General features: G+C 42.2%; 15 protein-coding genes and 1 long non-coding RNA gene across 41 annotated transcripts in view; 10 read left to right on the top strand and 6 right to left on the bottom strand.

Annotated features, from left to right (window-relative positions):
* Positions 1 to 13,669: 13,669 nt before the first annotated feature.
* Positions 13,670 to 25,569, bottom strand: LOC148641957 (trypsin). The gene is made up of 5 exons (XM_088617074.1): positions 25,459 to 25,569; positions 21,432 to 21,579; positions 20,788 to 20,929; positions 19,907 to 20,173; positions 13,670 to 18,179 (listed from the first exon to the last, which is right to left on the bottom strand). The coding sequence occupies exons 1-5, from the start codon at positions 25,511 to 25,513 to the stop codon at positions 18,009 to 18,011; spliced, it is 783 nt and encodes a 260-aa protein (XP_088473200.1). The 5' UTR covers positions 25,514 to 25,569; the 3' UTR covers positions 13,670 to 18,008.
* A 7,153-nt stretch (positions 25,570 to 32,722) lies between these two features.
* On the top strand, positions 32,723 to 45,215 carry LOC148641956 (trypsin-like). The gene is made up of 6 exons (XM_088617078.1): positions 32,723 to 32,798; positions 33,598 to 33,663; positions 36,470 to 36,620; positions 39,304 to 39,445; positions 42,215 to 42,475; positions 44,443 to 45,215. The coding sequence occupies exons 2-6, from the start codon at positions 33,609 to 33,611 to the stop codon at positions 44,596 to 44,598; spliced, it is 765 nt and encodes a 254-aa protein (XP_088473204.1). The 5' UTR covers positions 32,723 to 32,798; positions 33,598 to 33,608; the 3' UTR covers positions 44,599 to 45,215.
* A 2,859-nt stretch (positions 45,216 to 48,074) lies between these two features.
* On the top strand, positions 48,075 to 68,863 carry LOC148641955 (trypsin-like). The gene is made up of 6 exons (XM_088616735.1): positions 48,075 to 48,334; positions 51,707 to 51,772; positions 53,017 to 53,176; positions 55,555 to 55,696; positions 62,056 to 62,316; positions 66,873 to 68,863. Exons 2-6 carry the CDS (start codon positions 51,709 to 51,711, stop codon positions 67,023 to 67,025), a joined length of 780 nt encoding a protein of 259 aa, XP_088472861.1. The 5' UTR covers positions 48,075 to 48,334; positions 51,707 to 51,708; the 3' UTR covers positions 67,026 to 68,863.
* Positions 68,864 to 72,517: 3,654 nt separating this feature from the next.
* Positions 72,518 to 82,895, top strand: cdaa (cytidine deaminase a). The gene is made up of 4 exons (XM_088616851.1): positions 72,518 to 72,954; positions 74,868 to 74,979; positions 77,678 to 77,735; positions 81,759 to 82,895. The coding sequence occupies exons 1-4, from the start codon at positions 72,762 to 72,764 to the stop codon at positions 81,954 to 81,956; spliced, it is 561 nt and encodes a 186-aa protein (XP_088472977.1). The 5' UTR covers positions 72,518 to 72,761; the 3' UTR covers positions 81,957 to 82,895.
* Positions 82,896 to 86,334: 3,439 nt separating this feature from the next.
* Positions 86,335 to 96,999, top strand: pink1 (PTEN induced kinase 1). Its single transcript, XM_088616846.1, has 8 exons — positions 86,335 to 86,815; positions 88,536 to 88,817; positions 90,938 to 91,041; positions 91,513 to 91,695; positions 91,830 to 91,993; positions 92,544 to 92,671; positions 93,488 to 93,724; positions 94,798 to 96,999. The coding sequence occupies exons 1-8, from the start codon at positions 86,456 to 86,458 to the stop codon at positions 95,074 to 95,076; spliced, it is 1,737 nt and encodes a 578-aa protein (XP_088472972.1). The 5' UTR covers positions 86,335 to 86,455; the 3' UTR covers positions 95,077 to 96,999.
* A 481-nt stretch (positions 97,000 to 97,480) lies between these two features.
* Positions 97,481 to 106,016, top strand: agmat (agmatinase (putative)). Of its 2 annotated transcripts, none has more exons than XM_088616847.1 (7): positions 97,481 to 98,222; positions 99,677 to 99,879; positions 101,237 to 101,285; positions 102,475 to 102,670; positions 103,833 to 104,015; positions 104,591 to 104,675; positions 105,338 to 106,016. In XM_088616847.1, the coding sequence occupies exons 1-7, from the start codon at positions 97,618 to 97,620 to the stop codon at positions 105,409 to 105,411; spliced, it is 1,395 nt and encodes a 464-aa protein (XP_088472973.1). In that variant the 5' UTR covers positions 97,481 to 97,617; the 3' UTR covers positions 105,412 to 106,016. The 2 variants fall into 2 exon arrangements, with proteins under 2 accessions (XP_088472973.1, XP_088472974.1); XM_088616848.1 differs by having other exon boundaries at positions 97,486 to 98,222; positions 103,836 to 104,015.
* Positions 106,017 to 106,630: 614 nt separating this feature from the next.
* Positions 106,631 to 127,166, bottom strand: dnajc16 (DnaJ (Hsp40) homolog, subfamily C, member 16). Of its 2 annotated transcripts, none has more exons than XM_088616845.1 (15): positions 126,993 to 127,166; positions 125,465 to 125,653; positions 124,367 to 124,433; positions 122,901 to 123,228; positions 121,738 to 121,922; positions 121,382 to 121,486; positions 120,654 to 120,812; positions 119,093 to 119,223; positions 118,118 to 118,295; positions 116,432 to 116,614; positions 114,880 to 114,956; positions 113,128 to 113,208; positions 112,947 to 113,039; positions 111,412 to 111,582; positions 106,631 to 110,641 (listed from the first exon to the last, which is right to left on the bottom strand). In XM_088616845.1, exons 2-15 carry the CDS (start codon positions 125,641 to 125,643, stop codon positions 110,197 to 110,199), a joined length of 2,382 nt encoding a protein of 793 aa, XP_088472971.1. In that variant the 5' UTR covers positions 125,644 to 125,653; positions 126,993 to 127,166; the 3' UTR covers positions 106,631 to 110,196. The 2 variants fall into 2 exon arrangements, with proteins under 2 accessions (XP_088472971.1, XP_088472970.1); XM_088616844.1 differs by having other exon boundaries at positions 127,006 to 127,165.
* A 35-nt stretch (positions 127,167 to 127,201) lies between these two features.
* Positions 127,202 to 141,055, top strand: casp9 (caspase 9, apoptosis-related cysteine peptidase). 2 transcript variants are annotated; one of them, XM_088616850.1, is made up of 11 exons: positions 127,202 to 127,300; positions 127,568 to 127,700; positions 129,163 to 129,361; positions 130,038 to 130,142; positions 132,544 to 132,605; positions 133,567 to 133,743; positions 134,390 to 134,479; positions 135,384 to 135,531; positions 135,723 to 135,908; positions 137,912 to 138,021; positions 138,268 to 141,055. In XM_088616850.1, the coding sequence occupies exons 2-11, from the start codon at positions 127,569 to 127,571 to the stop codon at positions 138,370 to 138,372; spliced, it is 1,314 nt and encodes a 437-aa protein (XP_088472976.1). In that variant the 5' UTR covers positions 127,202 to 127,300; position 127,568; the 3' UTR covers positions 138,373 to 141,055. The 2 variants fall into 2 exon arrangements, with proteins under 2 accessions (XP_088472976.1, XP_088472975.1); XM_088616849.1 differs by having other exon boundaries at positions 127,244 to 127,700.
* An 11,817-nt stretch (positions 141,056 to 152,872) lies between these two features.
* Positions 152,873 to 379,599, top strand: hspg2 (heparan sulfate proteoglycan 2). 14 transcript variants are annotated; one of them, XM_088617223.1, is made up of 92 exons: positions 152,873 to 153,233; positions 211,656 to 211,791; positions 212,537 to 212,605; positions 230,429 to 230,488; positions 244,111 to 244,220; positions 247,247 to 247,305; positions 248,203 to 248,363; positions 249,849 to 249,887; positions 252,691 to 252,816; positions 253,823 to 254,020; positions 254,967 to 255,086; positions 255,934 to 256,065; positions 256,980 to 257,124; positions 257,562 to 257,713; positions 258,438 to 258,584; positions 260,749 to 260,912; positions 262,061 to 262,240; positions 263,492 to 263,688; positions 266,026 to 266,173; positions 267,444 to 267,571; positions 271,279 to 271,365; positions 272,384 to 272,442; positions 273,854 to 273,915; positions 274,257 to 274,397; positions 275,368 to 275,544; positions 276,733 to 276,912; positions 277,072 to 277,190; positions 277,701 to 277,812; positions 278,788 to 278,901; positions 279,123 to 279,250; positions 280,620 to 280,706; positions 290,833 to 290,885; positions 291,493 to 291,557; positions 292,535 to 292,675; positions 293,394 to 293,585; positions 294,304 to 294,342; positions 297,176 to 297,280; positions 298,733 to 299,038; positions 300,399 to 300,470; positions 301,780 to 301,863; positions 303,129 to 303,221; positions 304,275 to 304,364; positions 304,971 to 305,201; positions 305,668 to 305,781; positions 307,013 to 307,140; positions 307,819 to 307,905; positions 308,652 to 308,707; positions 308,873 to 309,037; positions 309,318 to 309,428; positions 309,998 to 310,098; positions 310,813 to 310,993; positions 321,809 to 321,868; positions 327,236 to 327,358; positions 328,470 to 328,622; positions 329,274 to 329,396; positions 330,015 to 330,167; positions 330,850 to 330,992; positions 331,910 to 331,987; positions 335,854 to 335,989; positions 336,088 to 336,236; positions 336,890 to 337,058; positions 338,120 to 338,263; positions 338,998 to 339,132; positions 339,749 to 339,930; positions 340,833 to 341,028; positions 341,751 to 341,930; positions 342,725 to 342,985; positions 343,509 to 343,671; positions 344,482 to 344,579; positions 345,936 to 346,202; positions 347,312 to 347,424; positions 347,863 to 348,010; positions 348,754 to 348,870; positions 349,612 to 349,629; positions 351,080 to 351,164; positions 351,732 to 351,876; positions 354,350 to 354,452; positions 355,041 to 355,150; positions 355,605 to 355,713; positions 355,866 to 355,964; positions 357,182 to 357,403; positions 359,401 to 359,645; positions 359,808 to 359,979; positions 361,078 to 361,200; positions 364,019 to 364,075; positions 365,828 to 365,903; positions 366,681 to 366,759; positions 369,053 to 369,094; positions 371,426 to 371,496; positions 371,885 to 371,968; positions 372,960 to 373,063; positions 375,558 to 379,599. In XM_088617223.1, the coding sequence occupies exons 1-92, from the start codon at positions 153,159 to 153,161 to the stop codon at positions 375,728 to 375,730; spliced, it is 11,634 nt and encodes a 3,877-aa protein (XP_088473349.1). In that variant the 5' UTR covers positions 152,873 to 153,158; the 3' UTR covers positions 375,731 to 379,599. The 14 variants fall into 14 exon arrangements, with proteins under 14 accessions (XP_088473349.1, XP_088473355.1, XP_088473351.1 ...); XM_088617229.1 differs by lacking the exon at positions 230,429 to 230,488; XM_088617225.1 differs by lacking the exon at positions 249,849 to 249,887.
* A 3,001-nt stretch (positions 379,600 to 382,600) lies between these two features.
* Positions 382,601 to 400,604, bottom strand: ldlrad2 (low density lipoprotein receptor class A domain containing 2). 4 transcript variants are annotated; one of them, XM_088617527.1, is made up of 5 exons: positions 400,111 to 400,604; positions 388,503 to 389,009; positions 386,431 to 386,580; positions 385,404 to 385,565; positions 382,601 to 385,210 (listed from the first exon to the last, which is right to left on the bottom strand). In XM_088617527.1, the coding sequence occupies exons 2-5, from the start codon at positions 388,963 to 388,965 to the stop codon at positions 384,966 to 384,968; spliced, it is 1,020 nt and encodes a 339-aa protein (XP_088473653.1). In that variant the 5' UTR covers positions 388,966 to 389,009; positions 400,111 to 400,604; the 3' UTR covers positions 382,601 to 384,965. The 4 variants fall into 4 exon arrangements, with proteins under 4 accessions (XP_088473653.1, XP_088473650.1, XP_088473652.1 ...); XM_088617524.1 differs by lacking the exon at positions 400,111 to 400,604 and adding an exon at positions 393,783 to 394,430; XM_088617526.1 differs by lacking the exon at positions 400,111 to 400,604 and adding an exon at positions 392,155 to 392,313.
* A 102-nt stretch (positions 400,605 to 400,706) lies between these two features.
* usp48 (ubiquitin specific peptidase 48) lies at positions 400,707 to 429,825 on the top strand. 3 transcript variants are annotated; one of them, XM_088617522.1, is made up of 27 exons: positions 400,707 to 401,673; positions 403,023 to 403,143; positions 403,798 to 403,939; positions 404,169 to 404,296; positions 404,859 to 404,983; positions 405,871 to 405,979; positions 407,460 to 407,593; positions 409,013 to 409,095; positions 410,012 to 410,191; positions 412,519 to 412,650; positions 413,149 to 413,298; positions 414,308 to 414,508; positions 414,880 to 414,994; positions 415,672 to 415,814; positions 416,362 to 416,439; positions 417,277 to 417,401; positions 417,951 to 418,073; positions 418,197 to 418,258; positions 419,819 to 419,929; positions 422,454 to 422,584; positions 422,876 to 422,982; positions 423,593 to 423,697; positions 423,964 to 424,146; positions 425,515 to 425,640; positions 427,711 to 427,759; positions 427,996 to 428,022; positions 428,953 to 429,825. In XM_088617522.1, exons 1-27 carry the CDS (start codon positions 401,540 to 401,542, stop codon positions 428,973 to 428,975), a joined length of 3,147 nt encoding a protein of 1,048 aa, XP_088473648.1. In that variant the 5' UTR covers positions 400,707 to 401,539; the 3' UTR covers positions 428,976 to 429,825. The 3 variants fall into 3 exon arrangements, with proteins under 3 accessions (XP_088473648.1, XP_088473647.1, XP_088473649.1); XM_088617521.1 differs by having other exon boundaries at positions 400,708 to 401,673; positions 412,516 to 412,650; XM_088617523.1 differs by lacking the exons at positions 400,707 to 401,673; positions 403,023 to 403,143; positions 403,798 to 403,939; positions 404,169 to 404,296; positions 404,859 to 404,983 and adding an exon at positions 405,013 to 405,394 and having other exon boundaries at positions 412,516 to 412,650.
* A 6,761-nt stretch (positions 429,826 to 436,586) lies between these two features.
* On the top strand, positions 436,587 to 458,523 carry muc5.7 (mucin5.7). Its single transcript, XM_088616929.1, has 12 exons — positions 436,587 to 436,683; positions 438,961 to 439,005; positions 441,896 to 441,929; positions 442,461 to 442,490; positions 444,821 to 444,992; positions 445,612 to 445,715; positions 447,142 to 447,313; positions 448,315 to 448,418; positions 449,377 to 449,557; positions 450,936 to 451,039; positions 453,176 to 453,347; positions 454,161 to 458,523. Exons 2-12 carry the CDS (start codon positions 438,994 to 438,996, stop codon positions 454,291 to 454,293), a joined length of 1,218 nt encoding a protein of 405 aa, XP_088473055.1. The 5' UTR covers positions 436,587 to 436,683; positions 438,961 to 438,993; the 3' UTR covers positions 454,294 to 458,523.
* Positions 458,524 to 459,209: 686 nt separating this feature from the next.
* On the bottom strand, positions 459,210 to 460,954 carry LOC148641945 (uncharacterized). Its single transcript, XR_015929677.1, has 2 exons — positions 460,694 to 460,954; positions 459,210 to 459,580 (listed from the first exon to the last, which is right to left on the bottom strand). It is a non-coding gene; the product is annotated as an uncharacterized LOC148641945 (long non-coding RNA).
* tmem269 (transmembrane protein 269) lies at positions 459,546 to 485,306 on the top strand. 3 transcript variants are annotated; one of them, XM_088617492.1, is made up of 8 exons: positions 459,576 to 459,687; positions 467,893 to 467,951; positions 473,758 to 473,822; positions 477,766 to 477,913; positions 479,071 to 479,168; positions 481,366 to 481,509; positions 482,699 to 482,899; positions 483,467 to 485,306. In XM_088617492.1, the coding sequence occupies exons 3-8, from the start codon at positions 473,786 to 473,788 to the stop codon at positions 483,574 to 483,576; spliced, it is 738 nt and encodes a 245-aa protein (XP_088473618.1). In that variant the 5' UTR covers positions 459,576 to 459,687; positions 467,893 to 467,951; positions 473,758 to 473,785; the 3' UTR covers positions 483,577 to 485,306. The 3 variants fall into 3 exon arrangements, with proteins under 3 accessions (XP_088473620.1, XP_088473618.1, XP_088473617.1); XM_088617491.1 differs by having other exon boundaries at positions 467,893 to 472,975; XM_088617494.1 differs by lacking the exon at positions 473,758 to 473,822 and having other exon boundaries at positions 459,546 to 459,687.
* Positions 485,307 to 491,059: 5,753 nt separating this feature from the next.
* prdm2b (PR domain containing 2, with ZNF domain b) lies at positions 491,060 to 548,748 on the bottom strand. 3 transcript variants are annotated; one of them, XM_088616840.1, is made up of 9 exons: positions 548,450 to 548,748; positions 535,574 to 535,649; positions 532,639 to 532,756; positions 530,833 to 530,936; positions 528,922 to 529,074; positions 522,872 to 522,998; positions 500,858 to 500,971; positions 495,561 to 500,479; positions 491,060 to 494,325 (listed from the first exon to the last, which is right to left on the bottom strand). In XM_088616840.1, the coding sequence occupies exons 2-9, from the start codon at positions 535,580 to 535,582 to the stop codon at positions 494,299 to 494,301; spliced, it is 5,571 nt and encodes a 1,856-aa protein (XP_088472966.1). In that variant the 5' UTR covers positions 535,583 to 535,649; positions 548,450 to 548,748; the 3' UTR covers positions 491,060 to 494,298. The 3 variants fall into 3 exon arrangements, with proteins under 3 accessions (XP_088472966.1, XP_088472967.1, XP_088472969.1); XM_088616841.1 differs by lacking the exon at positions 548,450 to 548,748 and adding an exon at positions 547,200 to 547,413; XM_088616843.1 differs by lacking the exons at positions 522,872 to 522,998; positions 528,922 to 529,074; positions 530,833 to 530,936; ... (1 more) ...; positions 535,574 to 535,649; positions 548,450 to 548,748 and adding an exon at positions 511,921 to 512,068.
* Positions 548,749 to 559,979: 11,231 nt separating this feature from the next.
* Positions 559,980 to 576,716, bottom strand: part of pdpn (podoplanin) — a 19,595-nt gene continuing 2,858 nt past the window's right edge. Inside the window, exons 2-4 of the mRNA XM_088616910.1 lie at positions 570,224 to 570,526; positions 568,715 to 568,823; positions 559,980 to 561,553 (exon numbers count right to left, since the gene is read on the bottom strand). Of these exons, the coding sequence (XP_088473036.1) occupies positions 561,547 to 561,553; positions 568,715 to 568,823; positions 570,224 to 570,526 (419 nt within the window). The 3' untranslated portion in view covers positions 559,980 to 561,546. The remainder of the gene's footprint in view (positions 561,554 to 568,714; positions 568,824 to 570,223; positions 570,527 to 576,716) is intronic.

The following is a 576,716-nucleotide window of genomic DNA, read 5'->3' as shown; positions in this document are numbered from 1 at the left end:
CTCATGAAACTGCTTCTAAAAACCGTAATCTGACATGGACACAAGTGCTGCCTTTATAATTTGCTTTTAGTAAGTAGGTAGAGATTAATTTTTAAGGCCCGTAAGGTCTGTCCATAACTGATTCTATTCTTTGGCATTTTCTTTCAATTTTCTTGGAAAATGTTCATGATTTCAGCCCTTTGACCCTTTTGTGATCTTTTGTGTATGTTCAGCTTTTGCAAACGAGTGAACAGATGCAGAGACAATAGTAAATAAAGGACAGGATTAGACTATTGGTGTCTCACAGACACCTCTGTTGGAGGAATATTGCAATGCCAAGTACAATAATTACGTTGTCTATTGGGGATTGCGTGGTAATTCAGGATGTTCTGCTACCGTTTCATGACTCAATTTGGATTAATCATTTTTAGGCACTGCAGCAAAAAAAAAAAACACATTATCCACCCACCAGCGAGTGTGAAGAAATTGCTACGCCATCTTCCCTTAATCCTCTCACTGTTAAATCTCCATGGAAATATCCCAGAATTTTTAAAGAAGAAACACTTTCTTAGTATTACTAGTGCATAAAAAGTTTCTTTTTCTGCTCTTCTTTGTTGTCAATGTTTAACACGTAGTCCATATGAAATGTCAAATTTGGCTTTTTTGGTGCAAAATTTAATTTGTTCCTGCTCCACTTGTTTTTTGCTCTGATCAAGAGTCTTACTCTGGATGTGGTCACTCTAAAATAATTCTAATAATAATTCTAATAATAATTGTTTACACTTACTTAGCGCGTTTCTGGACACTCCACTCAAAGCGCTTTACAGGTAATGGGGGCTCCCCTCCACCACCACCAGTGTGCAGCCCCACCTGGATGATGCGACGGCAGCCATAGTGCACCAGAACGCTCACCACACATCAGCTCTCAGTGAGGAGGAGAGCAGAGAAATGAAGCCAGTTCAGAGAAGGGGATTATAAGGAGGTCATGATTGGTAAGGGCCAGGGGGAAATTTGGCTAGGACACTGGGGTGACACCCCTACTCTTTTCGAGAAAAACCCTGGGATTTTTAATGACCACAGAGAGTCAGGACCTCGGTTTTACGTCTCATCCGAAGGACGGCACCTGTTTACAGTATAGTGTCCCCATCATTATACTGGGGCATTAGGACCTACATAGACCGCAGGGTGAGCGCCCCCTACTGGCCCCACTAACACCTCTTCCGGCAGCAACCTCAGCTTTCCCAGGAGGGCTCCCATCCAGGTACTGGCCAGGCTCACAGTGAGTTGCAGGGTGATATAGCTGCTAGACACAAATCCTGCTCCCCCTTTTATTTTGTTTAGTGAATCTCTCTCTCTCCTGCGATTCCCTTTAAGCTCTTAGCTGTGGCTAATTGGCTTGTATTCCAAGAAGTTAATCAGTTCTGACTGAATATTTTGCACCTTCCACTCATTCATTCTCTTATCTGCTAATGCACTACAGGATCACAGGGGACAGCAGAGCCTATTCCCACAAGTAAGAAGCACAAAGCAGGACACACCCTGGATGGGATGCCAGTCCACCGAAGGGCACACACAGACACAAATCCAAACACGTACACCAGAGCTAGTTTTCCCATAAGCATGTGAATCTTATCAGTATGTCTTTGGACTGCGAGAATTTATGAATGGTTCCCTTTTTCAATGTGGAACTTTCTTTGGTTATGATGCAAATGAGATGGTAGCCTGTCTGAGAAATTAGAAATCTCTTCTATTTTTCTACTATTCAACTCTGAATGCCATCTTTAAAAGTGATGTCCACTGTGCTGTCTTTTCTTTAAAAAAATGTTTATTGTTCAATGTGGGGATTTCTTGATGAACAGATTGTAACTCATTAAGAGCTAATGCTCTTTAAGGACATTGCTGCTGAAACATTCTTTGCAAAAACATACAATATGAAGTTTGCAATGCAGACTGGAGTTTTAAAAAAAAAGGTTTTAATGATTGTTTCTAAGGACATCACCTTTCTCTTTTTTATGAATATGAAGGCATCAACGCTTTATATCCATAAACCTTCTGAACAACAAAAAAAACATTTTGATCTTCTATTCTACTCCAGATTTGCCAGTTTTAATATATGCATTTACAAGTTATTACTGTACAATGAAGTATAAAAGTTTGAAAGTCACCCCTTTTTTCCCTTGTTATCAAACTCGTTGCTGTTGCTTGTAAAACAGAACCATTTATCTGGTTATAAGCATGAGACATTTTTAAACAAGTTTAGTTTGGACAAGCACCTTACCAGTCTGGCAGTAATTAAGGGATTTAGAATTCACCCCAGGATGTAGCTAATTTCAGATTTCCATGGTGTAACATCTTAAAACAATAACAGTCTTTTACCCTGAAACTTTAATGCAACAGAAGGCAATTAAAACTCTAGGGATGTCTTCTCCTCTAATTTTGGTGATGTGACAATCTGTCTAGCTGTGTAGGCGGGCTGCAGGAGTGAAGGAGCATTTGTGTCGATGAGCCGAGATCTGATTTGCTGAGAAAAATAAATTATCAGCAGCGTCTTCAGCTGCAGAACAAAGTAGCTGGTTCTTTTGATGTTCATGCTGCGTTCAGAAACATGATTAAAGAGCTCCAGTTTTTTTAGGGGGGGAGTGGGGGTGGGGGTGATTCTCAGCAGAGTAACTTGAGAAACCCCAGCCTTCGGAGCTGTCAATATAAGAGCAAGGAAAGGGTGTGGCAGAAAACAGGACAAAGGCGAGAGCAAAATAACTTGAATAAATCGTGGCCACTCCACTGGAGAGCAAGGGGAATACACTGGTTTGAGCTGAGGCTTCTTGAGAGATCTTTCGTGACTTTTGTCCTTTTAAAATGCTCAGAGGCATGCTGCAAACCAGAGAAAAGATGTTGCGCACTGCAGTAAAAGTGATTCACGCGTGCTTTGTGCTAACAAAGGACCACTAGGTCTCTTGCTGCCATGATTCTGTCTAACTGTTTTGCCACACTGTTCAAACAAGCGTCTAAAAATCATTTAGTTAATACTGCACTTTTTTAGGATCGCATGGTGCAGTAGTATAGGGGCTGAGCTCAAGCCTGATCCTTTCTATGGGCAGTCTATCCTTTCTCCTTGTGTTCACGTGGGTTTATCTCCAGACACCTCAGTTGCAAGCCTGTGAGGAAGTTCTCCCTGAAAACAGAGGGGTGCTTTTTTCCATCAATCAATTCGATTCAATCAAAGCAAAGGCCAGTCCCGGATTTTTTTTTAGAAATACTCATTACTTAATAAAGCAATTGAGTATTTACACTGTATATCGAATACCTCTGAGTGTATATCCACCTTACACCAATTTGTTAGAAAAGGTGAAAAGACAGATGGAATCCTTTTTACAGACAGTGTAGAGCTCATGGAAAAACAGTAAAATAAAACTCAGGTGTTTTTCTGAAGAGGTGACCAAGCAGGCTTTCCTATCTGGTACTGTGTTACTACAGTATATAGCTGTCAGTTCTAAGTATGCTGCCATACAATGGTAACAAGTATACCATTATGCAATTGTGTCTCTTCTTTGTTGCCACTGAAAAGATGTATCTTAAACAGGTTAAGAAAACAAGTAAGGTGCATTTCATTCCTGGAAAAAGGAAAAACATACAAAACTGTTTTTGTTTCTCACAGGTATATTGTTAAACAGTTGACAGTGATATGGCAGGGGAATGTAGATTTCCCTTTCATTTCTAGGACGAAACAACTTCCTGTTCTCTTGCTACTACAGTCTTTCCCAGTACGTACAAAAGCCCTTATGGTTGCCAAGTACATTTACCGTATGTGTCTCTGACATACTCTACTGACATGATTTTTTTTCTTCCGATTGTGCTACTCATTTCAGCCTTGCCTCCTGTCTGCCTTTTAAACGTAATGAAATACAAATGACCTCAAAGGCTTTACTGCAAGTCTGCCCCCTGCTTTCAAAGCTCCCATCCACAGAAAGCCTGGTAATAAGGCTATTAATATCGAAGAACTTTGCTCCACTAGCCTTGAGCTGTAAGTGCATTTCATTAAGGATGTTCTTCTGAAATTGGGACACATGTTCAATATTAGCCTTTTTTATTGCTTTACTTTATCTTTATCACTCAGCCCTGTAAAAGCATGGAGATAGAGACTGTGGTATTAATGCTGTCTTCTTGAGTTAGATAAAATTCAAATCAAAGCCATGACATACCCTTATTTACGAATTTGATGGCATTCCTAAGCAACCTAAGGAGTGGTATTATACAAGTTTACAAGTTACTGCACAGAAAAATATTTTTTTAATTTATATCTCTTATCTGAAAAAGTTCAATTGTTTACAGTCTAAGATTTAAACGGAAGTGTATTATGGATTCACTGGTTATGGACTCTTTCGGTCATATATATTTGTTATACCTTTACTATTGTCCTGTATGTAACTACTACCGCTAGCAGTGCAACTAGTATAATAATCCGTCCATCCACAACCAGAAATCCACATGGCTGCTCTCTTCCCAAGGCAGGGCAAAAGTCTGCAACAGCATCACAGAGAAAGTAAACTGGGGCACCTGAAAAAATACCATCTGCACATGGGCAACATAGGAACTCCACACAGAAGGCTCTCTAGACAGTCGAGAGCACAGCACATTTTACAGTAGGTGGAAAAGAATGTTTTGAAAATACGGTCCAAGCACATAGAAGCAAATTCTCATTCCTTTCCCAAAGAGCAGTATTAAGCCATTCTATGGATTAAATGAGCACGTTCCAAGGGGAGGAGAGAATATTACTGTGGAATATACAAAGAGTGGGAAAGGGAAGTGTAATTTGGCACAGCTCCTTTCACTGTCACTGAATATTGCAGCACATAACACATGATAAATGTCAGACCAGGAAAACATCATAAAACCACTAGGTACCATCTGTCTTCATCGTGCACCATATGGTGAATTGCCATTTATATCTCTAAAAATGCATCAGTTTTCCCAGGAATGATCTTTCCTATAGGTATTCAAAATCCTTGTAGAAATACAAAAAATGGTCATAACAACAGTTCTTGTAAAGGTTGGAATCTGTGCTGGTGGGCCTTAATCGAAACCAAAAGGGACAGTCTGAGCCAATGAAGAATTCCTTTATCTTAAACTTTCATCCGTCTTGTTCCAAGGCCTGAATTTCAATTGTGCTTCAGAATGGCCAGGGAATATTCCGGCCTTTTAGTCAGTCTGAGCTTTCAGTGAGGTAATTTACTAATCATTCACTTCATTAGTTAGAACTAAAAGCTTTCTTGGGTCATTGGAAGGTCAGATTCTCTCCAGCCCTTGAATGCTCACGAATTATGGCTGCTGCTAATCTTGAGGCTCTGTGTTAGCCAACACATAAAAACAATATATTGGTTTTCAGAAAGCCTTTTGAGTTGGATGTTTTTATCTCATGCTGGAAATAATGGGACATTAAAAGAACCTGACATGTTTTAATTTTTAACAATACAGTGTCACAATGAATTAGATGAAAGGGATCATATCTGCAGGCCCCAGAAAAAGCTTGGAAGGTATGAGTTACAAGGCCATATATAAACACAAATGCTGAGTAACTCAGCATGATCTAGGGGCCAGGTGCGCCCTATAACCATTCCCAGAGGGCAATTTTATACAGTATGTCTATATAAAACAACAGCACTTGAAGAGATAGAAAAAGAAATACAGTATATACAGTACATCACACCTGAAGAAGGCTCCACGGCCGAAACGTTGTGTTTTCTTTCTTCTCTTTTCAGCATGGAATAAACCTATTATGTGTTCCTTTGCAGCCGACTCATGCTGCTGCAGCTCCCCACCTGAACTACTACTGTATATGCAGTACGTCAAATTAAGAAAAAGTTAATTAGGGGGTGGTATGGTGAGGCAGCAGTGGTTATCATTGCTGCCTTGCAGTGCTAGGGCCCTGGGTTCAGTTCTTAGGGTGCTATCTGTGTGGTGTTGGTATGTTCTCCCTGTATCCACAGGTTTCCTCCCACAGTTTAAAGGCATGCTGGTAGGTTAATTGACCCCAGTGTGAGTGTGTGTATGTGTGTGCCTGTGTGTGGCCTGGCGTTCTGGGACATCCTGCTTCGTGCCTGTTGCTTGCTGAGATAGGTTTCCCCCCATGTCCCCGTATTGAACAAAGCAGTGAGAAAACGGATGGATGGAAGTTAACTAGCTGACTAAATGTGAAGGAAACAAAATGTCTGGCCCCCAGGACCAGAGTTTTTAACCTTTAATCTAGGCTGATTAATCTGCCAGCAGCTACTGTATATCACCCTGCAACTCACAGGTGGCAGCCCACTGCAGCTCAGCAGGTGTGATCCAGGTCTGTACCTGGATGGGAGACCTCCTGGGAAAAACTAAGGTTGCTGCTGGAAGAGGTGTTAGTGGGGCCTGCAGGAGGTGCTCACCCTGCAGTTGGTCCTAATGCCCCAGTACAGTGACGGGGACACTAGACTGTAAAAAGGTACCATTCTTCTGATGAGAAGTAAAACCGAGGTCCCGACTCTTTGTGGTCATTAAAAATCCCAGAGCATTTCTCGAAAAGAGTAGGGGTGTAACCCCGGCATCCTGGCCAAATTTCCCTTTGGCCTTTACCAGTCATGACCTCCAAATAACACCCATCTCTGAACTGTCTTCATCACTCTGCTCTCCTCCCCACTGAGAGCTGGTGTGTGGGGAGCGTTCTGGCGCACTGTGGCTGCCGTTGCATCATCCAGGTGGGGCTGCACACTGGTGGTGGTGGAGGGGATCCCCATTACCTGTAAAGCGCTTTGAGTGGAGTATCCAGAAAATCGCTATATAATCATTATTAGGCTGAGTTTACAATCTTCACCCTTCACTGGACCTTCAAGCTTGAACTGAATTCTTAGCGTCATTCTCTTAGAAAGCACCACACCCTTAACTGTAAAACCAGGACTGTGTCCAGGTGTGGAGTAAAACTTAGGCAATGAGTTAGAGGTATAACATACACAGAATAGACAGAATTAAGACTTATAAAAGCGTTATTAATGTACTGTAGCTGTTAACAACTATCATGTAACTTTAGTATACTGTATATGTTATGATATGTAAATATGCAATGAGCATTTGATTGAACATCCACACCTTGGCATTTCTGTTTGAGGACTATAACAACTGGTGAATGATTGTTAAATATATCACAATTTTTAAGTCTATATAACAAGCTGACCTCTGAGTTCTTTCACTTTTGCTTTCCTGCAAACATTTGCGTTTCAAAAGGCACAATGAACTGAATCTTAATGAGATTATATCTTATTATCTTGTTTTTCCATTGATGTTTTATCATAAAATGTTAATCTTTTTCATTTGAAAGGCATGCCTGTTTAAGATCAGTCGCTTTACAGATTAAAAGTGGTCAGTTTTTTTAATTTTCTGATTTTTTTAGGTTTATAATGCAGTCGCATTTCTTTTTCACTCTGGTTTTTATGAGTGTATTGGGTGAGTGTTTTATTTTTTTGTGCAGTTATCAGTAATTCACTCACGTCTCAGTCCTTTACTTTTGCTTTCCTGCAAAAGTATTCATTCACTCAGATTTATAACTACTAAAAAAAGACATTTGTGTTTTATAAGCCATTATTCATCTGTTAATATTACCGCACATAAATTGCTTATTAAGTGCTATAGATTTAACATTAGAAAGTTTTATTGTGATTGTAAAATGTTTATTAATGCATAATGAAATTAATCTTAATGTGCTTAAATCTAATTACAGTATCATTATACAGCAGCAATGAAGCAATCATCACATCTAAAGTATGAATGGCAGGTGAGTCTAGTTTCAACAAAGTAAAACTGTAAAAAAAACATCTTCATGACATCAGAAATCATTGTTATCTTATTTCTCCATTGATATGTTATCATAAAACATTCATCTTTTTTATTTTAAAGACAAGCCTTTAAGATCAGTCCCATAACATATGGAAATCGGTCAGTTGTTCAAGTTTCACATTTAAAAGTCATTTTCTAGATTCTGTGCTGCTGGTTTATAACACAGTAGCATTTCTTTTCCACCCAGGTTTTTCTGAGTGTATTGCGTGAGTTTTTTTGGTATTTTTGGTGCAGTTACCAGTAATTAAACCTCCGTGCCCTTCCGACTCCTGTAATGGAAAAGATGCAAAACCTTGAAAACTGCATCAGTGTCCGTGGGACAGTGGTGACTACTGAGCTGGAACAGACATCCAGGCGGCTGGGCTTCTCAGAAAGGATTCTGCGAGGCAAACAAATCCTGCACTCAACGAGCAATCAGGTATTTTTTTTAAAAAAGTGCACAAGCCTGTACTAGCAATTGCCCCAGAGCGCGCAAGAAATAAGTTCCATTTAAAACACGGTGGCACAGTTGTTAGCATTGCTGGGGCTCTGGCTTCAATTTCAGATGGAATCTGGGGGTGCTATGTGTGTGGAGTCTGAATGTTCTCCCCATTTTTCATTTCCTCTGGGTGCTGCTAATATATACATATTGGTAGGATAATTTATTTTGGGGAAAAATTGTACCCCAGTATAAGTGTGTATATCTGTACTGTATGTCCATCCAGGGTGTACCCCATCTTGCATCTGTCGCATGCCAAGATAGACTCCAGCTCCCCTGAGACTTGGATGAAGTGGATAGAAAATGGATGGAGGGATAAAGAAGTAGGTTTTTCCAGGTGGGATGAAAGTCCATGGCACTCTGTTACTCATATGCCCGCTCCCAAGAGCTCATGCCAGCTTCAAACTGCAACCGAAACTGCGACGCCATTTCAAGCTGTCCCTCTTTAGCCCAGCAATGCACTTGCACTGGGTGAGCATTCCCAGCCAGTTGTGAAGCAAAGCTGAGACAGAAACAAATCTATCACACTGAGGCTCCAGAACCATAATTACAGCCAACTGCTAAATTCCAACTTGCTTTCAGAACGGGTATCGTAAAAGCACGATCTTGTCACAGTGCAGATCACTTGGCACTCTGTAACCCCTTTAAAGTTAGAAGACTAACCTATCGTAGGGTCCAAGTTAGGAATAGCCATAAATAAATGGCCAAACACAGCATAATAATATTTACTCCTTAGACTGCGGAGAGCTTTGTTGTTTTCAGTCTTTCACAAGATTCTTAACTACACTGGCCATCACAACAAGATAATAAATAATAATAATAATAATAAATAATAATAATAATAATAATAAACTTTATTTTATATAGCAACTTTAAAGGTGGCTTCTCAAAGCGCTTTACAGGATGACAACAACAATAAATAAGAAGAATACACAAGATAAAACACAATTCCAGTATATAGAAGAGACCGTGGATGGTGGTACTAAGAAGAGCAGAGGGGTGAAGAATGGAACCAGTTCAGTAAAGGCTTTTCTGGAGAAGAGGGTTTGGAGTCTGGATTTGAAGGAGTTTAGAGAAGGTGACTCTCTGACATCCTTGGGCAAAGAGTTCCAGAGCTTGGGGGCATAACAGGAGAAGGCCCTGTCACCCATACAATGTAGACGGGCTTGGGGGACAGTAGATGAATGATGAAAGATGAATGAATTCATCGTGGACACAGGCCACTGGTCAGGTAGGCAGCAGCTGAATTTAAACAACGGCTGCCACAGAACTATTGTGCTTGTAAAACACGAACAACATTTTACAGTATGTTAGGGTTGTGAAATATGCTCCGTGAAACAAACTTTGCATGAGATGTTAATGTTCAGAACCTAAATTATCTCAGCTTTAAGGAACCAGCCAATCAGAATAATTATTTCCGAGTCATAACCATGGCTGAAGAGGACGCAGGTAGTTAATCAAGCTCCAGTTAACACTGCAGACTGGTTGAGAAGACACTGCAGACACATTTCTCTTATGGCAGTGCTGGTGTTAACTGAAGTTTCCAGATATTTACAGTAGCAGTGGATCAAGTGCCCTCTTGTGGTGTTAGGGACTTAAAGTAATAAAGGCTCCTGTAACGTGTTAAATCAAGATATAGGATGAAGAAAAAAGGACTAGTGGTTTAAAGAATTGCATTGGGAAGAGAATTATCAGAAGGATAAAAAAAATGTTTGCCTTCAAATAGAATCAAAGACATCGCAAGCAACCAAAACACTAGAATGCTTTTAGAAGTTGAAACTGCTATTACAAAGCAATTAAGATATATGAAGTATGAACAAATCTGAAGGGTACTGAATGTATGTGGTTTTCTAGTGTTCTACTTGACCAAAGTACTTAATTCAAATTACTCCAGTAAATGTCCTGATGTTAACATTGGTAAATCTATATTTTCCTAAACCTGACTGACTTTTAGCATGCCAAAATATAATTATACTAGGTTTCACCATTTATAAGGGTAATATCACGGCTTTGCTAAATACAATTACTGTGGTCTTTCATGGCATTATGAAGTTCAGTAATAGACGGTAAAGGCATGGTAAAAGTTAGCATTTAATTTCAGGGCAAATAAATGTAAAACTAGTAATAAGATTGGTGTCTGGCTGAGTTCAGACAGATGTCATCATGCTAAGATGGTTTGTGCAACACCACTAAACTCTGGCTACAATTAAAGAAACTTCAAATGAAGAATTTGATCCAAGTAGCCACAGCTTTAAAAAATCATTCCATCATGGCAAATTAGCTAGATTTATTTTGTAACAAAATAAAAAAGAAACAAACGGCCTACTCTGAAATTGGTATCCTGAAAGATTTATCTCACGCACTGCATCTTCATTGTGTTGTTTTACAATGAAAAAGCAGTGTAAATTTAGCATGGTGGTAAATGTTTTATGAATGTGGGCCACAGAGTGTGTCCACTGTGGTCTTTCTATAGATTGAGGATTCAGTTCTAGTGTGGAACAAAGCTCTATCATCTTACACCACAGATGCACACAACTGGCTTCCAGAAATAATGAGTTTGTGGGTGTCTCTTCACGCTATAATTTGAGACATGCAATTGTATAAAATTCATATGTAGCAGTACAGTAGCTGCATATTGGTTTTCACTGACTGTAACTGGGGGTTCTGGAACTAGAGACCCTTATGTTATCTATTTAAGTAGGCCATAAACTATTAATAAAGGCTGTAGTGTTGTGACACACCCAGCTGTATCAAGTTTGTTGAAGCCCGTAGAGATTTCTGGGATCAAATGTTCCAGATTGATGTCACAAGGCTGTGGTACATGAAACATTTAACACATGGAATCACTGCAAGACATAACATTACTAGTATGCAAGGTTAGAATTCACAGCAAGACGACTTGTGTTGGGTATTCCGCGGATAGAAATCTAATTGACAATTGTTTTATTTTATTTCACTCCGGAGGTGTTTGGGAATTCAAATACAATACTTTTCCATTAATATTTCTGAGCTAATAAAAACGATATTTGTTACAATTGTACATAAGTCCTGTTATTTTTGCTTCTTGATAATTTATCATTTACACACAATATAATACCAGTACTGTTTATCATCAAATGAATGCAGTTATTTGTTGCAGTTATAAGGCATTCACATTTTCACAATATAAAAAACTAAACTGGGCCTTTATCACTTAATATACTCTGTGGACCTATACAGGGGTCTATAACCCTGCTTCCAATGCAACAGGCTTTATATAAAGCCATTAAAATGATCATTTTTATTAAAAATCTAAACTCCTAAAGATCTAGACTCAAGATCAAGAATCCTAAAGAACAACAGTTCTCTTAATTGAACAGATGACTTGTTTAATTAATAATAAAAACATACAGTATATAGGACTAACTTAATTAGTGCTCCCCAAGACCAGTGGTGGAGACCTCTGTTGTAGACACTCTGCCTAGCTTGTCCACTCCTTTAACATTGCACAGATTATAGATCACAGTGCATTACCACTTTTAACATTCATCACAAAATGTTAACACCTAAAGTGGATTTTTAGTTTTTTGGGGGCTGATTTCCAAAATACATTAGAACAGCACTAACTTTTTTTGCTAATTAACTGTGGTGTTAGACTGTACTTTACAAGAATATGCAGCTCCGTGGATGAAACCATTCCGAAGCCCAGATTTTCTAAGGCAGGTCTGTCACAATACAAAGCTAACACAATTTGTGGTTGTGTCATTGACAGTTCACAGAGTAAGCCATGTCGCTAATGTATAGTACTAAAAGGAAATATTACGGCACCCAAGGAATTCTAGGACTGATTATTTTGTGCATTGCCAATTTTCTGACAGGCATTAAACTGATGGGGGCTGGCCAGAGGGTCATATTGCTCGAACATCCTGTACCAATACACTGTACATATCAATGCAGTCGTGTTATTTTTGGTACACATTTCTCAGCTTGACTATTTCCATTAGTATGCATGTTTGGAGTTTCTGAGAGGGCTCATACTTCTTGGTGAGAAACTGTGGGTTTTTGTCTTTGTCCTTATTGCTTACAGCAGTGACCTAGTCTGCTGTACCAGAACCACATCTGGGAGATGCCTGCATCTTCTTCCACAATCCCTTCGAACAGCTGGAGACAGGAACGTGAGGGGTAGACAGTTTCACCGCCAGGGGGTGGTCATGGCATCCAGTAGCTCAACAATTGTGTAGCTGATGTTCATCTGCTGTTAAAGATAATGTGTCCTTTTTGCTATTACTGCAATCATGGTAAGGGGACTTAATAATTCCTTACACTTAGCTTTTTTTTTTTCCATTTACAGGTAATGGGGATTCTCCTCCTCCACCACTAATGTGCAGCCCCATCTGGATGATGCGACGGCAGCCATAGTGCACCAGAACGCTCACCACACACCAGCTCTCAGTGGGGTGGAGAGCAGAGTGACGAACCCAGTTCAGAGATGGGGATTATTAGGAGGCCATGATTGGTAAGGGCCAATGGGAAAATTGGCCAGGACGCCGGGGTTACACCCCTACTCTTTTTGAGAAACACCCTGGGATTTTTAATGACCACAAAGAGTCAGGACCTTGGTTTTAAGTCTCACCTGAAGAATGGCACATTTTACAGTGTAGTGTCCCTATCACTATACTGGGGCTTTAGGACCCACACAGACCGCAAGGTGAGCGCCCCCTTCTGGCCCCACTAACACCTCTTCCAGTAGCAACCTTAGGTTTTTCCAGGTCTCCCATCCAGCACCAGTGGGCTGCCAGTTGTGAGTTGCAGGGTAATATGGCTGCTGGCTACCTGTTCAGCAATTTAAGCAACTTCAGTGCTTCTCGTTGTAATGTGAAAAAACCTCCACCCCATTTTTCCAGCCTTTTAACGGGAACAAAGTGAAAATATTTTAACAAAAGCCTAGCAGCAGTGACAAATTAGGTTTCTGATAACAAATGCATGTGGTTTATAAATGTCATTGTGTTTGTCACTCAACCAGATATGTTGAATTCCTGACAGCTTTATGACTCTTTGGACATACAAAATCTTTAGTACACTTAAATCTGAGCATTGAACGGACATCTCTCAGCAACAACATTCTTCATTCTTCATCAGCACTCCTGAGACAGCTGCATTAGCATATTTTAAAACTTTCAACCTGCAAGGCCAATATTGCACATAAAACTTCCATTGTAAACTGCGTGATTAAGGTTTCCATTTTTCATATTTCCATTTGACCCTTACAAAATTGAAATGCACACAGTCCCATTTTTACACAGACAAAAAAATTGTAAATAGAAGCTTAATCTTAATAATATTACTTTATTGTACTACAAAACAGATAACACATGCTGTTAAAAGTTTCACAGAAGAGTGGGTTCAACAATTATTCCTAGCAACATTTGCCAATAATTGTTTGCAATTAGTTGTGAATGTTTCTACACTATGCTTCTCAATTAGTTGCCAGCCATATTGCTCTTTATTCGATTTCAATTCCAGATATTTTTAATGCAGAAAAGAAGTAGATTCTGAACTATTTGCAGTTGGCTTTGAGTAACTTAGATGGAAACAGAAATGAGGACTTAAATATTTAAAGTATGCACCATCTCTATATATACAAACACATCAGCAGACTTCCCTGCTCTCTTGACAATATCATAGTCAGCCTTCTTCACTACTGTATGTCACAAGTCAACATATACATAAATATTTGTATACCTAACCCCAGAATTCAGAAAATGCACTTTCAGTTAGATTTTTTCTTTTACTTGACATTTTTAATGCAGTGGCAATTGCTAGTTTTTTTTTCTCAATTTAATTCCGATCCATCTTTGATATCATGTAGATGAAGGGTTAAATTCTTTCTCTGTACACCATGTTCAGCTGCAACATTAAATGCATCTACTGTTGACAAGACCAGGGGCCTGCAGGCACAAAGAAGGCTTGTTTTAAGAATACCAAAGAATTGTTTTTGTGTAGAAGGCCAATTGCAACTACCTGCTTTTAGAAAACACTGATATAGCTCAGTTACATAGACATCTTATGATTAAAGTAAAAGGTCGCTTGATCAATAGAAATTAAATAAGTTTTTCCTCTTGAGACTTTAGCTCTTTGTATTCCTTATTAAGTAAGTGTATAAAAAAGGTCAGCTGTAACTTTTCCTGCTAGAACCGTCCTCCTAATTGCAAGAAGGGTGCTTTTCTTTGGCCAAATACAGTATACTATAACCTCCTCTTCTCCTTGACAAAAAGGTCTCCGGTGGATTTTTACTCTACATAGAGAACAGCCTTTACTGCGGAATAACCCACAGGAGATCCTGGATCTATTTAGTGCACAACCCAAATCACCATCACAACTCCTTCATAAACACTATGCAACACACTGTAACAGCCCAATTCTTTGCGCAAATGACATTACAAGCACATGGTTATCAAAGATCAAAACTCCACTTTGAGAGACGTCAAGTGAAAATGTAACACAATTATGTGTTCATGTAAAATGTTGCTATATGTTTTTTATGCATTTTGTTTTGCATTCTTATGAAGGAGCTGTTTTTCATTCAAGGTAATCATTTCCCAGAATGTCCAGAACAAACCTTTTCCAGATAAATCAGATATTGAGCTGCGTGCCATCACTGTAACAGTGAAGAGACTAAAATGGTCATGGATCAAGATCAATGGATTATTGCTTGATGAAGAAAATACTGAGCTAAATTCTGAAAGACAGAAACTGACAAGAATAAGATTTTATCCAAGACAGTTGGATGAACACAATAAAGGCCCAGGAGCAGATGACATTTTACAGAGACTCTGTTCCAGCAGAAGATAATAGACAGTTATGACATGTACATAGTCTGATGCCTTCTCACAAAAGGGAACCTACTAAGTTTTGGAAATTAGATTTCCAAAAATCACTCCCTTCAAGTGTGGCTTTACACCAAAATAATCTATAAGCATACAAGCTACAGAACGCAAATTACCGAAGGTCATGACCCCTTGATGAATTCACATGATCATAACATTCCAGAGAGACTGATATTACCATCATAGGCTTCTTGTATGGTGTATACATAATATATTTTTCTTGGATAAAGCTGAATGTATTATGGGACTTTGATTTCTTGAGGCTCATACTGTTAAGACCCAAAGATGTAATTTGCACAGGCAATTACTTCTCTTGCTCCTGATCTGAGGGAGAACAAACATTTTTGCTTAAGCAAATACAGCAACGCTGAAGGATCAAGCCATCCTCAGTTATCTAGCCCATTCTGAAATATGCTGCAAGCTGCTCCTTTATTGTGGGTCAGACAGGGACCAGAATTTTGCTATTAACAATCATGTTCAAACTAAGCCACCCCAGTCCCACAGGGATCCCATAACAAAACTACAATTCTACCAAATCACAACCTTTTTCTCCTACAATGAAAAATAATTACAGAATTGAAGGAGAGAATCTATTTCAGCCATTAATGCAGAATATTACAGGAATAATAAGGATTATGGCAATATCTAATAAAATATATGCAAAAGTTAATTTCCCAATAAATCTATTTCACATTTATTTTAAAGACTATGTAACGTAATGCCACACATCTTCGATTTGATTTTTCATCTGACAAATCTGTTGAAAGTTTAGTGACTTTGTTTTAACAGTCAGACCTGACAGATCTAGTTTGTAGCACTCAAAGAAACATTTTTACAGTAACTTTAAGACACAATGCTAACAATTGAAAATGGGTCAGTTAGGTTCGACTGGTACATGTATTGGATTTGCTACTGCACTTCATATCGCCTACTCATGTCTGGTTTACCTTGAGGTGTTTGATGTTTTTGATTTAAGCAATTCAAGACAAGCTTGTTTGTTTATTTCGCACCCAATTTAAGCTGTACTAATATTAATTACAGCCCAAGCTGATATAGTAGTGATACATGCAGGTTTTCAGCTGACTGTTGATGTTAGGAATTGTTACATAACTGCCAGTTAAGTCGATTCAGAAGTTTATTTACCGTGCCAACTTGGAGCCCTATTTAAACACCAGGAGATTTATCAGAGCAATCTGAGTGAAGCTTTGTTCAAGGGTACAAAAGGTAAAAAAGCTGCACTCCACCCAAGATTTCAAGTTCTTTTGTATGGAGTCTGACGTCCTAGTTGCCAATCCACACTGCTGTCTAGATACAGTATATAGTATTAGGCATCTTAGATACAAAGAATACTTCATTTTAGGTCACCTTTGTATAGGTTAGCCTCAGACACTGCACAAAAATATACATACCGCCTTTCTCCAAGATCTCTTGTACAGCACTTTGCTTTTTTTTTATTTTAAGGCATTTCTAAAAAAAGGGGTCAATTGCTCATCAATAGAAACAAAAAGAGCTATGAAATGTAACCAGCAACAGGGATTTATATTCAAGAGAAAAGCCTAAGTTTTACCAAAACAGGAGTCCATTTGGGACTAAAAATTTGAGATCCTTTCTGCCTGCAAAGTCAAGGAGATTTGTGTAAGACCTCTAACAAAATGTGAAATGCGTCTCCAGGCAACACATTTTATGTTAAGATTGACCAGCATGTTGCTCCAGAGAAAGACAAAAATGATTTCCGGAACATAATTGAAAGATTGAGGCTGCAAACTAAACAAAAAGCAAAGGAGAAGCATGGTGAGGCATAATGAGGCAAAGTTTGTGGTTAATAGCTTAAGCATATTCATGATGTTATTTCCATTTTCAAAAAGTGAGCTGAAGCAGTAGGTTAGTTGATTATTAGGAGAGTATTTCTCCAGAAGGCACGTCATGTGATTTTGTACTCAAAGGTGCTCAGTGTTTAGCATGCAAGAAAAGTTGAAAGTGGCTAAATTCAAATTACAAATATGAATTGATAGTCATTTAATAAGACAAACAGGACGCAGTCGTGGCTGCAGGCCTTTTCTAGAAGGCGACAGCTGCACAGGAGGAGTGGTATTACATTCCCACAGCCGTCTGCACAGTGGCTGATCAGGTCTGTGCGTCAGTGCTGCCTTGAAGGTCATACAAATTATACCGTAAAAGACACTGATGTTTGCAATGTTACTATTATGTCAGATTATAATATCGTGAAACTTCTTATTCTTTAATCCTAGTTTTCTGTTCAAATTGTTTGAGATCTCTATAAATTTACCAAAATCCATTAGATCCCAGCATTGCATTCCCTTTGTCCTTCAGACATGTACCAGTATAGACAAATGCTCAAGCAGTTTTGGAATTTCATACAGATGTGGTGGATAGAAAAAGTGAATTTTGCACTGTGGAATGCAGCACTTCTATGGCACCACTGTCAAATCACATCTGTAAAAATGTTAATAATAGTATTTTAAGGATATATATCTGTAAATGGGCTTTTGTATTAACAAGGATGTTCCACATATTTATACAGTGATTGAGCAAATGAGACCTTTATGACTGTGCATGACCCAGAGCCTAAGCTGTCAGATCACCACTGAACCTGAACAAACAGGGTCAAGTTCTCGGGAGCCTTGCGTGGTCTTCCAGCAATATCAAGAGGGCAAAGGGAAAATACAACACATGCTACAGTTCTGGAGCCGATGTATACAGGCCTTAACACATAACATTTTTAAGGAAAAACTCTTAGTAGTCATTTCGCCTTCCATGCACAAAACAAATTGGTCAGGATTGGTTTTAACAATGAAAATGGCATACTGTCTCTAGTATTTGGAGCACCTTCCATAAGAGCTAAATATGGTCCTGTCGATCCATCTTCTGTACTTGGACACTGCCGTGTAAACTCCAGGATACCTGGCATCTGCACAGCCATTCCCCCAGGACACAATGCCATACACACGGCCCTCACAGACCAGCGGACCACCAGAATCCCCCTGCAGAGACGACAACAAATCTCTTATAGATCCTGCTTTCAACTGTGTTGCAACTGGAGATCTATTATTTCTGTTCCAGGTCAGGAAACATGCTAATACTACCTTCCTACAGTATGTGAGCTTCAGAATGCCAGAAATAAAGTTAATTTAACCAGATGCACGAAACGCAACAAAATAGATGTAACCACGAAAATGAAAGCTTAAATTAGTTCACAACACAGCACTGCATTATGGCTTGTAATTTCATTTTAAAGGAAACGCTGATTTCTTAACTAGCATTTCCTTTAGAAATTTCTTGAGCATTCCCAGCATTTTCTAAACTAAGCACTTTGGAAAAACCATATCTGCCACAGTTTCACTTTCGGGACTTTGTTAAGCTCAAATTGACTAATACCGAAAAAAAAAGAATGTTTCATAAAGATGACTTGTATAAAACCTAATGGGTGAAATGGTTTGTAGGGTACTTTTTGATTTGCTGAAAAAGTTCATTTTGAACTGTGGAACACAGCTTTTCTATGTCAAACCAGATCTATTTTTTTAGTATTCTTTCAAATATCTTTAAAATATTAATACTATTTGTAATAATAAAAAAGTAAAAAATTGACATCAGTAACATTTTCTAGATAATGGAATTTCTCATCTGAGGACAGAATGAGTCTAAGGAACCTATTAAAAATCTACAAAACTCCAACTACACCACTGCTGTGACAAGAAACCCAGCCAGGCACCAGTTCCATTGTAGACGGTTTTGATGAGAAGGTGTGTGAAAGTATTTCACAGCATGAGCCAGGAGACTGCACATAAAAATCATCCTTGATTGCCTGGCTTTTAAAGCAAAAAACACCACCCAGGGAACAGGAATGTTTTTATTCATGCACTGTGGAAAGTCTAAGCTTTTGCATATTTTCTATTTGAACTCTGCACTGTAATTTACACTGTTTTTTCTCATGTTGCCATGTGGCAAATGTGTGTCACATTTTAATTTTATTTTCCTATTCTTACGTTACTTTTTTTAATTTTTAAAAACGGAATATTTACGGAAGGTGATAGAAAGTAAAATGATTGAAGCAAAACCCCCGGAATAGGTCAAGGCTCTGCTGTGTGCCCATTAAGTTTGTAACAGGGCTTGAATTTTTCATTTATAAAGACTCTGCAGTGCGCAGCAGATTGATAAACCAGTGACAGAGTTCATACCGTACATTAGTCATGCCTAATCATTTCTAGAGATTTAGTTTAACAAAAAACTGATTGGTTTTTGTTCTTAACTTTTTGAGGAAAAAAAGAAATTTGCTTATTTTGTTCCCTTCATGCAGCCTGAAGCCGTAAAACATTATGTCGGCTAGTCCCGGAGTTCTCCGTCTTACAGTGCGTTAGAGAAAACAGAATTCCGACTACGTAGAGCTCCTTCGTACTTAAGGAGGTTAAAATAGGGACGGGCATGGAATCTAGATGAGCTGAAAAGAAAAACAAAAGGGGAATACTGGAGTTTCTTGCTTTGTTTTTACTTTCCAGTGTGGAAGTAGCCACTACTTGCCTCCGTTACAGTAGAGTGAAACAGAGCACAATGTAGGTCTCTTGTGTGCAGCTGAAGAGCTGGCGTGCATCTCTAACGTGGCACGATGCCAGAGAAGGGCATTGCTTGAAGGGTATGGCTGGAGAGCTTCCTGTTGGACTCACTAAATAGGCCCTTTGAAAAGGATATGAATGGACAATATCCCTCCAATCACCTTACACGCGTCTTTGCCTCCGGCACTGTAGCCTGCGCAGATCATGTTGTAGGTTATGCTGCCGTTGAAGGAGTTGGTGCTGTTGCACTTTACAGAAGAGATGACGGGCAGCTTCACCGTGCGCAGCGTGCTGGGGATCTGGTTTGTGTTGGAGCTGGTGTAGCCCCAGCCAGAGACGCGGCACACCCTGCCCTCGGGCATGGAGGCATTTTGACGTGGGAGTGGGGCAATGGAAACATAGCCGTTCAGAGCCACAGGAGTCTTCAGCTGTGGAAGGACACACCAAAATGAGTTTGCTGTCTGTTAGGCCAGCAGCTGTTTCGAATGAGACTATGGTTTATGTTCAACTGAAGCGCAAGTGTATTTGTGATACATAGGAGATACATACTACCTCATATTACAGGGTTGGTTATTGGAGAACATTTTTCTGTGAAGTGGGCAACACTAGAAACACGGACTGGATAAGTGGTTGTTTATCTCATTGAGTATTCAATTTGTTATGTTCTACTATGTAAAAGTTATCAACACAGTCCTAATGCTACAACAAATCTTAGTTTTCCACAAAAACATGGGTGGTACAGTCCAAAACGAACTGGTGGGTTAATTGGCTTCTGGGAAAAGCGGTCCAGGTGCGAGACTGAGTACGTTTGTGTCCGTGTGTGTGCCCTGCAATAGGCTGGCGTCCCGTCCAAGGTGCACCCTGCCTTGTGCCTTCAAGGTTAGCTACCTTGTCCACTAAAGTTGCGTTTTGATAGCAAATAGTTTGCCAATGATTTTGCCGTCTCTGGACAGAAGGAACAGTCAAGAACAAAAAAAAAAACGAAAACATTTCCAAAGCTGGCATACCGGACTTAGAATAGCCTTTGATATCCACACACTACCTTAATGAGCATGATGTCGGCATTGTTGGTGCTCTGGTTGTACTCAGGATGGGGTATCAAGCGCTGGGGTTGGGAATACTGCTCGGTGCCCTCGTACATGCTGAGGGAATAGTCTCCAGCAACTACCAATATTTGATCAGACCTGGGAAGACATGTGGGGAGTTGTGACACTCAGGCTTGTTATTCTCTTGAATGGGGGAATTTTATTAAATAAAACACATATCCCAAATCTGGTCTACAGGCTGCCTTTTCTGCTGCAATAGAGAAATTCTACTGCATCCCAAGACACTTTAATTAAACCCCTTTAAACTAGTCACCTGCACTGCATAAGCATTTGTAAGGAGTAACTATTTTCTCCTCAATGCTCCATTCTTCCCTGTACCAAGGATGCCTTCACCCTTTCCTTTGACCTATGATGAAACAGAACCATACTGTAGCCTGTTTAAACATCACGACTTGACACAGAGGCTCACATTTCAGGAAAAGAAGAGCTAGAGGAGATGAGAGGAAACTCCTCAGCCTATTTTGCTTAATTGTTTGAACCTAAGGAATCTGTTTCAACAGTAAGGTTAGGCCGCTTGGTCCAACATCGACTTTTACCGTACATGCTTTCTTACATCTTACAAGAGTAAGTTGCTGCTTACCCAATATTGCAGTGGGCTGCTGTCAAGACCCAGTACCTGTTTATCAAAGAGCCTCCACAAAAGTGCTGCCCCCTTGTGGTCTGTAAGGACACAATATACCTGATTGAGTGGGGGACAGGGGCATAGCCGCCAACAATACGTCCTTGACCTGAAAGAATACAAAGGACAATATCTTATGATTGTGTACAAATATAAGGTAATACATAATATAGGTAGTGCATTGATGGATAACTGGCTTAATTCATTTGTAGTGTGTGATGTTGAAGGAGCACTCCAGCACCTTTTGTCCTTAATTCTCCTTGCCACATCAAAATGACCAACGCCATTATCTAGCTGCATGTTTGAAGTCCACTCAATTCAAGAGTGGTTCATTTCAATCAGAATGTAAGCTGCAGATCTCTTCATGAATCAGCTTTGACACAGCAATTGCCACAGAACAGAAAGAGAAATGAATAAGGAAGCCATGAAGAACACATCAAGGTCATCGCAGTTTGAGTACACACTGAAAGAATGCAAGAAGGATAACAGCCTCTCTTTTTTTCAGCCTCTGTAAACCAAGCTGTTCCGAACTCCTGACTTTGCTATTAATCTCTCTTGCACTTTTGCCAGCATTTATTTATTTTCCATGCCCTATTGTTGTTGATAACGGTAATGTTTAGCATCTGCTATTATCCGATGATAAATATAGTGACAGCTTGGTTAATGTGCACTGGCAGGATGTGAAAGTCGATGAAATATTCACCATTAATGGGAATTTAATAAAGCCAGTTACCTAACAAGCACTTAAAGCAATTGAATGCATATATTTGCAAAAGTTTGCAAGATAGTCAGCTGAGCAAGGCCTACAGGGGGTATGAAGATTCTCCACAATGGTTGCAAACCTTAAATTCAGTTGTTCAAAGACAACCCAGTTTCCACTGAGATGTTCATCACCAAGAAGAGCCAAGCTAATGGTATAGTTCCTACAACACCAGGAAGAGGACCAAGTTTTACTGCAATGTGCAGTCACAAAAGTGGTTGAGGAGAATAAAAACATATCCATTTGTCCAAGGTCAAATTTCCCCCTGGCCTTTACCAGTCACGGCCTTCTAATAATCCCCATCTATGAATTGGCTTCATTACTCTGCTCTCCTCCCCACTGAGAGCTGGTGTGTGGGGAGCATACTGGCGTACCCTGGCTGCCATTGTATCATCCAGGTGGAGGGGAGTCCCCATTACCTGTAAATGCTTTGTGTAGAGTGTCCAGAAAAGCACTATTTAAGTTGAAGGAGTTTATTTTTATTCTAAGGCTATTGTCATTCAATGCAATGTTTTTCTTCAATTTCCAGCATGGATTAAACCTCTACCTCTTCCATATGATATGGACTGCTTATTAACTGATCTTCTATTTAGTGAACGCAAACTGTCACAAACACACTCAAAACCTAGGAAAGCAAAGGCCCAGGTAGTATTCGACGTGCAGTGGTCTTCAAGTACACTGCCATAAGCAAGAATCTCTTACCATTGACTAGAAATTAGAAAACATAATCTACAGCTAAAGAGAGAATACAGCACATCAGCCATGTTTCACATGCAGAAGATTCACTACATGTTCAGGACATGTTCTAAAATGTGAGCCAGTGGCAGTATGAGTGTGTCGTGGGTACAGGCCTTTTTTCCTTCACCACTGGGATTTCATCAAAAATCGACTGCTAAAAAGTAGGTGCTCACTACCAATTTCTGCAAAACACAGTAGAACTGAAATTTTATGACATGATCTACAAATTTCATATCCCATTCTCCACCCTGACTGCTGTTACTTGACTCCACAAAGGAGGTGCTACAGCTCAGGGTTCATACCCAGAGTAGCCCCCTCACTCTATGGCTAAAAGTCACATCTGTATCTAATGATTACTCGCCCATTAACCCACTCAACATTAGGGATAGCCCAAGGCCCCTAAACAAAAAGAGCATCATGAAACCAGAGGACACAAAGTGACAAGACTCACAGCACTGGGGCCCTGGGTTCAATTCTGGACCTGGAGTGCCATCTATGGGAACTTTGTATGTTAACTCCCATGTTCACATAGGTTTCCTCCCACAGTCCAATAAACATACTGGCAGATCAATTAGCTTCTAGGAAAACTGGTCCTGGTGTCAGTGCATGCGTGTCCGTTTGCCCTGTGATGTGTCCTGCCTTGTGCCTGTTACTTGTCAGGATAGGCTCCGGCTCCCCTGTGATGGATGGATTAACTTCACAAACACAATTTACGGGCAAGAGCATTTTTAGTTAGTAGGAAACACAAGCCGCTTCTCTAATCCCGTAGAAAAAGATGTCAAATGGTAACACTACGCAATCCAAGTTTAAACCAAGTTCAGGCCTTTTTTCTGTAATGCGAGACTTGCACGCAACTGAATCAGTCAGAATTAAGCAACGCTGTAACAAGATAACCAGAAGCATCAAAGAAAATATCTCCCCAAGTGTTAAATCCCCCTTCTGCACTTAAACGGGAGAGGGAATTTTGACCATGTGATTGCACTTCATGTGGAGCTATGTTGACAGTTTTTCAGAGTTCAAATACCCCTCAGATCTCAGATCTATTGTGGGGAACATTACTTACAGTATATAAAAGACGGTTAAAATGTTTAGTATCTATTCTTCATTATCCAATAGAGAAATGTGATGTGATTGTTAGAAATGAATTATAAGGGCTTTGTCTTTCTTCCATTTAGCGGCAGCGAATTTGACAGGTGCCATTTTTATTGACTGTTACAAGCCTTTTAAAGTTGTCATTAATTAATTAAGATGATCAGATGATGAATCAGGCAACTACATTCTATGAGTCACCCCCTAACACCTCATTCTCAAACAAGAAATCTGAGTTTCCGTTATTAATCTATATAACCGTGCTCACACAATTTCAAGACAATCTATTATATTTTTTAAGACGTACAGGTTTTGAATTTAAACTACGTGCACAAATTTTCTTCCTCCTCTGTTAGCTTCCTGATGTAATGGAGAAGAACAGCTCACTCTTTCATCCAGCACCAGCTAAAATCTTCCATCAATATAAACGATTCACTCAAAGATCTGTTTTTAAGAAACATTGTATGGACAACACACTCCTCTTAACCTCTCATTTCATGAGCTCCCCTGTGGAGTTCTTGCTTTTAAAAGCTGGGTGTGAGAAGTACGATTTCCATTTCATGCACATGTTTTTGCATTCAAACATTTCTGTTTCTGTTCTCCTTATTTTTCTTAACATTCGTAAATATATTCTCTACAGGACAAGTCTTGCTCTGAGTCAGCATTATGTGCTGAACACAAATTGTGTTGTAACCTAATTCTCCTGCTACCATCCATAAATTAATAATTAGACATGTGTAGGTACAGATTTTTGGGGATACAAAACAATGCACATGTAACGCACTGCACATTTTAAAGTCTATAGATTTTATTCTTTCAGTTCTGAGTACAGCTGTAGAAAGCGATACAATTTAATTCAAATGCCAGCAGCACTTTTTTTACTGTATATACAGTAATCCAAACGTAGCTTTGGCAGATGAATAGAGAATCAGAAACCGTTATACCTAAGCCTCCGGTGACACCAATTAAGTTAAATGAGGCACAGTCATTCTGGGATTCAAGCAGTTCACACAAAGGAAAAAAAAAACTAACAAAACATCTTATGGAATTTGTAACGTTTCCAGTTCTCAAAACTTTTTATTTACTAGGTTGCTGCTTTTCTATAGTGTTCTTTCGCAGCTGATCAGAAAATACCTCACAGAGTAACAGAAAATACTTCTCAGCAAAACATATTGATCATTTGCATTGACACTTAGAATATAAACTTCCAGACTCCATAGAACTAGCATTGTGTAAAAATTAAGCCCCTAACCAAATGTAAATCCGTTTAAATTGTTTTAAACACAGGTGAATGCACTGGTGATGCGGCTTATCAGTAAGGCAGGTAAAACAGCCAAAAAAGGTATGATTATTAAATTTCTTCCTGCTTGGGCAGACTAGCGAAACGAAACCCATACTTACAGTTAACAGCCAGAACCTTTAAAAGCACGTAAAATAAAATGACAAATTTGTTCATAGTGCCTGTTGCTCCTCAACACTCCAGCAGGTGCTTCAAATGACTGTAAAGCTGTGTCTCCGTTTGTCTTTAGCTAAGGGATCACATCAGCACTATTACTCAGGTTTCTTAGTTCCAATTTCAGTTTCCATGACGACCTTGCTGTCCCACAACAATATATGATTCAGTGAACCAACAAAGTGTGCCTTCACTTCCTTAACTGATATGATCTTTTTCTTTTCTAGCACACTTCCAACATCAATACACTATTGTTTGCATCTTCCATTAATTGGTCTTTATTCGTGTTGGATGGGAGCTTGCCCTTGTTTATATAAGCTCAGAAATTAGTTCACAGGCACATGAGGTCTTAGAACTTAAACATTCACATCATCTACGTTGTGTATAGTATCTGAAGCAAACTCAAAACATTTTTAATGAGCACTACTGTACTTCAAATATTCACCCGAGTTATATAATTATATAGAAATATTGGAAAGAACTTGATTCACAGGAACGTCATACAGTATTTGTTGGAATGTGTATTATATCATTGATATGCTGAAAAATATCTGTGACTGCAAAAACAGAATACAGTATATGCAATTAACACCACTGGGGTTTTTTTCTACATAAGGATATCTATGAAAACTGGAGATTTTGGATGAAAACACCTACAGTGATTAAATTGGAAATTCCTGATTTTGATTTATTTTTATTTTTTTTACCCCAGTGGAATAGTAAAATGCAACACAGGTATTTCGAAAGTGCATTTGTTAGAGAAGGACTGTTTACTGTAGTTTAGGTAAAGAAAAGCTGCTGCATATTACAGGTTATTGGCCATTACAAAATGAGTATCATGGTCAGAGAATGCTTTGATTTTTTAAGGTAAAAACCCAGTAGTCTGTAATCCAAAACCAGGGCTATCCACTCCTGGCCCATGAGAGCCTGTGTATCTTTGAGTTTCATTCCATCTCGCCTAGTACCAAGCTAAACCAGCTGGTTAGTGATTTAACAGAATCAATTTATTTCACCAGAAGACCTGGGAGACCAGGATTGGACAACACTGCCTTAGGACTGAAATTGTTGTAATTTCTGTCAGTTTCGCTGGTAAGCCGTTGGTATTTTCAGCAAAGAAATGAAATATTTATAATGTAACTCCTGCAGAAACAGAACCTTATTGTGTCTCTGATAAAAGCAGCATGTGTTATTGATCTTCTACATACAGTATTTACAATGTACTAAGACATAACCAAATCGCACACATATAGATTCACTTATATAACCCATTGCGAACTATCATTGTAGGATAAGATTTTTTCCTAAACTGGCTGTTGCTTTAACAGATGTATAGTATCTACCAGATGAAAGATAAAGCTTTCTAAAGAGAAAGGAAAGGCAAGGTGAGAAAGATGTGCTGCAAGAGACTATATTCAGCTCTTCCAATGGCATCCAAATATCTCATTACAAATGTATGCATTTATTAAACTGAATATTTCTAATCAAAACTTGAAAGCTCAAACTGGACATGTATTGGTACTGTAAATGACGTTAAATATCACCAAAAAAAGAATGTTGATTGCGTAAGAATTCACCGAGTGAGTACTTGGTGGAAGCACCTTCGGTAGTTCCTGCATCTACATGTCTCTTTAGATACGTTTCTACCTACTGTGCACATGTGCAAGGGGCATTTTCCCCCATTCTTTATTGTACAATTCATCAACCTCTAAGTGGCTGGGAAAGACTCTCAGGTCTGTTCAATCCGATTCAAGTCCGATCGATTGGGCCACTAGAGGACATTCGTTGTCTTCTTGTTAAACCACTCCAGTGTCGCTTCATCTTTGTCCTTTGGGTCACAGCCCTGCTGAAAGGGCAATTTTCATCCCTTTTTGCCTTCAGCAGACAACAGGTTCTCCAATATTTGCCTCATCTATTTTCACTGTCCATCTGGACAAGTTTTCTTGTCCCTGCTGATGAGAAGCAGCCCCATCTCCTAATGCTGCCACCACCTTTCTTGACAGGAGGTATGGTGTTGATCAAGAGATGCAATTATGTTAGTTTAGAATCAGATATAACACTAAGTTTAGAGCAAAAGGCTCCGATTGACCAAACTCTTTTGCCACATTCTCAATATGTCTTGAATGGATTGTTGCAAAATCAAATTTGCAACATTGTCTGAGGGACCTTATAGACATTTGCATTTATTCAGAAGTCATGTGAGCAATTATTATTGCACACAGGTAGAAGCCAATAAACTAGTTGTAGAATGGTTGTACTGTATATCTGAACCAGTTTAGGTGTGTCATAATAAAGGGGTGAATTCTTGCACAATCAGCATTTTAGTTTTTGATTTATTCATGTTTCGTTGACATCTTTAATGTGAACATCAACATTTTCATAGCATTTCTCATCTAAACAATGAATAGGACATCATTGGAAGTGTTTTGCAAATAGCCTGTGAATTTTGCTTGGTAGAATCCTTCCTTGAAAAGTTATTTTGTAAGTTTTAGGCACTTATTAAAGGAGGCAGGTGTTTTGGCCTCGATTATCTTGTGGAGAAGCCTCTTCAGGAAACACACACAGCTGCATCAATGAAGTTTATTAAGTTTCACCTTCATAAAGATTCCTTTTCACCTTTCAACTGTGACCCCCTGCAGTTGTCTCACTGCCAACTTTAAAAGCCCCCTGGTTCAATCCCCATCTACACCCTTCAGGATTTAAGTCAATCTCTTTAGTTTAGAGCAGAAAAGCCCTTTATCCCAGCTATATTTCATAACCCCCATCCACCCCCCACCAAGATCATGAAAAGTTCTTTTTACTCCAAATCTATAATCCTTTTTATAACATAGCAACACTTCATGTGTACAATTGTACCAACACTAGCTCTATTATGACCCTGTGCTAAACAGCTCATGTCTTTTAGGATTGTAATATCCCAGTACTCCAGTATTCCTGCACCCCCTTTGAGATCTTAGCACTCTCATTGAGAAAATGGAGTGTACTCCTACTGTATCTTAATTTCTGAGAACACAAACGTTTAAATAAAAGGTAATTCAGCACTCCCCTCACACAACACACTTCACTAGGCATGAGCCTTTTCAAATGAGGAGATACACTGCTATATTACCAGGTAACAGGGCTTAGAGGAATGAGACAACTGCTCTCAGCCCTGGTCCAACAAACTCTGTCTTAGCAACACAGGTCTTTACCTGTGGGCTTAACAATTAATCACATTGCAACTTGGGTAAAAGCAACGATAGCATTTACTTCTCCCTTTCCAGATACCTCACCAAGAACTACAGGCCTTTAACCAGCCTAATACAAAAATAACCCCTATTTACAGACCCTTAACACTTCTTTTCTGGACTGATCCCACTTGCTTCAGGATGCTCCTAAACAGTTATCACAGAGGTCCCTGACTCAGCTGTATTTTCCCTACTTCCATTCAGATACAAAGTGACTCTCTGTTTCTGGACTTCTCTCTTTTATGAGCTTCTTGATTGAGTAGAGGTGTGGCTAATTCCACAGTGAGCCTGTCCACAGCACTCTTGTCCACAGCACTCTTCCTTCATTTGGAATTCCTTCCTTTCATTCACAGCCCAGGTGTGTCTAATTCTGCAGCTTTTTCTAGTTGCTCAGTGGCCATCCTGGCTCAAGGTCCCCCATTTTGTAAAACCAATAAACTACTTTAAATGTTTATGCAAAATATTTTAACTTGTTTATATTACATTCTTTTGTATTTGATTTTGTTCTGCCTTTTTTATTGTGAATGTGTTGTTGAGGTATTGCTATAATATCTAATATCTGACATCTAATATACAATATTTGTATATTCTGGTAATGTACTGTGAAATGCAAAGCACATGCAGTACCCTGCAAAGGTCTTAATTCTCCTGAAACAATAAAACATAAATAATAAACATCACAAATAAAATAAAAATGTACAGATTAGGTCATGTTTATTAATTTAAAAAACAAAATGTACATTTTAATATTAAATGTTTTTAATAGCATTGCTCAGAACAAAGTCATCTTTGTCAACATTGATTTAAGTCTATTCAACGCATTTTTGTGAAATCCCTGTAGCTAGTATTTTGTAAATCCTCCTCCGGCAGATTTTACACTGTCTAGATGAGTCCTGTAGTGTGATATGAGGACTCTATAGAATAGAGATCATTTGGAATATTCGTTTTTGGACGAGCTTGACCTTCTTGGCAGAAAGAAGTAGCTGACTTTCAAACATCTCCTGGTACAAGTTGCAGTTCATGATTTCCCCTATTTTGACATTGGATCCAGGAACTATAGGTACAAAAGCATCCAAAAAACATGATAGACCAGAACCAGTTAGAGTCTGGAGCATATTTCTAGGCACTATTTTACCATGAAAATAATTATTAAGGTTTACTGTATATTTTCATTTTGATATTATTTTATGTATTTTTAGTTAATTTAACACCAAATATAATAGTAAAGTCACAATTGCACATTAGCATTAATAACATTTAATATTAAAACTGAAATTATTAAATTACAAATATCATTTCTAATTTATATTCTAAAGCATTTTCATGGAATCATCAATTAATGGTATGTTTTCAATCTTTCACTTCCTTATGACAATTACAAATTCAAAATAAAACATTTAACGTAAATACATATGCAAATGTGCTTATATACATCTAAACAAATATAAAAAATAATGTCTTTTCCATTTATTTCGCTATCTTCATTTATAAATTTTAAAAATACTTACAAACTTCATCATCCATCATAATGCATGAAAAGAATCTTTCCCATTTGGACAAAATTAATCTTTTAAATTATAAATCCAGAGTTTATAAATCTAGGGATCCACAAATCAATATAATGTCATTTAAAAATTTTGGACTTCAAAAGTGCCAAATCTCATTACACATTTAAACCACAAGGTGTCTCTCGACTGCTTTCAACTCTCCACCTGAACGGAAACGCAGGAATTTCCATTGGTCTGGTCTCTAAATCTTAAATATTGATTTGGCTTTCTCCTCACCTTTAAGCTCATCGGAAGATTTTTAACTGTTATTATCAGGAGTCAATTCAATTTAGTTGAATTTATTTTGATATAGCACCTTTCACAACAAGGTTGCCCCAAGGTGCTTAATAATGCACTTGACGATACAATTTGTCAATAAAGATGTCAATAAAGTCACATTAAGGATAGATATTAGGCTTTGTCATTGTTTGCAAGGCTGCTTTTCAAAATTATTCATTTATCCATTTCTGAAATATACACTGTAGTTCCTGTTAGGGTTGCTCATTGGCAGCAGCCATCCCGCTCAGACTTTTGTTCAGAACAAAAGACTGCTTATGATTCACTGGTCAGTGTAACAGGAACCGGTCCGTGGTTCCAGTGAAGCATAGTCCAGGACCCTGTGCAGACGGTATAATCAAGGAGTAAGTGGAGAGGGATAACAGGGAAAAAATGTTGAGGATCAGGATGGGTTGACAGACAGGGGGGCGTGGCGGCGGTGGTCCGGTGCTCTGGGGGCGTGGCACAGGCAAACGAGTCCAAACAGTCCAAAGGGGGAATCCGGGGTGCAGTCCAGGGTCCAGGAACCGGGAGATCCATCCGAGAGGAGACAAACAAGGTTAAAATCCGGAATGGGATCTGGAACAGGGACAGGGACTAAAACCAGGGCAACAAGGCCAGGTGCTCCGAGCCCCGGACTCAGATGGTCAGGAGGCCATGATAAAGCCTGTGCCGTCGGGTCTCTCCTGGACCCGGTGGTAGGCGGGCTTCCAGGAGCGTCCATCTTCCAATGCTGAGCCCAGAATAGCGAGCGCGCCAGGCTTAAATGGTGGCAGACTAAACAGAGGGCAGGTGCACATAATCAACTAAAATACGAGAGGATCGGAGGAGGGATATCGATCTGGACAGTCAGTTGATAAACAACAAATCAACAATTCACAATCAACGTCAAATCAAATGTGTTGACTACAGGTGACACAATGAAACATGATAGTTATTTTGGATTGGGTGGGAGCAATCCTATTGTAACCTATCAAGCACACGCAAAGTTAAAATGTCCTCCCCACTGCTTTGACAACAGTATTATCTAAAACATCGATCAACCACAACCCCCATGGATCTGTTTTTCTTTATCAACCAGCTTACCCACTAGAAATCACAGACAAAAAAATTTAATGCTGCTATTTCCTGAATCGTAAAAGTGGCAAAACATAATTATGGAATTTATACTGCTACATGCTTCCCTTCTTCAAGAAAGACGCATCCAATATTTCAATTTCAAATTTCCAATCATCTAGAGACTGTCAACAAGAACCAGAGGTAAGGACCCATTTAACTGAAGCGGCAAGCATTCAGCTATCCAAGAACTAAAACTGTGACACCGAACACAGATCTGCAGAACTTGAAAAACAAAACAATTGCAAACAGAAGGTAAAGAGGCAGACAGCAAATTCTTAGAGATTTGGTAGTCATATTCCATCATAAAGCACAATGCGGGGGTGTTCCTCTGGACCCAAGAGATTAAAAAGCCTTCCATCGCAGGGATCGCAGGGAATGTATTGGCCCATTGGCCCTTACCAATCATGGCCTCCTAATAATCCCATCTATGAATTGGCTTCATCACTCTGCTCTCCTCCTCACTAATAGCTGTTGTGTGGGGAGCGTTCTGGCGCACTATGGCTGCCGTCGCATCATCCAGGTGGGGCTGCACACTGGTGGTGGTGGAGGGGATCCCCATTACCTGTAAAGCGCTTTGAGTGGAGTGTCCAGTAAAGCGCTATATAAGTGTAAGCAATTATCATTAATTAGTTTCTTTTTTAGCACCTTCTAGTTCTAAATATGAATTCAACATTCATCCACATTACTCTTCATCAGCCAATGTCGTTAATTACAGTTAGATTCTGCTTCAACGCTTATTGACTACGCATTGTAGTCTGACCAGATCAGCACTTCATAATTCATCATTTTCTCAATGGGATTTACACCCTTTTTGTATTTTTCCCTTTTTCTGTATCTGATACTCTATTCTATTATCCTCAGCCAGGAACACAGTAGCATTTAATTTCCAGTTACTCAGAGTCAACAATCACAAGTGAACAAGAATCAAGGGAGAAAATGAAATCAAAACACTGTAGGATATAGCCCTCTTTGTTATGTACTAGGTCAGTTCAATTTAGGTGACATATGCAGAGACATAGAGGATATACAAGACAGGAGGATATTATTACACTATAAAAGCTAAAAGGAAGTTTCCAGGCCACCAGTTTGCAGATTTTTTTAATGCGCTGCAGGAAGTGGTTGGTGAGTGTCCGTACTGAGTTTTAATTTTTTTTCTCAATGGTTTTTACATGCAAATACACACACAGTACGCATAACCTGCTACTGTTTCTTTGATGAAATGCTGAATTTAAAAAAAACAAGCAATGTGAAAAATATAATTGATTATCTTTACTAACATCTTTCTGTGTTGCTGTTTTTTCATAAATTGTTCCATTTGGAGGCATTACATCTGTAGGGGATTTGAATCTGATGTTTTAAACCTTCCGAAGGTTTTTAGCACAATCTGGTTTATCGCACTTTCTGAATGTTTGATTGTCTTAAAGCTTAATCGTTATGAAGTGCAAATTTTGTTCACTTTTTTTCCTCAAAAAATAAACCCGATATCTTTTTGTTCTATTTAATTTTGATGTTAGTGGTTTTATCAGTGCTTTATTAGTGGTAGTCTTTATTGGGAAACCTGCCAAGCCTATTGTCTTTGCTATCTGAAAAAAACTCTCAACAGTGTAACACAGTCCGCTGGACATTAATTGGTTTTGGGGAAGTCCTAGAAAAGGAAATATGCAAGAGGAAATAAACTATTATAGGAGTTTCAGACAAGGAAGAGGAAATAATTGGTTCATCTCTGGCTGTAAAATGAACAAAATAAGGCCATGGTGATATTGATTCTAATACAGTATCGTGAATGTGATCCTAATGTTTAATTTTAATTTCAGGTTACCACCATCTTAACTGTTAGATTAATGTTTATACCTGGATCTTGTTATAAACTACAATTTATATACTGTATATAACATTATAAACTATCTGGTTTTTATCTTAGGTGGGTTGAACATGGCCATATTCTTCCAGTACACCGCTGCCCTCTTTGTGACTCTCATTGTAAGAGGTAAGGAGCAAAAGGTTTATTTTCTTGCTTGTTATCTGCTTTGAAATCAAATACAATTATGGTTTGGTGTTAGGAAAGCACAATATAACCTGAGCCAATATGGAAAATGTTTTTTTTTCTACTATAACAAAACATTGTATTAATCACCTACAGCACCTGTCAAGCTGTTCATCGCTTGAACTGTATTCCTGAACGTGTTGGGTGATTCAAAGAAGGGAATGATAGGATCAAGGTGGGTTATGGAGGGAGGGAAAGGGATTTGTTTTGTTCCAATTGCAAACTAAAAAGGTTGTTTTCAGAAAAAATGATCATATGAGAGACAACAAAGGCAATTCACACCATCGTGTTGGAATATGCAGTAGATCATGTGTTATTAATGTTGAATAATGAACATGGTTTACTATATGTTTTTTTTTACAACAATAAGTGGCTCTTATTTGAATGCACATTAAACTTTGCAAATGCAGACTTGCAAATGCTAGTAAAAATGTTTTAGTGAATTGACTGATATAACAGACTGACCTCAGCACTCACACCAAGATGTAACCAAGCTTTTTGGCAAAGCTGTAGAATAATAATAATAATAATAATAATAATAATAATAATAATAATAATAATAATAATAATAATAATAATAATAATAATTCCTTACAATACTTCCTTATATAGCTCTTTTCTGGACACTCCACTCAAAGTGCTTTACAGGTAATGGGGATCCCCTCCATCACCACCAGTGTGCAGCCCCACCTGGATGATGCGACAGCAGCCATAGTGCGCCAGTACACTCCCCGCACACCAGCTCTCAGTGGGGAGGAGAGCAGAGTGATGAAGCCAATTCAGAGATGGGGGTTATTAGGAGGCCATGATTAATAAATTGCAGGGTGGAAATGTGGCCAGGATGCTGGGGGTAATGCTCCTGCTCTTCTTGAGAAACACCCTGTGGTTTTTAATAACCACAGAGAGTCAGGACCTTGGTTTTATGTCTCATCCAAAGAACAGCGCCTTTTTACAGCACAGTGTCCCCGTCACTATACAGAAGGCTCACGGAGACCACAGAGTGAGTTCTCCCTACTGGTACCAATAATACCTCTTCCAGCAGCAATCTTAGGGTCACACCTGCTGAGTTTCAGTGGGCTGCCAGGTGATATATTATTGCTTCCGGCTCTTGTTTTTTTATTAAATGCCAAAACCCCCCCATTGGCTTGCATACATTGTTAATGTGATTGTTAATCCTTCACTAATGAGAGTCTAATGGATGGGAAACAAAGCAGTGAAGGAGCTTGATCTCTGTACTTGTCATATTTCACTCATTATTCATTTTGTGAAAGAATACGACACCCAGAATGAATCACTGGTTCATCTAACAATCATCCATCCAAGGAAAAAAAAATCCTATAATCTCTAAAAAAATGCAAATGCACTGATTGCACAGTTTTGAGTTCATGCCATCATTAATAGTTTTCTGAGCTTTAATTAATAAATGGAAATTCATTAACAACATCATTCAGATATTAAGGAAGAAGTAAAGATTTACTTTATGCAGAGAGAAGACAAGAAACACAACGTTTCAGCTGTAGAAAAAACCTTTACTTGTTCCTTTGCAGTCTACGCATGCTGAAGCAGCTACCTGATTGAACTTATTCAGATATTAATATTCCTGTCAAAGAAATGATTGCACTCAAAATTACTCTATATACTATATTTATTTGTCAAACACATTTACTGACGTTTAGAGAAGCATGTTATATAAGAAGGCAATAATCCGAATCCAAGGTGTTTAATTAGCTACACAAAAATGTGTTGCACGTTACCAGTACAGTACTATGCCTAGTGTGGGACCAAAGCAGAAATATAAAAAATAAAAGTGCAGCAGAAAATGCTGATTTATTTGTTTAATAAAGGAATAGAAGCCAGTCTGCCACCCTGTGATATTAAAACAAGATGTGTTAGTGCAGTCTGGACACACTGAAACGAGAAGTGGGTAGAAGCCAGCGCTTTCTTAATAATAGTTACCCCAAAGACTGAGGAGAGTATAATTCTCCAACTCCAAAGCAAACTCCACTTCCTTTCTTGTTTAAAAAGCAAAGCAAGCACTGTATGTGAGCTACCTTTAGCAATATCACAGGTTTATGATGTTTAATGCAAAACAGGAATAGTGTTATATGGTTATCCTCAACTTTACTGCAAACTATCACATCTATAATTACAATGTATTGCTTATTCCTTTGGCTGACACTTTTGTCGAAGACACAAAGGGTGCAGATGGTATGAGGTGGTATATGTGTGTTGCTCATCGGAATTAAGAAGAACTAAGAGGGCAGGAGCTGCGAAAGAGTTTGGACAGTGGGGATGACTGTCTGAGAGATGGCACCATAAGATAAGATAAGAAGCAGATAAGGAAGAGAGAAGACACAGAGCAATACGAGAGACTGTTGCCAGGTGGGAGAAGTGTGGCAAAGACAGTGGTTATCCAGGGCAAAAGTTCATAAACCGGATACAAATAGTGGTGGAAAGGAATATCATGACAGGAGAGAGCAGAGGAGGGGCCAAAACAAGGAGACCAGCTTTGGACAAGCTAAAATTAAATACAAAGAGGTATTTGGTGCTGTGAAATGTCAAACATTCTTCAAAATGGAGGTTATTCCTATGCCTCACATGCCCCACCCACTGCATCACACAATATAGTCTTTCACTCGATATTCCCACCAAGCATCCATGCAATACCCTCCTTGAATGAAACTTTTGTTGCGTTCATGGAAAATGAACGCCAGAAAAATAATCTGTTGCCTTGTCCCATGATACTCAGGATCTTTTGAACTGCGGATCATTGGAGGCGAGGAAGTCACACCCTACTCATTGAAGTACCAAGTGTCTATTCAATATGGAGGGCGGCACTATTGCGGGGGCACTCTTGTTCATCCCCAGTGGGTGGCGACGGCGGCTCACTGCTGGAAACCGTAAGTCACAATAACTGTTTTTGCTGATGGGAACCTGGTAAGTGAAGAAGCTGAGGCGACATTGTGTATGAATAAGGAATTTGACAGGAACAATATCTCCACCCGTCTTCCTGGTTTTCCACCATGGGGAATACCCTTCTTTACTGATAGAGAGTGTTACATAAATCTCCGGATGGCAGAGGCAAATTCAGCAGGAGCTTCATGCAAATGCATTTCCTTTCTTCAGAAATGGTTATTTGGAGACTTAACAGAGATTTTGTCGTCTCTTTAGACGGGTTACATGATTTTATTGTTAAAAGTGTCTCACACTGTGTTTTTGCACTTCAAGACATAACATATGTTGGTAACCTTATCAGCAGGAAAACAGTTAAGCACACCTTTAGAGCTTTAAAAAACAGCTACACTTTCTCTAATTTGATTGGTTCTTGCAAACAGAGGTGAACACTGAATTCAAACTGAAGTGATGTATCATACATAGGCCTTCTTGAGTGATCTTATTCTAATTTACATTATTCATAATAATATCAAGTTATGAATAAGTTATTTATGATATTCTAGAGGCTAACCGCTGGCAAATGGCATTGCCTTTTAAAATGTATTTTTCATCAGAGTTTAGCACAAATGCATCAGAATGCATACTACAAACCGAATGACTAAAATAACTTTAAATCCTTTCTTAATATTGATTCTATCATCTACAGTACAGTAAGCTTATTTTTTTAAGGGAAATTATGAAAAACACAGAAAACCTTTGTCCTTACGTGTAATTGTAACATGTTTTGTGTTAGAAAATGATTAATAGCTAATTAATCTGCGCAGAGCTGGGTTTGACTGCTGAAACATGCTGAAACATGGCAGTGCAGCATAGCTGTACAGTGGGCTGAAAATTTATTTTATGGATTGGGTTCTCTTTTGATTAATGGAATTACTGTCACACTGGTGTGGTTCTGCCAGAGAACTGCAAATTTATGCTTTTATTTTTTTTCCCTTTCTGACTGCGTCACTTTCATTTCTATATTTCTGGGAATTGATTTGCTTGTCATAGTATTAAGAGATGAAAGCTTTCTTTATTAAATTGTTTTTTATAATTAGGGAAATCTTATAAATCTTAAGTTCCCTTGTTTCTCTGTTGTAGCTAGACTTTCTAGTGATAACACAAAAAAACAATGCTTTGGATTTAGGCCTGGTACAAGGCAATTAAGCCTGTTTTAAAAAAAGACATTTTTTTCAAATGTTTAAATTATTTTACTTTACTCTCTCAAGTTTTAATATTTATGTTATTCATTTTATTTCTCTGTCTTAGACTTAGAAATCTGTCATTTTTTATTTTAAACAGATAAAGCATTATTGTATTTCACCTATGCAAGCATAAAAACATACATTTCCATCACTATGCTCTAACAGGAAAGCAGGTGGTTTAATAAAGTTTAAATACTCCCTTAAATGTTGGTGGATAAAATAAAAAATGGTAACTGAAAACAAGGTTCCCTTAATAACAGTAACTGTTTATGGTTTTCAGTAAAACAGAACAAAACCATGAACATGCAATATCTACAGTATAACAGATGTATATATTTCAAACACCACAAAATCTTAATGACAATTAATGACAAAAACTATAATTATGGTTGGGGGTCAGATCTTTGACTGTTTGTATACCAGACTCCCAGTAATCAGATGTCCTGCCAGGGATGTCCCACATCCCTGCTCAATAGCAGGGTTAATAGGGTGGTCAGCAGGTCCCAGATCAACCAGACACCTTCAGCCAAGCCAGGTTCCAATGCTTCCTGCTTCCAATGAAAAGGCACGTTGAACAATTATTCAAAAAAGTTACTGTATATATTGTACTAATAATACATCAAATATACAGCTTAACTACTATTAGGCACTATTAAATTAAAATGAGTTTATAACAAGAGTTAGATCCAAATTTCGCCCACTTCTGTTCTCTTACATACAGTTCCTGTATATATCTGCATCACACCCAAGTCTTCCTTTCACACTTCTGTCTCACATCCCTCCCCATCTACACCCTTGCAGCAGCTCCCTGGCTCATTCCTTTCAATAGTGCAGGGTGTTTGGGCAGCCTCATCCTCACAGCTGGGCTAGGGGAGTAACACCAATCACATTCATTAGAATCTAATTGAACTAACGACTTAAACTGTTGCACAAAAATAACATCTGCAATAACAATAGTTTGGATTTGCTCTATTTATTCATTTTAATTGCTGTAAATTTGCAATTACCCACATTGAAAATATGATGGCTAATTCAGACCTTCCTTAATTGTACAGACTCTTTGTAAGAGCTCAGTAAGGAGGATCAGCCCTTCTGACCATCTGATCCAGGTGATCTTTGGTTGACAATAAAACCAACAACTCAATTCTCCTTTGTTTAATACAATTACATTAATTTGTTTTCAGTTTAATTTGTTTTGTGGTTCTGATCAGCACAAACCCTTTGTTACACCAATGATCCATGAAAAAGATGTTTGACACACAGTGGCATTGGGATTGAATTTCTATGTGGAAAATGTTACCTAAATGTTAGAAATACAGTAAGAAGAAAAAGCCACACTATGCCACCTTTACCTGTACATGTGAATTTAGCATGATTTCCGAAAGACTATTAATTAAAATATTTTATACCTGATATTAAATCACTCATATTGTTTATTTCACAGGAGCTATTTGATCCAAGTTGTTTTAAGTGAGCACAACTTATATGAAGACGAAGGATTTGAGCAGGTGCTCAATGTCTCTGACATCTTCACTTACAATTACTACAACCCCAGGACATTCAACGGCGATATCATGCTTTTGAAAGTAAGCACCACTTGTGATTAATGTGATGGGTTCAATCTTAATTTTCAAGACATTAAATGCAGTAAGAAGACCAAATTTACTGTAGCAATTAGTTTCACCTTAATCACTACGATAACAATGGTCCTAACTGAAACAGGGCTGAGCGTATCAACTGAAGAATTCACAAAACAATGAAATAAACTTAATGTGATTGTTGCAATTGTTTCACTGCCACAGCAGTGTACATGGCCCAGGTAACCAAGACAGCGCTTTCTGCACATACAGTAGCTACTCTTCTATAACCTGTTAGTACTGACACCGTATGTTGATCACTGAAAGATTCTTCAGATCATTGGGGTCATTGGGAAATGTTTTACCTTATGTTTGTCAGATTGCTCTTTGTCCCAGGTGAGTTCTATAGGGTCTTCTAACAGAGCATTGTGGGAACTGGGATGCTCTGCATTCTGTAAGCATGCTATTGGCAGGAAGGAGATCATGATTACAGCTGCCTCTGCTGGGGAAACATGGAAACGCACCACAGAAAAAAGCATGAATGTTTTTCATCTCCAGTGATCTTAAGAAGTGATAACAGTTACGGATGGTGATTCAGAGCCAGCAACTGTTTCCCCCCTTATTATTACCTGAAAGTAGAATTAAACTTAATTAAATGAATCAAATTTAATTGCATTACATTTTCCTGTATTAAACATTTCAAACTGTACCTGTATTCTTGGGGTGCCATCTGCATGGAATTTATTTGCTCTCCTTGTGTTCATGACGGTTTTCTCCAGGTGCTCCAGTTTCCTCCCACAATCCAATAACATACTGGTAGGTTAATTGGCTTCCTGGGAAAATTCGCCTTGGTGTGAGGGTGTGCATATATGTGTGTGCCGTGCGGTGAACTGGCATTCTGTTCAGGGCTTTGAGCCTGTTGATTGCAGAGTTGGGTACTAACGTCTTCCGTGGCCCCATACTGGATAAAGCAATCAGAAAATTGGCAGATGGAGAGGGGTCAGATCACTATAGAGCTGTGTACGGCTAAGACATACTACTGCAAGCAGCTATGGAAAGATCGAAAAATGCCAGACTGATGCAAGAGAGGTGGGGCTGAACGTTTGATGTGATGTCCCTGAACAACATTAGCAGGAATAAGGATTTAGAATGGCTAAACTGAGCCACATGAGGATGAATCAATGTGGAAGGAAGAAGAGACTGAGGAGTGCTCCTGGTGAACTTCCTTGGAAGAGCCTAGAAGGGAACATCAGGGGGAACGTACAAACTCCACACAGGCAGCACCCCAGCGAAACCCAGGGCCCCAGCGCTGTGAGGCAGAAATGCAAACTACTGTGCTACATTGCTGCCCTTCTTTCTATTTTGTTTGGCTTTAAAACTGCTGTGATTGACAAAGAAATAGCAACTGACATTTAATAGAAACAGTAACTGGCATATTTATTAATTGCACATTCCACATATGATTTCTTTTTCATTACTTGCTGAACATATTGTGATTCTGCTGGAGTGTCCCTGCTGGCTGTCTCAGAGGAGCTTGTTAATTCCAAACCTTGCATCTGTAAGGTTTTCTCGAAGGTTTAAACCATTGCAAGACAAGGTACAATATGTCTTTGTGTTAATACCTGCTTTCATTGTTTCTCAGATTCAATGTTAAAAAAAGACAGCAAGAATGGAAAAATAATTAGGGGACCACTGGCAAAGTATCACAGTTGTGTGATTTAATAATTAAAAGCTGTCTTAGGCACAGACAGACTCCACCCTTAACAAAGGTGGCATGAGTGATCTATATACTTAAAAAATGAAATTCAGGAATTCAAGCACCATGCATTATGTGGATTTATTGCACAGGCTTTGCAGATTTTAGAACAAAACATACTTGTCAGAAGCCTTCCCCCAGACTGCTGTCAAAACCCAAACCCCACTTTCAGGCCCTTTATATATGAAGCACACACATCACACCCATGTGACAATGTGCATTTGCAACTCATCACAACTAATCGAACTCTCGTCCATTGTGTCTGTTTCCTAAAGTAGAGGTGTTCACAACCCTGTGGTGGCAGATCAGCTGTCGTACCCTCAAAGACCAGACTGCTACATTTCCCCCACCCGGCTCAGACCAACTGGAGGAGAGTTTGCCTGAATCCACCCGGCTCTATGAAATTGTTGATAGGCTGTGAAAAGACCATCACTGATGTCCTGGTGACGTCCTCCTCCCCTCAGACAGAGGTTGCAGAGGGAGCATCGTCACTCTCCTGTAGTCCATTAATATAAAGTACTAGTCATTTACGAGAGTTTTGTAGGCAGCTATCCTTTTCTCTTTTCTATTTCAAAGCTGGGTTCTGGCTTAACTCTTAAAATGGTAATTCATCTCGACGCTGGCAGGTCAGGTAAAACCATTCTAAAACATCCACAGCTCACGTTTTATCTAAAACTATTGTTCGGCAGCTCAGCTGACTTGATCCTTTGCCCATAATGCTCCGTTCCTCCATTATCAGAAACCCACTCATCCCGGGAAGGAATCTGGTGGCAATCTGTAGCCTAATCCCAGAAGCAGAGAGGTCATCAGACAAGACCCTGTAGTGACCAAACACAGAGAAGGCCAATTTAGAGACTCCACTTAGCCTGAACAGCATGTCTTTGAAAAAGCCCACACGTACCCAAGGATAACATGCCAACTCCACACAGAAAGGTGCCCCAGCCTGGACCCTAGCTGGCTATCACCAAGCCTGTATTCCAGACTGCTAAATTATGTTTTTTTGGATGTGTTTCCTCTTTCAGCTCAGCTCCCCGGCTCATCTCAATGCCTATGTCCAGCCAGCCGCCCTGCCACAGCCCTACAGCACCGTCCCTACTGGGACGACCTGCACCGTGAGTGGGTGGGGCGTGACACATGTATACAGCTACACGCTGTCTCCTGTGTTGCGCTCCGTGGATATTGAAGTGATAAACCCTGCGGTCTGTAATTATCAGTACTATGGGAAGGTCACGGCCAACATGATGTGCGCTGGAACTTACACAGGAGGAAAAGACTCGTGTCAAGTGAGTTATTCGTTTTGGTTTCACTTCCTCGAAATGTGCTTCGAGGTACTGTACTGTACCTCACATAATGTCATGTTTACTTCTGCTTTTGTCACGGACATCCAAAGGGACCAACCGTGGGGAGCAGGAGAGCGGAAAAAGACCCATATGCGTAGAGGCGAGACGGGAAAAAGGCCCGGGCTCATAGTGCAAAGAGTTCAGGAATGCCGTATAGAAACCTATGCCCTCAGGGAGCGGACGTGGGGCGCCCTGGTGCTAGGCGGGTCTCAGGACATCCGAACGTCAATGCTGAGCGAGGACAGAGTGCAAGACCCGGAAATATATAGCCCAAGGGAAAGAGAGGGACAGGAAGGACAGCAGACCGGAAACTAGGGACAGGACAGAGAAGGAGCGCCCCCTGGCTGCAGAGGGCGTGACAGCTTTAATGTTATTAGACAGATTCCAATATTAAATATGGAGATGAACAGTTAGAAAAGACGGCAGACATGTGAGCCATTTGGCTCGTTTGGTTTTTACTTGCTGCTGTATGTAGTTTAAGAATCTCATTCAGAACCTTTCTTGAAAGAAGCCATGCTATCAGCTTTAACAGCACAGCCGAATATCTCGTTCCAGACTCCCACGATACATTTAGTTAAGTTCTCCTCCTGTTCTCAGAAATGTCCCTGTAGTTCACACTATTATCCTCGATTTTGTCTGGTTTGATTCGTTTAAAAAAAGTAAATTGGGTGTAATATGGAGAAACGGGTCAGATTATCTTCAAACCTAAAAAAGAACAAGTCCTGACGTTACTCCCCTCCCTCACCCACATTTCTCTTTGTCCCATTGTTTAAGATCCTGTATCTTTTTGTGTCCTGGAGCAAAATAATAAAAAAATAATTTTAAAAATCAGTTTTAAATGATTTAGAAATAACTACATACAGTATCAGTCTACATTACCATGTTGTTGTTCCATCCATTTTTAAAAGGCTTTATCCAGTTTAGGGTCACGGTGAAGACAGAGCCTATCCGGGAAACCAATGGGAGCAGGGCAGGATACACCCTGGACGGGACGCGAGTCTCTCATGTGGCGCACACAGACACAAACACGCACACTCACACCAGGGCAAATTTTCCCAGAAGCCAATTAACCCACCAGCATGTCTTTGAACTGTGGGTGGAAACTGGAGCTCCTGGTGGAAACCCATATGAACATGGGGAGAACATACAAACTCCACATAGACAGCACCCCAGGATGAGATTTGAACCCGGGGCTCCAGCGCTGTGCCACCATGCTGTCTTCCCTATGGTTGTTGTCAGACTATTTTTTTCTGCTATACGTTTGCAGAGCAAAAATGATGTCATATGTTGGAGTTTTCATAGAGGTTTTCACGATTATAACTCCCACCTTCCAGAGACATGCTGACTAGGTTAATTAGTAAATTAAGATACTTTATGGTCTGATTTCGCAGAATTGTTTCTGCAACCAAATGGCTGAGCTGAGCTTTACACATAATAAAGTTTGCGAAAGTTACAAACATTACAAGAAATACTGCATTACATCACATTACAGACATCGTCCCATACACAGGCATTACACACCACTTTTGCAGGAATCCAGACACTAGAACTTGTAAATTTACTCCCCTCACAATCACTCTAAGCCTCTATATTTGCCCTACTTTTTTGCACATACTCCACTGATTGCACTTTGCCCGTGAACCACTACTCCTTCATTGTGTGCGTCCTGTGATGGGCTGTCATTTCTGCCTCACGCCCTATTCTTTCTGAATAGCCTCCAGTCTTGTCTTGTGTCTTGACAGGAGTCAGAGGGCTGTCTAATAACAAGCGCATGGAAGTTCTCATGAGAATTGCAAAGGAGAATAAAACAGTTGTTTTAAATGTAATAAAGCTGTACAACACTGAAGATTATGAATCCAATAATCCCTTTACTCGAGAATAACACTAAAACAATGTATTTCTTCCCACAGGGTGACTCAGGCGGACCGCTGGTATGCAAGGGTGTATTAGAAGGCATAGTCTCATGGGGAATAAGCTGTGCTAACGCCATGTTTCCAGGTGTTTACACAAAGGTGGCAAACTTTGTGAGCTGGATAGAATGGATTATAAAAAACAACTCCAACTGAATCTTCTTTTTTTTTTCTGCGGAGGTTAAAATTGCAGGACCCTAACTGTTTCTCAACTTTAAAAGACTCTGTGTGCTTTTTGTACTCATTTGTGCCGCTCTCCTGTCAATCGCTTGCAAATACTTGCTGACGGCCGCCTAGACACAAAACTCTAAAAATCGTTACTCCTGTTCCCGCTCTTTAGACAGATACGCTTGCATTCATATGACACAAACTACTCAATTCCGAAAAACCGGACATACCAACAACAGAAAACATGTAACTTCTTATTTTCAGTATATTTTTTGAATAATTGGTGATCCCCTTTCATAGAAGAATCTGTATGTACAGCCAGATTGAAATAGAAAACTGACCAGTTTATATTTTTCTTACTTCAGAGACCTCATTTATCAGCTGCCTCGGGGCAGGGGTGACCTTTAACAGAACTGCAGATTCTGAACTGTAAAATATAGAAAGCTGAGCCTACCACGCTGTGCTAGCTCAGTTTGGAAGCGTCGCGCTGCCTGTTGGCCTTATGATAGATAAGCAAATGTTATTTTCACTTCTTGAACTCTTGCTGTGTGATTGTCTCAAAAAAAGAAAATCAATCAATAAAATAAAAAGCCTTGAAATCTTCACTGAATACTTCCTCCTAATTCTCTTTATTTACTCCTTGTTTTGGGATTTAGAAGCAACATGTCTCGGTTTTAACTGGCAAAAAATTATCCACTGTATTTACAGTATTTGCACACACTTATCTCTCACCCTTTATGTTACAATCCTGGCATGCACATGTATTGAAACAATAGACCTTTTCCATTTGCAGGATGCCTCTCTAAATTTAAATACAACACTGTTTTAATCATAATAATTCCTTACACTTATACTGTAAAGTGCTTTTCTGGACACTCCGCTCAAAGCACTTTACAGGTAGTGGGGATCCCCTCCACCACCACCAGTGTGCAGCCCCACCTGGATCATGCGCCAGTACGCTCCCCACACACCAGCTACCAGTGAGGAGGAGAACAGAGTGGTAAAGAAGTTCATAGATGGAGATTATTACGAGGCCATGACTGGTAAAGGCCAGGGGGCAATTTGGCCAGGATGTCGGGGTAACACCCCTACTCTTTTCGAGAAACACCCTGGGATTGTTAAGGACCACAGAGAGTCAGGACCTTTGTTTTATGTCTCATCCAAGGGACGACACCTTTTTACAGTATATCCCTGTCACTATACTGGGGCATTAGGATCCACACAGACCACAGGGTGAGTGCCTCCTACTGGCCCCTCTTATAGCTCTTCCAGCAGCAACCCTGTTTTTCCCAGGAGTCTCCCATCCAGGTACTGGTACTTGGTACTCACACCTGCTGAGCTTCAGTGGGCTGCCAGCTGTGATATGTCTACTGGCCACAAACCAGGAGACTGAACCTAGATCTCTAGAAAGTGGTAAGATAAGATCACTTTATTGGCCATATACAACTTCTCGCTTTAGGAATTTATAGACCACAACTTGCTCTCTATGAGACACACAGACAGGGAGAGAGAAGCTTGGAGTCAGGGTGCAGGGTCAGCCATTTATAAGGCACCCCTGGAGCAGCTGGGGTTAAGGGCCTTGCTCAGGGGCCCAACGGAGTAGGATTCCTCTACCAGCCACGGGATATGAACCGGCAACCTTCCAGCCACAGGCACAGATCCTTAGCCACAGAGCCACTGCTCCTCGGTGAAAGGAACTCACCAATGAGGTAGTGGATTCTCACTCTCACTTATCTCCTTGTGCCTTATTAGTCCCATGCAGCCTCTGCACTGTTATTCCAAGGGGCTGAAGTTGGGACAGCAGGGTTCAGGCGTATTTCATTTCAAACTCAGGCCAAGATCCTTGAAGACATTTTCTGGATCTTTGCACTTGAAGAAAAAGCCATGGGGACAACAATAGTTTTTTTTTTTCCTTGAGGCTGGTCCCAGCGACTGGCAGACAGATGTGGAACAAAGGGAAGTGGTTTAACTAGCCCTGGGTTGTCAATGACAGAGATCACCCTGTCATCCCCAAATCAGAAGGAAACACAGACAAACCCCTTGTCAATCTGGTACAGGGTCTTAGTAGGATGGAGAGCTTTGAGATGGTAATAAAAAAGCAGCATAAGCAGTTTAGGATTACTAAAACATAAAGTCAGTGATCTGATGACACTAGCAGCAATTTGTAATTTAAAATAAACGGCTAGTCCAAAAGATAATAAGTAGGTTTTCCCTATAAAAAAATTATTTTTTACTATTGCGAAAACTCAGTGGTCCAATCATCTCTCCTCTCACAGGTGTGCCCAGAAAGCACCTTGGGCTCCTATTATGAAGAGTTCTGTGCTAACAGGTCTTTCGACAGCAAAGACCTCTGCCCTTTGAAAGCATCCCATCTGTTCCTCATTGTAAAGGTACACTGCCATTTGGTAATAACATGCTGAAATAACAGGTGAAAAAAAAACTTTAGTAGGATTCAGTATTTGAAATGTTTTGAGATTAATTCAGTATTCAGCTGCACCCTAAAACGTGGACTCAGGGTCTCCCTAATACATTCAAAGAAAATCACATGGCGTTTACAGTTTAATAAAGTAAATTCTTGCTAAAATATCTTCTATCTTGAAACAGCAGCACACTGCAGAATCCAACAGGGAAAACATGGCCAACTATTTTATAAATATGCATGTGTGTTTCTTGCTGGAATACATTTGGAATGAAATTGGATGTCAGAGCAAAAGTTGTGTTAGGAACTGTCCATGTTTAACTTTGAATACATACTGTACAGTAAGATGTCTATTAAATTATTGCATTAAATATATTATATTGCTAATCTTGGCTAAAAAGTAATTTAAAGCAGAAAGTGCTTTCTCTTCTTTCATGGGGTAGGAATATATTTTCTCCATTCTCATAAAATACCCTCCATGGCAGAAACCAATACCAACAGAGTTTCCATTGGACACAAGGAGAAAAAAAACACTGAACTGAACCATAGACACAAACGCACACAATTGGGAGGGATCTGTCACACACACACACAATCCATCCCACAGGAACAACTGGCAACACCCAAGGTCCTCAGATGTAGTTGGAGTTCAAGACCAGGTGACATCCCTAACAGAGGATGTATAATAGGAGTTTTCGGAATATATTAGGATCCAATTGGTATCAAAGATATCATTGGTAACTCTTTACTGAGCCTATTCATTTCTATTTGAGAGTGATCCATTTAAGTTGATGTGATTTTAGGTCATTTTTTGATATACTGCATGATAGTCTTTCCTGAACACCATATGGCTACTAATACTATTGTATTTCAATTGTTCTTTTACCCAACATAAACTCCAACCTTATACTGTAGTAACAACTAGTTCTATTTCATTTGTTGACATATTCAAACTGTATCAACACCCTCTTCCTTTTAATGGAATATGCGTGCTTTTTCCTTGTCACACTCTATCTGATACACTAGTCTATTCACCACAGTCAATAATGTAGGGGGGTATTTGATTTCTGGTTCACTGGAATCAACAAAGCCCAGTGAGTCTGACTCAAAAGAGAACTGAGAAGGCAAGTCATGATACTTTGTTACATACTAGCTCAGTCATTTTATTGTTTTGCCCAAACTCACTTTAGGTGACATATGCTATACGATAGAAGCAAGAAAGATATAATTACAGTATAAAAGCCAAAGATAAATTTCCAGGCCACCAGTCTAGAGACATTTCTAAGGCTCTGCAAGAAGTGTTTGGTGAGTACTTGGTTAAATTAATGTGTATCTTTCTTTTATGTTACCATGTAATGTTTATTTGTGATCTTTTCCTGTTTCTAACAGATTATGTTAGATTAATGTTTTCCATTTTAAGTCTAGTGTTTTAGTTGAAAAAATAATCATCCTGAACATCTACCTCAGAGACCTGTCAGATATGTTTGATTTTCCTTCCAGTTAAATAATAACTCGTACCTTCAACAATATTATTGATTTTCTAGAAACAGACACTTCAATCATTTAATTTAGCCAATTGAGTCTCTTAAAGGTTAATGTGTTTTTTTTTTCCTGGCTTTCATTAATACATTTTGTTAGATTCTGTTTAATTATAATTGTTTTGGGGTTTTTTTCCATTTTATTTCCAATGCTTCAATTGAAAAAAATTGGAATTGTGAATGTCTAATTCAGGGACATTTTTAATTTTCCTTCAGGATAAATCAGGATTCTTACCTTTATACATATTCTTAAATGTTGTTTTTCTAGCAGAACCTGTCAGGTTCTTCCAAGTTCTGCAACACTATATGCTCCGTTAACTTGCTGTAACACTTTATCGCCCTTCTGTCACAGCTGGTACCAATGGATTTGTGAAAACTTTTTTCAGTGTTTGTCATGAAAAGATGAACAAAAATTAATTTAATTAATTTAATATTCATATTTTTACCACAATGTTGTCGTTTTTATGGTAGCAGAACCTTTTCTTTCAACACCCAAGAAACCTATTTTTACTGTCCACCATGTAATACTGTCCGTCACATTGAGACAGTGGTGAGTTAAGATCTAAAAGTTTGGTTGTTGTGTTTGAAGCTATTCAAAGAAAAAAATCAAACTACAACTGCAAAAAGGACGAGATTTTACAGAAATCTTGGTAGTGGTAAACAAGGATTTTGGAGTTCCTTTTCCATCATAATAATAAATATTAATTCTAATAATAGCACGAAGAGAACTAACTAGTAACTAATGACTATTGATACAGACAGCAGATATTGTGTAATATGGTGAAGGAAGAGCAGGATTGACAAAACCTGACAAACTGGACATATAATTTGCATTAATACATCTCAGGCACATCTGAGTTCTGATATGATCGTTTAAAGACACTGATCAGATAAGGAGGACTCATGACCAATTTTATATGGAACCTGAATTGATGGTGATGATAGTGTCAAATAAAGCTGTTGAAAGATTCTATAATGTACATGGTTTATTGTAAAAAAACAAAAGAAACCTCCCAGTAACTATTCAAGAAAGTTTTTTTTTACTTGTAATTTTAATTTTGAGAAACAAGATATACTGTTATGTACAAATAGTCAAACCACACAAGATTGGTAGATTTGTTGGTAAGGACAGAATACTCTATATGAATCTATATATTACATTGCCATTTGAACATTTAATGTTTCAGTAATGACAAAACATTTACTACTCAGTTAAAGAATCACTTCAACTTGAATGTTAAATTTTAACTAAAAGTTTAGTGTGGTGTCTTTCATAATGGATACCAAATACTGCAGTAGTTTTGATGTATACAGCTGTCAATAAGGCAGTGATATAAAAGCTGGACTATTTTTATTATACTACAGTATAGAAATAAATCAAATGATTAATCACCTTCACAGATTTTCAGCTTACTGCATTTTTTAAACTTTAACCACCAAAACTGGCATTCAGAGATCCTTTAACTTTCTCCTTAAGACAAATTTGCTAACTTTCTGTTACATCATTGCCAAAATTCCAGCACTAAGCCTACACCCCAGAAGGCATCACCAATTCTTTCTTTGTGAAAATCCATTGGCATCACTATACAGACCAAAAAGCCAGACACTTCAACCATTTCATTTTGACTATTGAATTTCTAAATTATTTAATGTGCTGCTTTCTGGCTTTCATTTATGAATTTGTTGAATCATTTTTTTTCCATATTACTTCCAATGCTTTAATTGAAAAAAGAGTTGTGAATGTCTCATTTTGGGACATCTTTAATTTTCCTCCCAGATGATAAATAGTGATTATTACCTTAAGAAATATAATTAAAATTCAAACCCTTTTTCAAACACTGTTTCAAACACTTTTTTTCTGCAAGTTCTGTTCCTCCCTTTGTATTTTTTACTGTAACACTTTATCCCCCTTATATTATATAACACATATTAATGCATTTGTGAAAACGTTGTTCAGTGACTGTCGTGCAAAAATGAATAACTGATAAAATGTGTAAATGGTTACAGCTGGGGAACTGGTGAAAGGATAAGGAGGAGGGGGACAAGAACTATAAATACTGATTATTAAAGTGCATGCTGTTTTTTTTTACTCAACAGCACTAAGTGTGCATGGTGATCTTCATCATGATTTTGGTTGTTCACAGAGTGCTAGTTTGACTTAAACCAATAAGATTTTTCCAGTTTGATTTAAAACAATAAGGGACATTATGCACATACCATCAACTCATTTGCTTTTTTATCTCTTTTAGGCACTGTTTTTTTTTCATGTTATCACAATTGATTACAACCACAATATGAGGAAGTGAGATTTATTTATTTCTCTGCTGTGCATAGATGAACATTATATTAATGTATATAGTTAATGTATATGAGAAATCAATACAAAATAAAGAAAAGGAATATCATAATGTTGGCTATTGCAAAAAACGGTCTAGCTGCTGCTATGGTATTGTTGGACATGATTCCATTTTCACCTAATGGTTATATTATAAAAAAGGAGAAGGTTAATAAGGAATCTCACTTTCACACTCCTATGAATAGATACTCATTGGCTGCCACAACTCTGCACAGTTTTAACCTTCCCTCCCTCCAACCCCACTGCACTCTTCCAGCTGCCTCCCAGGTTCATTCCTCATAAGTAAGGAGGGTTGTGTCAGCCTTCAGCCAGCACTGGCATTTCCTCAGCCAGGAGAGTTAACTGAAGATTTAAGTATGCTATCTATTTGTATTCATCGGTTTGTTATGTAGTTGTTAGACCACTGAATTGGGGGTGTCCTGATGTCCCCATCCTTATGTTTTGGCTGTCATTCCCTCAATAAGGTTCAAACCCAATTTATATCTAAAGGTTCTTGATTGCTTGCCCTCTAAACCACATAATACTAGTTTGAGCCCAAAGCTCCTGAAGTTACATTTAACTATATGCAGTCATGGTTGGTAGTAATATTTCTATAGCCTTTGGTTATATTATTTTATTTTAATAGCTTAAAAATGTAATAATTACTATATACTATACCAACATAGAATATACTTTAATAACTATATACTGTTATATATAATAATAACTATACAGTAATAACTTAATAACTTTTATACAGTGTCTATAGAAATAAAAAAAAACATTTTTTTTCCTTTGCTTTAGGCATGTTTAACATGGGCAAACTCTTCCAGCAGAGTTTTATACTCATTTTGACTCTCATTGCAGAAGGTAACTTTTATTTCTTTACTATACAATTTAGCAGGGTCTTGCTCTCTGTCAGAGTTAAAGGAAAACTACAGACCCACCTTGTCAGACCAGTTATGAAATCTTGATAACAAAAGAAGTTAATTGATTATGTGGTAAAGTTTTACAAATTCCGAATAAAGCACAAAATTGTGAGGTTTGTGAAAGTACTATATTGTCGAGATATTTTCACAAACACCTGGTCTTGCCACAGGCGAGAGCGAGAGTTTGCGAGAATTGTGACATGAAACTGCCCTTCCTGCTCACTAGTCACTGTATTGTAATGTGATGTGCGAGCAAATAAGTTCAGGTTGTGCAGCAGACATTTAACCTCAGAAAGTTAACAATTATATTTGTCAGCAATACTGTCTCAGCGTCAAGAGCTTATACTTCTTTTGGATTAAAAGAGATGTAATCATAAGGAACAAGTAATAGGTTTATTCCATGCTGAAAAGAGACGAAAGAAAACACAATGTTTCGGCCATGGTGCCTTTTTTACCTGAAGAAGGCTCCACAGCCGAAACATTGGGTTTTCTTTTTTCTCTTTTCAGCATGGAATAAACCTATTACTTGTTCCTTTGCAGCGTACGCATGCTGACGCAGCTACCCACCTGATGTAATTATAAGTCTGCTTGTTTACAATGAAATAGGGCTGCTTCACCTTACCAGAACTTTGGTTGCCTCATTCAGAATGGCAGAACAGGGCCCTGAATATGGAAATTTGGTCTATTTTGTGATTTGGAATTGGAGGTTTCACACATTACTGCATACATTTTACTTTCATTGTGGTTTGAAATGCACTCTTCAATGCCGGTTCTTTCTAACCCCAAAATATAGCAATCACTTTCAATTAACAATTAAAGTTAAAAATGTTAATTTAGTATTTATCCAAAGGAACGATCTTCGGATCATGAAGTTAAAGGATGGTACAGTAGGTAAATTTCGGTGACTACATCGTTGATCATTCAGAATATTTTAATCATTATGTCTGTTCTAATGGCACAACTAGCAAAACATCAAAAACACTTGTGGTGAATTTTTTAGAACACAAAGTAGAACAAGAAGCATTTCGTTCTTCATTATTTTTGTATAAATGTGAGAAAAATAATGTATGAAGATTTTTGATCGAGACCACTTCCTGAATGGAATCCTTTGGTCAAGATGTGGAGTTTCTCACATCCTGCTAAATGCTTTCTTGACATGAAACCCCCTGTCTTGTCCCATTACAGTATGTTCAGAGTCACCTGAGTTTCGGATAATAGGAGGTCAAGAGGTCATACCATACTCAATCAAGTACCAGGTGTCCCTTCAATTTGGAGGGTATCATTACTGCGGGGGAACACTTATTCGTCCTCAATGGGTGCTCTCTGCAGCTCATTGTAAGAGATCGTAAGTAATGCAGATATTTTAACTTCATGGGATGTGACACAGAAAGCACTTGAAATATCACTACATGAGACTGAGGCAGTATCTCATTTCGTACCGTATATATATATTATAACCGTATAATTATAATTTATTTTCTTGTGTTGATATACTGTAAACCAGCCTGATGGTGTTATTGAACAGTTCAGGACTTCTGACTTCTGCTTCCTTGTACATTAAAAACTCCCTTGCTTAACATTAATCCTTTTTATAAACGCTCAACAGCTGTGGCAGATTTGTCTTCCCCTTTCCCTTCCCTTCTTTTTCTTCCTAATACAGCCAGCTACGGTCTTCTTACTTCTCCCTTTTCTCTCCATTTCTGGTTAAGCATCCAACCTTATCGATTACCATATCATAAGCACCATATCTATGACTCCAGCCTTTATCAATTGTTTTGTCTCTTCCCTCTCCACACTCCTTCTTTTCGCTGTCCCTTTTGCTTACTCCCAGTCTGTGCCATGGGTGTGAGTGCACAGTGTTGGTCTACACCAGATCTCTTCTACCTCATTCACAGCTCAGGGCCTAGGCTGCTATAATGATGAGCTTCCCTCTCCAATTTACTCCCCCCCACTGTTGGTTTCCAACTGGTACGGTGTCAGCCCTCGACTCTTCACCCTCCCAAAGCTTCCAGCTGCATACATATCTGACATTTCAGTTCAGCTCAGAACACATTCTCATCCATTCCATCCAGCAAACTTTAGCAAATGGCAGCTCTCCCCCTGCTTCTACATCAGGCAACTCTTCTGGGTGCCTGCAGTATTTTCTGCTGTCCACCAAATTGAGTTCTAGTGCCTAGGTAGCCAGTGCTGCTAGCTGCTATCAGCTCGTCAAGCAGATTAATTTTTTCTTTATAGTCTTGACAGGAGTGAAGCTACTCTTCCACATCTCCGCAGTGTCTACTGCTGCCCATCACAGAGTTCTCATTTCAGACTCGCCCGGCTAGTGCTGCCACTTTACTGACCCGTGTTCGGTCATCTGCATCACACCCACGCTTCTTACACACTGTATGACAGATTCGCATCCATCAAACCAGTCGAAGAGTGTGTCCTGTATCATGTGCGCTTTTCATTCATTTTATTTTATAGGCACGTTCTGCTAGGTGGTGGCAAAACCACAGCTGAACCGACTTTGCTCTTAGTTCAGTGTTTGAAATCTGAAATCAGTGTTTAGGGGATTCTTTTGGGGGGAGGGGTGACAATTCTGATCTCTGTTCAGTTCTGTTATTTCCTCCGCCAGACAAAAAAGTAAAAAAGTAAAAAATGGTTAAAGTCAAAGTATTGAGCACGTTTCTATCCGTTATCACTTTTAGTCATTGTTAGAATTTGACAATTTGACATGTTTTTTAACAGAAGTTCAGATGGTGGTCAAATTCTAATCTCACACTTCTGCTTCCCAGCTCATAAAAGCTCCCTGGGTGAACACTGTGCTGTGCACATCTTTTCTAGCTTCTTCCCTCTAACCTATCATCACCATTGTAGCAATTTCTCCCTTTCTCATACATGTGAGGGGAGATGTGACTGCATTGATTTCTGAGCTGTATTGACATCTCCGTGGCCAGATGAGTAAAAGCCAAAGAATTAAGCAGACCTTTCCTTTATATTCATAGGCTCGTTTCATTATTAGGATTTCAGCGACTGAAATCTGAATTAAAAGGTTTTACACTCATGGAATTCCTTATGCAGAACGTTTTGAAGATGTTGTGTTTATATGTTTGTCTGATAATTATTTTTCTAATAGATGATTCATGAAAATACATGTGATTATCTAACCCTCTCTTTAGCACTAAAAGTATTACTCCTTCTATTCAAAGGCATTTTCTATTAGTGCTCTATGGATTTTTTTTTATTTCATACAAATGCAAACTCAAGGAGAAATCCTTGTCAAGTTTACCTTCCTCCTGTCTGCAAGTGTTAGAAAGGTGATAAAAATACAGAAAATGGGCCACGTTGAGATTATGTATTCTCTTTTACCTTATACATAGAACAAACACAACAACATTAATATCACTCATATGTTAGATAATTAGGAGTGACATTATCATTAAAAAAATAAAATGTATCATTTTCCCACTTTATAAAAGCAGATTATTAAAACATAATATTTTATATGTTTAATATAAAATATTGTTTATAATATATTATATATACTGTATATTATATTATATACAATATTATATAAAATATATAGTATATGCTGTGTAACTCAACAGTTTGGTTCATTAGTTATTTACATATACAAAATATGGTAACTATATACTATATATGTGTAGAGATATATGAATGAACATGCTTAATACTAGTGTTAGTATTTGTTACTGCATTTGCATTTTTTTTTATTTGCAGAAACAGTTCAATGCAAGTTGTCTTAAGCGAGCACAATCTTTCTAAAGGTGAAGGAGTTGAGCAGGTGTTCCAAGTTTCCGGACTGTTTACTCACACATGTTTCAACGCTCGGACATTCCAAAACGACATCATGCTCATTAAAGTAAGCAACATTTAAACTATTAATTCATAAGCAATTCAATTCTCCAAACATTCTAATGCAGATTTTCAAAGCCGTATGAAAATTTAAGGAGAAAGCTATATTATTCCATTTTTTTTCTGCCCACTTGAAACCCTTTCAATAATAATCCATCATTTAAAAATCCAAACAGCCATTTTCTAACTGGTTTACCACACAGGGTTGTTAGGGGAGCCTGTCCCTTCAAGCAACACGCACAGGGCAAGATACGCCCTTGACAGGACACCGGTCCATCACAGTTTTTAAAAAATATTTTAAATTTAAAAACTTAGTTCCACGGTCTAGCCTTGAACTTGAATACAAACAACAATAGTTGCATTTAAAACAGACACTGTGCTCTCACTTAGCTGATACACTGCTCTGGAGAGATAAGAGAATATTCAAGCTCAGAAGACAGCATTAGAGGAATCAAAAGTCTCTGAATCTACAGTGTTTGGGTAAAACTTATAAAACAAATTGCACAGGTATAATCTTAGGAACATGCTATAGACCATCAAATACAGATGTTGACTATAATTCAACATTATATAAAGCAATTAAGAATTTAAATGCAAAAGAAGAGGTAGTTTTTATGGGAGACTTCAATTTTCCCCACACAGACTGGGAAAAACCTATAGGAATATCACAGCAAAAACAGAAATAAGCAACATGGTTAATGTTTACTTGCACAGTTTATTGGAGACATTACAAAAGAATATAATGTTTTTTGTGTACAGTATATACAGTATACTGTATGTTCTTTTCAGACAAGGAAGACAAAGTGAAGAAAAACTAAGTGAGAGACCCATTCTGGGAATTGTGATCACTATACAGTATGCTCCAAAATACTGTATATTTTGAAACTGTACAGGTTGAGTCCAAAGCAAATGTTCACATTTTGTGGAAAGAAGACTTTGAAGAAATTAGACAGTTGAATAGTAATAGCATAGAATTGCAGATGTTTTTATGGCATTACAAGCACTCAAGACTAATATATCCTCAGAGCCTAATGATATTTGACCAATTTTACTCAAGGAAACAAGACATGTTATTCAGAAGCTAATGATGAAACTCTTCCAACATATTGCTCAAGACGGTGGTAGTACCCAGGGACTTTAGAATTGCCAATGTGGTGGTCATCCTCTGAACAAAATTGAGTGAAGTAATTATACACCAATAATCCTGACTTCTATTACATGTAGTAGTTATGAAAAACAACATAATAGAACTAATTTATAGGATTACCTGTATGGAAATCTGATACGAGGGTATAGTCAGCATGGATTTAGAAAAGCCATTCTTGCTTAACTAACTTGTTAGAGTTCTTTGTACCAGCAACAATAGTAATTAGATATACACATGGCACACAATGTGGTGAATTTAGTTTCAGGAGTCTTTTGATCAAGTTCCTCAGGAGAGATTAATTCTCAAATAGCAGGCGGTAAGCATTGAGAGAAACATGTATGGACTGACAACACAAAGTACTGTTAAGTAGTGAACATTCAAATAGGGGTTATTTTTAACAATGATCTAGTTTCTGGTAAAATTAGTAAACTAGAAATATGTGATCACAATACCAAATTAGGAAGAAATGCAAAAACTGTTAAAGTGGAAGGGGTTCAAAAAGGTATAGATAAAATTCAGGACTGGGCAAGCACCTGGAAGATAATTTTCAAAGTCGATAAGTGCAAGGCATTGTAGTTAAGGACACTGTGAGGCTGCAGTGCTTTGTTTACAATCACAGTGAAAGCTTGTTCTCTCATTTTCAATGTGATTTTTTGTGTTTGTTTTGTAGTTGCTGTTCATTATGGGCCCTAAGGTAGAGAAAAAGATTCTTTAGCGTAATAGTCGACAACAGTATGCACATTGTTCTACCCGATCACTTGGATAGCGATCTATTATGAAAGAATGAAAAATGTAAATATGATATAATTAATTTTTTTACAGCTATAGTTGGCTTATTTGAGTAGAACTGCATTGCTCACTGAGCTTGCTATAATGGTCTGTACGGTATTATATGTTTAGAGTGGTTTTCGAGTGAACTTGTCTTCAGTTCGGAATGGGGTGACATTTTACCCATAAGAAATAAGGAAATTGTATTTTCAATTTACAATCTCCTACCTTCCATACAGATTTTCAGGAACGAATAAGGTTCGGATACCATGGATTGAGTGTATCATGAAGAGTGTACAATTTAAATCAAGGGGTGTGTGCCAAGTCTTCCTTAGCTGGCAGCATATTACTCGAGGAGTAGGAGAAGAGGACAAAACTAAGGTGTGATCACATGCAAGGAATGGAAATACACAAGCGCATTGCAGCAAAGATGGCAGTGGGAGCTGTTCTAAACCAAGTCACCTTGATGTAAATGTGCACAATCTTAATTCACTATCTGTGATTCATTTTCTATCCTTACTGCATAAAATACCTAAAAATATTATTTGTCACTAAAATGTAAGCTGACTGTCAAGTTTAATCGGCAACAGTAGCGGCCAAAATGGAACAAAAAACATTTTTCAAATGATTTGCGTAAGGAGTCCTCACATACTGAATTTTTGTGCTACACCCAAACTGATCAAGGAGTCAACACTGACAGACATGGATGTATCAATAAGTTACTGGATCAGCAGGGCTACGAAAGCTTAGAATTAGGCTTTCAGAAAAAATGCAATGTTTCTCTTGCCTTGAATGAAAAATCAACCAGGTACTGAATAATTCTTTTGTGTCAGTTTCTTTGTGACAAGTCAAGTCCTCTCTGCCCTTGCCTATTTGATCAAGGTCACTTGTTGGCTCCAGACATATATACTAAGCGCCTTTGGGCATCCTTGTTGTGAAAGGAGCTACAGTATATAAAAACAAATTGAATTGAATTGAGTTTACAGCGCCACATCCCAAACAGTGGATAACTCCACCACTACACCAAAACTTCAGCTGTTCAGGTGTAGACACTCGAAATGTTCTTACACTGTCAGCTGGCCTTTCTGGATTCTACTACCAGCCCATGGTTTGATAGCAGCTTGTAGCAGTATAAATTGTGGCATTTAAACCAAAGACTTGGCTGTTACGTACTGACAGTGTTAGAGGAATCCATCAGTGAGGAACCTGCCATGTCGGATGAACACTACGCCTGACAATGTCCTGAACAATCACCTCCCAGGGCAATGCAACCTAATAGGCTCTGGAAAACAACTTTTTTTACCATGGCAACTTTACAGCTTATTTATTCTCTGACTGCAGCCACTCCTGTGTGAACCACAACCCGAACGGAGTCAGCTGAAAGAAACTGCTTGAGTGGGCAACTGAATTCTGCCCAAGACTTTATCTACAAAAAGAGCAGTTTTGTGACCCCCGAGCAGAATTTTGCCTGATTGACAACAAACACAGAATAAACTTGGCCGACACCACTGAATATCACCGAATATTCATAGTGTCAGCTAAGAAACATTGGTCAGCAGACATTCTATATTTCTCCTAATATAAGTCTCAATTGCGGTTAAATTGTATTTTGTGAACATTTTCCAATAGAGAAGCCATCCAGTGTGAAGTTGAGTGCAACCCTCCTCTATTGTTCCAGTACCTACTGGATATCCTCTGGCTAATTCCCAGGACTTCCTTTGCTACAGAGCAACTTGATCCAGCATTCCTCACCCCACAGGATTTCTGTTCCAGACTGGACCTGGCAAAGCTTTCCACTGTGAACGAGTGCACATTCGATGATAACATGATAACCTCTAAAAAGAAGCTATTATTCCAAAGTAGTGTTTGACAAAATTGTATGAGTGAATATTTACCTGTTGTTGGGTGTATGAATGTTGAAGTAATTTTACTTCTTTAATTGTCCCAGATGGGACATTTGCCTTGCAAGCATATAAAAGACATAACATACAATACCTACTACATTTAACACGATGTGAACCTATTAAGAAATAAGAAATACACATGCTTATAATGAAAAAAAAAATCTTTACAATTTTAAGAGACAAATAAATATGTTGGATCATCGGTTTGTGAGATAGATACATAAGATATATGTACAGTATGATGAAAAAGCAAAGTAAAATATATCAATCAGTCATCCAAATTAAGCTGATCAATATCCTTGAAAATAAAGGTCAACTAAGTTCTATTGCACTTATATCTTAGGTAGTCTAAATCGATGCCTGTAGACTTATCTTATGAGACTTATGAGTACCTAATGAGACTCACTCACAATGCTGTCTAGCAGTTTGAACTCAGTTCTGATTAAAATCTTTTGTATTGCCTGAGTAAGTGATCAGTTATTTTTATCATAGCAGAATGATTCACATGCAGTATATATTTACTCATGTATCAGTTTATTTTGCAAGTTTTATTATTGATATGAATAAAATTGTATCCTTTGAGTCCATGTGTAAATTAGTGCATCAATTATTACAAAACAAAGGCCTGAAATGCTAGTAGTTTTTACTTTATGGTCAAATGGTTACCTGTTTTTGAGCATAACCCTTTTGTACAGAAGCGCATTTTGTCCCATCTTGCCACTACTGTTTTTGATGTTTCTGTACTACTGAATGAAAAATATTTTCAGTTGAAGTTGTTGCCATGACAGTCTTTGACTTTGAATGCTTTATTACTATTAAGATCAAAAGATCATACAGTTGCTAGTGAAGTTAGATGATTCCATTCTGTGCTTTGACTTGGCTCTCTGGTTTGTAGTGTCATCATACCTGAATTTAAGAATTTCTAATGTAAAGCTATTGGTTGATTTACAAATATACATTTTGAAAATATCCATCCATCCATTTTTACTCCTGGTGAGGGTCTCGGTTGCAGCAAGACAAGTAGATCAGCCCAGACTTCCCCGTCCCCAGCAACAGATTCCAGCTTCTGCTGGTGGATTCCCAAGCGCTCCCAAGCTAGCTGAAAGATATTAACCCTCCAGCGTGTCCTGGGTCTGCCACAGGGTCTCCGCCCAGTGGGACGAGCCCGGACCAGCTCCAGCGGAAGCCAATCAGGGGGCGTCCTCATGAGGCCCAAAACACTTCAACTCTTTCGATCTGGAGGAGCAGCGACTCTCCTCTGAGGCTCTCCCGGAGAGTCGTCCCAGCGGCCCTGCGGAGAGACTTCATTTCTGCCGCTTGTTTCCGCGATCTCGTTCTTTCGGTCATTACCCACAGCTCATGACCATAGGTGAGGACAGGGACGTAGATGGACTGGTTAACCAAGAGCTTTGTCTTCAAACTCAGCTCCCGCTTCACCCCCACAGACTGGTACAGTGCCCGCAGGACAGCTGACGTTGCCCCGATCCACTTGTGTGTGGCTTCTTTTTGAAAATAGACTTTTTTAACATCACAGTCTCTGAGCCTCATCAATCTCTTATGAACAGCTTTCAAAAGAAAGGGTTACAAACAAGAAAGAGTCTATTCAGTACACCTTTGCCCTCCTGAGTTCTAGCAGCTTATTATTCAAAGAAAATCATCCATCTTTACAGGAAATATTCAACATTCAAGAATAGAGAATAGATTAATGAACACATAATGCAGAATTCTGTACATTCTCAGACTTAAAGGAGTGTCTTATTCTGACTGTCAAAAAGAACTGTTTTTTTTATTTTTGAACAGGATATGAGCGGGACAAAAGTTTTTTATATATACAAATGGTGGTGAAAGTGTGAAACACTGCCGAGCCATACTGTGAAAGTTGATTCCTTTGCTTCTTTCAGGTAGAGAAAGGAAAGGATCCTCAGATCAATTAGTGACAAGAAAATTATCCAGATGGGACATAATGACCTTGTTTATTAACTTTCTTATGTTATTCGCTCTCTGCAAACGTGACACTGGGCACATGATGTCAACGATGCCCCTACATCACACCTACTGTATGTACGAAAGATCTGATCATTATATAGCTGAGAGGCAAACTGAGAACATTGAGTTTCAGACTGGTAATGCAATATTAGTTGTTTTAGAGCAGCACACAGTTATTGTATAGTTACTGTATACAGTAGTTATCACATGGTGACCTAATAGTGTATAGTTCTGAACTGCAGTCTGATTTTATCACGCCATGTCCTATTTCACCATTACACCCTCTTTAACTTTTTTGACTCTGTGAATCTTTCATTCTTCAGTGAAAGCCCAGTGTGTTGCATTTGTCTCTCCCTCAATTAATATAGACACAGAGAACAATGAAAACTCATTTATATTTACCTGAACACTATTTTCTTTTAAAATGGAGGTGTACAGATAACGTGCGATGTGTCAGCTTTGCAAAACAGAAAGCAGCAAATTTCCAAACACAAAATCCTTGGCACTGTTATTTCCTGTGCCAACCTGCCCACTAACGTTTTGTACTGATTTCTCCTGCAGCTCAATAAACCAGCTTTTATCAATGGTTTTGTCCAGCCAGCTCACCTTCCGTTACTTTCGTGCTCTGTGCGGCCTGGGACAACCTGCACAGTGAGTGGATGGGGAGTGACAGATGCCTACAGCTACACCTTGTCTCCGGTGCTACAGGCTGCGAACGTTCAGGTTATGGAAGAACATAAATGCAACTCCTCGTACTCCGGCTCCATCACGTATAACATGATTTGCGCTGGCAGCTCCACAGGAGGAAAAGACTCATGTCGAGTGAGTTGTGTGGCTTTACTTCAATGCATTCCCTTTAGAATTTACTTTGTCTTTTTTATGTTATCCAGTCTTTTGCTATTACTTTTGGTCATTACTTAACCTAACGGAGTTTGTAACATAGGTTCAGGCAGTGCCGGATTTCCCATTAGGCACTGTAGGCACAGTTCCTAGGGGCTACGGAATTTTTAGGGCCTATGAAGGAGGGAAACACTAGTGACTAATGAAAAATGAGCTGAAACAACCTGCTTGCGATCGACTCTAGGTGCTCAAGATCAATAATCAGATGCTATCTAGTGGCTGTTCTAGAAACTAGAAGTATCGAAGTGATGGTTGCTCGACACACTCCATCAATCATATGGTTTAACATTAGAATAGTTGAAAAGTGCATCATGTCAATCAATGTAATTCAAATGACGTTTACCCCTCTTTTTGCACATTGTGAAGTGAAAGTGCTTAGGTCCTACGGACACCAAACCCCAGCCCTGAGATCAGGAAGGATGACAACAGCCAAGTTCAATCAGAATCAGCTGTCAGTAATTCACAATCACTCGTGATGTCTTTTCCTCACATAAACCATTATACAAACTGTACATTATCCCCTCCCCTCCCAGGCATACTGTAAGTCTTTCTGCATCCCACCTCCCCCTCCATCTCCAACTATCAGCTACCTCTTGGTCACTCCTCACTCTGCATGGGGGTCCCAGCCTCCTCGTCCCCTGGCCTCAGCCAAGCGGGTGAAGTCAAATTTTAACAAAATCATTCCATAATCGTTTCAGGACAGTTAATTCTTGGGTATTGTTATTCCTAGTCAATCATCATTAAAGGGGAAGAGTAATGCTGTTTTTATATGTGGAGGTTAGAAAGAATCAGTATTGATGAGTGCATTTCAAACCACAATAAAAGTAAAATGTACACAGTAACTTGTAGAACCTCCATTTTAGATCTTAAAATAGATTAAATTTCCAGGTGTGCACAGCGCCATGTTCTGGGATTCAGAACGAGGCAACAAAACTTCTGGTGACATATTGTGACTTTTTTACATTGTAAACAAGCAGGCTTGTGAATGCATCTCTTTTAATCCAACAGAAATATTGTTCTCGATTTCGAGACGATTTTGATGACAAATACTGCCTGTTAACTCTACATGCAGATCAGGTTTATGCAGTGAAATGTCTGCTGCACATCCTGTACTTATTCGCTCGTACATCGTATTACAATAGTCATTACAGTGACTAGTGAGCAGGAAGGGCCGCTTCACATCGCAATCTGTGGGAGCTCTCGCTCTTGCCCACGGCTAGACCAGGGGCTTGTGACAACACAGCGACTTACACTGCGACAAAGTTCACAATTTCATGCTCGATTCGAAATTTGTAACATGTTTCTATAACGTCGATGAATTTATCTACCGAGATTGAACAACTGGCCTGACGAGATGAATGGGGTTTACGTTACGTGTGGGTGCGTGTTCAAAACTGGAAATGAATAGCAAAACTTGAATGGTTTGTGACGAGCTGTGTTGATCGGCACTACTGTCTCCTAAACAGCAACTGACTCCTGTTTGTGTGTGATCTTTTTTCATAAGGGGGCATAATTGTTAAGTGCTTCAGATTGTAGATGTTCCATTCTTTTTTCTCTTTTCTTTGTTTAACTGCCGTGTCAGGTTAATCAGCTTGTCTCTCGAGTGCTTAGCTGTCTGCACAGAGGTTACTTTTAGTCATGGTGACCATTGTTACTTTCATCTCAGCTTCCTCATTTGCTTAAGATCATTTATTTGATCTTAAGTGTATAATTGGCTTCATTACTCTGCTCTCCTCCCCACCGAGAGCTGATGTGTGGTGAGCGTTCTGGCGCACTATGGCTGCCGTCGCATCATCAAGGTGGATGCTGCACTTTGGTGGTGGTGGAGGGGATCCCCATTACCTGTAAAGTTCTTTGAGTGGAGTGTCCAGAAAAGCGCTATATAAGTGTAAGCAATTATTATTATTTATTTATTTATTTATTTCACATGCTTTGTTTTCAATAGTAAAGTTCCTATTTTACCAGAAGTTGCGCCATTACCCAACCTGGACAATCGCTCCACCTCTCTCCTCAAACAGCAATGGAGAGATGACAGCTGCGTATGTGCAGCAAATAAAAGCGCAGTCATTATTTAAATATTGCTTTTCATGCATGAATGACATAATTCAAACTGCAGAGCTAAGCTGTCAGAAAAAAGAGCTTTCCCTGGGAATGCAGGAGGATTGCAGACACCATGTCAGCCAGTTTTAGCCTGAAGATCCATATCAATGTTTGCAAGCAAATATCTTGGCCTACAGCTCCATCTTGTGTAAAGTAAGCTTCATATGATACCTGTAGGTAATTACATATATATTACTTTAATTTCAATTACATTCAAAATATGGACACATTGTAAAGTGTTATCAACATTAGTAACTAAGAGATAATAGTAAAATGTCAAAATACTGTATAAATCTGATGTAAACAAATGAAGCAAAAATATTGTACAGAATACATAAAAGACCATCACAGCAAACAGGGTGAGCCAGAGTACAGTAAGCCTGCAGTGTGAAGATCCAATCATATCCCAGTAGAAGGTATTAATCATATTGTAGTTTGTCAATCATTGAGTGCCAGTTAGTGAAAAATAAAACAAGATGAAGGACAATGAAAAGTGGAGGCTGTTACCCAACATGGACAATCTTTGGACAATGAACTGTGGTCATTTAGTTCAGCCATGATCTGAACCTACTGTATGCATTGAGACACTTCACTGCCACATAAGCAGCATAGCACGAGATACAGGAAAGAAAATCAAATATAAATATAAAAAAATAAAAATGGTCAACTTAATACGACTGACAGGAATCCCAGCAAGTTATAACAGAAGTGAACTTTAAAACATCTGATCGTAAGAGCTTGAACTGTAAGATCACTCCTAGTCAATAAACAGACCTTAAAGGAATAGAGCACTAATGGTAGAGGTCTAAGGTGGTCTGGGTGTGGTTGTGGTTGTGCTGTCCAATTGAAATGTGACTGCAGTGATCACGTTAGTCCTAACTCTAGTTCTGAAGGGATTTCCATAATAGACGTGGTTTGTAAAGGCATCACAGCATTAAAACAATGCTCTTTGAGCTGTCTGAAGGCCTTTAACTGGCCAGCAGCACCACACTCTCAGACTTAAGAGAAATACAAAACCACATCCTCACATTCACAGACAAGAGAAGAAAGGTGTTTGCAGTGTGACTTCTCCAGCCCACAATGGTAATGTGCAAACATTACCTGCTGCAGGCAGGACGAAGGTAGAGTTAGGCACTCAAAACACTTCTGAATGTCTAAATCCACATTAATATCAATCTAGACCGTCACTCATAAAACAGTACATTGCAAACACAAAATAGTGTATGAAAGCACCCATGAGAAACTGACATGTAAGCTGCAATATATTTTGTTTTCCAGAATAAACCTCTTTGACATTCATTTCACTGGTCAGGTGCCCGCAACTTTGCACCAGCTGGAAATTTTGTTATTCATAACATCCAAAACAACAATGCGTGAACAGTATTTGTGTTAGGGAAATCAACTATAAGAACACAGGAATACAAAAGAGCTCCATCATTATTTACTGCACCTGTTATGCAGCAGCATGATTCACTTAGAGAGAATATAATTCAACAAACGGCCTCCATCAGACACCAGAGATTGAGAAAGCAAGTGTTCTGTGGCTTGTATACTACTTGTAAGTAGTACTTGTATACTACTTTACCTCATATTTCTGCAAAAGCTATTTATTCAAGAGACATATATTTAGTAATGTTCCAGCATCTCTGATTTAACCTCTAACCTTCTCTAGCTAATGTTTCAACACCCAGGAGCCTGTTGCCTGTTCAATCCACCAACTGGGACCACATAGTTCAATTTTAGCCCTCTGACTATCCTATCTCTTGTAACTTCTCATATTCATAGAGAGTCATTGTGTTTCTCTCAGCTGTGAGATATCCATGCCAGTTTTTCCCTGGTCTTTGGACCGTTGGTTCCATTTGGATGAACTCACCAACTGAGTGTAATGTCATGATCTTCTCGCCAGAGAAATCCAGACATTGCACGCACATGTACTCCTTGGCTCTTTAAATACAGTTAAGCAAAGGTCTAACAACAGATCTCTCCTGGATGGAAATTGTGTTTCTTACTAGCCGTGCATGAACACTGCTCACCGCGCTGCGCAGGCATCCAATGACATAAAAACACTCATTTGTGACATTTTCCTCCCAAAAAACAAAAAAGGGTCTTATATAAACTATATGTATTCATTTTCATAACAGGTGTAGGCACGTTTAATGATTTTGTCAGCTGTTTGGCTGAATCTTAACTAAGCAGGTGCCTTAGTGTGTTTGCCATTGTTTTTACTGCTATGAACATAATTTCCCACAGAGACATTTCCAAGCCAGCTTGACAAAAAAGCACTGCTCGGGAGCTGAGTTGTACTACACTGAAAGGGAAACACTTGCAAAACTATGAGTGAGTCAAAGCTGAGCGCTGCTCTTATTGTCTTTCTACAGGGGGACTCCGGAGGGCCGCTGATCTGCAATGGCATTTTAGAGGGCATAGTCTCCTGGGGATTGGACTGTGCCAGGGCTCAGTTCCCTGGTGTTTACACAAGAGTCGCGAACTATATGCCATGGATAGAAGGGATTATGGCCTACAACTCCTAACAAAAGCTTTTCCAAGGATGGCAAACGATAGCGGAAACCCCCTGTGTTACTAGACTTGGCACAAAAGATGGGCACAAACCTATCGGGATTGAACCGTATATCCCAATTGGAAATTGTACTTAAATACAACTAAGAAAGGCACTACTGATTTAAAAGAATGACGCATCTAAAAATCTATAATAGAGGATAGGTTTTCCTGCCTTTGCATTGCAATCTGATATCACTGCATTTTGCCCGAACTGTCTGGTATTCTCTGTAAAGTAGCTTTTGCACTGTAGTACTCTCTAGACTTTGTTCCTACTGGCTGCACCTTTTTTTTCCTGTAACATTCCAGTGGCATGAAAGTAAGGAGACTGGTAAGGCCGGAAGATTAAACTCCGTAGTTAATGTTTTACTTTTTGCTTCAGTATGGCTATGATTTCAAAGTGGAAACCATTCCTTTTTTTCTACTTCAACTGTGATGGGATTTACCTCCTATGTGTGATGCCTTACTTCAGAAAGTGATACTATACTCTCACAAATGCTCCATACATTTTTATTGTGCAGATCAGGGGTTCCCAATTCTGGTCCTCAGGTCCATAAATCAGCAGGGTTTTTACAGTAGGACCATGCTATATAATCACAATCTCTTATAAAAGAATGCATATACTGCCCTCAAGAGACACATACTGGTCCTGTTCACAGCAGACTGTGCGTGAACTTTATCTGATACCACAGCACATTTTTTCTGTCTGGACTAACCTTGCGTTTCTGAACAATCAATTTGTCTGCATAGGAACCAATTGTTTCTGTGAGTGCTGAGCATTGACTGTTGTTTTCCTTAATGAAAAACACCACCAACTTCTTTTTTCCAATTTCCATTCACAATACCCTTTCCAGTGAAGGGTAATTATTCCTGAACAATCATCGTGATTGATCTCCGTTCTGCACTCTTCCTTTCATGCTTCCTGTTTAAAAGACTCAATTATTGATTACCTAGAGAATATCAGCTGCTGTCTTTTCACTTTCCTTTTCAGCATCTTCCAGACTGAGAGGGAAAAGTGTTTCAAAATCTCCCCTTTTTGTATGGAGTTCATGTGGTAAAATGCCAATAAATTTAGTCTATTGCTTGATGTTTCTTTTCAAATTTGCTTAAGACATTAGTTTTAATCAAAGCACTAGCTGCTAATAAATGTTTCGATTCAACTTCAATGTGCCTGCTTGTTTTTAACTACAAAAGTTATGTATGTTCATTGTAAAATGTGAAATGTGTATCATAATCACCTTTTCTAAAACAATTACTTGAACTGTAGTTCCACAGGAGGTATATAAAATGAGAAGAAAATAATGCACACCTAAATATCCAGAAAGAAAGCACTAAAATGTTTGTACACGTTTCCTCTGGGTGCTATAGTTTTCCTCCCACAGTCCAAAAACATACTGCTAGGTTAATTGGGTTCTGGGAAAAAATGGCCCTAGTGTGAGTGTGTATGCTTTTGTCTGCGTGTACCCTGTGATGATCTGGCATCTCATCCAGGGTGTATCCTGCCTTGTACCTGTTGCTTATAAAGATAGACTGCAGCACCATCACCATCCTGTATTGGATAGAGAGATTAGAAACTGGGTCAATGAATGTTAACCAAACCTCCTAGCATTTTGCAGCCTGTTATCCATTCGGTGAATGAATACCAATTGTTATCTGATTAGCTCTACTGAGACACATTCTGTGTGACTCTTGTCAGGAAGGAAAGTAAAACTCCCCTTTGAACAAAACAAAGAATCTTCTTTTTCCTTATTTGTACAGAATGTGTTACAGACTGCTACAAGGTAGAGAGGGTGAAAGGATTGTGCAACAGGACAGCAGCACTTTTTTATTGTTTCAAAAATAAAAATGAACAGAATTCTCCAAATAAAACCACTATCGGCTACCTTGCCAGCTCCTGTGGTAGTCTTTGTGGTTCATTGTCTGATCTTTCTTTATCTGGTGGTCTCCCCCAGAGAGTCCTTGTGCACATCAGCTCTCGCCCTTTCCTCAGCTACCTCACACACCTGATAAGACAAAGAAACCTTTAACATAGAGAGGAGTCCAGCTGTCAGGTATCAGGGGTATAAGGACTGACAGTTGCCTTTTCACAGACAGTGATTAAGCTGACTGCATGTCAGAGTATGGTTTGTGATTTCACAAGTGATGTTACAAGGCTGTAACTGCCAAATGCCTGCATTCCTTTAAAGTCAAATGTCCCTTTTTCACCAATATCAAAAGCAAGAGTTTTGTACTGTATGTACTATAATTACTCGGTCTTTTTCTCCTCCTTTTAATAAAACCTTTCATTGTCCATTGTACACTAGGTGTCTGAGAGAATGTAAAGATAGATGAACTGAATGCATCGTCTCAGCTTCTTTTTGCCAATTCTCATGTTGATGTTTATGTTAATCCTACCTCTAACCTCTGTCCTGTGTCCAGCTTGATAATTTATGCAGTGCAAAAATATTGACTACAGAACGTCATAGCAAAATGGAAAAGGGGTCACTCTTAATGTTGTGCACATGCACAATAAATAATACAATAGGAAGCATAATGTTCTTTACTTTGCTTTCGAAAATGAAATGTTTATTATTAACAGTCACTTTCTTACAGACCTGGTTTGTTTATTCACCTAGTCTATTAACCGTAAGACTAGAAAGACTAGAAGACAAGAAAAAACAACTTTTCTCCTGTTTATTTCTCACTTGTCATCTCTCTACAGCTTTTGTTTCTCGCATGTGATGCTTTTGTTGCTTCTGAAAGAATTCTCTGCTTGATCGATCTTGATGGTCAGGCAGAATGCACACTGCAGAACAGCTACTGAATACACCAAAAGTCAGCAGAGGAAACTGTGACCACTTCCACCCTACTCTTATTTTATGACACATGACCTTTGGTCATACTCAGCCATATTTTAATTTTTAAAAGAAATAATATTTCCTCCTTTTCACACCTCCCCACTTCTGAGTAACTAATGCCTTCCTGGAGATTTCTGGTCCCAAACTCTTGTTGTCCTAGCAGAGCTCTCCACCCTCTGCATGACTTAATGATGCCTTCTTAGCACTTTCATTTCCAAAACCGTACCACACCTTACCTATAGACAATGGAGAACAGAGTGCTTTTACAGGAGATCAGTCAGTGCAAAGCTGGGATTCATACCTTAGGTGGCACTACAGTACAAAAATACTGATAATATACTGTAACACAACCCTTCCTGTTTGATCTGCAAAAGCAGAAGACAAACCGTTTGACACAGGCTAAAGAATATAGTAGTGTCACACCCGCCGCTATTCGGAATCCTCCACACAAATGGTCTCGCTCCAATCAAGCAAGCCCTGCAAATGCATCAGACCCGTTAACCAATCAGGACAGCTCACTGGCTACTGCACCCTCCTCATCCAGACATATTTAAACCCTCTCCCATTCTCATCTCATCGCTTGGTATTGGTAGCTCCTTAGGAATGCCTTGCGTCGCATGTCTCTATTGCTTATATTACTAGCGGCCTTGAATTCAGAACCCATTCTTTATTGTCTAGCGATTTGGCTGTGGTCGTACTGATAACTTTCCCAGTTCGCATCTTTTCTGACCAGCGCCCAGGGTCCATTATACTGCATCAGCACTGTGCTCTCTTACAAGCAGGTTGTGAGTCTACTTACAGTATAATATTGCTAAAAACAAATGAGAATAAAAATGACTTTCTAGTATTTACACCGAGAGAAATAATACAACAGGATCCAGAGACACCCCTTTATTTTGAAAAAGAAAAACTGACCAAAATACATAGCTACCTTAATATTGATTGTTCTTTAGCTTGTTGCTGAGCTGCATTCATACTGGAAAGTCTTGAAGGCCCGTATAGAGCAGTATACTGGAGCAAGGTGTGAACACAGTCTTCTTTGGAAACAAATTGGAAAATTAATTAGGATAACTGTTTGACTCCATTCCCAAAAATCCTGCATTCTGGATCACGGTAAAAGCAGAGCTAAGGCCTGCATCGAAATAGGAAATCATTTCATTGGTCAATACTAAACTTCAAAGCACCACTTGACAACAATGTTTTTATCTGCCAAAGGTTTATTTTTTCTGGCCATTGATGCTGCCAGTGGGTTTGGAGTTTTCAGCAGGCAGATGACTGAAAGGTTTGATTTAGTCATAGTACAAGGGGAGATTGTTAAGGTGCCCTTAAGCTCCAGGGAGACTGGTGAGTGGGTTGATACAGAGGTTTGAGTGGGGCACTCACTACACAAGCACACAGCTTCTGCACAGATAATCATCATCATCATCATCATCATTCCTTACACTTACTGTACTGTACAGTATATAGCTCTTTTCTGGACACGCCACTCAAAGCACTTTATAGGTAATGGGGATCCCCTCCACCACCCCCAGTGTGCAGCCCCACCTGGATGATGCAACGGCAGCCATAGTGCACCAGTACACTCACCACACACCAGCTCTCAGTGGGGAGGAGAACAGAGTGATGAAGCCAATTCATAGATGTGGATTATTAGGAGGCCATGATTGGCAAGGGCCAGGGGGAAATTTGGCCAGGACACCAGGGTTACACCATTACTCTTTTTTTGGGAAATACCCTGGGATTTGATGGACCAGGGTGGAGATGGAATACAGTCTACTGCACATGCAAGGTCAAAATGAACTTCTGTGGCCATTTATAAGAGCAGGCATTGCCACAGACTGCAGCCCTTTCAGGACCTCTGCTGTTCTGTACCCCAAAGGTGACTGGGAGGGGAGTCATTTTGATGAGAGCAGGAAATCTTACAGAGAAGAGACTAGACAGCTTGTGGCGGCTTTTGAAATGATTAGGTCAGCCTCTGGCTGAGAGAGCACAGCAGTCTATCTCACGTCTCACATGAGGAATGAAGGGCTGAGAAGAATATGAGCGAAACAAAAAACAAGAGGTGAAGAAGCCTACCAGCGAGGTTTATGGTTATTGGTTATTAGCAGGAGTGAATGAAATTACTTTATTACTGTAAATAGCAGCAATGCAAAGCACCACAACAGCCTCAAGTGCTTCCTCTTGATGACAGCAGATTCAACCACAGCTTCACCATCACATCACCGCTTCCTTACCATGACTGAACACGCAGGAATTTTATAGCAACTCCAGCCTTGCCCCATATACAATATTTTACAATGCAATAGATATTGTGAAATATATGAAGCGATTAATTCTGTGATTTTGCCCGGAATGTCTATTGTGTTTATTTGTTTAATTGAACGACCCAATAGAATTGAATCTCTTGGGGGTAGGTTATATCCATTCTAAAAGAGGGCGAAAACCCACGTGAACCCGAAAGCGCTATAATACTGTACACGAATTTCTAAAAAGTTTTCATTTACAGTTCTGCCGCTTTCAGTTGAAACGGGACCTGGGTCTCCTGAATCCTCTTTAAAGAAGGTTATTTCTCAACTTTTCAGCCCTTTCGTCAGAGCGGAGAGCTGTGTGTAACACCTGCTGACAGACGTGTGGGAACTCTGCTGTGATGCCATAGCGTGGGTTTACGAGAGGATGTACAGTAAAACCCGTCGGTCCCATCTCTTTAAAATGATGTAACCTCTGCTTTCACAAAACTGTCACTACCCCTCCCTCCCACAAAGTCAACGCAGCTGCGGAAGAGGAGATTGAGCATACAGTCGCTGACAGAATTACCGGTTGGTGTTTTTGCTGCCTTTTCATTGACGAAACTCGAGCACCAGAGAATCACGCGTTATGGCACAGATGGAGATCAATGGGGGCGCTTCTCCACCTAAGAAGCCTGGAAAGGGTCAGTCCGCCGCAGACCAGGACATGATCACAGGGCTGATAAACAAGGCTCTGCAGGCTAAAGAATTTGCTTACTGTCCGTATAGCAATTTCCGAGTAGGGGCAGCTTTGATGACCAACGATGGAAGGGTTTTCACAGGTGAGAAAAGGCTCTTTGTTTATTCTGACGATTAGGATTTGATCGAGCCAACTTCAGAAAAAAATAATTTATGCTGAGCAATCCTCCTTCGCTCATTCGTGTTTATAAATTAGCCAATACAATTTCCCAGATAATAGCACCCTCACAGCGATATACAGTTATCTGGTTTATTCGGTCGGGATTTTAATAGGATAACTTTATAATATATGCGTAGGCTACATTGTGCGATGTTATCAACTTTTAGGAGCACTGTCAGTAGTAAAGCACTGATAACTGATTACTGCTCCGTACTGTATGTGATGGCATTAAATACAGGTGGATTATGTTATACATGTTTTGTTTATCACTGTTCCAAAACACTGTTCCGAAAATAAAATATGGTCAATAATTGAAGATAAAATAGAGGCTTGGATAACTGTGCATCACAAGTGCCAATAAATACTTCATCCGTTTTAACTTAATTAATTTCGTATAATAAAACAAACACAAACAGTAAGGGTTATTCTTACTGTTTTCTTCCCCCAAAAACAAGGATAAAAGGATTGAGATATCCATGTAGAGTACTTTGCTGGAATCATATCTTCGGGATAAAAAATCAAAAGGAATGATGTTTTATTGCGTAATCCGCGTTATAATTACGCACTTTTACGACTGCGAAAGAAGCAGAAACACTCAATGCTTGTCACGTACGTGTCCTATACTGTTTAACTTCAGTCAACAGCTTCTGCGTACCGTTCCTGAATTTAAAGTTCATAAAGGTGTACATACTGGACTAGTCTGGTAACTAATTGGAATGTTTTTCTTGTATAATATGTATTATGTAACTAGGTTAATAATTAAACTGGTGACAGACGCCAGTGGTCCTATCATTGTTATGAAACGCCACATGTCGCACTACATGTGCAAGACAGCGGATGAAAGGTTACATGGGAACTCCGAAATTCACCGTGCATTCTCCACAGCGAAAGCTTTCACTCAAAATACTACAAACATGTAGAATTAGGATCTCTTTGCCAAAAGTGACTTTTTAAAAATACTTTCGACAAACATGTCAGGCTAAGTAGAGGAAATTAAATGCATAAATGTGGAATATATTATGAATAATAATTACGATTAATTAGGAATTATTATGAATATTTTATGAATAAGGTCACTTCATACACGTTTAATATGATCTCAGTGGGGAATGGCACTTGTTACTTCATACAGAACAACAGCCGAATAAGAGCAACTTGCTGTACTATACAGTGTTCAGACTGTCCTCGAGTGAAATGTTTTCAGTGTGATCTCTTCATTCTTCCTTTAAATTCAGTCACCCGTCAGATGATCAGTTTCCCTCTTTATTCAAAGGTAAGTTAGTAACAAGTATAAAAGCATAGAAAAAAACATAATGTACTCATCAAGTAAAGATTTGCAGTCTGAAAAGGTCGGGGTATTTTGAGAAAGTCTGTTTTTGAAAGGTCTGGGTAGTTTGAGAAAGTTTGTTTTTGAAGGGTGCTTTCATGGTGATATTTCCACAGTGCCCATGGCCTTGAGTGTTATTGAACTCACGTGATGTCAGATTTGGCTGCTTCAACCTTTTCTCCCTTTTCTGTTCAGCAAACATACATCTCAGCTCATCAAAACGCAGCAACACACAAAGTGACTAAATAAATCCTGCTTTTAGATGTCACTTTTTCTTTTACAGTACTTATTGTAGATTCACAGAACTACCTGGCTTTTCCACATCTACTGACAGAATAACAATGGAAGCTTCAAACATATTTTTAGACGTGTAGTGTTTTAACTTTATTCGAATAAATGCTTATTAACGAGCCAGCAGATATCCTTAATTTCACTGGCCCTGTGACAGCTCGTACAGGAAAACAAGCTGAAGGCGCTGTGTTTAGACAATTTGTTTTTCTCCCCCACAGGCTGCAATGTTGAAAATGCTTGCTACAACCTGGGAGTGTGTGCCGAGCGGACTGCCATATTAAAAGCTGTTTCAGAAGGATACGAGAGCTTCAGAGCAATTGCTGTTTCTAGGTACTGACTCCCTTTGAGTGGATATTTGACTGTTTGAGTGGAGGTTTGATTCTGTTTGAGTGGACATTTGACTCTGTTTGAGTGGAAGTTTGACTGTGTTTGAGTGGACATTTGACTCTTTGAGTGGACATTTGACTCTTTGAGTGGAAGTTTGACTTGACTCTGTTTGAGTGGAAGTTTGACTCTGAGTGGACATTTGACTCTGAGTGAAAGTTCTTAGGTGAAGTTCTGGAGGGATAACAACAAACAAGCTGGTGGCACTGAGCTGCTCCAAATCACAATCATTACTGAAGTTAGTTATGTATAATACTGTATATCTTAAGCAACCTTCTCTTCTTTGTGTTTTTTTCGGCCTCAAGCGTCCCTTCTCCTCCACATCTCCAGCGTGCAGCCGCCCCTTGGTTGCCTTGTCTCTGAATGGGGTTTGAGCCTCACTCTCCTATGACCAGGGGGCTGCCCATTATTAACCGCTGTGGCATCGAGGGGGCGTGTCCCTGGTAGAAGGGCGGAGCCTCGCCTTTGTAGTCCAGCTGTTTGGGCTTCCAGCTGATGAGCCCCAGCTGGGCGGGTCCTATCAAGGTGCACTGGACACCCCGCGAGGGGATGAGCAGGGCCGCCCCCGGAAGGGGGAGGGGAGGAGATTGCACCCGAGTAATGTTTTCTTTTTCTGTTTATTTATTCGCCTGTCCCATCACGCACTTTCACAGGGGCAGGCTAGCACACGCTTTTGTAACGTGTTACACTAAGTTCTTGTTTTTTTTTTCCCTTACGTGCCCTGCTCACCAGACTGGACCAGCCCAGCCTGGTGGTAACGCAGCACAGCGGTACTCTTTCCTTTTGCCTTTTTGTTTGTTTTTTCCACTGTTTTTTGTATTTTTGGTCCCTGCTATCCTCACACCGGTGCTTCTGTCCCCTCATGGGGGGCGTTGGCTTTTAACTGGTGCTCACCGTGGCGCCTCCCACTGTGTTAAACCAAAACTATCCTACCTAAAATACTCAAGCATTCATAAAGCATCTGGTTCTTGGATGTCGTTATACCTTGTGAAATCAGATTTCTGTAGCTCTTGCAAATGGCAAAACACCACAGTAGAGTATGCCAAAGTCAGAACTTGCTGTGCTAAAACTCTGGTTCCCATAACATACCACAGACAAAAAACATGTAATAACAGCACCGACTCTAGTGTTTCATTGTCTACTACTGACAATTGTGCATTGTGCCAGCCTGTGCAGTAGGTTGAAATTAAGCAATCACTGACACTGTTGCATTCAATTTATGGTATATTGCACCAGTGAGAACTGAAGGACTATTGTTAGCACTTCGGTAAACTGGACTACCTGTAAGAGCATTCAAATGTTGACCATGACATCGAACGCATGACAATGTTGCTGAACCTGTAACTAAAAATGGCACTGGCAGTGTGTTACATATACCGATAGTTAAAATTCTAGATCCACCCCATGCAGTCCTGAAATACAGCAAAGAAAAAAAGAATCAAATATACTACTGCTCTACATAAAAACTGTATATATATAGTAAATCTGTATAACTGCAGATTATGTGTTTTGCAGATATTTTTCTGCAAACTGTTCTGAGCAATCACAAGCACACCTGCAGAACCTGTAGTAGTAGAGGAGTTCACTGCCATATCTAAAAGTACATGGGAATTTTTATTCAAGCTGATCTCTTGGGACACACGCAGTACAGCAGATGACACAGAACAACAAACAAGACCACACAAAGTAGACAGTACATTACAAACATAGTAAATAATACAACCAGAACAATAAATATGTGTAACTAGGTAGGTAGCGAATTGAAATATTTGTGACCATTTAGTATGAAATATCTACCAGATCACATTAAAACTCAACCTCAAGTCTATTCTATAACATTTAACTGGGTTTAATGGCATTCATTAACAGACAACACATTCATTTGAAAAACCCTGAAGGAGGCCTAAGTTAATTCAGGTTACACATCTTGTTGGATGTTCTGATTTGTTTCTCTCCTTGCAGCATAATTTGTCATGTCAATTAGCGTGCACACTCGTTCCTTTCAGAGGTATTTGACCACACAGCCACAGTATCTAAAACTGAATTGCAAATCTTTTTTTTTTTGGCTAGTAGGGAGTAAGAATTTACAGGAACAATAAATGCCTTGTGCCTGTTTCCGTCTGTGAATTCTGCACTTGTCTTATTAATTTTGCTTAACTTATTGATTTTCCTGCTGTTCTCATGTCCATCGGAGGCGTGGTAGCTCAGATGGCAGGGGTGGCTAGCTTCTAACTAGAAGGTCTTGGGTTCAATCCCAGGTAGGGGTAGGTGATGGACCTTGCTCTAATTCCTTCCAGATGGCTCCCAGATCCACTCCCCTGCTTTCCTAATGAGTACTGGGGGTAATAGGCCAGCTGGAGCATGATGCTGACCACATCGCCTCCACCTCCAGTGTCAGGTAGTCAAGAAAAATGGTGGCCCTTGCCCCCCATTCCCCAGTGGGCATTTATGGCCTGAAAAAGGACCTTTGTATCCATTGCTGAAAGGCTAGGCTAGTCTTTTGTTTCCTTATGAAGCACATGCGTGGCCACTTCGCCCTCATGTCCACAGCTTCTAGTGAAAGGAATCAGAAAAGATTGGTTAATAGTGGTCCACTGACAACCTCTGAATATTGTATGCTGATTGCCAATTCTTTCTTTTGTAGCGATCTACAAGACCAGTTTATCTCCCCTTGTGGGGCTTGTCGGCAGGTTATGAGAGAGGTAGGCACTGTCAGTTACTTGTCTTTGATGTAGTTATACCTATACTGTACCTGTGCTCTGTGTGTCTCTCAGTTTTGCAGCAATATCTGATAGCTAAGTGCTAAGCCAGCAACTTACTGCATTCTGTACCTGCATTATACTGTATATTCTGAAAGGTTTTCATGTGTGGTTGCTCATGTGGACGTGCTTTCTCACAATGCATTCCATCCATTTTCTAACCGCTTCTTCAATTCAGGGGGAGCCAGTGCCCATATCCCAGCTAGTAGTGGGCGCAAGGCAGGATATGCCCTGGACAGGACACCAGTCCATCACAGGACACACAGAGAGACAAACACAGACACACAAGCACTCACACCAGGGTCAGATTTCCCAGAAGCCAATAAACCTATCAGTATGTTTTTGGACTGTGAGAGGAAACAGGAGCACCTTTAAGAAACCCACATGAACGTAGGTTGAACATACAAACTCCTTACAGATAGTGCCCCAGGACAGGAATTGAACCAGGGCAGCAATACTATCCAATGTGCCACTGTGCTACCCCTCACAATGCATCGCCACTCTTCAATCACTTCAAGCGTTTAGTGTTGAAAACTTGTGTAACTGTCATTTTTCAGTAAGTTGCCTGGTACCCAATCTCTTCAGCCAAGTCCTAAAAAGCATGTTTTCAGAAGCATTTGCAGTATTTACACCCTTTAATTGGCACTCTGAAAAGACATGCTTTGACAGAGCGAGAGAGACTGAAACATTAGCTGATCTGACTGAAGCAAGGGGCCTACACTAATAGTTTAAGATAAATTAGTTATAATTATATTATGATATTAACTGTAAATGCAGTACATCACAGAATTATAATTCTGTATTATATTTCTTCTTCGTTAATTTGCATGACTTATGCGAAGCATGACAGATCTTACTAAAAAAAAGGCTAACTTTGATTTTATGTAAAATAGTTAGATAATATAATCTTGCATCCCATATTATCTATGCTCAGTTTAATGTATCATGTGAAATAAACACAAAAAAACAGTAAAAAGGATCCCAAATGTGTTTATAAAAGGAGCTCTTTCAAGAAAAGTAACAGGCAAACCATGACCATGTTGGTTCAAGCAGCTTTTTATAGTATACAACAATATTGACCATATTACTATTTGTTTTGGTTATCAATCTTTTACTGTAGCTCTAGTCTTATACATTACATTTTTAATATGCTGTACTAATATGCTTTGTAGTGCACTTTATCCTTAAGTAATTTAAATGTATCCATGGATGCAGTGTTCTGGCAATGTATTACAGTACTGTACTAGTAAACAGGTTGTTTTTAATGGTATTTTGAATAACTTACACAAGCCTTACACAAAGCACTTTGCTCCTAATGAGAGGCTAAGGCTAAGCTGTTTCTGCAAAAGAAGTAGAATTGTCGGCTTCTGCTTAAGGTCTTAAATAGTCGTTATATAGTTGATGTAAAACGTACAGGCTCCCAGCCGCTGGGGGCATTCAGCTGCCCATTACTGGTCTAAAAACTTCATAGATACATTTCGAAAAGATCAGCAGTCGCACGTGAACTTGCACTGAACTCAAGGTATGCTGCTGTTTCAACCTTATGTGCTGCCGCCTGGGGGAAGTCTTCAAATGGCTGATTGGAATAAGAGTGAGATATTTGGCTGCATTCTTGTGCTGGACTGTGAGCCTGGGGACAGGTTTAGGCAAGACAGACCTCCAGCAGTAACTTTGGTCAGGGCAGAGGCTGGTCCTGAAACGGGCATTGGAAAAGGAAACAAAATGACAGCAGACTTATCAGGAAACCAGAAATAGAAATGGACAGCCCATGGTACGGATACCAGGTATAAGTATTCGGCAGACTAAAACGCAGTAGAACACAGATCACTTCAGCCCTGGCACGTTTCCGTGGATTGAAATTGAATGGAGAGCTGCCAAGGTGATAAGGCAATACAGCTGGCAAAAGCACAGTCCAGATTTCAAACAGACACACTAACGTACTTACAGAAATAGAAGGTCTGACATCATTTATTGCAGTGCAGAAAACTGTCCTCTATCAAGGCAAGCAAGCTTTCATGTGGGTGCTGTTATTGTTGGCTGACTCACAAGACAGACAGAGCTTAGCCAATCACTTAACTAAGTGCTGACCAAGGGACTGTCAGTCAGTTGCTTACAGCACTGTTCAGAGGACTGCGTGAGTTTTATTCTTGCTGTTTTTTTTTTACCTTGCTTCTGGGAATAACAGGCCTTCTGATCATGAATGGATGAATTTCATATGAATTTAAATACAGTATTAATTTAATCCAGCAATGACAGTCTCCCTGAGAAAACAATGAAAGAGCAGTTGGTTTTTAGCAACCAGTCACTTTTTAACCAGAAATGTTATAAACAAGAGGGGGCCATCCATCCTGTAAATGGATCATTCTCTTGCTTTTGAATCAGTTTTTCGTGCTGGTTTCACCACCAAGTATTGGAGACAGAGGTGTGATTAGCAAAGACCACTCCTCGGTGTCAGCATTAGTGGTCATCATTGTCAGGTGGGCCAGTTTCAGGAGAAATTAGGATAGTCCCAGTCATGGTGGCTGCTTCCACATGCTTTGATGTTAATATACTGCTCAGGACCTAGCAGTGGATATGGACAAATTCCAATAATTCATCACAAGCTCTAAGTTCTAAGGCCTCGGTTCATAATAGCATGATCAGAAACTTGATATTGACTTGATATAATATAAAGGAACAAGTAATAGTTTTATTCACCTAAAAAAGAAGAAAGAAAACACGACGTTTCGGCCGTGGAGCCTTCTTCAGGGTTCTTCAACCCTGAAGAAGGCTCCATGTCCGAAACGTTGTGTTTTCTTTCTTCTTTTTTTCAGCATGGAATAAACCTATTACTTGTTCCTTTGCAACCTACGCATGCTGACACAGCTACCCACCTGAACTACTTGATATAATATAAATGTATTTATTATTATTAATAATGATGATGATGATAATCATAATAATAAATTAAAATGCAAGGACAAAATTATTTTTAGATTACTTCTAAGAAAAATGAGGAACCAGATATTAAGTAGCATTAACAATTGCACTGCTGGAGGGGCAGACAGGTGGGCTGGGGGTCAAACCATGACTGTGGGGGACAAGCCTATTGCCAAAATCACAAGGCACCACAGGCATCCTTCCATGAGGGTTAAATAGTACTGTGTATGCTGCTTGCTGTAGACAGATTTTGACATCTCACAATACGTACACACTCATGCAAAGTCATGTCATCTCTACAATATATTACAAGAGTTCTCAAAAAGGGTGATTGTCCTTTATGAATCAGAGCAAGTGGATGTGGGAGCTGGATCTGCAGAATGAAAGATTCAAAGATTCCCTCCAAGCCCTACCCCTTGCTGTTGTCCAGGCCCTTCCCCTGTCCCGGCTCTGAAACCGCGGTCATCCAGTCCTCTGCAGGAGCTCAAAGGAACAGGGTTTTCCTTCTTAGTTTCTGTACAGGGCCCACTCGGCAACATCGTGCTTCATCCTCCCTCTGGAGTTCACAAGGATCCTCTGCTTATTGCAGACAGAAATCTTGCAGCCTAGATAATCCTACAATGACAATGCACACAGGCATGCGTGTTATTATACCTACAGTACGCAGTAAAAACACTGGTCAGGGCTATGGTGTTTTTAAGATCAGAGGTCACTAGAAATCATGCAGCTTTTAAATACTAAATAATTAGTTCTAACTTTTTCACAGTGGTCACAGGAAGGAGAACAATATAAAGTAACACCTGCTTTTGCTTTTGCAAAGTAAGCAGCCATAAAGTAAGCAACCAAAGCAGGCAGTGGTTGTGTGGCTGCTCACTTTAAACATTTACAAAGCAGACACAGAAGACTCTCCTCCTTCCTAACATTGTACATTTTTCAAACCTAATTATGAATGTATCCCATAAAATGGTGTATACGGTACACTCATATTCATGCACATTGTGCTCTTGCTCTGTTTTCAGATACTTATAGATCTGATTTGTTTTGCAGTTTGGCACAGGCTGGGATGTGTTCCTGACGAAGGTGGATGGATCATACGTACGGATGACCGTGGATGAGCTGCTGCCCATGTCTTTTGGGCCTGATGACCTCAAGAAAAAGAAGGTCTTCTCCCTACAAAATGGCCATGAAGTGTCGACGCAGTTCTACACTCATTCACCTTGTGAGGCTGGGGAAAATAATAATTAGCTTTGTGCAGTGATGCCAGTAGGTGTTTGTGCTCCCAAGTATTTATAGGAATTGCTGCATGTTTTTGAGAATGTTCCTTCCAAATGAGGAACATGATGACTTGCATCTGCTCTGTAATTCTTTGGCGGAGCATGGAGTGCAGGCAATTACTGGAGTGAAGTAACACTGTTATTCAGGTTATGGAGAATTTTAAGTCTGGGGTGTCAGCTACACACAGCACTTGGTACATGCTTATCAGTGAAGCAGTCTTTGACATTTGATTGTCTTTTTGTTCGGACAGTAACCTCTCAAACTCCTTTACATGGTAATTTTGCCCTACACCATTAAGGAATGCACAATACAAATTGGAAGATAATAAAAAAAAGTAATTATGCCAAGTAAGGAACCTAGAGCTGGTTTTCAATATGCAGGTGCAGGACACAAAAAGGCAATCAGAATTTGTAGTATTTAGAAAATGTTATAAATCTAGTTGAGGTCAGTAACAGGTAAGCCAATTTTTCTCTAAAAGTTACAAAATGTGATGAATAGAGCACTTAAAAGTTCCGGTGGTGGGAACAAATGTCACAATGACCATTTCAACAGCGGTGAGTTAACTGAACCGGAGAAAGAACAGATGTGTTTTCAGCGAGTCGTCAGAGGAAACTCAAGCAGCTGATGACTCAGTTCACTACTACAGAGGAACAGCACAAAAATAGCTGTAAAGTAATATATCATGACATGACATACAAACCCTCAATTTACATCTGTAACAGTTTGGTTCAGGAAACCATTTTGTAATTCAGATTATACTCTTGAGCCATGTGCACATTTACTGTTCAATACGTTTGATGGCAGTAGGTTCCTGTCCTGCCTTGTGCACTGCTTACCTCACAGGAATACATCTTGTAATATAACGAGTATGTAGTGTTATGCAATAAAATGTATTTTGTATATTGCAAATTGTATGCAAAGTTTGATTTGCTCAAGTCGAGCTCATGATCCGAGTGGCACAGTTTTAGTTATATGGCAGTGTTACAAACATATCTGGACCTATAGTGACATCCTTTTGAAAGGAGGTGAGATATATTTCAAACATTTTGATTTTTGATGTATTAACTAATAATACTGTGGCAGACCACCATTAGTCAAGGTGGCTCCAGGTGCTGAGCAAACTTGTGATGGAAGTAAGTACTGAAGAGTTAATCCTTAACTACACATGAGTAACCCACCCTTTCTGCTTCTCTTAACCCAACCACCACCAACACTGGTGAACCTAATGAGAGAGCCTAGTGAGAGACTCTTTGGCGGCCTCTGGTGGCAGACTAGTTGTCAATACAGTCCCTTCAACGACCTGCCTTCCACGAACACTGTACAGTGCCGTTCACATATATTTGAGCTTGAACTAGTTCACATATATGTCAATACATGACGGAGACATTTAAATACAAGTAAACACAGCGCACCTTCTAAAATGTGCGGAAAAAGATTTTCAATCGGAATTCAATATATCATCTCAGGCCCCTTACTTTATATTGCTATGCTGTGGGTATGTAAATACAGTTACAGGGCCTGTGTCATCATTCTTTTCTTTTGCATGGTATGTATATATATTCGTATGAGCTTAACATGCAGAAGTTACATAGTTATATTGTCACAGTCAGGTGCCTCAGCCAGTCGCGGCTGGCATCATCCAAATCGATAAAGTTGCCGGGGCATCTGAAGCGAGGGCAGGAGTATAGGATCTGGTCGGCCGTCTGCTCCTCGCCATCGCCGCATTCGCAAGTTGGGTCATCAGTGAGACCCCACTTGTGTAGGGTGGCCCGGAAACGGCCACGTCCGGTTCTTAGTCGGTTCAGCTTGACCCAGGCTTGTCTGGGTAGGTCATTTCCAGCGGGTTTGTTGGATACTTTGTCAATAAGTTGTTTCAGTCTGTGGTTGTTATTATTCCACGCGTCTTGCCACTTTTTGTTAGCCCAGTTAGTGCATTGCTTTCAAATCGAACTTACCATGCAATGCATGGTATGTAAAGACTCCGTACGATGTCCAATAGGAAACAGAAAACTCAGAATGGATTGTCATATTCTTTACCTGCCACTAGTTTACCACATTTCCTGCAGGAAAAGATGACATTGTGATCAACATTACATTCTGGAATCACACCCAAAAACCGCCCCTAGGCTGTCCACAGCTTTTTCAATTCAAGTATAACCCCAAACCATTCTAAACTTTCTCTACTATTGTAACGCGGTTTCATTTTTTGCGGTTTCATTTTTTATTAAACGTATAGAATTTACAGATACAAATACAACAAGAGGATCAGAATCATGTACAAGAGAAAAAAGAAATGCAGCAGAAAAAAAGCATTGAACTACCAGAGGTAATTACATTATTATGTGATCAAATTGTATATTTTACATATATCATGTTTTACCATTGCAAGTTGTGCGAGTCGGCTTAGCAGCGCGGTGACGTCACCGCCCTTCCCTGTGGATAGCAGGGACCTAAGCCGTCGGGTTGACGGGAGATTTCCCTTTAGCTCAACTGGCTGGGTCCCGGTTGAGCGACACCGGAGGCCTGGGTTCGAGTCCCCGATGGTGGGTGGGCAGACCTGAGGCGGCAGCGGCGAGGGCGGTACGCTATGCTACGCTCTTTCCGAGTACACTGCTATAACGGAAAGGCCTCGAATATTTACCAATTTTCTACAATTGATTTGGATTTACCAGCTCATACTGTATCTAAAACACCCACCCCAGCTCCACGGCGCCGCTTCTTGCGGTTCAGGGTCACGGGGGAGATAGAGCCTGTCCCGACAGGACACGCACACACACGCCGATTAACCTACAAGCATGTGTGTGGACTGTGGGAAGAACCGGCAGCTCCCGAAGGAAACTCCCACGAACGCGGGGAGAAAATACAAGCTCCGCGCTGCGAGACAGCGATGATAACCAGCGCCCCTTTATAGAACATAAGTACACGAAGAAGCTCTTTCATTTTGATTACTAAAGCAAATCTCATGCCGCCTTCGTTTTGAAGTGGTCATCAAACAGTTAAAGATTGATATTTTAGGGACATGTGTGCTGTGCACCAATGCAAGCGACAGATCATCTGATGGATGGCACAGAATTCGTGTTCACAAAACCAAGGAAGCGGAAAGATTTGAATCTGGCGAGAAATAATAATAATAATAATAATAATAATTGCTTACACTTATGTAGCGCTTTTCTGGATACTCCACTCAAATTGTTTTACAGGTAATGGGGACTCCCCTCCACCACCACCAGTGTGCAGCCCCACCTGGATGATGCGACGGCAGCCATAGTGCGCCAGAACGCTCACCACACACCAGCTCTCAGTGGGGAGGAGAGCAGAGTGATGAAGCCAATTCAGAGATGGGGATTATTAGGAGTCCATAATTGGTAAGGGCCAATGGGAAATTTGGCCAGGACGAGTACACCCCTACTCTTTTCGAGAAACACCCTGGGAATTTTAATGACCACAGAGAGTCAGGACCTATACTGAGGGCATTAGAACCCACATAGACCTCAGGGTAAGCACCCCCTGCTAGTCCCACTAACACCTCAGCTTTCCCAGGAGGTCTCCCATCCAGGTACTGACCAGGCTTACACCTGCTGAGCTTCAGTGGGTTGCCAGTTGTGAGTTGCAGGATAGGACTGCTGAGTTTTGTGGATGTGATATCCACTCATTATTAAAAGGTAGGTTAGGTCCCCTTTTCAGGCCATCAAGACCCATGGGGAAGGGGGGGTGGGCAAGGGCCATCATTTTTCTCAACCATCTGACACTGGAGGTGGAGGTGATGTCAGCATCACGCTCTGGCTGGCCTATTACCTCCAGTACTCATTTGGAAAGCAGGCGGAGTGGACCTGGAGTGGACCTGGGAGCTGAGTGGAATTATGAAAAAAGCTACATCACTTGCCCCCACCTGGGACTGAACCCAGGACCTCCCGGTCCGGAGCTAGACGACCCATTATTAATAAAAGATTCAATCCATTAATACAAATTCATTTTCCATTTTACGGGAAAAATATTGCAACATATAACATGAAACTGCTAAAGTATAACTTTCATACTGAAGATAAAATTAAAGGTTTTTTTTCCAATTCTATCCAGAACACTATATATATACGTAACAAATGTGTCAGCGTTTCTTTCCCATTATCACAGAACACGCATAACTCTAACTCGTTATATGAATTGAAAAAATGTCCGTTTAATTGGTAAACACTATAAACAATTTTGAATGCGAACCTTGTTCTCAGACCGCTTTTGCAGGATATACTGTACACAGAGGAGGCATTAAGTAGGGGGCTGCGCGACCTGATAACGTTTTTCCGGTTGAGTTTCTCGCACATCCGGTCTGTGACGACTTCCGCATGTCTGCTGGCATGTTTACATCACGTGACCCCCTTGTTTATCACGGTTGTGCTGGGACGTTTGGAGGGGGTGTGAGGGAGAAAGGTGGTCACACGTTTTAGGCAAGAAGGGGGCTTTAACAGCCGACCATGTCGGTGAAGCTCGTCATTGCTCGTGGGCTGGAGCTGGGCCGGTCGGTGTTTCAGCAGGGTCTCCTGAAACCGGCTGCCCGGGTCGCTGCGAGGTTCAGAAGCGGCGGTGTCCGTCTGGGCCCGCCGGTCCGTACCGTCCAGCCTCAGACTTTCCTGCCTGCTCGTTACCGCTATTTCCGAGTGTCGCTGAGCGGCCTTGCTGCCCAGCTGCAGCGCCGGAGACTCGGCCGGCTTCCAGGAGGCGCCGGATCCCCCAGGACCAGAGCGGTGTTTCTGGCTTTCGGGCTGGGCCTCGGGCTCATCGAGCAGCAGCTGGAGGAGGACAGAAGGGACACGGCGACATGCCGAGAAATTCAGGTACAGCCCGGGTTGGAGAAACAAGTTTATATGGGCTGCGTAAGATGACAAAAGCTTGTGCAAAGCTAAGTTTAAGCTGCACCGCATTAAGTACTAATCATTATTGTCAAATAGGGACTCGTATTCTAATATGGTGACGGCCAAGAACCTCCAGGAAGCTTTTAAGACACGAGATTTTAAAGCTGCCCTTTAAACCGAAACCCACATTTAAGCTGGACCATCGTTGCTTTGCTTGGTCTGCTGTTTAATCTTCACGTCGCTGATCGGTTGACAGGTGACAGGTGTGAAGGTGTCAAGTTGCACTACACTGGTTTGACTGGGAGGGCCACTCGATATTTACTCAGTAGACACATTTGTGCAAATTAGCCTGTATCCAGAAGAACTAAAATCTGGAAGAACTAACAGCGAGAAAAAATATTATGAGGAGTGGTACTAAAAGGCTGCAGGAACAGCTACAAGTGCTAGTGAGGACCTAGGGGATACAGGTATCTCACCCAGATCCTGGCTTTAAAGAGGCCAGCATGTTGGCTTAACAGCATGGTGTGTGGTTTGTTACATGCTCCCACCATTCTTTAGGTACAGAAGTGCCTCCTGTTCTCAGTTTTAATTGGGTTCTCCAGTTTGGATTTCATTGTCTGTAAATCACTTGTTTTGTGCTGAATAATAATAAAAAATAATTCCTTACACTTGTATAGTGTTTTTTCTGGACACTCCACTCAAAGCGCTTTACAGGTAATGGGGACTCCCCTACACCACCATGTGGTGATGTGACAGCAGCCAGGGTGTGCCAGTACACCCCCCAACACACCAGCTCTCAGAGTGGAGGAGAACTGAGTGATGAAGCCAGTTCAGAGATGGGGATTATTAGGAGGTCATGATTGGTAAAGGCCCTGGGATTTTTAATGACTACAGAGAGTCAGGACCTCGGTTTAACGTCTCATCCGAAGGACGGCGCCTTTTTACAGTATAGTGTCCCCGTCACTATACCGGGGTAATAGGATCCACACAAACTGCAGGTTGAGCTCCCCCTGCTGGCCCCACTAACACGTCTTCCAGCAGCAACTGTAGTTTTTCCCGGGAGGTCTCCCATCCAGGTACTGGCCAGGCTCACACCTGCTGAGCTTCAGTGGGTTTGCCAGCTGTGAGTTGTAGGGTGAAATGGCTGCTGGCATGAATCTGCGGCTCGGGTTCCACCGAGATTTGAATTTGTATCACTGGATTCAGAGTCCAGAGTGCTTATCATTCCACCACAGAACTGTTGACTACATAATGTGCTACTGTACGTAGAGCGGCTCTTCATGTAGTGAGCAAGCATATATATACCTTATAGTTGGCAGGATGAGTGTATGCCATTCCAATGTACAGTATAGCAATATATAGCAATGGTATATTTTAATTTCTTTAATTCTTAATGCAAACTTTAATATCTGGTTCAGTGCTATGTGCTGTAAGTTATGGTTATATAGTCACCTATTTTTGTTGAAATTTTACAAGCTTCACTTGATGTTCCCTATAGAATTTAGTTAAGAATTTCAGAGGTGTTAGTCAAGATGACAATTTCCCCAGCACAAGTCCGTCTTGAGTGTGAAAACCTAATGTAGTGGTGATTTTTGTACATTGTCTTTTATATGTGCAGTGAACAGATTCTGTGTATTTGAAAAGAAATGGCAGTTAAGGTTTATTAATAGTGAACGATGTATTTTTTTTTAAAATTCCCAAGGCCTTGTTTGCCCAGAAGAAGACGGCACTGCAAAGCCCACTCAAGTCCTTCTCCTCGGGCTACAGGCTGGAAGACTACGTGTTTGGGAGGCAGGTTGGGAAGGGCTGCAATGCTGCTGTGTATGAGGCTACAACTCCTTTCGCTGTTCCGAGACGGGCTGGGCAGTGCTCCCTGGTGGTGCCGGATCCATCCGGAGAAGTGAGGCAGGAAGACTCGCTGTCTCTCCAGTGCCGTGCCACAGCTGAGTACCCCCTGGCAGTGAAGATGATGTGGAATATCGGGGTAGGTGGAATAAAAACATAGCTATATAGACATCATGTCACACCCTCTGTAGCCAGAGGGCGCTCCTACTTTGTCCTGTCTGTTGTTTCCGGTGCTTTGCTGTCTCTCTCTCTCTCTGGGGCTATATATTTCTGGGTCTTTCATTTACCTTTGCTCAGCATTGACATTCGGATGTCCTCAGACCCGCCTAGCACCAGGTCGCCCCACGCTGCTACCTGAGGGCATAGGTCTCTCTACGGCATTTCCTGAACAGCTGAGCTGAACAGCTGAGGTGGGGCTAACCCCCATCTCGCCGCTATGCACAGGGTCTATTTCACTCTCCTGTCATTCCACAGTTTGTCCTTTCCGACATCCGTGACACATCAGGTTGTGTATCAAGTTGTGCAGAAACCGGTAAAAGCCGTGAAAATGAAGTTGCACATTTTGAATGTGCCTACTGAGAGTCCCACCTGTGGTGTAAACATTTGCTTTGGTAAACAACAAATAGCAAGTTTCTAAGTAACGTAGTCCTATACACCTCCACGTGTTTGTCATGTTCGAATCTTTGCTTCTCGTCGTTCACATTTTGGGGCAGCACTGTGGCGCAGTGGTCAGCATTGCTGCCTCGTGGCGCAGGGGCTCTGGGTTCGGTTCCGAATCTGGGGTTGCTGTCTGTGTGGAGTTTTTTATGTTTTCCCCATGTTGGCATGGGTTTTCAAGGGGTTCTCTGGTTTCCACCCACAGTCAAAAGACATGCTGACAGGTTAATTGGCTTCTGGAAAAATTAGTCCTGGTGTGTGTGTTTCTGTCTGTGTGCCCTGCCTTGCGCCTGTTGCTTACTGGGATAGGCTCCAACTTGCCCACCACCCCTTACTGGATAAAGTGGTTAGAAGATAAGGGGATGTTCACGTTTTGACAATTTTCAAACATAGCAATTGAATCAATCTGGCATATAGTAGACAATGAGACTAATCTCTGATCTCATAAAGAAAACCTTTCCTCCGAACCCTGGTCTAATTGGGATAACTGGCATTTCTCCAGTCCAGCCACTTCCAGTGGCAGACTGCACATTTAAGGAAAGACCAAAACTGCTTTAGTGAACTGAATGTAACTGAATGTCTTAAATATATTTACACTGGGCACATACCTAACATGCATTTAAACAAACTCATCACAACTGTTTAAAATGAGAAAAAAATCAATTGTAAGCACTGTTTTAACAACATGGTGATCTGTAATGCTGTATATTGATTTTTATTTCCCTGGTTGTATTTTCAGATCTATTTTCCAGTGTGTTTTTAGAGTAGAAGTTTATTGTTAAACACATTAAATATTATTCAGCCAAAACGTGTTTTGTGATTAAATACATTAGTAGTGAATCTGAATTTATTTGGTTGCACCAGCAGTGTGTAAGTTCATTCCTTTGTTAACCAGTGAAGCCTCAGTGCAATATATTGGGCTTCATTTAGGTACAGCTCTGGTTTTATTCAAAAGTTAATAAACAACCTGAAAATTAACACTGGGACTGTTTCTCTTGTCCAGTATATAGTACTGGCAGCTTGTAGTCCTCCTATCTACAAAAGCATTTTAGTGCACACATTTATAAACGATAACCATAACAAATTATGTCAGTTACTATTGTGAAGTGAGGTTGAACTAAGCTAAGCAAGAACGGACACACAAAGGGTGAAACACTGCAAGAAGAATGAAGAAATGAACATCAGAACAATAAAGAAATATAAAAACTACACGAAAGTGGTCTGCAAACAGTTCAAGCTTGTATTGAAAAAAGATCAGCACTCCAACATTATACAAAATCCACTTTAGAGACATGCTATAAATTATATGTTGCGTTGCCAAGTTCTATCTGGAACATACATTGATTTAAAACAGGGGTTTCCAAACCAGATCCTGGACAGCCACAGTGTCGTCTGGTCTTCATTCCTTCATCTGGTCTGACTTCATTGACCTCAGGTTACCATGCTTTCTACAGCTGTGCTCATCAGTAGCTACATAACAAGATTCTGTGGAACTATGACCCTACATGACCTAGGTTGCAGACTCCATATTTAAGGATGTAAAAGGGCAGGTTTATATAGTACAGAAATGCTTGTTGAAGTGATATGTGCTGTCTGTTGCAGGCAGGGTCTTCCAGTGAATCCATCCTTAACTCCATGTGTCAGGAGCTGGTTCCTGCTAGCCCTCTGGCTATGAGAGGAGAGAAGGCAGCTGTTGTTTTGAATGGGTGAGCTGGAGGCTATGACTTTGTCTGTAATTCCATAGTTTCTGTAATTCTAAGAGATGTCTGCAATTTCAAAAGAAGACAAAAATGGTGCCTAACATTCATTCAAATATACTGTTTCATGTAATTCATACACATACAATTGTTTCATATAATTATTCAACTAACAACCAAGATTAGAAGTTGGAGAACAATCGCCATCAATGGAAAAATAAAGCTTGATTAATGTGATGAATGTAAGTAAGCTCCAGTTCAACATCCCCAGATTTGTTTAGTTAGATGAATGAATTAATAAGTGAAACTAAAACAGAAAACCCTAGGACTGTTCAAAATTTCAAAGCAAAGAGAAATAGGCAACATTGTCATTTTCCAGAGGTGGTTCTCTAGAGGGGAAAACCGTGCTGTATTTTTGTGCTTTCCTTTGTATTTTGACCCCATTTCTGTTCAATCATTATTGTTTCAAACCATGCACAGGCGGTTCGGCTCTGTGACAAAGAGGATGGCACCTCACCCCAATGTGATCCGGGTTTACCGAGCCTTCACAGCAGAGGTGCCCCTGCTGCCTGGCGCCCAAGAGGAGTACCCCGCTGTGCTGCCCACCAGGCTGAACCCAGCTGGAATGGGGCACAATCGGACCCTGTTCCTAGTGATGAAGAAGTGAGGGAATGTTTTGACTTTAAATCCGATGCAGTGCATTAAAATACTTATATTAGGAGCTACATTTAAGGCTCCTTTGTGCATTTTTATGCTGAAATAGATCATCAACAATATTTTGCTTTGTGTCTGTTCAGTTACCCTTGCACTTTGCGCCAGTTTTTGGAGGTGTCAGTCCCTGGGAATAGAGAAGGATCACTCATGATTCTTCAGCTGCTTGAAGGAGTGGATCATCTGAACAGACAAGGCATTGCCCATCGCGACCTCAAAACTGACAACATCCTCCTGGAGTTCGATTCAGGTTAGAAATAGTTTGGATACAATGGTGGAACAACCCCTCATTTAAAGTTCCCTGGTTAGCTGGCAGAATCATTTTGTTATCCAAACAGTGATTTTATGTTTTTTTAATTATCAGTGGTGGAAATAAGATTCAAAAGTCACTGCTAGTTCTATATTTGAATGTGATGAGCTGACGACCCTAAAAAATGTGTAGCTCATTTGATCAATATATTAAAATAATTGTGAAGAAATGTTCTGCAGCCAGTGTGAACTTGAATGTAATAGCAGTCTTGAATGCTTCCAACTGCTATTTAATAGTAGTTCTACCTTCACCCTAGAATAGGTTGTTAAAGTTTTAAGGTTTACCTGTATTCTATACTAGACTGTCAGTTTTTTATTTAAACGATCATTAATTTTTAAGTACACAGACCTGTATACATCTGCCATAATGGTGAATTTTATGGTTTTTAGAATTCATTTCTGTAGGCAAAGATACCAAAATGTAAATGCTTCCTGATCCCGATTTGTATTAATTGTTATTTTAATTCAGTTTTATTTGGTGCATTGTTTAGGTGGCTGTCCCCGCCTGGTGATTGCAGACTTTGGGTGCTGCCTGGCAGATGAGACCTGTGGCTTACAGCTGCCTTTTAATAGCCTGTGTGTGGACAGAGGGGGAAACGCCAGCCTCATGGCACCAGAAGTAAGCTTCTTAACAAAGTGTATTGAGGAGCAGTTACCTTTTTCCCCTGTCCTATTGTTTCTCACTTGTATCAGGAGGCCTGCTTAAAATTTTCCTTGCTAGCTGTCAGGTGATGTAGCTGGATTAGTTGGATTAAATAATGAGAGTGTGCTGTAAATAAATGCAGGTCTTCTGATTTTTTTCATATATTTCATGTCATTGCATTAGTAATATAAAGTGGCAACTTCTTTTTCTAGAAGTTTTAAAATTCTGTTAATCTAGAAATTATTATTTTTTTAATATTGTTAAGTGCAATGAAAAAATGAAATGTCTTTATGTATGCCTTCTAGCCCACAGTTGACAAAAATATTAGCGCTCCCATAACAAGATGTGAAACATTAGTGACAATCATTTATACAATAGCCAGTAAAACTCTATTCCTGGTTTGAGCTGGCAGTAAATTTCACAGTTTCTGTGCTACAAAACAGAAGAAAAATATTTGAAGAATATAGAAGAAATAGAAGAATATTATCTCAAACTGAAACAGAGGACAAATTCATATTTCTTATGTTTCAAAATTATTTTACAAACATATTTGAGCTTAAATGAGCACAAGAAAGAAAACATTTCAGAACAAAGAAGTGAAAGTTTTGTCTTCATTTCTTTTTGAATTACCACTACCCAGTTTGAAACATAAGATGGTTATTTTGTGAGTAGATATATAGAGTGTGACCTACAGATTATCATTGTGCTTTATATGAAATGAGCTGGGTCTTATTCTGAACTCTTACTGATATGAAATGTCAAAGTTCTCCTTCTCTTGATTGGAATGTTTAGGTTGCAACAGCTGTTCCTGGCCCTGGTGTGGTCATTGACTACAGCAAGGCGGACGCGTGGGCTGTAGGTGCCATCGCCTATGAGATCTGTGGGCAGCGTAATCCATTCTACATGCCTGGAGCAGAGGGGCTGGAGAGCAGGACCTACCAGGAGCAGCAGCTGCCTCCCCTGCCCAGCAGTATTCCTGCTGAGGTGCATCTGGTGGTGGGGTTGCTGCTGCGCAGGAACCCCAGAAAGGTGGGTGGCCCCAGTCCTTCAATCTCTGATCCATCAGGAAGCACCATGTTACTGGGATTTCACATTGAAGTTCGTCGATCATAATTTAAGATTGAAATTCTCATCGATACAAAAATAAGCATACAAGAAGTAGCAGTAAGGCAGTAATAAAATACAGATAATTTTATTACTACCTTACTGCTACTTTTTGTGCACTTATTTTTTTATTTAAGGTAGAATCCTTAAAGTTAAAGCCAACTCAAACTGACTTTTAATTCAGAAAAATGTATGACAACCAAATAATTAAGCAATCGGGTTGTCCCGATGTGGTCACGGCATGAGTGTCAAGCTCATAATTTTCAGAGGATTAAAAGTAGGAGTCCATTTAAAAAGTCAATATTAGTTATTTTACTTTTCTACTTAAGACCACATTAGAAGGATTTGTGAATCCGACATTAAAATTAACCCGGTGCCAAAATAATCTCTCCTAAGGAGACATCTAGTGACACCACGAAAATACCTTCTCACTTGGGATCAGTACTGTACTGCTCAGTAAGTGGTCAAGCTGTGTCCACAAAAAGAGAATCAAGGTTTGGGATTCAATGATTCCTCCAGTCCTCAGATTCAAAAATAGAAAGAGAGCAATACTCTGTGCACATAAAAACTTGCAGGAATATTTGAAAATATGTTGTTTTTTTTTTGCTCTGGTGCAAGCTTGGACACTTACAACTAGATTCTTCAATAGCTTCTATCCTCAAGCAGTGCGATTGGCGAACACATTTAGCCATGCCCCTCGGACCACACCTACACCATCTACCTCATTATGATTTCTTATTTATTGCACATCTCCAGTCATTGTTTACACCTCTGTATTGTTTACATTGTCTGCTGTTTGTATATTGTCTTGATGCACTTTGTGTTTTTACACTTATTTTAACAATTGAGAGACTTTCTGTTAGTAAGAAATCCATTGTACCAGTACATGTACTGGTTACATATGGCAATAAAATTCAAGTTCAAGCTTTCCTTGATTTTCTCTTCCACTGAAACTCCAGAGCTGTGCTTAAGTAACAGCTGTTTCCTCTCCCCTTCAGCGCCCGAGCGCTCGCGTGGCAGCCAACCTGCTGCACCTCTGCCACTGGGGTGGGAGACGGCTGCATCTGAACAGGGTCTGCAAGAAGGAGATGGCCGACTGGCTTCTCTATCAGTCGGCTGTCGCGCTCCTGAAGGGTCAATACTGCGGTGGGGACAGAGTTGAAGTAGGATTACAGAGGTGCTTCCTGGCCAACATTGACCTGGAGGAGCTAAGAATGGCACTGGGGTTCCTGCTCGCTTTAATTGAAGACTCCAAATCCCGTATCCTCTCAGATTAATTATATATATATTTTTAATCAATAGTGCTATAGCTGTTGCTTTGATTTTTGTGATCAGCACAAACATTATTAAGAGTTTATTCAGAGTTTCTATCCTTGTGCCACATTGGCAGGATGACGAGAACGTAAAGCACTATCAACATCTATGTGCCAGTGGGGCAGATTTTAAAAAGCTATTTAGTTACTAATGGCTTGCTGATGACTTGATCTGCTGTGACTTTAATTTAAAAGACTGAACTATCAAAAATAGTTTTGGTGTTCTGTAGTATAGAGTGGTGTAACAAAAACCTACTAGGTTTTTACTAGATTGAGACTGTGGTGATGATGATCAAGTGAAACACATAACAATAATGTTTCCACTAGCACAATTAGGTATATTGTAAAATTAACTATGAATTAAGAACACCTTTATGAAAGGTTCTTACATTAAATACAGCTTGTTTTCTTTTTGTTGTGGAAAATACAAAGCTATTGTGTTCAATGTACTCTCTTTACCTGCCCTACTATCTGATACAATCTAGGTTGTTGAATTATTGCACTAAACTTTGACAAAATATCTAGATTAAAAATCTTGGAATCCTTAACACTGCTTTTTAGTACGATGAAAATAAAATCAGTTGCACTAAAAAAAAAACCAATTAGTCATTTGATATTTGCTTAGCAAGTTTTCTTATTCTGGGCGACTTATGCTTTAATTCTCCCCAAATTCTGTTGGAAACCCAAATGGCTCCACACAGTATAAGCTGTTGAGCAAATTGTCTTGATCAACTGGAAAGGCAATTTATGTAATATTACTGTAGCATCACAATCATTGAGTTAGGCCTACACATTGTTTTCCAGCTGAGAATTTGAAATAGGCTTGCCATATTATGCACCTTTTATGATCAATTTAAGATTATAAGTAGATGACCTTAAAACAATAAGTGGATCAGACTGCTTCCATTCAGCCCATCCCTTTGGTAATCAGTAGCTAATTGATCCCAGGATTTCATCCAGCTGGTTTCCTGAAAGAGGCCAGCATATCAACTTCAGTAACATGGTTGGGGTAACTTGCTCCATGCTCTTACAGCCTTTTGTTAAAAGAAGTTTATCTCCTATTCTTGGTTTTAAATATACTTCACACAATTTCTGCTTGGTTCATATTTCACTGCTCATTTTAAAGATATCAGTTGGGTTGACTTTATCGGCGTCTTCAAGAAATTTGAATATTTGTATCTGATCTCCCTGATGTCCTCTCTGTTTAAGACCAAAATGGTTTAATTCCTAATTCCTTTAATTTTGTCAGATTTTGTATCAATTTCTGGCTTCAAATATTAATTGAAAGTGATTTGTTTCCTCAGCTTTTGATTGTTTAAAGAATAATATTTTGACATGGGGCAAAATACAATGCAGTTTTGCATCTTTATTCAATTGTGGTAGATCAGGATATAAATTTAAGAAGTTGCTGTTTATTTGTGTAGGCCCTAATACAGTTGCATATGCCTTCCCCAATGTGTAAGTTACTTTTAAGGACTCATGTTCAATGTGCAAGGTGGAATGTGGCACGTTTCAAGAATATGATGTTTTTGCTTTGTGGTCAGAAAGTTTTCCAATGAACTAAACTACAGACCACACTGGGATGCATGTAAGAAGCTGAGACTGTTGGGGGAAACAGTTGTGGTGACAATTCTTAGCAATTACAAGTGGGAGGAGTTTTGTAGAATCATACTTTTTGTGTTTCAGATAAGCTTATATTAAAGATGATCTGTCATATTGTGAATGTGCACTTTACATGATAGGAATACCTGCTCAAAATATCAAAGCTGTATTACAGTAGTCAATACAAAGTGGAAGATCTGTGCACCAACATTCATAGGTTATTTTTATTGTTGAGAGGAGATCTTTGTTTCTTTTATAGGAAATAAAATGTTATTGTATTCAAAATAGTATGTCTTTTTAAGTTTATAATGTGGGTTAATAATGGGGGTTTCTATTCTTCTTATGAAATTTCACACTGTATTGTAACAGAAGAGGCATTCACACTTTAATAGACAATGACAGAAACGCATGTCTACGATAACATTTTGACTGTAAAGGAATACTACATATAAATATATTAGTGTGATTTTTTTTTTAATTGTATAGAGATGTGTGCTCACATGAATAAATATACCCACTTTTCCTGTGTGGAAATATTTTAAGCCTAATATATACCACTGACCTCAGTTGAGCAATTTAACATTTTGACAGCTGTGAATTTATGGAAAAGCAGGCTTTATAATTAGAAAAGTTATAAACAATAGGAGCCCATAATGTCAGCCTAACTTTATATGGTTCCTAGCAGCTTCTTGATACAAAGGTCTAACTCCACTGATAGTTACAGAATCATTTTTTTTTTAATTTCCTTTGGTGTGGTCTGTGAGATAAGACTATTTTACTATTCTACAATCGTTTGTAACGTTAGATCGTTTACATTTTCTACAAACGCATCTAGAAATAATTGTATTTAAGAAGGTCTGTTTGTTGTAGACTCTTCTACGACAATGAGTGGTGTTCACATGTATGTTTAAAACGTTCCAGGTTGCGTTAGTAATTAACGATACAACAGAAGGGAAGATTAAGATACTACAGTGCAAAACAAGAACCTCTGCTGTGTACATCGAGAAATACATTTCCCATAAGTCTATGGGTAAGACTTCACTGGCCAAAGGGAGCCCTTATAGTATAAGTTCTACTCATTTTCAATTGTGCAGCAGCACGATTTTGAGGGGTCCACAACTTTCAGACCCGCACCTGCAAGCTTGCAAAATGTTCTCGTTTGTTAAACTTCTAAACCGTGCGAGCGCCAGGAAGAATTTCGGAACATTACTTTCCACACGCAGCAGTTGTGCTTTGGGAACCCGTGACTTCTCTGCTGGTTTGACAGCCAGCAGACATGTAGCCCCGGGCTGTGACGAAGCGCCCCTTCCTCGGAGCGCTGTCCAGGTGCCGTCCAGAAGGCTGTCCGGGAGTCGCTACAATGTTCCTCCGAGCGCGGAATTCGTTGCCAGACCGTCCGGCATTGCCACCATGTGTAAATTACCTTTCCAGCAGTCCGCAGAAGGGCTGGATGCCGCTTTCATTGGCGTCCCTATCGATACGGGCACCTCGAATCGTCCCGGAGCCAGGTGAGGACGGTCGGAGCGGACACACGCGTCAAAACTCCGGTGTCGTCTCTACTCTGGGATAGGGCACAGGAGGAGAACGGAGCGTGTCAACCATTAGCCAAAATTAGGAGAGTTATAACTTTGTATCAGTTAACGCTTAGTATAATTATACTCTACTCAGAAACCTTTTTTTTAATTGGTGTTTTTATTTTTCAAAGAACGAAAGCGGGCCGGACGAGTTGGAGCCTTTTGCTTGAGCGCAAACTTGTCCAGCTTTCTTTATATTCGTTTTCCAACAATAACAGTTTAAATACAGCAGGGTAGGAGGTTTTAATGGACACGATACAGTATGTACAGTATCAGTGCTTATGGAGCCGTTGCATTGCAAAGAGAATAATGACGTCTTTGTTTAATCCAAGGCTCTCGGAAAACAATTTAAAAAACACTTGTCAGCTGTGAAGATACAGTAAGTGAATTGAACATAGTTCTCACAGAGGATAGGTTTTTAAATTGTAATGGGTGGAGGAAAGGAATAATGTTTTGCTTTGAGTGAATTGTTGCTTATATCCTCACAAATATTTTGGGGGTAATTCTTTTGCAACAAATTTCTTTGTAGAATCTTTGTAGATTCAGAGTGGCTTCAGATAATCCAGTATATCTTAAAAAAATATTTTAGCAAAGTCGGGCATCCAGAGTAATGCAAGTACTTGGATTGAGCAGTTCAATTGGGTTACAATTAGTGGAGTACCACAGGTAACTGTGTTATAACAATATCACCACTCTTTTGTATTTATATAGATTGATCTACATTTTGTTTTCAGTAAAGTGTGGAATTTAAATGAAGGGGTGATGTGTTAAGATTGGACAAAGCTCTAGTAAGACTAGTTTGAATGTTATATAAAACGTTGGTCACCATGAGGCGGTAGTATAATGGTCAGCATCGCTGCCTCGCAGCCCTGGGGCCCCGAGTTCAGTTCCAGCTCTGGGCTGCTGTCTGTGTGGAGTGTGTGTGTTCTCCTTGTTCCTCCAGTTTCCTGCCGCAGCTGAAAAACATATTGGTAGGTTAACTGGCTTCTGGGAAAAGATAGGTGTGTGTTTGTAGGTACCCTACGGTGTACTGGCGTCCACCCAGTTGGAACCGCAAATGAACTGCTCTTACTGCTGCAGCCCCACTCGTCAGAGCCAAGCTGACTCCAGTGGAGTTTGCTGGAGTGCCTCAACTCCGCTCACTGGCAAGCTCACTGGCACCTAGCACGTCACAGGACTCCTTGTTGGGTGGCTGGCTGAGGAAGCCCTGGCAGAGTTGGGCTAGCTGTGAGGAAATCGAGGACACGGTCAGCTAATGGCCCAGCCTACCCTTTATACCAGCAACACACAAGCAGCCGGGCTTGACCTGCACTCCTACAGAACACGTGGTCTGACTCGATTTCATTGAAAAGCCTGCGCCAGAACTTTCTGTGCCCTCTTCCACCCAGGTTTGGACCACGTCAGATCAGGGCGGAGTCGGCCCTGTTGAGGCAATACTGTGGGGGCACAAGGGCAGCCCCCTACGAGTCGCTGATGGTGGCAGACATTGGCGATGTCAACGTCAACGTGTACGACCTGAAAGACACCTGCAAGAGGATTCGAGAGGCCTACAGGGAGATCATGGCTGCAGGCTGTGTTCCGCTGACGCTGGGTGAGAGATTGTGCCCGGCCCTTGCTTGCTCCTCCATGGGGGAGCTTTGGCCAGACTTAAGAGTGCCTCTGGCTTCCGTTTCAGTCCAGTTTACTGCCTCAGTACAGTCTTGTTGTTGCACAGTGCTTCACTCGCACAAAACAGAAGGTGTGCAGTTTGATTTCCTAGTCACAAATCGTACCCAGAATCGAAGAGTTGTTGTGCCAGCAACAAAAACGCCCAGGAAGCCGAGGGGAGAAAAACAATGGCTACCAGTTCTTCTTGACTGAATTTATTATGATAAAAAAATGTCAAAGGCTGTTGTTCTCTGTCGGGTGGTAAGTGCATTCTATTACATGACAGAGCAACTAATCCCTCAGCACATTGATAGGCTGATAGTCTATAAAAACCTTTACTCCCCTTTTCTGTTTGAGCAAGCTAATCTTAAACAAAAAGTTAAATCTTTAACTTGGTTTAAAAGCTTCTGCAGTCTAAAAAGTGTGGCTCAATGTACCCAGCAATTATTAACTAAAAGGCTCTTTACCCAACATTTTAGAGATAGATAAGACTTTATTAATCCCGTAGGGAGATTTTATAGCACAGTAATTTAGATTGGTTGTAGAAAACATTGTTTCATGTACAGTATATAGAATGTAGCCTATCTACAGTACCTTCTGTGGGTGACAGGTCCATCTCTTGCTGTGCTACAGATTTCTGGAATTTTATCACTTAGAATATCAGTGGTCACCTTCCCTGAACACTGAGCAGGACTCAGAAACTTCTTATGAAGGGCCTTTATTTAACTGATTCTGTGCGCCCTTTCGCTTTCTGACTCCATTCCAGTCCTTCGTTGTAATTGTGTAATACCGCTGTCGCCTCTCACTGTATGCTTTTCTTTCTTACTGTAAAGCACTTTGAGAAGCCACTTATAAAGATGCTATATAAAATAAAAGTATTACTATTACCATCATCATCCCGTGTAAAAGTAAAATGTGCATTAGAATGATGTACATGAATATATGTCATGTGCTTGGAGAACTTTTACTGGCTATGATACAATGGAAACTAATTTCTAAAGACAGGTTACCAATGAGAGGAGACCCTTGACCCTACAGTATTTAACATTTATCCCTGCAGTACCTTTTCTGCCAACACATGTCCAAAACTCAGAAGGATAGTGAGGTTTCACTGTCTGTATTCCTGCTTAAGATCAAGCAAGTTTGAGCCATTCTGTCCCACAGGAGGTTTCTGTTCCCCTGACTCCATCCTGCTCAGGCCTTCTTATTGCAGAAAATGCCTTCTTAGGAACGGATTTCCAGTTTTGTCCTCTTGCACATACTTCAGCCACCAACACAAGATCCTTGTTTGCTTCTTTCAGGCGGCGATCACACCATATCCTACCCAATCCTTCAAGCCGTTGCTGAAAAGTAAGTTTGAATTTCAGACTAACATGCTGTGACTCAGTGCCGATGCATGGCGAGGAGCCATTTGCCACTGAATGCAGGATGAATTAAATCACATCTGTGGTTCATCGAAAGTTGTTACTTTTCAATCTTCCATTAGAAAGTATGAACAATAAAATGCACAGAATTACACTGGAATATAAAACATCACAACTACTTCCTATCTCACTAAGACGAACAATACTTGCCATGGGTGCATTGCACCTGCTGTACCAGCATTTGACCTAATTTATTCCTGGTGCTTGTTAGCATATAAGTTTATGTTGCTGCACTCTTTAGTGAGCATACCTTTCAGTACTGAAAAAGAACCAAAAACGTTTAACTGCATTTTTAGAAGGAAATAATTGAATGCAATGAATTGAAAAAAGTAAAGGCCTCTTAAGTGCTATTTCCTCGTAGTTCTGCTGAAAATGCATTTTCAATCAAACGCTGCTACAAGTGCTATCACGATATTTTAACTGGTAAAGACAGAAACTGTATGTAACTGAACACGGAGTTTGCATTTCTTATATATCAGAAAATACTAGTACACAAAACATCTAATAAGGCTTTTTAAGGTAGAGCACCAAGCTAGTTTTGGATGTACTTTTGTTAAAGCAAGAATAAACTGCTAATATATAGACTTAAAGATGGCAAATACAGGTGAACAAGTTCAACTTCAGGTTCATTAAAAAGGCTCGGTAATTCTACCTTGATTCCATTTAGGAAAAGTGTGAAATTGTCATTCTGGTGCATGGTCCATACACCCATCAGATTTGCGGTGCAAAGACATCAGATACTGGAGAGAAGTGGCTTTACCAGTTCAGTCCTGATACTGGGGTTGTGAATTAATGAAATTCTATATTTGAACTCCTTCATCTGAGTTCCTTTAAACTACAAACACAAAGCAAATATCCTAACGTTTTGATAGGCAACGGATTTTAGCACTGGAGTGGTAGCTTTCTATGTACTTCTTTGCTGGCAGAATTATTTACAGGTTTTGTGCATCTTGGGACTAGTAGCGCTAAAAAGCCGATACGCTCAACCGGAAGATTTGTGGCCCTGGAATGTAAAAAAGGTGGAATTGAAGTTGTCCAATAAAATGACCAGCCTGGCTGGAGAGGTGAGTGACGCAGCGGTGTGACGGGCCGTGTTCTGCTCCCGTGTCGGCCAGGCACGGGCCAGTGGGCCTGATCCACGTGGACGCCCACGCCGACACCAGCGACGTGGTCCTGGGCGAGAAGATTGGCCACGGGACCCCCTTCCGGCGCTGCGTGGAAGAGGGGCTGCTGGACTGCGGCAGGGTGGCTCAGATCGGACTGCGGGGCTCGGCCTACTCGGCGGACGCTTACAGGTGGAACCGAGAACAGGTGGCCGTTGAGACCTGACGTGTGACCGTAACAGAAATTAGGAGCAAGTTCAAGTTTACTGTCATATAGGAACAGGTAATAGGTTTATTCCATGCTGAAAAAAAGAAGAAAGAAAACTCAACGTTTCGGCTGTGGAGCCTCACACCTGAAGAAGGCTCCATGGCAGACACGTTGTGTTTTCTTTCTTCTTTTTTTTCAACATTTTCATCTTCTAATTTTTTCACCTTAACTTGTTCCTTTGCAGCCTACACATGCTAACGCAGCTAACCACCTGAACTACTTATTGCCATATATACTTGAGTGCAGTGAGCCCCGATGAGCTCTGTTGGCAGAGCATGAGACTCATAATCTCAGGGTAGTGGGTTCGTGTCTCACGTCGGGCGCGAGGTTCTCTAATAACCCATACTGGGCAGCAGCAGTATAGGGTGGTGTTGGCGGCTGAGGATCACGTTTCTGTAACAACGGCAACAACACTCGCACTATCTGCGCGGAAGAAAGGTCTGGCAATCTACTTCTGTATGTTGTCGTGAAAACTATATGGATAGTGACAGGGGAATTATCCACAGGGTTGCCAGGAGTCGACACCGACTCAATGGCACTCATCCTGTCCCACTTGAGTGCAATGAAATGCTTACTTGTGTGTTTTACTCACGTGACAGATGGACATAACAAATGACATCACAATTCTTGGAGACAGGAACAGGGTAGCAGCTCTCATTTTAACCATTTTTAGATGGCAGTGAAATTCAGCAGCGGGAATATTCTGAGTTCAGTGCAAAACAGAGGGTGTAAGAGGGGGCAAGATTTAAGAGGTGGAGTTTAGGACTCTTTTGGCTCTGGGATAGAAGCTTGCAGGGGGTTCAGCCCATCAGAGCTCACCATCCTGTACAGTACATGAAACCTGGTTCGAAAACATCCCACTACATCCAGACAACCCCAGCGCTGCAAGGCCACAATACTAACTAGTGTGCCATCCGATTTGTTGAAACCGAGTGTAATAGGCGACGAGATGCAATACGTTAGTAGCCTAAATTATGTAATATTTCCTATTTCACAATCTGGTGTTGCTACCCGGTTTTCCTGCACGCCAGGGTGCAGATAGAGGGTTTCCAGGCACAGGCAAGTCCTGAATCCCGTGCCGCTTGGTTTGCGTGTGACCCAGCAGGGGTTCCGGGTGGTACCGGCTGAGGAGTGCTGGTCCAAGTCCCTGACGCCCCTCATGGCAGACATCAGACAGCAGGTGGGAGGAGGGCCCGTCTACCTCAGCTTTGACATTGATGCTCTAGATCCGGCCTTCGCCCCGGGGACTGGTACCCCCGAGATTGCTGGGCTCACCCCCATCCAGGTAGGCAGGCCGCTTCTGTTATTTCTCACCGTCGTCCTGATTTCCTCTGCTCGCTCGCACTTGCCCGATCAGCGGTATGCTTTTGTATCATGGGCATTTTTCTGAATTCAATAGGTAGCATCTTAGCAATTATTATTGCCGTTGTTCCTGTGCTTGTAAAGGCAGACGGGCGGTTCAGTTCAGCTGTGAAAGCCACTACCTCCGGCGCCTGCAGCTTTGCAGCCTGGAGAGCTACAGTATCAGATCTCCTGGATTTCGTTCTGCTCTCAGCTCTCGGACTCTCCACCCGGTTGGTTATTGGCTAGGGAGACAAAAACAACATGACCTCGCCTCGCCGATTGAACACGCTTCTAGGACTTTGTGAAAGGGGTAGACTGCAGCCATCGCACTGCAGTTCCATTTTCATCCGGCCTCTGGAAACGTTCCAACGCGAGCGGGAGGTCATGTTTCTCAGGGTCTGCTGTATCCAGTTGACTGCGGTCGGCTCTTCGGGTTTCCGGGTTTAGCTTTTTTGTGTGACAGCCCCCCCCGGGCAGCAGGAGGGGAGTCACAGGCCTTGTGGATGTCGCCGGCAGGCCCTGGAGATAATCCGCGGCTGCAGAGGACTGAGACTGGTGGGCTGCGACCTGGTGGAAGTGTCGCCTCCCTACGACACCACAGGTACGGGGCGTCACTCAGCACGGCTCTCGCGGCCGAGAGGAAGTCACAAAGATCTGAATAGTGGACAATGAACTTTTTTTTCTTCCTTTTGGTCTCCCTACTACATATTTATTTGTTTTTCCACCACATGTTGATTGTTCCTGTCGTCCACATTGTGTGGACTGTTGTACTGTGTGTGTCCCGAGAGATCAGCGCGATTAAGAAGTCCAATGTACGTGTACATATGGCAATGAACTACTCTACTACTACTCTTCTTTTAATAAGTCAAATAGATCAGTGAATCAGTTTTTTTAATGATTATGGCTCTCCCACCCCATCATACTGAAGGTAATAGTTAAATACTACTACTACTAATAGTATACAGGTGCCAATGCTGTTGTCCAGGCCACCATGACCCAGAACTGGATGAGCAGTTATTGAAAGTGATGATGATGCATATATTCATCTTTGATATAATCAGGATTTACGCAGTTACACAGTCCACCAACTGTGGCTCCCAGCTTGCATTCTGTATTGGAAGAGTGCTGGAATAGAGAAAAATGTCTACAAGAATGATTGAAGCTTCTGCTCCGATTTCAAAGCTTAAAATGACAGAAGGCTCTGGCCACGGGTATCATCTCCAAGCAGACTAACCATAAATCTTTGCTTTTTTCATCCCATAGGTAATACTGCTTTGACTGCTGCTAACCTCCTCTTTGAAATGATGTGCGTCCTCCCGAAAGTGAAATACTACTGAACTCTTTCTGTGACGTGATGAGAAACACCCTGCAGTCAATTTGTGTTTTTCTTTTTGGTGGGTTAACAAATTCACAGCAGTGGAATCTATATGTCTTAGAGTACAAAGTAGGTATTCTATAAAAAACGCATCTATTCTATACTAATCTCGATAAACAGCCTTAATTTCATTAAGACGTGCTGAAATCACTACCACATCTGATTCACATTTAAATTGAAATTTATGTCATGTCATTTGCCAAACCGCTTTATATCATACGGTGTCGCAGGAAGCCAGAGCCTGCCCGGCCAGCAATGAGCGCAAGGCAGGGTACACCCTGGACAGGACGCCAGTCCATCGCAGGGCAAGTGCAAGCCAATCATACATGGGGGGCAATTTGAAGGCCACGGTAAAGGCCAAGGCGGGAAATTTGGCCCACACACAGGGATAGCTCCCCTACTCTTATCGAGAAACGCCGGGGAATCTTTAATGAGCACTGAGAGTCAGGACCTCGCTTTAACAGTCTTATCCGAAAACAAATGTAATTTTTTTCTAATTGTTTTTGCGACTTGGGTGAGACTTTGTATTGAGACTATAGGAGGATGCATTAAATGAAAAGAGTTCGACAGCTGTGTCCATTTTATTTTCGCCCTGGAATTTACTGTACAGGCCATGTTGCCACAAATGTTTGCAATAACATACTGTGTCTGAAAAATGAAAATGCTACAATGAACAACTTTTTCTTAAATTGAAAAAAAAAAACAGATCTTTAGGAATGGCAAGATTGAGAAGACCTGAAATTGACTCATCAATTTTTTTTTTTAAATTTACTTTATTATACTTACCCAAACCTTGTTTCCCTTTGGTAGCAGAAACATGAAACTGTAAAGTGGAGGATTCAGTATTTTACAAGGTGGGTAGTCTACTATTAATATATGACAAGATTAGCTATCAGATTAATCAGATATTTCACTCTTATTTTACTGTGAAACATCCATCCTAAAACCCTTCTGAGGAAAAGAAAAACAATTTAATTAAAATAACTTCTGTTTCTTCCTCAAGAGCACAGACCGTCTCAAAATAACTTTTAAGCAGATGTTTTTGAAAATCTCTAAACTTATTTAGACTCCCAGGCCTTTCTGTGTGGGACACTGAAATGTGAAACTTCACGATTTCATGAAGTGCCAACATGGTCTACGGGATCCAGTTAAACCAACTGCCAACACCTTCATCCACCAAAAAAAGTTCAAAAATTCAACTTTATTATTGTTACAGAACATTAATGCAACATTTATAAACCACAGCACAACCTATTTATATACAAGACGTACAGTATGTACAGTTTAAATAAAAGCACGTGTAGTTAAATCAGCTTTCCTTCACTTTGTTATTTTATTGGGGAAGATCCTCAGCCAATATTTAAAATTTAAATATTGGCGCTCCACCAGCCAATATTTAAAACAGCAGCATACAACGCAATTTAATCCAACGAAAAAAAAAATCTCTTTGTATTACATGTGATCAGCAGCATTATTAAACTGTGTTAAAGACAGAGTTTATCACTTTCTCTTTTCTCTGCATCTGGCATTGGAATGTTTCCAGTAAGCTTTCATCCATCCATTTACTAACCCCTTCACAGTGTTGTGGGGGAGCTAGAGTCTATCACAGCATGCAATGGGCACAAGGCAGGGTACACCCCGAATGGGACACCAGTCCTGTGCAGGGTACACACTGATACAAACAATTCACGCCAGGGCAAATTTTCCCAGAAGCCAATTAACATACCAGTAAGCCTTTGGACTGCGGGAGGCAACCGGGGCACCTGGACAGAACCCACGCAAACACAGGGAGAACATACAAACTCCCCCCAGACAGTAACCCAGGTCAAGAACTGAACCCAGGGCTCCGGTACTGCGAGGCAGCAATGCTGACCACTGCGATACCCCGCTGGCCAGTAGGCTTCCATCAAATTACAACCCCAATTTCTGTCGATGGAATCGGGGGAAACAAGCAGGTGTCCATCAGTGTTGCAGCTTAGCCGACTGTGAACTTTACTCACTATTAGTACAGGATTTCAAAAGGCTTTGTCACACACGTGTATAACATTGAAACACAGCTACACTAATTCAGCAGTGCACAGTCCCTGATCTTGCAAGACCTTGCAAGACAATTTGGCTAAACTTGCAGCAACCAAACGGATTCTTTGCCCATTTTGGAGCTTGAAAGCTACATTGTCGCTGAGGGCGTTTTTTAGAAAACAGACTTTCTGAAGGGTTGAACAACTCAAAACATTTTCAAAAGATCAGATCAAAGGTGCGCTGATGTTAAAGGGCCCAGTTAAACCAGTTAATCCACGTTTCAATCATGATATGCTCTAATATGGAAAACGTTTGAATGTCCCTTGCATCTTTTTGTAGGCAAATGTCTTATCCTGCACTGCAGTGCTCGACTTAAAAAAACTAACTGGCAAGTGTCCAACATACAATAAAAAAAGATATGGTTGTCTCAGCACTTGAGTGCTACTGAAGAACATGCCGACACAGTAAATGTATGTAAAATAAATACAATTCTGAACTACAGCAATGTTGGCTGTTAGTAACTGCCATCTCTATAGGCTGTGCAATTCAGAAGCCAATGTAGTCAATCTAACTCGTTCACTGTATACCTTCCTCAGATTTCATAGCATACAACTTACTGTATGCTTTTCATACACTAGGGAAGTTATGTCTAATTGAAAATATAATGCATGATTACAAAGCTTGTCCCTTTTATTTGAGTATTGTTTGTCTAATGTCTAAAGCATGTCTAATCTATTTACATTGTAACTCGTGTCTTTCTACTTCATGGGTAACTGAATGACCTCACTATACAATGCCAAAGAAGTGCCTGTAATCAAGGTCACCTATATCAGAAAGCCTATAATAAATCCCATGCTGGTCAGTGGAAAAACTAAATTTGTTACATGGTACACAAACTGAGAATTCAAAGTCTACAGAATTAAATATGAACTTTATCTATTACAGTTAACATTATCTCTGACAACATACAAAATTTTCCATGGCTTGGAATTGAGCAGAATAAAATATTGAAAAAGCTAGTCAGTATTTTCATAAGTGCAGGGGAAAAAAAGGATGAATTAAACCAACCTTTACGCAAAACGAGATAGTTTACCAAGCAATTGGTTAAAAGCACCACTGGTCTTGTCAAACACTGGCAGAAGAGTGACTGGGAGCAGAGTTTTGGTAAAAAGAATCCGATGGGCTTGGTTTGGTTCAGACTTAATCAGCGTGCTTGACTTCAAATACAAAACCAATATCTCTTTAAATTCCGATCTCCTCTGTGGCAATGTATTCAATGAAGTAGTGCAAGCCATTTTTAATTAAAGCCCAGATCAAATTAAAATTCCGATCTTACATTAATTATAATCCCCTTGCTTTAATTGGATTTTTGTTTGCTAGAGCTCTCTTTTTCTGCTCAATGAAAATTCCGCCAGCAGGTATTGAATTTTTCTGCATTTGGAATGATTTTGTCTTCACTACATAACTCCATTTTGGATACAGCTGTCAATGCATATTCTACAGCACGGGTAAATATACTTCTGAGGGTTAAATATATTACTACACATGTCTTAATCTTATATTCCTTATATCGTACCCCGTGCTTTCATTTCCACTTCTCACTTCATTGTCTAATAACCACGGTTCAGTCAAGTCTTGGTGAGAGCTCAGTTCAAAAACTGTTTTACACCAACATGTTTTGAATTTCCTTTTGAATTTTATAAAAATATGTATGTTTTCTATCAGGAAGGTGTAAGCTGAACCAGAGTCCAGTTGTGTAACACATCAAGGAAAATCACTTAGTTTTTTTCCAGAAATGTAATGTTCTAATGTTTAGAAGAGAAGCACAGTTTTTTGGGGTTTTCCATCTTACTGGTTCAATGGCTCCCTTAATGAGCAATTTCTTGGGCATTTGGTCGCTCCACCGAAACCTCCAAAGAGAAGTTTGTTACGACAGAGACGAGCGTTTATTTCCAGTTCGAATGGAACTGATCAGAAACTCACAGATGTGGCCTTCTCCTCTATTGTTTTGACTTGTCATTCTCCCGTTGGTCTTCCAAGTTTTCTTTTTACATTGGATGACTTAAAGGAAGCCCTTCCTTCAAAACAGTTACAAATAAAGCTGCCAGAAAGTCACCTTGAGCTTTTTCAATTGCTTGCATAATAAAACCCAATTCAGCCATGGACAACCGGGCTACGAGACCTATACATTTGACAGCCTGGGGTTGGAGTAGTTGCGTCAGCTGTTTTGATAAAACCCAACATCAGGCAGCAGCAAAACTCAAAAATGTGAAGGGAAACGTTGTTACATTACCGTTTGAAATGAGAATCACTAAGGACGTCACCTGATTTTGTCATCTGGGGGGTAACCTTAAAATCTGTTGCATCGTATGAAAATCGGGTTAAAATGAACCCACTGTCCTCTCCAGTGAGATGTCAGAAAGGGTGAGCGTTTCAGGAGACAACTATTCCACAGTTTGAAAACTAAAGCGTTAGAACAAAAAAAGAAACGAATGGAGACATGCCAGCCATAGCAGTGTAGGCAGAAGGGTTTTGACCTCCACATGACAGTTGCTGATAATCTAAGGAGGGGACGGTGTAAGCTATGTAACATCTCCTCCTCCAGTGCACCACATACTGGGGCATTTTCTTTCTGTTCTTTACAGGACACCCGCGCTCGGAAACTAAGTAATCTCAATTCAGTTTGCACTTGCAGGCCCCGGTGTAATTGTTATTCCCATAAGGGGCGTTATTTTGCGGGGGTGATCTTCTCCAGCCCGGGCCAGGCCGGGATGTAGTGCCTGGGCAGGGTCCCTTCCATCAGGCGCTCCATCCACAGGCCCAGCCTGTCCAGTTTGTGGTGGATCTGCAGGGTGGAGGCGGAGCGGGAGTGCGGGATGTGCTTCCGCGGCTCGTCCTTGGCGCCAGACCTCGGCCTGCCCTCCTCCGACGACGACCTGCCACCGCCTCCGCCGCCGTCGCCCTCCTCCCCGGTGTAGACGGGCTTGAACAGGCAAAAGTACTTCTTATGGCCGTTGAGCGCCAGCACGAAGCCAGTGTAGTCCGCCTTGCGGGCGCTGTCGTCGTCTTCGTCGCTGTCCATCTGCAGGGCGTCGGGTGCGACCTCCAGCAGAGCGTCCATCCACTCGCTGTGCTTGTCCACGTTCAGGAAGGAGAAGTGCAACGTGAGGCTCCTGCCGGGAACACGGTTCAGAAACGGACAAAGATAAAACATCCCCCCCATCCATCGTCTAACCACTTCTCCCAATTCAGGGGCGTGGGGGAGCCGGAGTTTATCCCAGCAAGCTACAGGCGCAAGGCGGGGTACACCCTGAGCGGGACACTAATCCATTGCAGGGGACAAACAGACACGGAGCATGAAGAAACCCATGTGAACACGAGGAGAACATACAAACTCCACACACCCCAGGTCAGGAATTGAACCCAGAACCCCGGTTCTATGAGACACCTTTGATAACCACTGTGCCGCCAACACCCAAAAAGCATGTTCTGCTGATGAATGCTTCTATTAGTTAAACTTGACATGAGCACAATATTATTTTCTTTAGAGAACCAGCAACATTATGCAACCATTATGTTATCTGTGCATAGATGGTACCCTACCTCTTGTCTGCTGCATGCCAACATTCATCGCAAAAAAGCTCAATCAGCGGATGTTTGGTTAGGAAGTATGGTATTGTTACTCAGATTGTTTACAGGGGATGTTTCAGGATACTGTCTCTTTGTTGCACGATAAACCGCTTTGGAAAAACGTACACAACTCATTAAGTGGGAAGAGTCAGTGAGGGCAGATAACACGCATCTACCCAGAAACACATTCATTTGACTGCAAACATCCAAGATCACGCAGAAGACCATGCAGATGTAATGCACTTTTGCTTTGGGTTATTTTGAACTGCTGTTTACTGCTGTCACAGCTCAGTACAGGGGAAAGGAGACTCACCCAGTGAAAGAGTAAACTTCTTTAGCAAACTTGCTGAGCAGGACATTCTTCGAGGCATTTGTTAGTACCAGGACCACATTGATGTGCCCTGGCCTCAGACGGACCAGATTGCTGGTGTACGTGATGTCAGTCAGCTCAGTCACTTCCACAAAGTTCTTCTTTGGTGGCCGACTGCAAAAAGCAAAGCAGCATCTGATTTCCAACTCGTATTAAATGCATCTCTTTTTAACTAGGAGCATATCCTCTGCATTTTTTTTGCAAATTATTTTTTTCTAAATTAAATCCATATACATTGCTAGGATTTACTGCAAACTGTGTCAAGAAAGAATCAACAAGACCTGAGCCTCCATGGCAAAGTGCTTTCTTTCTTTCTGCAGATTTCAACATCCAGTACTTTAATCACAATGATCAAATCGTTTGACTTACTCAAGGCAGACTCCACCTTCAGGTTTGCTGCACGAGTGACAGACGGACAGCCTGCCTTTCTGTAGATCTGCAGGTGAACCTGAGACATGATCTTCTGACCCACATCATCCAGCACAGAATGGCCAGCATTGCAGCTACCATAATTAAAATTCCCCAATTATTTCATTCTGTTCCCAGATAACAGTTGTGGGGGGGGGGAGCTGGAGCCTATCCCAACAAAGAATGGGCGCAAAGCAAGATACACCCTGGATGGGACGCCAGTCTATCGCAAGGCACACACAGACCCACACACTGACACCTCGGGCCAGTTTTCTCAAAAGCCATTCAACTTGCCAGTATATCTTTGGAAGGTGCAGTTTCGTTCTGAACCGCAGTTTCAGAGCCAGGACAGGTTTAGAGAAATGCAATGGACAACTGCAAGTGGTCACTCCCAGGAGGCCTGGAGGGACTTTGAGCACATCCAGCCTTAAAGACCACTTGCCACATGGAATGATTGACAATGGACAACCACACTTTCAAAGACCTTTCATTATTTGGTAGAGATTTTGTTAAGATCACTTTATTGGCCCTATACAATCTCTTGTATTAGGAATTTGTCTTTTCGCAGACCCCAGCTTGTTCTCCATGAGACACTCAGACAGGGAGAGAAGCTGGGGGTCAGAGCGCAGGGTCGGCCATTTCTACAGCGCCCCTGGAGCAGTTGGGGTTAAGGGCCTTGCTCAGGGGCCCAACGGAGTAGGATTCCCCTGCCGGCCGCGGGATTTGAACCGGCAACCTTCCAGCCACAGGCGCAGATCCTTAGCCACAGAGCCACCGCTCCGCCCATCGTTGTTATGCTAGAGCCGCACTCTTTGTAAGACTGGTAAGCTCTTTGGGGGGAAAAAAAGTTAAAAAATATATCTTTGCAATGTGGGAGGAAACTGTAGCACCCAGAAGAAAAATGCACAAACAAGGGAAGAAACCTAACACAGATAGTACCCCAGGTCCAGAACTCTGCTAGCAGTAATGCTAACTGCTACGCCACCTTGTGACTATAACAACATGCTCCAATATTCCATTGGTTATTATGACTGGCTGTAGGGAACATGCTGTATGTGAGGGGATCATACCTGGACTGGTTTGCACTGCTGGGGGATCCGTTTTCGGGCTTTTGTGCGTTTTCCTTCGCCTTGGGCTTCGGCTGTTTGTCTTCACTTGAGTCGCTGAAATAAAATATGTCTGTAAACAAAGATGGGGGGGGCTAAGTCACATCCGGCCTGAAGCGAGACTACAAGAGGCGATCCTGCTCACCTGAAGGCCTGGATGATAACTGTGCCAAACAAGATGAAGAGCGCCGAGAATATCAAGGACAGCAGGGGCATCATCTCGCGCCTGCAAACGGCACACAGCAGCTCGTTAGGGAAAACAGATGACGAGATGTCTCAGGACAACGGACAAAAACAGGCTTCACACGGGGATAGTCGGTCTGTCAGAAAAATGTATGCAATCAGCAGATCATATCAAATCTGATTTTCTTAAATGCTCAATTTTAACACTGAAGCTTAAACATCAGGTCCACTTCAGATAGTTTTTTCACCAACAGGTTGAAGGAACATTTTTAGTCCTGAAAAGAAAAGCCTGCAAGCCTAGAAGACTATTCAAGTGATAAATGGCTTGTCCTGACACATTTTTGTACAGAGCACATTTAGAGCTTCAAGCCCTAAGACTTTGAAGGGAGCTGAAGAGCTGAAGAGCAGAATGTCCTGCACGGACAGGTGGAAGAAACTGAGCCTTGAGTCCTGAACAGAGATGATTATGAGAAGATCTGATCCAAGTACTCACTGTCCTCCAAGACACTGACCAAGTCCACCCAGCAGCCTTCTTCACAATGAACAGTGAAACATGAACCAGAAAATACAATTGTAAGCTACGTATGAAATTGAGACCAGGAGGCCCTTCTTTACACAAAGGGTTGTGGGAGTATGGAACAAGCTATGGAACAAGCTACCAGCCACATAATTGAAGCCACTTTCCTAGCTTTTTTCAAGCAACAGATGGATGAAATCCTTGGATGAACTAACCACAAACTACCAAACAGACTACATCGAACAAATGGTCTCCTCCTTGTTTCAACCATTCCTAGGTTACATATATTTACACTATCAATTCCTAAAGGGTTTATATTTGAATCAAGGCAAGAGGGCAATTATTACAGGCTCGTTCTGGGACAAATAAAATCGTTCTGGAAAGGCAGGAACATTGTGACAGATTAAATTCAGCTCACTTGTCTCTAGCTCCAGCTGCCAGGCTGGGTGTAATGTGAGCACAGAGCTAAAAATGGATTGGACAAGCTATAAAAGAACTGACAAACTGCGGAGTGGGGCAGCACACTGCATTCAAACCTTCACAGCCATGCTGGAATTCTGTACTATGGATCATGTCAGATCATTTATCATTTATTTCAGCACCTATTTATGTACACGGAATTATATGCTTCAAATTTGAAGATTTTCATTAGGTTTTGAAATGGGTTATAGCCATATAATATTGTCAAAATGCTATTTTCCACTGTTCAATGTTCATTTTTCACTGAACTTCTGCTCCCGATGGGAGATTTGTTATAAGGTGGTCACTGGTTTTGCCATTCCTTTAACTACTCTTATTTATATGTTGTTTTATAAATACGTATCTTAATCGGTAACCACTACGGTACAAACAATTTCTTCACTTAAAGTTAGTTATTACTAAATTGTGGGCACAGTTAACATCCTAATGTATCATGTATCATGCAGAGCTGTCACAGGTATCATGTAAAATAGGAATTCAGTATAAAATGACTGGACCAATTATCTGTTTTTACATTAAAATATCACAGCACATAATGAAGTCCTGAAAATAAAGGAAGGAAACTGTGGAATACTGTTAAAATATAGCTGGCTTAACATTTTTACAGTTCATTTTCATAGTTCATACTCTAGTAAAGACAGCAATGAAGACTGATAATTGCTATGAATACTGAAGAACTTCCTCCTTTTCATAACAATGGGAATCTGAATAACATACCAGTTATTGTGGAGAAGATCATCACCGATCTGCGCCAGGTAATCATAGGCTGTATACATCCACCGAATGAGAAACATCTGAAAATTATGAAATAACATTATTCTTCTGCATTTGTTCCCATTTAACTTAATAACGTTTGTCTCTTTACTTGCCAAAATAACACTACAATGCTGCTTTCTTGTCTTTGCTTACATGATTTTCTGCAGATAAAAAATAACACAGAATAAAATTTGCATTTATTCCAATAACAGCACTATAAAAATGATATGGTAAAATAGCAATGATTGACAATGTCCTTACAGCAACATTATATCAAGTCTGATGTGTGAAATTAATATTAATTACAGTGCACTTAGGACACTTTTTAAAAATAGAAAAATTAAGGATCCACTGAGTTCTTAAGTAGCTTGTATACCTTAAGGAACAGCAACTAATACGGATAAGTAAAATACCTATTTTCTATCATCTCAATATGTGGCTATTAAAGAAAATACATAAGAATTCAAGATTTAATGCAAAACATTTTTCAAGGGGGGTAAGTCGAGGTCTCTTGCATTTACTTTTTTCTTGAAGACATTTCGCTTTGTCAAAAAATAAATGAGCAATGTATTATCAAACTAGTAGTGTGAAAATATGAAACAGGACTATGCTGTACGTGCACTACACTGAATGATATTTTTTCGGGACAGTGGTTAATACTGCTACCTCACAGAGCTGGGGCTCTGGGTTAAATTCCAGACCCGGGAGACTGTCTGTGTGGAGTTTGTATGTTCTCTCTGCATTTGCGTGAGTTTCCTCTGGGTGTGCTGGTTTCTTCCCACAATCCAAAAACATACTGGTAGGTTATTTGGCTTCTGAGAGAATTGACCCTGGTGTGAGTGTGTGCCTGTCTGTGTCTGTGAGTGCCCTGCAATGGACTGGCGTCCCATCCAGGGTGTATCCTGCTTTGTGCCTGAATTGGAAAAAGCCGTTAGAAAATGGATGTATGGGTGATATTATACAAGAGAGTTGTCTGTCTGAAACAGCAGCATTTATAATAATTCCTTACACTTATATAGCGCTTTTCTGGACACTCCACTCAAAGCACTTTACAGGTAATGGGGACTCCCCTCCACCACCACCAGTGTGCAGCCCCACCTGGATGATGCAACAGCAACTACTGTATACTGTACACTCACCACACATCAGCTATCAGTGGGGAAAAGAACAGAATGATGAAGCCAATTCCTAGGTGGGGATTATTACAAGGGCATGATTGGTAAGGGCCAATGGGAATTTTGGCCAGAACGCCATTGTAACACCCCTTCTCTTTTCAAGAAACACCCTGGGACCACAGAGAGTCAAGACCTCGGTTTAACATCTCATCCAAAGGATGGCATCTTTTTACAGTCTAGTGTCCCTGTCACTATACTGGAGCATTAGGACCCACACAGACCGCAGGGTGAGAGCCTCCTACTGGAGGTACACCTCTTCTAGCAGTTTTTCCCATCCAGGTACTGACCAGGCTCACACCTGCTTATAAGCAATAAAGGACCCTATTTCAGCGACTCACAGATGCAAATTCGTTGTTTAACTCGGGGAGCATGGCGTCGTAGGTGAGGATGGAGGGGTCCTTCTGCAACAGCTCCAGCTGCTCCAGAAGCCGGTATTTGTCTTCCTCGCTGCCATTCCAGCCCCCGGTGACGGGCTTATACAGAACCTTCCCCGCCGCGCTCCTCCTCTCCAGAATCACAATCTGAAAAACAAGGCAGCCCATTCAGAGCTCAGTGCTGTGGGTTAGTGCAGTGTCAGGGCAGGCACTGCGGTTGGGAAAGGCCCTGAGCAGTGACTGAGCTTCCTCTGGGGGCTACCTGGGGAGGGTTTCACTTCTGCATTTAATATTCCAATCATTTGTGGCTTTTTTAAAGCTCTCTTCATATACGGATAACCTGCTTCTCTTATTGCGGCGATTGCATATTGGATCTGTGCCGGTGGCTGGAAGGTTGCTGGTTCGTATCCCGCGGCCGGCAGAGGAATCCTACTGCGTTGGGTCCATGAGCAAGGCCCTTAACCCAAACTGCTCCAGGGGTGCCGTACAATGGCAGACCCTGCGCTCTGACCCCAAGCTTCTCTCCCTGTCTGTGTGTCTCATGGAGAGCAAGCTGGGGTATGCGAAAAGACAAATTCCTAATACAAGAAATTGTATATGGCCAATAAAGTGTTCTTATCATAATGATCATTATGACCCTCAGGGCCATCAGTAAAAGCAAAGCTCCCTCACTGGTGTGCCTTACTGCACACAGTGGACAGTGGAAGCTTGGTGCACTATGACCGAAGCCACACTGCTATCATTTCAGAACATACTAGACATTTTGGAGATTTAACGGGGTTGACTGCAGTGAACATGTTCCAGAAGTGACATCACTGGCTTCAAACCAAGGCAGTGGAGAATTCTGCTGTGGCAGAGGAGCTGGTCTTTGGCTCTTTAACAGTGGAGTTTGCTGCGGTCTAGGCAGTGGTGCTGCTTCCGCTCGGAGCCTGTGATCAACCATGGCTGAACCCTGACACGTTGCAGAGCTGCACACGTTACAAAGCCATCACACAACACATGCTATCTGGCACTGTGCACTGTGTACACAACAGCCCGCCCATCTCCAGTCAATCCTAATCCTGCGCCGATCACGCACCAATAATGAGACAGCCATCAGAGTGAGATGGTTTATCACACAGCACACTTTTATCACATACACTCATGAGGGCTACCGGTTCGCCAACTTGGCTTCTAATCTAGGCGCCGTTCGATTTCATCATGCGTTTCTCAGCCTTCAACAGAGACGAGTAAGGCCGATTCACATAGCATAATAATATTCTAAAACAGAAATTCCAGAGTGGTTCATCCGTGAATGGGCTCCACTAAGAGTTGTCGACACGATCTAGGGAGCATTGTTTTGAATCTGCTATACGCTAATAATCAGTAGTGAATAGATTCTCAAACAGCTGACAGCGACTGGGGTTTGGGTAAGTACACTGTCAGTCCCCGTCTGGTCAAGCAACCTGCAGTCTCGCTGTCTTATTAGCAAGAACTGCATCAGGAGCTCAGCTGTGTGTAAAAAGGCGGCCTGACACTGTAAGATCCAGAGCAATGTGTGCAGCCTCCGTCTTCCTTGTGCTGGGATGACAGACAGCAGTTGCGAGGCAGGTCACAGAAAGCACAAACTATGTAACGACTGAAAATAAGGTCATGTCCAGGCATACAGACCTGAGGGGGGGCGCCGTCCCTGCCCCTCAGCAGCGCGTCACACAGGGGCTGCTGCTGTTTCTGGTAGACGTAGGCAAACCGCAGAACCTCCTTCGCGTTGGCAGAGGCGAAGGAGAGAAATTCATTGTAGCCCCTGGTGAACGAGTCCCCTTCACCAGTGATCAGCAGGATACAGTATCTACAAAATTGTGTCAAGAAACAGCCAATCAATTGAGCCCGGCGTTTAACCTGTTTTTATTAAAACAGCATGCATCGTGACCTAAATAAACAAAAGGCACCGTTTACCTGTCACATCAGTGTGCAAATACATTCAACACTATAATATTATTAAGCTCTGCATAGACAAATTCTATTTTTTTTTAGCAAATGTCTCTTCGTAGGATAAGGAACTCTTTCCAAACAAACTTTGGAATTACGCACCAAGCATACCAAATCAGGTATTTGCATCTTTTATAAAAAGTAATACTTTTACTATCTTTAATCATTTAAAAAACCCGATCTGACTGAAAACCAGTGCATAGTAATTGAGTTGCTTGATAAAGTCCTAAACAAGAAGGGGGACAGTGATTCACAACTTCATTTCAAGCAGAATGTTGGCATCAAAGCACAGAATAACAGCTGACTTATGGTACCAAAATCCACAATCAATAATCGCATTTACATCTATGAAAATAAAAAGAAACTGTGAAGATGCTCCTAAAGTCAAATGCAAAAAGCAGAACACATTTAAAATTAAAGGGTCACAATAATTTTAGACAATTAAAAGGTTTTAAATCTTTCCATCTCTGTTCATCATCATAATCATCATGGAATAAGCTCGTATAAGTTAAAACCTTGAATGGCTGTGGGATAACAGCATCACTTTGCATAGCAAATAAGAAACTGTATCAGCTCTGTTTTGCTTTTATTCATTTACCAGACATTTAACAACTCTTGGCCTTGTGTATGCTTTGAGCTAATAAGGGGGATACTTACTTTCTCCGTCTGTGGAACTGCTTCACAGGACAGAGCTCGTCAAACAGCTTCTGGTTCACCAGTCGAGGAACCAGGAGAAATCTGTTGTTCGAGATGAATTCCTCGATGATTTGTTTCTTCATCCCTCTAGCCTGGCAGACAGGAAACACAGATGAGAGAAGACAAGATTAAAATTTGCAAAACTTTTCAGTGTGAAGAATAATTAGGTGGGGAATGAAACACCTGCTGACAGGGGCCTGCTTGGTCTGAGCTGATGGAAAACAGAAAGCAGGAAGTCAATAATACTGGCAAGCACAAACAGCAAGTGTAGAATTAATATATGACACAATATATTTTCAAACTAGGTGATACCCTTAAACATGACATACTGTGCACGGTCCTTATAGACAACAACGTACAAGTAATTTACTGCTTGTGCATCTGCACTAGTCTTGCTGAGATGACTTGATGACAGAATCGGAGATTTTAGAAAACAACACGTCTCTCACCCTGTCCCTCTTCTGCTGTGCTTAACAGCAGAGAGAGATCAGGTCAATACGTTTTTCAAACACTTGCTGGCCGTTTTCCTAATCCACACTGACAGTTCTGACAGTGAATGTAGCCAGCCATTTCAGCAAATAGTCAAGGATTTCAGAGGATAATGTGACTTTTTTATTAGGTCATTTGTAGACTTTGCCATTAGAAATAACGCATGCAGTAAATATTAACAGTCCTTGCAACTATTAGAGTTATTAAACAAAATCCATCCATCCATTTTCTAATCCAGTGCAGGGTCACAGGGGGAACCAGAGCCTAACCAGGCAAGCAGGATGCACCCTGGACAAGACGCCAGTCCATCGCAGGACACACAGACACAAACACACTCACACCAGGGATGATGTTTAAAGAAGCCAGTTATCCCAGAAGCATGTCTTTGGACTGTGGGTGGAAACCAGAAACCCACACAAATACATGAGGGACATACCAACTCCACACAGACAGTAGGAATTAACGCAGTGCTATTAGACTTAATCTTACTCCATGTTTTCTACATGATTTCTTTTCTACATACTGTACTTTGCTGATTAGCCAGGGCTGGTCCTCCCACAAGTTACAAGGCCACCCAGTCTAACAAAAGCAAGCCTCATACAGTGAGCAAAAGACTAGGTACGTTTTCTCCTGAATACAACTGAACCTAGAAAGGGAGGGTGTCCATCCTCCAAAGGGTGCTATTCATCGATAATATCATATTATTGATATGAATAATTATATCAATTACAGTATATGTAATAATAACTCATAACATACAATAAATTAATTACATATGAACAATATGATATCAATAACTTGTTATTCATACCAATAACCTCTGACAGCTGACAGATCCTACAGGACATTATTTGGAGATAAAGGCATTCAAAAATAAAAATAAGTCTTTCTAGCTTTCTCTATGGGTGAAAGTACATTGACTTCACTGATCAGATTTCCCAACACTCTCATCAGGCGTGAATTAGCACCAGCTAATAACTTGTAAAAATATCCAGACTCTAGATTGTGGTGGCAATACAAATACAAAATGTACCTGAATGACATCGGCTGGTTTCTCAATGTTCTCCTTGAAGAGGAGCATGGTGGGGGCGTAGCTGTTGATGTTGAACTGTCTGAGCAAGCTCTCAGTCTCAGACAGGCCTTGGTCCACATATCCAAAGCGGACAAAGTCCTTGTAGGCAAACGCCGTGAGCTGTGGGTGAAAGCAGGTGTCAGAAAGGAAACCAATCACTTGGCCATCCAGGCAAAGTCTTGAATTGCAGCAACCTGAAAACAAACAGTGCCTCACTCATGTTTTATTTTAAGAAGGCCATGTCATCAGTAGTTAGCACTAGGAACACACAAATCAATACTCAACAGCCCGGGGAAGGATTTTGAAGTTGCACATAAAACAACACAAGGATGACTTTATATAAAGGCCTATAATTTTTTGTTTTGCTAAGAAACAGTCAGACTTTACACAACATACAGTGAGAGGGTGGTCTCCCAGCGTTTTAACAGGGCTGATCAACCCCACTCTGCTGTCTCTGGTTTGTCTAGATGGCTTGATCTCGTATAGACAATTTAAAGAGAAACCACAGACCAGCTGCTTGAACGCATCCTCCAGGTACTGAAATGCAGAGTGTGTTTGCCACACCAACACACTTCCTCACTGAACATCAGGTTGTTGCAATTCAGTCTGGAAATTTGGACAGTCCCACTTATACTATTTCATCTCATGATGTTTAGAGCTATGATTACTACATAAAACACATTATTTACCTTGTACAATAAAGGCACCACAGGTACTTGATCAAACAACAGCACATGGGGCTTGTTCTCTTCATACCAGCCATTCAGGAACTGGAGGTAATTTTTACCTGTTACCTACAAGCAGAGAGTCAAAAACATCAGCACAGAAGATGAAGATCTAGACATCATAGAAGGAGGCATACTACACATATATAAAACACAATTCTTAGAAAGAGGCTTTAAACAGGGAAACGTCATTTTCCGAGATGACACTACTGGTTGGAGCTTAGTGTTCTTCTTCAGTCAGCTGTAACCATAACTTCTACTTTTTGTTCCAAGATGTGCAACCAATCGGTCTAGAATCTGTATGCTCTTGCTGCACGTACCTTCTCTACCAGTCTCTGCGGCAACAAGTTCTCCACAAACTGCCTCAGATGCTCCCTGACCACGGCGTAGTGGAAGAAGGTGACTTTCCCGTTGATGAGCCCCAAGATGGATGGGGTACGGTGTGCCCCCAGGTGGTTGGCCAGACGCTGCTCATAACCGACATCTACTACACCAATCCCCACACCTGCAGTAAGGAAGCAATGACCCCATGTGACCCACCAGCATGGCGACTATTTTAGACGTCAATGACTTTGGTTGGCCTCCCCCCCGATTTGGAGAGAGTCTTTATTATCCCCGGGGGGGGGGCAAGTTGTTTTACAGCAGCAGTGTTGACGTAGAGATGGAGAGAAGGAAAAAACAAAACGACAGGAACAACAATATCCATACATATTGACATAGAAGGTCAAGTGTTAAGTAACGATATGGCTACAGGTATGAACAAGAACTTGAATCTGTTGGTTTTGGAGTTGGGGAGTCGGTATCTGCGTTCTGATGGGAGTAACAGGCAGTTATTAAACAAGGTGTGTGAAGGATCGTCACAGATTTTGCTTTACGCAAACCACGTGAATGATAGATGGAGGAGAGAGCTGGAAGATCAGCACCAATGACCTTCTGGCATATTTTCACCAGGCTGCCCAGTTTGTTCCTGCTTCTCAATTTCAGGTCGTCAAAACCAGCAGATGAAATCGACAATGAATCATCGACCTTAAAGTACTTAAGCTTCCGCAGGAAAAAAATATGTTGTTGACCTTTACTGAGGATCAGGTCAGTATTGGCTTCGAAATTAAGCTTGGAGTCCAGGACAGTCCCCAAATACTTGTATTGTTCTACCAGCTCCCCTGAATCTCCCCCGATGTAGGTCAGGGTGGGAGTGGGGGTGCTTTTCCTGAAGTCAGTTATCATGTCTTTGGTCTTGGACACATTTAGCTTGAGGACGTTCTGTTCACACCAGGTGGCAAACCCGTCAACGATGGGTTCGCGACTCCACTCGCTTGCCTGCAGCAGGCGATCACTGACAGAGTCGTCTGCCAATCTGATTCCGTGTCTCGAGTGGTGAGAGCTCTTGTTGATGGTTTGTGAGAAGAACCAAGAGTAAAGGAGACAATACACATCCTTGGGGGGGGACCCAGGAGAGGAATGCTTTTTGTGGGTTCAAACTTACCCAGCGCCTCCAGCTCCTGCACGGTCTCCTTCCAGACCGGCTCGATGTGGATGCAGGTGAAGCACCAGTCCGAGGTGATCTTGATGAGGTACGGCCGCTTGAAGCTGTCCGGCACGATGTCGTTTATGTACTGCGTGTAGTGCAGCGCGTACTTGCTGTCGGCAAAGTCCCTGCTGCCTTTGTTGAAAGGGAACTGGAAGAAGGACTCGTCGAAGTAGAAGCTGTCGTGGAAGTGGCGGAACTGCTGTCGCTGCTGGGCGTAGGGCTGGTTCTCGTCCGTTTGCCCAAAGCGGTCGTAGTTCGCCCTTTTCTCTTCGTTGGAGAGAATCTGGGAAGAGATCGAAAGGCATGGGCGCCACTTGGCACAGGTGTTCAACGATGCCTTTTAAACATCGTCTATCTGTTCTATTTCTTGGGGATCTGTCAGAAAAGGGTGAATGCGAGGAAACGCGCCGACTTTCAGTAGTGGGGCTACCTTCGTTCGAACAATGTGTTGAAAACTGAGCTAAAGGCTAACATGACATGACGAAGCATTCCTGCTCTAAAATACAAGACATTTTCCTTGACCTGGTCCTTTGAATTGCTTCGGTAAACTGTATGCTGACATGTTCTTACTGCGGTTTAATTAAAAGGTGCATCGCGTCTGATAATGTTCACCACATTACACATGGGGTTACAGGCATTGCCTTTGCCCCAGTACTCTTTCACTGGACACTGAAAAGACGTCTTGGTGTTCACCTGGATGGGAATATCTATAGTGCATTTTAGATCATTTGTGCATAAGATCAAGGCTCATTAATATGGTTGACTTTTTATGCAATTCCTATTACATGAACCATATCACTGTGGTTAAAAGCCATCAACGTGGCTGTTAAGCAGCACGTGTTCTTGTCCGCTTGCTCAAGGGCCACTAATCAGGGATGTCTTCCCTCAGCTCATTGGAGATTCCAGGCTATCGATGTACTACTTCCCATCACTATAATCGATTTTCCACATTATTTTAAATGTATTGAGAACAATCACTAAGTGCTTCCTTGGTCACCATTTATTTTAAACTAATTCCATTCACATCATTCCCATAATATTTCAAAATAAAACTTACAATAAAGACTATCTTTAGCAAACCCAAGAACATCTGACGTGAACCCGATTCTTCTGCTAGAGTTGCACCAAGACAGCTATGCCACCGCACTGAATGAACCAGGTTCATAATATCTGGGATTCCAGGGCTACAACTACATAGAAAAACAGTACCACTGGCTTAAAGTGTATTTAAAGTGTATTGACTACATTTAATCAATATCCAAATTCACCCAATTATCCAAAAACTCAAATGCCACTCTACTACCTGTAGCTATAAGGAAGATGCAATCTTATATCCGGTAGTTTAGATTTAGTTTTGTCAGACAGCTTATTTTAACTTCCACTCAAAAGTCATCAAGAGAGAAAATGTTAAAGGGGATTACCTCATAGGACTTTGTGATCTTGATAAACTTATCCTCTGCCTCTGGGTTTTTATTCTTATCTGGATGCCTTGAAGGAAAATAAAAAAAAATAAGTTGTACTGAGGTTTATTGTGGACGTACTTGTAATGACACATTAAAGACTTTCTTTAACCAAAAGTATTAGGAATGTGAGAAAAGCCATACTCAAGCCACAATTTCCCACTGAGGAGTCTTTGAAAGATAGAACTGTCACAGTGCAATTTAATCACTGTGACCGCAGCAGCAGAATATATTTCAGACTTACTCTTGGATACTCTCCTTGAAATTATCTTATTAAATTGGTGTCACACAAAAGACCCATTTTTTTATATCTGGCTAAAGTCTGCCACTCTCTCGACACTGCAACATGTGCACTTATGAAGATTTTATATGTGGTATTTTTTAATATTTAGGTAGCCAATCAGGTACATTTCAGGTTTCAGACACAGCGATAACTGCTAGATACTTGTAATCTGTAACTGACATTACATCTGTAAGTAGTGACAGCAGCTCTACAATAAAACCTCCAGCCACACAGACGTTAGATCCTACAGGAATATGCTTTAGCAGACTGCAGACGTCTGTCATCCAGGCAGTGGATAGAAAGTCCAGGCTTTAGAGAGATAGGATGGACAGCTGTGAGTCACAGTGGCCCCGGGCTCTCATCTGTTTGTTCATAATACTTTTAAGAAGCCCAATCACCTGTCTTTCAAGATCTAAATCAGCTGCTGCAAATTCTCCAAGAATCTGACTCCTGCCAACTGGAGCGCCCCATGTCAAAGTTTACTGGGCAGTTCAGTGTCTGCAGAAGGAAAGGACCGATCCGTTCTGTTCAGAGCCCAACAACTGCAAGAGGCTCTGTAGCTTTCTGTGGCTCTCCACAGGGACAGGAAAGGAATCAAAGCTGAACAACCTGCCAAAACTGACACAACAAGGGTGTATTTCTATTTGATGGAAGGGGCAAAAAAAACCTCTCTCTCATTAAATAGGGAGGCTGTATTTTACCATTGGTACTATACATTGGTCGAAGATATGAGCGAGTTTAAATAAGCAGAAATTCTGATTCTATCTGCTTCTCACCATTCTTTGGCCAGGCGTTTATACACCTTCTTGATTTCAGCCTGACTGGTGCTCCTGGAGACCCCCAGAACCTTATAAGGATCAAATTCAGCAGTACTCTCCACAGAAGGACTGAACAGCAGCAGGCAGAGAGACAGAATAAACAGCAGGGTCAGGAAAACCCCCTTTAACCAGGTCATCTTCTTGTGGCTGAAAACACAAGGGAAAGAGAGAGAGTCTGATTTGATGCATCCCTCTATCCTCTGTCAACAGCCACCTCTTCCTGAGAACACCAGATCCAGTCACAGACGCCCAGGGTGAAAGACAGACCCACGCCTTGGATGAGACAGCAGTCCAGCATGGAACAGAGAGACACAAGCACACAGGGACATTTTGAGATGCCAATTTACCTAGCCACTGCATCTCTGGGATGACTGGATTATCCGAAGCACAAGGAGAAAAACTCTCCAATCATGTCATGGAATGGGAATATTCAACCCATTCCTTATGGCAAAACTGGATCAGTTCTGACGCGTTCAGCAGTGATCACTGATCAACTGCAACTGTTATCTTTTGCTTTAATGCTTAATTCCTGCTTTTCCTGTTTTCTGGGAAGTTTTGGGGAACTCGTTTTTGAGTGTTCAACTCAACTCTTATGTTTAAGGTTGGGTGGCTTTTTGGTGGAAAAAAGCAAAGTCTCCTGCAATATGAACTGCTATGAAACCTAGCGTTTTTAATATTAGGCTTCAAAGACGGTAGTCCCCCATGTGTTAATTGGTTAGCTTGATTGTAATTTAAAATCCCGTTCATTTTAATATGTGATGAGAGGATATTTACAAACAAGAAAAATGTACATACAAATAAAAAAGGTTGTCTAATTTGTCCTGACGATTTTACCATACATTCCGTACGACTAGAAATTATAAAACGTAATAGTTTAATGCCTCACCATATTTATAATAATAACAGCCTAAAACGCACGATCCTACAGGACAGAAAACTGCTGAACTGAACACAAGATCTCCCGTGGTTTAAAAGACTCCAAACCATTTACAAAGTGTAATCAAATACATTTCAATACCTTGAAATATACTTATTTCTAGGAACAGTAGGCAATGTAACACGCCAGTCTGGTTTGATAGCAGCTTTCTGGAACGCCACCATGGTGATACCAGAGCCCAGCTGAACTACCGATACAGTTTCACAATGTCAGGACATTAACATAGTTTTCAACTTAGACAAAACTAAAACGTGATTCCGTACAACACAAAAAATAAAAGCACACGATTTAAAAAGACGTTTAAAGTAAACGACGGTACCACTGGCGAAAGTAAGCATTTGGGAATTGCGGTTTTCTGTTTTCGTAGCCCTCGATTACAACACCGGACGAGTGACTGCTTGGGATATTCACATTACGACCTTCAGACGACAAAATAAAAACAGCATTTTTATGGTATGACCGACAGCTCTATAACGCACTAAACCGAAGAAATGCATTTAACCCAAAATAGAAAATAAAACTACTTATTCCCCGGAGCAGTTGTCAAACCTTGCAAACGCACCACAAGCAAATCGCTGGCTCAGTCGGTCCTGATCACCATGCCGTTACGCACCCTCGTCCCTTCTTCTGTTTTCTATCAAAATTCGCTCACGGGTCACTGCAAAAAATCAAAACACCGGCAATTTACTACAAGCATCCGAATTGCACGACTACGTTTTTTTAATCAAAACGCTTCCGGTCAACCGGCGTGATGACGTCATTACGCACTGGGCGTGGTTCAGCCATGCAAACACGGAAGAAAATAAAGGATGCTTTTGGAAGACAGCAAGAATTATTACGGAAGAACTTAGGAAAATGTAAAGAACGTTTTAATATGCTTAAGTGGGGTTAAAGGTGCTTGGCTACTGTAGCTTCGGTGAAACGCCCCTTAGTCTGTTACTTTTCTTTTCGTATACGATTGCATGATGGAATTTCCTAACTTGAACAACTAAATTCCTGATTTCGGCATTTCGCTTTCGTTTCGGTTAGGATGTAGTTAGTGTTCGACGTCCAGTTTAGGCTGAACTGAGCTCACGTTAACAGGTTAAGAGTCTTAATCCGCCCCCTCGGGCTCTTGTTTGCAGAATGGATGGCAGGCACAAGAAGATATTACAGAGTAATCGATCCATGCTTGTACAGCAGTTGGATCCCTCAAAACTGTATGATGGACTTCTGTCAAAGGGCGTCTTCACTCAAGACATGATTGATGAAATACAGGTAGGCCTTTAACACACTCAACTGGCCCATTCACAACCACATTTTGAGGTGCCTCGGTTATAAAATAATTCCAACACTGCTGGGAACGTATCCTTGAGATATTGGCAATAACCAATACATTGGATTAAATAATCAGTGTCATCTCCTTATTTTACAGTTTTCACAGTGTTTTCTTCATATGCACCTTAATTTATGTACTCTCTGGAGGAATGTGTTCTATTGTTACAGAGGGTCATACAGTAACTAACAGGAATCTGCAACCTCTGTCATAGAGCAGCCACTGTCCTGCTGGTTTCCATAGTAGCTTTAAATAAAAGTAAGTAATTAATTGATTGAGGACAATCAGAGTATAGCAAAGGGTCTAAAAGCATGTCATTACTGGCTATACAGTATATAAATGTTTTTGTAATAATATTCCAGAGATCTGCACAAATAGTCTTGAAGAGCCACAATCTCTCTTTGTTTGAAAATTATATTGAAAGGTGCTGACCCATATAAAGGTCATTATTATTAGAAATAGGAGATGCAAGATCTCCAAGACAAGATGTGTAGATCCCTGGAATGTAATCTCAAATATATATAGTCAGTAGTGGAATAACAGTTGAGACATGTTGCCTAACAAAAAAAAACAATAGCCTGAAAGGCAGTTCTCTAATCCTTTTTGGTAGGTTCCTCAATAAACAGGCAGAACAAACTAATAAGTATAGACCCATGTCACCTCGATTGAACCTGATCAGTGCACTATAGCTGTGTAAGTGCCCAGTTCCTTGCTTTAGTCATTGCTACTGACAGGGATACCCAAAAGACTGTGACTCTTAAGACCAGCTAAAGGTTGCGCTTCTTTTGGAAGAAGAACACACCCTTTCACAGTCCTAGGTCTTATTAGGACAACATGGGTGGAGTGGTGGCTCTGTGGCTCAGGATCTGTGCCTGTGGCTGGAGGGTTGCTGGTTCAAATCCCGCTGCAGGCAGAGGAATCCTACTCTGTTGGGCCCCTGAGCAAGGCCCTTAACCTCACCTGCTCAAGGGGCGCTGTACAATGGCTGACCCTGCGCTCTGACCCCAAGCTTCTCTCCCTGTCTGTGTGTCTGTGAAAAGACACATTCCTAATTCAAGAAATTGTAAAGGCTTAATAAAGTGATGTTATTATTATTATTATTATTATTATTATTATGATAGCACCAAGTTGGAAATGTTTCAGCTTTTTAAAATTCCAGGCATGTGTAATTTAATACAATAGTTGGTCCACATTCTGTCTGATAAATGTCCTCCACAGAACAAGCAGGAAACTTTCAGCACTAGGTTTTGGTTTTTACATGAAAGACTGATCAAATCTGAAACAGCTCAAACTGCAACTGAATGGGAGTCTCCTCCATGTCACTGTGATCAGAAGCGTGACGCAGGCCTGCAGCCCGGGGGCCTGTAGTGAAGGAGCTGCTGTTCTCTCTCGTGTCCCCCGCAGAGTGCCGGCACGCGTCGAGACCAGGCCCGGCAGCTGGTGAGAGATCTGGAGACCCGAGGCAGCCGGGCCTTCCCAGCCTTCCTGGAGTGCCTTCAGGAGTCCGGGCAGGGTCACCTGGCGGACGCCTTGCAGAAGGGGGTCAAGATTCAGCCACCTCCGCCTGTCCCGGTCCAGCCTGTTCCCATCCCTGTCCTAAAGTGTACGTGCCAAGTCCAGTATTTCTATGATTTGTCGCTCGTTCTGTTTAGTTCTTCTTTGTTTTAATATTGCCAGCAGCCATATCACCCTGCGACTCACAGCTGACAGCCCACTGAAGCTCAGCAGGTGTGAGCCTGGTCAGTACCTGGATGGGAGACCTCCTGGAAAAGACTTAAGGTTTCTGCTGGAAGAGATGTCAGTGGGGACAACAGCAGCTTGTGTGGGTCCTAATGCCCCTGTCACTATACTGTAAACAGGCGCCGTCCTTCGGATGAGATGTAAAACTGAGGTCCTGACTCTCTGTGGTCATTAAAAATCCCAGGGCGTTTCTTGAAAAGAGTAGGGGTGTAACCCCGGTGTCCTGGCCAGATTTCCCCCTGGCCCTTACCAATCATGGCCTCCTAATAATCCCCCTCTATGAATTGTCTACATTACTCTGCTCTCCTCCCCCACTGATAGCTGATGTGTGGTGAGCGTTCTGGCGCACTATGGCTGCCGTCGCATCATCCAGGTGGGGCTGCACACTGGTGGTGGTGGAGGGGATCCCCCTTACCTCTAAAGCACTTTGAGTGGAGTGTCCAGAAAAGTGCTATATAAGTGTAAGGTATTATTATTATTATTATTATATTAAGAAAAAGTGCCACGTACTGTAACGTGTCTGGTGTTTTATTCAACAGATCCCGATGGAAACAAAGAGATACCCGATAGAGGAGACATACCCTATCATCAAGACAGGCCTACACACAGCCCAGATAACGAAAACTATATGACAACCAGCTATCGTAAGAAATGTTCTACAGTGTTATGATATACTGATGGAAAGGTGCTCTCTTTCTACTAGGAAAAGTTATAAAGTTTATAAGGTTATAAAGCTGCTTCAACTATAGAACTGCAGATCCCTTTTTTTAATTTAATTGTAGCAAGTGTTAAATTGCTCTAAAAATACAAAGTTTTTTTTCCGTTAACTAAATCAGCAACTAATTTATTTTTTACTCAAAGCACATTTTGGAGTAGAGCCAGGTTTACTGTTATTTACTTCAATTAACCTTTTAAAGGTTCATCAAAGATTACCATGTACTGAGCATGCAAGATGTGCTACATTGGAAGAGGTGTTAGTGGGGCCAGCAGGGGGCGCTCACCCTGCGGTCCATGTGGGTCCTAATGCCCCAGTATAGTGACGGAGACACTATACTGTAAACAGGCGCCGTCCTTCGGATGAGACGTAAAAATGAGGTCCTGACTCCCTGTGGTCATTAAAAATCCCAGGGCGTTTCTCGAAAAGAGTAGGGGTGTAACCCTGGTGTCCTGGCCAAATTTCCCATTGGCCCTTACCAATCATGGCCTCCTAATAATCCCCATCTATGAATTGGCTACATTACTCTGCTCTCCTCCCCACTGAGAGCTGGTGTGTGGGGAGCGTTCTGGCGCACTATGGCTGCCGTCGCATCATCCAGGTGGGGCTGCACACTGGTGGTGGTGGAGGGGATCCCCATTACCTGTAACTAGCTTTGAGTGGAATGTCCAGAAAAGCGCTATATAAGTGTAAGCTATTATTATTATTATTATTATTATTATTATTATTATTATTACATTCTATCTAGCTGAGGAGCTGTCTAACCCTGGTCCTGGTGGGCCAGTGTATCCTAACGAGCTCATGACTGTCTTAATTGGACCAATTTAATAGATTTATCAGCCATCTCTTTGGGTGCTGCAGTTTTAATGACACTTAGAAGACCTAGGGTATAGACACACCAGTCCGCCAGGGCCAGGATTAGACACCTCTCATCTGAAGAGACAAAACAGCTTTCAGTGATCAAGTTTTTCAAGGGAGATATTGTCGCATACACAATCCTCTGACAGCTGAAATATTCTGTTTTTTCCAGGACATTTCACTTCTTTCAGTGAATATCTGGAGAAAGTAAGGCTTCTGCTGTGATGTTTTTTTGCAGATGAAGCTTTTTACACCACACAACTGTTAAGCTCCAATATCCACCTCTTTGGGGGGAATTAATTGATTTTCTGTTAGGGTCTTCAGTGACATTACAGGTGGTACCGAAGACCCTAGCTCCATCACTGTGTTTGTATACATTGTATATAGTACCGACCTGTCTTTGGACCTACCTAGATGCTGTAAATGTCATGGTAACATACATTGTAGTACTTAGAATCACTTGAAGAAACTATGCACACACTTGTTGTGTGATTGGAAGTGCTGTAAATAACTCTTCAGCACTGCACTAAGATGCAAAGACATAAATAGTATCCTAAGAGTAGCATTATGTGTTAGTTGTGTTGTAACAGACAGATAAGTTCTGGACCCCGAGATGAAGTTGAACAACTGAGTTAATTGCATGCAAGGAACAATAAGATCAAAGAATTGTTCGAAGATATAGGTACAAAGCTCCATTTTATGTAGCAAACTTCAGCTGTTTCTGACGCAAATTGTTACCATGGTAATGGGGGGAGGTCACCTGTGTTAGGACTTTCCCAAGACCTTAAACACTTTGAATGGCCAGTCTTATCTTCCCAGAGTTAGGGAGTCTCTACCTCGCACTTGGAATCTCTTATCAGTTCACTCCCATCCCTGCCATAACTCAGAAGTGCTTAAGCATGGAATGTCTTGTACCAAAAGAAGTCTTTGTGCAGAAAGAAATCAGTTAACCCTTTTTTCACATCTTATATCTTCCATCACAGTTGTTTCTGGGCATTTTCTGGGTTGATAAAAAGATCTGCTGCACAGATGATATTTTAAAAATATGACAAGAAATGGGGGCAACAGCACACAGAGAGCTCAGCCTTGTGGAAGATGCTGTTCCCACCTCTATAGTTACAGTTTCTGCCATCAGGATTTATCCCACTGGAGGTCTACCAGCACGGATAAACTGGGTCGAGACCTCAGCAATCAAACACACAGCCCTGCTTGCCTGGTCCTTCTATGAAATCACAGTCTATAAGTATGTCTGGGACATCTGTGCAGTGCTAGCTTTGTACTGTAAGTTGACTTTCCTGGAAACCTCAGGACACTGAACCTTCTTGTGCTCCTGTATTCACACCCCTAATTTAAAAAAACTGTGGTATCTAAACCACCACCCAAAACACCTTTAAATAGGGTGATAATAATATCAAGCTGAGGGTCTTTGTTGTTTCAGAATGTAATTAATAAAGGCTTATCTCTTGCCTTAGCATCTCAAAAGGATGAACTTGATCCCAAACCACAAGGGAGACCAAGAAGCAACAGCCTCCAGGTAATTAGACCAAACCACTGAAATACTAATTATTTACACCGGGGTTATGGTTGTTTGCTTGTCTGTTCGTTGTGATATATTGCGATACTGTGATAAAATACCCTATTTATAGTTTAGATCAATTGTTTTGTGTTACTTATTCATATTTTAAACCGTTCAGCTTCCCAAAACATTTGACCAATTGACAATCATCACAAAGCGCAGAAAGCCTCTAAATGAGAAAGGTGTCAAAGTCATTTCAATGAAACACCTTTAAAAGCTGAGTGAGTTGTCAGAGTATTTTGTGTGCGAGAAAAGATGTTGAGAAGTATCCAGCCAATTTCTGGGACATTTCCACCTATTTTTTTCTGTTGATCTGACAGTACACCTGCACTTTTGGAAGACAATTTTGAGAGAATGCTGTATATAAAAAAAAAATTCAGACCTGTTTCCAAATCTGTTTCAATTTGGTAAGGCAAGACAGTTTCACTGAAATTCTTCAGTATCCTGTGCTCCAGTATTCATTTATAAGGACGTTACTGTGCCATCTTGTATTGGTACTATAGTTCATGCTCATTCTATGCAAAAGGTGTACTGGTACAGAATACAGCATAGAGGTATGACACCGGCTGTTCTCAATCTACAGACTTTAAAGGCAGTCTTTGTCAGCTGCTTTAATAGCCTTGGTAATCTAAAATTACTGAAAGGCATCAGAGTTTATTCATCCACGGTGAGATATGGACACTCAATAAAAAAAATCAGGAAACAAAAAGAGATCAGAAGGCAAACAAACCAAAGCTGCCTTCAGCCAACTGAGGCAACTGATGAAGTAAGGCTTAAGATTTCTTGAGACTTTCAGATGAAGGTCCTTGTACCTATGTGAAACTCATATATTACCATCAGTGCGACTTTTTTCATCTGAATGTGTTATGCCTTCAGTATGTACTGTAAGATAAATACACCCTCTCATGCGTGGTTTCAGGTGTACAAGATGGATCACAACCCGTGTGGGCACTGCCTCATCATCAACAATGTGGATTTTGAGCGTCAGTCTGGATTAAACAATCGCACAGGATCCGATATTGACTGTGACAGACTGGAGAAAAGATTCAAGGCCTTTAACTTTGTTGTCACTGTCAAGAGAAACCTAAAATCGAAGGTAAATTGAGAAGGCTTGCATATAGCCAACTGTATTGACAGTTTTAGCAAAAAATCCTGCTGCATGGATAGCCTATGTAGCATCTGGGATGGGTGGATGTTTGTTTCCGAAACATTAGTTTTTTACGGGACAGGGTTGTTAGCCTTGTGCCCAACCTCCAACATGGATTACCTGCCGCCCGACGTGGGACATGAACCCACTACCCTGAGATTATGAGTCTCACGCTCTACCAACAGAGCTAGGGCCCCCTGTAGCGTTTGGGGTCATTGTTTATTATTGCGTGTTTATTTAAAAAAAAACAGCGTGTTTTTGAGTGGCTCATGACTGAACAAATTCCTCCTGCGCGGTACCTAAAAAGCAACGAGCAACAGCAGAGTGGTAGGACCCCTCCATCCTCCTTTCCTTTTGAATAATTACTTTTTCAACAGACCTGTTCCGTTTCACCCCAAATGTCAATGATTTGCAGTGCAAAACAATGCAGAATTTGAAGAGATGATATCCTTACCTGATGTATACCCATTTTTTTTAAACCTACATTCTGTGTTCATGGCAAATGGGCATTCCAAACCTAGTCACGTATCGTACTGCAAAATCTTCTCATCTCACCTAGAGCGGGTGTTTAAAGTATTCTCTTGTTCCCATACAGCAAATCAGACAAGAGCTGACTGCTTTGTCAAAAAAGGACCATTCAAGTTATGACTGCTGTGTGGTGGTCATTCTGTCGCATGGATCTGAGGTAACTAGCACCTTTAAAGGGAGTGAAGACGGGGTGTTTCCCGAGAATTGTAGGTGACGCAATTCACCTGCTTTGTCCATCCGCTGAAGAAAATAACCAGTTTGCAATTTGAGAGTGTCAAAAGTTTCCAAAACAAAATGTTAGCTAGATGTGTGAAATGTATTTATTATTTAAACTGATTATTTTCAGCATTAGCAGCACTAGTAAGGTTTGACATGTAAACACTTATTTTACCATTGCCATGTTGGGAAATGAGTTTACCTTGGGGGAAATGCAGCTCCATAGTTATGTAACAGTGGTACAGTCTGAGGGGGCAGGGCTATACGGTATCTATTTAGGAGGGGGGGGAGATCTAACAGGAGTTTTGTCTTGCTATAGCTTCAGTGGAGAGCTGATAGGACCTAGGCGTGGTAGGACTCCTGGTCTCTATTTCTTAGAGAAAGGGTTCATTTTTTGTGTGTGTACTAATTCCATTTTGTTGGGGTTTTTTTGCAATATATAATTGTTTGTGAGGAGCACTGTCCTAATAAACATCACTTTTGCACCTAAGTGCAGTTGTGGCTCAGCGATCATTCTGTTTTAAAAGGATCCCTCCTGCCCTCCCTGTGACATAGGCAAAGGATGCCACCAGAATCACAGCACTTAAAAAAGGAAAGAGGACACTGGGATGTGACACCAGCCATGGGCCATCTTTCCTTGTGTTGAAAAATAAGGGAAGGAGTGACTTTTGATCACACACTACAGGCAGAACATTAAGCTAGCACACAAAATGGAGTGGGGATCTTCGTGTTTTATAAATAAAGCCTTTCATTGTGTTCAATAACGCTCCCAGCAAAGACAGCTTTCCCTGCACCGGTGGCTGACTGCATGGAAACCCTCTGAATGTGTTAATTGTGCTCTGCAGGCAAGCCACTGTCGCTTTCCTGGTGCCGTCCATGGCGTCGACGGCCCCATCGTTGCTGTTCAGAACATTACCAATTATTTGAACGGGCAGAACTGTCCGACTCTGCAGGGGAAACCGAAGCTTTTCTTTATCCAGGCCTGTGGAGGAGGCAAGTGCTGGTTACCTCCTTTGAGCGAAGGGTCGGAATCGTGTGGTCCTCTGTATGCAAAATCGGAACACCATGAGGAAAAGATTGAGAAGTAGATATTGTACTGAACTGCCTGGCAGCTATGTTGTATACAGGAAATCTAACTTTCTGGGTAATCAAATAGAGCAAAAATATCTGCCTTATTCTTGCAGATGAAAAGGACACGGGATTTGAGGTCTCAGAGGGATTTGGGCCTTCATCAGGTGGCTTGGATGACCAGACCGATGCCATGCCCATGTCATCCAGCAGCGATTCGCTCAGTTTGACTGATGAAGTCGACGCCCGGGCATCCCTCCCTACCCCCAGTGACATCTTGGTGTCATACTCTACTTTTCCAGGTCACGTAGACGCAGTTCGTATGAGCAGTCTGTGTTGTGGTTTGACATTGCAGTTTGGGGTCTTGTGTTTATGATCGGAATGACTTTTTTTTTATTGCTGGCAATACAAAAACTACAGAAGCCATTGCTGCCATCAAGGGAAAAAATATCCCCTTAATTACGCGATAGCAACGATTACGTCAGTGTGTGTACAACCTGTTACACTGTGCACTGAACCCATTCAGAAGCTACTGTGGCACTTTCGGTTTAATGAAACTTTCAGTGTCGATGTCCAGCGCCGCAGAATTTGTACGGATCTACTTTCGACTGGGGTTTAGTCATAATGACATCTTGCAATTTTTAGCCGATATGAACAGAATCATTATAAGCACGAGGACCAGTTTTGTGGGATTTAGAGATCAACGCAATGATGGTTCTGTTATGAACAGTTACATGTGCGGTCAGTCCCACCGCTTAAAACCGTAAGTCCGCACGTAGCGATATTGTAGGTATTAAATGACAATTGTGCTATCGCGTGATCACATAAAGTACGCGAGAATGCGGGAATTACTATCTCGTAATTACGAGATAAGGGTGAGGATTTTTTTTCCCTTGGTGGCAGCAATGCGCCTCCGTAAAAAAAATGCTGTAGGGGCAAAAAGTGATATGAGACCATAAATATTTTATAATAGAGAGCTGTCCCATTACCAACCAACAGCCAGTTTGTCCCTAAAATGATTCACCTCAGGAAAGGCAAAACCGTGTATTTTAAACAAATATGTAACTTGTTTAAGTCCCTAAAGGTCAACAGGAGGCTGTTCGAGCCTGTCTAGCTCATTTGATAGCTAGTTTTCTATGCTACCAATCTGCTGGATCTCATTTAACCATTTCTTAAAGACCCCAGAGACTCTGCATCCACAGTATAGCTAGGTATCGTGTTCCAAACTTGCACAAACCTGATTGAACATGCGCATGTTATACTCTCTACTTCGTGTTGTTTTATTGGTTCGAAAGCTGAAAATGAAATGCAGCTCCAAATCTTTTTGCTTGTAGAATTAGATCCCGTACAATGTGGGAAGGCAGGTGAATCTTGAGAACTGTTTCAGGAAAACCTTGATCTTCTCTCTCAAGGTCTCCTTCCTGCCTGCAGTTCCCTCATCCAGTCATAGCCCTGTTATAGATGATCACTCTTTGCACTTTTGTTCTCTAAAAACGCCAAGAAAAGCAGTTTTATTTATGAATGCCTTGGGGGAGAGACCTGCTTATGATTGCAGTATTGTTGTCTTTTATATTGTGTGCAGATTCACTTGTTTTTGCTTTGACAAGGAACTGTTCACACTGGGTTTTCAACCAGTTTACAGGAATTAAGTTGTGGAGTTAATTAATTTGTAGGGCAGCATGATAGCACAGTTGTCTGCATTGCTGCCTCACAGTGCAGCGATCTATGGTTTGCCACCGGACCTGGGGTGCTGTCTGTGTGGAGTTTGTATGTTTTCCCCATGTTTGTGTGGGTTTCCTCTGGGTGCTCCAGTTTCCCCCCGCAGTCGAAACACAGGCTGGTAGGTTGATTGGCTGCTGGGAAAGATAGCCCTGGTGTGAGTGTATGCCTGTATGTGTGTCTGTCTGCCCTTGTGAAGGACTGGCGTCTAGTCCAGGGTGTATCCTGCCTTGCGCCCGTTGCTTGCTGGAATAGGCTCTGGCTCCACTCTGACCCTGAATTTAAAGAATCAGGTTAGAAAAGGTATGGACTAAATTATTTTGTCATTTATTTTGTTGCATAAGCAGCTATGGTACTGCCTAGTGTGAGTCTAAAGATGTTGACATTTTAAGATGCAGTTTGACTGTGATAACCTCTTTTATCTCTTAAACCCCTCCCTGATTATCTCCCTATTGCTTCTACCCTAGTGGCTCTAACAACAAGATGTTTGAGAAAATACAAAAACAAACATATGTGACTGCAAATCTGATATCAAGCTTCTTTTTTTTCCTGTGGTCCTGATATTTTTTGTTGTGGTCGCACACAGGCTATGTTTCTTGGAGAGACACAGCAGCCGGATCATGGTATGTGGAAACTCTGGATAACATCCTTGCCCAGAATGCCAAGGATGAAGACCTTGTCACGATGCTGATGATGGTAGGCCTTTATTATAAGATTAAGATTGAAGGAGCTGAGCCTGTCACTTTAATGGAGTTTCTCGGTATGTGATAAGAATGTGATGTGTTTACTATATTTAAAAACAGAACATTAAAGGTCTCTTGATTTATGTAGGTATTGTATTGTATTTTATGTCTGTGGCCATTGCACAAGGGATAATCATGAGCCCAACATCAGACTTTGTATGATCCTTTTTGATCCTTCTACCCTTATTTCTCTTCACAGGTTACGGATAAAGTGTCCCAGATTTCTGCCAAAGGAATTTACAAACAGATGCCTGGGTCCTTCAATTTCCTGCGTAAACGCCTCTTCTTTCAAATATTGCCATAGTGCCAGGGATTCCTCCCGAATAATTGAAAATAATTACTTCAGCAAATAAGAATTTACCTCACTACGTGAACAAAGAGTTTTAAAATATTTTTTCTCTAAGAATTTTGGGAATCATTTTCGGAGTACGTGGAAGTATTTTCTAGATTTTGTGTGATTGTACCTACACTGAAATTATGAATTGTTTTTCCAGTGGTTACTTTTCATGTACCTTTTTAATGCTTATTCATTATTCGTAATTGTGTGCACATGGCAGAGGTGTGTTACATGCAGTCTCTCTGAGTTTCTGTTTTTCTGCAGAATCCATACTATGTCCCACTGTTGATCACCCAGATAAGGACTCTTGAATATGTGCTGGGAAATCAGTATCGGTACTTAATGTTGTGTTGCAAAAGGAAAACTTTGCTTCAATTGCTGAACTAAGTACGGGAGATTTCTTCTTCTCAATTTCTTAAAGTAACTACCAGATGCAAGTTGGTGAAAGAAAGAGTAGGTGTGGATAAAGCAAACCACGTAAAGTAAAACCCAGGAATTTTTGAAACATTAGCTTGAAAGTTTGGAAAGGTGAAAACAAAAATTGCATTCAAGCAGAAAGCTTCATCATTCTGACAGTGTGACACAGGACATCGCTTAACTTTGAGCACGTGTTCCATTGAACATCATCCTCTGGAGTTTTTTTGCTAGTGCTTTTCAACAATTGTGATGTTAAAGAAATTAAACTCATGCATAATCTAGAATACTCATACGATTTCTTCTAAAGTCACACATTTTGTGGCCAAACTGCCTGAAGATACATTCAAATGAATTGTTTACTTATAGTTACACTCCTGTCTTTCTGTAAGAGGAATGGACAAACATTACCAAATGTACGTTTGCTTCATTGCCACAGACCTATCGAAATTTAATTATGGTTGTAATTTAAGAAAATGGTTGCTTCTGGACTCGGTGTTGTGTACAGGTATCCAACCCATTTTTCTAGGTTTTCATTTGTAATGACTTTTCAGAATGTTTGAGCATTTGGTTTTCCCTCGGAGGCTTTGTGTTGCAATTTGTAGATCAAGGTAAAAAAAATCTGATTTAATGTGTCTTGATCTCAGACTTTTAGGCTACAAAATGTATTAATTTGGATGGGGGGTGCAGACTTTCTCTAGGCACTGTAAATGCTAGCAATTTACAGGGAGTACATTCAACATAAGATCTGGAGTTCTGGATGAGTGTATTTCTCTCCTCATATATGTTAGAGGAACCCAGCTAGTGGACTGTGTACCCCAGAGGGTACTTAAAGATGAAATTACCATACAGTGAAAAATGCATTTTACCTTCGGAACTTTATCATTTGTCTCCATACATACTGTATAGTGTCCTGCTGTTGTTTTGCAGTATTGTATAGTGCAAGTCATGGCAGGGAAGGATTTATAAATCTATGAACAATATACTGGCAGGAGCTGCAGTAAGGCTTTCCTGTGCTAGTAGATGTTAGTAACAGGCTTGGTGTTGCTGCTGCTCTGCTTTGTAACATCTTGCAGAATTCCTGTCCTGGCAGTTCCTCATCCATTCTTCCAGTGACAGTGCAGACCACAGAGGATCTGGCATCTGGGGACTCTGCTAGTGTCTACTGGTAGCAGTATTTTTTTATTTATGAATCCTTCAAAACTAAGCCTTTTGCAAAAATATAGGTAAAGGATTATTCCATGCTGAAAAGTAAAGAGGCACAACATTTCAGCTGGTGAGCCTTCTTCCGGCTCAAATTATAATTTATGTGATGTGTAATAATGTAATAGTATTATAAATCAATCATAAAGGTATTAATGACACCTGAAGACCTGGAATGTTGTGTCTGTTCCTTTGCAGCCTACACATGCTGACGCAACTACCTACCTGAACTCTTTCTGCAAAAATGTCAGGTTGTGAAAAAACTAACGTTTTTCATCAGGTAACCAAAAAGCAATGGACCTGAAAATATGAAAACTGAGGCATTAACTAGTGCATTTGTTCTGCAGTGCAATGTTTTATGTTTTACTATGGCTGTTGACTAGTTCATTCACATTATTACATGACGATGTTTGGTAGTTAAGTAGTTAATTGGTCCAAGGATCCCATCCAGCTATTTTGTGAAAAATGTCAGAGTATCAACTTCAACCAGCATGGCTGGCTTCCTGACCCCTGAACCCTTTGTGTAAAGTGCCTCCTGTTGTTTATTTTAAGTGCACTTCCACTTAATTTGAATTAGAGATCACTTCCTACTAATCAGACTATACCTGAGTACCACTCATAAGATACAGTAGGAAATGAAAATGAGAGACTTCTGCGTAAAATCTAGACAACACAGTAGTAAAATGATATTGTGAAACGATAATTACAGTTATTAAGAAATGAAACACTATCCACATTTAATGAGTGAGTCAAAGCATGATTTGTACTGTACTTTATATCTACAAACTGTGATTTTTTTATATTATGTTCTCTTGGCAACAGGTTAGCCAAAGTTCCAAGGTTTGGAAGGGAACTTTTTTAAAATACAAGGAGCAATAATAAATATGATGTCTTACCTGTTCTTATTCCCAAAAAGGCAAAAAATATGTTTACCTGTTGCCTGGGTTTGAGGCAGTGAAGTCTGTGGTGCTGTTTTTTTTTTCAATATGTTGTTGATTCATGAAATTTTAAATAAAATATCAAATTTCAATGAGATGGATGAAAGTGTACTTACTCCATGGTATGTCTGTATGCTCTTACGATCCATGATTTAGATATCATTGTTTTTCGCTGTGTGATGGTACCCTTATTACATCTCTGGAACTGAATTGAACTGAATAGATCTCTGCAGGCACATTTCACTGGTCTGTTTTTGGTTCTTGTCTTTGGCCTCCTGTGGGTTATCTTCGATCAGGGTGTGTGAATCAGCTCACTGAGTGATTCTGAGCTTTGAGGTTTAACTGCCCGCCACTTACCCAACAAAGTCCTTTTCATAAAGTAACCATAGAGAAAGTATTTTCAATTCCTCTGTTGTAGCCATAACGATTCTAGAACAATAAATGAGATTCAGGAGTAAAATTGCTGGCAAAAAGTCAGCCATCATCACAGCCAATAAGGACATCTCATGAGCTTCAGTGAATCATTTCCAGGAGTTCATTTTTAAATTGTTTTAAAGGGGTGAATGAGGGCATTAAATCAGTTGGAGAACTACAGTTGATAGAAGGTGACAAGGGAACAAGGGAATGTGAAAAATAAGCTGGGACATGTTAACGCATGACCTCTTATTTTACTTGTATAAATGACCCATATTTTAACAAACCCTGTTAAAACCTTTTAGAAAATAGTGACATCGCTGTTTCAAATCACAATAATATTTACCAAATGCATGTTGTATTAAAAGTATTCTTATCCTGCTGGGTGCTGCATTTCAGCAGTGGATGGCATGAGTCAATATGTGATTAAAAGTGCTGTCTATATGCATGCGTTTGTTTCTTCTTCATCTTCATCTTCTTGATGCAATATGTATCAGCAGCTAGATCACCCTGCAGCTCACAGCCGGCAACCCACTGAAGCTCAGCAGGTGTGAGGCTGGGCAGTCCCTGCACGGGAGACCTCCTGGGGAAAATCTAAGGTTGCTGCTGGAAGAGGTGTTAGTGGGGCCAGCAGGGGGCACTCACCCTGTGGTTTGTCTGGGTCCTAATGCCCCAGTATAGTGAGGGGGACACTGTACTAAAAAAAGGCACCGTACTTCTGATGAGACTTTAAACTGAGGTCCTGAACCTCGGTGGTCATTAAAAATCTCATGGCGTTTCTTGAAACATTAGTGGAGTAACACTGGTGTCCTGGATAAATTTGCCTCTTGCCTTTATTGGTCATGGCCTCCTAATAATACCTTTAGATTGGCTTCGTTACTCTCTCCTCCCCATTGACGACTGGTGTGTGTTGAGCGTACTGGCGCACTTTGGTCGAACTTTGGCTGCCATCACATCATCCAGGTGAGGGCTTTATATTGGTGGCAATGGAGGGGGGTCCCCAATACCTGTAAAGCTCTTTGAGTGCAGTGTCAAGAAAAGAGCTATATAAATGTAAGGATTATTATTATGTGCGATATGTTGAATAGAGTACAGCACAGATAAAAGTCTGTTGCCTATAGGTTTTTAGTACACATAAATTAGAAATAAAGCAGTTACAACAAAACTCCGCAATCAATAGTCCTACCCGAAACTGAACCGATAAGTTGTTTCTCATTGGCCACAGCAAAAAAAGAGAAAAGTACTGTGCATTTTTATGCAACGTGACAGCTCTTCTGTGAGGAGACTGCAGTACAGGAGAATGACCACAAGAGGCCACAAGAGGTGTAGCAATGCGTGAGGAATCCCAGCTTCAACCCAGACTAACTGCCTGGACCACAGGAAGAGTCATAATTAATAATAAGAATTGCTTACACTTATATAGTGCTTTTCTGGACACTCCACTCAAAGCACTTTACAGGTAATGGGGACCCCCTCCACCACCACCAATGTGCAGCCCCACTTGGAGTAGCACTGAAACGTCACCTGGGAGTCCTTACTAGTGGTGTGTTTGATGAGCTCTGTTATTAAATTAATTTTTACGCATTCATTTCCATCGCGTCCATCAACATCTACATTTCAACTCAGTGACAACTGATATACTGTATCACGGAACTGTTAGACCGTGTAGTAAAGCCTATTATTCCAGCTGTTGCGCTGTGACAGGTGGCTCTCTGGCTTAAAAATGAAGGTACCTGGAGCTAATACATCAATAAGAAGTGAGAAGCAATGTTAAGACATGTGTTGTGATTCTGCTCGAGAGCCATAAGAAATGCTGAGTGAGGATCAGAGAGGATTTCACAACACTTTCTTTGGATCTAGTAAATAGTTAATACCCTTTCTTCCATTCATCCATTTTCTCACCACATCATCCAATTTAGGGTCGCAGCAAAGCCAGAGCCTATCCCAGCATGCAACAGGCACAAGGCAGGATACACTCTGGAAGGGATGCCAGTCCATCACAGAGCACATACCCTTTCTTTAAAGAGATAAATACACATTCCCAAAGTTGAGCATTTCCCTCAGAATGCAGCTTAAGAGACGCTTTCTGGATGGGCTTTTAAACTATTTTTCACTCGCAAGAAAAGATAAGATAGGCCGGGGTTAAGACGATAAACGTCTCGTCTTAATATGAAGCAGCTGCCTACTGAATCCATGCCGAGAGAGAACCGCCTTTCTTTCCCTGTAACAAAATGATTGAAGGCATAAGGAGAAGCAGTGGGCATTTTCTTTGGCTACCTCTCTGGTACCCTGAGAAGTGCCAGGAGCCTAACTGGTAGGTCAGAAATAGCTCTTGCACCTACAGTAGAAGCCAGGGATGTGTTGATCAATAATAAACCTATAAGGGATGTAATTCTCAGTGAAGCACATGTCCTCTGAATGTCAAAATATGTTTCCTACTTCTGTTTATGTTGACAGCCTTTATTCAAAGGAAACTGCTAACTGAAGTTTGGGAGGGATGATGACATCACTGGCTTTTGTCCCAGCTGTTCCAAATCAATATTATTCCCAGTGTCATTGCTCACATATGCAGTATCATACACAAATCTGTCTTTTAACACTACTCCTCGCCCACATCTCCTCCATCCCTTCTCCACCTGTGCAGTTCACTATATACTCAATAAACATCCGCAGGCACATCCAGTTCTTTGATGTTGTAATTCCGCATGAAAATCGAAAACTTGAGACCAGCAAGTAACAGTGTCTTGTAAAAAAAAAAGCAAACCTGATACAGAAGATTGGCAAAACCATACTATATTTTAATGACGGTAATAAAATGCAATCTCTCTTGTAAGACTGAATGAACCTGAGAATTATTTAAACAACTGAACATTTTATTTTTATTTTATTAGAAATAAAGCCTTTGCTGGAACTCGGAGCACAGTTTTAAACCTGGACATTGCCTGACACAGGCTCTGTCGTTTGTGTAGCTACAGTATGAGCAAATCGAGAATAACTTTCTTTCCTTTGTTCTTCCAATTGACTTCTCAGCAGAATCGTTTATAGATCTCTGAGACTTTCTGCCTAATCATCTGATGAAATCAGGACACTCATCCAGTGGTAATGGAGTCATTTCCTGTCAGTTTTCAAGTGGTTTGGAACTCCTCCAGCATCCTGTTACATCCTCTGTTACTTACTGAAATACTGTAGTTACAGCCATTAGAAGCGAAACTCAATCATCACATCTAGGGCAAGCTGATAATTTGCTGCTAGTTAGACCTTTATCTTCTTTATAGATTAAGTGTTTTGAAGACCTACAAGACCAAGCAAGGCCTGGACCCAGTCAAAACTTCGGTTTTCCTGCCAATTGCAAATACAAAAAACTAATTTCTCTTGACAGTGGTTTTCCACTACGTTCACGTTTCAAGGCATCCTTGGCAGACATCAACAACAAGTGATATGTTTGCAATTTGCTATTGGCAAAAAGGAGATACGTTTTAATCGTGGCCCAAGGCTTTGGATATATTAAGACAAATAATAAAGCAATTACATGTGAGAAAGTTAATTCGATTTTATTTGATGTGCATTGGCATTCCAGGAGATTGTCATGACAACGAGATAGTATTGTTCCCACAACAGGAAATGTGTATGTATCCAGGCACTGTTTAGAAAAAGTGTTTGAGCAATATTTAAATGTAAACAATGTCTATCCAACCATTTTTGAAGATATTAGGGCTAAAAATGTGTGCTCTGTTAATCTAACATAAAATATTGCTTAGTCACTCATTTCTCCAGACATATAATTCTAGAACTTCTCTCCCTTCTCATCAGCATTTGTGCATAGTTTTCTGTCAGTCCTCTCCTTACACAAGACAGAAATTTCAATCTAAGCGCTAAAATGGGTCATTTATACCCTGGCTGCCATTGCATCATTCAGGTGTTGGCTACATAACCTGTGAAGTGCTTTGAGTGGAGTGTCAAGAAAATTCCCATATAAGTGTAAGGAAATATTAATATTCCCTATGGATCAAGTCATATTCCAAGTGCTGAGACAGAAGTTTGGTTTCTAATCGTAGATCCTCAGCTTAGAACATTTAACAGAAAGCTACAGTACTTCTTATCTCATGTATAGCAGTTCCTTTTTTTATTTTCAGTGTTAAGATCCTTTTATAATGTCGCATAGACCTTTCAGGAAGATCAAACAGCAGGAATAATTGCTTTTCAACTTGTTAAATTCAAAGGGAATTGCAGGGAAGATCATGATACAATCTTTATAACTTATTCAATTCAAAGGGAACAATTGCAGTAAAGATCTTGATAAAAGGAGTAATTGCTTTTGAAGGACACATTGTTAAGCATGGCTACTATCTGCATCTTGAAATATACTATAATTCATTGTTTCTAAGCAGAACCAAATTAATTCTAACGTATTAATTAGAGTCTATGATAGTCACAACTTCTAAAAACTGTAGACAACTTAGTGTCTTTCAGTGTATCTGAACTTCCAGATAGTGTTAGCTCCAGACACTTTTACAATATGTCTCAAGGCTGTTTTTGCTGTTCAAAATGTTATTAAAATTAGAATGTTATCTGTATTTTTTATAACAGGAATTTCTAGGTGGTAGTTTTGCAGCAAAATAGTTTTGATACAGTATGGACATTGTTTCTTTTGTCTCTGTTAAAGCCCTCTGGAGGTTGCTGGTTCAAATCCAGATTGACTTAAATTTAATTCTAAGTGGCTTGTGTCAGGTCTCTCTCTCAGACTCCGAATGCTCCCATCTGTGTTGTGGGATCACAATGTGGAAAAGACTAAGGTAAAATTGGCGCATGCTTTCACAGAACGTCCGCATATAGTCCACACCTCAGTGCTCTTGTGAGGGCTATAATTAAGGAATGAATCTGGAAAATTAAGGTGATATAAAAAGGAAAATGATCCTAAAAAATACAAATCTTGTAAAAAAAAAAACAGAAACTACCTAAAGCCCATGGTAGTCTGGATCTCCAAAGATGCTGGTGTGAAGTTAATCTGAAGACCCTTTGTCTTCACTTCAGCTGACTGCAAGTCTGGAAGTTATCAGGACAGTCTGTCCTCCACTTGATGCTACTGTTTGGCTCAGATGCCTGTGCTCCGAGAAAATATAAAGGGTTTTGATCGTTTGATAATAGCCATGTTTCAGTGGATCCAGGTGATCTAAAGAGAAAGAAATAAGACTTCTGCAGCAGAAGAATACCACAGGTTCCATTCTACTTCACATCAGACAGCATACAGTATGGGGCTTTATGCTTCACGTTATTTTATTTTGATTTAAAAATCGAAATCACATTTGCTCTTCTGCAACTTTGTGCAACAGTCACCAGCTTCTAAAACCAGACCTGGTGAAAAAGTCAGTACTGGCCCAGTCCAAGCACTGATGCTCAGTATTGTATCATACTGTATAATACTTATTATCAGTATCAGTGATAATACGATTTATTATCATTACTACTTATTACTACTGATTTATCAATAATTGCTGGGTCCTGTCCCCAAAGGTGTCAGTGCAGCCTCTTATAAAGCTAATCATATCATGCTGAATAGATTAGAAAGGATAGTTACTGGAGCTATTTTGTAGTGGTTTAAATCTTATTTACTTGACAGAAAAAAACATCTTTAAACTTGATGGTGTTCCATCCCATCACCACTGGTCATATTTTACATCCTGCAAGGTTCTGTTCTCTGTTCCATTCTTTTTAGAATCTGTACATTAACATTGGGTCTGGTTCTTTGTAGGCTTTGTATGAGCTTTCACTTCCATGCTGCCTGCAACATGCCAATGGCCCTCTCCCTTGCTTCTGGTGACATTCGAGACATTATGGAACCTTTTTCTTGCAGAGACCTAAGCTTTGAATTAAGGCCTTTTTAAAGGTGACCTGATCAGGCATTGTTCCACATGGACCTCGTTGAGTAAAAGTGCACCTAACGAGCTTTCGTGCGATCGGCAAGTTGCAGTGCCTCACTGCACAAGCTGTATTGCTGGTCAGAGGGCTTAAAACAAATTGACAACTTTTTGTGAAAGTACATAAACTATAACTATTGTATTCTCATTCCAGAAAACGTTGTGTTTCCTTTTTCCTTCAGTATAAATTCACAGCTCAGCTGCTTGGACTTAAATTAAAACTAAAACTTATGAGCATATAAGCATATATCTGGAGTTTTGCCTTCATTGCACTGGTTCCCTGTAGATTTCAGAATTTGGTTTAAAATCCTACCACTCACCTTTGTGACTCCTGATTCCATCAGAGGAATGTTATCTCCCTATACACCTGCACGACATTTATGCTCTTTAAACTCTTTCAGTCCTCCACGTAGCCTATGCTTTCTGTAGTTTTCCCATGGCTGTAGAATAATAATGTCACAGCCCATATTAGACTTAGCAAAAATTATTTGTATTAAGTGATGAGTATGCAAGTGTGTTTCAAATGCCTTTGCTTGTTCTTTGTTTTACTGTCGACTCAGCTAGATGTCTTAAGAGCTAGATGTCTACTGATGTCTTCTCAGCTAGATGTCTTAAGAAGCCCAGGTCCATTCTCAAAGACCAACAGTCATCCCAGTCACAAACTATTTGCTCTCCTATCGTCTGGTAAACAGTATCGAAGCTTTCTGTCAAAGTCCAACAGATAACGGAACAGCTTCTGCCTCCAGGCAATAAGACTGCTACACAGCCAACCTGCAGCTCCTTCAGCAAATCACCTGTAATGGCTACATGGAGATAAAGTTTTCATTGTATTTGGCATACTGCACTACTTAATATATTGCATTTCATTGCCAGCATATGCCATTGCCAGCAACTACTGCTGCATGCTGTATTGTTGTGCATTTGATAAATAAACTTTGATTGACTCCCTTGGACTGCTGTGTCATGAAAGATGCTATAAAAATAACAAAAACATAGAATTCACTGCTTCCTCATTTGGTGTTAACTTTCCTTCAAGCCAAGCAGATAACCAGTGGCAGGTGTCGAAATGGCTTGGTATTCATCCCTCTATTTTCTAACTGCTCCTTTCAGTTCAGGGTTATGGGGGAGCTGGAGTCTGTCCTGTCAGGAAATGGGCTCAAGGACTTCAGTCCATCACAGGGTGGGTTAGAATAAAATAGAAAATGATACAAGATTCTGATTATGTATAAAGTGGGATTGTTCAGAAGATTTCTAAAACTCCTCTATTCCAACAGAGAAATGGTGACTAACTTCAGGTTGTCCCTGAGCTCTTCGGCTTTTCAGACCCAAGGGCAGATAGTGTCTTTGAACAAGGCTGGGGGAATTTTCACCTCAGAAAACATCACTGCGTTTGTCTGGGATAGCCCCAGCCAGGAATGTGCTTCTGACCTCTAAAGGAGCTTTAAAAGATTATTTTAATATTTTTTTCTCTCTTTTCAGGGGTTAAATCAACAGGGCTAGATTTCTAAAATGCTCTGAATTTGAAGATAATCCCTGTCGTTGCATTTTGTCTGCTCTTGTAGTCTGGCAATTTCCAAAAACTCAAAGGCATGCGACAGCCAATCCAAACCCCCTCTAGCTATCATGGAATTAAATTTAATAGCATGTGTGCCACTTGTGAAAACAATATCTTCTTCAATTGTGAAAACAATATCTTCTTCAATTTGGGTTGAGGAATTATCAAAGTTATAAAATGCTTTAAGCGTATCCTATTTAAATATATATATTTTTTAAAATTGCAACAGACTTAAATATGCAGTATTATGTTGTGCAATGATGCTTTGTCCTCTGTAACACATGACATACATGATCTGCTACTGAAATATATGAAGTTGTATATAACAGAACAACCTGATATCATTTAACAAGAAAAAAAAAACAAGCATTTAACATCTGTATTGCTTGAGAAGCTACAGTTTAACAACTGTGAAAAAGAGCAAGTCGCCTTTTATAAATGCCGAGGTAGTTTTCTGCACAGTGCACTAACTTTAAAAACTTTTCTTGATGAGACTGTGTTCCTTTTATTAAAATAAATAATATTTTCAACAATCCATTAATAGGTACAGAAAACCAATATATTGGGCAGCTTTGCTACCATTGTTGATGGAAACGTTCTTTTCTTCAATCTGCTTTCTATATGAATTTATCTCTTTCATCTATGTTTTGTTTAAATAAAAGCAAATCTGTTTTGCTTCCTCATCTGCAGTGATTGGGTGCTCTTGGTCAGATTACCTTTGTAAAGGAGATATTCGCTGGTTAATCAAAGAGATGAGTTGTTGATTTAGTCTAGTTGTACCAGCTGGTGGCACAGTGGTGGGCATTGCTGCCTTGTTGTACTAGATCCTGGGTTGAATTCCAGACCCTGGGGTACTATCTGTGTGGAGTATGTATGTTCTCATGGGTTTTCTCTGGTTGCTCTTTTTCTTCCACACTCCGAAAAGATACTGGTCGGTTAATTGGCTTCTGGGAGTGCTGGCCCTGGTGTGAACGTGTGTGATCTGTGATGGACTGGTGTCCCGTCCAGGGTGTACCCTGCCTTGTACCGTTTTTTTGGCTGGAAAAGGCTCTAGATCCCCTGCTACCCTGATTTAGGAGATGTGGTTGGAAAATGGATGAATGTCAGCTATTGGCCCGAATAAATCATTTTGAGCACCACAGTGAGTAACAACAGTAGACCCAGGATCTCCATGACTAGATAGGAGGAGCACTGTTGTACAGTAGTATTAGGGAATCTGCTTTAGGGTCCACATGCACTGTGCTGAAACACTCAATATTGAACGCTCCTCTTCCTGTCTGTAAGTATTCGTTTGTGTGGTGCTCTTCTACCATACTTTCACAAAATGATGTAACATGTATGTAATATGTATGTATGTTACATGTAAGTAACATGATGTAAAAACATCTCTGAGATGGTATCCTCTACAAAAAAGACTAGATAAAATCAAAACTGATCCACTGTTAAGTTCCTCATTAAGACCACTAGGGGGCACTGTTCTCCCAGGCGTGCCAGGCAACCGTCTTTGAGTAGCTAAAGATGTTAACAGCAATATATTACTGTATATAGAAAGTAACGTGTTAACCTGTGGATTGATTACTGTGGAAAGTTAATCTACCTTTTTGAAACCAGAAGTAATGGAACAAAGGGGAGTTCAGCCTGATTTTCTTTCATATAAAACTCAGGCAATCTACATGTATAATTTCCCTTTACACAAATACTAAGGATTTTCAATAGTGTTGGTGAGGAGTCTTGTGATACCGTACAGTAGGTACAGTATGTGTGATTTTATGATTGCTACTTGTCTTGCACTGCTGCAACACTGAAATACTAAATGCGTTTTCAAGCAAGAAGCTGTTTCGCTGCTAAGGCGGTACTGTGCTAATGGGATTGAAAATGGAATATATTTTGAGAACAATGTGACTCTTTCATATAAGAAATGGAACAAGGTCTTGGCCAGACTCCATTGAAGCCGTGCAGAAAGAAAGCTCTACACCTGGAGAGGGAGAGTCTGGGAGAGTCTTGTGCTGTGGCAAACAACAGTTATATTTCAGTTTTTTTTTAAATAGTGTATGACGTGCAAAACAACTGTCTGGCTGCAAACTACTACCAAAGGCAAGCACGTAGCAGGGAAATGATATAATAATACCCATTTATCTTGGAGAAAATAGCTCATCTTCAAACTACTGTTTAGTTTTCTCCACCAGCTCTTGAAAATGTGAACTCTTAGGATTAAGAATGTGTTGTCGCTCTTACTTGCAAACATAGAAAACATTTGCAATATTACAAGACTGCTTTTAGCCATTTTTACGGAGACATGATCTAAACTGTTAGAGCTAATATAGTCCTGTTCTGCTGAAATCCACTGTCTTCTACAGTAAATCCTTGAAATCTGCAAGGCATCAGAGTGGATATTTCTCTTGTACTGCTGCCCAAGAGATTGATGCTCCTGTTCTCCAGGGTACTGCTCTGAGAGATTTCATGTTTGGCCCCTGCAGAGTGGCTGTGTTTATTTTAAAAATGAACTGCACAACATGTCCCATGGGACCAAATCCCTCTTTTTTTACTGACATCTAGCTTTTCTGTTCTTCGTCCATTTGTCATTAATCACTCCTTAATCTGGTGTAGCAACTTTTCACTCTTGGTGTTGGTCCACGCGGGGGGGGGCACAGGGACACAGTGGTTAACATCATTGCCTTGCAGTGCTTCGGCCCTGGGTTCAAGCTCAGACCTGGGGTGCTGTCTGTGTGGAGTTTGTATGTTCTCCCCATGTTTGCATGGTCTTCCTTGCACATTCTAAAGGTGCTGGTAGGTTAATTGGCTTCTGGGAAAGTTGGCCCTGATGTGAGAGTGTGTGTGTCTGCCCTGTGATGGACTGGTGTCCTGTCCAGGCTTGTGTCTTGCCTGGTTGGGCTCCAGTTCCCCTGCAACACTTTACTGGGTAAGTGGATTAGAATATAGATGAGTAGATGGATACTGTTACACATTAGCTAAAAGAAAAGACCCTGACTTGCTTCATAACAATGGGGTTATTTTACATTATTTTCAAGAATTCTGAGCTGTGTTGTTGCTTCACAGCTTCAGAATCATATGCAATGTGATGTTTTTAAGGACTTCCTTAGTCTGGATGTATTGTAAAACAGTAGAGAACCAACCCTGTGTCAAAGTGGTCAATGATCTTTCAATTGCTATGGACGCAGGCTTATTAACTATTCCACTTCTTTTGGACAGTAACTGTGATGGACAATGTTGCAGGGACTTGGGAAAATATACAGGTGTACCAGATACTACACTTCAGCAGTTCACAGCATCTGACAAATAGATATAATGTCTATTAGACAAAACCTTGTTGTGTGGTAGGAAATTAGATAAAAGGTTTTATCTGGTGTTCTCTGGGCCTTTGTTTTGGGCTTATTTTAATCAATGTATATTACCTCTTCCCAAAATTAACATTACAATCAGTTATCTTGTCTACACCGATGATAAATATAATTGATTGTTTTAATCTTTTATCTAGATTCATTAAGGGGAATGGATCACACTGAATCCATACTGTACTGTACTGTATGTACAGTATAGGCATGCAGGCATTTTATTGAATATGTTTATAGCTCTTGATTCTACAGTGTACTGTATATGTAGAATGTGTATGTAGGATTATATATAAGTTCTATAGGACTTCACTGGAGTTTCTGGGATCTTTACAACAGGAATTCTACAGATCATATTCTCTATGATCTAAAAAACAGTTATAGAAATACATTTTATACATTTCTGCAGGGAAGGATATTGAAATCACCCGACGCTACAGCAGAAAACCGACGAGAACAATCCAAAAACACCCAACCATTGACAAAAATTGAAATAAAACTTTTTTTTTCATTGCAATAACAAGAACTTTCATTCCGACGTCTCTAAGGTTAATGTCTTCTTACAGATTTGTAAGGAGAAGCTTTGTAAGAACCTATGCTCCGACATTTGACAATCCCGAAGTCCACCCCGTCTTTTACTTTAGGCAGGGAAAGCAGTTTCCAGATGGATTTGGAGTCTCAGTTGCGCTAGCTAGCAGAGCTCGGGAGAAAGTTTTGGAGTGTGGAGGATCGCGGAGTGGGAAGGAGGAAGAGACGTTCGTAAAAGAGTTGGTTGCGAGACTGCGGGCCGACTTTTATCCGGTTCATGAAGTCCCTGCGGGGCGTGGGACAAAGAAGCCGGTGGCCTTGCATATAAAGCGTGAATCAAAGTACCAAGAAAGAAGTATTGAGTCACCAGAAAGAGAAGGACTTTGATTTTCTCCCTTTCCCCCAGCGTGTGAATAAACCAGCTGGGTTACAGAAAATGGGGACAAGTAGAACTGTATGCGGGGTCTCTGGACTTATCGTCACCTTCGTCTTAACCTCACAACTGATATATGTAAGTAAACGCTGTTCTATATTGACCGTTTACACGCACACTATAGAGGGGGCTGACATCGTGCCTATGAGAGAAATGTGCGCCTTCTAGCACTGCGCAAAGTACGGTTAACATCTTTCGGCTACTTTTGAAAATGTTGCGGGCGCTCGGGGAGGATGGTGAATAATGAAATATCTTGGGTCTAATCAGACTTGCTATGATTTAGTGAGGGAAAAAATCCTGTTCCTGGCTTTTTTTTTCTCTCGTGGGTTTGGGACTGTGTGCAGATATTTTAGTTTGAGCGACGTGTCGCGTAAGAGAAGCTGAGCTGGGCTAATTTTATCCGTAGAAACAGGCTATTCATAGTTGGTCTCTCTGGCGTCTGCATGACTTACGATTTGCCCTGTTTCTTTTTTATGGACAAAGATGGGTAGCAGCACCTTGCTGGCAAATTACTGACCGTACCATTTCTACTGAGGTAAAACAAGCAGGGCTTAATGTGAGGCGCAGGGGGCTACCGTCCAGCCTGAGTTTTTTTAATTTTCTTAAATACTTTTGATTGAATTTATTTAAGTGAACCGGTTCAGTTACTTAAGTTAAAATATTAATTGGAATGCAGTCATTGGGGACCGCCGTTACAGAGCCCTGGTCCAGAGAGTTACATTCATAAATACGTGCTGTCAGTGCAACGTTATATTGTTACTTTCGTAACCACAACACTTCCGTAGATCTTAACTGTGTCTGGCCACACGTCCTTCGTTCAAAGACTGCAGCTATCGCTTCGTGAGCTTTTAAACAAGTCAATAAAATATGTTTATATCGTTTTTTTCCTGAACGTTTCGCTCCTTCTGCGTGTCTTTGCACTTGTTGCTTGCGGGCTAGATGGAGGTTCTTGATTGTAAGGTAGTGTAGTTGCTCTTGGGGCGATTCTCCTGAACTCTTCTGTCACTCACGGGTACTTAAAGTTTCCGATGAAGTCGAGTTGGAAAACTCGTTGAGTCGCGGAAAAAAATAATCGCCTACTCAGAAATGTCCCAATAAATATTAGAACGGTTGCCAACTTTTTTGTTGGTTCTAATCTTCGGCAGATACTTGCATGTACTGTAGCATCGCACCCAGTGAACAGGTACAGGTTTGTAGACATTGCTGAAGCCACATACTGTAGCTGTTGCTCAGAAAATGAAAACTTGATTATAATACAAAAAAACTTGAGAACCGCCTCGCAGTCAAGCGACAAACACGTTCTTAGGTCATGTTAGTATCTGGCAGAATATGAATGAGACTAGCCCTCTTTGGAAGTTTTACAAGGTCCAAAGGCTCTTTAGCGTAACTGAGAAAATAACATACTTACTGTCTGTTTTAAAGAACTGGGGGGGTGTACGGTAATTGGACTTTCTGTGTTTCATACAGTATGTTATAGCCCTTTTAAAAGTTGGCGGCGGTTTAAGACTGCAATGTGCTGAAAGTTTCTAGCTGCCGTGAAGGCCAAGCAAACGGGAGCTCTGTAGACTGGCAGGATTGACCGGGCTTGAAAGGCACAGAGCAGATCACAGGGTGGACGTGGAGCCCGCAGCACAAGGGTTTGTCTGCCCGGATCAGCGTAATCTGCTGCCTTTTGTTTCTAGGATTATCGTTGAAACTGAAAACTAGTCGTTATTTCTTCTGATTTATCGTGATTGGGCGTTTTGTCCGTCGTGGCCACACTGGTGTTTTCTATCGGCTTTGTCCATTGTACTATTTGATTACGATGAAGAAAATTGATTTTGAGCTGTTAACAACGGCGGTTAAAACATTATATGCAAAAAGTTTGAACACAGAATAACACATTAGCACTTGTTTCCCTTGGTATGGTTTGGAACACAGTGGAAAATATTTTTATAACCAGTTTATCTTTCTACAAATTTGAACTCCTTCTCCACCCACTCATACACACATTGTTGCTTTCATTCAGACACCTATACATACACTCCGGCAGCTCGTTGAGAGTTCATTTTGCTAATTAAAAGAGCTGTTCGAGCAAATTCATTTACCCTCAGCAGGAAGGATGCCGCAGACAGAGTGACAGACCAAATTAATTCCACTTGTGCAGAGCTGTATAGTTAATCTCACAGTTTGATAGCGGTGTCTGGAATGTGCATTGCCCTTAAGGTATGTGGGAATTCGTGGGTTCGGGGAGAAGGAGCTCTGTATTTACTGAAACAAAAATAATTTATACAGGAGCTGGGTGAAAAACGTTCTTTCACCTGGGTTTGAAAATGAAAGGTTTTTTCCGCACAGGCCAATGTTGTCCAATACTGTAAATGCAAGGGTTTTAGGTCTGTTAAAAGCATCATCTCCTGAAGAGCTGAGTTAAATGATTAAATTAGTCCAGTGGAGAGATTTTGGTTAGTAAACTGAGATTGAAACTTGCAAAGACACCAGCCCTTACAGCCTTTGGACTGGGCACCTCTGGTACTAGTTGACTCACAAAGCTGTTTTTAGACAAAAGGGAGGGGAGACTTACTGTACTGTACAGTTTTGTAAGTTATAATTGTGCTTGTTGTGCAGTGAAGAAAGAATAAGGTGTACAGAGAAGCTATACTGTACCTAGTTTCCTATCGGGAAATCTTCTGCAGTCTTTTTTACTCCTATTTGATTTTCTTTGTGTTGGAAGCCCAGTGCATGAACCCTACTTTATGAAGTCTTAATGTTCCAGCATTGTGAAGCTGGGATGTGATCTAAATTCTTCCCTCTCAGAAGACATACTGTTTCACTGAGGTCATGCAATGCAAAAGCTTGCCAGTATGTTTACAGCTCGACTTTCACTTTTCAACTAAAAATACTTCTCGCCTCTTACAGTTTCAGACATGATGATCAAATGTTGGAAGTCTCCTTTCTACTGGGTTAGATACTGTAGTTCCAGTTTTCCGTTGTGTGGCTCAGAATATACGGTATAAGTGTCTCTTGGTCTTTTGGTACAGAACAATCCACAAGGAATAAAGAATTCTAGTGTAGCAGTTTTGTTATGTTGACCTGTGCAAATCTAATCCTTTCTGACTCCATTCTAAAGGAAATGCCCAGTTTCACCACTGCTTGTATTGCATTAAATTTAATTCTCTCACATGGTTACCTCAGCAGTTAAACACAATGGTTTACTATTTGTCCATTTCACACCCCCTCAAAACACTTAAAATTCTCCTTTTAGTATTTTTAAAAACGTTTCTAGTGAGTTTCTACTCTCAAGGTGATAGAACCCAATTCATTGAAAGCGAATGAGACATTCTGCAAAGGGTTTGCAGTTCATCTCCAAAACCAGACAGACAAATTCCCAGAATTGCTCATCATCTCTGAGGGAGAGCATTACACTGGGGTCTTGCACTTTTAAACATTTGCTTTGCTTTCGTGCCTGCTCTTGGGCAAGTTAGTCTCCGAGACATTTGGACTAAGATGGTTTACTTGAGTGAGTAACTTTTTAAAACTTACAATGCCAAGTTCTTCCTGGTAGGCCAAAACTCTCCTTACATGGCAATGAAGATGAGCCTCAGCATAAACCTGTTAGGTCCTGTTATGAGCAGACAACAGTTTTGTGCATTTAAAATTTGGCTAAGGTTTTTTTTCAAACATTTACTGCTTTGTGATACATCCTTGAGCTGAATCTTTGAGAAATGCTAATGTTTATTACAATACTGGCTTTAAAACTAAGTGGCAGCAGTTCTTTAATTGACCTTTTTCGATGTGGAGAACTAAATTGTGAAACTGTATAAGTCTTATATGAGCGTTCCTGTGTGTTCGGAATACAGATATGGCCACAAAATCAACATCACCCTACCCACAGTGCTAGGGGAATATTATTTTTTTACCTTAACCCTATTTAGCGGGGTGATATAACACACAGTTTTTTTAGCATTCTCTTTCCCAAGAGAACTGGAAAGCATTTCAATTTCCATATTTCTTCATCAATACAACCTAAACTTTTATTAACAATTCCAGTGTCTTTCAACAAAGAATTAAAACACATTTTTCACCACAGTGATGTACAGTACTGTAGATCATTGTGCAGCATCTTTGAGCATTTGTCAAATCATTAATAAAACAGTAATGTCTCAGGAGTGGTGAAAAGTGTTGAGCAGTCAGTTATGATTGTTATAACATAAGAATGAGATACTTAATAACATTTCTATAGGCTTTATTTGTGCTGACATGAGGACCACTCTGTTTCAAAGTGCCTCCTGTGCACTTATGTATTGTGCAGTGTAAAACACTGGCTGCTGATGTTCCCTACTGTCTGTGATGTTTCTGGTCAGACTCTTACAAGGGTCTGCTGACTTCATGAAAGATATCCTGACAGACAGGGATACAGTGACCTGGATTCTTGAGTCCATATACAGTGTGTGTCATTGTTATACTGTAGATGTGCAGATCTTTTTTTTTTGGAAGCATGACCTTCATCATTCCATGAGTCTCGTGCTGGCTACATTTAGAGTCCTGGTTTAGTTAAAAGAAGTACAGTATATTAAGTAACCAATGAAGTCATTTTCTGCAAGACATAGTTATATGTGCCTTTTCTAAAAGATGATGTAGAAGTCATTTGATGAAGTATTCAGGTTTTATTTACAGCACTTGTTTAAGTGTTGATTCTGAAGTTGACTGGGTTCCCTTGTTGTTGTTTTTTAAATTCCTGCTTCCAAGTATTCAAGCAGGCCAGCTCTTTCTTGAAAGAAGCCAGGGCATCAAATTTAACTAAATGGCTGAGTGGGGTTTTCACACTCCTGCAACCCTATGTGTAAGAAAATGCCTCCTGTACTCCCATTTTAAATGCTCTTTCCTATTGTTTCCATTTCTGTTCCACTGTTGTTTCTGAGCTGGTACAGTGGCCCGGGGATACTATCTGTGGGGAGGTTGCATGTTCTCCCCATGTTTGTGTGGGTTTCCTCCAGGTGCTCCAGTTTTCTCCCACAGTCCAAACACATGCTGGTACTGTAGGTTAGTTGGCTTCGGGGAATATTGACCCTGGTGTGAGTGTGTGCTTGTGTGTGTCTGACTGGCATTCCATCCATCCAGGCTGTATCCTGCCTTGTGCCCATTGCTTGCTGGGATAGGATCTGGCTCCCCTGTGGCCCTGCATTTGGTAAAGCAGTTAGACAACGGCTGGATGAAAGTGTTTTGTCATCCGTTTGACTACTTTGAATTGTTTAAACAAGTCCTCTTATAGTCTGTGTAGGGCACCACTTGTGAAATCTGCTGAATTACCACAGTGATACCACAGGTGTTTCATAGTAGGATGGTTGAACTCTTTAGACATTATTACGGTTTGCCCTTAAAAAAATGAAGTCTCTCAACAGAATGGGTTAAAATGTAAAGACCAAGGAATGTGGAATGCATGCAAGAGAGCAGTCTGTGAATATAGTTTGAGCGTTTAACTGTCCAAACCTCCAGGTGTACCACCTAATCAGAAGGATCTTTGTGATCAACAGCTTGATAAACATCATGGGAGAGAAAAGAACTACCTTGGGGAAACGTCAATATCTCTACGAACGCTCTTCCTGTGCATTGTTCTTGGTCCGACAAACTGCGTCTCAAGAGTCCCCCTGCCCTGCTGTAATGTGTGCTGTGGGCAATATGGAAGTCTGGCTCAAGCCTATTTTTTTCTTTTAAAACCTGCAGTTATTTTATTTTGTTCTTTTTCATACCACCCTTTGCCAGAACTAATCATGTTTGTGCATAGGGCGAATTGTTGCACTGGAGTGCCTTCTGCTTCTTTTTGCACTACGAACCCCCATAGCCCAAATGAACAGGGTTGAGTCGAGGTGCCGGAGAGCAGACTTTCAAGCACCTGTTGGACAACCTTGACCCACCCTGACTTCCGGCTGGGCTGTGCCAGTTGTGCATCATCCCCGGGGAATCTGGGTCCGGCACAATGTAGAATCGAATAATCCTTGTGTTGTAATGCCCAGACAGGGCTTGTGAAGAGGCCTTTGATAATGGAGCCAGTCAGGAGCCCCAAGGCTATTTCTTTAACTTGGGTGAACCCCTGGAAGAGAGGTGAGGGCAAAGGTCCTGCATGTTCTGGAGCTCTCATGATGAAAATGACCAGTAGGATCGTGGGTCCTTCTGCCTACATTGATCCTAGTTTTTTTCTCAACAGGACCACCGCTGAATTTTAATTAAAGCCTCAGCCCACCCACCAGTCCCAAATTCCAAGCCCAGCTCTCAATGGCAGCTTTGAATTGGGTAACCGCTGGCAAGCATATAGTAATGTGACAAGAATTTGCTACTGGTGAAGGCTGAAGTTTTGATCTGGTACAGTACAAGCTTATTTGGCTAAATCCAACAGAGGCCAGTACTTAAATCCTCACATTTTATGTGGACACCTAGAAGATGGGAAGTTTTTTTTCCCCTCTCTTTTTGATCATTTATGGATACTGGTGAAGTTAATATGCAAACAAAATACCAAATTGCCAATAAAATCTGCATTTGTACTACAGTTTTCACCCAATTAGAAGGCTTCTGTGTCTTCTCAGTGTGAAAAGAAAGAACTGATCACAAACCCGCGGTGTCAGCAATCACAAATGGAGGTTTCAGTTTTATGGAGACCTCTCAAAACAGACAGCAGCACTCTCATCTCTGTCTGGACCTGTGCCGGTGTCATCTTCTTGTATGGGTTTTGTCCCACTTCATTCCACCTCCGGGAGGACTTTCCTTTAGTCCAGTAGCTTCTCATGTACAGTACAATACATCTCTGTGCAGTAGCTCTGCCTCGCCTGTGGCATGGGCTCTGCTTCACCTGTGGGAGCACTGTTCTGTTCTAGCATTTGCCCTGATCTGCTGGTTTGACGACCTGAATCTGAGAAGCAAGCTCAAACTGGGCAGCCTGGTAAAAATATGCCAGAAGGTCATTGGTGCTGATCTTCCAGCCCTCTCCTCTATCTATCATTCACGTGGTTTGCGTAAAGCAAAATCTATCTGTGACGATCCTTCACACACCTTGTTTAATAACTTCCTGTTACTCCCATCAGAACGCAGATACCGACTCCCCAACTCCAAAACCAACAGATTCAAGTTCTCATGCATACCTGTAGCCATATCGTTACTTAAGACTTGACCTTCTATGTCAATATGTATGGATATTGTTGTTCCTGTCGTTTTGTTTTTTCTTCTGCCCATCTGTACACCAACATGCTGCTGTAAAACATCTTGCCCCCCCCCCCCCTCCAGGATAATAAAGAGTCTCTCTCGAATCCCCTCAGTTCGTCTGCGCTGTGTCTGAGTGATGGATTGAGCCCAATCTAAACACAGCTGCTGCTCTGTTGGGTGCAGGCTATGTGAGCATGTGTAGTCGTGATGTGATGCTGAGCTGCATCCAGGAGGGCCAGATGTATCCCAGAAACCTGCCTGGGACATCTACTGTCCAACCTGCCTCTTCATTCAACACCAGCCTTCCATGACCACAATCTCCTTTTAGAAAGAGCGAAGTGTCCCACTTTGGAGCTTCTGGTTTTTGAACGCAAACCACCTCACCTTATTGCCTTCATCAGCAAGTCAGGAATAAACCATTATGAGCACAGCAGTAACCCTAAATATTGTTAAGGTTGAATTTACTTTCCAATTTAGAACAAGATTGAATAATAATAATAATAATAATTGCTTACACTTATATAGCGCTTTTCTGGACACTCCACTCAAAGCGCTTTACAGGTAATAGGGATCCCCTCCACCACCACCAATGTGCAGCATCCACCTGGATGATGCGACGGCAGCCATAGTGCGCCAGAACGCTCACCCCACATCAGCTATCAGTGGGGAGGAGAGCAGAGTAATGTAGCCAATTCATAGAGGGGGATTATTAGGAGGCCATGATTAGTAAGGGCCAATTGGAAATTTGGCCAGGACACCGGGGTTACACCCCTACTCTTTTCGAGAAGCGCCCTGGGATTTTTAATGACCACAGAGAGTCAGGACCTCGGTTTTACGTCTCATCCGAAGGACGGCGCCTGTTTGCAGTATAGTGTCCCCGTCACTATACTGGGGCATTAGGACCCACATGGACCGCAGGGTGAGCGCCCCCCGCTGGCCCCACTGAATAAACGCAGGAGTTCCTCAAACAAATTTTCCACAATTTTTAGAAGTCGTTTAATTTCTAACTATTTTGCATAGAAAGAGACTAAGACATTTTGCAGTGATAGGAAGAGTTGGTTACCATGGTTTCTATTATTTGTTGTTGATTGTATGCTGATCATGATTGGACTTCCTTTATTTACTTTTTATCCGAGTGCCAGGAACTCTGGCAAGATAATGAGAGGGTCATACAGAGCAGGAAGGGAAGGTGAAATTGTCTTTTTATTCCTTTGGTGTTACCTTGGGGTTATATTCGATTCTGGCTTAACATTCAACCCACATGTGCAGCATACTGTCAAAACATCTTTTTTTTACTTCAGAAATATCACTAGACTACGCCCTATGCTATCACTAACTGTGGCTGAAAAGCTAATCAACACATTTGTGTTCTCTCGAATTGACTACTGTAATGTTCTACTCGCTAGGGTATCTAAATCTACTCTGAACAAACTGCAGTATGTCCAAAATTCAGCAGCAAGAATCCTGACCAGGTCTAGTGCAAGTGTTCACATTATTCCAATCAGTGACTCCTTGCACTGGCTTCCCGTCAAATTCCGTGTAGACTTTAAAATCCTCATGCTCACCTACAAGGCTCTGCATGGCTTGGCACCTCAGTACCTGTCTGAACTATTATTGCCCTACTCCCCACCTCGCAACCTTTACTCTTCTTATTCATTGTATGGGTGACAGGGCCTTCTCCTGTTATGACCCCAAGCTCTGGAACTCTCTCCCAAGGATATCAGAGAGTCACCTTCTCTAAACTCCTTCAAATCCAGACTCAAAACCCTCTTCTTCAGAAAAGCCTTTACTTAACTGGTTCCATTCTTCACCCCTCTGCTTTTCTTAGTACCACCATCCACGGTCTCCTCTATATATTGTAATTGGGTTTTATCTTCTGTATTCTTCAGCGCTTTGAGAAGCCACCTTTAAGGGCGCTATATAAAATAAAGTTTTTATTATTATTACCTCAGACTTTAACCACCTGTAAAAAATTTTCCCACTTTTAATTTTTTCTTTCATTTACTGGTTGAAAGCTACCCAGCATTTTCACTGAAGGTGCACGTTTTACGCATGAAAGCTTTGCATCTCTGTGGGTTAATGTAACTGTATTTGTTCTCCTTTCGTTGTGAAGAAGAAAAACTTGTCTCGCACCTGAGGTGCTGTTTTCACCTGTTCCCTCATCAACCCAAGTGTCACAACAGTTGGACGTGTGACCCTACAAGTCCAAATACGCTCTGGAAGGAGACTTAAGATGGAGATACACTGTTAAAGCTGGGTGACTGAATGCTATGAAAAATATTAATAAAGGGGTGTATTTTGTTGAAAAGCATTGGCCTTTAAAAGATGAAAGCACATCCTAAATTGTTGTAATTCCTTGAAAAAGGTTTAATACATTTTCATGTAAATCAGCCATTTATTCATGTTTTTCCCTTCTGAACATAATGTGTAAACATGCATTAGTGGTTGTAAAATCATGACCAAAAAAGACAGCAGACTTAGTCTGAGTTGTTCGTATCAATTAGTGGCTTGTACAGTATGTATGATGTTCTTTCAATCCCAAATAATGCTCAAATCCATTACAAATAGGAGGGGACCCACTTTATCCATCTCTGAGGGGCAGCCCCCACCTGGATGACATGCAGCAGCCCCTCAGCACTGCACTTCAGGAGGTTCAGTGAGAAATTGCTCTACGGATTGAGCTGAAGGGGAGCTGCAGGGAGGCCAGGTTGTGCAAGCCCAGAGTGGAACTGAGCCAGGACACCAGGGTTAACACGCTTATCATTATGTCTATAAAACTAGACAAGGACTATATCAAACACTGGTAACAGAGCAAAGCTTTTTTTACTTTCCAGGAATATATTACTTGCTACCTTCGATTTCAAGGTATACCAAAGTGCACTCATAAAGGTTTTGCAGGTCTCAAGTAGATTTTCCACAGGATCTTTTACTGTATATCTGTTCATGCCCTTTGCTTCTACCTTTTTGTTGTACTGTAGAAAAGGAGCTTTTGCAGTTGAAAAGAAGGGCCGGTCTTGACACGACCTGACGAAAGTAAAGACGCTGGTCTAATAGCATTCGCTGGACAGCGGCCATTGTTACTGTTGGGACACTAGCTTTCCTCCCCAGAGAATTCCTGGGTGGTTAGATCAGCCTCCCCAGACTCTGGCATCCCTGCTGCAGTAACAGCAGAGACCGAATGGGAATCTCTAGGCTTGAGCTTTTTTTAACATCACACACAGGCCTAGCCTTGTCCCAAATTAAGGATTTGCCAGGATCTTTTTTTTAATAAGCAAATTCTCTTTTTTATTATTTCTTAACAGGAGGGGAAAGAGACTTTCATAGCCCATGGGTAATTGTGCTTGACTGCAAATGTAAAATTAACAAAATAATGGCTCTTACTAATGGTTTTCTTCTCCCTGCCTGTGCTTGTTCTGTCTTCATTGCAGTTGTTTTGGTTTTTTCTTGCTGAAAAATGAAGGTCTGTTTGTGCCTTAGCAGTTATTAATTTAATTAGGTGAGTTTTTCCTGCGTGCTATATCAACATGACCACGAGAACAAAGTGTAAATTATAATAATAATAATTGCTTACACTTATATAGTGCTTTTCTGGACACTCCACTCAAAGCGCTTTACAGGTAATGGGGATCCTCTCCACCACCACCAATGTGCAGCCCCACCTGGATGATGCGACGGCAGCCATAGTGCGCCAGAACGCTCCCCACACACCAGCTCTCAGTGGGGAGGAGAGCAGAGTAATGAAGTCAATTGATAGATGTGTGATTGATAGAGTATCTGAGCAAGAGGATTTTGGGGCTCAGGGGTAGCCTGAGAGAGAAGAGGAGGTGGTATGAGGTGTAATGACATACTGTAGTGTGCACAGAGTAAAACACTGAAACAGAAGTTCGAAATTTATAAGCTTTTCATGTCACCTCAAAGTCATTTAGTCATTTTTAAAAACAAGTTCTACAGGTCTTTTAACATATATTACGCTTATGAAGTTTAAATCAACACAGCAACCCTTCATAAATATAGTCAAAGCTCAGCTGCTTTTACTGTGCCACTTGAATGTTTCCTGATTCAGTTACAGTATCAGTTTTTTCATGATTTGTGTAATTGCTTAACTTTTACCTGACCCTACGTGTTTTTACACTTGCTAAATGTATTTCAAATCTGTGTCGTGCTTGATCGTAGGGAAGCCGGTTGAGTTAGTGGCAGTTACAAATGGCATGAAAAGGCAACGAAACCCAGAGGTACTCGTTTTCCACCATGCCTGGTGGCTGAAATGCAGCGTTGGCTTCCTCTGCCTTTCAGGAATTGTTTGTGGAAGTGTTATAAGCTGAGGTCCAACTCCAGTAGAGAGTTTTCCTGCCTGCAAGCCAGCTCTGTACTCTTACTGACTCCTGTGCCACAGGGGGCTTTAAACTCGGCACCATGAAGGGTACATTACTGCAGAGGCACAGCGATTTGGAGGCAGCGATAAGGCTGTGCAATGCCTCTGGGCTACATCTGGTGCTGGTTTGTGTTCTGGATGTCAGCAGCTCCCTTATTGAAAGCTGTGAAGTGACTTTTTTTTCATGAGGCTGTCATCACCCTTGTTCATGTCTCCCTGGGCACCAGGAGCAAGACGGTGCCCTTTCTTTTTCAATCTCAAGCAGCTGTAATTAAACGCTGAGAATTTCTTTTTCAAACCCGCCTCTTCGCATAGTAAAATGGAACAAATTGTTTGCTCATGTTCTTCTTTTTCCAGAGCTTGAGAATATGGTCAATGCTGTGAACAGCCATGTTTGTCCATGTTATGAGAGGGGGAAACAATTTTCTTATTTGTTTAAATTGTCTTTAAATTGAAGGAGTAGCTCTCCTCCTCCTCTCTATATAGTACTTGCAGGCGGCAGAAATCACTACAGGGAATCAGTGACTCTTGAGTTGCTGACTCCATGACCAAAATATAGCATTGATTTATCACTATGCTGAAAGAAATGTGTACAGTAGGTTGAGTATTAAACTGAAGTAGTTCAAGTAGGGAGCTGCATCAGCATGCGTAGGCTGGAAAGGAACAAGTAAAGGTTTGTTCCCTGCTGAAAAGAGAAGTAAGAAACACAACGTTTTGGCTGTGGAGCCTTCTTCAGGTCCGAAGTAGAAGGCTCCACAGCCGAAATGTTGTGTTTCTTACGTCTCTTTTCAGCAGGGAATAAACCCTTACCTGTTCCTGGGTATTTAACTTTTGTTTTGTTGATGACATTGCTTATTTACTGTAAGAAACCATGACAATACATTATAATAGTCACCAGACCTTTGAAGTTTGCAAAACTTCAAAAACACACTGCTAAAATTCATCTTCTAAAATGACATTTTCTTTTTCTGACTCTATGAAATAAGCAATACTGGTCACTGAACCACGAGTGAACAACTAGTTCGATTGGGAAGAATGTTTGCATTTGAATAGCAAATTTAAAATGTAAGAACCTGCAAATGTTCAGTGTGACGGCTTTACAAACCTGTGCCATTTCTAAGAGAGGCTGAGGCCAGGTGGGAGCCTATGCTGTGAGGAGGTCATCAGACTAACAGCTGAAAAATGTGCTGAATGATGCATTAAAGTAATTACGTTGATTAAGGGACACGGGTCATCTTCAGACGGGCTCACTAGAGGGTAAATAAATACCATGACCCGTGGTTGTTTGGAAAATGTACTGAGCCTTCAAATGATTCTGTCACGGTCATCATCCCTCCTCTTAAGGAGAGACCCGACGACACAGGCTTCATCAGGTCCTGACCATCTGAGTCCGGGGCTCGAAGAGCCAGGCTTCGTTGCCCTGTTTTTATTCCCTGTTCCTGTTCCGAATCCCATTCCGGATTTTAACCTTGTTTGTCTCGTCTCGGATGGATCTCCCGGTTCCTGGACCCTGGACTGCGCCCCGGATTCCCCCTTTGGACTGTTTGGACTCGTTTGCCTGCGCCACGCCCCTGTTAGGAATAGTAGTGAGGACCCTATGCAGAAAACCAGGGCAAACTCCAAAAGGCGTAGTCGAAAGAACAATCCGAGGTCAGAAAGCCGTAGGTAAACTAGCCGGTGCTAAAGTACAAATAACCAGAGGCGGAGCCGTAATCCGTAAGGGAGCCGAGAGTCAAAACCAGAACGAGAGCAAAAGTACCAAAACCGAACCAGGAGACGTAGACGGAGAACAAACCAGGGTCAGGAAGCCAAAAACCAAGTAGTGAATAACAGTTAGACTGGGAGTAGCTCTAGCCAGGAAAACCCTAATACTGAGCGCCGGGAAGAGTGTGAGGCAGCATTAAATAGGCAGGGGTAAATGGGCTAATTGGGAACTGTGCTGGAATGTGAGGTGGAATGCCGATTCCTCCTGGGGCATGGCGTAACAGCCCCCCGAGCACTGGATCACCGCTGTCACGCCCCACTGTCTGTCAACCAGTCCTGATCCTCCACGTCTTTTCCCTGTTGTCCCTCTCCACTTACTTTCCGGATTATACCGTCTGCATAGGGTCCTGAACTACGCTACAGATTCACGATCCCATCAGAGAAGACTGTATAAGAGACGCTTCGTGCCCATTAATTGCACAAACCTTGCACAACCTTTCCAGCGCATGTAAGATCCCATTCGGTTACATACCTGTCCAACTCCTGCTTGAAAGGATGCGAAGAATCAAATCAAGCACATGCCCTGTGGCTGGACTTGTCAAGCACAAGGATGCAGGTTCGGTGAGAAGTGCAGGCGCTGAAGTAGGAAGGTATCGGAGCGGGCCGTAGTCGTGCCAGGGCATTTTAAGGCAAAACACCACAGAGTGAAACAAGGAAAACAAAACCCAGCCCTATCGGGACTGTCAAAGTGTGAAACCACACTCTTGGCTCAAGAAGTCAGAAGCACTTCAGAAGTCATTTCAGTGACATTTGGTGAAATTCTTCCCGCGCCCTTCAGCTACACAAAGGGAGCTTGGCGAGTTGCGGAGCTTGTCGCTTGATTTCACTTTCCCTTGAAAAACTTACTGTGATCATTACATTGTTTAATCCGTCTGTCCGTTTTCTGACAGCTTCATCTAATTCAGGGTCCTTGAGGAGCCGGACCCTATCCCAGCAAGCCACAGGAGCAAGGCAGGATACACAAGTCCATCACACTCACACCAGAGCCAATTTTCCCAGAAGCCAATTAACTTACCAGCATTTCTTTGGATTGTGGGAGGAACTAGAGCAAGCAGAGCATACCCACGTAAGGACAGGGAGAACATACAAACTCCACACAGATATCCATGCAGATAGCACGAGGCTGCAATGCTAACCACTGCATCACCATGGCACCCCAAAGTGTTTAATTAAAGCATAATTCTGTGCGTACAGCTTCAGTAGGATAATGTCAGCTTAGCTCAGGGCACAGTAGTCAGTGTGCTCTATTGAAAAGCTTCAACCAAACATTATTTTTAATGTCAGTGGTTTGGGAGTCTTGAATTGAATGTCTACCATGTGCTGGCAACGTATCTTGTAGTCATTAGCCAAGTCAATCCAGCACAGAGCACCCAAAATTAGGCTTTAAAAGAAAAAAGGGTGAGAACCGTGGGCCTAGAATTTTGCCAAAAATAACATGTATTTTTCTGAAGGCACGTAGTCTGTCCTCTCTCCCATGATGGCTTGAATATCGAAGATGTGACTCTACCAATTAACCTGTCAGTTTCCTAAGAAGAAAGCTATCCAACAATTCTAAATTTACTAAAATACAGGAGGGAAAGACAAAAGGTTCGTTCGCTAAAAGCTGGGAAAATACCTAGAGTAGCACTCGGATAACTGGGACCTCTAAAATCAATTTTCACTAGAGAGGACAACGGGAGGTCTTGTGGTTTGAGTTTGTTTGGAAAACCTGCTGAGTGAACCTTATCATCCTGTTGGGGCAGGTGTCCTTAGTAAGGAGTCGGACGTGATATCAATCAGGAATGAGAGAAAAAAGCCACAGAGCCATGAGGCCAGTAAGCGGTGAATTGATTAATTCTGACGAGTTAATCATTTGCCAGACAGAAGGAATGGCTGTTTGAAGTTGTAGTCTGGAAACAAGTGCATTACACAAGGTTGGAAAGGGGTGCTCTGTTTGTGTTCTTTGTGAATGAAAGGGCGTGGGGGACTACAGTCAAGACTGTGATAAGGCAAGAATGTAGATTGTTAAGATATGGCGCCTGCTGTGCAGAATGGCATGAAACTGTCACCCCAGGCAACATTCTAATTTAAACAAAAATGCTTTCCAGACACCTGGGTAAAATGTTGTCCTGGATCAAGATTCCAAGTTAGACAAAAAGAAGAGTTTACACATAGAGTTGTATTTTTTCAGTAAATGTGATCTACAGTAAAAAAAATGGTCTGTAGGTATGATGTTTCTTTTCTCTAGGACAAGCAGTGAAGATGCTGTACAGCTCTCTATACAACTTGTTAGAAATTTGTGGTTCAATCGCATTAATATGGAGGTGCCCGTAAATAAAATTCTGTGCTACTCGACCTAGGATTTTGTTTAGTAAATAAAATAAATGTATCTCAACGTCAGTGGGTATAACAATATATAGAATACAGAAAGAGAATAGTAAATACAGAATTAGAACAAAAATAAAATAAAAATGAACACAGAATCAGAGGCATCTTTCAGAAATTTAAGGAAAACAGTTTCTTCCTGCTTTGGGAAGCTCTCCAGACACCAATTAACCTGAATCCCCAAACCCAAAAGTTAAATTTCAAAAGTTAAAATTTCAAAGAAAGCACGGCCTATTAAAAATATAAAACAGTTAAAATGCGCTAAAACGGGGCAGACTAATGAAGGGTGTCCACGTCTGTGAATTTGAATTAAGTGAACGGAACAGGTCTATTCCATCTGTATAGGTCTATATAGGTCAAGCCAACATGCTGGAAACTGAACAGAAGCTGTTTGTGCGCTGGGGCATGGCTTTGAGCTCAAGCAGGAATTTCTGTGACTTTCAAAAATAACGTACCAGTGTATTATTTTCTCTCCACCCTAACCACATGTATATGCTTTGGCTGAATTGGCCCAGCTCTCCGCATTTTAACCAGCTGTCCGCATCTCTCAGGAAGGGGGAACGCGCGATGAAACGAAGCATTCTGAATCGTCCGCAGCATCAGTCTGGATTTTAGTGGCTCACACTGTTTTGAGGCTGAAGCGCATTAAAATGAAATGAGCCTGAGGCCAGAAATTTGGATGTTGGCTTTGGGTCATAACTGGCTTCTGCTGTTTATTTTAGAATGGTGCCAAAAAGTAAAAGCGGCTTTGTTGAAAATGTAATCGTGATTAGCGTTTTGACCAACGCAAGCAATGCTTTGCTACAAATTACAGTCCTTTTAAACCCGTTTCTGGCAGTTCTGAGCTGTGAAAAGCATACCCGTATTAAAGGAAGTTAATGACTGCTCTTTGCGTTTTCATTAATCTGCTGGGGAGCTTTGGTTTTTGTGTTTGTCAACTCTTTATTAAAAAAAAAATTCACGCATTGCATACAAACCATTAATGTGAAAATGAAGGAAACTTACTTGACATTAAAACAACGTACAGTACCTCTTTTAATATGCAGCATGATCAGCATGTACAGTAAATCTTTAAATATACAGTATGGTCACTAGCTGTGTATATAAAAAAAATGAACTATCAGGGTTCAGAAAGAATTACTGCTTCATTTGTAAATCAACTTGGACAAAGGGAAAAGGGACATATATAGTACTTGAGAGAATAACTATCAAGTGATGCAGTCAGAATATCGCTGAAATTCTAAACTATAAAAAAAATAAATCTGTATATCAAAACTAGAACTGGCTGTATCGGTATGAACTGCGCCAGTTAGCCACTTTTTCTACATCAATAGATCGGTTCAGGTAGTAGAGACCTGTAGTAGTCAATGGCCTCCAGACCACAGAGGTTTCAGAGGAGCAGAAGGGTCTAAGTGAGTCCATCGGAAGACTGATAGTGGAAGGTCATGCAGTTTGGCTAACTCTACAAGCCAGCCAGCAGCCATATCATCCTGCAGCTCACAAGTGGCAACCCACTGCAGCTAAGCAGGTGTGAGCTTGGTCACTACCTGGATGGGAGAGGATGGGGAAAACTAAGGTTGCTGCTGGAAGAGGTGTTAGTGTGGCCAGCAGGGGGCGCTCACCTTTTGGTCTGTGGGTCCTAATGCCCCAGTATGGTTTGATGGGACACCGTACTGTTGCAACGCTCCATAGAAAGCGAAGGGTATGACAAGGCACAGAAAGTCCATCCACTGCAACCAAGGAAGTCTCCAGTCGTGACGTCTACCCATACCACTGGGCCCAGGCTTCTGAGGTCGAGAGAGTGGGACTGGCCCAGTGCAATGGTTTTCCCACTTCAAGAAGCTCTCCCGCACTGGTTTCTTCGTGCAGCTCATCTTCCAAACAGACGAGCTGCACAAAGTACAACTGTCACCATCGGACACAATGGGCAACCATCATTACAAGCAGGCCAACTGACAACAACACACAGGGCAATGGGCACGTTGGAATTCTTGTTCGGCTGGCCAAATGTGCCAGTGAAAGGAATTCATCGGATTGGGTTTATCCAACAAGCTGTGACCATCATTTCACTAGGAATAACCGCACCCAAGAATTAAGAGTACTGAAAGGGTTGTGGAGTGTTTTAGTGAAAATTTGGCTTCACCCTCTTGGGCTGAGGGCTGACCTCCTTTCAGAGTGAGGGGTGACCCCGGGCCAGCTGCAGAGGTTCAGGTGGGGTGGAGGTGGGATGCAGAAAGACGTATGCGTACAGTATTCATAGTGGGAGAGGAAATTACATCAGGTGTGATTGCTAATTACCGACAGCTGAGTCTACTTGAACTTGGTTGTTGTCACCCGTCCCAGATCTTCATTACAAACTCGCTTAGAGTCTGCAGATGGTCCAGTTGACTCTAATGCGAGTTCTGTATTATTCCGTATTATTATGTTGGTCCTGATCGGGATCAACATACAGTATGACTTTGCATTAATTCGCATTAAATATCTTCCTGTCAAATTATTTCAGTAGCCATCCCAATTAATCATAGGCTTTGCTCTCTTTCTGAATATACATTTCCAGGTCCTTTTTTAGACTGATGTATAGTAAATTATCCCCAAACGGTGTGTTTTTGGCTAAATATATTTGGAGTAAGTCAGGTTATTTTGGTGTTGTTAATAGGGAATTATAGCAAAGTAAAACAGCAAAAAATACTACTACACTGCAGCAATTTCTTTCCTGAAATGACATGCAAAACTGAACTGGGGTGAAGGACTTGTTTAGATGTACTAGATTTAGTTGAATGCCATTTGTTGACACTAGTTTTAGAGTCCTGGGAAATAGCAGCTGAGCAAAAGCACGTACAGTAGGGCAGAAGTATCCCGCTGGCAGTCATTTCCCATCCAATGCGCTTTTGGAACGTGCCTCTGGTAAACTCAGGTTTGGATGTCAGTGTGAAAGGAATCCTTCTCAGCACAGTAAGTTTCATATTAATAACCATTTCGACCAGCGGCTCCCAAACTCTGGTCCCTGGGATACTCCGGCTGAATTCTGACTCCCTGATACTTTAAAAAAATCCCCTTCTTCAGCTTACCCAACATTAAGCGATCACTCCTCAACATATTTAAGAATTTGCTCCCCTTTTTGTGTGCAGAATTGGCTCTTAATAGAACAGTTTATGATGAACAGACGCGGGTGGGGAGGACGGTGTATCAGGTTATCGCCACATCCTGGTTTTTCTGTCCCAGTTTCTTACATAGGACATAACACACCTGAATCAGGACAGTTTTGAAACTCAGAAATGGGTACAGGTTGGATACAAACTACAAATCCCCTTTGAATTTTAAATATTGGACAGCATATGTTACGTTAAACATTAAAATCCATGAGCCAGCGATTGAGAACTCTGCTGGAGTTTAAACTAGAAGACACAGGACAGGACAATCCCCCAGGACAGACCATTGGTTAGGAACCACTCATTCAGACCGTCCAGGTTTTGCCACAGTGGGTAGGAAAATTATTTCCAAACTATGTCTGGCCAAATTTCCTGTTCCATAGGTTAATACAGCTACAGTAAGGCTGAGCCCAGCTTTAAAACACCAGTTAGTTCTTCTGTAACAACGTGATGTTTGTACATACAGGGAACCCATTCAATTATTTTGGCATCGTTCTGAGCCCGGGGGTGTTGCACTGTGTCAAGCCTGTTGTGTACTTGGTTGATTTTTTTTTTCCTTTCCGAGACAAAAATGTATGGGGTAGAATTCCACTGTATCAGAAAAAGTTTTGAAATGACACCTTTTCATGCACTTCTGTAAATAAGATATTAAGATCACTTTATTGGCCATATACAATTTCTTGTATTAGGAATTTGTCTCTTGGCATACCCCAGCTTGCTCTCCATGAGACACACAGACTTGGGGTCAGAGCGCAGGGTCAGCCATTTATACGGCGCCCCTGGAGCAGCTGGGGTTAAGGGCCTTGTCACAAATCGCACACGGGCGTGTAAGCGCTCCCACATCCCCACAAGCTCTTCTCTCCCTAAACGTCCACGCACCAATCTTCTCAGCAATATTTAAACCCTCACTAGTCTTCCCTTCCTCGCTCCCGATTGAGGTCTCCTCCCTGAGCTGCATATTCGTACGTTTACTTGTTATTAGACCACCGGTATTCCGACTCAACACCTTCCTTCGACTACGTCTTCGCCTCCGGATTTGGTACCTACGAACTCTCAACTCCTTCCTGGATTTTGGACCCCAGCTCTTGTACTAGACCACGTCTTCGCCTACGAACTCAACTCCTAACCTTAGCTATCAGAAGTGCCTCGCATAGGATCCCAATCTACCGAGGTCCGGCTGAGCCTGACACCTTGCTCAGGGGCCCAACGGAGTAGGATTCCTCTGCCAGCCGCCACTGGCAAGACTGGCCGTGGTGCGACACGGTTTCTGCAGAAAGCATGTGGCTATCACAAGAGCTTGTTCTTTTCACGAGTGTAGAAACTCCAAGGTGAGGGGGGATGGGGGGAGTTGTTTAACTGAATAGGGATTGTAAACCGAGGAACAGCCGATTCAAAGTGCTGCCTCGCTGTATCGCAAAACTTTCATTATTAACGCCACCCACTCTGTTTCCTTAGTGCTATAAATACCCCTTTGTCATTTGTTTGCTTTATGGAGGTCACGTTTCAGTGATAAAGAAATATGTAATACAAGACGCTTGGAGTTCAAAGGGGGCACTTTAAAATTGTTCATGGCAGGATCCCGTCTTATTCTTGATTGATATCTCTGTCAGGATGTGACCAAGGCAGTTTAACCCCTTACAGTACTATTTAAAACTCACTATAAATAGTCTATGAGACGTACTGTATGTGATGTTCTTCCGAGGTTCAAAAGAAGTCATATCTATGCCAGTTTAGCCAATGTACGTTAGTCTATTTTATTATTATAATACATTATTTTATATAGTGTGTTTTGAAACCATCTTCTCAAAGTGCTTAACATGGAAAAGTTGAAAAAAAGCACAGCAACAAGAACAGCAATGAAGATAAAGGTTAAGAAGATAAAGATTAAACAATAGCACCAAAAAACAGAAGGGATTAGGATGCAGTAGAAGATAGAGGCAAATTAAAAGCCTTTCTGAAGAAGAAGGTTTTTAATGTCTGCATATGAAAGCACTCAGGGGAGGTGACTCTCTGACATCCTTGGGCTATCAGAAATTATCAGAAAGCCTCTTCGTGTTGTGGCATCCCATGAAAGATGGTGGGAGATATGTTGTTCTCTGTACGCAGAGCGGGACACTGGTTTGTCACAGGGCCCATGTGTAGACACTGTAGACTCACCGATCAACCATGCATTGTCTATGGGATCTGGGAAGAGCCTTAAGCAATCAGAGAAAACCCCTGAAAATCTGCGTAATCAGCATTATTTTATTAGATGCGTTTGAGGCTGTTTGCCTAGGGAAAAATGAAACGTTCCTTTCCTCTCCAGGAAATTGTTGCGAGGAAATCCACTCTTTATATCGAAATAAAAATTCAATCTGAATAAAATAATAGATGGATTCAGTCTGAGTACTGTATGTTTTATCAGCTTTCTTTGAGAAATGTTGATGAGCTGAATGGTCTCTTTCCATATGTAACCTTCCTTTTATTCTTAATCTCTAGAAAATAATTGCACAGGAGAGGAACCCATCTTGACTGTTTATTGTTGTTAATAATAATAATTCTTTACACTTATCTTCTACTTCTCTGGACTCTCCACTCAAAGCGCTTTACAGGTAATGTGGACTCCCCTCCACCACCACCAATGTCCAGCCTCACCTGGATGATGCGATGGCACCCATAGTGCGCCAGAACGCTTACCACACATCAGCTATCAGTGGGGAGGAGAGCAGAGTAATGAAGCCAGTTCAGAGATGGGGATTATTAGGAGGCCATGATTGGTAAAGGCCAGGGGGAAATTTGGCCAGGATGTCAGGGTAACACCCCTACTCATTTCGAGAAACAACCCTGGATTTTTAATGACTACAGAGAGACAGGACCTCAGTTTTACGTCTCATCCGCAGGACGGTGCCTTTTTACAGTGTAGTGTCCCCATCATTATACTGGCCTTTAGGACCCACACAGACCGCAGGGTGAGCACCTCCTGCTGGCCCCACTAACACCTTTTCCAGCAGCAACCTGTGCTTTCCCAGGAGGTTTCCCATCCAAGTACTGGACAGGCTCACACCTGCTGAGCTGCAGAGGGGCTGCCAGCTGTGAGCTGCAGGGTGATATAGCTGCTGTTTGTAGTTCATTAATTCTAGAGCCTGTTCAATTTTTTTTCTGGAGGATTCTTGTGAACCAGTTTCCCTCAAGTGATTGGCTTGTTAGTTTTAAACACCCTCAGCTCTTTTGGAAGAGCAGTGCCCATATACAAATTCCCTTTTCCAACAGTGTATGTTTCTGCCTCTGTGTGTATTATCTTTGCCAGGGACACCCATGTTCATCAGTGATAATCTCTTTGTGGTCTCCATTGAGCTCAGACACTTTGGCAGAGGTTCAGGGGCTGCCATTGGCATTGATTGAGCTGATTGTATTATTTCGCTGGGTTTCCCTTGTAAAGGAATAGTGGAAATGATTACACAGAGGAGATTTGGTGAGATAATAGAATAAAAGGTCCAAGGCAGACGAGACTGGGAGACAGTGAGTTCTCACTGTTTTGTCAGCCCAGTGTACGACGTCTCTGAAAACTGGTCAGCAAAATTCATTGCCCCCCTCCTCCACTTGCCTCCAGTTTCAGCACTGTTGGCATCACATTAAAGAACTCATGCCAACCCCCTAGAGTTTTGGGCAAACGGACAAGTGTGATGATTGTGATCAAGTCACACACATTCAGATTGAAGGCCTGACTTCTGTACCGGTCTTCCTTCAGGCTGATGCCAGGTGTGAAAATGGTAATCGTTATCAGAAAAGTGTTCAACTCTGAGCTTTATTGAAGAAAACAATAAACTCCCCCAGTGTTAGGTAAGGGAGCAAAGTCCAAAACATTCTTTTCTCAGAGAGCGAAGGAAAAACTCATGCTTCTTAGATCAGCACTGTAGCCATGTGCTGGTTTATTTGGTGCCTCAGTGAGCTCCGTATTGATAAACTCAAAGTATATACTGTACATACAGCACACACCGTGTGAAACAATATATTACTGCATTATAAGCTTTGTTTACATGGCTCAAAAATTATAGCGGTCGCATTTTGTTTATTATACTCATTTTGTTCCAATATAAGTGACACTTATTGAAATAATTTATTTCAATATGTATCATAAATCTTCAGTCAGTCTGGGTGCTACACACCGGTAGTGGTGGAGGGGAGTCCCCATTACCTGTAAAGCACTTTGTGTGGAGTGTCCAGAATAGTACTATATACTGTACAGTAAGTGTAAGGAATTATTATTAAGGAAGTGATCTCCTGTCGCAAGGAGATTGCATGCTTTGCTCTACTGCTCGCCCAGCTTAAAAAGCAATCTGGGAGCAGTGTCTCGCACAGATCTGTGGATACCAGCATGCCTTTAATTAGTTGTTATTATTAGTGGGAAAAGGAGCTGTGACATCTGCTCCCAATGAATGGAAACACTGGCCTCCTGTTTCCTGTGCGTGTTGTGTGGATACCCACCTTATCAAGGAGAGCAGATGTTCTTTTTAGCTGGAGCCATAACTCTACATGAGCACCTTGCAATTATGTTTTGTACTTGGAGCCTAAGGTTTTACTTGTTGTGCTTATGTATTCCCAAGGCCTAGGGAAACTTCCTGAATGCTTCTGAATGAACCAGAGGCAGGGTTACAAAAATTGTTTGCACCTATTATTCCAGCTGTTTCATGTGGTGATTTTTCTTTGCAGTTAGAATGTGATATTTTTTTTTCGTGAGTCATTATTGCACAGAAGATGCAAGAGAAGAATATATTCAGGGATATTCAGGTCAGGGATCAAAGAGCACCCTAGAAGTGCACATCACTCCCCCTTCTGCCTCACGTATCATGTCAGAGGGTAATTTGGAAAGGAAAAAAAGTACAGGTATATTATTTAAAATGGCTGTATCAGGGTTGGTACAAAGCTGTTGTTCAAAACCCCCCCTGCTTATGCTTCAAAGAGAAAATAAATCTAAATGTGTTTTCTGTTCTTACTCGTGCTCTGGTGTTCCTGCTTGGAGTATTTGCCCTTAAAAGGTGGTGTCTGGAAAGAGCTCTCTCAGCCTTATCTGCAGAAATGAGGTGGGGAGTCCTGTTACAGTTTAACAGTTCAAATCGGACGTTGCTCTGAGTCCTTGGTGGAATCCCAGTCACCGTCACACTACAGGACTCGACATGACTTCTAGTCAGAGAGCACGTCAAATTTAACGACTGCAGTTGCTGAATCTCGCTGCCTTTTCTGTCCCAGAGGGTGTCAAATTATACGACTAGGAATCGCAAGGGGGTGACTAATCACACGATTCCCTCACGCCTTTCCATCGCGGTTCCAAATCTCGTCTTGCGCCGTGAAACTACCGCGAGGTCGCCTATCAATGCCAATCAACGTGGACTACACCAGCATCAGAGGAGGAGCACCGCATGAAAGTAAACAAACAACACATGGAGAACAAGCAGGTATCTGTCGCCTTCGCTGTAGCCTGTGCTCTCCTTTATGACGAGAAAAAAAGAGAGGATATGCTGAAAAACTTGAGGTAGACCACATTTTTTTGGTCATGGACAATATGGTTTGGCTGTTCTTCACTGTTTGTGGGCATTGTGTGCATTGTACATCCGGTTGAGCGCTCATTGGCTGTTTACTGTCACAGACACAAAAGCCCACCCCCACAACTTGCGACTCGCTACGAGAAAATCGAACCAGTTTGATTTTACGGTTTTACGATTATGTTTATGAAGGCTACCACTGAAAATCGTAAGAGAAGTCGTGTAGTGTGACGCTGGCATAAACTGCAGGGCCAGGGCCTGTAGGTCTACTTGGAGACACTCTTTGCTTGGTCCCACTCCCAGCTGGTCTAGGAGGCTCTGGAGTTGTGCATGTGATCCTACTGCAGATTACCCCTGCTTGAGGTGAGGAAAGAAATGTGTTGCGCTGAGGACACAACACCCAGCGTGTTTCTCGAAGGATGTGGGTTCCTTTCTCTGTTTCTAGCCCCAGGGTCCAATCCAAAAGTCAAACCTGGGTCCTTCAGATGTTTGTATGCACACATTGCAGTGTTCCATAACTGATGACTCCTCGCGAAAATCAGGTCTCTTACTCTTGCAACACAATTCTCTTGCCACAGTTCCTTATAGCCTTCTCCAAGAGATTTTTTTCAACTGCTTAATTGTCACCACCCAAGCAGTTCAGTATTCCTAATTATTAAGGAAAACAGCAGGATGAGACTGGCTAACGTGCTGTTTAGTATTGATACATTATATATGTATATTAATAAAGATACTGTATAACGTTTTGCTCTTTTTATTGCAAGTATAATAAAAGAGTGATAATGTTTCTCAAGGAAATATCCAGTATGAATGTGGCCTAAATGATTGCATTTCCTGATTAACGTACAACTTTGGAGACTTGCTCAAGAGTGATTCCCAAGAAAAGAGCACTTTTTCCCCCAGAGCGAACTTGTGGAGTTGTTTGAATGGGGTTGAGTGGTTGGAGCATACCCCTCTGGTGCCTCCTAACCAAAGGACCAGTAATGGGTATGGACTGATCATAAACATGAGCTCAGGTGTAGCCAACCTAAGTCTTTTAAACTCTGAGCATGCTTGAAACGATCTAGAAAATGACGCCAGCTCCAATTTAGAGCTTAACATAGTTAATACTAGGATAATCCTTGATTAGCTTTGGCATTTGTATCTGTAAAACATTGAGGGGGAAGTTCTTTTCATCCTGTGTCAAAGTGAATTGCTCATACTTTAAATGAAGTTGAAGGATGGGCTGATTTTGGCAGAAGAATTAATTCCCATTTAAATGAACGCGGTTGTCTGTGAAGAATCTTCCATATTGATTGCTTTGTTACTGCTGCTTGAGGAGCTCCTTCAGTATAATTACTCTTGCATTACTTTCGTTACAAGCTCCATTTGGAAAACTAAGACCTTTACTTTTTAATCTGGAAAGAAAGTTATAAAATCACCTTTATGTCACAAAAAGTGTATAGACTTAACGGGGAACTTCAGAGCAGAATATTAGTCAACACAGAGACAACACAGCTTTGGGAAGCAAAATTTAAATGTTTTTAACCTAACCATAAATTTGGAAATTGTACTGGACTGTGTCTTAGTTGGCAGATTTGATGTTGTTGAAGCACCGTGCTTTGAAAGTGGTCCCGATAATTTGTGAAGTATGACATTTGGGCCAGGAAGAGTATATAAAGCAGAGCAAATGTTTCTTTCATCTTTGCCAGGGATTTTATCTCAGTTTCCTTCAGACTTATCGGACAGGCGTGGAACAATTTGTGGTAAATTCCTTCTTTTCCACCATCCTGAACAACGGCTTTGTTGTTTGGGGTTCAGAGCCTGGTGATATAAATGTGTTCCTGACAACTTCTCATTCGCATCGTAAACAAAAAATTATCTTCAGCAAATGAGCTTGATATCTGCTGAAAGCTCAAGCTCAAGTTCAAATAGTTTTTGGATAACGCACGTTAAAATTACAAACATAACTGCAGTTTTGGAGAGGAATTCGAAATTTCACGAAAGGAAGATGGGATAAGGATAGATTTAACTCTCATCAAGGCCTTTTTCAGTGGTTTGTTTAGATGGACAGTATTTGGTACCAGTCTTAAGTACACCTGTTTTTCCTCTGAAGATCCTTCTTGCTGAGATTGAGATGGGCAAATCCAGCCAATAATCAGATTAAGACTTGATTAAAATCACAAAGTGGATGATTTAACATCTTACTAAAATACTTAGTTTAATTAGTGAACGAAGATCAGAGGTGGAGTAAATTGCCGAGGACAATTAAAAGAGAAGCTGCCCAGCCCTGATTGTGATATGTGCACACCGCTCTCTAGGGACCCTGTGTTTGAAATCTGACCACGGAGGATCATTTGTGACCTTTAAAATTCTATTATTGTTCAAATTCAACAGTTGAAGTCCATTTTTAATTTTTTTTTTATATATATACTCTACAAAATAACCTCATGGAATTTAGACCTTGAGCATTTGTGTGCATCAGTATGCAGCATGGTTTAAAAAATTAGTATTGGAACTCTATGGATTTGAATTCCTTGTTCTTTTTTACAGAAACACCAATTATTAGCAGTAATTGCAGATGGACTCCTTTGCTTTCTCTAGGCACGTGTGCTTCACTAACCTCCCACCAGGATGTAAAACCTTGCTTGTAGCTCACTGCCCCGGTCGAGTGACTTCCACAGACTCCACTGCCACTGCGTGCCACACTGGCTGTGTGCCATGTGGTTAGTACTGTATGTTGCCCTGCTAGATGCCAGGTTGTGCCCTAGTTTGAAGTGTGCAGAGATAGCATGAAGTATGTGACCTGGCAGAGCTGGTATGCCACCATTTGGAATAAGTAGTTTAAACCAAGAGTGCAGATGCCGGGATCTGATCACAGAGCTCTGCAGGAGGAGAAACTAGCTGTCATTCCAGGCAGTGTAAATACGAAGCAACCCAAAGAGCAACAAAAAAAAAGCCCTATTCCTTTCTTTGATTGTCTTGTTCACTTTGGGTTTTCTGTTTTGCTTTACCAAAGGCCTTCTGTCTCATTTTCAAGGCACCAATGTGAAAATGGACTTTTGCCCACTCCCAGATCTTTCAGCCAGGACTGGGATTTTGAAAAAAGATTTGACCACAGACTAAAAACCCACTGTCCTTCAACAAAAGAAAAAATATTTTCAGGCCCTCAATATGTACATCTGTGAACATTTCCTCTGTGGTACAGTATAGGGTAAACCTCCTGTAGATAATGTTTCTATTCATTGTTGTTTCAGTTAAACAGACCACTGTCAAAGCATAGAAACAGATACACAATGTTTGTTTAACGGCACACCTTTATTATTAGCTCTTTGATTTCAAAAACACCTTACAACTGTGCATTGGTGTATAAAAATATGCTGATGTTCTACTGATCAGATGTTTTTTTGGGAGTGACTGGGTAGCTTTAGTGGTCTGAGTAAGACACTGATACTACCAGAGCTCAAAGTTTGATCACTACGGCGTGATCCTATTGAGGAAGGCAGCAGGGTATTCCAGAGCATAACCTTGACTTGACAGAAGTACCCTGGCGACTCTCTGCCTGCTGATGTGAGATGGTTACGAGACACTGCATATATGTTGTACATTCCTGTTTTTTTTGTAGTGCGATATGTATTTTCATGGCATTTGGTTTGACGTTCAAGAATGATTTATAGCCCCTGCACCTGTTCTGCTCTTAGACATTTTCAGCCTATTACAACACCTAGCAGTAGCCATCATTGGATTCTCCTTCTCAGTGTTTTAATGCTTAGAAACAGAATCAATCCTCTCTTTGTCTAGAACAAGTCCTTGAAACCTCTGTGACTCTCAGACAGAATTCTGAGTAGCAATTCACAATACACCTCTAGGCAGTTTGTGATTTGTTTTTTATTGACCCAAAGGAATTAAGTCTTACTTGTCACATTTAAAATACTGAGACTGAAAAAGAACATTGAGATTCAAGATGGCCAGCTGGACCAACTTTAAATTACTCTTAATATGCATCTGTCCTGAGTGATGTTTCTGTATGACAAATTTGCTCCACTGGCCTTTCTTCAGTGTACATATTGTTTTGTGTATGTGTCAAATTGTATTTTCCAGACATTTTGCTTTGACAGTGCCGGGTAATGTTTCAGCCCACCTGATGTGTTACAGAACCCAAATGCAGAGCTGTTTCCATGACTGCTATCGCTTGGAACACATATCTGTAATCAATTGTTCGATGACAAAAACCTTAGTGGGGGTCTCTAAAGGTTCTGAGATGCTGTCTTCTGGAAGCATGATTTTCAAGCGATAAAACAGTTATAGCCAAAAGACCTGAAGCACGTGCTGAAATAAAAGAGTAATGAAAGATTCTTTAACTGGAATTGTGACTGGGCTGTGATATATGTGTTGGAAGAGCCAGCCTCCATCACAGTTTATGTGGTTTGTCAGTGAAATCCTAATGAAACTTAAGTTTAGATGCTTTAGAATTTCATTGAATTCACTTGAGGGTTTGAAAAGTGTAGAACACTATTTGCTATAGTTATTTTATACTAACAGGGGGGACAAAAGCTACTTTTCCAGGCCTGTTTTGGTACAAGAACACAGAAACACCAGGTACTTTGTTCCTCATCGTTCAGCGAAAAGGAAACATCATAAGTAAAAACACTTTCATATTCTAAGGTATATTGATAGGTCAATGATGCTTTTTCAGGTAATGTTTCCCAATTTACACCATTGTTGTCATTTCTCTTAAGCTTTTAAGGCTAATTGAACCCTTTGAATTCTTGAACAACACCATTAGTGAATTATAAGGTTTGGAGTGAATACACCTGAAAATAGTTATTGATTTAGTGTTTGTAAATCGTTTTCAAAGTTTTCAGAGCTGAAAGCACATAATGTCCTACATTGAAACTGGAAATCAATTGGAACTTGATTAACAACTTGGCTAGAGACAAACATGAGCGACAGCAGCTGGGACTCACTGGCCTATGTCATCAAAAATACATTTCCAATAAAAAAATAGAGAGAGACAGCTGGTGCCTAGAAATGAATTTAGGAAATGCTGATGTTGTATTTGTGAAATGTGATGGGTTTTCCCAGGATTTTGCTTTATTTAAACAGTTGTTTCATTGGAAAAAGGAGCAAAAAGCAGGTGTAAGAAATGTCCTCTTTTTTTCCCCTAACTGAAAATGTTCCAGATTTTTGACTGCAGACGTACCGAATTATAGCTGGATTTCGTCAGATTTTGGAAGTTATACAAGGATGAGCCTGGTCAGGGCTGTGATAGGAGACCTTCAAGGAAAGCTAGGTTGTTGCTGTAACTGGTGTTGGTGGACCAGTAGGTGGTGCTCCTCCTTCTGAACCTGCTATTCCCCAGAAAACGATCCAGATCTCAGTATTTATTCTGTTTACTCATCACACAGTTTCCTAGTGAGCTGAATTTGTAGTGTTATTTTTTTGCTTCAAGTTCTTCTAACACTTCAGGATGTTTTAAACCTTAAATTGTAGGGCTCATAACTGACCTTATGTCATATTCTTGTTGCCAGAGTCTGAGGACCATGACAAATTATTCTGACAGTTCTAGTATTCCTCAGCATTTTGTTTAATAGGGAAAAAAGACAACTTTTAGAACTGCATGTTTAATGCCATTTTGATAATAGCACACTTTGTAGGATTGGTTAGGTTGCAATTTGAAAGGAACATCTGAAATGCAAAAACAAGCAAATTTAAAAGGGAAAGGACAAAATCTAGTCTTTTTAATCTACATTGTCTAGACACCACATTCATACTCTGTTGAAAAGATACCTGTTGGCAGAATTATGTTTGACCTGGAGGTGTTTTCTGATACTGTAAGTGGTTTGTTAATTTGTGGGTTTCTAGGGTTTGTGTTTCCCAGGTATCAGAGCTTCAGATCACTGACCACAGATGCAAAGCCTTGCCAACAGTCTCTCAGTTAAATACTGTAGGTGCTGGGAGATACACGCTTGCACAGGATTACCCACATGGTAAATCTCTTTTTTCAGACATCTTTATAACATGACAGAATGGAAATAATTCCTTTAATGCTGTTAGGAGTTCGAAAAATATGCGGAGGAGCTGTACATTAAGAAACAGTAATATTACCCACTGGAACTCTCCAGTGGCTCAGTTTCAAGTATTTCTGTAAAATTCATGTGTGAAAGAAAGGTTTGCTTTAAGAGCTCAAGTTGCTGCCAGCAAGCAATAGAACATCTTCAGATATAAGGAACAGGGGGGTATTATTTTGCCAGTGCAATGTTATGCTTCAAATCAGGAGAGCAGTTATGTTTACGTTCTGAGCCCTAATGCAAAATCTAGTACTTTTGTTTGTAATCAGGTTTAGAAAGAAATTCCTATCCAAGTGCAAATAAGTCCACAAGCGTAAATGTATCTACATCAAGCGCTTTGGGGTTTTAATTTTTCAATTTTAACAATTCATGCTTGATGGAGGGGATCTTGATGCTTTCAGAGATGTTCAAGGCTGTAGAAAACACCTTAAGTATCTCTTTAAAATAGACTTTCCACATACTGTGCCCCTGACATAAGTAAAGGTGACTGCTAGAGTTCTAAAACAAAGTTCAGGCTGAAAACATGGTTGTCTGTAATCTACTTGGAATAATTGTAAAAGCTACAAAGTTTACAGAACTTAATTTCAGAAACTCAAAGCACGTTGATAGAATTTAACATCTCAGAAATTACAGATAAAATCCAGTTTTCATATAACAGACCTTTAACTGAAATAGAACAGAAAAACTCTTTTGACAATTTCAAGACCACCCATTTCCTCCCAATACAGTATGTATGGAGAATATTTTGTAAAGAATGTAATGTTTGTTGCAATTGAATTGTTTTTTTTTTATTATTTGGAATGCCAAGAACTGTGAGTCATGAATGCCTCTTGTTATAATTGCTTAGCAACTATTAATTAGAGTTAGTCATTTAATAAAATGCAACTTGTTTCAGTATGCAATTCTTTCAGTCTTCAAATAAGTAAGCAATTACGGCATGGACAATATACTGTGATTTACTTGTTCTGGAGCAAAAACTAAAACAAGATGTACAAGGGTCAGTCTGAAAGTAATACCTCCTAACGTTTACCTTTCAACTAAAGTAATGTAGAAGTGCAAGTGTTAAAGCCTCATATTTGTTCAATATACTGTAGCAATCTTCCCTGTAAATGTAATTGGGGCTTTTATTTCTTAACAAATAGAACAGGAGGTTTTGCTTTTGCATCAGTTCTCATCTGAATGTTTCAAGTATTGTTTCAGGTATTGAATTAATTTCTAAGGGAAAGTAGAAACTTCCATTGGAAACACAGACAATTGTAGGATCTGGCACTAAACACCAGATGCTGACATTCTTTTCAGTGAAGCAATGCAGTTGTTTTGTATTAACATCTGTGAGCAGTGCCCAGGAGAGTTGTTGTTGTAGATATTTATGCAAGTTTAGATGACGGAATCTTTCCACCTAGCTACGGCCTATCATTGCAAAATTAGCAATTTGTTTGGAGCCAGCCTTATCAAAGTGAGAAATTCTTGGGATGGTCTTTATTGGAAGGCAGAGAGTTCGAGCTTCCAGCAAAGACAATACCCATATTCAGCATGTAAATGTGCTTTGCCCTTAATTTCTATTCCAGGTTACTTTTTCTTCTAAAATGTCTGTATAATATTGTTCTTAGGCAAGGATAAATAAAAAAAACGAGTGATAGTGTTTTACTCTATATGGTTTTCATTAGGAGGGTTTGCACAATGCTTTCAATTATTATTACCTGTGCTGACACAATGAGCACTTACTCTGAAAGACAACTAAATTCTTTTTAGTTTCTCGAGGTCCAGAGATGACATCCTCATATCTTACTCAGTTATGATCATTTCGAACAGAGTGAAATACTTTAATAAGACAGTTCCCCTTTCATTACCTAATGTGGCTTTCTGAATCCTTGCCTGTTTGTTCTGGAAATCCCTGTGGTGTCTCAGAGCACAGGGTGAAGAGAGCTTTCATTCACAATCTGCTGAAGGCATGTGTTCATGGTGTGTGTGTGTTCCTGCCTAATACAACATTCGTTTACTTCGTTTTGATCAATTTGCGAATCTCTGAAGTGCTTCTTTCTTAGTTGTGCTTTGAGTCACTGTTGAACATAACCCTTGGGATAAAAACCTGGGTCTTATACAACAGCACTCGCCATCTGCTGCATATGCTATCATTCTGCACACTTTCTGATTCGGAAAACTCCAAATCTGGCAAAGACATAGGAGTTAACGAAAGCAAACTCTCCTGCACTGTGGTTGCAAAACAAATTCTAGGGAATTCTAAAGATGCTGACTCAGCAGAATCAAGGAGAATACTGAAGAGTGCATTTCCAAGTGAATGGAAATAAAATCCAGTACAGTTGATCCAACAGGTAGGGAAAAGAAGTACTGTAAATACAGGCAGATACAGATGAGACAAGCAGTCTAACCTGGAGAGTTATGCGAGGTATAGATCTGATACTGGGGATCATGCTGACATGGTGATAAGATCTACTGCTCCAAAGCTCTTAGGTCCTGTTCAGGGGGCTCCTGCCTTGTGTTCTATTCTTCTGAGACAGATTTTGGGTTGCTGCACCCCTCAACAGGCGTAAATGCCTTTCTGATATTGGATGGATCTGCCAGGACGTGTTTGACTAATAATATTAGCCTTAGGGTTTGGGTGAAGTTCTATTCCCACTAATCATAATATTTAAGATAGAAATCAAGACCACTTTTAGGGACACAGCTGTATTAACATCTAAGTGTATACAGAAGATAATGTGGGAAAATAAACAAATCTATTGTTATAAATTTTTGTTTAGCTATTTTGTTCTGGCTTTGAGAACTTGTGATACATTATTCCCTGTTGGCAGAAGGTTTGTACTCAATTGGGGATGATTTTATTTTTGGAAATTATTTACAGTACACTTCAGGCTTCTGGCTAAGTCCCGAAAGCTTCCCAGCCTTCTTGAGTTTGCCCAGGCAGTAGGGCCCCCCTGTGTGAGGTGACATAACACCTGCAGATCCAGAGACCTGTCGCCTGAGGTATTTTCATCCCCTTTCGGAATGCGACCTTTGACCCTCGTCCTCGTCTGGGTGGGAAAGGGGGGGTCGGAGCACTTTGCGGCATCTTAAGGTTCCCAGATGTCACTTGACGGATTCCATTTCAGTCACCCGCTGTTTAAACAGGCCGCGTAATTTGGAGACTGTAATTAGAAAGGTGTTCAGATTGGAAGCTGCTCTTAAAAATGTGCATGGTGGCTTGTAAGGACCTGTCATTAGATATTGTCAGATGCAGTTTAACTATTGCTCACTTGTTCTTACTTCCTTCTCCATTAGAAAGTGATGCTCGGTAGTCACAAAGAAACTCACATTCAATACTGCTTACTGTATAGAAACCGCAAGTTTGTTATGTTCAGGGAAATGTTTTAGAACTCAAAGCTTTAGTTAAACCAGGTGAAGAAAATTAGGAATACATGGTCATTTGTTTTATATTGGGTTTTTATATACACTTCAGGATTTTATCAAATCGTTTCTTCTAATGACACTGCACACCTTCGTAAGCAAACTCATAGAAGAGGTCACAGCATATCATGGTGACTTCCAAAACCTCGAACTTAGTCACCTGCTATGCGGTGGGTTTTGTTACTTGAGCAAAATTCTGGATACACCAATCCCATTGTGGGTGTGTTTCTCTCATTGTCTGCTCTGCTTTTGCTATTCTGGGAGTGACTACAACCTCGTATTAAAATGTATTCCATGTTTTCTTGTCATAAAATACAGTTGCGTTTTTTACTGCCTATTCCTTTCCATGTGAATCTTTTAATTACAGCATCTTTGCAGTTAAATGCCAGGCGATGCAAGTTTTAATCTTTTAATTACAAGGTTTGTTAGAACAAATCTATATTTTGGTATGGAGCTTGACATCCTTTGTTTAATGGGAGCTGAAACTCAAAGAATAGACATTTACCAGTCAGGTGTGTTCTTTAGTCAGGATTACTGGTTTCCTTTGTTTATAAAAGGGCATGTTCAGTGGTACAGTCATCCCTGTTACATCTCTGGCAGCATGAGGATACCGAACATGCAGCTGTTATGGGATCAATGCGTGATGGCTATTTGCTCAATACAACTTACCATTTAGATTGAATCTGCGGCTTTTCTATTTTTGAACACACTGTCGTGGCCTTTGTGCTCATGAGACCCATGATTTGATTAGGAACTCTCTGCCTGGCATTTTAAAATTGTCAATTCACTAAATCGCCAGTCAATGCAGACAGATGGGGTGAAAGCTGAAGACACCTCCATAAAGTGTATTGGGGGTGATGCTGCTGTTTTCCTGAGTCAAAATGCATGTTTCTGCACTCATTGGTCAGCATGGTAGGGTATGGGCATGTGAGGTTGGACATCAACAAACTGTCAGTAGGATTGCGGTCTTATTCTGTCCAGGGAAGATGAAGGACAAATGAATAGACCTGGATGCTCTCAAACTCTATGCTATTATTTGTATTATTAGCAATGTTATCCTATTAATTGCATTAATACATTAATAACAGTAGTACAACTACTCCAGTAAAAAATACATTATACCACACTGATGGCAGATGATCATCCAGTTTATGTTATGTGATTCACACATTATAGGTATTGCAGTCATATGCATTACTTACCTGTAATATGACTTCTTAATATAAACAATAAACGACAGCACATTCCTTCCACTGAAAGGTTAAGTAGTGCTGTTTTCACAAAAAATAAAGAAGAAACAGAGATTCAAAGTTGCTGACGAAACAAGCTGTGAAAGCATGTTTCTTTGAATTGCATGTGCAAAGTGGTGACCAGACTTATTCCTTGTAACTGTGTGGCCCTCAAGGCACGTTGAGCAAAGGTAAATTCAGACCGAGAAAGTCTCTATCCCAGATGCTCTCGGAGCAGGGATGTTCTGGTTATGGAGTGATCAAGCACTGGCTCAGCTCCAAGCTGGAGTGTGCAAACGACTGTAGCTATTGCTGATATCACAGAAACCTCATTATCGCACTTCTGAAGCTTGACCATGCCAATCATAAAGCTAGCGATATTGCACACACAGAACGTGCACACGTAATGCCACCAGCACAAGACCCACAGAGCAGATAGCAGCTGTGGTAGCTTGAACACACCAACGTGATTGCTTCTATGCAATAGGCTTCTATGCCAACCGGTCACTGAATCTCATTCAGGCTTTCTTTGATTTAGTTATTTTGTTGTACATTTTATACATTAGCTCTCCACCTTCTTACTATGAACAGTCTCTTCTTTAACATTATATACTGTATGTATATTACCTGCATGTACTGTACGGTTGCATCTATACTGAAACCATCATTAACCATAATCTTGCTTCACTTGTGATTCCCAGTTAATCAATGTACTTCAATGCCTGCTTGGTGTAATATTTTGACTAAATGATTAAAACTGCAGTTGTTGGGCAAAAATACAAAGCAGAACTCGTTCAGCACTTTTATTTTCCTGTGTTAAAAGACAATGAACAAAAGTCGCAGATGAAATCAAAATAACTTTGATGTAGCACAAGTGACGATGGTGGACCTTTTCTGGCAATAGTTCCTTTTCCGACAGTCAGAACTGCGCACTGTGACCTAGTGTTCAAAGTTGTGAATGAGCTTTCCTGATGCTCTTCCTGAGAAGCAGAGTTTCTTTCATGAGCTGAGCTATTTTTGGCACAGCCTTACCCAGGTTTCCATACAGGATGGCTGATTGGCCTTGGCTTGCGTATTTTTCTGATTAGAAGGATGCGATTTTATTATGTCACACTCCCTGACTGCAGAAACTCACAGGCAAAAAGACCAAGATTTGTGCCTGTTTTTACAAATTAGGGTATCAAGCAGCAAACCGAAGAGTCATTTCATAGAGAGAAAGCATTCCTAAGTGCACAGGTGTGCACATGGACTATGCATTTAAAAGTGTTGCAGTTGAACAGGACTTGTATGTTTCATCTCATCTGAGAGAGCACAAGGCAGTATTGAAAGGTTCTGAGGGAGCCCAGTAATGGCCGAGCTAGAGCCGGGGGCTAGAACGAGTGATGGCATGTAAGGATCTTTTGCCTGGCATGCCTGAACCTTTTGAGAGTTATTCATTGTAGAGATTTAATTTATGTATACGCTGTTCAAAATTGTCTAAATAAATTTTACAAATGGGAGCTGGATCCAGAAATAATACTGTCAGGAAAAAAAGACATAATTAGTCTGTAGGCGGAGATAAAATACACATCGTCTGAAGTTAATAAGACTGGTGAATCATTTTTTGCTATTTGAATAATAAATCCACTTAAAAGCTGTGTGGGTTCTGTTACTCAATATAAATAGTAAAAGACTTGTGTGTGCTGTGAATGTAGAGCAAAAGAACCACAGAAATCGTTTGAAATACCTAACACGATATGAGTATATCATACAATAAAATCGATCACTCCTAACATGAATTACTGTGTTCTCATAGTAAGATCAGCCATCTCCCTCTCTTTCATGTTACCTGAAACGTCAAGTGGATCTCTGGATTTGTATCCTGCCAAAACAGTATTGCCAACCCCTGTCCTGGGCCTGTTTTGTAGAGGTCTGGTCAGAACGCCTATTTATCTTGTTACATCATCTCACCTTTACTATGGAATCCTACCCTGAAACAAAGTATATGAAGCTGCTGTACCATGCTGGCTAGCTTTTAAATCCTGTTTTCCTTCACACCTTGGTGCTCTTACAGTGCTGGGAAGATCCCAGCATTCTTTACTTGGAAGCAGTTTTAGTGCATCTAAGACTTTTTTTTGTACATTGTCTGTTTCTTCTTAATTGGGAGGACTGAAAGTAAAGATAGGGAGTCTAACATAACTTTCAACAGAATTGTGCTAGATTTCCTGTCATGATGGAAGATTCTGTCCTGTTTGATTTTTAGTTTTTAGTTTACTGCTAGAAGCCTTTTTTAGAGAAAAGTCTTTTTTTTTTCAACCACCGAACACTAACACAGCCCCCAAAATCCACCAGCGCAGGTAACATACACAGATCAGTACATCGTACGGAAGTGTGTCTGACCCATAGGTATAAACTGATAACAGAAGTCCCCAATCTGTAAAGAGATGTCAATCAAGCAACTTTTCCAAAGCGAGTGAATTTGTACTAAATGGTATTGAGTCCAGGCCTTGCATGGCGTAGATTACTCACTGATTTTCCAGCTTTAATTTGTATTCCTGTGCCAGAATATCAGCTGTATCACAACAGAGTGGCAGAGAACTGTAGCTTACTGACATTCCAATAGGACCTGACAGCGGTGCCTGTTCAAAGCTCTGTTTGTAGTGGCCAGCCCTCAGTGACACACTAAAGGAAGGCACTGCCAATAGTACAGCAAGAAAGGAGAAGACACATTTCTGTTCAGCCCGTGGGGGAAGGGCTGTTGCACACTAGCTTCAATATACAGAAGCACAGCAAATAAAGAGAAGCCTCTTGCGGTTTGAAAACAAACACAAACACAAGGACTGTTAAGATTTTGCATACTGTGCTTTCACAGTCTCATTCAGCACTCTGGATCTTCAACTCAACATATCCTGATGAATAATACTTTGAAACACCAGAATCTGATTAAAGTCTTGTCAGGGCTCACAGCTTCAGAGCTTGGGAGAAAAAGATCCAAAGGATGAGGCAGGCAAAATGTCTTATTAGGACCAACCAACTAGCCACCATGAGCTCATGGGCAAATCTCTTTTTTTCTGGAAGTCCTGAGTCCAATTGAAGAATCTTGCCTCCTAGCCTCATTTATCAGAAGTCCAGGTCGGGCTGGCTACATTTCCATTTTGACTACATTCTACTCCAGTTCTTTTCCTGTAGAAGGCTCCTCTGGCTTGTCTAGCTGGTGTTCTTGTTATTGTATAGAAGTTAATGGGCAGCTAGATTAACCAGTTTACCTTTAATGATTTACTACGCTCAGTAAGTGATAGTAATTCAAGGTAGACCCCTAAAAAAGAGACTGAGGATGTCTGAAACTGGGGAACTTTCCTGGCATTGCTCCCTAACGATCTGGGAGATACTATTGGAAATGGACCAGTCTCTCCAAGTCAGAATTTCGTAATGTGCTGGTGGAGATCATGCTGACCACAATAAGCATCATTTATGCATTTTCTTTTTATGCATAAACGTCACCCATTTTTCATAGCAATAGTATTTTTCGATTTGTAATGTTCTTGTTTCATTAGGTTGTGAAGATGTAACCTTTTTTTTACAAATCTGTGCTGGGTACTATTTACTGAGTAGGTAAAGATGACCCAGTGAAACCCTATTGCTGTACATTAGGATGCAGAACATAATTTCTTGAGACTTAAAAACTGTCCTCAAAAACTCTCCAGATACTGTTACAGACCAAAGGTGCTGCTGCATGTTTTTGCAGTTTTACAGTTTTAAATTCTATTACTTGCTTTAAAATCCCCTTTAAATTAAGTTTACCATTGTGATTTAGTCTTTCACCTTGCCTTGTTTGACACGGGTCACGCGGGAGAGCAAAGACTTTGGCTTTTTCTGTCTCTTACATCTTGATAAATACAGTCCCTGGTAGCTGGGCCCTGGGTAGTCTTCTCCTTAAATCCATTTTTCAGCTCTGTGAAGCACAGGGGAACTTGGCAGGTGTCATCAGTGACTAGAAGAAGGAAAGGCTTTGGTTGGAGTTCCTAAATGTCTGTGCAGGGATCCAGAAGCCCACCTCTTCATTGACAAATGTCCTGTCCTTTTCCCTTCCTGAGCTGCCATTGGCTTTCAGCACCTTGAGCCCAGCTGATGTCTGGAAGTGGAGAAGCTGTCGCAGCTTTGGCTAGGATCTTGTGGAGAGTCCGGTTACCGGAAATGGGAATTATTTTTAGCCGTGAATATGCTGCCATGTGGTTTTTGTTTATTTAATGTAGCCTAATCTGAATGTGTATTGATTTACACGCACGCACGGTATAGATTTCAGTGATTTGTGCTGATGATGTCCACGTTACAGGACAAGTCAAAAGGTGTATTGTGCAACGTAATGGTGTATTTTGCCAATTGTAATTTATATTTTGAGTTTTACATGATACTGTGCATGTTTTGGAGTAGTAACTGAAATAAAATGCACAAGAAATGACACATCTTTCTTGGGTTAATCTGGAGGTTACACAGGATAATGTATAACTAGGCTGTGCACCTGTAAGGTGGAGCAGAGCTCAAGAGGTCTCCCAGTTTCAGACAGGCAATGCAATGCCTTTAGGATAAAACAGGAGGGACTTCTTAAATAAACATTCAGCTCAACAGGCTACTAGCAAATGAGGCTAGTAGGCTCCACGGCACTTGAAATTTAACACGTTCAGTGTTAATATGTTTATCATGGATGAGTTGCTGGGTATTTTTTCACATATTTCAGCATGGGAGGGAGATTTGAAGTGTCAGCTGGGGTTCTAAAGCTATTATCTGTAGCTTTAACATTAAACCCTTACATGACATTTGCTCAAGAATCTAACCATGATTTTACCCAGCGCAAGATCTTCCCTTGATAGCTGCTACTATAATAAATTATATAACTTAATTCTTCTGGAATCTGTGAATTACAGTTACTAACCGTAAATCTACATAGTGTCACTTGTTACAGGACATACTACTCATTTTGTTGCAAAGAACATAGCAGAAGAAAGTGACATTTGGTTATGAGTAGCTTGAAGATCAGACGGTCTCATCTAGTTGTTTAATGAGTTGTTGATTTTTAAAGGATCATGAAGAAACAACATCTGAAGCAACTTAGTTGTGTTGCAGGCACCTAGTTACCTACAGGCATCTTTGCTTCCCTGGGGCCTTGTTTCATTGAACATCCTGAAGCAGGTCAGTGGGATCAGTATTCCAGTACGTTTCAGGGTTTTGATGACCTTGTCAAATTCTCCAGTAATCCATCTGTACAAGACTGCAGACATTGACTCCTTTCCTGTTTGCGCACTGCCTTTAGCCTGTCGTGTGAGCTGTAACCTTTCTCTTCTTGTTCCTTTCCAGCCATTTAAGATATTGTCCATATACAATTTCTTGTATTAGGAATTTGCCTTTTTGCATACCCCAACTTGCTCTCCATGAGACGGACAGACAGGGAGAGAGAAGCTTGGGGTCAGAGCGCAGGGTCAGCCATTTATACAGCACCTCTGGAGCAGCTGGGGTTAAGGGCCTTGCTCAGGGGCCCAACGGAGTAGGATTCCTCTGCCGGCCGCAGGATACGAACCGGCATCCTTCCTGCAACAGGCACAGACCATAGCCACAGAGCTACTGCACTGCACTGCCCCGTTTTGGTTGTCAGCTGTTTTGTACAGGAACTTAGTTCACTTTGGGATCATTGATTTCGTGGTGAAATAAATGGCATTATACTGTATTAAATAAAAAAAATGTTTTTAGAGGCTTATGCTGCAGGAAGGTGTTGAACACAGTTGGTGAAATACAGACCTTTTCTGTTTTAATTCATTTTGTTTCAAGATCTAGTTGAGGAGTCTTAAGTCCTATCGGACCTTGAGTTTGTGGGCAAAAAGTAGTTTAATAGACCTTTATCAAAGTTCACTTTCTCACACCAGAGCTGTTTCGCTGTGTCTCATTCTCAGTAACGTGCTTCTGCAGCCAGGGCCAGAATAAACAGACGTCTCTCTTTAAAACAACATGGAGGGTGTTATCTTGAGTGCCAGGCAAGCTCAATTTTGGCAGTAGTGTCCCAGAAGAATGGCATTGTTATATACTGCTTTCATGACTTAAGCCAATAAGTGGGCCAATTTGTATCCTGTGAATTATATTAGTATTTGTATATTATCCTGATCGTGAGAGCTTGGGTTAAACAGACTTACTATATAAGGTCACATTGGTGTTCAGGAGGGCTTCATCTGGACTGCAGTGCTTTCCAGGCATGTGACTTCGGAGTGACAACATGAAGGCAAAGCCAGCACATAAATTTAGTGCTAAAAACCTGTGGTTTTCTGCTGTTACATCCTGACTTGTGCAGTGTGTTGTACAGTATATTCAGTTTTGTTCCACTCCAACCTTCAGAAACGTTTCACTCAGATTATGCTGTAAAACTCCAGGGATTGGAAATCTGTCTGCCAGTGACCTGCACAGGAAGGTGAGTGGATAAGACCAGTCAGGAGTCCCTCAGCTGTGCACATGTTAGGGAATGGGACAGATTATTCTGAGACACCCAATGAGCAATGGTACTGTTTTTTTAGTTATTAATTATAAATATGACGGACTTGAAAGTAACAGGTTCCAAACAAATATGCTATAGTGGTCTCTGAAACATTTAATAAACATGCTGGCTTTGTTGGTTTTAAAGAGCTTTGTGATGGCACTTTTCCATATAAATAGTGTTAAAACAATTTACCTGGCAGTTAGAAATTAATCATTTCAATCATTTGTAGTCAAAGTAGTAGTAATTTAGAGTCAGAAGTTTTCAGTAAACCTTTAATGTTCACCATGAAGTTTTTTTTTCCTAACACATTTCAACTACTAGCTTGTTCCCGACTCCTACAACCCTTTGTGTAAAGATATACCTCATTTTCTTAACTTTAATTGACCCTCTTATAAGAAGCTTCCATTAACACAGAACCACCAATGACACTATTCAAGGCACTTCAGGGTCATAGTTTCTGCGTTTCTTTAATTACTGTACAGTATAGTCCTTTTTAATTAATACTCTGAAAATTTCTATCTTAAAGAAAACTAAAGTCATAAACCCTAATAGCAGAGCCTGCAGTGGTTTCATTTATAGTTTAGGCAGTTACTAATTAACACAGGAACTGGAATTGTTTTTAAAGGAGCTGGATATTTTTCCTGTTTTTTTTCTGATTATGTGTTTACGCTCTGTAGCTAATACAGTATTACAGCTCCATATGAGCACCATGCTGTTGGGTTTCAGAGAGCCATCTGTGCTTAGGTTCTTGGACGAAGTCCATCAATTCATGTGGACCATGACTTCCAGAGACAAACTGAACAGTATCCTTTTTGGCTTTTGTTGGCCTTTATTTGTTTTCTTTTTTCTTTTCACTTGCAAATTTTCTTGTTTTCTTAATCTTCCCCATTCATTAAAATGACACCACAGGCCATGTGGTATTATGGTGAAAAAAAAGTGATCCCTTTTTAATTTCTATGGCATGTTAGTTTATCAGCTATGCACTAGTGTACAGTATTTATGCTAGTGAGAAAATGTTTCATCTTATTTCCAGACTGTATCAGTTTGAGTGTCTGTCATCTGTAACGATTAATGAGAATGTATCAGCCTAAAGACCAAACTGAAGCCATACAGTTGAAAAAAAAACAGTATTCTTACAGCTGGAGCTGTAAGAATGATTAACTGATTGATTTGGAAGTTACAGCAGTAATTTCAGCTCGAGAAATCTTTCCCTCTCTTGACAGGTGAGTCCGTTTCCATCTGTTTGTTCTCATGAGCTTCTGATTAGTCAAGACACAATCTTTACAGCTGTTCTTCAGCTTTCCGACAGGCTCACCTCTCCCGAACTTGCATTCTGACTCCCCCTCAGAAAACCCCCACCCAAAATAACTGAATAATTATTTTTGAGCAGCTGTCCTGAAGTAGATGGAGTAATTTGGCGACCCAGATCCTTGTCCTCAGGCTGCTGAACTTTGCAAACGTGGGTCAAGCAGGAAAGGTCATCTCCAGTCCCCTCTCTCTTTCTGTGCTCAAACAGCAGACCGATAATCAAATCCTAACTTTGAAGGTCTGTTTGTAACCCATGTGTGTGTAAATATCAGTGGAGCCAAGGCAGAGGGGTTGTTAGCATTGTGGTGCATCCTAATTCACAAGAAAACCATAAGCAGTCTGTATCCCCTCAGCCAAGTGAAGGTGGTCAGTCACAAGCTCCTCCCAATGGGGTGATAATTAGAGAGGCGAAATTCTTTGAAGGTGCCATCGGAGATGCATGTTGAATCAGGAATCCTCCTTAATTCTTTTCTTCATTTCACTTGCTGGCTACCCAGTGTGGGCAGCTGGCAGCTCAATTCTAAGTGAAAGCTGTAGGACTTTCACAAGCATCTGAAAAAAAAAACATTCCAAGAGTAAAGAGTTCTTTGTTTTGAGAGTTCTAAAAAGTCTCATCTCTTTTTTTCCAACCTCTTGACATTTAGAAGCCAGAATGATGACACTGACTCTATTGATCTTGAAGAACTCCTTGACCACAGAATATAAATTCTTAGGTTAATGGCTAAGAGAATGAACCATTCATATTACTGTATATGAGCTACAGTTGAAAGATGAAGAAAAAGACAAATCGTGTCTGTACATAGCAATACTTATCCTCTTGCTGTTGCATTTTAAGAACTTGGATGGATTTCAACAGAAGTTTAATAATCATGGTATAAATAGGTTTCTGTATACATTTATGATTTTACTCGTTTACAGCAATACTAAATAGCTGTATTGATTCATTCACTTTGTTAGCAAGTTGTGACACTGCTTTTACTTTCATAGCTCCATTTAATGAATTATTTTATTTGTTCCAAAATTAAAATTTAATACACAGTTATTGCTATTGCAAGAAAATGTATCTTATGAAGATGCCTGAGAATCCAAAATCGCAAGACAAATTAGACCACTAAAGTGAATGAAACCCAAGACAGGACCCTGTATAAGATCCCAAAGGATCCTTAAAATCTTCTAAATCCTAAAGAGATCCTAAAAGATCCTGTATGATCATGTGAGAGCAGAATCCATTGTTGGAATTTGGACCCACTATGGTCCAGTCAGGAGTCCAGACCACTTCTCAACACTGAGACCCAAATAATATCTATTTCATGCCACTAATATGCATCATATTATTCCATCAGACATGTATTGTATTTAAAGTACTGTGGCACAAAATAATCCCATTTTGACTATTTTGAATGACCATAAATACAGTTTTCTTCATCTTCAGACATCTTTTCTTCTCTTAGTGGTGGATCTATCTCAGTGTTAAAACAATATTACAGTGTTGCACTATGTCCTAATAATGTGGATTTATGCTGCTTTTGCACATACAGGATTAGCATGATTTTGCAAATGGGTTGGGGAGTTCATTGATCCTAAATAAAACAATTTTTTTCTGTCTGCTTGGTGCCACCTCACTGGCTTGTAAAATACATTCTCATCTCATTCTCTAGAGGAGCAGTGACTCTACTCAAAGGTCCTCCTTGACTTGCAGAGTTCCTCACCCTGTCAGGGAGAATAAGCTCAGCAGCCTTGTGGAAAAACCTTATTTCTACGACATGTATCCTCGAACTGATTTGAATGTGACTTCCTTTATTCCAGTGAAAGAGCTCAGTCCTGGAATTAAGATGTCAAAACACCAACAATGTGAAAGGTACTGAAACGACAGATGCAATCACTGGACATTAAATTCAGGTTACACTTGCACGTTATTTGCCAGCAGCCATATCACCCTGCAACTTACAGCTGGCAGCCCCACTGCAGCTCAGCAGGTGTGAGCCTGGTCAGTACCTGGATGGGAAACCTCCTGGGAAAAACTAAGGTTGCTGCTGGAAGAGGTCTTAGTGGGGCCAGCAGGGGGCGCTCACCTTGCTGCCTGTGTGGGTCCTAATGCCCCAGTACAGTGACGGGGACACGAGACTGTAAAAAGGCGCCCTCCTTCGGATGAGACTTAAAACCGAGGTCCTGACTCTCTGTGGTCATTAAAAATCCCAGGGCATTTTACCCCAAGGATGTTACCCTGGCATCCTGGCCAAATTTCCCATTGGCCCTTACCAATCATGGCCTCCTAATAATCCCCCTCTATGAATTGTCTGCATTACTCTGCTCTCCTCCCCACTGAGAGCTGATGTGTGGGGAGCGTTCTGGTGCACTCTGGCTGCGGCTGCCGGGGCTGCACACTGGTGCTGGAGGGGATCCCCATTACCTGTAAAGCGTTTTGAGTGGAGTGTCCAGAAAAGTGCTATATAAGTTTAAGCAATTATTATTATTATTATTATTATTATTATTATTATTATTATTATTATTATTTACATATCGCTGTATCACCTGCCCTTGAAAATGCAGTATACCAAGCAAATCTCATGCTAAACATGGTGGATTTTAGCTTTCCAAATTTCTTTCTTTTATTTCTAAGGATTCATATTTTGTATTTAAATATTATTATTTTGTTGAGAATCTTGACAAAATCCCTTCAAATAAGCTACTGAATTTTCCTTTAGAAGCTCAGATTCCTCATTCTAAGTATTTAGTCCCTAAGTATTTAGCAGTGCTGCAGGATTATAATAGGATCCTAAAAAGGATTAGATTTCTCAAAGGAGCTATGTTGTTGATAGGATTCTTTTCCCATGTAGGATATTTACCAGGATCCTGATCCTACAGTATGTGAGCCTTGTGCAGGATCTTAATAGTTTTTACAGGATCCCAAGGAAGATTTCTGCTATCACTGCTACTAGACACTTTAATTTGTAGAGGATTTAAATGTAGAATTTTATTAGGTTTAGGTTACACCTTTTCAGTGTTTATTCTCAGCTTGAGTTCTTGCATTCTGTGACAAACTTATCATTGTAAAACCATTTCCTTCTCTCGATTAAATCCTTTGTCTCTGCGACAAAAGGAGTTTACATATTTTTCTACTTGTACATTCATCAAAGAAAAGCTAAAGATCGCTGTAAGAGATATGCTGTCTATACACTACATGCTGTTTTGAAAGATAAAGAAATTCTGTCTGGAGACTCCTCTATCACGTGAATACGAGAGCTGTATCTGGAATTTCTGAAATGATTTAACTTGGTATTGAAATACACTTTTCTTGTGAAGTTTCTTTCTTGCAAATATATTAAATTCAATAAATACCAAAACACACTGATGCATTAACAGACTACTCCGAAATGTCCTGAAATAAGTAAATTAAGGCGAGCCGGCCAGATGATTTTAATCAGATTTCCAATCCTGTTTTAAGCATTTGACTTCTTAAGTTCTTGCAACTTGGCATACTGTATAACCTTATGGTCCAGCCTTCAGTTGCATAATATAGAAATTGTTGTTACCCAATGAACTTTTTATATCTTAAGGCATTTGCTTCTAATAATAGCTAAGTCACTGTGTCTTGAAGAAAAACTGGTTTGTAGAGTTGTAAAATCTGTAGGGACTATGATTGAAGTATACTGTAGCCTCTTCTTCAGCTAAATTAAGCCAAATTCAAGGTATCCCATGTCAGGCCTTTAAATACTTAGTGTCTCTGTAGTGCTCCCAGAAATATAAGGGTGTATATCTCTGTAGTGTATTGCAGATTTTTCTTTTCCTCAGGCTCTGGTGACTCCAGTGCCTGTCATGATGTTGTAGTCATAATGGTAAATATGGAAGCTCTCTCCAACATGTCAGGATGAATTTAGTGACTTGTTTAAGGCCCGGCTCTGGTTTCACAGTCTTGCTATGGGTGTCTTTCCCCACCTTTTTTATTTTTGCCGGTTTCTATTTAAGTCATGTCCCTATATGTCTAGTCTATAAGCTTCCTCCATGACAACCTTCCAGGAGGCCCAAAATGAGCTGATTGTTTTGAATGGGTCATAGACTCATAGACTCATAGACTCAGTATTTTCTTGTGAATTAGAATTAAAATCACTTTATTGGCCATATACCATACCATGTGAAATGTATTCAGTGGTCAACTGAACGTCTGGTGTCTGGAACCTGGTGTGCATTTGAATGTGTTCTATATATATTGACAGATAAGATGAGATCACTTTATTGGCCATGTACAGTACAACTTCTTGTATTAGGAATTTGTCTTTTCACATACCCCAACTTGCTCTCCATGAGACACACAGACAGAGAGAGAAGCTTGGGTTCAGAGCGCAGGGTCAGCCATGTATAAGGCACCCCTGGAGCAGCTGGGGTTAAGGGCCTTGCTCAGGGGCCCAACAGAGTAGGATTCCTCTGCCGGCCACGGGATACGAACCAGCAACCTTCCAGCCACAGGCGCAGATCCTTAGCCACAGAGCCACCACACTGCCCCTGGTGTTGGATTGAACAGCGTTGTTTCTACTTGGTGGCAATTATCTGGTGATCACAAGTCATTTCACACTATGCCTTTATTTGTTCCTTACTCCAAATAAAGTTGCTTCTAAATATCCTAGTGGGAGGTGGAAGGGAAGGAGCAGTACTAAGGGCCTAACACATATGAAAGTTGTCTGACTGTACATATCAAAACACGTTTCAAATATGACTGTGATATAATGTGAATAGTTCTGCCCGAACTGGTATAAAGCTTACAAGTCCAGGCACAGATCATCTCATTTATTTGGGGGACAGCCACAAAATGTATTTTTTGAAAGAAAGACACCCTGAAAAGCTTGAAAAAAAATGTGCTCCTCCATCCTCCAGTTTTTAACACTGTATCAATTGTATATACAGTATGATGTAATTTTTCCAACACATTCCTTTACTTTGGGTGCTCCCTGTGTTGAGGCAGATTGTTTTTCAAGGCAGGAGCTCTTCTTGCTAAGATATGTATTGATATGCTGATGTTTTCCAGAGTATCTTCAGAAGAGGCATCCATTAAATGAACTCTTGAACTCAGGCGTGCAGTTTCAAGGTGCTTTTGATAGGGCGATTTTATCTTTAGATACCTTTCAAGGCCTGTGAATCAGACCAGTTCTTCAAAATTATCTATGACCAGAAACCCCAACGGAGAAGGGTCAGAAGATTCTAGAACCTTAAACAGTTTTCTTGGCAAGGGTTAGAGGAAAAAAAATTAATAAAATTGAACCATTTTTAAGATGGATATCCAAGGTTAACCTATAAAGCAGAATGGAGAATTACATCATATATAACGAACAAAACATTTGAAACAGAATGGCGCAATGTCAGAAATATTATTGTAATATTCCGTTTTCAGCATTTTTCTCATCATGCATCACTAACCCATCCATTTTCTCAATAACATAATTTCCATTACAGTACCTTTTAAAACCCAGTTTTGACCAACAAGCTTTTCTTAGCAAAAGAATGAAGAGGCTGCCTGCAATGTACTGTATAAGCTCAGATAGTTAACACAGGGCATTTAAGAAAACTAGTTACAATCCTTTCTTGGTGACTTACACATTTATTTTTAAAGCAATGAGCTAATTTTCACTTATCCCAGCTCACACAAACAGAACAAATAGAGAAAAGTAGTAAAAATCAACCTAAAAAACACAAGAAGCCTTTTCATAATGCTTTGATTTCTAGTGCTGTGAAGCTACTGGTCTTGTAAAGTATTTTATACATCAGGCCCACATTCTCACCTTACTCTGGCTATAAATTTATTTATATTTATTTACTCTGTGACCTCCAAAGTATCTTTGTTTGCCCTTTTAATTTCCTGCCTGTTGGGATTAGCATACATTTTGTTTTGATTGTATTATTTTTCTATTTTCTTTTCCATTTGTATAAGCTTAAAATGGAAAGTTTATTTTATTTCAAGGGGAAAATTATATATTCCCAAGAATCTCATATGTTTTTAAACTGAAGATTTGTTGAAGTCGGAATGGTCTTGAAAGTGTGTGTTCAGACATATATTGACAGCCACATATGGTCCAATTGACAATTTTAATTTTAATTTTTGTTTGTGCATAATTGTCATAATTGTCCCTATTTTGTATCGACCTGTTGCATGCTGTGGGTGCTTTATTTACATATAGCAAAATACAGTGTATTTTTAAAGTGTGATCATATTTTTTTTTGGGGGGGGGTTTGATGTAACAGCTGAATTGTTTGGTAACAACTATAATTAGGAGTGAAAATGCAGACAAATGGGTTTTTAAAACAAACTTTAAAGTAAGAGATGGAAGAGAGCTGTAAGAAGGAAAGGTCAATCTCATGGAACAAGATTATTTACGCAAAATACTGTTTTCTTCAGGGACTCTTTTAAGGTCATAAGGCCTGGTAATACTGTGCAGTTCTTCCAAACTCTGCAAGAAGAGCTTGTCACCCCTGTCTTAACTGAAAGTGTGCTTCATGATGAAATGAGAGAGTGACCCAGCCTCACATAAATGACATGTCTTTGAATTGAAAGCTCTCGTGTGTATTGCTGTGTGTTTGTGCACTGAAAACTGGTGTGAATAATTATAGTGTTTGCTTTCAAGAGAGACAGGAATAAAGCAGTTACTTTTTTCTGTGGATTCTCCAAATTAAGTAATTGGAATAGTGTGTCTTTCATTGACTCTTGCCGAAGAGTGAATTTGGAAACCTTTTGAACTCTAAACAAAACGGTACGCTGTTCTGTATGCAAGCTCCTTTTTTCATTCAACTTGTTCCCAATAAATAATCCTCCATGAGCATTTAGATTATCTTTAACATAAGGTGTTGTTTCACCATTAAACATTTTTGGCATTTAGCTGTTTGATATTTCTAACAACTACAGTATCCACTGCCCATTTTGGTAAGTTGCAACCGATATGTTATAGCTAGTGGTTTGTTCTCTGAAAATAAATGTATCTCAGCTTTGTAAAATGACTCTGCACTCTTGTTCTATTTTCCTGACAGGTGCCCCCTGTCATACAAAAGTAAATGGTAATCATTTTCCAATTAAAAAAAAAAGTCTGTAGAATATTAATGATGCACAGCAAAGCCGGCTTTGAGATGTGTGTGTATTCTTTCTGAGGGAGTGTCTAAACAGATTTCTGAGTGATCTCTTCCAGTTAGCTTTTCATATCTGTGCACATTTCCCCCTTTTTAAATATTGGGAAGCTTAACTACACACCCCATTCTTTCCTTTCCACACTTGACAGCATTTGATGTAGCTTCTTGGGTGTCGCATTGTTCTGTTTTCCTGCTGTGCGAGTCCGCACATGTAAGAAGCAGGCTGGTTATTTTTACACACCCTCCGGAGTGCAGAGCTGGGGTCTTGTGTAGATTCATTCTGAGTGTGAGCTAGTATACGCTGTCTGTTCACCCCAAGCGACGCCCTCACCAGCAGCTCAGCAGGAAACGGAAACACCATGCAGCTGTACTGACATAATCTCTCCTTTTAAAATATAATACTGAAAAACTGGAAAAAAAAATCCACTCATTTTTTTCTTGAAACTGAGATTGTGATATGAAAGCCGGGGCAGTGTCAGGAAAGGAATGTGTTTGTGTATGTGTATACACTATACTGTACTGTATATAGAGTACATGCAGATATTCAAAACTGTGGGACCACCCGGGGAATTTACTGTTTTACTGAACTATTGAAGGAAGAAATGGAATTAATATTTGTTCAAAGTTTCAGACCCTCCTCAAAATAAATAAATCAGTGTTTATATTTTGTTTGCATTTTATTGCACATTGCCCTCATCAATATATCCCACTTGGTGGCATTCACAGCTGCACATTGTTCTAGAACGCACCATGAGCAAGAGTGCTGCCGTCTGTTCATTCGTAATCATCTCTCAGGGGTTATAAAGGATGTTTACACTCCCTCACCCCCACCCGCATTGTCTCCACTGTCCTGAGAAACTCACTCATCCCACCAGTGGGGTTAAAGACCGGACAGGTCCTTAGGGACTGAGGAGGCTTGAGCATCAATTCTGAAGCTTTTCCACTTTCCGATTCACAGCAGGCCACTCAGATTGCCTCTGCCAGTGGATTTCCGTTCACTGTCACGTTGGGAAAAACCAATCTTTCCACTGCAGGTTGCTTCTCGGAGTCTATTGCAATGCCATCAGTCTTGAATGTTGTATCATTCTGTTCCCTTACAAGTTTGCCTTACAATTTGATTATTTCTGGGGCTTCCCCCATCTGAGCTAGAGTTTTCCAGCTCAACCTTTCCAACCTTGTCTTACGTCAAATTCTTTTAGATGGAAAATGTATTTTTATTTATGAAAACAAAATTGAGTGTTTACGTTGCTGTATCCTTTACATCCTCTAGAGTAGACAATGTGGGGAATCAGGCTGAAGGAGCTGAACTGTCTTAGTCTTGAACAGAACGGGATGTATTCAAAATCCTCAAGGGCATGGACAAAGGCAAAGCAGTGGGATTTCTTCAGCATGAACAGTGAAACACATCTGAAGGTCACAGACAGAAACTGTGGAAGTGCATTCAAGACTGAGAACAGGACACATTGAAGGAAAGGGTAGTGAGGGTGTGGAACAGGCTACCCTGGTTTCTTTCAAGAGGCAGCTGGACGACAGCCTTGCAACAATTATCTGCTTACTATCTAACATGCTAATTCAAGCCAAATGAAAATGTGTAACCTTTATGTTCTTACTCCTTTTCCTTGAAATGGAAGTGTTTAATGTGATTCCTTACCAACATTTCTTTTTTTCGAGAGGGATTAGCTTTGAATTTTAAATTTAGTCCAGTTTTTAATGTTTTTCCTCCTTCTGATTTAACATTGCTGTTTCAGTCCCTTTCCTTCTTTATGAAGTGTTGTTAAGGATCATCACATTTTATTTCGTAACCTGGAGCCGTAGAAATTCACACACACTCCTCTTATATTGTTTGTCTTATTACACAGCAGTTCAGGTGGCATTGTAAACCTTTGTTAAAAGGGTGACATTAATCAGAATGATGTTTTCTCATCCTTTATTTCACCAGTTAATCCACAGAGAATCAGGACCTCGGTTTTACATCGCATCTGAAGGACGGTGGCACCTGTTTACAGTATAATGTCCCCGTCACTATACTGGGGCATTAGGACCCACATGGACCGCAGGGTGAGCGCCCCCTGCTGGCCCCGAGTAGGGGGTGCTCATCCTGTGGTCTGTGTAAGTCTTAATGCCCCAGTATAGTGATGGGATATTTTCTGTAAAAAGGCGCCATCCTTTGGATGAGACGTGAAACTGAGGTCCTGACTCTCTGTGGTCATTAAAAATCCCAGGGTGTGTCTTGAAAAGAGAAGGGGTATAACCCTGTGTCCTGGCCAAATTTCCCATTGGCCTTTACCAATCATGGCCTCCTAATAATCCCCATCTCTGAACTGGCTTCATCACTCTGTTCTCCTCCCCACTGAGAGCTGGTGTGTGGGGAGTGTACTGGTGCACTCCGTCTCCTCATCTAGGTGGGGCTGCACACTGGTGGTGGAGGGAGAGGATCCCCATTACCTGTAAAGTGCATTGAGGGGAGTGTCCAGAACAGTGCTATAGTAAAAGTATTATTATGTTTATTATTAATACTATTCTTACAGCAAGGCAAGGGAGATGCATGTAGTTTTGGAGTTGCCTGTGATAGCAGACAAAAGGTAAACTAAAAGTGGAAAACAAAAGTTTTTTGGATTTCAAAACACTAGTAAATATGCTGTATATCTCCATGAAGAAATGTTATTCACATCAACACCATTAATCCACACTGAAGTGGGTTCACAGCAGCTAAAGCCTGTCTCTCACTATTATTTTAACACCAAGGTTCAGTAGCAATGGTAAGTTTATGCATCCTTACTTCATTGTGCATTACACATGGGTGAATGTTAAGCTTACTGTATAAATTGGGTTTTAATCTGTGGTGCTTTTTTTTTCCTCTACCAAAGAGGTAGAAACATTGGAGTTCACACAGCATCTTATCACCCCTTCCGTGTGTGCTTTGTCTGTTTTTGATTTAATTTTTAAGCGATCTGGAATTCCTGCGGCTGTATGTACACAGGGTATTGAAAGAAACTGGGCTCAGCCTCCTCCTGTTCGCCCCCAAAGCTGGAGTTTATCAGCTGTTAGTAAGAGGTCAGAGAGACCCTGGCAGTTCTGTGCCAGGCTGTGCAGGAGTGAAACTTACCCCCCTCCTTCTCCACCGTTTGTGTTCCCCTCCTGAGAGAACAGTGGGCTTTATCTGGGAGAGTCTGTTTGCAGTAGACAGTTCCTCCTCTTCCTTCTGCAAAGCCTTTCCCATAGTTGTGCCTCCTAGTTAGTGAGGACTCATTATTTGTTCAGGCGAATAAGCCTCTCCTGGTTATCTGTAGCTAAATGGCATTTAACATGCCAACTCTAGTGTTTTGTCTGAAACACGTGACAACCCCTTTGTGGGGTCAAAACTAGGTAGTTTCAAAAGAACATCTGAAAATATGTAAATGTATGAGATATGTGGAAGAAATGTTGAATAAATGCCATTAAGGTTGACACAAAAACACAATTTACCTTAAATTTGAGTCAAACAGTTGTAGGATTTGTGCAGCTTATGCCGGTAGAGTTTTCAATCAAACTTTTCTTTGCTCTTGCACTTTCTGGAGCAGCCTGCCAAAATGAGTTTTACAGAATTATATAGGAGCTGGCAATTTTGTCACAACAGTATATATACTCACATAGTCACATACTGTATCCCACTGCTGAAGAAACGGTGCTCAGGAAAAGTCAAAGTAAAGTTACAGTAGATTACTGACTGCTCCAAAGCAGAACCAGCCTGTATCTATCAGAACCAGACTATCAGACATCAGCATTCTTGCAGTGCACAAGTTATTCAGTAGATCTATGACTGTGATCATTTAGGTTTGCTGTACCAGCTGTAGATAGGCACATACTGTATATTCAGATCTCCAGCGAGTAGTAAAAATTAAATTAAAATCATGTTGTGCACTGACCTTTACAAGAAAGAACTTGAACTGATTCTTGTGGGAGTATGTACTGTGATTAATATACTGCACTGATAAATCCAAAATATGCTGGAATGGAGTGGAATAAACCTGCTGTAAAGACAATAAATGGAAAATGAAATGAGGAATATATACTGTTAAAATGATCCTGATTACCATAGTTTTTGAGTGAGCAGCACATTATCTAACATACTATACTACTACCATAATGCTCCATCAACCAGCTTTACAATATAGAACAAAGGGAACTTGTAATGGTTCAAAGGACTCATTTAAAGTAATTTATTAAGGCTTACATTGTGCTAAACTCAGTGGAGGGTATTGATATTAAGAAGGTGCAGAATAAATTACCTCATGGAGTGCTCATACTTTCCTACCTGGGTTTTGTTAGTTGAGCAGGAAAGGATCAGTCTTCTTAGTCACAGTAACATCCACAGATAAGACCAGACATTTCCTCCTGAAACTGTTGCTCAGCAGAGTTGAGTGCTGTTTGGATGCTGTGCAGTGATAAATGATCCACTCTGGTCTCACCAAAAACCCAGCTAAAGCTATTTTAAGACAGTGTTCCACCATTTCTGAAAAGAGGTTGTGTGAAAATCCTTCTAGTGAGTTTTTTCAGCATTAACCTCATACCCTAATTCCTAATTCCCATTCCTAATTCAAACCGTGCAGCAACCTAGAGTAAGACACTGATAACATTTAAACCAGTTATCCTAGAGTGCTTCATCGGGATGCGTTTAACTAGTAGTTAAACAGCTGAGCTGCTTATACTGTAGCTGTAAGTGCCGAACTTGAACTGCAGTAGTGGGTCCCTTAATTGCACCGAGTGTCTGACTGAACTTGATAAGTCAGCCGTGTGACTCTGCTTCTTTCTCACAGATACATCCCACAGCTGCATGAAATTGCTGAGGTGTTTTGGTGATACAAGAGCCCAAGTATTTTTCTCACGCTGTGCTCCACAGACCTGGGCTGGGAGTCTGAGCTCAGTTTCGACTGGGGACGAGACCATCACCAGCTGCCTTATTGGTCTGGGCCACCCTGGGACCAAAGCACCCATTGCTTACAGAAAAGAATCCAGTTGCTTTCTGTCTTTCTGCTTCTCCTCCTTCAGCGTTTGCTCATTGATTGTTCACGGAGGGGATGAGACACTGGAATTTCTGAAACTGTAGTGTAAACAACAGCTGGAGAAGCTGGGAAGCGTATCAGGCACGGCCTCTAATGACAGCAGTTGTTCAAAAGTTCTGTTAGATCCCGTGGAGACATGTGAGCAAGACAAAGCAAAGAAAAAAAACGCCATGAAAACAAATTCCAGCCCCTCCAATCTGCCCCAGTTCAGCTGCTGAGCGGTATAATCAAATTAGTAATCAAGCTGTCAGTCAATCAATGCACTACGTGTCTGTACTGTAATGGGATAGATTGGAAGAAGTAAGATAAGATCAGATCACTTTATTGGCCATATACAATTTCTCATATTAGGAATTTGTCTTTTCGCATACCCCAGCTTGCTCTCCATGAAACACACAGCCGGGGAGAGGGAAGTTTGGGGTCAGAGCGCAGGGTCAGCCATTTATACTGCGCCCCTGGAGCAACTGGGGTTAAGAGCCTTGCTCGGGGGCCAAACGGAGTAGGATAGCTCTCTGCCGGCCGTGGGATACAAACCGGCAACCTTCCAGCCGCAGGTGCAGATCTTGAGCCACAGAGCCACCGCTCTGCCCAAGTGATTTTTGGCCAACAGGGTAAATGTTAGTAAACTGAGTGTATTTGGGAACACTAGCCCCAGTAAATACAGATGCTACCAGAGCCTGCTGCTCTGTCTAGCCTGCTCAGATCTCAGCTCTCAGTCTGCATTGCTGGGCTGGTTTTCTCTCAACTGTTATGAAGACCGGACTTGGACACAGTCAGCACAGTCTTTTTTAAAGTTTAGCAGACTATTTGACGGGGTTATTGCATGGGTTTAGTCAAGATCTAATTTGAGATCTGCTGATCCAGACCTCCTTACTGCACTGAAGTCCAGGCCCATCCCAATGAGCAATAGAGCCTCTCTGTGCAGAAGCACATCACTGCTCAAACCCATTAGAGACCCTGAGAATGAACAGTTTTAAAACTCCCGAGCAGACCTTCTCACACTCAAAGATTGCCTCCCTGTAGTTTTCATCTATAAATAAGTTCTACGCTTGGTTTTACCGGGTCAGTTACTGTGCCCTTTCTTCCTCCTTAACATCTCTTCCATTACGCGCGGGCTATTGTCTTTTTAAAGTAGCACTTATAGATATTTATTTCATATTTGTCACGATTGCTACTCCTCCTCTTAAGGGCGCTCCAGCCCTACCTCGTTCTACCTCATTCCCCACACCTGTCCCTTATTCCAGCCCCTCTTTAGTTCCACCTTAAAAGCCAGGCGTAGACGTCACCCGAGGTTCCTCATTGAATCTCGTTTCGTGAGAATCCGGGGTCCTGCTGCGTCTGGCTCCGTTATGCTTTTAACCCTTCGTTCCTGATTCCCCCCACTGGTTCCAACCCGGTTCCTGTTCCTTACTCCCCCCGGATGGATCGCCTGGCCATGGACTTTTGCCTCTGTTTTTGATTTCCTGTTTGGCTATATGGATTGTTCGCCCCGGACTCACTTCCCCTGGACACCTGCACTCCTTGGACACACCCCCTGTCTCCATCCCTTCTCCTGCATGATTTTATTCCTACTGTGTCTTCACCAACCGGATCGTGTCATCATCATAGGGCCCGGAAAGAACTGACAATATTAGATTATTAGATACTGTGCCTGTAGCTTCAAAGCACTGTGATTTGCAGAATAACTGCTGAAACATTCTCCAAATGTGTGCACCTTGAGATTTGCAGTAGGAAAAACAGTTCCTTTGTCAGTTTTGTTGCCTGTTAGGACACACAATATAGGCCTGTCCCCGGTTAATCCTTCCAAGGTTATGTGCAATTGGATACAGGGCTCTGAATCGCCGTCTTTCCCGATCTCTGTGATAGGAAGCTCTTGCACAAAGGTGGGTTTGAGGGATTGTGCTGTGCCCTCGACAGCTGGAGAGCTGACACGAAGAATATGTGGTGGGCAGCCACCTCTCTTCCCCCTCCTTTGAGCTCCATCTTTGTTTTCATCCCCCCCTGGCAGAGTGCCACACTTGGCATTTCCAGTCGGCACGGTACGCCAGTTCGCATTTCCCCCGAACTCCATCACGGCAAAGTGTCCCATTTAAATGACTCCAGCTAATAAATGACTTGATCTCTCCCCCAAATCCTTTCTCCCCTGACTGAGCAGCCTGTGATAACAATCCAGGGCCGTTTTGAAAAGGAAAAGGCTGACTAGCGACATTCTTTTGGCTGGAGCCAACCAGCCAACTGTGTGATGAGCTCTTTCTCCCAGTCTTTGTCTCACTCCCTCCCTCTCCCTCTCTCTCTCTCTCAGCGCGGTGGCCTCGATAGAGGAGCGTTTCTGTCACGGCTTCACTTCTCATGGCGCTAAATTTAGTAGAGAGGTGGAAAATCCAGGAGTGAAAAAAAAGGCTTTTGAAAAAGATTGTCTTTAATAGGAATGCTAATAGATTCTCATTGTCAAGGACACCGGAGGAGCATTTTTTCGAAAAGTAGTGTCACCTGTGCGTTACAGTATACCCATGGTGTTTTGGGCAGCTTTTGTGAAAATGTTATGTAAATCCGCACTTTTCACTGACATTTTGAAAATAAGTCGTCTGCACAGAGCAGACTGTTTGAGGAACCGATTCTTGTGAGTCACATTTCACATCGAGCACTTTGTGACGGTATAGCAGGAATTCATTAGTGGGGGACACGATTTGGGTTTTTAGCACTACGCACAACATTGCTGATCGAACCAATGGATCACGGTGTCATCCCTAACTTTAAATGCATGAACTGTGTGTGGAAAAAGCCTACCCTGAAGCCAGGAAAAGGAAGTAGGTTTTGACGAGACCAGAATCCTTAAGGAGTTGGCGATGCAATCTGTTTCTATGTATTGTTTTTTATGGGTTATACAGTAGGCACCTTAAATGTACATACAGTACATATACGAACTTTATGTTGAGAATATAAAGTATCTCAAGCTAATTATATTATTGTTTATGAATAATTCCCCTTTTCCCAAGTCATTTAGCTCTAAGTTGCATGTAACCTGTATTTATAATGCGACTCTTAGTACAGTATTTGATTATCTACAACTGAAAAACACACTCATTCTAATGTACTATGATCCCAAACCCTTCATATTTACATTGTTCTTAAGTGGACAAATCCCCCTTTATATGTGATTGAACTGTATGTCACGACTTTCGTGTCCCTAATCCAGGCTTATATCACTAACTGAACAGTGATGATAATTTATTGGCTGCGCAATATAGTCTATGTTCCTTAAGGTTGCTAATTAGGATGTGGGATCCTATTTAATTCAGAGCTGTGAAACCAGTAAGATAAGTTCGCTGTTGTAAACTTGCTGAAATTGGTGATTTTTCCAACACTTGTCATAAAAAATTCAAGATGTGTACAGTTTTGCATTTCTCCTTGCCCGTTATTTTACGTCATGTGGCAGCCCTCCATCTCCACAGTTTTGCCTCTATATCCCACCCTCCCACGTGCCTCTGGACCTGAAATACTCTTAAAATGCTTGCTTTTTTCCAGCTGGCTCAGGGTTCGAAGGTGTGGGGTGAGGTGTCCCTGCCTGAAGATTTGGAGCCCAAGAGGGGAGGCAAGCAGTGGGACCGCCTTCTGGCCGAATCGGACGACGAAGACTTTGCCGCAGACGAACCTTCGGGAGGTAGAAAACCGTTTTTTCACAGTGGCCTCGTGACGGTCGTCCGTTTAAGAGAAAAGAGGTGTTTTGTTTTTGGCGAAAGCGGAGTTCTCCTGCCTTGCCACAGCGGTTTGAAGTGATGCATGTCAGATTTAAAAAAAAAGGTCAAATATTGCTTATATTAACAAATAATCCACTGTCCTCCATTTTAAATTGTCCGCATTCATACAGATGTGGGGCGTCTGATCAGACTGTGCTTCTGCAGCATTTTCATGTGATGTCCAGTGTTCTTTTTCACTGTTTTGGTATGAAATTAGAAAGGCCAAGCTAAAATACTGTTTTGTTTAAGCAGTGAAACCAATGAATAAAGGGAGCAGGTTCCTACTTCCCAATAAACATATCTCAGTCCTTCTTTTTTTCTTATCAAGGAGTTTTGTGGGCCTTGTGCTGAGGCAAAATCTGCTTCATTTTTGTTTCAGTACACATTCTATGGTTTTATAATGTTCAAAGATCCAAAGTTTAAGTTTGCATAGGATCCTCGCCTATCAATTTTTATAAGTAAATCTGCAATGACAGTTGGGTTAATTAGAGAGTTTCTCCTGAAACAAGTTCAGAATTTCAGTTCTGTTTTCAGAGCAAGAAAAAGACACTGGCTGGCAACTTCTGTCATTTGACTTGTCATTGTCCTGAAGGCATTACAATGAAGGCCGCAGAGTGCTGCTTGGGTCCTGCTGTGACAACGTGTGCTCTTCCCTATGTGTATTTGCAGATGAGCCCAGTGGAGAGGAAGATGGTAGCACCCCTGAACCCTCTATTGTCTCTACTGCGAGAGCTACTAGTAAGTGTCTTTGTCTCTGCAGGCTTCTCAGCTCTTGAATCAATGGATGGACGATGTTCAAGAACCTGTTTCACAGGGGACAGAAAGAGTGGCTCCTAACAAAAAGCAAAAAAAGAAACTGCAACTAAGATAAATAATAATAATCCTGCATCATTTAGCAAACAGCACGAACATGAGAGTGGGTTGTGTTGTACAGTCCCTTATAAAAGCTCTTAGTGTTAGGTTTAACTCGGGTTTTTAATAGGTGGCAGCTTGTCATTTTGTAAATTGCACACTATTAAATTAGAAATTTCTGGCACTAGCACCATTTTATGGGATTACAGGAAAAAGTACACCTTTACCTAATGAGGCAAGGTATTAAAAATACTATTATACATATATCCCTGTGACAGGTTTGAGCCCGTCACATGTAGAATTATAGCTAAACTATTTAAATGCGTCAGAGCTGACCTCTCTGCTGAGCTAGATTGACCAGATCATTCTGCTGAAAAGTTTTAGTATATAAAGAAATCTCAAAAGAATTACATATGGTGTCCACTTATATCTTGAACGCTTAATTGATTCATTAATTTAATATTATCAATTTAACAATAATTTTAAATTTGATTTCATTATTAATTATGTTCTGTATTTAACCTTTTGTAATCACTTTTATTTTTTTATTTATTCTTTGCATTTAGCCTTAAGTGGCAGGCTTCAAACAACAAAATACTAAAACTAATATGCTAATCTCAGAAGTCCCTGTAGGGACCATTTCATTTTTTTTCATATTTTAATTGGGTTATTGAATCTACTGAATGCGTCCGCAGATGGTCCTTACATTAAAGTATTCAAAACATAGCTGTACCTCACAGGGTATGAAGGAAACATTGTCTTCCTGTTTTCTCTTTTGTCTGTATGTTACCTGCCAAGTGTTATCCTATTTTAAGTCTGTTTATATTCAATCTGTGCTGTAGCTTCCTGGAAATTATTAACAGTATATATTCTCAGCTATTTTTTCCTGTTATTAAAGTCAACAAAGCCTGCCATTTTGTTAGATCAAGGACAACTAAGTCAAACACTTCTTTTGTGAAATATAGTATTTAATGGGTGAAAAATATAAATAACCAGTCTAGGCCTAATAGGCTGTTTTTTGGGTACTGTAGGTAAATCTACATAAATTTCTAAATAATTAACAAGCATTTATTTCAGGAAGAACTTATTTTCCATGATCTTTCACAGTGCTTCCTATAATATGAGACACGTTGATGCTGTTGTGTTGATTATACTGCTGTTTGCATTCCACCCCTATAAAAAAACAGATCTCCCTCCTTCCATACCAAAGTCTAGCAGAAAGTTTGAATTTGAATCTTTTTGTGGCCTTTTCCCCCTAATGCTGTCTATGCTTCTCCTTGTAGAAAATTCTGATTCATGTTGCATCCATTGGATAGCTGAAATGTCCAAGACAAGATCCTTCCTTGTTCTTTGAGCCCCTGAACTTCCAACAGTACGGATAATTCCCTCTATCCATCCATTTTAAAACCATTCAACTTCTTCTGGCAGGAGAGCCTATCGCAGACAAGGCAGGGTACACCCTGGGCAGGATGCCCGTTCATCACTGGGCGCACGCAGACACAAACACACACACGCACACTAGGGCCAGTTTTCCCAGAAACCAATTAATAATAATAATAATAATAATAATTGCTTACACTTATATAGTGCTTTTCTGGACACTCCACTCAAAGCGCTTTACAGATAATCGCGTCTCCCCTCCACCACCACCAGTGTGCAGCCCCACTTGGATGATGTGACGGCAGCCATAGTGCGCCAGAACGCTCACCACACACCAGCTCTCAGTGGGGAGGAGAGCAGAGAGAATGAATCCATATCTATCTATCCATTCATAGATGGGGATTATTAGGAGGCCACGATTGGTAAGGGCCAATGGGAAATTTGGCCAGGACGCCGGGGTTACACCCCGACTCTTTTCAAGAAACGCCCTGGTATTTTTAATGACCACAGACAGTCAGGACCTCAGTTTTACGTCTCATCCGAAGGACGGCGCCTGTTTACACTATAGTGTCTCCTTCACTATACTGGGGCATTAGGACCCACATAGACTGCAGGGCGAGTGCCCCCTGCTGGCCCCACTAACACCTCTTCCAGCAGCAACCTTAGTTTTTCCCAGTACCATCCAGGTACTGACCAGGCTCACACCTGCTTAGCTTCAGTGGGATGCCAGTTGTGAGTTGCAGGGTGATATGGCTGCTGGCTTTTAACTGACTCGTACTGTATGTGTTTGGACTGTGGGAGGAAACCCACACAAACACAGGGAGAACATACAAGCTCCACACAGACAGCACCCCAGCTCCAGAGTGGAGCTCACGGCCTCCACGCTGCGAGGTAGCAGCACTAACCACCATCCTGCTTTGCCGCCAGGGGCTGGTTCCATCAGGGTGGAATAATTGTTTTCCCTGGAATGCCCTAGAAATGCTGGGGTTAAGCAATCGGCATCTAGCTCCGGAATTAAAAATAGTACTGCAGTAATATTAGACCCTGATATCCTAAATACTGTATGTGTGTTTGGTATGGGCTCATTTTTGTGTTTTTCCTTCCTCCTGCTGAAATGTCATGAACTTTCATATGGGTTTGTATGTTACAATATCTTCTTTTCTGGAGGGATCTGGGATGCACAGATCTGATTGTGGACTTCATCTGGAAAACCGGGCTTCATTTGAAAGACCACTGCTCATTTTGACAGGCCTTTTCAGCTTTTGGCTTCTAACTTCCTTGGAAGTCATGATTTTACTATTACATTTGGCTTTCAAATGAGAACTTAATAATTGCATTTTTCAAATGATTGTTTTGTGCCGTTGACTGTGATACAGCATGCACAATAATATCTGCTAAAATTTCCACACCTAATCGGGCTGCTCTGTTTCTCTCAGTGCTGTGCACAGTATCCACTTCGGACAACCAAATCAGAAGAGTTTTTATTTTGTCTCGCGCGCTGGTCGAGTAATTCTTCACCTTATTCAATGAGACAGCGCATATTGTGTCTTGCACTATGTTTTCAGTTTGTGTCTAAAACATTGTGTTTAGTTGAGACTAAATTTATGTACACATTTTGTGTTAAGGACACAGACTAAAAGCATTTTAGAATGTGGCAATAAGCCGACTTGCAGGTCTAATGGAAATGAACCACATTCCATCTGAAATAACTCTGGGAAAGACCCAGTTGAACTTTGTATTTGGAAATATGCTGAGTTGGAATATTGCCTTGGCAGTGATTAGCATTGCTGGTGCTGGTGCATTGGGTTTAATTCTGGACCTGTAGTGCTATCTGTGTTGAGTTTGTATGTTCCATATTCACGTGGTACTCTGGTTTGCTCCCGCTGTCCAAAGGCATAGTGTCCGTTAATTGACTATTGGGAAAACTGGCCCTGGTGTGAGTGTGTGTCTGTGTGTGTGCGCCCCTGTGATCCACTGGCTTGCCAGGATAGGCTCCGGCTCTCTCATGACTCAGAACTGGTTTAACCCAATTAACCAATTTTGCCGCAAGTAGAAGGATGTTATTGTGTTCAAAGTAGCCCGCATGTTGAGATAAGCCGATAATTGTCCAAACCAATGGTTCTTAAAGGTATTTTTAGAAAGTAAATCCTTGAAAACAAATTAAGCACCGGCACATAAAAACAGCTATTTTGTTTAGTCAAACCTAGGTATTTTAAGGTAAACTTAAAGGGTTTAATTTTTTCATGTATTCTCAATTTTTCTGTAAAATGAACAGAGATAATTCTCTATCTTTCCTTCTATGGTTACGATATATCTTAATTTCGAAGAACTGAATTTTTCAGTGGTTTTGATAGGGGGTGTAAGAAAAGATTTGGGAGAGCCAACGCAGATCTGATGCAGTAATAATCACTGGTCTGAACCTTAGCAGTTGATACCATAAACCGCTGTAGAGACTGCAGATCTTCAGAAACGTATGACTTAAGACTTTGATTAAACTTTATTTTTGTTCCCTAGAACTAAAGCCCATATTCTACTGGTCAAATGCTCCGTCATTGCTCACAAAATGAAAACCCGTGCAATGAAGTAATGATAGGGTTCTTTAATTCAATCCGATAAGAACTGAGTCATTCGTTATCCCTATATAAAACTGTATGTAGTTTAACCTGAGTACAGTTTAGCCAGCAGTCATATCACGCTTGAATTCACAGCTGGCAGCCCACTGAAGCTCAGCAGGTGGGAGCCTGGTCAGTAAACTAGGGCTGCTGCTGGAAGAGGTATTAGAATGGTCTGTGTGGATCCTAATGGCCCAGTGTTGTGATAGGGACACTATACTGTACAATAAAAGGTGATGTCCTTTGGATAAGATGTAATACTGAGGTCCTGACTCTCCACGGTCATTAAAAATCTCGGGGTGTTTAGAGTAGAGGTGTTACCCCGGCATCCTGGCCAAATTTCCCCCCGGCCTTTACCGATCATGGCCCCTTAATATTCCCCGCTCTGAACTGGCTTCATCACTCTGCTCTCCTCCCCACTGAGAGCTGGTGTGTGGGGAGCGTTCTGGCACACTGTCGCATCATCCAGGTGGGGCTGCACACTGGTGGTGGTGGAGGGGATCCCCATTACCTGTAAAGCGCTTTGAGTGGAGTGTCCAGAAAAGCGCTATATAAGTGTAAGGGATATTTAACTATTATTATTTATACATCGCTGTATCACCTACCCTTGAAAATGCTCTATACCAAACAAATAATCCCATGCTAAACGTGGTGGATTTTAACTTTCCAAATTTCTTTATCTGATATTTTTAAGGATTCTTATTTTGTATTTAAATATTGTTATTTTGTTAATAATCTTGAGGAATTGTAATTGGTAGTAGTAGTATTAACACTTTTGACTGTTTTATGGTAATATATGTGACCGTTAGGTCCTGTCGGTTAAAATAAACAGCAGGTCATTTTCAGAGACCGTGAGGAGGAATTTGTCACTGTGCGTTAGCAGGTTATTACAGTAAATGCGTCTGTACAGGAAAGCCGGTACAGAGCCTGAGTGTTGTTCTTTACAGGACAGCAACTTGAAAGGAAGATTGGCTTCCTGAAATGGAATTTGCAGGAACCCATGAAATGGAACTTGTGAACAACAACTTGTGCAAGCTGACCTTTGCTGTCTCGTGTCGGCCTCATCCTTTTGAACAGAGCAAGGAAGGGAACAGTGTGGAAAGTTAGGTACCTCCTGTGTCCGTTTGATTTCAGGAACTATTTTGAATCCTGTTGCTGCTTCAGTGAATAAAAATGAGGAGGGGGATGGTGTAGTATTGTGTTGCATGTTTTATCATTATCCTGCTTCAAACACTAACATCTGATAAGCAAAGACAAACAATCAACCCATTATGATCTTCCTCTGCAGTTGCTTAAAGGGTATGTGGGGGTTTATAACTGAGAGAAGACCATTCAACTCATTTAGCTGATTTTGTTGTACGGTACAAAGGACAGATAAGCTAAGGGTTTCGTCTTGCCATTTCTGGAAGGCTTCATGACAAGAGTTTACTTCAGCAGCTCCTTTCCATTTCTCAATCAAATCTCCCATTAATATCCCAGTTGAGGATAGGAGCCCGTTTGAATTTGTTTATGCGATTGAACCTGTGTTACTTAGTTCAGTTCTCTTTTTAAATAGGGCATTAGATGTGAAACACTAAGTACACGATCTGGCAAAGCTTAGGGGTTGCTTAGCCCAGTTCATATGAATTGACATGTTTGCAGATTAAGGTATGGGATTCTGTTCGTTTCACTCATCTTTTGAACTATGGCAAGCACAATGTCACACCCACAGAATTCACTGGGTATTTTGGGCTAGATGTGCTAAAACATCACCTAAAGGGTCTGTTGTTCAGATTGCTTTTCTTGTCCCTTTTTCAGAGTAGCTGAGGTTAAACACTTTTCATTTTTTTCTTTAATTTCCCAAATGCCTGGCATATAAGTGACATGTATATGTTTATTATAGGACAGCTACAGTATGTAGCCAGAATGACAGAAAAATAAGCTTTTACTTAGAGATTCATTGGATTAGGTTGAAGGCTTGAAATGTCATTCTGCATTCAGAATTGTATGAGAAAAACCCACCTTAGAACCTGTGAAAATAGTGCAAAATAATGATTGAAATAATGAATAAAAAGTTTTTTTTTGTCTTTGCATGTATTGTTCTCATGTGATTACAGAGATGTTTTTCAGTCTTTTGTTTACAAAAAATGCCTTCAACTCATCTTACAGCTACAGTTCACAGCTATTTACAGTACTAACAGTAGCTTACAGCTTTTGGTTATGTGATCCATGTCTTGGAAGCTCCGTTTAGCAATATTTCCAAACTCTGAACTATGGGATGTTTAGGAATCCCAAGAGTTTTTAGGGCTGATAACAGGTGGCCTTCCTTAACTCAAGACTATAACATGAGCAACAAAATATCATTCTATGTCACGAAAGCTAGTTTACTAGAATTATTTCTGAAGCATCTTGATGAGGATCTTGAGAGGATTATCTAATGGGAATCAAAAATAATATTTCATTTTGAACTGGTGTCTTTGGTTTTAAAGCCAAATTTGGATTTAAATACTAATGCCAGCCCCCAAAATATCCTTTAAAGGTCAGTGTTCAATCTGGAAAAGGCTATCATTTATTATATTTCCTGAATTGGCACAGGAAATCCTACTTGAGTACGGCTGAAAATAATGCTCTTCGGGTTACCCAGGCCGTATAAATATCGCTTGAGTCGGTTTTGGTGATGAGCATAGAAATATAACCGCTCTTGAGAAATAGATGAAAATGGTTAATAAGCAGTTCCATTGAAGAATATGGGAACAGAGGTCTCTGGGTCACTTCCACACCCACAGTCCTTGTCTCCATTAAAGATGAGAAGGGCCTTTTTCTGAAGATCACATCATCCTTTCTGGTTTCCTGTCTGACCTTCTTCCCTGAAGACTTAAAAATGTCTGGAAGGAGTAAAGCAACACAGTTTTTCCAGCCTGTTTCTCTCGGGGCTTGGTGCAGGTCCTTTCACAGCTCTCAGTTCACAGGACCTCTGACACCCCTTCTCAGTGTCAAACCTGCCTGGCGATACAGAAACCGCAGGATCAAAAGGCTACGTCTTCTTTTCATTACAGTGTCTAAAAGAGCAGAAGCAAGTTCCCCCCCACTGCTAAAATTAGGAAGGGGGCTTGAGAAATGTCTCTGTGTAAATCCTCTAGGATTACACCAGACGAAGTCGTCTTTTTATTCATTGGGAATCTTTATTTTAAAGGGAGACAGTTGAGAGAATAAGTGTTTGAAATGGTTCAAGAGAGCTACACTGGAAGTTCTGTCTCATGCTGCAGTGAAACACTGAGGATTTGTATAGACATGCTTGGCCAAATATCTATTGAGTTAGAATGTCTGTCAGCAGATAGAATATTTCAGTTTGAATCTATTTAACCTTGTGAGCACTTGCATATTTATAGATCAAGAATGAAGGTATAGTTTCCAGCCGAACTGCCACGTGTTCAAGACAGGACTGGACTAGACCAGGAAGGGAGCCAAGAGAAGTTTGTGTATAGTGTAGCTACCTGGTCCAAATTTTGATCACTGATTGTTTCTTTCCCTTACCTTGGAGACGGACTTAAAAGCATCTGCTCACAGATGTAAAGCTAGCGCTTTTGATAGGCCCAGTTTTTGAGCGCAGTGCTCAATTTTAAAGTAAAATGTTACGCAATGTACTGTAGGCTGTTTTTATTAAATTAGAAAAGTGACACTTTCTTTGAAAAATTTACAAACACCTTATTTGGTCCACACTTTGGGAATTGTAGTTGTAGATCTACTTCTGAATCAACAGCCTTATCAATATTTAATTACTAATAATTAATAAAATAATAAAAAAAAACTTTCAAAAGGCTTAATCACTAAGAGAAGAGTTATGCTGAATTATGTGGTTGTTTAACTAGGGAGGGGGGGGATTTGTGATACACTGAAGAGAACTGGAATATTCTATTCATTTTAATTTGTCATTACTATTTTATCCTCTTTTTGTTCTCCAGGAGTCAAATACCAGCCTGCAAACCAGCTCTTTCCATAGCCTGAACAGTACAATCAGACACAGGATTGTCTATGATTCATTGCATAGTGTCTATACAATATGCATGATTATTATAAATCATGATTAGGTACACTGTATATGTTTACTGAAGCAATCCTTCTCAGAGATCTGTTGAGAATATTGTTCTTTAAGGATTCTGTTTTCTACCTCTGAACATCTCTTATCTAGTTTAGTAGTTAAATAAAGAGCTGAAAGATATATACTCTGTTGTGGTTGCTCCTGCTACAAAACAGGCTACTTTAAGACTGGTACTGAAGAAAATAATTATTCTAGATCACTGTATCCTCAGTAATAATAAACCAAATTCAAAGCGTTCCTTTATAGTAGAGGTTCTGGAGAGTGGGGAATGTTTCTGTCAGGAAACAAGTGTTACAATGGGGAGTGTTATAAAATAAAATCAATATCAAAATTAAACTGATTTCAGCTTGCATGCAAATAATAAAAGTGTAATCATTTCACCACCTTAGGTCAGGGATTACAAAGTTTTTACTGTTGACTGTTCCTTTGGAGATCAGTTTAATGACCTCACCAGGAATGTCCTGGTCACTGTAGAATGTAGAAATATGGAGGTCTTAATGATTTACAGTAAAGTTAATAATCCTGAGTAAATTATTAGAACTCCTTTTGAGGCTCAGTATCTTCCTCTGTGTCTACATACCTCTTGGCCCAAGGACATCTATGTAAATACAGCCAAACAATACCCATTGTTAAACCTACTCAGGGAGGCAATCAAGATGGGAAGAGCAAACATAGCTAATCTTGTTAAAACTCAACTGCACCCCCACTACAGAAACTGGCTGTTGTCATCAGCTTGCCACAGTCCATTTTAATGTATGTAATGGTTTCCATGCCTGTCAAAATCTAAGACCGATATCATGTCACTTCTTAGTTACAATTGCTGCACTGTTAACCTGTAAAATGTAGTTTTAAGATCTCACTGTTAAATGACAAAGCCTTGCTCAATCTTGCTCTTTATCTGAAGTACCTTTTGCAACTTTGTACTCTCACTGTGCCTTATGTTCATCAGATGTTGCTCTGTTTCTCAAACTTAAGTTGTGAGCTATTTTGCAGACCAAAATTTTCTTGAAGCTAAGTAATTGTTTGCCCATTTCTAAATGTTACATTTCTGAATAAACCACAGCCATAGACTTGTTTTAATGCTTTAACTTAATTTGGTTCATTTATTTATTCATTATTGTATTAATCTATAGAATTAATTTGTGTCTTTTTGTAATTCTGCTGAGCCCATAAAGGTATAGAATTAATCCCATGCTGTGCATAAATACTATTCAATGTGATTTGTTGATTTTGTTATCTTGCCAAGATATGTAATTGATGGAGGACATTTCATAATTGTGTCCCAATAAATTTGATTTTTAGCCCTGTCATAGGAAATCCATCATCATCAAACTCCCCAGCCAATGAGATTTAAATTGCTGTCAGGGGAAATGTTTATAGTGTAAATATTATGCAGGAATAACCTCCTTCTGTTTCTTCTGTTTTCCTGATGTCTTACTGGCATAGACCTATCTTAGCCTAGAACTTTATCTTCTTTTTCCTGCACTTTTCCTTATGTGTCCACTTTTCGTTGAGGCACAACATCCAGTCAACCAAAACATAGTAGCCTTGTGAATGAAGTAATTGTACAACTAACGCATTTGTTATGTGGAAGAGTTGTGTCTAGAAATGTTTGCTTTCTTTTAATCATTTGTACATTGTGAACCTCCTAGTCTTTTTCTCCATATCATAACTTAGCAATAGAATATTATGAGAACTAGCTGTAGTCATTGTAAAACGTGCTGATTTCTCAGGAGTCTCATGTGCTGCTTTTAAGTCAGTTTTTTTCTTAAACAAAATTCCATCAAATTAAGGTATTTTGATGTGTGCCAAGATGATTTCCCTATGCATATTTTCTCTGCCTTTGAACCTATGCATGGTTACCGCCAGCACTGTGCTACATTATGTGGCTCACTTGCTGTCGAAGCACATCAGGAGGCAAAGTTAATAATAATAATAATAATAATAATAATAATAATAATAATAATAATAATAATAATAATTGCTTACACTTATATAGCGCTTTTCTGGACACCCCACTCAAAGCGCTTTACAGGTAATGGGGACTCCCCTCCACCACCACCAGTGTGCAGCCCCTCCTGGATGATGTGACGGCAGCCATAGTGCGCCAGAACGCTCACCACACATCAGCTATCAGTGGGGAGGAGAGCAGAGTAATATAGCCAATTCATAGAGGGGGATTATTAGGAGGCCATGATTGGTAAGGGCCAATTGGAAATTTGGCCAGGACACCGTGGTTACACCCCTACTCTTTTCGAGAAGCGCCCTGGGATTTTTAATGACCACAGAGAGTCAGGACCTCGGTTTTACGTCTCATCCGAAGGACGGCGCCTGTTTACAGTATAGTGTCCCCGTCACTATACTGGGGCATTAGGACCCACATGGAGTGCAGGGTGAGCGCCCCCTGCTGGCCCCACTAACACCTCTTCCAGCAGCAAAGTTCCCACTTGTATTTTTACTGTGCCTTAAACTTTATATTTTTCCTCTCTCCTGTATCTGGATGCATTAGGTTAAAGCAAGTGGCAACCTTTAATTAAATCACTTCACGTAATAGCACACAAATGTAACTCTTTCATTGCTATCTGCCAGTTTGTAATGTTCATTTGCACATTATTGCTGTTAGTCATTGAGTAAAGGTGTTAGACAACTGATTGAAGAATGACGGCACTGCTGCTAATCCTCACAGTGTAAAGAATTCTGTAGTAGCAAGCCCTAAATGAAGGTATGTAACGCAATCATTATAACAAAATGAAGAGCAGATGCGTCATATTGTAAAAGAGGGATGTCGTAAAACTCTTCAGGAATTGTGTCCTTAGGGGGCTGCTGCAGACCACAGAGAGACAGCTCTTCCTTGGTGGCACATTGTGGGCGTGTCAGCTCTGAGCTGAGTGTTGTGGCTTGTGGGGGAGATCATTATATCAGGGTGGGAGAGGACATGTGCTGGCAGCTGCAGCTATTTTGATTACCTCTTTTTGTTGCCGCAAACTTTTCTGTGTTGAGGTTGACCAAGAGACACCAGCTTCACTGGCATTTCGAGAAGCAAGTGAAGGAATTAGGCTGGAGGAGGAGAAAGAGGAGCCCAGGCAGAGAAACCCTGTGGGTTTGAGAAACTCAGTGAAAGCAGATAACACTCTGGACATGGTGGGATTGGAGAGCAAAAGTGGTTTAACCATACAAGCTAAAACAACACTCTGGTAACCTTTAGAAGATGGGCTTCCCCACAGAAAGCAGTGACTCAGCTGAGATTTTGAATTGTTTTAGGCACTGTCACTGTAGTATCCTGCCTCTTATGTAAAATGTAGAAAACTCTCCAATGGTATAACATGGCTTACAGTATATAGAGCAGTAATACCACACATTATTTATATTGGGTTTTACATCCCAAAGAAAACCCAAAATGTTTTATAAGTGACAAAGAGTTTGCTTTACATTCTACAAACAAATAATTTTACTCAACTGCCAGTAACTCAATTCACAGCAGAGAAGACCCAGTACAAAAGAGAAGCATTTAGTTTGGCCAGTATGAGAACGTTTGAATTGGAATACTGCCAGGACACTGCAGCTGGTACTCCTGTCCTTTAGAAACGTTACTTGGGATCATTAACGCCTGTAGCAGTCAGTTTCTGGGACTTCATTTGGAATTTTACTCATTAAAATCATTGGCATAATTATTCTGTCAGCATTGCTGTATTTAGTGAGAGAACTCTAGGCCTGCAAACACTCCCACCCCCTTCACTAGCTGTATGGCTTTGGAAGAAATAAGACATTTGCTTATTTATAGCTGTGCGATTAATTGTTTTGGCACAGATGGAAATGTTTCTAAATACACAGCTATTAAATACTCTAAAGACCATGAGCTCTCCAGCCATTTCCATGTTTCTGAGACTCAGTGTTCTGGGGTCATAAGCTGCGTGTTACAGCCCTTCACCCAGGTCACAGTTACTGTATGTATTGTGGTTATCAATTTCAGGACACAAATTGCCATCCTTCTCCCTAATTCTTCTTTGCAGCTCTTCTGTTCTGCAAGGGAAGCATTCCGGGCTGAAGGGAAACTTATAGCACAACAGAGTATTAGTCTATTTTCCAAAACTACATACGATTGTGGTCAAACAGACTTAAAACCCCCACAGTTGCTGCCTCTTATATTATAAAAATCCCTATATATTGGTAAAAACAATTCTAACTGAAATGAACTGAAGAGTCCTGTCCTAAATAAAGCAGTCAAGGAGCTGTGTACAGATGAGCACGCACCTTACATTTACTTTGATTAATGCTTAGGAAGTTTTAGAATTTAACTGAGGGAAGAAAAACAGCTTGTGGAAGGTTTTTTGAGGCAACTGTAAGGATTCCTGCATATCCCAAAGAAAATCACACGATTTCAATCTCCCTTAGGAAAAGAGCTGATGGGGTAGTCCAAGCCTGGTTCAGTGACATAATCAGACATTTGATTTTTCTCTGGAGAGTTAGTTTGAGGATATTTGTATGGGTTTCTTACTCCCATCTGGCAGATACCTTTATACAAAATGGCGATTGTATAAATTTGGACATTGCCAATAACTGAACGTTAATCCACATAGAAATGAATTCTGACACATTTATGTGTGGGCTTGGTACTCTTTAGTGTTTATATGTCTTCCATGTACAAAATACCATGAGAAAGCATTTGTCTTTTAAAGATTGCTTTGTTTAAGGCAGCCTTGATAACAGCGAATAGCTTTCTTGGTACTACCAGAGTATGGGGCCTTACTCTGTTTTAAAGCGATAGTGATTAATTTGATTGAGCTGTTTGATCATACTGTACATGTAGATTAACCGACTGTGGATATGAATTTTAGAATTGAAAAATGTCACTGAATTCTCAAACATGTAGCATAAAGCAAAGCAAATTAACACAATATCATTAAAATATTTTTTTTCGGCACACAAAATTCTGCATGCAATGAATGTTATTGTAAATGTTAATAAGTGTTAAATGTTAAAACACGTTAACTTTATGTGCGACTTCCTCGACTTAACAGTATAATCTTAAATTTCTAGATGAATTTGGTTCTTCCGAAAAGATTATTATTATCTTAGAAACTTTCATTTTTTGTAATTTTCTGGGAAGTATTTGGGTTTTTTCCCCCAAAATGTCAGGTTTTTGCAGCAATGTATGTAATTTTATTTTGTTTGTGAAAATTAAAGGTAAGCGCCCTGTTTGGTTAAAATAGTTCCTATGAAAAATATTTAAAAAATAAATCGTCAGGCAATTTTACAGAAATATATATCTAAATATTATACTAATATTATATACAAAATAATATATAAAATCTATAAAGATTTTAACTATATTATTTGTATTGTTAAACTATGGTACCTGTTCATTATCTCTGCACAGGGAGAATGAGGACTGTATGAGTACTTCTCCAGTGTGTCTGTCAGAGCCATTTGCTATTTGACATGTTGTGAGCTGCACAGTGCTCTGCAGTAGAGCTGACAATAACATGCCAGCAGTAAGATTGGAAACACTGCAGCTTGCAGGCAATAGCAAGGCCTCTGGAGTGCTGTTCCACTAAACACTGAGGAAACCCTTGTTAATTTCAAGCTGCCACTTTTTGGGAAAACCTGGTGACAGTCAGTTAATGCCACGGTCTACGCTAGTGACATCTGGGCCACAGAGCTCAAGTTTCAGGCATTAAATGGCCTCACACCAGAAAAATAATTATTTAGATCTGTTATTTTGGAGGTGAATTAAATGTAACTGGGCATAAATGTACTGTATACCAGTGAAAAAAGAACCATCAAAGGCCTTGACAGGGTATTTTATAGTTTCAAAATTAATGTAGGATAGTTGTGTATCAATCATATTAACAGCAGATGTTTTGTGTGGTTTTCCACATTTTACTATTTCCCTGACTCTCTGTGGAAGGGCAGGATGTGTCCAGAATAATACTGATTATGTCTCTGGAGATCTGTATAAAACTTCACAGCAGTTTAAGAGAGAGCATTACGGCAGTTTAAGAGAATAGAAAGTGGGCGTGGTATTTCTCTTGAAGTGCAATAAACTCTTTTTTTCCTACAGGAAGCATTTGATCCTGAGCAGTGCAAGTCCCGAACCGATATTTTAAGTGCTTAATTTTACGCGTTTGTGTAAAACAACAGCACTGAGATGTCCATCGACGTGAGACTTACTGTACACATTTTTTGCAAACAATAACCATTTTATTAGGGGATATAGGGGATACATTATTCACATTCTTGAAGTATTCGATCTTTCACTGACAAATTAGAGTTTCCTTGAACTAATTCCTACAGCTAGTATAACTGGAAAATTGCATTATGTTACACATTTGTAACCCTAACCCTTGCCTGATACACACCGTAAATGGAATTTGAATGCACTTAATGCAATTGGAGAAAAAACAGCAAAGATGGCATGAATTTCTGCTGGTAAGAGGAATGGCTCAGTGTCCAAAAATCCAAACTATAAGAACACAGGATGTGTGCCATTTTCATTTCAGTGACATGGTTTTGAAAAACAATTGGATATTACCTATACAGTATATATACTGTACAGCACAAACTCTATATTACTGTACCCCAGACTTTCAGGGATTCTTGTAGCACTTATCAACCCTCTCCTAGCTTGCACCTAATGCAGATACAAACAGGAATATGTACTTTAATTCATTTGAGGCCAATTTGCAAGTGTGCAAGTATCTCCCTTCAATAGGGCTGGATTAGAGCAAAATCAATTTGAACCCACCTGCCTGATTTAAGGCTCGCATCTCACCCTTTCCAATACGCACTGTATAGAACAGTCTAGAGCTTAATGAGCATTATCAACATTATATGAGCATTATTTGCTTCTATTATTATATTTTTGTTGTCGCAGGTAAATCCTGTATACAGGCCTTTTCGATTCCACACAAGAGCTGTACACCTGTCAGAAATATAGGTTGTAAAGTGTTTTTTTTAAGAAGTTGTAAATATTTTATGAGTGTTAGCAGATGCTTATGGCGTTCATTAAAGACCTTTAATTCTACAGTTTAGTTGGGAAAAGTTTCCATCCCTCAGGCTGCACATCTCAAGAAAATATCAGGAAGCAGCAGCCTAGAGATAATTACTGCAACATTTGTGTATTTCATTGTTTCCAGTCTGTACATCGCCTGAGTTACACCACATGTGTTGTATTGAAGGAGTTATTTCATTATGAGGCAAAATCTGTACCTGTCAGTTATCTGCACACCAGAAATTGATTTGAGTTCCATAAAGTCTTGAAGTATTGAGCTGGCGCAGACCATTTCTGTATTCATCTAACAAAACGTGAGGGCTTAAAGTGGACAATGTCCATTCAGGATTGAGGGAAACAATTTACCACAAAAAAATTATTGGAACAGTTTGTTGAGCTGAATCACTTGAAGCCAGCACATTGAAATACTTTGAAAATTTAACGGATATTGTATTACAAACATTTTGACTACCTGGCCCAGGTGCACGGTGTCATTCTGGAACTTAAATGTTCTTAAGTTTTTATGTTCCATGCTGTAACAGCTCATATTTCCTTCAGGCTGAATAAGATTAGGCCAACGTGGGTAACTGTGATGACATTGAATGTGATTGTACACAAACTCACTCAAGTGTACATTTCTCTTTGATGCCTAAAGCAGTTGTATAAGATCAATTTCTTTTCCTGTTGGAATTTCCCTGTTGATAGTTCTGTATTGTTTAAATGGACACAACACACAGGATTTCCATTTCTCTCAAACACAGCAAACTAGTTTTGTAAAAGAGTTTTGTTGAAAATGCACACACCTTTATTGCCAAATATCCACAAAAAGGACAGCCCATTATACCAGTAAGAGATCTATTCCGAAGAAACCCAAGAAAGATACAGATTTGCTGGAAATAAACTGTAGCATGGTTGACTATGCTATTGAATCAACACACCAAAAACACAGAAGGCAATTGAAGTAAACCGACAAAACAAATTTGTGAACAAGATAAAAAACCTGCAGTGTAAAAAAAAATGCATGATCATTTCTATTGTGCAGCACAAAAAAAAAAACGTGTTTATAGCTCATCCCACCCTGGCATACAAATAATACTACCATCCAAAAGATATGTTGCCACATCATCTTCATCTTGAGGATGAAATAATAAAAATATTTCATATTTACAAAGTACAAAGCATTATTATAAGCTCATTTGGAGTATTGTGTAGCATTGGGTCTACTGTAGGGTCAACATCTTCCTAGAAAAAAAGTTACTACTGCTTTGGAATCAGTTCAGAGAACAGCAACTACATACAGGATGTTTCTTGGAGCTTTTTTTATGTCCAGGAGAGCTGAACTCTGAGGGGACCCGATTCAAATACTCAGAATCCTCACAGTCAAGGTCCACTGGTTGGGTTTCTTCCAAATCCGCAATGAAACTTGAAGCTGGGGACACAAGTGAGAAGCAAGGGAAAGGCTAGACTGCTCTGGTGTTGAGCCCTGAGGTCTTTTCAGACCTGACTGGAAGAGAGCTCACCAACCCAGTGACCTGTATACACTTGCATGACCTTCTCTCATCCCTTTTTATATTACTTGTTAGTGGGGTTTACACTATTTTATACAGTAGCATACTGAATGTTGTTTTCCCACTTTTCCTGTGTACACATTGTGTTTCGCTAAGACTCATCATAACTATTGGTCCTTATTTTAAAAGCAGTGCCTTGTAGCTTAAAGGGTTAACTGGATTCCCCTTGGAAAAACAGGAAATCCACCCCCCCGCCCCCTTTCAAAGCTTTCAACACGATTACCTGAGCGGGAACATTTCAGACGATCTCAGCAGAAAGTGGAAGTGTGGTTGGTCTGAAGGATATCCTTACAGCTCGTCTTAAGAGCTCAACAGGCCTGCTGTGAATCACACTGGCATAATGTACTGTGCATATCAGTGTTTGTGTTTGTCTGGTTTTGTGCCAGACAGGATTTTTTTGCTTTGTTTTGAAAGCTTATTCAGTAAACGTTCAACATCTTTGGCAGGCATGCTTCAAGGCTGGGCAGACATCTAAGGGACCAGTGCCAAAATACTGTAGGACACACGGCACAAAATAAGACAAAAACTGAATTTTGAGCCAAAATAAAGCAAAAACTTCATTTTTAAAATCTGGAGTCACTGGTATGGTTTTTATTTTTAGATGATTGTGAGCTTTTTTTTTGTTTTGTTTTATAACAGAATATCCTTGAAATAATAAAATCTCCTGGCAAATTGAAGCCAATTCCCACAGAATAATGTCTTTGGACGGTGTAATGATTTGTTTAAAACTCCATGTTGAAAATGGAATTGGCTGCGTGTCTTCTCAATATGATAAAAGAAACAAATGCACATGAACTGGATCTTTTCTCTGTTCTGATCATCAACAAGTCTGAAGGGTTTATGGGCCATTTTTGAGGTCTTGGGAATTGAAGGGACTCATCCTATTATTCCAATATTTTCTGTACATAAAAAAAAACTTTAAAGGCCAAACTTTCTAATTCCACTTTCGTTTCTCTTTCTCCTCATTCCTGCCTTCCATTAAAACAAATTCCGTCCCCTTTCCCTAATCTCTTCCTGACTTCATGCCACGCACGATATCCCTTCCCTTGCCCTGCTCCCTTTCTCCTGTGATCCTTATAGCTCCCTCTCTGGAGTCTCTGCTCCTCAGGGAAGGGATCGACCCTGACCACCGGGAGTATAGTAAGTGGCTTCTGCAATGCCTTGTGTTCTGGTCTTTGTTGATTTCATTGTTTAAAATAATCATTTCTCTCCGATTTCCTGCATCTACAGTAGTTGTTAGTCTCCGATTCACGTTTTACTGGTCCATGGCATCCTTTACTGGGATCCTTCTTTAAAAGCATGAATACTCCAGTTGTCTCATTTAATTTCGGTTATTGAATTGAATTATTGTATCTCTTGAAGTGCTGTGCTGAAGGCCAGGCTTACAATTTCCTAACTTGTCCAGACTTTCTGCTGTGGCTGCTGCGTCCGGAAGACTGACCCCTGAACTCTGGCTCTTCGCCTCCTTGGGTAGCTGCTCTTAGATGTTGGAAGGCTATACAACTGTAAATTACAAAAAATGACAAAATACAGAATTGAAGGTTATACCTCACATGAGTTTTTGCTTCATGCTGCTCTAGCAAAAACCTTCCAAGTTGCCGTTTTGAAGGATATGTAGACATGCAAATCTCTGCGGAAATTCAAGTGTTAGTCTGCTGAGGAGTGTCAGTAGTCTCGAAAAGCATCGCTCGTGCTCTGGTTGGCATTGCCTCTGGGAGCACCACCCCTTGTCTCTAACTGGCACTCGGTTATTGACTGTCTCGGCAGGAATACTTGTGAAGCCTGGATTCAAGTGGCATCAGAATTGATTGTACCACCTGGAAATGACAAACCCACATGTACAGCAGCCTTTAAAAACTGAGGCTGTGGCACAATATCTTTTTAAAGTATAATAACTGACATGCAAGTGCTTGTTTTTTAAAAGCGCAATTTGTGCACTATGGAGTAGCAGGCAAATACACCAGCTGAGATTGCAACTGGCACTGACTGGCACTGAAGCTCTGACCATTACCAGTCTAGCAGAGCCCCCTAGGACTTCAGTACTGAACATTGCAGTTCCTGTCTGTCCTCTGGCACGATAGAAACCTGCCATGTTCACCACCCATTGTTGTGATGATACCCACGATGGGGCTTGGCTATTTGGGTGGTTTAGGAAGGTGCAGGGCAGCACCTTGATGCAGTGTTTAGTATTGCTGCCTGGGTTCAATTCCAGACCTAGGGTGCTGTCTGTGTGGAGTTTGTATGTTCCCCCTGTGTTCGTGTGGGTTTCCTCTGGGTGCTCCAGTTTCTTCCCACAGTCCAAAGACATACTGGTAATTTGTTAGAGTTTGGGAAGATTGGCCCTGGTGTGTCTGTGTGTGACTGGTGTTCTCTCCAGGGTGTATCCAGGGCTGCCAGCAGCCATATCACCCTGCAACTTACAGCTGGCACCCCACTGAAGCTCAGCAGGTGTGAGCCTGGTCAGTACCTGGATGGGAGACCTCCTGGGAAAAACTAAGGTTGCTGCTGGAAGAGGTGGTATTGGGCCAGCAGGGGGCGCTCACCCTGTGGTCCATGTGGGTCCTAATGCCCCAGTATAGTGATGGGGACACTACAGTATACTGTTAAAAGGCACCGTCCTTCGGATGAGACATAACACCGAGGTCCTGACTCTCTGTGGTCATTAAAAATCACAGGGTGTTTCTCGAAAAGAGTAGGGGTGTAACCCCAGCGTCCTTGCCAAATTTCCCATTGGCTCTTACCAATCATGACCTCCTAATAATCCCCATCTCTGAACTGGCTTCATCACTCTGCTCTCCTCCCCACTGAGAGCTGATGTGTGGGGAGCGTTCTGGCGCACTATGGCTGCCGTGGCATCATCCAGGTGGGGCTGCACACTGGTGGGGGTGGAGGGGAGTCCCCATTACCTGTAAAGCTCTTTGAGTGGAGTGTCCAGAAAAGCGCTACATAAGTGTAAGAAATGATTATAATTATTATTATTATTATATCCCACTTTAAGCCCATGGCTCCCCAACAACTCTGTATTGGATAAAGCAGTTAGAAAGTGGATAGATTGACGAAAGGTGCATTGCTGCTCTGGGATGGTCTTCCTGTTCTTCCTAAAAGCTGTGAGCTCCCTAACGGCTGACTTGACCTCTTCAGAGCCGCTATATTTGGAATAGCTCCGTGTCGCTTTGTAGTCGACTGATGTTTTAATTTTTCCATCATTTAATTTCTTACATGTCGCGAGGGAAACAGTACATTGTTCTGTGCTCTTTAAGGAGGCACCAGGCGTATGGCTCTTGTGTTTACAGTGGATGTCTGTGGAGCGACCTGAGGAGACCTTGCTCTTTTGCAGAAGTGTGACGTGCCGAATGGATATGTAAGAAGGCACAAGACAAAATCTTCACTGGGATGTGAAATGTCCAAATCTTTGCACTGTTGCATGTTTTCATGCTCAGCTGTTCTTGTTATATTAATGGCCAGCTTTGCTAACTTTAACAGGACTGAAAATGGATTTCTGAAAAGAGGTCATTGCTAATGACTGCGGGATGTGTTGAGGAAAGTGTTGGTATGAATGCTGCGTCAGCACACCCCTCAGGACCGCAGGACTGTGTCGTGCTGTCCGGCTCCTACTGCATCCTTCCTGCCGCCTAAGACCTTAGAAGTGCCTTAAACAGGAAGGATAACAGGGGAAACAGGAAGAATACCAGGATATTCATGGGAAAAGCTCAGCTAACACTGCATATAGTGTGCAAGGTAGTGTAGATGGAACATCAATGGGGAAAACCTTGCTGTACTGTAGTACCAGCTATAAAAAGTATCTCTAAGCAATACAAAAGTTTGTAAAGGGGTAGGGTGCTGCACAAGAACAGACAGCAATTGCCTGTGCTGAAGCAGCCTGTCTTAGCACAACAGTGTAGCTTGGCACTGTTCAGCTGGAGGTTTTTCAAGTGCAAAGTAACCCCTCTTGTGTTCTGAAAGTGTTTTTTCCGCACTAGTAACAATGATGCAAATGTAACTTATTCCAATTTTATCCTCCTGGCCAAATTCCAAGCGCAAAACTGTGAAACGCTTCTCTTCCTCTTATTTTTCTGATGAAATATACAGGATGAGATGCCAAGACTCTTTTTTGAACTCCACTTAAAAATAAGGGCCATGCGTCAACATGCGTCAACTGCAAAGGAACAAGTAATAGGTTTATTCCGTGCTGAGAAGAGAAGAAAAGAAACATAACCTTTCGGCTGTGGAGCCTTCTTCGGGTGTGACACTCACCACGCCATTGTTTATCTTATTTATACATCCAGTAAACATCTGTGTCTAATAAACACTAACACAATAAAAAGTGATGTTACTTTCCCTTACGCTGACATCAGTTGTAGCAATCAGCATAAATGAGTTGTAAAGAGACACAATATTTCGGCTGTGGAGCCTTCTTCATGTATGACACCCAAAGAAGACTCCACAGCCAAAACCTTGTGTTTCTTTTCTTCTCTTTTCAGCATTGAATAAACCTTTACTTGTTCCATAAAGGAAGATGGTGTGTTTTGTTCTTTCTTTTCTCTGTGGAAAACACTTGAAACTAAGTGCATCATCTCATCAGTATAAAACTCTTAGAAATCAGTGACTTTTGCCTCACTATGACTGGGCATCGAGGCAGAGCCCGAGCATGTTTCTACCACAGGCTTGTTTGAGCTTCTTGGTGAACTCCTCAGAAACAGTCTGTCAACAGCCCAGCAGGAGTTTAAGGTGAAATCCTTCTCGGGAGCTTTGAATGAGGAGCACATTGCACCTTTTGTGTTGCAGCCTTTTGAAACTACCAGGCGGTGAACAGCTGCAAAGTGTCTGAATGAGATCTTTTTACATTTTGAATTCCGGAGGCAATTATAATGACAAAGATTATAGAAAAGCAGAATTTGCTTTTGTGTGCAAATGAAGTCAAGACATACATTTTAGAGACTCCAGTCTGAATGGTGAGTGTGTGCTTTGTGTAATATATAAACTTTGGGAAGCCCTGGTTTTGCAAAGTGGGACTTTTTAAGTTTAGTATATCTCACTTGGCCCCTTTCAGCTCTAGAAGCCTTTGTTTTTTAGGTTACTTTAGGTTTAAAGTAATACACAGTCACATACCACACTGTCATTTTATCACTTTGCGTGTATACCGTTCATATTGTCCACAGTGGACCATTTTATACAATTATGTGAGTATTTGAGACATTAAAAACACAGAGTGTTGAAAGTAACACCACTGAGATTGGAGCCAACAGCATTTGTATTTTTAATGCCTCTCAGTACATTATAAAATATGTCACAGAGGCATTTCTAAGCATATTCTGCTCTGTACATTCTCTAATAAAGGAATTAGAATTTAAAAAAAATAAGATTAAGGTGAAGCTTTTGTTTTAGAGTGGAGAAAAGAAAAGTTACTCTGAACTTGTCGTCTATAGAGAAGAAAGTGTTCCTTCTTTATTCAGTAACAACAGCGAGGATACCTTTTTGTCTCTCTCAAACCTGTAAATATTGATCTTGAGCGGAAAACTATTCATAACAGCATGCTTAGCTCACCCCACATTTTCCTGTCATTTTGTCCGTTTCATTGTTGATTTTGAAGGTTTGAATACTTATCACACATCTGTAACCTGCTGGAAAGTCTTGGGTGCCTTTCAGCGTACTGTCAGGAAAAGATATTTTAGTCGTCTCTTGCAGTAGATGCTATCACAAGGGAACAGGTAATGGTTTATTCCTTTACCTGTTTCTTTGCAGCCTACGCATGCTGACACAGCTACTGTACCTACCTGATGCTATTACAGGGCCTTGCCTGTTGCATGTGCACCCTCTCAATGAACAACATAACCTCTCAAGGCAAATGCAGTTTGCAAGACAGCATTTATATACAATTAGCTATTTTTAAAAACACAAAACTGAGCCCCCGTGGGTGGATTGTAATAATTGTTTTACTTCCTCACTCAGAAAACTCTTGCCTGCTTATCACGGCATTTTGTACTCAATTTGGCTGAGCAGGACTTGGAGACATTGTCTCACTGGGTCCTGTCCTGGAGAGGAAACCTCCTTTTGTCCTGTCGTCCACTTCTGTGGGTTTAAACAGGAATATTACTTCAGCAGGGGGGGAAAATACACCACGACAATGGTTGCTGAAACCTCACAATGATGTCTATTGAGGAGGGAGGCTGCCTGGACAAGCCTTTGCATTAAAAGGCAGTGTTTGTGTTTTACATTCTTGCATTCCTTCTTCTGTTTTTTTCAGTTTTGATTTATTCCCAATAAAAAGTCGAGAAACAAAGACTCTGGTTACATTCACACACAGTGCCTGGACTACAACTGATTTCTTTCTGTGATAACGGAACACTCCTAGCACACCTGAGGTCTAGACTGTTCAATGGCTGGGATACGGGTATTTCTGAAGTATCGTATGGTGATTTAATGACTGGTGAATACACCATATTGTCACGTTCGTTAACCCCTCCTCTTAAGGACGCTCCAGCCCTTCCTTGTTTTCTACTCATCCCCCGCACCTGCTCCCTGTTCCAACCCCCTTTTCAGTTCTCCCTAAAAGCCAGGCACTCACTCTATTCCGGGCTCTGCATTGGTTCCCATACCAGGCGAGTCCGGGACCTAGAAGCACATGGTCCCGTCAAGTTTTTAGTTTCTGTTCCCGTTCCCGTTCCGGTTCTGACCCGGTTCCTGTTTTTATTCTGTTGGTCTTGGATGGACCCCCCGGTTTTGGATTTTTGCCTTCTCTTCGATTCCCCCTTGGACTTATTTCTGGATTGTTTGCCTCGGCCACACCTTCCCCGAACACCAGCGCACCATGGACATGCCCCCTGGTTTCACTCCCCGTGTTTTCCTCAATCTACCCCAGATCGTGTCGTCTGGATAGGGTCCTGAAAGAACGCTTCCGTTACACATATTCCAGACTCCTTCTGCATTATTCCCTTTATTCAACATCAACCGCCAGTTGATCCAAATTCTCTTGTAGAAATACAGAGTGTCCTCAAGAGAAGGAAAATATCATGTTTAAGTCTAGTCTGTCTTAACTCCGATTTGCATTATGATTTCTTTGTAATGTGGGAGACTGAATAGAGTTTTAGACCAGTTACAAATGAAGGGAGGCCATTGGACCAGTCTTGCCCTTTTGGTAGAAAGTACAGTACTTACAATAATTGATTCCAGGATCTCATCCGTCAGTTTTTGAAAGAGGCCACTGTATTGGCTTCAACAGCATGCTTTGGTGGCTTGTTCCACACTCCCACAACTTTTTGGTTAAAGAACCATCTCTTATTCTTGGGGTTAAAAGTATTTCTGTTTCATGTACTTATTCCCAAACCTTGCTGAGAAAGTCTTAGCAACGTTGGCTAAGTCAGTGCAGATAGGTGAGGAAAATGTTCATCCATTTCTTTCCTTGTGTTCCCAGCTGTTTGATTGCTTTTATTGTCTGCTTCTGCTCCCTGCCACTTTTACACTGAGTCTGTAAACATGTATAGCATTTCTTTGCAGTACTATTTTCAATTGGACCCAGAACATTTTCCAGTGCCAATTAATTGGTGCCTGCACTTGTCTCATGTCTGGAACTAAAGATGATGAATTGTCATTGATCGTTCCGTGCAAAAATGCATGGTGAGATTCTAAAAAGCAGATTAAAACGATGGGCAGAATAATCTTTTTTGTAGCCCTTACTATCTTCTTAGAAGATAGTAAAAAAAAGAAGATACTTTGGCAATGTCTATACATATTTGTGAATGGATAGACACCATTGAGACACAAATACTATGAACATTAGGGAGGATAGGAGACAGTGAGTAATCCTCAAGCCAGATTTTACTCTTTGCCTGACCTGGCTCAAGCAAGTTTATATATATATATAAGGGTTTTTTTTCCCCCAGCTGTTTGGCTGTAATTTGTAAATCACAGCTGGATGCGATAACTCCTCCAGAAATGGGTGTCCTTTGCCATTGTGGAAGCCAAAAGGCAACTCGCAAACAATGACCCCTGCATCCCTGCTGCGCGGCTACAAAAGCTCAGAAATGCCCTGGACTTGAAAACATGGATGTGATCCATTCTCACTTGCAGGCACACGATACCCTTAAGGGGTTTGGGGGGAGGGGTTCAAAGGTCACATGAAAGAAGTAGCGACATTCACGGCTCAATTAGGCCTTTGTCTTCAGGACAGGGCCTTCAGTGTTTAGGTCACTGCTTCTGACAAAGCCTCTACAGTTCTACATGGCTTTAATAGGAATATAATTTTGTGAATTAAGCATTTGGAATGCATTTTTTCCACCAGCTTTTTTTTTTTTTTTCAGATGCCCGCCCTCTCACTGCCAGTTGGGGCTTTCCCTAATGGAAAAAGTGATCCAAGACCTTTAGAATCTGCCTCTCAAGGCGAGGCCCTGATTAGATGAAGCTTTGTAAAGTGAAGCCCTGTAATCAAATGCACTCACTCAAACCTAACCTGCCCTGCCCTGCACAGATGTAACTGGCTTTCTACCGCAGCAGGACACATTAAAATGCCAGGATAAGCCCAGCACCCTTTAATCGCACAACGAAATATGTAGCCATTCAGACAACACTTCATTTGCTGAAATGTGCCCATTTTCCCCAGATTAATTTCAAAAGATTGGCGTTGGATTGTTTTATTCCTGCATATGAATGCCTTAAATTCTCTTTGTGCTGCTTCAATTTAAATCTGGAGCAGACCAGATTTTGAGTGATCAAGTGAGCCATTCCATGCAGAAATACAGGGGAAATTACTCTGAATTGTTATGGCAAGCAAAATTACCATTAAAAGATCAACTATTCAGCAGATGCTGTAAAGAAGTTGTTTTTAAACTTTGACAACCAAAGGCTGTTGGTTATAGATTATGCTGATTGTTGCAATTGATGTCGGCATATTGGAAGGTAACACCATTTTTTATTGTGTTACAGAGGTTATTAGACACAGATTTCTACTGGAAAGATGTATAAATGGAATACACAATGGCATGGAGAGTTTCACAGTTCAGAGTGCTTGAAGCAAGGAGTATGAGGACATAAGCTGCCAACAGAATATGTTGATTCACAAACTTGGGGAAATATCATCTTTATAAACACGCTGAAGCACACTTATCCTGTGTGTTACAGAAATGTGCCTTTACATACATCAATGTTTGCATCCCGAAACGTTCTTTTATTTTGCAATATCTTCAGTTGACCATTACTGTGCTTGCACTAAATGTGGAATTATTTCTTCTTCTTTCATTTTGTTGGCTTTCTGGTTGTTAGACAATTTTTTTTTCTCAACTGGATACATTTTGTAGCACTTTCTCCAGAATTACATCAGTGTCAGTGTGGATTCCTTATCTCACAGCCTGCTTGTGTAAGAAGCCGCGTTGTTGTTTGAGTGAGGAACTCTGTGCTGAGTTGGGGAGCTGAGTCAGGAGAGATTTCTGATGATGAAAACGTTAGGCAGAGACGTAGTCGAGGGCGAATTCCGGGTTCGATACCAGAGGTTATCCAAAAGGAGAAAGGCAGACAAATCCAAAACGCTAGACGAGGTCAAGGTTGGAGGTGAGTTCTGGGTTAGAATATCCAAAGGCAAGTTCCAAAGGTTTATCCAAGCGAGGCAGGAAGTTCCGAAGAAGCTAACAATCCCGAACAATGTTCAGTGAAATGGAGAAAGCTTAAGTAGGTTTGGAAGTGATTGGAAGAAGGGTTAGATCAGTGATGTTTGAGGGGCTTCCCTCCAGCTGGTGTTTGATTGGGGTGAGACCGTTTGTGTGGAGGATTCCCATGAGCAGCGGATGTGAAAGCTTGTGTGACTGTGTCTGGCTACTTCTCTGCCTTGACCACACGGTGTCGCTCACACTCATTGTAGTTGTGATTTGCGTGGGGACACAGTCTTGCAAACATTGGTAAAAAAAAGGCATTGAAAATTCTAGGTGTAAACTTCTTGCAAGTCATGGACAATTTCTGCTGGATTGCTTTTAGCTTAAGGCCTTAACCAGAACTGTATAGTACCTGGGCTCATTCATACTCAATTAAGTTTTGGAAAATAAAAGACACCAGTTTATAACAGTATTGAAACCCAAGATTTTGACAGGAAAAATCTCGTATGAGAGTTCATAGGTATTATATATAAAGGAACAAGTAATAGGTTTATTCCATGCTGAAAAGAGAAGAAAAAAAATGTTTTGGTCATGGAGCCTTCTTCAGGTGTGAGAAAGACAGGGCAGAAAGCAAAGGTAATGTAGCATAAGAGAAGGAATGACGAAGAGATCTAGAAAAAGATTTGGAGGAAGACATAGTAGGTCACAGCAGATGTAGGTTGAAGATATTTGTTATGGAGTGTTAGTAATCAGTTTACACAATGCTTTTACAACAATAAAATATTACATGTAATTTAATGCTTCACTGACAAACAAAATAGCACAGTGACGACTACAGCACAACCTCCCACTGCAGCCCAGACCTAATTACAGAGAACTTGGATCTCAAAAAGAACACCAGTAATACACTTCTAAAATAAGGCTCCACAGTAACACCCACATTAACTACAACCAAACTCTAAAAATCAGTCATCATTCCCTCAAAGGTCAGTCAGCTCTTAAATAAGATACATAAATAAATACTGCCTGGCAGGTTCAAATAAATTATTTAACAGAAAAGTATTTCAAAGCCTCTTCCTATAATTTATTTACTCTATACCACACGTCAGAGTTTGATAAAGTCTTGTAAATTCTTTTGGAGTGATAATGGGTTTGCATTACTGGTAACTTTTTGAATATCACTCTGTTTCTGTGGTCTTAACAGTCTCTTTTAACGTTAAAGGTTGGATACTCCTCAATACCATCTCATCACTGATCCAGGCCTTCTGGGTTCACATGTTTAAAAGCTAGTTGGCCCTAATATGATTTTCTGTTCTTTTCCAATGTATTTGTATATACCGTAAGAAATCTTAAATGTTCTGTGCTATCTTTATTGGAGGTTCATTTCATGATTTCCTGATTCAATTTCAGTATCTGTCAAAATCACTTTAAGGATTCTCACATCTTGAAGTCTTAAAACTTCTTCTTAAATTTTCCAAACTGAATGGTACTGAAAGATGTATTTGTAACCAGCACGCTTATTTTAACCTGAAAGGAATTCTGAGCTTCGCAAGTCTTCAAACTCAGTTAGAGGTACAGTATGGCAGATTACTTCATTGATCTAAAATTAATTTCAATAAAAGATGGTTGCTTGAAAATTGAAGAGCACCTTTTTTAACACAAAACCTGCAGGAGAGAACTACAGTAGCTCCATCCTGTCTAAATACTGCACTCACCTGGGTAATGCTTGATAGACATTCCTTGCCAAAAAGTCCAAAATGGAAAAGTTCTTGACCTCTTTAACTGAGGACAAATTTCAGTAGGTTTGATTGGGTAAGACTAAACTGAAATTCAGATGGGACATTGGAGTTGACTTAAGAGCATCTTGGGATCTAAATACTTAAAAATCTTAAGGATATCAATTTAACATCCACAATTCACGTTCCTGTGGAAAAGAATTCCATTAGTTTGGAATTGAGGTCCACAGGAAGGACTGCCCACTAAAATCGCAACAGAGAGGTTAGGGGGACTAAAACGAGAAATAGTCATATTTAAGTGGAGATCCAGTTGAACAAAAACCACAAATGCAATGTGTAATGCGGAGCTATTTGTTTATATTTTGGACAAAGCTGTGTAGTAAAATTTGGATCTGTGAACAAACACAGTAGTTGGAGGAGACTTCGTTCTTCACTTGATTTTTATGGATATGGAGTTTGTAACAGCAGGAAATTCATAGGACTCGGAGAGTGGGTGAGACCTAATGTGGAGTGTGTCTTTAACCTTGCCAGGTATTATGAGCAGGAGATGAGAGGGAGCAATTGAAGAAATAACCGTTCTTTTTGAGCCTCCTAAAACATGACACTTCACAAGTGCCGTGACAGGTAGCAGCAGACTGTAAGAAAGAATGCAAATGTTGACTTCCTCTCTGACCAAGGCAAGCAAACAAAAAAAAAGGCGGCCAATCCCACTTTTCCTGGATATTGCCAGCTGTGTGTGAATGGGCCATTTTAAGGGACTGAGTTATTTTCAGGTGTCTTCGCCTCGTCTTCCCTGCTATCCCTAGTCTTGGATAATGTACTCAGTCTGCATATTGTGGAAAATTTCGGATCTTGTTCTCAAATCTAGCTGCTTGGTGGTTATTTAAAATCTCAGATTATCACTTGTTTCCTTGCAATCCCTATAATTCCTGCCTTGATAAACTGTTGCCATGCAACGGAACCTTCAAATCAACAAAGCAAACGCTTGCTGAAGGGGATCCGACTCGTTCTGAAAAGCTGCAAACTGCTTTCAAAAAGCTCGAAGAGCGTCAGTTGTGCCTTTCCTCTGACATACACATACTTTTAACAGCCAGCCTTTCAGACCGCCCTTGAGACATGCGAGTTTGATTTTGTCGGTGTGGGGGGAATGCAGTTCCTCATCGAGAATCATTCAGCTCCTTGTTTGCAAGATGTTTGATGCTGCAGAGCGGGGGCATGACTCAGGCTGTGCTCACAGGCGCGCCTTCGCTTTGTGCTCAATGATGTCATCTTTTTTTTTTCTTGGAAAGTCTCAAGCCCTGTGCACTGACTTATTTGGCAAGGCCTTGCTAAGAGCTGAAAGTGGAATCCTTTGGCCTGTATGTCTGTACAGTATGTGCATGTAAAAACAGGCCTTCTGAACGTGCTCCAGATGTCCCTAATCAAACTAGATGGACAGAATGACCTCCACTCACTTCTAGCCCTTCCTATGCCCATATAATCCATAACATCAGACAGCATTAAGCAATGTTCTTTTCCTCCTGGTATTCCTGTGTTGAGCCAGCTGTGAAGTGCATTTTGAACACAGACATGGTGATAATGTTAATGTTGCCAACTGGATCAACAGACCGTAATATCACTATGAGACTATCAAGACAGACAGAAAAGAAAGTGTCATATGGAAATAGAAAGAAAGAATGGAACAAATATGTTTGCTCTCACACTATAAAACAATGAAAGGAGCCTATATTTTGACTTGCAAAACCCGTAAGGTCACTATGATAAGAATGTGTTAGATTTCCATACAAAATCTAAAATATTTTCATTTTAACACAAGAAAAGTTACACAATTTATTTATTTTTTCTCATTTTTTTAAAGGTGCAACTCATTTATTTCACATTCATTTGATTACTTTTCCTTCTATTATCAGATTCTGGCATCAGGTACTGCTTAATGCTTAAGTGTTCCGGAAAGAATCCAAATCAAATGGCACTGAGAAAGAACTTCTCAGGACGTATGAGATGTTTCCTTTTTGAGTTTAAAGATGAATAAAGTGTTTGCATTTCACCCGAGGTCATATGGAACAGGAAAAAGTAAATACACTTTTTGTAAACAGGGCATTTTAAGAAAACTAGGCATTGCAGTTACAGAAAAGTCTGTCAGTGTTATGAAAAATGCCCCCGTCACCACAGGCAGAACACTATACTAGTGTTTTAATTCCACAGAGTATAACAACCACTGTTTAACCTACATACAGCTCTAATAGTTTATATCTAATAAACTGATTAATATATGTAGACACTTTGATTAACTGAAATTTAGCCACTTGTAATCGTGTTTTTTAACAAATCTGGTTGGCTTGTATTTTGTTGTATGTTATTGGCTTTTCTTTTTACATAACTTTTTATTCTTCTAAGAAAACTCTTTACTTTATGGGGGGATTCTGACTTAGAGGCATTCAGTCAGAATCCCAGAGATGGTAGCTTTGAACCTGCAATTCCTCTCATACTGTGCAGGATTACTGCTGTAGCAGTAGTTGACAGTACCTGTCTCATGACAATCTAATCCCAGCTCACAAATTATTTACTGTTTATGTGAGTGAGCAAACAGAAGCTTGGTGATTTCTCCTCTGGAAACAAAATTGAACTTTTAAATTCTATTCAATTATTTTGGCATCTGACGTTTTGCATGTACACAAATTGACACTGATTGAAAAATCAGTCAAAGGCAGAAGGTTAGTAAAACACAAAGATCTATTAATATGTATGATATATTATATTACTTACATAACACCATAATCCAGTCTAAATTTTAGAGAAAGGTTACTCTAAAAGATTAAGAGTAAGAGTAATTAAGATCTAGCTATGCCTTTAAGATACATATTTTTGTAGTACTCAGATCTGTTAAGAAATATATTGCAACGCAACGGGGTTCAGGCGGGCGCCCTTGCCACATAAGGTCGGCCCCCCATCGTCGGGGGCTCGAACCCGGGACTCCCGCGTCACTCAGCAGGGACCCAGCCCAGTGAGCCAAAGAGAGATCTCTCTACAGCCCAGTAGCTGTGGTCCTGCTATCACAGGGAAGGGCGGCGACGTCACCGCTCTGGTAAGCCGGCTCTTACACACCCTGATGGCCGTATGCGTTACAATATTAACCCTGACATACCAAACCAGCTGGTGCCATACAGCAAACATGGCAAAGCTTCGTCGTGGTTTACAGAGGAGTTGCAATGTTAGAGCTTTATTTTTTGTTTAATTTTCAGGAGGCGCTGTCAAGAGTTTGGACAGAGATTACTGGACCAATTCGTTTCCTTTACAGCAAAACTCTGGAAGCAGGGAACTGGTGTTGAATTTTTGAAGTTCTATACAGCTTCCAGTTAAATATATTACATGGATTTTCTATCTAAATTTGTTGAAGTGATTAGCTAGTCATGTTAAGATGTAATATTCTTTTCCTCTCGTTATTCAGTTTACTACAGAGCACTGGTGAACTTCACGGACTCCATTGAATATGTGCCAGAACTGGAGGACATATTGTCTAGTGCTTTTGAGGAGATTTCTGCTGCTATTGTGGACACGGTTAGTAAATTACATTTATACAAACCTATACTGTTATAGAATTTGTAATGTTAAATTCATATGCATCCCCTAAAATAATTGCTCAGTTTGTTTAAGTACCACGTCTTTCATGCCATGATGATTGTCCACATTTATTTATTGTTGTATATGGTACCATATAATATTCTTTCTTTTCCCTGACAAAAAGCAATAAACACATTGAACATAAAATTGCTTTGCCTGGAATGATAAGTGTTGTGTAGTTGAGGTATAAAATGTAGACTTAAAACATGGAGACTTCCTCAAACAAATGTGTTCACACCTGTCTTCCAAGTCTTCAGTTTTTGTATCTTTGTCCCAGTGAAATCATAAATGAAGTCAAGTCACAACATCATGGTCATTAAAGTATTTTTCATGTAAACCAGTTATTGACTGTGGATGGTTTCTTGGTTGATAGTTAATATTTAGAAAATATGTGGCTGTTTGACCTGGATCCATCTGTTTTAAGCTGTACAGTTGTATGCAAACGTTTGGGCAGCCCTGGCCAAATTATATGTTTTGTTGATTTTCAAAGTGAAAAGAAGTAAACACAACCTCTACAACGAACAAACTTAAGCTTGACATATTTCTGCTAATTTTAATGCACAGTTACTATTTATGTGCTGAATTTAACAGATTGAAAAAAATAAAACAGTAAATGTGATGTGAAAAAGTTGATCCATTACTGTTATTTTTAAAGAACTTAATTGACTCCTTAGACAATTACACTCAGCAACCATGGGCTCCTCTAAGCAGCTGACTGAGGATCAGAAAATAAAGATAATTGACTCTTACAAAGCAGGGGAAGGCTATAAAAAGATATCTAAATGCTTCCTGCTTGCAATTTCCACTGTCCGAAATGTCATTAAGAAATGGAAGTTAAGGGGAACAGTTGAAGTCAAGACAAGATCTGGAAGACCAAGAAAAATCTCTGATAGAACAGCTCGTAGGCTGGTCAGGGACGCAAAGCAAAACCCTGCAGGAAGGTTTAGCTGGCACAGGAGTAGTGGTGCACAGGTCCACTGTACATCATTGCTTGCACAAACATGATCTGCATGGAAGGAAACTTAACCTGCAATCTCATCACAAAAGTCAACGTCTGAAGTACTGTATGCAACACAACACCTGGATGAGCCAGAGGCATTTTGGAACCAAGTGCTGTGGTCTGATGAAGTAAAAATTGAACTCTTTGGGTACAATCGCCAAAGGTATGTTTGGGGAAAAAAAAGGAGAAGCATTTGAAGAAAAGAACACCTTGGCAACTGTAAAGCATGGGGGTGGATCTACAGTATTATGCTTTAGGGTTGTGTGGCAGGCAGCGGCACAGGACAAATTGTGCAGCTAGAGGGAAGAATGGATTCTACTAAGTATTAACAAATCCTGGAAGCTAATGTCCCACAGAAAAAAAGAGGTTGGATATTACAACAAGACAATGATCTAAAACATACCTCAAAATCAACCATGAACTACTTCGAGAAACAAAAGATTAAGGTTTTGGAATGGCCTTCGCAGTCCCCAGACTTGAATATTATTGAAAATCTGTGGGTAGATCTCAAACATGCAGTGCATGCAAGATGACCTAACAATATTTCTGAACTAGAAGCATTCTGCAAGGAAGAGTGGGGAGAAAATTCCTAAAGCAAGAATGGAAAGACTGTGAGCTGGCTACAAGAAAAGTTTGGAGGCTGTGATTTCTGACAAAGGGGCTGTTACCAAGTACTGACTGATAAGGTGCCCAAATGTTTGTGCATGCCACATTTACTGTTTTATATTTTTTAATCTGCTGAATTCAGCAAGTAAATAGTAACTGTGCATTAACATTTGCAGAAATATGTCAAGTTTAAGTTTGTTCGCTGCAGAAGCTGTGTTAACTTCTTTTCACTTAGAAAGTCAACAGAACATGTGATTTGGCCAGGGGTGCCCAACTTTTTGCATACAGCTGTTTGTGGGACATCTGGCCCTATCACAGCTATTCTGATTGACATTGTGACATCTCAGAAGTGCGGGAAAGGGTGTACCGGAGGCATACTGTATGAAACACTTATGAGGCTTGGATACGCTCACAATTGGATGTTAGTGAATTGAATTCAGGTTTTCAGGATCCTGAAAGGTTTTGGAAAGAGAGCCCATTGGACCACATTGGACCTCATTGAGATTGCAATAACAAGACAAAGGACAAATGGAAACTTGGTTTAGGAGCATTTAGGACAGAAAAAGCAGAAAAAGAGTCTTCTGGGAACTAACTTTCCAGCCTCATTTATAAAGATAATAAGTCACGATCTTTATGAAATGAGTTGAGGGACTTCTGGGAACATTGAGCTACCATAAACAGAGGAATGAAAGATGGACCAAGCGGTCTCATCTAATTTGCAAACTTTCTCAAATTCTGACATTTCAGCAGCATGGAAATCATATAACTAGACAAGGCCAGTACTTTGATCAGAGGCAAAATATTCAGAATGAAATTGAGAAAATCAGATAACATCATGATTGATTAGGCCACACACTGTTTTGCATTGGGATTTTGGATACCGAACTTATGAAAAACATTTGATCAACAAAAAAAGGAAAAGTCACCAGGATGCTAATACATTACAATGAATGAGCTTTTACGTGATCAAAAACATATGGTAACTGAGAAGCATCAAGATCAATATTAAGACTGAAAATGTACTGCCTTTCATATAAAAGTTTTTTTTTTAATAACTGTTAATATGTCATACAAAATTAAGGTTTTCCTTTGTTATCCTCAACCTGTTAATCACAGATTACCAACACAGGAAACTAAAGGGCATAAAAATATTTAGTTTACGGTTATCTGAAGAAGGAAATGCACACTCCTTTCCTTTTCTCACATACCAGTTTTTATTAGTTTCAAATCTTAATACAGCAACAAATACAGATGACGGATATACAGTATGAAAATGTCTGCTTGTTCCTGATGACTGACATATCCAAAAGATAAAGAAAGTATGAGGGATAAGCTTGTCCGTTTCTTTCTCCCCCAGCTCGAATCGGAGTACAACAAGATCCCTGGCACACAGACCGTCAACGTGGTTCTGATCAAGTGAGCATCATCCTGTACTCATGCTGCAGCACCTTCAGGGATCCAGGAGAGTGTTTTTGTGGATAGGCTACCGAGCCAGAACACATGGAGAGCATCTCTTAAGATAGATAGATAAGACTTTATTGATCCCGAAGGGAAATTGATGTGTTACAGCAGCCCAGGACAAGCAAAAAGACAGACATCAGAATAGACGAAACATTAGAATACGAACAGTAATACAAAATAAATATAAAATACAGTAAATAAATAAAAATAAATACATACATAGGTGTGTGCAAAATATGATCATAGTCACTGTAAAAACAATAAAATATGACCTGCAGGCCACTATTAATAATGGAAAAAGTAATAGGTTTATTCCATGCTGAAAAAAAGAAGAAAGAGAACACAACGTTTCGGCCGTGGAGCCTTCTTCAGGTGCACCTGAAGAAGGCTCCACGGCCGAAACGTTGTGTTCTCTTTCTTCTTTTTTTCAGCATGGAATAAACCTATTACTTGTTCCTTTGCAGCCTACGCATGCTGACGCAGCTACCCACCTGCACTATTAATAATTGCTTGTAGGAATATTGCCCCAAAATTAATGTAATAATGTCCATTGATCTTGATTGTTTGCCACAGTTGGTATTTATTATGTATGTGCTGTGCCCATTTGTCTCTTCAGTTATTGAGTAGCATGTGGAATCATCTGTCCACTTATTTTCCTAGTTCATCAATCCTGATTAGTCATGTAATAGTTAGTTAAATTGCCAGCAATTGATGTACAAATTAAAAGAAAATTGGGGGAATTGAAATTTCAGCAGACTTTAATGACAATTTAAGTGTAACGGTAGCCTTAAGCAGAAGAGGCTTCCTCAGAGATGTGGGACTTATCCCTGGTTTGGCTGTGCTTGTCTTTAGGAAACTGGATGGATTTGTGTTTGTTGAGCTTGACGTAGGATCAGAAAACAACTCTGACGAAGAGGAAATCCGCAGCGTCCTGTACTCGGTCGTTCTGGATGGTTCTATAGCTTCCTATGTCACCTCGGTGGAGGGCTTCCAGTTCCGAAGACTTGGTGCAGGTGAGAACCTGGATTCTGGAGGAGGAAATGGACTTATTTGGAAAATATAGATCTGCTTGTAACATTATACAGTAGGCGTTGAAGGCAATAAAGTCAACCCAGCTCAACAAAGGTATTCTTCAACATAGGAACATGAGGTCACAAAAGAGAAGAAGTCATTTAACCCATCTGGCTTTTTTGATTGCAAGTAAGTGATCGATCTGAGAATCTGATCGATCTCAGACAGTTGACATTTCTGGGGTCACACAATAAGGAACAATTCAGTTTTCGTTTTCCTATTATGCACCTTTTTCCATGCAGTAATTCATTTGCTACCTGTTTAAGCCATTTGTGTATCTTAGTTTTTAAAGAGAAACAGTACTATTCACAGAAACAGTTTCAATTAGAAGACTTATATTATGCAAGAACTACGAAAAGTATCAGATTCACCAAAATGATCTTAGTTCATTTCCAAGCAGCACATAGTGACGTCATGCAAATGAGACTGCAGATTTGTTTATGGAAAGACCAGTGCTCCATAATGTGATCATCAGAGCCATAGCAACTGTAACTCATCATTAAATTGCTTTTAATTACATTTAAATTATTTACTTTTTAAAATGTTGTGCTCTTGTTTTATTATTTCTATAAGAAACTATGGTCTCCCAGACACAGGCTCTGCACAAGCAAAATATGTCCAGCCTTGGTGATTCTTAATTGCCAAACTAGACTTAGTTTCACATATTGAAGCTATGATACACAGTAGTTAAACACCAAATATGGACAAAGTGGGAAACGGGAATTACACCTTTCATGCATATCGTCAACAATTATTGTTTTATGTGTAGTGGTACATTACTGTTAGAAGTAAACAGAGCACTCTTGGCTTAATGGATGATTGCTATTGCTCAGTCCCCTATTTAGGGAGAATGAAAACAGGGAAAGTGTTCAACATCCTTTCATGATGGTTGCAAACGTGACGTTTTTTATTTGGATTTGATCCCCAGGCCAGATTATCTTAGTTTAGGATCACCTCCAATCTCACTTGGGGAGAATGATCACCTGTGGACGTGTTCTTTTGACACGCCCACCTGCCGTTGCCATTCCTTATTTTACACAATGCTGGCTCCACAGAGATTTACAAGGGCACTAACACTGACTGGAAAACCGACACGTTTCACACTGACATCACCACCAGGTCACAGGTGCCCGGTAGGAACCAGTAGTTGCTGTAGCACAAAAACCCAGGGGAACACTGGCCAACTAGGTCTCAACCAGCCCTAGTGAAGCTTGATCAAATGTGTGTGACAGCTTGTGGCATCCCAGTTACATCTGGCTAGTAACATGATATAAACCTAAACCAGCAACAATCCTGCAATAAACAGATCTTGTACTCCCCACAGCAATGAAATAGATAAGGTAACCTGCTGGAATTTCTGGTGACTTTTTGGGATATGCTTGACAGCCCTTTGGTCAAAACATTTTTAAATCTCCTTCTGGTTACAGCTGAATCTCTGCCACCTGTGGAAGCAATGATATCTCAAGGTTTGTAAGGTGTCTGCTGCATGGGCACTCCAGATTGCATCTTAACCCTTTGTAGTGAAGCATCTACACTCTCACTTAATGCTGTTTGGATGGTTTCAAGAGCTAAAGGACTGCAGCTTGTGATTTTGATGGAATCCCATGGAATACTGGAAGACCATCTGTTCTAAAAATACTTTGCACATTTACCAAATTGGTTTTTGTACCAACAGAAATATTAATACAGCAAGTCTTTGCTGTCCGTGTAATGGTTTTATAAAGATTGCTAAAGATATCAAAGACACTAATAACTAACTTTTAATACCATTCCATCTGTACTTATCGCTTTGCATTTTGTATCCGGCTGAAAATCCAAATATGTTTCAGAGAAAAAAAATGCATTTCAACCCTTGTGGTGTACAGTGTGTTAGCTGAAGCTTTTATAATGACTTTATGAAATTCAAAAATGTTATTTTGCTGTGATCTTATATACAGTATTTGAAATTTACTGTTAAACGTTTGGGCCTTTGGTGAATCTCATACTGTTTTGTCACTGTTTTGGCTTGAATTATGTCAAGGCGGAGGGGTACTTCGACTGGTACTTTCTTGGAAAAACAAACATTGGGAATTGAGGTGGTTTGAGGTCACCAAAGGATTTCTCATTGTTTGTAGGATAAGTTGCAAGTAGTGCATTTTTATAATATACTCACCTGATGTAGGATAAACAGTTGTGTTTACAGCTCAGTTCAAAGCAATAACTCCTACAGTATACCCACATGGGGAGAATGAGGGAAGGCAGAGATGGCTTTCATCTTTTGACATCCTACAAGGTCTGCAGTGTCTTAGAGAATTGTCAATCCTGATTGGAGGAGAGGCACGTCCCCCACTGATGCCACTGAAAGCTTGCAGGTGTCTTAGAAGTTGTAGTCATTGCTGTTTTGCTGGGAATTGAGGGATTCATATCTAATAAACCCCAGCCTTAGTTTTTTAATCCTTGTTGTGCACGGCTAGTTGGGGAATCCCAGTCACAGTTTGCTAGAAACAACCAACCTTGACCTTCCGATATCTAGAGCTTAAGCCTTAGAGTCGAACCTGTTCTTGGAGCAAGAGCTACTGAAGCCACTCTGGATCATCAAATAGTATTTTTTCCCTGGAATAAATCCTAGAAACTGTATTTGTCTTTCATGTGATTAAAAAACTGAAAGTGCACTTGCTAGCATGCTTTGCATGGCATGGACAGTATGTGTGTGAAGAACTGATAGTTCGTGTTGAGGTGGTGCTTGAATTCATTGTGTACATCTAGAGGGATTGTGTCTGGCTGAACCTTCAGACCTGGTCTGCTCTTCTATCAGAAGGTTTCCTTGGAAACCTTGAAAGCACGGGGCTATCTGTACAGTACTTCCCTCCTCTTACGCGAAACACAGTGATTAGGCATAACATAGAAAAAAGGTACTTGGGCTGTTTTTAAGGTTCTTTGGATTTTTGTTCTGTTGAATAAAAACCCAAATTTTGAAAGTACTTCAGCACTGCATCATAGAAATTGTTGTAGCAATTTAGCGAGAGCAGCACAGAAACTTTGTAATAGAAGTAGTACAGCCCTTTTTTAGTCTTTTTTTTATTCATCCATACATTGATAATACACTCTCAACTAGCTACCCACTGAAGCTCAGCAGGTGTGAGCCTGGTCAGTACCTGGATGGGAGACCTCCTGGGTCTGCTATGGTCACTGCTGGAAGTGGTGTTAGTTGGACCAGCAGGGGGCGCCCACCCTGCGGTCTGTGTGGGTTCTAATGTCCCGGTATAGTGGCGGGGACCCTGTACTGTAGTGGGGGACATCTTTCGGCTGAGACGTTAATTTGAGGTCCTAACTCTCAGTGATCATTAAAGATCCCCTGGCATTTCTCGAGTTATCCTGGTGTCCGGGCCTCTCAGCCCTTACTGTGGCCTCCAAATTGTCTCCGTGTATGATTGGGTTGCACTTGCCCTGTGATGGACTGGCGCCCCGTCCAGGGTGTACCCTGCCTGGCACTCATTGCTTGCCTAGTAGGCTCCGGCTGCCCGCAACACCATGTGATATAAAGCAGTTTGGCAAATTACATGACATGACATTGATAATACATTGTCTTGATATGACTTGTGAGATTGGTATGTATCCAGGCCAGGACCTGGATCTCCCTGGTGTTACACAATCCTGAATCCTGAAGGTGAGGGGCAAAACAATGATTTTCCTCCTGCTGTCTTTCCTACTTAATGTTTGGATGTGAATATAGCTGTATAAAGAATAGGAATTTCCATCAAGTGTATAATGGAGTCTGCAGGTTTTTGTTTAATCTCAGTCCTTAATGACCTGGAACTTTAACTGTTTGGATGCTGCTGCTTTAAAGATAGCTAGAGGAAATCTGCAGACACACTGGGCCTCCAGAAACAGGATGGGACACCCCTGGTTTTGCCTTAGAAGCCAGATTAAGGTCCTCAGTCTTTGGGTTGTAAGATGATCGGGAAGGTTAAGGGCAGGTTGTGATGCTGCAATGTTGCAGCTCTGATGGTAATGAGGGCAGTGCACACCACCTGTTGAGCCCGGAGCCCTGGTATACTGTATGTGGAAAGAGCTGGATGGTGTTACAATCACACCCCAAAGTATATCTTTATGTTTTGTTCTCTTCTATCCCAGTTTAATAACTATCAGCCACTCAAATGGCTTTTCTAAATGAAATGAACATATACTGTAGGGCTGATGCTCTTTATCATGTTCTGTCCCAGTGATGCCAAGTGCTGTGTGAATGAGCCTGTGCCTTGACCCTCTCCTCTTGGTGCTCCCCTTCCCCAGTGATCCCCAGTGCCCGGACCTGCATGCCCGACGAGTTCACCTGTCAGGATGGAGAGTGTGTCCCGCTGGAGTATCGCTGTGACAACAGACTCGACTGCCATGACATGTCCGATGAACTGGACTGTCGTAAGTCACCCTCTGTCTTTCTTTAGACAAACAGCATAGTACAGGGCCTCCAGTACAAATAATATGATACAGATAATTATTCTTTTCCCCTTAGTTTGTTACAAAATACACTTCAACTTGTATTCAGTATAATGGGTTGTCTTTGTCACTCATTTATAAATTATAAATAAACTCTGGGCTATCTAAGACATCTTCATATGATGAAAGTTGTGAAATCAAAGTTGATACAGTATTGGATATGACTGGTTAAAAGGTTGCTTATGTATATTCACTGTAATATTTTTTAAAATACCTACATTTCTCAATAGGACATCCTCCTTAATCACATCCGCTCTACCTGCTTCTGCTGTTCAATCTGAAACTTTTGCAAATGGTTTCCAGAGCATGCTACAGGAGTCAAAACCGTCAATAACTAACATGTTCAGGTCTTCAATACAAACTAAATAAGCTTCCGTTCAATAATCCAATTTACAAAGTACAGTAAATAAAGCAATCTTGTCAGGCAAATACCATAAGCCCAAAAATAAATTGTAATTGTAATAGTCTTTCTTTCTTTAAAGTGAACAGAGTGTCCAAGGGGAACTGTCTGTAGACAGTAGTTTGCATTGTGCTGTAACTGCCATCACCATACATGTAATATGTAATATGAGGTTAACCGTGCCTATTAAAATTAAGAAGTCTATAGAAAACATCTGACATTCATCTCAACAATAGGCAGTTACCAAAGCAGTTACTGTATTTAGCAAATGACAGTTTTATTTGTTCAGTTTGCAGGTACATTGTACAATATAAAACCAAAGGGGTGATTAATAACCACTTCATGAAACTAAAGAAAATGTGCTAAAAACTGGATTTGATAAGAATTGCTGTATGATATTTCATTCACATAAAAGAAGTTGTGCTGTGCCTTTTTTAACATCTCGCTCTCTGATCTGCACATGGCTGCTCTCGGCCTGCAGTCATGTGGGGTGGACAGCCTGCCCTGACCGATCATTGCTTCTTAAAGCTCCAGCCACTCCAGCCCCTGTGATTCCTGGCCCTTCACCCCCTCTGGTGACGGTCCGACCCGAGATCCCCAGCCCCCCCATAGCCCGGCCCTGCAGAGTGGACGAGGCGGTGTGTCAGAACGGACAGTGTATCCCGCGGGACTACCTCTGCGATGGGGAGAGGGACTGCACCGATGGCAGCGATGAGATCAAGTGTGGTGCGTTCAGGAGTTGTAAACTAAGGCTGCTGCTGGAAGAGGTGTTAGTGGGGCCAGCAGGGGGCGCTCACCCTGCGGTCCATGTGGGTCCTAATGCCCCAGTATAGTGACGGGGACACTATACTGTAAACTGTAAAACTGAGGTCCTAATATAAAAATGTACTGTATATGCCATAAATTCCAAAGTCAGCCCTACTTGGGTGCTTTCAAATCATAAATCATTTCATCATTGCAAAACAAACAATAAAGGAAAACTAATTTAGGCATTGAGGTTTTCTAGAACAAGCCTGTTCTGAAAATAGGTCTCTGTGCCCAATATAAGAGTACCATAATGTTAATACAGGAACAGAGACTACTGTAGGTTCCCCAGTAATCTTCATATCGAAATCAATCTCTTTCTAGAATGAAGTTGCCTTTCCTTTTTGATTTCTCTCTTTAATGCTGCATTTGGGTATCAACTTCATATTAGTAATACATTTTACTTTCCATAAAAGCATCTCGTGGAAGATCTGGGTGTGATCCTGTGTTGTTTAGATGCCGTGTAGTGTGGATGTCTTTACATGGTCCTCCAGATCTTTTCACGCTCCCGATGAAATAAAAAACATCACATAGCAGAATGTTTACAGATTATTCTCGGATATCAGAGATCAAATATTTATATATAAAAGGTCATATATATTATTTTTATTTTATATATTATTATACATGTAAATTATTCTGTATATGTTTATACTGTATTATATGTATTACAATATATTTCTAAAATCCAGTTTCAACCAAACAAGAATTATTTCTGCAGTAGGGTATCTGGGAGGTCTGCTCTTAAGGCTTGGATTTGGTTTAGAACTTTAGTATTCAGGATTAACTGGCCACGGAGAGCCAGTTCACGTTTTCTCAGTGCTACAGAGGCTTTGCCAGTTGAGTAACGCTCTCGCTCCTCCTGTAGGGACTCCCTCTCCCTGCGAGCCCAACGAGTTCAAGTGCCAGAACGGGCGCTGCGCGCTGAAACTGTGGCGCTGCGATGGGGACAACGACTGCGGGGACAACTCTGACGAGAGCTACTGCCGTAAGTGACGCGCTCCCGAGTGCGCTGAGCCAAGCCCGCCTGTGCTTGTCGGACCCGGGCCGAGGGCTGCTTCTCCACTCCTCACAATAAGAGGCGCCCGTGTGGGGGCGTTGTGAAACAGGTGGAAAAAATCTTGTGTGATCCGGACCAAATCTTCGGCTCTTGCACTGCAGACACTGCATCTAAACTCACGGCACGTCAGTCCACTGGCAGTGATGAGGGTGGGGGACATGTCTCTGAGATGGATCAGAACCCCATCTGGCTTGACACTGCGGAAACTGGGATGAGCTCCAGCCTGATGAACTACTAGGACCTATAAATGCTTAGAAGATCCATCAATCTTCTAACTGCTTCATCCAATTCAGGGCCACAGGCGAGCCATCTCTGCAAGCAAGAGATGCAAGCTGGGATACACCCTGGACAGGACACCCACTGTGGGGCACCCACAAGCACAAACACGGGCATGCACACTCCCACACACTCACACCGGGGCTGATTTTCCCAGAAGCCATTTAACTTACCAGAATGTCTTTGGACTGTGGGAGAAAACCGGAGCACATGAAGAAGGTGGTTGTATTCAAGTGGGGAGCTGCTGCAAAGGAACAAGTAAAGGTGGATTCCAAGCTGAAAGAGTTCACACCTGAAGAAGGCTCCTCTGCCGAAACGTTGTGTTCCTTTTCTTCTCTCTCGGCATGGATTAAACCTTGACTTGTTCCTTTGATGATAACACTAATTTGTGTACATGCATATATACCGCAAACAAACACCTCCCAGCCTAGGAACCCTCTCGCTTCAGGAACAGCTGTCTTACCCGCCCCCGCAGACGTACTGCCCTTTTATCTTCCAGCCACCAAACGCCCAGACGACGCTTGTGCCCCCGAGGAGTTCATGTGTCTCGGCAACCGGGCCTGCATCCCCGCGAGCTACCAGTGCGACGAGGAGGCCGACTGCAGTGACCGCTCCGACGAGATTGGCTGCAGTAAGTCGAGCCCCCGGGGGCGGGACTGCACTCCTGCCCCCCGCAGCCCAAGTTTACTGGCTGGGCGAGGAAACAGCCCCTTCGCGGCGGCGGTGAGCTCCGCTAGAGTGGACTCTTTCCACTAGAGGAGCAGTTATTTCATCGGGTGGTGGCAAATGAAGAGGCTTTAACAAAGGCAAAACCCACATCATTTGCCCGTTTCGTAGTGCTCTCCTCTCCTGTCACCTGATGAGCAGGGGAAACATTTTTAAAATGGACATGAAGGGGTATTTGCTGCTTTTATAACTACACAGTTGGACTACACTGTTCCCATGAAAACTATTGGAAAAAAACCTTAAGTCCACACCAATCAAATTGTAAATCAAAAGATCGGGAAGATAGTTCATTTTATTCGTTTTCTGACGGCACTCGTTAATTTAAATCTGAATTCATGCATCTGGATATAGGATTGACTGTTTCAAACAAACATTCCTCTTCAGGTTTCAAGCAAGTTCTTGTTTTTGAACATTCACAGCAAGGAGGACATCTGTTCTCAGGAAAATGTGAAAATAGGGGAAATTTCACCACGATCTGGTATTAAATTTGCAAAACTCATAAACCATCCGTTAGGTGAATTAAATTCTCTCAGAAGGAAGTAATATGTGGTTGTCTTGAAGCTTCTGAGACTTTGTCACCTTCCCTGGATAGAAAAATACCATGATATCTAATCTTTAAGATAGGGTGATAACTACCAGAACCACTGTTCAGTTTCAAATTTCCAGATTTCTTCCAGAGCCCCAGGGCTTACCTAATATTTGGTCCAGATATCTTTTAGTTTTGCAACAGATATCTTTTAGTTTTGGGGATCTTAGGACACGCTTGGTCAGTGTGTGAACAGACCTTTTAAATGGATCTATTTCCCCCTTTGTTTCCAGCCCCCCCTGAAGTGACCACTCCCCCCAAAGAGACCGTCATGGCGGTGCGTGGAGAGACCGTGACCTTCACCTGTGTGGCCGTCGGGGTGCCTACTCCCATGATCACATGGAGGCTCAACTGGGGTCACATTCCCATCAGTGGCAGGTACAAATGGTCATGGCGCAGAATGGTCATGACTCACGGGTGTGTCTTTGCACTGTGGGAGGATACCATTATGAAAGACGTCCCTTTTCATTCTCCTCATTTCAGTTTTGGAACCCCCATAGGATGTGCATGCACTTGGATTAAGTGCAAAATAATTTATGCTGGTTTGAAGAGTGAATAGGAGAGAATTATCATGTATCCTTCTTCTTTCATGCTGTTTATGTCTATGGGCATGTGTTTTTCAAAAGCAACATCACATACAGTATTACAAAACATCCTGATAATATTTAGGTGTTAAACTAGGATATGGTTTGGATATTTTTTAACTAATTTTAAATGCATCAGTCAAGACTACTGTCCACCGCTTCCAGTTTTTTTGTGTGTCTAAATAATGTTTCCTTCTAGTCTTGGGGACCAAACTGTTTGTTTCCACTCAGAATTCTGATGACCAGTGACAATGGCCGTGGAACCCTGACCATCCGAGATGTGAAAGATGCTGACCAGGGAGCTTATACCTGCGAGGCCATTAACGCCAAGGGGATGGTGTTCGGGATCCCCGATGGGGTACTGATTCTCAAACAGCAGCCAGGTAGTCTGGGTCCCGTCAGTCCAACCCATGTGCACTCCTTGCAGTCAATCTCAGACTTAAGATTTCTTGGAACTTAAAACACTCTGGGATAATAATAATACCTCACACTTATAGTAATTCCACCCATATAACACTTTTCTGGACACTCCACTCGAAGCACTTTACAGGTAATGGGGAATCCCACCACCACCAGTGTGCAGCCCCACCTACAGTTGTTGATTTGATGGCGGCCGTAGTGCACCAGTACACTCACCACACACCAGCTACAAGTGGGGAGGAGAGCAGAGTAATGAAGCCAAATCATAGATGGGGATTATTAGGAGGCCATGATTGGTAAAGGCCAATGGGAAATTTGGCCAGGACACTGGATTAACATCCCTGCCGTTTTTCAAGAAACACCCTGAGATTTTTAATGACTACAGAGAGGACCTCAGTTTTACGTCTCTTCCGAAGGACGGCGCCTGTTTACAATACGGTGTCCCCATCACTATACTGGGGCATTAGGACCCACATGAACCACGGGGTGAGCGCCCCCTGCTGGCCCCACTAACACCTCTTCCAGCAGCAACCTAGGTTTTCCCAGGAGGTCTCCCAACCTGGCCAGGCTCACACCTGCTGAGCTGCAGTGGGGCTGCCGGCTGTGAGTTGCAGGGTGATACAGCTGCTGGCTGCTACTCTTCAGTCCTCTCACATGCATCTCTTTTTGGATTTGTCCGCGATCTAGGAAACTGTCCCGAAGGGCACTTCTCCATCCATAGCAACTCCCGCTGTGTGCCCTGCTTCTGCTTTGGGATCAGCCAGCAGTGCCTGAGCACCAGCCGCTACAGAAACCAGATCCGGCTGCGCTTCACAGAGGAGGAAGACTTCAAAGGTACGGTGTAACACGAACCAGCGTGGCCTCCAGTTTCCTGCTCCTCTACAAGCTTCTCTCCATGAGGGCTCCAGTTCTTACAGTTCCAGTTTTGCTTGAGCTCTGAGCACCTCTCCTGAGCTAAGCCGGATCAATCTGATGCATTTTCACCAGACACCTTGAGCAGGTAGTGATATAAAGAGACTTATAAAATCTGCTGGGACGCATGATTTTAAGAACAGATTTCAGGACCACAGCTCCACAGGTATTTCTGTTTTAAATAGTGCTGTGCAACTGCTATATAATAAAGATAGTTAAAGTATTTGGTGCATTGACATACTGTAAGAGAATATATTGTCATGTCTTTTTCCAGCTGTATTCAATTCAGAAGTGAAATGCCCTGGCAAAGGGTTCTATTGAAGCTATTGGTATGCAAGTATGAAGTTGTTTAACAAAATGCAGCATAAAAGCAATATACTTGGTTATGGTTTTTTTTATATAACACAGAGCAAACAATCTATACAGCATATTTTATCAACCACCATATATTATCTATAATGTGACACAGGGGACCTTTGCATGCTACACATGATATTGTCAGGGAAGGAGGCTAGATAAGACAAAGAGATTGTGATTATACAATTATATGGGGTGGAGCGCTGAGCCTGTGGCTGGAAGGTTGCCGGCTCAAATCCCGCAACTGGTAGAGGAATCCTACTCTGTTGGGCCCCTGAGCAAGGCCCTTAACCCCAGGGCACTGTACAATGGCTGACTCTGCGCTCTGACCCCAAGCTTCTCTCCCTGTCTGTGTCTCGTGGAGAGCAAGTTGGGGTATGCGAAAAAGATGAACTCCTAATGCAAGAAATTGTATAGGGCTAATAAAGTGATTTTGTCTTATACAGTATTTTTGGAGGGAACATTACAGACCATAAATTATTTTCAAACATACAAAATGTGGCATAAAGAATAAACTGTACATTTAAAAGGATGAGGAGATAAAGACGTAAGAGTGCAGTGAGTATACTGTATGATACATCCAGTAAGAGTGACTTTTGACTGCAACATACAATCAAGACTGGTCATTCATGAGATGAAACTGGCTATCTAGAAAGGCACTGTCCAGTTTTCAAAATTCTAAGAGGAGAAAAAACGTTAATATAGTATTAAATAATGTCACTGTTTTGTTAAAGCTCTGAATATACCTAATGCTGTGGTATATTGCACCACAACTTTTTTTTAAAAAAAGAATTGTTTTAATATTTTATTAGAGCAACCTTTTATTGTATTTGGATGAGATGCAAAATGTTTTCCATTTGAAAGCCCTCGTCAAACTGTGTTTGGAAAAAGAGACAATCAGAAAAGTTTTAACTGTTGTACATGCAGGGCCTGTTCAGTGTGCTTCTGGACTGTTTTTATGTTAGGGTGGAATGTTTTCACAAAAGAAATGACTTGCCAAAGTCACCAAAGTAGAACTAAAAATATGATCTCTGACATCACCTTTATCATCAGTAACTCCTCAATCATGGAATTGCTGAATTCTGAAGGGATTATTGATGTAGAACCCAGGTCTAAAGGCCTGTTCTTGGACTCCTATAAATTACATTAAATCACCTGTTCCTAATCACTGAGGGCACTTGAAAGTTATTGAGCTATTCAGCTGGTCAATAAGGAGAATCCTGTTCTATCCGGGGTAAAGGTCTCTGGATCCATGTATCCATGTATCCAGATTTGATTTCCATATCTATAAGTGGGTGGCATAGTGGTGGTGTCCAGTGCTGCTGTTGCACAGCTCCTGAATTCCTGCTTGATCACCTTCTGTATGGATTTTATGGGATTATGGGATTTAATGGGATTACTTCAGGTTCTCTGGTTTCTTCCCACCACTCAACAACATGCTCACTAGGCCAATAAGTCACAGATTACCCTTATGTGTTCTGTGTGTGTGTGAATGTGCCCTGTGATGGACTGGTATCCTGTCTAAGGTGTAGTGCTATCTTGTGTCCTATGTTTCATGGACAGGCTCCAATCTGCTGGCCCCCCTTCACAGGAATAATCTAGTCAAGAATGACAGAAATGTCTAAATAACCAGTTTTAAGATTTATAATTAACTACCAGTTACCATTAATGACCAAATCACCATCTTAATTGAACAATTAATGTCCTACTCTCCTCACGAACCCTGTAGGTGTGAATGTGTCCTTCCCCTCTCGGCTCGCGAGTCCTCCGCTCTCCAGTTCCCAAACGCTCATCGACCCCGAGATGGAGGAGTTCCAGCTGGTTGACCTTTCTAGGCGTTTCCTCATCCTGGACTCCTACTGGACTTTGCCTTCTCAGTTCCTTGGAAACAAGGTGAGATTGAGTTTACGCACATCGGGAATCTGGAGGATTTTAAACCTAAGCAGTGAGCTGCAGATTTCTGAAATGTGTGCATTTCCAAGAGAAATGCCTCATACATGCTATTCCAGCACATTGAGGAGCTGAGAACATATTAAAATAAAGGGGGGCTGCGAAGCTATTTTGATATTTCAGGGTGAGAAAGAATCGGCATTGATAAGTGCATTTAAATCCATGATGAAGGTAAAATGTATGTAGTACTGTAACATGTAAAACATGTTTACATGACAAAATAGACCAAATTTCTAGGTCTGTGCAGCACCATGTTCTGCGATTCAGAATGAGGTGACAAAACTTCAGATAAAGTGAAGTGGCCCTGTTATATTGTAAACAAGCAGGCTTGTGAATAAATTTATTTTAATCCAATAGGAATACTGCTTTTGACTTTGAGATGGGTTTGCTAACAAATAATACTTGTTAACTCTGCATGCAGTCATGCATTTCTGCGGTGAAATATCTTCTGCACAGCCACTTATTCACTTGTACATGGCTGCATCACGTCACAGGTCTTGGGAACTCTCTCTCTCTGCCTTTGCGAGACCAGAGGTTTTGCAAGAACCTGGCAATTCACAGTACTTTCACTAAATTCATGATTTGGTGCTTAATCTGGAATTTGTCACATGTTGTGATACCATAAACTAATTTATTTTATACCGAGATTTCATAAACCGGTCTGAGAAACTGGGACTGCAGCACCCCTTAAACTCTGGTGGCAAACTCAGTGATCTACCGCAGCATTGAGAGTAGACTTGACGCTTACCAATAACAGTAGAGCACTTGTAGCTTAAAACACTACATATAGCTTTCAGGATGTAAGCAATGCTAAGAGGGATTATAGACATGTTCCCTTTTGTGATTGGGTGTACGTTTCTGAACACCACTATTTTAAAATGATCCTAAACCCAGAAGGAACTGGATGGATGGCAGATACTTTGGATACTAGTCTTCCTATCCCAGCCATCAAGACACAGTGCAGACGTCAATTGCTTTATATTTCTTCCGCACCAATGTTTTTAAACAAATGCTGTGGCAGAAATGTGTTCCTCGTAAAACGTCTTTCCAAATCTGAAGGGAAATGTTCTGACCGTGCTGTCGTTGGGCAGATTGACTCTTATGGAGGCTCCCTAAAGTACAAGGTGCGCTACACTCTGGCGAGAGGAGAGACCGAACCTGCAACCAGACCTGATGTCATCATCGTAGGGAATGGCCAGCGACTCGTCTACCGCCAGAGTAGCCCCACTGTTGCTGGCACTGTGAACCAACGAGACATCACGTTCACAGAGGTAAACGGTCCTGTTTCCTTTCAGCTTTTCCAGTTCTGAGTGGGTTTAGCCAATATCATAAAACTAAGTGTGACTGGGTATATCGAACAGCTGTGGCACCTTGAAGGCTGACATTGTTGAGCATTAGCCTTTCAGCTTTTAAGGGTCTGGTACACAAGAGTTGCAATTTTTAAAAGGATAAGGGATGCAATAATTATAGGTGAATATCATCCTTTTGCAGCTTTCCAAATTAAATTAATCTAGATGTACAGTATGCCTATTTTGTAAGAATCTAAACATATGTTGATACTTTACCTGTAAGGCTTGGTTGACAAATTTCAACTTGTTTGATGTTGCTTAAGCTGGGTTGTACGTAGTCACCGGTAAATTGCTCCTACCTGTAAAAGCAATCTTTGACAACCTTTCAGTTGCTGCTGGAAGTGGTTCTGGTGGTCCAGTAGGTGGCATTTTTCTGTCTGGGCAAGAACTATGTTAAATACACCAGTACCTAGGCTGAAATATGTGACAGGATTCAACTAACACAATACAAAAAGTATCTTGTCAGTAAAAAGCTGTAGCAAGACATCTATAGATGGTAAGTTCTAACAACACCTTTTGACAGTACAAAACAAGTCATATTTCTAAAATTTCTGTTCGGAGATCCCTTAAAAAATGATCAGAACGGACCTGTTACCAAATTAGTCAAGAAACTGTTCGGCCACAAATCAGAGAGCAGCATGGCATGACTCATCTCATGAGGCAGGGTATCCTGGGCCACATTCAGGCTGTTTTCCTCGCACACGGAAAATTTTCATCATGACTCATGAACGTGTCTCTGTGAAAACAAACGGTGGAAAAATCTATGCACACTTTATTTTACAACAAGATCTAAAAAACAGATGTCAGACACTTTTGATTTTGATTAATTTGTGTAAGAAATTTATACATGTAGAGTAACACTAGTAGGAAGGTACGAAGTACATTTTACGTTCCTATAATTACCTGACCTACTGTATACTCCACCTTAAGTATGACTTCTTATTTGTAGATGTAGCCAAATTAACACAAAACGTTCAGCACCTCTTGAATTTTAAGAAAAGCACTGTGCTTTTATTTTCATACCCAAAACTAAGTACTCTCTGTTTTCTGCTCCACACTTGAAAATAACGTGTTTATTGGTTCATTGGTTCATCTAGTTAACCACAGCTCACAGGGGATCCTGGACGTTGGACTTCAGTGATTTTATGATCTGTTTGGGGGGCGTTTTCACAGGAAAACTGGGAGCATTCGTCCGGGAGGCCCGTGACCCGAGAGGACCTGATGATGACCCTCGTTAACCTGGAGAGCATCAGCATCCGCACAGTCTACGACAACAAGATGGTCAGCGTGAGTCTGAGCGACATCGTCATGGATACCACCACGGTGGAGAACAGCGGCCAGGCCCAAGCTCTCACTGTGGAAGAGTGCAGGTACAGTAAGCACTGGTGCTCTACACTCCTTGAAGGCGGTCCCCAGCTTTGCACCTTAGCCTGCTGCTCGCAATAAAGCAGTGACAAAAAAAGAAAAGGGAAAGCTTTTAAAGGTGCAAGACACAAAGAATGATCGGGTGAAGGTTTATTCCATGGAAAAAAGAAAGGAAAAGAAAAAAGACACAATGTTTTGGCTGTAGAGGTCTTTTCAGGTGTGAACTCCTACAAGGAATAATTAGTTGTGTTTGCCTCAGGGGTGGCTAGTCAAAGCAACCCCAGCATTTTTATCAAAAAGTTGCTAATCAGTTCTCGCTCTAGGACAATGGACACAACTGCTAGCTGTTCTTTAGCTGCCCAACCTCGATCTTTTGCACATTTAAGGTCTGGTTCCATGATGTTTAAACCTTATGGGAGCACTGTGGTGCTCAAGCACCCTTCACAGCACTGCAATACTGAAGCAGAACAGCTTCAGACACTCCCACCCCCTGCCCACTGACAGCTGGCCTAAGTTTCCTTCAGGAGCTGCAGAGAGTCTGATCTATCCTCTGGCTCGCATATTAATGACGACAGGGATGGGAATACAGTAGGCTCTCACTGTCTAGTGTCTCGGTTTCTGATTGGCATTCTGAGATTTATAACAAATTAGCAATGTGTCTGCTACACCCGTAACGAGGGCTTTGCTACTTTGGTGTTACTTTTAATTAATAATTTTACGTAGATGTTGTTCATTTATATTTTAAATTTGGACAACAGTACTTGTTTACACTGTGCTATTTGTATAAACTACTAGCTAGGTGGTTGTCCTTTAATGAAGTATTCAGTGAAGAAAGGAATTTATTTCATGTGTCATCATAACATTTTTATATACTGTATAAAGGCTGGGGGAAGGCTTTGTGTTTCATTTTAAACTTTGACAAACACTGATTTGCTAATGTGGAAGTGTTTTGCACGGGAAACCAACATTTCGGTGTTTCATTGTCTTTGTATTTGGTGTAGTATTAAATTTCAGCCTTGATTCTATCAATATGATCATTATAATCTACCTGTATTCGAATTATTTATATCATTCATTTTTAGTCATCTATGGATGCTTATTCACTTTTGTTAAAGTTTAATTTTCCTCCCTTTGTCTCAATTTGTCTGTCTTTGTTTTCTCCCAGAAGAGTTTACTTTCTGCCCAATTGGGCATTTCAGCATAGTATGATTTCATAGAGTCTGGTCTTGTGTGAAAATGTACCTGACCAAGGAGTGACAATCTATTTCTTTATGTCATTTCAGACAATTTTAGTTAGTTGTGTGTGGGCAGGGCATGTGCAGCAATTCTCTTACCCTTATGCCTCATTGTACGAAAATGCATTGCTGCCACCAAGGGGAAAAAAATTGCCCCCTTATCTCATAATTATGAGATAGCAATGATTAGTTCAGTGTGTGTACGACCTGTTACACTGTGCACTGAACACATCCAGAAGCGATCGTGAACTTGGCTGGCACTTTCATTTTAATGATAGTGTCAGTGTCCAGCGCTGCAGAATTTGTACGAATTTACTTTCGATTTTAGTCATAATGGCATCTTGCTATTTTTTGCCAATATGAACAGAATCATTATAAGCACAAGGACCAGTTTTGTGGGATTTAGAGATAAAAGCAATGACGGTCTCTCTTATGAACAGTTATACGTGCGATCAGTCCCACAGCTTAAAACTGTAAGTCCGCATATAAGCGATATTGTAGGTATTACCAGCAGCCATATCACCCTGCAACTCACAACTGGCAACCCACTGGAGCTCAGCAGGTGTGAGCCTGGTCAGTACATGTATGGGAGAACTCCTGGGAAAAACTAAGGTTGCTGCTGGAAGAGGTGTTAGTGGGGCCAGCAGGGGGCGCTCACCCTGCGGCCCATGTGGGTCCTAATGCCCCAGTATAGTAACGGGGACACTATACTGTAAACAGGCGCCGTCCTTTGGATGAGACCTAAAACCGAGGTCCTGACTCTCTGTGGTCATTAAAAATCCCAGAGTGTTTCTCGAAAAGAGTAGGTGTGTAACCCCGGCGTCCTGGCCAAATTTCCCATTGGCCCTTACCAATCATGGCCTCCTAATAATCCCCATCTGTGAACTGGCTACATTACTCTGCTCTCCTCCCCACTGATAGCCGATGTGTGGGGAGCGTTCTGGCGCACTATGGCTGCCGTCGCATCATCCAGGTGGGGCTGCACATTGGTGGTGGTGGAGGGGATCCCCATTACCTGTAAAGCGCTTTGAGTGCAGTCTCAAGAAAGGCGAGGATGTTTTTCTCCCTCTGGTGTTGATGCCAGTGCTGTGGGTTTTTTCTCTCCAGATGCCCTCCGGGATACAGCGGCCTGTCGTGTGAGACCTGCAGCGCCGGTTTCGAGCGCGTGTCCGGCGGGCCGTATCTGGGGACCTGCGCTGGCTGCAGCTGTAATGGCCACGCCAGCGCCTGTGACCCCATCAGCGGCTACTGCTTGGTAAGATGTGTCCCGTCGTCTTGTCCTGCTGCACAAGAGCCCAATTTGTCTTTCATCTTCCCAAGTGAAGCTTTTGGTTTTCTAAATTGGTCAGATTCAGGATTTCTTTTATGAGAGATATTAATTAATGAGAGAATTAATACTAACTTCTTATTTTTGGCACCTTTCCAGTCAGGATTTTGAGAGTGGAGGTCTCCCTATTGCTAGAGGACTTTTGTTGTTTAATCAAAGCATTTCAATTATTTTGTTATGAACTCAGAGCTGAGATTTGCCAGCACCTTAATATTGATATAAATGTGGTATTTTGAACAGGCCATCCATTTCAGTAAAGAAGTCTTGAAGAGAACAGCTTTCTCATTCCCTCATTGCCGGATTCTGGTTCTGGAGTGTTGGTGTGTCTGCATGTTTTCACTCCAGCTCAGACCTAAACAACCTACATCAGTCCATTAGTGTCTTAATTGGAGGAATATAACAGCTCTGGGTGCCTAGACACTTAGAAAACCTCTGGACATATCAACCCTGCTGGACCAGGAATACCCCTGTAATAGAGTGACATCTACAGTATGTACAGTAAAAGGAGACTTTTATCAGTTAATTATACAGTTTCATTATATGGTGTTTAATTTTACTGCAGATTTTAGAGCACTGTCCTTTTAAAAAAATAACACGCATTTTTTGATTCTTTCCTTCCATCACTGTATGTACTGTAACTTGACTGTAAATTGTAACACAGACCAAGAGGCTCAAAGTCTCAAGGTTGATCTTAACTGAATTGTAGAATATACTGTATGGCCCGGTTACTGATGTATACCAATGTAGCAGTTGCTGTTAGACATTTTGAATCAAAAATGGTTCGTTTACAAATCATACTGTTTTTTATGTATGTATGTGCTCTCACATTCACTTTTAACATCAATTTGCATCACATACTGAATGAATTTCAAAACCATGACTGTCAGACTCTACGAATACACTTGCTTTTGCAACAGACTTCACTAAAAGATGCCTCAGTACGGCCTGCAAAAAAAAGGCTGAGAACACAAGAAGGCCCTCTGGTTTTAAAGCTGGTTTTATTGGTTCTTCCAGCTGAGCAGTTTAGTGAGGTAGAATAAGTGCTGTCCATACACACACAGAAGCCTCTCTTGTTTCTACTCCCGTGTCATCATGCTGAATTTAGTTACAAGTACACGTGCAAAGCTTTGAGAGGTCTGGCAGCATTTTCACAGAGTTGTGCAAAAGTGAAACTGAGTGAATGTTCTGGCCTCTTTAGAACTGCCAGCACAACACAGAAGGTCCCAGGTGTGACAAATGCCTGCCAGGCTACTTCGGAAACCCCCAGCGCGGCCGACCTGATGACTGCAAGCCCTGTCCCTGCCCCTATTCGGAAATCTCTCGCCGGTAAGAGAGACTCCAAACAGGACCCGGATCAAAAGTTCAAAAATGGACTTTGTTGTTCTCGAGCAACTGTCTTCTCCTTTTCCTAACAGAGGTTACCAGACTGCTTTGAATAAACGTTCAGCAATCACGTTCAATAAATTGGCATCCGTAAAGAAGGAGTTTCTTTTAGTATAGTTTTAAATTTCAGAAGCCACGATCCAAGATTAACTATCCGCAGTTGCCTCCTGCTTGTCATGTAAACCATACGGTTCAGACTGTGGTGCTTGTCCAGTTTTAGAACGATTACAAAAACTGTTTTCAAAGATTCAGTCCCCCTCTTGGTAATTGATTAATGAATGTTTTTAGCCCGTTTAAACTTGCTGAAATTAGAGAACAGTATTCCTGGTGGATAGTTCTTTACATATCATGCATTAATGACACTGAATAGAAATGAGAAGCAGAGGCAAGTGCTCACTTGCAGAAATTTCAGTTAAAGGAGTCTGCCTGCTTTCTTAACCAGATATCCAATTCTGCTGTTTCTCATTTAACAGAGACCCAGCCTTCCAAATTCATTTTTATAATTGACCTTTCTTGTAATATAGAATTTTATTTATCCTTGACATCTGGGTCAGCCTTTCTATAGCGCAACTATTTACATGTACAGTATAACGATAGAAGAATAGGGCAGCATGGTGGCTGGAGTTCAATTCCAGCCTGGGGTGCTGTCTGTGTGGAGTTTGTATGTTCTCCCTGCATTTGTGTGGGTTTCTGAGAAAATTTGTGAGTGTGTGTGGGTTTGTTTCTGTCTGCCCTGCGATGGACTGGTGTCCTGTCCAGGCTGTACCCTGCCTTGTACCTGTTGCTGTTGGAATAGGCTCTGGCCCCCTGTGACCCTGAATTTGATAATGGGGTAAAAAGATGGATGTTACTGTAAATTAATTAGGCCCATTTTCCAGGAGTAGTTACATTTACAACATAAAGTCTCTAGTGTCTAACCAGGAGAGGATAAATAGGAGTGCAACTGCATGAGCCATGCAGTCAGGAGATATTTCAAAAGAGCTGTATATCATGACTACAAAAGCACATTGCTGCCACCAAGGGAAAAAAATCACCCCCTTATCTCGTAATTACGAGAAAAGTATCTCATAATTACAAGATAGCGAAGTATCTCCTACGAGATAGCAATGATTACTTCAGTGTGTGTACAACCTGTTACATTGTGCACTGAACACATCCAGAAGCTACCATGAACTTGGCTGGCACTTTTGGTTTAATGACCGTGTCAGTGTCCTGCGCTGCAGATTCTCTACGGATTTGCTTTCGACTGGGGTTTAGTCATAATGACATCTTGCAATTTTTAGCAAATAGGAACAGAATCATTACAAGCATGAGGACCAGTTTTGTGGGATTTAGAGATCAAAGCAACGATGGTTCCCTTATGAACAGTTATACATGCAGTCAGTCCCCCTGCTTAAAACTGTAAGTCCACACGTAGCGATATTGTAGGTATTAAAACGACAATTGTGCCATCTCGTGATCACTAAAGTATTACTATCTCGTAATTAAGAGATACAGTGCCTTGCGAAAGTATTCGGCCCCCTTGAACTTTTCAACCTTTTGCCACATTTCAGGCTTCAAACATAAAGATATAATTTTTTTATTTTATGTGAAGAATCACCAACAAGTGGGACACAATTGTGAAGTGGAACGAAATCTATTGGATTTTTGAAACTTTTTTAACTAATAAAAAAATGAAAAGTGGGGCGTGCAAAATTATTCGGCCCCCTTGCGTTAATACTTTGTAGAGCCACCTTTTGCTGCGATTACAGCTGCAAGTCGCTTGGGGTATGTCTCTATCAGTTTTGCACATCGAGAGACTGAAATTCTTGCCCATTCTTCCTTGCAAAACAGCTCGAGCTCAGTGAGGTTGGATGGAGAGCGTTTGTGAACAGCAGTTTTCAGCTCTTTCCACAGATTCTCGATTGGATTCAGGTCTGGACTTTGACTTGGCCATTCAAACACCTGGATACGTTTATTTGTGAACCATTCCTTTGTAGATTTTGCTGTATGTTTGGGATCATTGTCTTGTTGGAAGATAAATCTCCGTAACAGTTTCAGGTCTTTTGCAGACTCCAACAGGTTTTCATCCAGAATGGTCCTGTATTTGGCTGCATCCATCTTCCCCTCAATTTTAACCATCTTCCCTGTCCCTGCTGAAGAAAAGCAGGCCCAAACCATGATGCTGCCACCACCATGTTTGACAGTGGGGATGGTGTGTTGAGGGTGATGAGCTGTGTTGCTTTTACGCCAAACATATCGTTTTGCATTGTGGCCAAAAAGTTCGATTTTGGTTTCATCTGACCAGAGCACCTTCTTCCACATGTTTGGGGTGTCTCCCAGGTGGCTTGTGGCAAACTTTAGACGAGACTTTTTATGGATATCTTTGAGAACTGGCTTTCTTCTTGCCACTCTTCCATAAAGGCCAGATTTGTGCAGTGTAAGACTGATTGTTGTCCTATGGACAGACTCTCCCACCTCAGCTGTAGTTCTCTGCAGTTCATCCAGAGTGATCATGGGCCTCTTGGCTGCATCTCTGATCAGTCTTCTCCTTGTCTGAGCTGAAAGTTTAGAGGGACGGCCAGGTCTTGGTAGATTTGCAGTGGTCTGATACTCCTTCCATTTCAAGATGATCGCTTGCACAGTGCTCCTGGGGATGTTTGAAGCTTGGGAAATCTTTTTGTATCCAAATCCGGCTTTAAACTTCTCCACAACAGTATTACGGACCTGCCTGGTGTGTTCCTTGGTCTTCATGATGCTCTCTGCGCTTTCAACAGAACCTTGAGACTATCACAGAGCAGGTGCATTTATACAGAGACTTGATTACACACAGGTGGATTCTATTTATCACCATCAGTCATTTAGGACAACATTGGATCATTCAGAGATCCTCGCTGAACTTCTGGAGTGAGTTTGCTGCACTGAAAGTAAAGGGGCCGAATAATTTTGCACGCCCCACTTTTCATTTTTTTATTAGTTAAAAAAGTTTCAAAAATCCAATAGATTTCGTTCCACTTCACAATTGTGTCCCACTTGTTGGTGATTCTTCACATAAAATAAAAAATTTATATCTTTATGTTTGAAGCCTGAAATGTGGCAAAAGGTTGAAAAGTTCAAGGGGGCCGAATACTTTCGCAAGGCACTGTAAGGGCGAGGATTGTTTTTTCCTTGGTGCCAGCAATGCGCTTCCGTACATGACAGACTGTTTCTTACAGAAAAAAGGAATGTGATCTAGATAAACATCATCATGTGTGTGTCAGTATATAATAATCCTTACACCAATATCCTCACGCCAATATTTTCTGTGTTCTCCACTCAAAGCACTTCACAGGTAATGGGGACTCCCCTCCACCACCAGTGTGCAGCCCCACCTGGATTACATCTTTACCCATGTTTATCATGATTTTTCTGGGACTGCCAATTTCCCTGTATACTATATACTGTATACTATATATTTCACGTCACTTACAAACAGAGGCATCAAAAATTCTTCTGAGAGTCAGAATACTTCCAAGCTCTCCTTCTGAAAGCCTATACTTGCTGAAAATGTTGTGCTTTTGATCACATGTAATTTGTATTGATTTTTGGATAGTAAGGTGAATGCTGTTTAGCCTCAGCCAAAACATCTGAAACTTGGTCATGTAGTGTTTTCCTCTTGTGTTTCTCTTTAGGTTTTCAGACACCTGCTTCATTGACACAGATGGCCAGGCAACTTGTGATAACTGTTTGCCTGGATATACTGGGCGTAGGTGTGAAAGGTGAGAGAGTACAACAGCGCTGTCCTTCAGCTGTGTTTGCAGAACCTACAGGAAAACTATACATACAGTACAGTATAACAAGCTACAAAGCCATACTAGATGCATTTGTCTTGCACATACTGTAGTGCTTGAGTCTACATACTACAGTGTTTTCTTGATCACAGGTAAATGTTTTTTGAATGTAAACTAATTACACCTGTTTATCCAGATGTAAAATAGCCCTTATAGGAAAATGGCTTCAGGGTACATTTTTTGCCAGCCAGTAAACACAAACATCGATGACTTAGAAGAGTTAATAGCTTTTAGACTCCTAAAGCACCCCTTATTGCTACAGCTATTTAAGTAACTTCTAACCTTCTGCATTTGTAAGTCCATCACACAAAGATGTCAGCTTGCACAGCACTGCAATGAATCCTGAAAAATAAAAAAATATATAAGCCTGAACAGGCTGAAGTCGTTCAAGTAGGGAGGCATGCGCAGGCTGCAAAGGAACAAGTAAAGGTTTATTCCCTGCTGAAAAGAGAAGAAAAGAAACAACGTTTTGGCCAAGAAGGCTCCACAGCTGAAATGTTGTGTTTCTTTTCTTCTCTTTTCAGCACGGAATAAACATTTACTTACAGTACAAGCTTGAATAGTTTGAAATCTTGTCAGGAAGCATATCATACATGCAAATTGAAAAAGTATGCTTTTTATACGGTATGTGCAGCAAACCATGTTGTTGTGCAGAGATGCATCTTTCAGCACCCTGCTATTTGTTGTAAATGCTGGTTGAATTGTGGCATTCAGGTATCAATTTTCAACATTATTGTAGCGACCTTCAAGCTAAATTAAATCATCATACTTTTGTTTTGTGGACAAAGAAATTAATTCTGCGGTGTTGAAGCAAAGCTGGACACGTGGAAAACTTACATATTTCCATTCGCGTTTTGGCTCGGGGATTAAATTAAATTTGCTCTTATAAGCACGAAGATAGTGGACAGAACTCCGCAGTGTCATGTTTTACTTCTGTTTTTCATAGGTGTGCTGCAGGCTATCAGGGAAACCCACTCCAGCCCAATGGAAAGTGTGTTCCAGTGGGTAAGTTTTCATCTTTTAGTAGAGGAGAAAAATTCTCAATGGAATGAATCAGGAAGCATGTAATTGCAGGTTTAGAATATGGTAAATTAATTAAAGGAATGCCAGGTGCTGCTATCTTTTTATTTCTGTATATATGAAATCCAAAACAGCACTGACAGAGAAATTACATCAGTTCAACCTTTCTGAGCCAAGAATGCTTTCTGGCTGTCTCATATCACTGTTTCTCAATATGGAATTTCAACAGTTTATTTGGTGATTCTCTGTCTCTGACAATCAAATTGTCCTACAGTATGTGAAACAGCTTACCTTCCTTATAGTTGTCATGGGCTGATTACAGCTGATGCCTTTCCCATCTTGCGAAAACGCAGCTGGGACAGCTCGCTGACCTGGTGTTCGTTTTGGTTCAGAAGTGGGACACCTTTTTGCGTGGAACTTGCGTGTTCTTGCGTGTGGCTGGTCTCCAGGTGCTTCTGTTTCCTCCTACTTCTCCATGATATGTTAGTTAGGTTAGCTGTAACGGCACTGTTGCTGAGATTTTTGTATGAATGGAGCCTATGCAATAGCCGGTTAATCTCCCGCATCGGGTCCGAGAGAGAGAGAGCCGGGTGTACTTAGCCAAGTCGAAGGATCAGGAATCGTGGTCCGGGTCGAATCGCAAGTCAGGAAACTGGAGGTTCGGAAGTTTGACAACAATCGGGAGGATTTCAAGGGCGAGAACTGGGAGCTCTACTGGTAAAACCAATACTGGGTGTTGTGGAGATGGTAGCAAGTCCTTAAGTTCTCTGGGAAGCAGAAGGTGCGGTGTTGAGTGAGAGGTACGATTGTATGATTAGTTTGTGTCGGCGTTTGTGGGAAAAAGGAAAGGGCTAGTGTCTGATTATGTGTGTGTGTGCCCTGAGATCCACTGCAGGGTGCCTTGTTCCCTGTGTTTCCGTGCTGGTGCAGCGTTTCAGCTGCCTCCATCACAAACAAATGGCTTTCTGAAAAGACTGCCATTGTCCCTATCTGTCAAAATCCCAGGCTTTAAAAGAACATCCCCTTTATCCCCTTTTAAAATAAAAATTATTTTATCAACTTACTTCATTATTTCTGGTATGGCAGTTCCTAATATTTAAGGAAGATGTGAGAAGGAATAAAGTTGGGAGTTTGTTGTCACAAAGTGTGATCAAAACTGCAATGTGTTCTCTTAACCATATAACATTGCTTAATATTCTACCCCACTTGGAGGCAGTCAACGACAATGGAGGGGAAACTGAATCTGATACAAAAATAGACTTTGAGATCTGAATCGGACGTCAGCACTTGTGCGTGTATACTGTAGCATTAGAGAGGGGGTCCTTCTGCAGAATGTCATTTTGATTTTGGCCCTCCTGTGGTAGTGCTGACTTTGTTCTCTCTGGCCCGTTTGTAGCAGGTCCGACGTGCGACAGCCGGGGTGTGGTGACCTCCAGCAGCAGGCTGTGTACATGCAAGGTAACTCCTGCCCTGTCTGAGGCAGCTCCAGCTGTTTCTCTGTCCCGGTGTTCGGGTCGCACTCGAATCAGAAACGACAGGCAGCAAAACCTTTAAGTTAAACAGGAAAAAAAAAAACACATCAGCAGCTTTACATCCACTCTTATCATTTCTTTCACTCTTATTCAGACATGCAAAACTTTTTAGACACCGGAAATAGTCTTTACGCTTTTAATATTTGAAAAACAAGCTAGAAACAAGGACGAATTTCCCACGGGTAAACAGCCGCTCGTGAAGGAAGCAGTAGGGGACACCAGGGGGAGCGCAGGCCGTTTAAAATCATCTCGCACGCTGTATTCCAGCCCAACGTCATCGGTGCCTTCTGTGACGAGTGCAAGATCGGCACCTTCCACCTGACGCAGGCCAATCCGGAGGGCTGCCTGCAGTGCTTCTGCATGGGCGTCACCAGCCAGTGCGCCAGCTCGTCCTGGAGCCGCGACCAGGTGGGTCCGACCAGAGCCCCGGGTTTCAGCAAAGGAAACCGTTTTTACTCTCCCTTTTCTGCAGCCGGCTGTATTCTTAATTCTGGAAACTACATTAACCGACCAGGGCTATCCAGTCGACTTGATGATGAGACCGTGGTGCCCTGACCTTGCTTGTAGCCTTTTCCACATCCCAGTGTTTTCAAAAATGATTGAATGCCAATTGAGGAAAGAGTAGAAAATTACTACTGAGTTGTAATAGTTTAGCTTGGTACTGTCAGCTTTAGAGTATCCACACAGCTCCAGGTGATAAGATAAGATCACTTTATTGGCCATGTACAATTTCTTGTTTTAGGAATTTGTCTTTTCACAGACCCCAGCTTGCTCTCCATGAGACACACAGACAGGGAGAGAGAAGCTTGAGGTCAGAGCGCAGGGTCAGCCATTTATACGGCACCCCTGGAGCAGTTGGGGTTAAGGGCCTTGTTCAGGGGCCCAACGGAGTAGGATTCCTCTGCCGGCCTCGGGATATGAACCGGCAACCTCCCAGCCACAGGCACAGATCCTTAGCCACAGAGGCACCACACCACCCAGCCATCTTGCTTATGTGCTTTATTAATTTCCAAAAATCACATGAAGTTAATGACACTGGCATAAAGTTGAAATAACATGGTGCTCTGGATAAATACAAACAACATCCTTTTTTAAATATAATTAAACACAGTGGCTTGTCCCTCCTAATGTCCTCAGTGTGAAAGAGACGTCATTTTTTCTTTTACTACATGGAATGAAAGTGGTCTCCTAAAATGTGAAAACAACCTCTTTTTTTATCCAACTTGTGTTTGATCTTTGACCTTGTTTATTTTCCTTCTGGTTTTATTATCTAAGTTTGGTGCACTTGATCTAGTCCTTAAATGACCAAGTGAAACCACACAGAAGTCTAGCCTGCAGGAACTGCTGAGGTCATGAGTCCCTGCTCTTCTTTCGAAAGGTGCGCGCCGCAGTCGATGGGGAGGAGCTCTTTACTCTGTCCAATGGTGCGAACACCAGGACCATCAGCCAGGGCATTATTCAGAGGAGCTCCTCAGAGCTGGCGTACAGAAGCTTCGCCAACATCCCCAGCGATATCTACTACTGGGTTCTTCCAGGACGCTTCAGGGGCGATAAGGTAACAATAAGATCAGATCACTTTATTGGCCATATACATTTTCTTGCATTAGGAACTTGTCTTTTTGCATACGCCAGCTTGCTCTCCATGAGACACACAGAGAGGGAGAGAGAAGCATGGGGTCAGAGCGCAGGGTCAGCTATTTATATGGCACCCCTGGAGCAGTTGGGGTTAAGGGCCTTGCTCAGGGGCCCCACGGTGTAGGATTCCTCTGCCGGCCGCAGGATACGAACCGGCAACCTTCCGGCCACAGGAGCAGGTCCTGAGCCACAGAGCCACCACTCCACCCACTCAACTGCCGCCTGCCCCGCTCACGGCTGGATGTGTTGATTCTCGTTGTCCTCCTGCCATTGCTGAGGCTGAGTACTTGATGAAGAGATGCCTACTGTACAAGCAGCATGTCTGTCAAGGCTTGGAGGTGATCAAAGACACATGGAATTTAATAGAACAGCGTGGCACAGTGGTGAGAATCCAGCTTGAGCTAAATCCACTAACAGATCTGTGGAGCTGGTTTTGTGTACTCTAAGAAGAAGAAGAAGATAAAAAGATTAAGTACTTTGGATTTAATCCATAATTTATGCTTTGGCCCAATTAATAAAATCATTAGATTTTATGTATTAATTGTGCCAAAGCATAAATTGTGAATTTAATTAAATTATATGAAATTTTGAATGTATGCTATGTACATTATAGAATTGAATATAGCTAATGAGGGGCACAGTGGCTGATTATCTATGATGCCTCACACGTTTTGGGTCTGGAGCTCTATTATGGACTGCGCCACATTCTGTGTGGAGTTTGCATGTTCTTCCCCATATTTACTTGCATTTCAACTCAGCGCATCAGTTCCCCCGTAAAATCCACAACGTGCTGGCCAGGTGAACTGGAGTCTCTGTCCAGAGCACAGCCCGGCCTCGTGTCCTATGCTAGCAGGATAGGCTCTTAGTTGGCTCTTTGTTGGGAGTTGGCTCCCTTACGTGGATGGCTGAATGAAAGCTCATGAAAATTCAAAATAGTATTAAGGAGGATACACGGATGTGGTACATCCTGCTTTCTCTCTGTAACACGCGAGGAAAAAATATTGCTGGACCTGCTTTTGTGATAAGGGATATCATTAAATATAAATCTATACTGTTAAGTACTGTTTTCTCTCTTCCTGCTCACTTTTGTTTTCCTGTTTGGCTTCAGGTGACTTCCTATGGTGGGGAGCTGCAGTACACGATCCGGTACGAGCCCGGCCAGCGCTCCAGGGTGATCGAAGGGTCTCCAGACGTGGTCCTGCAAGGAAACGGAATCTTCCTGGAGCACTTCTCTCAGACTAAGCCCGTCCCCAGGGTGCCCACCACCATCACGGTACCCTTGAGGGAGGTATGAGTGCAGACCCACCTTGCGCCCATTGCTTGCCGGGACAGGCTCCAGCCCCCCCACGACCCCGTATGGGATAAAGCAGTGCGAGAATGGGTGTCCTTTGTGTTGATGTGTTCTGATCAGTGTCTGTGTGTGTAACCGTGCCCTCTTGCTCCACAGTCTGCATGGAAACGTGCCGACGGACATCTCTGCACCCGTGAGCACTTGCTCATGGCACTGGCAGACACCACGGTATTCATGATCCGGGCAACCTACGCTGACAGCATGTCCGAAACCAGGTAAGACCCCCATCCCAATCTCAGCACGTCGCGTGTGCATGGCTGTAGGATCTCACACCTGTGTATGAAAGGACTGGACCAGTTGGAAAAGCAAAACACTTCAGTGAAGAGTAAAACATCAATGCAATTAATCTACACCAGTACAGGTTTAAAAGATGGCAGTGTGTTCCATATTATCTTCTTTGTTCTATTTCTCAAAATGACAGATGACAGTAATCAATTGTGCTCCTCACGTCCTAGGATTTCAAATAAAGTAAAGTCATTATCAAGTTCTGCAAGGGTGCTCTCAAGTATCCCAAGCTAAGAGGTTTTTGGTACATATGCAAATATGTGCAAACACATTTTCCAGAAAGAGAATTATCTCAGGAACTAAGTTTGAACAGCACAGTTTGAGAGGGCCGGCGATATATTTGCTGGCCTATAGAGCCAGGATTGATGGACACTGACTTTCTCCTCCAGCTGGGTGGAAGCTTTGAGTTGTGCAGTGTAAGAGGTACGTCTGTGTTGCAGTATTGCTGACATCAGGATGGACATCGCAGTGCCACACCCCACTGGACAGGAGCGAGCTCTGGAAGTGGAAGAGTGTGCCTGCCCCCAGGGGTACAAAGGACCTTCCTGTCAGGTGCTCTCACCTTCCTGAACTGGTTGACAGTTGCTATTTGTTTTTTGTTTTTAATCAGGCAGTTCATGTGTTCTACAAGAACCTGTATCAGATATACAGTGAGCCCAGTGAACCAGATATACCATCATTACGTGTACAGTGATCCCAGTGAATCAGGTGTACAGTGAGCCCAGTGAATCATGTGTATAGTCCAGTGAGCCCAGTGAATCATGTGTACAGTGAGCCCAGTGAATCAGGTGTACAGTACAGTGAGCCCAGTGAATCAGGTGTACAGTGACCCCAGTGAATCAGGTGTACAGTCCAGTGAGCCCAGTGAATCAGGTGTACAGTCCAGTCAGCCCAGTGAATCATGTGTACAGTGAGCCCAGTGAATCAGGTGTACAGTCCAGTCAGCCCAGTGAATCAGGTGTATAGTCCAGTCAGCACAGTGAAACATGTGTACAGTAAGCCCAGTGAATCAGGTGTACAGTGACCCCAGTGAATCAGGAGTACAGTCCAGTGAGCCCAGTGAATCAGGTGTACAGTGACCCCAGTGAATCAGGTGTACAGTCCAGTGAGCCCAGTGAATCAGGTGTATAGTCCAGTCAGCCCAGTTAATCATGTGTACAGTGAGCCCAGTGAATCAGGTGTACAGTACAGTGAGCCCAGTGAATCAGGTGTACAGTGACCCCAGTGAATCAGGTGTACAGTCCAGTGAGCCCAGTGAATCAGGTGTATAGTCCAGTCAGCCCAGTGAATCATGTGTACAGTGAGCCCAGTGAATCAGGTGTACAGTACAGTGAGCCCAGTGAATCAGGTGTACAGTGCAGTGAGTCCAGTGAATCAGGTGTACAGTGTGCCCAGTGAATCATGTGTACAGTCCAGTGACCCCAGTGAATCAGGTGTACAGTGAGCCCAGTGAGTCATGTGTACAATCCAGTGAGCCCAGCGAATCAGATGTACAGTACAGTGAGCCCAGTGAAATGTCTTTTGCAGGAATGTGACGCCGGGTACATCCGTACTGGATCCGGCCTGTACCTGGGGACGTGTGAAAGGTGTGACTGCAATGGACACGCCAGTAGCTGCGACCCAGACACGGGAGAGTGCCTGGTAGGTCACCACATCCTCACAAGGGGAAACTGAAGCCAACTGCCACTTCGACCAGATCAGATTCTAGGTTATGATTAGCCACTAGCAATCATGGCAAAAAGAAGAGCAACTCTCAGTCTTCTGACTCTTTAATGTTGTTGACCCTGGCAGCAATCATCTTCAAGTAGAATTAGACAGATTTCCCCATGTTTATTCTCCTGTCTTCGGTTTTGTTTCGTCAGCAATGCCTGCACAACACTGCTGGGCCTCACTGCGAGAGCTGCCTGCCTGGTTTCTATGGCAACCCCAGAGATGGAAGCCCAGGAGCCTGCAGGCCTTGCCCTTGCCCTGGCACATCTTCCGACTACCAGTGAGTGGACAGGAAGGTTTCTTGCCTCATATTGAGGAGAATTGGTTCATATTCTCAATGGAAACCTGGTCAAAGTAAATGACCAGGAGCTCTTAGTAGCCATATCACCCTGCAACTCACAACTGGCAGCCCACTAAAGCTCAGCAGGTGTGAGCCTGGTCAGTAACTGGATGGGAGACCTCCTGGGAAAAACTAAGGTTGCTGCTGGAAGTGATGTTAGTGGGGCCAGCAGGGGGCGCTCATCCTGCAGTCCATGTGGGTCCTAATGCCCCAGTATAGTGACGGGGACACTATACTGTAAACAGGCGCCGTCCTTCGTATGAGACGTAAAACCGAGGTCCTGACTCTGGCCAAATTTCCCCCTGGCCCCTACCAATCATGGCCTCCTAATAATCCCCCTCTATGAACTGGCTCCATCACTCTGCTCTCCTCCCCACTTATAGCTGATGTGTGGGGAGCGTTCTGGCGCACTATGGCTGCCGTTGCATCATCCAGGTGGGGGGACACACTGGTGGTGGTGGAGGGGATCCCCATTACCTGTAAAGCACTTTGAGTGGAGTGTCCAGAAAAGCACTATATAAGTGTTATTACACAACACAGCATAGGCCATTAACCGCACCTCAGAGGCTGGACTGGGGCTTGAAACATCCACCAAGCACAGTTGATAGCAGCTGGTAGTATAATAGGAACACTTGTAAACTGTCACCCAAAACACAGAGCACAAGAAGGTGTCAAGTAGCTGCTAATATCGAGGAGAGAACCTACTGAGAACAAGTCCTCTTCTAAAGTATGTGAGCAGTTGACATGAAACTGAAACCAACGCCCATACGGTATGCCCTGCCTTAATCCTGTATGGCAAAAGCTAAAGCATAATCTTCTGCTTATCATTCAAGGGCGCCTAACATATTTTTTTTTATTAATTTGGAATTGCCGTTTTTATGGAAAAAGCAGTTGCTACTCAGCCTAAAGCTCCAGTGCCTGCACCAGACAGGAAGAATGAGGATCCCCCATCATGGCCACCTCTCTCTCATCTACTGCATTCACATACCGCAAGCTCCTCAGTGCTTTACAGGACAGGTCGCACTGATTGGAGAAATAGTGTCTCTTACTGACGTCTCTGCAAGCTTGCAGAATCCCAGTGGTTACAGGAGGTGATGCTCCACTGGAACTTGAGAACTCCCTGCGTGGCTACTGGCTATGCAACACCAGGGGCACTCGGCACGGTGCGTGACGGTACTTGTCACTTTCAGTGACATCTGGGCAGTGGGGCTCAGCCTGTACTGCAGTGAGTTGCTGTGCATCCCCCAGCGAGGCAGCAGCCTGGAATGAAAGTTGGAACCCTTCCTGATATGCGAATGATCTCCTGTAGGTTCTCCCGGACTTGCTTCTTGGACTCAGACGGCCAGCCCACCTGTGATAACTGCCCATCTGGCTTCACTGGTCGACGGTGCGAGAGGTAAGCTGCCATCTTTTTCTCCCCCTTGGTTGAGGGGTTAAAAGTTCTCGCTCTAGTGATTAGCGCTGAGCCGCAGGAATGGGGTGAGTGGAAGCTGTTTTTTGTTCTTTGTTTCTTACACCTGGGGAAAGCATGATTGCTCTGGTCCTCTTTCTCACTGACCTGATGATTCTGTGGTCTTCAAGCCTGGCATGGGAGACGCAAAACTTGATCCTTGCCACCCATCCCAAGTCCATCTTGTCAATGAAGGCCGAGGCCTGAGGTTCACTTTAAAAAACATGGTGCGCAGTATTCCTTGATTTCCCTTGAAATCTTCTGACCCACAAGCTGCTTTGAAAGATTGCCCGAGACTGTTATTTTGAGAGAAGCTCTGAAGTAAGTATTAAGGGGGGTATAAGGCTTCCTAAATGCCTCTTCACACCAAGGGCTCAGCTGATCTCCAGGTAATGTTCAGAGCAGTTGCTTTGTTTGCTTTTAAGATCCACCAGTTTTAGGTCAATAGGGAAGACTCATGATTGTCATATCAAAGCTTTAAGTGGCTGAGCCTTGATCATCTAAGCACAGACCCTGTAGCTAGTGCAAATAGAGTCATCCCAGATTCAAAAGCACCAATGTACTGTACCAACATACTGTGATTTCTTTTAATTCATTGCAATTATTTTATTGATTTAACAAGAGCTTTTGATCATTCTATTCTGTGCTATGGTAAGCTTACAACATGCTACTGTATAATAGTTAAGAGCTAGTAATAGAATAGGAAATGGTTTGAAAGGTCACAGAAATAGTGGCCACTGTGCATAATTAAAACAGTTTATATTGACTGCATTGTCAATGCATCTGTCCTCAGACATTCCCTTAGCTAGTTAAAGAATTTAAAGCCACATCTCACATACAGATACAGCAAATAATCCACTAAGTCCAAGGAGCTTTCAAATAAACTGGGGTTAAAGTGTTAGGGATGTTCAGATCAGGTGGGTAGATCTGATCGCTTTGAGTAGAGTGAAGTTCATCATTACGAATCGAGATGTCCATCATACTTCCTAGAAACTACCTAATGTCCACCAGGCTGTCCTTCCAAACCAAGCCACAGAGCACAAAACTGGTTAGGGATGCCACTGTGATGTGCCAACAGTGACGTTGGAAAAATATTAAAAGTTCTGTGTTTGCGATGAGTCACTATTCCTTACATCATCACAGGCCTTTGAGGGCCAGTGGAGAGAAAAGCTTTCTTGAGAAAAGCAAAGAAAAAGTCCTTTAAAATCTCATATGAGCTATACTGTACTGCAGACGCGTCGAAGGGTTTGTGGTCAGACGCAACAAAAATGGAACTTTTAAAAATGGAGTGTTACTTTTGGCATAAGCCCAATACAGCCCGTCAACCAGCACCATCCCAGCTGTCAAGCTTGGTGATGGCAGCATCATGTTGCAGGGCTGCTTTTATCATCAGGGACTAGGCAGCCTGTCGGGAATGAGAGAAACATGAAATGAAAATTGGATGGAGCAAAGTAGACATGTGGGAAACTTACTTAAGTCACCCAACAACCTAAAGATCACGAATTCACATTTCAGTGGGATGATGACCTGAAACCCAAAGTATGAGGCACACTGAAGTGGCCTCCCAAAAGAAGAGAGCAAATGTTCTTGAGTGCATTAGTCAAAGTCCTGACCTGAAACCAATAACAAAATCTGGTAGTCTGGCTGATTGCAGTGCATCAACTATTCCCAATAAAAGTAGTGGAAGTGGAGCAATTCTGAAAGCAAGAATGGAGAAGATGTCATGTTCTCACCTCTTGCTGTGCAAAGCTAGTGGAGACTATCCAAAAGTACTGGCAGCAGGAATTGCTGCCAAAGCAGGTTCTGCCAAGTATTGGAAATTAGTCAGTCAGAGACTTGTTTTAGAAGGCTGAATACTAAACGCAATCAATACATTTTGCTTTGAAGAATGTCTTTTCTGACATTCAACTTCCTTCACATATAACAGTGCCCAGTCTGATCGTTACAGTGTACAATAAAATAATTGTATTTGAAAAAAAATTATAAACATAATCAAAAACATACTTAATCAAAAACATTAAGCATGACAAAGTTGGAGATTATTGGCAGGGTGTGAATATGTTTCAAAGGACTGTATATCAAAATGACAGAAAGTCGGGGATACAGAGACGTTTACACGTTTTAAGATTTTCCTTAGTCCTCAAGATTAATGTTTGCTGTGTTTGCTCATTCTCCTGTGTGGCTGGTTTAAAAGCAGTTTCACGTTTTTATAGTGTCTTGACGTTTTATTCAGAGAAAAGGGAAGGTTTAATGGTCACACAGTCGATGTGGTGTTGTTACTCTCTAGGACAGTGGTTCTGCAGTAGAAGCTCTAGAAATCTTTTAAGTACAGTTTCCAAACAGCCTGTCAGGTATGAGGTACTGTGGAGTAGATCAGGGCTTGATTTTTATGTCGTCTGAACTATACAATTTCTGTTAAGTTTGTAAACACTACCCTCATGTTTTTTTTAGTTTAAATGCACAAATCAGATCAAACATACAACTGTTTAAATTCTAGTCTCAGACAGCTACAAATCCCTATGTGCTGCTTGGCACATCAAATTAACTGTTGAGTTAATTGTATTCTTTTTAAATGTCAGACAGGGAGATGTCAACTTTATGGTTACTTAGACTCTTTTTATCTTTGTGTGGATAACACTTGAGTTTTCTACTAATGTGAACAAGCCTTAAGCAGTACTCTTTCATTAAATTAGTTTATTTCTGAAGTGGTTATTTATTCTATTTATTTATTGCAAAAGTTCAAACTGCCACTGAGACTACACAATAATATGCAGAAATTTAGGACAGTTTGTAACTTTAAGAAAAGAATAAAATATCGAAAAACCAGGCAGCTGTTGCCATCACTTTTTGCTGGCACATACAGCTGAATTGAAATCTATAACAGGCTCCTGTGACACACCCAGGGACTGAGGTACTTTATTTTAATAGTTGGGTCCGAAGAAAACAGACAGAAACACAGCCATAAGGTGCAAAACTAGTGCTTTTTTATGTTCCAGCAGAGGGAACACAAACAGAATACACTACAAAGAAAGGTCAAGGTTGTGTTTGAGCTGCTGACTAGACTAGCTGACTAGCAGACTAGACTAATAGCAGGCAATTCAGCTAGCTTCAAAAATACAAAACAAACACTTTCATGCTGGAAAATGTATATCGCACTTGCTCAGTTCTACATACAGCAGGGTTCGTCCAGCATCAGACACATGGTCCTCCGTTGTTTCCTGATTCAGGATTCACGACACACAGACTCATGTAGGATCAGTGCACCATTCCACACAGGATCTGCTGTTCTTACTTTCTTCTGCTTTTCTGGAAGCCTCCTGGTTTTTAAAGCATCACCTGAACAATTGAGTTTTTTCAAACTATTCAGGTTACGGAGAACAGCACTGTAGATATACACACTGTATATTTAGCTTCTTTAACAAAACTGAGACACCTCTTTTTGGAGGGATTGCTGTACACATCAAAAATTGGTCATGTATACTGATTACAGTGTCAACCACCAGAATCAATATTCTTCATAATCGTGTTCCGGAAATTGCAATGATAATGTATAGAAAACTGATATGAGAAAAAGACTACTCCATCCTTTTTGACTCCAATGTAAACAGAGTTTTTAATAGAGTGGTTTGAAATTTGTATCACAGAAGCTTTGTCTCAAAGAATCAGAATCATACTTTTGCTATTTGTTTTATCTATATTGCTTATGCTTTGGTGCTTTAATAAAAAGTTAACCCACCTTGAAATGCTGACCAGCCTAATGGTGCTCTAATACTGAAAGCTCTGGGGTTGTATGGGCAGTGTTTATGCCAGTAACCAAATGCATTACATTCTTGGCATACAAAATGGTGTTGTTTCTGGAAATACATTTTTCTTTTTGTCCTGCGAATCTTTGGAACTCAAAAAGAGTGCAAAGATTACTCCAACAGGAAAGAAACAAGAATGCACTAACATTATGTGCTGATTGTCCTTGAAAGTGTGATGTAGCTTCTGTGATGTTTCATTGACCTTGGTTTTTAATTCTCTGAAACGAAGACAAAGAACCTCAGAAAACTGCAAGGAGGTGTTTCGGAGTGGGAAGCTGGAAGATTTTCTGCCCGTTAATTGCAGTGAAGCCGTTTACAATTTCAGCAACCAGAAGATCTCTCTGCAAGACAGCAGTGGGGATGGTGGTTTTGACGAGAGCCCTGTGGGGTCTGAAGCCGCTGTTGTTGTCATTAACACAAACAACTCAAGAGTTCCTTCTCGGAATTTACTGTCCACTACGATTCACAGTTTGCTACCTATAAAGGAGACCACCCCAGTAATCCGTAAAGTCAACTTCACCCTGAATAAAACTGCCCCCCAAGTTCCTTCCTTGTACACAGCCTGTCCAGAACTGAGGCCACGCAGCTTCTATACTCTGATGCGACACTCCTTGAACACCTTCAATCGCAGGATGAGCATGCTGGAGAGCAACAGTCTCGACGTGAAAGAAAACCTTCAGGCCATGAAGACAAAACAAGACTACCTGAGCTCCCAGCTGAAAAACCTGACCGACATCCTGCCAGCCTCTCAAAAGCAGGATAAGGTAAAAGAGCTGGAGAGGAATTATGCCGAAATGGAGTCCAGGCTGACCCGACTGGAAGGAAAGTTTGAAATCCTAATCGATGGGTTCACTGCGCTGGCCCAGGAAATCAACAAGCTCAAAAAGTCAAAGCACCACTCCCAGACTGAGAACAGGTCTGCTCTGAAGCAGAACTTTGCTCCTTTGATCACGACAGCTCCTGCACCTACTCTAGCGATGAAAAGATCAAGCACCAGGACAACACAGAACTTGGCATCTGCACCCAAAAGGACAGTGACCTTCACTGCCAAGCAGAAGAGAGTAACACTCCCTAAACAAGCTATAAAGGCAAAAACCACTTCCCAAATGAATGCAGCTATTCTTCGGCCAAACAAAAAAAACACTTCAAAGGCCATATTGGACTCGAAAATTGGGCAGCGAACAAAGAAACAAAAACTAGTTAGTGAAGCGCCTTCTTCCAAAGCTGTTCCAGCTAGAAAAAACAAGATTTTGAATGGTTCAAGGCGCAACATCAAAGCAAATTCTGCGCAAAAGTCAGACACAAAGATCAGCAATGGTAGAAAACGTCCCCACAACATTACTACCACATATGTTTTAAAGAAACCTCATCATGCGCCTCACTCAACATCTAGACAGAGGGGAGATGCTTCAGCTGCCATTCTATACCAGGTGGTGCCACCTTCCCTTAAAAAGAGCACACTAGCTACCCGTTTACCTACAGAAAAATCAGTCACAGAATCTGCCAGGCAGATTCCATTGCCCAAAAAAGACTCCCGTAAATCACCTATTCCCACCAAACAGAAGCCAGCAAACACAAAGACGCTTCTGAAAAGCACAGGCAAACACGCCACAGCTAAGAGACCAAGCGCTGCCAACAGGAAAAAGCCCCAGCAGAAAACAAGTGTCCTGGATCTACTCAAGCTACTTCAAGGAAGACAGAAACCCAGGAAGAGACAAAAACAGGATCCCTCTCTCCACATTATTCTAGGGCGACTTGCCATTCCCATTAAAATTATCCCTGATTATAACTGAGTTTTGAAAAGAACAATCCCTGTGACGTTGTTTCCCTGGACTAAACATTTTTTTTTGGAAAACAAATCTTTGGAAGTTTACATTATGGAAGTTTCTGGACTATAAAATGACCTAAATCTGTTTACTGAAGGGTCTTTTTTTGTAAATGAGGGGCTATTTCTTTTTTGTGATCTCCTGTGTCATCAGAAGTGTTCAGTGGATTTCGGGTTTTTGACAGAAAACACGTTTTTGAAATTGTTGAGACGACAACACTGTATGCACTTTTATCTGCAGTGAGGAAAAAGGCTTTAGGATGTTGAAGTTGCACCTGCTTGGAATCGCCTCTGAATGTTCTCACCTGATATTTTTTTTACGTTTTTCTCTTGCCCTTTCTACACTTCAGAAATAGACATGATCTAGTGAGTCCATTGTTTTCATATAAATGTATGTTTTAATTTCAAATATACTGCCTGCAGGATGTCCCACTGAATCCACCTGTCTGGGCTGTATGACAGTCAGAGCCATCAACGAGGATGTGATTCATGTCTTGTCTGAACCAGCATAGCCGACAGGTGAAGCCCACCTTAGTGATGCTAGTGTACCTGTCTCACACACAGCAATTTCGTATTCTCTATCTTTATCCAATCGCAGTGCTTCTCTTTGATCATGTCCCAGATCTGGTTTGAACTTGTTTAATTAAGTTAATTGAGCCGATTTTCTCCTGGCTTTAAATGGCAAATATCTAACAAATAGTTTCCCTAATTTTCAATGTTTATCTTTTGTCACATACACATCCCTTTAACCTGGCTTTTTTGCTTTTTTGTTTTCTTGTTACAAACACAAAACTGCGAAGTCTGAAACAAGGTGAATTGCTTCTCCGTTTTCACAGGTATTTCATTAGTCCCTGAAGCAGAGAATGTGCATTTCAGATGCACAGTTTCCCACTTTTTGTTAAGATACACTCTTCCCCCATTTTGTAAAGATAATTAGCTACTCCAAATCTGTTTGTAATGCACAATGTTGCAAAATGAAAATTTAATTCCTATTACCTTTTTACATAAAGCTCATAGCACATTTGCAAGGTCTATGAAATTGCCCAGTATCACTCATTGTAACCTTAGGAGTACATCAGTTGTGAAAAGCAGAACACTGTTTCATGTTTATGATGATGCTTATGACAATTAGGTACAGTAAATGAGTTTGACACTCCTGATTTCAACTGTGTTCTGCATAACACAATTCCTGTGAAGACTTTTTCACTTTCATTTTACCTCATGATAAATACTTTGCATATAAGGGAAACTACCTGTTTTAATAACAGACCTGTTTGTTATTAAAAAACCCTGCCTTGAGTCTGTTTGAATACGTAACTTGCATTACATGTGCATTTACCTGTACCATTGAATCTTACTATTTGTATACATTGCGTTTAAATGGCTCCAGACAAGACAAGAAGAGGGCATTCAGCCCCTGGATAAACGTTCAGATAAAATGTTCATCTCCTGTAGCTCTGGACATGTTCAAGGCGAAACATGGAAATAATCAGTTTCAGAGAAATGTGTAAAGGGTGATGCCATGAGGGCACCGGCATGGAGACCAGTAAATCTATACTGGCACTGCTGTGGTGTGTGGGTGTAGAAATCAAATTAGTGCCATTGAACTACGGCTGTTCAATAGTGTGACCATGGATGTCCTGGGAATCTCTGCAACGTGAGAGTGAGGGGCTGCCATCTTTAGGGAATCCTACAGAAAACTGAATTAACATTCTGAATGTCACATGGTGAATGTGAACACCAGGTGAAGGTGCTACCTTTTGGCACTCATCCCTCATGTAAGGGTTTAAATGCTGGTCCAAAATGACTACCTCAGAAGTCTCGAATGTATATATTGAAATCATGCTTTGTTTTACAGAATTCCTGCCATGCTGAATTAAACCAAGCATTTTTAGATTTTAACCATTGGCGCAGACAGTTGTGGATGTTAACTATAGTATGTTTTATTGTGTTGCCATGGTAACTTAGACCACTACAGCATGTCCTGACGTTCAGCCAATTTCTGGCATCTTGAAACTCAATACATTTAAGCCGAGCCAAGAGCTTTTTTTAAAGAATTCTTTCTCGACTGTGTAACTGAAATGTTTTGAGCAAGCTATGAGCAGGCTGGTTTGTCTAAAATAAAATGTAATATCAGTCCGAGTTGCATACTGTAAATATGTATACTTACAGTACATACATATTTGTATTTTGTCAGTGAGGAATGCTATTGTTTAATTTGATTTATAATGTAATTAAAGGATTTCAAACAGCGCAGCAGTTAGTAATGGAGTTTTCTGCTGACAAAACATTCGTGGCCACTGATGTATTACAATAATAATACATCAAAATGTATGTATTACAATACCTAAAAAGCTACAACTGTAGTAAATATCACACAATAATATAGTTTATAAACAGGCTAGCAGGCTAGCAGGCCCCAAACTATATGCCACATTTTCCCACATTTACAAACAGATGTTTGCAGGTTCATATGGAACCTAAATATTTCTTGCATTGTACATCTTGACAAGACTGTGGCACCCCATATAAATATTAGTTTGGCTACAGGAAAAATATTTTGCATTTTTCGCATTTCCAAAAAGACAATCATTTAAGAGCCTGTTTGTTTCATATCCCAGGAGTAAGTCTATACATTTGCTTTTCTTGCATTGTGTCGTGTCTTATTTCCTCCTTAAACACAGAGCTGGGATTCGATCCTTTGGGAAGATATGGTACATGCCCAAACAGACTTATGTGCACAAACAGAACATTCTATAAACCAATAATGCATCTTTAAGATCCTTTTGTGGTTAAAAAAACCATAAAAGTGATAACAGGTTTTGAAGTCCCATCTTATTAGTACAGTACCTTGGACCATCACCCTAACTAGCAGAAGAGCTTCCTCTGAGCCAGGTAAGACGTCCTGAAAGCTGTACTGGTGATAGTAGGTACATGTCCTCGTGTCTGCTTGGCAAAGCTTTGGGAAAAGGTGACGCTCTTGCTTCAAAACAGTCACTTGTTGTTGTGGCTTTCTCTTTTTCATGTCATAAACATGCTGCGGGGGTTTCGCTTTCAAAGTTGTGCTGACCGTCAGTTGGGTTTTGTGTGAAATTAATAGCTTCCTTACTACAGTGTTTGGAGGAAATAACTGAAACATAACTGAAACATTTTCAGGCTGAATAAACATTACCTTGGATTATCCTCGAAACATTACCTTCACTTTTGCGCACAAAGGCTGCTTTTTAAAAACTGAATCCTCCTGCCTCTACTGTACACGTCCTTAAAGTATTTATGATTTGCTGCTTAATTTTCAAAGGATTACAGCTGATAAAGACAACAAACTAATTGTCTTTTCCAGACTTCTTTACAGACGAGACTGTTTGACAAAGGCAGTAGACACAGATTTTGGTATTTGCAAAGTTCATAAGTTCTCTTTGTTGCTCCTTCTTCTGAGGTGTGTATGGAGATCTTTCTAAGAGATGTATGCCCCAACTCCCTGGGTCTTACCGTAGGCCTTTATCAGTGAATCCTTAAAAAGAAAAAAAAACACGACCTTAGGTTTTGGTATTTAGATATTCCTCTTGCCTAAATATGTATGTCTTTGTGTGTATGCTTATGCATGTTGGGTTAAACTTGTTTCTTCAGCACTGCTCCAAGGCAAGTTGCCTTTCTGGAATTTAGACGGGTTAAAGTCTGATGTATTTCCTAGACCATTGAAAGCAGTCTAGTGTAAATGCACTCTTTAAATGTTATCTTCAATGCCATGTTTCACTGTTTTACAATCAAGTAACTTGCATGCCTGGAGCATGAAGGTCAGAGCGCAGGAATGTGGGGATAAGAACTGGAGGCCTCCTCTGCATTGTCCATTTTCTTTTGGTGTATTGTTTTGTTCAACATGTAAAAACCTATATTGCTTATAACACTTATGTTGGTGGAAGTGACTGTTGACTGTCCTGCTTTTTTTAAGCTGTGATTTTTGAGCGGAAGGTGCAAAGCGTTCTGATAACAGAGATTAGGTGGCCTCCAGCTGGTGACATTGCTAGGTTTTGAACCTGCAAACACTACTGTACATCACAGAACTGCGTCCTAAGCAGAAGAAATATTGGAGACCCCTCAGTGAGAATTCTAATAATTGCATTGGCATATTGGTACCTAATGAATAATTGTATTTGGAGCCACTGTAACCCAACCTTTGAAAATTGTAGGGTGTATCCCGAAAATAGATTGTTTTGCCTTTTCAGCTTTCAACAAATTTCTGCTTACCACATACAACTGAAGGAAATGTTTGTTACTAGGTTGCAACTAACAATTCACAGCATCCACATTGACATGTGTTATTGCAGGGGCACAAGGGCCTGTATGCTGGTCATTCCTGATCTTGTTGAAATTTAAAATAAGTCATTTAGGAGCAAGAATGCTTACTTTTGGCTTCAGAGTCATGATTTCTTTCTTTTTGTAATAGGTGTGCATCTGGTTTTATTGGAAATCCACAGCTTGGGCAGCGTTGCTATAATGGTAAGTCCTTTCCTTCCTCTGTATTTTCTTCGATGATTATTTTTAATTCCGACAATGAACTGTCTGCAGATCAGTTTTGCTAACATTTAACCCACTGCTGTGGCTGAGTTAGTTCATGATCATGTAGATGTCGAACCGTTAGGGTTTCACATGAAAGAAATGCTTTTAGAATGCATTTCTCTACATACAGTATAGAATGTTTCATCAATTATTTTCTCTTGCCCAAAAACGTAAATATCCTTTTCTTCCTCCATATTAGCTACAGTGTAAATATTGTATATGCATCTCAAGTGTTCTCTTCTCAGCACGCGTGGGTGCTGTTGTACTTGGAACAACAGCTGAACCTGTTCCTGGATATCGGAGATGTTCTTGGCAGAGTGTGAGCATCTACACACTGTGGGTTTGATGGAAGAGCTGGTCTAGTAGTCGAGATCGTAATGCTTTGTCAAAGTGCTGGGACAGCGGATGTGACTGCCGATCAGGAAGATCATCTGTTAGCTCTGCAGCTCTCTGCTCGTGTGGTCTACGGTTCATTCACTTTGGCTCTCTCCCGAAAAGGGGTGTTTGTCCTGTTGTGCTGGATTCAGCTCTCCTTTCTTCTCCCCAGGCAGCTGCAGCTGTGACTCGAGTGGAAGTGTGGGGTGCGACTCTAGTGGAAAGTGCAAGTGCAAGGTAGCTGAGTCCTGGCAGGGTTGTGTTTTGTTTTTGTGGGATCGCAATGAAATTGGGGTGGCAGATGGCTGGCACATAAGTCAGATGGAAACCTCTTCTTTGTGACGTTACTGTGTATACTACAGGGAGATCCAGGTTAATAGCTAGACATGATCAGTGTATAGAGAGAGTTAGACAGTGAAGGAGGTTTCGCAATCAGAGTCCTCTAGATCTGAGTCAGTGAGTTAGTCACCTGGTACAAAGGCAAATTATTCAAGAGTGTTGAGATCCCAGAGATGAAAGCAAACAGGAGCACATGTAACACATCTCACAGCAGAAAGATAGAAAAACATCAGGCTTCCCAGGAACTGTTTCAGAGGCTGCTTTGTAGGCTCTAACATCCAGCACAGGAAGTACAGACTTCTGAATGTACTTCCCAAAAGAGGTAAAGCAGAATATTTAGTCATAAAGAAAGCCAAGTCTATACTTTACTTTAACTTGGAATTTAGCGATGTGGAATTTAAACTTTAAAGCAGCAATTCTGAGTATAGGAATTATCAAGGGACCTTATAGCAGTAATGTATACTTATATCATGATATAATTATAGTAATGCATAATACATTATTATCAATGCATATCAACATTCATTTATTTCATAGGGCCGATATTATGTATTATAAGGCTGCTGCACTAAAATCACACCTGTAACAAAAAAGAGATGACATTTCAGATGTGAATAACATCTGAATGACGTCACAAATATGTAGTGTATCCGAAAAAAAAGCTTAGCAAAGAGCCGTTGACTTAAGTTTGCTGTGAAGGAAGAAGATGATTACACAATTTAAGATGTAGTGATATATTAAATTTAATTTATTAAATCCTGTAATTCACATTCATTCCCATTCCAGTCTAGCAGTAAGTACACATTCCCAGCTCAGGGCTTATCAGAGCCAGGGTCTGGGACGTCAGTCATACGTTTGCATGCTGTCTCTTGCAGATGCACACAGAGGGCCCGACCTGTGGGTCCTGCAAGCAGGGCCACTTCCACCTGAGTGCTGACCAGAAGGACGGATGTCTGTCCTGCTTCTGCATGGGTGTCACCCAGCAGTGCACCAGCTCCTCTTACTACAGAGACGTGGTGAGTGTGCCAGCCCAGTGCCCTGTGCCCCGTCTGTGAGACCACAAATCCCCTCTGACAATTCAATTCAGTTTTGTTTGTGTAGCACTTTTTACAATGGACATGGTCACAAAGCAGCTTTACAATTTCCCGGGCCTGAAGCCCCAGTGTTCAAGCCTAAGGCGACAGTGGCAAGGAAAAACTCCCTAGACTTTCAAGCTGTCAGTTAATCCTGACACCTCTGTAGTTTGTAGTGCAAAATAGTTACTCTTTAGCTTTATGCATACTTACAGTATATAGAAAGGAGCAAATTATATTAATGATAAGGATCTTCGGATCATGAGTCAATTTGAAAGGCGATGGATAAGCTGCTACAACACTTCACTTTGGCTGCTCATATAGGTACACTTTTGATGCTGTTGTGACCATATTTTTGAAGATTTGAAGAATTTAGGTGTAAGGTTTTTAAAACTGGAAAAAAACATTAGCGAAGGTTTTGAGCATATTATTGATGATTGCTCAGTAAATTATTGATGTCTGCTCATGATAGCAATACGTTGTAACTCTTGACTATGTCTAAAAGCTGAGATTTTTGCACAGCAGTGTGCAACATGGCTACCATTGTGACTGTTGAAATGGATGTGGACATCATCGTTACATATCCATGTGCTTTGAGTAAATATATAACACGAGCCACAATTCTGCGTTGAATGGACGAATGCGTTGTGCTCTTTTCTAGGTGTCCACCACATTTGCTCCGGGCAATTTCCAGAACTTTGCCCTGGTGAACCGGCAGCGGAGCACACGAATCACCACTGGCTTCACGGTCGAGGTGGCCACAGACGGCACACAGCTGTCCTATAGCAACTTCGGAAGCCTGAGCCAGGAGGCCTCCTATTGGCAGCTCCCGGAGGTGTACCAGGGAGACAAGGTAAGGGGAAGTGTAGCTTCTCCACTCGAGGAAACCCCTTAACTCTCCAGGCTAGTAGCTGGGGTCCGTCTCCCATTGGGAGGGCCTATGGTTGGCTTTATTGCTTATCTGAGAACAATTTCAACAGCAGTTCGGGGTTTTATTACATTAAAGACATCCAGATATGGTAGAAAATCCAATACTTGCAGTTGGAGTTTTACGTGTTTTCCTGTTTCCTACATATAATGCTTTAGCAGCTTTTCCTTAAAAGTCATTTTCCTTTAAAACAAAGCTTCTAAGCTGTTTCATCTCTGTCCTGATACTATTGCTTCCTTGCAATGAGACACTCCTCTCATAAAAAAAGGGTTCACTGTTGTCTACAAAGTACTGTATGTGGCAGGTTTAAGGTTTGAAAGGCATTTTGCTTTCAGTCATCACCTTCAGTCAAACAACTTTAAGAAAGCTTTGACATTTGTCTGTCAGTTAGATGAAACCGGGGTCTGAATAAACTCTAAATGCAGAAGATTCCCGAGGTGGAATCTACTGTATTGATGCATTTTGGGGATTTATGCCTTCCTGAAGATGCTGACGTACAGTATGGGCTATATCGTGCATCTTATTCCACTGAAAGGGCATTGATTGATGGGATCACAATGCAAGCCTGAGGCAGGATTTTTGTGAAAAATTGTTTCATTGTTACCGAGCACCACTTGACTGTCATTTGTGTCTATTTCCTCAGAAGGAGGCTTTCTTTGCTCGTATGAGGCGAGCTCACAAGGTAAAGCTTGTTGAGTGCTGCTTGTTCTACCATGCCAAAAATGTCATCATGTGGAACATACAGTAGCTCAGTCGAAGAAAGTTGGAATGTTATTTGGATGTTTGCTGTTGCATGGGTTGAACTGCATGTGTTCTAACAGAAAAATTGTTACGTGTAATTTCAATTATGAACCTCTGTGTTATTATGGGCGGCTTAATTTATATGAGTTTAAGGCGTGTATATTTATATCTAGTAGTGCCACAACAGATTTGATGTTATCAGATAACGTCTATTGATGAAGTGCACCAAATCAGAATACAGTTTGGCTTCTAAGGTTTGTCTAAGATACTTCCTATCCTGGCCATACAGAGCTGAGCAGGAAGTCTGAGAATTCATAAGGTGAATTAATTAATCATCAAGAGGGGAGATCTCCAAATCAATTGAGTGTTGTCACGGGAAATCAGCAGATTTGTGGAGCATTTTGCCTGTTAGAAAAATGAGTACATTCCACAGCAGCATATACAGTTCATATAAAGAAATAATTATGAAATGGTGGTGAACGTACAGATCCTGATCCTTATAGATCTTGTGTTTCTTTTGTCACCTTGAAGAACAAGCTCCTAATTTACAAATAAAAACGTCTATATGTGTTTAGTAACTCTAAAGTTACTACTGTGAAAGATTTGTCCCTTCCCATTTTTTTCTGATTCCTTTCTGGAATGAAATACAGTACCAGTGTTATATAACATGCCGACATGTTACTGCATGATTCAACCTTTTTTCAATGAAAAGGGACACCATTCTGCATGACAAATCTGTGAATGCTTATAGTTATTTTTTTTAAATAGTGCAGATAATAGCTTGTAAACCGGAGTTTAGGCATTTGTTCAGGATGGTTTTTGGCCTAACTCTTAAATTTGCTTTCCCAAATTAAAGTAAGCCTATATTCGTAATTATCAGGGTCTGGGAAACTGCTTGTAAGAGGAACAAATCCTTTGAAAAACACATTCTTCATGTTAACTTATTTAACCTTTCGGTTTATGGGTTTACGGGTTGTGAAACTTGATATGGAGAAAAGGTCCTTTCCATTGCAGTTCTGTATTGTTCATAATGTGCATTTGCTTGAAAATTATCCACCTACAGTACGTCAGAATAGTGTTTAGTGAACATTTGCTGCACCTACAAAAATGTGCTCTCCATTTTGGTCGCAACTGTGGTGGGTCTAGAAAGAATAAGAATGATATTTCACTCCTCTTGGTTCACTGGCCGATGTGAGATAAGAAGATTGAATGAATGAGCAGTACTTCAGATTTGAGTAAAAGACAATAGCCTGTGATATCATAAACAAGAAAGTTTCAAAGCTCACTTCAGCGACATGTAGTTTTCTTTCCTTGTTTATAACAAAAAGTCTCATAAATGGTAGAAATGCGTGCACTGTTAAGTGAATCAGACTGTACTCACAAGAACCTGGGCACACCTGCCATCAGTGAATTCCAAACGTGCCATGCAGTGGTGATCCACCTCCTTTTCTAGCTGTTGGCAGTGGCATGTGCCAGGGACCCTTGCCAAGGAATACCCTCAGAAGATTTCCACATGTCAGCCCTGCGATGGTTTTTGAAACCAACAGAGACCACCTAGGTGGTGATACCAAACAAACGCTAGAGATTGGTCTTTTTCATAGTCAGTCAATGTACTGTAGTGTCTTTTGTCCTGCTCCAGTGCCGGGTTTATCATCACATTTTTATTCATTTGCAGGCCGTTCTTTGTGTCTACTAACATACTACTAACCCTGCATTTGTATTTCAAATGCAATAGATTAATTCCCTACAATGCAGTCATGATGTTGGTAAGCAAGCGCGGCTACATTATGAATCAAGTGTCAGATGCTAAAAGAAACAGGTGGTGGCATTTCTTGTACTTAAATTAAGATTCGATTTTATACCTCTTAGAGCTAAGCAATTTGCTTAATAAATAACACCTCACATCAGGCAGATTAACTAAAACCGTAGTCTTTATTAACATTTCTCTTCTTTAAAATTCACAGAGAAGGTCAAAGTTTAGTTAGAATGGTAATAACTGAAAACACCATGTGCACTGAAATACAAAGGAATGTGATGCTCACACATGGAAATACTCTAAAAGTTGCAGTTGCATAAGAACAAATATAAAGATGAAGAGAGCATTTGTGCATCTAGCCCATTTGGTTGTTATTAGCAAGTGGATCTAATTATCTCATCCAGAGTTTAATGAAAGAAGACAAAGTATTGGCTTGAACATCATGCCTCTGGGTAGCATGTTTCACACTACTGCAAGCCTATGTTTCATATAAGTACCTCCTGTTCCAGTTTTAAAAGCTCTTCTATGTAGTTTCTTCTGTCCTCTGGTTTGGTTTTGCTGTTGATTCCGAAAAAGTCCATCAGGTTGACTTTGTTAATGACCAATAGGTGGTGGACAAGAAAATGGAAACAGCTGAGTAAATGAAGGAGACCAAGTATATTGAAAGTAAGGGCTTCCACACGTGGCTCTTTGTTAAATTAAACAAAAAACATCCCAGCATGCTTGGGGCATGAATATAAATTCAAGACAGGCTTGGTTGCATCTAAGTATGTTTATATTCTGTATGCCTTGTCAATAGACACCAGTTCCTCTGAGTTTTGTGACTGCTTTGATTTAATCTCGGACTATTGATCCTTTCTTCACTCTGCTTGTGTTTTTGTTATTGATCAGTACTCCACACTGATCCATACCTGCGCCCAGCAAGTGCCATGTGCACACAAATTGCTTCTTTAAACCAAAACGAAATTCCTCGTGAGGGGAGGTTTTACGTGAAGATTTGCTCTATCTGTGTAACTAGAAAGACTCCAGCTTGACCGAGGAGCAGCTGAGGAAGGATGCATCCATTTGGGGATTAATGGACTCCATGGGGACGAGCCATACCAGGTCAAAGAGAGCCAGCAAGGTATTAGGGGTGCTGGAGGCTTTATTGACCAGCAGGCATCAGCTGGCATGAGATACCAGAGAAGCAGCCTTCTAATCTGAACATAGTAGACAAGTGTGACATTGCATGAAGCTGTAACCAAAGCATGCAAATTAAAACTGAAATGCGATTCCCTGATCAGTGCCTGATAGTTTTATATCATAGTTAGCATTACATTTTTGGGGTCTGAACTAATAAGTGATTGTTTTACAAAGTACTATATTTCTCAATCTCAATGAAGGATCATGTAAACAACACAGCATCTACCAATATGTCTGGGAATACCAGTAGATGTGCCACTCTACATAATCAGCTCTGACCACTCTACCGCAGCTCTGAGAGACTCCTGATACAAAAAGAAACAGCAATATCTCATCAAAAGTCCTATGGAATGCAGTAGTGTAAAGCTAAAAGCACATAATGACAGTAAGATCAAGAGTAAACCTTTTGCACTTCCAAAAGAGTAAAGCAATGTGATTGAAGAGACGTAATGTGAGAGAAAGAATCTCTCTTTTTGTGAGCCAATATACATACTGTAGATGTTTAATTTACAAATTGTATTTCCTGCTTATGTGGGGCACAATTGACTGAGTTTCCTAAGAGTATGAGAATTAGCATAGACAGTTTAAGACAGGATTTATAACTTTAGCCCTTGACATACATACTGTATACTAGTATTTTCTGGGTTTTGATTACATGCATAATATAAATAGGTGAAAGTTCTTCCTTGGGCCGAGTAGCTCATCAGATCAGAGTGTCCTGTTGGATGTAAATTCCCTCTATATAGGGTACTAGCCTATCACAGGGTTTCCGGAGTTATGCAGGTCAGGTAGAATCCACATCCCTTTTCTTCTCACAGTACTGTTACTTAATGGAATCCTTTCCTTTTTCCTTATGCACCTAATTGCCTCTTAGGCGTAGTTACCAATTGTCGATTCTCAATCAACTCAACGAGAGTTCATATAAATAGTGTTATAGTATCTCCAGCTGGAAAGCAATGACGAAAGGCCTGATTAATAGTCAGTTTACTCAAGAATTGCCTTAATGCAATGAACAGAGGTTACTGAGATTCTGTGGACCACGAATGGAAAGGCCTCTTGGTTCAGGTGTTCTGTCTCTGGATCAGGAAGGTCTTAATGTTCAGTCCAGCAATACTGAACTTTTTTTATCTTAATAGAAGCATGCGGATGTCCTAGGCAGGGATGAAGAAAGGCCCTGAAGGTCTCTGTTATCCCAGTGCAGTACACAGAATTGCATGTTCACTCAGTATTTCTTTGAGACTCAGCATGACTGTGAAGAAAACAGCAGTGGCTGGGCTGTCACCCTGCACGTCTCCTCCGTCTCCTGTCACCCCCAGTGGAGCTGCATGTTGAACCTCCTTCTGGGGTTCTTTCCCTGCTTGTGGTCACACACTCTCCTTCGCCTGTCCTCCAGTCCACCACCCCAGCCGAGGAGCTGAAGAGGCTTGATGACGAAATCTGGGCCCTCATCTCCAACTTCTCCAACAGCCCCGGACCTCTCGCTCCGCCTGGGAGCATAGTCGCCCGCGGGCCTCCTGCTTCTCGCTCTTTCTCCAGCCCTCCGGGTCCGCCGGGCCCCCCGGCCTTCCGGGCTCCGGCACCCGCCCCCCCTCCCCCACCGCCCGCTGGCTCTCCTGTCTCCTCCTCCGCTCGGGTCCCCCGGCCCTCCTCCTCTCTCTCTGCATCCCCTGGCCGCTCCCCTCAGCCTCCCAGCTCCCAGGTACAGTACGAGTGCTTGCAAACGCCCTTACAGAGCTCGGTCCCCCACTGCACTGCTGCTAGTGCACCTTAGAGCCTTTCATTTCATTTGGGTAACCAAAACCTTAAACCAGTGGTTCTCCACCCCTGGAGGGTCGGCCAGGCTCCTCGGGTACCCCCTAAGATTATCGTAGGCCTAGAACGCTAAGAAAGGAGTGTTTGTTTTTCTCATTTTTGTGCATGTATGTTTGTGTTGTATTATAGTTGAATAAAAATATAATAAGATAAGATCACTTTATTGGCCCTATACAATCTCTTGTATTAGGAATTTGTCTTTTCGCATACCCCATCTTGCTCTCCATGAGACACACAGACAGGGAAAGAAGCTGGGCGTCAGAGCGCAGGGTCAGCCATTTATACAGCACCCCTGGAGCAGTTGGGGTTAAGGGCCTTGCTCAGGGGCCCACCGGAGTAGGATTCCTCTGCCGGCCGCGGGATACAAACCGTCAACCTTCCAGCCACAGGCGCAGATCCTGAGCCACAGAGCCACGACACACCCCCGATTCTGTAATCACTCTCTGTAGAATTAACTTTCTCTTTGTTCCTCTTACTAAATATTTTTCCATGATTGGACGGTGTGAAATAAAAATACAAAATAGTTACCCAGAAAAAAACCACATCGCTCCAGTACAAAATCACAGCACAAAGCGTTTCTGGGAATCCGCCACCTTCCTTGATGTGGCTGCGTGCAGATGTCAGCGGACAGAGGACACCCTCTGCAATCGCACTTGCCCCCCTTTCTCCTCATAACAATAGAAATAGGAAAATCTGCATATATGATTACAGAATTAGCTGATAAATTACTAAAAACTAAGCACATAAAAATCCGCCATTTTGGATGCGACACCCAGGGTACCCCCTGGTACATCTCTAGGTACCCCTAGGGGTATGCCTACCCCCGGTTGAGAACCACTGCCTAAACCAATCAGTTACTCAGTACTCAGCTGGAAAAATAACTGGCAGATAAGTGGTTACTCTGGAACCAGGGCAGAATGACCAGACTAGGGAAAGAGACTGCTGCTACTACTACTGGACTGCAGTATCAGACAATTTTCTTGTAATGCACTTGTGAACAGGAGCCTGAGATCATGCTTGAGAGACGCCAAGCCATGTCAGCTGTTTCTCTGTATAACTTTCTAGTCGCACAGCTCTGAATATTTCCATTTTCAAGCTTCTTAGACTCATTTTCAAGAGGCTTACAATATGCTTTGTACCTCAAATTACAACGTTGACTGCCGAGAGGCTGAGTGAAATCTGATTAGCTCTGCGGTACTTTTTCCTTTTTTTAATCCTCTTCTGTTTTGGGGGGTGGACACGGCCAGTCTGTCCTTCAGGCTCAGAGGGGTACAAACTTGCTCCCTCCGCGCGGCCCCAGGCCAGGTGGATCTGAAAAGGTACTGCCCCCTCTACCGGTGGTAAATTTCCCCCTGACTAACCTCTTCCTGTTTGTGCATGTGAATGCCGCTAATATGATAAAGATATGAAGTTACACTGTACTGTTAAAGGTGCTGGCACTGGATGAGGCCTTTCAGCTGGCCAAGAGGGACTTTCTTCAAGTACCTCCAGGAAGGAGTAACTTGATTTCTCCTTGCCATTACTTGCCATTACATTTTATGTGACTCTTATGTTTTGCTTGTGTGCTTTGTACTTCTGTGGGAGAAGCCAAAGACAAATTTCCACAGCAGTGGACAATAAAGTATCTATCTACTGTTATAAAAGTACTGGTGAGCTGAGGTGATCTAAAAATTGGAGTTGACAATAAGAATAAAATATTCTTTCAGGAAAGAATCAGAAGCTCCCTTTCTCTCTCTCATAAAAATCACCTTTTAATTTTGAGCTTCTCTGGACTAACAGTAGGACATGGGAATTGCATACCAGCATATAATGGGTTGGGTTTTCTAAAATTCAGAACCTTCTACAGTATCAAGTGTGGTCATTTTCCTCAGCAAAGCATATTCATAAAGCAAAGTGAATCTGTGTGTGATTCTTAGTGTTTGGGATGAAATGAAGGCTAAAGTACAGTATGTGTGTGAAAGACAGTATGTCCGCTTAGATTCTATGACATGTATCATCATTATAGAACCTGCTTGCCAACAACACCAGTATCAACATCAAATATTGTTTAAAGTAATAAATAGTAAGAAACAAAGTATTCCGAACGTGCTGTGTAGTATAGACTTTTGATTATCTCTCTGTCCTTGAAACCAATTATATTGGGAACTACTCAAAGTCCCTGCCCGCAACAGCCCTCAAAGTTTCAGAGTAAATGCAAAAAAAAAAAGATGAAGATCAGGGGTAATTAAATATCAGTGGTATAGAAGCTTGCGATTGTAATTGTAAAATGTAATTTCATTTTAGCATGAGCCAGCTTTTAAAAAAAATATGAAGCTAAGTTAGAGTTGTACGTTTATAGACATCCAGTTTCAAGATCTGTTTAAACAGGACCCTGGCAGTTTTTCTAGCCTGTTGAATTGTAGTCCATAACAGATACTGTACATTAGCCAGCCACTGTGGAGTCTGTATTCATTTTGTTGTGTTACAGGCATCTGCTGCAAGAGTGGAAACTGTGCTAGTGGTCTGTGCTTTACCAGTTTGTGTGAAACCCTGTTTTTGTGACTGGTCCCACCGTCTGCTTTGCTTTCCTTTCCTGTCTTTTCTCTCTCCCACTTTTCTCTCACTGCTCTCGGTCTTCCTCTGTCCCAGTACGCTCTGGTCTACAAAGGCTTCAGCCTGCTTCCTGAGGGCCTGTACTACTGGCAGCTGCCACAGCAGTTCAAGGGGGATAAGGTAAAAAGAGGCCAAGCCTGTGTATAACGCAAAAGTGAAATGAAACGATGATGTCATCTCATGTACTGTATATTCCCATCTAGCCTGTATTCACAGGGGTTGGTGCTCCAGTGAAATAGCTGGACTTCAATAGTTACCTACAGAGTTCTCTTGACAGCAAATTACTATGGTGATGGTCATTAAATACGTCTGTAGTTTTGAAGAGTATAATCATCTGTGTTACATGGAAAGATAGTATCACATGGATGGGCAAACGCTAGCTGGACTCCTGCTACAAAAACCCTGTTTCTATCTCTAATTTAACACTTTGAGCATTGCAAAGCATATTCTCTCATATTTGCAAAGCCCTGGTTGTAACTCACTACCTGAGGGCTCCCAACCGTAATTAAAATAGACTCATTCTACCTCAGCTTAACTTTAAGTACTTAAAGCATTACCTTTATTTTCTTAATGCAGAAAACAGTGTTGTTTTTGGTTCTGCTCACTCAAAGGTTCCTCCAGAAGGTTTCCTCAGACTTGAGGAAAGAAAGATTTGCTGAATGGAAACGCATTTCTTTCTGATAAGTTCAGACAGGACCTAAAAGGGGGTCTAAAATTAACTCTGTTGCCATCGTTCTTTGAAACAACTGTTTCGTGAAGGGCTTGTTGCCATTTCATTAAGGAAATATGTGTTTATCAAATGATCTTTTCTGTATCAGCCTTGTGAAGTGTCCTGTGCTGAAATACAAAATTCTTACAGTTAAACTGCTGGTATGGAAAGAAAAACTTAAAAATATTGTTGTAAACACTGTCTTGGATAAATATAAAATTCTCTCCTCTCAAGTTATTTACCAGGAAATGTGTTTGCTTTCAGGAATAATTCTTCTAAAGTGGTTGTAGTCTTCAATCACCCATGGTGTAATATTTCTAGATCAAAAACATCTGTGATCAACTTCATTGCATTTCAGTAGTCTCGCTCAGTTCATTGAAAATCTATGGAATTAAAAAAAGTCAGAATTCTGGGTATTTCTGAAGTGTTGAGAAGTACAGTATCTCCCTATGCAACATGTTCATGTAGCCATCTCCTTAGTAGTATTGCTAACCAGTATGAAATAAACAGGTTTGTAATGGAAAAATGTGACACTGGACTTGCCCCTATATCTGTAAGGTAAGTTGACTTTACAGATAAAATGTAATATGTATTTATCTGTATGTGCTTAGTTAGGAGACTTGTAGACAAGTTTGTACAGTGACTGTAATGGGATCACCTGTCTCCTGCTGTCCAGGTGGGCTCCTATGGAGGACGGCTGAAGTACACCATCTCCTATGTAGCGGGCCCAAGAGGATCTCCTGTCGAAGACGCAGACGTGCAGATCATTGTGAGTGTCTACGCTGTGCAAACGTAAAAAAAACAGCATGCTGAAAAGTCAGAAAAAAGAAGCAGCAGCACAGCATTTCAGCTCTTAAAGCTTATTCTGGCATGAGGGATTAACAGTTGGAAAGAAGTGGTTGTTTTTTTTCTTTTTCTGCTTTTCAGCACGTACTGGAGTTAACCTGTACTTGTGAGCTTGCGCGCAACACGAACAGAAACAACCCCCTGCTCAAACGCTTGTAAAAAGTCTGTCTTTCTGCACAGGAAATTAGTTTGCGTTATAGAGCTCCTGACAATAAAATAAGACGCACAAACTGTATAAGCAAGAAATTCCATATCTAGCACAATCGCGTGCCACTGTCTGTGTGAGATATGTAAGGAGTCACTTACAATTCTAAATGTTTCAGCCTGTCCTTTATAAAGAACAGAAGCCTTACAAAGTGAGACTCCTCTTTTTTCCCTCTAAATACTTTCATGTTTACTATTATAACTGTTTCTAATATTGTATTTATTTTAATTGGCATTATATCTAGTTTGGTTTTGCTTCAAAAAGTATGTAAAAAAAGTAAAATGTAAAAATAAAACTGTTTAATTAGTTATTTAAATATTTTTTATAGAACAGTGTCACAATGGACTCATGCACATTATATGAGATTGACTATAAAATACTGTACATTTTTCTTCATATTCCAATTGAATTGGCTGTCTGTAATGAAGTCTAAATACTGCGTGATGGTTTTGAAAAGATTCTAGAAACATACTGTACTGGTCTTGTTCTCAAAATAATAAGCATATCCAGGCATTGCTGCATTAATGAACGTATTCCCCAGCATTCAAAAGTATTGAGTTCCAATGTTCCTTTGGTAGGTGCTTGTTTGGGACTCAAAACATATTTCCCCTGATCTTCGACTGTGTTCCTCCTCTGTCGATGTCTAATTGTCCTTTCAGACATCTGGATTTTCTTTTCCTTGCAGCTGTGAGCAGGAATGTCTGATTGGTGTGCTGCAGATTGTAGATTTCATTTCTCTCGCGTTTCATCTGCTGCTTCTTCTCCTACCAGGGCAACGATATCACGCTGGTGGCCCGGCAGCCCTGGCCAAGGGGACAGAGCACAAGGGAGTCCCGCAGCTTCGAAGTCGTGTTCAGGGAGGTAGGCTGCCTCTCCCACCCCTCCCTCTTGCACCCTGGGTTCATCTTTACTGGGGTTCGAGCTCCTGACAAACTAGTGCCCGTGGGGGAAAAAAAGAACATGGGCTGTATCCTCACAATCCCACTCTATCAAAGTTATTTAATTAAAGGAGACTGAGGAGATTTTTTGGACTAACGCAGGTAAAAGACCTAGACGAAGCTTTCTAGCCCACAACCTTTCCTATTTAGAACACCCAGCCTGATTTGTACACCCATGCTATAACCAGTCCATCACAGGGCAGACACAGACACGCACACCCACACCAGGATCAATTTTCCCTGAAGCCAATCAACTTCCCAGCATGTTGTCGGATGTTGGGAGGAAACCAGAGCAGCCGGCGGAAACCCACACTATCACGGGGAGAACATGCAAACTCCTCACAGACAGAACCCCCAGGTCTGGAACTGAATCCAGGGTCCCAGCAGTTCTGACCATTGCACCACTGTGCCACCCTCTGCCTCATTTACTGCTGCTTAATTCCTGTGTCTGTTCTCTTAACGTGGCCCCTCTACGCCGGGCAGTAACTCCAGTCCAGTCGGGCTAACAAGGTACCCCCTGCTGTCTTAGGAACACTGGCATCGTCCGGACGGGATGCCAGCCACACGGGAGCACCTGATGATGGTCCTGGCGGACCTGGACGAGATCCTCATCCGCGCCTCCCACCACACAGAAATGAGGTCTGTCAGCATCTCGGGGGTCAGCATGGAGGTGGCGGTGCCCGCGTACACTGGCCTGCGCCAGGCGCTGGAAGTGGAGCACTGTCGATGCCCGCCTGGGTACCAGGGTCTGTCCTGCCAGGTAAGTTCCGGGCAGCAGCGACAGCAGCATGGGCAATCTTACTAAGCACCAGTGATACTAGAGAGTCGTTGAGTTCTGTTATTTGTTCCAACCCAACTCTGTTGCACACTTTATCGACTTAGGGCAACAAGGGCAACCTTGTTGTGAAAGGCGCTATATAAAAATAAATTGAATTGAACTTAGTGTAAATTTCCACTGTGCACAGGTTGCAGCCCCTTGGAAATTTCCAGTTGCCTATAGAGTTCTCTCTAGAGCATGGAGTGCAGATTACTGTGGTGATGGTATAAAAATATGCCTGCAGTTTTGAAGAGAGCAATCGTCTGTGTTACATGGGCATATTAGGATAGTATCACCTCGATGGCTCCTGCTTCACAAGTCCTGTAACTCTGATTTCACACCATGGGCAGTGCAAAGCAATGGTCATTTTGATTGACATGTGAATGTCTCACTGCGTTTCTCTCTGCAGGACTGTGCTCATGGCTACAGTCGTACTGGTGGAGGACTCTACCTGGGGCACTGTGAGCTGTGTGACTGCAATGGGCACTCGGAGTCCTGCCACCCCGAGACTGGCGTGTGCACGGTAAAACCGCCTCAGACCCGCGCTGGCCCCTAGATTTATTTCTTGTTAGCGTGTGCCAGTGTAGATAGGAACTTAAGAAAAACTCTTCAGTTTAGCCACTTCACCTGCCCCCTTTAAGAAACTGGTGCATGTTTTGCCTCTGCAAGAATATCATTATGCACCCGCAACCATCAAGAAGGAACGTCAGGAGAGTCAGATTACATTGACGCTGAAGCTCAGCAGGTGTGGGCCTGGCCAGTACCTGGATGGGAGACCTCTTGGGAGAGCTGAGATGGATGCTGGAAATTGTGTTAGTGAGGCCAGTATGGGGCACTCACCTTGTGATCTGTGTGGGTCTTAATGCCCCAGTATAGTCATGAGGGCACTGTAAAAAGGTGCTGGTCCTTTGGATGAGATGCAAAAATTGATGAGAGGTTTCGACAGTAAATCTCCATTAGTGGGATGGGGTAAGAACAATTCAATAAGAACCCCCATTTGCCCAAGTGTAAGTTGTGCTCTAGGACCCAGAAATTGCAGGTTTTAAACTCAGTCATGTCATTAGCCAGCTGTGACTGTGACTCACTGGGTGCAGAGTTGGGTCTAGACTGCCTGTGACATCCCAGGCACCTGCAGACGTGCTGTGACAGCGACAAGAGAGGACAGCTCACCTCTCCAACTGGCACAGTATCTCCTGCAAGTCTCTTAGTAGCCCGCAGTGAGTCAGAGCTGGGTGGCACAGAGGGACACATATTTCTTTGTGGTGTTTCTCCAGAAAGTCCCTTTCAGCTGCAATACCCTTTTGCTTTTGTGCTTCATTTTACTTAGGAGTTGAAAATCGGCAGGAATGACATTCTCACAAACCTTCATACTTCTATAGAGAGAATGACCTCTCATTGTCTCCCCTATTTTTTTTGCTATTGTGTACTACTGCAAAATTAATATTGTTCTTATAGGTTTTTGCCCATTTTAACTAAAATCCTTGATTAAGCAGGGGGTAATGCTTTGTTGTTTGTAGTACAATACATTATTATTATATACATTTGGCAGGCACTCTTAATCAGAGGTGACTGAACTTTGCAGCCATTAATACAGCAGGGTATTTTATTTTACCAGTGTAATCTGAGTGAAGTAACTTGCTGAAGGGTTGTGAACTTCTAAACTAGTTTTAAGTCCAGAGCCTTCACCACTGCTCCACACTCCGGCTTCTGGCCATACTGCTGTATTCTCAATGTGTTTTTCCCTCTCTCTTCAGAACTGTCTACACAACACAGTCGGCGAGCTGTGTGAGCAGTGTGCCCCTGGTTTCTACGGCGACCCCACAGCGGGTACCCCAGAAGACTGTCAGCCATGTGCCTGCCCTCACACAGACCCAGACAGCCAGTGAGCATGGCATCTATTCATTTACACATCCAGAGGAACGCACAGCCAAGTTGCCAGAAAACATGCTTTACCGTGTGATAAAGGAGAGCACTGCATGTGTCTGAAGATCACTAAGCTTCTGAAGGGTCCTGATTAGAATACATTGTCCAGATTGGAGGACCCCAGTTTCAGATACAAGCTTTGTCAATCGCTGCCTGTGAATCATGAGTTCCCTAAGTGTTTCTACTTTTAATGCCTGCCTATCAAATTGCAGGTCCTCTATACTTTAGTCCATAAGATCTTAATTGGCATCTAGGATAGACTAAGTAAGCTGTGACCAGTGTTTTCCCTGGAACACCACATAGCCTGCATGCCTACAAACATATCATTAAAAGTTGCTTCCAGTTGCCTGCCTCATACTTTAGGCCTTCAGTTTGGGCGATGGGATTGCCGTGTGTGAGAAGCAGTGATCAGCACTTTCTAGAATGTGTATGTGGAAGATTGTTTCTTCCTTCGTGTGCTGGTAGAAAGGTTGAAGAAAGATGAGCAAGTTTCCAAACTGTTTTGAACAGATGCAGTCGGACTCACTTTGACAGCACATGCCTTGAGTGATATTAAAGTAATTCTTGGGAATGGACATCTGAGGCTTTCAATGGCAGGTCTGCTGTTTGTGATGTTCTGAATGTCTTGCTCTCTCAGGTTCTCCCCCACATGTGAGAGTCTGGGCAATGGTGGGTACCGATGCACAGACTGCCAGCCTGGATATACTGGACAGTACTGTGAACGGTAGGCCTCTCAGCCTCTCTCCTCTCCTGCACTGATTTTGACTCACAAACTTGAAACTTGAAACAAAATGAAAAGAACACAAACTTTTATTGCAGAGGGTTCTAAACAAGGCCCTGAGGACCACTGTGTCGGAGGTTTTCTACTGTAGGTGTCTTTAAAGCACCAGCCCCTGAGTAACTGGGAGACATTTTAAATTAACCTGATCATGAGCGAAGAGGTTCAGACCTGAGCTGGAATAAAAACTTCCAGACACACTGGCCTCTCACTTCATGTGTTGGACGGTCCTTGTTCTAATGCTTCATAATTAAAAAAGAATAATTTGAACTTAGCAGCTCTGAAAACATCATATGCATGTCACATGTCACTTTTCCATCAACATGGTTGTGATTTGTTTTCTGATTGGTTTCAAAATCAGATGCTGCCGCTGTAGTTTATTAAATCCTGCCTGAAATCTGTGATGAGGGATTTGGATTGATCCTGACATCCATATTAGCGAGGAGACACGGTGTACGATGTTCCCTTTGAATGGAATATAAGTTCATTGCAACTCTGCCAACAAACAGAGCGATTGTGTACATTCATTACTGCATAGAGACCTTGAACCAATAAACGTCTGGTAATGAGTCCAGAGTCCTAACCACAGATCCACACCATTAATGTGGGGGATTTGTGGTGCTTCTGTGTGGCCTCATCTCTGAATTTTAAGAATTTTCCTTTTTCCTACCTTCATCACCTTTCTTCTGCAGGTGTGCCCCTGGATATGTAGGCAACCCTCAAGAAAGAGAGAAGTGCCGCCCATACAGTAGGTTATCTGTTCACTTGGCATCTGCTTTGCTTTTCAGTGGACAGGCTAGATTAGCAATTTTTACCAGGGAATGATGGGATATTAGCCTAGCAATGTGATTATTGACCACATTTACTGGTAAGGATGCACAAATGTGATGTTGAGGCTCTTCTGTCTTTCCAGACGCAGCCTCTCTGGTAGTGAAGGTGTACCCAGAAAGAACAATAGTTTCTCAAGGCAGTGCGGTGACCCTGCGGTGCCAGGTCACTGGATCCCCCCCTCATTACTTCTTCTGGACCAGAGAAGACGGGCGCCCTCTGCCCAGCACTGCAGACAAACGCCGCCAAGGTATGGTCCAAAATCAGTTGCGGAGAAAAGTTGGTATAAATCTGGTCCTCCTGCTTCCCTCTGTTGGCTAACCATAACACCTCTGCTGTAGGCATGAGCATTACAGACTCCCTTTGTGGGCTAAAAATGAATGAATAATATAATGTATTTATAGTTTAAGGACCTTGCGTCAGTATGGGCGTTCCTGTTATAATCTCTCATGTCCTATGCACAGTAGTAGATGCTGTAGTTTGAACCTTCTCTGAAGTCCCTGAGATGTGGTGACCATTCTCTCTTCCAGGTGAAGAGCTGTTCTTCTCCAATATTCAGCCCAGCGATGCAGGAGCTTACATTTGCACCTGCCGAGACCTTCGGAGCTCCAACAGGAGCCGAGCAGAGATCGTCGTGACCAGTACGTGCACAGTGTCCAAGGACCAGCCTCTGCAAACATGCTGAAACTGGCCGTGTGTCCTAATCTTACAGCTGCTTTTTAAACGCTCTCCATTTCCTAAGGAAACTCACAGATGAGAATTAATAAATTACTCTTCTCTTCATCTCCTGACCCATAAGATTTTTGTAAAACTCAACAGCCTTTTAGAATTACAATAAAACTGCATTTTTGGTCATGCAATTCAGCCATCCTGAACCTACATTTTAGTCATCCTTATGAATTAAATAAAGATGTATCTTTTTAGCAAGGCCTTGTTTCCAATATCACCCTGTTTTTGTAAAGTAAAGCTGTCACATTAGCAATCAAAAAACAACTTACAGTACATTCATTTGATTATTTGCCTCAAATAAGAATTCTAAACTTACTGAACATTTTAATTTTTACAGTAGAATTTAAAGAATCCTATTTAAAAAATTGCATTCCTTATTGTTGTCAAATCTCTTATATTTAGCAAGCTGTTAGAAGTGGAGATTTAATTCACTGCTGTTCCATGTATCAGTAATTTATTATAGTTTCTTCTTTACCCACAGCTGTTCCTTCCAAACCAATCGAAGTGACGGTTGAGGAGCCCAAAGTGCAGACTGTCAAAATTGGGTCGACTGTCAGCTTCATCTGCACAGCCAAGAGCAAGGTGAGACTTGAAGCTTCCCTGCCAGGCAGTCAGTCAGTGAAGCTCTGAGTCATTCAATTTCCATGAATATTAATTAATTCATCCCAAGAATATGAAAAACAAAAATGTCAGCATGAGATTACAAATACCAAAATGGATAAAACCAGTGTTTCTGGTACTACTGTATGTACATGGACCAGTTTAAAATCTGTAGTGCATGTACAGTATAGTACATCAGGCCACTACAGAAATCTTGTTTGGAAAACTAGAAACGCTGAATGTTATTGACTTTGGCTCTCCAGCACGTTCTTCACCGACACGCTCCACACGCCCACAGGCTGTTGTACAACCACAAGCCTTGCTTTTGTTTTCATCTGTTCAACATAACACATAATTTTTCTGTTTTACAGACGTTGCACTGAGATGCAAACCAGATGTTCTGTGCAGCACAAATGCTTAAAATCATTGTGTTATGAATACATATTGGTGGGGATATAGATAGGGAATGTGCAGTAGCTTAACAACAGCTAAAAGAGCATTAAGGTCATTCTTAATGCCCATTGTCCCATCATTCTTGACCGTGCTTTGAGAACGTGTCTTGTGTCAGCAGTACTTTGCTCCATGTTGTAAGATGATGACCACTATGAGCAGGAGCTCTAGATTTGTTTTTTAATAAGGGGGTTCTGCTGTCATGAACAAGGAACAGTAATCCCACCTGTCCATCGCTTCTTGTAGTCGCCGGCCTACACCTTGGTCTGGACTCGCCAGAACAACAGCAAGCTGCCCAGCCGGGCCATGGACTTCAACGGCATCCTCACCATTCACAACGTGCAACCGGAGGACGCCGGGGCCTACGTCTGTACGGGCTCCAACATGTTTGCCATGGACGAGGGCACGGCTTTTCTCTATGTGCCAGGTTCGTGATCGCACCATTCAGTACCCATCAACCTCTACTTCCCCGTCGCCCCTCACCGTGCATGGCATTCTGGTCCCCCCTGCTTCCCTCTGTTGGCCAACCATAACACCTCTGCTTTAGGCATGAGCACTGCAGACTCCCTTTGTGGGCTCAAAAAAACAAAAAAAAAGCCTCCTTTTAACCACATCCTTCTGCTTTTGTTTTATTTTTCTCTCTTTCTCTAATTGCTTGGCCACCTGACATTGGTTATGTAAAACTTTTACTTTTGCATCTCCTCAAAAGTTCCTTTTACTGCGTGACACCAAACTCAGAATTCAGTCAGAATTTCAGGTTCTGCTTCAGAGAACGATCACCAAGTGGTCGTACACGTGTAGCATAACAGCACAGTAGCACTTGGAACTAGGGCATTTTGGTAAGAATAAGCACATTGAAGCTTGTCCACTGATCACCATATGACATCATAATATCAGTGTATTAAATAGAGCCATGCATCTGCTTAAAATGATGCTCAGTTACATTTGTAGGGAATCTCCACATTTAAAAATAATAACTTTTATTTTATTAAAGATTGCTCCCTTACCTGAAAATTGAAAAGATGCTGTGGCCTTAGAAACAGCCAGCGGGTCTTGTCTGAAATTATTTTTGTCACATACAAGATTTGGCAGTTTTAGTGCTGTTCAGTCTATTCCAATTTGACCAAGAAATTAACACTTCTCACAACATAATTTCTAATAAAGTTGGGTTAAGCAAAAAGTAACTATTAGCATTTTCAGTTTTATGTAGTCATGTTAGGAAGAAAATACAGTACATATACAGCATTTCTAGGGTGAAGACGTCTTACAAAATGTTTTTTTTTTACATTAGAGTAGTGGCAGCCATTACCACAGTGACTTACAGTTCAGCAGTTAGTTTTAAAACATGAATACAGTAATAATAAATTGACCATGAAACAATGAAAGACTTTCTATTACAGAATTTCAAGTGCCACTAAGGTTTTTTCATTATTTTAGGATTTATTTTATCATTCAGTTCTGTCATGCTCTCTGAGATAATAGGAGGGTATTTCACAAACTGCATAAAATTGCTGTTTGTTAAAAATAAGTTTGAAAAATACATTGTAAAAGGCATCATACTGTACATTCAATAATTTATTATAGTCAACAGAGGAGCTTCAAAGTTATCCTGTGGTCGAAAAACAAATAGGTTGACTTGCAACTGCATATTTCACAGGTTGTTCCTTGTGTAACTTGTGTGCATTTTACAAGAACAAATTATGGAATGATCTATGTTTGTTTATACTCTAATACTAAAAATAGGCCTATTATTGCCACATATTTAAATAAGAACATAAGAATGTTTTCAATATAGATGAAAGGATGCCATTTGGACCATTTTGCTCATGTGGTAATCAGGCTGTGGATTCCCCTCAGGTTGAGTCTTGAAAGGAGCCAGGGGAGAAGCTTGTTCCATTCTCCCACAACCCTTTGTGTAAAATGGAGACTGGGATTGCAAGTGAAACTGTACAGGATTTAGGGATTGAGAACCCATTAAAAACATAACCTTCCCCAATCAGAAAGGGACTTATTACTTGGAAGGGTTGTGGCTCTAGCTAATCCAAGAAGAGGTTTAGGTCTTAAGGCAGACCTGCACCCTGGATGGAGATCCAGTTAAGCAGGGAAATTGACCTAACCAGCATGTCTCTGAGGATTGGGTGGAAAGTGGAGCACATGAAGAAAACCCACATTAACATGGGTGAGAACATGCGAATTCCACACAGGAGGCTAGCTCCACACCAGTCCAGAATCACATCCACAACGTAAGAGCTGTTGTCTGTGTGACGTTTGTTCATGTAGATTTATTCCAGCTCCTGTTTCTTCCCACAGTCCAAAATTATCCTGGTAGGTTAATTAGTTCTGGGAAAAATCTGGCCCTAGTATGAGTGTGTGTGTTTGTCCATCCAGAGTGTGTCCAGCTGTGCACTGGTTACTTGCTGGGATAGATTTTGGTGTTCCCCGTGATGTTGTCCTGAGATAAGCAGTTAGAAAATGCATGGATGGAGAGATATTAAGAATGATTTTAAGAACATATATCAAGATCTTACAAATTCTGCTAAATACAGTATGCTTCATACTCCATCGAATTTAGCTGCAGCTGTTTTAGTAACGCACTTTTCAATAGTTAATATATTGATAAGTTTGTCCTCATTGTGTCTTCTGTCTGGTGTTGGGGATGCTCGGTGTATTTTGTGACTATCCGCAAACTACAATTTTTAGAAAAACACGAGAATTCTCATGAACAATTCTGGCTCAATTCTGTTTAAGTTGGGACAATAAAAATATAACTTTTACAGTGCCAAGAAGAAGTTTGTGAACCCCATAGATCAGTTTAAATAGAATTTTCATTGTTTTACCATGATAGCCTTCTTGAACCAAACCCGTCATTATATAAACATGCAATGCCATTGTCTCTTGATACAAAATTATGTATGAATTAAACAATGAAAACTAAAGTTAAAGGGGAAATGAAAAGGTAAATGAACCCCTAGTTTCATTAGCTCAATTGAGATAATAATTAGAATTGGGTGTTTCAGTAATTACCGTAGGTCGATCTTGGAGGCTGAGTTTGGAAGGCTCCACCCCATATAAAGATCAGCAAAAAAATGTGAATTTGGTCTTCACCATCCAGGTGTGTGAAAATAAGTCAAGCCACAATCTAAGGTAATCTCTGAGGATCTGAGATAAAGATCTATTTTAATAATAATCATAATATCCATTAGTCTGGAAATCATTACAAAACCATTTCAAAGTATTTCGGGCCAATCCACCCGTCCAGTGTCTTCACGATAACAGTCACTCGATCCAGGAGCAAAATCTCTCTGAGAACAAACCAGAAAATCATCGGGGAAGTTGCAAAGGAGCCCAGAATAACATCCAAAGAACTTCATGCCTCCCTCACCTTGACGAAGGTTCATGACATGACTATCAGAAAATGACTGAACAAGAATGGTGTTTCGTGGAAGTATAGCAAGCAGAAAACCACTGCACCCCAAAAAGATAGGCTGGTGCCCATCTGAAGTTCTCCAGCAAGCACACAGATGATCCACAGGGCTTCTGCAACAATGTTCTCTGGACAGACAAATAAAAGGTAGAACTCTTTGGCCACAATGAACGAACAACCAAACGCTGCTTTCGAACAGAAGAACCTCATCCCACACTCAAGCAAGGGGGTGAGAGCATCATGGTTTGGGGCTGCTTTGCCACCCTGGGACCTGTACAGCTTGAGGAAGGCTCCTGGAAAGTATCATCTGCTGTTGTAGTTGCGTCAGTATGTAGGTAAGGTAATGAAGGCAGTAGAGTGGATCTAGCCAACCAGGAAGGACTGAGTCAAGGGTTTTCCACTGCTCTTTCCTGAAAAGGTCTAGTATGAGAGAGGTGGCTGGTCATGTTCATCCGCCCCGGTCCGCAGATGAGGTCAAGGGACACAAGCAGAGAAGTGAGTTATCCTGATGGGCGAGGGTATCATTGATGTTATTGAAGTTTATTGAGGTTGTTCTCAATGTTATTGAAAGACCAAGTCGTATGTGTATGAATGAGATATCGTTTGAGATATGTGATGACAAAGAGAGCAATGAGTCTTGACTACCGGACTCCGAGCCTGAGAGTGTGCGAGCCCAGGATTCAGAAGTTAAGAGTATACAAATTTGGTCGGAGTGAATGTCGGAAAACATTAGTTAGGCCTTGTGTCCCAGTTAATCTAATAAGGGGGTGTTTGACAGCACCATTCTCTGAGAGAAAAGGGGGAAAGACAGAAAAACAGTGTGGCGAAAAGCTCCCCAGCAGGCTGTGATAGACAGGTCCGTCACTATGGCCACGTCTGCATTCTGTTCTGTTTGTGATGGCCGCACCATGTGACTTCACACTCGTTTTGTGTTTTTTATTTAATAGAGTTAACATTATATATTATTAGGACTTAGATCAAGATCTAATAGCATTTTAGGTGAAAATCCTAAGGGGTTCACAAACATGTTTTCAGCACTGTACGCCTTTGAACAAAAGTCAGCTGAGCAAAAGAGCCGGTCAAAATGACACGCGGACTGTATACTCAGTGTATTGGAGTAAACAGAGTAAGGATGTCAACTTGTGTCCAAACGGCCAGGTTGTAGCACATGGAGAAAGCACGGGCCTGTGCTTAGATTAGTGCTACCAAACAAAACACTTGAAGATTTCCACAAAATGCAGTTTGTTTCTTGAGTCTTAGTTTTTCTGTATTTCTAGTCGCCTCTCTTGATGTGTGTGTTAACATGTGGTGGCCTAGAGGCAGTTGTAGGTCATTCTTTACTTGTTTCTCCACTTGCTGCTTCTTTTCTATCTGGGTGTGGGTATTTGGAGTCTTTTTTCACATCCCTTAGAAGTATTTCCCCGCCTTTTCCAAAAGGCCCAGAACTTTCCATGGCACACTGGTACAGTGTACGGGGGGTGTCGTGGCTGATGAGGTGTTCTATTTAAGGTGCTCAGAACCTTCCATATAATTGTTAATTAGCTCATTTTGCTTTGGTAGGGATTCACTGCCTGTAACAACTTTACTCCCGGTGGTTCTGACAAGACCTGATGAATTTGTGATGCTGCTGCCTTCAGCTTGCTTTGTTGTTCAAACCCAAAGCCACAGATTAAACTGTATAAATGAAACAGTGGTGCTATTGATGACGCAACTGCTAGAATCATCATAAACTATGTTTATGCCTTTTTCTGAAACTCTTCACATAGGGACAGGTCATTAAAAACACACAGATGGGTTATCAAAAGTACAGATTTGCTTATATATCACTGCTTGTCGCCCCCATCCTTTTAAAAAGGGCCTGTAATTTTTCCTTTCATTACTCAAATACTGTTGAAGTGTCCGACTTCCCCACTTACTAGCCAAACCACTAAAAGACCTCATCAAACTGGTCCACAAAAAGTATTAAAAATTAACTGGGCCCCTGCAGACAGAAGGATGTGATTTCAGTTTTTGAAATATTTGGTGGGTGTGAGTGACATCAGGCAGACCACAATCTAGTCTCTGTGGTCTTATAAATGTAAAAAAAATAATCAGGATGTGATAAATGCAAAGAGAAAGTACAGGCATGTTCCTCAAACAATTGTATCAAGAATTGGTAATGGATACTACTATAAACAGTATCATCTTCCCCCATTCAACTCAAGCCTTTTCAGAGGGAAATTAAATGTCACAACCTCAAAAATAATTTTGGTTTAAAGTATTTTATAGCTATCCTAAAGGTTTATACCACTGTGTATACTCACTGAATTATAAATCTTACAAACGTAAATGTTCACAACTGTTTCACTTAAATATAGCTGATAGAAACTGATGGAGATGTTATATTTAATCAGTTTACACATTTTATTCCTTCAAAATTACAATTATTTTTGCCTTGCATATCAAACACAGTGAAAACCTATACCAAAAAGAACATTTGGTTCAGCATTCCTTTGTCATTTTATTTAGTATGTACAGTAATTAAGTAATTATCGTGTGTCTCTGTTTGAAAGTCAAACAATGATGCAATTGAAGGTCTCTCAGATATTTTTATTTGATGTGGATTAAAGTATACTAAGCTGTTTTCTTTTTTGTTCATGTTTACTGTACATTGATATGATTTACATAAAAAACAAAAGGATGAAGTAGTTATAATCACAGGGTTTGTATAGCACAAATAGAATATTAACTCAACATTTCATATAAACTGTATGAGCATCAATTTTGGACAATGATAACTTATAGTCAACCTTCTGAAATAAGTAATAATAAGTAATAAGTAAAAATAGATTTATTTGAATTTTCAGTCACAACCTAAAAGACATCCACCAGCATATGTGGAATACTAGTATAAAGCACTATTTGTTGTTCCTCTTGATGTCTATTAATTCATTATACAATGTTGATTTATGTAGTGTTCCTTGAGAAGACCTGACCTCCAAAGTACATTAACAAAGTCAGAATGCCATTCCAAAGGGGGAGATCTTTGGGAGGTTGAAGTCAGCACCTTCTGACTCATTGCAGTATGTAGCAAATTCCATAGCAGGGGGCAACAGACAGACCTGCTGTCCTCAGTGTGAATTTAAGTTCTTGGAGTCTCTTAAAGCTCCAGCTGCTGAAGATACAAGTGAGGGCAGATGGTGACAGTGAATTTGAAAGATAATTCTTTCATCATCTGAGTTAGCATTTTTCATTGTTAGCTTTGAACTCTTAAAACGTATGGGCAGGTGTGACTGGAATTTCTGTCACCAGTTCAATGTCAATATCAAAGTGTTCAATGTGTAGCCACACACACTTACACATATACATGGGGTAATACATTTATTTCCAAATAAAGACGAAGTTTTGTCACTTGCATACATGAACCTTGAAGCAGGGCATGATTTCAGTATTGGCATGGTTGACTTTGTGACTGCACACACAAAGTAATGCTACAGTAAGTCATCCAAGCACAACAAAAACATCAGATAAATGCAAAATAAATGACAGTCATCATTACTTGACATGAAAAGTCATCATTGTTTGACATGTTCTTACCTAAAAACATTAAAAAATCAGTTTAAATATGGAGATTTAACTTTTGTTAATAAATTCCTTTATAGCCTTGCACTTATACTGGTGATTCTCAAAACCAAATGCACATACTGTAGCTACAGTATAATGCTCCATTGATACTACAGTCTCCTCCAGTATGATAGACTCATTTTGTATTTCATGTAAGTTAACTTTCAGATGGTTATTTTATTTTGTAGCCAGTGTTTTTCTTGCAGTGTTTTACAGAGGTGCTTTTGTCGTTTTCACAGTTATCTGGTGAAAACTGAAGATTGTAGATCTTTCTTTTTGCATTTAAACCTGCAAGGGAGCTCAACTCTGGTTCTCAAGGGGCTGCTATCCAGCAGGTTTTTTAGATCTTTTTATTTTATATCTAACGTTCCTTAAGATTGAGGAAAGGCTTCAGCTTATCTAATTAAGCGAGTTCAATTAGGTCATGAAGAGCTCAGGAGAAAGGATAACCAGAAACCTTCTGGCCCCAGGGACTGGAGTTGCGCCTCCCAGCTTTGTTGTGTATTATGTTTGGAATACATTATTATGAATTTTATTTATGTAAACTGTGAATCTTATTTACATACATGTCTACTGTAAACTACTGTACACTGTCTCTGGTTTAAAGGTCTAAGCAAAATTAGGTTTGCACATAGACAATAGTACACCTGCAAGAAATTGGAAACAGGTAGAAAACATTCCTATATGTAAGAAATGTACTGTATTTTCAGGATTAAAGCTATTGTTTTTAAAAAATTATCTTTTGCCATAAAAATACCTTCTGGGGAATCAATCAAGACTGAGTGAAAACTGTGTATTCTTAGATAACATTAAGGCAACAAGAGTTGTATGTCTGCTGTTCAGCAAGGTGATTTTACACAATTAATGTGTTGTGAAAGCTAGGGATATTTTAAATGCCAATGCTTTATACAAACTGAATATGTAAAAAGGACCAGCGCTGACACAATGTTTTATCCAATGATGTGAAATGTTCCAATTTGTATTAGCAAGCACAGTTTCAAGATTAATTGTCTCTTACATCATCTAGATACTACTGCAGTGTATTTTGTTGCACTTTAGTGTTCAGAACTGTGGGAATGGAGAGCCTTCTATGTTGTATTAAAAAAATTGTATTGCTTCAAAAACATAATCCTCCTAGCTTCAGCTTTATTTCATATCAGGCTTTTTAGGAAGACAAAACCAGTGGAGAGCTGTTCCGTTGCAGAGATATACTAGGAATCCCATTTTCCACAAAGAAATAAAATGGTCAAGTAAATACAAAATCTCTCAAAGTAAAGCCTTTACATACGTGTCCTATACTAACCTGCATGCATGTGGCTGCCACTTCAATGTTTCCTCTTTTTATCCCCGATTTTAATTCCCTGCCTTGGAAAAGGCTGTTTTCACTCATGGACAGAAACTCACAGGGCCCTGATGGGTCTTCGGTTCAAAGGTAACAGACAGCACAAGATAGCCTGCATGGGGAAACAAGAGCTGAAAACGTCAGTAATGGATGAACATGAAAATAAACAGTAATAAATAGCTTTTTGCGTTTAGCTGATGTAACTGTTCTCTTTAAATCTGTTTTTTTAGCATGTAAAAATAGGAGTAGAATGTGGTATAAATTGGAACTTCTTTTCTAATTCTTCCAGCAGGCACTGATCTAACATGCTTAGACTTTGCTCAATCCGCAGTGAAACACCTCTTTCTGGGCCCAATTTACCCTGCGGGGTCATCAAGTTTACCAACTGGAAGAATAGATGCGATTGAGCAATCACAGTTGTCACAAATTTAAATGTAAACTAGTAAGCTTCACCAAAAACGCGTTCCTAGTCTCATGTTTCCCTGTGCATGTTGAACTGGGAGTACATCAGGAGCATCTGAACTGACTGACACAGAAAATGTTAAAAAGGTCATGGTCAATGTTCAGTGTAAATGATGGGTGAAATAGATCACTTTATTCTGCCAGGGCAGGGTTTTTACAGCAAAGGATGTTTGTCTGCTAAATGTTTTTACCCACAGCAGAACTGCAAACTAGCAATACACTGATTGACAGTGCTCTGGTCAAAAGAGTAGTGCTTTCTCTGAGAATAATCAGAATACTGTTCAAAAAACATCTCAGCCCAGTGCATACAATACAAAAAAACACCCACCTATTTCTGGGTAAAAATGTCTTTCTACTTTTTTTAATATGTGTCTAAAAGCCCAGACATTAAATGTATGTCTTTGGGAGAAGGTAAGTTGAATTTCTTTCCCATTTTGCAAAAATCTTGACATGTTGTGATTTCTTTATAAGCCTGTTGTGCTAAGTATACTGTAAGATTACGTTTTGTTTAAGAGGGGCTTTAATGAGCCCTTTTTAATGGAAATGTAATGAAAAACCGGTGAATAAAATGGTCAACCAACATAATTTCCTTTCCAGGCTTACATGTGTAAGTAAATACACATGAACAATTAAGGGGGCATACAGGACTTGTTAGAAAAAAATGGGTTTCATGATAAATGAGGATGGTGTATTTAATATTTCATCACTCCACCATGTAATCACACAATTTCGTCTCATCTAGTGTAGACGCCTGGCATCCAAATGTACCGTTAACACAGAAAAGCATTTACCTGCATATCCACTTACTGTATATAATGAGGTGGATGGACAAAAGTTTGAATGTAAGGGCAGCATTAAAGTTTGTAATTTTCAAAGCCGTGACTAATTGAAAATAGGTCATTTGTGGAGTTTTGAAAAGAAAGGTTTTTTTTTTTGCCAGCATCTACTATAAACCAAAGAAATATTTATAGGAATGTCAATCTTTGTAAGACTGATAACTGATGTTAAACCATGCCAGGCTTTGGTTAAAACTAGGGAACGCCTGCCTCTGATTCCCCCTGTATAATGTGCACTCATGTATTAATGAATTAATGTATATTAATTCTTGTTTCCTTTACAATTGTGTATTGAGCTGCCTTGTACACTCAACTTTTATTCCGGCTGGTATTGTAACTGCACAATGTACAGTATATGGATTCAGCATGTTCCCTGCACTCTGTCTGCAGTCATATTGGTTTTCCTCTTCTACCACAAAAGCAGTGCTGTTTCACAGTCTTTACCAGTGTCTTTTTTTTACTGTGTCCTCTCTACTTTTCCTCAGCAATGTCTGGATGTGTACCACTTAGCTAACTGCTTGTATCACAGAATGCAGGCTGGCTTGAGCACAGTAAAGGTTTCCAACAGTGGCCTGGACTTTCATCAGATCTTGGGCTCAAAAAACATTTAACCAGTTGAGCTCCAGGAGAGTGCGCAGTACATACATGTCAGATTGGGTTTTTGAGTGCCTTGCTTTTCACGTTCAGTATAATTTTTTTTGTTTGTTTGTTTGTTTAGTTTTACACAGAAATTGGTTTTAGGGATTGTCAGTCACCTCAGCTCACCACTATAACTTTCATGACATTGTTGGTGGATTAAGGCACCCTGTTATTTGTGCAATGCAAAGCTGAACCTACAGCAAGTTTCAGGCTCAGTCTCAAAGTGCTTCCAGCAAACAGAGGACTGAAGGCAGATCAGTGCTGCACTGAGCTAATCAAAATGTTTGCCCCCTCTGATGATAGCATTTTATAATGATCCAGGGAATTTGTTACATCACCCTTGTATTTTGAAATGTCTTTCTCTGCCCAGGACACAGCCTGTGCTGTAAACCCTCGTTGCCCTGACAACCTTGGCTTTTAAGATTCCAGAAAGTTCTGGCTTAAAAGTTTAGGGAAAACTCCAAATCCTGTCAAAGCTGTCCGTGACTTTAGCAGATACATTAAGTCTTCTTCAAACTTAGTTGCTCCAAATTCCAGAAGATACTATGAAAAGAAAAGTCATACTGTAACTCCCTGCTGCAAAGCCCAATTTGCGTGTGAAGCTTTATCTGAGTTTCCTCTTCAAAAAATGTTTGTTTTTTTTCATTACTGAATCTTTTCCTTGTTCTTTATCAATAGTTCCTTCCATCTCTACACTGTATGTTGCTTGGAAGTACTTGCTTCATTGTGTGTATCATTTGGAAAACCAATAAGACAAAACAAGGGAGGAAAGGGAAGGCCTAATTGGCAAGGCATGCTGGGATGCCATTGTTTCCAATTTGGCCGCCACCCTAACCTAGGAGTTACCATGGATGCCAGGGCTTGATTGGCCAGCTGCCCCGATGACTTTGGTCACTTCTGTCACATTTCATTGAAAGACTTGTCACTCGTTCACAGAGGCCTCAAAGACACAGATGTTTTACACAGCCTATGAAATGTTTGAAGGACATAGACCGCGTAAGTCAGCACGGCTTCATCTTTGAAGATCCTCCCTACTCTCAAGCATGCCCCCATTTCTTTTTATTTCTTTGTGTGGAGTGAACTCTTCAGCATGGGTCCCAGAAGGGTTTAATGCTAATGTACGCCGCACTACACAGAAACCAATGTTGAAGTGCCTTCGGAGACAGTTGCCTGAAAGCAGAAGTCACAGGTACTGTTTCAATTGGGCTTTAAGTATAAAAAGATAAAAACTTAGAAAGATTTACAAGACCTGGTGTCATGACTAGTTTTCTATACTTGAAAATTGCTATATAATTTATGTATGTATATAATTCTGGGTTTATGCACCAAAAGTACAAAAACACAGACTGAAAATTAAAATGATCTAAAAGAATGTTCACAAATAACTACAAACCATGTTACATATGAAAATAGTCTATGGTAAGAATGGGATTTATTTCCCAGAAGCCTGTATTTATCCAGCATTTGTAGAGAGAGATAAAACTGAAAATTACAGGTCTAAATTGTATGTGCACACTGCGTAATAAGATTTCTATAAATGATATGAATAAGTTAGGTAAGGCATCGTAACTTAAGGCCTGGGTAATTTTCTTCTATTACAACCACTATAGCTGACATGATGACCTTGCCAGTTGCCATGTAAATATTGACTAAAATGTACCAAAAATCTTCACCTAGATTGACTGGAAGAGATCAGAGTCCTGTAATAATGATATGACAAGCAATTGTTTGTGTATGAGATGTCCTTTTTGATTCCAGGGTGTACATTAGCATTAAAGTGCCTTTGTCATAGCTCATGGCCTTATCGGTCACATGGTGTAGGAACGCAATGCATGCTCATTTATACAGGACCATTCTTTGAGCTGTGCATGACTGTTACATGGCAAGTCAACCCAACGCTGAGAACTGTTGCAGAGGTTTGTATTTGGAGTCAACTACTACACAAGTACTGGTATTTTGCCACAGGATCTGAGTTCTATCTTAAAGTGAAGACTTTATGGAACAGTTCATGAACAGTCCTCAACTGTAAAGACCATTTACTGGAATCCTGACAGAAGAGTTTGGTTTGAACTGAGACGCCTTCACAGAGGCTTCCAAAATTCAATGGTTTCCTCTTGTTGCTACTGAATTAACAAGATTCAAAAACAGGACATGAGGTGGCCAATATAGTTTATCAGTGCTTTGAGCCATGGAGGGGCTTTTTGAGGAAACTTATCGTTTGCAAATTGAGTAGGTTTGTAATCAGTCCTTTCCAGATTGAGTGTAAATCCTGGAAAGAGAGATCTTTTTGAAATTGGTTTACACTTCCTCCACATATTTCATTCACTAGAATTAAAAACAAAAAGTAATGCTTATGTTTCTCCAAAAATGTGCCTGTTCTTCCGAAAAAAACGAGTGTTCTTCCTGTACAGTCTCTTTGATTCCATCATACTTAGAGCTGTTTCTTTTCAATTTGAAAGCATCTGGCCATGTAAGAGTCCATTGCACAGCTAAAGGAAGCTCCTGTTTACTATTAGCACAGTATTTTGCTTGGTTTCATGAGGGTAAAGCTTTTTATTCCAGCTTTTGGTCTTCTATAGTGCTTCAAACATCATGCTGTGCCACACTCTATTATTTTTCCTTAAGTCAAATCTTATTTCAGCACTCTGGGCTATCATAGTGTGTTCATGATTGGCCTTCTTCCAACTTTCCTTCACATTCCCATGCTATTGGAACTAAACCTTTAAAGATCAGGTGGGAACTAAGCTTGGGTTTATTCCATCTGACAGATCTCATGATTGACTTGAATTCGTCTCTATATAGCATCCTGTGCCAACACATTTCATCCATACTAAGTTCAGTTATTGAACAGAATGGGCTCATTGAAGCTCATTGAAGCTCATTTGGAATCTTTACCAGAAGCAAGAGGAGTCATGACCCCAAAATGGCTGAACCTCCCTTTAGCAATTTTCATGTTCAAATGGAGACAGACACTAGAGCCGCTGTTAAATTCTGTCATTGGATTGTAACACCCCGCTGATTTTTAAAATCAAACTAGCTACCCTGACAGACAGCCATGTTTTTGTGTGTGTGACTTGAAAATGTTCAGATACCATGATCAGAGTTTCAGAAAAATGTTACCAGTATAATTTTTTTTAACGAACTGTCCCTCAGGGTGACTAATGTCCTAGAACTCTATGCTGTCTGAAAGGTGGCTTGTTTCCCACTACCAGAGAATCTGTCACCCTGTGATCACATGGCTTTCAGGATGGGGCTCAAAAGCCTGCCAAGCTGGGACAGAATGTGCTGCCCCTGCTTTCTGCCAAAGCCCTGCTGCTGGGTCTGATCTGTGTTGTCTGCATAGAGGGATTTGTGCCAAGCAGGGGCACAACCTCTGGCTACAGTCGTCCACAGTCAGGCCGTGGCTAGAAATCACTCGGGTCTTAATGTTTGACCAAACCCAAAAAAATATATTGACGAGTAATTTACATTTAATAGATTTTACCCTGACAATCTGTTGCCTGAAACCTTCATCATTATGTTGTAGCACCTTGGCTAGTTTTGTGTGTGTTGCCAAACTCAACACTGACATGAATTTCACAGGTACCATACAGAGCCTGATTGCTGCAAAGTTCATGTGTACCAAGTTACTGTATACTGTATATTTATGAGAAGCATTCACAATGCCGCAAATGATCGTTGGAACCAACAGTATCTGTTGTGTTTGTTTTGCTTTCAGCATACAGTATATGAGGTAGCGGTAAATATTGCAGTAATTTATACAAATTATTCATTTCTAAAGTGGATGTATTTTAAAATTGTTTAATTTATTATAGATAGAAGAGCCTTGTTGAAAGATTTCAGTAATCTTAAATATTTTGCAATTTAAAGTAAAAGATCATTGATACTTGGATATGAAGTGTTCTAGAAGAAAGTTGCTTATGGTTGCAGGATTTGTAGTATCTCACACAGCGTAAATACACTCTACAATATAAAACACTTTGAAGGGATTGAGGCAAATACAGGAAAATAACGTATCTAAAACAGAAGCATCTTTGTTCCATTCTGAATTATTCATCTGTTATTTAAGAAATATGGACTGCAGGAGTACATGGAGAAATTCAATTTGATTCTAATGTGTATTGAAGGCATAGCTGGTAGGATAGTGAGCTTCCTATACATTACAGTAGACAACAGTACCAGGTTATAGTTTCCTAACAGAACAGTGGAATGTGTTCCTGTTTGGAAACCACCAGGCAGACCCTCAATGACACTGGAATGAGCAATGTTTCGCAACAGTCATATTTTCACATCAGCAATAGTAGCAGTTCCCAGCTCTGGTGCTGGAGAAACAGCATCTCTTTGAGCTTGTGCTCCAGTCAAGTTCTTAATCTCAGGCCCATTGATTTCACGTCTCTTTTTGGGGCACATTTGCAAATTAGCTTGCAGCTCATAAAGATCAAATGGGGTTTGTAATTCATATCAACTCTGTACCAATTTCTGAGTTTCTGAGCTGCCCTCATTCAGGTCATTTGCCTGAAAATGCTCAGTGTGGGTGTGTATCACACAGTGTCTCCGCCACCAGTATTGCTCAGCTAATAAGAGCTGTTTAATCAGATATAACAGCAAGCATGTTGAGGAGAGACTGATCTGTGCTGAAATTGTTGCAAACCGTACCCTTGAAGTAGGGTGTAAAAGTAAATAAGAATGCAGATCAATTACGTTATCCATCAGCTAAGGACCAGGTGTGGGAACCACTGATCTAAGGATACAGAGAGCATAAGAGGGATCTGGGAGTCTCACAATCGCAGCCCTGAAGAAGGCTCCACAGCAGAAACGTTGTGTTTCCTTTCTTCTCTTTTCAGCATGGAATTAAACCTTTAACTCGTTCCTTTGTAATCTCTTTAATATGATTAGGACAGGAGAGGAACAGAAGGCTAAGTAGTTTAATCACACTACTGAGAGGCACAAGATGAATTAAAAAAGGACTCTATAAACTGATACAAAAAGTCACTTTAGTGTGCTAAAGACGGAGAAGACTTGGCATTTCATTAATCTTGTGAAAATTGTGAAGTGTTGAGTTTCGCTTCATGCAATTAGCACTCCTGCAGGAATTCTGTCTTTTTTTAGTCCAGCTCCAATGACAGATCTGTTGTTTGAGGTTACTGGTGAATCAGTAAGAAATGTGCAGTAATGATAGTCAATCAAGACCAACATCTTTAACTTCCACAACTTGGTACATACTGTTTGCCTGTATGTTTCCACTTATTGAACGCCTGTGGCTAGTTATTTTTCCCAAAAAGTTGTTTTCACTGCCCCCTTTCATTTAAAAGTGCCCAACTGCATAGTTAAGTTTGTCAGCTGTTGTTTTTTTTTTATTCTGCTTTTGTTACCTGCTTGTCACTAATAGTAATGAAGGTGGTGGATTAAAAACAGCACACAGAATTCTGGCAGGAGTGAGCTAGTGGCCCAGGCCATAGTTCTTTCACCCCGCTTTGATAGTGGTAATACAGAAATAAAAAAAAGCATACAAGAGTAATTATTTGAACTGGAAAAATAATGGGAAAAAAATATTGTCGCATCTTACTGTATATTCTCAGCTCCTCTCAGTGATATTACAATGGTAGGACAACAGTAAGAATCTGACCCGCTTAAATCCCAGATCTGTTATTAGCCGATACTGGCTCATAATAAGGAGCAGAACCACATAGAGTTTTATTTGCATTTTGAAATTTGTCTTTGGAGGGCCTTCAAAAATGGAAAGAGAACACAGGTAAAGTTTCCTCAAATCAAGGTAAGAAACCCCTTTTTTTTTAAGGCGAGGGAACGTCTCCTTTGATGTTATTGGTTTTCACTGCCCTTTTTTCTGACAGAGGAATTATTCTACCCTAAATCTGATGATTCTGTTTTCAAGAAAGGCTGCTTTGTGAAATGACGATACTTTCTTTTTCTTTCTTTTTTTTCCAACGTCATACACCGTTGTGTCTCAAAAAACCTTTCAGAAATCTAAACCCATTTGGCTTACTGAAGACCGGTTTCGGTTTATCAAAGCGATTTTTTGATTGAAAAAAATCTAAATGGAAAGAAAGAGGAAAGAAATTGTAATTCCCATAATTGTATTGGGGGCTCACATTTCTTTTCTCAATACGTCACATCCGTTTTCCACTAAAGAGGACATTTTTAAACCCTCACTCAAATACAAGATGAAGAGCAGTAGCATCTTCACCTAAAACCTAAAACTTGAACCATTTCCCTGCTGACTCTTACCTGTAATAACGTCAGTGTCATTTGAATAAAGCCTTTGTCAGTGACAGTGATCCTGGGGAGGCTCAGAAGTCTCGTTTTCTTCCCTCCCGTCCTGACATGAGCTCTGCCTTGCTGTAGCTAACGAGGAGTCACAGCCCTTCGCCACCATCCAGCCCCCTGTGCTGCGCGTCCAGCGAGGCCAGCGAGCCGAGTTCCGCTGTACCGTCCGAGGAAACCCGACTCCATCCATCGAGTGGGCAGGTGAGGGGGGGGGGGGTGTGACCCCCAGCGAGGGCTCAGAACAACAGTTCCCTGGGTGGCTAGAGCCCCACACTGCAGAGCACGCTGTCATTTTTAAAAGCACCAAGAAGGAAACACAGCATCTGTCAACAACTGCTTCCATATAGAGCACATACCCTAATACTCCAATTCCATTGCAGTCAATTTCATTGAATTACTATATTCTCTTTAGTCTGCACCACTGTGGCATGGAGTTGGTAATGAGCTACAGCCAAGCCCAATTTGTGGTCAGCAATAGCAGCAGAATTAATAAAAAGAATAATTCCTTATACTCATACAGCTCTTATCTGGACACTCCATTCAAAGTGCTTTACAGGTTATGGGGATCCCCTCCACCACCACCAGTGTGTAGACCCACCTGGATGATGCGACGGCAGCCATAGTGCACCAGTGTGCTCCCCACACACCAGCTCTAAGAGGGGAGGAGAGCAGAGTGATGAAGCCAGTTCAGAGATGGGGATTATTAGGAGGCCATGATTGGTAAAGGCCAGGGGGAGATTTGGCCAGGATGCCAGGGTTACACCCCTACTCTTTTCGAGAAACGCCCCAGGGATTTTTAATGACCACAGAGAGTCAGGACCTCGGTTTTATGTCTATCTATTACGTCTATCTATTTACGTCAGCCTATCACAGCAACTGTAAGTGTAGTCCATCAACCTACTACTATGAAATGCTTTCTTAAGCATTATAAGCACACAACAGCATTTCGTAGTAGTAGGTTGATGGACTACACTTACAGTTGCTGTGATAGGGTGGCATCCTGTTCGGGGTGTACCCTGCCAGGTGCCCGTTGCTTGCTGGGACAGGCTCCAGCTCACTCGCAATGCTGAAGTATCTTCAGAAGAACTTTGGGGGAATGTCAGCTCAGGAGTGACTGTGATTGAAAACTTGTTCTCAAAATGCATAGATCCGTTTATTCATCCAAACTTGCACTACAAAAGGTAAAGATCTTTACAAAACCATCATATGTGAACACGGGGAAGGGGAAAAAAGACTCACAGCGCTCTTCCAGAATTTCCTCATAAAACCCCTCGGGTCCTTCACCTTCCTTTGTTTGCTGCATTTCTTTCAGGAGGGCAGGGCAACAGGATCAGCTCTAATGCAGTCATCCGAGAGGGCGTCCTCATCATCCCTGCGGCTGAGCGCTCCGATGAGGCGGAGTACATCTGCAAAGCGCTGAACGTTCACGGAGAGCACGCAGCACGGGCTACGCTTTACGTGAACAGTAGGTCTTTAGGGAACTGGACAGAATAAAGCAGAATTTGTGAAAGATGAGATAGGTTCACTTTATTGGCCATATATTGGCCATTTTCTTGTATTAGGAGTTTGTCTATTCCCATACCCCACCTTGCTCTCCATGAGACACACAGACAGGGAGAGAAGCCTGGGGTCAGAGCGCAGGGTCAGCCATTTATACAGCATCCCTGGAGCAGTTGGGGTTCAGGGCCTTGCTCAGGGGCCCAATGGAGTAGGAGTAGGGCGACTTGATGCTAGGCGGGCCTCTGGGCATCTGTCTTCAAATGCAGAGCCCTGAAATTCCAAAGAACCGGGTTTCAATACAGTGAATCCAGGGACAGATGTACGTGATAATGAACCTAACACAAAAGGGTCAGAGCGCCCTCTAGAGGAGGGATGACGATCTTGACATCTACCCCCTACCAACAATGAACAAAGTGCGGGTCACCGCTTGGATACCCCTGAAGACAGTCAGTGGCATCACCCAGACCCAAACTCACACCATCTGGGTCAAGGCTCTCAATGTGCACTCAGTGCAATTTGCTTTGCCTGTTGGGCCCCTACGCCATCTTGATCATTGTGCTGTTGAGCGGTTCTGTTTTTCCCACGCTGTACTGATCTGAGCTCTACCTTGGTGCAGTTGATGAGGATGCCCGGCCCTTTGCTACCATTCAACCTCCCGTCCTGACCATCCAGCAAGGGCAGCAAGCCGAGTTCCGCTGCAGTGTTAGAGGAAACCCAACTCCAGCCATTGAGTGGTCAGGTAAGAGAGATGCAGTCTCCAGCAGAGGCTGCACTATTCAAATACCCAAAGAGCAAAACTCAGGGTCTCAAAATCTAAAAGAATGAAGAAAACACACATCAGCGACTATTCTCTTCATTCACTGACGAAAGACAGTTATTCCCCATGGTCAAAGATGACTGCCTTCCAAAAACCCAGAGGTGAAGATCTGAACAGTCTTTGACAGGTTGACCAGATGTTAAAAATAAAGTAAAATTTATTTGTTTTCTTTAAGTACTTGGATTTTACAGTCTACATCACTGTATTTGGGTGTTAATATTTTGAGTCTGAACTATAAATGGTAAAAACTAAGAAGATGGATAGTTAGTAAAGTTTATGTGAAGCTCTGCAGAACAGCATTACCAATAAGAGATACTGATCTGATACACAATGTCTGCTGTTTAATGGTAAACGGATGTCACAGCAGTGACATTTCTAACATACTCAAGTAATTGTCTAACACTTGTTTGTTTATGTCACTTAAAACTGGTCTTCAGAAAGCAAAATTGTCATAAAGGAAAGTTGTGAACACAAGCAAGGAAAATGGAGTTCAGGTATTGGTCTTTCCTTCGTCTTAAATCTGTTCTATTTGAAACTCAGGAGGGCGGGGCAACAGGATCACTCCGAAAGCCATAATCCGAGACGGCGTCCTCATCATCCCTGCGGCTGAGCGCTCTGATGAGGCGGAGTACATCTGCAAAGCGCTGAACGTTCACGGAGAGCACACAGCACGGGCCGTGCTTTACGTACACAGTAAGTCCTCCTGCAGCTGGGTGGAAGAAACTAGAGAGATTTTAAAAGATTTTAAAAGGTGTATCTGACCATGCATTAATACCCTTCCTGTCAAGTGGATTAAAATACTGGATTTCTGATGGTAGAAATCCTTGGTCGTTACCTTGAATTTCCTTCATTACTGAACTGAACCAATGGCCTTCCAGCTATTGGATTGCGTTGACCGATGTCAAACTCAATGTCATGAGATCTGAGACCTATGGTTCAGTGTCACTAAACACAAAGCAGTCAAGGCTCCGTGTATTTCTGACCGGTTGATATCTATTAATAGCTACAGTACGTGCCTTGGGCTTTGTTTAAAGTATGAAGGCCACTGAACAGGAACCATACCTTAAGAACATCATAAACAAGATGTTTATGGTGCTTTTCAAATTCAAATATAAGAGTGCTCTCCTGTAGATTTAAAATTCCTACCTTTCACTATATTTTAGTGTCAGATTTGGTGACACCATGTAAAAACCCAATGCCATATCTTCTCGTCTATTGATATCGGGGTGTCCTTTGAGCGTGTGACTTTAATGTAGTAGTCCTTCCCTTTTCTTCCTTCTCTCCTCACAGGGAAGAGTGATATAATAAAACTTTTTTTTTTACCTGTTGGTAATTTACAAGAATCATGTTCTGCTTCCCTTCCTGTGTGTCTTAGGTGCCAGTCTACCTCATATCCAGGTCAGCCCCCCACGAGTTACAATCCAGGAAGGGGAGACTCTGAGACTCTACTGCCGTGCAGGAGGGACTCCTAGCCCAAGCCTGACTTGGAAGAAGCAAGGTGGTGAACTTCCCCCACAGGTACTGCCCCTGTGTGGAAAGTGAGCTGTGGGGACATGTGTACAGGTGGCACTCTAGCTCTTTTGATCCCTTGCTTCAAGCTATGAAGAGCCACCACCAGTCTGAGGCAGGACGTTTTTAATAGCAGGATAATCGAAGGACAGAGGAGGTCAGGAAGAACAGTGGGCAGGCTGGCATTCTGAGTGGTACAGTAGGTATTTGATGAATGTATTGATAGGAGGCTTCGGGTCCTGATGATAACCATCGTTTTCAATAACTGCTGAACCACAGGTACTCAGGGACACAGTGGCCCGGAGGCTATCTTGGGAAGCCCTTTCTTGATAAAGAGAGAATAAATTATACCTTCCTACAAGGTTTGACGCAACAGGTGTGTAGTTATCTTTCCACAGACGGGCAATTGAGAAAACTACTAGATTAAAACAAAAAAACAACATTTTAAGCTTCCAAATTTAAACCTCATCAACTTCAATCTAAAGGATTTAATTCTCTCAGTAGAGCTGATAGTTATTTCTTAATATTTTATTCTCTAAATTTGATTTCTTTTTCCTTTCAGGGTATTTTACTTTGACTATTATGTAGCCTTCCAATTAATCGATAATCATTTAAATGCTTATACTAAAAAAATATAAAACTGTAGCCAATTACACAGTAGAATGGGATAGAAACATAGAAGCAGAATTAGGAGAATTAAATTGTATTTGTCACTTTGAATACATTATCTCCATATTCTGTCACTTACATGCAGTATGGCAGGGCAGCTGAATTCTTTCTGTCTTTAAGATACACAGTATCTTCCAGGACCTCCTATTTGTCAAAGAAACTGGACTGTTATATTTGTATTTTGACTTCCGTCTTAAAATATGTTCCTTTCTTGTTCTTTTCCTGTCTTTTCCTTGTGTCTTTTTTTTTCGGTTCAGGCCATACCCTCTCATGGTTTCCATCAGTTTAAAAGCAACAGTGTTGAAGTTTTACAGAAACGTATTGAGGAGCTCCAGGTCTGTCCCACCTGTCTGTCCTGCCTGCTCTGTGTAATCCTGCTGCTCAGTAAGGCTTGGCTCCATTTGCAGTGAACTAAACTGCATGATCTAGACTTGTCCTCAGGCCTTCCATGTAACCTGCAAAAACGCTAGTAAGAAAAGAGCAGAAGAGAGGTATACAGGGCATTACAAGGGACATTGAAATGGTGTTTTCATATTTGGTGTAGCCCAGCCAAACAGTACCTCAGACAACAGTGACGGATTCATCTGTGGCATAAGACAGCCCCTCTAGGGAATGTGTCACAGGTGGTGAGGGGAGTACAAAACTGAATTGTAACTGCATAGAACAGCGCAGGAATTGATGTTCCTCAGGAAGTGAGGGTTTGTGTAAAACTGGGAGCTTCAGTGATCCCTGTTTTGTTCAATTCCTGCTGTAACTCCTTAGTTTTAATAGACATGTCTTTGCCATGGTGTTGCTATTTGGTTCCCAACAGATGTGAGAGTTTTTGCACTTTGATCTAGTTAATTTCCGAAATGACTCGCCAGGGCACGACATGTGTCGCCTCGCTTATACAGTAGGTTTGAGGGCAGTTTGTTTGGTGTCTGAGCTCTCTCTGCGCTGTGTGTGCAGTCAGGCCTTCAGTTCAGCCGCGCAGAAATGTCATTCTTTAGACCTGTGAAAAGATTTACCGGCTCGTTTAGGACTGGCCACTTAGCAGCAGTTTAGTTCAGTTAAGTCACGGATGACTGAAGGCGTGTGAGCTGAATGGACTGTCTGTGGATCTTTGTCCCTGGCTGCTGAAATACCTTTTGTTTTTGTTGTTCTGTATGTACTGTATATAAAACCTACAGCTACTCAGTTTTTTACTCTACCTTATAATCTTCAATCTGCAAATAAATGGAGAGATTTGGAAAGACATTAGTGAAGCATTGAGAGATGGGAAAAAGGTGGGAGCCCACTTTTGTTTTACAGTGGCTTTCAGATGTCACAAGTCTTTGAATCCCCAAGTAAAGGCAGAGCAAGGTCAGTAGAATCGTGGCCTGCAGAGGGGAAATGGGAATGATCCGATGGAAAGACCTTTGATCCTCGCTACTCTGACATGTCCCTGAAATAGTCAGCTTACCTGTGTGAAATGGCAGGGCACATGCTGCAAGAGAACCTATAAATGATGAGATATGAGATATACCGTATGAGATGCATAGTGAAATAAATTAAGTACATGTCTGACAGTATAGTTCTATCAGCACACAGAGGGCAGAGACTGTTCCAAAAAGCCAAGCAGTTGTAATTGCTGACAGAAGGGCTTTTACCTTGAAGTTTCTGCTGACATTTATCTTCTTTCACCCACAAACAATTTCACATAAATCCTTCAAAAATCTGTACTTTTTGTATTTCAACAAAATGGGACATCTTTGTAAGGTGTGCTTACATTTTCAGAGCATTAAACAGTACATTGTCTTCTGTGCTATACTGCATATAGTGTTTTCTCAGGAACTGGCAGTAATAAAGTTCCTTCCCAGATCAAGGTTTTTCTAATATCTTAAAAATAAATTACAGCAGTTAGGCATAAACCACACAAGGTTTCTATTAATTCCTGAAAAGCATTTCATGACAGTCTTTCTTGTCCAGTTTGTGCTTCTGATATTATTGGATTTGTAATGTTAATGTAGAAATAGATTTTTTTTATATATCTCTAAAATCTATTTTTTTGCTTACTATTATAATTCAATCTAATATAAAATAACTCATAGTAATATACACTGATTCTACAGAAAAACAGCTATTTACGGTGTCTACAATGCCTCATCTTGCATTGCTCATACAGTATGTTTTAAAAACATTAATAAACGTATAAAGCTTCTAAGTGATTATTATATAATGTTTTAAAAAACTGAGTGATACTTCTGTTTTCTGTGTTATCCTTCAATAATTTTGAAAATGTATACTTCTCTAAAGCTTTTTCATACAAGTAATATGGGAAAAGATAAAAATATAGTATTTCTTTAAATAATAAATACAATTAATAAAAAATACAAGAACACCATTTGGTGATCATTAATATCCATAATTGGATTCAATTAGTTCTGTGTTTAAAGGACTTAAAGTTGACAGAATTGTATTTACTCTTTAAGTAATGCTATATTGGTTGCTAATTGGTTTCAGAAGGAAATAATTAATTAACCAATGTGGAAGAACTTGTTTACTCTATGACTGTAGATTTATTCACCAGTTCGACAGTGACCACCGAACACACAGTAGTTAATCATTCTTAATCTAGAATATTTCCCACAGACTCTGTATCAAACAATAGCCACTGGCATAAGTTTTCCGTAATGAATTTTAAACAAACATTGTTAACAAATCAGAGCTTGCCTTAAAAGAAGATTCCTTTCTACATATTCGGAAAATGTGTGCTAAACTAACCCACGTTGGTCACAATCTAAACAATTTAAATATGTGACCGAATAAATAGAGGATTCATTCAATCTTCTGTATGGGAAGAAAAAAATAGTAAAGCATTTACTTAAAGAAAAAAATGATAGTAAAGCATGTACTACAACACTTTTAAAACTGCTCCTAAGAGAATTGCTTTATATACAGGAAAACAGAAGGTCAGGTCAGTTTTCTTAACAAGGTGTTACCTGGGGAGGGGTGTTTTTAACACTGTTACTGTATATGTGCTTGACCCTTGTGCTACTTTGCCTGTGTTAAAATGTGCGTCCTACCTGAACTCTGTCACATAACAGTGTGCTACACACTGCACACTGCACAATGGGGGTAAGTAGAAATTCTATATTGAATCGAATCTCTGTTTTAATTGCATACTAATTTCTCAAGGAGTTAATGTGTTACCATGTACAGCATCTAGAATAAAGCTTCCCAGTGTTTATCACCTTATAATCTTTAGCCAGTTCAAATGGACCCTTTGCTCTTTGTTCTGGTGAATTTTAGAAATCTGGCCATTGTTTCTAAAGAGAATGTGGTTATTTCTGAATGGCCCTCTATTTCTATAGCAATGTGCTATAAAGGGAAAGTAGTTTACATGTATTTTAGATATTTTACAGGAGGGTGCTAAACTGAATGATGGCAAAATCTATTGAATGACCATTTCATATACATTGAAACAATAAAATAAAAAATGTAGATGTCATTGTGTTGAACAAAACTCATTCAGGTCACCTTCAAGGTCATGGAGTGCACACAGAGATCAAGTTTATATGGTAACAAAACGTATGCAGACAAGATTAGAAACTGAAACTTCCCAATTGCCATATGACTCACATTAAGTTCATTGTATTTTTATATTTTTATAGACTGCATGTCCTTTTCTTAGATAATGACAACTTGCTTTGCCACTTTACAGTGGAAAATCCAAAATGGGCTTTTTAATTGATTATAACATGGAAAAGAAAACGCCTTCTTGTAATAAAATCTCAGCAAACGTGCTAAAGGCCAGGTGTAATTCCTAAAGAAGATACAGTGCCTTGCAAAAGTGTCCACCCCCCCTGGACTTTTTCACATTTTATTGTGTTACAGCATAGAGCCATGGTGTATTTAACTGGTAATTTTTGCCACTCATCAACACAAAGTACTCTATAATGTGAAAAAGTGAAAATAAAATCCAGACCTTTTACTAAATTAATTAAAAACAAAAAACAGAAAATAACTGAATGCATAAGTATTCACCCCCTTGCTTTGACACACCTAAATGACCTCTGAAGTCACCAACTCTCTTCTCCAAGTCACATAATTACTTGACTGGAGTCCACCTGTGTGCAGTTGAGGTGTTGCATTGAATACATTTTTGTCCACAAAGGGGCTAAATGGGTTGGGTTGGGCCCCATCTCATGCGCTGCCTTGCTCTGACTCTGCCTACGTACAGGCCCGAATGGAGAGGACAGACATCGGCACCCTGCTCATCCCCTCCATCAAGGCGTCGGACGCTGGCACCTACCTCTGCGTGGGGACAAACTCCATCGGCTCCTCCGAAGCTCCCATTGAGGTGTCTGTCCTCCGAGGTGAGGCCGCTGGGCTCTGCCTGCCTTGCAGGGAATACGAGCTGGGAGGTGAGGGGTGCTGAGGGGTGTTCCTTCATTGGGTGTGTTCGCTCCTCCAGTCGATAGGGTCGTAGCCCCGGTCATTCAGCCCTCCAAGGCCACGGTGCAGGAAGGCCGCACCCTGGAGCTGAGCTGCGTGGTCACGGGCAGCCCGCCACCCTCCATCACCTGGCTACGCTCCTCTGGTCCCCTGTCCGCCAATCACCAGGTACGCCGACGCTCCTACAGCTGCTTTCAGTGCAGAGATCTTTCTACAAGTCCCTCAACGTGAGGTAGAGGGCTGACAAAAAGGTTTATAACAAACTGAATAAGGATGAGGCCTTCACATGAGTTTCTGGGCCTGTGCTTTCCTGTTCTGGTGCGGTACAAAAAGGTTAACCAGTTAGGGCTAGTTTCAGCAGCATTAACTAAACGCTTTAGGTGAGAAATCCTTTCTTTTTCTGGTCACTGCTGCAGCTTGTGTAAGAATGAGTGTTTCCTCTTAAACAGTGAAGAGCAACTTGAGTGACAGCAGTTGACCAGACTCTGTTTCAAATGTTTCATTGAGCTTTCAGGGTCAGACACTGGAACCGAATGGCAGCCAAACGCCCAGATCTCAAACATTGCAAAAAATGCAGGAGTAGGTCCCCTCACAGGAAGCATGGGTGGCTTTATAGACCAGTAGCCTGAAAAGATTTCAAAGTATCGAGATGGAAATCACATGAAACTGAATAAGGAAATCGGTTTTACAGCACACTAACCCTGGAAGATGATGCTGATTGACCAATATGAACCTCTTTATTAGTTGTCAGGGTTGCGCTGAGGTTTGAAAATGGCCCTGTGAGTCTCTGGACATGAAAGCAGTCTATTTTGACCTTACAGGTTGTGGGCTCCAAGCTGCGAATTCTCCACGCCTCTCCAGCTGACTCCGGGGATTATATCTGTCAGGTGAACAGTGGCCACCCACAAGGGGTCACCCAGCAGTCCGTGATCTCGGTGACGGTGACCTCCTCCCCTGCGTCCACCTCCTCCTCCACCTCTTCCTCCTCCCGTGAGTCCCCTCCTTCCTGCTTTCTAATCTACCAGTGTTGGAACGGCGTTGCTGCGTCGCAGAGCCAGGGGGACCCTGGGATCAGCTGGGTGTCCTCTCTGTGCTGTGCTGTGTCTCTGTGTTTCTTCCCACAGCCCTAAGCCATACTGTACTGGTAAGGGAACAAGTAAAAGGTTTCTTCTGTGCTGAAAAGAGAAGAAAAAGAACACAGCGTTTCAGCTGTGGACTCTTCTTCGGGTGTGAGAAAGACAGGGGAGTCAGCAGCTGGTATAGCATCGGAGAACAACAGGCGGGAGCAGGGGGGAGGCAGAGTGGCCATTCTGGAGGTGTGAAGTCGAGAGAGAGGCGAAGAGAGGTCTGAAGTCGAAACCTGCAAATGAATACAGAGGATTAGAAGGAAACGAGTCTGTCGTTGAGAGAAGGGGGAAGATGTGACCCTAGTTTTAAGATAATTTTGGTTTTGGGTGTCTTCCTGCAAAAGGACTTAAGAAATCCTTCTTTGAGAACGCAGACGGGAGACATCAGTGTGATTGTGGCTGTTAGAGGTGAAATGGGAAAAGTCCAGGTGTGAGTGTGAGTGTGAGTGTGAGTGTGAGTGTGTGTGTGCATGCCCTGCGATGGACTGGCGTCCTGTCCAGGGTGTATCCTGCCTTGCGCCAGATGCCTGCCAGCATAGGTTCTCCCACAACCCCGAAATGAATGAAGCAATTAGAAAATGGATGTATTGGTTAAATAATTGACATCAACTCTCATGTTTTACCTTTTCCTTGGTTCCCTTTCTTCTTTTGTCTGTGGGCAGCCATTTGCTGCCGGGACACACCTTTGTTTTGAAAAATCAACAGCTTACACTTCTAATTTGTCAAATAATTTTAAGAAGGAAGTCGAAGGGTGTAGAGGAAGGGTGAAGAGTGATTCTGCATTAAAGGAAGAAGTAAATAAAGACTGTAAAAGTGAATCCACAGATTGCAGAAAACAGTTTTATCTTGGGGGTTTTGTTGACCGAAGTGATGGTGTTTCGGAGCTGATGGAGCCTTCGGGCTCTGTTGATGTGTCTTGAGCAGGCCTGCAGACTCCCATCATCTCCATCGAGCCTCACAGTGCCGCCGTCCGGCCTGGAGAGTCTACGAGCTTCAGGTGCCGGGTCTACAGTGGAGCTCAACCCATCAGAATCGAATGGAAGATGACGAACAGCCAGCCACTGCAGGGTAAAATCACATCAGGGCAACTATTATGTGGCGATGAGGTGGGGAGTTCATACCGCACCGTTATAAACTTCTGCTCCTGAAATTGCTTGAAGAAATAGGACTTTTTCTTTGTATTGGTGTTTGCAGCTGCGGTAGCCCAACGCTGAGAGCGGGGAGTTAGGGAGGAGAGGAAAGCGGTTTCAATGAGTGGAAATGATCATCTGTTTAAAAGAATACAAATTGAATTAATGATTCACTGCTTTTTGTTAGCTGTTATCGTATTAGTGTTACTGCAGTTGTGCCATTGGAATGAACAAAATTCCATTAAATTAAAGGGCTGGTGTTAAATTTTAAGGGTTAACCTTTAAATAGTTTCAGAATAATAAAATAATGATACAAGGCTCACACCTATGAAGATCAAAGTAAATGCTTTTGATTCTGGCTGTTAATTGGTCTTCATTTAAAACAGTTACTCAGGTCTTTAATTTTTATTTTTCTTACCAGTAGGCCCGTGCATCCATCTTTAATGCCAGCCTACTGTACTTTGGAAATAATTTGGTTTTAATAGTATTTTTTTCTAAACGTCTTACGCTCATGACCTTTATTGTTCATATTCAGCAGGAGAAATATATAAAAAAGAGACCAAATCCAGTCAAACCTGAGACACTGGTCTGTGTTTTGTATTGTGCAAAACCACTGGCTGAGACTTCACTTTCTGTCAGCTCTTCTTATGATCTTTTTTTTGTCCGTTCCAGACAACGTGAAAATTGGTCCAGACGGCTCGGTCATCACCATTGCCAAGGCTCGGCCTGCTAACCAGGGCACCTATCGCTGTGTGGCCAGCAACCTCTTCGGAATAACACAGAGCGTTGTCTCCTTGATAGTCAAAGGTACAGCGAGAGGAGCACGTCCAATGGGAAAGATGTCCTGAAGCAGCTAGATATATGTCAGAGTCTTTTCATTTACAGTCGCTTCACAACTGACCTGCTCTTAACTAAGATGGCTGCAGGTTTACGCAGTAGGGTCCAGAAAATAAAAACAAAATTGAAAAATGCTTTACTCTCATCGAGCACATCTCTGAGAGCTAGTTAGTGAGCCTACATAGTCGGCTTATTTACTTGTATGTGCTGTTTTTATACTTATATTTAATATCTTGAATTATCGGAAGAAATTATAAGAGTCACAGGGTCAAATTTGACTATACTTGAATTTGTCTTTACGTGCTTCTCAAAATCCTTAAACCCTGGGTAGGTTGCGAGTCGACTGTATTTATAATTTCTTAGGTATCAAAAGTAGACTTCATGACAATGTGGGTGGGCTTTGTTAAGGGGGAGGCAGAAGGTTCGGGAAAGAGCAAGGCAGTATGCGATCGTTTTCCGAGTTTGATCGGTAATAAAAAGCGAGTCTGGGAAGGTAACGCTACAAGAAGAGGCTCTTTTCACGAGCCGCGATAAAGATCAGTACCAGCGGCCCTGCTCGTGTTTCAGCTTGCTCTCCTGTCCGCAGTTCCTCCCCAAGTTACAGTGACGCCCAAAGGTCCGGTGCGGGTGAAGGTGGGTGAGCCCATCAACCTGGAGTGCCAAGCGACGGGCGAGCCTCGCCCGGCGGTAACCTGGCACAGGTCAGACACGGCTCGCAGGATTGTGCTGAGCAGTCCGGTGCCGATGGACTCCAATGCCGTCATGCAGGTTGGTAGCCTGTTGTTGCCATATTAGCCTTCCGGACCTTTTCTGTTTCTGCCTGAACTTAATCTGAAGACGTTGTGCATCATGGAGGTTTCCTAGCCTCTTGCTGTAATGGTTTTTCACAGGGATTGCATCCTCATTTAAGCTTGCTCTCGAACCTGACAGTGTGACTTGTAGAAATCGAAACCGAAGCTCAGATCCGTTAAAATGTAAGATATTATGAACATCTGCAGCTCCTTCATCTTCGGTGATTTATATTCACAATGATTGAGTTACACGGTGTGGAGGTATGTAACCAAATGTTTAGAATTCAATATAATACCATAAATTATATAGTGCGAAACAGTGTAGGACTCAACAATTCTAGCAACTGAGATATAGGATTATGGTGCAATAGCAAACTTACTGCAGTTAAATTAAATTAAACGTGTTTCATTAGGGCTGAATGTGAAGATGATAGAGGGTGGTGTAAAGGGTAGCTGTGCTGTCTTGCAGTGCTGGGGCCCTGGGTTCAATTCCTGGGCTAGTATCTTCATGGAGTTTGCATGTTCTCCCCCCTGTTCATGTGGGTTTCCTCCAGGTGCTCCCAGTTTCCTCTCCCACTTTTTATAGACGTATCTGTGTAGGTTAATTGGCTTCTGGGGAAAACCGAGTGTGTGTGTCTGTGTGTGTGCCCTTGCAATGGACTGGCTGACTGTCCAGAGTGTATCCTGCTTTGTATCTGTTGCTTGCTGGGATGGACTCGGGCTCCCCCATGACCCTGGTTTGGATATGGCAGTTGGAAAATGGATGGATGGTAAGATACTATAGACCACAGTGCTGGAGACCACCTTTCTAGGTAACTTAGGGCTGTTGTTTTCTGTATGAGCTGGATTGCTTATTTTCTAAACGGATGATTTTGGCAGATTCTCGCAGCCCGCCCTGAGGATTCTGGTACCTACGGCTGCATGGCCAAAAACAGCGAAGGCTCCTCGGAGGTGAAGGTGGACGTAGTTGTGGAGGGGGGCCCCCTCGTGACATCTGCCCCCATAGCATCTGTGGAGGCGCCCCTGGTGATCGTTGTGGAGGGGGACACTACCACCCTGCACTGCACAGCCACTGGTAACTAGTTTTAGTTTTGGACATCTGTTGGCCTCGGAAACCCTTTCTTGAGCTTGGATTTGTTTCTTCATTTTGAAACCAGTAAGAAAAAGACGACCATAATTTCTGAACTCATTTAGATCTCTGCTCACCTGCCAGCATATCGGAGAACGTCAGTGGTAGCAGATCTGTCCGTCTCCAGTTTCAGCGCTGCAGTATTTAGTGTCCATCAAAAATTCTCGTACATTGATGAAGATAACGGACAAAATGTGAAATGTAATAATTTTCCCTTGAATTCAGTAGCTTCTCCCAGCTTGACTTGCCCTTTCTGTTAGTGTTTTCCTTTATCAGCTATCTGCTGCCTGTAAATCCTTCTGGCTGTCTGAATTGACACATGAGTCTGGTCTGCTATTGCCTTTACCAGTGCACCAGAGGGACATATACCCACAGTCATGCCTGTTGTGTGCAATGTCATACATTCCTATGCCTACTGAAGAAAAGGCTTGGTCTACTACTACATTGTAATCCTCATTAATTATGAATCATATCCCAAACAGGGTCATTCTCACTACCCTGGAAAGGATAGTGTATAAGAAGAATACAGAAAAGATATCATCTTCAGTTGTCTTGTGGGGCCATGGACAGGCTTTGATGGCCCAATTGTTTCTCAATTTATCCTGTGGTCATATTTCTACAAAGCAACTTAAACCATGTTGTGCACATTTTTCATGCTTTCCTTTAAGGTCATCCACCCCCTACCATCACATGGTCTAAACTGCGCGCCCCTCTGCCCTGGCAGCACAAAGTGGTCAACAACAGCCTCATTCTCCCCAATGTGGGGCGCCAGGATTCAGGGCAGTACATCTGTAACGCCACCAATACCATGGGCACTGCTGAAATCACCATCATTGTTGATGTAGAGAGTGAGTTTGTGCATGGCCTTAAAAAGAGCACTTTCCAAATGTTCTCCTCTTGTGTTTTTAGTTTCCCAGGACTCCATACATAAAGCCAGGACAACAAAGAAAACAACAGGATATCCATTTGCTGACGCGACTTAGTTTCAATCTTAACAATCTTGGCAATGCAAGTCTTATTAACTCATGCACCCAGTGCAATGATTGTGCATTTTGAAGTGGGGGTCCTTTTTTTCCAATCCAAGGTGGGAATGTGGGTGATGTGGACTAGAAAAGGTCATTTTAGGTCAGCATGAAGGGATTATATTTCTTCATCTATGTAACTGGTCAAAAGTAAAAATTGAAACTGGCCCAGACCAGGAAAATTGACTCTACAGCTGTTGTGAGTTGCATGATGAGAAGTTAAGAGTCTCCTATCTTCTGGTAATTATTTTTTCAAATCTTCCCCTTTATCATATTTCCCCTTTTATTATAGTTCTGACAGTCCTTTCTTAAAATGTAAGGGACCCTGTCTACAAAATTGCTAATTGAAAAATCTGGGTTTATAAGGATTATTTGGAAAGTTAAGAGTACCAGCATGGCCCAAGTCTGCACCATACCTGCTGACCGTGTATCTCTTGGCACCTGGTCTTGACCGTCATTGAGCTTGGAATTAGAAATTGGGCTTAATATAAGTGATCTATATCTTTGTTCTAGGTTCAGTCCATTGTAGCTTATCTGTATAGGATAGACCCTCGTTTCCACTCCTTCCAGTGTAGAAATGTCCTTCATTGTGTCATGTGGCAACTTTCGCCCCTGCCCAGGCCCTCCCTACGCCACCTCCCTGCCAGACAGCCTTGCGGTGAGGGTCGGCGAGGTCATTCGGCTGCAGTGTCTGGCCCACGGGACGCCCCCTCTGACCTACAAGTGGACCAAAGTGGACGGCGTCCTCCCTACCAGGGCGGAGGTCCGGGACGGCACCCTGCAAATCGACCTGGCCACAGTGGCCGACGCGGGCACCTACAAGTGCCTCGCCAACAACAAAGTGGGCAACAGCGAGGCACTGGCCACAGTCACGGTCAGATGTGAGTCGAATCCGCTGCAGATTCTTTTACGGACCCACGACTGAAAGAGGTTAAACGGCAAAAGTTCTTCGTAAAAGTAGATTCTGGATGGTTTTGTTCAACATTACACTTCATTTATATGTGAGGTCAGTTGTTGTTTTTTGGGGTATCACTGGCGCGGTCTTCAGTCATGAAATGGTCACTGGATGAAGTGAACATTAGACCGCACAGCAAAGCCACCCTCAGTCTGAGAGCCCTAAAGGAGAAGATGGGAAACAAACTAAGCTGTGAAATAAGACGAACGAGTTTATTCCACGCTGAAAAGAGAAGAAAAGAAACACAACATTTCGGCTGTGGAGCCTTCTTCGGGTGGCTTCACAGCCGAAACATTTTCTTCTCTTTTCAGCACGGAATAAACCCGTACTTGTTCCTTTGCGGCCGACGCAGCTCCCCTCTGTGAAATAAGAGGCCGTCAGTTCTGTGTTGCGGCGCCCGTGTGATTTTCCGCTCTCTGTTTGCTGATCTCGGCTGCTCTGCTCCACAGCTCCCCTGGCAGTGCGGGTCTCGCCGCGGATTGAGGTGAAAGCACCAGGCAGTGCGGTGGAGTTCACCTGCTCGGCCACCGGGGGCATCCAGACCAGGACTGAGTGGCTGAAGGAAGGTGGCTCTCTGCCTCGCAGTCACCACATTTATAACGGAGTGCTGAGGTGAGAGCAGGGCTTTCTCCGGAAGCAGAGCAATACTTTGGTTTGGGGGTCTGCCGTCATAAATCCCTAAATTAAATACAGGCCAGCTAACCCTCAGCAGCAGATGACAGTGCTGCATGCACAGAAAGAAAGCCAGCGCTGTTTTGCTGTTTATTGGAAATAACTGATCATTGAATTGTTTTTCATTAGCTTAAAGTTATCAGAAATGGTTTTACTGGCGACTCGGTTTTCAGAAGTCATCCAACGTGTCTGTGGAAACTCCAGAAAAGCTGTGACCCAGCTGAGATTGAGCTGAGATTTTCTTCGCCTCCATTTTCATTTACGCCTTCGATTTTGTATAAAAATGGAAGTGAAGCACGCAGAGCAAAACCCAGACAAGACGGTAGTAGTTTTAAATTGACCCTGATAGAATAAATAAAAGCTTCTGTATTGAATTCAGGAAGAAGGTACTGTTTTATTGCGAATTTTGGGTCATTTAACTACTGGTGACCAATCAAACAAGAAGTGGTGAATGACCTCCTCTCATTCGATTTTCATGTTTGTTTATTTTAAACAGAAGACAGGCAGCTCAAAATGAGAATTTAATGTTAAAGTTTTAATATTGTACCAGGAAGTGACAGAATGCGTGTCAGATGTTTTCTTTCACATCTCACCACAAGCAGCTTCATTACTGTGTTTGTGTTTTTGCCGTTAGTAGAATAGTCATGTCAAAACAGGCGTAGCTAGCCTGGCAAAACTGTGTACTATTCCAGAAAAGAGACCATGGATGGTTACCATAGTGTTTTACGATCAGTATTGGTGTCTTTCCAGGATAGAGAATCTGCACAAGAGCGATGAGGGCAACTACATCTGCAGGGCCACCAGTGTGTACGGGCAGGCACAGGACACTGCCAAACTCACGATCCAAGGTCAGCTGCTTCCATTCCAGACTATTCCATTCCACAGTCTCTGTAGACCCTTTGGACATTGGACCTGGAGGGTCTATTCCATTCTGCAAAGAAAAAATGGGAAGCTGCAGCAAATATCCATAATTCTTAGCTGAGGATAATATACTGCTATTAATTGTGTGTGTTTTATTAATGGTTCACAAAGTGTACAGACCAATGTGCACTGCAGAGCATTCCACACAATCTGTCATCTAAAATGTGCTCTAAAATCCCTAATTAAAAATAAAAAGGCAGTTTAGAATTGCTAAAGAATGTGTGGTATGTTTGGTTTTGTGCAATTTAACATTGATCATTTTTAGTCAAATTTGTTTTTAACAGCCTGTTGCATGATTTGAAATGAACCTTCTTTAAAGAATGAAAGACTGCATGGATCTATGTTGGGTGATCTGGTGACTTGGGATTAATTGCTGTTTTGGCAGGAGCTCTATTGTATGGAGTTAAAGGCTCACACCCTGGCTTGCTGTAGGATTGTCCAGTAATGTAACTGAGTGGTTCTCAAATGCACGTATCCTTTAGGACAGTGACTCCAAAACTGTGTGCTGTGGCAATCAAGAGTTTTGTGCTGCCTTTTCCACCGCTGAGCTGAAACAAGCTCACAATTCACAGTGACGTTTCAGTCCCAAAAGTGAAGTCAAATTTTTCTCATTAGAATTGTAGCTTATGTTTCAGTTACAGTGTTGGTTCTTGTAATATTCATGCTGCGTACTTGAGAAGGCGTTTTGGTGTCCCGCAAAACAGTTTGGACATTAAAAACGTGCCACAGGTTTGGAGTCCTTATATCAGCAGGGAAGAAAGCTATAACAAGAAAGTGGCTTCTCACAGATCTACCAACAATGAATGATTGGATTGAATTAATAAAAGAAATATATATAATGGAAAAAATAACTTTTTCACTAAAATTACAAATGAAAAAATTTGTCAAATATTGGTCTAGATGGGTTCAGTACATTAAACCGTTAAGGTCAGATTTTGTTGAGATACAGAATAACTGAAATGTAATAAGATACATTTATATAGTCTACTCCCTTTTCATATTCATAAATGTATCCATCTTCCTTCTTTTGAATGTATATAGTTTTGTTTAAAAGATATATAATTGTAAAAAACTAGGGGAACAAACAGGAATTTGTGCCTGCGATGTAAGGCTGAATAATGGATGTTCATATGTAAAACGGTTTTGTTTTGTTCTCTAAAAATAAAAAATAAAATAAAAACGTGCCACAGGGATGACGAGATTCGGAAAACACTGCAAGAGGGTACCAGCCAGGGCGTGATAGGGGGCTCACTGATTTTGCTTGTCCTTTTGGTTTCCTGCAGCGCTGCCCAAAGTGATGATCAACGTGCGCACCTCCGTGCAGACGGTGATGGTGGGGAACGCCGTGGAGTTTGAGTGCCAGGCCATCGGAGACCCCCAGCCCACCCTCCAGTGGAGCAAAGTGGGCAGCCAGCTGCCCGCGCACATCATCGTTAAAAACGGGATGCTGACCATCGGCCAGGTGAAGGAGTCGGATGCCGGGCTCTACCGCTGCACCGCCACCAACGAGGTCGGCTCTGTCCAGTCTGAGGTGGTCCTCAACGTGCAGTGTGAGTACACGTTTCCCGAAGAGTGTGTGCCCTTCGTCAGTGTTTCTTTCTGAATTGAGCAGTGTAACAGTGGTGCTCGTGCCCACGTAAAGCAGCATCCAGGGCTCGGGAGAAGAACCCAAATTCAGGCACGGCCATGGGCAGGCACACGGAAAGGCTGAGGAGGATAGCAAGCAAAAACCGGGTGATGAGTACCAAGCAGAAAGGCCCAATCCAAAGTGTAGTTGAGAAAACAAACAACACTGTGACCAGAGGGACGCAGGAGTGAAGCACATAGGAGAGTACAAAGGCAAGGCAAGTCAAAATCCGAACACTAGTCTGCTCCCAGTGAGACAGGCGTGGTCATTAGCTGCACACAGGTGGAAGGGATCATGTGTGTGGTGGACTGAGTGTGTAGTCATGGCAACCAGCTGACAAACATGTCTCATGGAGGTATTGCCTCTTGCTGTGGTAACTCACGTCTTCAAGCATTCTGGTGGGAGTGGGTATGACAGAAAGCACACATTTTATGTTATACTGTATATCACCGTCCCAATTTGAAATTTGAATTGTATTTTGATTGTGACTCGATTTTATGGCTACAACACCTGTAATGCTGTAATACATCGTCAAGCTGAAAGTAATGGGAGCTACAGTATTTACCTGACAGAGATTGTCCAGCTACGCACAAAGACCTTTACCAAGAGCTTCTGTCCTGACAAACTAATCCTATTGAATCAACCTGAAAATATATAATTATTTCTGTTGGTTAAATGGTGTGGTTTCTGAAACTCCTCTCCCTGCACAAACAATTTCATTGTGATTTCCTGTTTTGAAACAAGAGTTAACCCTTCAATGTGAAAGACAAGCAGGAAAAAATGGGGTGCTCAGCATATAATGCTAACAGTTACATAAGAACAAACAATATTGAATATTCCAGAATTCTAAATACCTTTATCCCTGAGCAAAGACTGGCAACTTTAGCTCTAACGTAAAATATATCAATCTAATACAGCCATCACCAGCAATTGTGCGTTATAGGAAAAGTTGGCTGTTTTAAACCTGTTTAAATTCCACAACAAGAGCTGTAATCTTGTTCCTAATCTGTCCTGGGTGCTCTCCTTCTCAAGCCATTCCCCAGATCGCTGCCCAGCCAGAGGTGAAGGAGGTGACTGTGGGATCTGCAGCAGTGTTCCCCTGCATGGCTTCGGGGTACCCAGTCCCACAGATCAAGTGGACCAAGGTGACACCCTGCTGTTGAAAAACCGTGCATCCTTGAGCCATTTTGTACACACAGAATTGAGACCTGGGGGAGAGTTCGCGCTCACTAGAGGGTGCTGCAGCAGATTAGTACTGTGATCACCCCACCTTGATGTCTGCGGTGGCATGCAAGTGTGGAAGGACATGTAGCTGTTTGGCCTCCACCCTTGCAAGTGCATGAGAATGTGCTCTCCATGGACCAACCATGCACTAGACCGTTTAAATACACTTGTTTGAATAAGGACCACTTCACCATCTGATCCAGAACAGTTAAGAACACAAAGATATTGGATGCATTTTTGAAGTTGTTCTGCATGGGTTATTATAGAGCCGCCTGATAAAAAGGCACAGGGTTCTGCACAACGGAAAGGTGCGGACTCATACCTGCGATAGCATTGGTTACTTGCTCTTCTGGTTGCAGCTGGACGGGAAACTCCCCCCCAGGGCTACAGTAGAGGGCAACGTGCTGACCATTCCCTCAGTGACCCCAGAGGACGTGGGCACATACGTGTGCACAGCCTCCAATAAGCAGGGCAAAGTGCAGGCCTTCTCCATGCTTAAGGTTCACGGTAAGTGCCTCCAGCATTCACTGTATCTCGGCCCAGATCCGTGGTGAAATACTGTAAATCCTCTGGTCTATTTCAGTCGAAGCCAGTAATGGCTCTCAAGCTGGTAGAGAGGAAGACTGGTGTGCCATGTGCAATAGGAACAGTAAAATATTTAATGCATGCATCCATCCATCTTAAAAACTGCGGCGGGGGAGCCGGAGCCTAACCTGGCAAGCATGTGACACAAGGCAGGATACACCCTGGATGGGACACCAGTCTATCACTACAGTAGGCTACATTCACAGATACAGACACACACACTCACACCAGAGCCAATTTTCCCAAAATCCCATCTCCTTCATCTTTAAACCTTTTTGAAGGTGTATCCTTATGAGATTGTCCGTTCATGGACAATGTACCTTCACCGTTCTGTCTCCATTATGATTAAAAACACTAATCCACGGTAAATGCAAGTTGTATCAGCCCAAAATGTCTGCTTGTTTAGTAGGAATTACTATTAAAGGCATCTGCAAAACAGCTGCCCAGAAGTGTCTTAATCTACACAAATAAATTGGTGTTTCAATTTTCCCAACTGCAAAAACTAGAATGCACAATTGAGACTGCCTTGTAAATGTCTCTTGCTAATTTTCATTAATACGAAACAGCTAATGTTCAGGAAATATGAAAAAGACCTATTGGCAAAGGGAGAACTAATGTTTTAATGCTTTTCTTTCACTGTATTTTTCTTTTTTTGTCACTTTTAGAAAGAGTGGTGCCCTATTTTACCCAGACTCCCATCTCCTATCTCACACTCCCCACCATTAAGAACGCATACAAGGCGTTCCATATCAAAGTCACCTTCCGGCCGGACACTGTTGATGGTAAGGAGATTCTGTGTATCGTGTTTTAACGCACGCCCATTTCATATAGAAATGTCTTCTTCTATTTAACTGTCTAATCATATTGTAGGTCTTTATTAAATGCAATTTTATTTCATTTCGCTCTTTTCAATTCGGAGTAACCACAAATCACTTCAAACATCTAATGCACAAAAAAAACATGAAACAGATGAAAAAGTTATATGGACAGTACCAATTAACAGCACACATAAATTGAAATAAATGGTCAAAGCCAAAAATCAGGAAGAGATTATAATAGTTTAAAAATTCAAGTTGGATTAGTTTTAGATGCTTTCCTAAGGTATCATTTTGTTCCATGAAATCATGCTATTTTGGGCACAGGCTCTGAGAACAGATTGGTTTGCATTTTGCATGTACTGTGAAGCTTTTACTATACAATGTATTAAGTAAAATGGTAGCAAAAAAACTATTTTCCTATATACAGTACAGGACTGGAAAGAAAGATTATTTTGATTCTCAGTATCCAGCGCTTATTAAATGTTCCTCCAATAAATACATTAAAAAGAGCCCAATCTGAAGCAGTTTGTTAAATAATTATTTTTAAAAGCATTACATAATTGCGTTAGTCTGCAATTTTTGTGACTTGCACAGGAATGTGTTGTGTCCACGGGCAGTTTTTCATTCCAGGTGTTTCATGTTGTTGTCTGTCTTTCCCTCCCTTTCCTCCAAACCCTCTCTCTCCATCCCTCTGTTGGTCTGAAGGTCTCATTCTATATGCTGGTGAGTTTGGCTGAAAGCTGCCTGCAATATTTAAATCCCCCTCATCTGCTTTTTTTCTCTCCTTGAGGACGATTGAATAAAAGCTATTAACGTAGAAGAGGAAACCCATGAGGGATTATAATTATTAAAAGGATAAAAAAAAGTCATGAAAGGCTTCCTAGCAGTGTGCTGTTCCTAAATAACTTGGAAAAGGCTTGCTTGGAAATTATGCCAGCCCTGCATATGCTTTTGGATAATGTGAAACCGTTACACATTATCCTCTCTTTGAAAGAAGGATTGCTAAACTGTAAAACTATAAAGGAACACTTTCAAATTTTCAGCCTCACTGCTAACCTTTTGGAGTTTTGAGGATATTAACAAACCATAACAGGTTCATGAAAAATGCGGCCCAGTCAAGACAATGTCATATTAGCTAATTATGTCTAATGAATGGAATAAGGTTTGGTCTAGGCATTAAAATGAATATTGTTACAATTAAACGTTAAAAGTTTATTGATATGTAGTACAGCATGTATTGGTATACAGTACCATGTAGCTGCGTCATTAGATCTGTTCTCATTTACAATGTTCCTGTATCATAACCAGCTCACCTTGTCTGGGGTCTTGTCTGGACCCCCACACCCACTTCTCATCCAGACCCTGATAGTTATTGACTCTGCCAAGGAGCGGAAGATTCAGGGTTTGTGGGGGCCCTGGAATTAGATAGTGTTGAATTGGCTCTACTGCGGGTCTGATGAGGGTCTATGCTGTGAAAAAGTAGTGCCTTCAGGAGCTTAACGAGAGGGAGCTGTGTCTGCCGTGCAGGTGGCATTTACAGTAGGTTCTTTGAGAAAGCAGAATGAGAAGGTCATCACTTGTGTATTAGAAGACGACTGCATCAGAGTGAGTGCAGAATAGCTGTGGTGATCAGGGTACTTCAAGACTGTCATGCTTGTGCTTATTAAATCCAGTTATTTTTACAGTACCAGGAACAAACAAACAGCTTACTATAAGTTTCAATTTGAAAGCAAACTGACAGTACGGTTATTATCCAGGAACCGTGTTCATTTCTGGTTTGAGGAGAATTAAGTGTCATTAGATCTCCAGAGAAGATGCTTAAAACAGGTGGCATGTATCGGATCGTTTTTACAATACTTGCTTGTCTGGTGAAGTCAAAACCAGCTTGATGTCATGTGATCTTTTGCTGATCTTATCAATGCATGTTCCCTTGGCATGTGGCCTGTGAGAGCATGCAGGCAACGTTCAAATGCAGTTAATGCACTAGAATTAAGTAGACAGCCGAGCAAAGGTGAAGCCCGGGACCAGCATGGTCCAAAAATACAGCTTGGTGTATCTTCAATGGCATGGCCGTTTTCCAAACTGGTCAAAAGCTGTTCGCTCTTCAGGGTAGAAAATATCTTTTTGCGGCCACATCTCTTGCATTCTGACAGCGTTTGCTTTGGGCTTTTAGGCATGATCATCTACAACGGACAGAAGAGGACGACGGGCGCCGACTTTATATCTCTTGGTCTAGTAGGCGGACGCCCTGAATTCAGGTCAGGAACTTATTCTGTCTTTTCTGAAGGTAACATGAATCAAGGATTTTTAAAGTTTAAGCAGGTTCAACGGTATCAATGATCGGATTTGACTTTAACGTCAACCAAGATCTATACCACTCTGCAACTTACAACCTGAAGCCCACTGAAGCTCAGCAGGTGTACTGAGCTTTCAAATTGACCTATACATTTGCTTTGGATGAAAATAAAAATTTTGGAAATCAATAATTCCAAGAATTAGAATTAAATCATAATCATGGTATGCCTGAATCTAAAAAAGGTGGTGATTTTAGAGACCCAAACAAATTTGAAATTCAACGGAATTACTGTTATGTTCCTTGATTTGGACGAGTGCTGACTGTAGTCATACCCAACCTCTTTGTGTTAAAATCTGTTATCTGTGGATCCACCAAGATTCGTTAAACGTTATGAAGTATCTCTTTCTCGGGTTTCCTTGACGATACAGGAAACAGGATGTGGGACAGGAAGAATGGGATGACGAGAGCCCTGTACGTCCCCTGTCTGCCACTGACCTCTGTCCGCATGCTTGTCTCTTTGCTTGTGCAGGTTTGACGTGGGGTCAGGCATGGCCACCATTCGCTACCCCACTCCCCTCACCCTGGGGGAGTTCCACACCGTGGAGCTGTTCCGCAACCTGACTCAGGGATCCCTCACAGTGGATGACAACCTGCCTGTCAGTGGGAGCTCTCAGGTACCCCACGTTCAGATTGGCTCCTCCCTCTCGCTCACCTTCCTACAATAAGAACTTTGGAGTGTGTTAGAAAACCATGTGAGACAGACAACAAGGCAGATCGCTTCCCCGAAAACTGATGCTGTTACAGTTAAAGGGGAACTGCAACACTGTTTTTAAATTTTGGGGTTATATTTTGGGCGGAGCGGTGGCTCTGTGGCTAAGGATCTGCGCCTGTGACTGGAAAGTTGCCGGTTCGTATCCCGTGGCCGACAGAGGAATCCTACTCTGTTGGGCCCCTGAGCAAGGCCCTTAACCCTAACTGCTCCAGGGGCGCTGTACAATGGCAGACCCTGCGCTCTGACCCCAAGCTTCTCTCCCTGTCTGTGTATCTGTGTCTCCATGGAAAAAAGCTGGGGTATGCGAAAAGACAAATTCCTAATGCAAGAAATTGTATAGGGCTAATAAAGAAACATTATTATTATTATTATTATTATTATTATTATTATTATTATTATTATTATTATTATTGAAAGAATCGGCATTTATTGACAGCATTTCAAACTACAATAGAAGGCAAATGTACACAGTAACATGTAAAACCTCCAATTTACATCACAAAATAGACTACATTTTCATGTATGCACAGCGCCATGTTCTGCAATTCAGAACGAGGCAACAAAATGTCTGATGATGTGTTGCGGCCCTTTGACATTTTAAAGAAGCAGGCTTCTCTTTTAATCCAATAGAAATATTGCTCTTTGAGACAGTTTTGCCGACAAATACTACTTGTTAACTCCGCATGCAGATCACCTTGGAACATTTCTGTGGTGAGATGTCTTCTGCACGACCTGTACTTATTCGCTCATACAGTACTCACAGTACGTTAGTCATAACAGTGACTAGTGAGCAGGAAGGGCCGCATCACGTCACAATTCCTGTGAGCTCTCACTCTCACCAACATGGTGACTATACAGTGCTTTCACAAAGCTCATGGTTTTGTGCTTGATTCGGAATTTGTAAAATTTCAAATTTGGGAATTTGAGATTTAATAATCAGTCTAAGCAGGTCCCCTTTAAGACTCATTTTAAAAGACAGACCACCTTTTGTAACTCTAGGTTCGTACTTAGCCCGCTAAACTGTGACTAGACTTTGGTTAGGTTAGCAGTGTCTTTTTCCTACCACAGCATTCTGACTTACACAGGACAGTGTTCTTGATTATAATTAATGTATAAAGAGAACTCAGAAATACCTGTGCTTCAGACTTGAGTAAGTGAGAGTTGCTCGGTGTCTCTCAGCTCAGCTCTGTAGGGGCCTCTGGAGTAAACTTATTTCTAAACTACACTAAACCAAGCTGCGTCTCTCTTCCACATAAAGCTGCATATCTAACGTGCTGCTGTTTTTAAAAGGGCATAAGGCAGAACTTTAGTAAAACCTTACAATATGATCATTTTCCATGGCACATTTTATCACATATCACCATAACTTTGCTGCAGTTTCATATGGTTTCAACGTGCCTTCGCTGTGAATCTTCACAGACAATAAGTGTTTAAGAAGTGGAAAGCATAAGAAAAGGGAAGCTAAGGTTTTTTTCACAGACATTGAGACCAAATGTTTTTGATAATAAGAAAATATGATAATATGTTCATAAGAAATTAAACTAACTGAATCACTTGTTGTCCTCATCCTACTTTATTCTGTGTTTTAATGGATTATGGCAGTGATTAGTCAAAATACAAGATGATGTTCAATTTCTAAAAGCTAATTCTGGATTCCCTGTATTAAACCAACACTTTAGTCCGATTATGGTGAAGGCACTGATTTTGAAAGTGAGTATGTAGAAAAAATGTTATATTTTAATTGCCTATAAAACATAAAATCCAGCTTATGTTTTAAAAATTCAAATTAAGAGCAAATAACCGTGATAATGTTCCTGACCAATACCTACTGGGGCCAAGGTTCAGTTTTTCTGTGGAGTTTTACAAATTTCCCATTTTGGGACAGTATGCTTCCATACTGTAAGTGAATAATAAATAAACGTATTACTTATTAGGCTAGGCTCCTAATAGGATAATAGATAGCGATAGGCTCCTGGTTGCCCTGAAAATAATCATCTTTCTGATAATGGAGGGATGGAAAATGTTCGCTTAAAAAGGGAGTAGTTTTGTTGACTTGCTTTCCTTCACAGTATGTAATTGTTCTGTTATTGTTTTCATTTCACGTCACCAGCTTAAAAATTTTGAAAAGCCACGTAAACAAACCTGAAAAGACTATGGCAAATTACAAAAGAGAATTTTCCTAAAGGAACCTCAGTTGTGTTTTATCAGTGGTGTAATGGTCTTGCAAGACTTGGGCAAACATGTTTCAGGCTTTATTATTATTTATTTTACTTCAATGAGTTTAAGTGAAGAAAGCTTTGTGCACAGACAGTTCTGTGACAGGTAGGTTGTAGGTCACATTGAAAGAGGCTGTTTTCTCTTCCCCTGGTTTATAGGGTAAATTCCAGGGCCTGGATCTGAATGAGGAGCTGTATGTGGGTGGCTACCCAGACTACGACAGCATTTCGAAGACCACTGGCCTGAAGAGTGGGTTTGTGGGTAAGATCCCTGACTCTCTGCTTTTCCTTATCGTAATTAAAAATAAATTAAAAACTGCAACTCTGCCTCTGGCTGCTAAATGTAACTGGAAAAACAACAGTTACTGTAGATAGCAGTCCTATACAAGGCTGTATCTCTTAATCGTTAACATTTTTAAGTGCCACTGTTAGTTATCGGTTGGGGAAAGGACCCAGAAAAAATGTAAACATTTTAGGTTTAGAATGTTTCACTAATCTGATGAGGATCTGAAAACCAGAAACATGACCCCACCCCACCCCCTCATCCCTGTTTCTCACACTTATTCATTTCAGTGTATTTGTATTAGAATTTCAAAGCTTCATTCTGTGTTTCAAAGGAGAAACATTCCTAGGTTGAAGCGTGTGGCTCTGTACGGCCTTGAAATAAAAACAGCAGGCTATAGAAACACCTGCCCCTAATTCGGAAACCTTCAGAAAGGTTTGAATTCGGAAATCTTCAGAAGGGTTTGAAAGGTTGGAATATGCTGGTTAAGAACAGGGCTTGGAGGGAAGTCTGTTGGAATATCCGGAAAAGCTCTTTCTCACGCTAACGCGGCATGCTACCTGTCAGGCTGCATTCGGCAGCTGATTGTCCAGGGAGAAGAGGTGATTTTCAAGGATCTGGATCGCAGCTCCAGAGGCATCTCCAACTGCCCCACCTGCAAAGACCGTCCGTGTCAGGTAACAGCTCCCAGCTCCGCCTTCTGGTTCCTGACGCCAATTCCCAGTTGCCAGCTCTCAGGGCCTCTGGGAGCCAGTCAAACTGTTTAAATAAATTAAATATTATTAAATAAATCGTCGCAGAGGAAATTCTTTTTGACGAATAAGAAACTCTAAATAAATAAATTACTTTCTGGTGGATTTTGGAAGAAGCAGTACAGTGAAAGCCAGAAACCGACTGAGCAGCTTTGTTGCCTTTTGAAAATTTGTGCCAATAGAGTCTTAAGGAGTCCGTGTTCTTAGAGAGCAGCATCAGTGAAACAAGGCAATGGTAAGGTGAATGGAGAAGCCTCCTCTGCTTCACAATACAACTAAAAATCAAAGTACTGCGCACCTTCAAGTTACAACCCATGTGGAAACTCCACCCACAGAGGCCGGTGCTTCAGTGAGAGTTGTCTGTGTTTTCCCCTGACAGAACGGAGGGGTTTGTCGAGACTCGGACACCAGCAGCTACATCTGTGAGTGCCTGCAGGGTTTCACTGGGAGCAACTGTGAACACAGCTCAGCGCTGCACTGTCATCCAGGTACGCTCCTGCCCCAACACCAAGCTTTAGAGTCGGACGCTGTTCCGGTCAGCTGAAACTAAGATACACTAAGTGAAAAAAAAAGCACATGTTGTAAAGTTGTTGTTGTTTTTTTCAGACCTTTACTACCAAACGTTTTATTGCCTTTGCAGAGGCCTGTGGACCTGACGCTACCTGTATCAACAAGCAGAGTGGAATTGGCTACAACTGTCGGTGCCACCTGGGCAAGTCTGGAGAAAAGTGCATGGATGGTGAGCTAATTCACTAACGACGCTTTCTAATTAAAGCTGGATGTGCACCTGTTCCTCAAGTGCACACCATTTGTGAGATTTTCGCTACAACAAAGGCACGGCCGTCATACCCAAACAGAAAGTACTATCCTGACGTTAGAAAGCTAATGCATTTTCTTAGGCCTATTTAACTTATTACCTACTGTATAAGGCTTAATTTTGTAATTAACGAACAACAATTCTTACTTTGAGGAGTGAGTGCCCTGTTAGGTTAAATTTACTTTCAATTTACAAATGCTTGGTTTACAAATTTCACCTGTAACAATTGGGTATTTCATTCCTGTTTTTCACCCTTAAAAAAGAGTACAACAAAAGTAGCATCCATTAGTACACAGATGGAAGACACTATCTTGGCCTTCCATAAGATAGGTGCTGCGTGTCTGCATTCTTACATTTTCTACACGTTTTATCTTGTCTATTTATCTCATACATTTATACTATTGTACAGGGGTAAACAGGGTAATTATCACAAATAAGCACCAGTGTTCTTACTTTAAGGATTCTAGGCTCTGTTAGAGTAAAAACAAGCAATGCTGGATGATTATCTAGTTCTTGGGAATGATTCTGGAGGCTTTATATATAAAGGCGTGAGAATTCAGTTTCTGGTTTATGGATTTTCACCTTTTCCAGGAACAAATTATGGGATGGGTGTATTTCGCTATTGTTGCTACAAAGCATTAGAGGAAAGAAAACTGTTGTTTATATAAAATGGAACAAATTGTCCATTCTTGTCCATTGAACGCTTTCCACATCCTGCTTATATTATTCATTTTTGTGACAATGTCTCTGAAACGTGAAGGACATTCGCACTAGCAAAAGAGTTGTGTAAAGTTGGGTACCCTTTCCCTTCTATTAAAACATATTTGTGCCTCGTGCTCAGACGCGGTGATTAAAATTCAGTTTCATTTTTGAATTATTTACATGACAAGGGAGAACTACTCTTACAATTTGAAAGAATTAAAGCCCCAAAATTTCTGAAAGTGGCTGTTCTGAAGCTTTTTTTGGGTACGGTTGATCAGCCCTCCTCTCTTCCTCAACTCCCTATCATCCTGTTTCTGTTCCAAGTGCGTCTCTTCTGTGGTTTTATCTTAGAGAAAAATGCTTTCACAGATCCAAAAACCCTCTTCCGCAAAAAAACCCCAAGTGCGATTTGACAAGCGCCGTGTTCATTGTCCTAGGTACCCTGGTGACCACGCCCTCTTTCGATGGCAGTGAATCCTACATCTCCTACCCTCCACTCACCAACATCCACAACGACCTGCGCATTGACCTGGAGTTCAAGCCCTACGACATGGAGGGGCTGATGTTCTTCAGTGGGGGCAAGAAGATGAAAGTGGAAGACTTTGTGTCGCTGGCATTAGTGGACAGTTATGTGGAGTTCCGCTTTGAACTGGGAACCGGTAAACTCCTTTCTTACTCCCTTATATCCTATATGCTATATCCTTAGTACCAAAATGTATAGAATTTAAGTTCCACCTCAGCTCTCCAACTGCTCTGCGGTCTGTCTACCCAGATTATTTTGCTGTCTTAATTCGCTCTGCCCTTAAAGTGGAAGAAATATAGTCTGTAATCATTTCTTTATTTCGTTTAAATCCTACAGGTTGTCACCTCATCAAAATTCTCTCATTTCAAAGAAGGCTAATTCAGAAGTGATTCTGTCCACCTGGAACCTAGAATCACAAAAATTAACCTGCAATCCTAAGCCTACAGTTAGTTCAGATCCTAATCATATCTTTGTTATTAACAATACAACATTTCTAATAGTTGAACAAGTGGTACTTCCTTCTTCATGGGATTGTCAGTGATGATGATTTGAAATCAAATTGTCTCTTCTACGGGGGGTGAGATTAAAATCCTGGGGTGTTAATTTATTAGCCAGACATATTTGGAACTCCCTTATCTGGACCTCTGAAAGGAGTGAGAACAGCTTTAAAGGGATATGGAATGCATTATGTATGGTTCGGAACATTTGCTGTCCAATCCCAATCAAATTCCTTTGGCAGGATCGTTTTCATCTGAGGTTGTGAGGGGGGTAACAGTGTGTAGGATTGAACAGCACATTGGACCTGGAAATAGGATTGATAATTGGGGATTACTGTGAGGGCAGAGTGTAATGGAAGTTTTCAATGTCTTGTCAATCATTGCCTGCCTCAGAGAAGGTCTGGTCATTGACTTTGGGGTTCTTTATTATTGCCCAGTGAGTGTATTCATATATTATGCATACATATTATCTCTATTCTAACAGAGTATGTTACCAGTGCATAAATATGAGTCAAAAGTGCACATACACTATCACACAACCTAGCCATAATAAATGATTTTTACTTTTATTAGAAAGATGCAAATGGAGATCTACTATTTGGATATAAATCAAAGGGCAGTTAAAATTACATTTAACATACGGCCAAAATTGGGATATTAATGGCATGTTATCCACTCATGTATAGATGGCTTTAATTAAGGTAAACAGACATATAGATACACATACTGTATATGTGTGATTTAAAATATAATAATTCATAAATCACTATCAACAGAAAAATATGACTGATATTTTTTTAGCAGTTCTAGATAATGGTAAAAAAACATGCATTATTCCTGCCCTTCATTTTTTAATATCTAAATGTTTATGTCTTTTGTACTTGTTTATGATGGACAATGCTGATGTTATGACGAAGCAATCAGAAGCAGACTACGCTAAAAACAATGCCTCAGGAGATTTAATCTCAAAACGTGTTCCACAGATTCAGAATGTGAATTCATTTTTCCAAGACATCAGGCAAACAGTTACTTAACAGTATCCACTGGACACTTCAATATTCATATTCACAAACGGAGGTGGTGTGGTGGCACAGTGTTTAGTATTGCAGTGTTGGGGCCCTGGGTTCAATTCCTGGGGGGTGGTGTTTCTATGCTCTCCCTGTGGTTTCATGCGCTTTCCTCCAGGTGCTCCAGTTCTCTTCCGTAGTCAAAAGACATACTTGTAGGTTAATTGGCTTCTGGGAAAACTGGCCCCAGTGTGAGTGTGTGTGATCTGTGATGGACTGGTTTCCAACCCAGGGTGTACCCTGCCTTGCACCTGTTGGCTCCAGCTCTCCTGCGACGCAGCAGTGGATAAAGCTGTTAGGAAATGGATGGATGTATGTTTACAATAATTATAATGATTGTTAATCAACAGTAGTTATTGTTCCTCTTGTCTCTTGAATTAGACTCTTTAGTGCACAGAAAAGGGAGATTCATGAGTGCAGATTTGTTCTTCTCCACTTGGGCTGGACAGGGTCACAGAAGTCAGCCATGGTCCAGGTGTTCTGGTAGTGCACCAGACAGCTCAATTTGTTTCTCTAGGTTTGGCTTGGTAATGTAAGAACTAAACAAGTTCATCGTGTGATTTGCCTAGGCTTGGCTGTACTGCGCAGCATGGAGCCCATAACTATGAATCAGTGGCACCGTGTGACAGCTGAGCGCCTCAACAAAGATGGGATGCTTAAAGTGGACCAGCAGAGGGAGGTCAGAAGGTCATCTCCGGGAAAAGCTCAAGGGCTGAACATCCACACCCCGATGTACCTGGGTGGGGTCCCCAGCTTTGGCATTCTTCCCAAACCAGCCAATATCAGCATGCTGTTTGATGGCTGCATTGGAGAGGTAAGTGAATGGAGGAAAAGCCCACATTCATTTGGTGTTAAAAAGCAGAAAAGCAATCTTCTTTGAGCCCCACCCCCCATGTTAATGGCAAGCAGAAGGCTGTTTCAAGATTTAACATATCATGTTTCAACACGTGAAGCTACTTCTCTGCTCTTTTGACAGGTTTCTATCAATGGAAAGAAGGTAGACCTTTCCTACAGTTTCACCGAGAGCAAGAACATCCAACAGTGTGTCGATCAAAGCCCCTGCGACCGCATGCTCTGCCTTAATGGGGGCACGTGCTTCGCTCCTGGAGAGTACGAGCTCCAGTGTCTCTGCAGAGACGGCTTTGAAGGTGAGTTTCACCTAACACTGGGCTGCAAACATGAATGCTTTGCACAAATAGAGTCACGTTATGTGATCCTCAGAAAAATGCTGTGATCAGAGCTCTGGAACTTGTTACGAGTCTCAGAAGTTTAGTCTTACAGAAGTGGGACAGTCATGATGTTCTTTTCCTATGAAAGACCTCTGGCTGGACAGTGAGTTTCATTATCTCACACAGACATCAAGTCTAAAGAGTGGCCTCTCAAGAGGATGAGGTTGTTCCTCAAAGCTTATTTGATCCAAAACCTTGCCAAGATGCTTTTTGAAGGATCCTGGTGAATCAAGAAGGAGTTATCTTTATCCAAATGCCCAGAACTATATTGTACGAAAAATTCCTCTATTTTTTTAGAACTCATAATTGAATCCCAAAAGCCTAGTTTTCTTACTGGGATTTTAGGAGTTGTATGTATGAAAAACTCCCACCTCTCAATTCTACTACTGAAATAGATGGGTCTACAGGTTTTATGTCAGTATCTGCTGACATGGAGGCTTTTGTAGTATCATGCTGCCATTATGAAGTATTTTCAGACACCTGTATCACATTGACCGTTCACTGTGTAGCTATGAAGTGCTCTATGCGAAATATGATACCATGGACAATAGTGATGTAGCCACAACCCAATGAGCCATAACATCTCCAATGTTCGCCTGAGATGGTGCAGTGAGTTCAACTAGTGGAATGTTTGATGAACACAAGTGATGCTAGTGACCTCTGGGGTCTAGTGTGATTGGGAATGACTTGGGAATTGGTCTCAATTTGATTTGAAACTCATTACATGGGTCCACTGCTTTCTCAACATGGTTGTCTGAATAGGCTAATTAGCATCTGTAACTCAAGCTGATCCTGTTTGTTTTGGGAACGGTTGTAACAGTCCAGGCTACACATCAAGAGAGTGTCTTTCATCCATTGATTACTTATAGGTTATGTAAGTGAGGTGAAGTTAGTTTCTCTAAACTGTAGTGGCAAATAGGACATAAAATGTAAGAGGGTGGGGGTTTCAGAAGGTTTATAATCCCTTATAATGCAGACTATAATCCCTACTATAAACTGTTGATGATTTTTCCCCAGGGGAGCGCTGTGAGATCTCCAAGGACATCTGCCAGCTGCAGAACCCGTGTCAGAACGGAGGACGCTGCTCTGATAACCAGTGCCTGTGTCCTGCTGGATACACAGGCCAGTTCTGCGAGAAGCGTAAGTGAGGCCGTTGCCGCCCCGAGGAGCCGAATGTGTTTTTGCTCCACACTCTTCTGCGTAGGGGCTGTAATGGCGCTGTGCTCGCCAGCCGCGGTGTGGGGAAGGCGTGGGGATTGGCTGGCTGGGCTCAGAGCGGTTTGGGAGGGAGAGCAGGGTGTAAAGTCAGAGAAATCCAAAACAAGCGGAGGCCAAAGCCGGTGTATCACAGAGGGGTTGAGAGTCCGGGCCTGAGTTTCGGAGCATGGAAGGCAGTGATCAGGAAAAAAGCACCGGGAAGGGAAAAACCAAACGTCAAAGTCTGACGAGATATTCAGAGCCAGGGGGGTCCAACACTGAGAGACCGAAAACACTGGGACTTGAGGGGAAGGAGCTCGGTGGCTGAGCAAGCAACAGCTGGGGACACAGAACTAAACAGCTGATGGAATGAGGTAATTGATTAATTAATCTGCAACAGGTTTAGACAATTTAACCCAGGGGCTTTATCACCCTGCAGCTGACCACTGAAGCTCAGCAGGTGTGAGCCTGGTCAGTACCTGGATGGGAGACCTCCTGGGAAAAACTAAGGCTGCTGCTGGAAGAGGTGTTAGTGGGGCCAGCAGGGGGTGATCGCCCTGCAGTTTGTGTGGGTCCTAATGCCCCAGTATAGTGACGGGGACACTATACTGTTAAAAGTCCTGACTATCTGTGGTCATTGTAAATCCCAGGGCATTCCTCCAAAACAGCAGGGATGTTACCCTGGCATCCAAATTTCCCCTTGATCTTTATCAGTCATGGCCTCTTAATAATCCCCTTCTCTGAACCGGCTTCATCACTCTGCTCTCCTCCCCACTGAGAGCTGGTGTGAGGTGAGCGTTCTGGCGCACTATGGCTGCCGTCGCATCATCCAGGTGGGGCTGCACACTGGTGGTGGTGGAGGGGATCCCCATTACCTGTAAAGCACTTTGAGTGGAGTGTCCAGAAAGGGTCTATATAAGTGTAAGCAATTATTTATTATCATATTATTCCATCTGCCACTCCTCGTGTGTGTGGCTCCCACCATGGTGGCAGACCGTGTAGTGATGTGGCCGGAGTGTGTAGGGGTGTGTGTTTAGGAGTCTGCACTCCCAATGGCATCACAAGACAGAAAACTGGCAAAATATTAGTTTGCCCAACATTCACTAAATTGTAACTTGGCAGTCTGAAATGGTGAAACAAGCAGCCCTAAGAGTATTTATTAATTCATCACAATCCACAGCCCATTTTAAATAGATACTATAAAGGCTTCATTGACTCTACTAAATAGCCGACTGACGGCCCTAGCAATGATCTGAAATAAAAATGGCCATGAGGAATTTAATTTCTTGCACGCCTTCATGCATAGCTGTTCTTTGGCAGCAGTTTGAAATTGGAAGTAGCGTCACGTTAGAGACATACCTGTATATTTCTCAGTCAAGTACATTTTGTGATCGTTCTGTGTGGGAGAGCATGCGCTGGTTTCCCCATTAATTCATCACGGGGAAATTAAGTCACTCTTCAAACTTCAGAGACAAAATCTGGTACAAAATCACTTTCCTCTAAGTCATTATCTGCATTCCTTCTAGTGCAGGCCTTATTGACATGTCTCCCAGTTGTTATGTTTGTCACTGTTTTATTAAACTAATATTTTACATGAAAGCAATTGAAGCCAGTTCCCTACTTCACTCCCTTCCTCATTTCAAGTGTTTTTTCTGGGAATAAGGACCTTCTGCTCGTTGTACTGGTTAATGTCCCTTTTCCATGCAAACACTACTAAACAAGTCCTGAGTAGTTAAGTGGGTGTGCTGCATTTTTTTCCCCCTAATTAATTCCCATCTCTTTGCTAATTCCTTTAGTTTTTGAAGCTGTCTTTATGAGTCACCCTCATGCCATCAGAACCAGCTGTGGGTGTGCACAGTAGCTGCAGGAGAATCTGTTAACATGAAAAACCCAACAAGTAAAGACCCCACGGGTCAGATGGATGTGTTTTGGCTTGGGCCAGCTGTAACTGGGTCTCCAAGCAGTGGCTCACAACTGTCCGAGCGCTGCCGGAGAAGAGGGGAGCTGGAGTCGGCACAGGTAGCCTCAGCTTGCAGAAAAACAGCAGCTGCGAGCCTACAGTGCCCCCGTTGAGATGCACATCACTTCTCCAGTTGATGCAGACCCAGGGGGTGTTATAGCAATAACACCGGTTTGCATAACAACTGCTGATTCACACGTGAAAGTGCAGGAAAAAAAAACTGATGATCCGAGATGTATAAATATAAAACAAGCTGTCCTGCCAGCTGGAGAAGAAAGTTACAGTCACTACTTTCCATTACCCAAATGAGGAAGTATACATACAGCTCTTTATTAGGGACTATTGAAATACACGACATTGGATGGAGTATCAGTGGCTTAAATACACGTGTATAGTGATTTATATCTTGAAGGATTTCCGAACACTTTACATAACAAAGGAATATCACTTCACCCACCACTGAAGTGCCAAACCACCTAGGTGGTTTCCAGCCATGAAAACTCCTGAAACTCACAGCAGATCAGCAAAGAAGGTCCCAGGAAAGACAGGTGAACTAATTCAATGGCAGATAAACAATGTTCACCTGCACATAATGTGTTATGTCACTGTGCGCACACACATGGTATCTTATGATATCGTGTGATAATAAACAAATGGAAAAGGTCCTCTATTCTTCTGATATAGCTCTGGGCATATAGCTAACTGAGAACCTGTAAGCCAGTGCAAATTTCTGTGTCTTGTTCTGAAAATAATTAGGAAATCATTTGCCTGCCCCTTAATATCTATATTCCAATCACACAGGGGAGTCTGTCAGCTCTCCAGAGTCTCAGTGGAGAATGGAGGGTAATGAAGGGAATGGTACAGTATATTATCTGATGTCTGTGTCTAACACAAAACCCGGGCCCAGTGGTGGGGAACACCTAACATGCAGACACAATATATGTCTCTGTTCATCTGTCTCTGACTGCTGTAATTGGTGTTGTTGTGAAAATGTCTGTCCAATAAAAGTTGAAGGGGGGGACTTTACATTCAATGTGAAAAGCTAAATATAATTTTAAGTGCTTAAGAGCAGAGGTACAGATTTAAATCTTCAACCATCCCCAACTCAGTAGAGTGTTCTTTTCAGAATGAAAACAGTGAAATGGTTTAATCACTGGGAATGCATAACCTTTAAGCCTGCACTATATTATGAAAGCTGTAGAATGATGAGGGCATTTTTTGTTTCACACTGAAGGCAAGCAGTAATGATAAATTTGAGCCTTTTTGAAAATAAGAAAATATCAAACGTATATAAACTGCATTAAATGAATGCACTAAAATAGCCTCTGCTGTTGAATTCCCTCCTTATTTGGTTTCTGTAATGGTTTCAAACTAAAAACGTTTTACCTTTTTTTGCTTTATTGCACTCGCATGAGAAGGTGAGTGTAGAATTCCCCTTCACAACTTTGCCAACCCTGCCAAATCCAGGATGTGTGAACCTTATGTGTCATTGTCTGCTTGGCTCTTTCTCAAATGTTGAATGTGGGAATAATTTTCAATTTGCTGCTGGCCAAAAACTAATACAACTCTAATCAATACCACTTCTATTTAGAAGAGGTATGTGACTACTTTTCAGAAACATTTAAAGGAAAGGCTTTTGCATGAAGGTTACCAGTATGTTCATACAGAACGGCCTTTTCAATGTAGCGCTTGTGGTCTGATTGTAAACTAGAGTTTCCTTGTCTATTCTGTGCTGCATTTCAGTGGCAATTTAGAAACTGGTGTGCAGCAATATCATTGGTGTTTGTCCCAGTTGAAGTGGCTTTGTTAAATTTAGAACCATCAAAGCAACAACCAATATACTGTAATAAACTGCTACCTTATGTCCTTATGAAATGTGCTGACCTAATAACTACTTGAAAGAGAAAATAAAGTATAATTTTTCAGTGGGTCCCTTAACACAAGGAAATAGGCACAATATGTGAGTGATCAGTGCATTTGTAACACTTTAAAGGAAGAAGACAGAACATCAACAAGTTGGACAGGCCTTTCTGGTTCCAAGTACTCGTACATGTTTGTGACCAGACTGATGAGATTTACAGCAAGTGTTGGACACTTTACAGTTTCCTTATTGATTATCACATATTGATTCCTTAGCATTGGCTGTTTTTGCTAGTACTGCCATACTCCCAAATACAGTTAATGCAAGATTTACAGCCTTCTCAAAATGCATAGCATACTATAATCTGCCCTCGACTTCAAAAGGTTGCTTTTCATTACCTGAGGATTCGTAATTCACAAATCCTTCCAGGTTCCGAAGCACTTTATCCAGTACGAGAGCTGGAGCCTATCCCAGCAGGCAACGGGAACAAGGCAGTGTACACCCTGAATGGGACCCCAGTCTATCACAGGGCAGACGCACAGACACAGACAAGCACACTACAGTATTCACACCATGGCCAGTTTGCCAAGAAACCGATTAGCCAACAGTACCGGTATCTTTCCTGTGGTTTAATCTCCATCCTGCAGCGATCTAAACTGCCACAAGAGAGCAGCATCAGGCAGTAAATCAGAGAAATGCCAACTCAAAGGTACAAATTGTGAAATTCGTGGTGTTTTTATTCTTTCCAGATTCTCCCATTCAGTACGCGGCTCATTTCTATGACGACGGATACCTGGCCCTTCCCAAGGTGATCTTTCCAAGGAGGTGAGCAACATCCCATTTTTAAAACCGTTCTTTGAAATCCTTAGGGTCTGATTTATTCTTAACTTTACAAACAGGGGAACATGCTTGTAATTGGTTTACTACGGATCAAAATGCTTAGTTTGTACGCGCATTGTATGTGCTTTTTATCAGCATGCCGATCTTAAATATCCATTATAAAAAAAATTAGAGATTTTTTTAATGTCACAGGCTAAAGACAAAAAGAAAGAAGAAACAACGTTGTTAATTTTCTCATCTCCTTCAGAAAATGTCAACAAAAACACATGAATCTGCCTACATGAAGATGAAGACTTGATCCCCTTTAAACCATGGGATTTATTGATGGCTATATCCAAGCTGTTCAAAATGTGCGGTTCAGGTCTTGAGAGCTAGGAATACCATTAGAAGGCCTTAGTTAAATGTTATGTGGAAGCAATTTTAACTCAAGCCAAAACGGATATTTTCAACGGATGCTGAGCTCATCTGGGCTCTAGAAACTCCCTGGGTCGTTTTCGCTTCTTCTCTGATCATTTTCCATCTTCGCTCGCTCTCTTTCATTTTGTTTTGGATAAAACTGTCTTCTCTGCCGTCTGTTCTTTGCCGGCTATTTTTAAAAAGTGGATTCAGAAAACGTCACGCTGCCGGCAGTAATAATAAGGTTCATTTTAAATTGTTTGTTTCACGGTGTATGATCTAGGAACGGCTTTTCTTCAAATGACACTGCTTTGCATTTACGCTACAATTCAAGTCCGTAAAAACAGCCTTCCTTTCCTGTTTCAGCTCACCTGAGGCGCCCGAGACCATAGAGCTGGAGATGCGCAGCACCTCCACAGACGGCCTGGTCTTCTGGCAGGGGGTGGTAAGTCCAGAGCCCAGGAAAGGCCTGCTTGCCTATAACTTGAAGACAACAGTGGACACCTTCCACTGAATCTTAGACCCACATTCTGCCATTCTGCCCCTCTCAGACTCCAAAACCCTCCCAGAGTCACATTTCATATAGTATGTTGGAATTACACTGTGTTGGCCTTTCTGCACTGCATAGTTGCCATAGAATTCCCTGCTCTGGAAGCTGCATTTCCTCAAATCCCTTCAAATTCACAGTATTCCTGAAACAATACACCTGTAGACAAACCGTTCAATAAGGGTGATGACAAAAATCTCCACCCTTCTCTGTAAAATGTTACACACATTACACAACAGGTTTCGCATCTGGAAGTAACACCCGATGCCAAGATGCTGGAGATTCATGCTCACATCTCTCAGAGCGCGATACACAAGTCATTTTCCATTTTTTTTAAGTTTGCAGACCAATTCGTGTTAGAGGTTACAGTTGTTATCTTAAGAGCAATGACCTTTACCTGCAAATGGAGACTTAATTTTCCTAGAAGCGCGTTTGGAATATGAAATTCTACCAAATTTGTTTCTACCTAAATGAAACAATGCGATGGGCTATAAAACTGTGGCATTTTTTCTCAGACCTGGTCCCGGAGGAGCCCTGTGTCTCTGGGTTTGTGTTGCATTTGACCCCTTAATCACCAGTGTTAACTGGTGTCTGTATCTGATGTGCTTGCTGGTTTCGACTTTTTTCTGCACTCAGTACTTGGTTTCAGAAATACCCCAGTTAAAGTGCCTTATTTCCGAAAGCTTCACCACACAGAGCTTTATGCAGCCTCTCCTCAACTTAAAAATGTGTTCCTCTGTTTCTGGCTCAACAGCTCTTGATTTATGATCATTTTCTGCTGAATGGAAGTGGGTGGGAAGGACCCTGTATCTGACAGCACCCACAGGACGTTTTTCATGATCGTCATCCCTCCTCTAGAGGGCACTCTGACCCTTTTGTGTTAGGTTCACTATCACGTACACCTGTCCCTGGATTGACTGTATTTAAACCCAGTGCTCTGGAAGCTCAGGGCTCTGCATTTGAAGATGGACACCCGGAAGCCCGCCTAGCATCAGATCACCCTACGGCTTGAAGGCACAGTCTTCCTAATGGCTTCCTGACCAAGCTGAGTCCGGGGCTCAGAGCGCCTGGCCTCGTACAGTACCTCCATTTCCTAGTTCCTTGTCCCTGTTCCTGTTTTTAATCGTCTTGTCTTTGTTTGGATCACCTGGTTTGGGATTTTGGACTGTGCCCCGGATTTCCTATATTGGACTGTTTTTGGATTTGTTTGCCCCCTTGATCACTGTCGGAACCTCCCCCTGTTCGCCATCCCTTCCGTTCCTGACCGTTTTTTCCCCTTAGCCCTTTTCTAGTCACTTCCGGATTATACCGTCTGCACAGGGTCCTAAACTACGCACTACACGGGAGTCAGGACCGGCTCCCGTTACAATGTTGGTGCATTTCTTCTTGCTTCTGTCCAGTTGTAAAGTGAGATTTCAGCTAGCACACCTGATTGAGGGCTGTCCTCAGTCAAATCATACCACTGACAAATCTCATTTGGCTGTTGAAGAGCTGAAAGCAAATTAAAAAAAACAGCCTGAAATTGCAAATGACATGCTGCTCGCACACAACTTGAAGCCAGAAACAAAAGACTAAAGCAGATAGCAGATCGGTTACAGGAAGCATTTAGCATGGTGATAACGGGCCCAGTTGGAACAAAACTCAACAGATACAGGGGTCCTCCAGAATGAGCACTGTTTTATGCTGTTCCACAACTCAACCCATTTGTTCGATTTTCAAAGAAGGTACAATATTCTCCTGTGCTGCTGTACAGTTCCTTTCACATCCTGCCTTACATTTCTAACAGCTGTGACATGTTAAAACCATTAATTAAAGGGACAACTGGTTTAATGGCATACTTAGAAGAAGAAATAAAAAAAAAACTACTGTACCGAGAAAAAAGTACTGATGCTCTGGTGAATGTGCATACTGCTGTGCTCCACAAAATCAGCAACAGAGCAGAAACCGTCACATGACAGGGAATCTAAGATCTGGCTCATTGCTCTGATCCAGACAGTCTCAGTACTAAGACAATCATAAAAGATGCAGGGCATAAGTGTACATTAAATGAGTTTTGATGACTGTGTGTTTTCTGGTGCACCGATCCTTTGGTGTTTCCATGCATGTTGATGCCCTTTGCATGCTCTAGTTCACATCTGTTGTCTTGCACAACTGCATGTTGCCACACTAACTGCGCTTCCGTTTTCCCCAGGAGCCCCGTGGTGTTTTCCACAAGCTGCATGGTAATAACAAGGTATTCATTAAACATTATTTCCAGTTACCTTCACTTTCCGGGCTTCTGGTGCACATGAGTTTTAAATGCCCCCGGGTACAGTGAGTCATCTGGAAGAGAGCGTGCACAATCGTGACCAGTCGTGAGCCCCAGACCTCCTTGTTGTGCAAGAAGCACCAGGAATGGGTCAGGTGTGGAAGCCGGTCAGACTTTTCTTAACTGGACCTCAGGCCTTGACCTCTGTGATTAACCAGGCATCGGCGAGTCTGAGGCTCTGACCTGAGCGAGGTGCATCTATTCTTCCTGCACTGCGGGCTCGTGAGATATGTGATTTTGCACTCTCTCCAGTGCAGTGCTGATGGGTTGTAACTGTGAACTCGGATGTCAAATCTCTGACCACGATTCCAGATTTGCAGAATGATAGAAAAAAAAAGAGGGAGAGAGTCTTTATTCTCCCCAAGGGGCTATTTGTTTTACAGCAGCAGACAATATAAAGAAAACATACTGTACAAGCAATACACATATACCGTATATGCAGAATCATCTGTTGGGAGGTTTCCTGGCCGCAGGTATAAATGAGAACTTAAACTTGTTCATTTCAGATTGGGAAATTTCTGAAGGGAGTCAGGAATTCTGAATTATTTCTTATTTCGCTCAATTTCGCTAACTAAATTTCTTGGAGTTAGTGCATATCAAGATATTTCCTTGACTGCTGTTTTAAAGCAACTGGAATATTAGAAACCACAAATCTGAAACGGTCTCATTACTTTCAAAGGGGTCGCAAGCATTTGTCAAAAACCATACCTTTTGGTTTAAGTCTTCTCTATCCATTGCTGTTCTCTGGACTCTTTCTAACAACCTAACCATTTCTATAACATGGTGACAAAAAACTGTGCTTTCTATTTACTGTGAGGCAGTCATCTGGAATTTATTTTGGCACTGAAAGACTTTGGCATAGCCATCCTTTCCAGACATTTTTCATACCCTGATTTTTTTCCTTTTATCCCCTATTTTGTACTGTTTAATACACTCACACTCACTTTATCTCTCAAGCTGAAGTCTAGTTATTAATTATTCTAATAGGCTGCCACTATGTGCTTCTCTGCAGAGGAGGGAAGGATATGTACTCTTGATACAGTTCTTCATCACAGACAGCAGTAGATTTCACTTACTTTTTTCATATTCAGATATACGAAGACTGTGGCTCATACGATTTCATTTATCTGGATTGGCAGTTTCTGTTTTAAATGCCCTTTTGACTCGGTGGCTGTCACAACTAAAACAGCGTGTGAAACACACTGATAGAAGACTCTGCAGTACTTGAAAATGAGCGGGTTTCATAATTGTGTACTGTCTGATTTCTTCTGAACCCCGCCTGGGTTCAAAAACATTTTTAAAGGCCATTTCTTATTTTGAAACTGTTTTATACCTGTCCTTCAGTTCATCTTATGACATTTGCTTACATTGTCGCCATTACAGTTCCAGCTTTAGAAGTGGACAGCATTACATGTTTTCTAATAAACTAAGTCTTAAATTAAATTGTTGCACAATTAATTTGTCGGCTCTTTCCCGGTTCTGACTACACCAGAGGGCTGGTTAACTAGACAGAACATGCCAAAGCCAAACATGCTAAAGAACTGACTTTCTTTAATTAATCTTGCGGCATGATTGCACCATTGTCCAAAAGAGCAATCAACTGGATCCTAAAAAGAAAAACCACAAGAATTTTAGACATTTGAGCAATAGGTCTCAGGGGTGGCTCATCAAGTAAAAGTGTCTTCTCTGAGTGTAGGACATGCACTGTACATCTAAGAAATTCAAAACTGTACTGTATTCCAGACCAGGCAGTAGCTAAGTGGTCAGTAGAGCCCACTGGTGATAAAATATGATTGACCGACTGCTTCTTGCGTTTGGCAGGGTAAAGATGACCACTGTCTGGGCAGCTGTGATAATAACCTGGCTGTTATCATTGAGGGCTGAATTTGTCTCGCCCACAAGCCTTGTTGTTTTATTCTAGGACACAAAGAAGCAGATCGCTTGTAAACGTGCTTGGCGGCCAGGCACCTGTGTGTTGTCTTCCTGTTTCCCAGAGTTCTGTATTGGTGGAAGAGAGACATTTAGCAGTACATTATCCTGAAGAAGAATAATGAATATTTGCACATTGAAGGGCTGGTACAGAACGAAATTAAAAAACTGCTGAAAATGATGTTCTGTTTCTAAACTGAAGTAAGGATGGTATAAACAAGCGGAAAAGAGGAAACATAATTAAAAAATACACTTTATTATATATTATTGTAATATATGTTATTTATTATAATACGACATAATATTTTATTTTTTCTGTTTTCCTAGGAGCTTGGAGAAAATGGTAAAGGCAAAGATTTTGTGAGCCTTGGATTAGAAAATGGATACCTCGTCTTCAGGTACAAAAATGTGTACTCTGATATTACTATAAATTTGTTATATATAATAATGTTATAATGTTTCTTTATTAGCCCTATACAATTTCTTGCATTAGGAATTGTGAGCTTTAAGTATATTCCATTGTAGATGGACAGGGTGGCCTTCTCTTGTAGAGGGAGGTGAGAGTTTGTCATTAGAAACCATATACAAAGTTACATATTTTTATGTTCTTGGAGATTTAGTGAGTCTAATGAAGAAATCGAAATAAAGATGAATGTAGATTAATTGGATACTAGCAAATGAGCTACATTTTATTTGTAACCAATTCCCCTTACCCATGCCAGTATTAAAATTACATTGAAAAAAAACATTAATAATTATAAATTACTTTTTTTCTGATGTTTACAGCTACCAACTAGGCAGTGGCGAGGCTGAAATAAGATCTGAAGTTCCGGTAAACGATGGGAAATGGCACAAGATCACTGCAGTAAGGTAGGCTTCCCACAGTTACTGATGAGATTCAGGAATTCTGGGTTCACAACAATTCTAATACATTTGATTAGTTTATACTTTATTGTGCCTTCAAAGGAAACACATGGTCTCTGTCTTTGAAGGTAATAATGGGCTGCTATCATTTTTATATTATATATAGTTGTGTGTAATATGTACTTTTAAATAATATATGCAGTTAGAATATAAATTAGTAAAAGAAGCTCTCAAAGCACTGCATATAGCAGAAACATAAAATGCTAGAAAATAAATTACAGTAAATGGATCAATTACAAGCTCCAATGGGTTAGGCAGTGAACCCCACATTCATGGTGCTGTACAAGAGGAGTCTGTGCCATTCATTAAGAACCATCGTCTGTGGCAAAGTAAAAAAAGCCTGAATCATCAGATTTCCGATTGAGCTGCACCATTCGCAATAAGAGATATAACCATGCAGATAGACCATGGTGTTGCTCAGAATTCAGTGAAGTTGATGCAGTTTACACAGGACAAGTTATTTAATAGTTGTTTTTACTCCGTGTTGTGAGAACAGCGAAACTAACTACAGAAAAGTCCTGCCGCAGGTTACCTTTGGAAAATTCTGTTGCACCCATGGCTTAATATCACAATGGCTCCTGTAAAATTATTTTCTGATTTAGTTTGCAGATACATCTGTGTGTCATCAGCATAACAGTGGAAGAGTGGTGTGACTTGGGCAACCTGTTAAATGATGAAAAAATCCAAACTAGCTAGGCAGTTAGTCACAGGACAGGGTACTTAAATCACAGAGAAGTCAAATATTTATGGTTTAAGGTTGCACAATATTAATAGCTCAATAAAACCCTGGTAGGTTTAAAAGAAAGTGAACCACAACTATCAGCAGGTGATGTGATTTTTAAAAATATCAAATTCATGCGTTCAAAAGCACTGGAACAACAGCACTTTGTCTGGCAAGAAGAGACCGACAGCCTACTGTATTTCCTCCCTGAAACAGGACTGGGCGGCAGGGTTCCATTCAGATCGATGGAGGTCAACCCGTGAGAGGAGAATCAGAGGGCAGAAACGTCATGGTGGACACCAAAGGCAATATCTACCTGGGTAAATCCACATTCGATAGCACCTGCTCATGGCTTTCCTGCTGCAGCTCTTTCTGTTCATCCGGACATCTGCGCTAAACTCTGCCTGTCACAAAAAGCGGGGGGGGGGGTGGAGCTTTGTTGGAAAACAAAAAGTTATCTTACAAAGTGACTATAATGTCCACCTTTAATGTTCGCTTTTTTGCTCAATGCTTTTCTATGCCAGACATGAAGGCAAACTCAGAATCAGAGTTCGGTTCTCAAATCCTTCAAATCACAGATTTCTAAAGGCCTGGAACAATTGAACTTGGATCAGTAAGAGAGAATTTACACTGGTGTGTTCAATGAACTAATGAACATCGCCACCATGGAGCCAAGAGGGGCATCATGGATCTAGCTATCGTTTAGGAGGATTTTGCTGGTCTACAGAGATCTGCATGGAGTACTGACATACAGAAGACATAGTGGATGGATGGATTAATACCCCCATTCATTAATTTTTTTTTTTTTAATTGGATAATGTTAGCATGCCCAAAGGGGTTGGGCAGCCAGTTGACCTTGGACCCCTAGAGGTTTTTTTCCTCCTTGCTAAGGAGTTTTGGGTTCCTCTCCTCTGTTGTCTTCTGGCCTTTTCTGTTCTGTATTTACAACATGTATGGTCACTTGCTTTGTTAAGCGCCTTGGGGTAACCTCGTTGTGAAAGGTGCTATATAAAAATAAATTGAATTGAATCATTTGGACTAAAAATCAGAATATCCTTTAGCCCTGAAGAACTAGAAACATTACTTCATCAAGCGCTCCTAATATCTACCTAGGAAGTGATTGAGGATGACCTATGAGACTAACTGGATTGAGGCTCTCCAGGAACCAGTGTTGGAGCCCTCTGCTGTATTGTACAGCATGTCATTGTGACATCTTGGAGGATTTTTTAAAATACCTCTGTATTTTAAATCAGTTCCTTCTGTAGGCAATGAGGTACACTGGAGGTCACACTAGGCTTCAGGGGATCTCTGGCTCGTGGGAGAGTGAGTTTGCTCACTGTAGCACCAGTGCTGGCGGGGAAATGGACATTCGATGGGCTTCCTCTCACTTGGGGCCCTCCTGATGTATGGAAGATAGATGCTTTATTGCTGTGGATATTTTACTTTGGCTTCTCCCACACAAGCAACACATAAGCGTCACATAAAATCACATGAAATCACAACAGTAGAATGTTATGTCTTGTCATAGTTTGACAAACTGCTTTATATCATACGGTGTTGCGGGAAGCCGGAGCCTACCCGGCCAGCAATGAGCGCAAGGCAGGGTACACCCTGGACAGGACGCCAGTCCATCGCAGGGCAAGCGCAAGCCGATCATACATGGGGACGATTTGAAGGCCACAGTAAAGGCCAAGGGGGGGAATTTGGCCCGGACACCAGGATAACTCCCTGCTCTTATCGAGAAATGCCCAGGGATCTTTTATGACCACTGAGAGTCAGGACCTCGGTTTAACGTCTCATCCGAAAGACGGCGCCCACTACAGTATTGTGTCCCCACCACTATACTGGGGCATTAGAACCCACGCAGACCGCAGGGTGAGCGCCCCCCACTGGTCCCACTAACACCACTTCCAGCATAGCTTCCCAGGAGGTCTCTCATCCAGGTACTGACCAGGCTCAACCCTGCTGAGCTTCAGTGGGTAGAGAGCTCAGAGCTACAGGGTGATATGTCTGCCAGCGGTACAACAGCAGCAGTAGATAGATAGATAATACTTTATTAATCCCGTAGGGAAATTGATGTGTTACAGCAGTCCAGCCCAAAACAAGCAAAACAGACATCAGAATAGTTATAAAACAAAAGACAAACAAGATAAATAAAAATAAATACATAGGTGTGTGCAAAATGTGCTGATCATAGTCACTGTAAAAACAATAAAATGTGTGCAAAATGTGCATAGGTTTATACAGACTGATTGTCCAAAAAGTACAATGGAGTAAACATGCTGTCCATAGAGGAGCAAATGAAGGGCTAAAAGTCCCAGCCAAGGGCATCGTTATCCACCCTGACAGCCGCCGGGAGGAAAGACCTGGGGAAATGTTCCCTTGAACACCGTAGCTGGAGCAGTCTGTTGCTAAAAGTGCTCCGCTGCCCAGTAACAGTCCCATCAAGCGGATGAGAGGTGTTGTTCATGATGGCTGTGAGCTTGGTCAGCATTCTCCTCTCAGCCACCACCTCCATGGGGTCAAGGCTCATCCCCAGCACAGTGCCAGCCTTCTTGATGAGTTTATTGAGCCTATTTGCATTTTTTGTCATGATGCAAAATGTATGTGATACATAATTAAATGGATACATAAATAGGTAGAGAGGGGAATACATTTACATACCTTCATTGAGTATTTTTATTGCAGAGGGGTCAAAGGACTTCTTCGGAAGCCTAGCTAGCCTTGACACCCAAGTTGCAATACTGTGTTTTGTGGGTTTCTGGATATTTGTTTGTGAAGAATTGTTTCACTCTTTTTTTTTGTCACAACCAGGGGGGGCCCCAGATATCGCCACCCTGACGGGGGGGAAGTTTGCGTCGGGAATCACGGGGTGCCTAAAGAACCTGGTGCTGATGAACGCCCAGCCCGGAGAGCAGCCCCCGCGACCCGTCGACCTGCGGGTCCACGCGGAGGAGGGCGTCAACGTCAAGAAGTGTTCGGCATAGGCAAGCACAGGAGCCAAAATCAGAGACTTCGGCCAGAGAGACACACACACACACACTCACTTCCACACACACTCATCACCCTCGTACGACAAGGAAAGAGAAAACGGTGCTTAGCTGCTTGCCAAAAACGACAACAACAACAACAACAACAAACACAAAACCTAAAAGGTTTGCCTTGTGCTCTGTGTTGCGCAACACCAAAAAAAAAAGAGATATTAACAAGTCTTCACAAAATCCTCCTCAGTGTTGTATAATAATGAAGGACTATTAAAAGAAAAGATCCTGTTTGGTTTACACTCTGCCCGATGTAGCCATACAAAAAGACGATGGGCCTTCAACCAAGAGGTCGATCTAATGGAGATGGAGATGTTTTTACAGCACTGAATTTTATTTTTTTTATATTATATATATGTGGGGGGGGGATGAAACTAACCATATACTGCTCTTCTGTTTCCTAGACTGAATCTGGGTTCTAATACTGTGTTTTGATGGCTTTGTGGCCTAGTATTGTTAATACTTGAAGACGTTTAGGCCCACTCGACCATGCCCTATCTTCCCCCAGAACCATTCAGTGAGCATGCTCAGAGCTTGAACCCAAAGGAAGCCCAAGTCGCAGCACAGCAGCAACGAGACACATCTCAGGTGGATAAACGAAGCAATAAAAAATACAGATGGTGCTTTTTTTTTTTGCCAAACCACTCTGCAGGACATTTGCCTTCCAGTTCCTCAGTGCTTTTGGGTTGTCCGTTCCTTCTCAAGTTAAAGGTGGTTAAACCCCATCCAGTGGTGCTAAGGTTAGAAATGTCATCCGATTGACACAGACTCTTGTTACTGATCTCTGTAACTTCGGTAACTGTTAACAGTGTTAGATTGACGTTTTAGAGACTTAAATTTTTTCCTGCCCGACCGATATTATTAGCGCAATTAAAAGAAAAATCTTTAGGGACTTTTAAGTGTTTTTTTTATTGTAATGTTGACAATCTAGAAGGCTTCCTTTCCAAAGAGCCATATATGTGTGACACTACCAAGCAAATAATTTTTTCGAGAGGATTTCAAAGACTCAAAAGAGGTGTAAAGAATTTCTCTTTCACTTATAGAAGATGCCTTCTTTTATTGCTGAAAAAATGCTCTACTAAATAAAATAGATAAAATGGTGTGATCTTTTTCAAAAAATGTAAACATTCATAATATATCTGCTAGCCAGATAAATTCATTTATCACAAGTTTTTCCTTGTTTTTCTAATTTTTTTTAGCTTTTCTCTTTTTTTGTCACAGAAGTGCCTTGTAATGTAAACGTGATCACTCAGTCCCCCTCTTTATCCTTCAGTTTCATACCCTCGTACACGTACTCTTTTCGTTCTTCCTTTCCTTCTGCGTGAATCATTTTTCTGTGTAAAAACCTCAGGAGGGTCAACTACAAACTGCCTCAGAAGACACTTTTCAGTTTCAGGGTCACTCGTCTCAGACTAGCCATAGGAAAGGTCCTATTCAGAAACTTTAGCCAGTTCCATTATCAAAAACCACCAACCTAGCTGTGTGTGTTTGTCGTGGGAGAGTGTTATCCATGACACTAGTGCAGTAGACCTACAGACAGTCATTGTAGTACAGTGTTAGTGTTTCCAGCGGTGCTGTGACCAAACTTCTGAGTACCTTATCTTGCTTGAGCATGCTTACCAAACAATGGTTAATTATTTTCAAATGGCAGTTCATTTGGGGTTCACAAGCTAGTCACTTTGTTTTAAATGCTAGGATATTCAATTTCTAAATGAGCACTGTCATTTCACATCATGTTGCTTAATTTTATTTCCACTGCAGGCTTGTCTCTGCCACTGTTGAGTTGTGGAATGACTGACTCTTTTCTTCTCATAAATGTGTACTGACCCCTAGATTCTGTCTCCCTTATGTGTGTAGACGTTTAGAGGAGTTAGCAGCCTGAATTCTGGTCACTTTCTTAGGGGGTTTCAGCACAACTCCATCCCAACTGAACCTCATATTACACCACTGTGTTTGAAAGAAAGGGCTCATCGCCTGTCCAGTGAATCCTTTCCACTGTGGCACTCTGAAACCGACACAGACTTCCATTCCAGAGAAATACTACAAAGAAGTATGCCAATTCCAGTAATATGAAAAGAATATTTCATCACGTCCTTACAAATATTTCGGGAGGTTTCGCAGTTATACTGTGTATAATCTGATATACATGAGAAAAAATTGTATTTTGCCCTCCACCCAAGGCCAAAACACTTAAACAGATCAATCCTACACAGAAAGAAAAAATCCTATGAAGTTTACATAAACAGTAACCTGCTAGCATGGTTTCAGGTTTAAAACATTTGATACCAGGTCACCTTTAAATTTAGCCAGTTTTATTAATCTGGCTCCTGGAGTTTGGAATGTAAATTAAATGAATCTGGACTGCAGGTACAGAATATGGAATTTACTGTATATGTACTGATGTAATACACTGATTTGTGGCCTGAGGAAAACACTAAGGATGTGCTTTTTTGAGCAAATATGAGAAGTATTTTTACTTCTGTGAAGACACCAGCTTCATGGCGCATGGGGACAAACACAATAATTGCCTGTAAATAAGTAGAAAAGGGCAAAAACAGATATACCTGAGTATTACAGCACTAGCCAATACAGAGAGACCTTCAGATAGTCCTGGACAATCAGAGCAGCACTTTGCTCAAGAGTTGTACAATGTCGTGGTTTTGCAGTAAAATTAAAGATACCTTGGTGATGTTACTTGCCGTCGTGACCGTTTTCAAACTTTAACACTTTTCCCTCATAACTTTCAAGCACAGTGGGGGACAAGACAGGAACTCTCATAATTCCTGGATGTGTTATTTCCCCACATGCACCTTCTTGGAAAGAAACATGCCTTGTAGTTATACAGTTATGTGCAATCTCTGTGATATGAATCGGAACTCTAGGTGGGATATATCGTGATTTTGTTAACTCAAACAATTATGGGCAACGAGTGGAAACCCTGACCCTTTTCTGAGAAATTTCTAACACCATTTTAAAATATTTTGGTTCATTTAGAGGGATCTCATTTTTTATACTGTCAGTTAGTCAGTAGTGAATTGAAAACACATATCACAGTAAAGGATCACTCACTAAGTTTCCATAATTCAATAATAATTTGCAGCATATACTATAGTTTACCTTATTGTAGTGTGAATATCTACTGAAATTAGAAATGTACACCGGGTTTTCGTAAACTACTACTGAATGAGGAGATATAAATTCATTTTCTGAAATATATATGGACAGATCCAAAAAAAATATTTTTGAGCATGTCTAACTGTGTTTAGAAGGGAAGGTGTATGACTCCCCTTTGAAAGTGACTCCGATTAAGACGACAATGAACCTAATAAGATTTATTGCAAATTCTGGCACCTAATTTAGTGCAGCAGAATACAGTTAGTAGCCAAGACATGTAAATGAATAGAAAACCTCTATATTAGATCTTTTACCATCCCTAAGTGTGGTCTGTCAGCACACAAGTGTGGGCTTAGAGTCTCCCAAAACCGTGATTGCTTAACTGTGCAGAAATAGAAGTAATTTAGAAAAATATGAGTACGAAGTCCTTAAGAACAGGAGACATTGACACTTCCTCTCTTTAACCAATAGGTCCTCTTTTTCCCTTATATTATTTAAAAAATGACTGCATTGTGTATGTGTCTGATTTATGACTCAAAACATTGTATTATACAGCATTCTCAAGGTTGAGAACTGCATAGAAAAAATGGTGAAAAAACTGCTGTGTAACCCTTCTGTGCTTTTTCTTCTTCCAATGTCTGAAGGATTTAACCTAACCCCCCTGGTGTTTCTTAATTAAACAATACATGTGCTATTTATAATCTTGGTATGTTTTTTGTTTCATTGGCGAAACATTTTGCTATTTTTTTTAAAGTATCCTGCATTCCTTAGATGTTAAAATAGACGTCATCAGAAAGACTCTATTGAGCGTTTTATGTTGTCATTTAATACTAGGAGAAACTGAGGCATTAGTAATTCTAAATGAATGCACCATTGTAGTTAAAGCATGATACCTGTAGAATAGAATGGCAATGAGTTCACTTAACATTCTGTTGTTTCCACTGACGCATGCATCAGGGATGTACAGTAGAGCCTAAAACTAAACTTTCTGTGTCTTTCAGAATGTTTACACTGCAGTATTTTAAAATCTGTATGTACAGTGTTGTTGCTTCTGGCTCCAAACCAAACAGGAGTCTTGTGCACCTCAGACCAGGGGTTTCGGAGTCGGTTGTAAAGGAAGTTAAAAGGCCTGTATGGCACCAAGAATAAGGACCAGGACCTTTCAAAAAGAACAGCTCTTATACCAACAAGAATTTAGTTTGAAAGGTTGCTAAGTTATAAAGCAACAGGTTGTGTAGAGTGCCATTGCTTTTTCTAACAAAAATGTCCCCATACCATTAATCAGATCAGCTCTCCGTGAGAACTGGGGGAATGCCATAAAATCTACTACCTTCATCATGAAATACAGACCTTTTTTTGAACGCAGCAGTAAAAAAACAAAAGAAAGAAATGGTTCTTCTCCATCCCAGGCAAATTACAAATCTGGGCTGTTTGAAAAGAGTGGTGATTTCTTTTTCCTTTTGACAGAGCTGAAATGAAGAAGCACAAATGCTTCTACTTTCTAACCTCAGTTTAACGTAACGGTAGAGTAAAAGCTGAGGGCCGACCATCAGGGGGAGCAGGGCAGCTGGATCACCATGTCGAGAAGGGTGTGACGCTGGCCAAGACTCCTGTAGAGGATGATTTCGAGTTGGAGTCGAATCGGGAAAGGAGGAAGCTGAAAGAAATGCCCTGGTCTGTGGACTGTGACAGGGCGTGATCGCAGCCATCATTAACAAAGGCTGGGAAAGCACAGAGCAGAGCAACACAGTCATGCCCAGCTTCAAGTGCGCATGCTTAGAGAATGATAGCAATAACCTCATTTCAATGTTGAAGGGAGCAATATTTTGTCCCATTTTTATTTTTTAAAAATCACTTTGAAGGCATGACTTACGTACTTACGAAGTACGATCATCAGCACTTCCCTTGGATTCACCACAGACACGTGATACTGTTTTACACAACGAATTGTTTAACATATAATATATACCAGTAAGCCACACTATGAAGGCTGCTTTGCTGGGTTTCACATTTAATAGTATTAATTATAATAGTTCCTTGCACTTATACAGTATAGCGCTTTTCTGGACACTCAACTCAAAGCACTTTACAGGTTATGGGGACTCCCCTCTACACCCACCTGGATGATATGACGGCAGCCAGAGTGCAACAGTACGTTATACTATCTACAGTGTACTGTATATAATTATAATAATAAGAATTGCTTACACTTATATAGTGCTTTTCTGGACACTCCACTCAAAGCGCTTTACAGGTAATGGGGATCCCCTCCACCACCACCAGTGTGCAGCCCCACCTGGATGATGCGACGGCAGCCATAGTGCGCCAGAACGCTCAACTCACACCAGCTCTCAGTGGGGAAGAGAACAGAGTGATGAAGCCAGTTCAGAGATGGGGATTATTAGGAGGCCATGATTGGTAAAGGCCAATGGGAAATTTGGCCAGGACACCGGGGTAACACCCCAACTCTTTTCAAGAAATTTTTTATGACCACAGAGTCAGGACCTCGGTTTTACATCTCATCCGAAGGATGGCGCCTGTTTACAGTATAGTGTCCCCATCACTACACTGGGGCATTAGGACCCACATGGACCGCAGGGTGAGAACCCCCTGCTGGTCCCACTAACACCTCTTCCAGCAGCAACCTCAGCTTTCCGAAAAGGTCCAGCTCCAGCGGGCTGCCAGTTGTGAGTCGCAGGGTGCTATGGCGGCTGCCCAGAATTTGTGTGATCTATCTCTGACATTCTGATAGTATAATAATACTATGTATTAAAATACACAGGGTAATTACTAATGGTCTAAATGGCCCTTTCGTGATGTACAAAAATGTTTTCATTCAATATGTTCTGTGTGGGGGGACAACACAGTGATGCAGTGCTGCCTCGCTGCACTGTGGCCCTGGGTTCAATTCTGGACCTGGGATGCTGTCTGCGTGGAGTTTGTACGTTCTCCCCATTATCGCATTGATTTCCTCCATGTGCTCTGGTTTCCTCGCACAGTCCAAAAACATACTGGTAGGATAACTGGCCTCTCGGGAAACTGGCCCTGGTGTGATTATGTTTGTGTCTGTCTGCTCTGCATCCTGGGGGCATCCTTCTGCCCATTGCTTGCTGGGATATATAGCCTCCGGCTCCCCCTGATCGTGAATTGGATGAAGTGGTTAGAAAATGGATGGATGTTCTGTGTGCAGAAATATGTGAACGGATAAAATGCACAAAGCTGGAAGCTAAAAGAATGCAGGATTTTACTGTGCACTGTTAGTGCGCTGTGCACTATGTTAGTGCACTATGCTAGTGCACTGTGCACTATGCTAGTGCACTGTGCACTATGTTTTGAAAGGCAAAGGAGGAACATCTGCTTGATGTGCAAAAAGCAAACACCTATTGCTTCTGTGTTTGAAAAAACAAAAATAGAAACATTTTAAGACTTCTACCTTTTCAAGAAAATCTAGGATGTTGAGCTTTTTTTGTGCTGTTTGCAGTTGGCAAACACCTACTGCTCATGTTTTTAAAAAATAAAATCGACATTTTTTTAGACTTCTACCTTTTCGAGAAAATCCAGGATGTTGGGCTTTGTGTGTTGTTCCCATGGGATAGTCAATATCCTGTTGGTTGGTTTCAGAACTCTGATGTGTTCTTGTAAGGACAGTTAAGGACAATGTTTAGCTTATCTAAAATGCCCAAAGTCTTTCAGTCTTTAATGTTTGCAGTCAATTGTCAATTTTATTGAGACAATACAAAGGACAAAACCAAGAATATCCAAGCATTTCTTTACACCATCTGCAAAGACACTAATTTTATTTATTATAATAGCATTACATTACAATACTTTTTTTAAAGTCACAGGGGTAGCCTGCCTGAAATTCGTGTGTATCTACAGTATTGAGACTCATTTACATCATATCTAGTTGCAACCATTTTATGTTTTGTAAAAAAGACCTTCCCTGGTATTCTTTCATCTCAAAACCATCACTTTACAGGCAGAATTAACAACAATATGAAACAACTAACAAGCGACAAATGTTCACTCAAAAACTATAATCCTTCCATATACGAGTTTCATTTGTTCCTCAAAAATTGTTCATAAGGTGAAAACATCCATAAATCAAATAAAATTCGCATTAATTCCTCCGGCATCTCTGACTGGTTCCAGGAGTCAAAAATATTCCTTTAGACACCTAACCTTCACCTTAATACAGCACAGAATGGTACTTAAGTATGAAAACAATAACACTAATTATTCAAGTAGCGTGCTTAAAGTCATTAGGCAATGCATAAAAAATAGCAACACTCCTGCTCAATTACAGTACAGTACTGTAGTTACTTTACATTGTTATAGTCATTAGCACATGCATACACCTTAGGTACCGTCCTATACTATATGCACTTAACACAGACTCAAGCCTTAATTATAATAAAAGTTCAAATGTAATACAAAATGGTAAATTCCTCAATTTTTAAAAAACAAAACACACCAAAACTGAACATCTGAGAAGATAAGAGAAATGTTCAATCTTTGCAATGCTTTATGAGAGCCCAGCACATAAGAGTAAAAATCTACTCATTAAATGCAATATAGGAATGACTACATCTCATATAAATGAAAACACGTAGAGTGGTTTCTCGTACAGGGACGGATTACTGTACATGATTAAATGAAGCCCTCCTGAAGAGCCCTGTGTTGTCGTGCCAACTCCAGTCCTTTGAGAGTCACAGAACTTTGTTCAAAATTAATACTTAATCTCACTTTACCTGAAGAATGTCCCAGACTACAATTCTGGAGCTAAAGAATGTTGATTACTGCTTTAGTTGTTCCTTCTTTAACTCCCTGGATCTATCTGAAAAAGTGAGTTTTTCATGGCAAACCATCTCAGGAGAAGGCATCCTTTTTCTTCTGTTTGTATTTCAGTTACATTCTTCATTACTAAGGGATGGTGAGCTCTTCAATTGGAGTATGTACTTGACCTTTTTTATTTTCGGCACTTAAATAAACGTCTGATGTGGAACATTAAGCCTGTATCTAGTCTGTAGCCTGTAGTCTTTCCAAACAGCACTCACATATGTATGTTTTTAACTGAAAAGCTGAGAAGAATTTGTAATTTTTTTCATATTAGTATGCAAGTGGAGTCTAATTCCAGCTCTGCCTGCTTACCAATGTGAAAAACTATATTCGGCTGAGTATATTGGAACTGAAGGACTGAGTATTGGTATTTCAATATATTTTGTAAGAACGTTTCCCAAAAAGCAAGGAGTCTCTAAAAGCTGAAGTGCTGGTTGCAGTTGACAATTATTTTGTTCATTTTTTTTACAGCAGCAGCAATAAATCATCATCCAAGGACCAGTTGGAACGTTTTATTTGTATGTGTAGGCCTGAGTGTGAATTTTTGCCCTGGAACAACATAGTTAAAGAAGTTGTTCGTCACCATGGAAACCACGGAGAGAACTGCAGCCTAAAGACAACCATTGCAACTCAGGACTTTGATCAGATTATTCCTTTCCTCAACAAAGGGCTGCCTGTCAGGGGGCGACAACATCACAAGCGGACGTAAAGGCAGACAAAGCATATATGAGCAACATCTGTTACCAGGGCAGCTGGCATTATCTTTAACACAAATGACTCGTGATGGAAAAAGATAGCATTATGCATGAAATACTTCTGTGTCAGCTAACCACAATTTAAAAAGCTTCCATCCCAGCAAATAAATGATACTAATATGACACTGCAATTCAAGACTTCATCGTTATTGCCTTGATTCCTAAACAACAGAAGCTGTTACAGAGATAATGATAGAGAATTCCTCTCCTGAAGGTTTCGGTATTGTATGTTACACCTCAAGTGACTGACAATCTAGTAAGGTTTTAGGTATAAATACTCTGTGCATGACCATCTTGGTGACAGGATTTATAGTCTTTTTACCACGTTTATGAGATGCTGTTGAAAATACGGAATGATCACTATCTCACGCTCACAGGGGGGAACTCTCGGAGATTTTATCCAGAGACGGGGAAAGTGATCGGCGATTCCAGGAGACTCCGGGGCTCCGGCGCTGACCGGTTGGCGCCCCAGGCTACATGGCCACCGTGGTGCTGTTCTGGGGAGTGACCTTGGCCAAGCGGAGCTCCTTCCTGGAGCAGCTGCGAGTGCACAGCTGGCAGGAGGCACAGGCCGAGTTACAGCACGGGATGAACCGGCAGACGCTGACCCTCCACAGGAACCAGCCAGGGGACCAGCAGCACCAGAAGAGCAGCACCACCCCAGCTATCACCCCCAGCGCAATGTACAGGGCAATGAGAGACACGTACGTCTTCTTATCTGGGGAACAGAAGAGGCAGGCAGCCGGCAGTGAAGAGACCACATAATAAAACAAAGGGAACATGCAAGACAAGATGACAAGATGGGAAACCTAAGACATGAGGCACTGAGATGAACAGGAGATGCCAGCTATGGAGGCAAGGGGAGTTGTACAACATGTGATGTAGGCTAAGGCCTAGGGAATCTCACCTACCTGTGATGGAGTCAGGCTGGGGAACAGCATCTGGAGACAGAGGCGGAGTCTGCAAGCTGCCAGCACAGCTCTGATTGGTAGGTGAGGTGTCAGTGGGCGGGGTTAAGATGGACGGAGATGAGGTCATTCCTGGGGACTTCGTTGGAACTGTGGAACTTGGCCCTTTATGAGGAAACACAAGAAAGGCGTTCTTTTCCCTCTTCACAAACTGGCACACAGATACACCATAATCACAGGGACAATAATTTGATTTGGCCAAATTTCAGGTTTAGTCCACTCGCATATTAGAAATGACTCACTGATATCTGCAGATACTTAGGCCATTCCTTGATTGAAAAGCACTACTAAGTGTGAATCCTGTGCAGTGTTTTTCGTTTGCTTCATTGCTGATGATGAGCCTTAGTTAAGAAATCCTTAACCTAAACAAATCAGAGGTTTCACTGCTCACCCTGACCTAGTCAGGATCTGTCAGTAATAGTTGTGTCAGTGTTTTTGATTGTTTCAAGCTCATTTTTTAAAAATGTCAATGAAGACTGGTGGTGTTTTTTTTCTGAAGAGCATAAATATTAACTGTCATAAAAAATTAAACGCAAATCCCTCAGAATGTTTAACACATGACAGTAAGTCTCAAACAATTACACACAACTTTCAGGATTTAGCATGAATTTTGTTGAAAAAAATGTTCTTAGTGCAAAGCAATCTTGATATTTGCAGTTGAACACAGTGTTGAAAAAGCAAACATTTGGATTGTAGCACAATTGTTAGTTAATAAGATAGTGGTAACGAGTCTATAAACTGTAAATGACCAGCCACAAACATACCAATGCCTTTTCATACAATCTTAAATTGTCATTCTTGTGCTTCTCATTGTGACAAATTGACCTTCACTGTAGAGTTGTCAGCCAATCGATGTTTTTTTTTTTAATTCAGGAGGTATGTAGGACCAGCTCAGTGTAAATGAGACTTCACAAAAATAACAATTTATGAACAAGCTAATTCATTCCCATTTGAACAGAGTTCTACTGACCTCGGCATTCTGCGGGCGGTAGAGGTGACTGGTCACTGCCATCTCCACAGTTGTCCAGCCCCCGGTCATCACAGACCAGGTTCATGGGAATGCATTTCCCATTGTGGCAGGAGAAATAGGGCTCACCGCTGCACTCAGAATGGTTGAACCCTAAAACCTCAAAGACAACAACAAAGTAAGGATCAAAAAGCACCAACAGGCTACATCCACACTTTAGAAACCAACCACACGTTCTTGTAGTGTTAATTACTTATATATTTAGCAATTGTCTGAAGAAACAAGAACTGATACAAGGATGAGTGAAGGAGGGTGACAGCACTCCAGTTCAGGACTCTTTTGAAAGCCTATGACTTTAGAACATTATACTGATTAAATAATTCACATTTTTTATCGGCCTGAGGTGTGACAACAGAAATACAGCTACCCACTTAAAAATAAGGATCTTGCTCAAATTAAGCACAGCTCCTGGTCAAGTAAAATGAGAAGCCCACTGAAATCCAGACCCATGTTCTCAACATTCGCCATGTGATCAGTTGATCAGTTGAGTTAGGAATTTCTTGATGATGATCAATGATCTAAGACTCAGGCAAATCTTTGCATTAAGATTAATGAGGGTGCAGGAAATGGTGCCATTTTCCATGGAAATGTTTTGAAATCATCTACAGCTGTTATTGTATTTCAAGTTCTTCATGAGTGGCTGAAAAGCTATAATCTCCTATGAATCTTTGATGAGGATCCAGCCCACCCTGGAACTGCCTTTATGATTACGGGTAACCAGATATATATTTACTATCATAACTTGAGACCAAACAAGGGTCTATGCAGTGGGGGGAACAGGGGTCCTCCCTCTCCAGGGTGTTCCACACACATCTATCAATGGGCAAGATCACAGCACTCAATTTCGGGGGTTCAAAGGGGGTAAATTCATGGTACAGGTCCTGCAGCAGATGACCCCTTCACTGGGACATGACTGGAGGACAACCTAACATGAACAGATGTTGCTACATTTACCGAAATAAAGGCAGGTTAAACAGCAAAGTGTTATAGGCACCTTGTGCTTAAAACAAAACCATCTTATGACTCCTGTTCTATAAACCTATTAATCAGCCCTTGTATAAAGTTGGAATGGTCGGTGTGTATAGGGTGTAAATAAAGGGCCAAATAAAGGTTTTCACAGATCTACACATGCAGAGCATGGTTTAGAAACAGCAAATCATTCACATCATCAATGAAAATAGCACTGCTCAATCCAGGAAGCCGGACATTATGCAGACATCCCAAGTCCCCTGGAAGTGAGTGTCTCCTCCCTGCATGTGAGATTACTCAACGGGACCGGTGAGTTATACTATCTATAGTGTACTGTATATAATAATAATTATAATAATTGCTTACACTTATATAGCGCTTTTCTGGACACTCCATTTAAAGTGCTTTACAGGTAATGGGGACTCCCCTCCACCACCAGTGTGCAGCCCCACCTGGATGATGCGCCGGCAGCCATAGTGCACCAGAACGCTCCCCAAACATCAGCTCTCAGTGGGGAGGAGAGCAGAGTAATGAAGCCAATTCATAGAGGGGGATTATTAGGAGGCCATGATTGGTAAGGGCCAATGGGAAATTTGGCCAGGACGCCTGGGTTACACCCCTACTCTTTTCGAGAAACGCTCTGGGATTTTTAATGACCACAGAGAGTCAGGACCTCGGTTTTACATGTCATCTGAAGGACGGCGCCTGTTTACAGTCTAGTGTCCCCATCACTACACTGGGGCATTAGGACCCGCATGGACCGCGGCGCGGGGTGAGTGCCCCCTGCTGGCCCCACTAACACCTCCTCCAGCAGCAACCTTAGTTTTTCCCAGGAGGTCTCCCATCCAGGTACTGACCAGGCTCACACCTGCTGAGCTCCAGTGGGTTTGCCAGTTGTGAGTTGCAGGGTGATATGGCTGCTGGCGATAATATATATATATTCTAGTATCTATAGTTTATTGCATATATATTACAGTATCTATAAAAAATATCCCTGAAATCCATTTTTCAAAGTGTCTAAAAAAATTAAAAGTCCGAACTCTCACCGAGCCTGAAGGACGTAAAATCCCCGACGAAGTCCACTCTTGGCTGTGTCCCCCTGGTCACCAGCCGCAGCGTCAGGTAGTTCCCTGTGGACAGAACAGGTCTGGGCAGGCTCTTCCCACACAGCGGCGGGCCCATGACCGGGGCGGCCTTGTCCCTGCCGTCGTAGAACTGGATGTAGGAGCCGGCGTGACAGGGGTCCGGGGCTCCGTCTCTGGGCGTGGCCTCACTGCGAGGTCCAGGCCCCGTGGGCCCGGCGGAGAGGAGCTGCCGCGCGCCCTCGGGGGGGGGGCTGGGGTGGGGCTGGCTCAGGGAGTTGACCCTCAGGAGGCTGTACACCAGGAAGAAGCGGAACTGGAACTGCACCTTGTCTTTGGGTGAGGCGGCCTGCATGGTCAGGTGACAGTCTGTTCCCATGGTGACGAAGTAGTACTTCCGGGACTCCCTGTGCGAGTTGACTATCATTCCGTCTCCATGGATGGTCTGCCCACAGAAGTCCACTAGATTCACTGGGAGGAACACGGAGAGACTGTTAACCACTGGGACTGTCCGAAATTATTCTTGCTTTGTTCCTGATGAAGATATACTGTAGCTGCCACATGGCCTGATAGTCCCTCTTGGTATCCCGAGACAGAATATATACTGATAGAAAAAAGAAATGCAACATTTTCTGGAATGAGAATACTACAGTGCCTATAAAAAGTATTCACTCCGCTTGGCCTTTTTCACATTTTTCTGCTGTTCACAAACAGTCCCCACCCAACCTGATGGAGCTTGAGCAATTTGCCCAAGAAGAATGGGCAAAAATTCCAGTGTCAAGATTTGCAATGCGGATAGAGACTTATCCAAAGAGACTCACAGCTGTAATTGCTGCTAAAGGTGGTCCTACCAAGTATTAACTCTGGGGGGGTGTTTGTTATTTTTAATTAATTTAGGAAACTATCACTTATCACTTTGATATTATAGAGTACTTTGTGTTGATGAGTGGCAGAAATACTCAGTTCAATACATCATGGTTCCATGCTGCAACACAATAAAATGTGATAAGGTCCAAGGGGGGTGAACACTTTTTATAGTCACTGTATAAAGTAGTTATAGTTTATGTACTTTCACAAAAAGTTGTCAATTTGTTTTAAGCCCTCTGACCAGCAGTACAGCTTGTGCAGTGAGGCACTGCAACTTGCCGATCACACGAAAGCTCGTTAGGTGCACTTTTACCCAACGAGGTCCAGGTGGAACAATGCCTGATCAGGTCACCTTTAAAAAGGCCTTAATTCGAAGCTTAGGTCACTGCAAGAAAAAGGCCACACTTAGTCAGTTTTCTGTGCATTTCATAATGCCTCGAATGTCACCAGAAGCAAGGGAGAGGGCCATTGGCATGCTGCAGGCAGACATGTCGTTTTCCAGCGTTGCCAGACACTATGGAGTAATCTGCTCCACTGTTTCCTGACTGCAGAGAAGGTTTCAGCAGACCGGCAGGACAGATGACCGTCCAAGATCCGGTCGCCCTCGAGTGACCACACCAGAGCAGGACTGACACATCAGACTGGTTCATCTGAGAGATCGTTTCAGATCTGCCACCCATACTGCTGCTTAGACTGCCGGCAGACACAATGTCCACATCAGTGACAGGACAGTGAGGCTCCATGCTGCTGGCCTTAGAGCAAGGCGACCTGTCAGAGGCCCTCTGTTTACACCTCCTAGACGTCACACACAACTGTCTTGGGCCAGACAGAGGCTGCGATGAACTCGTCAGCAGTGGCATCAGGTCCTCTTCATGGATGAGTCACTCTTCAGCCTGTTCCACGCAGACGGGAGGGCCAGAGTGTGGAGGAGGAGGTGTTACGTTTCTTTTTTCCCATCAGTATATCTGACCCAATGTGAAAGCCATTATTATTTTATTACTGGCTAGCCAATATTTTTTTTGAACAAGCTATGCGTATTCTAAATTTGCGAGACATCTTCACTAAGATAGATAACATTTTTAGTTGTTTTTTTATATAGATATGAAGGATAATTTAACAGCAGTATAAATACTATTACTGTAAGATGCTTTACTACTGTACATACTTTTGAAGTACAAGCAGACAAAGACACCATTTCAGATTCCCCGTTTTTGTTCATCTAAAGGAGATTTACAGCATCACTGGCAAAACTTAGCACCAGCTGTGGTGTCAGTGCAACAGAATGAATGTCTCAACAGTCAAAAGGAAAGAGACTGATCTTCAAGCTTGATATGTACCGTGGAACACCCAATACGATGTTTTAACTTCACAAGAACAGATGAAAATGAAGTCCAAATTAAAAAGTAGAAAGAAAAAACACAAAGTTTCAGCTGTTGTGTCTTCTTGAGGAGTGAGTCAAGAGAGCCCAACAGTCAAAATGTTGCACATTGTTTCTCTTTTCTGTTTTCCGGAGTGGAAATAACCTTATTTGTTCCTCTGCAGCCCCCACACACTAATGTATCATAGCTCCTCACCCACACCTCTCCATCCGAACATCACCTGCAGAATACCTACTGCAGTGTCCTTTTCTTTCTTCAGGGTTAAAGAAGACCTTCTGTCCCAAGTACCTTGAGACAAACTGTTGTCCATCTGAAGAGGTAATAGATACCTACTCTCCTAAAAAAAACTCATTCCGCTTTTTCCTCAGCAATTCCTATTGGAAAAGTTGTAATCTGAGACTCACTGTTTAGTCATCTTGAACTATACATGAATATTTGTTTTCGAATAAAAAATGAAGCACTTAAAAGCCAAGCACTTTTGTCAATAACCTGTTACTGACAGGTACAAAAACCACAACAAAATTCTATCAGGTTTAAAGTATTGTTTTCAATTAAGGCGCAGGTGCTGCGAATGTAACGTATTCCTGGAAATGTTTTCGTGGTGCGTCTTTGAGACTAGGATGGATTTCATTAAGCTGCACTAGATCGTACACTTTAAGGTATAAAAAAGGCTATTGTACTCACATTTGTTTTTGCTTTTTAAAGCCTAAAAAAAGTCACCAAAATAGCTGCCTTGTCCGTCTTGCCAGGGAAAACGGTTTTTAATACTTTTTACAGGGTTAAAGGCTTTACGACATGCTTAGCCGTTATCTATCACGAGCAGTCCTCTCGGCCTCACCCATTTGGAACGAAGCCCTAATAATACAAAGATTTATCACCTCGTGGGCATTTATTAGTCCCGTTTCCACGGGTGAATGCCACTCGCTTCAGGACTGCTTCTCAGGAATGTCACAGGGGGAGCTTCGTTTGTGGGAACCCACCCATGATTCAGACCCTCGGCAAACACATTTCCTCTTCACTGGGAAAGCAAAACGCCAACTCGCAAATAAACTTTTTACTGGGGTACAGCCGCATGGAGGAGAACAGTTTTAGGAAGTTACGGCGCCTTTCGAGCGCTGTGTACTGTGCGGCAGCAGTGTTCTAATCAACATTTGGAAATGACCCATGATTCATTTTTCTTTTTTTTTTACTTTCTTGGGACAAAACCCTGTATCGTTAAACGTTTTTATCACAATGCGTCTTAAAATACTCCACATTCTGTCCCAATTCTGAGTGCAGTTATTGCTCTTGTTAAAAATCTGGTTAACATGTAAAAAGTGAAAAACATCTTACATCTGTCATTTGAATAAATTTTAAGTGTTTGATATTACCTTTTCTAGATTACGTCTCAGGGATTGGGTTTGCCTAAACATACACTGAATCTTCATCAGTTGCAACCTCATGTATATGAAACGGTCCTATCTTTTTTTGTTTCACCTCTTAAAGAACCTTATCCGACTATTTCTCTTTGTCCGCAAAATCGCAATCAAAAAACAGATTGAAAACCATTTACCAATCATTTTTTAAAAATCTCCTTTCAAAATAGTAACAGGCTTTTACTAAATTACATAACGGAATCATGTACAGCATGACGAAAAAGCCATTGATTATATGTACTGTATGTGGAAAGAATCCGAGCTCACAAAACCTTGCGTTTTACGTGATATAATTTCGCCAAATGTTCTTTTCTTTTGGACTCTCTGGGCGAGAATTGGAACACCTGCAGCTACCAAAGTTACCCGTTTTAAAAAATTGCCAAAACAAGCTAGTTTTGTAAAGCACATGCGAAAGCTCTCGGAATGTTTAAGGGTTCTGTATTGATATCGTACAATATATTAGGTCGATAGCGTTACATGCTTTCGGGAACAAAACCACAGTTTTAAACAAAAGCGCCTTCTGGTTTGTTTGCGCACAATGCGTGCTCGGGATGTCGAATGCTAAGTGGATCGTAGGAAGTCCAAACAAAGCGCACAGACTGCGCAATGAAATCTGTTCACAACCGCAATGTCAAAAAAAAGTGTCGCCTACAACTAAAATGTTAATTGTCGATTTAGAAAAAAATAAAAGGAACTTAAATCTTAATTGGATGGGGAGAATTTTGGCAGGGAGAGGAAAAACAACGCTTTGAAATAGGGTGATTTATAGAGCGATTTTTTTTTGTTTCTAGGAATAACTGCAAGCCTACAGAATAGAAAACCAGCATGAGTCAATGGAAGAAGGAACATAGTTTTAAAATTTGGTATTCAAAGGCAAAGGAAACGGGCCCCTCTTTTAATTGGATAAATAAAAATAAATACCTTTCGTGGAAACTTATAACTGATTTATTAAAGATATAAAAAAAGAACATTCATATTGAGTTTTGTAAGCGTTGTCAATTTGTACTCCACAGGCTTAAAAGGGGACGTAATGCACTGTAAATGCATGCAAATGTGTTTGCTGGTGTGTTTCATTAATGGGCATTAATATAATTCATACATTAAAGATGTTTCTTTGCCTATGCTTTAAATGTATGTAAATCAATATTGATGCATTGTTTTGTCAGCTATAAATTCCACAAACATTCTAAACAAACGTTAAACAACGTTTTGAGACACTATATAAACGCTTTACTTCCTTGCTTTCCACAATAAAAATCATTTGTACTGCACGTAAATATTTTTTTTTTACAATATTATTGTCTCTGGCGGGCAATAAAGCCAGTTAGTAGCCTATTACGTTTTCATTCATCAGAAGTTTTGTGGCCACAAAGCTCGGGGCAGGTCAAAGAGAAGCGCAACTTAAAAGCTACATAACGGCAATGGTACATAATTCGCACAAACAAAAGTGCTAACGGGCTGCCAAGAGCTACAGATAAATTAAGCACCCGGGACAAAATGTCAGGCTAATTGCAAGTGGGATGTGGAAATATACAAATGAAGCACCCTATAAATCTTAAAAATGGATTCCCTTGTCTCCTTACCTGTCTCGATGGCATGAGCCCGGAGTGTCATAAAGTTTAGCAGAACAAATAGTTTTGACAGGCGCTGTAACCGGTCCCTCGCGTCAGCCATTTCGACATTCCTAAATGCGTCTCGGCTGTTCCCAACGAGCACTCCACTTCAGCCGCGTGACACGGGGGTTCCCCTTAAGCCAACAACAGCTGTTTCTCTATGGAGCCCAACTGCAACCTCCACCGACAAACGCTAACACGTCGCCCTTGAATTTCCAATGCAGGCGTCGGGGGAGAAAGCGGGATGGGTGTACTGGTGATTGATGCTTTAAAAAAAAAACAAAATCTTATTTTTTTTCTTATAAATTTGCGATATCCCGTAGAGATTAATAACTTGACTTTTGTGTGTAGCTTATCCCTCTCTTTGTTTCTGGGTGTCCTTGGATCACCATGACAACGGCGCTAATTTAAAGGGTCAACACGGCCCGTATAGTGGCTATTTGCCCCCGTACAAAGAAAGAGGTTAGTGAGAAAGTAAGGACCTTGTAAACACACAAGATTACTTCAAGGACCAGAAATATCAGGCGAAAGAAGCTGGGGATCCGTTTTTATCGCAGTGAGAACGTTATAGACCGAAGGACGTTTTTTAAATCATTATAAAAAAAAACAGAGATCCGAAACTGATCTTTTCAAAGTAAGGTCTGTCAGGAATAAGAATAAAATAACCTGTGCAACTCAGCATAGTACAGTATGCAACGACTTCCTTTTTAATTAATGAAAAAGTTCATTAAAGAGGCCATTTGTACGACGCGAACGCCGGGATCACCACAGAATGTTTGCCCTCAATGAAAAACCTTGCAAAAAAAATCATTTATGTAATAAACGTGAACAGCAATCGACTGCAGTAATAATAAAACATGAAATTGTGCCACCATTTATTAAAAAGTCGTATATGCGTGGTAAGTGTCTTGGCAACGTGAAGAATGTACCGTAAAGTAAGACTAAACCCCGAGCTGTTGACTCGTACAGTGCGTCTCAACGCGATCACAGATCATTAGGAAACTCACTGACTGACTAACTGAAAGCACGGCTTTGAAACGCGAGAGAATGCTATGCGAACATGCAACCTCCACGAAGGACAGACCTCAAGAGCTGTGAGCCAAGCCGACACCTGTTAATGGTGCCAGTTAACCGGCGTGATTCTAATAACGCGGTAGCTGTTAAAGTCGTAGCTGTCGAAGTTTTAGAATCCAGCTGGACCTGCATTCACAAAATGAATTTCATCCGTAACATTTCAATTTTGCCCAAACGCCAGGGTCATCTATCCTGTAGTTTGAACGAAAGTAATCTTGTGAATACACATCCAACTAAATCCGGAGAATGGCACAGCTGAGCGAAACTAATTTTTCAAAACAAAAACAAACATTTGATGGAGCTAACACATCGGCTGGCCACAATATTAGAAACCCCTAGTCACAATTAATGGGACTCTCTCAGTGGGTGGCCCTGAGAGTCTGGGACAAGGAGCAAAGGAGGCTTTTATCAGCTTCTCTGTCCAGAACAATCCACAGAAAAGTGTCCCCTCACAAGGCCAGTTGCCCAGAAACCATTAATCTACCAGTAAGTCTTTGGACTGTGGGGAGAAACCAGAGCACCAGGAGTAAGCCTACATAATCACACAGAGAACATGCAAACTCCACACAGACAGAACCCCAGGTCTGGAATTGAACCCAGGACCCCAGAGCTACAAAGCAGCACTGCTAACTGCAGCACTGTGCTGCCCCTACTCCGAACAACTGGCTTTAAAACATTTGCATAGCTGCAGAATTAAGTCATTTCACTTTGTGTGGTAAAACTGGAAATCTTAATGATTGTAAGGCTGTGAAAGTTCTCAATTAACATAAACAAGATAATATAGTAAAGGAAGTGCACTGCAGAAATTATTCAATTTCAACTTACATTAACTCTTTAGCATTTTTTGTAATTATAATATTGCTGTAGATGAGGGATCACAATACACAGTATATCTTTTTATATAGATTTCCTAAGGAAAAGAACGAAAATGATAAAACATAAGACGTGGATTTGTGGTATAAAGTATCATTTACATTCAGAAGAAGACTGAGAGGGAAAGGTTTTTTTTATAAGAAGTCAGCACACAAGTGGAAATTAACAAGAGATGTTTTTTTTTAGTATTTTAGTCTTGGATGCTTGGAGTGAATCGATCCATTCATTTTCTAACCACTTTATTCAATACAGGATTGCGAGGGGAGACGGAGCCTATCCCAGTGTCAGGGATCCTCAAGGAAAAGGTATACAGATCCTGTGCAGACGCAGGAGTAGGTACTGTAGGTGACGAAGCAGGCGAACAATCCGGTACGTCAGGCGAGTCCGTGGTCAAAAGGAGAAAGGTGGTTTGAAATCCAGGAAGTACAACTAGTGGCAGAATCCAGAATCCAGAATCCTGAATCCAGAATCAACACCAGGTAGCGCTCTCAAGCAGTAGACTCAATACCGAGCAGCGGGAAGCGGGTTAGGATGGTTTACATTGTGCTGATGGATTAACACGTAAGGCGGCGCTCGTTATTATTAACCCGCTGCTGGTACTGGTCAGTTCTTTTGTAAGATGATCTCCGCTGGCTGGTGGTCGTGACACCCAGCGAGCAACGGGCGCAAGGCAGGGTACACCCCAGTGCATCGCAGGGCACACACAGACAAAGGCATGCAGAACGACATCGGAGCACCCGGGGGAAACCCACACCGTCACACGGAGAACAGGGAAACTCCACGCAGACAGCATTCCGGGTGTGGAACTGAACCCACCCCTACAGTACGGAAGCGCATTGCTGCCAAAAAGGGGGAAAAAATCGTCCCTTAATCTCGTTATTACGAGGTAGCAATGATTACGTCAGTGTACAGTATGTACAACCTGTTAAGTTGTGCACTGAACGCATCCAGTACGGATTTACTTTCGACTGGGGTTTAGTTATAATGACACCATGCAATTTTTAGCCAATATGAACAGAATCATTATAAGCACGAGGACCAGTTTTGTGGGATTTAGAGATCAAAGCAACGACGGTTCCGTTATGAACAGTTACACGTGCGGTCAGTCCCACCGCTTAAAACTGAAAGTCCGCACGTAGCGATATTGTAGGTATTAAATGACAATTGCGCTATCGCGTGATCACATAAAGTACGCAAGAATTACTACCTGGCAATTACGAAATAAGGGAGAGGATTTTTAACTTTAATTTAGTGGCAGCAATGCGCTTCCGTTCTACAGTGATCGAGCCAGGTGAGTGGAGCTGTGCATCCTGAGATCCCATTCAGAATTCACTGCCGGCTGGTCCTGGGTGCCGTCGCATCATCCAGGTTGGGCTGCACACTGGTGGTGATGGAGGGGATCCCCATTACCTGTAAAGCGCTTTGAGTGGAGTGTCCAGAAAAGCGCTATATAAGTGTAAGCAATTATTATTATTAGTACCATGTATAACGTCACTTGGGGGGGATAAAGGCGCTATATAAATGTAATAAATCGCTCATTCGAAAAACGCACGAGGCTGGGTTACATTTAATAGAGAGCCCCCCCAAAATCAGTTTTCCTTTTTGCTAGAGAACCACCTGAGCGTTTTTTTTGCGTTCGTTTGTGTCTCGCGGGGATCGTCAGTCCACTGGATTGGTGAAACCGGAGTCTTGGGTGGACACGGCATTCTCACGGACACGCACGCGTCGGCACGGATCCTGCATCCTCCTGCCCCCTGATTATTTGGTTGTCTGCCACGCGAGTTAGTCAGAGGTACAGTATGCGCGCCTCCGATCTGCGGAGGGGACGAGCCCACGTTCGCAGTGGGAGGGGTGTGATGTCACCCTCTGGGTATTTTCAGTTCAATTCAAGGGCTTTATTAGCATGACCGATGGGTACAATCAGTGTTGCCAAAGCAAATAAAATGAACATGAAACAAAACAAAAAATCTACAGACGTATTACAGACATTTACAACCTAGACATATCACAAAATATTGACATATACTGTAAACATATTGAGCATTATTGGGGGACAGACTCACTGTTCCTCAGGCTGTGGCAGGAGATCACATACTGGGCTGCCAGTTCAACTGAGTTCCCTCCTCCCTGTTCCAGTAGGATTGGGACCTGTTGTGGGAGACCGCTGGCAGGTGTGGGAACTCTGGGATTAGATTTCTGAATATAGGGAAGAATGTTTCACTAATCCCGGAATATCTGTCACAGTGCAGTAGGATGTGCACCCCTGACTCTATTTCTCCCCGCTGGCAGTGTGTATCTAAGAGCAGAGGGCAAGACGGGAGACCATACTGCGTAGGTAAGGATCGACATTAAAGTACTGTGGCAAAAACGCATCTAGCCCTTCTGTGTCTAAGCAAAAATGCACCATGTTAAGAGTTCGGAATTAAAGTCCCATCCATTCCCAGCGCAGTCAGGCCAACCCTGTTAAAAGGCCTTACGGGGAAGAAAAAATCAACAATATTTTATGTGGGTAGCTGCGTCAGCATGCGTAGGCTGCAAAGGAACAAGTAATAGGTTTATTCCATGCTGAAAAAAAGAAGAAAGAGAACACAACGTTTCGGCCGTGGAGCCTTCTTCAGGTGTGTCACACACACCTGAAGAAGGCTCCACGGCCGAAACGTTGTGTTCTCTTTCTTCTTTTTTTCAGCATGGAATAAACCTATTACTTGTTCCTTTGCAACAATATTTTATGCATTGGTTTAAAACACAAATTATCAAAGAAAACCAGACGGTACGCGTTTATAAACCAGAAATCGAGTTATCTCAAAAAACAAAAGCAGGTGTCGTATCCATTCCAGCATCCCCTGGAAATGTCCCCCCCACTCCGAAATGCGCACGCGCCGCTATCTCGGGGACGTCTGGTTTCCCTCACCCTCCACAGATAAGAGTGATTTATTTGTAACGCATAAGGATAGAAATTGCACAGGGCCCTTATGTGCTTTCTTTCGGGTTCCCCTATCTTGTGTAAAGAGATTTTAAACATAATTTAATGTTTTTAAAGGACTCGAATCCCTAGTGAACGCATGAAATAGGCCGAGAAAGCGATATAAACGCACACAGACACGGGGCTCCCGGTTGTCCAGATCGTACTGAGCAAAGGCTCCAACATCCCTGCGGGAGCTGCCTGCGTCATTCAGTGTCCCGGAAAGTGCTCCGGCGCGCCTGCGCGGGATGGAGCTGGGTACGGATTCCCGGGGGATACCGAACCGGACACGACCGCCGGTCTTGCTGCGGTCACTGAGCGTTCACCGTCTCAGCCCTGCCAAGTCAAAAACCCAGAACTTCATTTTCGCAACAAGTAAAAGAAAACAAAACCCCCGTTGTTGACTCGGGAAGCGATACACCCACCCATCCCTTTCGTAACTGCTTATCCAGCTGAGACCGGCCCAGCAAGCAACGGGCGCAGGTCAGGGTACTCTCTGGGCCCACACTCGGGCCGGCTTTCCCAGAAGCCACATTCATCTGTCAGCATGTTTTCGGACTGTGGGAGGAAACTGGGAAACATTTCTCAGAGCAAATCCAGGCGGTCCGGCCCTGTAAGGGATGTATGAACTGGCTTCATCACTCTGCTCTCCTCCCCACTGAGAGCTGATGTGTGGGGAGTGTACTGGCGCACTATGGCTGCCGTCGCATCATCCAGGTGGGGCTGCACATTGGTGGTGGTGGAGGGGATCCCCATTACCTGTAAAGCGCTTTGAGTGGAGTGTCCAGAAAAGCGCTATATAAGTAAAAGCAATTATTATTATTATTATTATTATATAGTAATACACAGTATAATAATTGGTGCCCGCAATTCAGGCTGTGTATAGCGCAGCATGGGTCTATACAGAAATGCAACGTTAAACTATGTGAAGTGGCGATACCAGTATATTTTGATACCAATGTGACAAAGAATGGGGAGCTAGGGTCTTCTTCCCCGTGTTTCTCCGCCGGATAAGGACGTTGGAGCCGTCAGGGGACAGCAGTGAACACCAGCTACCCCTCACCGTTTCGAGCGATATACTTCACGGCAAAAAAAAAAAAATGCCCACACCTCTTCTCAAGCAAGCGACTAAGACGTCAATTTTTTTTACCAGTTTTTTCAACATCAGAAAAACCAAAAAAAAAGGATCAAAACAGATACAGAAATAGACGCACTTCACAGCCAGAGGAATTCACAATTCTAAAAGCAGAAAATTAAGCTTTTTACATATTTCCATCGTATGTCTTGCATTTTGATTATTTACATTTCTAATAGAATGTGAATAAAAAAAGGAATTCTACCTTAAAAGCATTAATAGAGGGAGCAGTATTAATTATAATAATTACTTACACTTATATAGCGCTTTTCTGGACACTCCACTCAAAGCGCTTTACAGGTAATGGGGATCCCCTCCACCACCACCAGTGTGCAGCCCCACAGACCATTTCCTTTTTGTGGATGAAGTGTTTCGCCAAAATAACAAACAGATTGATCATAAAAACCTATCTGTTATCCAAGGCAGGTCTAACAAAATCTAAAAAAATATAATATCAGCATCTCTCAATTGAACCTTTACATTCAAATCTGCACCAAGAGACGGAACTTTTAAAAACGCTGGCGTTGCAGAATGAACGCCGGGCGAGTCGCAACCAATTTCCTCATTGACAAGATCTCCAAAATCCCTCCGGCATTTAACTATGGTTGGTCAACCAAACAAGCAGTGTGTATCCATTAAGCGCACACTTATGTGCTATAAACCCTTTATTTCGCTTTAGTGTGCGCGTTTCTAAGGCGCCGACGGGCTTGAGCGCGCTCTCCGGAGCACCTGCCACCCCGCTCGCCCGAGCCCCCATCACGCGCCGCGCCACGCCACGCCCCTGCTCGTCTCGGGGCGCACGTAGGAAGCGCGCACCGCACGTCTCGGAGCGTCAGAGAGGCGCGTACGTTACGTGAGTACTTCGGTCCCCAAAACAAGTTTGAAAGTGAAGGAGGAAAATATAGATGGGGAACGGGGAGGGGGGGGGACAGGTGACAACTGGCAACCGGACTAACGCAGACTATCAAAAATGAGGAATGAAACGCAAAAGAAATGGAAAAATAAAAACAAATTACCAGTCGCATGTCCAGCCGTTTGTTGGTAAAGGCACACGAACTCCGAATGCAAAGAATAAAGACAGGTTTGAACAGTACCCGGGAAGAACGAACTAATCACAAATTCATATTGAAAGGGATCTGAATAAATTAAAGATTTCTCGAACTTTCCATCTGGTAGCAGTGCCTGGCTCCAGGTCCACTAAAACAGCAATGATTAAAAGAAAACGTGCTTTTTTATTCCACACTAAACTGGCTGCTCTAATGGTCTACCGGTAATGAAGTTACATTGGTGGAAAACCGAGAAATCTCTTCTTTTTCGTCCATTTGTGCATTTCGAAAAATAAGTTTTGCCTTTGATTGTACTGGTAGTTGTGCGAATCAACTATCAACTACCGATTCACTGTGGATGCAAGCACAGGGTTTGTTTTCGACATCTGTGATCGATCAAATATACCGTACGGAGCCAAGCATGTATCTCTAGCTAAATACAGTGCCCTGGAAATACGCAACGTGTAGGGCGACGTGTATTTATGTAGATAAAATACCGAATTCGGAGGTTTTTTTAAAGGGGGGTGTGTGCGTTACTGCAATATTTTTGGAGAGCACTTTGTCGACGCCAGGCCGGTGAATCCCCGGCCTATCGTGTCTCGCCATCCCGGGGACGGAGCGCTGTGCAGCGGCGAGAATGGCGCCGCGGCTGCAGCTGGAAAGGGCAGCCTGGCGCTGGATCGAGGCGGTGAAACCCGAGGAGGTGAGCGCGGAGCACATCGAGACGGCGTACCGCATCAGGCTGCCGGCGTGCAAGAGGGGTTCCTGCAGGTAAGGGGGGGGGTTTGTTGTGCACCTAAAACTCAAACGCCTGCTCGGGGAAGTTTTCAGGTGTAAAATGCAAACTTCATTTCAGCTCCTTTCCGTAGAAGATCGTATCACAGTAGCTGCAGAATCGGCGGGACTGTTTGCCTCTTCGGGCATCTTAATTTGCACGACTTTTTCATGTGACTGCTCGGTTCTTTAAACGTCTCTCGTACAGTAGCAGTGCTGATCTGCTTTCGGAACAAACTCTTCCTTCTGACTTGGCTGACCCCCGCAAGGACTGAGCTGTGGAGAAACAGACTTCAGCCCGACTGTCATCATGCATCTCCCGTGTGTGTTTAAAACCGAACTTTAATAAAACGTCGTTCCATACCTTTTCATTTTCCGTTCTGGAGAAACAGAAACGATCACAAAGGTAGAACGATGACAACGATAAGAAACAATGCTTGACAACTAGTGTCAGATCACCATCTTATTCACACAACATTTTTCAGGATTTACTTTCTCATATGTTCACTATAAAGTCGTGAAATGGCAGAGATCAATATGATTCCCTGGTGCCTAATGTAAGATAAGATCACTTTATCAGCCACATACAATTTCTTGTATTAGGAATTTGTCTTTTCGCAGACCCAAACTTGCTCTCCATGAGACACACAGACAGGGAGAGAGAAGCTGGGGGTCAGAGCGCAGGGTCAGCCAGTTATACGGCACCCCTGGAGCAGCTGGGGTTAGGGGTCTTGCTCAGGGGCCCAACGGAGTAGGATTCCTCTGCCGGCCGCGGGATACGAACCGGCAACCTTCCAGCCACAGACGCAGATCCTCAGCCACAATGCGTGGTGTATTTTGTACGTCTGTGAATTGTTTCTCACTGTTTAGTAGAACTGTGATTTTTCCAGTCTTGGGTCCTCCTTTCAAGACACCTCCCTCAATAATAGTTCTAAACATGAACGATAAAAAAGTGTCATTTTGATGAGCAGTGCTCAATATTAAAAGCAGAGCAGCAGGCCGACAGACCCCCTATTTGAGCAGATTAATTTTACACACTATGTGTCATGGGGTGAATACCTTTGTATCTTTGCATTTGGAAGTGTGTAAACAGCGTGCATGGTGAATATCCATTGTGTTTGTTGTATTAATGGGGTTTAGTAATTAGTTTGGAAACATGACAAGGTTTTGACCAGCTACTAAACCGAAAAAGTCCTCTGTTCTTATTTCTATATGTGGAGACATTGCGGTAATTATTATTGGATAATGCAGTCCAAAAAAGGAATCTCAAAATAGTATGTGTAAGCAGGTACTGTACTGTATGTACTGTAGTCTGATTTCCCTGGATTTTATACCCACCTGTGCAGAAGGAACTGCAAGGCAAATCCCAACTGCTTGGTTGGCATTGGGGAGCACCTCTGGCTGGGAGAGATCGATGAGAATTCCTTCCACAATATCGATGATCCAAATTCGGAAAGAAGAGACAAGGTACCTCACCCCTTGATGTGCTTGTACTTACTGTGATTCACTCATCCTTTTGTACAAGAGCTCGCAGGATGGAAATGTTTTCCAGCTGTTTTATGGCTTTTGTTTCATATCCATCCCTCTTATTCCTTGCTCAGATGTTTTTGCTGTTCTGGTTCAGAAAGGAACAAGTTTTGAAAATAATTTTTCCTCTGGATCAAAAGAAAGGAGCAGGAATAATGAGGGTTCTTAGAGATTATACGTGGCAGGTGGAAGGCTGTTCTTCACTGTCATATTTGTGGCCTCTCATCTCGTTTCCTTCTATTCATCTTTAAAAGAAATGGGTTCTTAAAAGCCATTTTGCTTAAATACATACTAATTCTCAAAACACGACAAGGGATCTATCAGGGAGAGCAGAATCATATCAAAAGATTATAACTGATTATAACAGTCTCTGTAAGTACCTCCATGACATGATTTTTGTGTTTTTTGGGTAATTATACTTTGGTATAGCTCCATATTATGAAAAGTTCAGTATATCAGTTCAGGACACCCAATTGCATGGATTTCTGACAGGTTTAGGACACAAACTTTACTCTGCCTTTTGACTTGATTTGGGCTGATGTTAGGTCACCTTGAATTAGGCATTTTCTCTAATATGTCTCATGTCTTTTCCAGAATACGTTTGTAGGGCTGACCAACCTTGGAGCCACTTGCTATGTGAACACGTTCTTGCAGGTGTGGTTCCACAACCTGGAGCTGCGACAGACTCTCTACCTGTGTCAGAACCCCAGGGCAGAGGAACACGACTTAGATTCAGGTCAGAAATATTGCCCCTCTTCACTCTGATCGTTAGTGTGTGAAGGGAGAATAAAGATAAAAGGTTTGCACCATCAGGAGAGGCATGCATACATTTTCAAAACCTAATTTTAAATGTTTCCGCCTTCAGGCCAGGAAGCATAACAGTCTGTCCCAATGTCATGCTTCTCTATCAATGCAGAATTAACCATTTGAAATGCATCACTTGTTCCTTTGCTTTTTCTGTGCAGATTATGAACCGCAGACCATATGTGAACATCTGCAGTACTTATTTGCCTTGCTGCAGAACAGCAATAGACGATACATTGACCCCTCAGGTCTTGTGAAGGCACTAGGGCTAGATACGGGACAACAGCAGGTATGCTTTATGAAAAACAATCTTTTTTTTGGGGGGGACAGGTACTTCAATGTTTTTGCTGAACATTTGTTTTGGTGATGGGTGGCATGGTGGTGCTGTGGTTATCATTGCTTGGTTCAATTCTGGACCTTGTGCTATCTGTGTGAAGTCCGCATGTTCACTCTGTGTTTGTGTGGGTCTTCTTTGGGTGCTCTGGTTTCCTCTCGCTGTCCGAAGATGCACAGTTAGGTAAACTGGCTTCTGGGAAAACTGTCATTGGTGTGAGGCTGAGTGTGTGCGCGTGTCTGTGTGTGCCCTGCGATGAACAGGATTCCTGTCCAGGTTGTAGCCCCACCTTGATCCATTTACTTGCTGAAACAGGTTCCTGCGCAACCCTGATTTGAAAGAAGCAGTTAGAAAGTGGCCGGATTCATTTTGGTCATGTTACTAGACAAGTGTTTACGTTTTGCCAGCATCAGCTTTTAAAGTTATCATTGCTATGTGGGAACCTGATAGACTATATTCTGTAAGCCCCAGTGGTGTTTCCCTGCCTGCGGTTAAAGCATATTTTTCCTGCTTCTAGGATGCCCAGGAATTCTCAAAGCTCTTCTTGTCACTGTTGGAAGATACACTTTCCAAACAGAAGAACCCAAACTTGCAGAATGTCATACAGCAGCAGTTCTGTGGACAGTTCGCCTACGTTACTGTGTACGTTCCACACGGGTTTTGCTGCCTGAAGTGTAAATCTCCTTCGCTGTGCCTAACAACTCCCGAAACCTGGATTTTCCATCTCCATCTCCAACGTTGCAACTTTTCCTGACAAATGAAAATCTCAGAAGTTACAATTCGTCTACATTTTTAATTTTTTTTTTGTATTGGAATTGGCCAGAAGTGTGCTTTATGTTATGTGCGTTATGTGATAACAGTGGTGGTGAATAGCATGCTTTCAGGTTGTTTTAAATATCCTGGGATCAACTTGCTTCTGGAATCGGCTTATATCCTTCTGACCTTACTCACTCCTCTGAACATTTGTCTTCCACGGTTTTCTGTTTTTTCCGTATTAAATAGTCTCACAATCATACTCTATACTGCTCCATTAAAGCAATTGACTCCGAAAATGTGAGTCTTAATTAAGTTTTTTTTTTTACAGGGCCAGTTAAACATTACTGTGATTTCTTTTAGATTTTCTAGCACTTACTCTGGACATCTTTTCACGTTAATTGTTCACACACGGTGTTGCAACTGACAAAAGTTCAGTTTCAGTTCTTAATGTGATTTGTTAGTTTCGTTTCTTGATAAAAGCTGTGTGTAGTACAGAGCTTCTTAAGGTCCCCTGACTGCGTTTGCAGGTTAGATGGTGACAGGGGTTGCATGTACAGAATCTCAACACAGAACTGATTCTGCAGGTTGCACATTTTTTCTTTTTGAAAATATTTTGCCTTATTTTACCTATTTTTATATTCTTTTTGAAGGTGTCAAAAATGCCTGATAAAGACACAATACCTAAAAAAGTGTGTGAAACATGAAAGTAATTTTTTCTTTTTTTGATTATGTACGAGACTTATTCAGTAGTAATTTAAATTTTGTAATTTCAGGTGTAACCACTGTGGCCGTGAATCACAGCTTTTGTCCCGCTTCTATGAGCTGGAGCTTAACATTCAAGGGCACAAGCAGCTTACAGACTGCGTGACTGAGTTTCTCAAGGTAAATCACTCATAAATCTTCTGCATTTGGAGCACAAATCTCCTTTTTTAAAAGAACATTCATTTTTTTTTGCGGACTTTATATACATTGTAATTCCTTTGTTAGGATGCAAACAATGCTCAGTGCAAGCACTGTTAAGACAGTGCATTTTTATTTTGTGATATCACAGTGTAGGGTCGTCGTGCGACATATCACATAGAAGGGACATATGTTGTATATGACATGGGAGCTGTCAATTGCGATTTGCCTTTGCTGTGAGTGTAAGTAAGAGGAAAAGCCATTTATGGTACTGAAGCAATTATTACATTTTTTCTTAGGTACATAGCGAAATGTTTAACATTGTTAAAATTACAGGGTGTTGTCAAGTGCTTTTTAAAAAAAAAATTTAAGGGGCAGACAGTTTTACAGCCACTTGTGCTATTACCTGAGTTTCCATAATGTGAATTGACTATACAGTGGTTGATTTATTAGAGAACTCTTTTTCCAGACAGTGTTGGCTATAACGTGACTCAAGCACACTGGGACTAATCACAGGCGTAGAGTAAAAACTGTTGTGCGTCAACAACACGCACTTGGAATGCTGAGGTATTCTCTTGCACACCCGCACGCAGTGACGTTCTGTATCTGTGCTCCGTGACTATATTTTCATTGGTTGGATGTATTCCTATTAAATATTGCTGTTACAGTGTGTGGCAAGGGTCTGAATGATCGGTTCATGCATGAGGCCCAAGTGAAAAGGAAAGCTGTTACTCTGGAACAGAACATCGAAGTTATAAAGTGATATGATTTGAGCTAATGGGATGAGTAGTGTCATGACAAAAACTCTGACGAAAAATGTTGTCTCGCCCACTTCCACTGCAGAAATTCTCAGCCCTTAGCGATGGAAATACTGATGCATATTATGCATTATTTTATCTTTTTTTCCTCTGTTTCCTGTTTAAAATGATCACAAAAATACATAATGCAGAAGACATGCACAAACTAATAATATGGCCGATTACTGTAGAAAAAAGACCATTGATATCGTGAATCCAAGCTCTGTCCCCTCACCCCTTAATACCCATTGAACTAATGGTTTCTTCAATGTGGCTTTTATATTGCAGTGTTCTCTAGGAACACAGCAATTGTGTTATTGCAGAAATGCCAATAATTGTGCGTAATTGACTTCCATTTCCCTTTAGTTTAGGCTTTCCATTTTCTAAAGGGGCAACAACAGAAATATGTAAAACATAAAATTGATACACAGTATCGATAGCTTGTTTTTATTTCTTATTCATAAAAAAAGTGGACGTGACCTTTGTTTTGTGTCTACAAAGCATCCCAACATTCAGAGTGTGCCTACCAGGAAATGGATTCTTGCCATATTGCTGTTCATCTGTGTGAAGTTAAAGTAACGTGGGCAATAGCTCTTGTAAGGTATCGTGTGTGTACGTGTTCCTCTTGCTCCAAAATGTCATTTTTGTCTCAATCGTCTCTACAGGAAGAAAAACTGGAAGGGGACAACCGCTATTTCTGCGAGAGCTGTCAGAGTAAGCAGAATGCCACAAGAAGAATAAAACTCCAGAGTCTTCCTCGCACCCTTAACCTACAGCTCATGAGATTCGTCTTCGACAGGTGAGCTCTGCACTGCAGCTCTGAGTAGTGGAACATTCAGACATCCCCCAACAACACTGCTCTTTAGTACTGGTGTATAGACAAAGGGCAGATTTGGTTCACAGTATGGGAACTGACTTGATTTCCTTGCAAGGCTTACATAGATAAGATCACGCTCATAGTGTATGTTACCACTAGTGCCCAGTGATGTGAGACATGTACAACGCATGCAGAATTAGACTGCATGGCATTTTTTATGGTTATCCACAAGTGATTGCCCACAATGCTTATAAAATAAGTAAAATTGTGTACAAAATAAATGAATGTATAGTACCATAACTGTTGGGCCTACATATTTTATTTTACTTCTGTATCTGCTTTTTTGTGTTTGCTTTTTTATATTTAGAGTGTCTTCATACGAGTGTTAAGTAATTCTGCTGTGATGGGCAGCAACAGTTTTTGTGAAAATACTTTTCATATAAAAACAGGACAGAAATACTACTTTGAATATCAGGTTTTTGGAGGTATACTACAATACGTTGGCATACAGTAGGTCTCAGAAACTGTCGGATGTTTTCATATTTTTTTAAATGAATGGGTTAGAACTGTAAAAATGATAAAGTATAGCCATGTCACCTGTAACTTTATTACAGCAACTGCAGTAAAAATGGCAAACAATCTATACATGCAATAAAGTGTGCCAGTAATACAATATTATGTGGTTGAATCACCACCACTACATAAACTATTACTATTGTGAGCTATAGAGAAGGAGCTGTTGTAAAATAGTAGAAAGTTTGTTTGTAGCATCACCTTTTGTGTAATCAGTGGAAGGAACAATTGTAAAACCTCATTAAAAATATCAACTGGAAGCATAGACAGAATACTAATCTTAAATTTAAAATCTTCAACTACATATTAAAATGTAAACACTTTTAATTTTTACCATGGTGTATACTGTGTATACACATAATACAATTTGTTGTTAATTTCTCTTTTAAAACATTCTGAGATATATGGGGTAATATAGGGTAGTATTTATTCCTTGGCTGAAAAGAGAAGAGAGAAAACGCAACGTTTCGGCTGTGAAGCTTCCTCTTTTCTCTTTTCAGCAGGGAATAAACCTATTACTTGTTCCTTTGCAGACTACGCATGCTGACACAGCTCCCCACCTGAGCTACTTAATTCCTTGGCTGTTTGCTTGCTCTTCTGATCCGTATGAAAAATGAATTGTTCCACTTTCTTGTCAGTTCAGTAAGGTGATTGTATGTCAAGGGTTTCTTTCCTTCTGAAGCTAAAGCTGTTACATTGTGAGCTTGAGTGCGGTGTACTCTACTCCTGGACATAGTTTCTAGCTCTAACATAGTTTCTAGTTTCTTAACACAGGTGGAAGCTGAGTATGATAATGTTGTTTGATTTTTTTGTGTATGATCTGTTTAGGCAAACTGGTCACAAGAAGAAGTTGAACACATTCATTAGCTTTCCTGAAACCTTGGACATGGGTCCCTTCTTGGAACGGAACGGTAATTGTGCTATTTACGTTTTTAAATGAAACGCCGTTAAGTGTTGGGCAGCACAGTGATGCAGTGTCATCCTTTTTGTCTGGCATCTCGCTCTGCCTCTTGAAAAGTAAATAATGGATGAAAACAGGTCCTCAGCACGCTGCCAAATTAAATGTAATTGCTTATAAAGAAAGAAAAGCAGGTTTTTAATAAGGCCATTCATTTAAATATAAATGAATAATTTATCCTGCACCCTTTTTACATGTATTTCTTTAGAAAATCAACCAGGTGATCTCAATAATTCTGACTGGCAGTACAATATATATTTTTATCAATACAGGACTATGTATCTTAACCTTTTTGAGAAACGTTTTTTGACTTTTTATTACTGTTGCCAGTCAATTTGTCTTCCATTCAGTGTTAGTTAATTATAATTAGAACTAACTCATGGTAATGAAATCTGTTTTGTTACCTTTCTGTTTCCATTTCCGTATGAATATTGAAAAGAAATGCATCTGGTGAGCATTGATTCTCAAAGGCGCTGACAAAGTCCACACACTTGTTTTCTTCACAATGATTGATGAAACAAGGACCAGATACACAAGTAACCACATGAAATTGAATTTAAACTCGAAGATAGGAAGAACGTCTTCACCCCATGGGTTCAAGGAGTTTGGAAAAGCTAACCAGCCGTTGGACTGAAGCTGATACACAGGCTTTGATCCAGAAATGGCTGGATGAGGTCTTTGCATCAGATGGCTACTATCAGATTATGTTTGAGGCACTATGGTTTTGTCTGCTTGACAGACTATAGGTTGCAAGGCCTACATCATGTACTGAATGTAGCAGAACTCATGCACGTTGCTTTGAATTCATTTTTATGCTAGCAGGGCCTATTGAGTAATTGACCGTTGTTTTTGATTTGTACTTCTGCTAGATGTGAAATGCGTCTATGAGCTGACCGCAGTGCTGATTCACCGAGGTGTGAGCGCCTACTCTGGTCACTACATTGCCCACGTGCGGGACACCAGGACTAATGACTGGTACAAGTTTAACGATGAAGAGATTGAGAAAATGGAGGGCAAGAAACTTCAGCTGGGAATCGAGGAAGATATAGGTAAGTTGCTTAGAGGAGCACAAGGAAGCACTTGGAGGAACTCCTGAATCCGCTGGACGGTGGACATGCCTTCCTTTCAGGATGCAGTGGCAGAAGCCTCTGGTGGGACTGGGTCCATTTCTGTGGCTGAGGTCCCAGTGGTGACGAAACAGACCCGTAGCGGCAGGGCAGCAGGAGTGGATGAGATCTGGCCAGTAACACTGAAGGTGCAGGACACTGCTGGGGTGTCATGGGTAACGGGTCTCTTCATGTTTACATGGAAGGCGGGACAGTGCCTCTGGATTGGCAGACTGGGGTGATGATCCCCATTTATAAAAAGGTGGACCAGAGGGTGTGTTCCAGCTACAGAGGGATCCCCAGCCTCCCTGGGAAAGCCTGTGCCAGGGCGCTGGAAAGGAGACTCGGCCTGATAGTCGACCCTCAAATACAGGAGGAACAATGTGGATTCCTTGCTGGCAATGGAGCAGTTGACCAACTCTCTCTCCTCCCACGGATACCTGAGGGGGCATGGGAAATTGCCCCCCCCCCAGCTGTCTACAGGTTTTGTGGATTTGGAGAAGGCTACTCTGGGGTGTCTTTCGGGAGGTGTTGGCTGCGGGTGTATGGGGTGTGAGGGCTGCTGCTGCATGCTTCCAGTCTCTGGATTTGCAAAACGAAAGTCGAGCACTTTCGAGGTGGACCTCCAAAGGCACAACTGGTCTCCTTTCCTGTTCATGGGTGTCAAGGACAGGACATCGTGTCTCAGCCGAGGTCTGGAGTGTGTCCGGTTCGGAGACTTAAGGGGCTGCATCTCGGCTGTTTGCAGATGATGTTGTCCTGTGTGCCTCATCTGACTGCGATCAGGTGTGCAGCCAGTCTACAGCTCCAAATCGGAGGTCTTGGTTCTGTCCTGGAAAGAATTGGCTGTCCCGCTGAGGGAGGAGCAGCTGCCCCAAGTGGAGGAGTTTAAGTACCATGGGGTTGTATTCACAAAAGTTTGGATTGAGGGGATCACGGAATTGATCAGTAGATTGGTGCAGCCACTGTACTGCTCAGAGTTGGATTTTTGGACAAAGCTCTCAGTTTTCCGGTCGATCTACATCCCTATCCTCTCCTATGGTCACAAGCTATGGGCAGTGACTAAAATAATGAGTTAGCGGGTACAAGTGAAGTAAGGTTTTTCTGTGGGGCTGCTGGGCTTGCTCACCATGAGAGAGTGAGGAGCTCAGCAATCCGAGTGGACCTCTGGATCGAGAGGTGAGGATGCATCCCAGGTGCCTCCCGTGGGATGTGTACCAGGCATGGCCTACTGGGAAGAGACCTGGGGCAGACACAGGACAAGCTGGAAGGTTATTTCTCTCAGCTGGCCCGGTAACACCTGGGAATCCCCCAGGAGGAGCTGGAGGCTGCTGCTTGGGAAAGGTCTGCTCTGGTCTGCCCGTTACCATCATGACCCTCACCAGGAGTAAGCAGTTAGACAATGGATGGATGTGTAGAATTAGGCGTTACTATTATTTTGTCCACCCCCTGTAGATTGTACTTTGCCACATAAATGGTAACTAATATAGGTCTGTAAAGAGTTAACCTGTATCAGCACGAGAGCTGCAAAGTAGAGAATAATCGCATGCAGAAAAGTAGAAAGCAAAAACACATAATTTTAGAGTGCCCCATCCTTGGTGTGTATGTGCTGCAGATTTAATAAATTGCTTACACTTATATAGCGCTTTTCTGGACACTCCACTCAAAGTGCTTTACAGGTAATGGGGATCCCCTCCACCACCACCAGTGTGCAGCCCCACCTGGATGATGCAACGGCAGCCAAAGTGCGCCAGAACACTCCCCACACATCAGCTCTCAGTGGGGAGGAGAACAGAGTAATGAAGTCAATTCATAGATGGGGATTATAAGGAGGCCATGATTGGTAAGGGCCAATAGGAAATTTGGCCAGTACGCCGAGGTTACACCCCTACTCTTTTCAAGAGACGCCCTGGGATTTTTAATGACCACAGAGAGTCAGGACCTCGGTTTTATGTCTCATCTGAAGGACGGCGCCTGTTTACGGTATAGTGTCCCCTTCACTATAATGGGGCATTAGGACCCACATGGACAGCAGGGTGAGCGCTGAGCTCCAGTGGGTTGCCGGTTTTGTGTTGCAGAGTGATATGGCTGCTGGCATAGAGGAAGTTAACTAAATGCTCTCTTCTGGTTTTAAATGTTGAAATTTTTCTCTATGGTGATCCTTTCACATAGAAACAATCCTTTCGTGTCTTAGTGTCAATTGAACAAAGAAATGTTTTAAATGGCAATTTATTCCCATTTACTTAGTCACTATTTTATTTTTTTAGCAGAAACGTCGAAGTCTCAAACACGTAAACCCAAGTGCAGTAAAGGTTTCCACTGTTCACGGAATGCGTACATGTTAGTCTACAAACTGCAGAACGAAGACAAAGATCAAGCTGAGATTAATGTTCAGGTACCAGGTAAGTGGACCGCAATTCTTGGCGGGGAGTCTGAAAGATGCTCAGTGCGAAGCACTGTGATCCTGCAGGATCTGAGAATCCTGGGATTTTATGTAATCCACTGTGAGGTGCTGTCTGATGTTTGCTTATTCTCCTGTTTTCCAGTCACATACACAGATGTGTGAAACTCTTTGGTATACTGTTGTAGCAGAAAAGCAGTGCAGTCTGTATAGCTGAAATAGATCACTGTATATAGCAAAGTTTTTGTATATCTTGTTCTTGTATATCTGAATTATTATGAAATTACCAGATTATTTTTCCACAACGTAGGCTGTGAAAGTCAAAATTCTTTGTTGTGTGCTTTCATCTATTAAAATAGTGATTTAAGTAGCCTTTATAAACTCCCTTTTGTAAGGGGTAGATTTACCGCCATTTCTTACAGTACAATCAGTTATTGTTGCTTTGAGGAGCATGGGATTCCTGTTAAACTAAGTGTCTAATCTGAATTGCAATCAAAAGCTTTCCTGCAGAAGCTGGTGGAAAGGGACAACAAGAAGTTTGAGGAGTGGTGTATGGAAATGGCTGACATGCGAAAGCAGAGTGTAGACAAGGGCAAAGCCAAACACGAAGAGGTGAAGGAGCTCTACGAATTGTTACCTGCTGAAGACGGTCTGTAAAATCATTCTCGTACAGTATCACATTTCAGACAAACGGTTAAGAGGGCTGTGAGTTTAAAATGCTACGTTGAAGCTACAAAAATGCCTTCCGTTACAGTGATGTTTCTCCCAGGGATTTGTTCTGTGCATGATAATAACCTTCAAGGTCTGTGCCTTAAACTGCCATATCTCACACAGAGATGCTTCCCAAGTTAAAGACTTGGGAAGCAAGTCTTTAACTTGGATGGACAAAACTTGTAGTTTTGTCCATCTGTACAAAACTACAAGTTATAACTGGGTTACGCCAGTTATAATCCTGGTGGAGATATCTGTTAGCTTGCGTTGTAAAATATGTCTCTGTGATTATAGCCATGAAATATGCATAAAACATCATCCCTTTCTGGTATGCTCTGTTTGATACACACTGTAAAGTGGTTTGATGTAAAGAAATGTTTACAGGTTTGATAAAACCCATGGCGTTTGATGTTTCTTGAATACCATTTGATCTATCGAGAAGCATTAAAAATGCAACCGATGCTGCTGGTTCCAATATTCGTGTTACATTTCTAATGCCTCTCGGTATATTACAATGTGATTTCCATTAGCTGGCAAAAGTACTGAACTACAAACTCATTTCAATCAAAATTGTGATTAAAGTTCAGGTTTACTGTCCTTCAAATAATTATGTATTACCTGTGTTTCTTTACTAGCTGCTAAATGTGTTAAGATTTATGTTGGATGTTTGCCTGATTTTATTAACAATTCAGAGCACTTTTATTTGCTTACTGTCTTCAGGAGTATAGAGAATTTCAGACCTCTCCCCATTGAAATGGTCACTCTCTGAATGGAAAAATAATACAAACTCTATATTTTATAACATATTATTGTAGCCCAGTCAAACCTTTGCTTTATATTAAGCTTTCTAATTGTCTGTGTTTTTATGAATGAATGCTGTGCATGTGTTATGCTTAGCCTTTATATCTGTTCCGATAATCAATGCTTTGTTTCTAACTATTTTGTAGGCCAGCCTTTTGAATTTGTCCCGCTGGATTGGCTAAAGAAATGGCTGGATGATTCCACTGTTACCAAATCTATTGACAACTCTAAGTTCCTCTGTTCTCATGGGAAGCTACACCCAGACAAAATAGGAGATGTGAAACGGATATCTTTAAAAGCTGCAGAAGTTTTCTTTCTTAGATATGGAGGAAGTCCCAGATTAGATGGTAAGACATTCAAAAGTATTGGATTTTTAACTATTGCGAAATCTACCCTGTGCTTAGATTCTTCCCAGGTGTCAGTCGTAATATTAAGGAGCAGAAGTAACGTCAGTCATTTAGGCCTGGACAGGACTGAAAACAAGTCATTGTTAAATACACAACGCCAACATTTTTGGTTAAAACGCGATCTAAGCTTAGATTCTAAATTTTCAGTGAGGCTCTTGACCTTTGAGCAAATTAAGGTTCACGTTTCTCTGATTTCCTTTGTGTTTGGGGACTTCCATTAACATTTTGGGCCACTCCTCGTGGACGTTTTGCTTTTTGATCAGATTTTGATGTAATAACCGAGATTTTTTTCCTTTTTTCATTCCGTGTAGCTTCATCACTCTGTCAGGACTGTGTAGTACAGCGGTGTCGAGTGCTGCGACTAAAAAACCAGTTAAATGAGGATTATAAGGTTATTTCCAACCTTGTAAAAGTTGCAGTAAGCAGGTAACCATAACATTTTTAAGACCAATGAATTACCAAAGACAAGAACAAAACAATGATGGACACAGCCTAAGGCCACAGGGCTCATCTTGCTCTTTGCTCTTTTGGATGTAAACAGTTTAAAAAAATCTATCAAGCTGTTTCTTCAAAGATTCCTTCGTGTCCGTTTCAATAGCCAAGGAGTTGGTTCCAGGTTCCAGCTGTTTTCTGTGTGAGAAGCACGTCTTATTTGTTCCAAGTTTAATTTCTATATCTGTGCCTGGGTTTTTGTACTGTTCTAAACTTAGAAAAAGTCCCCCATATTCAGTTTCATTCAGTGTCTCACACATTCCAACATTATCTTCTCCCCTCCAAGCTTAATAGACTTAGTTCCTGGAATCTGTTTGAGTATGATGCAATTGTCTGCCTTAAAGCTATATACTATTATAAAAGTCAAGTTATTAGAAGGAAAACAAATCTTGATTTCTTCCATTTTTCCTTCTGAGAAAAACAAAAGCCACATGCTGTTGGGTATTGTAGTAAGGGGTGTCATTTCCTTAAAGAGCTGTGAAAGAGAATGCATCATCAAATCCATCACTGTCTGGTTGGACTTGCATGTTTCCAGACGGTTTTGCTCGGTTTTCCAAACGCTGTCTTTGGAGTGACTGCAAATGCCTAATTGTTGAACGGCTGTTTTGAAGTAACGAGGGGTTCTGGATCGGCAAGGCCTCTCTCCGAAGCTGGCGGCAGCTGGCCCTGGAGCAGCTGGAGGAAGACGAGGAGGAATCCAAGCACACTAATGGGAAGACCAATGGGGAAGGCCCAGCAGTCCTGGAGGCCAAGGGTAGGTTATTTTCAGTGAAAGGAGACCCTATTGGCTTATCTGTTATCATCAAAGAGCAAAGGGACATTAATATAACTGACATCTGGGAGGCACTGTCCATTGCAGCTCAACTGTTTGTAGAGACCAGATCCCTGAATTTTATTTTACTGTGCCTGGCCCTTACATTGAGTCAGAAATGACCATACATGACATAAAACAAGGCATTGCTAAGGCTTGGAAAATGCAGACAAAACAGAGCTTCTATAATACTTTTGTAACTTTGTGTCCTGACGTGCACTTGTGAACTGTGCTGTTGATGAACACCTCCCAGGTGTCCTCTGTAGGATGCACAAATGCTAAAGGTAAACAAAAAGTCATTTCCCACAATTCTAAGCCTACTTATCTGTTGTCTAGAAGTTGTGATTCTTATTGTAATCAGACCGACTAACCACTTAAAAAACACTTAGCAGTGCCCACTGATGTATAACAATTTGAACCTAATTTCCGTTAATTTTGTTTTTGACAGTAATTTTTTTCAAAACTTTCAGTGACATATCTTTTAAAACAGATGGAGCAGTTCCTGAGAACCAAGAGGCAGAAGATGAAGAGAATTTAAATTTCAACGAAGACATACTCTGTGCACATGGTTTGTAATGAATTGCTTTGTTTTTGTGGTTTTGGAAAAGGGGGTGATTTGAAAGTTGTGTGGCTATAACTGTGCTGTTGGACATCGTTTTGTTTAAGGAAAATGTATTTCCTTGCAGTGCTGTTTATCACTAAGTAATGGACCATAATTTAGAATATACACACCGCATTTATACAAACATGATTAAAGTTTCTTGGAGATTGTGTTGAAATTGAGGAAGCTCATTTCTGTATGATAGTGTAGTGTTTCCCAGCCCTGGCCCCAGAGGGACCCTACAGGTTTTCATTCCAGCTGAGCTCATCTGCTTGCTTGCTCATCAGACTTTATAACTTCCATCAGTCAGTCCTGTCCAAAATACCATAATTCGAAGGAACTCTGTCCAACAGCGTCCGCACATGGAACTTAACTCTTTCTTCATCTTGCTTGTCATTGTTTCCGGCTACTTAAACTAGAATTCCTGATGAACAGATTCAGGAGGAACTCCCTGTATGAGCGTTTTTTCCTCCTGCAGAGGGAGTGTTGGTCAAGCGAGTTGATAGCAAGTACAAATCCAGTTGGGCCTTTTTACAGTTGAAAGTATATTTTCAAAGATGTACCAGATATAAAACTGAAATTGGTTAGCCTGTGATTAAGAATTTGACGAAGCAAATGCCAGGGGAGATGATATAGCAGGAAAGTGGTTCCCTTATCTTATTGTGCTACAGGACTTAATGCACGGTATTTGCCCAGTCCAGGAATAAACATTATTATCCAATACATGCTATTCCAGCACCTGCCAATAGTATATCTTATGTTAGTTTAAAATAAATTAAGATCCATGTCTTTTCCTTTAAAAAGGTGGCCTTTGCATATCAGAAAATGACAGAAAGCTCATTTCTAGTGAAGTCTGGAGGAAACTGAAAGTGTATTTTCCAAAAGCACCAGAGTTTTCAAGCACACAGGACTCTTGTCAAGAGTGCATGGTGAGTAAAGAGATATGCCACCATTGGTAAGGAAAAAATAATGCACTGTGTATTGTGTAGTCAGCTAACGGAGGTAAAGAGAAGTTAAGAGACATAGAAGTCAAGAACAACATAACATACTTTTTCAGCTCCGTCAGCAAATTCATTTTTTAATGTATCAAGAATTTAACATAATATGAATCATCTTGGTAAAATTGATCAATGGTGTGATTTGATAAACAGCTTAAAATCAACTTGTTTTACATGTTTGTTCTTCAGAAGCAAAAGGGTTCGATATTGTACATAAATTATGCAACATAAGAAATACAGTATCAATCTTAGGGAGAAAAACAGCATAGACTGATGTAGTATTGGCTTTTGTAGCTGATCGTGGACGAGATCAGGGCTATCTTGCAGACAGGTGGATCTGAAAGATGTTGCTGACAGAAATCTCAGCAGTTTGAATGCTTTTAGAGCCATTGACACTGCAGGACAGCCTGACACAAAGCCGCAAAAAGAGCATTAAAATATAGTGCAAGAGCATGAGAGTTTTGTGCTTTTTCTTTTCAGAGGCTGGAAAGGGAGGGCAAAGAAAATGAAGCTTTGAACAGGATGATGGCACATGAGCAAAAGACGTCTCTGCTCAATCTCTTCCACGATAAAAACAGACCAACTCTCCAAAAATGGCCTGAGGTACAATCACATAACCCATAGCTGACTTGGGCTATCTGTGGTGTTCAGTTGGAATATTGTGTACTTGTTTACAGAGGGAGAGATCTGTATTAGTATTTACTAACCTTTTTTCTTCCTCTGCAGGACACAGATTGTCTTTACATTGTCTCTTTATTCTTTGTAGAAGAATGGAGGAGATTTATCAGGTGATATATTTTTGTTCTTCTCATTTTTTTTCCCAGCAAATGAAACAATACTTTCACAGTGGAATTCGGACATATCCTAACAATGCTCATTTCGAAATTCAGATTTGCTGCATATCACCACTGCTGCACCGGGGCTGCCTCAGGAATTTGTTAGATAAAGATAAAATGTATAATTATTTGATAAAGATCTCTGGAGTGGCTACACATCAGAAATAAGCAGCTGATTTGTGCCAAATCCAGAAGATGTCAGGGGTGTCGATTTTCAAAGCTAATGAAATACAGTGCCTTGCAAAAGTATTCAGACCCTTGACCAATTCTCTCATTTGGCTGAATTACAAATCCTACATTGAAATTTTGTTCTCTGTGATTTTTTTTTAATTTCAAAGCACTGAAACTCAGAATTAATTATTTTAATGGGACATTGTTTTGTGTTAGAAAATATTAAGCAAAATAAAAAAAAACTGAAATGTGCTGTATAAGTATTCAATCCCTGTATTTTAAAATTTTGTAGAGCCACCTTTTGCAGCAATAACAGTTTTAAGTCTTTTGGGGGTAAGTATGTACCAGCTTTGCACACTGATTCGGGCCCATTCTTCCAGGCAGATTTGCTCCAGGTTGTTCAGGTTAGTTGGGTGACGCTTGTGCATCGCAATTTTCAAATAGTGTCACAGGTTCTCAATTGGATTGAGATCAGGGCTCTGACTGGGCCATTGCAGGACATCCCCCTTTTGAGCCACTCCAATGTTGCTTTGGCCTTGTGTTTGGGATCTCCTGCTGAAAGATGAACTTTCTCCCAAGCTTCAGTTTTTTTAGCAGACTGAAACAGGTTCTTGTTAGTATTTCCCTGTATTTTGCACCATCCTTTCTTCCTTCTATTTTAACAAGATGCCCAGTCCCTGGGACATTCAAACACTTGGATATTGTTTTGTACCCTTTTCCTAATTTATGCATTTGTTTGACTTTATCTCTTAACTTAATTGGAATGCTCTTTAGTCATTTTCACAGCTGTCCTTCAGATTCACCACCTGAATAATGATCCCTTAACTGGGGGGTTTTTATCCAGAAAACGTGGCAGTTATTTTAATGATTCACAGGTAGAGGCCAATTAGAAGGCAATTGTGTCCTCGTTAGGGCAATTGCTTTCCGCCTGTGTAAACTTAGAGCTTCTGCAACACAGGGATGGAATACTTATGCAAAACGTATTTCAGTTTTTTATTTTTCTTAAGAATATTTTCTAACAAAACAATGTCGCATTAAAATAATTCATGCTGAGTTTCAGTGCTTAAAAATATCCCAGAGAACTAAATTTCAATGTAGGATTTGTAATTCAGTCAAATTAGAGAATCGGTCAAGGGTCTGAATACTTTTGCAAGGTACTGAATAAAAGATCCTGATTGCTATCTCACAATATTGGACGTTTTATCTATGTAATAGCATAAGCCAGTCAGTACACAACTAAATATGGTATGCAAAACTATTTTTGAGCTGCTTACAGATATAATCTGACAGTAGGTTTGTGCTGATCTCACAACTGCTGTGTAACATTGTTTTGAATCACAGGAGACCCACGAGGTGTAACCCTGTTTCCAACGTGGGCAACAGTGTTCTGCTTTGTCCACATGGGGGCTTCATGTTCACTTTTGACTCCATGGCGAAAGGAGACGCCAAACAGTGAGTGTGTCCCATTTTTCACGTCCCCTGTATCACCTTGCACCAGTATGTACGTAATAATCAGCACTGGAGCGCGAATTCACTTCTTACTGCCGATACAGATACTGTTCATTTGAAACCAGTGGTATTCACGAGTTTGTGTATTTAATAAATACACAAGAATATATCAATGTGTCAACACTGAGTCACCCTCATGAGCAGAGTAGATTCCAAGTGAATTCTTTTGTGTGCAATTCTTTATTGATGTCATTAACATGACCAAATTATAAATAAATCAGTCTACACTTTTTCAACTGAATGTGATTACCACTTGTTCGATTAATGATATTAATCTTTTTCCTGAGGTTGTAAATCTCCACTGAAGCATTTATTCTGATCACAGGTTTAACCCCAGACCATGTTTGTTTTTATTTTATCCTGTGTTGTTAATTTTCTTTTTTACTATTCATAACTTTTGAAATGTATTTTTTTGTAACAGCACCAGGATATAAAATACTGTATCCTTGGAGTTTCTCTGAAAACAGTGTGCGAAGCCCTGAAGGCCAAGTTGTGGCATGTGTGTTTTATTAACTGGGCAGCGAAATGATGTACATTGAAATATATACAGTAGCCTCTTCAGGTCTTCATAGATCTGACAATTAGTAACTAAACATTGATGCAGTATGAAATGCCAGGTGTACATTCAGTATATAAATATGTGAATAACACTATGACTTTTTTGTTGTACATATATATTGAATGTCTATCAAATTCAAGATATATTTGAATATATTTCTTAGGTTCTTAAAACTTCTTTATTCTCTCCTCCATGCCAAACTTCTCCATCTCGTTCAGAATGTGCAACCTGCGTATCTGCTTTCTTTTACTCCTCCCATTACATTCCATAAACGTTCTACTAGAGACTGCAACAGCTAATCAAGACCACTGATTCTCATACTCTCTTAAAGAATTAGTAATTGAGCTGAATCCAGGCTGTATAATGTCCTTTTGTAGCACTATTTGTAACCAAGCTTGAGCTTCTACACAGAAGTCGCTAATTGCTTAGTAAACTTTGGAATTCCTCTTCTCTCTCACTGAAAGCCAACCTTTAAACAGAACAGTTATTGCTGCAGCGAAGCCCTGAGGTCTTGGGTTCAGTCCAGACCTGGAGTGTGTATTCTCCCGTACGTATTACAGGTTGAAAATCCTTTATCCAAAATTCCAAAATCTGAAAACCTCCAAAATCCGAAACTTTCCAGCTCACAGTGATGTCATTGATGACGTACCCTCTCCCTCAAGTTTCTCGGACCTGATGTAGTTGTAATGTCTGGGGCTGCATTTATCTTCAAGTTTGTAAGCAGTGATCATCATGTTTTGTTTTGTTTTTTTGTACAGTAAGACGAAACGTTATTTTTACGTGAGATCTGAATTTCACCTCCATGTATGAGTGTAACTTGACTAGCGTCATTACCTGTACATTACTTTAAAAATAAAATGCTGACTTTTTTCAGTTTTCATTTTATTTACCTGTAATCATATTCAATGCTTTGTTTTTATACCTTACATAAAACTTAATACCTGTATAGTAAAAAATACAAATGGCTTATGTGTAGTGTAACCTTTTAATCAAAACATGACATCATAGGTGGAGGCTGATATCTTACCTTTCTGATGGTATTATGTTTAAAAAATTATTAAAAATGTATATAAAAACATTCAGGGTATATGTATAAGCTATATTATGACATGTAAATGGATATCGTGTTTAGATAGATTTGGGTCCCCTCCCCAAGCTGTCCCATTTTATAGATGCAAATATAAAAATATTCCAAAATCCGAAATCCGCAACACCTTCGGTCCCAGGAATTTCGGATAAGGGATTCTCAACCTGTAGTAGGTTAATTGGCTTTTTTAGAAAATTGCCCTGGTGTGAGGTTGTGTGATTGTCTCTGTATCTGCCCTGTGATGGACTGGATGCCAGTCCAGGGTGTATCCTGCCTTACAGCCGTTGCATGCTGGGATAGGCTCTGGCTCCCCTGCAACCCTGAATTGGATCAAGTGGTTAGGAAATGGGTAGATGTCATTGATATTTACCCTGCCCTTTCTCTGGGCTGTTTTGTTCTGGCCACAGAAGCAGTTATCTTGACTTTTTCCCCCAAGGGTGTATACACATCATCACTTTGTATGCCAGTATCATCACAAGTAATCTGTCTTAACTCTAATGATGGCAAAGTTTTTTGAAGATGCAGATATCCTGAAGTATCACGTTTGCATGCTTTAATTCATAAATGTTGAAATATCTCGATATATACCTGTGTTTTCTTTGCCAATTCAGGTTTTAGTTACAGTTCATCAAGGATGTGAATACATTTGGAGACTGTGTATGTGGTAAATAAGAAATACTAACAGAAGAGCTGGCATCAGTCTCTTTCAAAGTTGATGCGGATTATTTTTGAGTGAAAACTCCGATTCTGATCACTTTTGGAAACTGCCATTGCAGTATTGCAAATGTTCATCTCATGTCTTTGGCTTTTCCTTTGCACAGTATAGCTCTGCTCTGGCCGAGTGAATGGGAGGTCATAAGCAGACTTTTTCTTGTGGACCAGCCTATTAAAATTTATAGGCTGGTGGACATGATCCAAAACTCTTCAAACTCTGGATACCGGACTGATCCAGGTCAGTTTTTTTTTTGTTTTAAAATGAAATGTCTGCAAACTCTCTTCAAATTTGTTACTTCTCAACAAACCACAAGTGGTTAACCTAATTTCTTGGCGGAGTAAAGAATGGAATGTAATCGAAATTTAAAAAGTATTCTACTCCTGCTGAAACTGTGATCTGTTTACCCTAAAGAAACTGGGAAGAACCAAGGGTTTTGACTTCCACATTGAAGGCATTTTAATTCTGAGACAAGTGGTTTCCTGTTTAGTAATGTTCCAAAGCACTGATTATTATTTGTGACTGTTTCAGAACTTTGTCTGGATTGCAGAGAAGGATTGTTGTTTCAGCAGCAAAGAGATTTGCGTGAATATACCCAGGCCACTGTTTATGTCCGCAAGGTTATCGACAATAAAATGGTGGGTTCACAAATGCCTTTTTGTGCTTGTTCAGTTTAAACATAGGAAATAGTTTTGAGAGAATAAATAATTTTGATGTCGAATGAGGTTTATGTGAATACATAAGTAAAACAGTAATTGGGGAAAGAAAGGTTTGTAATTGTCAAACAAAGAAATATGTGTACTGTATCTGGTTTTGAAGAAAAAAATGTCAGAAGCTGATTGTAGAGTCTTTCAAAGTACTGATAAGATAGATACTTTATTGATCCCGTGAGGGAAATTGCAGTACAACAGAAGCTTTACACAGACAGCACAGCCACAGTGTAACAAATGATACAATAATAATAATAATAGTATAAGTACTAAATTTCAATTAGGGCAAATCTGTTTGACTTTAGACTTAATTTTGGAAAACTGTCCCTGGAATATTTGTACCAGGTTTGTAGGAAGAACCTTTGATTTTTAACAATGGCATGAACTTTGAGCTGTGCTGCAAGTGATCGTTGATCGAAAATGTAGACCAAAGAGGTTAAGGGACCATTGTCAGTCTTTGGTTTCAGACTGCAAAACTATATTGTCCTATCGCTGTACCCTAAAGTTTAGCTGTGGACGTGCTTGATTTTCTGAACAGGTAATGAAGGAAGCTGCTCCCGAGTTTAATGTGAGTGGTTCAGATGCCGAAGATGAGAGAGAGGAGCCAAAAGTCGAAGGAGAAAATGATCCTGATTTTAGCCAGGTAAATTTATCTTCTCTCCGTTTCGGTAATGAAATTCGAATTTCCATTGCAGGACTGCACTATTCTTATGTTCATCACCAAGGGAAATGCTTGTTAATCGTCTGTCTTACTAATTAGGCAGACTGCTGCTCAGTCAGACCTGCTCCCACTTGGCATAATGGAATGTCGTTCTTCATTTTAAATCTGCGATTATTTGCCGATATCACGAGCCCCCCCAGCTGCACTGCGGCGCTTCGGATTCCCTAATCCTTGGTTTTTCCCAACAGTCCCACGATGGGACCAAGCGCCAGAAGCTGGGCGACTCCGGCACGGGCCCCAGCTCCCAGCTGAGCTCCTTCGTCATGCCCCAGAAGACGAGCATCCGGAGGAGCACTCGGCACAGGAAGGTCCGCGGAGAGAAGGCTCTCATTGTGTCGGCTAGTCAGACGCTGAAAGAGCTCAAGATACAGGTAGCAGAAGCCCACCGTTCCTCAGAGCGATCGCTTGCTCTCACTTTCTGATTGGCTCAGAACTGTCATGGAAAGTTACTGTGTTGTAAAAGCAGCTGGATTCGATGAACAAAGTGTGATTGTACCCAGCGAGTCAAGGGCACGGGATGTTTTAGTGAGGTTTATCTCTGCCCCAGCAAAAAAGGCAGATACAAAACTGCACGTAGCTGTCTTCTCTGTCCTTCAAGGCTAAGACCTGTAAGGACTGGAAAATTACTGTCTCACCTGTCTTTGTATTACTAACCAACCATAATGAAGTAAACAAGTTGAGGTGTTGCATCAGCTAAGTGTATAAAATAAGGGACCTTTTCCTATTTTACTTTGGAAATCAGCTCGCACTTGCTGCACAGACTGGTGGTGGCTGTTTTTCCCTATTGCGCAATATGAATAAATGCCTTACTGAGTGAATGAGAACCCCTTACCTGGCACTTCATTGATAAAATTCCATGACAAAACCTGGAGATGAAAACTTTTCCATTCCGCTTTTTGACTTTGAGCTACAACGCGGGATGTGTTCTAGCTTTCAGAGGTCCACCGCTATGATGAGCGCATTTTAGAGCCAACTTTCAGACTGCTCTGTCTCATAATTGGACCAGGGCCCTTTCGTGGCTTCTGAATTGTCCTGTGGTATTTGCCTGAAAAGGCTGGCCGGCTGTTCAGAGTGCAGGTGGAGTACATTTTGACTCAACTGTTTGTCAATGTTATGTAGTCTAGAGCAATTAGAGACAAATTTATGTTGGATTAAATGAAATCCCTGGAGTAAAAAGTAAACCTTGTCCGTTCTCCCTTTTAGATAAGATAAGATCACTTTATTGGCCATATACAATTTCTTGCATTAGGAATTTGTCTTTTCGCATACCCCATCTTGCTCTCCATGAGACACACAGACAGGGAGAGAAGCTTGGGGTCAGAGCGCAGGGTCAGCCATTTATACGGCGCCCCTGGAGCAGTGGGGGTGAAGGGCCTTGCTCAGGGGCCCAACAGAGTAGGATTCCTCTGCCGGCCGCAGGATACGAACCGGCAACCTCCCAGCCACAGGCGCAGATCCTGAGCCACAGTACCACTGCTGTGCCCTATTTTCCCCACTTTAAGCCCAGGGTAGCCTCTTAAGGTTGAAAAAGGTGAATTGAAAGGGTTAAATAAAATTGTTTCTGTATAGGATTACTGCGTGCCTACATATAGTCTTGCAATAATTTTCCTATCCATCTAGCAGCTGCATAATTGAACTTTGGAATCTAATGAAACTTGAGCCTGAAAAGTACCAGCAATAACTGTAAGTCAAGCTCTAGCAGTATGAAGAAAATAAAAAATCTTTCTTTTATTTTACAGATTATGCATGCTTTTTCTGTGGCTCCATTTGACCAAAACCTGTCTGTGGATGGACGCAGCCTGACAGATGATTCAGCAACCTTGGGCAGCCTTGGAGTCATTCCCGAGTGTGTTATTTGTTTAAAGGTTTGTGAAAGGGAGCAGAACAGAGGAAAATGTGTCACGAAAATGACTTAAGTTTCATGGCCTGAAGACTTTCACTTTTATGTGCAACTTAAACACAACACTTCATTTCCAGATAATATCAATTAAATGACTGCAGTTCAGATGATTATAGAAAATGAAACTGGATAGTAGCCTCTCTGTACATTGAAATAGAAAAGGGGTCAAATTCAGTCTTGTTCAGGAAAGTCTTTTGCTGCCGTTTGGGCTACAGCCCAAAATTCCACACTCACAGAGTATACGTTTCATGGATTTTCAGAGCTTATTTTATGCATCACGGTTTTCTCCAGTAGTTTAAGTGCAATCCTTGGTTTTGTCTTAGGTGAAATATTAATCATGTGTAAATAACAGAAAACAAAACAAAGAAATTTAAAGGTAAATTATATCACCAGCACTGCATAAATAGGAGTGTGCCAGTGCCTAAAATAGGAAAAGAGAACATTTGACCCACGAAACAGATCATGGGCCAATGGCATCCACATCCACATACACATCCTTCCAAATGTATACATACCCTCGATGAAATAGGAACTGTGTATTGTCTTCAAATAAAAGATTGTTATCGAAACAGTATTGGTAAGGGCAACGCCGAATAATAGAGTTCCTAAATAGAGTTCCCAAAAGCACAAGGAGTCACATTTATTCAAACCTCACAAGTATTTCATGCATCACAATGCAACAAATGTAGTGCTTTGGGACTAATTATTGGTCTTGCAGCTCTTGGGAAGCCTGGGGAAATCATGTACTCCCAACACATACCATCACATTTTGGCCAGACATCTGGTACTCTCTGCCAAAGAGCTCAAGCCTGGTTGCAAATCTGTTTTCAACATGACAGTGACCCAAAGCACACAACCAGTGATTAACTACACTCAACATCCAGATCTCCATCCCACTGAATGTTTGTGTTTCAAGGTGAAACAAGGTCTGAAAGAGCATGAGTCATTCTGCCTGGAGGAATGGTCAAAACACCCCCTGCAGAACAGCCAGAATCCCTTAATGCTTTACATGAGGCATCTTGTCATCCTCCCTACTAGAGGATCTAGAAATTACTATCAGATGTAGGAATTAATGTGACATAGTGTCTTCTGGGCTTTAATTGTGACACATGTGACCTTGCTCTGTGCATGTCCTGTAAGATTGTTAGTGCTTTATCCAGACAAAGTCTTTGTTATAGCACCACGGATATCTAAAGCCAAATTTCCTGAATTCTGCAAGGACAAACATGTTTTCTCCGTAAAGACTATATTAAATTCTGCAGGAAGGGTGTTTAAACTACTGGATGATTAAATTAGATGCTGTCTTATTGTTCAAAGCTCTTTTCAAACTGTATTTGGAATCTGAAAACTAGAAGATTTTGCAATTATATATGCCATGACTTGCTCAGTGTAGGTGTCCAAAGGCTATAAGATACTGTATATTGCTGTGTTTGCTTTATGAAAATTAAACTAACCTGGAGATTAAGTAGAACTAAGAAAGGTTTCACCTACTGCACCACATTTATGAGTGAAGTTTGAGAATTGTGTAGACCAGCGAAACGGGCACAGTTGTTTATTTGGCACATTTTATTTTGTTGACAGGGTCACGTGCATAATTTAGGAATGTCAGTAAATCATTTGTGAAGAACATTCACTAAACCCCTTCTGTGAAACTTGTCTGTAAAATGAGTTGGGCTCAAATATGCTATAAAATGAGCTGTCGAAAGGAATGGTGCCACATTCCTCCTGCAGATTTCTAGATACTGGTAGACTCTATGCCACACCTGGTGGCCTTCCCTCCAAATAAAGTGATTGTACATTGGTGACTCCATTTCATTTTCTTTGTGTTACTACTTGTATGTTGGGATTTATAGACGAATGCTCACTGTGACCAGTAATCACCATTTACCACCTTTACTGCATATTGGACAGGGTGGGGATACATTACAATGATCTAGATAGTGTTTACAGATCTGTGTATTTTTGGTATGATACCATTGAATAATTTGTGGAGTTATGTTTGTGACTTGTATTCTTATTTCATCTGTTTTTTAAGGCTGACGAACCAATAGCTGATTATGCAGCAATGGATGATGTATTTCAAGGTAGGAGGTTTTCTTTGCTTTGTAAAAATTGAAATTAACTTGTAGGTTTTTGTCATATTCAGAGTTTGGGTCACCATTTTTTAAAATCTGAAATCTTTAAACATGACCTTATTAATCATTTTGTTTATGCATGACCCTCAACATAAGCAGGAAATCTTGAGAAAAGGTCCAAATTTGCTAAAGTATAGTAGTGAACTAATCACAATTGTAATAATTTTCTCTTTCTCTGTTAACAGTCTGTATGCCTGAAGAAGGATTTAAAGGTAAGCATCACAATGCATTTATTAATCAAGAGAATACATATATCCATAATAAACTGGATTGAGATGTGAAACGTGCAATACATATGTCAGAATATATAGTTATGTAAGCATAAGCAGTCCACTTTCTTAGGTGCTACTTAGCAAACAATTTTGTAAAAACAGAATCCCAAAAATGTGCTCACAATGCCTCTTACTTTCAAAATGTCAAAATCACTGTACTGTTGATCCACTTTCATGAATGGTTTGTACTAGGAGATTTTGTTTTTTAGGGACATAACTCATTCAAAAATAATTTCCAGGGCAATATTCTTTGTTGTGCCCTGTTAAACTAATTAATATACATTCATGGGCTGCCTCATGAGTCTGACAACACGCTCATGTTGTAGCTCTTGTGTCCCATGCACCACAATACAGACGAGTAGTTGAATAATTCTCAGTTTTGCATATTCTTAAATATATTCTCTGGTGATATTTTGGTTAGTGGTAAAATGTGCAGAAATGTGTGTTCCATCTTGTCACCCCTTGGAACAATGAGATGTGGAGCATACTCTTAAACCTGTGATTTATACTCATCATACCTTGACAATGTTGTCAGAGGCTATATAGACTTTGTGGTGATATCATGACCGAGAAACGAGGTTTACCCTAATCTACCAACGCTACTTCTGAAAAGAGGCCTGTAAATTAATGTCCTTTTGTATAACAAATTGTTTCTTATGTGTGTTCCAGTAGTAATCTTTTTATTTTGGAACTCTGATATATGTTAAGTTTTTTAATGAACTAAATTTAATTGAATTGTTTTCAGGTCTAGAAATAACTGTTTGGTATATTACTGATATTAAAAACACCTCAATATTTGTAAACATTTATTTATGTCATGCGTATATATGATCTCTCTCATTAACCTAAAATGTTGAATGATTCTTTTAGGTACTGGTCTTTTAGGACACTGAAGCAAACTTCAACTACGAGGAAGCAGAAATTTTACAAAAGACCAAAAATCTCGACATGGTTGAAGTTGAAGACGGTAGCTGATCAAGAATGCGGGGAAGGTGTTTTATTTTCTTTGTGACTGTTTTGCAAATTCTGTTCTTCATAAGTACTTTAAAATACCTGCTCGCTTTTAATATTTAAAGATGTTTATGCATTCTCAGAGGTATTGGGTGTCGTCATCTTGGATTTAGGACTTGAAATATACAGAATTGAGGGCCTGTGCAAGCGAACTGAAACCTCCAGACTGGCACGATGCCGTGCAAGGTTTTTTTAAACAAATGATCAAGATCCAGTTTTTTTTTCTAAGAGGAAATGGGTTTTAATACTCACAAGTGGATTTTGTTCTGGAGTTCTTAAGTAACATCTTTAATTTTGTCCAGACCAATCTAAACATTGTAGTTAGAGACACTGGCAGTGTGAGGATTTCCATAAAAGTGAGCTTTTTGCTGTCTCTGAGTACTCTTCGATAAAAGAATGCTCTCGCTGTTAGTTGCTCATAGCAAGTGCTTTATTGATGTCATCAGTCCTAATGTTTTCAAAGAAATTAAAGAATGCATGAGCTATTTAAATATTGAAAATGTATCCGTAATTAGTGTCTAAAATGAGGCCTCTCTCAAGCCCCAGACATATTTTAGGCACTCAGTAGGAAAAAAATCAGGTTTTATTTTCTGTTCAGTTTTCATTACCTTGCAAATGTGGCATAGATACTGCAGCCTATAGTTGGATTCAAGCATTTTTGTTCACTGTTAACTCGTTTTATTGTTAACCGTCTTTCATATTTGCATTAAAATTTTTTTCCAATTTTAAAAATGCTATGACTCATTCTTTTTACAGATGGATGTCCCATGTTCTGAGTAGCCTGGTTATTACAGTTGGAGATGGATAATGGGTGTTAATAGGTCTTGTGTAAATTGGTGCATTAAGGCAACCTTATAACTAGATAATTCAGTATTTTGTCAGAAAACAAGGAAAGCCATTTCTGAATATGGCACTCTTACAGCTCAGGGGACTCAAAAGATGTTTTGTCCAAAGCAACGTTTAATGTCAAAGTTTTTTTTGGGGGGTAAAAGACATGTTTTGGGGAAATTAAATGATACAGTCACTGACAGAAGTGCTTTCACCTTCAGTGCTCCACAGATATTCATCTTATATATTCATCTTAAGTTTATTAACAAAAAAACACTTCCAGAGTTTTTGCTAAAGATGATAACTTAAGTGTTTTTTTTTACAATTTTGTTCTGTCTTACCAATTCATGTCGAACTCCTTTTTCAGTAAGGTTTCGCAACCTCTGAACTTTGTTAGATTTCTAAATCTAAATCAGTGATTTTTATGAGTAAACAGAAGGTAAATACTCCCATAGATATTGAATGCTTGCTGATTCTTTTTTAAAGAAATGACAAAGTCGAATTTTTATGTATTATTTGTCAAATGAGATTAGTTTTATCTGCTATTAAGAGTTGGTGAGGACTAGGTGGAGGTCAATTTGTCTTAAGTGTTTTAAACCATAAAAACATAAGGGGGTCTATTTGCTTTTTCACCATGTTGTAAATGGTGTAATAGTCAACAAGTTATGACTTCACAAAGATAATGATATTTCACTTCATTTTACTTTAAATCAATTCAGAACTTTTTTGTAGATGGGGTGTCTTTTTTGTGTGATTGTGTGTATATGGATTCAAAAAAAGAATGAATTTTGAAAATTTCCAGGACTATAAAAGGATTATAATTTTTTTTTTACTGCAAGCCTTAGATAATTACAAAAGAAGTGTGTTAATCAGTAGAAGCTGTGAATGTTAATGTTTGCTAACTTATAAATCTTTTACTGTTATAATTACTGAACGTTTCAAAGTGACACTAATTTTCCAACACAAATGACTAACAAATGTAAAACCATACTTTTTAATATGTTTTGTTTTTTACTATTTTGTTTTTGAGGATATACTATATTGTATAACATGTTATTCATCTGAAAGGTAATGGAAAACTTCTTAGTAATTGATTTTGTCATGCAAAACATTGATTACCTTCTGTCAATAGGATAGTGTTAGCCACACTTCAGTGCTGCACAGTTTTGTAGATGGCTTTCATTTAAAGACAGAAATTGGACCAACTATGGTCACCCGGTATATTATGTTCTGGTGAAACTTAGATGCTCCTAGCCATTATTGAGAGGTATTAAATTTATATCTACACCCTGTATTGTGAAGAAGAATGAATCAATTTTTTTAAATCATCTGTATCAGTTTCTTACCCTGCTTACAATATGCATCTGAGAGCTTTGTTCTGTAAACAGGACTAATATTAGAGTGTGATGTCATATGACACGGATACACGGAGTTTTGGTGGAATGTTTACTGGATTACTAGGTAAGGTCAGGATTTAAGAATGAAAATACTTTTGTGTGGAATATTTTGGGGCACTAAAGGTTGGGTTACAGCTTGGCTTGAAGCTGTAAAGCAATATGGGGTTTTTAATTGGGTTATACTTTTCTGGCTTAGGGAATTGGAGAAAATGCAGAGTACATTTTCTTTTCTGCTCATTGTTGTAGTTAAATATCATGCCACCATTTGTGTGAAGGAAGTGTACATAGAGCTGAAAATGTGACACAGATGATCCATTAAATACCATCTCTAGATCACTAAATTGCTTTCTCAGTTCTCTAATTCTCAAAACCAGGAAAATTTGACTTGGAATTGTCGTGATCTGATAGGTGATTATATTAAGTCACTTGGAAGCCTGCTCATGGATCGCCATGTGAAAAAAAGGTTTGAAACAATATCTACTTTATTTTGCTAAAGCTTTGAAAGCCGTAAGCATCAGATTTAAACAAACAATTCTTCACTGGAGCAGTTCTTAGCTTTGTTAGTTTTCTGTCCTAAACTTCAGGGATACCAAAAAAACATTGGTACCATTTTTTGCTTGTCTTGAGGGAGTTGCACCTATTAGCATCAGGAAAGCAAATGGCACTGAACAATTCTATACAATATTAAAAAGGAATCTACTGGACCTCAGACCATCATGCCTGGTGTAGAATGTCTGGCTTGAGAATTTAAGAAAAGCACATAATGAAAGTTATGGTGTGTGATGAAGGTGCTGTATCCCCCTGTTTTGGTGTTCTTGTCCATGTTTTGTTAGTGTACACTGCGGCCTGCAGCTCGCCCTCCAATACAGTCTCCTGTAGGCAAGATTTTTCTTGGATACAGTTCAGAATAGTGTCAGAAATTAAGATCTGCAACTGGGACAGATTTGCTATTTTCAGGTATTTATTTTATCTGTTTTTATCTATTACTACACCCTTTTTTTCTTTGCTACAACTACAAGCTCTTTTAGATTTGTAATATATGAAAAGTGCTTAGGTATTGTATATTCTCAGATTACAGCACAAGACCTTCACATCAGTGCTCCTTGTGGTCAGTCCAGTGTTGATGGTAAAAATACCATCACTAAGTATATGGTCACCGTTTGAAATGTTATACGTTCCGTTATGATTGAATCTTCACCACCACATAAGGCTTGTCCTGCATGGTAACCTGGTTGTGGAATGCACGTGTATCAAAGGCTTTTGGAGAGTCCTTGCTTGCAGTGAAGACCCCTACACAGATTGGATCTTCACGCCTGAAATGAAATGTTCAGTTACTTCAATACAGATAAGTTTTCGGTTATCTTGATCTTGATTTGCTTTCCTGCTTTTATAATAATACTGTAATCCATATGGTTATTTTTTCTGCCTATCTAGGTTTAGGCCTTCAGAAGTCAACATCTTTCCTACACCCCATATCTGGATATCATAACAATTATCTTCTCCTCATCCTGTATCTATAGAATATAATGGGCCTATAGAACGTCTACACACCGTTTCCAAGGTAACACATTTTGTGGCCTAACAGCCTGAAATTAGGACATGTTAAATTAGAATGTACTTTACCTTTATTTCCACATTAGAGCACACAGCCTCCAAGTGAAAAACAAATGGTCAAATCTTCTGAAAGCAATTCCAACTGAAAACCTAGAAAAATGGCTTGGAGAAGTGTACAAAACCTTGAGTTGATTCTCGCTTCAATTATAGCCATAGTTATGTTTAGATAGGTCTGTACCAACCAAGCCTACCCTAGTTTGTCAGTGTTTTTTCCTTCCTCCTTGCAGAACTATTCAAGCTTGTCATCAGCAGTGCCTCTTGCACTGCAGCTACAGGATTTCTACCTCTGTTTGGTTGTAATTGACAATTATACAGAGAAGCTGATGCCAGTTGGTTATATACTTCATTGCACAACATTAACATGCATATAAAGTGTGCATTTAAGATTTTAAGCTACTTACACACCACTAGTAAATTCATTTGTGTAGGGCCAGTGTAATTTTGCTATATATTTACTAATACACAATGCCCTCTAAATAATTCATACTCCCATGGCATAGGAAAAAAACATAACAGTGAGTAACTGATTGCATAATGTGTAAATAAAATTATATATTTAAGACTGTAACAGCACTGCACAGATCAACGTTGTACTGTAAATAAATCAAATTAAATTAAATAAAATGCAACAAAAACATCAACAATAATATTCTGCTCTTTGGAAGTGTGTTAGGAGCCTGTGGGACTATGGAAAGGTCCCTGGAGGTTTCCACTTTCCCTGGGGTATAGAAGGAGGCAGCAACACACAGAAAACATTCAGTTGTCACGCGCGTCATTATGGTTAATGTCAGAGAGCTTTCTGAGGGCTGTAGGCAAGTGTTGATTGAGCTTATCAAGTTACAAACCACCAAATTCAGAATCAACCACTTTCCACTGTATCAAAGTGTCCCATCATGAAGGCATGTAAGTCTTCTGGCCCCCCAGCCAGGAAGAGGGTGCAAGCTGTCTTGTTACCACAAGCTGAGGGACAGGTGGGTGAGGGAGGTAACTTTTCTCTGTCAATCCAGTGGCAGTTGTACATTTCTCTTCCTAGGCAGGTCAACACAGCGGTTTCTTCAAGGGACAAGTAGACTGACACAGCAGCTGAGCCAAAAGGTGATCTTGTACTTCCTTCTGTTTTGCTACATGCCTTTGGGTACACCCGTATTTTTGCCTTATAAAAAACATGCTTACAGGCCGCCCTCCTTGGACTTTTTCACATTTAATTGTGTTCCAGCATGGAACCCTGATCTATTTAACTGAGAATGTTTACCACTCATCGCCACAAAATACTCCGTTCTGTCAACGTGGGGGGTTAAATCCAGAGATTCAGACATTTTACTCAATTGATTAAAAAAAACTGAAAATAGTTGAATGCATAAGTATTCACCCCCTTGCTTTGACACACCTAAATTACCTCTGAAGTCACCAACTCTCTTCTCCAAGTCACAGAGTTACTGGATTGGAGTCCACCTGTGTGCAGTAGAGGTGTTTCACATAATTTCAGAATGAATACACCTGTCTGGGAGCTTGCATGTCCAAGAAAACAATAAAATGTGAAAAAGTCCAAGGGGGGTGAATATGTTTTCTTTTTAAAGAAGGGATTGAAGTCTGCTTCCCAGATTTGTAGGTCTCCTTTTCTAATGCAGATTATTATGTTTTACGGTAAAGAGACGTGATATGCCCCTCTGCTCTGCCAAAACTGCAATCTTGAGCTTCGGAAAACATTTCAGTCTGGTAAAGTCCTGTGTTTTTGGGCCAGTGCTACCTTTTCTGAATGACTTCACAGGAGACAAAAGAACATTTTTTTTCCATATCTTATGTTTCCCAGACTCTGTCTGACCTGGATTTTGTTCTGTCTGAGCTCTTCATTTTCTCAAGCATTAATCAAACTTTTCAGCTCTTCAATGGTCAGTATTGGCATGTAGGAAACTTTAAAGTTAACCTGAAATCTTTAAACATTAAGAGCTGAGATCAGAGAAGTTCTTCTTCAGCAAAGCATTAGTGCAGTAAATAGCAGCTCACTTAGAACATCCTTTGCTGTACAACATTTGCTGTAATTTAGAATTGCCCCATTACATTTTGTCTTTCATGTCTTGACTCACAGCAATAAATGCTGCAGCCTCACACAGGAAGAATAAATAGAAGACAGGCTACTGTGACCTGCCCACCTTTGAGCTCTTCAATTCAGTTCAGTTTATTGTCATATGCACAAGTGCAGTGAAATGTATTTGCATGTATGCTCCAATACAAAGACATTAAGGAAACACCAAAAACATAAACACAGAACAGTGGCAGCAACAACAAGTTAAACAACATACATCTTTGAAAAAAAACACACCAGTGGTAGGGTTAGAGCTCAGTAATCTGACAGTTTATGGGAAGACACTGTCTCTCAATCCGGAAGTTTGTGCCTTTATGCTCCTATAATGCTTCCCAGAGGGAAGCAGGGAGGAAAATGAGAAACCAGGATGACTGGAATCCTTTGCGATACTTCCAGGCTTCCTGAGACAGCGAGTTGTGAAAATGTCAGAAAGAGAGGGGAGCTGTGCTCCAGTGATGGAGTGGGCTGACCTGACCACCCCCTGTAACACCTCCCGTACAGACGACAAGCTGCTGTTGATCTTTAACGTATCGCAGGTCGTCAGGAGGAAGGGCTTCAGTGCTGACATCCCTTGTCCATACCCCCACAAGTTACAGGGGCACAATTTCTCTGTGAGCTGGAGGAGCTCAGGTCGATTAGTCCAAGTCCTGGGAGACCAGGAGTCCTGGTCAGGGTCGGCCAGTGACACGACCCAGCCCTGTTCCCGCGGGGCCTGGGCCTCTGGGTTCAGCCTGACCTCGGAAACAGCGCCTTTACTGCCGGAGCCACTTCCACACCCTGGAGAAGTGAACTCTTTGTTTCCGTGCCTTGGATTATTTCATGAACACAGCGTATTATTGAATGAGACTGACGTGTTGACTTCATGAAGACCTGGCCTTGCCATTCTGCTGTTTTGTATCTGAAGGGTCACAGCAGGGAATGATTTTAGCATATCTTGACAACTTGTTTTCCATCTCTTAGCTGAATCGTGGGACAACCAAAGCCACTCAATTATCAGAGCAAATACAGATAACCTTATCCATAGGTAATTACATACGGCCAGGACCTCTGTCTTAGGAAAGGAATTTGAGGACTTTATAGCAGCATCTTGGAGGCCTCTAGAAGCAGTGAGATTGTGCTATACCGCTTGATCTCCAACCACTTGGGGTTATTGCAAACAGTCTGAATGAAAATATTCCTCTTTCGTGCTCAGAAGAGAAAACATGACAAACAGACCTAAAAAGTATAATTTGGGGGATCAAGCCCCTGCCATTTAAAGAGAAATGTGTACTCAGACGGCATCAGAGTTAAGCAGAAATCTGAACTTCATGAGAAAAGCATGAGGAGGGGAGGAGAACGAGACAAACATTGTTCAGCCTATTAAGGCACCTAAGAAGGGCCCATTCAGCTCTTACTGACAGTCATAATACATGTTCAATTACTGGATTCTCTCAAGGTCAGGGTGTGGTTACAGACTGTCCAGCGATAAACCAGATTCAGATAGAATTACTGCCTACTTAGTGCTCCATAAATGCTATTGGTCTGCTCCTGACTAGATAACGAGCTTGTTTTCTAGCTTTGTGTTGAACAAAAACACCACTCGCATCTCATGTAACATTCTTAAAGGGTCTCTTTCTAAAGATCGCAGTTGAAGCATCCCTACCAATCAGCTGAATCTTCATATTTCAAGTGAGTATCATGAAAAGTACAGAGATTTGGTCTTATTGTGAAATTTGTGTCTTTTCATTGTGCTGTTTTTCCTTACCATACAGAGAATTGTGAGGACGTTTAGCATTTAACTAACGAGCACCTGCTTTCATGCCGTGTCGATCGATAGAATCTAGCTGCATAGCACTTTGATCCATCTTGGTCTAGTGGAGGATTAAGGTTGTTTCTTCAAGGGAACTTGCATTGATATGTAATAGAAATAATAACTCTCCTGCTTTATCAATACAACTTGTCTGTAGCTGGGAAATAACTGAAGTGGATCATTTTGCTCTGCAGTGGGATTTTCATTCATTCCTGGCTTTTGCCCTTTATTTCTGTCCCAACCACCTGGATTTTCCACAGGTTCATTGTTGGGAATTCAGGGTGTGGGGCAGAAGAACATTTCCACTGCATTATTAAATAATAAAAAAAAATTAAATGCCTGTAATGATGTGAATACGTCTTTATGACAGTCAAGAGATACAATATCTGTATATTACGAGGGCCAGCAGTTGACAACTGTTGCTCTGCGGAAGTTTTCTAGTGTTGACAGTTACTGATTCAGTTCAGTTTCAGCAAGACATTCACCCAAGCTTGCCAGATGGCATCTTTAATTCACATTGATAATAATCTTCAAAAACCTCATCACAACAAATCAAGCAGCCATTAGCACCCAGTATTAAGTGTTATTTGTAGCTGATCAAGTTATTGGCAGAAATCCTTCACACCATTCATAAACCTAAAGGGCTACCTTTTGCACTACAAAATATAGAGCTAGCAGAATTAACTTGTACAGTATGTAACAGAAATTAGATACACTGTCATTTCTCTAAGAAATCACTATCTAATTGGACTTCTGTGTGTTGTGAACTGTTTCCAAATGTTCCAATGTGATGATGAAATGGGAGGTTTTATTACTGTCTCAGAGAAAGATGAGTAACTGATTGAATTCAGGTGATGAAGAAAGAAATCGTCATTATTCTTTGATAATTGGAACCATGTCACATTTTATTTGTATTAGATCTGCATCTGAAATTAAAATGTCCAAAGCAGTAAGCTTCTAATGGCTTCCAAATATTGGCTTCTTCAAATGAATGTACATTATGTTAATTCAAATGATTACCAAGAAACGAATTCACAGAAATTCAGATTCAATATAGTGCAGGTAAATGAGGCTTCTACTACACGCTGATAAAAATCGCTAATTACTGTATGTGTATATCTAAAGGCAGAAATACAGTTGTGTTTTTCTCATTTCTACATACCTTTTCAAATCAATGTAATTAAGCTGGACATATATTAGTGTATCAGTGGTTTAGGTCTCTCAGGTCCTGTTGTCTTTTCAGTAGTGGCTTGTTTACGGTCTTTAGATTTATTGTGTAGCATGAGCATAAATTCCAACCAACTGAAAAAAATACTCATTTTTACACACAGTTTTTGTTTTTACACAAAGTAATGACTACTGGTGTTTACTCTTTAGTGAAATACCTTTCGTTTACTTTTTATTGAAAAATAAAGTAAGGACATGAATAGAAGAAATTGAAATATGAATAAGAAGTCCCGTGTGTCTTTGAGTAATTAATTAGAATTCTCAAAATGAACAATATACTGTTTTATATTTTGAATTACACATATTGACCTTAATAATGGTTAATACTGTAGCTTTTGAAGTAGAAATTTAACATGTGTACAGAATTTCTGCAGGGTTTCTGTATGTCATAGGTGTGGAGATGTTGTGGCTGAACTGAATTTTAAGATGGAGATTTTCTATTGTAAAACATTATCAAAGAAAAATATTAGCATATTTAAAATGACATACAGTATTCTACAGTTATTACTAGTGACAACCGACAACACAGACTCCACTGTGCCTCCTGGCTTTGTGAAAAACTTATTTTTCCAAGAGTTTTGGATAATTTTCCTTGGTTATTTTTCACATCCAAGGATTCTATAACAAGACTCAAGAGCTCAAATCTTTTGCAAGAGGCGTTTTACAAATCTGCGGGTCACCTGCCGGAGTGTTTGGTGTGATTTGACAGTGAGAGCTCATGGTCTGCAAAAGAAGCTGGGACTCTGCCACATTAAAGTGAGATCACCGACCTGCAGATCAACACAAGTTCTGAAAAAGGACTGAGGTGTCGTGAGTCTGCTTCTTTAGACTGTCATACACCAGTGTCTGTGGACATATCAGAGAACACTTATAGATCTCCAGTGCTTCTGTGCCGCACTCAAGTAACAGGGTGTGTTCTTATGTTTTAGAAAGAATACCAGGTCCAGGAATTCCTGAATGCCATGATAATTCAGGTATGAATTTTTCTTTATAGTGGATTTGTATAACTTATACTGCAATAATATAGTTAGTACATCATGTGCTAGTTGCCTCTTGTTTTACAGCTCAGCAGTTACCAAAGACATTAAACGAATACATGTAGATCTCTGGATCGCTATACCATGACTAGTAAAAGAGATCTTGTGCAGTTTGGTAAAGAATATTTTACTGCAAATTACACAAATCAGTCTTTAACTAAAAGACACTTTTCCTTTCTTTTAGATGTGACAATTTATGCCTAATTCTTTAACTTAAATATGTGGACATTGACATGTTTAACAATGTTGAAAGAACATTTTTTTTAATGTAAGTGAAAGTTAATCATTTATTTTATTTATAAGTTCATAAGTTCTTATGAAATCATGTTGTTACTTGTTCTTTCACTCAGTTAGCATCTGTGCTATTTTTTGGCATATAACAATAACAGCTGTTAATCAGTCCATAGAGTAGGTCTGATAGATTTCCCTTAACGTGCATCTCTTGTATATAAATTATTAAAACACTGAGGGTTCTATGCATGAACTGACATTTATACACAAGATCGGAGATCAAAATTTTCCAAACCCTCTGTGTGACACCTGAATTATCTTCTGACTCAAGGTCATGAAGGACAGAGCACAACCGATTTGTTTAGATATTAGAACTCTAAAGTTAAAACAAAATCCGCTGATTCTTACAAATAAATGTAATTTCCCATCTTAGTTATTTTTGTAATCTCTTGCTGAATTCCAAACTTGCTTTGTCACACAGCACCCTGGAAAGTTGTACAATTGTAGTTTGAGTGACAAGGTAAATATTATTTTAATTAAGTGGGTTAGAAATCTGAGTCAGTGAAATTTGCTTCAGTGGTTTATATGTATACATAGTGCCTGATTCATTCTGTTCTTTGCTCTTGTTTTACCTTGATGTGCCCCTATGCCAAATCTTTAAATAACATTTTTTTGCATTTTTATTAAGAGGACAAAGTAATGACAAAGCAGGAAGAAAGGACCTGTTTTTATTTGCCATAGCAGAGCAGCACCCTCCATCGTGAGAAATTCAATATGAAAAAGTCAATAATTAGCAGTAAATAATCGTTTTATCTTGTCGAAAACGTGAAAAACCAAAACAAAGTGGATTTCCCACTAGATGTAGCTGCTGTTTACAAAAAACAACACTTAATTAGTCAAAGGACTTTTTCAGTTGTGGATGAAACTGATGACATTAGTGATCCACTAAATTAGAACACACCATTCTTCATTAACAGACAACAGAGCCTCATGTTACAGAATTTGACTTCCCCAGAAGACTTTCTGCTAAAGACCCTTTTGCTGCAGCTGGGCTTTTTGTCATTGGTACTGTATGGAATCAGTAGGTTTAGACAGACCCAATTTTGTAACTTGTCAAGATTTGTTTTAGCTAAATTAGCTCTAAACTTGTTTTCCTCTTAACTATCATAAGCAACTTTGCAAACATTTTGCAAAGTCTTAGGAATGGAACCCATATCAAGGTCTTTATAAGAGCATTGTTCAATCAATGGCTGAATTAATTCAGATCTCACCTTAAACCCAAACCTTAAGACCCTGATTTCTGAGTGTCCAGGCAGAAGACTAGCCATGCGTGTTCCTTATAATTGCCGATATTTCCTTCTTTTTCTGAATGTTTAATCCCCCCAGTCTGGGGTGGCAGTAAAAGTCTGTGGTCACATGGGGAGAAGGCAGAAATACACACGAACTCCACAACCTTCTGTCCTGTTTATCTTCGGACAAACTGCGAGCTCTGTGGCGACACAGAGAAGGTTCGGTGACAATCGGAGGAGAGGGGTGACCTGATCTGATGTCTCCACTGACCTGCGGCAGGCTGGGAAATCAAAGAGGGGGCACAGTTTCATCGGGTGTCGATGAAGCCCAGTCCTGTTCACGGTGGTGCACAACGCTCAGGAAATTGCATTGTAGGCTCATACTTCCAAAGTCTGTGCCCTAGAACTCGACTAGCACCTTCTCCGGTTGAGTCCAGAGCCCCAGCCCTTCCTTTCCTTGGAAATGACACAAAGTCAGAACAGTTTGTCAGGGTTTCTGTCTGTGTTGAATTGTTGTGAAGTTCTACAATATGTGATGTGCAAACTTTCTAACTGTCTACATGTACATTGTCTACTGTTTGTTTGTATATTGTCTTGATGCACTGTCTGGAACTTTTTTTTAACAATCGAGAGACTTTCTGTAAGTAAGAATTCCATTGTACCAGTACATGGACCGGTTACAAAGTTCAAGTTCAAGTTCAAGTTCAAGTTCAAGTTCGTGCTCTCGGTGGGCGCTCCTAGCGAATTTACTTGTAGTCGTATTATTGGACACTAGAGGGCAGCATTGCACTCCTGTGGATCAGCCGCTTCTCGCAGGCCTTTTCATTGGCCTTGCTGTGGAGGACAAGGGGTGTGAGAGCAACGTCTCATTTAAACATAAAACGCCCACCAATCATACTTCAAACGTGACGCCATCATGACAGATGGAGAAAGTGAACCCGTGCTCAATGCCACTCCAGAATATACGCTTCAGCATGTTTTTCAAAGCGCTTCGAGAGGCTGCATTTTAAAGATCATCTCATCATCAACATCAACATCCCGTTCTGAGGGGGTGTAACAACGTTCACTCCTCACAACAATCAAAAGTTAAACTACAGTCACCAGTCATCATAGCGTTAAAGTTTTTACTCTTATTCTTTTGGCTTCTGCTGTTTCAGGAATGCAGATCTTACTGTCACTGGTGCTGCTACTGTTGTTCAACTATATAATCAATTTGTGAATTGAAATCTACTACTGTAGGGCTGTGGGGTCTTTGCTGTACAGGGAAGAATTCATTTCCGGTCTAATTCTGTCTTTCCTTCTCGCAGGTTGTTTTGGTTTCCTGTGTCATCGACTTGGCTGGTGAGTAGATGTCGAAATGTTGTAATTTCCTGAAAATATATTTTTTTGACAGTAAAACTAAAAGTACTGAGGAATTAAAGGCTTCTTTCAGCATTTTATGACATTTATTATGTAGAACTTTTATTTATACTAGTTCATAATCATAATTTATTAATAATAAGATCAATAAACAAAACATCCATCTTTTGCCTAAACATGTATTTATGAAGTTTTAATGTTGTATTTCAGATTTCTGGTTGTTACAAAAGAGTTTGTAGTTTAGAATAAGTACGTTCAATAGGCATTGAGAACAGTAAAATGGATAAACGCTTCATGTTGCAGACAACACAAAAAGAATAAAAACTCTCACCATTTTTCACATTCTTGAAGTTTGATTTCTGTCCAGCAAAGAGCTGGCTGATCAACGATGACAAGGCGATTTATACAAATTAAATAAAGAACAACAGTTTTGACATTTCACTGCAATTAAAAGGCCTCTTGAATCATTTGGCCCTACTGTTTGTGACTAATGTGTTTAACTTTATATTTTAGATTTGCTAACTATCAGCCCTCGTGAAGACAGTAAGTATTTCCTTCTTTATGTCAAGCTGAAAATCGGCTCAATAGAGGGTTGGTAAAGTCCGATGGGCAATGTAGATTGTAACCTTTTCCTCAGTTTGCAAGGGTGAAATACTTGGCTCTTATTCCTAGAACAGCCAGTATTGGCCTTTCGGACTATATAGAACCACCAATCTGATGGGCAAAAAGGTCTCCTATGTTTATTGGCTTCTATGGTGTTGTCCCTCTGAAGCCACTGAGTGATCAAACTTGCTTTCTGAAAGACCAAAGAGTCCAACAGACCATGACACTGGTGGCCTGCCAAGCTCGGACCTACAAATCTGGAGCCAACGTCCCAAAAAACATCAGCATACTCTGCCAGCTGAAGCTGGCATCAGACATCCAGTCAGAAAGCTGGCATCCTGTCAGATCAGAGCTCTGCAGTGGGCTTTCTGGCTCAGTGAACTCAGTTAATGCAGTTATTGTGTGGAGTGAAGGAGTCAGAAGCACAAATACAGTGTTTCCTAGGACAGCAGGGAGCTGCTGACCAGAGTAGGGTAACATTTAAGAGCTGGTGTCAGAGCACAGTCAATATAGGCAATCATTGTCAAGCAAGGGAGTGTTTTAGATACACTTCAAAATACAGGCCATCGGGTGAGGCTGTAAACACACAGAAATGGACATACATAGTATACAGGTGGAGTGGTGGCACTGTGCCTGTGGCTGGAAAGTTGCCAGTTCAAATCCCGCGACCGGCAGAGGAATCTTTCGGGAGAAGCCACCTTTAAAGGCGCTATATAAAATAAAGTGTATTATATTATTATTATTATTATTATTATTATTATTATTATTAATCCTACGCCGTTGGGCCCCTGAGCAAGGCCCTTAACCCCAGCTGCTCCAGGGGTGTTGTATAAATGGCTGACCCTGCGCTCTGACCCCCAACTTCTCTCCCTGTCTGTGTGTCTCATGGAGAGCAAGCTGGGGTCTGTGAAAAGACAAATTGCAAGAAATTGCATATGGCCAATAAAGTGATCTCTATTTCTTATCTTACATGATACATTACAGTAGTAGGACTTATTAATCACTTTCATACCTATAGGTCTATTGACACAAATAAACTTGTGAATGTATTTGTTGTGCTCTCATGCCGTATTATTCAGAAAGCTAAACCACCTGGATGTGTAAAAGGCTAGAAAAGCATACATGTGTTTTAAGTTATGGGAGTTTGTCTTGAAAAATGATTTCCCTTGATAGACATTATTCCAATCAGTGCGCGACGTCTAAATGAATTTCTCTAACTGGAGCAAAACGTGTTTTCGTGGATCAGTGGTGTGTTTTTCCACAATGTATTCCTGGATCTCCCCTGTCCGTTGTTTTTAACAAGACCTGAGAGGCCTTCAACAGCTCTGGAGAGATTAACAGTGCAGGCCAGAGATCTGCAGAACGTTTGCAGCCCAAAGCCTCTGAATTGTCAGAACAAAGAGAGGCAGGAAGTCCTTGAAGATGAGATCTGTCCTCTCCAAAGTCCCTGGATCTTTTGTATTTTACAATTTTGGTGCACAAACTTAGTAGATAGACAGATGTTATAAAAAAAAGGAAACCGGCTTTAAAGCAACTGGAATGAAGTACTTTTGCAATGAAATGCACTGCAAAAACATACTGGCAGAAAATGTACTCAGAGCAATTATTTAGGCAAAAGGTAGTTTTTTAACCTTTCACTTTGTTTCAAAGAAATATTTCGTCTGTGACGAAAATAAATAAATAAATAAATAAAATATCTCACATACTTTTCCAGGAGATCTTTATTTTGATTTATTACTTATACATCTGCTTTTAACACTTTTGGCCCATATTATACTTGTACTGAAGAATGGAGCCTGGTAGTTTTGTTGCTGAGATCTCTTATTCCAACAAACATTTATCGTTTTGGGGGGTTTTTTGGACAAGGGAGCACAAAAAGTTCCCAGTTCTGCTACTCGCGGGCCCTTGCTGCATGCTGTTCTTAAATTCTAACCAAGCAGTTATTAAATTCACCATACTTAATTTAATTTTTTTTAGTTTGTTTAGTTTTGATCACATGGATCAAAAATCACCCAGAAATATTCACAGAAAAAGTGGACTTTGTTTGAAGACAGAACGGCAAATACCACCCTGTAGCCCACGCAAACTAACCGCTGCAGGAGACTGAGTCAAAAGGCAATGAGTTATGTTATATGTTATATGTTATATGTTATATGTTATATGTTATATGTTATATGTTATATTATAGTTACTGTATATAGACCTTACTGTGTGTAAGATAGCCCAGGTTCCTCAGCCAAATCAACATTAAAGGTCCTGTTGTCTCTAAGCCTGCAGGACAGGCTGGTTTGATGATGGGGATGTGACCATATTAGGAGACAAGGAGCTCCTGGCGGACCTCCAGCGGAACCATGGGGATCACATCTGCGAGAATCCAGTGGACATGGAGGCACAGACAATCTCAGGACTTAAGTCCTACCAAACCCTAAACACCTTCAACAGGTTCGGGCCTGTCTTTGTGGGGGCTTCCCATCCACTCTCATTCAGGTTTCATTTATTAAGCCAGACGCCACTCGAATGAAACTCCACATCAGGTAGCAACAGGCCCAGATGTTTATTGACACTTTTGGATTGATGACTTGAGGCCATTGGTTTCTACAAAATTCACATCCGAGGTTAGGAGTTACTGGCTTTGGGGAGACATTTGTGTCATATTTTATGCTCACATTCATTCAAAGGGTTGAGATTTACAGTATATGCCGTTTCCCTGGAGGTCGCAAATGATCATAACAAAGACACATCTAAGCTCTCACCAGCTGGCTGCTCCTAATTAGGTACAAAAACAGGCTTAGTTTTTCCTTCCATGAATCGGCTGTTGATGGAGACTGTCAAATCATTGCTAGTTGGAATGTTGTGGGCGTCATCTGAAATATCTTTGGCAAGGATTTGTTGGGAAGCTGTATTAAAAAAACTATATGAATCCCAAAATGTTAGTGTTTTTTTTTACAGTTAATTGCACAATCATCCTTTTTCAGTAGTTTGGTCAACTCCTAATGACGATTCATTTGAGAGTTCCTCCTGACCTGTTATAAACTCCATCTGGCTCATCCCTGTTTCCCAGATTTAACTGCACAGAAGGCTTCATCTGTCTGAATTCTGAGCAGAAGAGGAGACGATGTGATGATTACAAAGTCATGTTCACCTGCACAGGAAGCTTCTGCTCAGGTATGTTTCCTGAATGTTTATATGCGGCCCAAGACAGAGGGGCGCCATCTGTGGCACTGACAGTTTCTCAGAGGCTATTTTTATATAGTGCCTTTCACAACAAGGTTGCCCCAAGGTGCTATATGCAAGTGATCATACATGTTGTGAATACAGAACAGAAAAGACCAGAAGACAACGGAGGAGAGGAACCAAAAACTCCTTAGTAAGGAGAAACAAAACCTCTAGGGGTCCAAGGTCAACTGGCTGCCCAACCCCTTTGGGTATGCTAACATTATATAATTTAAAAAAAGGAAATAAATGAATGAGGGTATTAATCCATCCATCCATCATGTCTTCTGTATGTCAGTACTCCATGCAGATCTCTGTAGACCAGAAAAATCCTCCTAAACGATAGCTATATCCACGATGTCCCTCCTGGATCCATGGCAGTGATGCAGCATTCAGTCTGGATTTGAATACTGATATTGACTTGGCTTCCCGAATATGGGGTGGGAGACTGTTCCATAAGCTAGGGGCTCTGTAATTAAACTGTTATTTTATCAATGCATGGAATATGAAGAAGACCTGCATTCTGTGATCTAAGAGGGCGACTTGGATTGTATACATTAATCAGTTCCATTAGATAGACATGTGCCTGACCTCTGAGAGCCTTGTAAGTAAGTAGAAGGATTTTGAAGTCCGTCCTGTACCTGACGGGAAGTCAATGAAGAGAGCTAAGTATGGGGGTTACAGTAACAATTCTAGCTGCTGCATTCTGAATTTGCTGTAAGGTGTTGGTGGTGAAAGAGAGGTGGGTGCTCCCTGATAGTAGGGCATTGCAGTAGTCTAACCTGCTGTATACAAGAGCATGTATTAATTTCTCTGTGTCTTGAGTGGAAAGAAACTGCCTTAGTTTTGCAGTATTTCTTAACTGCAGTATTTCTTAACTCTTTATGTATTCAATACTGTTTTAACATGAGAGTTAAACGAGAGCCTTGTGTCTTACATGACGCCTAGGTTACATGCTGAGTCTTTGAGGCAGGTTTTTAAATCCTCCGAGTTAAGTGCTGAAGTTATAGTAGTCCTATCAGTATTGCTGCCAAACAACAGAACCTCAGTTTTACCGGTGTTGAGTAACAATTTTAGAAATGTACTAAACATTGGAAAAACAATAGGCAATCATGGCCCTCTGTTTATTGTAGTTTGTAGATCAGTTCTGAATCCTACAGTGTAGTACATAGATCTTAACAAAACTTAAATGGCACTGGAAAGACAAATTCACTTAGGGGCATAAAGCTTAATTCAATTAAATAAAAACACAAGCGATGACGTTTTCATGCATTATCCCTACAATTCTAAACTATTTTGGTTTAATCCTCATTCAGCCTCCAATGAATACCTGTAGAGAAGCTCAGTTTTCTAACGGTCGTGTTTCTGTGTTAAACAGGGTGTCGAACACGTTGGTTTGACGTCGATGACCCGTCGGGGAACGGAGACTATGAGGTCCTGAGCGAGCTGCTCACCGTGTACCCCCGAGAGATCTGCTCCAGACCCCTGGCCATCGAGGCGCAGACGCGGTCGGGAACCCCAGCTTCTCTCACTGGGGACACTTTCCAAGTGTGAGGCACCTCCGTCAGCTGCCACGCCCTGCAGTGAATATACATCATGTTAGATTGCCTTTAATAATAATAATTGCTTCCACTTATATAGCGCTTTTCTGGACACTCCACTCAAAGCGCTTTACAGGTAATGGGGATCCCCTCCACCACCACCAGTGTGCAGCCCCACCTGGATGATGCGACGGCAGCCATAGTGCTCCCCATACACCAGCTCTCAGTGGGGAGGAGAGCAGAGTAATAAAGCCGGTTCAGAGATGGGGATTATTAGGAGGCCGTGATTGGTAAGGGCCAATGGGAAAGTTAGCCAGGACACCGGGGTTACACCCCTACACTTTTCGAGAAACGTCCTGGGATTTTTAATGACCACAGAGAGTCAGGACCTCAGTTTTACATCTCTTCCGAAGGACGGCGCCTGTTTACAATATAGTGTCCCCGTCTTATACTGGGGCATTAGGACCCACACACGCAGCAGGGCGAGCGCCCCCTGCTGGCCCAACTAACACCTTTTCCAACAGAACCCTTAATTTTTCCCAGGAGGTCTCCCATCCAGGTACTGACCAGGCTCACACCTGCTGAGCTTCAGTGGGCTGCCAGTTGTGAGTTGCAGAGTGATATGGCTGCTGGCCACATCCAGCACGAAAAACAGAGCAGAGTCACTTTTCATTTTCGTTTCAGAGAAGGAAATGATTCGATTAGATTACTCTTTATTGCCACACAACAATAGTTGGTGGAATTTGCTTTCAGTACAGAAAAGAACACAGACTTTTGGCTGACCCTGCGCTCTGACCCCAAGCTTCTCTCCCTGCCTGTGTGTCTCATGGAGAGCAAGCTGGGGTCTGCGAAAAGACAAATTCCTAATACAAGAAATTCCGTATGGTTAATAAAGTGATCTTAACTTATCTCATCTTTGACAAAAAAAAATGACCATGATAAGGTTGTCTAAAAACAATTCAGGATCTCTGAAAGAAAACTTGAAGCCGCTTCTTTGCTGTGTTTTCCAGCTACGACGCCACCTATGGGTTTGCCTGTGTGAACGCAGATCAGAGTGACAGCAGGTGTGAGGATTATAGGGTTCGATTTACCTGCCCAGAAGTGTTCTGCTCAGGTATAGGTGTTTTTACTTTTCACAAGTGCTTTTTTCTGCCTTTTTTGGGAAAGTAGACTCCTCATTTATTTTTACCTATTCTTATTAACTATTTTCAGTCCGTTTGGCACATTACTGTGCCCTTCCTCTCTATTTGCTAACGGATTTTATAACAGCCTTTCGGGAAGAAGATAAGAAGATAAGATCCTAATCTTGCACTCTAGTGCCTGTGTATATACAGTGGACTCCGGACTTATTGGCACCCCTTGATAAATATGAAGAAAAAAGTAAAAATGAAATAAACCACATAAATAATGACAGATATTTTATACTCATACTGTATGTTAGGGGAATACTTGTCCTTTTTTTTCTAAAACATGTTTTTCATCTCAAGGTTCAATTGTAAACAAGTAATGCTGTTTTACCGAAACAACATAGCTGCCAAACTTATTGGCACCCTTCAAGATCCCTTCAAATAAAACTAAACGCATCTGAAAAAATAATATTTATACTTGTTTGAGTTCAATTTTGTCATAAGGAACTCATGTGTGTACTTGAGGGCTGATGGGCTGACCCCAGTCCCCCTCCTCCAAACTGGGCAGGAGCAGCTTCCCTGTGGGGAAGCCTCATCCTCTCTGTAGAAACTGGCCTGCACACTCAACTCTCTGTGTCCGCCATTAGTCTTCCAGCTCTACAGAATTCACTTCTCCCACTACATCTGGAACAGACACTGCCACTTCCCTCTTCCTCACTCTCTCCCCACATTTGCCCCCATCTGTACAGCTGGGCAGTGTACTGTACTGCAGCATGTCAAGTGAAGAGCCTTGCTCAGTGGTACAGCAGTGTCTCCCCTGGGATTTGAACCCACAACCTTCCCTTTACAAGTCCAGAACCCTGACCACTGCTCCGCACCACTTTCCCGACCTTCTCTCAAATTCACTTTCCTGACTTTCTCTCCACTTCTACCACTGTTTTCCAGTATCCCAGGAGTGCAGAACCGGTTGGTTTAGCAGTGATGATCCATCTGGTGTTGGGGACATTGAGTCAATCACCCATCTTCTCCAGAAATACCCCGAGCACATCTGCTACAATCCCATTGCTATCCATGCGCAGACGGTGGCTGGGATACCTGTCAAGCACACTGGAAACACCTTTCTCACGTGAGACGAGACATGGTTCAGTCAGGCCAGACATGTGGGGACTTTCAGTGTCCTACAGTACTGTTCAAAGTTTTGGAAAATCCAGCTAAGTATCTTTGCACTGTCAATGAAAAACAGCTTATTGATAATATTATTGACGCCTGTTATTAATAATGTGCTCAATAATTCAGCAACATATGTATAGTGATCTTTATTAAACAGTCGCGATTATAAAATAAATACATCACAGATCGAGACACAGTGAGCTATCCCTGGAGAAATAGACATTAAGCAAAATAAAAATTAATTTTGCTAAAAAATAATTAGTATAAGTTATTTTGAGAATATGGAGTGGGACTTGAAAATCATTAAACAGCAACCTACAACAGTTATAAATAATTAATCATTGGAGAGTTTAGATATTCAAAGATTAAAGAAGGCTTTGAAAAATCATGGCACTAAAGCCACATACTGTACATACCAGAGGAAATTTTGAATGCAAATGGATTCTGGCAGAAGACAAATACAGCCAGAGACGAAATGACACAAAAATGACAGGCCTCTGTTTAAGGTGCTTATAGCACCCCGGGGTGTTAAGAAGAAAGTGAAGCCACAACAGGCAGGGCAGCAGCAGGTATGAATTTCATAAATTCACTTCCAAAAGCATACCTGAGGTGGGTGGCAAGTGTAATGTATTACAAGTTATGTAAAAGCACTCTCCAGATCGCCTGCATTTCTTTTTTTCATTCTGGGTCTCTGGACTGTACTAACCAGTTTAGGAAAGGGAGTGGCCTTACAGCTTCAGAGCTCTCTTATAACTAGCATTTAGCTTTGGTGCATCGGAAGATGACCCTTTTGGCTACACAGTATTGACAAGTAAATTTTATAATACAGGTGACTGCCAGATGTCACTTCTTCCCTTATCAGGGAGTGACGAAAACAATTTGATACTCCGGTTGTTAAATTACCAGTAATCTTTTCTTATCATTCCTAAGGTTTTGTTAGATGTTTCTACCATAAGTAGTGTTTATTTTTGTAATGCTTCGAAAGGGAGGAATATTTTGAAGTCACTTTAATACAGCATTGACTGCCTCCTGAGTCACCATGGCAGATGCAGCCTCTGTAGTTCAGGAACATTTTGAAGACTCTCACTGGTGCCGTAATTTCTACAGTAGCTGAATTTTAGCTGGTGCTTCAGCGGTGGTCCATCTGATTGTGGCTCTGTTCTTTGCACTGTGGGCTCGCACAATGACAGAGGATCAAGCGATACCAGCTTTCCTTTGCTTTAGTGCCTGTGCCAAGGTTGTAGAGGCTGGCCAAGGTACAAAGCAATTGGCATTTCCAAAAATCAGATGCAAAGGAAATCTCTCGAATTGATTCAAAATCTTGCTTCATTCAGCTATGATGTCACATATGGATTTGCCTGCATCAATTCTGACCAAAGCAGTGGCAAATGTGAAGACTACCGTGTCATGCTGACCTGTCCTATGGATTTCTGCCAAGGTAAGGCTGGCCTCCTGCAAATTCCTTCCTTATGAAACCAGAAAGGGCCTGCATAGTTTTTGGAATTAAATAATCCCAACAAATGTGGCAATGCTATAAATGATGTAATTCTGCTGAATATTCAGTAGGGCCAGCCCAAACGTGCACCTTTAACAATGTTTGAAGCGTGACAGGCTGGGAAGGCTGTCTTTTTCCATTATACAGTAGTGCGTGATAGAGAAACCTGCAGCCCACACAATCTTATGGTCTGTGTCTGGCTTGGAAAGGGTAGCGTTCTTCAAGACAGCACTGACCACTGGACGGCAATAGCCCGTTAGCCCATAAATCCACACAAGGAAACACATTCATTATTTTGCATCTGGTTTCGTGTGCATGACCATATGACATCAATCAAAGTTTATCAAGTGCACAACAATACAGTGTGCAGCAGTAGTTGCTGGCAATGAAATATCTTTGGACAGAAAAGCAGAGGGCAAAGGCCCTTCCACTTGACTAATGGGCAATGAGAGTGTCTGCCAGAGGCTATTGTGCTGAAATGTCACATGTCTGTAAATTCCAACACCTCTTGGAGTCACTGGTGTTTTATTGTTGTTTTGTCCTGTGAGCTATCACTAGCGATGCTTCTCTCTGATGGGGGAGCTTTAGCTGAGCAGTACACCCAGCAAAAGTACCTAAGGCTGCCTTGTTGGCCTGTTGAGTGTTCTTCACAAACAGGTGGCAAAGAGGGAATTTTTTTTTGCTGTGGAGCTCATTCCTTTTGCACTTAGAGGTATGAGTGACAAGGGCTTGCAATAACCATAGCCCTGCCATTAAAGACTGGTTAACATGTAACTAGTTTCACCTGCTCCTCACTGAGTCCGTAACAACCTGAGTTGTTGGGTGTACAAGGTTTTGTTCACCCTGTGTCCTTAGAGGAAAGGTTAGAAGTTTGGTCAGGTAGGAGGGAAGCCCGTGATTAGAAAGTATGTTTTGCTGGACGGTAGGGTTTCTAATAGTAAGGGCTCAAGTTAACTAGGCTGTGTTTTAAATTTTTATATTAAATAAAGACAGGAAAGGTCTTGGCTTGCACCTTTACTTTTTTTCTGCAGTGAGGTTTATGTTTGGGCATCTCTGGTGCCACAGTACCAGTGGGAGTGTGCACATTTTTCACAAAGACTTTAACTTCCTCTTTACAATTTCAGGGATCATTTGCTTAGCCCTATTTGCAGACTGACCTGTAGCTCTAGAAAACTGAATCTGGTCTGCAAGTTAGATCAAGGGTCAGATATCTGCATTCATTTCCCCGTAAGACGGAGGTGAAATTTGATTTGAAAATTCACAGCTGGAGCCAAACCTAAGGATAACGCACAATCAAAACCCACGAACATAGCCTTTGGATCAAAGAAAACAATGGTACAATGGAACACAATACCTTGTGGTCTCAGGAATTCAAGCAACATTGCATTAGTAAAAACAATCTTTTGTTGCAATTGTATGCCTTTTTGTACCATGAAGGGCTGTTTGTCTTCATTAGGTCAGATGACCAGCCAGTACAGAAACAGACATTAGTCATCTAAAAAAAAGCATCAAATGCATATTTAAGAGCAAAAATAAGAAAAATACTGAGAAAATTTGCTTTACTATCTCCAATGGATGGATGTCGTCAAAATGATCAGGCCCTTTTAGGACAAGGGCCTGGGTTTCTGGCTCTGGTCTGAATTAGCAGAAGCAGTGTCAGGGTGAGGGCTAGGTGCATACTGTAGACTTACTGTATGTGCTGCAGTACAGATCAGATCACTTTATTGGCCATATACAATTTCTTGTATTTGGAATTTGTCTTCTCCGATACCCCAACTTGCTCTTCCTGAGACACAGGGACAGAGAGAGAAGTTTGGGGTCAGAGCGCAGGGTCAGCCATTTATACGGCTCCCCTGGAGCAGTTGGGGTTAAGGGAATTGCTCAGGGGCTCAACGGAGTAGGATTCCTCTGCTGGATACGAACCAGCAACCTTTCAGCCACAGGCGCAGATCCTTAGCCACAGAGCCACCGCCCTGCCCCAGCAGTCCCAGACGGTTTCGAATTGGACAGACCAAGGCAGCCCGAGCCCCGCCAGGTCAGACTGGCTCTGATGCTGCTGCTCCTGTCTCCCTGCGACAGTGTGCAGGACTGGCTGGTTTGACATTGACGACCCCAGTGGGCGTGGCGACTACGAGACCCTGCAGCAGATCCTGGTGGAGCACCCCGAGGGGGTCTGCTCAGACCCGCTGGGCATCGAGGCCATGACCACTGCCGGCACTCCTGCCCTGCAGACCAATAACGTCTTCCAAGTGTAAGAATGACGCCGCCACGGACAGGAACAGACGGACAAATATGCGTCCAGAATTGTTATTCTGTAATTCTGGTGCGAATGACCCGGACGGGTTAAACTAATGCTTGCAACATCACTACCTGGTTAAATTTTGTTAACACGGTAGAACTGCAGTTATCCACTTGGAATAGGGGTAAGAACACAATAGAAATTTTGTTCTACAAACATCATTGCATAAAACGAAGTTTATCAGAGTGAATATCTTAATGTTTGCTTTTTCTGCTGTGAGCCGGCTGACAAAGAATGGTTACAGCACTATATAAATGCAATTTATTTTCATTTCTTGAGTTTATATACATCATTACATCACTTAATTAGCCCTATACAGTTTCTTGCATTAGGAATTTGTCTTTTCACATACCCCAACTTGCTCTCCATGAGACACACAGACAGGGAGAGAGAAGCTGGGGGTTAGAGCGCAGGGTCAGCCATTAATGTACTGTAGCACCCCTAGAGCAGCTGGGGTGAAGGGCCTTGCTCAGGGGCTCAACAGAGTGGGATTCCTCTGCCAGCTGTGGGATTTGAACCAGCAACCTCCCAGCCACAGGCACAGATCCTTAGCCACAGAGCCACCACTCTGCCCTTTTTTCAATAATACTTTTCATTCCATGTGATCGTGGACTTTTTCTTTCTTCCACTCAGAAAGAACCCACCAAGTTTTGTAACAACCCACTTGTTTTATTGTCAGGGATAGACAGAATGGTCAACATCGTGAGTTCACCTGGACTCATCCATTTCTCCTGGTGTTCCCCCTTTCCCCCCACCGGTCTGCAGGTACGACGCCACCTACGGCTTCGCCTGCGTAAATGCCGAGCAGCCGCCCAACAAGCCCTGCGAAGATTACAAGGTCCGATTCACCTGCCCTCCACAGTTCTGCGAGCACAGAAGACCGCCGGCAGTGGCATGAAGGCGGGCGTCGAGACCCTCCCCCCCAGCGTGTTGCAGGGGTCCTGCAGACAAGAGGCCCCTCGGAACCCGTCGCTTCTCGCTGTAGGACTCTCTCACAAAACACCGTTCACTAGCGTTAACAAACAAGGACAACATTTCTGAACAAGTGCTGCCTTATCTGATTCATATCAAGTGCAGGCCATGTGTGGGTTTATCCTAATATGTATTTTACTGTAATGCCTCATTCTTGGTACCTTTTGAAGTAATAATAATAATAGTTGCTTACACTTATATAGCGCTTTTCTGGACACTCCACTCAAAGCGCTTTACAGGTAATGGGGATCCCCTCCACCACCACCAGTGTGCAGCCCCACCTGGATGATGCGACGGCAGCCATAGTGCGCCAGAACGCTCCCCACACATCAGCTCTCAGTGGGGAGGAGAGCAGAATGAAGCCAATTCATAGAGGGGGATTATTAGGAGGCCATGATTGGTAAGGGCTAATGGGAAATTTGGCTAGGACACCAGGGTAACACCCCTACTCTTTTCGAGAGACGCCCTGGGATTTTTAATGACCACAGAGAGTCAGGACCTCGGTTTTACGTCTCATCCGAAGGATGGCGCCTGTTTCACGGTATAGTGTCCCCGTCATTATACTGGGGCAGGACCCACATGGACTGCAGGGTGAGCGCCCCCTGCTGGCCCCACTAACACCTCTTCCAGCAGTAACCTTAGTTTTCCCCAGGAGGTCTCCCATCCAGGTACTGACCAGGCTCAGACCTGCTGAGCTTCAGTGAGTTGCAGAGAGATATGGCTGAAGTAATGTAATGCCTATATACTGTATATCTGAGAATTAAATTACACAGACCTTAAATAAGAGATTAGACTACAGCTAGAAGTCTCTGGTTTTGGAGCTACAGTGCAGCCCAAGTTGTATTTTATGCAAATAGATGACCTAGAGATGCTTGAGAAACCATACTCCTGTATGAGCAAGGCCAGACACCACTGGGAGGGACACCTGTAGAGAGCAATTGGGTTGACTAGTATGTGTCAGTTCCAAACTGGCCAACTGAAGCAAGCTAATTGCTAATTGCTGTATCGTCCCCATGAAGACACTGTGACCCCAATATTACGATAAGGTAAAAAACAAATCTTATATGAACCAGAAGAAAAATATTATCTAACAAAGTGCTTCGATAGTACAGAAATAGCAGCACATGATGATGCCAGATCACCCTGTTGCCATAATAATGAGAAATGAGAAATGTGCAAGGAAAAACAAGGTTCCTGTTAGTTCCCATTCCCAAAGGACACAAATTCACAACTATTTACAGGTATTTGTTATTCAAATTGACCTTTTACACATGGGTGTACTGTACAGATTGTTTCATTCCAATTCACTTACATACTGGGCCTCCTGAATGACACGTTCACTGAAGGTGAGCTCTGTGATCTGTCATTTGAACCTGGGTCAGGTCACATGCTGACTTTCACTGGGAATCCCCAAGCAGCAGCACACATCTGGCTGAGTGGCTCTGGTGTCATGGTGGGCTCTCCCAGCTCTCCCATTACAGCAGTTCCTGCGCCCTCACAGGATCTTGCAGGTGGGCGGTGCTGTCGCTGAGGGACACGCCTCTCCACCAATCAGGGCTGAACCTCTGGTACAGGGCTGTGGTGCCCTTGATGCTTTAAAAAAGTGATTCAGGGGATCCTGTCTGCACCTCATTCTCTCCTGTGGGTGGCGCAGGCCTCATAGCTGTGAGCCAAGGTCTCAAACTCATTACATTTGGGAGCTCCAAATCAGGTGGTTATAACGAGACATAAAGGTTATTGATATCGTGTACCTATTTCAGCTTTGGAAGTTAATAGAAGATCAAACTGACCTCATTTGACAACATAGAAACAAAAAAAAATTGGACTTTGTCATTATTTTAAAACCATAATCAGCCAGTATCCAATATCTTTGTGAGGAAAAGTAAGTGCACCCTAAGTTCTCCCATCTCCATTGAGAAGGTTTGTAGAATCAGTGGCTCCAAAATAGCTGCAGATGATTAACTGATCATCAGTAAGTGATTCCCATTTGTATATACAGTACATTCAGAAACTTTGCTAGTTTGGCCTGAAGTACTTGGTTTAGTGGTAACACATGTTGTGCCTAGATAAAATGAAATCTGTAACAGATTTAGAGTGGTGATTGAAGGAATCGTTACAACTTATCTGCTGGAAAGGGTTACGAAGCCAATACCAAACAATACCCAGGAGTGGCTGCCCTCCTAGAAGAATATTGCTCCACAGCTTTAGTTTACAAAGCGGCACTTGAAGGTTGTTTGGCAAAAATGAAACAGAGCCTTTGACCAATCATGAAGCACAGTGGTGGGGTGGGGGGGGTGATGGTTTGTGCCTCCTATGCTGCCTGAGGATATCTTGCTATCGCTGGGTCTAGCATGACATCCGCACTATCCCAGAGTGTTCTAGAGGAAATGTGACACCATCTGTCCAACAGCTGACGCTGAACCAAAAGTGGGTCAAGTAAGAGGACACCAATCCAAAACACACAAGCAAGTCTATGGCAGGTAGGTAGGTCAGGTCCCCTTTTCAGGCCATCAAGGCCCATGGGGAAGGGGGGCCAAGGGTCATCATTTTTCTTGACCATCGGACACTGGGGGTGGAGGCGATGCAGTCAGCATCATAATCAGCTGGCCTATTACCCCCAGTACTCATTAGGAAAGCAGGGGAGTGGATCTGGGAGCCATCTAGAAGGACTTAGAGTAAGCTACATCACCTGCCCCTATCTGGGATTGAACCCAAGACCTTCCAGTCAGGAACTAGACACCCTTGCCAGCTGAGCTACCGCAACTCTGGAGTCTATAACAGAATGGTTTAAAAAGAGGAAATGCAGGATTTTGGAATGGCAAAGTCAATGTGCACACCCAAACCCCATGGAAATGCTGTGGCAGGACCTAAAGAGAGCTGTGCATACAGGAAACCCCTGAAACATCAAAGAGTTAAATAGATAGATAAGACTTTATTGATCCCATAGGGAAATTGATGACTGAAATTGATTAGAGCAGTTCTGTAAGGAACAGTTCCTCCCAGGCGATGATCAGCTCTTACAGGAGACTTAAATTCAAGTTATTACTGCTAACGGGGATTCCACAAGTGACTAAATCTAGGGCTGCACTTGCTTTTCACACACAGATATTGAAATCTGGCTTCGACCTTTGCTTGGGAAACCGGCTGCATTTCTGGAATTCCCTGTGGATCGTGTCTCTCTGTATGTTTGCTGTGCCTGCATGCTGTCTGCAGCCTGCCTCACCCTGCACTTGGGTTTGAAGTGCTGGCGCCCTGGGCTCAATTCAACACCTGGGCTGCTGTCTGCATGGAGTCTGCATGCTCTCCCCGTGTTCTCGTGAGCTTCCTCCAGGTGATCCAGTTGCCTCCCACAGTCCAAAGACATACTGGTAAGTTAATTGGCTTCTAGTATGCCTCTGTGTCCTGTCCTGTGTCCTGTGATGAACTGGTGTCCCATCCAGGGTGTACCCTGTTGCCTGCTGGGATAGGCTCCTGTTCCCCCATGACCCCCAAGGTAGCAGTTAGAAAATGACTCCATGGAAAGATGACTGGTATTATCTTACAATTTAACCCTAGATCTCAGCTACATGGTTACTACTGCTACAATGTCTGCAACCTTATACCTTCGGATGAGACATAAAACCGAGGTCCTGACTCTGTCAACAATCCCAGAAAAGAGTAGGGGGTGTTACCCTGGCGTCCTGACCAAATTTCCCAGTGGCCCTTTACCAGTCATGGCCTCCTGATAATCCCTATCTCTGAACTGGCTCCATCACTCTGTTCTCCTCCCCACTGAGAGCTGGTGTGTGGGGAGCGTACTGGTGCATCATCCAGGTGGGGCTGCACACTGGTGGTGGTGGAGGGGAGTCCCTATTACCTGTAAAGCGCTTTGAGTAGAGTGTCCAGAAAAATCGAGTTATAAGTGTAAGCAATTATTATTATTATGATGATTATTATTATGATGATTATTATTATTATTATATTATTGTAGCGCCACGTGGGGCGCTTTATCCATGCGCAGGCAAGGCGGACTAAGGGACTGTATATAGTGGGACGAAGGCTGGGAGACAGCCTCTTCCCTTCGTGTCTGTGTTAGTGAAGGTGCAGCGCTGTAACCCCTATCCCTGCGTGTGTACCTTTCCCCGGTTCGAGTTAATAAATGTGTTGTTCAACCCCATCCCCTGAGTCCTATGCCTGTTCCATTCCGTACCGAAGCCTGCGGTCGTTACATTATTATTATTATTATTATTATTATTATGATTAACAGTTACTCAGTTATCTCGCTAAAAGCGCAGACGGTATGGTGGGTGCAGAGCCGCTTGTTTTGAGCGGAGCGTGGAGGCTGAAGAGGCAAAAGCGACTCCGGTCCTTGACGAGAGCGGTGAAGGTGAAGTCGCCACCATGGCGAAAGTGCGACACGTCTGTCTGCGACAAAGCGAGACAGGGAGCGCAGAAGGGGGTGAGCGCTGTACGAGACAGATGCGCTACAGCAGGTCCCGGGTGGGTACTTACAGTAAATACATACAGTAGGCGAGAGGAACCGTCTACCTGCCATTCAAGAAAGATGTTTCACTTTAAACATCGATCATGGAGGGGTGTTTGCACCGCTTGTGTGGGACATGGAGGGGGGGGGTACGTGTTCACCCCCTGTTCGGCACCACGGAGTTGTGTAGTGTGGTATTTGAAGTCAGAATCGACATTTGCAAAAAAAAAAATTCTAATGCTGACAGCTCCATGACTGTACCAAAAACACAGTTTATAGGGTTAGCCAAAACGTAAACTAAAATAGAAACACGTATCACGTGATGCTAAACATAATAACTTTACTATCAGATATTCGTCACAGATGGCTAGGAAACATACTGTAATATAATACTTTATTATCAGTTATAATATTAATGGTTGCTATTTTTTCAACGTTTCTTTTACAGACTTTCAGTAAGCATTTGTGAAGGTGCAGCCCAAAGTACTACAGTACTTCAAAAAAAAAAGTATTTCCTCAATTGATTGTGAGGAAAATTGATCATCTTTATAACCAGCCAGCACCAGTATAGAAAATCCTAGAAGCCCAGGGCGTCATTTCCGGTGGAATATTCCAGCTAAGATTAAACTTTGCCTTTTAAGAGGGGGGCTGAACATCCACATCCAGTTCTGAAAGTGTGCTCCTACGCTGTCGTGCTCCGGGAGAAACCTCGCCTGCACCTGGAGACCCCACCTGCAAATTCTTCCTCCCGCTATTAGCCAAGATAAAACAGAAACGATCAGAGTCGAGATATTGAAACACAGTTATTAATTTTTATTAAATTCAGCAGCAAAGTCAACTGAGAACATTTCCCTCCAGGTAAGCCAGATGCCTTATCTAATAGTTATTTCTAAGAGGAGCTCACGCTTAAAGCGATCTTTTTATAATGTCATTGTTGTTGCCGTTATTTCGCCATTATTTCGGTTTCTTTCATTGTCCAGTTGACATGCAAACCCACTTTCCACTACTTTGGGTTGTGAAAAATGTTGGAAAGGGTGGTCAAAAAAGGGGGGGCTCGCTCAGAAAAGAACACGATGCGACGTTGTTTAAAATCTGATCAATGTCGGCAGGTTTTGGTCAGGAAGCTCGCTTTCATCAGGGGGCGATTGCAGCACAGATTGACGCGCATTTCTGAGCGTTAAGGAATAACTTTCTTGCAATTAGAGACGGGATTTGTGGGGTGCGATTTTGTTTTATTATTATTTTTTTAACCAAGGCGGGCACGCTAATGTGCTTCAAGATCTGTGCTCTTCTGTCGCTCATCTTTTGCCATTTTTACAGCGCGACGCCTACGGGCTCCTCGGATACTGTCTGATCAAACAAATCGTGCCCCCCCCCTTCCGCGTCGCTGCTTTCTCAGGTGGTCTCCGAGCCCGAGAGAGACTGCTTAAGCATCGCCCACGAAAGCACGCTGTAAAACAGCGAAGGCACAGCTCCATCTCGGCAACCTGTTACAGGGAGTCCAGTAACGACACGACGTGCGACGTGCTGCGCCACAAAGAAAACGGGCTGTAACGAGGCTGAAGAGAAATGTGAAAAGTTCTGAAAACTCGGTCATTAGGCTTCACTTCAATCCTAATATTAACAGCCGCGCCGAGGCGGAGACAGGTCGACTCAGGGGGGTACCCAAATCGATGACTGTACTTTGTTGCCAAAGACGGAAATAAAAGCAAACAGCGCCGCGCTGCTTTTCTCGTTCCGCTAACGTGGAACAGATCTGAACATTTCTGATCTCGGGAGAAATAAAACCCTAACTGTAAATGGGAGTAGTGCCCCCCCGACCCCCCCACTCGTCCTGTGGAGCCGATGCAAGAAAGTGACAAACCTCCATGCTCTTTAAAAGAGCCGTGCACACAGCCTGCGGTCCTACGCACTCGCGTTTCGCAGTTCAGAAGAGATGCGAACGGGGTCTGCGCTCCGTCATGGAATTTTCTGTTGCGCTAGTCGCGACACCACCGCTACCCGTGAGCGTACACAGCGCCACCTCTAGGTGCTGCAGTGCGGTGGAATATTCTGGAATATAAGCAGAAGGTCTTCACAACGACCTTCTGCCGATCTCACCTGGCCAGGTGTGAGCCACCTTCTTGAAAAGAAAATCGGATTAGGAATCCCCAAATAAAAATAAATTAACTAATAACTGCGCGATGAATAGAAATCATTATAATTTACAAATAAAAATAAAAATATTCTTGACCGTTCGGTTTAGGAATTTCATTTCTCGCATTCCCCATTCACTTACATTTCCCCCTGAACAAAGTCATTTTATTTCCGTGAGCGGCTGAGCTGTTGTGTTCTACACAATTAGTGAGTCCGTTTCGCAGTGTTTAAGTTTGCGCAGGTGTCAAATTTATGGATTTATATCATAATCGATTACATATTGAACAGTTTTTGTCACATCGATATTCCAACACAAACATTGTTGTCTGAACTTTAAGGATGAAATTGCTTGTTGTCATGTCATTGTTGCTTATATATTGTAAGTAAATTACCCTCCTGGGATGAATTAAGTATTTTGAATTGAATGTGCACTTCCAGTATACAGTACTTTAGTCAGTCGCGTTTCAGTAAAATTGTTTTTGAAATAACGGAAGAAGCCTTTCAAATTTGAGGTACAGTATATTAAAGCTGCAGACGCCAACTTTCCAATATCACTGGACATGTACATATTAAAATGTATTCACATTAACAAAAAATGTCTCTGCTCCTCCATTGCTCCCCTCATTCCTAATGAGGAGAAGTGGTAAAGGCTTCAAACTGGTTGACAAGGTAGTGTCCTTACCATTGTACTCCAGCTAAGTACTCTTAAGTCATCTGCTGCGTCTTGGAACAGAACCTCTGTGAAGACAGACCCCTGAAATGCTTTTCGTCTTCCCTGGCAGAGCTCATCCGTAGTCACATGTTTTGCAAGTTCATTATTCTGCTAGAAAGGTGCAGTAGGAGCGTGGTAACAGTCAGATAGTCTGTGCTATTGAAACCGGAGGTCGAAGCAGGGGCAGATACTGGGGTTCATCAGGTGGGGTTTTTTTTATGAAGAGGGAGCTTGGCTGTTTTTCCAAATTAGCAAATGTATCCATTTCTAAGAGACAGTATTGTAGGATTCTGTCCCCCAGATTAAACAGATCTCTGACCTTCTGCCTGTTACCTTTAGCCTTAAGCGCCAGCAGCCATGTCAACTTGCAACTCCTAACTGGCAGCCCCACTGAAGCTCAGCAGCTGTAGCCTGGTCAGTACCTGGATGGGAGACCTCCTGGGAAAAATTAAGGTTGCTGCTAAAAGAGGTGTTAGTGGGGCCAGCAGGGGGCGCTCAACCTGCAGTTTATGTGGATCTTAATACCCCAGTATAGTGATGGGGACACTATACTGTAAAAAGGCACTGTCCTTCAGATGAGATGTAAAACAGAGAGTTAGGACCTCAGTAGTCATTAAAAATCCCCATGTGTTTCTTGAACAGAGTAGGGGCATTACCTTGCTCTCCTGGCCAAATTTCCCCCTCACCTTTACCAGTCGTAGCCTCCTTATAATCCCCATCTCTGAACTGGTTTCATCGCTCTGTTCTCCTCCCCTCTGAGAGCTGGTGTGTGGGGAGTGTTCTGCGCACTCTGGCTGTCATCGCATCATCCAGGTGGGGCTGCACACTGGTTGTGGTGGAGGGGAGTCCCCATTACCTGTAAAGCGCTTTGAATTGTCCAGAAAATTGCTTTATAAGTGTAAGGAATGATTAATAAGTAGAAACTTGCTCTCTCCTCTCTCCTTAATGTAAGGGGGGTAGGTTTCCTTTCTCTCTCATACATGGCCGACAGAAGCTACTCTCTCTACACTCTTCCTCCCTCCTTGACTAGCACGTCCACCTGTAGCGAGCTGGCAATAACCTCTAGTGAGCCTGCAAGCTTGCTGTTCTGCCTCTCCTTCTGAGCTCATATACAGTACACTGCTGGGCAAATGGGAGAATCACTGCATTGGTATCAGTAGAGTGGGATCCTCACAGCCTCTTAAAGAGGAAAGAGGAGGATGGCACAGAAGACAGATGGACAGCAGTTGAACCCCTCTAGGGAGCGTTTGGGGCAGGAGTAAGATGGGGGAGCTCAGTGGAGAAGAAGCTCAGAGAATACAGGCAGTGAGCTGTCGCGGTCATCATCCCTCCTCTAGAGGGCGCTCCAACCTTTTATTATGAGTTTCATTGGTACGCGCACCTGTCTCCTGTTTAACCCGCCACTATATAAGTTATGTGCCTCCGAAGCTCTGGGCTCAGTATTGGAAGACGGACATCTGAAGGTCCGCCCATCCACCGGGCTCAGGAGCAGTCCAAGGACGAGGCCTTTTCCCCCAGGCGTCCTGACCATCTGAGTCCGGGGCTCGGAGCGCCTTGCTCCTTCATGGTTTTATTTTCCATGTTCCTGTCTTTTCCCTGTCTTCGTCTTGGATTGATCTCCCGGCTACCTGGACTTTGGACTGCGCCGTTTTTCCGTTTTAGACTCCCACCGGACTTGTTCGCCTGCACTCCCCCTCGCACCCGCATGGCCATCGGCACCGCCCCCTGTCAGTGCTCCCGTCCGTTCCTGACCGTGTTTTCCCCGCAGCCCCTTTCCAGTCTCTTCTGGTTTATACCGTCTGCACATGGTCCTAAATCCGCACTACAGGGGAGTCAGGACCGGCTCCCGTGACACGAGCACGCCCGAGCGGGACCAGTACGGCGGGCTATCCCAGTAAGAGACCAGGTAGGACTGGCAATGGCGTGAGCAAGAAAAGCCGTGAAGAGCAAATCCCAAGAGTATTCAAACCCTTAAATGCGGGGGATTTGACTGGCACAGAGTTGTACGCGCACTGAGACATTTCTGTGACCAGGGGAGAGTCTGAACTGGCACAGCTCTGACACGAGCGTTGAGGCAGGCACCCCAACCAGCCATCACAGGGATGACATCACCGGGGCCCGGAACTGTTTTATCACCAGAACCAGATGGTGAAGAGAAACTGATCACCTACTGAATATGAACCAACCAACTATAGCATCACCCAACAGGAGTTGCAAGCGGTGGTCAACATGGTCAGGCTTACCAGGGCGGGGGGTCTGGCTTAATTATACTAGAGAAATTGAGTGAAACTTGCTATGGAGTGTGCCTTCCCCCATAGGGCTGCCTGGATGTGCTCTATCTGCCTGGAAGTGTGGCTATTCCTAGGAGCATCTCATACTCCTCCAGTCCTGTCCCCTCTGAGGACAGTGAAGTGCCGTGTGGTTCCTGCTAAGGATGAGGCCTCACCCTTTTACTGTAAACCCTACGACTGATCTTGTGTCCTGGTCTACACGAGGACAGAGAAGATGAACAGTCCATTTCCATGGCTTTGAAGTGTCTTGCAGCGTCCTGCCCCTAGTGTTGGACTGCTGTCTGACCTCTCACCACTTACATTTCATGTAGGTTCACTCGTGGAAGATTCCTTTCTTCCTCTATATTGTGCATGTGCACCCTCTCTTCACTGTGTCTTCCACCCTACTTAGCACACCCACCTATAATGAACAAAGGACGTAAATCCTAATGAGCAGTGCAGGCTCATCTGCGGCTGTTTGCACACTGGCCTACACCACCAGGGGAAAAGGAAGGATTGCTACACTATATAACTCTCATAAGGTCCACTTATGAATAGTGGTGATGCTTCTTAAGGTCATCACCAGTTGCTCATGACTACGATTTCTAGACCACAGCTCATTAAAACAAAATCAACCGAATCATAATTAACTAACACTTAGAAAGGTTGACCTTGGAGACTGGGAAAAGACACAATCATTTCTTAGCACAGTGTAAGTGCAATCCTTTCTCCCCAAAACACACAAGGTAAAAATGCACTCATCCCTGCTTTACCAATATGAGAATATGAGAATACCAACAGCACCAACAGAGCTGATGCATTTGGTAGAAGCAAAGTAGTGGTCTGCAGCTCTTTCATTCCTTGGCATCTGAGTGGCCCCTGGCTCTGTCAAAACTATATAAGGGTTCTGCAGGGTGTTTGTGTATTTTGAAGTTTAAGAAGCAGCTAAAACAGTTAAGTATCAGTCGGTCAGCTAGTAATTCCTGGACCGATATTCATGTGGTGCTTGTCCTCTCTTCCAGTCACCGATAGTGGGTCCGTGCAAGATGACTGATTGTTACTCCGTAACAGCTTCTTTTCACGGGCTGTCGGGCTCCTCAACACCCTGGTACTTACTGCACCTACTCCAAATTTGGAAACCTAGTTCTCTTTTGCCTAATGTCAGGCATACTGTCTGATGTATTCTTTGCACAATTCTTGCACAATCCTGTAAAGTAAAATTGCACTCTGCACATTGCACTTCATGTACCCTGTACCCTGTCAGAAATGTCTGTGTCTACATTGTCTGTAGCATTGTCTTGTCAGTGTCTTGTCTGTATTTGCACCGTAGACCTGGAGAACGATATCTCGCTCCTCTGTATACTTGTACATGGCTGGACTGACAAATAAATTTGAACTTGAACTTGACCTTAAAGTGCTGTTGACTGCCTGCTGTCACTTGGAGAGCTGGGTTAGTAGTGGCTCAATGCCAGTGTCATTCCCATTTGACAATGTTTTGTCTCCGGGTCTCTTAAAATCCAATTGGGTCATGCTATGCGTGACCGAACCATTTTTCCTGGTGATATCACTAAGTTAGAAATTGTATCCTTTTTGAGATTAAATATAATAATCACTATGAATAAACTGCTTGCGGGCAAACTCACATTTTAAATGACAGCCTGCAGAGAAGCCTCTTTCACATGTTATTATTGGAACATGTGCAAGAGCAGTTTCTCCCTTTTGGCCCTGAGCCCTAACCTCTAGCCCACATTGCCCATAAATTCTGCACATCTTACATAAAGGGTTTGAATCCCAGTAACAAGATAGAGCCCTACACACTACTTTCCTCTGCCTGTCAACTTCTTTTTTTTAAAAAAAAGCATTTTTAAGTTCAAGTTCAAGTTTATTTATAGTTTAGTTTATACAAGTATAGAGTGGAATGAAATATCGTTCTTCCTGGTCCACGGTGCTATTACAGACACTGTACATTGTAGACAGGATACACATTTACAGAATAATACAAAAATTACATCATACAATATGCACTAACACTGGGGGGAATTTCAACCCTGTTTCTGGAAATGGGGTGGGTGCAACTAGGTACCAGGGTGTTGAGAAGCCTGACAGCCTGTGGGAAAAGCTGTTCCAGAGTCTGGTGGAGCTAATAATAATAATAATAAAATAACTAGCATAGAATTTAATTTGACTTGGGGAGGGATAGACTGATGTAGTTAGGTCTAATTCTAGTGACAAAATGAGATGACAAATATATTGGGTTAGTGCGCTTAATACTTTGGCTGTGATTTGTCTGGACGAGGACATGGCAGTTCTCCTGAAAAGGATCCCAAAAAACACCAGCACAGATTTTGAACACCAAGCTGAGACCAAGTCAGTTCAGCCTCAGGTTTTCTCGAAGTGAGCAGAATGTGGGTAGAGCACAGAGAGAGTGAGAGGCTTCGGCGATGCAGGCTGAAGGAGGGAGACTGCAGCAAGCAGGAGTAGGAAGAGGGAGGAAGGGACAAGGGCGGGGAAGAGGAACAGGTAACAGGTTGATTCCATGCTTGTCGCGGTTGGCATCCCTCCCCCAGGGGGCGCCCTTACCCCTAGGCACTACTAATTTTAGTTTAACCCCTGATTGCTTTCCTAGTGTGTTTAATCAGTGTTTTATTAGATAAGCCTAGTGCTTCCAATGCTCTAGGCTCAGCCTTGGAACAAGGACATCTGAAGGCCCACCTACGACCAGAGTATGAGGAAGTCTGAGGGCATAGACCTTATTCCCAGACGTCCTGACCTCTGAGCCCGGGGCTTGGAGCGCCTTGTTCCGTGTCTGTCAGATGCGGTGTGTTTCCCTGTTCGTATTCCCCCCTTCCGGGGATTTTAATCAATCCTTGTCTTGATTAATTTCCCGGCTCTGGAGTTCTGGACCGATTCCTGGCTGCCCCTTGGACCTGAATGGATTTGGATGTTATCGGATCTTTCCCCCTTTTCACTACGACACCACTGTATCACTATTGTCACAGTTAGCCTCGTGTGTCTTCCCCGGAGTCCATCTCCTGAACTTTCCGGATAAACCGCCTCGCACGGGGTCTTAATTACAAACCCACACGGGAGACTGAGCTCCCCGTCCTCCCGTGACAATGCTGAAAAGAAAAGAAAGGAAACGCAACGTTTCGGCCGTAGAGCCATCTTCAGGTGTGAGCAATTTTTATATTTTCAGTTTACATTTCGAATAATATGGTCACATTTTCAAATGGAAGTTATGAACTGCGGGGGTGGGGGGGAGTCATCGATTGCACTTGTTCAGTGTTCTTGGAAGGGGTTGACGATACCAGGAGAACTGAAAAGACAGAGCTGAAAGCGTGGCAGTAGCAGAGTGGTGGAAAGTGCAGGTTGAAGGAATGAGCAGGAGTCTCTTGTCCTGACTACCAAACGACTGCAATACAGTTAAGGTCCCAACAACACCGGAGGCGAAACACGTCTGTCTGCCACAAAGCAAAACTCTGGGTGCTAGAGGAGACCCGCACAGCTAAGTGGCCAGCCAGGCAGTGGAGGCGCAAGACTAGAATCTGACATCCACCCAGTTTGGTTTAAACAAACATAATTTCACTGTGGACAACAACATCCAGGAATGGGTATATTTAAAAACTTGTGAACCTGAAGGAGGTGTTTGCATTTGATATATAGAGCGTATTTCATAAAGATGGTGATGAGATAGAGTTGTGGGAGATCCCTCCCAAACGTCAGTTAATAACTTCCATTTTAAAATGTGACCATATTATTTGAAGTGTAAACTGAAAATATAAACATCTGCTGTGCATTTAATACTTAACTAGTTGTGCTTTACATTGCTCATTATAAAGCTCTTATTCTGTTTGTGGCAAAATTTGTGATCCTCTTGATGTTGGATCTGTACTGTATATACTGTAGTTTTGCAGAAGATCTTACAATAACATCTTTTCATTTCAGCTGCTGGTCTCAAAGTACATAAAGGGAAGACAAGATGTTTATAGTGATTCCTCACTCTGGTAAGTGTTTTTCTTGTTTTGGGTGTGTGTGTTACATTTGTCCTAAAAGTTACTAAAAAATGTCTTTGACTACGTGGTCTAGTGATGGAGGATCTCTTGGCTGTATAGTGTCTTTTAATCGCTGCTAAATTAAACATTGATTAGGTGATTTTCATTAAGAGATGGTGTTCCTAACAAGGCCAACAAATTCGTATGCAGTGAGGTACAGTGATTGACTTGCCTCTAGACTGCACATCAAATGACCTTTTGTTTGTTTTTCCAGCTAGCCAGTTATTGTCATCGCCACGTCTGTGTACCAGGCTGCGAATTTGATCTCGTCTCTAACTATCAGGCATACATTCCTTACAGTTACCATGCGACATGAAGCCAGGACATGGTCATGTTAGCAGATACTAATTTTCTTCTTTTACACTATAAAAAAACCTCTCCTACATCTTTTCACTGCAACTAATAGATTGTTGTCTTATGATTTTGGTTAACCCCAGGAACATTTTCGAGGTATTTGGCCAATTTTCCCCAATGGTTGATGTCACTCAGTTACAAACACATTGAAATCATCCTAGAGTTCCTTTTTATTTTCGTGGTAATACTTCTTACCTGTCTTATTGCCATTATTCAATTCTCTGTTAGTCCTCCTGGTGTTATTCCTGATGAAAATTGGTATTTTTTAAAAAGCTACAGCTGCACACATTGCCTGAAGTGATAACAAACGGTTTCCTATGAGTGAACTTACGTAAACTGATTCGGTAATCTGGAGTTGTTTGTCTGCTTCTTTCCTCCTTTTCAAAACAGTTACCAGGTAACAGCTGAGTGCCATTGTGAAATGCAGCATCAAATGCTCCAGTCTCATTAGGCAGGTTTCCAGAATAGGCACATGAGTACATCATGATACCCATCAATGCTCCTGTTAATCATTGCAGAGGTAGCAGGCGCTCTGAACCTTCTGGAAGAAGACTCAATGGGGTGGCTCCAGAGCTGGAAGAAAACGGGCTCTTTGAATTCAGACATTCGGAATTAAAGTTCTTATCGGTATCAAAAACAGAATCAATTAGACATACACTCTATACTGTAAACCCCCTTGTCACCGGCCAAGTGACCAGGCTTGGCTCAAAAGAAAAGAAACTCCCAGAAAGCAGTCTTCAAATCCAAACAAAACCCCCCAAAAATAGGGATAACCAAAAAAAAAAAAACCCCTCACAGGTGTACTCTCCACACCTTTCCTCCAAGGCACCCTCCTCCATACTGAGCTCTCCAGTCCCTTTTATAGCCCCTCCTCTTAAAGGGACTCGCTACCATTTTCTTAACAGAGATGAGCAGTTTGCTCAAGTATTTAACCATCCCAAAAAAACGTATACATTTTAACAGAGTCATGCAACCGTGATATATTCACTTAAACAAAACAACTAACCTTACATCGGTTATTTATAGATGGCTCACCAGTAACCTTTCCCTTTAAGATCATTTGTGTGAAACTACAAACAGGAAAGGTGACTGGTGGCCATCTTGAGCAACACAAAACAATACTCCACTGGGGAAACACTGCAGTGATTTTAGGGAAACAACAAAAAGCATAAGTGTCATTCACACTTCATTCGTATCACATACACACTCTTAAACATACCAGTAGGGTAGAGGGAAACATTGGAGTATTTCACATTCAGTAAAAAAAAGAAAAAATAACAAACACTCTGTCACACCCTGGTTTAACGAACTCCAGATTTAAAGGACAGAGTCTGTCTGTGGCGTGATGGCTTAAGTGACTGACTTATTAGTGTGAGGTCAGGTGTTCAAATCCAGCAATCGAGATGAGTTTTGGGGCGGAGCAGTGGCTCTGTGGCTAAGGATCTATGCCTGTGGCTGGAAAGTTGCTGGTTCAAATCCTGCAGCCTGCAGCTGCTAGAGGAATCCTACTCTGTTGGGCCCCTGAGCAAGGCCCTTAAACCCAGCTGCTCCAGGGGTGCTGTACAGTGGCTGACCCTGCGCTCTGACCCCAAGTTCTCTCCCTGTCTCTGTGTCTCATGGAGAGCAAGCTGGGGTGTGTGAAAAGATGAATTCCTAATGCAAGAGATTGTATAGGGCTAATAAAGTGATGTTAAAAAAAGGAGAATTTTTCTGTAAAATCAGAAAATCCTGACTTTCCCTGCAACGATGGGGAAATGCACACATTAAAAAAACAAAACTTGGAGATTTCAATGTTGTCCTATAGGTCAATAGCTTCTGTTGGTTGAGTTTTGTATGCTTTAGCGAATTTTGTACGATATATGTATATGTACTGAATTCATGCTGCTGGCCATACCTGTCATCTATTTTTAGACATCCCTATCTGCGTTCATGATAAAATTACTTATCACTTTAAAACCAGCTAGACCAATCAATCATGTTGAGACATTTTCATTCATCCTTAGAAGCACAGTCCCGCCGTTAGGCCCTTTCGAATCTTGGCTCGTGCTCAGCATCCAATCCTCCATCACCTCTGCAGTGTGTTAGCTAAACTGGTGTGAGCGCTGTTCACTTCTCCAGTCACTCTTTTCAAAACTAGTACAGATCTTCTGCATCTCAGTCGGCAAAACGCGAGTCGAGGTTTCTCCCGAAGTGTATCGCGTGTACTGTATATCAGAGCCTCTATTTTATCTCTCTACCATGTTCATTAGGATCTTGCCACACTACTGAAACGGAGTTTCAAACAATCGTTCAGGAGGAAGGTTAGACCCTAACCCTGCATGCTTACGTATATAAGCCTTGCACCCAGGTCTTCGCTCTGCAGATCTCTTTCACGGCCCTCCTGCCTCCCCGTCTGCATCCTTGCAGCAGCTCCCTGGCTCATTCCTCACAATAGTGAAGGGGGGGAGGGTTGGGCAGCCTTATCCCTGTGGCTGCTTGGCTGCCATTCTCTCAGCTATGCTAATCAAGCCAAATATGCTCTACATATGTGAATAGAAACATTGCATTACATATATCGCTCAACGTACGTTGCATTCATTCGGATCTAACCTAACCATTGAAACCAGTTATCCCACTGACCTGTTTTGACAGGCTCTGGCTTCTCCACGATCCTGTATTGTCTAAAGTGGTTGGAATATTGGTTGGATTAAAGTTTAATTAGATGGCATTAAGTAACCAAAGGTGATTGCTGTGCAAACAGAGCTGTGCTCTTTGCAGATGATTAAGTAGCCAACCCCACTTCTCTATTCTGGTGTACAAAGAGCAGAGTTTGGCCTGAGCAAAGCACAAAGAGCACCTCTGATGATGCCAGTGGAAATGAAAAACACTTAACGCCAGCTGGAGAGTAACACTGGCTGCACACTAAAGCATTGTCGGTTTTCAGTGGTAAGCAGAGCAGATAAAATACACAAGGTCATGCATCCTTTCCCTTGACCATGATGTTGGTTTAAGAGGCTTAGTTATTGTCGCATAATGAGGAAAAGCACCAGTAGGATTATTAGGGAATGATGACTTTATGTTTATCACTTAATAATCTTTGTATTAGTTAATCTCAAAACATTGGAAGCCCATCACATCTTCTAAATTACTTGTTCATTCCAAAATTCCTTGGAAAAGGATTTCTTTAGCTATGGTATTAATCAGTTAAATGATAAAATGCCTTTTATTCACCGTTACCTATAGTTACCTATAGTTTTGATGCATTGCCTGAAATGAAGCAATTTGCACTGAACACATTGTTTCTCTTTACTAGGAACAATTTCTGTAATTACCATGGCTATCAAAACTATTCACCCCTTCTTGGACTTTTTTACATTTTATTGTGATTCTGTATGGAATTATAATGTATTTAATTGGGAGTTTTTGCCATTGAATGACAGAAAACACTTTATAATGAGTCAAAGTGAAAACAAAATTCTACAGCTCCTCCAAAATTAATTATAAATAGAAAATAACTGATTGCATAAGCATTCATCCCCTTTGAGTCATTTGGTAGAGGTGCTTTTGGCAGAAATGACATCATATGTCTTCTTGGATACATTACCTAATACTTATGCAATCACTTGTTTTGTTTTAGATTTTTAATTAATTTAGGAGCATCTGTAGAATTGTGTTTTTGATTCGACATTATAGATTGTTTTGTGCTGATCAATGGCAAAAACTCCCAAATAAATACATTATGATTGTACATTATAACAGTTCAATGTGAAAAAGTCCCAGGGGGTGAATACTTTTGATAGCCACTGTAAATGGGTCTTTCTGCATTTCACTGTGTGCTTATGTCAGCAAACTAAAGATGGAAGTGAACAACCACGCTGCTAAGAATTTACTACAATTTAAAAAAGAGTAGAACTGCTGAATAAAAGACGTGCATGCACCTTCAAATAGAAAAATCATATTGCAGTTTTCATGTTATTTCCACTTACGCTGTGCACAGAAAACAGGGAAATTCTGCTCAAGTCCACATTCTTATTTTCTCCTGACGAAATTGCGACGTTGCTCATTAGAATCACGTCAGATCTGCAGGAATTTTTTCAAAGGCACCCTGTTAGTTTATCATGGTTTATTCCATGTTGAAATTCCCTTGGGGAGGTGTGTTTGTGCCTGAAGTTTTGCTTCCCTCAAAACTGTCATCAGTGTGTCATCACTGCAGCAAACCACTACTGACGCTGTTACCTTGTCCATGGTCTCCATGGAAACAAACAGTATAACAAGTCATGCTCAGTATGAGACACCATGACTGGCTTGTCTGATTTCCAGCTCTATTCATTATTAACACTTCAGAACTCCCTGTTTTTTGTGCATTGTGCTCAAAACCTTCCCAGCTGACACCTCCCATCTCTCAAGGGTAAAACTTGGCCAGATCTACCCTCCCTTGTCCTTTGACCCAATCCTCCTGTAATAAAGGTTGATCTCTTCAGAGATCAAGTCGATCTCTTTCCAGGGTCTTTTGGATCGGAGCTTATCTGTCTTTTTTTCTGGCTGGGGGGGTTCTTCCCCTGTCAGTTTCTCGGGCTTTTGAATGGAGTCATGATTCCTTCACTGAATGAAATTGCATCAAAATTGGAGAAATTTACCAGCAGGTAGGTGATAAAAGTACCGGCTACCAACAGCTACCAGAAGAAGCTTTTACTTTGGAAAAAAGTATTGGAGTCCAGTGGTGTTGCAAAGGGATCTTTAAACTTTTCTTTAATTTTCCATGCAGTTACAATCTAATCGGCAATTCGGTTTTGCAAGAGAAAAGCCGAGCGCAAAAAATTAGCAGTGATGATTCTTTGCTGAGATGTTGAACATGTCTCCCTGATTTACAGTGGAAAATCAGGTGATTGATGTGTGTGAACATGAAATTGTTTAAAAATACCTTTGCAGTGGTCCTAAGCCAAGTGGATTTTTATGCAGGACAGTTAATTCTTCAGTAATATCGAAATCTGCATGAAAAGGTGGAGTGGAATGGCTTTATGCTTGTGCTAGACTGAACCTATATCCAAAATGAGTAGATTGTAAAAAGTCACCTTTCAAAGCTCTGTTCTTCAGAATCCTGTATCTGTTTCATTATATCCTTTTTTTAAATTTCTAACCATTTCTTTAACAGACCAGAAAAAAACAGATTAAAATAATCATCGCTCTCCTCCCTTGGAACAGCACAAAGGAGTTTAGGGATTACACCATGATTATGGAGAATGAAATCTTTTCACCTACTGCTCTACGGCCCTGTAAGGCAGTATTGCATCACTGTTGCAGTGCATTGTGGGAAGGTCACAACTGCTGCAGCAGTTAAAAACCAAAAGCAACAGAAGCAAAGGAAGATCTGTTTTAAAAGTGTCATGTTGGCTTGTGCTGTGTCTCACATACTGTTTTCTTTCAGATGAAGAATCACTTGAGACCGGCTGGCTATGGCATCACGCGAAGTTCAGGGTGCAAAACAGAATAGTAGGAACATGAATTTAACCCTTCTTAACACATAGACCTTACGTACTTAAACCCATTAAGATGTCTGGGAAAGGGGGACATGTAAGCTTGTTCTGGTTGTTAATGTTAAAGAACAGGACATGGAAATGTGCTTATCTGTTTGCCCTCACTACCGTGAACAGGAAGCTTCTGGTTCAGGATGGCAGCTCTTCAGTTGAAGGAAACCAAGGTCAAAGACCATGAAGAAACTGCTTAACAGCAAAAGTGTCTAAGATGATTTGCAGGCCTGTGCTTCTGAAATATGTTTGTCAGTGCTTTGGGTACGTGTGTCAGGATTTAGGAAATAATGCATCATTATTTCCAAATAACGTACTGCAGTCATTTTGACCTCTCATGCACATGTCTATTCACAGACTAAACATAATTTTAATTTTAAAATGTTCCACTTCCAATTCCAAAAGGCACAGAAAACTGCACCGCTTCCAGATCACATAATTAGAGAGAATGGGACCAAATCTGACAATTTATTGTTTTTTTCCTCACCGGTACGTTTCCTCTGAAAGTGCCAGTTAGCATTCAGCTGGACATCCCACCTGGTCCCTCACACCCAGATCTGCTGGCTGCGCACAGGAGCTGCTGGCTTTTCAATTCAATTCAATAGATTTTTTATATAGCACCTTTCACAACAAGGTTGCCCCAAGGCACTTGACAAAGCTGTGTGACAATACGTGACGTATATAAGTCTGCCTTCTTCCCATGGAAGAGCTTGAATGACCAAGAACTGTTGTCCTGGGTCAGTCAGGCCGGAACAACCCTTTGTGTTGTGTTTCCCGGGAAATTAGAATATATTCCCAGGCAGGTGAACGCCTGAGACCTGACAGTCCAGTGAGGGAGAGACTGCGGAGCAACTCTGCAGTTACTAGTTTACACTTGACACTTACTGCTGACAGGCAAATTCCTTACTGTGATGTAGATAGAATAAAGTATTGTATATTTACAGTATTGCAGAGAGAGAAGATCTAGATATCTATTGTATATATACTCCAACCTGTAACATCTGCTTATTATAGTTGAATTAATGATGGGATTTCTCCCACACAAATTGGCAAACTTGTCTAAAAAATGTACAACCATTGACTGCATTATAGGCAGTTTTTAGCAGGTGTAAAAACACACAAAGTACTCACCCATGCATCTTTCAGAAATGCTGGGCCATATTTCCCCAGGGGGCGCTGTGACCAAACCTGGCGGTGTGTGGGCAAACAACCTGTTCCATAATAGTGGAGTAAGTGGGACAATTTTTTAAAGAAAATAGGTCAGCTACATCTGTAATGTGATAAAAAGTAACTATCTTCAGTGTGGAAAAAGTCAAAAATAAGATGAAAAGAGGTAATCGTTTTAAATAAACAGTGCTTATTGTCTGTCAAGACCAGTTATTTCTGACCACGCGGGGTATGTAATACCTTTATAATAAGTAAATAAAATGGAGAGATAAATCAGAAGAGTGCTCTTGGTGAAAACTGCTGGTGCTGACCAATCTCATGAGCCTCATTCAGGCTGGTGGTAATAAAGACTCGTGCTAACTGTGTGCTTCTGGGTCATTTTCAAGCACTGTACTGGATTATTAATAGACTGGCCTATTAATAGGCTCTTTCTCTCGTAAAGCTGCGAGGCACAGTGTGAGGCCGTTTTTGGCTCGGTGTGCGTGGGCTTTTGCCAGATGGAAGTCCTTCCAGCTCCCAGTTGAGGAGAAAGTCATTTAAAAATGAAAGGAAGGGAACTGTTCAAACAGCTATAACAATTACTGTCCAAGATAACTGCTGTTTCTTGTGACAAACTGAATGATTTACTTGCTATTAGAGAACATGTTGAAGAAAACCATGTTCAAAAGCCATAATGCAATGAATGAATTATTTCATTCTTTAATTAAATCTTCCTGAATAAAGCTTAAAGTGATGTGACTAAAGCACTCACATTTAATGGTTGTCCTGGGAATTCAAAGGGTCTTTGAGTTTTCGGATTCCCAAAGCCCTTTATGAATGGCATGAGCATTAGGAGGGCCATGTCTTTATAAACTATGCCTCAGGAATTTAGCATGGGATGGTTTGGAAAAATGTCAATGCTGTATGATGTACTTTAGATTGGGTGGCATGGTGGTGCAGTGATCATTATTACTGCTTGCCGCTTGCATTGCTGGGTTCAAGTCTAGACCTGGGGTGCTGTCTGTGTGGAGTTTCGATGTTCTCCCTTTGCTGGTGTTGGTTTCCTCCCACAGCTCAAAGACATACTGGTAGGTTAATTGGCTTCTTGGAAAACGTCCCCTTGAGGTGTCCATGTGTGCCCTGTGATGGACTGGTGTCCTGTCCAGGCCGTACCCTGCCTTGTGCCTCTTGCTTGCCAGGACAGGCTCTGGCCTCCCCCACAACCCTGAATGTGAAGAAGCAGTTAGAAAATGGAAGGATGAATAATTTATATTATAGTCAGTATACCAGGAAATAAGCTCAGAAGGTCTCGGGTTCAACCCCAGGTAAGGGCAGGTGATGGAGCTTGCTCTAATTCCTTCCAGATGGCTCCCAGGTCCACTCAGCCTGCTTTCCAAATGAGTACCAGAGGTTAATCCTTCTGGGGGGTAATAGGAAGGCCGGAGTGTGACCACATCACCTCCACTTCCAGTGTCGGATGTCTGAGAAAAATGTTGGGCCTTGCTCCCCCTTCCCCATGGGCCTTTATGGCCTGAAAAGGGACGTACCTACCAGGAAATAGATTAGCTGCTTTCTACCCTGTATGTTCAGAAGTGCTGCTTTTACAAAAATGTAGTGTGTAAAAACATATTAGTAGTGTTGTGGGACATTATGTTGAGAACAGTTGTTGCTATTACCAAAGCATTAACATTATTTTTCACATCCTCACTTTGTTAAGGATTGATCTCCACAGCTCTGATGACAAGTGGTTTCTCTGCCCTCCCCCTGAGAGGAAACTGCCACCAGCCGCGGGGTTTGTCTGTGTCAGACTTGAGCGGATGTACAGAAGCACTCAACCTGTTTGCAAAGCCGTTTCAAGTTCCCAGAAAAAACAGATACATGCACACGCGATTGCTTTGTCACACTGGCAAACATATTCATCCTTGCAGTGGCACATCAGTGCAATTTCAGACAGCCTGGCCCACTATAGAAGTTAGATTCTGTCTGCATGAGAATCTTTTCATTTGCACGAAGAAAGCAGTCTGTGTCTAGTACTAATGTGATTCTTAGAGACGTCTGTTTGGGATTTATATGTTCACAGCATGCTTATTACTTCAATTTGTTGGTTTGCTGTTCCTTGAATGGAAAGTCTAGCTTTGAAGTAAATACTGTAAGAGACATGGCTTCCCTCTTAAAAAACAGTGTTTATGTTCTGTGGCATAACCTGAGATTCCTGTGGTCTCTTTGTGAAGGCCTGTGAGGAGGCGATCAACACAGAAACACAAAACTGATGTTAGGGAAAAACGCATGAATGGGAGTATTGTACATAGAACAAAGATTGAGGGGAAAATACTCCATACACTGTCACGTCCAAGCAAGGAACATCAGATCCTAATGTTTAAGTACCAAAGACCTGCTGTTTTTTAGGTCCATGAGCTTTCTGTGGTAGCAAAGAACGCAAAGATGATCACAGAGAAAAAAAAAGATGAATTGAGACATGACCCTGGCATCTTGGAGTTTGGAAGTAGATGTGAATGATTTCTTTTTACCTCCTTTGAAGATGAAAATGGAGGTTACTGGGTGGCAAATAGTAAAACATAGGCTAGTTGTTTTTCTTCTTTTATTTTGCGTTATGTCGAACTTTCAGTCAACAACTCTGTCATTGAGTTGAAGTACTTTAGTTAAAGACTCACGCTGGCTTCCCAGTAACTCTCCCCTGTGGCCTGTCTGGCAGTTCGTGCCACTTTCCTCCCCCTCTAACTCAAGCCTTTCCTTGGTCTCAGATGTTTTCCAGTGCGCAAAGCTGCTGCTGCTCAACAAGCAGGAGAGCTGGGTCAAGCTCAGGGAGTTTGCCCGAAAGAACGCCGCCAATGTGCTCTCTGTGGCCAACATGATCATGGGTCTAAGTTCCATCCTCTGCAGTGTAAATGGGTGAGTTGAAAGTTTCTGGATCACACTTTCCAGATAGAATAGCTCAGTCTTCTTTTTCTTCTGTTTCATCTTGACCTTGATGTACTGTATACTGTACGAGGTAAAACATTAACAGAGTGATTTTCCCAGCCACTCTTGGAGCTTAATGGTTGACGGTACTGTGAATACTTCAATGTGGAGGTTTAGTAACAACAGGCATAGGTCCTGACAGGATAAGAGGGTCTTTCTGAGTTGCATGGGTAGATGAAAATACTGAAAAAAAATGTGACAACAAAGCTTAGAAAGTCTTGAAAATCTTTCCTTTCCAATTGTTTATTGTTTTTGCTGTTTACCGTTTACAATATTGTGGGTGGATTTTAAAACCGTATAACTTTCATGTGTGAAACACCTTGTGAAAATTGCAAAGAGGCATCAAAAATGATTCCTACATGAGCTAGATATGTTTCTTTTGCTAGCATGTAAGACTTCTGTGATAAGTTTCTGTTTCGTTTATTAATTGGTTTACAGTGCTTTTACAGTGCAAATGTTTCATCACAGTGTCACATATTTCTACAGTTCTGTACAGCACTTTATTCTGATTTTATCATAGTTGACCCTGGCAAACAGTTTTAAAGGTGTCTTGATGCATCTCCTCCATTATCTGCCTACACTACAGGAAAAATGTTCAAAAAAATTTTTTTTCCAGTGAATTCAGTGAAGGAAATCAATCATTAAATGAAAGGTGGTGTCAATTGTAAATGTAATTCCTTTAGAAAATACATTTCAGGAATCTAGCTTTTATGTGAAAATGATGATCACCTTCTATCACATTTGATGCTGTTCTGGCAGGATAAAGCTAAAATCAGTTTATAATGCTTTACTCAACATTTATAACCTGATTAAAAAAGGTCTGCTGATGCTATTTTTTCGTTTGTATTGATATATAATAACCTGCCACTGAATATTATGTTTAAACAAGAATCTGTCATCTTTCCATGCATACAAATTCTTATGAATTTGAACAGTAAAGAACATATTATTGGATGAATATCCAGCGTGTGTGGAGAAAGTCAGATTGAGTAATCCAGCAATACAGTTGTCTGGATTGAAGATCATTTAATCTGCAGTTGTTTGTTCACTCAGAACATTTTGTACCTCTTTTTTTTTTCCATTTCCAGTGACCAGATCTCTGCCTGCTGGCTGGTCCTGATTGGCTACCTCCTGGACCTGGCTGATGGAGCCGTCGCTAGGCAACTGAATGCCTGCTCCGCTGTGGGTGAGTTGAACATGTTTTTTCAGTTTTTGCAGTCAAAACGCCAATCATCCAGGGAGGTGGGAGTACCTTGAGGAAACTTGAACTGAAGCCAGGCAAAAAACATGCCACTCGAGCCCTATGTAGTTCAATATTGATTACGCTATAGCAGACCTCGTGACAATGTGACCGTTGTGGTTCTGCGCGAGCTGGTGTCCTCGCCGCTCCACCCCGCCGGTTCGTCCTGCAACACCTGGGCGTGAACCTGGGTCTCTGGTGTAACGCCACAGGGAACCAGCCGAGTGAGCTAAAGGAGACCTCCCCCAGCCCAGGCGGCTGAGGTCCCTGCCACGCGCAGGGAGGGCGATGACGTCACCGTGTCCGAACTAGCTCTGCTACAACAAGGTACCACAGAGCATTGTCACAATCAACAGTCCATCTTTTTGGAAAACACCGGCTTCACCTCATTCTGCATGTAGTGGCAGAACAAAGTTAAAATGATTTTTTTTTTTTTTATTTAACATAGAGGGTTTTCCATCTAAGCGAAACTCTACATATTGGCAGTAAAAAAAGCCATTGAGGACGAGCAGAATGATCATGTAACGAGCTGGACACGAGAAGAGACACTGGCAGTTGTCACGATCGCAAACCCCTCCTCTTAAGGGCGCTCCAGCCCCTCCTTGTTTGTTGTTCATCTCCCGCACCTGCTCCCTGTTCCAGCCCCTTTTCTGTTCCCCCATAAAAGCCAGACGCTGACGCCAATCCGGGCTCTGCATTGGTTCCTGCATCATGCGAGCCCGGGACCTGGATGAGCCCGGCTCCGTTATGCTTTTAGTTTCTGTTTCTTGTTCCCATTCCCGTGCCCCCTGCTGGTCCCGACCCGGTTCCCGTTTTTAAATCGTCTGTCTCGGATGGATCGCCTGGCTTTGGACTCTTGCCCTGCTTTTTGGATTTCCCCTTCGTCTCATCCCTGGATCGTTTGCCTCGGCCACACCTCCCCCGACCTCCAGCGCTCCATGGACACACCCATATTCCCTTGCATGATCTTGCATGACTTTTTCCCCCAATGTTTCCTCACTCAACCCCGGATCGCGTCGTCTGCATAGGGCCCGGAAAGAACTCTTTCGTGACAGCAGTTTGGTTGGATCATACCGAGTTAAAAATAATCCCAATGAATCATTCGCAGGTGCACCACAATGCATGACTGACCATACATTTCTGTGGCCATTGTGGCCATTGTCGATGGACACATGACCCAGTACGTGGGTTTTGTGTCAATTGGTCAGTCACTTTCCCATTAACCAGGCTAATTCCAGTAGGATTACAGACTGATTGTGTGAATAATACCAGTACTTATGGGCCTCCACATATCTGGAATTGCTTAAATCTTTGACCCTTAGCTACTATCCCCAAACAGAGCAGGAGTTGCCGGCTTTGCTACTCTGCCAGCTCTGTGTCCAGAGATGAGTTACCAGCACGAGTTACCGGAATGTTGTTTACAGAGGAAGATGACAGTGTGTGCTCAGGCGAAGTGGAAATTTCCATTGCTCTGTCCCCACCCTTTCAAGCAGGGGGTTAGCTCAGTAAACACGTAGGGAGGGGCCAAACAGAGGCTTCTTTACAAAGGAGGCTGGAGTACTCTCAGAGCTGGAGCCAAACCAGAGCTGGCATAAAACTCACAGCGTCCACACGTGCATTCTAACTGCTTCAGCAGCCAATTTCAAAGGGAGAGTCCATCTTCATGTCACGGCTTGATCCCATCTCTTCCATTGCATTCACTTGGAATGATGAGAAGGCATCATTTTACTGTGCTGCAGTCCCAGCGATCTTGATGAAGTGGTATTGCAGGCGCAGGATGAAGAGAACAGACAGGGTCTGAAAATTTCATCTAAACCGTGTAAAAGTGATCCAAATGACCCATGCTGGGGGAGAGTCTGTGCAAATTATTGAATTCTTAATCAATTAGACTCTAGTCACAAAACTTTGGTTGCAGATCGCTGCAAGATCCACAAACTTAAAATAATACAGATGCTATATAAAACATTTTTTATTCTTTAAAAAATGTTGGTGTAATAGTTGCCTTTCTCCTAGAAGCAAGATCAATTAAGCAAATTCAGTGCCTGGGCAGCTTGCTGTTTAATAGGCCCCGTGACTAAGCGTGCTGGGTTAATAATCTGGGTTTTGCCAGTTTCTCTTAGTGTCGCTTTTGTTTTTGGTATAGGCGCCAAGCTCGATGATTTCGCAGACTTCACTACCTTCGGGATCGCCACAGCACTGCTCTTGCCAAGGACCAGCTTGCTGGACAGCCTCTTGTGCATCTTCTATGTCCTGGCTGTCTTCGTCCGCCTCTGCTTCTTCTCCAGCGGTAAGGACAGCGCCAGTCTGGGGCCGACCAGCCAAGTAGCTCAAGTTTGCCTGTTGCCTGATTGCTTCCCTCCTCCTGTCCCTTTCTGTTCTTTCTTTGACTCAGTGCAGATTCTCACCTGTAGAGTTCTGGCAGGGGTGTATCTGTGTGTTAGGACTGGTATTAATGAAACCATCTGTAGGATATCTCTGGTTTCAGTGCCTTGTACTGTTTGATTGTTGTGGTTTGCATCTTCTATGGTGAGCCTTTGTAGCAGGTTATACTGGTAGATCAGGGTTTCTCAACGTAGGCGTTACAAATTAGTCACTGTGCCGTTTAGGTGGGTCAGCACAATCCTCTTTAACAAACTGAAATTTCCTTCTACACAAGCATGTTTTCATAAAAGCCTTTTAGCACCAAAACCTGTTATTGCCTAATATAACAAGATTATATTGAGGTATTATTAGGCAATAAGTATTAACAAAGAACCTGAAAACAATTAGGCAGCAAAGGTTTGGCAACTTTGTTCATGAGCCAGAATACCATCTTCACAAAAGTACGATCTTCATTTAAAAAAACGAAAGAATAAAATCACTTGGCTTTTGACATTTCAAGTACTGCTGACCTTCAAGAGCAGCTTATTATTATCCAAAACAATGAGAAGCTGCCCTGCCATTTTCAAAGAATCCCTAAGTGTGCTTTGGCTCAAAGTGAAAAAAAACAACAATTCTGAATTGTTTTTTCTACAAACTGCTTGTGTGGAACAGGTTTTTCAGGGCTTCCTCACACAAAAATGAAACTTCCACAACTTCAGCATCCAGAGGGAAACTTGAAATGCTGCCTTTCAAGTACATGACCAATTTTAATATTATTTTGTGTATAATAAGATTATACTTCATTTTTAGACAACAGTGAAGCACTTAAAAAGAAATGAACTCAGAGGTGAACCATAACTCACGGAGCTGACACCAAAACTTAACCTGGGTCCTGGACGAAAAAAGGTTAAGACCGCCAGTGGGAGATCAATGTTTTTTTTCCTCAATTTAAATCAGATCAATCTGAAAGAATTGATTGCTTGGTCGGTTGACTGATTCATTGATTGGTTTGTTGGCAAATTGACTAGCCAGATGGTGCTCAGTTGGTAGATTGGTTAATTGATTGGATGGAATAGTGGTCAGCTAGTTGATTGATTGATTGATTGATTCTACAGGAATTCCCTTTACGTACCGGGGCTTGCCATGCATCTACTCCTCGGCCGTCCTGGCCTGCACCTTCCTGCTGACAGGGGGCAACATGGTCATCCTCAGAGTCACTGCTGTGGCCATGATCCTCTTCATGGTAGATCAAGGCTTTTACCCCCACGACAGAGTGCTGGAGTCCCAGACCTGGAAGAAGATGGTCTTTGCTGGAGGTCAGTAGAGAAATAAAAAGCTTCGTTGTTATTGTGGCCCTGGTTGGTACCGTCTTCCACACTCTCCTCCTGAAGGGCGTCCCGATTTCCTACGAGTCCCAGCAGGCACACAGGTACTGTCCTGTATCAGCCATAAAACATTGTAAATTCAGACCAGTATGGCATAAAACCTGTTTCTGAGTCATGCACAAGGCTGAACTGGTTGTGCTACACTTGGGTCTCTGAGAGGAGGAACCTAGTTTTGTCACCACATGCGGTCACTGTGCTGCAATCATGGTAATTGAATTAGAATATTTTCTTTTTTTTAATGCTGGTTTGGTTTTGATTGGTATCCGAAAGATAAGAATTTGAAATAAAAATGCGTTGTGCATTCCTGATTACAGCAACTGATTTTTTTAGGAGATCTTCTAAACCGTTCTTCAGCCAGCCTTTTGTGTCCCACTAACTGGAGCAGACTGTGTTTATGACATCTGACATTGCAATCTCTCCTCTAAAGAGCAGAGCTCTTTTATTTGGCGGCCCTTGAACTAACCTACAGTTCTTTTGTTTTTTTCCATTTCTTCACAGGAGTTTTCATGGTTTTTTGTGTATCTTCCTTCCTGACTTGCATTTACTACCTGCTGTGGTCAGTGTCCTATATCCTGTTTCCCACAGCCCTGTGGAGCTCAAAGGTTTAAGGGAAAAGTGACGCTGAGTCTCAGAACTGGTCTTTAGGCCTGCAGAGGGGCTTAACTCAGCTAACTCAACCAGTCTCAAACCTCCTGTTGCAGCCTGGGGGGAACAGATGACCTCTCTTACTGTAAAGAAGCAACTTGAGACTGTTTTTTTTTGAAGTGATAAACCTCTTCTTGACCATGAGAACAAGCAAAAAAAAATCAAACTGTGTTTGTGTTTCCGAAAAAAATTTAACTTGCTTAAATTGTTTAAGGGACAGATCCTTTCAACCCAGTGAAATGTTAAACTGATATTTATTTTTCAAACTGGGAAGTAGATTCATTTCCCTGAATCTGTCCATGTTGTGACTCGGCTTTTGTTCTAATGAATAAGAAATCCGGGCTTTGGGAAGTCAATTGTAAATATATCTTGTTTCTGTTTGGATCAAAACCTTTTTCAGCCTTTCATCAGCCTACAACTCTTAAACAAGGTCTTTGAAAGGACTTTCAGAACTTGTAAACTGAACAGAATTCTCACACAGATAAGAAATTTTGCGTTTGATTGTTTTTAATAAAGACGATATATTAATGTAATATAGTGAACTGGAATATATAGTCAAAATATATAAATTGTGATTTATTTTCTAAGGGTTATATATTTTATTAACAGTGATAAGTAAAGGATAGAATTGTTTAGTCTTGTATTTTTTTGATGCGCACTTTTGAAAGTGTTGACAGAACTAGCATGTTAATTAACAATGTCGTTCCAGCTCTATCTCATCACAGGCAGTCATATGTAAAACTGAATTCATAGGTAATGCCATCCTGATTCAGCAGAGGAAGGAAGTAACAGTAGGTTCCAAGATATGACTAGGAAGATTCATATCTTTTTAACATAGGAAGAAGCCTGCAGTTCTCTACTTAACGATGGGATTTTCCTTGAACACCGATGTGTACAATGTGTCTTTCAGCTGTTTCTGCTTCATTTTCAATAATTTCCAGCATGAACAGTTATGGGTATGAAAGCAACTCTCACCAAGTGTTTCAGCATCTTCATTCTACTGTATATCTTACTTGTAATGGGTGCCATGAAGAAAAGTTAAATTGCTGCTTACAGAGAGAAACGATCTAAAGGTTTGATTTTTCTGCCTTATCAGATGAATGCAGATCGCGCTGTTGGGGTTTAGATTTCTCTAACTTTTACACTGGTCACTTCATCACACAAGACTCCTTTACTCTAAAACACGTTGACTGCCGGGACGTGGACTGCTACGTAGTATTGTCCGGAGTGTCAGGATTAACAAGGGGAGCTCTGGCAGTATGGGAGCTGGAAAGCTCCGAGGTTGGAAGGTAAAAAGAAGGAGGAAAATCCCCAGGAATCTCAGCAGAGGAGCCGGAGGTGGAGGCCTCCCTGCAGCGTGGGGAGATGAGCTGGAGAGTGAAAACCAAAGCAAACGAAGGTGAGCTTCTGGAGCTTCATGAAGATGACATCCAAGGAGTTGGTTGAATGGTGGCAAACTGCGACTTCAATGTTGCAGGTTTCAGCTGATTATCAAGTGCTGGGGGAGTGTGCCAACCCAGTCTAAAGATGATTTTGGCCTCTGGTGTCGTTCTCGCACAGAAATCTTTGAAGGAGAAGTTACTGTAATCATGTTTGTGGGAGATGCACTCTCTACTTTGAAACCTTTATGTTTTTACTATGTGGATTTCTGAAAATAAAACGACAATAAAGGTATATGGTATTTGCTCCAGAATCATGTTGATTTCGTGTGTTTGCTTCTTTAAAATAAAGAGATGAACAGGTCTTCAGCAGGACACCAGAGTTTCGAATTCACACACAACGACATGAAAGTATACTCCACGCTGTGAGACACTTACGTGAACCTGCCATTGACCCCAGACCCTGGAGCTGCGAGACAGTAGTGCTAATTATAACCACCACACCCCCGTTTCTACGCATGGGCTATAGTCACTGGCGTGGAGACCAAGACCTTCAGAGAGCTCTTTCTGCAGCAGCTGTCCTCTGCCGGAACAGCTGTTCACCTGCTGAAGGATTTATATTACTGAGCCTACATTACACATTGCAGAGGATCCAGCGCTCTGCAGAAACAGATCCCCAATCTTCTGATACCACTGAGCCCCAGGTCCTTGGCCAGTGCACCCATAGTTCCCAGACTGTGTGCTCGATGTACTGCTTGCCTCAGCCCATGGCCCTGTGTCCTTGTGCATCGATGACTTCCCTTCCTTCAGTGCACCTCTGTGAGTCCTGTGCAGCATCCTGACTGAGTCGACTCTGTGCCTCTGTTGCTTCTTGTGACTCCTATCACCTGTGGCCCCCAGTGCCAGCTGCTCCTATGGATGCAGAACAGGGGATTCCTTCTTACCTTGAAGGCTAACCTGGGTGCTAGATTTCTGTTCCACTTTTAAGGCTGGCAGACTGAGCCCCTGTGCAGATACAAAGATGCCTTTTCCACTCCACAGCTTGGTATGGTACTGCACACCCTCTGCAAGACTCCACACTGTGGGACTGCCGAGCTCATGTTTTCGAGTACAGTTTTCAGATTGGGGCCACTTGTCAAAATGAAAGGGACGGTCTGCTCACAGATGTAACCCTGATTCCTTGAAAGAGCAAAGTGCCCACCAGATATCAAGTTTGTTTTAGGAGCCCTTTGTGGGTTTGCCAGTGAAAGAGAAAGTGAAAATCTGATCTGATTTAGAGCTATTCTCAGAGAGGAGGAACATACTAAACCATTTCCCTCTGATGCCTCGTATTGTGGCTGTTTGTTCCTCTGTTTCAGGGAGCTAGGGTCATATCTGTAACCTGTCCATCCATTTTCTAACTGCTTTATCCCATTTAGGGTCACAGGGGAGCCCATGCTGGCAAACAAGGGGCACAAAGCACCCTGGAATCACAGACACAGAGTACAACACACACTCACAACAGGGGCCAATTTTCCCAGAAGCCAATTAACCCACCAGCATGTCTTTGGACTGAGGGAGGACACCGGATCACCTGGAGGAAACCCACAGGAACTCCAGGAGAACACACAAACTCCACACAGACAACCATGGTAGCTCAGACAGCAAGGGTGTCCTGGATTCAAGCCCACCTAGGGGCAAGCAATGGAGCTTGCTCAATTCCTTCCAGATGGCTCTCAGGTCCACTCAGCCTGCTTTCCAAATGAGTACCGGGGGTTAATCCTTCTGGGGGTAATAGGCCAGCTGGAGCATGATGCTGACCACATCACCTCGACTCTTTTACCTGTGAACGCATTTCTTCTTTTGAGGTCCAGCTTATATTCCACCCTCATCCATTCAGATCCAGCAAACTTCGGGAAGTGATAACTCACTACCGGTTCCTATCCTATTCCTGCCTTCAGGATATTCTTCTGGGTCCCTGCAGTCTCTTCTGCTACCCACCAAAATGGGTTCAAGTCTGAAGTGAGCTGGGATCTGATGGCTGTACTGACTTGCATTCCTTAGTGTGCATCAAACATGCTTCTCATTTATTCTGCACGACGACGCATGTTCTCCTCAGATCCTGCAAACTTTTGCAGATGAATCAATTTGTTCCCAAAGCAGTTTTTGAAAAGAAACTGCATCTGTGTTTTACGGATTCTTTTAGGGCTTGTGAAAGCTTAGAATTTGACTCCCCTACTGAAATGGTGTTACTGAGTTGGTAAAATTGTCATCTCATGAGAATTAAGAGCAGCAGCTGCAATGCATTAGGGGTACAGATATTAATGAGTTCATCATCCAATCACAGCTTTACAACCCCTTCTGATCTTCTGCACAAAAAAAGTGACAAGACCATAAAGAGGAGTTGTAAAAAAAAGGTCTCCTGTAGTACTGCACCTAGATGAAAAGGTCATTAACATTCATGGATAAATGAGAAATGGATTAATAAAGACAGATGGACAGAGATCACAGATGAGGTGATCATTTACAGTGCATTGCAGCACTGAATTCAAAGAGATTCATGTGTATAAAATGTGAATGAAACAGAGGCACAAAAAAATAATATTAAACAACCGATTCTGGTCTTGCTTCTTTTAAAATGAAGACGTTTTGGGGAAGCATGCTATTATTGAGAAGTGCTGGACAACAGGTTGTGCAGAAAATACTGTGGGACAGTCGTTCAATGTCTCCACATTCCTGACTGGAAGAAAATTTTATACTTCCGGTTCTTCAGTGTACTGAGGACATCTACTGGTCAGAACAACATATACTTATTTTTTAGAGAGATGACTTTTATATCTGCTTCCATCTGAAGCATCCATCTCATTAAAGATGATGTATCAAAGCAGGCCATCTGAACACTGGAGCTGTTTCAGGAATATCCGTTTAGTAAATTACCTGACCACCATCCCTTTCACAACTTTGGTTATCTAATTTATCATGGGATTGAGAGATGTGTTTGTTCTTTTTGTGTCTGGTCAGGTCAAGAATATAAAATAACATCCTAGGACTTGCACAGGCTCTTTTATCCTTCTTCCCTGAAGCATTAGAATTACGAACATCGTTCACATTAATCACTCAGCACTTCCTCACCCTGAATGGACAGGACCTTGTGCTTCACATTTGTATTTTTCATGGCTGTTCTTGAAACTATCAGTCACTTCCAGGCGCCCCAACCTTTATCTCTTGTTCCTAATAGTTTCGACATATTAATACTATACTGTTTCTAAGAAGTTTGTAATTAGCTTGATGATCAAGTACCTGACACGTACTGCCAGAACATACAGTACCAAGATTCTTGTAGATCGCATTCAGGGTAGTTAGGTCCCTCTTGTGGCCACATGTGTAAATGCAGCTCTTTTGCGGGCGACATTCCTTGAAAAATACTCAGATGGTACACCATCCGTAGTAGCATTGTAGCGAGAGAAGCTCCGTGTCTCAGGCTCAGAGGCTGCTGTACTCCAGCTCAACATAACCTGGTAGAAAGAAAATAACAATGATAATTGCTTACACTTATATAGCACTTTTCTGGACACTCCACTCAAAGCGCTTTAATGTTAATGTTAATGTTTTAATGTTTCTTTATTGCCTTTATTCTTTATTCTTACATTAGGAATTAGTCTTTTCGCATACCCCAGCTTTTTTTTCTCCACGGAGACAGACACACAGACAGGGAGAGAAGCTTGGGGTCAGAGTGCAGGGTCAGCCATTGTACAGCACCCCTGGAGCAGTTGGGGTTAAGGGCCTTGCTCAGGCGCCCAACGGAGGAGGATTCCTCTGCCGGCCACAGGATACGAACCGGCAACCTTCTAGCCACAGGCGCAGATCCTTAGCCACAGAGCCACCACTCCGCCCTTTACAGGTAATGGGGATCCCCTCCACCACCACCAGTGTGCAGCCCCACCTGGATGATGCGAATGACAGAGCGCCAGATCGCTCACCACACACCAGCTCTCATTTGGGAGGAGAGCAGAGTAATGAAGCCAGTTCAGAGATGGGGATTATTAGGAGGCCATGATGTGTAAAGGCCAGGGGGAAATTTGGCCAGGACACCGGGGTTATACTCCTACTCTTTTCGTGAAACACCCTGGGATTTTTAATGACCACAGAGAGTCAGGACCTCGGTTTTACATCTCATCCGAAGGACGGCGCCTGTTCTGAATGTTCAGGCTGGAAGGCAGTCTGGAGTCTGTACGAGGGGAACCTAAGAAGATGGAGAGGAGTGAAGTAAATCTCACTTGAAAAGGGCAGCAAGAAGAGTTTTAGATTAAGACATGAGGTACATTCTTGTTTTTTAAACTCCTCTCTATTTTCCTTTATTTAAAAGGAGACTTTTTTTCCCATTTCAACCATTTTGATTCAGAAACGTACCTTCTGCTTTGAAAAGTTCTATTTTTCCAGTTTCCACGGTCCCAATTTCCTGTGCAGCTTATATTCGGGTACATACGGTAGACCTTGGTGTCCTTCATTCACCCAGCTGTTTCTTTTGTCTACCACCAGTATGACATATTGTACTGCATTCGCACCATATATTTATCCAATACACAATCCAGAACTGAACCCTCATACCATTCCCTTCCCGGCTGATCGCTCTCCAGCCTGGGATTCAACACGGCACCGAAAAAAGGAAACGGCTGCCAGGATGATGGATGCCTCTGCTGGCAAACCCTGGAGACAGGAAACACACAGGAGCAGGATCCTGCGGCTACTCCGGGCTCAGTGGCTTCACCGAGACCACAGACGGGACAAGAGGGGATTTCTGGATTACAGACGGCTGTTTCGGTGCAATCACCACTGTCGCCTTGGGGCCCGCGATCAGCGAGTTGTTTTGAGCGATTCCAGCAGGATCCTTCTACTCCATTTTCAGAAGCACAAATGATCTTTTTCAGATGCTACAGCACTGGATGTGCAGAAGGATGGAACTGCATTACTGTACAACACATATCAGCAGTCAGTTCAGTGGTCAATCTTGTGAGGCAGACCCGTAGAAGGAGAACAGTGAAGTGACAGTGCAGCAGGTCACATTTGAGAGGTGGGCTCCAACATGTTCATACCCACAGTACATTACCAGACCACCTAAAACTACAGCCACCACATTGGAAGTGAGGTATGAACAGAGGATATCTAGTGAAAGATGAGGTTAAGGGCTCATCCAGAAGATCAACAACACATCTAAACAGGTTTGACCTTTCTCAGATTTTACCACTTGTACAACCTGTTCTATCCTATTACATTTTAGTGTGAAGGGTGGGATTCTCTGATTAAAACAGTTTGGTTTCAGCATCAGACAGGAGAGATGCTTCTTTGTAAAACAACATGTTGGGATACGGGAGATCATGTTATTCTGCAGTAATATTTTAAACAATAGTGCCCAATGCTGGTGCTCAGACACCAAAACACTCCACAGCAAAGCACGACAGAATCCAGAGATGCAAGTTCAAATCTCACTCTCTACCCCTTTCAAAGAAACATAGTAAAAATTAAGGAAAATCGATGATTTTGGACTGGGACAGAGAAAATGGAAAGGAGGGATTCACTCTGGTTTCCTACATCTAGAACGGCACCAAGTTAAAACCAGTGGAAAAGCACAGCAACGATACCACAGCCCAGCACACATCTCAGGCAGACATTAGGTCCGGGATAACTGATGACCATAAACAGGGTTGACCTCTTTTCAAAAAGAGTGGCAGGAATTTGAAACAAGCTCTCAAGCCATGTGGTTGCAACTCCAAATGATTCCTTAAGGGACTCCTGGATCATTAACCATCTTGCAAATAATCAAGTAAAATGAACCAAGCCTTCTCATTTGTAACCTTACTCGTGTTTAATCCACTATGTTTGCTAGGTTGTCCTAAGACGTCAATTGGCCCCCACTGGAGCAACCTATCAGGAACTGAGGTGAAAGACTTCAGCACACAACACATCCACTCACACTCCCAAACAAAACCATCCATTTTTAAAGAACAAGATATTCCAATTCTTTTATAGGTAAGTGACTATCCCTGAAACGGCAGCAAGCACAGCCGAAACGAACGAAGACAAAAGCGTCTCAAATTGAAAAAGTCTTTAATATTTCAATTAGAACAATCTGTATTACGTCAGCATTTAACAATAGGGATTTTTTTTTTGTTTCCTTTTCTGTGTTAATCGGCAAACATTTGAAACAACATTCTCCATTTCACAAACCCCCGGAAGGGGGGGAAAAAGAAAAACAAAAAAAAATCAGGAAAGAATTAATGCAGCAACGTAAATCATATACAACAGAAAATATCCAAAGAGAAACATAATTTAAATTATTTTTAAATATATATTTGAATTATTTTATTACTCTTACACAGGCTACAAGAACTTTATACATTACTCCTCTCTTCCCACTTAACATGCCCCCCCCTCACCCCCCTTACAGTTCTGTAACAAAACAGGAATGATACAGTATAGAAACAGTGACCAAGCGACAGATTTCACTACAGCAGAACGCAAAGAAAACTCCGCCAACCGAAACGTTTCATAGAGGTAGATTCTTCTGTGTTGGGAACAAAAAGGATGTTGTTTTTCTAAAAAAAAATTGCTTTACCCTTTTCTCATGATGCAAACCCTTCCAAATAATAAATACCCCTCTGAAGAGATCCCGAGCCGCCCTCCATCACTTCAGCTGCATCAGTGCAGTGCAACTAATATTAAGTGCTCGCTCTTCAGATCTCGGATGCCTATTGCATTAGATCACTGCAGTATGTTCCTTTAGCTCAATTGAGAGTCCGTCTTTTATTAACGGAACTGTTCATTAAGAGTTTCTATACAGCACAATTCAGCTCAATGTTCTCTCCTTTGGGAATTTTGTTTTATTCTTCTGCAATTGCTGAGTATTCCACGAGACCTTCCACTTCTCACCTCTCCCTGCGGCTGCACAGAAATGAAACAAGGAAAGGCTCTGCTACTCAACCTTGGGAGTGGTGTCACCCGACGCACTTTCTCCTGGTCAAAAACACAATAAAAAAAAGTGCAAAAAAGTGCCACAAGCGCTCACACAGATCCCTGATCGGCACCGCCAGGTCACAGAAACTGCACTGCAGCAAACAACACAGACAGCTCGGGAGTCAAGGCAGGGAGCCGCTGAGACACACCCGACTTGCTGGCTGCCAATGGAAATGACGCCAATATTCCCATCTCCTTAAATTCCACCCAGAATCTCAACTTCCAAGAAACCAGTAAGAGACAAATGACGCAGTACAGATTTCAGCTTTAAAAGAAATGTTGTGAATCTCATGCTTAGCTTTGCTGGAAGCAATCCAATGACAACTGCAGGCTTGAGGATACAGCCAACTGAAGGAGGCCACATCGTTGTGTTCATAGAAGAATAACAGACACTAAGTGACAAACTATTAGACTTCTGTCCCCATGACAGCACAGGTGCTTTTGCATCTGAGAAAGACGAGCTTGAAAGACTGCAGGCTCAACCACAGGACCTGCTTCTCATCGGATCCGTAAAACGCCCATTAGACAGAACAGGGATCAAACAATATTAAAAAAAAAAGGATCTAACCGTTTTCAGGAAAAACAAGGGACTGGACAAAGGCCCCAAATACTGACCAGTCAGGCTCATTGCAACAGTTATATAATCATTTACTTTTTATCCAGGACATAACAACCAAGGATCAGATCATGCTGCACCAAACGCTATCAAACAAGACAAAACAAAACCCATGCACTGCGTAAGCTATCTAGGCAAAGATATACACATGGTCACGGGACAAATGCAAATGTCTGGGGAAAAAGGTTTTTAAACCCCTGTTCAAATGACAAGTGGTCGTGAATGGCGCAGATGGGCAAGAGTAACGCAGAAGAAATGGCTCCACACCAGTCGATTTCAGTTATTCGGAATCACTAACGATGCCCTGATCTGGCACTGTCACCGTCATCTGGCGCTGGCTGCTAACCTGCCAAAAGTGAAACTGCTAGTGTGACCACAGAGGAGAACCCTGAGGTGGGGGGGGTGGAAATGTTGATTCGTTTTCACACCCTTAAACATAAATGAAATCAAAACCCATCAGCTGCAAAATACTGGACTACTGCTGATTTGGCAACTTAGAAAGCCCTTCACTTACCCGGAACAGCAGCAGCCTGCTAAAATGTTTTTTTGCAATTTACCGACCACCCTGGTGTCCACATCCTGCCCGTTTTCCCGAGACGTTCAGTAGCTCCCAGGCATGTGAAAAGCACGCAGTGAAAGGGGGTCTTGTGGACCGCCAGCCGTTCGTGAGAAGCAGCTGCCTTGAACGGGGGTCTCAAAGGCAAGTGGACGGGGCGTTTCTGACCTGACTGACCAGTCCAGCCAGAAACGACACGGTCACAAACAGCCTACTGAACAAGTACGGAAAGGAGGGGGGCTTTGGGGATACCGACCAACCTCAGTGAAGGGCAGGCTAACTGGCAGTGATGGAGGACAGCGGTTCTTCAGTTTATTCCCACACATGGCTCTGTTCCTGCTACCACACCTCCAACACGTGTCCCAAACCCCAGGGGTCTACCATGGGAGTTATGAGGAGGGTTCGCCCTTAACCCTAAACATAAAAAACAATCCTTAACACGATTCGGGATGACGTTCATCGTTCCCTCTGGAGTATTAAATCATATTTTAAAGCATTTATTATTAACATACCGCAGGACCTAATGTGTGTTACACAGACACCGAAAAGGGTTCAGTCTACTCATTTACTTACCACATGCATTTAGCAAGAGTTGGAGCCTCAAGATTCGACACAAACGGAAACAGGAAACAAAAGAATCTGTGAAACACAAACGGCAGGACAGGCCGGCTTTGTGTACAACTGAAAGCTGATTGCCATGTGCAGCGTGTCAATGATTAAAACTTTTGTGACCCGACTTCCAGTCCAGTGGGTCGGTTAATGCAAACTGTGTATTTATACATATACATTTCTATAAATTATTTTTTTTTTGCAATGCAAACATCTGACCACAGGAAGTGTCCCCCTGGTGGTGCATTGTGGGAAAGCTCCGGCCAGTCTGACGAGCCAAAGCTTTCTTTCAGGTTCCTCGCTCTTCCTCGCCTCGCCGGGACACCACAGACTCGCAGATACGGCCCCTTGCGTCCGTCTGTAGTGGCCCACCTGTCCCTGTGGAAGTCCTGTGGCCGGCAGCTCCCGAAGAGCTTTGCGGAAGGAGAGCCGAGCTGCAGAGGCCTGGGCTGGTCTCTCGCCCCCTCTGCCCAGAGCCGTGCGCCCGTCTCCTCGCCGACGCCCCACCTCCCTCGCCAGGCAAGCACCTGCTGCTCTACTTCACCAACTTTAACACGTGTTCCTGCACAGAGAAGGACAGGGGCGTTAACGAGGCCCTGACACAAAGCGCCTTTACCACACCCTATCAAGGGGGTTTGTACTTCTCAAGCGTATTTGGAGAATCTGAAGTTTTGTACTTTATCCCTTTAAAATATAAGGCAACAGCATTGTGGACAGAAATGCCAGTTCTCTTGTACTCCTGACAAAGCTTTTAAAAATAAAGACTGACCAGTCAAACTAAAACCACGAGAACTCCCCAGTGGTAAAGTCAACAGGCTTTTGAGTTTTTTCCCAATTAACTACAGGACACTGACATATGGCAGACACACTCAACAGACTATAATTTACAGATTACTATGAGAAAAGCAGAATTGTGTGTTGGCAAATAAGGGTAAAATAGCAGACTACAAACCTCAAAAACAGGTAGCTAAGCAAACATGCGGTACTTGTCAGGGGTTCCCAGGTCTGGATTTGAGGAGCTTCACACCTGCTAGTTGTTGCTTTAGTGGAGTTTGGTTACATAACTGACCAGGACCGGTCAGCAGCATTCATGTGACCTCTTCAGTTGTTTTCAGATCCCAAATAAGCCCAGCTGCCATTTTGAACTACTGCATTTCACAAGTAACTTAAGAGCTTTGACTGAGTAGTAAATAATGTGCCAGGGCTCCAATTAATCTGTTAGTTCAACTGAGGATTAAGCGAAGATCCATGATGTAATGAAAACTAGCAGGTGTGGGGCTCTCAAGGAAAACTTGCAGCACAGATATTAAAACAGGTTTCAAATTGTTTCAAGATTTTTTGAGGACTAAAGCCGCTCCCTTTTTTTGCCCCTTTGGGGGAAAAAAGATCTGAAATAGCATAAATAGTCCAAATATTTTTTAGACTTAACATTTGCAGCCACGGAAAAAAAAAAATCAAGGCGCGGAAGCAGAAAGATTTTTTCTGCACCCATCTATCATCCAGCTACCACCGTCGTAAAGATCGAATGAATTCAGACGAACAGGGCGCGGAGCTGCACGAGGGAAGACTGCTGGCTGGAAGAACAGACAAACGAGCTGTAAATGTAAATTAATCAAGGCTCTTTCTGCATGTCTTCATTAATAAAAAAGACTCGCAGGGCGGCATCTTGTATCTTGACAAATTCGCCTTTGCGCACTCCTGTCGGAGTGTCGTCCCCGGAGCCAGGGCTGGGGCGCCCGGCGATGAGCCCCGGAGAGCACCAGGAGACGGGGACCGCGCGCTCCGCGCCGGACTCACCTGCGGCTCCCTGGACTCCAGGCTGGACAGGTCATCAGTCTTGCCTTCGGCTTGAGCAGTGCTGCTGACCAGCTGTAAACTGCGGGTGACCGGCCCGCCGACTCTCTCCCGCGTCTTCACAGAGAAGCGCTCCTCCTTCTTGGGCGGCGGCGGTGGCGGCGGCGGCGGCTGGGGCGGCAGCGGGAGCTTGGCTTCCGGCACCTTCTTGGGCGGCAGCTCCTTTCCCCCGCGCTGCATCCTCACGGCCGGGCGCGGCGCGGGGTGCGTGGAGGGCGCGGGCGGGGGCGCGGGCGGCTGCTGCGGCGGCGGCGGCTGCTGGGGACTCCCCTTGAGCGCCGGCCTGCTCTTCTTGGCGTAGGTGACGGAAGCGGCCGGGAAGGGGGCAGGCCTCTTGGGCCGGGCCTGGGCCTGGGCCTGGGCGGGGGCCGCCTTGACTTTGCCGGGCGGCGGCTTGGAGGGCACGGCGGCAGGTGCCGTAGGCCCAGAAGTGCGGGCCCTGGTCTTCCCCAGCTTTGCCTGCGAGCCCTGCTGCTTGATTTCGGAGTCCGCCGTCCGCCGGCGAAGGTTCCCATTCTTGTCCTGGGAGGAGAGGCCGCCACTGCTGCCTTTCTTGACCTTCTTGGAAGGGGGCTTCCTAGGGCAGCTGACCGCCACGTGTTTGTTGAGGCTGCCCAGGTAGGTGAACTCCCGGTTGCAGTGAGGGCAGATGTGCATCTCCTGCTCTTCCTGGCCCAGGCTCGAGGCCTTCTTCGCGCTGGCGGCTATCTTGTTTTTCTGGGAGATGGCCTTCTGGACGAGCTGGTTCTTCTTCTTGTTCAGAGCGTTCAGCTTCATCTTGGCAGACGGCTCCTGGCTGAAGTTGAGCCTCTTGGGTTGGCCCATCCTCCGGAAGGCATTCTGCCCAGAGGCGTTGGTCCCCATCACTGCCGACAACACTCCGTTCTGGGGCTTCACAATCTGCTTGAGGGGGATGGGGTTCTTCTTGGGGGTGTAGCGTTTCTTGTCACTGGCATTCGCGCAGGCCAGGATGTGCTTGTGCAGCTCGGGCATGTTGTCAAAGCTTTTGCCGCACTTTGTGCAACGGATGGCCGTGCTGAAGGTCTGAGGGATGTTGTGAGTGGTGAAGTTGGTGGCGGAGGCCACAGAGCCAGCAGGTGTACGGTTGTGGTAGGGGAACGGGGGTGGCTTGAAGCTTGGGTAGTGTTGGTTGATGCCCAGACGCACATCTGGGCCTTTGGGTTTGCCCCCTCCAGAAGCCATGATCTTTATTGTAGTGTAGAGCTCTTCGGTGGAGTCATCAAGATCATCCTCCTCTTCCTCTTCCAGCTCTTCTGCTTTCAGAGCCTCAGGGTTATCTTGCGAAGACAGGGTGCTGCCTTCAGCAGAGGTCTCAGTGGCAGTGGTGGAGGGGGATGGCTCCAGACTGGCCCGGGCTGGGTCCGTATAGTTTTGCGGCCTCAGCTTGCCGTTCTCCACTTCTGTGTGCATGCAGTCTTGACCAGGATGGAGGTCCTTCTGGTGCTGCTTCAGGTTGCAAAGAAAGGCAAACTCCTTGGCGCATGTGGAACACACATAGATCCTGCCCACACCATGCAGGGTGGAACGGTGCTCCAGCAGAGCCTCTGCATCCCTGAAGAGCTGGACACAGAACTCGCACTTGAACGGCCACTCCTCTGCGTGCCCCACAATATGGCGACTCAGCTCCTTTATGGAGGGAAAGGGCTCGTCGCACACGTTACACACAAAGTTCTTGCAGAAAGTCTCCTGTTGAGGCTCCTCCTGATCAGAGGACGTCTGTAGATCACCAGCACCAGGAGGAGGAGGAGAAGAATTGAGATCAGCAGCAGGGATGGCAGATGCCTCCAGAGGCTTGTCTTCCTCAAGGGTTTCTTCTTTGATGGCAAAAGAAAAGGGAGAAGGAGGCAAAGCTAGAGGAGGTGGACTCTCTGGTGGCACGGGATGTGGGGAACTCGCAGAAAGGGGTGGGTTTGGAACAGAAGCTACAAGAACAGGTGGGTCCAAGGGTGGAGGAGCAAGGGGGGACAATGCGAGCTTATGCTCCTCCGGCTCTACATTTTGTTCTGGTACTGCAGCCTCACCCACTGAAGGTTCCATAGGGTTCTGTTCAACTGTTGCTGGGGATGGTTCTAAACCCACAGAGTGCTGTAAGTGCAGTGATGGAGAAGGGGATTCAGTTTCTGTGATGCTAGGGAGATCATTGGGAAGATCGACTGTAGAATCACTTTCAGTACCAGAGGGATCTTCACTGGTAAGCGACAGCTCCTCAGAGGGCATCAAGGAATCCACTTTGGAAGGGACAATTTCTACTTGGCTTATGGAAACATCTGCAGGCGGTGCAGGACCTGCTGACGTTGCAGAGTGTTCTGGAGGATTAACATCGGGATCTACAGGCCCGGAGTCCGGATTCACCACCACTGGCAGAGAGTCTACAAAACCAAGAGAGGGATCTAACGGAGAAGGCGAGGGATTCCTGGGACTTGAACTCACTGGACTGGGAGAGTTTTTAGGGGACAGAACTGGAAGGGAAGACGGGGTAGGGGAGCTGGGGGGCAGTGGTGGTGGAGAAGTAGGAGCTGGGAGGGGAGAGGGGGCGGTTGGTAGCACCGGGGGAGGAGGCGTGGGTGAGGCTAAAGTAGATGTGGAAGGGGACGGGGGATTCATGGTAACGGGGGTCAGCGAGGGTGGCGATGGGTGAAGAGCGGTAGGTACTACAGACCCAGGCGACGGTGCTTCAGAAACAGGGGAGGGAGCGGCAGGGGAGGCAGCCAGGGAGGGGTCGTTAGCCGAAAGGGCACTGGCGCCGCCCAGCACACCGGGGTTTTCCTCCACTGCTACTTCCAGGCCTCCGTATTCATTCATCAACACTTTCTCCAGCATGCTGGTGTTGGGCTTTTTCTTCTTCACAAGGGACTGCGCCGCACCTCCTTTTACTTCAGGCTCCGGTGAAGGCTTCCTGTGCATGCTCAGATCCAGCACGGCTTCCCCTGCCCCCTTGTTTGAACCCTCACTTCTTTTGTTCACTCCGCTGGAAAGGTCCAAAGGCTGCTGGTTGCAGGAACTGCCCCCACTTCGTCCAGCTGACCAGTCAACAGGAGAGGTTTTGAAAGCGTCTACGCCTTGCGGACTCAGGGTGTCCCTCTCATCTCTGCTTGACAGACTCCAAGCAGGGGAGCTGCAATGGCTTTCCAGCTTTGGCACTTTGAGGCCAAAAGAGGCCCCAGCCTCAGTCTTCCCAGTTTCTCTCATAGCGGGGCTGTGCTGGGGGGAATTTGGGGGGGAAGCCGTCCTCCTCTTGAACCTCCCCGAGGCCGCTGGCAAAGCAGTGACCGAAGTCAAAGGGGGGCCCAGCCTGTGTGCCTCGGTGAACAGAGTCAAGCCTGGCTTGTGGCTGTCCTGGGTCTGCAGGAGCTGCTTCAGCTTGGGGGAAAGGTAAACCGTTTTCTCCTTTGGGAAAGCCAAGGTTTCTGTGGCCTGAGGGTACAACCCTCCCACCACAGAGGAAGTGGATGAGGCAGAGGAAGAAGAGGCCGAAGAAGAAGGCGTGATGAGTTCTGATTCCACTTCTGTTTTGATCTTGGGGAGAAGAGGTGGGGTGGCAGTCCTTCTCTTTGTCGCCTGGCCACCATTGGGAACCTCCTTCACTGCACAGCTTGCGGTCTCTACTCTAAGGGCAGTGGTGACCTTGTCAGGGCTGATTATCAGGGCATCAAGGCCGAACAGCGTGGCTGAGCCGGGCTCCACCTCAATGACTTCGCAGGTGCTGACCGCACTGGTGGACAAGATCTTCCCGTCAATGTAGAGGCTCAGGTTCTCCGAGATATTGCTGGAGATATCCACCATGTACTCCTCCTCCGGGTCTCCCTCGTCCTCCGGGTCGCCGCTCGGCGTGTAGACTGGCGGAGGGCTGGCATTGGGGGACTCTTCAGGCGGCGCCGCCGGCTGCTGGGGTGGGGCCTCCTGTGGAAGCATGCCTTTCCTGCGGACGCCCTTGGGCAGAAGGTGACGCTCGTGAATCCTGCGCTGGTGGCGCCGCATGTTGGTGTGGGTGCCGAACACCTTCTTGCAGTACTTGCACGGGTGCTGCTCCTTAGGCTCCCCGTTCTCGTCCAGCACCACGCTGCGCTCCACCTCCATCGCCGGGCTCTGCTTCCCGGCCTCCGGGGGCTCCTGGAGATCGCCGCCGTTCTGGGCCCCGATGATGATGAAGTTGCCAGAGGAAGAGACGAGGTCCGGGCTGGAGCTCTCCGTGGGCAAAGAGGGACTGAAAGACGACGCGGTGCCAGAGACCGAGCCTAGCTTCTTCTTGGGCCTGGCTTCGTGCCTCCGCTCGTGCCTCCTCCGGTTGATCTGCGAGCCGAAGGCCTTGCCGCAGTAGCGGCACTTGAAGGTGTGGGTCTGGCAGTTGGCCGAGATGTGGATGTGCATGTGGCGTTCCAGGCCCTGCTTGGTGGTGAACCGCCGCTCGCAGTGCAGGCAGGGGAACAGGAAGGACTCCTGGGGGTCGCCGTCGGGGTCGGGGTCGAGCTTAGAAACTGGGGATCCAGACGGCGATTCCGGCGGGAGTTTCTCTGCCCGCTCCTCCTCCTCGCACTCTTGGGGGCTCGCCTCTGCTTCTGGAGGTTCCTCGGCTTCCGCTGCCTCCGATCTCGGCGAGGCCTGGCCCCCGTCCTCCGGCAGCGCATCTCCTGGTGCTTTCCCTAGTTCTTCTTCCTCCTCCTCCTCCTCCTCTTCTCCTTCATCCTCTACTTCTTCCTCCACCAGCACCTCAGGGACACAGGCCAGCAGGGTCTCCTCCTTCACGGGGACCTGCTCGACGTCAGCAGGCTCCTCCGGGCTGGCTGTCTGCTGAGACGGCTGCACTGAAGCGAGGGATGGCTTTTCATCCTCCTCCTTAGGACCTATGGAGACATGAACAAACTCAGCATTACAGCCGTTTTTCATTTTCTTTGGGGAAAAAAGTCAGAGTACCCAGTCTCTCTGAACACATACAGCAGGACAACACTGGTCTTAAATGGAGAACGTCTAAGGAATCAGTTCCTTAGCAGTTAATATGGTAAATTACAAAAACACAGCCCCCCTTTTTAATTTTACAAGATGAATTCTGGCATAGTTAATTTGTACAAAATGCAGAAAGTAGACATAACAGAGAAAAGCTAACACAATGTTGTTTCTTTGCCACAGAAACGTTCTTTACCGTGTAGAATGAGCACATTTGACACAGCAGTCCTGAAACGAGAAATAAATCCGTATACCAGCACGCGCAGAGCCACACTCACCGTCCTCGGACTCCCGCATCTCAGTGACAGCGTGCTCGGGGTCACACGATCTCTGCTGCCCTTTGAAGCCCTCTGCGCCGCCCTGCTTCGCTCTCTCCAGAAGCTTCTTCCTGGCTTCAGGAGCAAAAAAAAACAGGGCAGAAATTCACACGAGCTGCCAAAAATAAACCCCTTCACAGTGCAAGACTGGAAGAATCCCGTTGGTCTCACACAAGAAGGAAACAGGGGCTCCAAGTCAACATACAGCATTCTGCTCTTCCAGATCACAAGGAAGTCCTGTGTTGGACGCAGTGGCACAGTAGTGCACCTAGATGGCGCCCTCTGTAGATCCATACAGTTTCCCTTAAAGTCCCTGAAAGTCAATAAAGGCCGTTGCAAGACCAACAGCTCCTGTAGCACACTACAGCTGGGCTGGTCGCCGTCTGGCAAACATGGCTGGAATACAGGAAGCCTGCAATGGACAAGTCAATGGAAAGAACGATTTTCTTTCGATTTTACTGCTCTCAATATAATCATACTGCTCCCCATCGCACTTGGACCTCGGCAAAAACACTCATTAGAAATCTTTGAATAATCACGTTTTATTCTGGGCACAAAACCAAAAAAGGGAAAGTTACGAAAATCCAAGAAAAAGTACCAAGACAAATACTAACTCAATTACATTGTCCAATTAAAAATATATATATAATTTATGAGACATTGCTTCAATTAAAATTGATTTTCCACTGAGAAGTTGATTTCAGGAAAGAGAGACTTTCAAAAAACAAAGAGTAAAATGATTCTGTTAACACAATCCTGATTCTGTTAACACAATCCAAGAAGTCACAACTGTGTCATACAATATCACACAAGAAATAATGCAATGGATGAAATGATGTTGACTGCTGGATGAGAAAAGCCTGTATTTTAATATTTTAATGGCCTGCCAAGCACACGGTGCCTAAACTCCTTTTTTCCCCCCCGACCACAAGGTGCTTCCAGAAGAAAAGCTCACTCAGAACATACAGCTCCTTGCAGAAGTATTCAGACCCTTGAATGTTTTGAAACGTTGCTGGATTACAAATGATACTAATACAACTTTCTCCCCAGTCAGTATTTTTATTGCAAACTTGGGGTTTAATGCAAAACAGACTGGGGTTTTTATCCAGTAAATGTGACCGTTACTTCAGTGGTGCACAGGCAGAGGCCAGTGGAAAGACAGGCAGAAGCAATTATATCCACCTGTGTAAATTCACAGCTGCCTGCTCCTACAAGGAACCGAATACCCATGCAAGCAGGATATACGAGTTTTTGACTTCCTTTAAGAAATTTGCTGACAACTAATTTTTTCTTACAAAATGTGTTGGAGCATGCAAGTTTAGAATACAAATACTGGAGAAAAAAAAAAGGACTGGAAAAAGATATGCATGTATCATTTGTAATCCAGCAAAATTTGAAAACTTTTAAAGGTCCTGAATTCTTCTGTTAGGCGCTGTATAAAAACACCATCAACCAACCAAGGAAAGCTGGTCATTTCTGTGTTTGTTAAGCTTGCAATGGATCAGAAGCCTGCATCTCAATGAAGTTGAGTCCTGAAGTTACTGCTATTTGTGAGAGCTATAAAATGCTCCTCTTGGTGTGATGGAAGAATTATTAGACATGATCCCCCTACAAAACGGAGCTGAGGAGTTAAATCACCTAATGGTATACTCCAAAGATCAACACACAGCCAGAAAATGCTTCAGCAATAACAACCAATAATACTCCTTCAGGTGGAAAAACAAGGCTGTAGGTTTGCTAGAAACACTGAAAATAGCAAAACGCTGAAACTCCATTTTTTCCCCACCAAATAACAATGGAGCTTGGTGTAGAACACACACTGGGTTAGAGAGTTCTTCTTTTGTGAACATCATTGTGCAATATTCATTTAGCACTAAATAGTTCTTATTTATCCGTGATGGACTGGCATCCCGTCCAGGATCTACCCTGCTTTGCGCCCGAAGTTACGGCTCACCGCCACCCCGATTTGGATCAAGTGGTTGGAAAATGGATGGATGGGCTACGTATTTATCAATTCAGATAATATTCTATAGTCTCAATCAATTAACTTCTGCTTTTGTAGCTTTTACACTTATTATGGAAAACATGCTTTCCATTGGTTTTTTGCAGGTGTTGTAAAATTCTTTTCAGTCTCCCTTTTGGCATCTATTGAACAAACATTAGCTAGGAAATTAATAACATTTAAATGAAAAGAATCCATTCCTAATTTACAAGTCTGATACAGAACACTGGTACTGCTTGAACCTGTGTTAAACTACCCAAAGCAGAATGTAATTAAAATGATTAAAATATCGGAAGATCAACTGTTAAGAAAGCAAGACAAGACTGTTTTCCAGAGTGCACTCAAACTTCCCACGCGTCGCCTTAAACTGAAATTCGTTCTTGACGCACGCATCAAAAAAATGTGCAAACGCACAGATCTAGTGAAAGATGAAGGGACTGGCCTCATTCCCACAGAGCAATCAATACAAATTCAAGCATCAAAACGGGACCTACAGGACAGCGGGGTGCCACATTAGCAGAACAAGTCTCCATATTCTACTGAACCAGAGGATGGAGGGTTCAGGTTTGTAATTTTATTTGCAATGCATCTACTGCTTAAATGGCAAACGACAGCCCCTAACTGAATTACATGTCTTATTTAGGGCACTAGAGAAATACACCCAGGTGGCATTGCTCACTGCAACAATATCTGTGTTACAACCCTGTGTTATTAAAATTAGATCTGGAGACTTCCATTGAGAATGTCCTTCACCGAGGGGTCCGACCCCATGCTGCAGCTGCACGAGGAGCAGGGCAGAACTGACTTCGCCAGCCCCTCTTGTCCTCTGCGCTCCTCCCTGTGACAACAGGACAGCACCAGTCCCTATGACATCACTCCCCTTCCCGCTGAGTGAAGCGCCACCCCCCCCAGGGAGACCCGTCGGGATGATGTCATACTCCGCCAAATGGAACGAGACAAGCAGCTAACTCCCAGCGTTCCTAGCTCCACAGGGGGCTCTGCACAGGACACAGCAAGCTATCCCACCTGGACACAAGAACGATCCCTTCTTTAGGGCTCAGTGCAGTTTACAAGTGTGTTACAAGCTGCATGCTGTGCACACTGTGTGCTGCTAATTAAAGACAGTTCTTCAGAGAATTTCCAAATTATGCACAGTATTCTGCAAGTACATGCAGCTGCACAAATACACCAATCCACAACACAAATTTGAATTAATGGTAACCTAGCACTGAACTGACTTGCAGTTATATAGCCAATCACTTATCCCAGTTAAAGTACTATACAGTAACCCTGAGGTAGCCAAATTAAAATAAGATCCTTTAAGTTTTAATAGGTTCACTAAAATGTATTAGAAGTGAGACTCTCCAAAACATGCCACACTCACTCGAGGTTGTGTAGACTTGGCCGGCCAGGGCAGAGCGGTGGCTCTGTGGCTAAGGATCTGTGCCTGAGGCTGGAAGGTTGCCGGTTCAAATCCCGTGGCCGGCAGAGGAATCCTACTCCGTTGGGCCACTGAGCAAGGCCCTTAACCCCAGCTGCTCCAGGGGTGCTGTATAAATGGGTGACCCTGCGCTCTGACCCCAAGCTTCTCTCTCCCTGTCTGTGTGTCTCATGGAGAGCAAGTTGGGGTATGCGAAAAGAAAAATTCCTAATGCAAGAAACTGTATATGGCCAATAAAGTGATCTTATCTCTTATCACTCATGGAAAACGGGTTCCACATTATTAAGAAACCTAAAGAAGATTCTGATCGGTGCTTTTTCCTTCACTAAGCGATGGCTGAAAAGCCTTAGCGAGCTGTGCGGGGCTTGTGATCCTGTTGAGCAGAGCTACACGCTGGCGGTGTCCACACGGGCCGGTATCAGACATGCCCATGACCTGTCTCAGCGGCTCGTCTGGAAAGACAAGGGGTTGTGACTGTGCTGTCAGTGCTGTCGTGCAGACTGACTAGGAGAAGTTTACAACGGCACATCTTTTCCCCCCTGTGTTAGACATCAGCTCATCCAATCAGCTAAACAAGTATCGGTGAACTAAAACACAGGTTTACCCAGGACTGAAACCTGAAAACGTGCCCGTGTGTAAAATTCTTTCCCACTCGCCACAGGAATGGGTTTCTTCTATTATGTTGCTCACGCTGCTGATCAAATTCCTGCAGCTGTTCTTTAGATTTAAGTGTTAAGCACTGCTGTCAGGGATATATTAACTCTCTCCCAGAGGGGGAAAAAAAAAAAAGAATAACCATTGCACACAGCTCTACTGATGGAGAACTGACAGGCAGAAAACCTCAGAAAATAGTTTCAGAAAATATTTATTCTGGGGACATAGATTAGGATGATCACCATTTCAAGAAGAAACAGAAAATGATGTAACAGTGCATGAGACTACATCTGCATGCGAGCAACTGAGCACCAGCACTGCAAGATCCAGTACTTCCTAAACGTTTCAGCCATTTCAGGATTGCGGAGGAGCCGGAGACTGTCCCGGCAAGCAACAGGCACAAGGCGGGATACACCCTGGACAGGACTCCAGTCCATCACAGAGTGCACACGTGACACAGGCAGGCACACCAGGGAATTTTCCCAGAAGTACGTGTTTCGACTGCGGGAGAAAACCAGAGCATCTGGAAGAAACCCACAAGGAGACCATGCGAAATCCATGCAGATGGCACGCTAGGAATTGAACCCGGGGCTCCAGTGCTGTGAGGCAGCAAAGCTATCCACTGTGCCACTATTGCAAGGCACAATAGGCAAAAATTCCATAACAGAAGAACCGTGCAACATGACCAGAAGCAGGCGCCCCACAGTAAACCTCTCACATGCTTAGGACACTGCGAACATGATAAAGACCTCAGGGCGCTGTGTATCTGAAATTCAAAGGCAGCATAACACAGCCAAGCCCCATTACAAAACAAGCGCTGCCCCAGAGCTCAGCATTTAGGGAATACTGGCACGCTGTCTTTGGAATGGCAGCAACAGCTGGAGGACAATGGCAGATCAGGCTCTAAGTTAAAACCCTGTGTGTGGGAATGTCACTTTCACCTGCTGCAGAAGCAGGAGGAAGGCTGCGCGATTCCTTCAGAGGCTCCGACGGACTGAGCAGCGCCTCGGCCACAGAGAAAGGCTCTTTTGAGAACTGGCTTTTTAAGGCTGCGAGTGAGCAATCGAACTCTTGATCCATACAGGGAGGAAAAAAAACTTCACCCAAAAATGTTAACCCCAATTTAGACATTTAGAAATTCTTTATTTCACACAGCAACACTGGTTTGCATAAGAGGTTTCATAATCCCTAGTTTCCTGTTTAGCCGATATTTCCCCACGCCTTTCTTCCTCAGATTAAGCCACAAATTTTAGTATCACCTTTCCAATACTCTTGGCACACTCAGACAATAACCCCTGTAAACCGGTAAAATTCGACTCCGTCAGCTCCTTCAATCAATAAAGGTCTCCGGCTAGCCAATACAGAGATCTACCACAGCAGCGCTTGCTGAGAACTCTTCTTCTAAAGCAATACAACACAAGACAGAAGAGCAGCAGTCCTCTCCACTGGGGATCACACCTGGGGACTCCTGAACCAGAGTCTGTGTCCTGGATCAGAGACCTACAGCCTCCAGTCCTGGAGCTCCCAGTCTTCAAGGTTTTCAGGCGTCTTCGACTAGCGACTAGAGATAACACAAATGTTTAGGCTACTTTTAGGCCAAGAGGTCTGATTAGGCCACAGGGTTTGGTTGGTGTTAAACCCAGAAGACCCTGCAGCTCACAGACCTTGAGATGCTGCATTTGAAAACCCACAAGGTCCTTTGTGCAGAAACAGCAAGTCACTCCACGTTGTAACGCTGCAATATACCCGCAGGAAAAAGTCATAACCAATGTTCACCATTCTTTTCCTGAATCCCAGCCAAGGCTGGAAGCTCACATGAACACGGTTAGAACAGAAAAACATCTGTGGGTCTGCAGCCCAGGCCCAGAATCGAACCCAGGGCCCCGGCACTGCGAGGCAGCAAAACGAACCACTGTGCCGGCACGCTACCATGATCAAATTCAACCACTCTGCCTTTAGGACAAGGGTTTACATCCACTCCTGACACAGAAAACATGAGGGAACTGGCTAACGGCACTAAGATTATTTTATGGCAAACCAAAATATCGCCATCAAGTCAGCAAGCCATTCAAGGTGCAGGACGTAGTTCCAGCACAGATGGGGGGGAATGAACTTGCTCGACTGCCATCCATCCATTTTCTAACTGCTTCTTCCAATCCAGGGTCGTGGAGCCCATCTCGGCGAGCGAGGGTGCAAGGCAGGGTCCACACACACCCACCGCAGGGCCCATCTTCCCAAACACTAACCTACCCGAATATCACCGGCCTGCAGGGGGAAACCCACTTGAACACAGGAAGGAACATCCTCCTCCCACGCCAACAGCGCCCCAGGAATCGAACCCAGACCCCTGTGACAACCACTGTGCCACCCTTATTGGACTACCAGAAAAAACTGTGAGCACCGAGTCTTTTGGGTCTAAACAACTGACTAATTAGTTCACAAATTGAGTTTGGTGTTTTTATTTGCTATCTATACAGGTATAGATAGGGGTGTATCGGTAGCCAGTGATGGCTGAGCACTGGAGGGAATTATCTAGGACTTCAATAATCAAGTGATGCATATTGAACACTGTTCAAAAAGAGTTCAAACTACCATTGTTTTAGTGTTTTGTATGTTTGCTTCCCACGTTTACGGTTTAGCTCAAAGCATCAGGAGTCAGAAGTGATATCTGCAGAGCAAATTCAAAAAGCACTAGAACTAAATTTGTTTTCTCATTCTAAAAGTAGAACCTGCACGCACCAGTCACCTCTGTCTCACACTGAATTAAGGGAAATTTGCTTTGCTGGCTTCATTCTCCCTTGATCATTTTCCCCTATGATTTTGAGCAAATTTACAGTGAGAAATCCCTAGCATGTCAAATTCACAGAAGAGCCTCCGTCCTCTGCTGTAAGCCCATTTACAAGCCCCCTGGCAGGCCGAGAACGATGTGGTCATGACAGCATGAAAGTCAGAAGAACATGAAGGTCACAGACGACAGGAGGCCACACTGCCCATCCAGCCTGCCTGCGAGTATCCCATCCAGCTGTTGCTTGAAAGAAGCCAGACTCCTCGACTACAGGCCCGCCGTGAAACGGAAGAGACGGCTCAGCTCTGATCCACGCCTTTCCATGAAAACGGCCTTGTCATCAGCTCAGCAATGAACAGGCTCTCAAAAGGCCCCTTCGCAGTTCAGTTACAGCCAGCAGCGAGGAGCTCCTCCCAGCAGGAGCAAGAGCTGAGTCACCGAGTGAAAGGAGTAGGCAAATGCCAAACCACTGCATCACAGGCTAATTCCTGCAAAGCCTCAGGCGGGACAACTGAGAGGGTCAGAGCCGCTCATGACTACCAGACAGACTGCGTGCAGAATCAGGTATTCATTTCTTCACGGTCCGCTCTTCCCAGCGGCACCCTCGCAGACAAAACCGCCCCTTGCTTCTAAATCACCTTGGGCAAACGCTCCAGGACTGCTCTACTGCTCCTACTCTGACTGCGCCTGAAAGATCTACACTTAAAAAAAAAAAAAAAAAGATCGCTGAACAACAGACTTTCAAGTCCACGTGAAGTTGAACAGCCAGTGAGAACCAGCCAAACCTGAGAGGCAGGATTCTCTCCAGGAACTCAACACAACGTTTTTTTGAGCGAACCCCCTGCCCACGCTGAACGCAAGATGATCACATTTCAGCACCTCTCAGGGCTCCAGCATATCTACTGCAGCAGGAGCCTACTTGTAATGGACAGGCTGAGGAAACCAAGCCAGAAAGCAGTCTACAGCTGGGATGCAATTACATTTCTAACTCATCGCCCTCTCAAAACAACCTTGCCATTTCCATTTTTCCCCCATCCACAGGAAGAAACAAAAAAAACTTCAGGTGAAAAAGTACAGCCGTTCCTGGCTTAAAGGGGAGGGCATCACTGAGACAGAGGGGACGAGGTACTAGCTATCAGAAATAACAAAACTACACTCGGGCTTTGGTGCATAAAGTACAGCTATAAAACCTCCAAACAAAGCCCTCTTCACTCTTTGAGGCAGCAAGAGGTGCCAGTCTACAAGTATTCATCCGAATATGATTAACAATGTAACTGGGGACGTGTCTTAGGCATATAGGGAGAAATAAAGCAGGACTGTTCGTGCAATAAGCAAAAATGCTATATTTTGCCACACTTGATGAGCGGAACCTTATCAGGTACAAAGCGAGCCCCGTTGAGTATTTTTATTGAAATGCAGAACTCAGAAGCTCTGACCCCAAGCTTCTCTCCCTGTCTGTGTGCCTCATGGAGAGCAAGCTGGGGTATGCGAAAAGCCGAATTCCTAATGCAAGGAATTGTATAGGGCTAATAAAGCAACATTATTATTATTACATTATTATAACCCAAACTGATATTGTACAAATAAGGTCACTCTATCTTTTTGTTGTTCGCAGGCAGAACTAGCACACACAAAGAACTGACAGCAGCTTCTTGCACTGCTCCCCCTACTCACAAGACCTCACCTCCTCCGCAGAGCGGCTCTTTCTGCCCACTGGAAGGAAATTAGTTGATTTTCACAATTCGTGCAATTGAATGCTGCAAATTGCAAACTGCCAGGGTGGAAAGATAATCCATTTCTCCTCCACACACACACACACAAGCTCGACTGCAGCACCGGCACATGTGCAAGAAGGGAAAGACAGGCTGTCAGCATGACCTCAAAGTACAAGACGGTCACAGAAACCTGAAGTTACCGGGTTCGAGTAGCAGATGGGATTTTTTTTGGCACTCGAAATAAAAACTTATTCACATTTCTTCCAAGCATACTGTACAGTTAGTTCTGCAACATCTGGAGCCACACATCCGGCACTGCGTCTCGGACTGCTCCTCAGCCTCACCCTGATGCAGTGTCCTCCGTTGTGCCAATGTTTCCGTTAGCCAGCAAATACTGGGCAGAGAACAATTCAATAATTGTAATTCCTTACATGTACACGGCAATTTTAATCCCAGAGGATCCCAAAGCTACTCCTTATATTGCAGCACAGCAGTCCCAGGGAGAAATATACTAATTGAATTCAGATAAAACTTTTTAAAAAGTTCATTTGCACACAAAAGGCAACAAATGAAGAGGGGAGAGAAGGCAGAGATGTAACGAGCCACAACATCCTCCTGCAGCAATTCCTGCAAAGGACCACGAACAAGTATCAAGTTTACTTTACCCAGCCTCATGTTTTTGGCTGAGCACAAACCGTAGTGCTTGGAGACAGACAGTAACGCACAAATCTTTATGGGGCAGAAGCAGGCGAGGGCTCAGTGCCACAGTTGGGGTACTGTCATCCAGTACCCAGAGCGCCTGTGTACGTGGGTACCTGGTGTAACCAGAGTTTTTACCCAGAACCGTATTCTAATCTTTCAGAGCTGGAAAGGGACTTATTTTAGAGCAGAGAAGGTGGTCACGCAGACAAGAGACTGGTCCCTTATAGCATCTGTTGACACAAATCAGCCACTGGCAAGACTATAAAGCAGCACCACCTCAGAACGAGCAGCTAAACGGTCCCCACAGCTGGATAGCTCATTCAGCGGTTTCTTGACAGAAGCCAGGCTATCACCTTCAGCAACACAGCTGCACGGGCTTGCTCCACACCCCCACAGGCCTTAGTGTAAAGCACTGCCTTTTCTTCTCAGTCATTAATGCATTTCCATGAAGTTGCCACCTCTGTCCTCTGCTGTGTTGAGTTAGCTAGCCTCTCTCGGATCCTGAAATCTGCAGGCGACAAATCCCCCGGGGGTGACCATGTCTGGTAGAACAGGCTTGGGTGATAAAAGGCATTCACTGTAGACCAGTGAGGACTCATTTTGTTAGGACATGGAAAATGTTCCAATTCACAGTGACTGGATGTAACGGCTGTTATCCCTAGGGAAATACTCTTTTACATTATGTAAATCTGTGGATACACCTGTCAGCACAGCAAATAACATTCTGCCATCAGGGACACGATTTTGTCACAGTAGAAATATGTATCATAGCTCCGCGACAACAAAAAACAGAACATTTCACAAGGTGATCCAAAGACATAAGGCAGCACTAAATCACACAACGACCTGATTCCCAGAGGAGATGGAAGCAGGTGTATTACAGCTATCCTGCCTGTCCGGTTGCATCTCAGCTTGCACGTGGGACAGAGTGTGCACTGCCTTTAGTCACACATTGCATCCTTGCTATCCATTCCAGGGCTTGGATAATGAAAATCACGCCGCTCCTACCCCATTAAATTAGGCTCAGCACAGTGCTTTAAAACAACTGTGCTGTTTACTGTACTTCAACTCTTTCTTTTCCCAGATTCCTTTTATTCAATGCAACGGTTTTCACCATGAATTTACCTTGGGTAAAGGCATCAGTTATATGAATAAATAGCCATAAATCTGACAGAGGCCTTAATTTTGCGCACTGTAGCTCTGATAACCCTCTGTAGTTTTCACACATATAAATCAACCCTCTTTACTGTGAGCTCACAGTATCATACTGTATATATTAGATCGCAATCATACGCTGTTTGAATGGGCCTCCTGGCTGGTCTGAAACTTTGGATAAGGGCTGCTGTTACGGTTTGCTTTGGGGTTCCAGGTTATATCTTTTCTGAAAAGGGTTTTAACAGATGCAGGAAGCAGAACTGGAGACGACCCCTTCATTGTGAAAACCGGCAACAAGGGTATGTTTCACCACAGACTTAGAAAATGGCTGTTTCTAAGCTGCTGAAGTAAAAGTAAAAATGACAAGAGAGCACTAGTTACTGCCTTCCCACGGAAAATGTTAAACCGGTCATTAAAAGACCAAAGTTATTTGCTGAAAAATGGCGTTTTGCAGAAAGGGTGCCCCGGAGCTACTGTGTGGGATGAAGCTGGCCGCGCGAGTCCCCAGGGTGGGCCGGACAGGCCTGACATTAACCCTCCTGTGGATGGCGGTGGTCGGGCGGTAACAACCTCTGGACACACCGCGGACAACATCCTGCTTCCGTGTTCAGGAAGGGCCGAGGTAACGAGCTGCCTGTCCTCTTCCATCTGAAGGGGGGGGGCTCACACTTTCCAGTCTCACGGAGCCAGGGTTTTACAGGAGAACTCCCCCGAGAATTAAAGGGGCTGGAGCAGTCTCGCTCGCCCCTGCCAGCTGCTCAGAGCCAGGGCTCTGGGGAGAGAGAGAGGAGGCTTTTTCAGAGCAGCCGAAGCCAGATCACGTTTCCCCTCGCCTGCCTCTTAGCTCAAAACAGGGGGTGGCCAACCAAGACAATCCTGTGCATAACACATTTTTTACGACAAATGCAATTTCGGACACACGGCCTAAAATACAGCATTGTAGCAGAATGATAACCAGTCAGTTTGTTCTGGCTTCTCAATGGGGCATTTTGAAATTAGGAACAAAAAAAACATTTCCTTACACAGAGTGACTTCAATTTGATGAGCCCTTCTTTCAGAACAGACTCCCAACTCCACAGTTCAGCAGTTTACAGACGAGAGGGTGCTCTGCTCGCCAACACTGAGGACCTGAACAAATCGGATTCGACACCGAAGGGCTCAACCTGAAATCTTACCTCTGGCTCCTCAAACTCAGGATCTTTGAACTAGCCTGGCTTTAGCAATTCCGAAACGTTATTTCGTTTAGATAAATTCAATGTGTGGAATTTAAGGTCAGCCAATCCCGTGCAACATACATCTACGTTCAGAAACTCTAGATCTTTCTGAAACAACTTTAACAATTTCCTTCAATGCCAAAATTTAGAACACTGAGCACTCAGCAACACTGCAACACAAGAGCTGAATACTTCAGACTCTACAGATTTACTGAAAGACTCAGCTGAGAAGCCCCGAGAGCAGATATCCAAGAATCAACTTTCTTTTCATCAAAAGCCTCATGGAAGAAAGATGTCCGTTGACGACCGACTCAAAAGTGTATAATTCTGTGAAAAAATTGAGGGAGTTCAAACAAGCCATCCCTGGTACAAAAGCAGACTAGCATTTTCAAAAATGCACAGCAAATAAAAAAAAAAACAGTGAGCAGTTTTGCATAGTAGTTATTTGCTCACACTACGATGAGCAGTATGGAGGCGTGCAGAAACTTGGATTTATCTCCACGTATCCTCCTACTCCCTCAACTGTCTGCAGTTTGTGCGCCAAACCAAGAACACCCCAGACCTCTCTCATCCACCCCACCCTGGCAGCCAACTGCCCCTGACCCCAAGGGCTGCCCCCCCCATCAGTCTTCAAATGAAGAGACACCCACTGCACTGAGCAGGCCTGGACTGGCTAAACCACTCACTGCAGTAAAACTCTCCCCACTGACTTCTCTGGCTTTTCGTTCTTTCATTCTTCCAGCAGTGGAAGAAAACTATTATTTTTAAAATGCATAGAAAAGATGCCATTTCCTACAAAGCAGAAACATCTACGTAAGAACATAAGGTTACAAATGAGAGGACTCTAGATCTAGAGCAGTTGGATGACCGCAGCGAAAGGACCCCAGGACCAAGCCAGGGTGTCCGTTTCAACATGGCGGGGTAAGCTTGTTCCAGACAACTGCTGCCCTTTGTGCAAAGAAAGGCCTCCTGCTGTCAATTTGAGTCGCTTCCCTGCAGTCTCCCCTTGTGGTTCCCTGTTCTGAACACCTTCACTGGGCTGACTTTGGCAAAGGCTTCGAGGACTGAACACTTGAATCTACTGTTGGCATGATGATGTGGTACAGGTAGGCTCTCTGGATCAAACGTATGCTTCTGTTACCAGCATTGCACTCTGACAGATCTCCTCTTCTTATATAGGGTCTGGTTATTTTTTTTGTACACAAAACTGCAGCAGTTTAGCTGAACCATAACAGGAGAGATACAGCGATATTCCTAGTGGGTACATCACTACCCGTTCAAAAAAGCGAAAATGAGTACTCAGATGAAGAGATACTATTTTTATTTTCAAAACCACCCATCCATTTTGTGGATATGCGCATCCAACGAGACGCCATCACAGAGCACACACTGACACGCAAACACGCCGGGCCAATTTTCCCAGAAGCCAATTAACCTCCCAGCACGCCTTCGGACTGTGGGACCCAGTAGAAACTCACAAGAACGTGGGAAGGACGTCATGCCATCTCTATTTTCAGATGTTTAAGAAAATATTATTCGTTCAGATTATTCATTTGAAAACTAAAAGGGAAAATCTGAGCATTCTTCTCAACAGAGGCTGAAGCTTTCTCATACTATAGAGCAGGAGATACCTCCTTACACTAAAGGCTGTGGGAATATGGAACAAGACAACCAGCTCTGTTGTCGAGACCGATACCCTGAATTCTTTTGAAATTTAAATTTGCATCAATTAGCTACTGACCACCAAGCTAGCTACACAGGCAGCTCTCATCTGCACCCTTCCTTATTCAATTCAATTTATTTTTATATAGCGCCTTGGGGCAACCTTGTTGTGAAAGGTGCTATACAAAGCAAGTGACCATACATGTTGTGAATAGAGAACAGAAAAGACCAGAAGACAACGGAGGAGAGGAACCAAAAACTCCTTAGTAAGGAGAAAAAAAACCTCTAGGGGTCCAAGGTCAACTGGCTGCCTAGCCCCTTTGGGTATGTTAACATTATATAATTTAAAAAAAGGAAATAAATGAATGAAGGTATATATCCACGATGTCCCTCTTGGATCCATGGCAGTGATGCAGCATCCAACTCAGATGGTGCCCAGCCAGGGCGCCATCCAGACATGTGGGGAGGAGAATAGGATAGTCTGGTCAGAACAGATGTATCTACCTGCTGGGCCAACACAGAGACACACAATGGCATGTACAGCAGCACCAGCAGCCATGGTTACAGCAAGCTATGATCTAAGGTGAGAGTGGGCTAGGCTGAAGTAATAGGTTTTCAGTCTGGATTTGAATACTGAGAATGATCCCTTATGTTCCCATACAAACCCTGCAGCAGGGAGGGGAGGTGGGACCAGTGACAACAACACAACTCCCATGTCATCCTAGCCTCTGCAAAACCACACTTTGGAAGGGCGCAGAGATAATGCGCCAGGAACCCTTTTAAATTCACATACCCTATAAACACACACAAGTGGATATTCCAGGAAACGTTTATAGATGTATTCAAACATTTACTTCTTCCAGCTTGGTTTAACACTGATACTGTAAATCCATAATTCTGTTGTAAATTCATTTTGTTGGTCTTTACATTTTATGGACTATGCGGATCAGACTAAAAACCAAAATTACTGACAAATTATCCTTCCCAAAATCCATATTCATCCAACAAATAGTGGTATCATGTATTCGGATCTCAGCAGCCAAAATCAAATTTCAACAATGAGTAAGAGAGCAACGGATTTATAATACCACAGGGTGCCATTGTATTTTACTACTTTGTTTTCAATCAAGCTTAAAAGGGTACAAAAACCATAAAGTGCATATGTTGCTGTGTAGAGCAACTCTGAAGTGCCGCATCAAACCCTGTATTTTACTTCCATTCAGCCACAGGACAGCACTACAAGCTACACACAAGAAAACACACCTGAGCTGTCTAAACAACACAACTGCACCCTCTCACCATCCAGGACCACAGGGCCAACCCGAAAGGCTCACTGCGTGAAGGAGCTTGTCCGAGCGCAGACTGAGCTCTACGATCACGGGTTTGAATCTGGATGATGTCACTAGTTGACTGGGACTGGGACTCCCCACACAGTGGGATTTGACCAGCTGGCCGCCGCTGAATCAGCACTGAGCCTACAATAGAAAAAAATTATATTTCTGAAAATAAAGAAAAACAGACCATTAGTGATGGTGATACAGCAAGACTATAACTGCTGGCCAGTGGAACCGTGAAATCTGCTGCTCTCGTTTTTGCACTCTTTTAGATAATAATCGAAAATAAACTCCCACAGTCTGTATCAACTAGCCAAATTAACCCATTTATGCAACACAATCAGCCTAAAATGCTGGTTTTTTGATCCACATTCAACATATGTGTGTGGACTGGGAGTTGCGTGCTGTGACACACACACACACGTCATTGACAGCATCACAAGCACACAGAGACACACTGCTCCATGTACTGCAAAAGACACATACTCTTTCGCGCTGCAACACAAACACACAGAGACACACTGATCCAGATCACTCCTGTGTACTGCGACACAGAGACACACTGATCCAGATCACTCCTGTGTACTGCGACACACAAACACACACAGAGACACACTGGTCCAGGTCACTCCTGTGTACTGCGACACACAAACACACACAGAGACACACTGGTCCAGGTCCCTCCCATGTGCTGCGATACACAAACACACTCAGAGACGCACTGATCCAGGTCACCCCCGTGTGCTGCGACACACAAACATACAGACGCACTGCTGTGTGCAACGACTGTTTCAGCCTTAAAAAAAAATCAATATCTTTGACTATGCAGCAAAACGCTCACTATTGACTTGAGCTGTTGTCACCTACCACTTCAGATTATGAATGAGGCACTAGTTATAACAAGTTACTTTTAACGTTTGCGTCAAATTTGACTGATCCTCTGGAGGCTGCAAGTGAGATTTGCCGTGGGCGGTTCTTCTGGCTTGCCGACACAAGCACACGCTGACGGAGCCCGTTTCCCTAGAGTTTTATAGGATTCCTGTGCACACTTCACTGAATCTCCATTAGTCACCTTAAGGATGCCTTCATTGTGATGTTCACACAATAAAAACAACTCCTGTGCAGGCCTCCCCTGACACTCCGAACGCAGTCCGGCAGGCTGAGGCGACCTCACACAGCAACTGGTGCCCGACAGGACAGACAGACACACCTCCACAAAAACTGAGTTTTCCCCCCCCCAAACGAGACAATGGCTCTTCCCCAGGTCCAGAACACCACCAGCACCAGGTCACTGCTGTTAATAAGAATCCCCTTCTAAAAAAAAAAAAGATACTTGATTAAGCTTGGAGCTTGAGCACAGAACTGAGAAGACTACACCACTAAAATATTTCTAACACCTTAAAGGGGAACTGCAGTCCCAATTTCTCAGACTGGTGATTAAATCTCGGTAACAAAATAAATTTACTGACGTTACGAGAAAAAGCTGACAAAATTTCCAATTACGCATCAAATCATGAACGTTGTGAAAGTACTCTAAGTCGCCACAAACCCGTGGTCTTGCCAGGGGCGAGAATTCCCACGGATTGTGACGTGATGCAGCCCTTCCTGCTCACTAGTCACAGTACCAACTAATACCATGTGCGAGTGCATTAAGGACAGGTTGTGCAGCAGAAGTTTCACTGCAGAAATGTTCCCACGCGATCTGCAGGCAGTGTTAATATGCAGTATTTGTTGGCAAAACCATCTAATGCCGAGAGTAATATTTCTATTGGATTAATAGATATTCACAAGCCTGCTTGTTTACAACGTCACAGGAAGTTTTGTTGCCTAGTTATGAACGGCAGAATATGGCCCTCACAGACCTGGAAATTGCATCTATTTTGTGATGTAAAATGGAGGTTTAAAGAAGTTACTGTCTATATTTTAGCTTTACTGTGGTTTGAAATCCACTCATCAAGGCTGAATATTTCTAACCCTGAACTATAAAAATAGCGTTGCAATACCCACTTTTTTCCACGGCTTGCGATTCCTAAACACAACGCGTCCGGTTCCGCCAGTTTTTAAATCATTTCGTTCCGTCACTCCAATCTGCTTTTGCGAGCGCAGGTACTGCCATACTGAGCCACACAACTGATGGCAGAGGACACGGACCTCTCCGCAAGACCTGAACTCTATTAGTGCTGCCACTATGTGCTATCGTTCAGATAGTTCTTTTTCTAGGATACGCTACTTGTACTGTTAAAAGCCAAGCACTGCTAAAAACAAACACTTGACCAATGATGTCAAAGCAACTACTCAGGATGTTTACCGATCACAACAGAGAATTTACCTTTGTTTCTGAATCACCACCACAACCCCTGAGATCACGGAATTAAATTCTATTTAGAAAATTTGCTGAGCCTTATCTACATTTCCGCAGAAAGTGTGCCCATGTGCTGAGCTATAGAAACAGTGGTCAATTCAGCAGTCATTCTGTTATAGCAGATCCTCACGAGACTTGCCCAGGGCTAGTCTGCTCTATCTAAAACACTGTGCTGAGGACTTAAACTCCTTGCTTCCTGTACTGCTGTCAGGCTTGCAGTCCTATATGTTTTTTAATTGCAGCCACATAGTGCTCGAGCACGGGTTCGATTCTCAACCTGAGGTGCTGTCTGTGTGGAGTTCGTATGTTCTCCCCATGTTCGCAGTTTCCTCCCACAGTCCAGAGACATACCGGTAGATCAACTGACTTCCAGTTAAACTCGTGCTGGTGTGAACGTTTGTGTCTGCGTGTGCTCTGAGATGGACTGGTGACCCATCGAGGGCGTATCCTGCATTTTAAATATTGCATGTAATATGCTGCTCTAGAATATTGCAAATAATATTATTCTGGACATTATAAAAAACAATACAGAGCTTCTGGAATTACTCAAGTGAAGAGCCAGAGATACATTCCACAGCCCCCAGGGACGTCTGACATTGACAGACATTTTTTAGTCTTGAATGGAGATGATTCAGAGGAAATCTGATGCAAGTACTCAAAATCCTAAATGGCACCGATAAAGTTAAACCAGCGGACCTATTCAGAATGAGCAGAGGGCACAAGGAGAAACTATGTAAAAGAGTATTTAAGACCGAGAGCAGGAGAATCTTCCTTATATAAAAGGTTGCAGGAGTCTGCAAGCTACCCCAGTCATGTTTTTGAAGATGATACCCTGACGTCTCTCAAGACACCTAGAATCAACCTTTGATCGATTAGCTACTCGGTACCAAAAGGCATAAATGGGGCAAATGGCTTCTGCTAAAATGCAGATAAAAGATACCAGAATCCAGGCTGGGTCATTGCAAGAATCATAACTGATAACTGATGAGTCTGCCTTCTTCATGTCTTTTTACATACAAATAGGTGGAGATACTGTGGTCACATCTCGGACATACAAAGTACACAACTAAAGAAAGACACTTGGTGGTTAATGCTGGTATTTTGTAAATACATACTTATCGCAGCCAAAAAATATTTGAAAAAATCTTCAACAATTTTGGTACACACTTAAAAGTTTAATTTGTACAACAGACAAGATTAGGCTAAACGTTTTGGAGCTAAATCTGGGTAAGTTACATTTCCTATGAAACATGAAGAATGTTTCTCCTGACAAGTATTTTTGTTGGTTTAAAAATAAAACAAATACATGCTCCATAATTTACACATTAAAGCAATACCCATCTTCATCAGGCAGGCTCATGAAAATGATCATGTTGCTTCTGAAGTGCCAGGCTGGAATACTGACACTAACATCTGTAACATCAGCACTGATCCACTGAAAGAAGACACACAGCCAGACCGGGAAGCAAGGCTACTTTCTAAAATCCAACCTGAACCAGAAAGAGACATCTGACAATCCCAGCTGCGAAGTGTTTTAATCCCCTGCAAAATGTGTAACTTTCTCACAGAAAGGTTTCAATAGCTGGGTTTTACTTCACCTCTTTGCAAGCCTTGAATCTTTTGCAGGGACACAGTAAATGCAGTGCTCTACCTTGGGCACTGTGTTGGAGAACTAGAGAGAACTAGAGAGGACTCATTCCGTGTGGTTTTAACTGCACCAGAACTGTCGGTTTTGGTGTAATTGTGTTCCTTCCACTGTCACCACCATGCATGCCGCAGCCCCAACCTGTAAACGGCTCTTATATAAGCAAAGCACAGAGCACCCTGTCAAAAAGAGCCCCCATGACAAATGGCATCTATATATGTAGCTCCTGTCATCCTAAAGAGTGCTTTAACTACAGAAGTGGACCCACTTCATCACCACTGAGGTGCTGTAGGGCCTGGGTGACAGGAGGTGGCCATTATGGACCAGCAGCCCACTACACAGCAGGTAGAAAAGTGAGTAACTGCATCTGTTTCCCTCTGAAATTCAGAACAATACCACTGGTGGGTTCTAAATGCCAAACACATATCATGCTTGACTTGAAGAAGAATACATTCCTTCGAATGTGGTCGTTTAGTGATGAAATTACCCATTAATCTGGCCAAATAAATATACACAACATCATGTATTTACCCGATGCATCTCATTCTAAAAGGCTCTTTTGCTTGTTTTTGAGTTGTATCTGACTCACCAGCTGTGGCTGCAATTGAAACTGTCCAACTGTCACCACACGTGAAGGAACAACACAGAGCTGCTCCCTAGAAAGTGTCTCTTTCTAGACCATTCCTTGCTTCCACAGGCAAGGATACTGCTGAATATCTTTCTTCTTTGACAGAATAGTGGAACACAATTAGTTTTACATGACCAAAGAGGAACTGCTGTACAAAGGTCCGATAAGTTTAATGATCGCAGAGCCCTGCTCTTTTTCCTGCTAATTCTAGCAAGCTTGAATCCACTCTTTTCTTTTAGTTAACTGCAGATCAAGTTGGTTAAAACAGATCCATGACCTTAACATGGTGCCCAGAGTTCGCTGGAGACAAAGACAAGAGACCCATGCAGGACAACACAAGAAACCTCACCTAATCTTTTACATGAAATCGATGTCATGCATCTTCCCCACCCCCACATCAGAAGCTCACAGCACAGGGCCTCTCCCTTTTGCAACTTGGGACTGTCTGTAGCTGTCCTGCTAAAAACAGACTAGTGTGAAGTAACCTAAAATTAGAGCTCGTTTTCTAAATGACAGCATTTTAACATGAAAACACTCATCTCAACATAAACACAGGGCCTGAAACAATCGTATTCTGATGAAGACTCACTTTGTTTCCAGGAAATGACAGTTTAGACATTTAAGTGCATTAGCTTGAGGTAGCCGTGCGAAAGACTCCAGACTCTGGGCCAGAGGGTCACGGGTTCAAATCCCAGGTAGAACACCACCGTCATACTTCTGAGCAAGAAACTTCCTTCTAATTGCTCAGTAAATGCTGCACTATAAATGGTGCTCTAGGTCACAGTGGCTAATGAGAACTTGGCTTACATTAACGTAGCAGGTAAAATAAAGGGATTAAAGAAAAGCTACTGAAGATACAAGCTGTAAATATGTATACAAGGTAAAAGTGCCGCCTTTAAAAATAACAAATAATCATGAGCGTTTTCCGAAGCGTATTCCAGAGACATTTCTAAGTGTATCTGAGTGACTGCAGCTATTTCTCTCTCTTATCAAGTTTAATATTCAACTTCCAGAGCAGCGCTCAATGGATGTGGCCTGACTGAGGACTTTGTGTCCTTCCAGAGGGGGGAAAAAAAAAACACCCTTGTTCCTTTCTTCCAATAACTGCAGGTTTTAACTGCTAGTACACCGAGACAATGTGATTCACAGAGACTCAAAGGTCTCTCACAGCCCACAGGGCAGGACACACACTGCTTCGGAGCACAAGAGCTGCCCAAAACCACCACATAAACCCTCACAGCACTGCCCCTGCGTTAGAATACCCACTCACCTGGTGCAGTAACATCACCCTGCAGCAAAAGACAACAGACACTGCAAACCCACAACTGAGCAGCAACAAACAGCCAGCCGCCACTGAGAGACACCGAAGAACCAGTCAAATAACCTAATCCTGGAGACTGCAGGTCTGTAAACATACCCAGAAAAACACACTGAAACTGCACAGTTTGGAAGGGGTGTGTCTGGTTTGTATACACTATAACTTCTCGGGGGCTGTTATGAATATTAATGCAGTGCTCTACTTTCCTTTGAAACCAGTGTATATACTCCAGCTCTACATTTTACTGAATGATACCTTCTGCCTGGCGAGTGACCAATAAGTGTAACCTTTCCGTTCTGTTTTTAGCTCAAATTACGAGAAAACTTTCAGCTTTGGTTCATGTCGTGCCTTCCGTGTAAAAAATATTATAACTATCAACAGTAAAACAGCAAACTCTTCCCGAGCACCAGCTTTTATATCGTCCCCAATAGTGTTAAGCATCGGCTCAAAAGGTAGTGGTGAGGAAGATACTAAAATCAGCACTCGAAAAACAAAAGCACGTAACTGATCAGACTTCAACGATTTCCTTTCAAACACGTTTCACCTTCTTGCATGTCGCCCCAATCCTGCAAACGGGCAACATTTGACATGCAACAGCCTCCTAAACTTGTCAGTGTAATGAAGACCAGGAGCAGACAACACTGGGGAGGAAAAAAGCGGCAAGACCTGCGCAGGTAAAGCACGGCAGGCTGTGCAATTCACACCGCGCACTCAGAGCAACGACAGGGCCTTGCTCGTGTTTACAATTTCATAAGCTGGTTCACGGGCTTTTACAGCAAAAAAAAAAACTGCCACTTGTCGTCACAAATCTGCGCGTTTTGAAGGCCGCCGAGGCCAAAACGACGGAACGGGGGGACGCGACGTCACTCCCAGACTAGGAACGGCTATTTAAATAAATAAAACCCTCAAGAAGCCCCAACCCCAGCCGTCCGGGTCAAAAAACAGTGGTGTTTAAAGGGAAGAACCAGTCAAAGGCAGCCTGGAGGGCTGGCAGCGACCCTGCGGAGCAGCACAAGACGCCGAGTCCAGCTGGCAGCCGGAGTCTGGAAAAGGTCACCCCGACTCCCGGCTCTCGCCGCCCGCCGCTGACACCGACACCGCCGCCGCCTCGAAGCCGTCAAGGCGGCGGACAATAACTTTACACCACGGGAGAGGGAGAAAAAAAAAGAGGGGGGCGGGCGGGCGGGCTGGCTGGCTGACTGACGTTTTAATTCGGCGTCTCTCTCGCCGTCGTCCGCTGGGTCGTCCAGAGCGGACCGCGACCGGACCGAGGCGGAGGCGGGGACCGGGGGGCGAGGGCTCCCCGGCCACGGCGAGGGGCGCCGCGGGCCTGGAAGACAAGGAGCATCGGGGCTTACCTCTCTTGGCCCTGGGCGAATTTTTCCTGCTCAAACTGCTGGCCCGTTCTTCCTCTATTGCAGCTGCTATCTCGGGGTTGTCTTCCCCATTGTACCACACTAGCAGCTCTTCTCCCGGCGCGATTGGCTGCAAGGGGCAGGAGAGAGAGAGTCAGCGCCAATCGCAGGCGGCCTTGTTGGAGCAGCAGGCAGGCGGAGAGGGAGGTGGGGGAGAGCGGCCAGGCCGTGCGCCAGGGGCGGGCGGGTGTGTGTGTGTGTGTGTCGCTCTCCCCTGGCAGCTCGCCCAGCGGCTACCGGAGGTGAAAAGCAAATACAACAACCCGAACAAGCTGGCTCGCCGGCTCTGCCCTCCCCCGCGACCAGGACGGCGAGGAGCAGCCCCCGGTGCGATAAATAGTCAAAAGAAGAAGCAGCCAGCGAGCGCCAGAAGCACAAACAGGAAGCAATCTTTGACCCTTCTCTCTTACTTTCTCTCTCTCTCTTTTTTTTTCCCTCCCCTGTTATGTCTGAGAAACAGTGCCCGGACGGGCTTTGTGCGCCAGGCACGGCGAGCTGCTTCAATCCCTCCCTCTGCTGGAGGGAGGACCGAGCTCGGCCGAGCCAGGCCAGGCCAGCCGAAGGAAACGCCGTCTGATCGCCGCAGCCAGTGTCACCAAACCCTGCTTCGCAGGACAGGGGAACCAAACAACTAACCTAAATGCAACGCTAAAATTAAATCCGCATTCCACATGCATAATTATCGTCATCTGCGTAAAGCTAGAGATGCCTAAGAATCGTACCTAAATACAGAAACTAAATCATCATCCTAAACATATTTCAGCATAAGGGCTTTCTCGTTTTTTTTTAATCTACGGTACAATAGAAAATCGCGATCTTAATAAAATGGTTAATTGCCGTTTATCAAGTGACGGCACCACCTGTAATGTGTGCTTACGGGCTGACCTTGCTGTACCACAACAAAGCCGATCCGGAGTTCACTTCTTTGCCAGATGCTGTACGAACAGGATCAGAAAGGACACTAGACACCGAGAATTCACCCCAATATCGGCGTACAGGGTCATTGTTAACAATAAATAATTCCTTACATTTATATAGTGCTTTTCTGGACACTCCAGTCAAAGCGCTTTACTGGTAATGGGGATCCACTCCACCACCACCAGTGTGCAGCCCCACCTGGATGATGCACCAATACTCTCACCACACATCAGCTATTGGTGGGGAGAGAGCAGAGTGATGAAGCCAGTTCAGAGATGGGGATTATTAGGAGGCTATGACAGGTAAAGGCCAGGGGGTCATTGACAAGGATGCTGGGGTCACACCCCTATTCTTTTCAAGAAATGCCCTGAGATTTTTAATGACCACAGAGGACCTCAGTTTTATGTCCCATCCATAGGACGGCATCTTTTTACAGTATAGTGTCCCCGTCACTATACTGGAGCATTAGGACCCACACAGACTGCAGGGTGAGCACCCCCTACTGGCCCTACTAACACCTCTTCCAGCAGCAGCCTTAGTTTTTCCCAGGAGGTCTCCCATCCAGGTCCTGACCAGGCTCACACCTGATTAGCTTCAATGGGCTGCCAGCTATGAGTTGCATGGTGATATGGCTGCTGGCAAGACAAACATTTTTAAAAGGTTGAAAAAGGTTTTTAGGTCTTTGTAATTGCCCTTAGCTGCCCAGCAAATTCACTTCTGAACCCAGCAGTCAGCAATAAAACTAGTTTGTTGCTGTAAGTAGTGTGGGTGGACCAGTAGGTGGCGATCTTTCCTCCGGAACAGAATCAAACCCCATTATGCCCACTGTGCTGTCACTGAAGCAATCCCTCAGATGAGGTGCTCAGTCAGGGTCCTGACTAACTGATCATTAAAGATCCCACAGTGCAGTGTGTAAGAGAGGTGGTGTTTCGCCCTCGTGCCCACTGAACTTGTACAATCCGGCCTCCCTGAAAGTTTCATTTTCTCTCATTTGCACCTGATCGGCTGTGTGCTGTGTTTTGGCTGCCATGTGTCACCCAGGTGGGGGCTGCAAATCAGTGGTGGGAAAAGTAGGTCACCTCCTACATGTGACGCACTTTACGATCCTTTGCCATGAAAAGCACCGTGCTATATGAATTTCTGAATTAATGTGATAATAAACAACAAGGCCTCTTTATTGTGTAAAATGCAGAACACTACACACTAAAGACCAATACAAATATTTTTTTAAGTACTGAAGTATTTATTGTATTATTTCATATTATTTTTAAAGTATTATTGGAAGAATAAGTACTTATGTATATGACTTAAATAGGGAAGCACTTTGTGCAGTGGTTGCTGCCCTTGCTGTCCTGGGGCTCTGGGTTCAGTTCCAGACCCAGGGAATCTGAGGAGTTTGTATGTTCTCCCCATGTTCGTTTCTCCCGATGCTCCAGTTAGATAAGATCACTTTATTAGCCATATACAATTTCTTGGTTTAGGGTTCAGAGCACAGGGTTAGCCATTTATACACAGCCCCTGGAGCAGTTGGGGTTAAGGGCCTTGCTAGGATCCCTCTGCCGGAAGCAGGATTTGAACCAGCAACCTTCCGGCCACAGGCGCAGATCCTCAGCCACAGAGCCACCGCTCCGCCCCTAGTCCAAAGGCATACTGGCCCTGGTGTGTGTGTGTGCGTGCCCTGATTTGGGCTGGCATCCTGCCCAGGGTGTAAACTGTCTTGCACCCATTGCTTGCCAAGATAGGCTCTGGCGACCCTGCGACCCTGCATTGGATGAAACAGTGAGAAAATGAATGGGTGGATTTCAACAGTGGGTCCTTCCATCTGAATGCAATTCTGAATCGATTCCAAGTTGATCAATGACATAAACGATACAGAATGGCTTGGCTCAGCAGTCTCCAAGTAAAGCTCAAATCCACCATTAGTCTAATAACATATGTCAACATTTCAGCCTATAGCCCCAGTACATGGGATCCAAATAAGGCCAACGACACAGAAAAAGCTCTTCCCTATTTTAATTTAACCTGGAACTACTAGAATTAATTGAAAATACAGACTTAAATAAAGGCAATGGAAAGCTAAAATCTACGGATCACGTTCTGACTTACACAATTTAAGCCACAAGATGCTGAATGCCTTTTTCTGCCACTACAAACGCTTCTATAGATAATTAATTTGGTATACTTTAACAACCAATATTTATTAAATTGATGGTATAGTAACGGTATGGCCACCCTGCAGACTGAAGGCTGCACTGCAAAAGAGAAACTGGGAATGATAGCAATGTCTTGTCTTATTCTGAGAAAGCACACTTAAAACAGTCATGACTCAGAGCTTACAATAATGAAAAATAAAACTTTTTCCAAGAGCTTAAAGAGAAGACGACGACAGGGAGAGGATATCAAGTACATAAATTTGTTACCTGGAACAGGAAGAGCAAAACTGAACAACGCACTCTAAAAATGGGGACCTTGTGCTTATTAGCAACTCCTGACTATGCATTCACCAGACTGTTGCTCTTCTCATTACTGTATAAATCAGAGCAACAGTGAACAAACCATGTTTCTGCAACAACTGCTTAAGAGTACAGTATGTAATCATAAACTAATTCTATCGATATAGTCCTGCTCATTTTTCCCAGAGGCTGGTGCCTCTCCCTTTGCCTTATCTTGGATCACTATGAGACCTCAAGGTCCTGCCCTCCTACACTGCTGACACAATGAGAGGGTGAGAGGCACAGAGGACAGAAATAGCCCAGCAAACAACTGCTGTAATGCAGCCAGTGAATGCTCTCAGCATGCAAAGATTTTACATAAAATCCAGACTGAGCATTAAAAGAAACTTTTCACTCCCAATTGCAACAGATTAACAGAGTTATCAGGAAACTTGATCATCTTTTTTCTTTAGCAGGTGTTCCAACCCCTACAATACATTGGGGGCAAGTTCATTATCCTGATTATTATCAACTGGGGGTCCACAGTGGAGGTCACAGGCTAGTAGCATGTGTGGCCAGAGCTGGAAGCACTCTAAGCTGTATATATGTGGCAAGTGCTTTGCAACAGTTTCAGTCCTCCGAATGGCACTGGTGCGTGTTAAGTGGTCTCTGGGTCCTGGGTGCCAGACGTGATCCCAGCTCATCCCACACATGTTCAATGGGGCTCATGTCTGGCAAGTTCTCCATCCTCGGTTCAACATTCCTGTCATCTTGCAAGACTGCTGTTGTTACCTAAGCAGCGAGACGATGTGCCCTGCCCTTATAGGAGTCACATCGGGATGGGCCCACAAGCAGGGCAGCATGTGACCTCCCTGGACTGACCCAGTGTAGGGCAGGTCAGGCCATTAATCACTGCACATGGAGTCATGTAGTGACAAGACCCTCTAAACAAGCGGATCACACTTGGATCTCCCCATCAATTGGTCCATTGTGCACAACAATTAGCATAACAACTGCACGTCTGCGCTCACACACGTGCCTGCGAGTCCTCTGAGGTGACTTTGTCCAGCACAGAACATCCTTACAGCATGAAAAGATTGCATAAGTGGAGCATTGCAGTTGCTTTTTGTGTTCTTTTTAAAAAAAATTCACCTAACTTAACATTTGGCATTTTAAATAACCTCAGCCAGCATCACCAAATCTATTCTAATTAGGTGATTTAGAACTCACGTACCAGTACCAGTCAAATTCATTCAAGTGCATCACAGCATAATGCATATGTAAATGCATAGATACTGTACAGCGAGAACAATCTACTGGGGCTCAATATAGATACATTTTTCTGGGTTGTGCTAAAACATCCTGATTTTATCAAGACTATCATGAAATTCTGAATGTTCATGTGTCCTACGAAGGAATGGTTTGAGGCACACTTGAGGCCAATAATTTCTCAAAATATTTTTACACATGACAAATCCACTAAATTTTGTGATAATTCAAAGCAGAATTTTGAAATGCCAAAATCTGTTTTAACTAGGAATGGTCGTCATTCAATTTTACATGATTGTAGTTACACAACACAGAGCACAAACATTCTAAACCCCAGCATGCTGAAAATATATTTGTGAGTTGCAATTTTAAGTTGCATTTTTCTCATTTGTCTTTGGTGCTCCTCTGTACTGTAGATTAAACAATGGAAATACAAGCACAAACTAGGTTTAGCTGAAAACTATTACTTTTAATTCAATCACCAACTATATAAAATTTATAGTATAAATTATAAAATGGCATTATAATATTTAATGCCAGACAATTTTCTGACAATCTGTAATTATAAAATGGGGATTTATAATAAAATAATTTATAAATTATCATTTAGAACAGAATAACTGCCAATATTTGAAAAGAACAAAATTCTAAGGCCATTCACCCATCCATTATCAGGATATTTCATAACTATGGGGCAAAAGACAAGACAGGACACCAGTCCATCACGGGACACAAGGCAGGACCACACCCTGGACAGGACACCAGTCCATCACGGGACACAAGGCAGGACCACACCCTGGACAGGACACCAGTCCATCACGGGACACAAGGCAGGACCACACCCTGGACAGGACACCAGTCCCTCACGGGACACAAGGCAGGACCACACCCTGGACAGGACACCAGTCCATCACGGGACACAAGGCAGGACCACACCTTGGACAGGACACCAGTCCAGCACAGGACACAAGGCAGGACCACACCCTGGACAGGACACCAGTCCATCGCGGGACACAAGGCAGGACTACACCCTGGACCGGACACCAGTCCATCGCGGGACACAAGGCAGGACCACACCCTGGACCGGACACCAGTCCATCGCGGGACACAAGGCAGGACCACACCCTGGATGGGACACCAGTCACACCGGATATCGATATTGGTAAACAGACGGAGAGGTCAGTGTAAGACTTTATGATCCAACGTTCAGTATCCCTTTCCAAAGGCCGGTGTTGTTACGAACTGAAGGACACTGACACAGCCTGTGTCTGTCAGCGCAGCTCTGAAGACTGCTGTGTGTGGGAGGGGGTGAGGGGAGGGGGGGGGAGGAGGGAGGGGGGCCGTCATCATGGCGGGTCAACACTGAAGGTCTACCTTCAACACTTTGTAGTAAATGGACCTGTTGATCTCCAGGGGGAAGAGGTTCTGCTCGTGGCCCGAACGCGCCCAGTTCACATACCGCAGCCAGTTGCCTCTCAGGGGGTCAGTGGCGTCCACACACATCCAGCCCCAGGCCGGGAAGTACACCTGCAAACCCACAGAGACTGAGGTGAGGGCAGGCAGCAGCGGGACCACCCCATTCACAAGGAACACTTCATGGCCGCCGTCAGGACATCTGCATGGCGTTTTTGAACATTCACTGTGGTTTTACCACAGTTTTGCTGTGGTCCCCTACAGCCTCGCATCTGACACAGTGTCAGATGAAAGAAGACTGAAGAAGGCTCCACGGCTGAAACGTTGTGTTTTCTTTCTTCTCTTTTCAGCATGGAATAAACCTATTACTTGTTCCTTTGCAGCCTACACATGCTGACGCAGCTGCCCACCTGAACTACTGTAGTGTTTTTATGCTGATTATTACAGTAGTTAATCAGTCTAGTGTAATACAGCACATTGATACCAAAGGAAACTACAACAGCATGTGGTAAAACTCCAGTAAGAAGGCAAAAACACCATGGCAAAATATTCATGGGGACGTAAACATGTCATTGTATGATAATGCGAGCTGTAAATAGAGTGCCTCACAGCCATTTCTGTTGTGAACAATATAGCGTTGGTCACAACTGAATTCCCCAAAATGGCCTCATGGAACCTTCTACCCTTCTACCCATCAATGAAATGGTTCTGGCTTAACTATTTATTGGCTAGCTACCAACCTATATATTTTTATTATTATAAAACAATAGACCTTTGTTCAACACACACAAAATTTGAAAATTCTCCCCATGTTGCTCTTGGAGAAACAAGCGTTGCTCGAAGTTTCTCCGCAAAATATTGCAGTTATTCAAACCAAACACTCTAACCCTGAAAATTGAATCTTTATTTGGTGACATGGCACAGGAAAACATTTTCAGTTAGTTCCTGACTTCCTGTCCTGTTACCCTTGGCAACGCAAGCTGTGAGGCGCACCTGCTCTGGCATTTCAGCGTGTTTTACTTCCTGTATGGTGACCCCAAAAACGCAGAAAAGAAACCGATTAGTCACTTTAAGAGCTTAGCTCAGCTTTGGCCAACCTGATACAGTATTATATTACTATTCAACAATTATACATGAAAAGGTCCAACTCAAAACTATATTTTTAAATTACGACTTTTTTACTCTCAAATACACATTTTGCACTTACCTTGACACTGAGCCTTTTTATTTTGATGTGTTAACTGTAATGATAGGCATAACTGCACAGTATCTACTACGTCACTTGAAGGCTGAGTTTCTATGTGCAATCTAGATGACAGTACTATTTTAGGAGCACAAACACACCAGAAGTGTTAGTATAACTGTCAGTACGGCCAAACCGCTCTGGGTTCACCATGAAGCCCTAACTGGGCCAGTACCGGGTGAGGGTTTAGCCCCAGGTGCCACGGGTCTGTGCAGAGCTCACTGAGAAACTGCCCTGATACTAAGGATCTTGTAATATAAAACATTACAAATCCAACAGCTACGCCAGAAATAATAATGCTTCACAATCTGCTTTATGAATTGCCAACAAAATGTTTAATGAGCCACAGTGGTTTTCCTTTCAAAATATTTCTTGTTTGAAAAATGAATGCAACAAACATCGTCCATTTTTCAATCCACCTCAAGACTTGCTTGAACTCCTCTGGACACCAACTACTCAGACTGTTGAAGGTCTTAACCGGCTGCCGACTGGATACTATAGCCTCCAGGACTACAGGACTTGAGGACTGAAATTGCCTGTTATTATCTGTGTTAGGCTTCTTAGTTGGGTTCCCAAAACACAGCAGAAGCCCGGTTCTGGACTGGGCCCGAGATCGGCGAGCTGCTTACCTCCCACATGTACACGTTACTGGTCACCTGGGACCTCTTCTTTCGCTCCCCAACAAAAGGCCCAAACTTTTTGCCTTTGGGGATGGGCTTGGAGGCCCACACACCTGCAGAGACAGACAGAGTCAGAGTCGAGCACAGAAGCCTAGAAAGCATCTGTTCACCGCAGACAGACACCAAACATGCAGAAATTAAACCACAACATCTTTCACACAAACAAACCTCGAGATATTATTATCTTTACGGTTGATGATGGCCACTTGATAGCGGGGGCTACAAAAGGGAATAATCCTGTTGTTGCACTTCTAATAAACCTGGTGACACAACCCAGTTAGCTACCAGAAGCAGCAGGTGAAACTGCTCTGTATCACGGTAGAGGGCTCTAGTTTCCCTGTCAAAGTCACTGGGCAGCCAGCATGGAAGAGATCAGTGACCAAATACCTTTCAAAAGAGGGTTGGAAACGCCTATAAGGGGATAAAAAATGTTAACTGAGGTCCCACCCAGTAAAATGTTTATAACAAAAAGGTTTCAAGTTGGACAAAACATGCTTAGTGATGCTTTACTATGTAGGAAACTCTGTTTTTGCTGTAGCGGTTAAGCACGTAGACCAGATCACTGTTAAAGGCATTTTTAGAGGCACTGCAAAGCACTTGTCTTGTTATGTAGGACAAAAACATTCAACTTACTCACTTTATAGTACTCCAACAGAGAATTTGTACAGTCGCATTATGGGTGCAATAGCACTTGCGTATTGAAGAAAAAAACATCAGTATATTCAGGATTTGCACAGTCGGGTCTGTGCAGCATGATTCTGCGTCCTTTTCTGTAAAACTGGGGACTCACAAGAGTAAGACCCACAGCGGCATGCTGTACAGAGAGTCGCCACACCTCACGCCTGATCCCAACCATCAAGGGCAACAGAAAGCAAAGCATCACTGAGAGAGGTCTTGGATTCTGCACACAAAGCCACTGCCTTGGCTTTCCTCCCACATCACTTCACCTCCACAGAGGGACACTTACAGAGGGATGGATGGTCTCAGGCCACCTTGCAAGAGCAATCGCAATGCCTCAGACAGCATCACACAGCATATCTGAGATAAACGGCCCAAACTCCTACCGAGTTTTACTGCACGTTTTTGTTTTTCAGCTCTTCTAAGATCCTGGTAAAAGGTGTGAATGAAAACTCAAGCCCTGTTGGGCCTGGTGGGGTAAACCAATCTCCTGTTGGTTTTTTCCTAGTACCGTGAACAAATGTGGAATCCAGCTGGACAACTGGTGGAGTGTGGTCTGTTATATCAGACGAAGGAGAAACACTAAGCAGCAATAACTTATTTTTAAAACCAGAGATGAACAGGGTGACTCGGGTGGCTTCCAAATTTGAGAGACCAGGAAATGGGGAGAATCCAGTAGGAAAACAGCTCTCAGACTGTGACAGGTGTCTGTAAAGCCTAAAGGCAGAGTTCTCTCAGAGTACAGCTGCGGATTGCAATCTCTTCAAAGTTTCTTACGATCAGGAACCTCCTGCAAGCTTGAAACTAAAACCTGTGAGGTCTCGGCATTAATTACTGTCAGTTTTTTTTCCCCTTATTGCGATCAGACCCCACCAGGCAAGCGGATGCCAGATCTGGACCCTTCCTGCTTTTCTGTGAAGACACTAGGAGCTTCTCCTGCGCTCGAAGCACAGTGTCAGCGCTCTGCCCGGCTGCGTCACTCTGAGCAGGAAGCGCACCCCGTACACTCTTCTCCACGGGTCTCACTCTGAGCGGGGATCTTGAACGCCCACCCCCCCCCCCGCCGGTGTCACTCACCCACTCGACTCTGGTTGACCGCAGACTGCCGCAGCCGCAGGTCCTCGGGCAGGCCTCTCCACACATGAGGGGGCACCGTGTCGGGGGTCTCCACGGGCCCCGCCGGTACCGCCGCTTTCTGAACGGGAGACAGAACCGCTGCTCAGAGAGGTGGACGCCGCAGGGTCACTCACACGGCTGCCTCTGTCCGCAGACAGGCTGTTCACCTGACACGTGGCTCCTCTCCCTACACAGCCCTCACAACAGCCCACACGCTACACACGCGATAAAGAACAGTTTCTGGTGTCCATTCTTTCACCTACGAAAAAGAAAACGTCCATCTGTGGAAATACTAATCCTCTTTTAATTCACCTAGAAATGTGAAAGCCGTTGAGCCGGAGTTTCCTCGTATTTAACAGCCGAGCTGTCATGCCAGTTCTGTTGTACTGTACGCTCTCACAAAAGTGAAACATGGGGCCTACTGGGGAAAGCTGGTTTCAATCCTAAAGACTCGCACCGACAATAAAAGTATATCCCGGATAGCTCTTTGCGATGCAGAAACAGGAAAGTTGGAGGATTATTATTCTGCTCCAAGCACAGTCTTGCACTGCATTAGCAGGTTTCACAGTGGCCTGCAGAAGACAGACAATACTTCTAAGAGTTAAAGGTCCTCTCCAGTCCTGCATTCAGATAACAGGAGGCTCTGTACCCCTCTTCCAGAGCTCAGCAAGCTCATTGTCCAAGGCTGAAAGTCACACAATTTAGCTACAAGCATTCAGTACTGTACTGTACTGAGAAGCATTTCTAGGAGACGATCCCTGTGCCCGGCCAGGCCATCTCTTTCTAATGTCAAATTGGGCATCTTAAGAGTAAATATGAAAACACTTCCTATTGGCCTACTTGAAGAAAGCAGGTTTGCCCATTACAGTGGGGCATTAAAGGGGAACAGCAGTCCCAGTTTCTCAGACCGGTTATTAAATAAATTCCTGTATAGGAAAAAAAAAATACAAATTTCGAATTAAGCACAAAATCCTGAACTTTGTGAAAGTAGTGTAAGTCACCACGTTGTCGCAAACTAGCATTCAATTTCCCACAAACTGCAACGTGATGAGGCCCTTCCTGCTCACTAGTCACTGTGATGATTAATGTATGGTCAATGTACGAGCATATAAAAACGGGTTGTGCAGGAGACCTTTCACCGCAGAATTGTTCCAACGTGATCTGCCTGCAGAGTTAACAAGTAGTATTTGTCTCGAAATCGAGAACCATATTTCTATTGGGTTAAAATAGATATTTTCACAAGCCTGCTTGTTAACAATGTCATAAAGCTGCGCAGGTCCCCAGAAGTTTTGTTGCCTCGTCCTGAATCGCAGAATATGGCGCTGCTCATGCCTGGAAATTTCATCTACAGTAGTCTAGTTATTTTGGAGGTTTTACAAGTTACTGTGTACATTTTTCTTTCATCGTGGTTTGAAATGCCCTCGTCCATACTGATTCTTTCTAATCCCAAAATAGGAAAATATCATTGTCGTTCCCCTTTAGGGAGAGGGTGTTGAGAATTATTGACAATTCAGGATGGTTTTAGCAAGAGTGAAAAAAAACAAATGATCGCCAAGCCTGTGAATAATGTTTTCCCATAGCTCACACTGTGGGACCACATCTTCTGGATGTTCTCCCTGTGTTCACATGTGCTTCTGCTGAGTGCACTGTTTCCCCCCGCAGTTTAAAGATATCCTGGTAGGTAAATAGGTTCCTGGGAAAACTGGCCCTGGTGTGAGTGTGTGTCTGGATCTGTGCCTCCCCTGTCCAGGGTGTACCCCACCTTTCACTTGTTGCTCTCCAGGATGGGCCCCAGGTCTCCCATGACCTTCAATTAGGTAACGTGGTAAGAAAACGGATTGATGAATGGAAGCAGATTTAAACCAACACACATAACCTAAAAGGTCAAACTTGCACATGTGGACAATAATAATAAAAATAATAATTGCTTATGCTTATATAGCGCTTTTCTGGACACTCCACTCAAAGCGCTTTACAGGTAATGGGGATCCCCTCCACCACCACCAGTGTGCAGCCCCACCTGGATGTTGCTACGGCAGCCATAGTGCGCCAGAACGCTCACCACACACCAGCTATCAGTGGGGAGGAGAGCAGAGTGATGAAGCCAGTTCAGAGATGGGGATTATTAGGAGGCCACGACTGGTAAGGGCCAATTCTTTTTGAGAAACGCCCTGGGATTTTTAATGACCACAGAGAGCCAGGACCTCGGTTTTACGTCTCATCTGAAGGACGGTGCCTGTTTACAGTATAGTGTCCCCGTCACTATACAGGAGCATTAGGACCCACACAAACTACAGGGTGAGTGCCCCCTGCTGGCCCCACTAACACCTTTTCCAGCAGCAATTCCTTTCCCCACATAAATCAGTTTGTGTCTTTTTTACCCACACAGTGCTGGAAAAGAATGCTGTTTCTTCACATGTTTGGGCTTAAATTACCCACCTTAAGCCCCACTGCTTCTCTCAAGATTTCTCAGAGCTACTGTACCTCCCAGGAAGTGTACAGGGGGAATCACAATGCTGTCCTCCAAGCACAGTCAGTTACGACTTGATCTCTAATGCCCCTTCCCTTCAGGCAGTGCCCCACTTGTGAAGCAAAACAACAGAACTTTAACCACCAAATTATACGTTTTGCTGTTTGCGATTGCTCCCACACAGCAATAATCAGGAATCGATAATTATGTTGGAAGGCACAGGTAAGGATTCTTAGCCACCAACACACTAACGCAGCAGCGGATCATGTAGAAAAAGAGAGAAACAGATAGTCAGAAGATCAGAGGTGAAATACGGGTATATTAAACGTGAGATTCGGCATGTAAGTTTAAATCCGTCATGTCTTAAAAGCGGCTGTGGACAAGAGGGGCCATGATGCCCTCCGGTCACCGTCCTCTGCAGCTCACCTGCTCCATGGGACGTCACCGCTGAGCTCTGGGGGCGCACGGTCAGGGCAGCATCATGCCTGCGCTCACATGGGCTCTGGAGAGACACAGAAACATGGGTCACTCCTCTTTGCAAAAAGATATCAGCAGGAAAATCCTGGCTTGTACTCAGGCGTGACCAGCGTGCAGCAGCACAGTCCGGGTGACAAGTCGAGCCTTCCGCTGTGCCCACTTCCTGTTCATAAGCCCGGGGCCCCCTCTCGTCTTCAGCTCCATGCCTCGATCTCGGACGAGCACGTTCTCACTTCCTGATCTGCCCTCTGCTGGGCTCTAGGACACAGCGGCCCAGATCCCCACCAGACTCCGTCAGAAGTGAAAAACCTTCCCCCCCATCTCCGTAAGTCCAGAGACCACAATCTGCCGGCAAGTCCCGCAGCTGGAGCAAAATCCCCTTTATCCCAGAGGTGGATCCATATAGAATTAAAATAAAGGAAAGATTTCATTCCTGAAATTTGAATATATATTAATAGTAGCGCATTTTAGGAAAAGACCTTGTCGTCTATGGATACAATACCATTTATGTTTGACCAGATCAAGGCAAGATAGGCTCAGCTACACCAATGAGCACATCCTCAAATCACTCCAGGCTCTGCCCTCAGGTGCAGTTCTGTCCCCTAACTCAGTGCTGGCCTCCCACACCAGCAAAACAGGTCAAACACTTTTCACATGGTGAGACTCCGCCTGCAGAAACGCAGTCGCTTTCGGATCTAACGTCTTCTTCTTATCAGCAAGCACAAGTAGGTCATGGGCATCAACATCAACCAGAGAGGTGTACCTAGTTAGTCACACAGTCGGGGAAAGAGAGAAGGAAGTGGCTGGCAACACAGAACTGGGCTCCGATACTGTCATTCCCTGAGACTCACTACAAATTATGAAACAGTAAGACCTTCCCTCTTGATCCAGTGGCTAAAGATGGATTGATTTAAATGCAAAGTAAAACCAGCGTTAATTAATTCATCCATAAAGCATTCATAAGGATATTATTGATATCCATATTAAATCTGCAGCTCTCAACTGGCTACCCACTGAAGCAGGATTGAATTCTCTTCAGAAATCACCTCACCACTCACCTGTACTGTACTATGACACGCGGAGCTGAGAGAAGAGCCGTTTCTGTGCCTTGAAGAGGGGCGAGGCGCATGCACTAGAGCCTACAGTATTATCAGGATGACCAGCGGCTCTCAACACTGCAGGCAGGGCTGCCCCATAAGCCACCAGCGCTGATCGCTGGGAAAGAGCGCCGGAAACAGCACAAGGAGCCGACTTCTACACCTCCACTTAGGAACACAGACCAAGAGCCAAGCTCTTGTCCCCACAACCCAGCTCAACCTGCCCAAAGCTGGAAAGAACACACAGGGTGTGCCAATCATTGTCTTTGGGTGTCGGGATTTGCGTGCTTTGGAAACTGGGCTTGCACCATGACTACCTGCCCAGTGGCCCAACCAGTAAAGCCACTTGTGCTGGTCGCACAGGTTGAGCCCTAGAGTCTAGACATGACTGGGTCAAGACTAGGCTTTATGTTAAGCTGACTGTAACCACCTCTCTCCAAGTGGGGGCCAATATCTAACCAAATGCTGCCAGGGTTCAATAGCATTGATTGGGCAAGAGGTTATCGCCTTGTCTGGGAGTTTTGGGGTTTTTACAAGTTTACTGTTCATCACTCCTGTATGTCACGGTGTTGCTTCCAGCCTGAATGGGCAAAGGTGATTTAGGGAAGGGCTTCAGCAGTTGGGAAAAGCTAATAGGTATTCCCAGTCCACTTTAAAGTCTCATAACAGGACAACACCAACAGTAAAAAGTAACAGCCTTAAATGATGATGCCTTTTAAGACTACAGCATAAACATCTGCTCCTTTGTGTTGCGGGTGCTACGTTTTAGTACAAAATGAAAAACCTTCATAAACATTTTCTTTAGTTAGCTGAAATTGTTTAATCTTCACAGCATCAAGTGCTGTTCTGCAAGTTCTGTGGGCTTAATACTGTATAAGCAGTAAGCTGTGACCTGGAACATGTTAACTGAAACGAAAGAAAAAAAGTAGGTCAATTGGGTCATTCACAGGGCATTTGGAACAAAAAATCTTAGTGTCAGCCATTTCAAGGGTTACAAAGTGTGCTTTTATTTTACACGTTCACTGAATACAATAAGATACAAGGGCTTAGAAACTCTACAACTGACAGATAGAGCTATCAAGCAGTTTAATTAAAAGTCTGATCATTTTCCTTTTGGTCAGGAATTTCTGGAAAGCAAACAAAGACCTAGAAGTTCCTGCAAAGTGTTAAAGGTAGCAGAGAATTTCTGCCAATAAAATAAAACTCAATCTCACTATAAATTCTTGCAAAAGCCCAGAGAGTCTATAAAAGATAGAAGTTATTAGACATGCATAAATGTGAGCTCTATGATTCAAAATCTTGCAAAACTTGTCTTTAAACTGTCAGAGCAAGAATATCTGCCCAAAGACAAATACCTAGGATTCCAGTTCTGTGCTCATCTGCGCTCATGGTTAAAGTACAAGCCCTGTCAGATCTTAAAATGTGCATTCAGGATGCTTCTACTTTCTCATTGTCGACTCCTAATAAAAAAAATCGATCAATAGCCGCAATGTAAAAAAACGTATGCAATAATGTGATGTTACTAGAGGGCACATTTCAGATTTAAGTAGCTGCCCCCCAGAAGTTGGTCTCTCTTGGCAGGCAGCGCCATGAGCTCAGTCATATAGCAGATCACCTTTAAACCCTGTGCCTGCTCTTCTGTGCCACGCCCCCACACCTCTGACCACACCCCATACATCAGTGCCACGCCCCCCCAGCCTCAACGCCACACTCCGAGAGCTCAGTGCCACGCCCCCACACCTCTGACCACACCCCACACATTAGTGCCACGCCCCCCAGTCTCAACGTCACACTCCGAGAGCTCAGTGCCACGCCCCCACACCTCTGACCACACCCCACACATCAGTGCCACGCCCCCCAGTCTCAACGTCACACTCCGAGAGCTCAGTGCCACGCCCCCACACCTCTGACCACACCCCATACATCAGTGCCACACCCCATACAGCTATCAGGGACCCCTATGTCTTGATGTCATGCCCCCCCCGATCTCAGTGCCATGCTCCCCCACACCTCTGGCCACCCAGCAGCTGGATTAAGGTGAACAGTTCAAGAATGCTCTGATGAGATCTCTGTCTGGGCCACTGTCTGGGCTCTGTTAGACACGGACTTCCGTTGGATTTCAAACAGGATTCCCAGTATATTTAATCACATTCCTGGTGAATCCCACGCACTTTCTCCAGCCCGGCTCCAGGGACACAGCTGCTCCTTCAAATTCCCCTTAAATCAATGGTAATAATAAGTGACTGGGAACAACATCTTTCATGAAAAGGTATATCGACGAGAGCAAGTACTGTTTTTAAAAATGCCTTAGTCTGTATTTGTCCAACTATTGAAAAGCCATGGACAGTTATTTTTTCTCACAGGTTCATTACAGCTGCTCCATTTCATTAAGCAGTGATTCTTTAGTACAACCATGCAGCTAGAATGAGAGTTTCTCTGTTCATTCCACATACAGTACGTTACTTGGTTTTAAGAATATACAACACTGATACAAATGATAAAAATGCAAGCTTTCAACAAAAATTAGCTATTGAAAATGTATCTTTGTGCTTTATAGTAAACTAGTTTTATATTTGTGCATTGTTTAATTATAAGCTATATCAATTAAGAAATCTTACTGTGTTTACCGTTAGCAGTTAGCAGTTTCAGCCCGGATTTTGAGGTGAAGCACTTCAAGCACAGAGAGAAAACAGCACTCAGACCCCCAGCAGAGGTAGTGTCAACCCCACATGTTTTCGGAATGATTATCCAGACCCGCAAGATGCAAGAGCTCAGGCAGCCACACAAGGCTGTGTTTGTGTCGGTCTCCGTTTGTGCCGGGTGTTTTGCCATGGGCCAGTTGATTCCTGCAGCACGTCTGAGCACCTGTCCTCCCAGTCAGCGATACGGTAAGCCTCAGCAGGCAGGGCCCCCGGAGGACAGGCTGTGGGCCAGCAGGACAGCCGAGGTGTCCATCAGCATCCGAGAGGACGGCAGGAGAACTCCGGCTTCTGCACAGTCATGTCTCTGGTGGCTGGACGGGCACCTGCAGGACTGGACTGCACCAGCTTTGCCTGCCAGGCAATTCCACCTCGTTACCTTCAGGACACCTGGGAGAAACTGAGGAATCAGACTGGCGCTCTCTGATCTCTTGGAGGACGCGCGCATGCTCGCGCAAGCTTGTGTGTCTGTGTGTGTGCGCACCACCGGACACTACAGGAGCAACAAAACACTGTCTGATAGCAAGAGTTCCAGCACAGACATGGAACTGGCATAATCTCAAAACGGGCCAAGCTGAAGTGGTGAAACCCCCATGCGTACGTAGTGACGGACAAGCCAGATCTTTCCAGGGTACAGGGCCCAAGTCAGGCGCCACAGCGATCAGCCATCTTCAGCAGACAAGCTCAAAGACCTCCTGCAACGAGCTAAAAGCTACCGCCCTCTCTCTGTCCGCTTTATGACAAAGCACAGTCCTTCTGTCTGTCTGTGTGACACATGGCATGAATAAGATAAGATCAGATCACTTTACTGGCTAGATACAGTTTCTTGCATTAGGAATCTGTCTTTTCGCATTCCCCAACTTGCTCTCCATGAGACACACAGGCAAGGAGAGAGAAGCTGGGGGTCAGAGCGCAGGGTCAGCCATTTATACAGCACCCCTGGAGCAGCTGGGGTTAGGGGTCTTGCTCAGGGGCCCAACGGAGTAGGATTCCTCTGCCGGCCGCAGGATATGAACCAGCAACCTTCCAGCCACAGGCGCAGATCCTTAGCCACAGAGCCACCACTCCACCCCCTTTTTTTTTTTAATAAGATAAAATCACTAATAGCCATATACAATTTCTTGAATTCAGGGCTCCTGTCTGTAGCGCAGTCCGTCCCCCCGCTGGGAGTGGCTCCAGGGCACTGTGGGTGCCAGAAAGTGCTGCTGTGTGCTGGCAGAGAGGTGTGCCTGCAGACCTACTAAGAAAGCAGTTCCAAAGAACCCAGCCAATCCCACCAGTGTTCTTGCACAAAAACAAGAACCAGCGAGACGCACATCACACAGGCCCATAGGCAGACAGTTAAATGGTTGCGACTCTTTGGAAAGTAAAGATTAAAATCACAACTCCGGCAGATCATCAATAGAATAAAACGAAAATCAACCCAAATTAACCTACCATCGATAATCTTGGATGCATGCAAGTTTCACAGCCTATGACTGAGTAACCAAAACATTCCCTCAAGTAACACAGCAAGCAAGACACCTGCCCAGGAAAGCTAGGCAGTGGGGTCTGTTTCTTAGTCCAGTTTCAGATATACTTCACACAGTATGTGTCACTTGATGTTTTGAAAGTACCAGAGATACAGTCAATGCAATGCACTGGTTACAAGCAGAACCCCATCTACAGAAAAGTAGCCAACATCATCAGCGAGTACAGCACTTCAAGGCAGACACAGGACCACCTGCAAGAAAACCATACGGACACAGGGAGAACATGCAAACTCCACACAGAAGGCTTCCCAGGGTGAAATCTAACCCAGAACCCAAGAGCTGTGCAGTAACAGTGCAGGCCACGCCCAGGTTAAAGAACTTCGAAATACAGTGGCAAAAAAATACATTTCGACCCGAGGAAGCAGGCGAGAGAACAATCCCAGAAACCCCCTGGGAAGTTGCGGTGTGCTACACAGGCGAGCCTAGCGGCTGCCCCAAATACAGTCTCCACCCCTCCGTGTGACACAGCTGGTTGAGCTAACAGGATCCTATGGATATCGGTAACCCCACATTATTTTAGACTACCGTCACTGGCAAACCAAAGTGATTTTCTGCTGATGAGGCAATAACCGCTGAGCAGGCTAAGTGGCAGAGATTAGCTATCAAACCCGTCGACATTTTCACAGGAAACAGATTTCGCGTTATCAAACCATTGCGCTAACAGACAATACTTCGACGCCAACTCCAAGAAGAACCTAAAAGCCAACCACGCACAAGTTTTGATGGCCCTGATGCTCTCTCCATATACTACAATGTCATAGGTTTCCTATTTCCTGTTTCACAAAAATACGCTTTTACCCAATTAACTCAACTGTCTTTGCAAAACCAGAAATGGATAAAGCTGCTGGGCAGCAGTTCTACTGCTTACTGCTTCACAATCATCGTTAGCCACCAATCATCCCTGCAAAGGTCTCAGAGCTCGGAATCAGGAAGCGTGCAACAGAACAGGGAGAGATGATGTCTTGCATACTCCTTTCACAACACTCAAACATCCTGCTTTCACTTTGAGTCAAACCAACACCTTGCTGTATTCACCTCCTATCTGCTCTAGAACTAGCAACTTAAATACCCTCAATATCCACAAGACATGCACGAAAATATTTTTTTATCACATAGCATTGTACAAAAACCACAGGATGAATACAGTAGAATTTTACAACCTCTGGCTTTAAAAGGGGATTATCAGGGGACTCCCCTCAAAAATCACCTTCAGTCTCCTACACCTTTCTCTCATGTTTGAATCAAGCCAGCTATCGTTGTGCATCACTTAGTTATGTGCCTTCATTATCACAGATTAGCATAAACACAGCACAGTCTATTTCACCTTGTCCTTGACATACAGTAAGAGGTCACATGGCGTCTTGGCTTTGTAAACTGACTCTTACAGTTTCACAAGGGCTGAGGTACCACTCAGCTCTTGGGCGAAAGAACCTGGTCAGGTCCAAAGCACAAGCAACATATACCTCCATTTATCTGTTTGCAAAATGCCACGGATAATATAATAAAAATGCAAACAACCGATTTTGTTTTAAAAAAAACCTTAAGATTTTTTTCTCTCCAACAAGAGACTCCCCCAGAACACTGAACACTTTGCAGGCTTGGCCGGTGCCCACATTTAGAAAACCTGCTTTCAGCCCTGGCCAAACAGACCTGCTGGCCTGCTGAGAGCTCAGACAAGCCCTCCGGCGTTCTGGAGTTCGGCCGAAAGCCCGAAGCCATACAGCTGACCACAAGGAAATTGGCCAAGTCTGCAACAGAGCTCGTGCCGATGCTCTTTAGCTCTTATGATTATCATTATTATTATTATTTAGGGGTGCACAGTGATGCAGTGGTTAGCATTGGTGTCTCGCAGCACTGCAGCCCTGAGTTCAATTCTTGGGGTGCTATCTGCGTGCAATTTGCATGTTCTTCCCCAGTTTCTTTGTTTTTCCTCCAGGTGCTTCCGTGTTCTCCCACAGTCAGAAGACATTCTTGTTGATTAATTGTTTTTTTGGGAAATCAGCCCAGTGAGGGACTGGTGTCCCATCCTTTGGGATAGGCGCTGGGCCTGCCTGTGTCCCTGAACTGGAGAAAGGAGTTAGGAAATGAAAGAATGGGGGGGGGGTGGATGTGTAATTATTTCTTGGACTAGCAATTCAAAGAGTGAATTCGAATTCAAAGAGTGGGTTTGGAGGACAATGCTGCCATTTCGGAAAACTAAGGTGTGATGCGTTTGATCATACAGGATCTCGCTGGATCGAAGTATCGGAGCAGAGATCCGGGAGGGCTCTTCACAGAACAGCTCCACACCGCGGGGGGGCGCCAGGGGGCCTGAGAGGAGGGCCCCTGCAGCTCTCCGCGCTGCCAGCTGGTCCGCGCAGGAGGAAGGAAAGAGAGAGAAAACAAAAGCGTGGTTTCGCTTGTTCCAGCTGCCTACCTGCATCGTAAGCACGAGTTGAAACAAATGTGCCCACAGCCAAAGCACCAGCTGAGTAATCCCACCCAGCTTCACAGCGGTAGCCCCCCTTCACAGAGGATCAGGGCAAGCAATCAATCGATTAATAAACCTTGATTGATTGATTGATTGATTGAAGACGCCCCAGAGTGCACTAGTGTGGCTTTGCATGGCAGCGCTCAGCCTGCCAGGCTAGCAGACTGGCAGAGCCCAGAGGTCATGCTGCAGGCTGCCCTCCATCTGTGGCACAGCCACAGGCGCGTCGCAATAACACAAGACTGGAGCTCCTTCTCCACTGCTCTCTCTCCGTCTTCCTCTATAGCGCAAATCTGGGCCCCTGACTGGGTGTCTCGGGGCACGGAGACTGCGGGGCCACAGCAGTTCATCCTGGAACTAGCACAAGAAAAGGGGCCCGTTGTGACACAGCATGCACTACTACTGGAAATGAACAGATGCAATTCAATCAGGCATCTATTCCGACTTTCGCGGACCAGGGTGCTGTGCAACACGACTGCTGTTTTTTCCCCATGGCACCATCTGGTCATCTGGGTGTGACTGGAACCTACTCCATGAAACCAGACCAGAAGGGGACAACTGGAAATTACAAGGAAGGCAAATTACAAATTTCCCATTGGCCTTAACCAATCATGGCCTCCTAATAATCCCCATCTATGAATTGGCTTCATTACTCTCTGCTCTCCTCCCCACTGATAGCTGATGTGTGGTGAGCGTTCTAGCGCACTATGGCTGCCGTCGCATCATCCAGGTGGATGCTGCACATTGGTGGTGGTGGAGGGGAGACCCCATTACCTGTAAAAGCGCTTTGAGTGGAGTGTCCAGAAAAGCGCTATATAAGTGTAAGCAATTATTATTATTATTAAGTGCATTTAGGGATGAGAACAGGAGATCCGTCTTTTCACAAAGAGAGGCGGGTGTCTGTAACAAGCTGTCACGTTGCTGAAGCTGATTCTGTTCAAGGGATGAGACTCTCAGATCAATAAGCTACTTAGCAAGTATCCAAGCACAAGGGGTGTAATAACTTTCTCTTACTTCCAACATTCTCAGGTTCTTAAAACCTTAAACCTATAAACCTGTTGAAACCTATAGACCTCACTTTGTTTGGGAGATCTCTACCAGTTCATCAAACCATCCACCCACTTTCTAACCACTTCATCCAATTCAGGGGCATGAGGGAGCTGGAGCCTGTCCCAGCAAGCAACGTGCACAGGGTGGGGTACAATTATCCTACCAGTACAGTGTCTCTGGACTGTGGGAAGTAACCAGAACACCAGGGGGGAAATCCATGTGAACACAGGGAGAACATGCAAACTCCACACAGACATCCCTTCAGTTCTGTGCTGCCCTTCCGCCCTGTTCATCAAACCTTTTTTGTTAAATTTGTCTGCCACAAAACATTTTAGCAAATCTGTACGCCTCCGGGGCAGAACGGTTAGGAGCAACACAAGGCTTGTTAGACGTTAGTAGTATGATGTTCATCTTGAGGTGTCAGCCAATCAGACTGATCGTAAACTGACTTATGAAACCACAGCAACCCCCACCCAGACCAGCCCTGCATTAGCTGCTTCGCTCAAGCATGAAAGTAAACGTGTGATTACAGCCTCACTTTGAAGAACCCCCTTTGAAGGTCCCCCTTGATCACTGGAGTCTATCTTAGGGTTTCCAGAGCTCCACAGTCTTCCCCCTCCTAAAGCAACACTGAGCAGCAGTGCTACAGGTACTGTCCAACCAGTGTACCAGTTCAACAGATCTCAACAGCAACACTATGGGCATCATATTCAATGCTACCCACCTGCTCAGGCATGGGGTATGCAGCACCCTGCTTGCCAAGTTAAAATGTGCAGGGAGAGAATATGAACGCAGTACACTCCAGAAACCAGCCAGACTGAACACTGACACAGTAGTGTCGGCTAGCCAAGTCTTTCTACTTCACACAGCATCTGGAAGGTATGGGAGGCAGGTAAGTTACAACACAGGACGCAGGGGAGGTGTGGAAATACTGCTCTGCTCTGTTTAAGGGTGTGAATTTTAACGCCCTTGGGCTCTGGATACTGCGAGTCCCTGCTCCTTGAAGCTCCCAAAATCCATCACTTTGTTTTTTAACAGGATGCCACTTGGTGAAGTTAGCTACATGACTCTCCTATCCCAAGTCAAAAGGTCCTTGGCAGACTTTATTACAGAACAATACACTACATTACTTTAGGCTGTTTCCAACATCTACATCAAACCTAACCTGCCAACACCCTTCTTTTTAAGGCAACTTGGCCGATACATGTGGGTTCATGGATAAATGTTCAGAGCCAGAGACGATTGTGACAGTTCCACAATTCCCACAACGTGGCTTTAAAATCAATTCAATATCTCACCGGAAGCCAATGCTGAGATGCCAGCACAGGAGTTACATGTACTCTTTTTCATTTCAGACCTGTTTGAAATATGAAATATGTAAAAAGCCTTTACTGGTATGAAAGGCTCTGTAAGCAAAGGCGTACAATTCCAGTCCTTTGTCAGCGGGGGCCAATGTGATTATCCTCTTCTTACTCTGCCAATAAGCTCTTCTCATGCTGAGAAAGCCTGCCTCTACCAAGAGAGCAGTCTCTCATTCTCTCATCGTGCCTTGTGTGCTGGACTACACCAACACGCAGCAGGGCAAGATGGCAACACCAGTACAGTACGCTGTACAAACATTTTCTCTATCACTCCTGTCACGCCCAATGCTTCAAGTCCACACACTCATGGAAGTAAAAATATTCCTAGGACAAAATAAACTGATGAAAAAAAAAAAGGCCAAACTGACATGTTAAAATGTATAAACAAATACAGCTGTAAAATATCATGTGACAATCGGTTAAAATATAAAATATGACTTTAGCCTACATATCAAAATAACTGCTGGAGAGTTAAGCGCTGATTCCGCTCAGGTGTGCTGAAACTCTGCACACATGCCAGCCATCAAGGACCAGAATTGGGGACCCCTGCTCTATTCCCCGGGGACACAGCACAAACCATGCTCAGTTCCTTTCAAAGCACAACAAGGGTGACAGTGAAACAACAACTCTTTTAATTGCTCTAGTGGTTCTACATGAAGTATTTAAATGAAAGCAACAGGATTTTAAAATCAATTCAATATCTCACAGGAAGCCAATGCTGAGATGCCAGCACAGGAGTTACATGTACTCTTTTTCATAACAGACCTGTTTGAAATGTGTTATATGTAAAAAGCCTTTACTGGTATGAAAGAGCCCTGTAAGCAAAGGCGTACAATTCGATTCTGATCAACACCTGCAATATGAAGATACAGATACAAACAATACTCTTTGCTTATCAACGAATTCACCTTTTAGAAACGTTTGTTTACCTCTTGCTCATCTGCAACACATCTTCAAGAATACTAAAAACAATTGTCCAACAATTTTTCATAACATTCAATCAGGCTACACACACAAAAAAAAATACACCTTACAGCTACCTTTGTGAGCAATTTCTAAAAGCGGGAGTGGGCGTGTTTCCAGCGACTGAAGCAGTTTGACGCGGTTTTAGAGAGGAAAACGCAGCTTAATTTGGTTTACAACGGGGACCGGGGATTTATTTAAACGTTCTCCCATGTCCACAAGGCGCGTCTCCCTTTTCAAACCCTCTCCTCTTTATCCACACAAACAAAAACCCGATGCCACACTCGGAATTTCCCCCCCAAAAAAGATCCTGAGCCAAATCGCCCGGTCTTTCTTTCTCCTCCCAGAAGAATAGAAACGAGAAGATCACGGCACGGCCGGTTCCACTCTTACGACAACTCACCCTCGCCGAAGCGGGGGGTCAGCGTGAAGACGGGGAAGTGTCCGCTGCCGGTGGGGTCCGGAGAGCCCCCCACGCCGCCCGGGGCAGACCGGGGCGAGCATCTCGCATCTGGCACCGGCTCGCCCCTTTGTCAGCGCTGCCGCTGCGCACCGCGGAGCGCTCAGCCTCCTCCCGCGGCGGAGCCACGGCTCCGGGCACCTCGAGTTCATCTCACGGCAACTTCAACAACCGCTTGAGATTTTTAAGCACCCACCACCACCAAACACACACCTCCAAAAAAAAAAAAAGAACTGCTACCCCTTTCAAAGCACCTACTCTTTAACTTCCTGACACAAACGAATTGGGGAAACTGCGCCGTTCCGACCCCCCGTCGCGTCTCAACCTTATGCGTGATCGAGAACTTTCCATTAGCACAGAGACATTCAACAACCTTTGTTCTTGTGGGGGTTTTTTAAAAAAAAAACGTGGAAAATGAGCAAAAGCCGTTTCGTCGGGGGGTAATACAGCCCCGGCGAGGCCGTTTTATTGTGCACCGCAGACGCGAAAATGTCGTTTTAAAGCGTCTTTCGATGTAAAAAACCTTCTTTGTCGCGTAACTGTACAGCAAGTGGACAAAGAGGCGATAGCTGCTGCACTCCTGAGAACAGCACCGCAGCGCTTAAGTTTTCCCGAACCCCGCAACTTTCCGCAGCGATTGAACAATTTCTGTAAGCTGAAGTACAATGGGCTTCAAAAGCGAAAATGCTTCTGATGAGCCGTTTTACACAATGTCAGCAAGTAACATATACCACTCTTCCTGATTCTCGCTCTGAAAACAAATGCACACATTTAAAAAAATAAATAAATCAATTAGCTATCTTTTTTTTATTGATGGCATATTGTTCCTATTATCAGATTGTAAAAGCGTGCGGGCAGGCAGGTGACAGTACCTACAGTTAAGATGAATCAGACACACAGCCCCGAAGAGGAAAAGTTGACACCATTAAGGAGCGAAAGGCAAAAAAGTTTCAACTTTAAGACAGTTCACGCACTTTGGGCGTTTGTCCCCCCACCAACTTCTCTTGTTTCATGCAGCACACAACTAGAAAGCGGAGGGAATAAATACATTTTCTATTGTCACTACCCTGGCCGGGCCGGGCCAGTGTGCGGACGCGATTCTTGGCACCAAGAACGCACCGGTGTGGCTCAGACGGGCGCCAGCCACCTAAAGGTGATTCCTGCACTCATCCCACCGCGTTTCTCGGACTTACCTGTTGTATTTTGAGCGGCGTCGTGCGGTCTGTCTTGGTCTACCTGCTCCCAATCAGCGGAAAATGGCGGATAGATGCGAAAGCCAAGCGCCTGTGTAGCTGCTGCTAAGTCCGTCCGAGGAGAGAGGCAGGCAGCTCGCTGCACACCGCCGCGGCGGGGTAATTCAACGGGCTCGCCAGCTCCGAGATGCGTTTACAGATCGAGAAAGCGCTAGCTGAACACTTGAAAAGTATCCCACACATCGGGTATATATACCCAGGATGTCGCGGCAGCTTCCTTTAAATAGGAAGAGTAATTCTTGACTAAAACATAATTCTAAAGCGGCAGTCAGGTACGCAGTGGCCTCGGACTCGGGGCAGCCGATATACAGTATTAAACACAGTTGTCGTGCACAGAAGACACGCGTAAATCAAGTGCACACAATAAAAACGGCAGCCAAATACTGACTTAATTACTTAAATCAAGAGGCGAAAACCTTTCGTCTTTTTTAAAGACCACGGAGCAGTAGGGCTTAGAGCCGTATAAAGAAACTCCATCAAAGCCATTTTATTTTCTGTCGGCGATCTATTCCTTTTTAAAAATTTACTCCGGTTTACTTAAAAAACTTCTTGTTTTATAATTTGCCCTTCCGTGAGACGCGTTGATCTTATTTGCCTCTACAGCTTTTGTTTTTAAAAGTTCCAGTACCGTCAAGAGAAATGTTAGAGTCTCCACAAAAACACCACTCGAAAGTGTTCTTTTTAAAGTTGTCTTCAAATCATTGATGGGTGGTTTATTAATATTATAAAGTAACCAAACTAAAATGTACAGATTAAACTTCGATCACATTAACCGATCAGTAGATATCTGACAGCAACTGTGCTTGTATATCCAGTAAGACAGAGCTTCTCTCTGAGCCTAAACCACAAGTGCTTTGACTTCAACTAGAGAAACGGTTTGCGGAGATCGAGGGGTTAAATTCGTTTTGGGAGACAGAGTTTAATGAGACATCGGGGTGTTGGTGCAAAATGAAGTGAATTCGGCTGTGCGGTGCTAGTGGACCAGTAGGAGGTGCTCTTCCACTGGGCCAGAGTTTCCAAATCAGTGCCCCAGCATGGTGACCAGGGACACTGCGCTTGCTGTAAGAGCTGCTGTCCTTCGGATGATGTGTTAAAGCTGACCACTAGGTCATTAAAGATCCCCTGGCAGTGTTTGCAAGATGAGTGATGTTAACTCCAGTGCCCTGACTGAAGTCCAATGTGTTTCTACAATGTCACCTACACATAGTTAACCCTGCTGAAGCAGTTACTCATAAGACTTATGGGTCCTGTGCCTAAATTGCTTTGGGATCATATGGGGATGAAAGGGTGCCAGATAAAAAATGATTTACCATCCCAGATATATTTAAACAATATTATTATTTTTTTTATTAGAAACGGGTAGTATAAAATGCGACATCAGTGGGTTTTTTTCCTTGCACTCAACTCCCTGATGCATGTTGGTAGCAACATTAATAGTGTGCTTATTTGATCAGGCTTTTAAGCATCGATGGGTGACAGACGTTTTTACGGGGATCCTTTGCTGACCCCCCGAAAAGTTGCTCTCTCTTAACGAACGGGATTTCGGGGAACGGCAAATGGCGGCAGGAATCCCAGTTCGCCGGGTGAGCAGCAGTCAGAGTGAAGCTGTCCAGTGTGAGATAAAAAAGACCATTCCGCATTAAAAAGATTCCACCTTGCTCGTTCCTGTAGCAGTTGTTGGTACAGTATTTGTCCTATTTCTCCTCAATAGCAGAAGACAATAGCTGAAGACAGAGAAAGCTCAGATAGTGTGGTCAATACTGCCTATAAAAGCAGACTTCTCCTGTCTCGGCTGCAGTCGGTGTGTGTTTCTCATTGCTCCAGGCCTGTTTGTGGAGACTGTAAAGTTTCTCTCAGCTGTGCTGCAAATTTTATACCAGATATTAGAAACCAGTATATCTCAGTGGGTAAGTCTTTGGTCTCATAACTAGTGGGTCTGAGACACTGCTGCAGAGACACTGCTGTTGTACCTCGAGTGAAATAGTTTATCCCAGTTGCTCCAGTCTACCCCAGCTGTATACAGTAAGTGGGGGTTTATCCCTGTGTTGGACTGGTGTCCCATCCAGGATAGGGAGTCATGCTCTCTAGTCTACTTTGTGCTTTGGAAACTAGATTGAGCACTGATATGGAAATTACCTATTACTTCCCAGACTACATTTCTCACAACTGTTGCTTAAAAGGGGGTAGACAGAGTGTATATTGCTGGTACATAACAAACCACAATCATCACCACTGAAGAGATCGTAAATTCAAAGGCAGGAAAAACTTTATGCTTCAGAAAGGATGTGCACTAAGATGTATTTTGCACCCTACTAGCATGAAACAAAAGCTCTTTCTGGTTCCTCCATGTGGCACAAAGGGAAAGATTAATTTATCTAAAACGTGTTTGTGGTGTGGAGCTGAACTATATGATAAGTGCCTATAGTGTCCTACTGTGATCTCGCTTTGTAAAGCAGTTGAATGTAGATAAAATATCTCAGAATGGAACGACGAAGGCCATCAGCAATCTGCCTGAATACATTTTTAACATTTTTCTACACACTTCAGTAGACTGAACTGATTCTGAGGCTGTAGTAATGACTATATTTTTTTTTTCTCACAGGTGCACCTCTGAGGCTAATCCCCCTGTAGGACACAATTACTGGTAAACCCTCTGGACCAGTTTTGAAAAATCCTAATTTCCTCTATAAGGATTACATTGTCAATTTAGAAAAATAAAACACTTAGTGTTTCAATCTGACCGTTTATCTTTTATCTTATAGGACAGTTTTTGAAAATGTTGCAGAAACTTGATTTGTACGGTATGTTTCCACTGGAACAGTGAAGGAGATTGTATAGACTTCCTGTATCTCGGAAAAAGGTCTTTGGATTTGTTGAAGAGGCTGTCATAAAGGCTTATGTTATGAGCTGTATTTAAATTGCTGGGCAATGCAATTGCTGGGCAATTTTCTTGTTTAAATGCAGATCCACATGTTACAACGAATGGGTTTCACACAGGAGCAATGCAACCACTTCCTCTGTGTTCTTTGTCTCCACTGTTCAAACCTTGCACGTGATTCACTCCTTCCTCACACACTCGAAAACAAGAGCAGTGAGAAAGCAAACACTGTGCTGATGTCTAAGCCAAGCCAGTCGAGAGACATCCCTTTTTTTGCTCTTGTAGAAAACAGGGTGAAGGAGCTGTCTTGCCTGGCCTGTTTACTGCACAAACTAGCTGGTGGTGTCTGCAGGAACACTACAGAGCGCATCGCGAGCACTGGGTGGGTGTGGGTTCCAAGTTCACCTTACTAACACTAGACCATACCTGAGGACACCGCAGTTTGCAGAGGGGATCTTGCCAGTATCTTTCTCTTAAACGCCTGCCTTCAGCAACAACATTCCCATTCCGGAATTCCTCCATGTGGGAGTAGGTGCTGTGGAAGTTTAATGGCTCAGTTTGATCCGGCTGGTTTTTATTTCTGTTTTCTTGCTGTGAAAATGTGTGAGCCCCGATGACACGATACTGTTTGGAGACAGCTGGAAAGATGCAGTGTCTCGGCTCTGTTACTCACCACTTCACAGCAGCGTCATGTGTTTGCCATACTCCATATTTCTTTGAAGTTCATTTCCTAATCAATTTTCTTGCAAAAATGCTGCCGCAAAGATGCATTGAAGACTTTTAGGTGCAGCAGAAAACTACAGGAAAAAACAATTTGGGGAAGGGTCTGGTGGTTGCACGCTCTGTACTCTAAGCACTGATCTTCACGGGGGAAATGTATTGTGGATGCACAGCATTTATGCTTCAGGAATTGAGCAAATTCTGATTTTGTACTCAGATTTGAGAATCCCTTTTAAAGATGTCTTATTGGAAAATTAAGTTGTTAAGAAAATAACAGTTTGAAGGCAAATAAAGAATTACTCAATTTGCACACAACCGAATACTGAACTGGTAATGCATTAACAACACACATACTGTGTAAAGAAATATCCAGTTTCTTCTTTTGATTTCTCTTGGAAGTCTACTGAAATCTTCAAGGTGGCCACATGATGTACATTCAAAATAGAAAATTACAGCTAATATTTGACAAGTTTGAGTTTTAGATCGCATTGCACATTGCGTCATAATCAGTGGCAGTCTTTTGTTGATTTTTAAGAGCTTGTAATTTTCAACACAGATTTCTGTTGCTTTTCTCAGCTGTTACTATAAGGAGGGTCAAAGCTAGCATATGGCACGCATCTAAGCTTTGTGACAGAAAAGGCCCATGACCACTTCAAATAAAAATCAATTGCTTGCATTTGTATAGTGCAGGAGTGGAGCCAATTCATTACACGGCTCGGTGCCAGTAGCCTCACGGCCCAGCAGATCAGGTAGAGGAGAGAGATTTGCCTCAGCAGGTGAGATGAGGGAGAAAATTAGGAGACCAGACTGTACAAAACCAGAGGATGTAGCCGGGGCACGAGGGTTAGGAAACTCCCACCCTTGCCGATTTAATGGAAAGAAAGCTGGGGCTGCATGAAAGTGCGCTAAAAAGCGTTTTTTAATACACATACGATATGCAAGTAAAGGGAAAGCTGTTTCGTGGAAATGGCTTTAGTTCAGGTGCCTGCCATACCAATGACGGCCACGAGACGGGCTCATTGCTCAAGGCTTGAGCAGAAAAATGAATTCTTTGTTCAACTTCAGTTACATTAATTGCTAACAGCTGCAGCGCAAACCTTTGCTTAGCGTACAGAAATACTGGACCGCGGTGAAATGTCTTTTTCAGTAAACGTAAGCTCAGAAGATTTAATCGAGAAATTACCTGGGGGACAGGTACAGACATACATGCGAGCTAAATACGTCACGTTAGTTTTGGAGCGATATGTGGACTCATAGCACCTAGAAAATGACGCAAGGACGCGTATTAACCTATGGTTAATAACTGCAATTAGCATAATTATGTTTTTACACAATAACTACCGTGTTCACCGTGTGCACACTTGTTTATTTCCTATTCAAGCGCACGGCTCGTAGTGTCAACAACAGAAAAAACAGACTGGGGCAAAGCGACGCTTAAAGATTCGCGAAGGATGTTCGTAACTCGGAAAAAATCTCGCAGTTTAGCTGACCCTCAGCCAAGAGAAAATATACAGCACACGCTGAGGTGGAAGTGTTGTTTTGTTTCTTTAGCTTTTAGTGTTTTGAATGGCGTCCAATCTTTCCGGGGCCAGCCCCAGAAATAAAAACCTCAGTCGGCCATGGCCAACAGTGGATTAAGACTTGATTTAAAGGGAAGAGACTCGATGTTGAATAGAGTTGTCGAGCAGGGCAGGGCGAGGTGCTCAAAACCTCTTTAGGAAGACGTCACCAGGAGGAGTCGGGTGTAAAAGCTGTTAAAAGGACGTTACAGCTTTCAGAGACTTGTTCTGGGAGAGATAAACAGCAGTTAACTTGTTTTATCCTCCCATCGGATAGAATAGCCAATATCAGACATGTGTTGTCCAACACGTTGTCCAGGGTGCCTAGGGAGACCCCTGTCCTTCACAGTGGTCCCTCTCAGTGTCTCTCCCTCTCAGAATCCTTGCCGGAGCCCAGTCCCTCTCTCCACGAGACTCTCAATGTGTCACCCTTAGCTACCCACACTGTAGCCCCTCCTGGGATGCCGGTGGACACACTCAGGAACGAGAGGAAAGAAGGACAAAGAGCACATCCCGGCACTGCTTCCCAGGGCACTAACACCAATAACATGGCTGCCCAGCTTGTTCCACCCACCCGCTCCCCTTCATGTAAAGAAGTGCATCCTCCTTACTGTAACACTCGTGAATATTGGCTCTCACCCTCCACACAGTCTGATACATTCAGTGGAGATGTCTGTTTGCGGTAAGGGCATTAATTCAGGGGCAGTTACCCAGTTAACCACTGAGGGGTGTAAGTCCTGACTGAACCCCTGCTCAGTGCTCTGTCATGAGGTTTTACCCTGAGAGTCTCCGCTTGCTTGGCGATCGTCTTGCGGTTCTTGTGCCTTGTCTAGCTTACTGTGTACCAACCCTCTCGCTTCGTCTCCTGACTGAGTTCCCGGATCCTGCCCGGCTGGTTCTCATCACGACTCCCCGGCTCCGTACCTCACCTGTTTGGGAAGCTCCTCCGGATTCGGCTGTGTGCTCTCCCTCCCTCTCTCCAGCTCCCTGTTTATCGCCCCCATTTCCTCATGCTCACTGTGCGCCAGCCTGCAGCCGGTTTCCAGTCCCTGCCTTGGGATCGTCGCACTCTCCCTGAGTGTTGTCACACCTCCCGCTCCTAAATGTACTTCTTTGAACTGGTTCTTCTGGTTGTGCCCTCAGGTTCAGGGTTCATTACTTAGCCTCACAGCTGACGCCCCACTGCAGCTCGGCAGCTGTGAGCCTGGTCAGTACCTGGATGGGAGACCTCCTGGGAAAAACTAAGGTTGCTGCTGGAAGAGGTGCTAGTGGGGCCAGCAGGGGGCGCTCACCCTGCGGTCCATGTGGGTCCTAATGCCCCAGTATAGTGACGGGGACACTATACTGTAAACAGGTGCTGTCCTTCGGCTGAGACGTAAAACCGAGGTCCTGACTCTCTGTGGTCATTAAAAATCCCAGGGCGTTTCTCGAAAAGAGTAGGGGTGTAACCCCGGCGTCCTGGCCAAATTTCCCCATTGGCCCTTACCAATCATGGCCTCCTAATAATCCCCCTCACTGAATTGGCTACATTACTCTGCTCTCCTCCCCACTGAGAGCTGGTGTGAGTTGAGCGTTCTGGCGCACTATGGCTGCCGTCACATCATCCAGGTGGGGCTGCACACTGGTGGTGGTGGAGGGGAGTCCCCATTACCTGTAACTAGCTTTGAGTGGAGTGTCCAGAAAAGCGCTATATAAGTGTAAGCAATTATTTATTATTAAAAATCCCAGGGTGTTTCTTGAAAAGAGTAGGGGTGTAGAGTGTTCTGGCCAAATTTCCCATTGTCCCTTACCAATCATGGCCTCCTAATAATCTCCATCTCTGAACTGGCTCCATCACTCTGTTCTCCTCCCCACTGAGAGCTGGTGTGTGGGGGGCGTTCTGGCGCACTATGGCTGCCGTCGCATCATCCAGGTGGGGCTGCACACTGGTGGTGGTGGAGGGGAGTCCCCATTTCTGGACACTCCACTCAAAGCGCTTTACAGGTAATGGGGACTCCCCTCCACCGCCAATGTGCAGCCCCACCTGATGTAATAAGGTAACTTCTTCTTAAATGAAGATGTAATGTTCTCACGTTTAATCCAAACAGAAGAGACTTGTTTACACTTACAGGGCTGGGTCTCCAGAACATGTCACTCGGTCTTATTGTGAAAGCTGTTGGAGAAAAAGAAAAAGGGACAGAAATGTTTCTGTAAACAGGGCAGAGAAATAGGCCTTGCAGAAGAGTTGTAAAAGAAATGACAGAATAACAGTGAAAGGATCTTTTCTCTCTTGAGTATGTTTTACTGATGTGACCCCACTGATGTCTTGAAAAAGACAGGGTACGTCTGTAAAATGTTGAGCAACTTCTGGAAAAGTTCTGGAAAACATCAGCATAAAAGTGGCAATGCCTTTTGCTTCACTGAAGTTGCAGTTTTTTTATTCTCTCGGGCTCTAGAGTCCCATATCGGTGAGAAAGGGGGGAGCGGACCTGAATTCATGAGCTCTGTGATGTGGTGTGGGGTGAGATGAGGATATAAGTCAGGTTAAAGCAGGACCCAGACAAGCAGCCGTTATCCCTGGACCACATTGTGTGTGTGTGTGTGCCTGCTCAGTCTAGGAAGTGACTCCACCCAGAAAAAATGTGTAGAATCTGCTCTGGTACCTCCTGTGTGTGTGGGACAGCCAGGCCGGCAGAAAGCCTGTGACTCCAGCTCCCCTGCCCTCAATGGGCTCCATTGTTTGGGGGCTGGGGAGTGGAGCTGTTGGTGGTTCACTGGAGGGCTGGACGTTGGAGCTGACGGTGTCGGGCTGTTGGGCTGCTGCCTAAAAACACAACCCAGCTGAAGGCACTCAAAGTAAGCCCAACTTTGTGAGAGTGGCATCCTGCTACAAGAGCAAGGCCTGAGATAATCGGGGGGGTGTGTGAACGTCAACGAGGTGGAGCAGATACAGCCGGAGTCCACTGTGACATGCCTGCACTGCCATTCTTAGATAAGATAAGATCACTGTATTGGCCATATACAATTTCTTGCATTAGGAATTTGTCTTTTCACATACCCCAGCTTGCTCTCCATGACACACACACACACAGGGAGAGAGAAGCTTGGGGTCAGAGCGCAGGGTCAGCCATTTATACGGCACCCCTGGAGCAGCTGGGGTGAAGGGCCTTGCTCAGGGGCCCAACAGAGTAGGATTCCTCTGCCGGCGGTGGGATTTGAACCAGCAACCTCCCAGCCACAGCTACAGATCCTGAGCCACAGAGCAGCTTCTGCTGTGGAAAACCAGCGGTTTAGTGTCTGTCAGTGGAGGTGTTTGCTTCTGAGCCAGTCTGCACCTCAAGGCAGAGAGAGAGAGAGCGAACTGGTGAATTTCAGGTGACAATGACAATTTCACTCTTCTCTGCCAAATTCGGTCACAACGGAGCTCTCTAGGCCACTATTGTTCCTCCTGCTGCACTGAAATACGAATTTAAATAAGTTGCATTTCTCTAGAACATGTGTAGGACAGAGAGCTTAAAACCAAGCCTCACCCTGGTGGTAGCAAGACCTCCTTCACAAGATATTGCATTTTCCACAATTAGAAGAATCTGCATGCTTTATTCCACTCAAAATGAACTGTCATATTGTGTGGATAGGGTCAAGAAACTGAATCCCTGGTCTTCCTAGAGATGGTTGGTTCAAGTATTTGTAGAAACCAAGAGATTTGGGCCTGAAGTGTCCGTTTGTCAAGTGCACACAAGGAGCAACACACTGAGGCTTATTGTTGTATTGCTCAGAGGGGATATGGCTCTACACAGCTTATATGTACTTTTCTCTACACCCTCCCCCTCCTGTCTCTGAGGTAGCTTTCTCAAGAAACCCCAGGACTCAGAAAGCACTTAAAACATTCCGTCCCCCATCAGGAGTTTAGTACAGAAGATGGGGAGTTCAGTACAGGGAAGGAGTTTAGCAAGGTTAGAGTTTAGCCTGTTAATTCAGCAGGAGTTCACAGCTCCTACCACTATATGGGTACAGAGTAACATACAGATTCTGCTAGCAGACTCCATCATATTGAACCAGCTCCTCTAGGAAAACCCAGAATGCTACTGAGAAAGTCAGCCCCACTCACCTCTTCATGCTCAGCTATGACACATGTGGGGGTTACAAGGATTGACATTTGGGCCTGCAATCAGGCGCCATTTCTCTGCACATAGGGTGGGCGGTGTCTAGAATAAAATGCCCAGCTATACCAAGCCAGTTCCCTAGGACCCTTCAAGAAAAGCTTGGATGCAATCTTAAACTTAGTAAGCTACAAGCATCCAATAGAGCATGATGAAGCAAATGCCCTTGTGTTGTTTATTTCCTTTCACATTCTCTTTTAAATGTTTCAAATTGTGCTGCAGTGTTTAGAATTGCTGCCTCAAAGCACAGGGGACCTGGGTCCAGTTCCTGGTGTACGATCTGGGTGGAGTTTGCATGCTCTCCTCGGGTATTCATGGGTTTCCTTCAGCTGCTCCAGTTTCTTCCCTCCGTCCAACGATATGCTGGTAATTTAATTGGCGTCTGTGAAATTGGCCCTGGAGCGAGTGTGTGCATGACTGTATCTGTTTGGCTTGCCAATGGACTGTTATCATGTCCAGGGTGTATCCCGCCTGTGCACGTTGCTTGCTGGGATAGGCTCCGACTTCCCTGTGACCGTGTACCGAATAAAGTGGCTTAGAAAATAGATGCATGGATGGCTGAAATTTTTAAAAGAACAATCAGTTCTGCTGCTATTTACAAATGAACTGTTGTTCACTTTGCTTAAGAGCTTTGTACTGCTTCCTATTACAGATTACAGGACCAAACGTGCACTGAAGTAAATAGCTTTAATCTGGAAGAACTAATGACAATTACATTCGGTTGTCCAAGGCCTCAAAAACGATCACTGTGCGAACGGTTCACTTACTCTCCTGTACTTTCTTCTTCAATGAGTACAGCCTTGCTCGAGCCAGGGTTTGATCACAGACACTCTGACTTCATAGCAGACATGAAGAGACAGTAGAGAATTCGGCCATCCCAGAAAACCGTCTCTCTGACCATAGGATACTTCAGTCCTATCCAGGTTCCCAGGAGGATGGGGTGTGTACTACCTATTACCCTGGTTTCCTGTCTCAGGTCCACTCTGAAGCTTGTGCAGTCGGACAACCACCCTAAAAGGTTCGTTTTAATTGAATTTGTGAAGCAATTTCTCACACCTCCATCTGATCTGCTGTGCAGTGGGGCTCCTGTGTGTCCCCAGGTGGGAGCTGTATTTCAGTAGTGGAAAGGACATTCTTGTCCTTTGGGTTGAAAAATGCTATATAAATGCAAGAAATTCTGATTGCTTTGCTGTTCTGGTTTCTCCCTAAGTCTCAACTTCCTCTTTTTGGTTTCTGTAAAGCTGTGTATGTACACTGCTGTTAAAAAATCTACGATATCTCAGTTACAGTATACTATACTGTATATATATAGTGCCAGGCAAAAGTATTTATAACCTTCCTATGGTGTCCCATTTAGTGAAATTACAAAATGGGGCATTTTTTAAACATCTATGTTTAATAGTTTATTCAAAAACCTGAATGCACAGTACAAACTGAAGGCTCCTAAGGGCAAGATAAGTTACAGTAAATGGCAAAAATCAAAAAGATAAAAAATGAAAAATGTTAATTGCATCAGCATTCAGACCCATGAACTTAAAATTGGGTGGAAGCACCAAAGACCTTTTGGGGTAAGTCTCTACCAAGTTTGCTCACCAGTCTGTTGCAGTTTGTACCCATTTGTGGGAGTGGATTTGCTCAAGCTCTGTCACGTTGGACAGCTTTGAAGTCTTTCCACAGATTCTCAGTAGGATTCCAGTCATGATTTTCACTGGGCCACTTTAAGATATTCATGTTGAGCTTCCCAAGGCCACCTTGCCCTTTAGACTTTGGGTCTTTGTCCTGCGGAAAAGGTGAATATCTTCCCCATTTTTTTAGCCTTTAAAAGACTGAACCCAGTCTTCTTCTAGTATTTCCCACAACGTTCCCTTCAATCCTAACACATTTTCCAGTGCCTGCTGCGAGGAAGCATCCCCACAGCACAAGGTTGCCATTGACTACAGGAATGGCGTTGACTGGGAGGTGAGTTGTGTTGGTTCTGCCCAGCTCTTACTAGGAATAAGCCAGCTCTAGATAAGCAGTGAACAAAGAGCCCGCATTTGGGTGGAGACTGGAAACTAAAGGATAACAGATTCTCTGAAAAAGTCCAGCGGCTTTGGTCCTGAGCACAGACACTTAATGAAGCTCTTACCCCCTTTGCAAGCAGTTGGTAAAAGAAAACAGTCTTCACCACAGAGGACACGTTGTGTTTCTTTATTTTGTTTTAAATAGTAAAAGAAGAAAATTTTGCAATTACAGAAGAAAACAAACTCAACTGCAACAATTTAACCCTGCGACAAACAAAGGCCTAGAGTTTGTATGTAAAGCAGAGGCGCATTGTGAAGCCTCAGCAGAACCTCACAGCCTGTCGGGAAGACTTCAAGACGCCATTCAGATTAACGTCGTGCACTGATAACTGACTAAGGCTTTTACCTAGACATTTACTCGAACTCTTACTCCCGTTAACAGGGAAACAAATGTTTAAGACTAGCTCCTTTGAGGTTTGTTTCACCAGATTAGGATGAAATTGACTAAAAAGGTTTGGCCTCATTACTTACTGCAGAGGAGAATAATTTGAATGAAGCTCTACAAGTGGGCATTATCGGACGAGCCACGGGCAGACTGCACTCCTGCTTAGAAACCTGACACTTTCATGACTCAACAGGAGAAGAGCAGCGTTGAAGAATGGGGAATATTCATTGGGTACCTTGACCCTTGGGCCAAGACACATATCTTCAACCTTTTCCACTCTCTGAGCGACTGGAGAAGAACTACAGTAGGAGTTAAGTGTTTGGTAGGAGATGAGTGTGATTATATAGCTTCTTCATGGCCCTGTTTTAGGGGAAACTGAGGCATTTAACCCAGTAGGGTACATAGTGCCAAGCATTCCATGGACAGTGTTGCACAGATTAGCTATAACACATCTTTACATAATTACAAGATGCGCACTCTGTGTACCTCAAGATGGTTCAGCAAAACACGGCTCGCTTTTTACAGGCTAATTTGTGATTTTTCAAACTACATTTAGTTGGAAAAAAAAACATTTTTGCTGAAACTCCTTAAAAAAACTGCGTGTAAACTGTGTGTGGGGCTAGAGCAGAGCTGTACAATAGCCCATGAATACACTGCCAGAGGTGAAATCACCAGTCTCGTCTTTGGTTAGTCACAATCATGAAGTAAGGAACTGCCAAAAATAGACACTACATTCCAGGAATCAAACACACCCAATTTAGGATGTAAAATCTCATTTGTAGCGTGAGGAGTATTTTACTGTAGGTTGTGGTCACATCCATTATTAGATGTGATTTTCTAATTATATTCTTCTGTTGTGGTTTCTTACTTCATGTTCATAAATGACTAAGAACTTACCAATAATTCTCCTCTAAATCAATATTTAATATTTGCTTGAAGGGGGGTTTCAAGGAATCTGCTCTTTTGTTTGTTCTTTAATTTGCGGTTGCCAATGTAAACTATTGGAGCCAATGAACTCTGATAATGTGGGCTTTCTGACTGCAAGGCAGATCTTTAAAAATGTGTTTACAGATCCTGCCATTCAGAGTCATATCTGTAAGGGATATGAGACTGTGCTGAAGGCTGCAGTGTGTCAATGTGTCCTCCAGGGGGCAGCATTCCTCCCCACCCCAGAGACATTCTAGAATCCTGGCTGTTCTATGTGGCCGTCGGGATGATGTTGGTGTTTGACAGGAAATGACACTGTCCTGCTTCCAGAACGCTGGGCGGGCTTCCTGTGGCCGGCTTGTCTGCTCAGGGGCTGGAAGAGGAAGAGGAAGAGGAAGGAGAGTGAGAGGGCGGGCTGGGTCAGCCACTGCCACCCTCACCACGGTCAAGCAAAAAAACTTCATTCCTGCAGCTCCTCATTCATGGTGGTAAGGAAACAGTGGACTGAAACCACCACTGTTTCAAACTGTTTCTTCATTTTACTGTAAAATATTAATGAAAATGGTAGTTTACTACCAAAGTTAAAGGAGAGTTTGTGCCCCAAACATATGACTGGGAAGCCCATGTCAGCTTCACTTGTGTTAAGTGTTTCTCCTGTTCTCTATCCAATATGTCACTCCCTTACACTTCCCGATTGTGATCCTGTGTCCTTGCTGCACTACTGAGTGTGAAAAAGCCCCCCAGGTCTAATAAGGGCTGGGTGATCGTTCCACTACCTTGGAGCAGAAGAACACAAAGTCCTGTGTCCCATGTCAGCGTTTTGAAGAGCACAAACAATGTTCAGGTGTGTAGTTAGCTAACAGTTCACCGATGTAGACAGGAGCCCAACCAGTCGAGCAATTAAAGATGCACAGCCAAGGGAACCAGCACAAGAAAGCTAAAAAACAGTATACTCATGCATTTTAGTTTTAGCCTGGAGCTGAGCAGCTGGGATCTGGATATGCTGCAACTTAAGAATGTTTGGAACCGCCTGTGAGCACTGCATGGTAATAATCAAGCCTGAAAAAAGCAGGTATTAGCTCAACTTCTGTTCTTGTTAAGAGTCGAGTCCATAAGTAAAACATTTTATTGCACCGTCTTTTTTTGCATAAATTTATCACCCAAAGAGTTTGACAAGGCAGACAGAGCTTGAAAAAGCAAAGATTCATGTAAACAATTTTCAAAGTTGTCAGCATAGGAATGACAGCTGATGCCTATGTGCTTATGACTCTAACCCAGTGGTAACCCATTCCCTTGATCCATTTTCTAACTGCTTCTTCCAGTACAGTGTCATGGGGGAGCTGTATCCTATCTCAGCAGACATCAGGCACAAGGCAGGGTACACCCTGGATGGGACGCCAGTCCATCACAGGGCTACACAGACACACAGACAAGCACACACTTACACCAGGGCCACATATCCCAGAAGCTGGTTAACAAACTGATTATATCTTTGAACTTATACCAGTATGTCTTTGTTAACATACCAAACAAAACCCTGCACACATGGGGAGAACATACAAACGTCACCCAGATAGCACCTTAGGTCTAGAATTGAACCCAGGACCCCAGCACAGAGAGGTAACCCAATGGTAAAATATGTCAACTGAAAAGAAACAAATCAAAACTGAGCACTGCAGTACACATGATAAACTTTCCCAAGGAGGAATAAAGCCGAATTCAAACTAATCGTTATAGATCAGTTAGAGAAGATTTAAACTTTGACAAAGCAGTTTCAGTCATTTCAATTACCCTATCTAATATATTCAGCTAGATGGCACTATCAACAGTGTTAAAAGCAGGAAAAAGTTCCAGATGGATAAATGTACAGAATAGTTCTGTTTTTCACAAATGGATAATAACAGTACATTTAAGGTTCAAATGAACAAATCCAGATCTTGAATTCATTGATCATATGCAACAGTGGGAATAGGATCCAAGTGAGATATTGAGGATTTCATTTTACTGTAGAAGATTTCAGATACTGATTTCTCATCAATTTCAGTCTGTAGAATACTTTATTTCACCGCAGTTCATTTGATTGACTGCAGCTCCAAACAACCACAAACAGCACTGGACTAGCAAGTGATAAAACTATAGTACTCCACTGGGGGACAGAGGCCAGTTTTTCCAGTAACTCACACCTCGAGCAGGAGAGGAAGAGACAAAAGGTCTTCTGCTTGACGCGCTGAAAAGAGACGAGAGAAAACACAACGTTTTCGGCTGTGAAGCCTTCTTCAGGTGAAAGCGTTGCGTTTTCCCTCTTCTCTTTTCAGCAGGTAATAAACCGGTTTCTTGTTCCTTTGCAGACTGCGCATGCTGACGCAGCTGCCCACCTGAACTCCCTCTGCTTGACAGGTCCGGGTTACAGAGCTGGACACCAGCTTTTCTTTAAATTCTTCGCTCAGTCAGGGTAAAGGGCGCGAACTGCTAACCTCAGCTGTACATGGTGTTCAAGTCAGGTTCAGATTATATCAGCCTTCTCTTGTGATAAAAACAAATCCCTAGATATAGTCGCCTGTGACACTCACTGCTGAGACGATGCCTTTACTGAACTAGACAAGGGACAGAACAAAAGCTTGTCACTGTCAGGGAACCTATCGGTAGAATAGGAGGATCCTCGTGCGTGACCGTGAATCCCACAGAACACAGAGTAGCAAAAGGACAATCCAAAAGACAAGATCCAGAGGCTAGGTCGAAAAGGGAGGCAAAGGGTCCAGTAATGGGAGATTTCCAAAAGACAATCCAAAAGGCGAGGTCAAAAGGCAGGAGGAAAGAGTTAGTAACAGGAGATCAGTCAGAAGGCTGGGAAATGCACACAGGAGAATACTACAAGAGGCTTCTCAATAGTGAGCAAGAGTTGGAGTGAGAAGGAACCTTAAATACCGAAAGGAAAGGGATGTGGTAGGATAATTGGTTTGAGAGTGAGAATTTGTGGAATCTACTGCATGTGGGAATGTGATGGGTTCAATTAGGAATGTGATTGTGAAACAGTGGGTTTGGGAATGCAACGGCGTTTGTGAGGGAGAGTGGGGGGTGACAGGAATAGAAGGGTGTTTGCGAGGGAGAGTGTGGGGCGTGACAGTCACTGCTTCAGTGCTGTGAGAACTTTTTGCTACTTCCAATCGAGAGCAGCACCTGTGATGATAATTAGAGACACTTAACACATTCGACAAGGCAATGACGTTGAGCTTGTCTTCGACCACAGTGAAGGGGACACTATGACACCATGGGCTTTAAACAGAAACAAAACATGCTTATCACAACTGGATCGATTCAGACGCTGAAGCATAAACGCGTACCATTTGATGAAAAATGAAATCTAACATTTTCTCATTCATATTGCTTGGAACTGCTAACGGCAAATCAAACATCATCTATCCATCAGACCATTTTCTAACCACTTTGTCCAGTACAGAGTCACGGGGGAGCCAGAGCCTATCCCAGCAACCGATGGACACAAGATGGGAGGGGACGCCAGTCCATTATTGGACACACGTCATACACACACACTCACAGCAGGGCACAGTGTCCCAGAAGCTCATTAACCTACCAGCATGTCTTTGGACTGTGGGAGGAAACCGGAGTGCCCAGAGGAAACCCACTAAAACACAAAGAGAACATGCAAACTCCACACAGAAAGCACCCCAGGAATTGAACCCGGGGGCCTTCGTGCTGTGAGGCAGCAATGGTGACCACTGTGCTGCCCCAAACATCAGCTACTTTTTCTTCAGCGTTCTGCATCAGTCTCACTCACGTCCTCGATGAGGAAGGCAGGCGTCCCCAGTGAGATTATGCCATGCAGCCCCCCTCTCCCATATCCTGGAGAGTCTAAATGCAAGCCCGTAGAATCAGCGCTCAGAGCAGATTCAGCTCAAGGAGGGGCTTCAATACAGAGCGCTGCCGTGTCAGCTGTTCTCAGGGGGTAAAAAATGCTGCCGTCCCCTCCTTCGTTCTTCAGCGCTGTTCAATTATTCAACACCGAACGACGGGAGCGAATGAATTCCAGCAGGTGTCAGCCCCGCTGCCGGAGATCAGCTCGTTTGTTTCTTCCAGTTTTGCCGCAGAGAGCAGGCAGAGGGGGACCCCGAGCCCCCTCCTGTGGCGAGACTCCGTGCGCGGTTGCCGAGGGATTCGGCGCTGGCAGGGGGCTCTCTGACAGCGTCGCACGGGCACCACACTGGCGGCGGAGGCCTCCTAGCGGGAGCAGCTGGAGGGATGTTGAATCACCTCCCTTACCCCTCCCTCACCCCACACTGCGGCTGACAGCCCTCCGCGCACTTCAGCTGCTCCTGCCAGGGGGAGATCAGGGTGGGGCTGTGACCCCAGGGCCTGTGGGTCTCTGAAGGTCTCTGTCTCATTATTGTTTATGATGAACAATGTTAGCGCGTTGCAGATTTTCCAGCTACAGATCAGATCACTTTATTAAGGCATTAGGAATTTACCTTTTCACATTCCCCAGCTTGCTCTCCATGAGACACAGGGAGAGAAGCTTGGGGTCAGAGCGCAGGGTCAGCCATTTATACAGCGCCCCTGGAGAAGTTGGGGTTAAGGGCCTTGCTCAGGGGCCCAATGGAGTAGGATTCCTCTGCCGGATTTGAACTGGCAACCTCCCAGCCACAGGCGCAGATCCTCAGCCACAGAGCCATCGCTGTGCCCCGGAAAGCGCTGCCGTCAGGAGTGGGATTTGAACCCACGCCTCCATTCGGAGACCAGAACACCCGAGCAAATTAAAAAGACACGAGTCCTTGATTCTGGCGCCCGAGACCGCTCGGCCATCCCGATGAGCCGTGGTCGAAATGACTACAGACCTTTGGGAAAGGCAAAGCGAAACGTTCATTCAGCACTCTGGCCAGAGTAAAAACCGTTTTGCGGTCCATGATGTGTCAAGGTCCGCTAAGCAGCTTAGGAGTCCTGGCAGTGGAGACCCGCCTCGCCACAACATGAGATTTTGTGCACGCAAAGCTCCGCTGTTGTCATTTGCACGACTGGTACCGTACTGCAGTGCTGTGCTTTTAGTTTAACAATCATTTGGGTAGTAATCTTAACGTGGTACTGGCATGATTTATATGCACAATTTCGAACACGACATGTTCACCTAGTTTACAAATTACATGACAGCGTTTTTCTGTTTTCAATGGCATAAACTACAGTATAGAGAGTGTTATTCACCATAATATTCTGGCTGTCTTACTGTCATAGGCCTTCAGTTTGTTGGAGTTTACTGTGCCGTTTAGATTGTGTGCTGTCAGGGTATTCACAATAACACGATTAGCATGGTCATTTACTTTGTGTTGCCATTTATTACTCCGGTACATTTAAAACCAATATTCAAACAATGCAGGGGTCTGGAAAGGCTGTTGGCCCTCAGCGCCCCTGCCTCCTGCCACAGCCTTCATCCGGAAGGTTCCTTTAGAAGTACGACAATCCGACTACGGTATCGCAGGCCAAGAGACTCCCAGAGTGCCACTGTGAGGCATGACAGAGCAGCACGACGGCTCTATTCGATGTTGATGGGGTGTGGTGGGAGACTGAGGGGGAAGAGTAGAGGCTAAAAAATATTTGCTTCTAGTACTCCTAGATCCGACTGGCCCTGATTCCCATCCTGCGGTCCGTTTTCGCTTGCCTTTGCTAAGAATGGTTTCATTTTAGGAAAATGTTTAAAAAATGACAGATTTTTCTGGGGTTGCTCTTATGGATTTTGCGTGTTCTCCTTTTTTCATTAGAAACTGCTTCTCGCAGAAACAGTGAAAGGGAGGCACAGGTTTGGCAGGGAAAATGTCTGTTATGGAGTTTGAAGCTTGGCCCTGCTCTCAGTCAGGAGTACGACGTTCAGCCCTGTCCTGTCAGGAAGTGCCACACCCATCTGGATCCATCAGGCCCAGAGGCTGAGCACCACTGAACACGGAGCTCTCCAGCACTCACAAGAGCCAGCAGTGCGGTAGGACAGCCGCCTCACTCTGCGGCAGAGGCACAGGGATGCTGCAATTTGAGAGGAGTTGCACTGGGGTGCACTGGACCGAGAGGCCCCTGCGCTGCTGAAGCTTTTCTTTGACCACAAGCTTGTGCAACGGCTGGCAAGTCAAGGTTAAGAAACCTGAAAGATATTCAGGGTCTCTACGGAGAGCACCGGTGATCAGACGAGGAAATGAGAGAGAAATGCTGAGGTACTTCCATTACAGTTGCCGTCTCTGCACATCCAGACTATCACACTGTTTGACCAGCGCTGGTCCAGCGCTTAAACAAGAGTTTCCCGATACAAACCCCAGCTCATCTGTGGACATGCTGCGTGTCCTGCTAAGAGCCACCGCACCTCCCTGTGCCTTGTTCATCAGCTGAGATGTAAAACTGAGGACCTGCTCAATGACCTTGCAGTTCATGCACTTCCGTCACTCGGGATATCAACGTGCTCTAAATGCCTAGTTATACAGTATATAATGATGGCACTCGTGGCAATACTGTAGTAGTAGCAGAAGTACTGGTAGCAGTTGCAGAATCGATAGCAAAAGCAGCTAGTAATTGCAGCAGCAGTACCTGTAGTAGTAGTAGTAGTAGTAGTAGTAGTAGTAGTAGTAGTAGTAGTAGTAGTAGTAGTAGTAGTAGTAGTAGTAGTAGTAGACTTGCTGATTCCCAGGCAAAACTAAAGGAAGTGTTTGCACTGTATTTGCTCCTGAGCAAAGCTGGGCTTTGCAGAGCTGGTGTGTGGCTGTCCCCAGGCCAGCAGAGTGTGAGAGAGTGTGAGAGAGTGTGAGAGAGTGTGAGAGAGTGTGAGAGAGTGTGAGAGAGTGTGAGAGAGTGTCCCCAGGCCAGCAGAGTGTGAGAGAGTGTGAGAGAGTGTCCCCAGGCCAGCAGAGTGTGAGAGAGTGTCTCCAGGCCCAGAGAGTGTGAGAGAGTGTGAGAGAGTGTCCCCAGGCCAGCAGAGTGTGAGAGATTGTGAGAGAGTGTCCCCAGGCCAGCAGAGTGTGAGAGAGTGTCCCCAGGCCAGCAGAGTGTGAGAGAGTGTGAGAGAGTGTCCCCAGGCCAGCAGAGTGTGAGAGAGTGTCCCCAGGCCCAGAGAGTGTGAGAGAGTGTCCCCAGGCCCGCAGAGTGTGAGAGAGTGTCCCCAGGCCCGCAGAGTGTGAGAGAGTGTGAGAGAGTGTCCCCAGGCCCGGAAACTGTGAGAGAGTGTGAGAGAGTGTCCCCAGGCCCGGAGAGTGTGAGAGAGTGTCCCCAGGCCCAGAGAGTGTGAGAGAGTGTCCCCAGGCCTGGAGAGTGTGAGAGAGTGTGAGAGAGTGTCCCCAGGCCCGGAGAGTGTGAGAGAGTGTGAGAGAGTGTCCCGAGGCCCGAAGAGTGTGAGAGAGTGTCCCCAGGCCCAGAGAGTGTGAGAGAGTGTCCCCAGGCCCAGAGAGTGTGAGAGAGTGTCCCCAGGCCCGGAGAGTGTGAGAGAGTGTGAGAGAGTGTCCCCAGGTCTAGAGAGCTCCAGTCCGGCATGGAGCGGCTGTGGTTTTGTACTCACGAGTATCGGCCCATCCGCCGCACCACAATGATGACCACGACGACGATGACGATGACGGCCAAGGCCGCGCCGGCGGCGATCGCTATGACCAGCAGCGTGCTGTCTGTCCCTGGAGAGAGGGGAGGAGGGACGGCAGTGAAATTCGCTGACAGGAGCAGCAGAGCCGTCCTGTGAGACACACACAGACTCCGGCTGTGTGGCTGCTCGGTTCCTCTCACAGTCTGCAGGCTGCAAGTGGAGGATATTTCCTCATCCAGCTTGATTGACAAATGAACACAAAACATCCCCCACAGAAGCTGACTGCTTTAGTGTCAAAATACATTTTTCTTACAGGTTTGATTCTAAACAGGGCGGCGGCAGTCATGAGCACTGTTGTCTTGCAGCTCTGGGGCCCTGGACTTGAGGTGCTGTCTGGGTGGAGTTTGCATGTTCTCCCTCGCGTGAGAGAACATGTTCACGTGCGTTCCCTCCAGATGCTCCGGTTTCCTCCCGCAGTATAAAGACACGCTAGTTTGTTAATTGGCTCCTGGCAAATTTGGCCCTGGTGTGAGTGTGTCTATGTCTGTTTGTGCCCTGTGATGGACAGACGTATCCTACTTCACACCTGTGCTTGCCTGGGCAGGTTTCAACTCCCCTGTGATCCTGTACTGGATGAAGCGGTTTAGAAATCAAATGGATGGATGGTTTCATTATAACATCCTGACTTTATATAGCGTATTCTTGCCCAACTAATAGGAACAAAACAATTTCGCCATGACTCCTAGGGTCCTCCAGATGAGTGTGCAGTGGGTGAGTGTGCAGTACGAGCCCCACAGGGGGCCCTCCGAGAACAGGAGTCTCCCCAGCTGGTGCCAAGCTGAGACCACGGACTGTGGTGGTAACGCTGCATGAATCAACAAACGACAGCTCTAAATCTGGAACAGGGGCTCTTAAGAGAAAACGAACTGATGATTGCATTACAGATGAACCGATGATTGTGTCATCTTCTAATTGTTATGCGGATATTACAGTTACCAACTTGGACTCCTTATCCGTGTCTGGCAATGGGCTGTGATGTGTCACTCATGAGCTCATCCATCCTTCCACCCATTTTCTAACTGCTTTATCCAATACAGGGTCATGGGGGAGGTTGAGTCTATCTCAGCAAGCAGCATGTGCAAGGCAGGATACAGCCTGGACAGTATGACACTCCACGCAGGGGCAGTCTTTCCAAGAAGCCCATAAACCTACTAGTATAGCTTTGGACTGTGGGAGGAAACCAGAACAAATGCAAACACAGGGAGAACATGCAAACTCCACACAGACAGCACCCCAGGAAGTAAACCCACAGGGCACAGCAGTGTGAGGCAGCAATGCTAACCAAATCTCCACAGTGCTGTCTGGCTCCACTACCTAAAAAGAATAATGTCTAAGAATCTGTTAAATATTCACACATAAAACAGGGGCTCGGACAAAAAAGTGTGTTATGGATTGGTGTGAGAGGACTGCAGGGGGGCAGGCAGCTCTTACCATTTTCCACCTCTACCTGTGCTGTGGGCGTGGTGCTGTCCTCATCGGTGCTCTGCAGGGCTGTGCTGCTCTGAGGTGCGCCTGTCTCACTGTGCTCCTCCGTGTCGATCCCTGTGCCTGCGGGGACCGATGTACTCACAGGGTCCGATGTGCTCGTGGAGAGTGCTGAGCCCACCAGGACCGTAGTGCCTGCAGGAGCTGTGGCTGCCTCCTCTGGCGGCTGGGACGTAGCTCTTTTCTCTAGTCCCTCTTCCCTTGTCGTGAGTGGTGATGCAGAGCTGAACTCTGGGCCAGCAGTTGAGGCTGTGGAATGAAAGCACAGCAGAGAGGCACGCCGTCACGTACTGTACTGTACGTCTGACAGCAGAGAGACGGGGACGTGGTGTCCAGCTCATGTCTGGGTCTGTCTCACCAGGGAGAGCGAGGGGGGGCATTGGAAATTCCTCCCCTTATGCCGCCGAGGAGCAAAGACATGCCATTCAAAAAGGGCAACAGACTTGATATCGAGAGAAGGTAATGTATGTGGAGCACAACACCAAGCACAATATGGAGCACACACAACCACATTGAAGTATGGCAAGCTAGGCCTTGCATGCATCAAACAGGGCATGATGAAGGCTGATATTATTAAGGGCAATGTCTTAAAATCTCTGTGTGTATGGGTGTTTATTTGATCGTTGAAAAGCAATTAGTATGCCAATTGAAGATGCTCTCCTCTTTCCCATTGATCCTTCTACAGCTGGTGCCTGTCTTCTAAGTGAGAAGCCCTATGTACTGTAGCTTGACTGCATATGACCGTGTCTGAGCAAACGTCTCCTAGCGAGATGGGGGTTATCAATCGAAAGGAAATATGAAACGATTCTGTGATTCTTCGATGAACAGTGAAACATCAACAGAGGGCAGGAGTGGGAACTGTGTGGAAGCACATTTAATACTGAGAACAGGAGGTACTTCTGCACACAAAGGCTTGTGAGCGTGGAACAAGCTGCCCAGCCGTGTGGTTGATGCTAGTACTTTGGCGGGATGCTGTTTTCCTCCTAATTCAGTCGGCTTATTTCTTGTGCAGCTTTCCTTCCCCCTAATATTATGGTAAAAGCCAGTACGCAATCTGAGATGAAAAACAGGCTGGAGTTAATAACCAGGGACGTCCCTCTATCTTCCTACATGCCCAGCTTCTCATATTTTCCACGAGCTTTCAGCAGTAACACCCCAAATCCAGGAAGGTCTGGTAAAAATTCCAACTCCTTGGATTCTGTTTTCTCCCCTGCACAGTCCCAGCTCCCCCAGTGGCAGCGCACGGACACACTGCCCTGGGCTCCTCTGATGCCCAGCCTGCAGCCTGCCCACAGACAGAGCTCTGCTCGCCAACTCGATTGTCTGTTTCGGCTCCAAACCCCACACCCACGCCAGGCCTGAGCACTGCAAGAGCAGCTCCGCAAATTCCCTGAACGGGGCTCTTTCTCGCTACTGTTTTCCCTGGTCTTTATTTCTGTTTTTTTTTCCTTCCGATTTTGCTGGTGGACAATCTTCTTGATGACAAGCGGGGAAGTTGTTTGTGGTTAGACAGCAACGCTCTGTGCTTACCAACTATTCCAGCAAAAAAAAGAGGTTTAAAACAGGAGATGAAGCAGTCATCTGTACTCAGCCTGGAGGAGATCAAGCCTGTTCTCATAAATTATTTGCTTCCCATTACGCGACTTTTTTTTGTGCTAACAAGAAAAAAATCACACTGAAGACGGAGCGGCGGGTGAAGATTACGAAGAAGCAGAAATCTTTGCGGGTTGTTCAATATTTCCTTTTTTAAGCACCGTACTATTAGGGGTTTGTTTTTCAACCGTGTAAAAAAAAAAGTGCAGTGGAAAATGTTTTATGAATATGACCCTCTGTCTCAGATGAAAAAAAAAATCTACAAATTCTGCCTTCCGTTAAGGTAAAACGACACTGACGTTTAAAATACTGCAATTAGCTCGGCTCCTTTTAGCCCTTTCTGTGTTTGATAACCTCCTGAGAAACGACGTTTCCGCTGGATAATTAGGTTTTTCAAGCATGAAAGACTGGTCTTGAAACAGGAGACAGGATGTCAGTAGTGCTTCTTAAAACCCGGCTCCCAGCGCTGTATGGAGCTGGTGAAAGAGAACAGAGAGGGGACTATGGTCAAGCCAATGGCCAGCAGAACGAGAGGCCAGATGCCCAGGTATCGACAGCGCTTTATACTGGTAGTTTCTTTTCCCTTCAGAAGCCTTGTATACATGTATTTCTTCTTGATGTAGATTGATCCCAGCCCCCAAAAAACGGAAGATTTGAAACTGAGGTAGAAGTCTCACTGCAGAAAGCCTTACTACAAGTAACAGAAATGAGTTGTTGTACCACAACCTTGCCTTAGCCTGCTTATTACAGAACAGTTCCGTGCTGACTTTAAAAGGGCACAGATTGTGACAAAGGCAGAGCAGCAGAATGGTTTTTCAAAAATAGCACCAAATCTCTGGAGCCACCCATGCCCTATCAGCAAAGCGCGGCCCACGTCATTGGTTTTTCAATAGGCCTGAAACAAACGGAAAGGATATTCCTGAAGAACGCAGGAAATCGCGAATGAGGCAGCTCAGTTGTGCGAGTCCTGCTGCTCTGTGGGTTGGGTGGATACTATGATTAGGGCAGAGTGGCGGAGACAGATGTTTCTCCCCCAGCTGCCCTGTCGAGCCCGGACTCTGCCCAGGAGCTGACCTCTGTGGCATGGCTGAGCGTGGAGAGCCTATATTGTGCAGGAGGATCATGGCACACAATGAGCTCCTAACTCAGCTTCCTCCCCATTGTGCTGCCTCCCCCAGCTGCAGTGTGAGTCACTGAACTGGGGCTCGGCAGCTTCCCGGCCGGGCTGCTCACAGCCAGAGGAGGAGGATCAGGGACGCAGAAGATGAAGAATGGGACAGGAAGGGGGTGCTTCCTTTGCGGAGTCCAGGCAGGATCCACCCTCAGTGGAATCCAGTTTGGGAACCTCTGGGAATAGAACAGAAATCCAGACCACCACTCTTGGCGCCCTCACAGAAAGACGTACTGATCCCAGGTGGCTAGAATAAGGCCACACAGAAATCCGACTCCCACTGCATATCGGTCTGCTCCATTTCGGGTTTTACCGGCTGCGCACCCTCTTACACTTTACAATGGTAAAGCAGGAAAAGGACAGGTTTAATACTGCAAACGTGTGTGTCTGCGAATACTTACTCAGAGCAATAAAAGAAAACAATCATGTGCTCGACTTTCACATAAACACCTGCAGCTTGGCAAATCTGAATTGGATCAAACTGCTGGAATGAGAGTCTTATCTCCTTGTCTCTCTTATCTTCTCTTCGTGTGTCTTAGCTTCTGCTGATGGTGGGACACAGGAAGACACACCTGACACATCGCTGTTATGATCCTGATCAGCATTTTTAACTGGCTCTCCCCCTCTCCAAGAATTATTTCAGTTTATCGTTCTTATTATTTTACTAACCCCCAGAGATAATTTACTATATTGTACCACCATCCAGAAGTGCTAGGACTCCATCTCTGTTTAAAACAACTAACAACTGCAAAACATTTGAAAAATAAAGACAATAAATAGAGACAACGGTCTGAGGGCTCTGACTCACACAGTCAGATCCAGATTCTCCTGCAGGAGCCAGAGGATCACAGACTGGAGTCGATGACAGAATCTGGCACTTTTACAGACGTAACAGAGGCACGCCTGTTTCCATACTGATAAAACACGTGAAAAAACACTTCTGTAGGCAAAAACATCTACTTCAGGAAAAGGGGGCGCAGTGTGGTACAGGAGGAAAGGGGGCGCAGTGTGGAACAGGAGGAAAGGGGGTGCAGTGTGGTACAGGGGGAAAGGGGGCGCAGTGTGGTACAGGGGGAAAGGGGGCGCAGTGTGGTACAGGAGGAAAAAGGGGGGCACTAGAGAAGGCTGTTCTCTGCTCTACTGACTGCGCTGTGTGCAGGAAATGTACCCCTGTTCACAGCTTGTGTGGGATTCAGAAGCCATTCATCACACAGACTCCTGCGGAAACTCTGCTGCTCAGAAAACCAACAGCAGCAGCTGCCTCCAGACCAGCGCACAGACAGCAGACAGGAAAACCTCCATCTGCCACTGTGTGTGAGAGAGGCTCTGTGAGACACTAACAGAGTGAGAGTGAGTGTGTGTGTGTGTGAGAGAGTGAGTGTGTGTGAGACTGGGAAAGAGTGAGAGTGAGTGTGTGTGTGTGAGAGACTGGGAGAGAGTGAGAGTGAGTGTGTGTGTGTGAGACTGGGAGAGAGTGAGAGTATATGTGTGAGTGTCTGTGTGTGAGAAAGGGAGAGATTGAGTGTCTGTGTGTGAGTGTCTGTGTGTGAGACAGTGAGAGAGTGAGTGTGTGTGTGTGAGACAGTGAGAGAGTGAGTGTATGTGTGTGAGTGTGTGTGTGTGAGACAGTGAGAGAGTGAGTGTACAGTATACGTGTGGGTGTCTGTGTGTGAGAGGTTTTGTACATTTGTCGAGCTGTGAGCTTGTGTGTGTATTGGAGAGGGTGTCTTGTGTGAGGCAGCTGGGATATATTCTGTCGTGTTGGAGGGAACACATCTATTTCCATACCGTGTGCCACTCTGCCAAACAGCTTCCCATTACAGCCAAAAATACTGGAGTCCATCTCCAGTTTACCCACTGGGGGAACAGCTATAGCATCAAGCAACATCCTTCCTGGCAGCAGAGACACTGTGTCACAAAAGCCTTTACCCTTCCTCATCCAGACCTGCCAGGCCTCTCAGCCTCCACAGGAACGCTAAAACAATCAGTCGGCTGGCCAGTGAATTCTTCCTTGTGAAGCCAGCTCAAAACAAGTCACTTTTCCAGAACTTTCTGCTGTTCAGTTTCACAAAAGAACGGGAAAGGGTTCTGTAACAACCCACCCAGCCACGTTGTTGGAGCCAATACCCTGGCTTCTTTCAAACTGGGTTCCTCTTGAAGATTTCCTAAATCGAAATAGAGCAGAGGGAGAAGTGCTGGCTCTATTTGTACTTATAGATATTTGCACAAAAAGCATTCTGAATTGAAAACCTTTAGGGCTAAAGAATAAGAGTAGGATTCTGGACATTTTAAGATACTTGAAAATCCAGCCCGGACAGAGGTTTAAGGAGCTAAAAAGGAGGATGTGTCCAGTAAAATCCAGACGTGCAGTAACCCTACTTTTGAAGGACTGAGGTCCTTGGATTAATTAACTCCTAACTAACAAGGCAGCTAGATGCGCTGAATGGCGTCCAGCTGTTACTACAGAACTGCGCAATGCTGGAAATCTCTCTGTTGCTGACTGGCGAGTTGTATACAGACCGGTGTCTTGTTGCTGTTGTGTGTTCTCTGTATTGACCAGGTATATTTTTCTACATGGCTGTGTAGATGGATCACTCGCATCTCCACTTAAGGTTACAAGGTCATGCTCAAGCTGTGGTCCTCTGAAGAAGAGCACTGATTTGCTCTCCAGAATGCAAAATGTTTGGAATACTATTAAACCATATTATATCATTTGGGGATTCTGACAAGCAAGCAGTGGTGTTTGGTATAAGGAATATTACATTCGTATATGCATAGAAACCATGAACCTGAAAGTCAATCAGACCCTAAGTTGGCTTTCCGGGTTTTGCAAACGTGGACGTCAATGTCTCCAAGTTTGAAACGTACTGTGTTTAATACAACCAGGCCCTGGAGGTAAACCGAGGGGCTGGCTCTCTCACTGCCAGCGCAGGCCAGGGAGATACCTGCCTCCTGCTAAAGAATGACACTGACTGTGGAAACATCCTGCATCCCTGACTGCACCCAGAGGCAGATTGAAATCCTCTTCAATACCCAGACACCAGGAACGGACTAAGCAAAGCTTACAGCTCCGGCACAGGCTCTATGGAGGGAAACAGCTCTTTTCCTTGAAATCTCGTTGAGAGTCTAAAGAGCAGACAAACCGTGTAATCAGGATGTGTTTGGTGAGCCAGGTGTTATGTGGCAGGCCTGGAGGTGCCAGTTCCCCTCTGTGTTTCCTGCTGGTTTATGGACACCAGACAAACTTTGGCAACTGTATGTGCCAGGCGTGGTGTGTCAAGTGTCATGTGCCAGGTGTTACAGCTGTTTGCAAAGGTTTGGGCACCTCTGCTCAAATTCCACTTGTTTCACTGAATCTCTAATTGAAAAGAAGTGAACACAACCTCTGCAGGGTACAAACCTAAACATAAACACATTTTAATGCACAATGACTATTCATTGGCTGAATTTAAATGATTGAAAAAAAATAAAACACTCAATGTGGCATGTGCAAAAGTTTGATTCAATAATACATTTTTAAGGCCTCAAAATTCCAGAGAAGAATAAATACTCTGACCCTTCTAATCTCTAATGATGTTGTGCCTGTTTTCAACAACCATGGGCTCCTCTAAGCAGCTGACAGAGGACTTGAAAATAAAGAATTGAGTCTTACAAAGCAGGGAAACGCTTACAGCT

The sequence above is a fragment of the Lepisosteus platostomus genome, chromosome 23 (assembly GCF_059453375.1).
Source record: "Lepisosteus platostomus isolate fLepPlt1 chromosome 23, fLepPlt1.hap1, whole genome shotgun sequence".
NCBI classification, from domain to species: Eukaryota; Metazoa; Chordata; class Actinopteri; order Semionotiformes; family Lepisosteidae; genus Lepisosteus; species Lepisosteus platostomus.
The sequence above is the reverse complement of the archived record's forward strand: the minus strand, read 5'-3'. Positions and strand labels throughout refer to the sequence as shown.

Excerpts from the sequence above, each read along its gene's own strand:
- cdaa (XM_088616851.1), top strand. The coding sequence starts at position 72,762 with ATGGCACAGATGGAGATCAATGGGGGCGCTTCTCCACCTAAGAAGCCT. Across the intron at positions 74,980-77,677 it reads AGAGCAATTGCTGTTTCTAG|CGATCTACAAGACCAGTTTA; the intron begins GTACTGACTCCC and ends TTTCTTTTGTAG. Across the intron at positions 77,736-81,758 it reads GTCGGCAGGTTATGAGAGAG|TTTGGCACAGGCTGGGATGT; the intron begins GTAGGCACTGTC and ends TTTGTTTTGCAG.
- tmem269 (XM_088617492.1), top strand. The coding sequence starts at position 473,786 with ATGGCATCACGCGAAGTTCAGGGTGCAAAACAGAATA. Across the intron at positions 473,823-477,765 it reads TCAGGGTGCAAAACAGAATA|ATGTTTTCCAGTGCGCAAAG; the intron begins GTAGGAACATGA and ends CCTTGGTCTCAG. Across the intron at positions 481,510-482,698 it reads CCTCTGCTTCTTCTCCAGCG|GAATTCCCTTTACGTACCGG; the intron begins GTAAGGACAGCG and ends TTGATTCTACAG.
- muc5.7 (XM_088616929.1), top strand. Across the intron at positions 447,314-448,314 it reads ACTGGGGACACTTTCCAAGT|CTACGACGCCACCTATGGGT; the intron begins GTGAGGCACCTC and ends TGTGTTTTCCAG. Across the intron at positions 453,348-454,160 it reads ACCAATAACGTCTTCCAAGT|GTACGACGCCACCTACGGCT; the intron begins GTAAGAATGACG and ends ACCGGTCTGCAG.
- LOC148641955 (XM_088616735.1), top strand. The coding sequence starts at position 51,709 with ATGTTTAACATGGGCAAACTCTTCCAGCAGAGTTTTATACTCATTTTG. Across the intron at positions 51,773-53,016 it reads TTTGACTCTCATTGCAGAAG|TATGTTCAGAGTCACCTGAG; the intron begins GTAACTTTTATT and ends GTCCCATTACAG. Across the intron at positions 62,317-66,872 it reads GAGGAAAAGACTCATGTCGA|GGGGACTCCGGAGGGCCGCT; the intron begins GTGAGTTGTGTG and ends GTCTTTCTACAG.
- LOC148641956 (XM_088617078.1), top strand. The coding sequence starts at position 33,609 with ATGGCCATATTCTTCCAGTACACCGCTGCCCTCTTTGTGACTCTCATT. Across the intron at positions 33,664-36,469 it reads TGTGACTCTCATTGTAAGAG|GATCTTTTGAACTGCGGATC; the intron begins GTAAGGAGCAAA and ends CATGATACTCAG. Across the intron at positions 42,476-44,442 it reads GAGGAAAAGACTCGTGTCAA|GGTGACTCAGGCGGACCGCT; the intron begins GTGAGTTATTCG and ends TTCTTCCCACAG.
- pink1 (XM_088616846.1), top strand. The coding sequence starts at position 86,456 with ATGTCGGTGAAGCTCGTCATTGCTCGTGGGCTGGAGCTGGGCCGGTCG. Across the intron at positions 88,818-90,937 it reads AGATGATGTGGAATATCGGG|GCAGGGTCTTCCAGTGAATC; the intron begins GTAGGTGGAATA and ends TGTCTGTTGCAG. Across the intron at positions 91,042-91,512 it reads GCAGCTGTTGTTTTGAATGG|GCGGTTCGGCTCTGTGACAA; the intron begins GTGAGCTGGAGG and ends AACCATGCACAG.
- prdm2b (XM_088616840.1), bottom strand. Across the intron at positions 529,075-530,832 it reads GTAACGTGTACATGTGGGAG|GTGTACTTCCCGGCCTGGGG; the intron begins GTAAGCAGCTCG and ends GTGGGTTTGCAG. Across the intron at positions 500,972-522,871 it reads TTCGCCCAGGGCCAAGAGAG|CCAGGAAGAAGCTTCTGGAG; the intron begins GTAAGCCCCGAT and ends TTGCTCCTGAAG.
- LOC148641957 (XM_088617074.1), bottom strand. The coding sequence starts at position 25,513 with ATGAACAAATTTGTCATTTTATTTTACGTGCTTTTAAAGGTTCTGGCT. Across the intron at positions 21,580-25,458 it reads AAAGGTTCTGGCTGTTAACT|GTCAAGGACGTATTGTTGGC; the intron begins GTAAGTATGGGT and ends GTATTCTTTCAG. Across the intron at positions 20,174-20,787 it reads CCGACATCATGCTCATTAAG|CTGAAGACTCCTGTGGCTCT; the intron begins GTAGTGTGTGGA and ends GTCCTTCCACAG.
- hspg2 (XM_088617223.1), top strand. The coding sequence starts at position 153,159 with ATGGGGACAAGTAGAACTGTATGCGGGGTCTCTGGACTTATCGTCACC. Across the intron at positions 338,264-338,997 it reads GAACAGCCAGCCACTGCAGG|ACAACGTGAAAATTGGTCCA; the intron begins GTAAAATCACAT and ends TGTCCGTTCCAG. Across the intron at positions 371,969-372,959 it reads CACAAGATCACTGCAGTAAG|GACTGGGCGGCAGGGTTCCA; the intron begins GTAGGCTTCCCA and ends TCCCTGAAACAG.
- usp48 (XM_088617521.1), top strand. The coding sequence starts at position 401,540 with ATGGCGCCGCGGCTGCAGCTGGAAAGGGCAGCCTGGCGCTGGATCGAG. Across the intron at positions 409,096-410,011 it reads TCCCTTCTTGGAACGGAACG|ATGTGAAATGCGTCTATGAG; the intron begins GTAATTGTGCTA and ends TACTTCTGCTAG. Across the intron at positions 410,192-412,515 it reads GGGAATCGAGGAAGATATAG|CAGAAACGTCGAAGTCTCAA; the intron begins GTAAGTTGCTTA and ends TTATTTTTTTAG.
- casp9 (XM_088616850.1), top strand. The coding sequence starts at position 127,569 with ATGGATGGCAGGCACAAGAAGATATTACAGAGTAATCGATCCATGCTT. Across the intron at positions 129,362-130,037 it reads TCCCATCCCTGTCCTAAAGT|ATCCCGATGGAAACAAAGAG; the intron begins GTACGTGCCAAG and ends TTTATTCAACAG. Across the intron at positions 134,480-135,383 it reads TTCTGTCGCATGGATCTGAG|GCAAGCCACTGTCGCTTTCC; the intron begins GTAACTAGCACC and ends TGTGCTCTGCAG.
- agmat (XM_088616847.1), top strand. The coding sequence starts at position 97,618 with ATGTTTAAAACGTTCCAGGTTGCGTTAGTAATTAACGATACAACAGAA. Across the intron at positions 98,223-99,676 it reads TCGAATCGTCCCGGAGCCAG|GTTTGGACCACGTCAGATCA; the intron begins GTGAGGACGGTC and ends TCTTCCACCCAG. Across the intron at positions 102,671-103,832 it reads ACAGGTGGAACCGAGAACAG|CAGGGGTTCCGGGTGGTACC; the intron begins GTGGCCGTTGAG and ends CGTGTGACCCAG.
- ldlrad2 (XM_088617524.1), bottom strand. The coding sequence starts at position 393,873 with ATGGCTGACGCGAGGGACCGGTTACAGCGCCTGTCAAAACTATTTGTT. Across the intron at positions 389,010-393,782 it reads GGCTCATGCCATCGAGACAG|TGAATCTAGTGGACTTCTGT; the intron begins GTAAGGAGACAA and ends TGTTCCTCCCAG. Across the intron at positions 386,581-388,502 it reads TTTTACGTCCTTCAGGCTCG|GGTTCAACCATTCTGAGTGC; the intron begins GTGAGAGTTCGG and ends TTGAGGTTTTAG.
- dnajc16 (XM_088616845.1), bottom strand. The coding sequence starts at position 125,643 with ATGACCTGGTTAAAGGGGGTTTTCCTGACCCTGCTGTTTATTCTGTCT. Across the intron at positions 124,434-125,464 it reads AAACGCCTGGCCAAAGAATG|GCATCCAGATAAGAATAAAA; the intron begins GTGAGAAGCAGA and ends TTTTCCTTCAAG. Across the intron at positions 113,209-114,879 it reads GATCTTCTCCACAATAACTG|GCGCGAGATGATGCCCCTGC; the intron begins GTATGTTATTCA and ends TGCCGTTTGCAG.